The sequence below is a fragment of the Pleurodeles waltl genome, chromosome 12 (assembly GCF_031143425.1).
Source record: "Pleurodeles waltl isolate 20211129_DDA chromosome 12, aPleWal1.hap1.20221129, whole genome shotgun sequence".
NCBI lineage: Eukaryota > Metazoa > Chordata > Amphibia > Caudata > Salamandridae > Pleurodeles > Pleurodeles waltl.
In genome coordinates this window covers 430,019,682-430,596,397 of record NC_090451.1, presented here as the reverse complement: position 1 = coordinate 430,596,397, position 576,716 = coordinate 430,019,682, and the positions used below count along the sequence as shown (strand labels likewise).

General features: G+C 44.3%; 3 protein-coding genes across 4 annotated transcripts; 1 reads left to right on the top strand and 2 right to left on the bottom strand.

Moving 5' to 3' along the window:
• Positions 1-42,076: 42,076 nt before the first annotated feature.
• ATMIN (ATM interactor) lies at positions 42,077-90,619 on the bottom strand. Its single transcript, XM_069216908.1, has 4 exons — positions 90,352-90,619; positions 78,862-78,990; positions 77,101-77,300; positions 42,077-44,699 (listed from the first exon to the last, which is right to left on the bottom strand). Exons 1-4 carry the CDS (start codon positions 90,574-90,576, stop codon positions 42,857-42,859), a joined length of 2,397 nt encoding a protein of 798 aa, XP_069073009.1. The 5' UTR covers positions 90,577-90,619; the 3' UTR covers positions 42,077-42,856.
• Positions 90,620-187,868: 97,249 nt separating this feature from the next.
• On the bottom strand, positions 187,869-371,688 carry CENPN (centromere protein N). 2 transcript variants are annotated; one of them, XM_069216905.1, is made up of 12 exons: positions 371,420-371,688; positions 347,098-347,189; positions 320,930-321,098; positions 318,996-319,041; positions 316,887-316,946; positions 303,124-303,197; positions 288,219-288,389; positions 271,463-271,564; positions 262,963-263,020; positions 237,455-237,567; positions 216,524-216,650; positions 187,869-188,329 (listed from the first exon to the last, which is right to left on the bottom strand). In XM_069216905.1, coding segments are annotated over exons 2-12 (1,038 nt in total). In that variant the 5' UTR covers positions 347,100-347,189; positions 371,420-371,688; the 3' UTR covers positions 187,869-188,213. The 2 variants fall into 2 exon arrangements, with proteins under 2 accessions (XP_069073006.1, XP_069073007.1); XM_069216906.1 differs by having other exon boundaries at positions 371,488-371,627.
• Positions 371,689-371,716: 28 nt separating this feature from the next.
• Positions 371,717-501,387, top strand: CMC2 (C-X9-C motif containing 2). Its single transcript, XM_069216907.1, has 4 exons — positions 371,717-371,847; positions 418,274-418,369; positions 458,933-459,004; positions 501,181-501,387. The coding sequence occupies exons 2-4, from the start codon at positions 418,289-418,291 to the stop codon at positions 501,265-501,267; spliced, it is 240 nt and encodes a 79-aa protein (XP_069073008.1). The 5' UTR covers positions 371,717-371,847; positions 418,274-418,288; the 3' UTR covers positions 501,268-501,387.
• The last annotated feature ends 75,329 nt before the right edge of the window (positions 501,388-576,716 follow it).

Below are 576,716 nucleotides of genomic sequence, written 5' to 3'. Positions count from 1 at the left end.
CCCTTTTATCTGGGTGAAGGTGCTGGTTCGGCGCCAATGACTTTGCCACCACGGATGATGCTGCCGATGGAATCGATGCCGGCGCCGGATGGATCCCGTTCCACCCACAGTGTCTCTCCATCTTCTCATCCGCCGGAGAGTGCATCTGCTTTGAAACCGGCATCGTCGATGTCGGCTAATTCTCTGTTGACGCCGCATTTGGAGTCTAGACTGAGGTTGAGGAGAAGGGCTTTGAGGCTCTTGGAGAAGCAGGATATCAGCAACAGCTGTTGGAGGAAGGAGAAATTCCAGAGCCTATGGGTGAATTTCAGGGCCTAGACTCTGCATGCGGCTTAGATACATCCCCTGAGTGGGATTTCTCATCGCCTGGTGAGCTCAAAGCAGGAGGCAGCTTCTTACCACAGTGTAATAAGAAAGGCTGCTGAGTTTTTGGATCTTCCTTTGCCGGCATCAGAGGTGAAGATAAACATTTTAACTGAGGTGTTACATCCATCGGCTACGTCTTCTGAGCCTCTCCTCCCTTTTAATGATGCCCTTACTGAGCCCATTCTGGACACTTGAAGGAAGCCTTTCACGACTCCAGCGGTTTCCAGGACTGTGGCTAGGAGGTAGAGAGTTGCTCCAGGGGATCTGCAGTTTCTGTCACAGCATCCAATGCCTGAGAGCTTGGTGGTGCAAGCCTCTTGTTCTGCGAGGTCTGCTCCTGGTTCGTTCCCAGCGATTTCTTCAGATAGGGAGTCTAAGTGTATGGATCAAACAGCTATAAAGGTCTTCTCATGCAGTATGGCCTTGATGTCTCTCAATGCTACATGTGTGCTGGGGAGGTATATCCATGCCCTGATGGACTCAGCAAGAGCTGTTGTCCCAAGATTGCCTCAGAATGTGCAGGGACAGTTTGATGAACTCCTGTTGGACAGTCAAGCGGCAGCCAAGCAGATTATTCAATCTGGCTTGGACACAGCAGATTTGGTTGCCAGGGCGATGGGCACTTCAGTGGCAACATGGAGGCATGCCTGACTCAGGGCTTCTGATTTCTCCACTGATGTTCAAGCTACTCTTATTGACCTTCCTTTTGATGGCGAGAAGTTGTTTGGGTCCAAAGCAGACTCAGCTTTGGAACAATTTAAAGACAGCAGGGCTACGACAAGGTCTTTGAGACTCAGAGCTTTATCAACTACACCCTTTAGGTCTTTTTGAAGGTTCAGGGGTTTTGGCCAGGGGTCCTCTTTCGTGGAAGGCCACAATCCAGCGTTCAGCAGCCTGTCAACCCTCTCTATAGATCTGATAGAGGTCGGGGAGGGTTAGGATGCAAGGAGCCACTCAGCAGCCGCCTGTTTCATCCTCTTCCTCTGGGGGAGCCCACCACGGAAAGCATCCCTAGTATTCTCTCCATTTTACATCATGTTTCTCTCCTAGGGGGAAGGTTATCTCACTTTCTTCACGAGTGGGAGTTAATCACATCAGACTCTAGGGTGCTGAATATTGTGGGGAAAGGTTATGCCCTTCCTTTTCGGGAGTTTCCCCTTCCCATCCATCCCCATCATTCATTTTGCATGGAAGATCATCTCCTGTCGCTTCAACAGGAGGTGCAGGTCCTTTTGCTAAAGGGTGCAGTGAAGTTGGTTCCAGAGCAGGAGAAGGGTCAGGGATGTCATTCAAGGTATTTCCTGATTGGTCGATTGAGGCCTATCCTGGATCTGAGGATGTTCAATTGGTTCCTCAAACAGGAGAAATTCAAAATGCTGACCCTACCACAGATGCTTCTTGTGTTGAACAAGGAAGACTGGATGGTGTCTGTCGACTTGCAGAATGCTTATTTTCATATCCCCATTCTGAAGTCGTACAGGAAGGATCTCCGGTTTGTGGTAGGGACGCAACACTACCAGTTTGCGGTCCTTCGTTTTGGTCTTACTTCCGCACCTCAAGTCTTCATGAAGGTGATGGCAGTGGTTGCAGCGGACCTCAGAAGGAAGGGAATATCTGTATTCCCTTACCTGGACGATTGGCTGATAAAAGCCGGGTCCCCAGAGCTGGTGCTACATCACTTGCAAGTGACAACTCAGTTGTTATTCAACCTGGGCTTTACGGTAAATGTGCCCAAATCTCACCTGGAGCCCCCTCAGCACCTCCTGTTCATAGGGGCAGTACTGGACACAACATTGAATTGAGCCTACCCTCCTCCTCACAGGATCCAGACATTCAGGCGTTGAGATTCCAATGTTTCAGAATGGAGCGGCTGTTCCAGTCCTCAAGGTCCTACTTCTGCTCAGTCTGTTTCCTTCCTGCATTCTGTTGGTCACGTTGGCACATGAGGGCTCTCCAGTGGTGCCTCCGCAAGCAGTGGTTTCTATACAAAGGGGATCTCAAGAAGTCAATAACGATCTCCAGAGACGCTGCAGTGGATCTGCGATGGTGGGCTGTGGGCGGCAACCTTTCCCAAGGAAGGCCATTTTGTCTCCCACCTCCTGTGGCCACGGTCATAACGGATGCTTCCACTCTAGGGTGGGGAGCTCATCTGGGGGACCTGAAGATCAAAGATCATTGGTCTCCAGTGGAACAGATGTTTCACATCAATCTGTTAGAATTACGGGCAATACGTCTGGCTCTCAAGGCCTTCCTCCCGTCCATTCGCGGTCAGTCAGTTCAGGTCTTGACGGACAACACGACTGTGATGTGGTACATCAACAAGCAGGGAGGAGTAGGGTCGTACCTTGTCTGCAGAGAGGCTCTGCGGCTCTGGTCCTGGGCTTAGGACCATCGGATTTGCTTAGCAGCAACCATCTGGCCGGAGTTCTCAACGTATGTGCAGATGGTCTCAGTCGGCATTTCTCAGTCAATCACGAGTGACGTCTCTAGCCAGACCTGGTCCTTCACATCTTCCGGAAGTGGGGATTTCCACAGATATACCTGTTTGCAACTCAGGAGAACGCACACTGCCCGTTGTTCTGAAGCCTCCAATATCCGGTGCAGGGGGTGTTGGGGGACGCTTTTCAGATGTCTTGGTGCAACCAGTTGCTTTACGAGTTTCTCCCCATACCTTTGATTCCTTGAGTTCTGAGGAAGATTTGCCAAGATCGGGCCCAAGTCATTTTAATAGCCCCAGATTGGCCAAGAAGGGTGTGGTAGACAGATCCTCTCCAACTCTCACTGTGCCTACCACTCCAACTCTCTTACAGGGTAGACCTCCTCTCACAGGGGCAGGTTCTACACCCTCACCTCCAGAGCCTGCACCTACATGCTTGGAGATTGAACAGAGCAATCTGAGTTCCTTTTCTCTCCCTCCAGAAGTGGTGGATGTTATCTTATCGGCCAAGCGACACTCCACCAAGATAGTCTATGCCAACAGATGGGCAAAATTTGTTACTTGGTGTGGAGAGAGGCAAATTGATCCCTTAATGGCCCATTTGTCTGATATTTTGCCTTTTGCCCTTTCCTTGGCACAGAAGGGTTGTGAGTTGCGACTGTGAAGGGTTATTTGTCAGTGCTGTCTGCCTTTCTTTGCCTTCCTGATCAGCTTTCGTTGTTTAAGTCCCCTATAGTTATTAGGTTCCTTAAAGGCTTGACTAACAAGTTTCCTCCCACTCCATTTGTCATGCCTCAGTGGGATTTGAATTTGGTTCTGACTTTTTTGATGGGTTCACCATTTGAGCCTATGCATTCTTGCCCATTGAGGCTTTTAGTTTTAAAAACAGTTGTCCTAACGGCTATCACATCAGCTAGACGTGTGAGTAAGCTTCAGGCTCTTAGTGTGAAACCTCCTTTTACAACCTTTCATATTGACAAGGTGGTGCAGAGAACCAGGGCGGCTTTCCTTCCTAAAGTGGTCACTCCCTTTCATATGGGTCAGTCTATAACACTCATCCTTTTACCCTCCTCCCCATCCATCGAAGGAGGAGGAAAGACTTCATCGCTTGGATCCAAGAGGGGCTCTGAGTTTCTACATCGAGAGGACAAGAGACTTTAGAGTTGATGATCCACTTTTCGTTGGATATGTGGGCAAGATGAAGGGCAGAGATGTCCACAAGAGAACTCTTTCCAGGTGGTCATTCTTTGCATAAAGATTTGTTATTCGCTAGCAAAGAAGGTTCCTCCTGAAGGTATAAGGGCCCATTCCACCAGGGCTAAGTCTGCCACTTCGGCCTTGGCTAGAGGACTCTCAGTTGTTAAAATTTGTAAGGCCGCAACTTCGGTTTCCCTCCACATTTTCGCGAAGCATTATTGCTTGGACTCGGAAGTTTGGTGTGATGTCCATTTTGCACGTTCTGTTTTGCAGGATTTCTTGGTTTGACCAGTCAGGCACCCACCTCCAAGTGCGGGACTGCTTTGGGATTCTATTCATAAGGTGAGGAATCCACAGGTAGTTGTATCCATCAGAAGAAGTTACTTACCTTTGGTAACGCTTTTTCTGGTGGATACAGTAGCTACCTTAGGATTCCTCTCAGTCCCACTCGCCTCCCTGTTGCCTGTCTGGTCATACAGAGACTTCACTTATTATAAATGTATATATGTTTTTGGTGTTTCTATATAAACAGATATTGTGGTTTAGATTTGGATTGGCATATATTGCTCTTGTGAGGTTGGTAGTCACCTTTTCGCTTCGAAGGCACGTAAAAAATGGTGAAACTAACGTCAGCACACCCGTGAGGACTTCTTATTGCCACAATGACGTCAGACGGAGTTGCATGCGGAGCCGTGCAATTATGACATCCTCGTCGATGTGGAGAGCTAGGAAGAAAATTTCCATTGAATACTGGTGCATTGGGAGAATTCATAAGGTGAGGAATCCACAGGTAGCTACTGTATCCACCAGAAAAAGCATTACCGAAGGTAAGTAACTTGTTCTTTGTGTGGTTACACTTTTTCAAGGGAATTTGTTGTCTGTGTTTCATTAGGCGACCACCTAAGAAATCAGGTTTCAAACCTTGTCGAGAGTGTGGAGGTCAGATGTCGGTTACAGACCCTCACGAATATTGTCTTTGGTGCCATAGTTCAGATCACAACGTCAGGGGGTGCACTTTGTGTCTGAGCATGAATCCCAAGGCTCTGAAAGAAAGAGAGGCAAAATTGTTCTTGGCTAAAGCTAAGAAGGACAAACTAGGCCATCATAGATCCCAGCCTCAATCATCATCTTATAGATCCTCGAGGTCGCACAAGAAGAGACGACATCATACTTCATGGCATCAGTCATCTAGAGAAGCCAGTCCTTGGAGTCTGTCTTCTGCTTCGAAGTACCGGCATCAATTGACTTGGGAAGTCAGTCCTACTCTGTCTCCTCTTCCTCCGAAGTTGCCCAAACTTTCTCCAGTGCCATCTTTGGTAGAGAACCTGGCGTCACCTGCGACTCCGATAGCGCAGTTCTCTCCCGTTACACCACCCGAACAGGAGACTGAAGAGCAGGCAGCAGGTCATGTTCACCCTACCCAGCAAGTGCAAGAATATCCAACCTTTCCAGCTCCAGGGACAGATCCAACAAAATATTTTAATGCTATGTATAGCGTTTTCTATAGGGCAATGACCCCCTCTGGTGCTCCGGCTGGACCCACGGGTCCATTGTCTTTCTCCCTGAGAGGTTTCCCGACACTCTACTCTGGCTCAGCAGGTTTCAGGGTCTAAATTCCCAGCGCGAACACCAACTTCACTGGTGCCACAACAGACATCCTCAACACCAGTGTATTCCCTTCTGATGCCGTTGTTGGAGTCAAGGTTGAGATCAAGAAGGGAGGCTTAAGGCTTCTGTAGCAGCAGCAATATTTAGAGGAGCAACAAGACCCTGAATTAGAAAAAGGTGAGATTCCAGTGCCATCTCAGAAATTTGAAGACATTGATATGGCAATTGGTCTGGACACTTCTCCAGAGTGGAAGTTATTATCCCCTGGTGGCATACCCCTTCTGGAGGTTACATCATACCATAGGGCAATAAGAAAGGCAGAGGAAATGCTGAACTAAGCTAAAATTTAATATACTTAAAGCAAAGTTACTTGAATATACTTCATTCTTCCTCATCTGCATCAGAACCTTTGCTGCCATTCAATGAGGCTCTTATGGAACCAGTATTGGATGTGTGGTAGAAGCCGGTTTCTACTCCAGCAGTATCAAGATTGATTGTTAGGAGATATAAGGCGGCGACAGGACATCATGCGTTTTTCATTCAGCATCCGACACCGGAAAGCTTGGTGGTCTAGGCTTCTTGCTCTTCCAGGTCAGCCTCTGGTTCTTTTCCCACGACTCCTGCTGACAGAGAATCGAAACGGATGGACCAATCTGTAAAAAAGATTTTTTCTTCATGGCACTGAAATCTGTAAATGCCAGGGAAGTCATCCCCAAGCTACCGCAAGATGTTAAGGGCCATTTTGCTGAGTTTTTGAATGACAGTCAGGCAGCAGCAAAAGAAGTAATACAATCAGGTCTTAATATGGGGGATTCGGTGGCAGGGCCACAGGGGCTTTGATTGCCAGCAGACAACATGCCTGATTGAGGGGTTTAGGGTTCTCCCCAGATGTACAATTGACATTAATGGACCTACCCTTTGATGAGTCCAGCCTGTTTGGGGCCAAAGCAGATTCGGCCTTAGAAAGTTTTAAGGAGAGCAAGGCCACTGTGGAGTTGTTGGGTCTTCAGTCCCTCTCCACGACCTACAGACCACTATGTAGGTTTAGGGGGTTTGGCTGGAGCTCCTCCTTTCGAGGGAGGCAGCATTTCCATCAACAAAGTCAGCTAACCCTCTTTACAGATCCTACAGAGTTCATGAAAGAGTACACAACATGGTGCGGCCACCAGCCTTCCTCCTCCTCCTCTTCTAACTCCTCAGCTAATCTTTCAGGGAAGCAGCCCTAGTTCCCCATCTTAGGCAAGCGTGCTTTACCGGTGGGAGGTTGATTAATTTCCTATAAGAATGTAAATCCATAACAACGGACAGTTGGGTGTTAGGCATTATAGAAAACTGATATGCCCTTTCCCTCGTTTTCCTCCCCAGCAAAGTTTTTCTTCAAAAAAACATATACTGCTATTATGGCAGGAAGTGCAAAATCTGCTTCTAAAGGGAGCAGTAGAGTTAGTTCCGGAGCAAAAATGGGGTCAGGAATGTTATTCAAGATATTTCCTGATCCCCAAAAAAGATGGTAGTTTACGGCCCATCATAGCTATGAGGATTTTGAATTGGTTCCTCAAACAGGAAAGATTCAAAATGCTGACCGTAGCACAGGTGCTTCTTGCAGCAAAGAAGGATGGATGGTTTCTGTGCACTTGCAGGATGCGTATTTTCATATTCCCTTTCTGCAGTCGTACAGGAAGTATCTCCGGTTCATGGCAGGGTCACAACATTACTAGTTTGCAGTCCTTCCATTTGGTCTTACTTCTACACCTCAAGACTTCACGAAGGTGATAGCAGTGGTAGCTGCACCTCTCAGGCGGTGAGAATTTCCAGTATTCCCTTACCAGGACAATTGGTTGCTCAAAGCCGAGTCTCCGGAGTTGGTGCAGCATCACTTGCACTTGCTGTTGAATCTGGGATGTTCCATCAGCATATCCCAAATCTCACCTGGAGCCCTTTCAGAGCACACTGTTCATAAGGGCAGTACTGGACACAACAGTGAGTCGCAACTACCCTCCTCCTCAGAGGTTCAAGACATTCAGGCTATGATTCTGATGTTTCAGAACAGAGCGCTTGTTCCAGTCCTAAAGGTCTTACCACTTGTTGTGGGTACACTAGCACATCCAAGAGCTTGATTACAGTAAGGTGCCGTTGCTCGCAACATTCAGACTTACTCAGGTAAATTAATTACATCCTAGAATATCAAGTTTGCAATAACCAATGCTTTTTAAATGTCTCATTTATTATAACCAATGCTTGTTGATTATGCACATTGTATCCCACCTGCTAAACGTGTGCCAACTGTAACTGCCAAAACATGTGCTCTTCACAATGTGATCTGTATTGAACATGTGCCACAATCAGGAGGATAATTGCTCAATTCCTTAACAAGTAACCAACTGCCTTTCCATCTGCTCCAACTGTAACTGCCAAAACATGAGCTCTTCACAATGTGTTCTGTACTGAACATGTGCCAGGTTCAGGAGGATAATTGCTCATTTCCTTAACAAGCAATCAACTGCCAAAAGGCATGTGTGCACATTTGATTATCTAATGAGGCTTGTGAGTCTGAGGCCTTGCTTGGCTTCATGCCTATTGCTCTTCTCACCTGTTTCCAGTCAAGTCGAGTTCCTTGTCCTTCAGCCTACCTCCAGTAGAGTTCCAGTGCAAATCAACTTCCTTGTTCTCCCGCCTGCCTCCACTTGAGTTCCAGTGTTCCTCGTACTCCGGAGAGCCTCCAGTCGCATTCTGGCAATCCTCGCTCTCGGGTCTGCTTCCTGCAGAGATCCTTCTCTCCTCTTCCGTCAATTATCTCGTATTTCCTGTAAAAGAGAGAAACGAAGAATGGCGAAAAAAATCCAGTTTGGGGTCTTCTAAAATTTTGAAGGAAGTAACTTCATTTCAAGGTAAAGAATGATTAATTGCTTAAATGGAACAAAACAGAGCTCTGTCTTTTAAATAATTTATGACAATAAGAACTGGCGTGATTTGGGGGAAGCGTGGCCAGCCAAGCAACATGGCAGACGCATAATTCTGCCGATACGTTCTGGCCTACACAATTATCCTATTCAAGATTGCATATCGGGGGCCCATCCGACCCGTATCTTGCAGTGTATGGGGCGCTGCACTGGACTGCGACACAAGGAGTTATTGAGGAATGCGAGGATGACCTGAGGGGATGGATTGGACCGGGCTGCCATTACGCTACTCTGGGTGTGGTGAGGCTGCTCCCTCCGTGTTGGGGGAGTACTGCGAGGCTTGGGGCCCCTGCCTGAGCTGTGGAGGCCCCTTCTGAGTGAGAGGTGCTCGTCGGCGGTTCCTGGGGCTCAGGAGCGTTGGGCCTGAAAGGGAATGATGGTGGGGGTGCGGCCGGACTGCAGGGTGATTGAGGCCTTATCTGGACTCACCTATTTTAGGCCCTGAGGCAATAGATAATGGAAGTGGCGGGCTTGTGGGAGGGCCCCACCCGAGGAGGACCTGGGCCCTCCCTGGAGCCAGCCTGTACAATATGTGGAAGAGCCGGGAGGCTCCGAGAGATGAGGTGTGCCGGAGGGTATGGCGGTTAAGCCCGGTTTGGGCCTGGGCCGGCCTATCCTGGCAGAGGTGAGGGAGCTGAGACAGGCATCGGGGGCAGCCATGAACTGCTGGTTGAGTGGCTCTTTCTGCCGAGGGGGAACAGACACACAAGGAAGGAGCCCCCCACCCCTAGACCCTGCCGCGGTAAATCCCACCTGACCTGCGGAATAAATCACGACTGTGAAACTGGGCCCATTCAGGATTTTGTGCCATTTCCTGACTGATTGGGGCACCCCAACCCCTCCTCGCTGAGGAAATATCTTTTTTGGCCACCGCTTGAACTGTGGAACACCAATGTAGGAGAGAGGGGGCAGACCATCAAATATACCAGTAGGCCAAACAAAAACAGCACAAAAACAAAACACAAAAGACAAAAACACACTTCACTACTCCAAGCACCTGTTGGGGATCAATATATCATATATAACTATACCACCACTTGCGCCCTCCTTGAGGGTTAAGTAAACACTGATTCATATTACCTCATGATCATGGTAGATGCAGACTTGACAAGTTTGTCTTGGAATGTGAGGGGTATGGAGTCCGCGACCAAGAGGCATAATATTAACAGGTATTTGAGACGTAGAGGGGTACAGATTGCCATGCTCCAAGAGGCCCACTTAGCAGGGGTTGAGATGGATTGTCTTTGCCGTAGATGGCGGGAACAGTTGTTTACCACTTCATATTCTGCCTTTGCACAGGGGTGCTGGAGCACTGGGAGTACCCCGACTAAGACTCGGACCGGGTGCTGACTGATGGAGAGCGAGATGAGAGAACTTGAGAATCGTTGAAGTGATCAGAGAGACCCCTGTGAACAGACGACTACTAACGGAGCCAGGCGCTTATATGGGTACATGAAACACGGCACAAGGGACTCCACCGATGGGTGCCCTGACACCGCGGTTTGACTCCTCCCCTCGCCATAACGATTTATTATTTAAGGAAGTGTGCTGATACTATCATGCCTACACTGGCCCTTTAGGGTACGAGACAGACTATATGGGCTAGGACATTACCCCGGACACCCTTGAGTTGTTTGTTTGATGTTATTTTGCTTTTTTAAATTCATATCTTATGGTACCCCTTCTGGGAACGGACCCAATGTTTAATATACAACGTGCAAACATTACACATGCTAATTCAGATGTGAATGATTTGGTATCTTGGGCGGGAATTTTGAGACCGGTATTGAGTCACATACAAATGCGCACCCCATTCTATAAGTCTTTTCCACATTAGACCATGCGACTTGGGTAATTGCAGTTCTAACAATGGAGTACATTTGATCTTTTACAGATGTTTACTACCTAATACAGAAAAATACTGATAAAGATATGAAAGAAAAAAGAACTAGCATGATTTATCGTTTGGGTGAGAATCCAAGATACCGCTAAACAGACATTAAGGAAAGACATATTTCCTGTTACAACCGCTCCTCTGAGAATTAGGAGATTAGAAATAGAGCAAGTTTATTAAAATTATTATTGGCAAGAGATCATGCCAGATCACAAAGAAGCCCTTTAGTCAAGTTGATTGTTTTTGAGTTTTGACATTGCTTCAGAGACTCTGACAGTATTGTGAAAAGAGGAAGGGACTTGTTCACCCTTCAAGAAATGTATGCACAATGCATCAACAATGGATACATTTCGCAATAGTTTATGCAAGTTCAATGCATTAAAGAAGTAATTATTTTGCAGTCCAGAATCGTAAAAACCAAGAACCCAGTAATTTGAGAAATCAGAGGTTCCGACGTCCAACACAACACCTAAGTCCAGAGTCGAGCAGTCTGATTCTGCAGTCCACAAAACAGAAGCTGGTATTTTCTCTTTTCTCTTCCCAAAACCCCTTCCTCTTGAGGACTTGTGAGAGGGCAATGTTCTCTTCGTTGCGGTCATGTTGGACCTCATCAGGATTGGGGAATTGTCATCGCCCCCGGAATGCCTGGAATTCAGGTGAGTGGCTCACACAGAACACGTCTGCTCAGTCTGTTTGCTTCCTGCATTCTGTTGATCACTCATGCACATTGACACATTAGGGCTCTCCAGTGGTGCCTCCGCAAGCAGTGCTTTCAACACATTGGAGATCTCAACAAGTCGATAAAGATCTCCAGGAACACTGTGGTGGAACTTCAATGGTGGAGTGTGAAGGGCATCCTGACGAGAGGGAAACCATTTTGACCTCTTCCTCCTCTGGTGGCCACAGTGATAACGGATGCCTGCACTCTAGGGTGGGGAACTAATTTGGGGGACCTGGAGATCAAAAGGTCTCTGGCCTTCAGAGGAACAGATGTTTTGCATCAATCTGTTGGAATTGTGGGCAATACGTTTGGCTCTCAAGGCTTTCCTCTCTTCCGTTCATGGTCACTCTGTGCAGGTCTTGATGTACCACATGGCGGTGTGTCAACTGTCAAGAAGCAGGGGGGAGAAGGGTCATACCTTCTCTGCAGAGAGGCTCTGTGAATTTGGTCCTGAGCTCACAACCATCTGATTTGCATTGTGGCAAACCATTTGGCTGGAGTTCCCAATGTGCATGTGGACAGTCTCAGCCGGTACTTTTCAGCCGACCACGAGTGGTGTCTCCATCCGGAGGTGGTTCTTCAAGTCTTCCAGTTATGTGGGATGCCTCATATAGACCTGTTTGCCACTTGCGAGTACACGCACTGTCCGTTGTTCGCCAACCTCCACTATCTGATGCAGGGAGCCCTGGGGGAATGTGTTTCAGTTTACTGGAGCAGCCAGTTGCTTTACACGTTTCCTCCTATACCGTTGATTCCTCTGAATCTGAGGAAGATTCGCCTAGACTAGGCCCAAGTCATTAATAGCCACGGATAGATCAAAAAGGGTGTGGTACACAGACCTCCTACTGCACCCTGCACTCCATCTCACGGCAGACCTCCTCTTGCAGTCGCAGGGGCAGGTTCTACATGCCTGGAGATTGAACAGGGCAACCTGAATTCCTTTTCTCTTCCTGCTGATGTGGTGGATGCTATTCTATAAGTCAGGCGACACACCACCAAAACTGTCTATGTTGATAGATGGGCCAAGTTTGTCAAATGGTGTGAAGAACGGCATGTTGAGCCTTCAAGGGCCCATTATTCAACATTTTGGAATCTGCTCTTTCTTTAGCACAACAGGGTTGTACTTTTGAGACAGTGAAAGGATATTCATCTGCACTGTCGGCATTTATTTGTTTGCCTGACCAACCCTCATTGTTTAAGTCCCCTGTAGTTTTAAGATTTTTTTTCAAAGGTTTGACTAGAATTTTTCCTCCCACTCCATTCATCATACCTCAGTGGGATTTAAATTTAGTTTTAGCGCTCTTGATGGGCGCACTGTTTGAGCCTTTACATAGTTGCCCATTGAGGCTCCTTAGGATAAAGGCTGTTTTTCTGGTGGCTATCATGTCAGCTCGACGTGTTATTGAGCTGCAACCTCTAAGTGTAAAACCCCCATTTACCACTTTTCATGCCAACAAGGGGGTTCTGAGAATAAGGGCGGCGTTCCTGCCAAAGGTAGCATCTCCTTTTCATTTAGGGCATTCCATCACCCTTCTGTCCTTTTACCCCCTTCCCATCCCTTGGAGGAGGAAAGGCTGCATCATCTGGATCCTAAGAGAGCATTGAGCTTCTACATGGACAGGACAAGCAAATTTAGAATGTTTAGTTGTTCATCGGCTACTTAGGCAAGATCAAGGGAAAAGGCGTCCACAAAAGAACATTGTCAAGGTGGGGGATACTTTGCATCAAAATATGTTATGCTTTGGCAAAGAAGGAACCCCCTGAGGGTATAAGAGCTCATTCAACCAGAGTTAAGTCTGCTACTTCGGCTTTGGCTAGAGGTGTACCTGTTGTTGACATTTGCAAGGCAGCAACTTGGGCATCCCTCCACCCTTTTGCAAAACATTATTGCTTGGACTCAGAAGTGAGGAGGGACGGCCATTTTGGCAGTTCGGTGTTACAGGATTTCTTGGTATAGACAGACAGTCACCCTTACTCCAAGTGAGAGACTGCTTTGGGACTCTATTCAAAAGGTGAGGAATACATAGGTAGATGTATTCAGTAATGCTTTTTCTGGTAGCTACAGAGTCTACCTGTGGATTCTTCACTGACCCCCACCAGCCTCCCCATTGCTTGTCTGGATATACCAGGAAGCCAATTATTTGTATATATGGTATATACGTTGCAAATTGTGTGTGTATATGAATATAAATACATGTATATGAATGAATATAAATATATATATATATATATATATATATATATATATATATAATAGATGTTTTATAAAAATGTATATAAATCTTTGGCTGTGCTTGCCATGTTGGTGCTCACCTGTTTTCCTCGAATGCACATACAAAATTGGTGAAACTGACATCAGCGAAGATTTCTTATAGCTCAGATGATGGAGTCACGTGTGGAGCCGTTCCATTGTGACCTCATTGACATGGAGAGCTAGAGAGAAAAATATCCATAGAATGCTGGCTCATTGGGCTTATTCAAAAGGTGAGGAATCCACACGTAGACTCTGTATCCACCCGAAGAAGCGTTACCAAAGGTAAGTAACTTGTTCATCAGGTAGAGAAAGGATCTAGCCACAGATTCCTTAACAACCCTCCCATCCTCCAACACTCTGCGAACTGAGCCCTCTTTGGTCTCAGAGATTTCATTATGGAAATCAACATCTTGAATTAAGAATTCAGTGATTATTTGACACAACGGTGTCTTTTTTTCAAAGCATACTTTTTCGATAGGCAATTTCTATGGGTGGCTCCACATTTTGAGCGTGGAAAATAGTCATGGAAAAAACTGACATTGGCAAGGGGATTATATGGACACCACTGACGTCACATCTGATGCACAGACATACTGGGACGGTGTGGGGGGGGAGTTTCTGGATCCAGGGTCGCACCTGGGAGGATTCCAAAGTAAGGAATCTGTGGCTAGATCCTGTCGCTACCAGATAATGCATTACCAAAGGTAAGTAACTTGTTTATTGTTCTTAACTTCAAAGAGAAGGAGAATGTGCAGAGGTGGCCATACTACACTTGGGATCTTCCCTATCTCCACTTCACTTTCTGGCCATTAATCTAAGTGTAAGCATACTTGGCTTTTACGGTGCCTGCTGACATCGTCTCCACTTACGTGAATTTATGGTACAGATTTGTTTTAAATCCCAATACTCGGCTTTATGACTTAACATCCAATCTACTTCTAATTCTCCACTTGTAGTTCTCCTGACATGTCACAATGGTCTCAGTCTGGATGAAGCATGCCGCAATCATCACCTACAAAATCTAAAGAAACCATAATATAAATTTGTCTTAGATTATAAACTAATTTATATACTCATAAAAGATGTATTTGCATATAATTATACAACAATATTTAAACATTACACATGGTTTAGCTCTGCAGTATGGTATATTTATATGTGTTCTACGGTGCTGAGCTTTATTTAATGTCTACATAACTTGTTTATATGCAAATATATATATTATATAAAATGCGAGTGTTCTGTGGTAAAAAAAGAAGTCCAAGACACACACTAAGGAACTATTGCATTTAAAATGCTTAGTTCATCACAGAAGAACAAGAACCACAATGTGGTTCATTTCTTCGGAAACCTTTTAGGTGTGCAACAACAAAAACAAAGCTGACTGATGGGAGGAAAACAAAAAATAAAAGCAATAAGAGCAGGGAAACTAGACAAATAGTGAAAATAAAAGTTTGAAACTAAAAGAGGTGGACAGGAAATGATGGGGTGAAGTTAAATAGTGCAAGAAGTTCTGGGTATAAGTTAAGGAGGGGGGGTGATCCACCTTAAGCAATAGCCATAATCCTTGCCAAGGTGAACCACTAAAAGTTAGTATATTAGGCTGAACTCAACCTCCTGAGAGCCATGGCACAGAGCAGACAGGCTTAAATTTGAGACAATGTGTAAAGTATTCATGTAGTATGAAAACAGTAATAAATTAAAAATACAACACAACCCAACCCCCGCCCAATGTAATTGAGAAAAATAATGTAAAACTGACACAAAACAGGCAAAAATCCAATAAGGCAAAAAGGAAATAACATTTTTTAAAGTTTAAGGTTAAAAATTGTTAAGAAAGGCCTAAGGAGGTAAACGCTGTTGTCGTTGAAATGGGTCCCATGAGGGCAGGCAGCCATCAGTGGAAGTTGCAGTGAAGACGTGGACTTGTAGAGGGAAACCTCAGAGTCCAAGGAAGGTCGCTCACTGGCTGGATTCTTTTGGCGCCTTCTCCAGGTGACAATGTTTATGTTCACACTTTGTCACATATTTGGAGCTTAGATTCCTCTAGTGTGGCAAGGCTGTACCCAAAGAGGGCTCCACAAGGCCAGATACCTTCTCTGGAAGGTCCAGCTGAATAAAATTTGCTGCCTCGGAAAAGCTCAGAGTGGAGGAAACCTGAATCTTCAGCCCAGCAGCAATGCACTTGCAGTCGGACCAACTTGGCAGGTTTGTCTCAGTCCTCTGGAGGCTTTTGGAGCAAACAGTTTCAAAGTCCTATTTTCTCAGGATATAAGGAGGTGTACTTTTCTACACAACCCAGAGTTCACAGACCTCAGCACTTGTCGTTAAATCCACCAGTATGGTCAACGGCAGGTTCAGCTGGAAGGACAGTTGCAGGAAAGGCTTCCTTTAGCTTGTTTTGTCCCTCTAAATTGAACAGAGGGTCAGCCTTATAATCTTTGGAGTCAACTTCTTCGACCTGAAAACAAAAGAGAGAGCACTTCCAGTCCTTCAGGGCCTGTCTCAGGTCTCAGTAAGCACGTTCAGTCCTGTTCTGATCCTCCACAGATCCAGTAGTGTTCTGTGAAGGGTAGTAGGGATGACAAATTTATGCTTGGCACCAATTTGTTGATGTGGGTTACTTCTGGCTTCTACCCACCTAATAGGGTACAAGTTCGTAATGGTAACCCTACCCACTTTTGCAGCATTTCCTGTGTGACCTACAACAAACAATCCCACAGTGCTGTCCTCTACTTAAATCTAAGAAGGTGAAACCTTTCTCCCCATATGCAGAGCCTATGTGCCCACTCCTCAAAGTTGTGACCCGAGAAATAAGCAACTCCTCTCTGGTCACATCAAACTAATTCTGCAGTCACTTCAAATTGGTCCCTCCCCACTGTAATTGGTACCTGGCTGACTGGGGGAACAACTAAGGTGTCTGTGCAAGTGCCATCTGACATCTGTCTGTGACAGGGAAGGCCCCTTTGAAGTTAATTAAGTTTGAAGACACTGCCCAAATGGTCATTCTGCCAGAGGAACACCTCCCACCCCCAAGCCCTTGTCTCCTGCTCTGGGTGCAGGTTTCATACCTCATTCAGGGATACGTACTCCAAAGGCTGCAATTTGAGGCCACTGCAAATTCGTCTCCGGAGGCTTTAGGCAGGAAAAGGGTAACTTTTTAAAAGTATCTTTTCTATAATGTTAAACATTCCACTTCACCAGCAAATTTGGCTTTTAATGAATATTAAGAGTGCAACAATGAAATTTCTAGCTGTTCAGTAGCTGGAGATAACTTTACAGTTAATATTGCAACCCAGTGTTTTCCTATGGACAGTCAGCCTTACTACAATGAAAATGGCTCTGGGAGCTTTTTCACCATAAACAGACTTGTTTAACATTACATTTCGTCATGTCCTACTTTTATTTATCATGCAACCTTCCTTGTGAGTAGTGAGGCCTATTTAGAGGGGGACTAATATTTAAAAGAAATGTGTTGACCGGTCAAAAGGATTAATTTTGACATGTTTAATTGCAGTTCATAGCTGCTTTAGTCAGCGGCAATGGTAGTCTTGAAGCCATGTTTTAGACTGCAACTGTAGTGGATGGCACAATGGGTGCTGCAGTCCACTAATGATATTAACTTACAGGCTCTGGGTACACTTTGTACCATATACTAGAGATTTGTAGGTCATTTGTAGACGCCATTTAGGAGTGTTCCAATTGAACCTTATTGAAAGGAGGATGACAGGCACATTACCTCTGATTGAGGGGTAAAGTGCACACAGTTCTACAGCCAGCAAAAACAATTAAGGGAAACATCTAGGGGTACACCACACAAAAAGACAGCCATTTCCTACTTTTAGTATGGGGAGCATGATTGAACACATGCATGACATCATGCTGTTTTGTGCTATTTGTGCCTTCATGTCATTTGTATTAGAGAGACACAGGAAGCAACTTTAACACTGTAATTGTGAGAGAACTGAGTAACTACACTAGCTGTAATTATGCAAATGGTCCACACTTACTACAAAGTACCTTACTCTTTACAACAGAAACTGCAGTCACACCCATTAACACTACCATCTACCAAACAGCAGTGCTCAAGAAGAACCAATCAGTAGCCTTTTGCTAACAAGTTGGTCATACTTTCTAAAGGTCTCTGTCCTCCCCCCTTTAGTCTTTGGGTCTCCACCCTCCAGCCACATGATGTAGGCCATGCACTTCCCATGTCCGAAATGGATCCCACTGGCCACAGTATTCGGACTCACAACAGAGTCCTACTACCATACATGTGTAATATGTATGGCACAACCGCACACTTGCCTGCACAAAGAATGCCAGGATATGTTTCTGGGTTTTACAAAACAGGTTACATTTACACAAGAGGAGTCAGTAAATCTATATATATCTCAAGACTAAAGCCCGACGTTCTCAGTCTGCACCTTGGTACTCGGAGGAGCTGAAAGATTTACAAAGAACCTATTGCAGGCAGGAGCGGAAATGGTTATTAAACAAAACTCAATTAGAAAGAGGAAAACTCAGGGAAGCCCTTGGGAAGTATAAATTGGCCATTAAGTTAGCTAAAACGTATTTTTCCAAAGTGATCAGACGGGCTTTGAACTCCATTAACCCCTTCACTGCCAGGCCTTTTCCCCCTCCTGTGCCAGGCCTTTTTTTGGCTATTTGGGGCAGTTCGCGCTTAGGCCCTCATAACTTTTTGTCCACATAAGCTAGCCAAGCCAAATTTGCTTCTTTTTTTTCCAACATCCTAGGGATTCTAGAGGTACCCAGACTTTGTGGGTTCTCCTGAAGGAGGCCAAGAAATTAGCCAAAATACAGTGAAAAATTTGTTTTTTTCAAAGAAATGGGAAAAAGTGGCTGCAGAAGGCTTGTGTTTTTTTCCCTGAAAATGGCATCAACAAAGGGTTTGCGGTGCTAAAATCACCAGCATCCCAGTTTTCAGGAACAGGCAGACTTGAATCAGAAAACCCAATTTTTCAACACAAATTTGGCATTTTACTGGGACATACCCCATTTTTGCGATTTTTTGTGCTTTCAGCCTCCTTCCAGTCAGTGACCGAAATGGGCATGAAACCAATGCTGGATCCCAGAAAGCTAAACATTTCTGAAAAGTAGATAAAACTATGAATTCAGCAAGGGGTAATTTGTGTAGATCCTACAAGGGTTTCCTACCGAAAATAACAACTGAAAAAGAAAAAATATTGAAATTGAGGTGAAAAAAACATAAATTTTTCTCTACGTTTTACTCTGTAACTTTTTCCTGCAATATACCGTTAATTCTGCTGGACTCTTCAGGTTGCGGGGATATATAGGGCTTGTAGGTTCATCAAGAACCCTGGGTACCCAGAGCCAATAAATGAGCTGCACCCTGCAGTGCGTTTTCATTCTATACTGGGTATTCAGCAATTCATTTGCTGAAATATAAAGAGTGAAAAATAGATATCAAGAAAACCTTTGTATTTCCAAAATGGGCACAAGATAAGGTGTTGAGGAGCAGTGGTTATTTGCACATCTCTGAATTCCGGGGTGACCATACTAGCATGTGAATTACAGGGCATTTCTCAAATGGACGTCTTTTTTACACACTCTCTTATATTTGGAAGGAAAAAATTTAGAGAAAGACAAGGGGCAATAACACTTGTTTTGCTATTGTATGTTCCCCCAAGTCTCCCGATAAAAATGATACCTCACTTGTGTGGGTAGGCCTAGCGCCTGTGACAGGAAATGCCCCAAAACACAACATGGACACATCACATTTTTTGACATAAAACAGAGGTGTTTTTTGCAAAGTGCCTACCTGTAGATTTTGGCCTCTAGCTCAGCCGGCACCTAGGGAAACCTACCAAACCTGTGCATTTTTGAAAACTAGAGACCTAGGGGAATCCACGATGGGGTGACTTGTGGGGCTCTGACCAGGTTCTGTTACCCAGAATCCTTTGCAAACCTCAAAATTTGGCTAAAAAAACACATTTTCCTCACATTTCGGTGACAGAAAGTTCTGGAATCTGAGAGGAGCCACAAATTTCCTTCCACCCAGCGTTCCCCCAAGTCTCCCGATAAAAAATATACCTCACTTGTGTGGGTAGGCCTAGCGCCCATGACAGGAAATGCCCCAAAACACAACGTGGACACATCACATTTTTTGACAGAAAACAGAGGTGTTTTTTGCAAAGTGCCTACCTGTAGATTTTGGCCTCTAGCTCAGCCGGCACCTAGGGAAACCTACCAAACCTGTGCATTTTTTTAAACTAGAGACCTAGGGGAATCCACGATGGGGTGACTTGTGGGGCTCTGACCAGGTTCTGTTACCCAGAATCCTTTGCAAACCTCAAAATTTGGCTAAAAAAAACACGTTTTCCTCACATTTCGGTGACAGAAAGTTCTGGAATCTGAGAGGAGCCACAAATTTCCTTCCACCCAGCGTTCCCCCAAGTCTCCCGATAAAAATGATACCTCACTTGTGTGGGTAGGCCTAGCGCCTGTGACAGGAAATGCCCCAAAACACAACATGCACACATCACATTTTTTGACAGAAAACAGAGGTGTTTTTTGCAAAGTGCCTACCTGTAGATTTTGGCCTCTAGCTCAGCCAGCACCTAGGGAAACCTACCAAACCTGTGCATTTTTTAAAACTAGAGACCTAGGGGAATCCAAGATGGGGTGACTTGTGGGGCTCTGACCAGGTTCTGTTACCCAGAATCCTTTGCAAACCTCTAAATTTGGCTAAACAAAACACATTTTCCTCACATTTCGGTGACAGAAAGTTCTGGAATCTGAGAGGAGCCACAAATTTCCTTCCACCCAGCGTTCCCCCATGTCTCCCGATAAAAATGGTACCTCAATTGCGTGGGTAGGCCTAGCGCCCACGAAAGGAAATGGCCCAAAACACAACGTGGACACATCACATTTTTTGACAGAAAACAGAGGTGTTTTTTGCAAAGTGCCTACCTGTAGATTTTGGCCTCTAGCTCAGCCGGCACCTAGGGAAACCTACCAAACCTGTGCATTTTTAAAACTAGAGACCTAGGGAAATCCAAGATGGGGTGACTTGTGGGGCTCTGACCAGGTTCTGTTACCCAGAATCCTTTGCAAACCTCAAAATATGGCTAAAAAAACAAATTTTCCTCACATTTCGGTGACAGAAAGTTCTGGAATCTGAGAGGAGCCACAAATTTCCTTCCACCCACTGTTCCCCCATGTCTCCCGATAAAAATGATACCTCACTTGTGTGGGTAGGCCTAGCTCCCGCGACAGGAAATGCCCCAAAACACAACGTGGACACATCACAATTTTTGACAGAAAACAGAGGTGTTTGTTGCAAAGTGCCTACCTGTGGATTTTGGCTCTAGCTCAGCCGGCACCTAGGGAAACCTACCAAACCTGTGCATTTTTAAAACTAGAGACCTAGGGAAATCCAAGATGGGGTGACTTGTGGGCTCTGACCAGGTTCTGTTACCCAGAATCCTTTGCAAACCTCAAAATTTGGCTAAAAAAAACAATTTTCCTCACATTTCGGTGACAAAGTTCTGGAATCTGAGAGGAGCCACGAATGTCCTTCCACCCAGTGTTCCCCCATGTCTCCCGATAAAAATGATACCTCACTTGTGTGGGTAGGCCTAGCCCCCGCAACAGGAAATGCCCCAAAACACAACGTGGACACATCACAATTTTTGACAGAAAAGAGAGGTGTTTTTTGCAAAGTGCCTACCTGTAGATTTTGGCCTCTAGCTCAGCCGGCACCTAGGAAAACCTACCAAACCTGTACATTTTTGAAAACTAGAGACCTAGGGGAATCCAAGATGGGGTGACTTGTGGGGCTCTGACCAGGTTCTGTTACCCAGAATCCTTTGCAAACCTCAAAATATGGCTAAAAAAACAAATTTTCCTCACATTTCGGTGACAGAAAGTTCTGGAATCTGAGAGGAGCCACAAATTTCCTTCCACCCACTGTTCCCCCATGTCTCCCGATAAAAATGATACCTCACTTGTGTGGGTAGGCCTAGCTCCCGCGACAGGAAATGCCCCAAAACACAACGTGGACACATCACAATTTTTGACAGAAAACAGAGGTGTTTGTTGCAAAGTGCCTACCTGTGGATTTTGGCTCTAGCTCAGCCGGCACCTAGGGAAACCTACCAAACCTGTGCATTTTTAAAACTAGAGACCTAGGGAAATCCAAGATGGGGTGACTTGTGGGCTCTGACCAGGTTCTGTTACCCAGAATCCTTTGCAAACCTCAAAATTTGGCTAAAAAAAACAATTTTCCTCACATTTCGGTGACAAAGTTCTGGAATCTGAGAGGAGCCACGAATGTCCTTCCACCCAGTGTTCCCCCATGTCTCCCGATAAAAATGATACCTCACTTGTGTGGGTAGGCCTAGCCCCCGCAACAGGAAATGCCCCAAAACACAACGTGGACACATCACAATTTTTGACAGAAAAGAGAGGTGTTTTTTGCAAAGTGCCTACCTGTAGATTTTGGCCTCTAGCTCAGCCGGCACCTAGGAAAACCTACCAAACCTGTACATTTTTGAAAACTAGAGACCTAGGGGAATCCAAGATGGGGTGACTTGTGGGGCTCTGACCAGGTTCTGTTACCCAGAATCCTTTGCAAACCTCAAAATTTGGCTAAAAAAAAAATACATTTTCCTCACATTTCGGTGACAGAAAGTTCTGGAATCTGAGAGGAGCCACAAATTTCCTTCCACCCAGCAGTCCCCCCAAGTCTCCCGATAAAAATGATACCTCAATTGCGTGGGTAGGCCTAGCGCCCACGAAAGGAAATGGCCCAAAACACAACGTGGACACATCACATTTTTTCACAGAAAACAGAGGTGTTTTTTGCAAAGTGCCTACCTGTGGATTTTGGCCTCTAGCTCAGCCGGCCCCAGGGGGGGCAGAAATGACCTCAAATAAATTTGCCCCCACACCCACCAACCCCTCCCCGGGAGCGACCCTTGCCTACGGGGTCGCTCCCCTTGCGTGACATTGGCACAAAAAAAAAAATACGAGGTGCCTAGTGCTTTCGGCCCCCCTTGGGGGCAGATTGGCGTAGAAAAAAATCGCCTGATCTGCCCCCAAAGGGGGCAGAAATGGCCTAAATACAATTATCCCCTCCAGGGGAGCGACCCTTGTCCAAGGGGTCGCTCCCCATCTCTGTAAAACAAAAAAAATAAAAAATCCCAGGTGCCTAGTGGTTTCTGCCCCCCTTGGGGGCAGATCGGCCTAATCAAAATAGGCTGATCTGCCCCCCGGGGGGCAGAAATGGCCTAAAATAAATTTCCCTCCCAGGGGAGCGACCCTTGCGTGAAATTCACGTAAAAAAAAAACTCCCTGGTGTCTAGTGTTTTCTGTCCCCCTTGGGGGCAGATTGGCCTCATAAAAATAGGCCAATCTGCCCCCAAGGGGGGCAGAAATGACCTAAATATAATTTGCCCCCTATTAGGGGAGCGACCCTTGCCTAAGGGGTCGCTCCCCACCTGCAAAAAAAAAAAAGATCCCTGGTGCCTAGAGGTTTCTGCCCCCCCTGGAGGCAGATTGGCCTAATAATAGGGGGGGGCAGAAAAGGCCTTCCAAAAAAATGTCCCCCCTGGGAGCGACCCTTGCCCAAGGGGTCACTCCCTTATGCCAATTTGAAAAAACAAAGAAAATCCCTGGTGTCTAGTGGGCTTTGCAATCCGGCTTTTGAAACGCTCAGAGAGACTTCAAAGGGAAGGAAATTCCTTTCCTTCCCTTTGAAGCCTCTCCGGGCCTCTCCCACGTGATCCAAAGAGAAATGCTTTGCATTTCTCTTTTGATCACGCTGGAAGCTTAGCTTCCAGCGTGATGGGAGGAGGCGCTGACGTCACAAGATGGGTGGAGGGGGTCGGGGTGGAAGGGGAAGGGCTTGCCTTGGGGGGGTGGGTGGGGAGCACATGGGGGGAGCCGGTGCCTTGGACGAGATCACCTCGTCCAAGGCACCCTAGGGGTTAAAGAATTGTTTAATACAGTTTGTGCTTTGACGTCTCCTACGACGAGCCCAGGATTCTCCCCCTCCGAAAATTCTCCTCAATACTGTCATTTGGTGGCAGACTTCTTTAATAATAAAACTGCCAAATTGCTGACGGACTTTAGTCCCCCTTCTCCTGATTTAGAGGGTGAAGTGCCCCTTTCGCATGCAGAGTTAGCTAACTCGCTAAACTGTTTCCGACCCCTCCCTGCCAATAGAGTCATCGATTTACTTATGGCAGTGAAATCCGGTTCACCTACGGATCCTTGTCCGCGCTACATCCTAAAGTTAGCCTCTGCGCTGGTGGCTTCTGCTTTGGAGCCAGTGTTTGCAGAAATCCTTCGGGAAGGGAATTTCCCGGCTGAATAGAAACAGTCTACAGTTATTCCTCTCATTAAAAAAATGGGAAAAGATGCGTCTGACCTTACTAATCTTCCCCCGATCTCGTTACTGCCTTGCTTGGCCAAAATGTTAGAAAAACATCTCAATCAGGAGCTTGCCGAATTCCTTCAAGGTAATGGTAAACTGGACCCATCACAGCACGGTTTTCATAGTGCACCCAGCACGGAAATTGCATTAATTTCTACTTCAGACATTATTCGGTGAAGAGGGGATTTGGGAGAAGGTATGATTCTAGTTCTGCTGGATTTGTCAGCAGCATTCGATTCTATTTCTCCTACCATTCTGCTGCAACATCTGTCCCAGGCCAGAGTGAGAGGGAAGGCTTGGAAGCTACTTAGCTCCTTTCTTACGGATAGAACGATCACGGTGTCCTGCGGTGACCATCGTGCTACCCCTTTTTATCTTCCGTGTGGAGTTCTGCAGGGGTCCTCTCTCAGTCCTACGCTTTTCAATTCATATATGGCGCCTCTGGGGAATCTGGTATGATCCTTTGGCTTCCAGATTGTTTCGTATGCAGATGATACGCAGGTGATTGTGCCCGTTTCACATAACTGAGAGGACACTAAGGAGAAATTCCAATGCTGTATGACAGCAATTAACAACTGGATGGCCAACAATTGGCTTAAACTTAATGGGGATAAGATGGTGATTATGTGCTTTGGGCGCAATAATTCTCCTTGGAACAACAGTTGGTGGCCCCCGTTCTGTGGGGGCTGTCCTTCTCCCTCTCCCTTTGCTAAGAATTTAGGCATCATTTTTGACGATACTCTCTCTTTCAAGTTACAGATTAATCATACAGTTAAGGGCTGTTTCTGGATATTAAAAACGCTTAAGAAAATCTTACACCTTCTAGAGGATGACTTAAGGCGGCCGGTAGTGCAGGTGCTAGTCACCTCAAGACTTGATTACTGCAATGCGCTACTCCTAAATGCGAACAAAACGTCCCTTAACAAACTTCAGTCTATCCAGAATACGGCAGCGCGCCTTATTCTGAATCTTCCCCAGTCCGCATCGGCTAGCGGCTGTTTGATATCTCTCCATTGGTTACCGATTAAAAAGAGAATTATTTTCAAGACACTCTGTCTTACTCATAGAGCCTTACAGTTGGAGGGCTGTGACTATTTGAAGTCTTCTTTGCAATTGTATCAACCGTCTAGATATCTGAGATCTTCCTTCAAATATATGATCACGGTTCCTCGCTGTAACAAGGCTGGGTGGGGAGACCGTGCCTTTACGGTGGAAGCGGCGAGGCTTTGGAACGCCCTGCCTTTCACGCTCCGACAAATTGCGACTCATTTTACTTTTAGAAAAAGCCTAAAAACCTGGCTCTTTGCGCAATAGGTATTCCTGTTGGTAGCTTGTGCTGCTCCCCTAGCTCTCGGTCAGATTAGCGCTTCAATGCTTTTGCCGGAATGCACTCTATAAATGAACCAATACAATAAGACTGTGAAATCATCAGATAGGGTATGCTGCCACCACCGCTTTAAAACACACATCTTGGTCATGGACAGTAGTCAGCTGCCTATCCTGAGGCCGCACTTAATGAATACTCCAGGTACACATTGGTCCAGGACCTTGCATTACAAATGAGAGGCCTAGGTCTCTGCATGTATGTTAAATTAGCCCACCAGGTCCAAAATAAAAGTCTAGATAGTTTCACATGCAATTGAGAATTCGTCTATATAGTATGAAGGGGACATTCCCATCCCCACAGTCTAAGACCTCCATCCTTCTTGGGGACCAAGAAATAAAGGGAGCAAAATCTCTTGCTCCTTTTCTCATTGGGCACATTTAGGGTCTAGGCAAGGAAGGAGTCCCAGAATGGAGGACTGAAAAGGCAGGGTTTCATCCTTGCATATCAGATCAGTGACCTAGCTATTTGTCCTGCCTCCCAACGGGAGGAAAACTGACTCTACCCCCCAGTGAGAAGCTGGTAGCGTACAGAAGGTGGAGATGAAGAGATTCACAGAGGTTTGAGCAAGTGGAAAATGGTAGTGACCGGAGCTGCTGCTACTGAAAGCATCATCACATACATCCACCCATGCCCAGAAAAGAGTGGTACATTTGTTGGGGCCTTTGGATCAATAGTGAAGAATCGTGCTGCTGGGACTGGTAATTAATAAAATAAATAAATCCTGGATTTGTAAAGCGTGGCAAATCACCCATGAGGGTCTCAAGGCACTGAATTGTAGGCACAGGGAGATCAAGTGATTTGCCCAGAAACACACGATGTTGAGCTGATGCAGAGACTCAAACTGGTACCTGCAGCTCCGAAGTCGGCAGGCTGTTATGCCACATCCTCTCCTGGACTCCCGGACTGGTGTGCACTAGAGAGGCCTCAAAACTACCTGTATTGCTGGTGACCAGTTTCACTGGGAAGGCTAGGCCCAGCGAGCATCCTGTGGCTCTGCTGTTTATGAGGGTCTCGAAGGAAGTTAGCTTTTCTCCAAAAACTGCTGGTCATCAAAGGGCAGGTTCCATGATGGTTGCTTTGGCATCTCCTGTGAAAGCCAGTGGAATGCATCCTTGTGTGATGGCGCAGTGTGACAATGTATCCTGATATGATGGTGCAGTGTGACACTGATGCCTAAGTACCTGCAGAATCCAGGTCGCCATTTCAGATGTTTGAAAAAGTCGAAGCCATTGTTGATCGTATCAGCAAAAGCCTTTTTCATGTGTCCTGCTAAATTGAGCACAGATTTTCCAGCTTCAAAAGCGAATGAATATAGTGGCCCAAAAGCCATATGATGTTTTCAAAGCGAAGGGCAGGTTACCAGATGTAAAATAATGTTACCCCAAAAAAGTCCAGTCTATTAGACAGCCGGTCTGGAGGAGCTATAGGAAAGAGTTCAGATGGAAGCCTTTGTCACTAACACTTTTTCTGGGGACTACTGTGACCGAGTTGTGTCCCAGTCAGCAAATAAAGGCTTCGACAATATCTTACTGAAGGGTAGCAAAGGCTCTGAGGAAGTGTGCAAGAACTTGAAAAATGTTAAATTTGACCATAGTAGTGATCAAAGTCCTTTCTAGAGGTTCTTCTGGTTTTCCTACTACTGAAGTGAGCACCAAGACTTTTTTCTGAAGGAGGCCCGAAGGACTAAGGGCTATCCCCTTCTATAGATGCAACCAGACTACTTACATTATATAAGACCAGGAAGATGCCAGCATGTTGTAAGGAGAAAGGAGGTTATCCGCCTCTGAATCATTATCTTTATGACCATATTATTTGCTAGACAGACCTAGAATCTGTCAGGCCCGGGAGATGTTGTGCCAAAAGTTTGTCCTCAAATGTGGTCTGAACCTTTTCTTTAGCCAGTCAGCTAATCTTCACAGAGTTCAAGAGTTTTGAAGGTGGCACCACAGTGGGCTAAGAGGACAGCACTGGTGTTGGCATCACAGGGAGCACCAAGTGCATGAGGCTGGCTCCTTGGAGGGTGCAGTTTGTCAGAAGCAACACAAAGGCTTGTGCTTGCAGATAAGCATGGTTACGTAGTGAGCTCACCCATGGGGGAATGACCCCCCAAGGGTAAACTTGCAAGAGCAGGCTCAAGCCTGTGGACTACCCAGAGGGTACAGAGTCGTGAAACTTTCCAGCCTGACCTGCCGGATGCTTTGTTCTATGCAGATCAGCCAGTGGAGTTGGAAATTCCAGATTCATGTTTTTTGTTTAGTGCAAGAATTGGCTCAGATGACAAGCAAAAATTGAACGGTGCAAAGACTCTGAACGGTCATGGGAGCCGGACCAGTTTCCTAGAGGAAGAAAAGTGATTTATTTTTCTTCTGACACTTTATTCTGTGGTGATTTACTGGAGGTGAATGCCTCGCATATCCCAGCAGCCCTAGGCTGAAAACAGTTTGGCACACTTAGTAATGTCCTCCATTTGCATCAATAAACAGGAGACGCAAGCTGAGAGATCATGTTCCGAGCCAAGACTACACATCATGTGGGTCTGACAAACATCTGATAAAGTTTTGAACCTAAAATATTTTGAGACTTTTAACCTACTCACTGTTGAAAGCTAAGAAATTTCATAGGGAAAGCACCAAGCAGTGTTCCGTATCTGTGTCAATGAGATGAAGAAAAAAAGGAGCAGATACCAGCCTTTCAGCTCGCATCTTATGTACACAGATACACTGAAGAACTATTGCTAGGAAAAAGGTTTCCAGATCCAAGCGGGCACCTGAAGGATATTCTTAAGGTGAGGAATCTATATGAAGAAGTATCAATCAAAACCAGTAACCACCAGTATATGTTCAGAGAGAAATCACAGAATCTCTCAAATCATACTGAACTAATTGCCGGAAGATGGGCGGGGTGACGAACCATAGTGAATCTGCAAAACAGCCAGTTAAGCTCTGAGCAGGTATATTAGTGAGGAAATCATAACCCTGTCAGCATCTGTTCAAAGTGTGTAATGCCAAAGAATCACATGCTGTATATTCTGCTGCCATCTAGTGTTAGGCTCAGACATTAGGAAGTTTTTTCTTCGAAGAAAGGCTTTCAAAGCATAAGCTGCAGCTTGCTTCCATCCTTACTTGGCAATGCACATGGGCACAACCTCCACGTTAGATTATTTTTTGCACTGTGGGTGAGAGTAGTGGCGAGTGGAACAGTATGGTACACATGTGTATGGTGAAAGGGATAAGGAAGAATTCTGCAAGTAGAGGCATGGTTCTGGAGAAGAGGGTGCAGTAACCTCTCCTCCTCAAAAAGAAAAAGTGGCTACCTTGTGGATGATGCAGATGTCTAAACTAAAGTCCTTTGGACTGTCTGACCAACCGCTGTCAAACTAGACATTCACATAGTAGTGCTTGGTAAAACTGTGTGGGGTTAACCAAGTGTCCACCTTATACAGGCCAGCTAGATGGATGTTGCCTAGAAAGGGCCTGGTTCGCTGCTTTTTAACGTGTAGTGTGTGGACAGGTCGGTAACTAGGGCTCTTCTGACTCTGTGGTAGTAAATTCGGATACACTTGATTATCTACCTGCCCTACCGCAGGCAACGGCTACAATAATTGGTCAGCCTTGCAGAAGGGATTGGTCTATCAATATAGTACATAAAAACTAATTTGACATCTAGGGTGTGAAGGGATCTCTCTTGCCAAGTCTGATTGAGTAAAAAAAAAAAAAAAAAAAAAAAGCTGGAAGCTGTATCACTTAGTTGAGATGAAAGGGGGAAACCACTTTGATGAGGAACTTTGGGTTGGTCCTGAGCACAGTCCTGTCATTGTGGACCTCAATGAAAGGTCCTTATAGTGCGAGGGTCTGCAACTCAACGATGAGCCAGAGATGTCATGGCTAAGAAGAAGGCTAATTTCCAGGACAGGAACTATAGAGAACAGGAGTGCAGTGATTCAAAGTTGAGGGGTAGGAGGGAGAATATGAGCCTGATAAGGACCCGATTGTGACTACAGGGCAGGGCCTTTGGAACTCTGGGTAGGATGATCCTTTTGAGGCCGTCCGTTAAGGCCTGAACTACAAGGATGCAGAAGAGGGTGAATCGCTCTGCATAAAATCAACTAAAGCTGCTAAATGAGGCCGTGCTGAAGTATATGTGAGGCCTGATTTCTACAGATGGAGAAGGTAACAGTTAATGTCCTAACAGTTAATGTCATGGAGAGTAGGTTTAAGTGGTCCCGATATTTGGGGATACAATAATGGACTAATTTCTTCTATTTTGTTGCAAAGCAAGCTTGTATGGTAGGCTTGCAAGACTTGCATAAAATGTGCATACACTCGTGGAAGGCGCAGGTAGCTGAACTCTATGGCCTCAAGTACCAGATTGCTAGATTGAGGTGTCTGGGTGCCTGATTTGGCCTTGTTGAAAGAAGGTCTGGGCTAATCGGAACCTTTTCATGGGGGCCAATTGACACCTTGAGGAGAGCCGAATACAAGGGATGTGGGGGCTACTATTATTACAGTTTGAAATGTTTGCCACATCTTCTGCACGAGAGGACAAAGGAGTGGGAGAAGCGGAAAAGCACAAGCCAATATCCCTGACCAATTAATCCATGGAACATTGCTCATGGACTTTTGGTACCTAAAAGCAAAGTCTGAGCATTTCCAGAGGTGGTGAACAGATCAGTTTGTGGAGTGCCCCAACATTGGAAATACTTGAATGAAACTTGGGGTGGAGTTCCCACTCATGGAGTTGTTGATTCATCCCGCTGAACAGGACTGCAAAGTCATTGTTCACCCCCCCCAATATATTCCTCCGGGAGCTGTATGTGGTAAATGAGTGGCCAATGCCAGGTTGGCTGCGCCAGTAATGAATGCGGGAGAGAGGGATTGCCGGCCTGTTTTATGAGATGATACATTGCAGTCACATTTGTTTTGATGAAGAATCCTTCGCCCTGAATAAGTGGAAGGCTTTGAGAAAGACATGTATAGTATAGGGCTCAGGGTAGGTGATATGATGCCCCTGTGGCTGTTGGGTCCACATTACCAATATGGTAATTTGGTGGACATGTGCGGCTCCCGCCAGTGAAGGAGGCATTAATGGCGACCTGCAGAATGTGGTCTAGAAAAGCCCACTGTACAACATATTGTTGCTGTTCCACCACAGTAGTAAACAATAGACACTGGCCTTTACCATCATCAGATCTTCCCACTGATGCAGGAACCCATCATGCCTAGCAGATGCATGAAAGTTCCAACAGAGAGTTGATGTTTGGGCTGAAAAGAAGGCAAGAGCTGCTGGAATGCCAGGTGGAGGTGGTGGTGCTGGTGTGACATTGGGTGGGGGAGACAGGGGGGCTGATGCCCTTGTCTCTATGTCGTTTAGGCTTAGGAGCCACTGAGGATTCTACTGCAAATTCTTCCTCGAATGTCAACCTCTGCTTCTGAGGCACAGTCTCCATGGGTTTCAGCTCTGGTATCTTTGTCAAAATCTTCCTTGTCTAGTGAAGGATAAGTCTTCTTTCTCACGTTCAACTACTCCTGTAGGAGCTGGCCATTGAAGTCTTAGCTACAGATGCTGGCTTTGGAGTCAACAATGGCTTCGGTACCAGCATCAAAGGAGCTTGTGGTTTTGAGTGAAGTTGATGCTTGTGAAGAATGTTGGGGCTTGACAGCTGTAAAGGGTTAACGGCTATGGATTGTCACGAAGGTCGAGGAGGCCTTCTCTTTTGTCGCCTGTTCTGAGCCATTGGAGAAAACAGCCTTTAGTTTGGTGGAATGCCCAAATGCCAGTGTGTTTCTCTTCCCCCCCTCCACTTGATTTCAAGAGGTGCCTGTTCTCTAAGGATGACAGGTGTGCCCTTAGAAGATTGCCACTGCATTTTCTGACGTGCCCCAATCCTCTTCCTTCAGCATCGGATGGACTTTTTTCTGACCAGAAAGTGAGGCAGGTTTACCACACGGTGTGGTCATGCTAAGGGGAGAGGCAAAGGTTACAGACCTCAGGACAGTTGTACCATAGGTACATGTGGCACTGGAAAGGAATTTGTTCTGTCACCCTATTTGCAATCTATGTGAAGAAGTCAAAGAATAGGTGGCCCGCAACCCAAAAGGGGCACGAGCCATAGCAGTTGTAGTCGCTCAACAGGCATCGGTCTCTGAAGTATGTCACCAAGTAGAGAGTGGACGACAAAAGCTTTTTCACCAATCGTCTGTCAAATATGCCTGTATGGGCCAGAAGGAAACACGGAGAACATGTCTAGCCTTGGAGCAAAACACAATCTAACATGGGAGTCAGTGCCCCTGTGCTTTGCTGACTAGGGGTGGAGTCACAGTGCAACCTGTGATTCAAAAGCCTTTCTTTGAAGAAAATCAACTTGCTAACGTCCGAGCCCCACACTAGATGGAAGGATTATACAGGAGCATGTGTATCTACTGCAAACCATGCCACAAACACTTTTGTTTTTACCTTCAGAAACATGTGAGAAACAAAATCAGAATGAAGAAGTAATGCAACTGACAGACATGGAAGGACCTCCCATCTGTTCCTACATTCTTTCAGTATATGTTTCCTTAACCCTGGCCCTCCAATTTCAATTTGGCACGTTTCAACCCAACACAACAGAAATGACAATACCAAAGAACTTTTCACAGAATTACACCATTTATCAGAAAAGTGTCCGACACTAACATGCCACCCTTTGGGAATACTCCAAGGGGAAGGGGGTTATAAAATATAATTGGGGGAAATTTAACTGCACTAGTGTCTTATAGGGAGAAAGTTAAATGACGATGGAACTTCCACTTAAATAGGTAGTCTTGGCTTGTATGCAATTCAAGCTTATCACTGGTAATTAGTCACTACTTATTAGTGCACGCTCAGAGAAAACCCATTATAAAATATTAGCATACATCATCAGTACATGCTCAGATGCAGAATCCAAACAAAGGGCTCACTGCTTATATTATAGTTGGTAGGTCAATGCAGTAATCTGTGCATCAGCAGAGAAAATGAAGTGTATGAATGAAGTTTTATATATATATATATATATATATATATATATATATATATATATATATACATATATATATATATATATATATATGGAAAATGTCACTTACCCAGTGTACATCTGTTCGTGGCATATTGCGCTGCAGATTCACATGCTGTGCACTGTTCCATCTAGTGTTGGGCTCGGAGTGTTACAAGTTGTTTTTCTTCGAAGAAGTCTTTTTGAGTCACGGGACCGAGTGACTCCTCCCTTTCGGCTCCATTGCGCATGGTCATCGACTCCATCTTAGATTGTTTTTCCCGCACAGGGTGAGGTAGGGGTGGTAGAATGAGGATACTAAAGATGTCCATGCAATGGAATAGATATGTATGTACATAGTTTGTGGTAAAGGAATATTTATTTACATATATACAATTTTAATGCAACTTAAACGACCACAGGCTCCAGGGGAGGGCGTATGTGAATCTGCAGCGCAACATGCCACGAACAGATGTACACTGGGTAAGTGACATTTTCTGTTCGATGGCATGTGTAGCTGCAGATACACATGCTGTGCATAGACTACAAATCAGTAATCCTCCCCAAAGCAGTGGTCAGCCTGTAGGAGATGAAGTTGTTTGAAATAATGTTCTTAGTACAGCCTGTCCTACTATGGCTTGTTGTGTTGCTAACACATCTACACAGTAATGTTTGGTAAACGTATGAGGTGTAGACCAAGTGGCTGCCTTACAAATCTCGGTCATTGGTATGTTACCTAGAAAGGCCATTGTTGCTCCTTTCTTTCTAGTGGAGTGAGCCTTTTGTGTAATGGGTAACTCTCTTTTAGCTTTGAGGTAACAGGTCTGTATGCATTTGACTATCCATCTGGCTATGCCCTGTTTGGATATAGGGTTACCAGCATGGGTTTTTTGGAAAGCAACAAACAATTGCTTAGTTTTACAAAATGATTTTGTTCAGTCTATGTAATACATTAGCGCTCTTTTTATGTCTAATGTATGCAGTGCTCTTTCTGCTACCGAGTCCGGATGTTGGAAGAAGACTGGGAGCTCTACGGTTTGGTTTAGATGAAACGGTGAAATGACTTTTGGTAGAAATTTTGGATTTGTGCGGAGAACCACTTTATGTTTGTGTACTTGTATAAATGGTTCTTCGATAATGAACGCCTGCATTTCTCTAACTCTTCGTAGTGAAGTGATGGCTATTAGAAAAGCTACCTTCCAAGTCAAGAATTGGATCTGGCAAGAATGCATGTGTTCAAAAGGTGGGCCCATGAGTCGTGTAAGTACAATATTAAGATTCCACGAGGTTACTGGTGGGGTTCTTGGAGGTATGATCCTTTTTAGTCGTTCCATAAAGGCTTTAATAACTGAGATTCTAAAAAGTGACTTTGTATGTTTAATCTGCAGATAAGCAGCGATTGCAGTGAGATGAATTTTGATGGAAGAAAAAGCTGGATTTGCTTTTTGTACGTGTAGTAAGAAATTCACAATGTTTTGTATGGAGGCATCTAACGGTGTGATTTGATTTGCTTGGCAGTAGAAAACAAACCTTTTCCATTTATTAGCATGACAATGCCTTGTTGTCGGTTTTCTTGCCTGTTTAATGACTTCCATACACTCATTTGAAAGGTTTAGATAACCAAATTCTAAGACTTCAGGAGCCAGATTGCTAGGTTGAGCGATGCTGGATTGTGGTCTCTGATCTGTTGTTTATGTTGTGGTAGCAGATCTGGTCTGTTTGGGAGTTTGATGTGAGGTACTACTGGGAAGTCCAACAGTGTGGTGTACCACGGTTGGCGAGCCCACGTTGGTGCTATGAGTATTAGCTTCAGTTTGTTTTGACTCAGTTTGTTGACTAGGAAAGCAATGAGTGGGAGAGGGGGAAAAGCGTAAGCAAATATCCCTGACCAATTGATCCATAGAGCATTGCCTTTGTACTGAGGGTGTGGGTATCTGGATGCGAAGTTTTGACATTTTGTGTTTTGTTGCAAACAGATCTATGTCTGGCGTCCCCCAGTGGTGGAAGTAATCCTGCAGAATCTGGGGATGTATTTCCCACTCGTGAGTTTGCTGGTGATCCAGACGGAAATTGTCGGCTAACTGATTGTGAATGCCTGGTATATATTACACTATCAGACAAATGTTGATGTGAATTGCCCAATGCCAAATGTTTGTGATAGGAGGCATAGTTGGGACGAGTGTCCCCCCCCCGTTTGTTTAGATAGTACATTGTTGTCATATTGTCTGTTTTGACAAGAATGTGTTTGTGGACTAGAAGAGGTTGAAACGCTTTTAGTGTTAGGGAGACTGCTAGTAGTTCTAAATGATTTATCTGTAGTTGTTTTGTTGATTGACCTATGGACCCTGTATATTATGATTGTTGAGGTGTGCTCCCCACCCAATCATGGAAGAGTCTGTTGTAATAATGGCGTGAGGCAACGGGTCTTGAAATGGCCGCCCTTTGTTTAAATTTACAGGGTTCCACCATTGAAGCGAAGAGTGTGTTTGGCGGTCCATCAACACTAGATCCTGAAGTTGACCCTGTGCCTGCGTCCACTGTTTTGCTAGGCACCGTTATAAGGGCCGCATGTGTAGCCGTGCGTTTGGTACAATAGCTATGCATGAGGACATCATGCCTAGTAGTTTCATGACAAACCTGACTGTGTACTGGTGGTTTGGTTGTATGCTTGACACTAGTTTGAAACGATTGAACTCTTTGTGGACTTGGAGTGGCAATTGCTTTTTGAGTGTTGAGTGTGGCTCCCAAGTATTGTTGTATTTGGGATGGTTGTAAGTGAGATTTTTGGTAATTTATTGAAAACCCTAGTTTGTGTAGGGTATCTATTACATATTGCGTGTGACTTTGACACCTGTGTTGAGGGTTGGCTTTTATTAGCCAATCGTCGAGATATGGGAATACGTGCATGTGATGTCTCCTTATATGAGCTGCTACTACAGAGAGACATTTTGTAAATACTCTGGGCCCCTTTGTTATTCCGAAGTGCAATACCTTGAATTGGTAATGGTTGCCCTGTATGACAAATCTGAGGTATTTCCTGTGAGATGGATGGATGGGTATGTGGAAATACGCATGCTTTAAGTCCAGTGCTGCCATTTATTCTCCCTGTTTTAGCAAGGGAACTACATCTTGTAGTGTGACCATGTGGAAATGTTCTGATTTGATGAAGAGGTTTAATGTCCTGAAAACTAAAATTGGTCTTAGTGTTTTGTCTTTTTTTGGGAATAAGGAAGTATAGGGAGTAAACCCCTGTTCCTTTTTGATGGTGAGGTACTAGTTCTATGGCTTGTTTTGTTAAAAGTGTTTGTACCTCTATTTGTAGCAGGTCCAGATGTTGTGCCAACAGTTTGTGCGTTCTCGGGGGAACATTTGGAGGGAAATGTGTAATCTTCCCCCTACTGGTGATGTGTGTTGGGGAAGTGTGACCTTGCAGTCACTGTTTGTTACCGGGGGTCTGCTTGGCAGGCTGGAATTTTCCCCTTGCTCTTGGGAATTGTCCTCTACATGAATCACGAAACCCCCCTCTCTGGTATTGTGACTGGTAGGTGGGTTTTGTTTGGGAGGTGGATGCCTCTGAGGGTTGCTGTCTAAATACTCCCCTACATTGTGACTTCCTAAATGTTCCCCTATACTGGGAAGAGTAGAGCGCGCCCATGGCTTTGGCTGTGTCTGTGTCTTTCTTCATTTTTTCAATGGTGGTGTCCACCTCCGGCCCAAATAGTTGCTGCTGGTTGAACGGCACGTTTAAAACCACTTGCTGTATTTCAGGTTTGAAACCAGAACTGCGTAGACATGCATGCCTTCTGATGGTAACTGCTGTGTTTACAGTTCATGCTGCTGTATCGGCAGTCTAGTGCAGAACGGATTTGGTTGTTGGAGATGGCTTGTCCTTCCTCAACCACCTGTTGAGCCCGTTTTTTATATTCTTTTGGTAAGTGCTAAATAATATCATGCATTTAGTCCCATTGGGCTCAGTCGTAACGGGCGAGTAGGGCCTGTGAATTGGCGATGCGCCATTTGTTGGCCGCTTGCGACGCCACTCTCTTCCCTGCTGCGTCGAATTTGCGGCTTTCTTTATCAGGAGGTGGTGCATCTCCTGATGATTGCGAATTAGCCCGCTTTCTTGCAGCTCCCACTACTACAGAGTCCGCAGGGATCTGCTGTGTAATGAACACAGGGTCCGATGGGCGTGGTTTATATTTGTTCTTGTTGTGCATGCTTAAGCATGCCTGGTAGCATGGGCAGGCTTTGATATGACACATGCGTGGACGCCAGGGTATTTAAAAGAAAGTCATCCTCCAATGGCTCGGAGTGCATAGTGGCATTATGGAATGTTGCAGCCCTGGCTAGTACTTGTGTATAGGATGTGCTATCCTCTGGAGGAGATGGCTTTGAGGAATAGCACTCAGGACTGTTGTCTGAAACTGGTGGGTCGTAGAGGTCCCAGGGATCTGCATAGTCCTGTGTTTGCACAGTATGTGTGGGTGACTGTGCAGTTGGGGTGCCAAATGGTGACCTTGCCCTTGGCGAGTGTGGAGTCGATATTTCTGGCGAGAAATATGGAGTTGGTTATTTTTCTCTAGCCACCTTTGCTCTTGGCTGCTCAGTTTCAGTCTCTGTCTGAAAAGCCAATTTCCTTCTAAATTTGAGCGTATGGATAGTTTGAATTTTTCCAGTATCCTTCTGGATCTGTAACCTTGGTTGACTTTGATCAAACTCCTCCACATCCAGTTCCTGCTCAAACCTGTGCCTCTCTTTAAGTTGCTTGGAGAGCCCATGTTCTTCTGTGTAAGAAGTCTTTTTCAGCTCCGAAGCCGGCTTTTTCGGCACCGAAATACCCATGGTCACGGTTGGTCTTGGCTCCGAAAGGCTCTTTCGGGGTTTGATGGTTTCGACCAGTCGATGTCGACTTTTTTCTATGCCGGTTTCTCGACTCGAGTTGGAAGACTTCGGCACGATCTTGGCCTTTTTCGGTGCCGAAGATGTTACTTGGTCACCGCTTTTCTTGTGGGGCGAGCCATGGCCTTCAGGCAGTGTCGTCCCCGAGGCCGTCTGTTTTTTTTGACTGACTTTGGGGTTGGGTCGGGGCAGGCGTACTCACTTTTTGGCCCGCTGTCGGTGGTCGGTCTCCGTCAGAGTCGTCTGATTCCGAACCCTGGATAGAGATAACCATCTCTTCTTCCTAGACGTCGAGGTGTTGTGTCGATTTCAACGCCATCTGTAAGCGCCTCGCTCGCCGATCTCTCAGGGTCTTCTTCGACCAACAAAGCCTTACAGGCCTCACAGGTATCCTCTCTGTGCTCCAGTGACAAACACAGATTACAGTCCCGATGCTGGTCTGTATAAGGATACTTGGCGTGGCACGTCTGACAGAAACGGAAGGGGGTCCGGTCCATGAGGCTTCGACGACAGGTGTGGTCGGGCCGACCAGGCATCGGCTGGGTGTGGAAGCCCCAAAGGGCCGCCAAAGCAGTTGTCTTGTTGGTGCAGATGGATCTGTAGGAAACCGGTCCCGAACGCAACAATACCGAAGGATTTTCGATGATTTTTTAATTTTCCCGATTCGAATCACGGAGCAAAGAGGAACACATCCGAACCCGATGGCGGGAAGAAAACAATCTAAGATGGAGTCGATGCCCATGCGCAATGGAGCCAAAAGGGAGGAGTCACTCGGTCCCGTGACTCGAAAAGACTTCTTCGAAGAAAAACAACTTGTAACACTCCAAGCCCAACACTAGATGGAACCGTGCACAGCATGTTTATCTGCAGCTACACATGCCATCGAACACATTTATTTATATATATATATATATATATATATATATATATATATATATATATATATATATAAGTCAGAGGTTAAGCCTGCACGTCTTAAGGTGGGTACTCATGAGTTGGTGCACAACAGGCATGTGTGGTGTGACTGGATTTGCACTTATGTTATAGGGAATCATACTGCCCCCTTCCACAACATGAATCTAATGAAGAGTATATGCTTCGAGACCGAGCTATACAAATGGATGACCATTTATAGTGTATGTATTGAGCCCTCGATACAGCGTTGCTGCATCCCCATAGAATAAAGTGAATGCCTGAATGAAGATGTACGAAATATTTGGAGAAGTAAGGCTTCTTTTAAAGGGGGCTATTCATTTGTCAGTGTGTTACCAATTCTTCATTTATACTCGATATATAAAGCGTTTGTGCGTCTCATACAGCACAGTAAGTAGAATCAGCCCCAAGTACAACACATTTTTATACAGCATCCTAAAATATCACCATTGTGGTCTCACACGATTTGTGTGATAATGAATAGTGTCTCCTGAGAATGCCCAATCACACATCGCATTACACACAGATCCATGATTTTCTTACTGACCAAAATTAACATGTTTCTCTGCACTGAAAATGTTTGGTAAGAAAATATTCTCTTTAAAACAAAGACCACTGTTATTTGCATGTGCAGCGCAACATCTAGCCATTTTCCACGACTTCTACAACTTTGCTACTTATTATAAAATTGTCATTAGTGTAGGGATTATAAGTGTTGACAGAGGTACCAAATCAGGTAGTTTGCACACAAAAAAAAGAAATCCACGAGGGGTTATTAAAGAAAAGCCACCATTTCAAGACGGACAACCCAACACACTCATCACTAGGACTTGCCCCTTTATTTAACATCCTGTTGCAGCTTCGCTGACAACAAAAAAAACAACAAAAAAAAGCATTAAAAAGTGACATGCTGGAAAGGGGATGTATAAAATAGGAGATGTGAGATTAATCCTAGGCTTCTTTAAGCAGGCTGCACAGGAGACACTATATATTTGCAACTTCAACAGCAAACGTCTTGCACAGGTAACCACAGGCAAAGTGTCATGATGCATACTTTGAATGCAAGTGCAAAATCGGATGCATGCCAAAGTAAAAAAAACACTTTGCCCATCTCAATACTACTTATAAAATAATTGCCTTAGTGGCAAAAAGAGAACCATGCGATAATAATACAGAATAAAATGAGTGGCTCAAAGACTGCAGACATAAACATACTCAAAGACAATTAATGCCGCAATTCTTACTTGTTCATTTTGTTTTAATAACAAGGCCATGAATTCTCCCAAGCTCTCGTATGAGCTTCCAGACTGGACAGTCCTGAGGGTCATCAATCTGTTTAAATACTGTAGCCAGCCATGCACCTAAGTCCTCATTAAAAGTTATGTGGAATAGGGTGATGAATTTATCACTCCTGGTAAATACTATTACCCTAGGCTGAAGTCCAGATGTGGTAAATACCTCGGATCCAAGGATATTAAGATGAGGCATTACATATATAATCTGTTTTTAACACACCGACTTCCACGTTGTGTCTTTTTACTGGCCTTTTCACAGCTGATAAATTCAAATCTCTCAACAAATACTTATACAAAAGGGATTGGAATTTTACCTTGGACTTGTAATGAGAACCCTTGAATCATTAGTCGTCAATATTGGAAATGTAACTGTAAGAAATTGGATTTCGAGTGGGTGACTACCCACCTCAAGGTATAATCACAATCCTTGTAAGGGTGAGCATTCCAAGTCACTAAATGAATCAGACTTCAACTCCTCAGTAGCTTTGGCGCAGAACAGACAGGTTTAACTTAATGCAGTACTCGCACAGTAATAAAGTCAAAACGCACACCAACAATGATCAGAAACCGAATTTAAATAAGAGTAAAATGTAATAAAAAAAAATAAATAAAAAAAAAATCACACCAACACAACACTGGGCACCAAAGATAAGAAATGTTAATGTTTTAAGTAGGATTAGCACAAAGAAGCACAAAGTGCCAATGACCACGGTAGGCCAGGACCTAGGTGCAATTTGAGGCTGGCCAAAATGGAGCATGGGTCAGATACACCAACCAGCTTCACCCAGGTCAAAGGCTTTTGTTTCTGAATTTGTCCTTCAAGTCTCAAACCACCACCGGAGTACACTTCTAAAGCCCCTCCAAGGAGGCATTTATAGACTTACAGGAAGTCGGGCAAAGGTCAAAAGCAGGGTCCAGTCCAGGTCCAGTTGCCACAGATTACCTGCACCACCGCAGGAAATGCCTCTTGTAACTTGATGTATCATGGTAGCATGAACAGGGAGGTCAGCTTTAGAACCCTTGGAGTCCACCTCTTTGTCCTTCGTACAAGAAGAAGCAGGTGCAGTCCTTCAAGGCTCCTCTCAGGTGACAGACTGCAGCAAGAACAGTCCTATTCTGCTCTTCCTAAGATCTAGCAGTGTTCTAAAGTGGGTGTCTGGAGATGCCACATTTATGCCTCGGAAGAGCTAGTAAGCAGGAATGACACCAGGGTATGCCCTAATCAATGGGATAAAAGATCCTGGGGCCACCTCTACACTCATTTGGACATTTTCAAGATAGCAAAAGACTTTGGCCACAGTAAACTTGGGCTCTGAGGGCTGGAGTGTGTATTATGCTTATCCTATGGTCTTACCACATTTTACACTAAAATATAGTTTGGGGCAGCTATAAACCCAGAGACAGGCATTTGGTAGGACAAAAGCAGGACTTTCTAGCAACCAGACAGTGAATACACAGGAATTGTCCTAGCATCCGTTTCTACCCATACACGGCAAGAGTTCTTTGTAAACCAAAGCACATCTGTCATGCAGTTTGTCACTCCAGGAGGATCGGACACTAGTGTCAAAACGAACTCCCATAGCTGCCACACTGCATTTTCTGTGAGGTTCAGATGAATTCTCTGCCCATTCAGATTGGCCTGTCAATCACATTAATCTATTTTGTAGCTCCTGGGAAGAATTTCACACCTATTCAAATGCTAGTCAATGGCTGTGAGAAGTTGGAGAACAAATGCAAATTAGCCTCAAAGAACTTCAGGTACTAAAAAGGCAACTTTCTAAAAGTTACTTTTCCTTGATATTTATTTAAAAAAAAGGCAGAATTCACCATTTAATTTTATTTTTAATAACCACTAAACATGGTTGTTTAATCATTTGTGGGTTTGACGTCTCAAAATGGTTTATTTTGACAGATCAAACTGCATTTTTTTACTTTGCTGCAGTCAGACTACACAGGGCATGCCTGAAGCCATGTTTGCACTGCCACTTTTGTGAATGGCACAATAGGTGGTACAGTCCAGTGGCAGCATTTAACTTTCAGTCCCTAAGTACACTTTGTAGCATGTACTAGGGACTTAAAGGAAAATTCAATATTCCAATTAGGGATATGCAAATTCAACCATGCTTGAAAGAGGGGGAGCATAGGCATTTAACTACTGGTTGCAGGAGTAAGATGCAGAGTTCTAAATCCAGTAAAATTACAGGGTTCAGCAAAAAGCAAAACATCCGAGGTGACCACACACAAAAGACAGATTTCCTACAGTAAAAGAATAAGGATCAAGATGGCACCTGTTTTTGCTTTTCAGTCACTGCTACAGTTGTGCAGTACCACTACCTCTGTACCTTACCGCAACATTCCAAGAGATCTTTCTCACAAAATCACAAAATCAGTTAGTCACAAATTTCTTTCTACCAGCATGTCTTTCGTCACTGATTAAACACATCATGTAGACGTACACCTATTTATGCTAAATGAAAGGTGTTAACGGATAACAGACTTGGTTCAGAAACCATTATTTTAAAAAAATCAAGTATTTTACCCAGAAGTGCTTAAACAGCTTTGGCTGGCAAAAACTGCCACTTTGCAAAAAAAAAAAAAAAAAAAAAAAAAAAATCAGTACACACGAGCTGAATTAATGTCGTTTTCTGTATCGAAAACACTAAACAGAAAGGCTAAAGAGCTTTCGGTGCACTACATTATGTCAAGAAACAGACATAATGTTTGCAGTTTTATTTATTTAACATACCACAATTGAACATCCACTTAAGAAGCTGATAAATGACCAGTAAGTACTTATATTTTCCTTCACATATCTGCATATGAACAGTAGACAAAATACTAAAGTTCAAAAAAGAATATCTAATAGAAAACGAAATACTTTGCAACAGTATTTATGTAGTACATCAAAAGTGCAACAGGCATGTCAATAATGAAATGTAAGGCAGAATAAATATGTGCCATCCCAGGGTAAACTTGTACATACATATCTACTGGTATTAATGTCGATCTAGAACAACTGCAAAACCAAAATAAACCTTAACATATGAACAATAATAATACACCGGATTAGGGAGCACATGATAATTTGTTCTGAATATCTGGGCTGTTTTGCCAATACAGAAGACACTTTTAGCTGTGTACAAACAACGTGTTTCAAGCACTGATGTTGAGAAAATACTTCACCTCACAGTTTGGCATAGTTTTGTGGTTCAAACAATCAACTTGATTTTAAAGCCATAAATGGATTATGAACACTTTCAACATACATTTGAATTTGATGTTTTAAAATAAAAAGGCAAAAAAAACAAAAATCAATATTTGGTGTTGAACAGTGGGAAGTATAAATAAATCAGATGCTCATCACTTATCGGTTCACATTGCTAAGGGGTGGAAAAGTCATTTTGCAAGAGGAGGATTGTATCATGCATAAAATATGGTCAACGATTGCATTATTCCCTCAGATTACATTAGTCTCCCAAATTATCTGAAGTTTGAAACAATGACAACAGCTCCTTACAGGTCTGTGTTTCTACTGAACTGAACTGAGATTCCATGGTGTTCCAAGCCAAATCAGCAAGAAGAAAGTCATCCATTGCAGTCTGAGTCTCGTTGCTGGTCAGGAATAAGCTACCAAGAGTATCTAGGCAGCTGTCAATAGTCTGTGTCTCCGCACTATTAAGCTGCACTTGATTTTCTAAGCTAAGAGTGGAAGCAAGTTTTCCAGCAGAGGTCAAATCAGTCTGTGTTTCGTTGTCAGATGAGTCTGTGCTCACGGAAAAGCTGGCCTCTTTCAGGATATTTCCGATTGGGAGAGGAGCGCTATGATCCAAAAAGAAATTTAAATCAGTCTGGGTCTGCGTATCAAACATTGCCAAAAAGTTGGCATTTCCTCTTAGTGTTGAGCTAGATGAAAAAAAATCTGTCTGCGTTTCGATGTCCAGAGATTCTGCATTGACATTTCCGAGATCACTTTCATCAGTTTGAGTCTGTATATTAGAAGCTGAAAAAAACTCTTCAATGTCAAAGTCAATTCCTCCATGAGGTGCAGAGCCAGAAGACAGATGCATTTCACCTGCAGCATTTGCTTCTGATAGAAGACTACGGTTATCTAACGTTTGATTAGACAAATTATCAGATAAAATATTTTCTAGATCACTTAACAGGTCCATAGTCTGTGTCTGACTGTCTGTCATGTTTTGCTGTGGCAGGGCATCTTTCTGTGCAGTGAAGTTAATAAACGGTTCGGATTTTACATTATGTGAATCCACTTCCCTAATTTCGCTTGTTTCTAGGAAATTTTGGTCCACATTTACACCAATTAAACGGTTTTCTGTGAGGCTGGTTTCAGATTTTACAGTGCAGGAGCTCACGTCCCTGAACAAATTGGACTGTAGAAAGCGCTGGTCGACATTTTCAGCACTCAAGGTCTCTTGTGAAAAGCTTGTTTGAGTTGCCGCAGTATATGATGAACTGACAATATTAAAAATGTCATTGCACATCACAGCTTGGTCCATTTGTTCTCTGCTATCAGCTGAAGGTATAGTTCCACTGGTCTGAGTCTCTTTTGAAATGCTACTGGGTGAAAAGGAATCACCAAAGTGACCAGTCTGAGTGGCCATCGAAGAGCTCCCTTTTGAATCAGAACCCAAAGTCTGACTTTCAACACTAACTGGTAACAACACCGGAGCACCGAATGATAAGTCAGTCTGTGAACATGAGGATTCAGTGAAATTCCAGGATCCAGTTGGCACAAGCACCTGTGAGATGCAAGATAAATCGGTTTGAGCATTTGATGATATAAATCTAGCTTTCGATCCGCTTTGTCCTGCCCCATGAACCACACTGCTAGAAAGAGTGCTTCCAATACTTGTTTGGACAGTACCTATGACTGTTTCTGAACTAGAAGGGACTATTTTTGAGAAAGGCAATGTTCCCTTCAACACAAATGTTTTTGCATTTGGAGAAGAATTCACTGAGCGAGGTAACAAGTGAACAGGACTTGCAAAAGAGCAATCTGCTGATGGTAAAGTAGGAAAGAGAGCAAACTGCATGACTGGAAGTTGAACCAGCCTAATATTCGGCTTTGGCAGAAGAAACTTTTGAGTACGTTGTGACTGTCCGAGGGCTTGCTCAATGACGCAAGTGCTACTTAAGTCAGAAAAGGTTACCAGAGGCGTGAAAGAAGGAGAACTATATTTCTGAGCAACATCATTATGCAACACTTCTTGGTTGAAGAGCTCAGATTGTTTGTCTGAGATATTATAACTTTGCATGAATTCTTCCATCTTTCTCTTTTTAACGGGTGGGTCCCTGTATGAATCAAATAGACACAATTAGTAAAATTATTTTTCGGAGCAATGACATAATGAAAAAGTCACAATCTAATAAGACATTTTGGTGAATTTAAATGTTTCACAAAACTAGTAACCATTATCAATCAATCAAAATTAGCTTCATTCGATTTTTGTTAAAATCATAAAAGCACTTGGAAAAAAGACAGTAATAAATAAACACATCAAACCTCTGGTAGCTATAGGTATAAAAACTACCTCTTAATCTTCAATAACATTTATTAACTTCCTATGTCTAAAAATGGCCCATAAAAATTTGGACATGACATTGCAAATATATATAGTTGACAGAGATTGTAAAAAGACATAAGCTGGGCGACACTGTACCAAGTCCATGGATCTCAACAATGGTAGCAAAAAAAAGTATTTCTCGGAGAATTGTACAGTGTGCAGAATAAAACCGAATGGAAAGTACTTTGATCAGTAACCTTATCACACAGGCATTTAACCATAGGACTCGACCAGCCGTCCATGGTTGGAAAACTCACCAAATGGTGAAAAAGGTCCAGCCTGAACTGGTTAAAACAAAGCTATGCTGTTCACTGCTCACCTCCATTAAATACAGTTGCACCCCAAATGAGGTTAAAACCAGCTGATTTTAACAACACTTGGCTTAAGCAATTCAGCAGATAGGCTTAGCTCTTCCAAGTGTAACAAACACTCTTTTTTCAAATATCTTCTTGCTACAGCCTGTAGTTAGTGGTTTGTAGTAATAATCTTGATGCCCCAGATCAATCAAAGTTTTTGACATATTCTAGCCACTGTACTCCTCCTACACAAGAGGACCTAAGACAATTCCCGATAATCTCTTGATTCAGCTCAGTGTGCTCGGATGTCCATACCTTGTGCCACAGCAGGATCGGCTATATTTTAACTAGGTTCGAAATAAGCGGAACCCCTAGTTCGTAGTGTCATACATATGATGGGCTTCTCTGCGGGACAGAGAGAAGATACTTCAAAAAGGTATTCTCTAAAATGTAGGGAGTCATGTTTTGCATGCCCCCAGAGGCCTGCCCCATACAGGGCAAGTTGACATGCATTTGGCGTTACAAACTGTTAATATCTCCCTAGGGGGTTTATTTCCAACCTTGCAAGCAAAATTGCAAAAGGCTGTAACAGTTTTCTGAAAATGTAACCCTCTAGTTCTAATTGCCATCTACCATGTCCCATTTAGGTCAAACAGAATCCCCAGGTAGGAAAAGGCTGTGACGTAGTCGATTTTAGTGTCTTTCATCATGAGTGGGGGATTTCAGTATCATTTTCCCACACTTTATAGCAAATGTCTTGTTTTTATTAACTAATAACCCCAGATCTTCCATATAGGATACAAAGCACGTTAGTAGCTGTTGTAATGTGAGAGGGGTTCGTGCCATGAGAACGGGGTCGTCAGCATATAGTAGGGCAGGAATGGGCTGGGACCCTATTTGGGGAAAGTTGTTACAATCATCAGATAGTACACTACCCAGGCTATTAATGTATAAAGAGAAGAGGAAGGATGCCAAAACACAATCCTGCCTTACCCCCACTCCCTATGCTGACTCACTGTTTTGCTTTCACTAATGACCGAGCTGACAAAAATCTCTGGAATGCACTTCTTAGTTTAAAGAAGACATTTATTATTACTTCACCACAAGGTTCCAGAGAGAGGAGATTAGTAGGTTGGAGGCACACGTTTAAAAATAGTCACAGCAATGAAAGGAAAATATATCAAAGTGATTCTCAACTGCAATGTACACAGCAAATATATGTGATTATATTATAGCATAACTGCCAAGCAAAGAATAAAGTCAAACTTCATCACCGTAGGGCCTATCACTGCTCTTCCTCTTTCTCATGCAAGCAAGTTGATAACCCCTGTTCAACTGTGAGAAAGAGTTTTTCCACCCTCACGGGAGGTCAGGCAGTTGACGTCCACTCCTGAATGAAATTTCGGAAGACACCCCTCGCTGCTGCCCAGGGACCCTTTTATAGATTATATAACTATGAGAAAAAGCATTCTAAAAGGCCCTTCCCCTTCAGATGTGAATATTCAAAACATGCTGGCTTGTTTAGGTAAACCTTGACAGGAATGTGTTGAAAGCTGGCCACCGTTTCGAGACACACCCTTCAAGGTCAATCTGTTTTCTGCACTAAAGAAAAACACAAAATAGGCGCTTCCTTATCATGCTATTGTGTTCGGTGAGAGAAAATATGAAAAACACAAGCTTAGTTTACCATGTGGAAAAACACAGCTCATCTGCAATGTCTCAACTGCAATGTTTAATGTCACGATAAAGCCAATAAGCAGCTAAACTGAATACAAAACGTAATGGGCAACTGGTGAACATTGACCAACTAATATGCACAGTGGTGAAACTCAAAGTCAATGGTCAAACATACTTATTTTTACTACACTTGCTGGGTGCATTCACCCATTAATCCATACTGCACTCTAGCCCTACACCCATAATATGTTTGCCTGAGGAACTGTACAATCGGCGGGTCCAACCCCAGATTCCACATAATAGCCCACTATTTACTATGGATTACGCAATCAAATGCAGTTGTGAAGTCAATGAAAGCCAGGTACAGTCTCCCTTGTTTAACGGTGGAATATTTCTCAATCAGCATACTTTGGTTAAGGCCCTTCTCAATGGTCCCTACTCCCACCCGGAACCCGTACTGTAACTCCAATGAGACGTTCTTCTCCTGGGTCCAGTCTTGTAATCTGTTCAAGACAACGCACCCCGCCACTTTCAGCACTGAATTTAAAAGAGATTTGCCGGTAACATGTATGGCTGTGTCTATCTCACTTTTAGAAAATTGCCACAATCATCGATTCGCTTCAAGACTTCAGTAAGCCAACTTGGCAACATGCATTCAGTACTTGAGTGAGCAATGGTCCCAAAGGCTCAAGTTGCCTTTGAATAAGTCTACAGGGATGAAATCTGGGCCCGGCGCCTTGCCAGCTTTACTTGCATTATGGAAGTAATGACCTCTTCCAAGGCAAATACAAGCTTGATTGGAAAGTTAACAGGGGCAGGAGAACAGCTGTCAGAATAATCATCATTTGTCAAACATAACATGTCAGTTGGACTAGAACAGATGGCTGAGAAGTGTGCGATCCAGTCTCCCTTGCTAATTGCCATTTCAAGGCATGGTCTAGTGTCTGACCTAAAATAGAACGAGTTGATTACCTGCAAAAAAGCTGCAGAAACATTACTTCATTTAGCTTCTTGCAATTCATCCTATAACTCCTTTTTCAATGCTGCTTTCCTCTGCTTTAAAACATGCTTATAGTTTTTTTCTAGCAGCTTTAACTTCGTTTACACAGTGTGGGCGTTTGTGTAGGGCTAGTTTCAACATACCTTAGTACAAGATTCATCAAACCAACCCATCATCCTATTTTTGCTGCTGCCCCTACCTGAAATCACCAGCCCCTCCTTAATACCCCCAGCAATCCTTTGAAAACTCTCAATAGTATCTGCAGGATTAGTACCCATGTCTAAGCATTTCTCAAAAGCCTGCATACATCCACAAATCAAGTTTTTTTAGAAACTCCTGGGGATCAATCTTTGATCAGTGCAAGGTGTGCCCATTAAGCCTAGCGATGTCCATGTCACCCACTGTGCAACAGTTAGAAAGTGACGCTTGGGATGAAAAATCCCACAACGCAACATCCAAGTCTATACTCAGTGGGTAATGGTCACTGCATGCAATTGTAGGGTGATAAAATTTCCAACCCTTGCCATGTGACTGCTTGTGACAAATTGTTTCCTTGACCATTGAATGTGGCTGTAAATGGAATTGGCGGACAGCAGATCTCATTGCAGAAAGCTAGGTCAGTACTAAATGAGCTAATTCAGTTGCTCCCCAAGGAAGAAGAGTATAAAGTGTGAGTGCCCATCGTTCTCTCTTTCTGTTAAGGCACATATCTTCTCTGAGCCTCTTGTGCATACTTCGGTACTGAAGTCTTCCCCCCCCCCCTCCCCCCAATAGGAATACCAAATCTTTGAATTTCCCATTCCTGGGGACTTCAAAATCCTACTACAATAAAGTCAGAGCTGTTTTTACCTCAGCTTTCGGGATGTTATTAAAGAAATTGATTAGTGCCAGCACACATGTGGCTGAAAATTTCAATAACAACCACCATTATCAATCTGTCTGCACTCAAAATTGTGACCTCCCAATGCCAAGTTCTAAAAGTGTCTCCTCTAACATTTTCACCTGTTCAATATCAGACCACCATAATCCAATTAGACAACAATTTTTGCGCTCCATCTGACCAGGCGTAAAATTAATCGACTTTACAATGAATACGAAGTGGTTTATATTTATAGCCCTTTCGGTAAGCTTTTTTCATTTGGACTTATTTTTTTGCTATGTTTGGGTTTTTCGGAAACTGATCATTGACATTAAAGAGTTAGTGGCTACTACAATGCTCCCCCTCCTAACCAGTTTAACCACTTCAATACGGGAAACCTCAGAGTGAAACGTTTACGTTTCATATTTCATTTCCTAAACACAGGTAAACATACTGATCGTACTGTGGTTGCATTGTAGGCAGGTGACTAGTGCTTCTAATGTTCTAATCTGTATCACCCACACCACTGCTCTAGCCCTTTACCCTGTACTTACCTGTCTTTTCTGCATTTATCTTTTGATATATTATCAGCTGCGACATAAGCTGGAATTACCACTTGGATTCTGAGCATTGGACAAATCTTGTTACAACTGATTGGATAAAGGTATCAAACTTGTCACAATTATTAAAAAGAATTGTTTAACACATAAATAACGCTCAAACTGTGGCTGCTGTTCTTGTTCTTCCTCACATAAATTTATCACATTACTTAATGCTGCTTTTGGTAATCATACCATTTTTGTCCAGTTTTTGATTCTCAATGGACATCATAGGACTTTATTTTCGCTGAGAAAAAGATTCAAAGGTAAAGCTACTAGCACAGTGTTTTTGTCTTTTTTTATTATTAATGCTCATACTGTGAAGGATAAATGTAAAGGAAGGAGAACCACAACATCTGTGTCGTTTGTCTTCCTGCACCCATCCCATAAAAGATGTGGGCTATGTAACAAAATGTCGTACAGATGTTCGACAGAGGAGGTAAGGGTTGGGCTTAGGTCTAACAAAGAGAAAAATGGATGTGGGTAGTCACCTGCAGAATCAATTTTTGCCATGGGGTGGGGTGGCCTTGGTCTTTCCACCTTCTTTCTCTCATGATGCTATGCTACTGCTAACACTCTGTACCAGGGTAGGTAGCTACTCAGTCACTGGCAGTCCCAATTAATGTCAAAGCTTTCAGTGGGATCAAGAAATGCTGGAGGAGATGGCTATCCATCTGTCAGTCTCTCTCTTCTAGCAAGCTGGGCCGCCTATCACCCAAAAATCCTGACACAGTATTCTACCACCTTAGCCATATACTACAGATTAGATGATTGCTCTCTAAACCAAGGATAAAGACCAGACCCCATGCCCTTACAGCTTCTAAGCCTAAGAGGGAAAGAAAGATGATGCAGATCTTCAAGAATCAGGTTCCAAATTTAGCTCAAAATCTGATTGCCATGATTTATCACCAGCTTCTCCTGAGCCAAATCTGAATAGTGTCTTTTCTATTAATAATGCAGTCTTTCACAAGCTCTGAAACAGAACCACAACTAAATTCAATTTGTAGAAAACCACCTCTAAAAGCAGCATATAAATTGTCTTTGTGACTATGCAGTTAAAACATCAAGAGTGCCCTACTATGACTTTGGTCCTGGACTCCTGGAGATAAAAACCACAGCTGTACATACTCTTCTGGGAAAAATAAACTCAGGAACAGAAGCAGCAGTGTCTTCAAGGCAAGAGCATTCCATGGGAGAATAAGGTGGGCAAGTCAAATGCCAATATCTTTAAGATCCAGCAAAGGCACCTGCAAAACAAGGAATCCACCCACCAGCCTCAAACAACAAACATCACAGCACGAGTGAGCAATTTCCAACAATTCCCCTCCCTAGTAGGAAATTCTAGCTCTTTCCTTCTGATTTCACCAGAGATTTAAAATCCTGCAGTATTGGACCTGCTGGATCAAGAAAATTTTACATTTCTAGAGAAAGGCCTGATAAAGCCAGTGGAAAGACATCTATTGAACAGGAGACTATTCCTGTTATTTGCTCAAGACAAAAAAGACAATTCACATCTTTTTAGATCTAAAAGCAGCAAAAAATGGCTGAAAACTTCAGAACTTTGTCTCTTCATCAAATTGTTCCTTACCTGCAGCAAGGAAACTGGATTTGAAGCCTGGTTACAGTCTTAGGTTATTATTTGCTATAATAGAAAAAAAAACAACTGCTGTAAGTGCACAGCATTTTATTTTGGACTGAAATCAGCTCCCAGGATTTTTTCCCCCCAAACGTTGTGGTAGTAGTTCCAGCGTATCGTTTTAGAAGGGTGCATTTATTACCCCATATTTGGATGAATGGTTATACAAAGCATCCACTTAACCAGACTTCAAGACCTACACTTGACAGTACACCTACTCTTCAAGCTGGATCATCATCTAGATCTAAAGAGATTCACATGGTTTTCAACACTATGAATTCCATAATAGAGAAGAGGTCCAGACACAAAAAAGAAAGCTACTTTCTCACAAAAAGTGGTACTGCCTGCTGTCAATTTCTATGTCTATTGTATAATTGACCTGATCATATTTCTTAATTCTTCAAAAGCAAAGGCATAAAAATCAAAATGATTGTGCATAAGTGTGGGTAATCAGGCAATTTTGTGCAGACAAACGGCAACTTAATCTCATGGTTGAATATAAAAATCTTGAGACAGCAAAAACAATAAGCTCATTTGTATCAGTTTTTAAAATTCTGAATGCACTTTCATGTTGTCTTATGGCATGACTGCAACAAATCCGTAATAGCCAGTTCCTCCTAATGTTGTGGTATGCATAGGAAAGAAAAGCGAGTGAACCTCATTTTCAGTGTGATAGTTACATACTGGACACCTGGCCATCTCTTTCGAAGCACTGTCCATGTGTTGAGGGAGCTATTTACTGGAAGAGTTCCCAACCTGAATTTTACAAATAGGGATCGTGCTTCCACAGGCTCAATTTTTTACGGCATGGCCTAAATAATGTATGTTTTAATTAAAACAAACTTTCTCGTCAAAGTTCCTATTAATGACTCCCTCAGCCTTTGTTAAAACCAAGATTGTATATGGGTAAACTAATTGAGTTTAGAAATAGTGTCCAAAACCTTCCATATCCTGGCTCTTCAGACAAGGTGAAATGCAGCTTTAAGATCAACAATTACCACATGCAGATGGTCTCGGCACAAGGTTACAGTCTCCCACCACAAAGGAGAAAAGCGAAATATTTGGTCTATATTACTTATTTTGATTCTAAATCCAGCCTGAAGATGGGATCAACTCTAAGATTCTTGCATCCAATCCTGGGCCATCACCAGGAACTGTTTGTAAAACATATTTTGATTATTGCCTGTCAAACCGATGGGTCTGTAATTCCCCGGGCAGTTTTTCTCCCTTCTTATATTTTGGAATTATTCTGCTACTTTCCAAAAGACGGGGATTTCCGAACGAGATACAATTGCATTATACAGAAGATAGATTCTAGGGGCCCTACATTCCAGGTTCAATGGCATTTTATTCAGGGCCTGGGGCTTTGCCCTTTCTTGTGCAATCTACAGCTTGCAGAGTTTCCTCTAATGTAAAGAGGGAGATGGGATCATATTTGTGATCAGCAGAATAATCTTTAATTGGTATCTTGAACTGGTATTCCCACCACGTAGAGAGTACAAATTTGAAAAATGATGGACCCAAACCTGCAGTTGTATGAAGTGTTTGTCAGACTTAAGAAGCTTTACAGTGATCATCTGCTACCTTCCTCCACAATGAATCCTTCCAATCTCTTTACTGATATTGTGTACTCTTGAGTAACTCCTACTGCAGTCAACTCAGGCTGCATGAGCATGGTTTCTAATAGCTTTAAGTAGTTTTGTTTTTGCTTTTCTACACTTTGTCACACCAAAGTGTTGAATTTGAATCTGCATATCTAACAATCAGCTTGTATATGTTTTTATGTTTGCTAAGACAGTTATACTCTTTGCAATTTAACAGATCTCCTGTTTGTGTAAAATAAAGTGAGGACATTGCTATTGGGAGGAGCTGTCAGATCTCCGAGAGGCAATCTGCTCTGGGAGAATGAGTACCTTGTGTTCGCCGTCATTTCTTCTAGCTACTTCCATATCTTGCATACATATCCAGAGGCAGACATCCAAAAGGATGTTATCAATCATGCTGGTGCTTCTACATCTTTCGAAGGTATGAGTAGTGCCCCTGTCTGATGGAGAGTGACCCTTACAGGTATGTAATCTATGCAACAAGTTAAGAGCCGTCGGTTATTCTGCTGCTATTGATATATATATATATATATATATATATTTTTTTTTTTTTTTTAAGAGAGGGCACCATTAGAGAAAGGATACCCCATTCCTCATCTTTCTAGCCAGAAAGGGTACTAGCTGAGCTAGTTAGCTCCAGTGTCACATTGAAGTCACTTGAAGGATGAGTGGAAGATAACCATCATAATGCTCTATATACAAATCTAAAGTTTGTCAAATAGGGGAATCACTATTAGGCGTAAAATTACAGATATAAACATTAGTCTAAGCAATAGACCAGAAGTAGTAGGAAAAGGTAAACCTAGAAAATCGGTCTATCTGCAATATAGGAACTTTCTTTCTGTAAGGAGTTCGTAATCCATACCATTAGCACTCCAAAGGGGCACCAAGCAACCGAAGGTCTGGCATCCATGCAATAGTTTACACACATCGTCCTTTGAGCAGAAGACACTGCCCAAGTCCCCTGGAAGATGCAAGTGTGATGTTTATATATACATTCTCCTAAAATTGGCTCACCTAGTTTGGAGTTCAAGTCTGCAACATTTCAAGACAGTATATAAATCTGAGGATAAACCTGAATGTCATACTGGGCAGAACCAACAAGATTTAATATATCTAGACCAGCAACCGCTGGCCTATCTCGAATGTGCCCAGCCAAGACAGAGGGATCCTCTTTGTCTCCTTCGAAGGGATAATGTATCGAAAGCTAGTATGTTCTGTTGCATTTAAATCCTGTAATGGCTCATTTTGTAAAAGGGAAATCGGAGCACGCAGTCAATCTGTTTGACAATCCAGGTTCTGTGTGTGTCTCAAGGGAAAATCTAAAGCTCTGCATTGAGTCTCTTAAGCAAATGAGCTCTATCACAGGCCAATGGATGAATGTGATTTATAATATAAGGAAGGTGCAGCTTAAATTGTATTTGAGAGCCGTTAATAGGAGTGGTTCTTAGGTCAAGAGCCAGCAGCCCATTCACCAAGTCTTCATTTTCCAAGGAGAGAGCTATATAATCAAATGGGAGTGGCAAACTGCGTGAACAATGTCAGAGCGTATTATTGAATAGCAGTGTCCCAGTGTGTCTGATCCAATGTATTATTTAATAATTATTATTTTTTTCTAAAGAGTTAGTGCCTGCCGTATTGCCTTTTGGGACTTGAATTGTGTACAAATACGATCTCTCATTTTGGTGCCTCTTGCCAATTCCTGAGTGCAGGGTGGGTCACCCAGGGTTCTCGACATGTTTGTTTGCTCCCAGTGAGCTTGTTTGTGAAAACAACTAACCCTGAAGCGCTATAGGGCAAACCTTTTACATTGTCAGAGTCTAAACTGATAAACATCTGCCAGACCTTGGGAGTCTATCACCCACCAGTGTGGTGTAGTATATGCAATCACCATTACATCTCTTTTCCCTCATGTCCACCCTATTAAGGGGTGGATGATGTTTAAGCTTTGTCCCTTCTAGCTCATTAAGGACATTCTGCTGTATCGTTTGTGGATAAAGCCTTCTAACTTGCCAAATAATTGCTGATTCATAGGTACCAGTCAATACTTTATCGAGTTTACCTTCAAATCGCCAGTAATTTACCTATCAAATATGTGATTTTGTTAGCAAGTAACCTTAACAGTTGCAAGTGCTCCCTATGATCTGTGGGGCAGGTGCTCTCCACTGTCTTGTTCATGCTATGTGGAGCGCTGCTGCATTCAGTCAGAGTAGCACTAGATGGCTCTAAGGCCATTAGAGGTGAAAATCAGATGCTATGTGCTACCTTCTGCTCCACATCAATAATAATGCCATGTGATATTTGGGAAGATTATAGGAAGACTGCGGTCTGTGTAGTGGATTGTTGTGGTGAGCTGACCTTGTGTCCTCCTATCCCAGCAGAGTAAGAGGGACCTTTACAGTTAAAAAAAAAAAAAAAAAAAAAAAATTGTAGTAACTTTAGAGGCTGCTTTTCCTCACTCTTCCCCTTCTTTTCATTTGGATTGAACGCAACTTCTTATTTTCCTGCCAGGGTGCAATTTTCTGCCTCATGTCAGTTACTTTTCTTGTTAGTAGTTGCACCCTGAAGGCTGTCTCGTCTTTCCCTTTTAACCATCCTAATCACCAGTTCCTATCAAGGTAATCCCTCACATCGTGAGAGGAATGCTGCCAGAACACCTAATGAGTAGGCTAAATGCACAACTGTGCTGACATAAAAATAAGTGCTTTTTACACTTGTGCTTTAAAATATCCAATACAATTCAAAGACCGTGACATCGTTGTATAGCTACCGCATAAAATACACATCTTGTGAGAGTATTAAAAAAGATCCTCAATGTGTAAAAAATAACTTCTCCAGTTATCAGTAAAAAGGGGACCACAGCCAGCTAATCCCCATAGTGCTAGTAACGCGAATAAAAACTCGGGGTAGTTGAGGCGCTGGTGCCTTAATAAGATTCCATCAACTTCGATATATTTATAGCAATTGCACGGTCATGGGGTAAAAGAGGTGAAGGGAGCTTAGAGGGGTGGCCCAGCCCTGCCTCTTCATGCCACGGACTTGCACAGATGGGCACACCCTTGGCACAGGCTTGGAGAAGCACGTATATAATGCTTCAAGGAGGTAGGCTCTCCTCTCCCCCGCAAAATCCTGGTCGTTGTAGTCCTCCTGGCACCACAAGCATGGACTCACACTATTTAAGTCACCTAGTTATTTACATGTCATCCTCTAGGATCTATGTCCTCATAATTCGATAATTTGAGATGTGAACTTGCAGAAGTTTAGAGAATCAGTGACGTCAACATCAAGAAACTGAGACAAAGTACTAATGCTGGTCAACACCTTATGTACTATTTGAACGAGCAGAAAGATACCAAGTCCAGAGTAGTCACCCAGGGCGTACAACGAACTTGACGTCACATTCTGGCAAAAGGAGTGCAGCTAATGGCATTCTGTCTTCTGGGGCTGCAAAACACAAAAGCAATACATAGAGGCACCATTTGTTAGAGTAACACAAATGTGTTTTAAACAGTGAGGTATAGGCAGAAATCTTCTCTTGCTCAGAACACCCAGAGATAATATTCTTGGAAAAAGAAAAAAAGAAAATTTCGTGCTCAGACCTTTCAGTTCCTAGGGCCTCTGCCCATAGGGTACGATTTTTGATAATTTGTTTGAGATTATTTCAATGATCTTCCTGTGATTCCAGCCTTTCACATCTGAACTTGAGATCTTGCAATATGGGCACGTGAAGCTCTGTGATGACTGCATAGCCATGCTGAGAGATGAAAAACCTTCCTTCCACTGAATTTTCATACTGATTCAAGTGGAGAAGATTATGCTTATGTTGTGTCAGCAAGCTGAAAGATCCAAGAACGTTCCAGAAAAAGAAGTCTGGTACTACTTTAACTTATTTATTACTAGCTCTTACAGTAATAGACATACATTGTGTCAAAAGAATGTAAAAATACTTCTGTGAACGAGTTGCACAGTGATAATAAGGAGAAAATAAATAATGTATTACTGCCAAATGACTGGAGTGGTAGGCAGAGGAGGAATGTACTAAGCACAGGAATCAGTGGAACAGTAAGCATGAGGTACTTCAATTGCTGAAAGCTGGGTAGAGTTCTGTGTTATAGGGTTCCAATACATGAGCCAGTTTCCAGTAAAAGATTGCTTTCTAGTCTGTGACGTTTTGAAGGCCAGAATGTCCAGCAACAAGTGGTCAGAGCTTCTCAGGGCATGTTTGGGGATACTTCAAAGTAGGGCCATGCCATTGTCAAATGTTCAAAACACTAGTGTCTGCGTTACAAGTCTTAGACCAGTTTGGGAAATTACGTGCCTAATTTCTTTTGGTAGTTTCAAATTGTGTTGTATTGCTGTCTCAAGAGTTTGAGAGAGTCTGTAGGTTGAGGTTTCTGTCCAATACAAGCCAAGTGGTTTAGAGGTGTATGCAATCTCTAGACAGTAATCTAGAGGGGTCAACTTGTTTAGCCACTGATGTAAGAGTGAGGAGAAATTAAGGGGAGCAATAAGCAGGAACTTGCCTTGAGAGAGTTCAATTGAAAGTGACGTATGTCATCCAAACTTGAATATTCTAGACTCAAAGCTACTTTTGCAAAGCCATTCAGGGAAAAGACTTTCACGTAGAACTGAGTATCAACAAAGAGGAAGAATGACAGTGTTTTTCAGAATACTGGTGTAGCAGTTCCACATACAGGTTAAAAAGTGTAGATGGGAATGAAGTGTTATCGAACTCCTTTGTCTAGTCTGCAAGCGCAGGAAAGCGTGTTGACAATTTTAATTCTCTGGCCTCAGTTATCCAGATATGAGATTAATTGAGAAGTGTGCTTCCTATGCTCATTCTGTCTCGAAGGGCCTTTAACAGCATGTGATGATTAAATGTGTTAAATGCCACAGGGAAGCCTAGAAAGGTAAGGAATCCCTTGAATCCAGAGTCTCAGGGAATCATCAATAAAATTAAAAACTGAAGAGTCTACGATGCACTTTCTCCTGAAAGCGGTTATCCATCCAGAAGGTTGTCACTGACATACTGGCTGACTTGTATCGCCACACAGCTTCCAATAGTTTATGGAGAAACCAAAGCTTTCAAACAGGACAGAAGTTATTTTGATCTTCAGTAGCAAACCCTACTTTCTTACATAATGGGGTGAGGGTTTGTCTATTTTGAGGCAGTCAGGGACTTTCCCTTATGAAACTAAAGTATTATTTACACTGGTCTAAAACGGTGTGTCGAGGATTGAAAGGTTTCATTCAAGGTTAATGTTTTTAAGAGTTCTGAAAAGTGAGAGGACGGTCTACTTTTCATGATAGTCTATGCAATCTCCGTAAGTAATACTTCTGTGAAATCAGTTCAAGAGCCAATTGTTTTTTAAACCTCTTAAGATGCGCAATGGGTTTTTAAACCTCTTTTATAAGGGCTCAAATCACTTGACCTTTTCTTTGAAGAAGTCTGAAAATTCCTTGCAAAATTGTATGAGTGCTTGAGCAGAATGCATATTGGCAGGGCAGTGAGTTGTTTCATCCTCTCAAATAGCTTTCAAGGATTATTTTTGGCTTTGATTATTTAATGGACTACAGTTGATTTGACCTCCAAGATGAGATTTGTATACAGTTTCCTTTTTGTTTTCAAATCTGAGGTTTGTCTGAATTGGATTTTGTTTCCATCGATAGTTTCAGTATTTTTCTAATCATTTAGTTCTTTAGAAAACCACCTTGCCTACTTTCTGATTTTCTAGTTTAAAAAAAAAAAAAAGTTTAAAGGGTGGTCTTGTCAATAATATCTAACAGGGTATTCACAGGATATCACTGATGTCTTATCAGTCTTTTGTTGGTTGAGAGATACTGATTTTTTTTTTTTTTTTTAAGGAGTCAAGATTGATACTTTTGAGGTCCCCAATTCATGCCTAAGTCTCCTTAGTTACAATGTAAGGCACATCTTAGGTGAAGGTAGAGTGAAGGCAATGATCAGACCAATCCATCAAGCTAGGGAACTCATACTTTATCTACTGGACACATGGAAACACTCTGGGTGGCATCTTTCAGAAGAGTGGGTGTTAGAAAGGGTTGTACCAGATTATTATTAGATAGGAATGATGACAGCTGAGTAATTGTTCCCACACTCACATCTCTCCAGTGCACATTAAAGTCACCCAGGAATGCATTATTCTCAGAGGTGATCAGTTTGTCCCAAATTAACTTGAAGTTGTCGTCTCTGGAACCATGGTAAATTATGTGTATTTTAATTGAGTTATTTTTAATTTCTACCAACAGGCTTTGAAAGAAAGGGAACTGTTCACTATTCATGTTCTTGCAGATGAGCTGGTCTTTATGGATGAAGGCAACACCTTTGCATTCTTTATCTTCACCACGATCAAGGTAGATGATGGAGAATTTCGTAAGGATTAGCATGCCCATCAGTAAATGAGAGGCTTCGTGTATGTATATATATATATATCGATATATATATATCGGTTTTGGCAGCAAAAAAGTCAAGATTATCAGATTCAATAAATTAAGCAATTTTCATGTGATGTTTAACTTGCACTTTTGGAGACTCCGTTTGAGCAGTGTAGGATTCTGGAGATTTGTTATAGAATGGGAGGTTTAATCTTAGTGAGTTTCCCTCAGCAGACACCTTTTTCTTTAGGTTTAGGATTCTTCGTTTTTGCCCTTCATTGTGAAAGAATTAACTGCAATCCCTTTAACAGGACTTTCCTGCAGACCGCCCTTTTTTTGCCATTTTACCCTCTTTTTGGCAGACAGTCAGGCCGGTCTGCAACAGATGTATTCTAAAAGTCAGGTGCTAGATTTTGGTGGCTAGCCACATAAAATACATCTGTACACAATGGAGCTAAAAGGAAATTAATGTACATATTCAGAGGTTATCATGAGAATTTAAAATGGACCTAACTCGCATTCATCCAAGTTGGGCTCCACTGCCCTAGTATCTCTAATCTTCATTTTAACTCCTACCTCCTCTATTAACAATGAGAAGTAGCAGCTTCCTCTTCTTTTGTGCTCTAAACTCTGTGTAGCTTTCTGATAATCAGGAAGGCTATAAATCTTGCACATCCTCCACTATTCTCAGATATCTACTTAACTGGCTTAAAGCAGTGCAGCTCACCACTCCCACTTTTGAGATCACTCAGGTGAGATAGTTCAACTAGTCAACTATGCACAAATCACAAGATCCTTACCGTCGCTGCCCCCTTCTCAAGGGAGTCCTATTGACAGCAGTTTGGTAACCCTTGTTTGATTTTTTTCCACTTTCGTGCACTATCCAAAGTTGGGCAATTTCCTCTATCAGGCTTAGCTTAGACCTTCTACCTTCCAGATATCAACCTCTAATTGAAGGGAATGGAGTTGCCATGGGCTGTTGATGCCCTCTGTTTTATCCATCCTTCCCATCAGTTCATACAATGATTGTACTAATTTAACAAACTTAGTCGGTTCTGGACATGATTTTTTTAATTTATAGGAGATTTTGCATGTGGAAACACATACAGAGGAAGCATCTCTGTGAGAATGTGTTCTAGCAGCCTTTTCTTCATTAGAACCTCTTCAAGGAAAAAAACATTCTCTATTTTTCTGACCTCATTTTAATCTTGAGAGAACTAAATATGTGAATACAAAGACTTATTCACAATCTGGAATGCTAGTCAAACATAATATTTGCGTTTCACTCATCACAAGATTATGACTCTCAAGCCCACTTTTATTGCAGTCATTTGTTTCTAATGAATCTACTTTGCTGAAATAGTGCCCTATTCAGTTAAGAGCACAGCAGAGTCTATCTCCTTTTACAGAAACGCTCAAATTGCCTGGCTATACTGAGTTCATCTCCTCTGGAGCTCTTCTCCATTCTCTGGGATTAAAATTACCATTACAGACACCTGAGCCCCCAAGGGTTGCCTGTATTGATCTTTGAACCTCGTGTCAGGAGATTATCTGCCTATGGTATTCTTGCCTGTGCCAAGAGAGCCCCACACAGAGTTGCACCTGCTTGCCTAGCTGACTGCTGCTGCTCCCATACACCAGCGGTTTCAAGGTGCAAGATGCATTGCCTGCTTTTCTGAATATTCACCAGGTATGTGTGGATCAGCAGGGTGCTGCTACTGGCTCAAAACCTCTCAAGTAGAGCTTTGGCAGACCCCACCTTAAGGAGTTCCAGAGCATGGCAGGGCAATCCCACATTTGATGCAGAGTTGGATCACTGTTTATAAGTAAACCACCACATTACAGACGGAGGTATACAAGTCTTGCACGGAGCCTTGAATAACTGCAGCCATTTTTATCTGCCATCAAACCACTCACCCACCTACGACATGCAACCGTTTAGTCTCTGACTATATGCTGTATCCCTAGTCCAACAACAGCATTACACAATAATAACAATAGGGCAGCATAATATAACTATTAAGGAGTTTTCAGCAAGAACATATGCAATTGAGGGTGCACAAGGGTTAAAAGAGGGATTAAGATAAGGATGTGAAAAAGGTGGAGTGGATAGAGATTTTGCATGGGGGAGGGGATTAGCCATCAGGAGAGAAGGATGAAGCCTCCAACTGTCACAAAAAGTCCACAAGTGTAAAATAAACACTTCAGAGTGTGACAGTTTCAGAAGTACGCGATTCTTCAGGATGTTTTTAAAACATGTTAAGGAATAGCCTTGCACGTGTTAGTGTAAACATTATTAATAAAAATTGTGTCATTAAAACAGAACATGAAATATCATGTATTAAAAGGCCTAACTGAAACCATGTGTTAGAAAATAAAAACATGCAGCTGATATGGTGGACACCATAAACAACCTATATTAACATGAAAATATAATGTCTAATGAAAATGTATTTTGTTTAATCATGCTTGAACGTGCTGACAAATATTATAATTAGTGTACTAAAAGGATTAATAGTTTAAATAAAATGAAATGTTTTTCTACATATTTTAGCATTAGTTTAAAAGGCCTCACATTTAGTAATTTTCCAAAGGCACAATGTTTAAAAGAACGTTAACTCTGCAAAATAAAGTTTCTTCAAATATCCTGGGTGACTTGCATACTGTCGAAAAGTTATGTTCTTTGCCTTTAACATTTGTTTTTCCTGAGACGAGATAATGTACAAACTAAACAATGGACTTCAGTACTCAATGTCCTGTTTCATTTTGCAATATTTGTACTTGTTCAAGTTTTAGTTTTTGGTAGGAAGCTCATGTTATGTTTTTTCACGCTGCTATGTTTTTTCACGCTGCTTAAATGTAATTTCTGAAGAGGAAACGGTTGACCAGAAGTGAGAGAAGATGAGCCAATCATGGGTGCAGAAAATGAAGAAAGATACTTCTGAAATGTGGATTAAAGTTTATTGGTTGGACACTATAACACCCCATAGTCTGACCAATGGGAACTTAGTTAGTTGCTTTCTAGGATTTTAACGTAGCAAAGTTTAGATGCTGTAAGGGCAGTTCCTTTCAGTACTCAGCAGTGTGCAGATTCTTTGCTTCTATGCTAGAGAGATGATGAGTTTCTGTTTCTTAGCACTTTATCGATTATTCTGTCAGTTTAGATACGTTGGGCCCAAACTTTACTGAACGGTTTCCCCACTGATAATACTAATACTGTACTACGAAGACCAGATGCTCAACTGATGAGGACTGAGCTGCTTGCTGATACATTAAGGAGAGGTATGACAAATATGCATTTGTTTTTCTTGCAAATTTTTATGCTTTATCTCTTTAGATAATCCAAACACTATTTTTGGTTAGCACCATAGTCAGATGTTTTCTAAACTAAATTTTGTATATTTTTCTTTTTGTATGGAACCCAAATGTGCTTATCGAATTAGAATATTTAGGGATACCAAATTCTAAATTCAACTGATATATATTAATTGTAATCAATTTATCTGTGTTAACTAAATGTATTCTGTTTCCATTATTCATCAATTGTTGTTACTCTGTATTGTGGTTCTTGAAAGTTTGATGATAAATATTCTGACTAAAGTAAGATTTTGCCAACGTTTTTGTCAGCCTCTGTTTCTGTATTTATTTAATTTGGTTTTGTGTTTGATTTACATGATTTTATTACTGTTAATCTAAAGGACAACTAATGTTTGAATTATATTAAACTAGTGTGGTGACTCATGACCACATTGGTCATGGTGCATATAAATTATTGACTCTAAAGTTGAATATTGATGTTTATTGATTTGAAATTGTTAATGTTGATTGTTAGGACGTTATCACACTCCTGTCTGAGTCGAAAGGTTCAGGTCGACCTCTAAGGGGAATAGATGATTATCCTATATGTGTCACCTTATAAATAAAATGAAAAAAGAAATGTAAGGCTGGATACACCCACACCCATTATCAAATGAAGATTTATTTTTATTTTTTTAAATCTCGCAGACAAAACTTGAGGCACAAAATAATACAGAGGACTTGTTAGAGTATATCTGTACGAGGTGGAGGCTGAACTATAAAGATGATTACATATTACTTCACATATCTTCTTTCCATAGTGGGGGCGCTGAGTTTTAATCTTGTGAATATTATTTATGTTCACCTAGATGTACCCCGGACCAACTCAGACTTCATGAAGGCTTATCTGCCAACCTTCTGGCCATGCTACGATCACCGTCAAGGCTGATTTTGAGGAACTCCATTTTTATTTTGGACCATCTTTATTTGACATACAGTCACCCAATGCTAAATTTTGGAGAAGGGGTGGTTAGTCAAACTATTATGATTCATTTTTATGTAAATTTGCATGTTTTTGAATATTGTTAAGGCCGAGTGTCTTAGAGACTTATATTACAGATTAAAAAACAGAAGGGGGGGCATTACCAATCCTCGGAGGACAGCAACAGGTGTTACTAAAGGTAAGCATGCATCAGTTATCTTGATCTGGCAGCCTTCCTCTAGACACAATTTAAACCACCATACCATCAACTCGAAACAGGTTGACAGAATATTAATTAGTGGAGATAAGTTAACCTTAACAAAAGCTGCCAATAGGTTGAGTAGTATTAGTAAGCATGCATCACTTGTAAGGAGCATCTAATTGGCTTCTTGTATGACACTCAACATAGTGGTTTTAGTGATATGTCCTCATCTGAAACCTCACAGGCATTTGAGGAGTACTTTATTTGAATACAGCACTAATTCAACTTTTGAAGCTAAATGCCTCCATGATTTTTGCTACAAAAGGGCAGATCTGAGATATGACAACAGATGTCATTCCTGTTCAAGTCAGCCTTTTAATCTGAGGCTAGATCTTGTACTCCTGCTTTTTAAGGTTGTACTAAAATGCCATGGTCAAAAGAGGCAGTGATCCTTCCAAATAGAGTGGAGATGGACTATGTGGCTATGACAGGAGGCGTAGGGTCTAACTGATATCTTGAAGGCTGAAGTTTATCTAGGAGTATGCAATTCTGTTTTAGCTATTATGTAATCTGGATTCACTTTGTGCTATTTGTTTCTGGAGCGTCAGTCAGACAAGATTAGGTCACGCAATTTATGCTCAGGTGGTTGGTAAACAGGGTTTGGAAAGAAGCGTTCAGCTGGAGATTGTGGTGGCTGGGACACTGTAGGTGGTTGAGTAGGGACAGGGGTCTCATAGGAAGATTTTTACAGTCAATGTCAGGACCACAGCAGGATGAAGGATATGATGCATTATATTCACTATTCTTTCCTCCACATCCAAATCTAAGACAGCCACCCAAGAAGGAATAGGTTATACTAAATTTCCGGGACATGCTAGCAGAGAAAGTAAAAAATCATGACTCTCCCAGTTGTATCCTGCCTGTGAAAATGGTGTATATGGAGTTCTTCTCATCCTCCTGCCAGCACTCCTCATCTACGTGTCGCATCTGTTGTCTTCTTGCTTTAGTTCATGCAGCAGTTTGTTATTATGCTTCATAGACTTGGAGTCTTTCTTTTCCTCATTTTTTTTTTTTTTAAACAGATCCTACTGCCTTGTATTTGTGAATCAAATTTCTAGTTCGAGCTGCACATTAGTTGATATATATATTTAAAAAAAAACACAGACCAGCTGGTTGTTGTAGCTGAACTACCTTTTACAGTGCAGATGGAACCTGGCCTGCCCTTTCAAGAGGGACAGAGACCCCACGCAGGCTGATGGAGTGAGTGACTGCATCCACAGACAGGTGGATGTCTTGGGGCTAGGGGTGTCAATGGAACCGCCTGTATCCTTTTCAAAGTGTACCCTCAAGGGGTGCACTGACTGTTCAGCACTTCTTTGTGGTGCACAGTTAGTTCACCTACTAACAGGCACTTTGCCTCTCTGCTCATATCCATAATACATCACAGGCGCAGAGGCAAAGTGTTTCTCTCATTTACACGGGATCAATGCCAGATGCAAATGAGGGAATGCCCCTTTGTGATAACCCTAGTGTGTTACCTTTATTACAGGAGGGGCTTAAAGGTGACCAACTGCAAAACCTGTGGTGCAGCAGACAGATTCCCTGGAAGGAAACTAAACTATGTAGTTACAGCTACAATAAAGCAATTGAGCCAAGCTTTGCATCTATGAAAATTGAATATTTTCAGAACTATATATTGGATGAAGAAAGATTGCAGTCCTCCTGAGAATAATCTATGCCATAGACGGGTCTGTGTTCGAGTAAAGTAACAAATCTCAGAAATAACATACAAAAGGAGGATTGTCTTTATCACAATGCCACACCAAACGGCGCCATGGACAGTATAGATAGCAACATCATACCTTCCAATTCCCCCCCCCCCCCCCCCCCCCAACACTGACAGCAAATCCAACACTGCTGCATAAAGGAAAGAACCCAAGATTCAGATTCAATTATTCTTCTTCATTTTAGGCACACAACAGAACACCTCCACCGTCCCCTGCCGCAGCCCTCCAAGCCCAAGAAAAAACTCCACTGCATACTGCTCAACACTAGATCCCTCTGCAAACACACCACGGAAATATGGAACCATAATCACCCTCATCCTGCTTTTGATGTTCCTTACAAGGACCTGGCTCACACCCACCTCGGCTCCCGACATCACCTGAACCAAACCTTGGGGCTAGAAGCTGATCCATTAAGATCGCTGCAACAAGCGTGAAGGAGGCATCGCCACCATGCACAAGGACAGCCTTCTTGCACTACCTTCAAGGAAGAAACATCTCACCTGATGGAACACCTTAACTTTCTCATCCAAATCAACCCCAGAACAACCATCAGGTGAACCCTCACGTACAGACCCCCGGGGCCACATCCCGCTTTCTGCAAGGCTATTGCCGACCTCATCACCCCACTAGATATCGACTCGACAGACATGTTTTAGGAGATCTGAATTTTCACTTAGACGGCTCAAACGACCACAACTTCACCACCCTCCTGGACAACCTAAGTGACACTGGACTCAAACAATTAGTCACCAGCCCCACTCACACACACCGTGGGACACATCCTGGGCCCCAGCTTTACTGCCAGAGATAAAATCAAGTTCTCCCACACAACAGAGCTCACATAGCCCGACCACCACCTGGTACACTTCACCATAACCAGCAGACCAGAGCTGTCCACCACACCCCCACCTCCCCCTCTACACAGATTTGGGGGCTAGGGGGTGGGGAGAGAGAAATCACGTAGACCCAATGGACTACCGCCCTCCACTCCAGCAAACCCATCATCTCCGCCAACCACAAAGAAGAATCCTGCAATCTATCCGAACTGATCCTCAACAGCACCAACGAAGTCGCCCCGCTATGAACTCCACCTCCAAAAGGTCCAGCAAGCCTGTAAGGTGGTTCACCCTTGAACTTCGAACACTCACACGAGAATGCAAACAGCTAGAAAGATGTTGGCATGGTAACAGGGACCACACAGACCACACCACCTTCAAAGATGCACTGTACAAATATCATCTCCACCTCAGAGAAGCAAAAAGGTCACCCTACTCAGCCACATCAAGGAAAGCACCAACTGCCCAAAGGAACTCTTTAAGATGATCAAAGAGTTCTCCTGCCTGGAAGCCACTGAAAAGACAATCCAACTCACTAGCCAACTACTTCCATGACACAAATCACAGCCATCTATAAACAATTTCACCTCCAACTAACCAGCATCGAACACCTACTGACTGCATCCAGTGACTCTCCAAACCACCTGACCACCGCCTGGAAGCCACCATCTATCCAGGAAACAGGAACTCTTATGCGCTCGACCCACTCCAGCTCACCCAACCACCCATGACCACATTACATCTTCAACCTGGGCCAGAAGGAAATCAGCAGCATCCTCACAACCATCCTCAACAGATCCATCAGGACATCCACTATCCCCGAAGGATGGAAGCAAGCAGATGTCAAGCCACTCCTGAAGAAACCATCCGCCAACCCCAGCGCACTCAAAAACGATCTCACTGATCCCCTTCCAAGCCAAGGTCCTGGAAAAAGCCTTCAACAAACAGCTGTCCGAACACCTGGAAAGACACAATCTATTTGACTTCTCCCAAGGCAGCTTAACTCTAACTACAGCACCTAGACTGCCTTCATCACTGCAGTGAACGACATCAGGTCCCTCCTCGGCCACACAGAAAAGGCAGCCTTGATCCTCCTCATCCTCTTTGCTACGTTCAACACCATCTCCCACTACACCTTCACCGCCAGACTCAATCACATCGGGATCCAAAGCAACACCCTCAAATGGATCCACGCCTTCCTCACAGGCCCGCCCAGAGTCGCAATATGCAGGGTCCCCCGGGGATCCTCTCTCAGCCCCACCCTTTTCAACACCTACGTAACACCGATGGCCGAGATCTTCCGTTCCCACGGACTCAACATTATCTCATATGCTGAAGACACCCAACTCATACTCTCCCTCTCAGAAGACCACACCGCCCCAGAGACAAGTTGAGCAACACCATGACACATCGCCGAATAGATGAAATCTAACTGCTTGAAACTGAACACGGACAAGAAAGAGAGGATCATCTTTGGAGGCAACTCCTCCCCTTGGGACGACTCCTGGTGGCCCTCTACGCTCAGATAGCCCCGACCAAGCCTGCAACTTCAGTGTCACCATCAACAGCAAATGCACCTACAATCAAGAGATAAACACTGTGATCTCCTCCAGCTTCCTCAACCTCTGCATGCTGTGGAAGATCTTCAGATGGTTCCCCATCCAAAGCAGAAATACTGTCACCCAAGCCATCATAACCAGCAGACTGGCCTATAGGAATGCCCTATATGCTAGACTCCCCGCTCAGCTCCATCACCTCCAGAACACAGCGGCGAGACTCGTCCTGGACCTCCCTAGACAGACCCACATCAATTCCACCCCCCACCTCAGAAGTCTCCACTGGCTTCCCTTGCACAAGATTTGCAAATTGGAAGTTCTCACCATCGCATACAAAGCCCTCCACAACATCGGACCCAATGTCATTACCCCACAGACTCTCCTTTGACCTGCCCACCAGGGATTTCCGCTCAACAACCCTCAGCCAAGTCCCAAGAATTTGCCACAGCGGAGGGAGTTCCTTCTCCTACCTCGCAGCCAAGATCTGGAACGGCCTCACCCCCCTCACCAGCGCACCACACTACGCTCCTCAACTTCAGGAAGAAGGTCAAGACATGGCTCTTTGAGAAAGGTATGAAATCCTGGTACCTCAGAAACAATCCATTAGACTAGAGCAGCCCCTAAAAGAAGTGAAGGCAGGCCACAGCATCTGGAATTAAGCAACCAGGCGAAGCACGAGGAGAACACGCATTACTGCATGCATCATAACTTTCCTAAAAGGAACTGTTTTGGCTCCAGTGTGAAGAGAATATTGAGATAAAGATATTCTGCAACGTTAACCAAGGCAGCCTTTGGATACCTCAACAAGCTGGCCTTTCCAAACTCAAACTCAAAAGAACACCACTTGACAATGTGCCAATCCAAATGGAAAGTATCACCCAGGGAATATCCAGCATGTAGGCCGAGGACTCTGCTGAGAATTCTGTCCAAGGACATTTTTTAAAACATCCCTGATTAGGTAAGGTTTATCTCTGTAAGTCAATGGTTAAGGGACCGTCATTTTCTTTATTGCTTGATTGCATTTGAAAGTTTTAAGCCTTCAAATCTTCTGAGGGGGCCTGTGACCCAGTTTATCACCCAGATGGTAATTTTTGCACTCAACTCTGATAGTATAAAAGAACCTCGGTTCCACCTCTCCCATCAGCAGACCTGATGCACAAATCATTTTAGTATTCAACAAGACACCATTATAAATAAATACTACATGACGCAGGTCACTTCAATTTTTAAAAAACAAAACAGCAGGTTTAATCAGAGGTTGTTGGCAATTCATGTGATCCCTTGGGAAAAGACTGCATGTTACTACAGCCAATTTTACATCATGGATCTCAGATTACAATCCTGTTGTTGTTCAGAGTTTCTATTATACAAAACTAAACAAAACAAGACAAACCTGGCCTCTGCTGTGCAATCTTCATCTACAGAGTAAGTTTTACAGAAACCATGGTGACAAGGCTCTTTCAATTTGTCACCATTGCTTAGTTATTCATATATATATATATATATATATTGAAAATGTCACTTACCCAGTGTACATCTGTTCGTGTCATGTTCCGCTGCAGATTCACATGCTGTGCACTGTTCCTGCCATCTAGTGTTGGGCTCGGAGTGTTAGAAGTTGTTTTTCTTCAAAGAAGTCTTTTGAAGTCACGGGACCGAGTGACTCCTCCCTTTTGGCTCCATTGCGCATGGGCATCGACTCCATCTTAGATTGTTTTCCCGCATAGGGTGAGGTAGGAGTGGTAGAATGAGAATAGTAAAGATATCCATGCAATGGAATAGATATGTATGTACATAGTTTGTGCTAAAGGAATGTTTATTTACATATATACAATTTCTAATTGCAACTTAAACAGCTACAGGCTCCCGAGGAGGTGGGAGGGCGCATGTGAATCTGCAGCGGAACATGCCACGAACAGATGTACTGGGTAAGTTACATTTTCCGTTCGATGGCATGTGTAGCTGCAGATACACATGCTGTGCATAGACTACAAAGCAGTAATCCTCCCAAAAGCGGTGGCCAGTCTGTAGGAGTTGTTGAAGTTTGAAATAATGTTCTTAGTACAGCCTGTCCTACTGTGGCTTGTTGTGTTGCTAACACATCTACACAGTAGTGTTTGGTAAGGGAAACATCCTTTATGCCGACTTTTTTATAACGAAGTCCTGGTTAACGAAAGCGGAACAACGCTTTCTTTAACCACGACTTCGTTATTTTGTGCCTTAACCACGCATGTCCTGAACAACGAACATGCATGGTTAAGGTACAAACAAGGGAGTCGGCTGAGGAGGTTGATGTAGATGAGGCGACTACTCAGGTAAGTGGGGCGTTTTTGTTTTTGGGGAGGGGGCAGTGGGGGGGTCGGGGTTTTAGGTTTTGGGGTGGGGTTGGGGGGTGGGGCGTTTTTGGTTTTGGGGAGGGAGGTCGGGGTTTTGGGGTGGGGTGTTTTAGGAGGGGGGGGGGGTCGGGGATTTTAGGTTTTGGGGTGGGGTTGGGGGAGTGGGTGAGGCATGCAGGATCAATGGAAGCCTGTTACTAATGACTTTACCAGGAATGCCTTTACAACGAAATATCGTTGTTAAGGCATTCGTGGTAAAGGCATTAGTAGTAACAACGAGGTCGGTGTTCCAACCTCGTTGTTTAGGCACCCGTTGTTTTGTCAGTCGGCATTCCGTCGTACAACCGTTTGGTAAATGTATGAGGTGTGGGCCAAGTGGCTGCCTTACAAATCTCGGTCATTGGTATGTTACCTAGAAAGGCCATTGTTACTCCTTTCTTTCTAGTGGAGTGTGCCTTTGGTGTAATGAGTAGTTCTCTTTTAGCCTTTAGGTAACAAGTCTGTATGCATTTAACTATCCATCTGGCTATGCCTTGTTTGGATACAGGGTTACCAGCATGGGTTTTTTGGAATGCGATGAACAATTGTTTAGTTTTACGAAATGGTTTTGTTCTGTCTATATAGTACATTTGTGCTCTTTTTATGTCTAATGTATGCAGTGCTCTTTCTGCTACTGAGTCTGGCTGTGGGAAGAAGACTGAGTTCCACTGTTTGGTTTAAATGAAATGGTGAAATGACCTTGGGTAAAAAAAAAAAATGATTTGTGCGGAGAACCACTTTATGTTTGTGCACTTGTATAAAGGGTTCCTCAATAGTGAAAGCCTGTATTTCACTAACTCTTCGTAGCGAAGTGATAACCACTAGAAAAGCCACCTTCCACGTTAAGAATTGAATTTGACAAGAATGCATGGGTTCAAAAGGTGGGCCCATGAGTTGTGTAAGTACAATATTAAGATTCCATGAGGGTACTGGTGGGGTTCTTGGAGGTATGATCCGTTTTAGTCCTTCCATGAAGGCTTTAATGGCTGGTATTCTAAATAGCGATTTTGTGTGTTTAATTTGCAAGTAACCTGAAATTGCAGTGAGATGTATTTTGATGGAAGAAAAAGCGAGATTTGCTTTTTGTAGGTGTAGTAAATAACCTACGATCTCCTGTATGGAGGCATCTAACGGTGTGATGTGTTTTGCCTAGCAGTAGAAAACAAACCTTTTCCATTTATTAGCATAGCAATGCCTGGTGGTAGGTTTTCTTGCCTGCTTAATGACTTCCATACACTCATTTGGAAAATTTAGATAGCCAAACTCTAAGACTTCAGGAGCCAAATTGCTAGATTGAGCATCGCTGGATTGGGGTGCCTGATTTGTTGTTTGTGTTGTGTTAAAAGGTCTGGTCTGTTTGGAAGTTTGATGTGAGGTACTACAGAGAAGTCCAACAGTGTGGTGTACCACGGTTGGCGTGCCCACGTTGGTGCTATGAGTATTTGTTTGAGTTTGTTTTGACTCAGTTTGTAGACTAGAAAAGGAATGAGTGGGAGAGGGGGAAAAGCGTAAGCAAATATCCCTGACCAATTGATCCATAGAGCATTGCCCTTGGACTGAGGGTGTGGGTACCTGGACGCGAAGTTTTGGCATTTTGCGTTTTGTTTTGTGGCGAACAGATCTTTGTCTGGTGTCCCCCACTGGCGAAAGTATTTTTGTAGTATCTGGGGATGTATTTCCCACTCGTGAGTTTGCTGGTGATCACGACTGAGATTGTCCGCTAATTGATTGTGAGTGCCTGGAATATATTGCGCTATTAGGCGAATGTGGTTGAAATGCTTTTAGTGCTAGGAAGACTGCTAGCAGCTCTAAGTGATTTGTGTGCAGTTGTTTCTGTTGACTGTCCCATTGTCCTAGTATATTGTGATTGTTTAGGTGTGCTCCCCACCCCATCATTGATGCATCTGTTGTGAGAATGGCGTGAGGCACAGGGTCTTGAAAAGGCCGCCCTTTGTTTAAATTTACGGGGTTCCACCACTGAAGCGAAAAGTGTGTTTGGCGGTCTATCAACATTAGATCTTGGAGTTGACCCTGTGCCTGCGTCCATTGTTTTGCAAGGCACTGCTTGTAAGGGCCGCATGTGTAGCCGCGCGTTTGGGACAATTGCGATGCATGATGCCATCATGCCTAGGAGTTTCATCACAAATCTGACTACGAGGTGCTGATTTGGTTGTATCTTTGGTACCATGGTGTGGAATGATTGTACCCTTTGTGGGCTTGGACTGGCAATCGCTTTTTGAGTGTTGAGTGTTGCTCCCAAGTATTGTTGAAGTTGGGATGATTGCAAGTGTGATTTTTGGTAATTCATAGAAAACCCTAGTGTGTGTAGGGTATCTATTACGTAACTTGTATGATTTTGACACTGCTGTTGAGTGTTGGCTTTTATTAGCCAATCGTCGGGATATGGGAATACGTGCATGTGTTGTCTCCTTATCTGGGCCGCTACTACTGCGAGGCATTTTGTAAATACTCTGGGGGCTGTTGTTATCCCGAAGGGTAATACTTTGAATTGGTAATGTTTTCCCTGTATGACAAACAGGAGGTATTTTCTGTGAGATGGATGGATGGGTATATGAAAATACGCATCTTTTAAATCCAGTGTTGACATGTATTCTCCCTGTTTTAGTGAGGGGACGACATCTTGTAGTATCACCATGTGAAAGTGTTCTGATTTGATGAATAGGTTGAGAGTTCTGAGATCTAAAATTGGTCTTAATGTTTTGTCCTTTTTGGGAATAAGAAAATATAGGGAATAAACCCCTGTTCCTTTTTGTTGGTGAGGTACTAGTTCTATGGCTTCTTTTGTTAATAGTGCCAGCACCTCTGTTTGTAACATTGCTAGATGTTGCGACAACAGTTTGTGCGCTCTTGGGGGAATATCTGGAGGAAAATGTGTGAATTCTATACAGTAACCATGTTGGATAATTGATAGGACCCATGGTCCGTGGTTATGTCTGACCAATGTTTGTGGTAAAATCTCAGTCTCCCTCCCACAGGTGATGTGTGTTGGGGGAGGCTGACGGGCAAGTCACTGCTTGTTATTAGTGGCCTGAAATTTCCCTCTTGACCTTGGGAATTGACCCCTGAATGACCCGCAAAACCCCCCTCTCTGATATTGTGATTGATAGGTAGGTTTTGTTTGAGAGGTGGATGTTTCTGAAGGCTGTTGTCTGAAACCTCCCCTATATTGCGGTTTTCGGAATGTTCCTCTATATTGGGATGAGTAGAGCGCTCCCATGGCTTTGGCCGGATCAGTGACCTTCATTTTTTCGATGGCTGTGTCCACTTGTGGTCCAAACTGTTGTTGTTGATTAAATGGCATGTTTAGGACCGCCTGTTGAACCTCTGGTTTGAAGCCTGAGGATCTCAACCAAGCATGCCGTCTAATTGTGACTGCAGTGTTCACTGTTCTTGCGGCAGTGTCAGCAGAATCTAATGCCGATCGTATCTGATTATTAGATATTGCTTGTCCCCCCTCTACCACTTGCTGAGCTCTTTTCTGATATTCCTGTGGGAGATGTTGGATGATATCGCTCATCTCGTCCCAATGAGCTCGGTCATAATGTGCAAGAAGGGCCTGAGAGTTTGCAATGCCCCACAGATTGGCAGCTTGTGATGCTACTCTCTTTCCTGCCGCGTCGAACTTCCTACTCTCCTTATCTGGAGGTGGTGCATCACCAGATGACTGCGAGTTGGCTCTCTTTCTCACAGCTCCAACCACTACAGAGTCCGGGGACAACTGTTGTGTGATGAACACTAGGTCCGACGGTAGTGGCTTATATTTCTTTTTCACCCACGGTGTAATAGCTCTCCCTTTCACGGGCTCCTGAAAAACTTGTTGGGCATGTTTAAGCATGCCTGGGAGCATAAGAAGACTTTGATAGGAAGCATGCGTTGTGGACAAAGTATTAAAGAGAAAATCGTCCTCCAATGGCTCTGTATGCATGCTCACATTGTGGAATGCAGCGGCCCTAGCCAAGACTTGAGTATATGAGGTGCTATCCTCGGGTGGAGAGGGTTTCGAAGGATAGCACTCTGGGCTATTGTCCGACACAGGGGGATCGTAGAGGTCTCAGGGGTCTGTATCCTCTTGCGACTGCACAGTGTGTGTGGGTGACTGTGCAGAGGGCGTTGCAATAGGTGACACTGTTCTCGGCGGAGAACGTGGAGGAGAATGTTCTGGTGAAAAATGGTGTGACAGAGATCTTTCCCTGGGTACTTTAGCCTTTGGCTGTTCAGTGTCTGTCCGCCCTTGGAAAGCTAGTTTCCTTTTGAATTTGAGAGGAGGTGCAGTTTGGATCTTTCCAGTATCCTTATGGATCTGTATCCTTGCCTGCATTTCATCAAACTCCTCCATTTGAAGTTCCTCCTCAAATCTGTGTCTCTCTTTTAGTTGCTTAGAGAGTCCATGTTCCTCGGTGTACGAGGATTTTTTCGGCTCCGAAGCCAGCTTTTTCGGCACCGAAATGCCCATGCTGACGGTAGGCCTCGGCTCCGAAAGGCTTTTTCGAGACTTCGCCGACTCGATGTTTCTTGGTGACGGTTCTCGGCTCGAGTCCGAAGACTTCGGCACGATTTTGGCCTTTTTCAGTGCCGAAGGTGTAGCTTGGTCACCGCTTGATTTTTTTATGGGTCGAGCCGTGGCATTCTGGCAGTGGCGTCCCAGAGGCCTTATGCTTCTTAGGCTGATTGTGGGCTTGGGTCGCGGCAGGCATACTCCCGTGTTGGTCTGCTGTAGGTGGTCGGTCTGCATCGGAGTCGTCCGAACCCGAACCTTGGATGGAGGTAGCCATCTCCTGTTCTTTTACGTTGTGGTGCTCAGAACTTTGATGCCATTTGCATCCGCCTCGCCCTCCGATCCCTTAAGGTCTTCTTCGATCGAAAGGACTTGCAGGCCTCACAAGTATCTTCCCTGTGCTCCCGTGACAAACACAGATTACAGACCCGATGTTGGTCTGTATAGGGATACTTGGCGTGGCACTGTGGGCAGAAACAGAAAGGGGTCCGGTCCATTAGGCTTTGACATTTTCTGTGGTCGGGCCGACCAGGCCCCGGCTGGGCGCGGAAGCCCCGAAGGGCCATCGAAGCTGTGTTTCACCGGTGTCGGTGTCGATGCAAGATGTTTCCCGATCGAAAACAATACCAACGCTTTTCGGTGAGTTTTAGTCTTTTTCCGATTCGAATTACGGAGCGCAGAGGAACACGTCCGAACCTAATGGCGGAAAGAAAACAATCTAAGATGGAGTCGATGCCCATGCGCAATGGAGCCAAAAGGGAGGAGTCACTCGGTCCCGTGACTCGAAAATACTTCTTCGAAGAAAAACAACTTGTAACACTCCGAGCCCAACACTAGATGGCAGGAACAGTGCACAGCATGTGTATCTGCAGCTACACATGCCATTGAACATTATATTATATATATATATATATATACACACACACACACACACACACACACACACACACACACACACACACATATATATATACATACATGGGCAAACACAGATCATGTGTGTACACTATTATGTAGACCTGTGTCACGGATTGGTCTTTTTGGACCAAAAGGGACAACCAATGTGCTACCCTCAGAGTGGTGAAAGGCTAATGCCTGTGCCAGGAGTTAAGCAGCAAGAGAGGAGTGCGACAGCATATTGAGGAAGAGAGCAGGAGAAGTGAACAGGCTTTTTTTTTCTTAACATTGGTAACTGGAGTGAGGACTACAGGCTCACCTAAAGTTCCACTGCTGTGTTCTGAACTCACCCTAGCCTACATCGCAATGATGGGTAGTGCTGCGCAGAATGTGTGCACATACACATGTGCTGGGTGTAAGTGTGCCTGTGAAAAATACAATACATGCATGATGCAGTGCTGTGCAGTGCCTGTTTTGTTATATACATGTGCTGGTTGTATGTGCGTCTTTGAATGACATAATACATGAGGATGTATTGCTGTGCAGTGCATGTGTTATATGCATGTGCTATGTGTGTTTCATACATGTGCCCTCCCCCCCCCCACCACCAACAGAATTGTGGCTTGCTGAATTCAAATGAGTTGGGTGGAACACACTGGAGGAAAGGCGAGCCGGGCTCCTCAGTGTACTTCAAAGGGTGTTCTTTGATTCAGGGAAAGGCCACTTGAAAGGGACCTGGGAACATCTAAGGAAGGAGAGGGCTGTAAACGGAATCATAAAGAGAAGGGCTGAGGCCCTGAGCTAATCTTTTGATGCACACCACTCTGGCCAAGATCCATTGTGAACCTCTAGTCACTTTCATTGCCTGTGTTGTGGGGTGTATTTGGAGTCACTCCTGTTGTGACAAGCTATTTTCTGAAGGAAAGGCAAACCCCCAATACAAACTTCAAACGCTCAGACCCTAAATCATATTTGGGTCTGGAAATGGGCTTTAAGAAGGGGAGCCTGAGGCCCCCAAAACTGGCAAATGACAAGCAGTCGGTCAAAGAGGAGGAGAAGCTTTGCAAAACTTCTGCCTGTGACCAGGACCGGGGGGTGGGCAAGGCTTGCCATTCTCCAAGCTAGGTGAAGGGACATCACTCTGGGAATCCAAGATCACCTGCCCCTAGAGAAGAGGTGGTGATAAAAAGTGTGAGACTGAGGTGGAAGGAGTTGATAGGAATCTTTTGATCCATAGATCATTTCATAAATAGGTTACCAGACCAAATCTTAAGAAGTGAACTACTTTCCAGTTTTGTAAGGCAATATGCCATGCTGAAGGCACAATTCTACAGCCTATGTTGGGATCCAAAAGATGCTGGTTTGCCTCACCAGAGCCTTTCATAGGTGTTCCAGTCATTTACACAGACGTTCTAGGCATTTAACTGTACTGGAAATTTGTCTCAGAGATAGCTGTAAAAATAATAACTCATATTAGACAGATAACCCACATCCTAAAGAAGAACATCAGCTTTGCATGGTGTGACGTATGTTTATATTTCTGCCATATGCAGCCCAATTCTGGCACTTTTCAACTACTTCTCGTGAAAAGGAAAGTTTTAACAATCCTCTTACCTGTGTTCATCTGGGATCTCATGCCCAGTTCGGTAAATGTGAGACAAGAGTGCTGTTCGGCTAGCATACGGGCATCCACAAGTACACTGGAATGTTTTCCCACAGCAAATAGCATGTCGCTTCAAATCACCTTCCGTGCTGTAGGAGTTATTACACTTCTCACACTTGTACTTCTTTTCAGCATGCATTTTCATAAAGTGCTACAAGTGACAGAAAAGAGTTAGACTACAAAGAAACTTTTATGATGACTTAAAACGTTTTTGAAGAGGTGCATGTGATCTGCTTACTAAGGGTCCGATTTAGAGATTTTTGCACTGTTACTCCATCACAAAAGTGATGGAAAGTCTGTCAGTCTTATAACTAGTGCCACAGGATATTATGCAATTGTAATAAGGCTTTCGGGATATCCCTCAGGTATGTAATCAAACACCAAACTCTAAATCAAACCAAAAGCTCTTTCTTGCAATATGTTTATAAGGGAGTGTTTCCCTTGAAGCCAGGCATTTGAAGCCTACGGACATTTCTTTGAGCTACCTGTAAGACGCTAAATATCAAAGTAACACCTTTTCTGTTAAAAAATTATTATATATATATATATATATATATATATATATATATATATATATATATATATATATATATATATATATATATATATATATACACACACACAAAGTTTTTCTGTGCCTCCATTCTGTAGACTAATTCTGCAAGCTTTGTATATATATTACCAGAAAGAATGAACTGGTTTCACTATTCGGTTGAGGTACTGAAGCCTGAATCCATGCTATCCATTTCAAGGAAACTTTTCTGCATTATTCCTTGCTACAATACTGTAATACGGCCTAGTCGCCACATCTTAGTCTCAAGATAACATTAAGAAAGAGGACAAACTTCGATAGCTCTCTTTTTACAGGCCGTAACTCTGCCTGCTGAAACCGCGATTGTTTTCAAGCATACCATTTGACCTTGCCATCCATTGATGTACATCTGGAAACATTTACACGAAAACAACTTTACATAAGGGATTACATACACTACATACTAAAAAAGCACAACCTATGTGCAAATATACTTAAACATGTGTTTGTAGTCTATTATGTTTAGTTAATGTTAAATCAAAAACAGAGGTGGTTCAAACATCAGATAGACATTAAGTAAAACCCTTGAGTTAATATTAATAATTTGAAGGCAAGCCAATTCTTGAAATCATGGACTTTATCTATGAGGCCTGGGAAATTACATCTGCAGTCAGATGTCCATCTAATTAGGACACTGTATTTAAATAATTCACATATCAAAACACACTTACTAACTTCACGGCTTCTCTTTGTTAAACCCCATTTTCATCAGGAAAAGTAAAAGATCTTGAACATTCCCTCGGCAATCAGTGGCTCAATGTTAGCTCAACACAGAAGAGTGCAGTTGTAAAACCCCTCACTTCTACCGATAAAACAAGCTTCTTCTGCAGCAATGAAATCACACTGCTCACTGACAAAATATTTTTTCTATTTACTTTAATCCAGAAATTACGGTATTCCGTTTAAAATGCTGTATTTGAAATTAGATATTTTTCATACTAAGTTACCTAAATAAAACATGCAATACAAAAACGTAGTGGGCAATGTGCACCATGGCACCAAAAGGAAAAAAAACCACATCTGTGAGTTTTGGTAGGCTTTTAGCATGTAACCAGTGACTCTAAAGAGCCACACTAATAATGATTCTCTGTTGTCATTTCCGCAGTGCAGATGTACGTACCTGTTTCACGAGAGAAAATTGAGAAAATGGCCTGTTCGGCCCTCTGGGGCATCCTTCGATAGGACAACAATACAAACGCTGGGAATGAGGCTTTAAAACTTTTCTTACGGTTGGATTTATCAGCCCTTCCTGAAAATAAAGTGTTCAAATTAATTAGATCTGTCAGCAGACCTGCATCTTTACCAACACGCGAAATTCGGGCAGATGCAAACAGTTCAATAAACATTCTTGAGCCCATGAAATGATTTAACGAGCTAAACACCACAACACCCAGCACATAGGAAAATAAAAACTGATTAATCACTAAATTTAAAAGTTATGAACCTGCTATTCTAAATAAGCGCCATTGTAACCTTGTACTTTTTTAAACAGGTCTCAGAGTCTTAATCATGTAAAGGATAACACACAGGGCACAAGTCCGGGAGTACACGCTTCCACTCACCATTTTCACAGGGTGGACGACGTACACCCTGCAGGAAGTGGGCCGCACTAAAGTATGTTGAACTTCTCCCAGTGTATAATTTTCAGACACGGGACGTATTCAGCAGCTCCTGCACGTTGTTTGCTTTCGAGCAGCAACATGCAGACGGCCTTCCTATTTTAGACTCCAGCTGGGCCCATAACAAAGGCCGAATGTAAGGAGCCATGAGGTCTTCTTTTGTTTCCTTATCCTCACTGAGAGCTATCTAAGCCTCCTACATAAATGCAAATGCAGAGGAAGGAGCAAAGGCACACAACTTGTTTTCTATCATTTCATTGAGCGGCATACTTTTTAGATTGTTCAATCCCCATGTATGAGATATACCTGCACTGTAAAATTATCAGATGTGTTGGTCTGTTCCAGTCTTTACACAAGTAACAATTTAGGTACCGTTTTTTTTTGTTTTTTACAGTGCTACTCATCCCAATGCAGTGCTTTACATCGCACATACATAAAATACATTGACAATAAATTCTATAAATGTGTAAATAAATGTACAAAATGTGTTACATAAGACAGTGAGGGTTACAAGGTGTAGGAGTCACATGTCCTTTATAGCTCACTGTGCTATATTAGGATTACAATTTACGGATTGCGATTAACAAAGGATCTGTGTGTTAAAAGCAGTATCTCATTTACCTAGCTACATAAAATTAAAATCTGTCCTCCACATGATGTGCTTTCCAGGAGACACTTTAACACTCTAAGCTACTTTGATTCAAAACTGCAACAAGAGAAAACAGAGATCTCTCCAGCAAATACGTTACCTTTGGAGGCTATCTTTTGTTACCTGGGATTTACTGGCCACCCAAAAATCTGCGTAGCAGGTGCCTTAACCCCATGAGATATTTGAAAATTTTGACTTTCAACCAATTTTGCAGAACAGATTCAGTGCTATATTTTTCCTTGTTGCCAACTTATTTGTGGCAGAGTTTTTTTTAAAACAAATATATAAATTGAGGACACACATTTTGTGTTTGAGTTCCGTCTCTTTTTTGGCACAACCCAGACCCAAAATCTCATTTGTTAAATCTCATAATTTGCTCATATGTACCCAAGATAAACCTGCAAAATGTGTAAGAAGTGTTAAAATGTGATATCACTTCTTGTGAGGTCAGTTCTCGTGAAGTCATGGGTTGTGATGTCAGTTCCTGTGATGTCATGCTCTGATGACATGCACCATGATGTCACTTATATACTGCCTAACTTGATTAGTCCCCCACTTCTTCTTTTAGGGCTTGTGTCCTGATAATAGTTTAAGAAAAAAAAAAACCTTTGTATTCTCTCACATTTACGGAAAACTTTAGTTGACAAAGTATCACTGTCTGCTCCCACTAGTGTAGACGAACCGATGGGAAGGTTGACTGCTTTCCAGCAAAATAACACCTTTAAACTGAACTAGGGCACTATGAATCTCCTCTGCCCAGTCTGAAGTACTCTTTCAAAATTGTTCCCCACTCTTGTAGAGAGCAAGGAAGAAGACGGAGATTCATGTTATTCCTGGGCTTACAAAAACAAATACAGATTTTGCAGTGAAGCCTCTCTAGTGACTGACCCACGTTCCCCGACCTACAACCCCTACCTTCAACTGACAGCACCGACACCTGTCAGTACCACTCCTCAGCTGCCAGAAGGTGTGTGTGCTGTGGCGCCGACCGCACAGCATACTGGAGCTGGGTCCCATCCAGTAGAAGAGGTGATTCAGGGATGGCACACTGGTGAGTTGAGGCCAAAGGGAGAGAAAAATGTGAAGTGAAACCTTGATTATACTGCTGCACTCCTTCCCATCTCAGGTAAAAGACTTATATTATCCGACTATGGTGGAATCCAAGAGATGTCTGGAAGTCATTGTGATGCTGACCCTTAAGGTGACAGCGGAGCCAAGGTTCAATTCAACATACGTTATGCAATGAAAGAGGGTGTACCTCCACTGACGAGATCTGAACCCAATGATCTTACACTGGTACAAGAAAATGTGCACAGGGAAACATGCTTAAAATGCCACCAAAGTGCACGCGAAAGGGTCTACTTTGATAGCTAGCCACAGCAGGGGTGCAGAAACAGGTCTGATGTTCTTGAAAGGAAGACAGTACAATAAGTGTCAGAATGGCTCGCTCCAAGTCAGATTTATAGTGTAGCAAGGCAGCATTAGAGGGCGAATTATTAGAAGATATGCAGCAAGACCTCTGCAAAGGTGTCCTATTGCCCTTTTGTGCTTTCTCTTTACCTCAGGTTTGGGGGTGTAAATTATTCCTCTAAGAAGCTTAAGAAGTTATTACATACATGGTAGGGTCTTCTTAATGTGGTTCAGTGCATGATGCCCAATCTCTGCATCAGATTATGCTCCAGTGAGGATGAATGCAGAGCCATGGTTGGAACAAATGAGATGGAAGACCGCACCTACATCCCAATCATTAGGAAATAAATAATAATGCATATATCAAAGAATATTTTGACCTTAACTGCAGTCGGTTAAGGTGTGCATCTAAGTGTCCCCTTTGGGGTTAGGGATGCATTCACTTCAGTCATGAAGGTGACGCTTTTAAAAAAGCCAGCTTTAAAAAAACAAAAAAAAACAAGAAACAGTTGATGGAGCTGGAGCTTAACAGTACCACACAGGAGTGAGACGCCTTCTAGTAGATTTCAAGACTATGGTGTCTATCGGAGTTGAGCACAATCTACAAGAACAGGGCAGATCTAAGACTTTTACACCTTAAGACACCCTGACAATGGGAACAGAGTGGGTGCTCAATTAACCCGCCAGCTAAAGGAAAAGTGGGTGTCTATGCCAGAAAGTATTTCTAGCTCAGACACACACACACACAAGAAAAGAGAAGGAGAAACTGAATGAGTTTAGAAGATTTTATAAATGCTTGTATTCTGCAACCCTACCTTACATAGCTCCATGGGCGATCTCCAGTAAAGCCAAAAGCTTTAACGGACCCATAAAATAGGATATGTATTGCAACCCATACACATGATGAATGCAAATAGAGCTCCAGGTTTGGATGGCAACAGGAGTAGTTTTTATAAAACGTTAACTTCCTGTCTGATGGCTAAATTAGTAGCACTATTTAATTATGTAGCCGAACCACAGCATTTCCCTCCGTAATCCTTAATGTTGACATTAAAATGTATGCTAAAATGCTGGCTTCTAGGCTTGAGCATTTGGCAATAGCATTGGTGCATCATGACCAATTAGGTTATGCATACGAGAGGTAGATTACAGTAATCAAAAGGAAAAGGGTACTAGAGATTTTTGTATTGTTAGATGCCGCGAAGACCCTTGACTAGGTGAATTCCTAAGGGGAGTTCAGGATGCACCTGACCTGGGATCTAGTAAACTTGAGCTGATAACGGCCAAATGCAGCAGGTCATGTGTCAGAACTGTCTTTACTAGTCAATCACTTAATCAGATTTTTGCAAGGGGAGTTGGGGGGGTGGAGGGGGCTGCCTGTTGTCTCCTGTGGTTTCTGCCCTTTGTAATAATCCATTTGTCTATGGCGTTAGACCATTAAGAAGCATCTAGTGTATGTCTTTGGATCGAAGTGCATAAACTGGGATTATTTGCAGAAACCCTGTTGAAGCTAGGTGATCCAGGTAATTATCTTCCTGTGGTCAGCAGGTGACTCCAGCTTTTCAATAAGTGGACATATATAAAAGCAATATAACAAAGCCAGATAATGAATCTCACAACTAGAGGCGGGAGGAGGTGAGGTGACTAGAGATGTGTTACTCATTTTAATGGGTCCTGCTCTAAATGAAATACCTTTGGGTTACATTTACATCGTATTTATTAGACCTTTTTAAAGAAAATTACTTGCCCTGGCTCGTAGAGATTCGTACTGACCATGGGAGATTGTTTTCAGTATCTATTTCTTGTATAGGTCGAATAGACGATATTAAATTGTTAAAATTAATATACCACTGGGTCTTCGTCTATATATCTCAGGCCCCCCATGATTAAAACAGAGCCCGGATTCTTTGATATGCTACATTATTAACGCTATCGCTGTTCATGGGAAGATGTGCTCTCTAGCAAGCCACTTCACCTACTGTAGTGCAACAAGTCATGTGTAGGTTTAGCTTTACTATACTTTCATTTATACTATTGGGGAGCCTGAGCGTGGTATCCGAGTGGTCTAAAACCAAAACAGACATTTATGACCAAATATGGAAAAAGCAGTTGTTTGTAGCTCCAGACGATGTTATCTGGCTGAGAAAGGAACATGGCGACCTAATGCCAGAACACCCCTGTGCATATAGCTCTATATAGTCTGGGACAAAATAACAGGGAAACAAATTGAGCTCGTCTTGTTTTCTGTCCCAGGGGTGTGGAATTCCTATAGCCTGACACCCAGGACATATTGTTTGGGGTCAAGGGAACAAGTGTTCATGCTTATTTGATCCCTAGGACAAGTAGGCCTAACCCTGCAGCACAAACCCTTTGGCTGCCAATCTACAGTACCACGTTATGGATCCGGGAAGGGTATTGTCTGCAGTTAAGGTAACATTTGTGTCCATATGTTAGTATTGTTCAAACCTGTATTTATGGTTCAGTAATGTAAAAAATTGTATTATTAGTGTGAGTACTTTAAAGAAATTTAAGCTTGGCAGGCACTACTGACAGTGGTTCCAGTATAAAAATGTGCACACACATTTGCAAAGTTTAACTTTATGAGGCTATGTATGATGCTCCTAGTATGCTCTCTGGTTTGATGCAAATATTTGCAGAAGCCTGAAAGAAAGACTGAGGAGTCTTTGTTTTCAGAATAAAATATTCAGAAAAAATGCAAATAGGTAAAACATGTTTTGCTAAATTACTGTGAAATTTAGGTACCATGTCTTTAACACATCATTCAATAAAATGTATTGATGCATTCTAGTCTAAAAAAAATCATAGTGGAAAAGTCAGTGTAACCAGTTCCAACAAGATTACGGGAAACGAAGATAAACGAGCACTGGCAAAGCCAATAAGTCTGACATTGCTGGTCAGCGTGTTGGTTATGTCAATGTGTGTCCTATTTTGACATGGTTTTCATAAATCTGTATTGTTGTGGGAGCTGGTAGAGCCTCACCATCATAACAAACATTGGCAAAAATATTTTGGTCTCAAAAAGCACACCTTGCGACTGCAGTACAGGGCACTGAACAAAACTACTTTATGTGCCAATATGCTCCTTGTGAAAGGGTCGAATACTGTCACTTCATTGAAGCCAGCCAATAAACCTTGAGAGAGAGAACATTTTAATACAAACAAAAAGGTCTTGGATAACCAATTAGGGGCCTAATTCTTAACGAAAATTACAAAAATGCACACACAGTGTATCTCCTTGCTTTAGGGCAGATTTACGGCTTTCATTAATAATTTACAGAAGGTCAGGAAATTGTACTCCTAGATAAAAGTTGTGAACTGTATTTTAGCACAAGCAAATATGCATGTGTCCATTTGCTCACACAAAAATCTGTTGAGTGTTTACAAGTTACCTTTCAACCTCTTTTTTTCCCCAACCTTGGAGGACGTTTTATGTCCTGTCATGTTTAAATTTACAACCTTTCCCTGTGTGGGAAAAGATTAGAGAAGAGCTGATGAAAACCCCTAAAACATGCAAGTTAGTAGGTTTAAACAGACTCAAAAGGGCATTCCAACACTAGAGATATTGCTTACTCCCATCTCCACCCTCAGGATGTAGATCTGCAGAACGGTGCCAAAATAAGGAAATTACTAATATTCAATCCCTACTGTAGTACGAGGCCTGGCATAATCAGAGTCTATTATCAGAACTCTTGTATAATGTGATTGGTGCCATAATTTGATGCCGCACGACAAGGCACCATAGGGAAAAGTGGATTTAAAACAAAAAATTACAGGACAAGTAGATGTATGAAGCAAATTGTCCCATGGACAAGTAAATATTTTATAAAATTCCACACCCCTGCTGTCTCCAAATACTGATTCCCTTTAACCATGACTTTACCATAACTTTTCAATATTTAATGTTTGACAAATGGCAAAAAGGTGGGGTTAGTGTGATGTCTGATATTTTCAGAAATGGCACTGTCAAGCCCTTTTGTCTCTGCAAGATGGTCTTTAGACTAGACCAATCTGAACATCTACATTATGCCAGACTTCGACATTGGAAGGTGCATCTGATAATAAGTGAACCTTCTATTAAAAATAGGATATTTTGAGAGAACATTGTCGTCCATCGCGCCTACTAAATGGATAACCTCCAAACTAGATGAAATTCTCGAAGTCCATAGCTCATTCCCGGCATCCCATATTACTAAATGGGAGTGAATTTTGCAGCAAAAGATTACACTTCCAAACTGCAAGACACTATGGCATAATACACAAAGGAGCTCTTTCATATGAGGAATTAAGAGGTTCATTATATATAGAGCTCTCTGCGTTACGGTATTTATGTATTCAACATTTCCATCTGCATTTATCCATATTTATTTTTTGGCTACTTTATTGGTATTTAGCCATATTTATTTGGTTTTGAGAACAGATGAGGCGATAACCTGTATATTTCCGCATTTATTTAATGGATAAACGTGCGCTCATATTATGTTGCCTGTCATGGTTTAGCACATTTCCCAGCCAAAAACAAAATAAGAAATCTGCATTAAAAAATTAGCATAACAGCACAAATACATTTTGAGATATGCAGTAATTTAAGCAAATTACATTCGCTCTGTAACACCCCATGCTGCCAATATGTACTGCTATTGGCCTGAAAGTCATTATTATCAGCATGGGGAGTCACTCAAAAGAAGCCAAATTATCTACTCATTTCTGCTTTTAAAAATAAATAGAAATTGGAAACACGATGTTTTCTGCCTGTATTTATCAGTAAGAATCAGGAAAAACTGCGGAAGAAAGGTGAGCCACATTCCCTCACTCAATGGCATATGACATTGCGAAATATATTGACCATGGAATGGCTGACAGCAAAAGTACATTAGAAATCTGATACAGCCTGGAAGACCCTGTTGGGAGATTTGGCAACTGACTCCGGAACCTAGTCTGCACACTGGACCTGCTTTGCAACTTTCTCCCTTATTTCTACAATACTTTAGGGGAAAGAATCTAAAGCATTCTAGCAGGTGACTAATTATCGGATTCTTAACTTAGAAGCAGTAGTATGGTGGTGGATTGGATGGTCCACTGTGATATAGAATAACATGGGATAGAATGACAACGGTTTTCTACAGGTGAGATCACTTGAATTTGTTATGTATAAATATCATATACAGGTGCCAGGAGAAAGACAAAAACTGGCTGCATGTGAATGTCTTTAAAAAAAAATCTCAATAACAATGTTATGATTAAAATACCAATAAGATTATTCACAAGACTAGAAATCAGAAACCCCAACAGGACAATTAATTTACAAGCCCCTTGTGTGGTTAACTCTTAAAAGAAACTGCGACTGCAGAGATATGTTTACCTACATTAACTAGGGTCTCAGAAGAATCTTGCAGTTTATGCTGCTACAATTACTGTAGTAAAAGTTCAATGCAAATCAGAAAGTATGTGAGAATCATAATATGATTAGCCGATTGTGAGGCAAATGCTGTAAAATTCTTACTCATGCAAAGGGCTACTGAAATTATGTGACTGTTGCTAGAACAAATATATTAATTAAAAAGTATTAATGAACATTTATGTATTTTGAATAAAGAAAAACTGAAGAAATCGATTAACATAGAAAATAATGGGCACATTTGAAAATGTGCCCTCGGAGAGCGATCACCAAGATTCACAAATGTACTAATAAAATGGATAACATGTATGAAATATAGAAAAACGTATTGAAATAATGTAGTAATATGTCATACTGAGATATATAACGTATGTTTTGCATTATATTGTAGAGCTTAACTTAGCTGAAGTTGCGACCTAGTTTTGCCAGGCCTCGTGCAGAAGCCGAATATTAACACTCAATGTAGAAATGCTGATGTGCTGAACTGACCATGAACTGCTCGTTGTTTAATAAAATCTGCTCAGCTAAAATCCTGTGCGTGGACCGACAAACAGGAGATGAGGGAATCAAAATTTCTATCAAGAACTGTGTAAAGCATTCAGAGTATACTTTCCCAAGACTTGAACAATGGAGACACTGACTGGAGTAGAAGATGCAACAATGTCAATACCTGATGAGCCGGATGATGAGGACATCGTAAAGAGAACCAAATCAACTACATGGGAACTATGTAATGTTAGAATTCATAGTCTGAAAAAAAAAAAAAAAAAAAAAGAGGACTATTGGATAATGCAAAATTGTATGATTAATTGACAAATTAGGAATAGTCTGGGTGACTTTGATATAATGACATGAGAGAGAAAGAGAGATTGGGCTCACGTTCTTGAGAGCCTGATGCGATGCTGATCAATTGATGACCTGAATACAAAGACTGACTTGTTGCTGATCCATTTTGAGGATAGCCAGCTATGACAATGTGACTGAATTAACTTTTGTGCCTTTTCTTTCTAGGTACCACCTGGGCTGGGTTTTTTTTTTTTTTTATAGTTTTTTCGCTTAGCTAGATGTTTTCCAAATTCATGTTCTAAACTGTTTTCGCATGAAGTCCCACATGCCGATGCTAATCTGGAATAGATGAGGTTCCTACCATATGACTTTGAAAAACACAGTGACAAATGAGTGACTAACTGATTTGCTGAACTCTGCTACTCATGTTGACCTATTGATTCCTGATTCAATTATTGACTTTTGCTACTGCTTTATAATGTACTCTGATGCAAGTTTTGATTAGACTATGTTTTTGGCGCATTCTAATGAATTAATAAGGATTGCTGACGTGAATAAAGTTCAATTAATTTTGTAACTAATAGGGAATTAAACTACTCAAACGTATAGTGAGTTGTGGTTATTATGACCGGAGGGTCATGGGGTGTTTCCAATTCATTAATGTTGATGACTAATGTTTATTGAATTGCATATTAATTATTAGTGAGTCTGCCATCAGCCTAGCTAGGATACTCCATGCAAATCAAAAGGTTCACTGACCTATTTGCGTCCCTTTGTAAGTTTACTTACTAAGGACCAGGCATGCTAACACTGTGCAGCCACAGCGTTTTTTGCATAAAATTTAGATTTGCCACATGATTCAACATCTGCTGCACAATCTGCAGATTTTAACAGAAAAAAAATGTTTCTAGCCCAAACGGTTCAAAAGTTTCTGAAGACACAGCAATATGTTGCCCCCTAGTAGAAGGACCCTTGTAAAGGTTGATTATCTTACTGTTGCTTTTTCTTGAATTTGGGTATTAAACTGCTACTAATGAGGTACAACCACTGCTGATATAGCGGTAACAAATGTAAAAACAACAACATAAATAATACTATCACAAAATGTGCAGCATTATTGGCTTTTTCTTGCCACATAATTTACTCAATCCTGCAGAATAATTTGGCCCTCCACCGCAGCATAATTCCAGTGGCCCTACTTAAAATATAACTCATGTTGCAAGTACTTCTTGGAAGAAAGAGGTCTGAATTATTCAGAAAGATTTGTTACATTGCTTAGAGGAGTCGAGACGAAAGTTTTGTGGCTAAAGGCTGTGAAACTTAAGCAGGTGACACACAAAAAACACTCGTAGTATGGGAAATGTATTTAAGTGACCGGGCGTCGGAGTGGTAACATGTTTCCCGTGTTTTCGCGAGCAAATGTTAATTGATTTACAGTAAAAACATTCTATAGATGAGGATTTAGAATTGCCTGCAGCTGCGATTAACAATTTTTCTTTCTGTGTCTTTCAGTAAAGTGAGGCATTTAAACGTATAATTAACTTTTCCTGGATAAACTACTTTATTCTTAAAATGTTGATGTTTTAGATATTTTCTGAATAACATTTTTTTAATTTTGCATTTCATGACACAGAACCGATATTACACATATATTTTAATAATTGTAAGCTGCACTTTCACTAGGCAACTCTTATTCAAAGTGTAGGTATGACAAAACAGTACGTTTTCAAGCCTTTTAAAAAAAAATGCAGGACTTTGGTCTTCAATATGCATATTCAATTACCTCAGATAGTGGAAACATACTATCTTAAAATTACAGACAGACCATAGCATATAAACTTAATAGAACCAGCCAATATCAAAGCATTATTTCTACTATGACCAGCATCTTCGACACTACAACAATGTTACCAGTTATCATTAAATCCACTGGGGAAAAAAAAGTTTGTATTTCAGGTGTGTCAAAATGAGAGAACATTAACGATCTAATTAATGGATCTAAAGGTGTGAGCTAGAGAATAAACGGGTGTAGGAAAGCAGAAGAAAGCAAGATGTGAAGGCCACAGAATTATCAAAACAGTGTTAACAAAAAGAAGCGATTAAGAGAATAGTATGTTTGAGGATAGTATGTTTAAGGTAGGAGAAAAGGAAACGAAGACAGGAAGAGGTGCTGAAACCTAGACATGGGTTCAGGAAAAAGAAAGGAGTGGACCGTAGCGAGGAGGGATGTGATCTGGCCTAATAGCCAGAACTGAAGCATTTGGAACTAAAAGCTTTGGCTCCGCATCCTGTGATCTTTACCAAATCACTTAAACTCCCCGTGCTTAAAAAAAGGTGACACATAATCGTGTGCTCATATCAAGCGCTCTTATGACTTTGGGCCAAGTTCCAGATATATAAATGTTAAAAAGGCCCATACGCGAAGAGCTACACTAGAGAAGGCGGAGAGACATCACGGATGCATATCAAACAGTTGAAAGAGATCTGTACCCGGGAACACTAAAGAAACGACTGACGTTTCGGGAAGGGCGGCAGTTCGTTAAGAGGACGGATGCAGGTGTGCACTTCCAAGCGGTACGTTGGAAGAGAGGACTGGTCTAGTACGGTGGATGACACGTGCAGGCTGTCAGGACACAGAAGCTGCGATAGAAAGAAGGGGTAAGAGGGAGGTAGAACTGGAGGAAATTAAGATGATACACACAAACTAATAATAAGACGGAGACAGCGCACCTGAACACCGTGACTCTTAACGAGGTGCATATTGAGAGCTGGGGGGTTAGACAGCACTTTCCCGCAGCCCTTCACGGTGCAGAGGATGTTGCTTCGCCCTTCCCGCGTCAAGTCGGTAACGGACGGCTTCACGATTTCCCAATGCTCGCAGGAGAAGTCGGCCCGAACCCGCGGGCTTCCACTCTTAGATGCCCTTTTGGTAGTAGGGACACAGGCAGCTGCCATAGTGCCGCACGACGGACCAGCCGCCCCAAACACTAAGCAACAACACTGACGTCATTTCCGGGACGGGACTAACAGTAGGTGCTGTAACGATAGAAGCCCAACTATCCCAAAAAACAAGGATCAAAACGTGACCCGCCCACAAAATGAATGCAAAAGCTAAAAAAGGTGCCATGGGGTTCTGATTGGCTGAGAGCCTGCACGCGCCCATTGGTTATAGATACAAAAAAATGAAGACACGCCCATCTTTAATCTTGCTCGGTCTACTGTCAGGTTTGACATTCTGTTGTCAAATGTAAATCACATATTCTCCTGGCATTCGAGTACTGTTTGCATTAGTGGAGTATTTAGTGTGCAAAAGTCGGTGACTATTGATAGAGTGTTCCGTACTAATAATTTACCTGTATTTTGGACGCTCTTTAGGCCGATGAATCTTTTGGCTAAGTGGGACTCTCTTCACCCGAGATCAGTCAATTTAATCAAATCAATAATCAATAACGAACGTAAGCAATGCCCTGATCAACATAACACTTAACAATTAATCCAGAATACATTTCGGCGAACCATGACCTTTCGGTCATGAATAACCACACCAGTTTATTCAAAGTTAGTGAATTTATTTCCCTATATTAACAAAGCTAGCACAATATAGATGTGTCTCAACACCAAATGATAAACGTAAATGAACATTAATAGCTGTCCATAACGACGAAACAGGTGCAATCTATGCAGCATTTGAATAACAAGGCACTCGATTATAGCAATGCAAATCACTAAAACTATAATCTGTAATGAGCTAATTGCATACATTTAGTCAGCATAACAAGGTCTCAAATTGCATCGTGCAACAAAAGGAACCCTCATCTAACCTCAAATTAGCATCGGCATGTGGGACTTCATGCAAAAACAATTTAGCAACATTAATTTTGGAAAACTCCTAGCTAGGGCTCTTATCAAAAATCAGCAGTTGGTTACCTAAAAGAAACACAATGCAATTGTACAATTTCCTTTCATATTTACCATTTACAATCAGCATTCAACGAAGTCTTCGTCTCACAGGTACCGTTTCTCGATCAGCATGGGACGGGGCAAAGGGGCAGGGGTGGACGGGGCAGTTGCCTCACGGTGGCAAGATAAACTACTACTTCATGCAAAGGGACAAATCAAAGTTAAAGTCTCTAGGGTAAGAATCATTTAAGTCTCTTTCTCTCGATTAGAGAAAGCATCAAAGTCTCTTTCAAAATGGCGTTGCAGCAAAGTGGGCCATATTAGCTGCAAAATGGCGGGTAACGGCAATAATGGCTGCAATGGCTATAATGGCTGTAATGGCTATAATGGCTACTTTCTTCTCGTGCACCTGGTTTAAATAGACAACAGTTCAAATCCAGTAGGGTCTTCCATTGGAGGGTTCATAGGTTGGCTTCAAATTGTCCAATCAAAAACAACAGTTCTCAAGCTTTTACTTAAGCATACATTATCCTTGGAGACGGGTACGCAAGTTGCAACATTTTATACCAATTAACTCACTTTCAGAGCTTCCATTGTCCGCACCTGCAGATTGACCTTGGAGCAAAGAGAAAAATGCCAGGCTGGCACGAAACCTTAAGATAAGCATGTGAACGATCTCAGTGGAAAAGTACAGCTTCAAGCAGAAATACACGTTTAATAGCACATTGGAAAAATACGAGCATCTAAACCGTGAGACCAGGCAACTAGGCCGAAGCCTCCACTAAAGTTAGGCTAAGCTAAAGCATTTCAAACAAGCAAATCATAGCACACGTTTACGATTATGTCAGATTCGTGCAGTTCTAATACATCACGTTATATAAAGCACGCTTATAAATGTTGGCAAACTACTCTGAGGGCACATTTGTCCCCGTACAATCTTTATTAGTTCGATTAAAGTCACACTCGATTATTGCAGCACTACGTTTATGCGCTAATAAATGTAAAACCTTTATTTCTGCGTCATCAATCCCTCCTCTGATGACTACTTGTCATCACACAAAACTATTCCCACAAATTTTATTCCATTAAAATTCTGTCAGTTCTCTTTTCCTTTTAGTTCCCCTAGTTTTCGCTTTATATTCTTCTGCCATTCTTTTCATCATTTTCTCTTCCTTCCTTCTTTTAATTCTTGCCATAATCATTATTATTCCCCTTTTTATTCCCCAAATTCCAAATATGCAAATCAGTACTATTAATATTCCCTGTATTATTTTTAGTAATATTCCATTCCAAATTCCCCCAATCCAATTTCCCACTGAAGCAAGTCCTTTTCCAACCTTCTCCCACACTCCTGGTTCTTTCAATTCCTTCAAGTCTGCACTCTCCTTTGTTAGATTAGCAAGCATGGTTTTAATTTTCACACTGTTGTTGGGAATATACGTGCAACAGTGGCGCGCACCAAGCATTTTGCAAACGCCGCCATCCTTTGCTAAAAGAATGTCTAAGGCAAGCCTATTTTGAAGAGTCATAGCTCTTTCCGCTGTAAGTTCAGCATCTATCAGGATTATAGCACCTGAAAACTTTGTCTACATGTTATCCACTATAGTAGACAACTTTCTTATTTTGATGGAATTCAACACAACTCCCAATGAAGGAATCATGGCTCCAAATATATCTCCTACCACAGCAGCTGCGGTCTCTCTTTTCTGGATACGATGGGATCCAGATGTCTTTTGAATCATCGATAGGTCATCCAGTTGATAAACCTTTGGGAACACTATACCCAAATAACATCTCCCCCACCATCCCTTTGGAAGACGATAATAGGCATTATACCCACAAATGTAATATACCCCTGGAATGACAGGGTCAAGTCCGTTCATCATGAATGTCCATTTGGCCTTAAAGATAAACGTATGTTTACACTCACTCGCTCCTACGAAAATGTTATCATAATAAGATTCACCTCTATATATACAAAATTTCCCTACATGCCAAGCATCTAAAGCTATTCTCCCTTGTGTCTTTATTGCGGCAAAATCATAATGATCTACTGAAGTCCTCTTACTTAGCTCCTTTTCTAATTTCGCATTCATTTGTGCCCTTCTATCATCTGTGCGATCTAAAAAGCTTATTTCTACTGCAGAGAGCGAGCAGGTAAGATTTTCCCTATGAGCGTGAGCTGTTTCAAAAGGTTGCATTGGCTCGAAAAATTCCCTCATTATTTTAGCATCCCAATCTTTAGCAATCTGGCTTAGCTGCGCTATTATAGGAACATATGCAAAGGTAACATCATAATTTGAGTAAAAATACTGTATGTTGGTCTGACCATAAAATCTAGAAGTTACTATACTACATGTAATCCCGTATGTATGAGGCATGTGGTGATAAGTCACCCCTTCCTTTACTGATGTCGGTATCTGTGTACACACATAACAATCTTTCGCATCCATAGTCTCAACATATTCTGTTAGCAAGCGATAGAAAACATTATACGAAAGTTCTTTCTTATCATGCAAGTGTCTCTCATCTAATTCTAGTCTTTTCAATGCGGTTAGTTCAGTGACAGTAACAGGAGCAAAAGTAGAAGCATAAATTTTCTCATTCTCACTCTTACCATGCATTCCAAGCACTATTGCCATTATTATTAGTACACATGCAATTATCAAGCCTATACACGCATATTTACAATATTTCACTCTACTGTTTTGTGTAGCCATGATCTGTATAGAATCAGAGAGCTAGAAGCACCTACAAAGAAACTATTTAGAAATTCAGTTACAAAGCTGAACGAGCGCAATGTTCACACAGTTTTCTTCAAGAGGCCAGTCACTTATCGGTTAGCAGCATTTGTCTCAATTCGGCAATTACTCAGTCTTTTATCAGTTCAGCAAGTGTCTTATCCGGTTTAGCAATGTCTCAGCTGGTTGTATCACGTTAGATTGTAGCAAGCAATATCATTTATTACCCTTTCAATCGACAGAGTCCATAAAACTTTTCTTTTCTATTGGTATCTCTTCTTCTTCGTTCTTGAGGCTAAGAGATACAATTTCATCAGTCCAATCGTCATTGACTACATATGCCCATTCTGGACCGGAATATCTCCTGTTTGGTATCCTTTTCCTTTTCAATTTTGCTTCTCTTTTCGATTCTGCCTCACTGGTACTTTCCTCTTTGGCCAAGTCTTTCCCTTCACTTGAGGGTGGTACCACGACAGTCACTTCCTTTCTTTTCTCTTTCACTTTTGGCCTTTCTCCGTCGTTCAAATTTTCTTTAGTCCTTTGTTTTATTGGTGATATACTTAGTCTCCTCTTCGCACCGTGTCCATTTGATGGACCTGCGATCTTTTCTGTGGAAGCTTGAACTTTTTCGTTCTGTTCTGCCTTGTCCCCTCCTTCTGGGGAATCAATCACGTTCTCTTTTCCTTTTTCTGTATCGTCTGCTTCTGGGAAAGCCCTCCTCTGATCAGGCTCTCCTTCTTTTTCACCTCTTTCGAGCCCTTCGTCACCGTTACTTTCTTCAGACTCTTTATCACTTTCAGCTGCTTCAGGCTCTTTGTCACCTTCAGCTGCTTCAGGCTCTTTGCTACCCTCAGCTGCTTCAGGCTCTTTGTCACCTTCAGCTGCTTCGTCGCTGTCTGAGGTTTCTCCTTGGTCTTCCCCAAGTGAGTCAGTCGCTTCGTCCTCAGAGAATATTTCTCTCTCTCTTGTTTCTGCCTGTTCGCTTTCAGTTCGGTTTTGCTCTGTCTCAGCGCTCAGCACTGTTTTATCAGGCACTGGCAGTTTCAGCGCTTCAACTTCCTCATCTGTGGGACACAACACTTTCTTTGTGTGACTGGCGTGAATCCAGTTGGGAACTCCCGCACACTTCACAGCGGTAGTGGTCATCAGGATGACTTGGAAAGGGCCTTTCCAACGGGGTTCCAGACACGACTTTCTCACGTGCTTCTTTACCACGACCCAGTCACCTGCTTTCAGTGTGTGTCCTGGACTTTGGATCGGTGGCAAGGTGGTCGCTTCCACCTGGTGAGAGAAAGAGCGAACCACGTCAGCCAGACCTTTGCAGTAGTCTAACACCATATCATCTGTAATATTCAAAAGCGCGTTTGCGGGAACTGCAGGAAGTCTCATAGCCCTGCCCATGAGAATTTCGTGCGGAGACAATCCAGTCTTTCTATCAGGGGTGTTTCTCATTGACATTAACACCAAGGGCAATGCGTCAGGCCATTTCAAATTTGTCGATGCACATATTTTCGCCATTCTTGATTTCAATGTACCATTCATTTGTTCCACCAGTCCTGAGGCTTCAGGGCGATAGCTACAATGCAGTTTTTGCTCAATGTTCAGCGCTGCGCAAAGTAACTTTATCACCTCGTTATTGAAGTGACTTCCCCTATCTGATTCTAAAGAGATCGGGAATCCGAAACGTGGTATTAACTCCCTCAACAATAGTTTTGCAACTGTAAGGCTGTCATTTCTACGTGTGGGGTATGCTTCAATCCAGTGACTAAAAATGCACACAATCACCAACACATACTTCAGACCTCCATGCACAGGCATCTCAATGAAGTCCATCTGCATTCTACTAAACGGGCCGCTCGCCCTACCAATGTGGCTCGCGTTCACAACCGTTCCTTTCCCTGGGTTCATCTGCTGACAAATGACACATCGATGGCAAACTGCTTCTGCAGCTTGACGAAATCTGGGGTTAAACCAATCAGTTTTGAACAATCTTATCATGGCATCTCTCCCTTGGTGAGCCTGCCCATGATAGAACCGCGCTAGCTGCGATAAGAGACTATTTGGCAAAACAAATTTTCCCTCATTTGAAACCCATAACTCATCTGGTCTCTTTATACATTGTGACTTAATCCAGGAATCTCTTTCATCCTCCCTGACGTTATTTTGTAATGCTTTTAGTTCATCCATTGTATCTACGACCTTCAAGGCAAATGCTTCAGCTGGTTCGAGTTCTGGTTCACTTATCGAATTCCATTCATCTCTGAGTAATATACAGTTCAAGGCACAAAATCTTGCGACTTGATCCGCATATGCATTTCCCAGAGAAACATAGTCCTGTCCTTTTGTATGAGTCCTACACTTTACCACTGCAACTTCGGCTGGCATTTGAATGGCGTGTAACAATTCCCTTATTCTCTCCCCGTTTTTCACTGGGGACCCTGAAGAAGTCAGGAAACCTCTCTGTGACCATAGTTGTCCAAAGTCGTGCACAATTCCAAACCCGTACTGACTATCAGTGTAAATGGTGACTTTCATCAATGCAGACAGTTGACATGCTCTTGTAAGGGCTACAAGTTCTGCTACTTGTGCAGAATAGACTCCTTGAAGCCAGGATGCTTCCAAGACACCTGTTACAGTACATACAGCATATCCTGCTTTCAAAATTCCCATCCCATCTCTTAGACATGAACCATCAACGAAAACAATTTGGTCATTTTCATCAAGCTTAGTATCCTTAATGTCAGGTCGAGGTTTTGTGCAAAATTCAGTCACCTGAAGGCAGTCATGCTCGACGTCTTCAGCGTTCTCAACTTCAGCATTTTCACCAGGAAGCAAGGTTGCTGGATTCAACGTAGTGCACCTTTTCAGCTGCACATTCGGTGAGCCCAGAATTATCGTTTCATACCTTGTGAGTCTTGCTCCAGTCATGTGTTGCGTTCGGGAGCGGGTCAAAAGTATCTCAACTGAGTGAGGGACCATGACTGTTACTGGGTGTCCCATCACTATTCCTTCACTCTGAGTGAGGCTGATACCAACTGCTGCTACGGCACGCAAACACCCTGGAAGTGCTGCTGCGACCGGATCCAAAGTAGCTGAAAAATACGCTACTGGTCTGTTTATGCCACCATGGGCTTGAGTCAAGACAGACAAAGAACATGCATCACGTTCATGACAAAACAATGTGAAAGGCTTTGTGTAATCAGGCATACCTAAAGCTGGAGCCCTGCACATGCATTCTTTCAATTCGATAAAAGCATCCATCTCATCTCCTTTCAGCTCAATTTGATCCAAGGCATCCTTCTGGGTCAGCTTCAGTAAAGGCTTTGCTAGAGTTGAGAAGTTGGGAATCCACTGACGACAGTAGCTTACCATTCCCAAAAACTTCCTCACCTCCCTCCTTGTCTTTGGTGGACTCATTTGAAGTACACTTGTTATTCTTTCCTTCATTATTCTCCGTGACCCTTTCTCTATCTGGTGACCCAAGTATTTCACTTTCTTCTGACAGAACTGCAATTTGGAAGGAGACACCTTGTGTCCATTCCTTCCCAAATGGTTCAACAGAGCAATGGTATCGGCTGTGCAGCCACTTTCTGTCTTTGATGCAATCAGTAAGTCATCGATGTACTGTACTAGGGTTGACTCGAATGGCAATTCTAATGCCTCCAAGTCTTTCTTTAGAATCTGATTGAATATTGACGGTGACTCAGAGAACCCTTGAGGAATTCGACACCAACTGTACACTCTGTCTAAGAATTTGAAACAAAAGAGAAATTGGCTGTCCTCATGAAGAGGCACCGAAAAGAATGCTTGTGACAAGTCGATGACTGAGAACCACTCGGCATCGCAAGGGACTTGAAACATTATCACAGCTGGATTTGGTACGACAGGGCAACATTTAATTATGATGTCATTTATTTTCCTCAAGTCCTGTACAATTCGGACCTTTCCACTCGGCTTTATTAGTCCCATGATTGGTGAATTACATGGACTGCTTAACACTTCTTTCAGTACTCCCTGCTTTACAAATTCGTCAATGAGTTGGGCAACTTTCATGAGGGTGTCTTGTGCCATGTGGTATTGTGGGGTCTGGGGAAAGGTTACATTGTGTTTTACAGTCACTTTCACTGGTTCCACTCCTTTCATCAATCCCACCTCTTTCCCTGTCATATCCCACACTTCCTTTCCGACTGTTTCCCGTAATTCAGCTGGAATATCTTCTTCAGTTATCATCGGGAAAAGGCAAATCAGAGGATACTCTTCATCGACAGTTTCCATCTCATCCCCCTCTACACTGTCCTCTTCTTCCCCATCACTGCTCGTCTGAATTTTTATTCCATCGTTCGAACACATAATCGAACAACCCAATTTGCACAATAGGTCTCTCCCTAACAGTGCTATCGGGCTTGAGTCACATACCACAAACTTATGTAACCCTTGATAGTTACCAATGCTGACTGGTACCGGATCTGTAATTGGGTTTGTCAGGTGCCTGTTTGCTACTCCCACCACTTGAACTGTTCTCCCTGAGAGCGGCAAATTTGGTACTTCAATGCTCTTAACAGTTGAACGTGTTGCTCCTGTGTCAACCAAGAATGAGACACGATGACCCATTACTCTTCCCTCCACGTACGGACCCTTTTGATCAACTTCCAAGGATGCTGCAAGCACACAATCTCCTTCCTCTCCTGAACTTTCACTCTCCCATACATTGTTTATTCCACTCTCACTGTGTAATGGGAACTGTTGTACGGTGCCATTTGTATTCATTACCTGACCCGAGACCTGTGGAGGAACCATCACTTGCTGCTGACTCATTGGTGCCAAAGGTATTTGCATTTGCTGATTAGGTACCATGGGAAACTGCTGTTGCATTGGCTGCATTTGCGTCATCTGCATACGGAGCATCTGCATCTGCTGCGGCTGCATGGGCTGTAATCCCTGTAGCTGATTTATGGTCTGAAAATTTGGGTTTGGACCTCTCATTTTCGGTCCCCTCATTGTCTGAAATGCATTGACATCATTGTTTTGCTGACCAACACCTGCACCTTCCTGCACCACCATTGGGCACTCGCGTTTCCAATGACCGACAATTCCGCACACGTGACACGGCATCACCTTTTTCAATGCCTGCACACCATTCGGAGTCACAACAGTGTTCAAATCCGGACCATTATTCACAAAACCTCCTCTGCCTCTGCCTCTCGCCTGTGGCTGAAACGTCATATTTCCCTGCAACTGCGGCTGCGGTTGCGGTACCTGTTGTTGGAACCCTTGCAACCCTTGCAAACCTTGCAGACCTGTCTGAGCTGCTTTAAGCTGCATCATCATCACTTTCTCTTTCAGCCTTTTCTGTTTCACTTCAATTTCGTCGCTACAGTATTTCGCATAATTCAACACCTCATCAATAGGTTTCGACTGCCAACAAATCAAATGCGACTTTATCATCTGACTTATCTCTGGTCTCAGCCCTTCCACAAATCTAAACACAAAATGAAGCATGTCCTTCGCCTCTATTGTTTCCGTGCCACTGTAGTTCTTGAACGCTTTCAACAACCTCTCATAGTAACTATGAATCGACTCTTTAGCCTCTTGGGCAGTTAGATCGATCTTCTGCCAATCCACATTTTTCGCGGCAACCTTCGTCTTCAAATGCTCAATCACCTTATAGTACAAGCTCATCACCATAGGTGATGGTGCACCCGTATCTCTGTCTCTCTCTGGTTCACTTGTCGGCCAACCTACAGCTCTTTTGCAATCCTCCCACAAATCTGCCGGAACCACAATCTCAAAGAGGGTGTTCAGGTCTTCCCAAAGACATTTTGCAAGCTTCACAAACCTGTCAGTCTGTTGGTACCATTCAATCGGTTTCTCTCTCAGTTTAGGAAAATCATCCGTAAAAGACTGAATGTCGCTTCTGTGCCATGGTACATGTATTAATTTTCCCCCTGCTGTCTCCCTCATTGGTAACATGGTTACTGCATCACTACTCTGTGGTCTTTTCTCGTTGAGCTCTGGGACACTGTCTTTCCTCTTTTCCTTTCTCTTTACCCATCTGCTTTCCCATTTGTCTAAGCACCTCCACACTTGTGCACTCTGCAACAATTCTCTAAGGTGCGCCTTCATGCCTGCTGACCTCATGTGTTCAAAATCGGTGGTCCCGAAATCCAACCTGTAGCTCCTGCTCAAGTGTTTCGTCTTGTCTATATCAACCCCGTTTTTGTCAGCTATTTCTTGTAAACTTCTATGTACCTTGTTTACTTCTCTCGTAATCCTGGGACATAGGTACCTCAGCTCTTCTTCCGAGTAGGACTCTAACCTATTCACACCCATAGTCCCTTCCACCAATTCTTGTGCTTCCATGTTCAACCTGACCCTATTCAGATAATCTTCTCCCTTCCCACTGGCTGAGCTTTGTGTGGAATTCAGACTGTTGAACCACTGTGTCAGCTGTTGCGCATTCAACCCCATCAGTGTAGCATTCACATCGACCGCCATTGATGGTTGCGGCAACTTTTCAGTGTTCGATGATAGCGGTATCATCAGTGGGGGACTCGACCTCACCAGTGTTGACTGAGCACATATGGGACTAAACTCCATCAAGGACCCAGATCCAGTTGGCAGAGCCGCTATCGGAGTTGTCTCTGGAGTGTTTTTTATGCACCTCCTTTCCATCCCATTCTGCAGCATTGATCCCTGGCCGCTCATACCCAAGTTAGGCTGACTGTACAAAGGTACCGGTGGACCTTCAGTAATGGGTAGTGATATCGCATCTGGGTTCTGTCCATTTCCCATGTTCTGAGACATGTTCATTCCCACACTATGGGTCATCATTGCCGGCATGCCCATCTGACTCCCCGTCATCTGAGCATGTGCGTTTCCCCCCTGCATCTGCTTTTGAGACATCAAAAACTGGGTTGATTCAGCTTGTGCCAGTGTTGGGTTGTGACCATTCTGTCCTCCCATTACGGTTGGATCTAGAATCATTCCCGTACTGTTGTCACTGCTGTAGTACCTTGGGACCTGCGGCTGATAATTTTCTGCTGGTTTCAGTATGGGCACATCTGGATATATTCTCCTAACCTGCGGTATCTGCGGGGTGAACAGTAAACTCGGGTCCTTAGATCCCGATGATGCTCCTGAACTCTGAGTTTCACTGTTCTGTACCGGTGCCGGAGGGGCAGAACTGGTACTTGGACCTTGTCCACTCTCTGCATAAGGTGGTGGATGGTCGTTCAGCAATTGCATGATTAACTCCTCATCCTCTAACTCCTCTTCTCTTCTCAACTTTTCCTTGTCCTCTCTATCCTTGGAACACCTCCTGTTTGTCTTACAGGTAGCTTTCTTACCTGTCTCCTCTTCTTCCTTAGTAATTGCGGGAAACAATTTTATCCCCTGCAATACATCTGACCTCCACACCTTCTGTGCATTATCCCACCTAGCGTCCGCTAGTGTCTTTTCTACCTTCCTTATCCTAGTCTCGAACTTATTTTGCTGCTGCTGTCTAGCCATTAGTTCCCAAATCGCTAGAGCCTCAAACTGTGCTGGCCTTGGAGGTACCTTCATGTCGTACATCGCGAATCTCAAATTCTCTAGGATCCTTATATTGAATGTCCCATGGACCGGGAACGCTACGCTCCCATGTTTCTCTGTCAGCTTGTGCCATTGCTTTAGCCAAAGGCACGGAGCTACCCCTTTTTCCTCCATTACAATGTAAGCTGGTGTACCTTCGGGCGGCGTCTCCTCTCCTACGCTCGCTTTAATGTAAGACTCCCCCTTCATCGCACTCCTTAATGCTTTAAAAAATTTCATTTTCTCGTCTTTTATTTCACAAAGTTTGTAATCAATAGGTGACTTTAATTCCCGGAATACTCTTCACTTGCCTTTCCCCTTCCAATCGAGCCCCACGGACTGCGTCCAATCCGTGCGCGACCCTTCTCTACAACCAACCTATCCCAGCGCGGCTCCTAGTGACGTCACACTCACACACTGCGGCTGACAAAGCCTCGCGGCTAGTCCTCCTTCACTCAGCTCCTCTCGTAACAACTTCTGGCATGTATCGCGAGCTACCAAAAAAATTATAATAAAACAGATCTGTCGGTTTACTACAGGAAGGGTAACACAATCGCTTCAGGACCTTAGGGATTTTTCACTAGCCTCGGCAGTTATTCCATCTTTCTCGGTCCCCACGTTCGCAAGCAAATCTGACCCGCAGACTGCTCTCAACTTGTCAGTGATCTATTCTAGTGCACTTAGAATTTTTGTCAAAGCCCGAAGTCGAAGTTTCTTTCACTCCCTTAACACACGTACCGACTCGTTGACCACGCCCGATCAACCTACTAAACCGACCAGACCACAACATAAAACAAGTGTCTCATACACTTTTCAACATACTCCGGAGTCTCTTGACCTCGCAGGGCCCGTCTCAACAACAACAACCACGTGGACCTTTTTATGCACGAAGCGCCACATGCACATGAAGTTCGACGACTTCCCTACTCTCACACTCGGAGTCGCACCTCCGCTATTTCTATGAAGTTCGACGACTTCCCTACTTCTACACTCGGAGTCGCACCTCCGCTATTCTCTAAAATCCTCGCAACCTTTTCACACAATCTGCGGCAATAAGCTGTGCAAGCGCAAAATTCTAACTTCACTCATACCATCACTAGTACCGCCAACGCTGATCTCACACCTCCATTCTCTTCATTCGCAAGCTCCGAGATCCCGGGAAAGTCGCGGTGGACTTAGCCCCTCATCATTCTGTCAATCTGTTTTACCCAAGAAAAATCTAATTCAACTTCTCGAGTGGGATCTCAAAAGTCGTAACCGTTAATTTAACACCATGTATGTCTCTAGTGGGGTCCCAAAAGTCTAAACCGTCCTCTGCTACCATCTACTGATAGAGCGTTCCGTACTAATAATTTACCTGTATTTTGGACGCTCTTTAGGCCGATGAATCTTTTGGCTAAGTGGGACTCTCTTCACCCGAGATCAGTCAATTTAATCAAATCAATAATCAATAACGAACGTAAGCAATGCCCTGATCAACATAACACTTAACAATTAATCCAGAATACATTTCGGCGAACCATGACCTTTCGGTCATGAATAACCACACCAGTTTATTCAAAGTTAGTGAATTTATTTCCCTATATTAACAAAGCTAGCACAATATAGATGTGTCTCAACACCAAATGATAAACGTAAATGAACATTAATAGCTGTCCATAACGACGAAACAGGTGCAATCTATGCAGCATTTGAATAACAAGGCACTCGATTATAGCAATGCAAATCACTAAAACTATAATCTGTAATGAGCTAATTGCATACATTTAGTCAGCATAACAAGGTCTCAAATTGCATTGTGCAACAAAAGGAATCCTCATCTAACCTCAAATTAGCATCGGCATGTGGGACTTCATGCAAAAACAATTTAGCAACATTAATTTTGGAAAACTCCTAGCTAGGGCTCTTATCAAAAATCAGCAGTTGGTTGCCTAAAAGAAACACAATGCAATTGTACAATTTCCTTTCATATTTACCAATTACAATCAGCATTCAAGGAAGTCTTCGTCTCACAGGTACCGTTTCTCGATCAGCATGGGACGGGGCAAAGGGGCAGGGGTGGATGGGGCAGTTGCCTCACGGCGGCAAGATAAACTACTACTTCATGCAAAGGGACAAATCAAAGTTAAAGTCTCTAGGGTAAGAATCATTTAAGTCTCTTTCTCTCGATTAGAGAAAGCATCAAAGTCTCTTTCAAAATGGCGTTGCAGCAAAGTGGGCCATATTAGCTGCAAAATGGCGGGTAACGGCAATAATGGCTGCAATGGCTATAATGGCTGTAATGGCTATAATGGCTACTTTCTTCTCGTGCACCTGGTTTAAATAGACAACAGTTAAAATCCAGTAGGGTCTTCCATTGGAGGGTTCATAGGTTGGCTTCAAATTGTCCAATCAAAAACAACAGTTCTCAAGCTTTTACTTAAGCATACATTATCCTTGGAGATGGGTACGCAAGTTGCAACATTTTATACCAATTAACTCACTTTCAGAGCTTCCATTGTCCGCACCTGCAGATTGACTTTGGAGCAAAGAGAAAAATGCCAGGCTGGCACGAAACCTTAAGATAAGCATGTGAACGATCTCAGTGGAAAAGTACAGCTTCAAGCAGAAATACACGTTTAATAGCACATTGGAAAAAAAAGAGCATCTAAACCGTGAGACCAGGCAACTAGGCCGAAGCCTCCACTAAAGTTAGGCTAAGCTAAAGCATTTCAAACAAGCAAATCATAGCACACGTTTACGATTATGTCAGATTCGTGCAGTTCTAATACATCACGTTATATAAAGCACGCTTATAAATGTTGGCAAACTACTCTGAGGGCACATTTGTCCCCGTACAATCTTTATTAGTTCGATTAAAGTCACACTCGATTATTGCAGCACTACGTTTATGCGCTAATAAATGTAAAACCTTTATTTCTGCGTCATCACTATTTAATCATAGCTCAAGAGTCTTTGGCTTGTTGGCGACAGATATGCATTATTTGTGTCATGCTCTGGCAGGGTCCCCTTTATCTCTCTAAAGCCCCCCTTTCATGTACATTCATTAGTTTTAAAGCACTTGTAAAAGATGGCTTAACTAATTCATTCAGCTATCCACATGAAATATAGTTATGTTCTTTACAGCAGGCATATTAACCCTCTACACTACTTTATGGCTAGTCAAAGCTGCTAAAAACTCCCATCTCTCTCTAGCAGGAACATTAATCACAAGAAGTATCTTGACATTTTGATTGTTTCCTGAAATCTGGACACTCAAGAAACTTTTCAGCAGGTGCTTTTACATCGCAGGTTTTGTAAGTCATTGCTAAACCCCAGCGCCCCCTCTGAGGTCAGTGCCCCCTAAACAGGTCTGCACCCCGTGCGTCCGCATCACTCGCACCGTCCTAAAGCTGGCCCTGTGCTCTGGGATAATCTTTTTTTTAAAACAGTCAAGTATTGGTTGCAATAGTTAGCCATTAGTCAAGACAGCTGTGCCACCACTCCAGCTGCTGCAGCACAGAGTATGTCCATCATTTGTGTTTTGCTTTGCTTTTGCTGCCATAAGTGCGCCGGGTATGCCCAGACGTGGGTCCCGGGCTCACTATGCCACTGGATTCAAGCTAGCCTTGCTGATGAAGGGTAAAACCCTGAAACCGGTCCCAGGATGCTTGTTTCTGGTCCAGGGAGGACCTGGCCTGGCAGTTCGGGCTGGACTGATCCCATGAGGAACATGGTCAAGACTGATTTGCATATGGCTGGGTTCACACTGGGGTGGCATGGTGAGCAAAAGAATTGATGGATTAAACCCAGATCTGTGACTGGGGGTGAATGTTTGATTGGTTCCGCATTCCGTCCATCATTTGTGTTTTGCTTTGCTTTTGCTGCCATAAGTGTGCCGGGTATGCCCAGACGTGGCTCCCGGGCTCACTATGCTACTGGATTCAAGCTAGCCTGGCTGATGAAGGGTGAAGCTCTGAAATCGGTCCCAGGATGCTTGTTTCCTGTCCAGGGAGGACCTGGCCTGGCAGTTTGGGCTGGACTGTTCCCATGAGGAATAGGATCAAGACATATCTGCATATGGCTGGGTCCAAACTGGGGTGGCATGGTGAGCAAAAGAATTGATGGATTAAACCCAGATCTGTGATGGGGTGAATGTTTGATTGGTTCTGCATTCCGTCCATCATTTGTGTTTTGCTTTGCTTTTGCTGCCATAAGTGCGCTGGGTATGCCTCAGCAAGCTGACTGATCCCAGGAAGTTTGTGCAGGAAGCGGACCGTCGGGAGGGTACCCCTGGGGGGGGAAGACCTCGCCAAGAGTGGGCAGGGCCCTTCTCAGAAGAAAAGAGGGGTAAGGGTAACGGTAAGTTCTCAAAAGGGCCCCAACCTAGTTCCCAGGGTAAGAATTCCCAGCCCATGGTTCTCCAAAGGGAAACCTGCAGAGGTGGGTCTCAGCAAGTGCTTTGCATGTGACCAGGTGGGTCACGTGGGTCCGGCACCCACTGGTGCTCAGTCACAGAGTTTGGCCGGTGTACTGCTTGGAGAAGAGTTGGTTCCAGCTAGGTGGGAGCCAGCTGAGATGACCCTTGTCTCACTAGGTGGGTCTCCGCAAGTGCTTTGCATGTGACCAGGTGGGTCATGTGAGGGGGGACCCAAATGTCCCAAGGGTACACCGGCACCCACTGGTGCTCAGTCACAGAGTTTGGCCGGTGTACCGCTTGGGGAAGAGTTGGTTCCAGCTAGGTGGGAGCCAGCTGAGATGACCCTTGTCTCACTAGGGGACAGTGAGAGAACCCTAGTGCCTGAGAACGGTAAGAAGTACAGGCAGTGGGTGACCATCAATGGACAGAGGGTGGAGGCTCAGAGAGACACAGGAGCCAGTGTGACTACAGTGAGGAGTCACCTGGTGTCTGAAGAGCAGATAGAGCCCCGTGTAATTCACCAAGTAGTTGCAGTGGACAACTCAGAGTGCCTGTGGAGACTGGCGCAAGTTCCCTTTGAATGGGGGGTCTCAGGTACCTTGAAAGTAGCTGTGAGCCCAACCATGCCTGTGAATTGTTTGCTTGGCAGTGACCTGGAGGATTCCCCTTGGAAGGAGGTGGAACAAAGGTCACACTTGGAGATATTGGGTCTGCCTCGGTGGGTATGCATATCTACCCAGTCAGTGGCAGCCTGTCAGGGTGGTTAGAAGCCTCTGGAGCCTGAAACAGTGGCCCAGGGGTCCGCCAGTAAGAGAAAGGGCAAGGAGCACAGGAAATCGGCCCCAGAGGTTTCTACGGTCCGGGAGGGGGCGGAACCTGAGGAAAACACCCTGGAGCCTACAGGGGAATAGGTGGCTGGGCTGGGGGAGGTCCCTGAGCTGTCACAGTGGCAGTTGGAGCGTGGGCCACCAGGGATGCATTCTGTGAGGCACAGAGAGTACGGAGGGTTTGCAGCAAGGAGCCAGGATCACACCTAATCTGTTGGGAGGATGGCCTTCTATATAGTGAGCCTAAGGCTGCTGAGCCGGGGTTATACCATGTGCTGGTGGTACCCCAGTGCTTCAGAGCCTTCCTACTGGGTCTGGCTCATGATGTGCCTTTAGCTGGACATCTGGGGCGAGACAAGACCTTTGATAGGCTTATCACCCACTTACATTGGCCCCAGATGTGCAGGCACTCAGATGCTCATTGTAGGTCTTGCCAAACTTGTCAAACAAGTTGCAAGAGTGGGGGGAAGGTCAAGGCTCCCATCCAACCTTTTCCTGTGGTTAGTACCCCCTTTGAAAGGGTTGGTATTGACATTGTGGGGCCTCTGCATCCCTACACAGCCATGAGCATCAGCTTTATCCTGGTCTTGGTGGACCATGCCACCCGGTACCCTGAAGCCATTCCACTGAGGTCAATCACCCCCTCTGTGGTGGGATGTGCATTGATGGGGGTTTTTACCTGCATGGGGTTCCCCAAGGAAGTGGTATCTGATAGGGGTACCCACTTCATATCTACTTATATGAAGTCTCTGTGACAGGAGTGTGGGGTTATGTATAAGTTCACCTCTCCTTACGACCCCCAAAGCAATGGTCTGGTGAAAGGTTCAACCGCACCTTGAAAGGCATGGTTATGGGCCAGTCAGAGCCCTTGAGGCGCAAGTGGGACGTCCTCTTTCCATGTCTTCTGTTCGCCTACAGGGAAGTGCCTCAAAAAGGGCTTGGATTTAGTCCTTTTGAGTTGCTGTATGGCCACCCGGCCAGGGGGCCTTTGAGTCTGCTGAAGGAGGGCTTAGAGAAAGCCCCCAGTAAACCTCCCCAGGATGTATTCAGTTACATGCTAGCATTTAGAAATCAGACTGCCCGCTTCAGAGCTCTCGCACAAGAGACCCTAGAAGCAAGCCAGGAAGACATGAAATGGTGGTATGACCAGAATGCGACTCTGGTCGAGTTTCTACCTGGACAAAAAGTGTGTGTAATGGCCCAGTGGAGTCTAAGGCACTCCAGAACAAGTGGACTGGGCCATTTGAGGTAGTGGAACGCAAGAGCAAAGTCACCTACCTAGTGAACTTGCTCACTCCCAGAAACCCCTTGAGGGTCCTACATATGAACCGCCTCAAGCCACACTTTGAACGGACTGAATTGTCCATGCTCCTAGCAACAGATGACGGGGTGGAGAAAGAGAGTGAGCCTCTTCCTGACCTCCTGTCTGATTGTGAGAAGAATGGATCTGTGGAGGGAGTGAACTTCTCCCCCTCCCTGACATCAGAACAGCAGAGGGACTGTCGCCAGGTGTTGGATCAGTTCACCTCCCTGTTCTCCTTCATCCCAGGGGTTCACACACTTGTGTACAAATGATGTGGACACTTGGGACAGTCCACCTGTTAAACAGAAGGTTTACAGAGTGACTGATATGGTCAGGGCTAGCATCAAAGATGAAGTATCATAGATGTTAACCCTAGGGGTAATTGAGTTGTCTAGTAGTCCTTGAGTACAGCCCTGTGGTCTTGGTCCCAAAGGCTGCTGCTCCTGGTGCCACACCAGAACTCTGGTTCTGTGTGGACTCCCAGGATCTCAGTGCGGTCACTAAGACTGAAGCGTATACCATCCCCCGAGCTGATCGTCTGGGAGCTGCCCAATACCGTGGTACCTTTGACTTGACGTCTGGGTATTGGCAGATTGCCTTAACTAAGGGGGGCAAGGAGAGGTCAGCATTTTCTACCCCAGATGGGCACTTCCAGTTTAAAGCAATGCCATTTGGGATTAAAAAATGCCTCTGCCACCTTTCAGAGGTTGGTCAACCAGGTGTTGACTGGGCTGGATGATTTTAGTGCAGCCTATTTGGACGGCATTGCAGTGTTCAGTTCTACTTGGGAGGAACACCTGCAGCTCCTCTGCAGAGTGTTAGAGCCCTGCAAATGGCAGACTCACTATTAAGGTTAGAAAGTGCCAGATAGGGCAGGGTTCAGTGGTGTATTTGGGACACCAGGTAGTGAGTGGTACAGATAACCTGCTGTTTACAGTGCTCTAAATGATCACTTTACGTCCACTACATCTCAAATGGAAAATTCAGGATACAGCAGAGGACACCATGAGGACTGAGAGTGAGGCACTAGGTAGGACGTTATGCTTCCTTTTTTTCTCGTGCAATAAAACAATATGAAATTTGGCACTAGCTATCATTTTATTAGTAGAGCCAGGGACATAAGGGCAAAAAATCACCTTGCTACTTTCTACTAACAACATGCTTTGGAGTAATGGGGTGTTCATTCATTCCAAATGTAAAAATTATACCATTTAAAAAAAAATTAACTTAAGAAATTTCCATCGAGAACTGGGAGTAGTAGCAACATGCATAACTGTTGAAAACAAAGTTGTTATCATCCATTCCTTTAACAAAAGATGCCCACTCCAGGAGAGATCCAGTCCTGATTTCCCACAGAGCTATTTGTTTTCCTGTTTCCTCCCTGTAGCTTGGAAACAACGTAGCCGAGAAATGTTGTGCTTACGGAAAAAGGGTGTCTGCACCAGACTACATTCCGACGCGTGTTGTGTTTATTTTTCGACATTTGCATTCTATAATTGATTAAAAAGAAGAGGTACAGGTAGAACTACCGGAAGGAATGGGAGGCAGAGGACAGGTTCATTGGGTGGCTCAGGAGGAATAACAAGGGAGCTGCCTACGGTTTTTGCAGTTAAGGACGGGTTTGTTTCACTGGATGTGGCATTTGTCGACATAGACAAGGATATGGAGGAACGGACTGGAGTATCAAAGTAGCTTTATTAAGATAATTTTAATTGAACGTGATAACACATTAACATAGGAAAAATAGCTACATTTTAACCCGTTTAGTATTATTGGATTATGTGTGGATTTTCCATCAGAAATAGTGTTTAATGCAAGTGTACATGACTAGTGAACACTTGCTAAATGTGCACTTCGGGTAGGAATCCCCCCAGTTTAGTACCAGCATTTAGCTCTAGTTTCTTAGCCACAAATGCTCACACAATGGACATGAGGATGCATTTTGTGCTAAGAAATAGCACTAAATGCAACAGAACAATGTGCCTTGGCACTAGGATTTTTCCCCTCAGATTACTCTTAATTACGCAAGTGGGTATAATCTTGTTACTATTGTCAATTTTACATCAAAGAGTAATGCAGAATTACCAAAATTATTACTCCAGCATACTTGTAGTTCCACCCAGGCCTCACATAAACCTCGTTTCTGAAGGTGCGTCTTGTGCACATTTATTTGTTTTAACCTATTACCTCAAAATGGGAGACCCAAAAATTGGCCTCCATGTCATGACATATGTGCACATATGCTTGTATGCCTAATCTCTAATATTTTATTTCTGTATAATGCCACACCAGACCTCATTGCTCAGTCTTCATTGAAACAATATCTTTTCTCTTAGCTGCCCAATTTTTAGATTGCCATGACATTTCTATGGTTTCAGCTGGCATCTGAGTGACATTCTACTTTCAAATGTGTGCCATGTTTTCATGAGTAAAACAAAGAAATAAATTCGATGTAAAAGGTTATAGTATCATACTCTTGTGAGGATCCACAAATATTGCATGTAATACTTTATTGGGAAAAGGGGGGTCCATGGGGACAGGGGAAAGAACGAAATAAAATAATTAAAAAAAAAACACCTAACTTTCTGTTGCCACCACTGCCTCCTGACACTTTGCTCGTCGCTCCTCTTCAGGTTTACCAGTATTTACTGGGACAACAGCACAGGCTATCCAGGTGCTGCTTTCATGGTAAAGACTGCCGCTCAGACACAGCCCTGAGGTCTGTGCTACATTTACCAGCCGGGCTGGAGAAACCTAAGTGCGCATGTGTGTTTGACCGGCCTGAGATGGCCGGCCAAACACACATGCGCACTTAGGTGCACTCTGTACTCCTCCCGTGACCCAGCCCCGCCCTTCTCTATACTGCTGGCAGGACCAGCAGATGAAAAATAAAACTATTATTTATTTTAAAAAATTGAATTTGGAGAAGCCTATCATTTATTTTGTGATGCAGTCAGTAGATTGCTGATTGAGTGGGTGTAGATTATTGCACACTCACATATATATATATATATATATATATATATATATATATATATATATATATATATATATATAAATATTCACTTTAAAAAAACAAAGGTGGCAGGGACGTTATAGTTAGGATTTGAATTTACTTGCACAAAACCATAGAAATTCAGCAGTTATAGTTATGGTTAGTTCAAGTTAATATAACTCATGCCCTAAGGTAACTATACCTTGCGCCCCTCCATACACAGGCTTCTCCTAAATATTTTACTGCAGATGTTACATTGATATTATCAATGATGTTATCAAAGATGTCAAGAGTAATGTAATATCTGGGGTAATTAGCAGTGCACTGCAAGTGTGCAAGGTATAGTTAACTTAGGGCACAAGTTATAGTTACTTGAGCTAAACAAAACTATAACTGCTGAATTTCTGTGGTTGTGTGTGAGATCCTAACTGTAACGTACGAGTAACCTTTGTAATTTTAACTGAATTTTTATGGGATCTTTAATTCTATTTCCTAACTATAACATCCATGTATCCTTTGTTTTTTTCAGTAAATTTCTATGTTTTTTTTTAACATAGAGTAATTTGAATTACTGTACTTAGTAACTATACTATAATATAATATACATAAATATTATACTATAACCACCCAACCCCGCACCACACAGGCCTTTGGTCATGCTTGGCAGGGGTTGACCACAGGGCCTGGCCTGCGGCCAAGCCCTGCAGCCAACCCCCTATAACCACCTAGCCCCACATGCATAAGTCTCTGAGTGGGTCTGTGAGTGTGTGCATGAATACCTCACTGGGTCTGCAATGTAAACAAAGAAGGCAATGTAAATAAAGAAGCTGGGCAATGTACACCTTACCAAAATAAAGTAAAGTCCTTTGTCAGTTAAGTGTGCAACCAGGTATCGTCCTCTGATCCTGGGCGTGTCAATGACTGAAACTGAAGCACTGTTCAAAGCACAGAACAATGTCCCCTTCATGCACTACTGTTTCTGTACCATCAATGGGATCATCATTAATCCAAGTACATCATTAGTATTCTTCATGTAAAGAAAACATTTTCTCAATTGTTGATCAATGCATCAACTTTACTGTGGATTCAAATCACATTAATCATCATCATGTGTAATATCCTCTTTCACTTCTTGATCTGACTCTGAAGCATGCATAAATATTCCAAAACTCCTTGTGTATTTTGAGTCGTAGCCCTTCTTCAGGACATATATTTATCTGTGAAGTAAACAATCACAAATAACAAATTGGAAATGGTGTCCCTAAGTTAATTCATATATCTAACAATAAGACCCACTCAAAGACCAGGTGAACTATGCCAGTATTGATGTAAATTAAATACATAGAACAGAATCACAGTGCTCTTGATGACACCCAGAATTAAGCCGTGATGTGCAGGGATAGACTGATTAACCAGTGTAAATAGTCAATAGACCATTAAAAGACAAAGTAAGCAGGCCATGTCAAGACCGAATTGAGTTCCAGTGATTTCTGTAACAACTGGGTTCAACAATAATAATGATGGCCAGTGTTGATAAAAAACCAGCATGTCTGTCCGTCAAACTGACATTATGGCCAGTTCCAAGGAATGAGTATCCACCCTGTGTGTTCCGTCATGCAATTTTGCACGGTGCAAGTCAGCTAGTGTCAATATATATAACAGTGCTTTGTTTTTATTTAAGTTAATAACTGATGATATGTGCTCACCTCAGAATTTGTGCATGCTACTGCCGAAGCTGCCAACTGCTTCTTGAATAGTCGCCATGATATGTGTGTTTGAAATGCGTTGGTACATTAAAAATAAAAATAGGACTATGGGCTCAGCATTGTGTCACGGATGGTAACACCGCCATATATACATTGTTAAATGCAATAGCCCAACATGCAATAAACAATGTTGCAAAAATATTGGAGTGACACTGCATGTATTTACTTTTGTGATATTATCTTTAACCGTGCAACCGTCATACCTGTGCTAAGTGTGAAATGTGACATGAACTTCCCCCAACTGCATTGTGTAATCCGAAGTAGCAAATGTAGATGGAGCATCACAATGAGTTCATTCTGGATAACCTATTTTAGCCCTGACAGTTACAACGACAGACATACCTCGTCTAATAAGTAGGAGAAAAAAATCATGTAAAAACAGGCAAACTATGACATAGTCAAAACTAAAATCTGATAGTCACACGAAAAACAACAAACATGCAAAATAAGTTAAAACTGGGTCAATCACTGGTGAATGTATAACAGTGTATTATACTTTCTCAAAAAGTCCTGAGAAAATCAAAAAAATAATAAAAAATAATTAAAAAACAGCTAAATTCCAAATGGTTATTTAGGCCCTTGGGTGCAAGGATGTCTAGTTTTTTTTTTTATCCAGTAGATTACTCTCTGTAATAAATGCAAATTTGCAGTAAATTGTTTTTAAAAATGCATTTTAGCCCAGGAGGAGTGGGGGGGAGGGGGGCTTTGCGACCCCTGCACCAGAGTTAAGGAGTCAGGGTGTTCATACCCTAACCCCTTTTGTATTTTGTATTCTTTGTTCTGGAACTCGACTTCAGCCGTGTCCCACCATGGCTGACAACACTTCCTTGTTGAACTGTTGGCAGCCAATCAGATCTCAGCACGAGATCAGGAGGGGTCACGATTCCTTTGCGTCCCTAGATTTACAAATTTAGATTTCCTTAAATTTCTCGAAAACTACTGAACGGATTTACACAAAAAGGGCTTTGTCTAGACCAAGAGCTACCTTTCTGCCAAATTTGATGTTATTCCATCCAGTGGTTTTTGAACTATCGCTGTTCAATTTTCCCAATGTGAATTAACATCGAAAACTTAATTGAAAATGTCACCCCCCCTTTATCTCAGCCCCCACTTGACGTTCACCCTTAAACTTTCCAGACAGCAGCTCAAGTGACAGTCAAATGATTTCGTGAAAATTTGTCAAGCGGCACCAAAGATATAGACAGGCATAAAACAGCTTTTTCTATAGATACTAGTACTTAACTATAACTACTTAGTGGTGACTGTCTCTAGGTCATACATATATATATATATATATATATATATATATATTATTTTTTTTGTCATTCTTTGAGTATAAAAGCTTGGGCAACTAATAGATTGAGGTCTAAGCAGATAATTTTTAATGGAATGCTTTTTTAGTAAGAAGCTAGTTTAGGTCTTTGAAGACCATATGGATGGGATCCTTATGCTGTAAACTTATGGTTATTTGTGATGATCTCATTTTTATTTGTTTTGAGTGAAGTGCAAGGTAGCATCCATTGCAGTGATCCAACCAGGAATTGCCCTTATTATTATGTGTGTTTCTTAATTTGATAAAGAGGTAACATTTTTGGACAGCCTCAGCTGGTAGTTCACTAGTAAGATGATGCCATGTCCGTGGTTCCCTCTAAACTGCGTGCCTGCTAGTTTTCCTCTGCGCAGATGCCAACAATCAGTGTATACTCCAAATCACTGCTACATTCATTAAATGCTTCCCTGGAGCCTTTGAAGTGCTGGTGAAGCTGCGCTTCCAAATGCATTTTTAAAGGCACGTTTTTGTCTTCAGAAATGATAATGGAGGGTGTGTAAATACCTGCAGGGCAAGTATGAAACAGCAGGAGAGAATTTCCAAAGCTTTCCTTGTAGCCTGAGCCCAGCCTGCGACGTCAACAGACCCCTGGTTCCTCCACCTTCTCTTTTCTCTTTCTACGTCTTTGCACCTCGAGGTGTCACTTTTTTGGCTATGCGTCACTATGCGTCACACATGCTTCTCTGAGGCAATATAGGTCTGCAGGCTGGTCTCAGTTCAGCACCGTCTGCTATTTTCTGATTGGCTTCACCTCCCCAGTTACTTATTAAACCCGCTACCAAGCATGCTGCACTTCACATCACTGCCTCCCTCCGGTCCACCTCTTGATTTCTACAGTTCTTCTCTTTTTTTTTACACATTGTGGCATCACTGTCCTCGGCTGTGGCTTCACACATGCTTTTCTGAGGAGATCTCTGTTCAAAAGATGGTTTCATCCAGTACAGAAACGCTTGCTGCTGCTCACTGCCATCCATATCGTGCCTCCCTCCAGATTCTGCTTAATGTGTTAGTTTTTATTCAAACCAGCACTTTTCTAGACTGTCAAGAGCTCTAGAGCAGGTGTTGTTTACACTTAGGCAGTGATTACAGACACAGGAGCAGCGTTGCCCATTCTAGGGCATGTGGGGTCCTGGGCAGACTAGGCATATGTCAGTGCATCTTTTCATATCTTTTATTGGTGCAACAGGTTATTTCCAACAGTGTACACAGGATAAAGCAAAAGATGAACAGATAGGTCAAAGGTTTTTAGGCTTATCAGAGAGTATACTTTAAGTGGGGACTGAAAATACATGTCCAAGCACTTAGTACTTAAAAGGTCATCAGGTATTTACGGGCATTAGGAGAGTGATTTTGTAATATTACTTACCTGATTCTAAAAACAAAACTACAAGTACTTCAGGATGTGAGCCAGAAAACAAGGGCTAGCAGCAGACGTCCCAAATAATAGGTCCTTACCCACAAACTAGCACTCTCACTCACCTCAGATACAGTTCCAGGGAGCCCACAATGGAAACCTGGAAGGCATTACAGACAAGCTTGCCCCCGTGTGATATCTGCCAGTTCATTCTAGGGAGGTGACAATGTCAATCCTGTGGGGCATTTCAGCTAGGTTACTGTGGAATCAGATAGTCCTTCCTAAAAAAGCAGATGCACTATGATGCATTAAGCTTGGCGACTGCAATACCCCCAACCCCTTTACAATATTCTTAGGCTAGTCGAGAATAAAAATTAAAAGATAGAGATAAATACCTAATGTATCATTTCCATTAGACACTTTGCAGATCAAGATATTTTAAACAATTATAATCTTTATAAAGTAGCTTTATTTGCATGAATGGATGAATGAATTAGTGAGTATGCAAGTTAAAAAGTGAGTGAGTGGTGAAAGAATGAGAAATAGTGGATGTATGAGTAAATGGGCAAGTGAATGGATTTGTAGGATTTTGAATAAGCATGACTGTCAAAGTGAGTAGGGGAATTAACAAGTGAGTAGATAAGAGAAACAGTGATTGAACGGGTTAATGAATGAGGAGTGGGTGTCCAAGTGATTGAGCAAGTGAGCTGGTGAGCAACTGAATGTGGGAATGAGTATGTGAATGAAGCTTTGAGCGATTGTATCACAAGTTTGCAAATTAGTGAGTGAATAACCAAGCAAAAAATCAATTAAAGGGTGAACTGCAAGTAAATGAGTGGGAAAACAAGTGAAAGAGAATAGATGTCAGTAAGTGACTGAACGATTATGCATGTTGATTTGAGTAAAGGGGTGAGCAAATGAGTAAGTGACTTAGCACCTGAGAGTGATTTGATGAGTGTGAGTTTACAAATGATTGAAGACAAAAGTCAATAAGTGAAGCATGAAGTGAGTGAGTTAACAAATTACGACCAAGATTTTGAAGCAGTGACTGAGAAAATTATGGTGTCAGTGAACAAGTGAGAGAATAGGAAGCTAAGTGAGTTAGTGCAGAAGTGTTTGAGTGATTAATGAAATCAGTGAGTGAAAATAAAGCTTTCTGCAGTGGAAATCCTAGGGAGTGTAACACAGTGAATCCCTTAGCCAGAATGTCGTTACCTCTCCCCAAAACACGAAATGTAACTCAGCATATTATTCTGAGAGGAACACCTTCCTGGGGCAGAGTTATGGAAGCAGCAATTTGTGGTGTCTTGCTTCACTCCAGATTTATCAAGCTGTGAAAGCCATGCAAGGGGGCCTTGTTTGGCTTGATCAATCTGACATTAGTGCTGCGATGCCCTTGTGCTGCCTTACGTGGTGCAAGGGCAAAGCAACACTACGATTAATCTGGACCAATGTACAATGTAATTGCCAGGTGTCCTCAGTTATGCACAATACCATTGCAAGACGTCCACCTGCTGCTATGTTTAATTTTGTTGTTGCAAGTATACATCTGCTATTTGCAGGCAATAGCATATTTTATTTTTCCTACTTTTATTCTTTCAGTTTATCTTGCATATGTGGCTGAACTGGTGTATGTGTTTTATTGTGGTTGTGTGAGTTGGTGAATGCAAGAATGAATAAGTGATTTGTTGATGCACAAGTGCAAAGAAGAGTAACAGGATGCATGTGTGATGGCTTATTCAGTACCTAAACCAATCAGTGACTAAGAAGTAACTTTAAACTAAAAGCACTGCTTATTGGCATTGACAATGCTGTTACGTACCTTTAAGTGGTAGCTGTTTGACTTGCCTTGTTGCACATCTTATCACTCAGTGCCACACAGAAACAAGAAATGTGTGCACACCAACATGCTATTGCTGCACATGAAAAAAGAATTAGAGGGAACATTGGCCACGTCTATGTTCTGTACACTGGGGGGGAGGCTGAAGTGGGGCTGCTGTGCTAGGTAAGCCCACACTGGAGGACTAGATAAACTCTGCTTCCTCCTTGGCCTCTCCACTCCCACCAACCTTGTGTCAGACAAAACTAGCAAGAAACTGAACACAGGGAACAGAAACCAACACTTAGGCCCTCAATATGAGTATGGCGGTCTCAAGACTGGCACACTCGCAATGGTGGTCGGACAGCCGCAGACAGGGCTGGCCGACCACTCTATTGTGACTGTGGCAAACGGGCCATGGTCTGACCTCCTGCACCGCCAGGTTGCGGCCTGTCGACAGCCAGGCGGTCTCGGCGGTTGCAATCCGCCACGGCAGCGCTGCAAGCAGCGCTGCCCTGGGGATTACGAGTCCCCTTTCCGCCAGCCTTTGCATGGGCAGTACAGGGGCCCCCATGGACAGCCCCGTTTCGCATTTCACTGCCCGAATTACAAACCAGCGTCAATATTGTGATGAGTTTTCCGCTGGGCCAGCGGGCGGGAACACTGTTTTCATCCGCTGGACCAGCAGAAAACTCCTAATAGGGCACCCAGCATACCGGCAGCACTGGCGGTATGCTGGCTGCAGTGGCTTCAGCGGTCTTAAAAAAAAAGACCACTGAAGCCCTAATGAGGGCCTTAATGAATGTTTTATTGGAGGCCACCATGGCAAGGAACCACAGAGATACAAAACTACAACTAACTAAACAGTGAGGTTAGTGACCAAAACAAAGGAAAACATTAGTAGCAAACATGGCTTCTACAATCAGCTTGTGAATCAGATAGGCCAGAGACCTTTCCACCACCTTCCCAATATCTAAATAAACTATACGAAGGAAAGGGAGGATTAACAGTCCTGTGAATGGACCGGGATTGCGCGCACACTTTTGTATAGAGCCTAAAAAGCATTGTCTACTTTGTGGATCCATTGGCACTATTTACTAGTGAAGCAAATCTGAATCACCTTGTGGAATTCACCCCCTTGACTACAACTGACAAATTTTTCCCACACCTGGTTTCTGAGGGTACAGGAAGACCAGATCCAATTTTACTGGCCGGTAATTCCATCCAGTAAAAATGCATGAGGCTTTGGCTGCAATAGCAGCCAGCCTTCGTCCCCCGTAACTGACAACATTTTTCTCCGGCTAGGGTGACCCTGCCAGTACTATCCAGTACTTAATGTGTGCCAGTGCTTGCAGGTGGGGCCCACCTTAAGTCAGTTTTGGGAACTAGGACTTACTTTTTCATAATCAGACTTTGTCCCAGAGCTAGAGAGAGAAAGGCAAAAAAGGGAGAAAAAACTAAGAGAAAGACAGTAAAACAGTGGCCAAGGGAGAAAACAGGAATGAAAAACCTGCAAGAGGGAGATAAAGGAACAAGGGGGAGCACAATGATGAAAAAAGGGACTTAAAGCAGAATCAAAACTAGACAGCCTTGGTATTCAATAACCTGACGTTCACTAGCAGACTTCTGACAAAATCTTTTACAAATTAAGCACTGGAACTATCCTCCCTCCCGTACTATCCCTACTACCTCCACCCCTGCCTCACACAAAAGACCTTCTTGGAGAAGGTGGGAAACCTTTTTATTCAACCCTATAGAATATGAAATGCCATGTAGAATTATGCAAGACTCGTAATAGGCAGAGATACCAGCTGTTAATAGTAATTCCGACTGCTGAGAGTTTTTGTATGGAATTTTGCCTAGCTCATAATCAAGGATGTGATGTTCTAGTTGTACATTGTATAAGATCAGTAGAACTACCAGCAATAGCATCCCAGTCCCGCAGATGCACTGACAGTTGTGTTTTGGTTTATGGCACAAGGGTGGTGGTTGTCGCCACAGGGTTTTACACTAACAGAACCAGCAAAGACTCCGCCAGTGTAAACCCGGCGCTTTTCCATACTATAAATGGAGTGAAGGGACTACAAGTCTGGTGGGATGGAAGCACCACTCATTTATAGCGATGGTCCTTCTCTGCCACATTCCAAATAATGCCTGTAGGCATTAATTTGGTGCAGAAGAACTAAAGCTTGGCGAAGTTCTTGCAGATTTGAAAAGCTGCACAACCATTTCTACCATGTGGGGGTTTACCCTTTCTATGAAATCTTTGCTTGTGAATAGAGACCGAGTAATATTTTCAAAAATACTCTAGAATTCTTTACAGTGTACATTTTCTGTGCAAGCATGTCACTGAAAATGTATATCTTTGTGAGTACCTTAATTTGTAGTATGCTGAATTGGGTCTAGATGCTGAATATGGAGTTAGATTGCGTTTGAAGGTCCAGATGATTTTACTGTCTGTAGGCAAGAATACACTCTACTTCTCATGTGTTAATATAACTAATTCTTTTATTTATTGGGAATCTCTCTAAAGGGCCATTTATAACCAGTTCTTTTTACTAAGCATAGCAAAAATTGTTGTAACTGTTGACTTTGTCCAGTTAATGTGATATCCCAAAAATCTCAAACATCTAACTTGATGTAATAAAACATTTGTGAATATGGGAAGCCAACCCAAGATAGCTTGTTACACTGTGTGGCTTTTACATGTTTAAGCTGTGGGTTTCGACAGCGCAGCTGCCAAGTAGACCTACTGCCATCAATATACATAGATTGAGCATTGAGTCCACCTCTCTCAATTATTGACTTTCTTCTACCTGCCTCTTTCAGTCATCCATTAGCTGGAGATTGTGTGGATCCCATCTTGGCTCAGCCCAATAGAGTGTTCATCTCTCATCAGATGCTATTGGTTGTTTTGGTGTATCTTCCCACTACCAATCCTGTCTTTTGAACTACGTGAGTGACTATTTCATAGCTATGATTCTCTCTATTCAGTCCTGCTGACTCGTGTGTACCACGTGTTAGAACATTAAACCCAGACCCACGGGCTTTTCCAGCATATGCTTACAGACAGCTTTAGTTGCCTGTTGCAAGAGCTCAAGTCATCGATTCTTCATAAAATCAAAAAGTATACAGAGAGAATGGGCTTTTGGGCATCCCCCTTCAGCCATTGCTTTTCTGCTTTTTTCCACTGTAGGAATTGCTTGGAGAGCAGCGATGAACACAGGAGCATTTCCAGGCTTGGATATTAAAGATTTAGAAGCTAATTTACAAGCCCCTTCGGCTGCCGGTGCGTCACTTTTTCCCACATAAAAAGTGACGCACCTGCAGCACAAGCGGCTTGTAAATGAGCCCCTGCGCGTATAGACGTTTTACTGCAAGACACATTTGAAATTGAGTGATTCGTTTGGGAAGGAGTTTCAAATTCTTTGTAACCGAAACTTAAGTTGGAGAACTTGAACTATTGAATGTCCAATGATGGACTTCAGCTTTATATTCAATGAGTCTTTTGGTGCTTACAATAGTCAGATTACTTTTCCTGATGAGTCCATATGAATAACTTCTGGGTTGAAAAGTCAACAAAGAGCCCCTTGGTTTATAAGGACCATTACATAAAAGGAATACCTGTGAAGTATTAACAAGTGTTATATAGATTGTCATGCAAGGCAGGGATGGTTGTTTCAATCTATATATGTCACTTTTCACCTTTTTTTCCACACACTGCGTCACCTGCCTTATTGCAACAAAGAAGTTTATTATGTTATGGACGTACATAAAGAAGTTGTACACAAAAGAATACGTACAATCACGTTCCAGAGGAAGGGTCTGTGTTGTATAATAAATGTTGGTATTCTTATTGAGTGATATATGAAAGTCCACATTAAATTTAGGTTACAGCAGTAGTGCTGGAACAATTTTCAGAGGTGTTTATACCATCAATGTTACATTACTGACCACATAATGATGATGAAAAATTCAAGGTTTATTCAAAGAACAAGTGTAGCAAATGTGACACCCATTAAGCAGGAGAGCGACAAGGGTGCGGTAAGTTGCCGGTGGTGCATTTTAGAGCACATTGTCACAAATATATTACTAAGGCGTGGGGAGGCAGCACACTGTCATTTACAGGCAGCAGATTCCTCAAGGAAATAGCTTTGCGCAGACTTGCAGTGTTACTATAAAACGACATGGGACTTGCAATAGATAATGTGTGGGGTTTGGATTTCAGAAAATATTTATCATTTGCACATCACCAAGTAGAGCGTCTTGATTTATTTGATTGTATTAAAATCTTTACTTCTCTTTCTTTCCTGGAGCTTGTATCGGGGTCTTTTCCCCATTCCGATACTCTTATGTTTAAGTCTGAACTGTCTGGGAAGGGAAGGAAAATAGAAATGACATCACATTATGTTTCCATCACACTTCAGTAAAACAAAGATGTGCTTCATCTGTGCCTACCTAGCTGGTGATAAAGTTTGAAATATTTGTAGAGTTCATCTACAGGTGCTTACATTTTGTTGTGTGTTAGTAAAAAATAGATATGCTACATCCTTTCCATGTTAAAAGAATAAGCAGCAGTTTGTCAGAAGAGACAGCCTGACGTTTCACCACTGTCTTTGAACCACAGTAGTTGTGAGAAGATAAAATCAAAATGTTAAGGCCTCTGTATTACTCGTTAACCTTCAGAACTCCATTATGGTTATTCTGGGGGTTTTACAACACCCCAAAAAACCCTATTTCTAGCGAATATGGATTACTGCTGATCCGAAGGCAACGGTTACCTTTCAAAACGAGGGCTACAGGGCCAGTGTTTCTCATAGTATGTGCACCCACGTCCTGGATAGTCAGTCAGTGCCACGGCATTTTGCTGAAACGAGTTTGAGCAATTGACTTTTGTTAAACTGTTACATTGTGTACTGTTTGTAATGTTTAGCCTGCCACAGAATTCAAACGAATTGCGCTATTTATTATCAGCTCGTCGTCTTTCATTTGTTTTTCTTTTGAACACTGACATTTTCATTGCTCAGTTACATTGCAATTTACAAAGTACCTGACCCTAGTGTTATTTAGCCTTTACAAACACAGATTATTATGTATACAGGGTTTTATTTAATTTGTTTGCCCAGTTCATCGGAGATATTGTGTAATATTCTTGTATTAGGAAATGTAAGCCATCGTTACGTTTAATCTTCGCAAGTAGGAAAAGCCTTTTTAAACGACTATTTATTTGTAATATTGAAATAGAAAGTACAAACGTGCACACACATGATCTTCTAAATATACAACAGCAATTCTGGTGATTTCCATTGTAATATCATTATTATGTTATAAACCCACTGCATAAAAGTGCATAGTGTGTGTAGTAAGGCGCAGGAGCCGTGCTGATCAGGAGCTCAGAAAAGCATACATCATGCAGGTGTACGTTCAGGGCCGGCTTTAGCGCTGGTGGCGCCCTGTGCGACAGTCTTTTTTAGGGCCCCCACGACCACCTCCTCGGATTCTCTCACTAACACCTGGCAATTGTGCCCCTCATCTCTCCATAGTCCCCCTTTCACACACATTCATTTGTTTTAAAGCGCTTGCAAAGGTTGGCTTCACATCTCTCTCCCTAGCAGGGAAATGAATCACAAGAAGTATCTTGTCATTTTAATTGTTTCTCGAAGGCTGGATGCAAAAGGAACTTTAGTAATTGCTAAACACAGCACCCCCCTGAGGTCAGCACCCACAAATCCAAGTCAGCATCCGATGTGCCTGTACAGCTCGCACCGTCCTAAAGCCGGCCCTGGGAATAGATAATTTAGCAGGGATGTTTGAGATTATCACTGGGGTTTTTGGGATAGTTGTGGGTGCCTGGATGTTAGGTTTAGCTGATACTAAAAGGGCCTGCCTGGTACCAGGGCAGGGTTAGACCCGTACTGTACTGGATGCTGCTGGTTTTTTTCTTAAGTCATCTCGGGTTTGCACCCTCCGGGTCCTAAAGAGGTGGGCACTATTTCTTTACCGCACTGAGTGGGAGTAGTGGTGCTGATGTTCCCCTCCTCAGCCCTCAATTGTTGAGCAGGAGGTCCTGTCCCCCCATGGCACCGTGATTCCCACTCGTCACCTAACTTGCCATGTTCTTCAACCTCTTGCCCTTCGCTGTGGTCATTTAGTGTCCTCTCAGAACTGCACCTTCATTTCTGCTTGAAGAATTTTACATTCCGGGTTATCACCTCAGTCCCTCTTTGGGCGGTGACCATAGTACCTTGGTGTGGCGACCTCTGCCACAATTTTGGTTGGAATGGCATTCATTTGGAGCTAGGATATCATATTTGATCATCCCCCTCTTGAATGTTAGAGAGGTGTGCTTATCGCTTGGTACTGCATCGAGGGTTGTTAGTCCAGCATTGTTGAAGTGCCTGTTGTTTATCCGGGGTGCTCTGTACCCAACTGGGGTGATAAGGAAGACTCCCTCTGACTATCAGTCCTAGACAAACCTGGTCGGTGCCCCTTCTGTCGAGGTGTGTGAAGTCTGACAATAGACTCTCTGAAAAGAGTGTATGGCTAGCTCAATGGGCTTTTTCTGATGATGGGCATTCCGAATCACTTTGTTCATGGTTCTTGTGAAATGTGTAATCTCACCATTTGCTTGAGGCTAACAAGATGTGATCTTTCGGTGCACGATGCCCCAGGACTTTAGGTCCTCAGTAATCTCTTGCCCTTGTAATGGTGGTCTGTTGTTAGTTTGTAGCTCCTACAATATCCAAGGGTGGCCATGATCTTCTCCATCTTAGGTATGATCTTACTGGCAGTGGCGGGTGTAACTACCTTAACCTTAGTGTATTTCGAGTAGTCGTCTATGACAATCATCATTTGTCTGCCATCTAGCAGGTTGCTAAAATCCAAACTCACTCTCTCCCACAGGCTTGAAGCCCTTCCTCTTTGTGATGATAGGGGTTCACATGTGTCAGTGGCTTGGCAGGGAATGCAGTGTCAGATGGTGGTCTCCATCAGATCGTCAAGCCGAGGGAACCACACCTTCTCTCTCAGACAGCTTTTGATTTTTACTGTTCCCTGATGACTAGCATGTATCAGTTGTATTACTTGTGGCACAAAGCTGTCAGGGATTAACAGCCGGTTACCACGTAAAAGGCATCCTTCTCCACTTGCCATCAGCTCATGGCGTGCATTGTATAGTGTATCTTGGGGCTTCTGAGCTTCAGGCGTCCTCTGGTTCCAATGGAATGTAATTAGCTCCCAGGGTCTGGTTGCCACTGCTGCAAGGGCCAAATGCAATCAGTTATCTTGCTGTGTAGAGCCGCAGTTGCATTCTGGGTCATTGTCTTGGTCGGGAACATTCCACCACATTTTGTACATATTTCTCTGTCTCCTGGGCTTCACACTCTTCTAGTGGAATTGCTGCACAGGGATGTCAGGACAAAGAGTCTGCCTGACTTTTGGACCCTCGCTTGTATTCCACCCTGAACAAGTACTCTTGCCGCTGGAGAACCCATTTTTCTAAGTGAGGCAATGGATTTGATGGTTACTCTTGGATTAAGGGGATTCAGAGCTTGTGGTCGGCCTGTACAACAAAAAAGTGTCCATGCATGTGCAGATAGAAATGGCAGCATCCCCACTGGATTGCAATTGCATCTCGTTCAATCTGAGAGTAGCGCTGTTCATCGGGGTCAGCGCATGGCTTGCATAGGCCACTGGTGCCCACTATCCACAACTCTGACTCTGCGATAATATTGCTCCCAAACCTGTGGGGCTTGCATCTACTGACAACTGAGTGTCTTTGAGTGGAATACAAGTAAGCCAGAGTAATGTCGGCTGAGACGGCATCCTTGGTTAATTGGAACACTTCTTCGTATTGCATCTCCCATGTACAGGAGATTAAAACTTTCCTGAGTTCCCTCAGCAGATGGATAATGGTGGTCACGTCCTCAATGAAATGACCGCAGTAATTTACCATCCCCAGAAATCTGCAGACTTCTGAAATTTATGATGGCGCTGGGGCTGTCTTCATGTCTCATACCTGTTAGAACTGGCTTCCTTAGGGCAGTCTACCGACTGACTTTTTGCCTTTACCTCCTGTTTTGTTTCTCTATCTTTTTGTTGGCCTTAGGACTCTGAGCACTTTACCACTGCTGATCAGTGCTAAAGTGCATGTGCTTCTACCCTAAAAACATGGTTACATTGGCGTCTCCACAATTAGCATATTTAATTTACAGATAAGTCCCTTGTAGAGTGGTATAGCCTATACCCAGGGTGTGTAGATTAAATGCTACTGGTGGGCCTGCATCACTGATTGTGCCACCCACTTAAGTAGCTCTGTAAACATGTCTCAGGCCTGCCACTGCAGAGCCTGTGTGTGCAGTATAACTGCCACCCTCACTTGTCATTCAAGACCTCTAGCAAGCCTTTATCTCCCCTTTACTTACATTTAAGTCACCCCTCAGGTAGGCCCTAGCTAGCCCATAGGGCCAGATGCCTTGTAAGCAAAAGGCAGGACATGTACTCCTCAGTTCTCACATCCTGGTAATAACCCCCGCTGCCATTATGGTGAGGCCTGTCCCTCTCATATGCCAGCTTTGGGAATTCCTTATATCACATTTAAGCTGTAATTCTTGATCCGAGAGGAGTGGCTACTTCATGTTTAGTACCATTGGAATGGTAGTAACAAATCTTCTCTCCTGGTAAGGTTTAATTTATTATTACTATTTTAGAAAATTCACTTTTAGAAAGTAGGCATTTCTTTGCACTCTCTGCACAGTATGCCCATACCCTATTTCTAGTACATGTCTGGCTGGGGTTAGATGACAGCTACTCTTGTGCATTCCCTCCAGACACCCACTACACAGGATAGGCAACTGCATCTCCTGGGAAGGAGGTTGGAAAGGGCTCACACTTACACCTTAGAGGGGTAGTGTCTGGAGTCTACACAAAGGGGCTGATTACCTCCCACTGACAGTCTAGAGCCGAGGCCGACCTGACAGGGGGACCTGTGCACTTCACAAGAATTCTTTGTAGTCACCCCATACATCAAAAGCACTTTTTGATATAAATATTTGGCATATCACCCACTCAGGTAGTACACTTCTGGATTCAAGACAAGCTGCTGGAGTAAGGACTGCTGTATGCCAGGATTGCCACTCTTCCAGGACTGACTGCTCCAAGGAACTGCTGCCCTGCTTGGTTGTGCCACCCTGCTGCTTGCTGATCTCTGCCCGGCAACCTAAGACTCAACCTCGAAGCCAGAGTGACTCCGAGCAGTCCTGCTTTTCCCTCACAACTCGCCCTGAAACTCTTCCTGAGCTGCTTCTGCCTTGCTTTGACACTCACATTGCATCAGCTCTACCTGAGCGACTTCTGCATTGCTTTGCTGGTCACTTCGCTTCAACTCTACCCAAGCGGTTTCTGCCTTGCTTTGCCACTCTCAACGCATCAACTCTACCAAGCAGCTTCTGACTTGTTTTGCCGATCTCATCGCCTCAACTGCACTCGAGCAGTCCCTGTCTTGTTTTGCCACTCCCAACACCTTAACTTCACCTGGGTGGGCCCTGCCATGCTTGCCCACTCTCTTCACACCAACTTTACCTGAGTGGCCTCTGACTGGCATCGCCCCTCTCATCGCATCAATCACACCTGGCTTCTGACCTGCTTTGTCGCTGGCATCACATCAATCACACCGAGCGGTTTCTGCCCTGCTTTGCTGCTCTTAATGCATCAACTTTTCACCCGAGTGGATTGAGTGGCTCCTGCCATGCCTCATCGCTCTCTTTGCAGCAACTTCACCTGAATGGCTCTACCCTGCTTTGCTGCTCGCACCTTGTCAACTTTAAACCGGGCGGCTCCGGCCCTACATAGCTGCATTCCACTCCTGGAAGTAGCATGACCCAAGGACACTAGAAACTCTTATCGAGGAGTCCTGGCACTATCCTTTTGTCCCATTACCCTTTTCTTATACATTTATTGCCCTACCTTCCTTCTTCAAAGTTAAATATTCCTGTATCGAATTGAACCTTAAAATATTTATTTACCCATGTGAAGTCTATTTTTGTGGTGTACCATGTGCGATTATTGTGTGCGTGTAGCACAAGTACATTACACATTGCCTCTTAAGATAGGCCTGCCTGCCTGCTCCGCACCAAGCTACCAGAGGGTGAGCACAGGCTAATTTCTGATGTGCCATTGACTTACCCTAACTAGAACTGTGGCCCCTACTTGGACAGGGTGCAAACCTCTGCAAACTAGAGACCTGGTTTCTAACAGTACCTTTTCCAGATGAGGAGCGACCCATCAGCAGAGAAGCAGAAGCCAAAGAAACTGATACGGGTATTCAAAAATTCACATGTCTCTTTGTGGAGTGTTAGTCCATTGCCAGGGAGTCTTTCCATTTAGGCGGGCATTGTGCTGTTCAACAGACTTGGCTTACACAAGGATGTGACCACTGACATTTATCACACCTGAGAGGCCAGCCAGGGCTTCTTGTTTTACATTCTGGAACACTTCAGTAGCACTGAATATTCCAAAATTGAGTTTCTTGTACCACTTAAATCCCATGTGTGTTGAGAATGTTGTGATGTATTTCGATGAAGAGTGCAGTAGGATCTGGTTGCAGCCAGAGCGATAGTTCATCTTAAAAAACCACCCACTCCGATCATTTCATTAACTATGTTGACCGTTAGGATGAGGAGTTCCTCTCTGTTGATGGTTATATTCGGTAGCTGCATTTCCATGCATATCCTCACCTCATCCAGCAATTTGATCTTCCATGTATCAACTATTTCGGACACCCAGATTGTGGTCTACTCTACCCTCTGAGCAACATCTGCCGTTTACAGCTTTCTTAACGGCATCTCCACTGCGGACCTCAGATGAAAAGCTGCACAAAGGTGTCTCAATAATGGTTAAACTGGCTGGTTCATATGGAGATCCACCATTCGAATCTTCAGACACCCTCCACCTTCAAATATGTCTTTGAACTTCACCAGGAGATCGTTCACCTGGTTGGTGTATATCCATGGTGTGAAGTGCACAAGTTGGAGATCTTCCGCACCTGGGTCTGGTGCATTCCAGTACCTTCTTGAGTGGCATATATATGATGGTGTTGGTTGCCTGGTTTTAATGGAAGATGTGGGTTATGAATCAGCCTTTTAGGGCAACTTGTGCATTTGCCTGTGTGCATAGATTTCGACTTCTGTTGTGCTGAGCCGCAGTCTCTGGTTCAAGCTTGCATAGGTCTCTCTTCCCATGATGTTGATGCAGGCCCCTATATCAATGATTGCCACAAGCTTGGTCACCCCAGCCAGGACACTGCATTTGGATGGAGATCGGTCACTGTGTGTGCATGTCGTGCTGCCAGCACTGTGTAGATGGCTTCCTTTAGATCATCACCGTCCATGTCCAGCAGGTCTTCTTCCTCCACATCTGCAGGAGGTGCAGTAATGGTGTTCACTGTTTTCCATTGTACTGTCTTGGAAAGCCGACTTGAGCGACATACCTTTACAAAACAGTTTAGCTTCTTGCAAGATGCATGTCTTTTTTTTTTTTTTTTTTTTTTTCTCGTCCTCATAATTATCACCCATGCTTTGGTAGAGGAAAAATGGTACCGGACGGGGGAAACGTAACCCTTGGGTCGTCCCGTTTGGTCTACGTTTTATTATTCTCCCAATCGTATGCCATCAACCAGGATATACTATTTTCTATGAAACCTAGTCATAACCAAAGCATCGCCCAGTATTGGGTAAGGGGAGTACTAATCATTGGACTTAAGTTGCACGAGGAGGAGACCAGACAGCAAAACAGTAATATACTATTGGTAGACATTTTCCCAGTTCATCCAGAAGTTATCCCTTCTAGAAAGGGGACCTCGTTGTTCCATTATGCACATTCAATTTACAGATATTTGTCAATCCTTAGAACGGGGGGGAAAGGGGTCAACCCATTTACGACAAATTTCTCGTCTAGCCAAAAGTATTAATACAAACAACAGGTGCTCCTGATGTGCTGACAATTTTTGATAATTCATACCCTGTTCACTGACCCCAAACACCACCATAGAAAGATCCAATTTTACGTTCACATTAAATATTATCTTTAAAGTGTTTCCTATCTCCTCCCAATATTCCCACAACTTTGAACATTGGCAAAACATGTGTATATCGTTTGCCTTATCGTCACCACACCTCGGACAGTTTTTCTGAGTTTTCCCGATAGCTGTTAATCTGGCCGGCGTCCAGTAAACCCTATGAAGTGTGAACAAATGGTTTTTCTTCAACTCTGCCGGGCTGGTCGTGAACCACAATTCTGAGCAGGACCTATTCCATAAAGATTTCACATCTAGAGTTGGAAAGATCCCCCCCACTTCAACAAGGGAAGGGATGTCCCATCCCTTGTTGCTTCCAACAGAGCATGGTACCACAGAGCAACTTCCTTATTAATGATTTTCTGGTTTAATTTCCCTTCCCATATATTCCTTCCTATTTCTCCTATTTGTTGCGATTTAACCCAACTAGCTATCTGAAGATACTTGAATTTGGAGACTGTCCCTCCAGTCCCTTCATAAAGTGTCGACCAGCTTAACAGTTCTGGTCCTTCCATTATCTGGCCCCATCTTACAATCCCACTCACTCTCAAAGGAATTGATAATTTATCAGTGAGGCATTCAGGAGTGCCAGGTGAATCCCAAATGGGGGAAGAGCTGCAAAAATAGGGTATCTCTAGCACCTTCCGAAAGTGCATCCAAATGTTGCATGCATGTCTGAGTGTCTTCAAGCGTACCTTCTTGAAGTACTTAGGATGGCCGAATTTATATAGAAAATGATCTGCTTTTTCCTCGAGGTGTGCCGTTAAGGCTTTTCACGCCGGATCATATTCTGACTTCTTATTCAATAGGTTTCTAATGTTTTTTAATTGAAATGCCAGATAATACTTGAAGAAATCTGGAGACGCAATGCCCCCCCACTCTTTTTTTTTACTCATCTTTTTCCACGAGATCCTTACTCCTTTAGAGGCCCATACAAACGAGGATAAATCCCCCTGTAGTTTTTTAAACCAGCAGTTCTTAAACTCTAGTGGAATAGTGTTGAATAAAAAGGTGAATTTTGGGAGAATACACATCTTCAAAATGTTGGATCTTCCAATTATGGAAAGAGGGAGAGCGGCCCACGTCTTTAGCAATTTTTTGGTTTCTCTGTATGTTATGTTAAAATTTAGTTTAGGTACCTCATTTAGATCATTTGTTAATCGTATACCCAAATATCTGATCTCTTGTTTGACTAAAGGAGAAGCATAAGTCAAATTCCAAAACATTATTTCTGTCTTTTCTGTGTTTACGCTGTAACCAGAAAGTTTACCAAATTGCTCCATCAAAGTATTGAACGCTAGTAGGGTAGAACTAACATCCTTGGTATATAGCATAAGATCATCCGCATATAATGCTACTTTTTTTTCCCAGTCCCCACTTTGAAATGGAGTAATTTCCTTACTTAACCTAAGAGAAATTGCCAGAGGCTCAATATATAAGTTAAAAAGCAAGGGAGACAATGGACATCCCTGTCGCGTACCCCGCCAAATCCTAAATTCTTGTGATAACTGGCCGTTGACCAGAATTCTCGCTGAGGGGCATCTATACAATTCCCTGACTGTCCTAACAAAAGGAAATCCCAAGCCTCCTTTTTCCAGCACTAACCTCAAAAAAGACCAATTGACCCGATCGAAGGCCTTTGCTGCGTCAAAAGTCAGGATCGCCAGAGGGGTCTTTTCTTGTTCCGCCAGATCTATTGCAGCAAATAACTCATGTGTTACATCCTGGAGATACCTCCCTTTCATAAAACCCTTTTGATCCGTATGAATCAGATTGCCTATGGCACTCCCTAATCTCCTGGCTAAAATCCCTGTATAAAGTTTGTAGTCGGCATTCAACAGGGAGATGGGTCTGTAAGATGCACAAGACATTGGATCCTTACCTGGCTTTAAAACTAGACAAATTATAGCCTCTCTCCAGGATTTAGGCGTCTGAGCCCCCTCAACCAGCATAGAATTAAATAATTCTAATAAAAAAGGACTAATAACTTCCCCCAAGACCTTGTACAATTCATTAGGTAGATTGTCTGGACCAGCGGCCTTTCCTTTTTTTAACGCTTTTATGCCTTCAATAAGCTCAGCCTCATTTATTTTACAATTTAATAGGGTCTTTTCAGAATCTTCTAGAGCTGGAAGGTGTAGTTTTTCTAGAAAATCACTAATCGACTCGTCTGAATTAACCAGGCTTTCTGAGTATACGTCTTGGAAAAAAGATACAAATGCCCCCTCAATCTCTTCTTGCTCCACACAAATCGTATTGTCCGATTTGACTGCTGAAATATATCTTTTAGAGAGGTCTGACTTAACCTTCCATGCTAGTAGCTTACTGCAACCTTCTCCATATTCATGGTGAGCATATCGGCTAGCTTCCCATTTTAACTTACTGCGATTTTCCAAAAAAGCCTCTAGCTTAGTCCGAACATTAATCTCTTGACATATCAAGTCCTCTAATAAATTGACCTTCTCTTCTGCTCGTGCTTTATGGATTGCAGCTTGCAAGGTTTTTAGAGATAATTCCATATCTCCCAATTTCTCTTTTTCTTCACGATGTTTGTATATTGCCAGGCTCATAAGCCTCCCTCTAATATAAGCCTTAAAGGCGTCCCAAACACACCATAAACTTGCCGTACCTTGGTTCAAAAGAAAGAAATCTCTTGTGTCTTTTTTTAATGCTTCTACTATAGAGTCGTCTAATAGTATAGCGCGATTAATTATACATCTAATACCTTTATTTACGACCCTGATATCCAAGTGTAATTTTACAGCTGAATGATCTGAGAGGTGAGCTGGATTGTGGGCTACCTTTCTGACCTCTGGGCATAAACTTTTATGTTTTAAAAAAAAATCTATTCTAGATCTATGCCCATATTTTTTATTGTAAAATGTATATCTGTCTCCTTCGCCTCCTCTGCAGTGCCATATGTCTACCAATCCTAAATCTTGCATGGCTTGTTTCACCTGTGCCCTCATTTTAGGAGAGTTATCCGTACCTCGAGGGGTTGACTTATCGTGTACAGGGTCTAACAAAATGTTGAAGTCTCCGCCTAGTACCACTGGATATCTAGCTAGAAGTAAAATATTGAATAACTCTTGAAGTGGTGTGGGATCATCTAGGTTAGGTCCATAATAGCCTGCCACCGTGACCCAATAACCACATACGCACAGTTCTACCACTACCCATCTCCCTCTAGGGTCAACTTGCACCGATCCTATCCTAAGCTTTATGGATTTTTTGATGAGAACTGCCACGCCTTTTATCACACTAGTTTGGGAGGAGCATACGCTAAGAGAAACCCAATTCAACCGTTTAACCCAGGTCTCCCACTCTGTTTGTTGGAGATGAGTTTCTTGCAATATGATAATCTCCTCTTCCGCCAATCTTAAATATTCAAAAATCTTCCTCCTCCTGCTTACCACTCTTAAACCATTCACATTCCAAGAAAGAAATTTCAATCTTAAATTCCCATACTTAGACATATCTGTCAGGAGAAAAGGAAAACGTCATAAGCACAGCGCACCCCCCTCCTAGGTAAACAACATATGAGGACTTTCTTATTTTTATCCTTTCAACCCACCTAACCCACCTAACCCAACCCAAACCCCCACACCCAGTGCCTTCCACCCCGTCCACCAACACCAACCCCAACTCCCACCCAAACCCAACCCCCCTACCCTGGGGAACCCTCCCTGATTCTACTAGGATAACCATCCTGTTATCCTAAATTCGAACTCCCCATCGGACGAGATACTTCCACTAGATCTTATTGTGACGCCTTAATCTGGTCTATAAATGCGCTAACCTCCCCCGGATCTCTCATGTTATACATTTTGTTCTTCCACATGATCCGGAGTGCTGCCGGAAACCTTAGCTGTACGGTAGCCCCAAGAGAACGAAGCTCACGCATTAAATTTCCCAATTCCCACTGTCTATCTAACGTTGCTTTAGACAAGTCCGATCTTATCCTGAAGGCCCAATCCCCCTTGGAAAAAACACCAACTTTAAGGGCTTCAGACAGAATTTTTTCCTTGATAGCGTACGTATTGAAATTTATCAGAATCCTCCTGGGATTCTTCCTCCCGGGATTTTTCTTGAACGGGTCACGATGGACTCTTTGAATATCCTCTTCCAGGTTAAACCCTGCTGTATTTGGGATAACCTCTTTTATCAAAGCAATCACATAGCCCTTAATATCTTCCCCTTCCAATCCCTCAGGAACACCCAAAAGCCTGATATTATTTCTCCGCATGTTATTTTCCAAAATCTCTAGTTTGTCCTGTAACAACTTTTCTCCACGTTTTAATTGTGAAATATCCTCAGATTGAGCTGCCACCCGCTCCTCATGGGCCGCCACCACAGTCTCGAGTTTACCCATCCGATCTGTTAACAAAGTGATTTTATTTTCCAAAGCCTCACATACTTCCCGAATCCTTGTTTGGTTATTTTCTGATGTCTCAAATTTTTCCCTAATCTCTTTAGTAAGAGAGATTAGCAGGGCCTGTACGTCCATACCATAAGACATTGTACCTCTGAGAGGGTTGCTCTCCACTTCTAACAAAGCCGATAATTTAGAGGAATCCTCTCCCTGTCCATCTAGATCCTTGTCTAATGGATTTAGGGGCGACCGCCTAGCCAAACGCATAGCTAAATTTGACATTTCTAAATCATCTGAGGTTAGTTGACTATTTGCCATATCCTGCGATGGAAAGGTAGTAGTCCGAAAATATCTTGTGATCAGTGATTCACTCCTCCCCAGAAGTTCAGGTTGGCCTTCCCCCAAGAGAGGGATAGGAGGGCCCACAGATGACAAAATTTGATCAGTCCCCTTTAAAGAGACTTCGCCGTGAGTCTTATATCCAGGATTTGTAACTGCTACAGTCTCTGATGAATAAACCTGGGGCTTATCACTCACACCCAGGGGGCCGGGCTTACAAGTCCTTGCACCAACCAGGTTTTTAACCTCTGCCCGTGCAACCCTGGGGCGGCGTTTGATTGGAGACATGCACCGAGAGGCTCTGCTGGTATCACGTTCTCCTCCCACCTTATTCCTGTTCAAATTACTCCTAGTGGAAAGCCCCGGAGTCTCCGGTAAACTCCCACGAAGAGAACAGCGAGAGGTATAAGATCTCCCTCGTCGCACACCCCTCACTGCTTCAGCCCAAATACTGGAATTTAAAGCTTGATTCCAGGGGACCCCCTGACCACCTCTCGCCGAAGCAATTTCGCCCCCCTCCTTGTTCGCCGTGATTTTTAATTAAATCTCCCGACCTGGGGCGGGGAGATCAATATAGACAAGTACACTCCAATAGTAACGTATTCCGAGACTGGATTTTCTAGGATCCTTCCGAGTCCTTCAAATAGCTACTCCAAGCCCGATAGGCAAATGATGCCCAGTGATGCCCAACTCGGTCTAATTCAAGGAGTAGAAACAACGTTGGAATAACTCTTAAAGCAAAGAGACAATGCTCAAAGTTAATGATAAGAGAGTTTAACATCAAACCTCTGTGGGTGACAGAAGAAGTCTCAAAAAAAAAAAAAAAAAAAAAGAAAGGCTCACAAAAAAAAAATCCTATGCAGATTCAACCTGCGATTGTTTTTTAAAGATCCGATGTTCAGGTTAATTAACGATTTATGGTATTCCTACCAATCTGGATTTATCAGTGTGTATCTCTCACGCAGGGAGCTCTGTCAACCTCAACACCGAGAGAAAAAAAAAAAAAACGCCATCAACAGCTCTTCCCGGCAAGAGGAACGACTCACCCGGGGCGCCGGTCTAGGAGCCCTGCACAATCCCAGTCTCTCCCCTAGTCTCTTCCCCGGCGTCTCTCCTCCAAACCTCTTCCTCGTCACAACAAGGGGGCCCCTCTACGGCCGCGGTGATCCTCTCGCGCGTCGATCCAACTGCGGGACTGCTCCGGCTCTCAGCGCGTCGTTTCCAGGTCAGGGGTCGCAGGTCGCGTCTCTCGTCCGATGGGAGTTCGCGGTCAGCGCTTCAACCGGCCGCCATGTTCCCCCGCCTATGCCCAAATGCTTTTGCTCCATTCAAGATGCATGTCTTGTCATGTGCCAGGCACTCCATTGGGCAATTAGCAGGACCACCACAGTAGCTGCAGGGGCCTTGTAGTGGAAATCTGGACTTCCATTTTGTGGGTGATGTGGTGCCTATGAGCAAGTTTATGATCTCCACTTTAATGGGTTTATGAAGAACTGCTTCCATGTAGGACGCTCTGGCCCTCAACAGCTCTTTGGAGTAGTCCATAGTGCGAATGTTGTTGAGACGCATGCCTGGGAGTAGGAGGATGTGCTCTTGTAGTTTGAAAGAGGCACACACCTGAATAATTTGTGCTTGTATTTCTTCAGGTTTGTTTGTTTGTAATGGTGCACATGGCAGCCAGTTCTTTGAATCTTGCTCAAAATGCACTGAGTGTCTCTTCCAGCTCCTGGCAAGCCTGGTAAAAAAATTAACTTTTGCAGTTGGGGTTCACCATAGTTTCAAAAAAGGCATTGAGTGCTGCAACCATTGTGGTGTACTGGAGGAGGCACCTTGCTTCTGTAAGGGTATGTGAAAGTTTATATGTATCTGCCCCACTAGGTTGTGCAATAGGATTCTCCTTTGTTCATCAGCCGTTAACTATAACAAAATTGACCTTTACTTTTAAAATGTATCTTCAAATCTTAAGACAATGCATAACACTGTATATCAAAATATAAAAATTACAAAAAATGCTTCCTTCCGAACAACTACCTCCATACAAAGCTATCAATCACTAATTACAAAATAAATTACTAATGAGATTTTTTGGCTTTGCCGATGTTTTTTTTAAACTGCAGCATTAAGATGAATACGATTATGCTCAACTAATGAAATAAATAAAACACGTGATTAGATACAAAAAAAGTTTTACTCAAAGAAATATAATTGAATAACGTCCATGTATCTTGGTGTATTCTTGTGTTTCCAAAATGTATATTCCTTTTTGTGGTGCACGATCGACCTTTTGCCGAATAAGATCATTTGCTTATCTCAACTATAATCAGCGAACTCATTTCTTTTTCTTTTTTCAATCTCAGCATTTGCAACAAGCACATCAAAGTTGCTTCTGGCCGTAAAGCAGGCATCCGTGACCATATAAAAGGAGAACGCCATAGGCGGCTTTTGTCAGAGGCGAGGCCGAAACAACTATAATTGAGTTGCCTTGACAACGGTGTGGCCCAAGCGGAGCTGATGTGGGCCTACACTGTGGCTGAGCAGCGCCTGCCATTTTATTTGGCCCACTCCATCTCCGAACTGATTCATATTTTGTTCAAAGACTCCAAAATTGCAGCACAGATTAATAGCAATGAAAGCAAAACAAAAGCATTGGCGGTTAACGTGATCGGGGAGGAACTGAGGAGAAATATTGCAGAAAAAATGAAAGCTAGTTATTTTAGTATCTTAGTGAGTGAGTGTATTCATGCCAGGATGAGTTTGTTTGCTCTGGTTGTTCGTCTGATTGATGACAGTGGACTGATGAAGGCCTATTTCTATAAGCGGGTTGAACTGAAGGATGAAGACTTTTCATGCTCAAAGCCAGGGGCACAACACATTTTCAACACTATAATGAACGATCTGAATAAAGATGGAAATGCCTGTCAGCCATATTGTAGGGTTTGGATTGAGCAATCCCATATTGGAAGAAAATATGTTGATCCAACTAAAAGTTCATCTTCCACATACCTTTAACGCTCTGTATATTTAGCATTCTGCACGGTTCGTGGCAGGTGAAGCATGTCAAGTTTTTGATGATATCATTAAACCGTTACCACTTGATATCTGGTACTACATCAAGAACCAAAATAGCTTTCATTGGCCTGGCTTGGTAGGCAAGCCTGACTTCCTTCTTTAGCAATGTGTACAGCATCAAGACGTTTTGGGGTTGATATCTCACTCATCTCCAAACCTATCAATTCACTCTTCCATCCTTTCACCTATCCATCCCTCGATCCACCCATCCTTTTACTCAGCCATCCATCCTTTCAGGCATCCATTCAGCCTTTCCCTCGTCCATATATTCAGCTTTTCACTCATCATCCATCCATCTAACTTTTCACTCACCCATCTTCCCCTTCACACATTCATCCATTCTTTCACTCATCCATTTTTACATCATCCTTTCATTTATCCATCCTACCTTCCACTCATCCATCCCCACTTTTAGTCAGCTATCCATCCTTTCATTCATCCATCCACCCTTCCATTTACCCTTTCACTCACCCATCTTTTTACTCACTCATCCATTCATCTTTTCACTTATCCTCCAACTATTCATCCACTCTTTCACTCATCCACCCACCCTTTCAGCCAGTCAGACATACACCCATCCATCCTCCCTTTCGCTCATAGACCCAATCTTCCACCCATACATTTACGCTTTCAATAAACCATTCATCTTTTCACTCATCCATGCATTCATCCTTTCATTCACTCATCAATCCATCCAGTGGTCATCAATCTATCCACCCACCCTTTCAGTGCTTTACTTCCTCTAGGAGAGTATGCAGCTGCCCTCCTCTGAAATTCTGTGGTGCGCTAGAGGGGGAGACATTGGCACCCAAACTCCCAAGGTCTGTACAAGTGTGTAACACCACACATAGTACTCGTGACTTCGACATTTTATAAAAACACCACAACGGCAGTACTCGCTGGCATGTTTAAACCCGCCTTAAAGGGCTCCTTGCACGTCACCGCTATATCATAAATATATATATTTATAGATATCTTCACCGATCTCCCCTCTTGTTTCACCGGCACGTGATTTAAGGTCTTCAAAAGCCCCGAGTCCGAGGCGAACACTGAAACCACGGTCTGCACATCATAGCATGTGTCAGCGGCGAGCGTGTAACTCCGCCAGCTGCCCAGGCCCTGAAAAATCTTCAAATAAAACACGCCTTTTCAGCAACTTTACCCTGCAAACTGGGGCAGTAATCTACTGGAAACCGGACGTATCAGACACACAAGTCCTGGACAAACAACACTTGGTTGCCACAAGCAACAAGAAGCCATGTGCACTGAGCATCACTAGATAACCCCATGGCCAGAACTGCCCACCCTGGAGCTGGGGAACCAGGTTTCGAGTCTCGGCATTGGCTCAGCAGACAGTGATTCTGGGCAAATCACTTCATTTCACCGTGCCTGAATGCGCCCTTGTTTAATATAACTGGTGCTCATGTAAAGTGCTCCAATACCTGCGGGTCAAGATAGCGCTATATAAAACTGCAACGGAAAAAAAATGAAACTCATATTTACTTTTAACAAATACATTCTGGGACAAGGGAGGTGTCTTGGTCGGCTTTGTTGGAAGATGGTGACCCTTCCAAACTGGGAGTCACCTGGTAACTACTATCTATGCACCCCCGGGATCACCAGCCCTGAGACTGGGAGTGAACTCACCTTGGGGTCTCAGGTGCAACACCACCGACCGACGACGAGGCAGGAGAAGAAGGGGGTATAGCCTGGGTTGAAATCAGGAGACGGCGATGGTGCAACTCGGGGGGGGGGGGGGTGTCAAATGAGCGAGATGCACAAGGGTGACATTAGGAGACGAGTCACAAGGGTGAAATCAGGAGACTGTAAAGATGCAGCCAGGGAAGCTCTAGACGAGTTACCAGGATGAAATCAGGAGACGAGGGTGAAATCAGGAGACACTGGGGGAACACTTGACGACTCTGTGGCAGTCTGTCTTCGTGACCATACATATATCTATTGACTAATAATGAGGCTTCCTGCTGAAGAACATTAATGCGAACAGTTTCATAATGACTCATCGTAGAGGAAACTGTGAGCAGAAAAGAAAGGGAGAAAAAGCTGAGACAACCTGCGAAAGCGCATTCACAGAGATATTTATGGCTAATATTGATGATATTCGCATACCTCCATTCAGTGATTCAGTCAATCCATTGATGCACTGTTTTTCTCGTGAAAGATTGATGCGATGCAAGTCTTCCCGCCTGCCACACCCTTTCCCAGCTTGTCACAGGTGAGAGATCCCACCACACCCTCTGCCTCTGGCAAGTTGGGAAATGGTGGGGTGACAAATGCTTTCCACTCCCTGATTGAGGTGGAGGCTAAGCGCTTCAGGGCTTGAATAAAAACACCCGGGGCTAACTTGGCCTCTGTGTCATCAGGGGGTGGAGACTAGGCCTTGATGCTGGGTCTTTGCTGAGCTGGTGACCTCAGAGGCCTCATGGCTGTGAGATTATCAGCCTGGCAGTAGACTCACTTTGGGCTTGCCTACACGTACACGGAGCAGTTGAAGTGAGCACGTGACGTCACGTCACTTCACTTGTCCAGCAACAATAATGCTGGTGTTGAGTGAGTGGGGGAGATAGTGCCCCCGTTTTATAAAGTTTTATAGAGGTATTATTTTTTAATTAAAAAAAAAATTATTGCTTTGTTTTTAAAGGGGGCGAAGCACCGACGCCCATGTACAGAAACCGCCACTGGCCTGTCTGCTGAAAACAATGCCTTTTACAGATGACAACAGTGGGATCTATTAATATTTGACAGCTCTGGGCCCTTGAAATTGCAATAATTCCAAGGACAGCTTCCTAGCCATGGCAGAGAGGTTGCCGAATGTCCTTGAGCCATTGGAAGCCACTAGAGACCATCTAGAGGATGAAGCCCTAAAGTATGAATTATTGACAGGCTCAGAAGAGAACGCAGAGCTTCCCTTGGACACCTATTGGAACAACATTAAAATGCTCACTCCAGCAAATACAAAGCAGCTAATGTTTCAGTTTCTGGGTACACCTGTATCCACCATGCTTGCGGTTCCACACAGTGACGCAGAGGTGAAGCGGATCTTCAACGAAGTACATAGAACCATTGCCACAGAAGCCTTTTCTGTGGAATGTGATTTTCTGAATGCTTTGCTGCAAGTTTCATTGAATGAAAATGAGGCTGAATGCTTTAAATCTCAATCTTCAGGCGAAACCGTCTGATTATTCAGTCTGTAGTAAAATATAGGCTCACATATGGAAATGACAGTTTGAAAGCATTTCTAGATGTTTTCAATCAATATAAACATAGCACTAATTTTTATGCTGCTACAAATCTACAATTTATTTTGCAGTGTGTCTGTCCAAGATGAGTTATGTGAATTTATCAATCCATTTCTTTAAAACATTTATTCGCAGTTATCCAAAGAAAAATATGTCTTCAGGAGTAATGAGGTCCTACCACAGGACCTTAATTAGAATGCATATATGATCGATCTGGATTTTTGCACATTCATAGAGCTTTCAGCCTCTAGCAACTCCTTATCAATGTTTCTTGCTCAGTAATTGTTAGTTAGGATCCTGGCATTGATATACCTTCCTACCTTTATAATACTGTTTGTGACAGACCATAATTACTGGCACTATGTGGATCAATCTTTCTCCATTAGAAGGAAGTAAAGCCACAGACAAACATTTTATTTTTAAGTAAGTATGATCAAATCTGGTATGAAATTAGATCTGCCATGAAATTAGATCTGCCACTGCAACTCCGTGGAACCTCTTCCGCCAAGACCTGAAATTCTGCTATAGCGGTTTAAATTTTTTAAGGACAGCAAGTCAGCACCCCGGTTCTGACACTTTTTTAAAAATTCCCTCTGCAACCCACTTTTACTCAGACCCTCTGTGAAGTTTTGGACCCTGGGCCCACATGCCGGAAAGCATGACCACACAGACACTGATAGGTAGGGTAGAGAATGTGCGCTTACGTTGCCATGGGTCGCCTGACCAGTGATGCCTGTTTTAGATGGGTATGAGGTGGGTGTAAAGGCCAGCTCTTGGAGAGGGGCTGGAAACAGCTACGTGTCCGGCAGGACATTACACCCTTGTCAAATTCAGAACAAAGGACAACCAGTCCTGTTTTCTTTTCATGCCAAAATCGCAGATCCATGAAGAACACTGACCATTGGTGTGGCAAAACTAAGGCTCTGAAAGGGGAATCCCTGTCCCTAGGAATCAGTTTGCAGAGTGAGGAGGATGGGCGGGTTGGTAAGTATTCTGCAACTAGAATAGGTCTCTACCAGATAAGGCGTTACAGAAAGCAAGTAACCTGTTCATCTGATAGAGACTTCTAGTTGCAGATTCCTCACCTTTTGAATAGATGCCATAGCCTACCATTCCCAGAGGTGGGTCTGCGAACCAAGATCAAAGTAGAAAGTCCTGCAGGACCAAACGGGCAAAGTACCCGTCCCTACGACCTGACTGTCCAGGTAATGTGTTTGGTGATCGTGTGCAAGGATGCCATGTTGCCGCCTGACAGATATCAAGGACTGGAACTCTGCATGCTAACACAGTGGTTGCAGTTGTTGCTTTAGTAGAATGAGCTTGCAAACTTTAAGGTGGTAGCTTCTTGGCCAGTACATTGCAAATTTTGTAATAGAGTACGACCCATCGGGAGACGGTCTGCTTCTACACTGCCTGATTTTTCTTCGCACCCAAATAACCGGCAAAGAGTTGATCGTCCATCCGGAACTCTTATGTACTATCAAGGTAGAATGCCAATGTTCATTTAGGGCCCAGGGGGTGAAGTCTCTCCTCTTCCTCAGAAGGATGTAGGGGTGTGTAAAAAGTAGGCAAAGTGATGGATTGGCCGACATGAAAGGGCGTAACCGCTTTTGGAAAAAAGGAAGCCTTAGTGCGAAACACCACTTTGACAGAAAAGGTAGGGTGGCTTAGGTGACAATGCCTGCAGCTCACTCACCCTGTGAGCAGATGTAATGGCCACAAGGAAGGCTGTTTTCAGGGTGAGAGGCCTTAGAGGACAATTGTGGAGAGGCACAAAAGGGGGGGCACATCAGGGATGTCTGAACCAAATTCAAATCCCATTGGGGCAAAATGAATGGAGATGGAGGAAATATATAAGTAAGACTTTTGAGAAACCTATTTACAATATTAAACTTATACAAAGAAGGTTGATCAAGCAACCTCAAAAATGCAGAGATAGCAGATAAATAACCTTTGTGAGTGCCCAAAGCAGAGTCCTGCTGGGTCACAGAAAGGATAAACAACAGAACCTCAGAGAGAGGGGCAGAAAGGGGGTCATCAGACTTGTCTGTATACCATGCCACACATTTCTTCCAATGGAAGGCATATTCCATTTTGGTGGAGGGACTCCTGGCTGCCAAGATTACGTTACATACTTCATGCGGAAGGTCAAAAGCTGTCAACTGCTGCCGCTCAATCTCCACACAGGAAGGCAGAGTCTTGACAGGTTTGGGTGGAGAACCCTTCCCTGCTGCTGTGACAGAAGATCCTCCCGAAGGGGTACTCTGATTGGAAGATCGATGGCCATGCTCAGTAGCTCAGGATACCAGACTCTTCATGCCCAGTCCAGAGCCACAAGGCTTGGGCAGAAGTGGTATGGGACAGAAAGGTGTTCAAGAGGCCTTAGGTCCATTTGAGAAGGAAAGCATTGCTGAGTGATTGCTGCCTTGGAAACTCCAAACTGTAAAAACTGTAAACTTTGCACTTGTATAGCGCACTACTCACCCGTTAGGGTCTCAAGGCGCTGTACTCATACCGCTATGGAACTCCTCCTGGCTTTTCCCTGTGAGGTGCCCACTCCTAGGCACCCCCAGGGTGAAGCCAGGCATCCAAGCGCTGGTGGGGCCGTTGTGGAGATTAAGCAAGCTATTGCCCAGAGTTGCAGAGTGGGACCCATTAATTAGATTAGGCACCGAGGCGAGAATTATCTGGTCCAAGGGAAATTGAGCCCAAGACCTGCCGAAGCGGGACTTGAACCCTGGCGCTCTAACCATTGTGCCACACTTCTCCACGCACAATGCTTCTGACATTGCGTGTTCTCTCCAGAGATGAACAGGTTTAACCAAGGGTCTCCCAACTGCTGAAAGAGACCTTGTGCCACCTCCGGATGGAGATGCCTTTCGGAATTGATCAAGCATTGTTGGGGGAGTTTGCCCGCCAGATGTTGAACCACAAGGGATATGCCCTGTAATTCCAGCCATGTCTAAAGCTACAATGCTTCCTGACAAAGGGTCCACAACCTCACACTGCCCTGCTTGTTGCAGTACCACATGGCGGTGTGTTGTCCATGAACACCCTCACTACCTTCCCCTTGAGAGAGGGAAGAAATGCTTTCAGTGCTAGCCTGAGCACCCGGAGCTCCAACAGGTTGATGTGGAGTCCGGACTCTGCCGGAGATCTGATGCCTCTGACCTCCACCTCTCCCAGATGGCCACCGCAGCCCAGGAGTGACACATCTGTCACTTCTGTCAACTGTGGTGGGGAAGGGAGAGGGATCGGCTTCTGACCCAATCTCAGTCTGTTAGCTACCACTGCATATCTTGCAGAGTTCCCTCTGAGATCTGGACCATGTCAGAGAGATTCCTCTAATGCTGTGGCCACTGAAACTTCAGGTCCCCCTGCAGAGCCCGCATATGCCCTCTGGCATGATTCATCAGCAGAATGCAGGAGGAGCCTCAGAGTCATTCTCACTGAAATCCAGGATAGAGGCTGAAACATCAGTATCATAGCCTGAAAATCCTTGACTCCCCACTCAGGAGTATAAACTCAAACCTGCATTGTGTCCAGAACAGCTCCTATGAAAGGGAGCGTCTGAGAGGGAGTCAGGTGTGTCTTCGGCATGCTTATAGTAAACCCCAGTGAATGTAGGTGGTCTGCCGTAGTCTGGAGGTGGGAGACAACAGCCTGGGGCGTGCCTGCCTTCAGTAGCCAATCGTCGAGGTAGGGAAAGACTGAAAACCCTGACCTGCGCAGATGAGATGCAACTAGCATCATCACCTTGGTGAAAACCCGAGGAGCGCTGGTGAGGTCAAAGAGGAGCATGGTAAACTGAAAGTGCTCATGGCCTACCCTGAACCGTAAACAACATCTGTGTGCAGGCAGGACAGGAATATGGAAATAGGACACCATCGAGTCTCCGGGGTCCAGGGCAGATAAAACCTGAGCCAGAATGAGCATTTTGAACTTCTCCTTCCTGAGGAAGGGATTGAGGGACTGAAGGTCTAGGATAGGACGAGGGCCCTTGTTCTTTTTGGGTACCAGAAAGTAGCGGGAATAGAAACCACCTACTACTGCTGGCACGGGAACCCTCTCCATGGCTCCCGTGGCCAAGAGAGCTGTAACTTCCTTCCACAGAAGTTTCAAGTGATCCTTTATCATCCAATCGATGGTGGCACGGGTGGAGGGGTAGTCTTGAAGGGGAGGGAGAATCCCCTTCGGACTATCTGTAAAACCCACCTGTCTGACGTGATGGTCTGCCACCAGAGAAGGTGTTGGTGGATGCTGCCTCCAACTGGTCCCTGGTAGGGATGAGCCAGACTAGGAAAGTTTGGAGGCAGCTGCGGGGGATGGTAGACTGGCTGGACCACTGGCTCCCTGATGCACGAGGGCAGTGGATCCCACGTCCCCAGCCGTGCATACGCTGGGCAGCATGCACATTACAGTGGCTAGTCAGGAATGAATGAAGTAGGGAGCCCCTTCCTTAGCCACAAAAGGGGTGAAAAGCAGACTGAGGGGGCCAAGGGGCCACCGCAAAGCCCAAGGACCTGGCCATAGCACGAGAATCCTTGAAGCGCTTGAGTGCCAGGTCTGTTTTTTCTCCAAAGAGATTGGAGTTATCAAATGTCATGTCCATAAGTTTGGCTTGGCCATCCCCTAAAAAGCCAGACGTCCTCAACCAGGCGTGGCGCCTAAGGGCCACTGTCGATGCAATCGCTCTGCCCAGTGAGTCGGTCATGTCCAGTCCACATTGGATAGTGAACTTTGCTGCGCCTCTCCCATCAGCAGCTGCTTCGGAGAGAACAGCCCAGCCTCCTCTAGGACCTGTGGCAGCACTTGCACAACTGTATCCCAGAGGGTGTGGGAATAATGCCCCAAAAGGCATGCAGTGTCCACGGACCGCAATGCCAGGCTGGTAGGAGAAAACATTATCTTCCCAAATGTTCGATCTCATGTATACTTTTAATATACTTCTTATGGCTTAAAGTGATTTCATTTGTTGGTTGCTGTTTCCTTTAAAAAATCTTGCTTGCTAGTGGTCAGTTCTGCCTTCTTCTCCCTCCTTTTTCTTTTTCAGAGCAGTGACCAATTACTGGATTATTCCACTTTGTTTCTTTATCTGTTGCTGTGACTGATTATTTTTGAAATTTCTTTGGTGATCTCTTTTCACTGTGGGTGTTTTAGGCTGGTAGCTGCCTATGTTTTATTGCAGCATTCCATTCCTCCCACCTCCTCCCCTGTCAGTGACATTTGTTTTGGCTTTATTCCAGTGCTGTCCTCACCTCTACCTCCTAAAATAAGCTTATTTTACAAAGCTCAAGAAAGCCCCAATATGCCCTTTGTGGTATAATGTATCTAAAACCTAGAAGCAATTATGTGAAACTTGTTTAGCCTCCATCTGGAGTCTCTCCTCCAGGGCCTCTCCCCCTGCCAGCACTCAGGACATCGCACATAGGGCATTCCTTATCTCCTTTATTGGGAATATAAATCTTCTCAGTCTGCTATGCTATTGTTAACTTCAATAGAGCTTTGTTGAAATGCAAGCAAGACTTCATTCTGTTAAAATAAAAAGAAAGTACTTTTCCAGCCTTAGTTTCCTTTGTCTCTACTCAGGGGCTTTTGATTTCTGATGTCAGTAGCTGACAGTGACCACCGAAACATGGCAGGAAAAGATGATATTATGAGACAGGGTTGACCAATTTATGTAGCAAGAAAAGTCCAGTTATGAATTTACAATGCCAATATCTCTAAGTCAAGAAAATGCAAGACCTATTGCATTGCAAATGCTTTTTTTGTATTACCCTGTTAGAACTAATCTTTTTTATAGACTCTGTGATTCTGAGGGTCCATTCTGGAAAACCATTTTGCAGCATTAATCTGTTATTGATTATCATTGTGCATTATCTTGTTCAATGATGGGTGCTCCAGACTTACCTTATACATTTAAGTAATAGCTCTCTACGTGTTAACTCATGGATCAAATCCTATGTGATGTAAGAGAGGGCAAAGGTTTCACATTTACATCAACCCACAATTGTCCATCATTGCATATGGTCCAGGGGTCCAGGAACCTCAATTCAGGAGAAAACACAATTCCCTGTCACCTCACACCAGATGGGATGAAACATTATGCAGCACAACTGGATACAGAAAGAGGGACATTCATCATTTTGCTGTCAGTCGCCGGTCACATAGAAGATTGTAGGGTTATTTTATTTTTATTAACCCTTTTGTTTTCAGGTTTTGAGTGGATACAGTGGTGAATGTAGATATACCAGCTGTCCCACCAAAGATCTCAACAAAGTCATTTAATCTCTGTTTAATATGTGCATTCCACCTAACAAAAGAAGGGGAAATGCATTGCGTGCACAGAGTTCGAGTTGTAATCTGTTACATTTATGAAGCAAAATTGATTTGCAGGGCGATTCAAAATGCCATCAAAGGAATGTGTGAGAGTTCCTACAAACAACTTGAATGCTGAATACTCTGATGACCAGGAAGACAAATTAGAATCAAATAATTACCCCCTAAGAGAGAGAAATCCTGATTATTGTACTCTTTATGATGATGCCACAAAAGGCACAATTCCTCTAAGTTACCCAAGACCATTCCTATGAGAAGGCACGTCTTAGCAAACAAGCCTCCACTGAGACAGGGCTCGAAGAAGATCTTAGATATTAGACCATCAGCCTCAAAATACTCCTCTGCTTTGCTCTCTCAATGCCGTAGCCTTTGATGATGTGACAAAGTCAGAACTCCCATTGCCAATGCTATAAGGAAGGCATGTAATTCTATTTCAGGACCGGAGGCTCCGATTATGCTATCTCCTTCTTTACTGTCCAAAAACATCAGCCAATCAGTTAACATTTAACAAAAAACAAATACTACACATCCCATGATGCTTAATACATGGTCACATGCCCCAATCACCAACTGTGACCTCTGTCCATAAATATCAAGACCCCCAATGTCACTTCCTCTTTCTTTGCTGCTCCGCAGCAGATAAGTACTATATTTCCTTTTCCCTCATTACTTGTGTTATGCTAACACTGTGTATTTTACGGGTATCGGCCCTTTAGCGACGCGATTCCGCTTGCTTATTTGTAATTTTTAGCGCTTCTTCACCCTCGGCTTTGTGCCGACTTTCAGTGAACCGTTATTTGTGGAGTGGGAGAGGGAGCATGCTACGCGCATTGCGCATAGTCTTTTTTCCATTACTTTTGTTTCCTCGTGTGTGCGTGCTGCAACACAAGCCGATCCTTTTGGTTTTTCTTCTGTGAGAGATCGGCTTGTGGTTGCTGCTCGCGGTTCAGGAGAAGTCCATGCAATCTTTTCCCCTTTGTGCTCCCTGATGCCCACTGTGTAAATAAACACCTTGGTTGTAAAATTCAGAGAGGCTTAGCCGAGAGTGCTTCACAGGCTGCTCCCTCCACGTCCTATTGGCACTCATAATATTTCTTCTGCCTGTAAGGGGTTTTTGGCACTCCACCTATATATTTGGATCAACTCTACATTAATATTTTATTTTGCTTGATCCATTATAACATTATGGCTCAATGGAGTGAGCAGGAAGCAGGGTACTACCCTGAAGATATTGGTAACCAACTAGAGCTTAACCTAGTCAAAGCCCTTGAAACTAGGGTTCAGCAGTCCGTAAATGACGCCCTAGTGAGAGTGTTAGGGCCCTTTTCGGGTCAACTATTTGATTATGCACGCTCTAAGGGTTGGCTTCACGGGCACCAACCTCACCCTGAAGGAACTAAATATAAGTCCAAGTCTAAATCAAAGATTGTAGAAGGAACTGATGCTTCTTCTGGGGATTTACACGCTGACTTGTTTGAGAAACTGCAAAAAAAAGAGAGCTACTGAGCATAACTATAGCTCTAGGAAAGATTCTTCCTTTTCTCCATCCTTGTGGAATAAGGGTTCTTCTTCTGAGGATTCGGATGACTCTGAGGCTCCGGGCCAAAGCAAGAAAGCAAAGAAACAGACACCTCCTCTCCAGGTTTTGGATTTTGATCTATCTGAGATTAAACACCCCAGATCTTCTAATTGTGTCCCATCCCCTGAAGTGGCACAATATGTGCACTCCAATATTAGATGGAGTTTTGACAAAGAAGTATGCTCCCGCCTCCGGGCTGAATGTCCTAGACCAGATTTAGACGACAAAGTGTCAGACACACCTGAAATTGACCCTACCATGGTCACTTTTAAAAAAAAATTGCAAAAGATTCGAAGAAAAAACTGGATAGGTCTTAGCGTCTCTGCCAAGATAAACTGTTAGATCTAGCAGGCCCATTAACTAAGATTTTAGATTTGGCTTTTATTGCCAAGGAGTTTGATACTCCAGTAGACACTGATGTTCTGATTGGATGGGCTCAGAGAGCCATTTGTCAACTGGGCAATACTAATTGCGCAATTTCTTCGGAGCGCAGGAAATCTGTTCTTATGTGTATTGACCCAAAATTAGCTGACTTATCCTCTTCTGAAGAAGAACCTGCAGCGGATGGCCTTCTTTTTAGGTCCGCTTTTATCAAGAAACTGGCCAAGTTTTGTTCCACCTTTTCATCGCTTGATAAGGCACAAATGTCCCTTAAAAAGGTTTTCAGACAAGGCCTTTTTGTCAGGACCGGGCGTTATGGAGGACGAATGCCCGGCCGAGGATCCTTCTCCGGCCCTCAAAACTATTATCCCAGAGGGAGAAGTAGTGGATATGGAGAACAATCAGACACTACCTTTTATCCCACTCGCTCCAGAGGAGGACGGGGCAGATTTCGTAGAGGACCTCATAGAGGACAACAAAGAGCAATCCAAGACGCTGGTTACTCAGGATAGAATTATACCCTATTCTCAGGTGATTCTTGGAGGCAGAGTGGGATTGTTTCTAGAAAACTGGAAAAAGATTTCTGGAGACCCTTGGATTCTTCAGACAGTTTTGGGATTTCATCTAGAGTTTATCGGTACTCCACCACAACTAACCCCTCCTCAGCAAATGACTTTTTCCTGCGCAGATCAGTCTTTTTATAGAAGTAGAGGTTTGAGCCCTGCTACAAAAGGGAGCAGTAAGTTTTTCAGTTCCTCACCCTTCAGGTTTTCTCAGTCCCATTTTTGTGGCATACAAAAAAGGAGGGGGGTCATCGTTTAGTCTTGAATCTAAAGGATTTCAACTATTGGATCTTGTACAGGCATTTCAAAATGGAAGGGATTCATATGTTAAGGGATATTCTATTAGAAGGAGACTGGATGGTCCGCCTGGACCTAAAAGGATGCTTACCTTTCGATCCCTGTCTTTCCCCCCCACAGGAGATTTCTGCAATTCCTTTGGAAGGGCCAATGTCTGGAATTCAATGCACTTCTGTTTGGCCTATCGTCAGCCCTTTGGTACTTCACAAAACTGTTGAGGCCAGTGATGGAATGGTTGAGAACCAAGGGAGTTTGATTGATCATTTAAGTAGACAATATTCTACTGATGGCTCAGGGCCTTCAATCCATTCTGACTCATTTAGACTGGACCATCAGTCTTTTACAGGATTTGGGTTAACTGATTAATGTGCAGAAGTCATTATTGAAACCGACTCAGGTGACAGAGTTTCTGGGATTCCAGATAGACTCAGTCCATGCTCAGTTAATTCTTCCCTCACAAAAGATTTGAAATATCAAGAGGGAGTTGAGGTCGGCATTGGCCAGTCCGACTATATCTTTGAGGAACATTGCCAGAATAGTGGGTCTTCTGGCCTTTTCTATTCAGGCAATCTTTCCAGCCCCTCTTCACTACCATGCCTTGCAGAGACTCAAAATCAGACACCTGCAACAGGGTCTGAGGTATTCAGAATTGATCCCTTTAACCATCGAAGTCAAGTCGGAGATTCTTTGGTGGCTCCAACACATGGAAGCCTGAAACGGCAGGGCTATTTTCGATTCTCACCCAGAAGCGGTGATCGAATCAGACGCCAGTGGTTGGGGAGCCCGTTGCGGCCCTGTAGTGACCGGGGGACGTTGGTCGAAATTGGAACAGACTCTTCATATCAATTGTCTGGAACTCCTAGCAGGCTCCTTTGCCATAAAGAGTCTTTCACCTCACAAGACGGACTGTTGCATTCTCCTGAGGATGGACAATATCTCAGCGGTGAGGTATGTCAACAAGCTAGGAGGGATGAAGTCCAGGATCCTGGCAGAGATTGCCAAGGATTTCTGGCACTTCTGTCTCAAACATCGCCTGATTGTTCTCGCAGAATATCTCCCAGGAGTTCAGAATTCCATAGCAGATTGGAATTCCAGGTATCTCAGAGATTCCAGGGATTGGAGTCTGGACCCAGTGATTTTCTATCAGATAATCAGGGAGTAGGATCTATTTGCATCTCGCCTCAACTCTCAGATATCAAAATTATTCAGCTGGCGCCCGGGTCACCTGGCATTGGCGACAGATGCCTTTCTGCAGGATTGGTCTCAGTTTCGGGGGTATGCCTTTCCTCCTTTTCTGATGATTTCCAGGGTCCTATCTCAAGTTCGGAGGCAGAAAGCAGACATCATATTGGTTACTCCATTTTGGAGAGTTAAGTCTTGGTTCTCAATTGCTCTGCAGTTAGCTTGTGCTCGCCCACTTCTCCTTCCCCCTCGTCCGGATCTTCTCTTGAACCCGGAGGGCCTTCAACATCCTCTGCTCTCATCAGGGAAACTGACATTGATGGCTTGGATGGTTTCAGGTCGTGATGGAATTCCCCAGGTCTTTCGCAACAAGCTACAGATTTCATTAGACAGGCTTGGGCCTCAGGCACTCATAAAAGATATTCATCAGCATGGCGCAGATTGAATAGTTGATGTGATGGAAGGGGTATTAATCCCGTGGAATCGGACGTTGAAATGATTGCAAATTTTCTAGCAGAACTGGGTGGTTCAGGTTTGGCTTACAGAACTATTAATAATTTCAGATCTGCCATTCCTGCTGGTCATGTACATATTGATGGTAAACCTGTAGGTGAACATCCTCTGGTCTGCAAATTGTTGACGGGTATTTATCTTTCTAATCCTCTTCAAACTAGATATTCTGTATTGTGGGATGTGAACATTGTATTGAGGTTTTTGGACGCATGGCCTTCCAATCAATATTTGTCTCGTAAACAGATTTCAGCAAAACTGACTATGTTATTATGCCTGATTTCTTGTAAGAGAGTATCAGGTGTCAAGGCTTTAGATTTGGCTGGTAGAGTGTATTCCCTGGAAGGTGTTACTTTTACTATTACCAGAAGAACAAAAACTAATTGCAGGTCAGTAACTTATCCAATGTATCGTGATAATTCAAAATTATGTGTGGTTCAATGTTTAAAGGATTACGAAGTGGCCACAGACGAATCTAGACAAGTTGCTAATGGGCAGTCACTAATTTCCTTGCAAAAACCTTTTAAACCAGTTTCTTCAGCCACTCTTTCTAGATGGGTGAGATGGTTAATGTGTGAAGCAGGTATAGATACCAGCCAATTTGGAGCTCATTCTGTTCAAGGGGCTATGGCCTCCAAATCATAAGCTTTAGGTTCTCGTTTAGAGGACATTATGAAGGCAGCTGACTGGTCTTCGGAGTCTACGTTTCATAAATTTTATCATAAACCTGTTGTGGATGTTGCTACTGTGGTAATTGGACAGCTTTAAACATGCATTATCGGAGCCTCCGGTCCTGAAATAGAATTAAAAAAATTCTAGCATACGCGTCAATAATTTTCAATTCTATTAAGGACATGGAGGCGAGGATTATCCCTCCCTTTAATAAGTTATGTCGTATTTAATGTATATATATATGTCAAAGGGATGCTACTGAATTGATTGTGCCCTCCCTTATTAATGTGTTAGATAGCTTACAGCATTATAGACTATTTGACTTTTATGAGATATTACCTTCCGTTATTTTATGTTTTAGATTCTGATCAGAAGACTACCTGTGATCCATTCAGTTTGTGGCTAAATGAATTCATCTATCTGTGGATTGGCTCAGTTGGAAGTTCTACTGCTTTTGGCTCCTGTTGAGCACTTTGGGTTTATCCAGATCTGGTTTGGAGGATCGTTGAAGAAGCACCTACGTAAGACGGTTCAGTTCGGAAAATGTAAGGATTATCTGCCTTTGACAAAGAAAGCGGAAGTGACAGTGGGGGTCTTGATATTTATGGACAGAGGTCACAGTTGGTGATTGGGGCATGTGACCATGTATTAAGCCTCATGGGATGTGTAGTATTTGTTTTTTGTTAAATATTAACTGATTGGCTGCTGTTTTTGGACAGTAAAGAAGGAGATAGCATAATACTCGCCTCCGTGTCCTTAATAGACTTGAAAATTCTTGACGCGTAAGCTAGAACATTGTTTATTCAAATATAAACATTTATTTTTAACATAGCCTCGCAATCCAGGTTTGATGCCAAAACAAAATACGTCCCAGGAAAAACACATTTTGCATGACTCATAAAATTGGCAACAAGATCAGCCACCACTTCCCTTACTCTGGAAGTCCACAGCCCCACACTCCGACTCAAATATCTTCACAAAAATGTCTGTGTTAGCCTATGATGACCTAATGGAAACTCCTCATTCAAAACTTGATCCGGTGTACATGGAAACTAAGCAAACACTTCAAGATTGAGGATAATAACCAGGACTTAATAGAGGTTTCAATAAACAGAATTGACCCATGGGAATGTAGGGCAGATGACCCACAATGAAGAATATTGTCTACTATTTTGCCCAGACAGCAAGCTGTTCTGTACACTTGATATTGTAACACTTGCAAGAAACCAACACTCAAAATCTTTCTAGCAGCAACAATTGAACCCAGCCTAAGCTACACATTTTCACAGCAGGGCCGCTGCAAATATCAAGGGGAGGGGCAGGGGGATGATGGGGCAGGGAACAAAATTAAAAAAGAAAAGAACGTTCCTGCTACCGCCGTTTCCTGCCACCTAGCTCGTCACTCCTCTTCTCTTCTGGTGTCCAAGCATTCACTGGGACACCAGCACAAGCTCCACAGCAATACTGGTGCTGCTTTCATGCTAAACCTAGCACGAAAGCAGCGTCAGGATTGGTCTGAGCGACTTGGACTGACACTCAGACAGAACCCTGGGGCCTGTGCAATTTCTCTAGCCCGGCTGTGTACACAGCCGGGCTGGAGAAACCTAAGTGCACATGTGTGTTTGCCAGCCACATGTGTGTTGGGCCGGCCTAAGACATCCAGCCAAACACACATGTGCCCTTAGTGCACTCCCTTCCTCATCCCGCCTCCCACCGCCCAGCCCACCCCTCCCTTCACATGCTGGCTGAGCCAGCAGTAGAAAAATAAAACGATATTGAAGTATTGTTTTATTTTTCTACTGCTGGCTCTTAGCCGGGGGGCGATGCTCCTTTGCACTGCGGAGGAGTCATCCCTGCATTTTTATACGCTGCATTTAATAGAGATTGCAAAAGGCTGATTTCTCAGAAGTAGGCAGAAGCTACCGAGGCTAGAAGAATGACACAGAGCAGCACCTAAGGCCCATAATATATTCTGGAATCAATTGTTCCTAATTCAGTCAGCTGACTACTTGCTGTGTTATCACTTGTCCAGGAAGGGAAAAGTTTCAAGGCATGGAGCTTGAACTGATATTTGGGTGAGGATGATCTATCCTCTAAGACATACACTCTGCATTGAATCTATCATTATCATGCAAATAAGTACAATAGATCAATGAAGTTTGAAGAAATTAGGTTCCATGAACTGTCCCGAAGCTAATCTGCTGTCAAATGATCTCTCCAGAGAATGTTATGTAACAATGAGTCCGGATGGCTTCCACTTGCTTCTGTTAAGGAGACCAAGGATGGTTCGCAGTGAAAGGCAGCCTGTGCCTGCAGGATTCCTGCTTCTTCAGCAGAGCAAAGGGCATGCCTGGAGCTGTAGGTATGGAGGAGATGCATAGGTGGCCATCGGGAAAATGGAGCAAATACTAATTGGTCCTCTTAGTCAGATGAATGAAATGATGTGGGCTTGAATGGCTCAAATCTTTTTTTTTTTTTTAAGCTAAAGTGCACAAATACTCTGCTATAGAGGGACATATATGTGGAGAAGCACGCTATCGATACAGACAGGCAAACTGGTAGCAGGAGACATAAATTGTGCCCCAGTTCATAACGGTCACATTAAGAAGGACTCTATTAAAAAGTAGATTGCAGACAACGTCTGCCCACTCCCTCCCAGAACTACCCAACCTTGCCAACCTCCTTCCCATTTCAGCTAACTTCATTTTTGTTTCTGAGACAGGGTTTCCTTGCCTGCTGATGATGTCAGTGTTTGCCTTCCTTGTTGATTCTAGTCTGTGATAACATAGATGTCTCCACCTGCCTCTTTCCGAAAATGTGAGCGTCACGTTGGAGCATAAGGGCTCGGGTAGGAAGAGGGGGCTTGTTTCACTACGGTATTATCATAAAGGGCACAACGAGCAAGACCCTTCTAAATGTTAAGAGCTTCCTGTTGGGGAAAGTGGTCAACACTGAGCAGGCTGTTAACATGAGGCATCTTCAAAGTTGACACTGTGAGTGCCAAGGTCCCATGGAAAGTTGCAGCACAGCTGCTGCGGTGGAGGCTGGGGTGGCAAGAACCAAAGGAGGCACAATTCATGCCCTCACCAACCCCCAAGCTGGGTGTGCAAGTCCTATTCCGAAACACCAAACTCCTGCTGAACAAAACCCAGCAGTGCCTTAGCGTAATTTCACACATCCTTCACCGCCTGAAATAATTTACCTGAAAACAGATCACCCTCACAGAAAGAAGCAGCCAGAGAGAACCTTTTTCTGCTACAGAGTTGTATCATGGGGGCTTAACGACTACGGAGAAAGAGCAGCCAGGACTGGAAAAGACAAACAAGACTGACCTCCAATCAAAAATACGTTCAAAATGATGGGATATAAAACTGAATGAAGCCATGAAATGTGCCAGAGGAGAGTGTTCTGGATCTTTACTTCAAAGAGTGGAGGTACACACTGAAGAACACAACAGTGTCTTTCAGTTTTTCCTCTATATGAAGTTGTGTGCCTATGATTGATTGATTGTATTTTAAAAGTAAGAAAATAAAAAAAAGGTTTGGGCAGCAATGCTTCTCCTTGGGCTTCTAAGCCATTTTTTGGGGTTTTCTACTGGGTTCTTTCATGTATGTGTTTCATTCATTAATAAAAATGAAAAAATATCCTAATTGTTAATTGTATTTATGTAGTACCTACTAACCCTGACGAGGTATTCCAGTGCAATATAAAGACATGATTGCTTTTATTTGGGCTTTTCATATATCTGGAGATATTTATTTCTCTGTGTTTCAAAGTGTTCTGGGGTTCTGTATGGAGAGAGAAGAATTCACTGTTTTTGAGCATTAGCTAAGAATTTGTGATGGGAAACTGCTCCTTTAAGTGTAACTCAACATATACCATGGCAACAAAGGTGTAGTGAATCCTCAGATGTAACTTGTTCCAGTGGTATCTGGTGTAAGGTTCAGAGCCATGTAGAGCCTGAAAATTGCTGATGCACCATGCCTAAGTTGTTGTGACCAGCCGGAATATATTCCTCAAAACATATTTCAAATCACAGTAGGACACAAGTGTAAATGTGTTTGCTGCAATCTGACCAGTCACAGTGTGAGACACCATAAGACCATGAAGTGACAGATGAGCAGTGAAAAGCTGTACGAGTCCCACCAGTTTGATAATCTCATTGTTGACCTCATTGGTCATAGGAAAGAGTTCTCCAGGTCTGTTGCTATAAATCCTCAGTGGTTACAAGGTAGGTTTTGCAAGTATCAACTTACGTACTCCTCTACTGTACTCTGGTGGAAGACTTTATGGCAGCTGCCAGGAATTTCATATTCTCTGGAGAGGCCAGGTTGGCACAATGAGATCCTGAGGAAGAAGGCACACATGCTAAAGGATTTTAATTGGTGCAGGATCTTCTCTTTAATTGACAACTGGTCTCTTCCTTGGGCAGGAGACATAGTGGGCGTATGGCTTCTGAAGCAGGTGCAGGATATTCAAGAATCACATCTGTAGTGGTTGCAGCTGTAGCTCGAGTAGAATGAGCACGGAAGCCCTCAGGGGGTTGCTTTTTTGCCACTGCGTATAAGATCTTAATGCAGAGATTGACCCCATCTGGAGATAGACCGCTTCTGCATTGTCGGACCTTTCTTCACACTCACTCTTCACACTCACATACCCAACAAAGAGTTCATCATCCAGCCTAAACTCTTTTGTACGATCAAGGTAGAATGCCAACTCAATCTTTGAGTCCTGGCGGTGGAGTCTCTACTCTTCCTTAGAAGGGTATGGGGGTGCATAAAAAGTAGGCAAGGTAATGTATTGACCTATATGAAAGGGTGTAACCACTTTTGGCAGGAAAGAGGCCCTAGTGCGAAGCACCACTTTGTCACTTTGTCAGGGTAGATGGAAAGGTAGGACGGCTTAGATAACTATGCCTGGAACTCACTCATCCTGTAGGCAGATGTAATGGCCACAATGAAGGCAGTTTTTAAAGTGAGAAGCCAGAGAGGACGGCTGAGGAGAGGCTTGAAAGAAGTTTTGAAAGGTCAAAACCTTATTCAAATCCCACTGGGGCATAATGAATTGGCATAGAGAAAACATATGTGTAAGGCCTTTAAGGAACCTATTTACAAAGGTGACTTGAACAAAGAAGATTGATCAGGCAACCTCAAAATAGCAGAAATTGCAGGCAAATACCCTTTGAGAGTGCCTATAGCAGAGCCCTGCTGGACCAGAGAGAGTATAAACAACATAACCCCAGAGAGAGAGGCAGAAAGGGAGTCAACATACTTGTCTGTGCACCATGCCACAAATTTCTTCCGATGACAGGCGTATAACTTTTTGGTGGAGGGATGCCTGGCTGCCAAGAGAACGTTACAGTCTGTGGGTGAAAGGTCAAAAGCTATCTTCTGCCACCGCTCAATCTCCACAGAAGATGGAAGAGACTGGACAGGTTTGGGTGCAGAACCCTCTGCTACTGCCGCAACAGAAGATCTCCCCGAAGAGGCAGTCTGCTAGGGAGATCAATTGCCATGCTCAGTAGCTCAGCATACCAGACTCTTTCTTTATGCCCAGTCCGGAGCCACAAGGATTACTTGAGCCCAGTTGTTCTTTATCTTCTTGAGAACAAAACAACTGACATTGCTCAATCTCTGCTTAGGCAAACATCTAACCAAGGGATTCCCCACTGCTGAAAGAGACCTAGCACCACCTCTGGATGGAGACACTATTCTTGATCTGGTAGACAGTTTTGCCTGCATATGTCTGCTCTGACGTTCAGAGAGCCTGCCAGATATTGAACTACCAGGGATATGACCTTCTGTTCCAGCCACATCCAGAGACACAGAGCCTCTTGACAAATGGTTCTTGACCCCATCCCGCCCTGCTTGTTGCAGTACCACATGGTGGTGTTGTCTGTGAACACCTGCACCATCTTCCCTTTGAAAGAGGAAAGAAATGCCTTCTATGCCAACCGGCTTGTATTGCGCTCCAACAGGTTGATGTGGAGTCCAGACTATGCTGGAGACCAGATGCCTGTGAGCTCCACCTCCCCCAGATGGCCTGCCCCATCTCATGAGTGACAATTCTGTCACTACTGTCAGATCTGGTTGGGCAAGGGGAGAGATCTGCCTCTGACCCTATTGCTGTTCATTAATCACAACTGCAGACCTTGTGCAGCTCCCTCCGAGACTTGGACCTTGTTGGAGAGATTCCCATGATGCTGCGTCCACTGGAACTTCAGGTCTCACTGCAGAGCCCGCATATGTTATCTGGCATGTGCCACCAGCAGGATACAGGAGGCCATGAGGCCGAGCAGCCTCAGAGTCATTCTCACCGAAATCCAGGACAGAGGATGAGACATCTGTATCATAGCCTGAAGATCCTGGATTCAACACTCAAGAGGATAAGACCGACACTGCACGGTGACCAGAACAGCTCCGATGAAAGGAACTATCTGAGAGGGAGTCAAGTGTAACATTGGCACGTTTATAGTGAATCCCAGTGAATGCAAGAGGTGTGCACTAGTCTGGAGGTGGGAGATGACAGCCTGGGGCCAGCAAGTTGCCAAGATAGGGAAAGACTGGAACCCCTGAAGTGGGCAGATGAGTTGTGACCACCACCATCACCTTGGTGAACACCGAAGGGCGCCGGTAAGGCCACAGGGGAGCACGGTGAACTGAAAGTGTTTGTGGCCCATTGTGAATAGCAAGTAACGCCTGTGAGCAGGCAGGACGAAAATATGGAAATGCCAACACTACCATCCAATCGCCTGGGTCTAGGGCAGGTCAAACCTGAACCAGAGTGGGCATTTTTAACTGCTCCTTCTTGAGGAAGATTTTTGAGGGAATGAAGGTCTAAGATAGGGTGGAGGCTCTTGTCCCTTTTGGGTACCAGAAAGTAGCAGGGGTCGACTATAACCTACTTCTGGCACAGGAACCCTCTCTATGGCTCCCTTCACCAAGAGAGCTGTAACTTCCTCACTGAGAAGACACAGATGATCCTCCATCGTCTGATCGTATGATGGTGGCATGGATGGAGGGGTAGTCTCAAAGGGGTGGGAATAGCCCCTTCGGACTATCTGCAAAACCCACTTGTCTGATGTGATGAATTGCCAGCGGAGCAGCTGATGGCGAATCCTGCCTCTGAATGGCCCCTGCTGGGGCGTCAGACTACGAAGGCTTAGAGGCTGCTGCAGGGGGAGGGTGGATTGGCCAGATCGCTGGGGGTCGGTGGATCCCACGCCCACGGCCACGCAGAGGCTGGGCAGCATGCGTGGCACTGCTGCTGGTCGGGAATGGACGCAGTTGGAGGCCCCTTCCATAGCCATGAATGGGCTACAAGGCAGACTGTGATGACAGGCTGCCACGAAGCCCAAGGACCTGGCCGTAGCACGAGAATCCTTGAAGCGCCCAAGCGCTGAGTCTGCCTTGTCTCCAAAGGGATGGTTGCCATCAAATGGCATGTAGCTTGGACATCCCCTGAAAAGCAAGGGCCACTGTTGATGAAACCGCTCTATCCAGCGAGTCGGTCGTGTCCAGTCCACATTGGATAGTGAACTTTTTTGCATCCCTCCCATTGGCAACTGCTTTGGAGAGTAGAGCTAGGGACTTCTCTGGGACCTGTAGCAGCACTTGCGCAACCGTATCCCACAGCAGGAATAATGACCCAAAAGACATGAGGTATTTGACAAAAGTTTAAAAAAGGCCAGTCAAAAAGTGACTGAGGGGTAGCTCTCTTCCTGTCGGCACTAGCTGGCACGAAAAGAACAGACATTAGTGCACTAGAGTGGCGGCTATATAGGACTCATGACATCATATCTGGCGTGAACGATGCAGACTTCAGACGTGGAGCTGATCACTGCCACATAACAGCTCTCAGGGATACTGCGCTGAAAATTCTCTCGATCAAGCTGACACCTGGGGGGAAATTCAAAGGTAAGGAATTTGCAACTAGAAGTCTCTATCAGATACATCAGTTTACAACTGGGTGCTTATGGATATTTTGACTATATGAACCACAAACGTTGTCCTTCAAGGAAAGTTCTATCAGCTCGAGGTGAACAGAGAGCAATGACACTGTCTTTGGTGCACAGTGTTGGAAAAACCTATTTCAGTGTGTGGCTTCTTCCAGACCTCTCAAGTCTACTGAGGGCTTAATGATAAGAGACAGCTTTGGCTGCAGGGCCTGTGTGCTTTTGAATCTTGGAGCAGTATGTAGTTCCTGGGCATTATTCTGAGTGGAAACTGGTGTTGAACATTCTTTCCTCATGTCACCAACAGGACTGTTCTCCAATTGGATAAACATGGATCTCTTTTTGGACATCCCAGGGGTAACCAAAATCAAGCAGTCAATACTTAGTCCATGAGGTGATAGGGTATAGCAATGCATCAATGATATAAACAAACGGAATGTCATCAGTGCTACATTCAGGGGATTTGGCACTTTGAGGATGCAATCATCCCAGTATAATTTCTAGTGTTTGTGTGATAGTTAGTTTTTAAGTACCATTGAGTCCTATTGCCAATGTTGCCTTATGGGGAAACACTTCCTTGTTCATGGACGTCTTGGGGATTCAGTGACTTTTAGTACCGTATTTTTACACAATCTGGCAACACTGTCCCATTGACAGCTAGTCAATGGGACAGAGTTGCCAGATTGCAGCAGTGTCAGAGAGCAAGGCATTTGCCTACTAACCTTCTGAGTTTCCAGTACAAAGCAGACATAAACCACTTATGACAATACAGCAACTCTAAAACAAACCAAAGGTCCAAACCAAGTCAGAAATCGAAGTTTAATATGGCAATGTTAGTTCATAATCTTGGTGAGCAATTTACCATAGCTACCCGGAAAATGTTTATGGCAAAATAAGCGAAAGCCTTAACTGATTTCAATACCATGGATTAGTTTTTAGTGGGGAGGAGAGGTGTATATAACAGAGAGGTAACCCCCTCTATGGATTCCTCCAGTACCAACATTTAGGGGCCCATATCTGGAAATTGACCTATCACATCTGCTTGTATCCACTGGCAGAAGCACTGAGTAGGCAGATGCTGAACCAGTCCCATAAGTGAACTGAAATTTAGATTCAGGGGTCAAACACATTTAAGACTACTGTATCAGCAGAAATGTGCATGGCAATATAGTTGAAATGGTACAGAATCAGAGTAACTGAAGAAAACAAGGGAACACAATCACCACTAAAGGGATAAAGAGGAAACAGATCAGTGCCCCTCTGTGGCTTGTTTGAGAGGTAGATGAAGGCATCCTAACGGTATTGAGTAGGGCGTGGTCAGTGGAGGATCACATAAAACGTAGGCTGGAAAGCACCTGTGCCACTTGACGGACCCATATGATCACCATTAGTCATCTAAGTGAGCCTAGCTAGAATTTCGTGTTTTTTGTGCATTTTGGTCTAGTAAGGCCGCCTTCTCTCCCAACTAAAATAGCTCTGAAAAGCATCAAATTCAAAGAACTCAAGATTAATTCAATTGAACTTTCATGTTTATAGCATGTTCCATTATAATCGCTCTTGCTGCATATTCTTTCTAAATGTGGTACAGAACCACAAAACGTCTCAACAATCCAAGTGATTAACGCCCATTGATTTTACAAAATATTTGTTTGTAATACCGTTAATATGCAATATCATTGATCAAAGATCGTATAAATTGTAAAGATATCTAGAAATAGAAATCAATATACTTGGCTAGATAAGTTGTCAGTCTATGGGTCCGAAAGGAGTTTTTTTTTCCAGATTTCTTTAAACCTTTTTATAGACCACATTACTGATGTATGTGGGTACTACATCACTAGAAAAGCAGCTGCAAGTTCTGTTATCCAGAGATGTTGCAGAATGATGCATCATGGAGGTTCCAATTAAATTCAGAATGAAGCGTTTGACTGATAATCTTTCCACAACCATTTTTTATGACAAATTTTATCTGCAATTGATTCAGCCGTGACACCAAAATATGCAAAGCAAAAACATTGTTTCTGATTAAAAAAAAAGTCTGTGAAAAGTGCATGTGGGACAGGCATCAGGTCCAATAAATACCAGAACAAAAGAACAAAAATCCAACATGAGCAAATGCAATAAAGCATTGCTGAAAAGTCAGTTTCTTGAGTATAACCCCACACCAGCATGGCTGCGAATTTAAGTATATTAAGAGGTTAAAAGGCAATTGTAGCTACAACATTTTTTGTATGGAATGAGTCAGTTTGCCTGAAATAAAGAATTAAGTGCTTCCTGTTGTGGGTAAAACTTTAGGAAAGTGTGTTGTAAAGATTATGGTAAAGCGTAATTTACTTTCAGAAATGAGGAAATCATTGAAAGACTAATGCTAGACACCGTAAGCAAAACAGAAAAAACATAAGTGGGCAGAACGAATGGCGTTCATCAATTATGGTGGCAGCCGAGCGTAAACAGCAAATGATGAGGGTCAGAATGACGCTGACATAGAAGTTTTGGATGTGTGCACAATAAGAGACATTTAGGCCCTCATTACAACATTGGCGGTATTGACTGCCTACTGCTGTGGCGACGGTCGCCAAAACACAGTCGCCTCAGCTACCTACCGTCTGCCATATTATGACCGTAGGCGGAATTCCGCCAGAAGGATGTCGGAATTCCGGCGGCGGTTATGGCGACGGACGGCGGCTCTGCTGCCAGCAGCAGTGCCACACCAGTAGACCGCCGCAGACCGTATCATGACCCATAGGGCCTGGCGGTGTTCTGCTGGTGGACGCTGCTATCTAGCCACAGATTCCTCTCACCTCTTGAATATTCCCTAGGAGTCAGGTTGGATCTGAATGCTTTTTCAGCAGTACCTCTGCGCACTGAAAGGTGGTGCCTTGCAGCTCCATACTGACAACATTCTGCTCCAGAAATGACATTTGTGGCCTATATGGGCACCACTACCGTCCACTGTTGTCATGTGTTTTCAAGAATGTCTCCACCCGAAGACGCAGAGTCCAAAAAGCAAATTGGTAAACACTGTACAGATTCCTAGTCTTGGGAAGTTATTAACAGATAGTCCACTCACAGAACAGGAGTATGGAAGGATTTGTAATGAATCTGCTGCTAGAAAGAGTCTCTACCACAAAAAGCCTTACCAAAGGTTAAGTATTGTGTTCTTGCGACAGGGATTTCTAGCCACAGAGTCCTCACATTTTGAATAAATACCAAAGCAGGACCGAGGGCAAAATGCCCCTCTCAGCAAACCTGACTGCCCAGAGGACAGTGCTTCATGAGAATCCCACAAAGAGTTGATCGTCCACCTGGTGGTCTTTGGTATGATTAATGTAGAAGCTCAAAACTCTCTTGTGGGTCAAGCAATGGAATTCATAGCATAGAACCCTGGCAGAGTGAGGGTTTGACCAACGTGGAATGGCATCACAATTTTCAACAAGAAGGATACCAGAGTCTGCAGAACCAGTTTGGGAAGAATGCAGTATATGATGGTACTGACACAAAGAGTTAGAAGCTCTCTCACTGACCTTGCCAAGGTGATAAAAAGGAACACAGTCTTAATGGTAAAGAGCGGTAAGGGAAAGCTGTGAAGCGGCTTGAACGGAGTGCATATCAGACAAGTCACAACCAGATTAAGGTCCCATTGGGGCATGACAAAATGGGAAACATATGTTGAAGCCACTTCAGAAATAGCATCACTACTGGTGACTTAAACATTGAGGGCTCGTCACGTAACCGTAAGAGGGCTGAAAGAGAACACTTAATAGTGCCCAAACCAAACCCTTACCGGGCAAGAAATGGAACAAATAACATAACATCAGACAATTTGGCCTGGAGAGGGTCAATCTGGCATGTGTCACACCCAGAAGCAAATTTGTTCCAACGACAGGCGTATACAGTTTACATCATGGGATGCCTGGCTGCCAAGATAACATCAACCACCTCCAGAGGAAGGTCAAAGGTGTTCAGCTTTCGCTGCTCAATCTCCAAGCATGAAGGTGTAGATTGCGAAGGCACAGCTGCAGAACCTTGAACTTTTGCTGCAACAGCAGGTCCTCCTGGAATGGCAGCCAAACATAACCTTTTTTTTTTGTTTATTTATTTTTTATTTACTTATTTATACAATTTTACATAGTACCAACAACAACAGCCCCGAAACCTCCATAAAGATCGTTAGGAGTCCATTAGCGTGTGCACAAGGCAATCCGGGTTACCAAGGCGAAGTCCAAGAAAGCAAAGTCCGAAGCAGGGTCAAAGCCCTTGATTCAACAACCATCCCATATACAGGCCGATAGGAGCTGCAGAAAGCACACCCTCAGGGGGAACCTAAATACAGAAGCTCGTGGGACAGAGAACCAATAACAATCTTAACATTAAAAGGACGGAGGTGGCCGAACAAATCCACTCAGCAGCAACACCCAACAAACACCATTTTCCACACATACAGGAGCAATATTCAGTCCAAACAGTCTGCATATATGCTCACACCCATCAATTTTAACCAGTGGATTCCATAAAGGAGCGGAAAGGCACCCAAATATCTCTTGGGCGAGAACGCGCCGGGGCCAACTCCCAAAAGATGGACAGCTGCTCCTGGCAGAATGCAGCATCCCTCAGCCAATCATCCCTCCGCGGAGCCCTTCCCCTCCCCCAGCAGACCGTCACTCATCGCTTCGCCAACAAGAGCAACATACCAATGAGACGTCGCCACTCCGATGGCACCCCATCCAGCAGACCCATCAACGCCACCACGGGAGAGAAAGGCAAATCCAGGCCAGTCATACCAGTTATCCCACACATCACTTCACCCCAAAAGACGCGTACCGCTTCACAAGTCCACGCCACGTGCAGAAAATCAGCGTCCGGGGCAGAGCATCGCTCACATAGCGCATCATCCCGCAACTCCATAGCCTGTAAACTGAGAGGGGTATGATACAAGCCATGCAGGAACTTGAAGTATTTGAGCCGTAATCTATAATTGGGCGACAGCGCTCTCATGTGCGCACAGCAACTTCTACACATAGCATCACTAATCTCCTCCCCAGCATCTCTCTCCCATTTGACTCTCGCAGCCTCCACCACCACCCGTCGCTGCTCCTGCGTACACCTATAAAGTTTGGTAATAAGCTGACGTGGGGACTGCACGCACCAAAGCAGCTCAAGCGCCTGACAGCCCCGCGGCATAATCGGAAGACCAGCAAAGCGCACCCTGAGCATCGCGTATACCTGCAACAAATACAGCCTATGCAGCGCATTATCAACCCCATCCCCTAGCGCCTCCTCACGCGCCCGCAGACGCTCATTCAGAAACCAGTCCCCCAGCAAAGACAGCCCAGAAGCAGAAAGAAAGTCCTGCAGTCGCACATCACTTGACATTCTTTCATCCGCAACCTCCAGCACCGGCATCGTAGGTTCAAAAGGCACGCATTCACCGACTGACGCAACAATGCAGCCCAAGCCCCAGACGCACACGCAACCGTGTTCACACCCCTGGGACGAGTCAGAGTCATGCATCCAGCAGCCGGTCCTGCCATACCGCATCACTCTCTGCCGCAAGATGAGGTAAATATCTCACCGGGCGGATCCAAAAAATGCAAGGTGGGCCTGAGCACAGTAATAATACAATTCCAGATCTGGGACGGCAAGCCCACCCAACTCAAATGGCAGCATCAGCTTCTCCCACGCGATCCTGGGCTGTCGGCCCGCCCACACCAACCGCCCTAATGCCGAATGGAGTCTTAGCAGAAAGCTCAGGGGCAGCACCAGCGGAAGATTGACGAAAAGATACAGAAATATAGGTAAAACCTCCATCTTGGCAATGCCAATGCGCCCAATCAGTGAAAGCGGCAAGGAGAGACACATCTCCAGTCTGTCCTCCAACCAGGCCACCAACCAGGCCACCAACCTACCATAATTGGCAAGCCATAGGGTCTCAACATCACAGCTGAGCCATACGCCCAGATAACGGACAGGGCCTTCCGCCCACTCGACAGGATAGGGCAATAGAAAACGCGTGGTGCGATGAGTAAGAGGAAGCACCACCGACTTGGGCCAATTCATCACTATGCCAGAGAAGGTGCCGAAGCGGACAACCTCAGTAAGCAAAACATTCAAGTTCTCACTCGGCTCACGCATATACAGCGCAATATCATCTGCGTACATAGAGACCAATATCGGGCGCTGCTTAAACTGCAGTCCCCTAGGATTATGGTGCTGCCTCAAATAGGCCGCCAAAGCCTCCATCGCAATAGCGAAAAGGAGCAGTGACAAAGGACACCCCTGCTGAGTTCCCCGGGGGGGGGGCTCCGAGATACATCCATTCAACCGGAGCCTAGCAACTGGATTCGTATAGAGCAAGCAAATCAACCCAATAAAGCGCGCACTCATACCTACCCTGCCCAGCAGCACAAATAAATAGGGCCAGGACAGGGAATCAAACGCCTTTGTCGCATCCAAGAACGCTGCAGCCGCCTCATCCTCCGCCGCAAGGCTACCCAACACCGCAAAAAACGTGCACAAATTATGCGCAGTCGAACGCCCCGGCACAAAGCCAGACTGATCCGGGAGCACCAGCCGCGACACCAACGGCTGCAACCGAAGCGCAATCAACTTAGCCAAGATTTTATTGTCAACATTAATCATGGAGAGCGGGTGGTACGAATCGCAACTACAAAGATCCTTTCCTGGCTTAAGTATTCTAACAATCAGCGCCTCCCTCAAGGAGGAGGGGAGAGAGCCCTCCTCCAACGCCTCAGCATAAACCTCCAACATGTAGGGAGCCAGAATATCGGAGTACTCCTTGTAGAAGGCAGGGGTCAAGCCATTGAGGCCCGGAGCCTTGTCACCAGGAAATCCACTAATTACTGCCTTGATCTCTTCCATCGAGAAGGGCTCATCAAAATAGGCCCTATGCTTGTCATCAAACCAGAGCAGGCTGATGTCATCGAAGTAGGCCTGCGCTGCATCAAGATTTGACACAGCAGGTGCCGAATACAAGTCCTCATAGTACCGTGCAAAGACCTGCACGGTCTCCGCCATTCCTGTTACCCGCTGACCTTCCCACCCGTCTATCTCAGTGACATACCCACTCGCCCAGGGCCTGCGCAGCATACTCGCCAAGGTGCGACCTGCCCTGTCACCCTCCCCATAAGGCTTGGCCCTGGCATATTTCTTCAAAAAGCACACCTCGCGGTAGGATGCCACCTCATAGCGAGAGACTGCATCCTGCAAATCCGCCAATGTCCCACCAGCCCAGTCTGCTGCCAGTTTTGCCTCCAGCTCTGCTATCTGAGACTCCAGCTCAGCTAGTTCCCGCCGCAGGGCACGTAGCACACCATGCTGCTTGGAGAGGCACACCCCTTGAATAAACACTTTAAAGGCTTCCCAAATCGTTCCGGCAGAATCCACCGACCCATGATTCTCAGCGAAAAAAATCAAAATGGCCTCCCGCACCTCCTCACAGAACACCTCATCACGAAGAGCTCCCTGCGGTAAGCGCAAAGCAAACGCAGCCCTCGGAACCCCAGGTATCGACAGCCGCAACCGCACCGGAGAATGGTCCGAAAGGGTCTGGGCCAGATGCTCCACCGAATGTGTCCACATCCCTAGTCCCCAGCCAGCGATCCAATCGGGACCAGCTATTATGGACATAGTTAACACGTGCCCTCTCCAGTTCCCCATGCTTAGCTCTCCAGAGATCAACCTAAGCACCATCACACATCACATTCTTCAAAGCAGCAGCAGCAGAATGCCTAGGCCTAGTTGAACTCTCCCGGTCCCTCTCCAGATCCAGAACCACATTAAAATCTCCCCCCCAGATCACATCCCCACTGCCCAACGACTCCACCAGACGCCACACCTCGCAGAAAAAGCCAGGGTCATCCACATTAGGCCCGTACACGGACACCAGCCGGCAAGGCCTGTCCAACAATGTCCCGCCCAGCAGCACATATCGCCCATTCGGATCTGCTATCACACGATGCGGTCGCCATTGCAGCCCCCTGCGCAGCAAGATCGCCACCCCTCTAGCGTACCTGGAAAACAATGCACCATGACACTCTCCGATCCACCCTGCCCTCAGCCGCTTCATCGTCTGGGCCACCAGATGAGTCTCCTGAAGTAGACACACATCTATACCATGCCTTTGGATATAAGCAGAGACATGACGCACCTTCCGCTGATCAGTCTAACCACGCACGTTCCACGGAAGGCAACTGACCGCCATCATTGCCCCCAGCATCCTCCCAACATCATTTCCAGGCATCGTGCTGCAGAACCGACCACCACCGCCATCCAACTCCGTCCAACGCAATAACACAGTAATGCAAGTCGAACATCACAGAAACAAGAAATCAGAACCCAGTCCCCCACCCACCCACGCGGACCCCCCCAAACAGGCCAAAGCAAAACACCCCACCCCCCCTTACCCAAACAGAGAAGATCTGAACCCCACATCAGAAGGAAAGGACTCATCCAGGGGTCGTGAAGCTAGCCATCCAGCCCATCCAAAAAACAGACAGGCCGGAAGGGACAAGGGGCTAATACAAGAGGCAGATACATTGATTCAGAAGTGCTGTAAAAGAAAATCAGCAGCACCACCGAGATGCCACCCGCGATGATTCAGGGACAGCCGTCATCACAACTGCAGAACAGTCAATCAGTATCACTGAGGCGTGCCTGCTCCGAGCCCGAAGCTCCAGCCTGTTCAGCCGCAGGCCGCTGAGGGAGCGTCTTAACAAACTTGCCCGCCAGCTTCGGATCAGTAAAGAAATGCAGTGTTCCACCATGTTGTATCCGAAGCTTAGCCGGGTAGATGAGCGAAAAATCGAGCTGCAGTAAGACTCAGAGAGCGCTTAACCGGCAAGAACGCCTTACGCGCCGCCGGCACACTTGGAGTGTAGTCTGGAAAAAATTGCAGCTCAGTGTTTCTATATACCACCGGGCGGCGATCCTGAGCCAGGCGCAGCACAGCATCACGATCACGATAATTCAAGAGACTAAAGATAACAGGTCTCAGCGGGGTCCCAGGAGGGTGCCTGGGCCCCAGGGATCTATGAGCCCTCTCCACCACCAGCATACGAGAAAGCTCACCCGGAAACAGCTCGGCAAGCATTTGCTCCACAAAATCCTCCATCCTGCCCATGTCCGTGGTCTCAGGGAGGACAAGTAACCGAACGTTATTGCGCCGGGACCTCGCCTCCAAACCCTCATTCTTGGCCCTAATGACCTCCAGTACTCGCTCCATCTGCAGCAAATGCTCTCTCTCCCCGTGCCGCTGATCCTCCATCGCCGAAGTGCGCGACTCCAGCTGCTCAAATCGAGCGTCATGCTCATGCACCCGAGCCCTGATGCGGTCCATCTGCTCTGCCAAGTGATCCAACTTAGCGTCTATTCCGGCCAAGCTACTTTTAAGATCCAGGAACATGGATTTGTAAGAGGCCTCCGAAGGCCCATCCTCCATCTGCACCTCACCAGGAAGTTGTCCAGCAATCGCAGCACCAACAGCCTTCTCAAATACACGCAAGGCACCCCAAGCGTCACCTCAGCTCTCCATAAGCCCCAGAGAAAGGGGAGACAAAAGCTCTCCGGCCTCTGCAATGAGCAGCAACGAGGCCTCCCCCCTGGCCCGATCCGGCCGGCGACAGCGCAAGGCAACGCAGGCCCCCCCCAGCAGGGGCTCACCACTCGAGGCCCAGATCAAGGCCGCCTCCCAGTAAGCCACTGAAAATGGGCCCTCTCTGGCCTGTATCCCACGGGGCCCACTCACCGCAGAAATTCCACCGCTCTAAAGGGCCCCCGCGAACCTCCTCCAGATTAGGCCTCTCCGTCTCCAGTCCCTCCTCCAAGTCAGGAAAGGCCCACAGTCGTGACACGCGCCTCCAGGCAGCCACGCAGCACCAATCTAGGCCCAACTGGGTCTACCACTTCCCAGGGGGGAGGGGTGGGGCCGTGGCCCGGCCAGACCGCCGATAGCCCCCCTACCAGCACCGCCGCACCTCCTTTCCAGGCAGGCCACGGGGGAACCCCTCCCCTGGCCTCCGCAGCCACCACCAGAGCGGGGAGGCCCAGCAGCCGCGGCGGGGAGGCCCAGCAGCAGCGGCGCGCACCTCCTAGCAGCCACGCGCCTCAAAACAACCGCGTGGCGCCACACCAGGCCCCATCCACAGCTTCACGGGGGCCGCGGCCCGACAAGACCGCCGAGGGCCCCCCCCCCCCCCACCAGCGCCGCTCCTCACCTCTCGCGATGGGGCCGCAAGAGAGCCCCTCACAGCCCCCCAGCAGCCCCGCGGCCCCAAGCACGCTGCCCAGCCGTCCGCCGGCAGGGCCTGGCACCTCACCGACTCCCCCAGGCACCAAGTCCGCAGATTTACGAACCGGGAGGAGCCTGGTCCGTTCACTAATGCTTCCAGTCGGGGGGAGTGCCTACAGAACCCCTGAATCAGGAGAAATGTAGAATTTCAGCCCCTAGTCCGGCAGAGCCTCACACCGTGTCGGCCAACTTGCCGGTCGGCTAGCTCCGCCCCCGGCAGCCAAACATAACCTTATTGTACATATCGTCCATGTTGCCCATTATAAGGCTGGAAGGATTATTGTACTTTTAAGCACCCACGTATAAACCATTTTACTTTTTTAGTCATAACTAAGGTACAACCCAATAAAGGGCACTCCTGTGGTACACCATAAGGTATTCTTAACTTTAACTGAATCTCTGTCTTATCCAAAAGTTAGCATATCTTAAGAAAGCCCTCATAAAATGAGGTGGAGTCCACCCTGGTAATATCATCATACCATGGTAGGTTGAGGTGGCCAATGATGAAGGCCTCCTCATCCAAGTATATAATGACATCTTGCTCCTCAGTATTTGGGGTAAGATGGGGAAATAATACACTTCCTATAAGATAAATCAGCATACCTGTGTGTTATTGAGTTTATATTGGAGGACATATGGTGATTTTGTCCTCCTTTTTTCTCCTTACGTTAGTGTACACTTTAAAACTGGTGGGGAGGATAGAAAAGGATAGCCCCTTAGATAAGTGCTTCACTAGACTGACCTCTTGACTCTTCTGAATGATAAAATCCAATGTCTCCAGTGACACAGGCCTCCTTAATCTGCGTGAAGTTTCTTTTGGCTTCAGGAGGACCTGATGGCAGTACAATAAAGACAAGTGTGCACCTGATGACTATTCTTCAAACATGAGACGCAGAAGTTGAGATGGTCAGCCACTGCAGAAGGCCAGTGACTACACATGCCTAAGGCAAGAGCACTGTGCCATAATCTACCTGAGCTGAAGGAAGAGGAAATAAGATTGAGAAGCAGCAAAAGTAAATCTAGTGAGAAAACTTCACAGAAGCTGGTGAGCACAAAACGCAGGTCCAAGTGAACAGGTGGAATTTAAAAAAAAGCTTACGTTGTATACAAGGTATACACCGCAGTAGAAGCTTCTCCAGGCCTTGTCACTTAGTGGTGCAGTTCCTAAAGTTTGTAAATAGTTTGATTACTAATCATAGATCACATTGTGAGGGTTGTTTCCTTGTCCAGGTCCTTACACCATTCCTTCTATTCCAGGTTCCAATAAAGGATCACTGCTACTCAGAACACTGCTTTGCCACATATCAGAGTACCACTGAAAACGATATTTAAGCCATACTAACATAAATGAGAAAGTATCATAAAAACTTGGACTAGAAAGACGGTGGACTATTGAATTTATGGGTAACTAATCAAAACACATCCTTAATACTTCCTCATTCCATACATCAAAAATCGACTTGAAGCAGGAATAACTGGAACACATCAACATAGCCAGCCAGAGAAAGAAGTCAGGACGCAAAATACGAATGCACTTAGAGCACAAGGTCAACAAAGTTCCCAAGTGCAAGCACCAAAGCAAGCCAGAAAGCACTAGAAACCCAGGCGTAGATGGCACAACCAAGGCACCAAGAGGAGCATCCCCCCAAAAGAGAAGAGTACCCATGGAGCGAGAACAGTCCCCATTGAAGGAACCCCTCACATACATGTAGTGAAGCGAGGAAAGAAATTCAACATGCAGTGTTGTGCCAGAAAGGTTCCCTAAATGGGGATGCACGTGCACCTCTGCCCGGAGTGCACCAGCTGCATCGATATCAAGATCACTGGTAATAATTTTTAGTCATGGGAGAACACAGATCATACATGTGCAATATAACCTAGGCCTGTCTCATGGTAATGTGGTCTGGTTAGACCAGGCGGATGCACCAACTGCTATCTTCGTGATGGTAGAGGGCTACAGCCCCTACCTGGAGTGGAGTGACATGAGCAGCATATCTGTTTTATGTTTAACACCAATCAGTGTTCTGAACTCTCCTTTTTACCTGTGTCACTTGAGTGCTTTCTACTAGCCCACTCATATAAAGTTCAGCAGCTGTGTCCTTAACTCAGCCTCGGTCTGCATGGATTGTGTGTACCACCGGATAGTTGTGTGTGCATTCTGGGATGTTTCTGCCTGTATATGGTAAATGACTTGTTCCGTTTGGAGACACAGGACCTGAGAAGGCCAGTGAAAGTGAAGTCTGAAACCCCCAGACAGGAAATGTCGATTGCTGTCATTCCTGAGGTCTGGGGTGGGAACACATGTGGGTGCATATGCAACAAATGCAAAAAAACTAAACAGATTCCATCGTGCTTGTGCAACATGAGCACATTGCTGAAGCACTACATCAGCTTCAACAACTAATACAGGTAAATTTGCAGAGCTCAGCTCTGGATGACTAAAGAGTGAGATATGATGTTCTCATTCTGGCTTTTGCAATTATCAAACAAGGATGCAGCTGTAGTGGGAAGAGCCACCTTTTGACAAATGTTATCAGTGTACCAGGATGAAGTTATTACATATGTAATAAATCGTCCTCTGTTTGCCATTGCTGAACTGTTGAATTGCTGGGCGATGGTATAAATACCTGTGTTTAGAGTTTTTCGTCAGACATTTTGCTGGAGCTCTAGGAGATCCCATGTTATTCAGCTGAATGAAACTTTGCTCTTCAAGAATGATCCTGATTATGAATTTTAGTTCAGGCTTGGACGTTGACAAACACATTGAAGGAAGGAGAGCAGGGCATTCTCTGTGCCCAAAGGTCTCTAATTCCAGGAAGAGTTACTGCTCAGTGGGGCCTGCGCTCATTGTCAGGAGATAGTGAGACTGATAAGGTTTGCACTGTGGAACAGGGAACCTAGGTACAGGGAAACACTCAGGCCTGCAAACCTTTGTAAGGCATTTTTCAGTAAAAGTTGACAGCCAAGTGTGATCCCTGGTTTATTCCTTGGCGCTGGTTGTAGGACATTCAGCATTGGAGCCACTCCTACTTTGGCAGGCTGTCTCCTTTGACAAACGGCAGTGTATTTAAAAGAAGCTGACACCCATAGCTTGAATTTCAAAGGGTCAGATACTAAATCACATTAGCGCCTGGATCTGGACTATAGAGGTAAGAGCATGAGTACCACACTGGATCAACAATGTTTATTCAGAGGAGATCACTAGGAATTCTGTCTGCTGGAACCAGCCTAGGGACCAAGGTATGCTAGACTCTCTGCAAGGTGAGGTGGCATCACCCAGGAGTCGGGCTCACTTGCCCTGATCCTGGAGCCCCAGCCTTCTGTCTGCCTGGCAAGACCAGTAGACCCTGTGAGGAGGAGAACACTTACAGGGAGCAAAGCCCAGCAGTGACCTCGGCAAGTGGATCCAAGTGAAAGATGGATGTTCCAGTGAGGACCATTACTGCTGCAGCAGTCAGCGGCACAAATGCCAGGTGTGACCCACTGTGATGTAAGAGCTGTCCTCCTTTTGCAGCTTCAGTCGGTGACCCACGTATGTCAGGTGTGGGGCCGCTGTGAGGTATGCCCACGTGCAAAACCAGTCAGCAACCACTGTGGGCCAGGAGTGGGCCACTGCGGAAGAAGGACCGTTGCCCAGGCCTGTGGTAACCTTAAATGACTTTGGGATTATTTAATGCATTGTCTGTATGCTTTGTGTGCTCACAATAAAGTACTCCATTTTCATAAAAGCACGTATTTGGCTTGACATATTATTGCTGTTACTGTGTCTTGATCCTGTGTATGCCTCACACCTACCTCCACCTCGAAGAGATTTGGACTGCTCGAACTGTCAAGTGCTGAAAGGGGCATTACCTGGCCCAGCTACTTTCAACCCATAGTTGGTCAGGCCCTAGGACGTCAAGAGTAAACCGTCTCAACCCGCAAAGTTAGGCCCAGAAGATCTTACTTGCACTATGGTCCTTTTAAACAGGTTTTGACAAGTAGGAAAATCAGGAACTGTGGCCTCCAGTGACCAATACTGCATAATACTCCAGGTCAAGCAGGACAAAAGCACAGGGGAGGACAACCTCCACCCTAACTCTGGGGAGGAGGGGCAATGAAATCCACAACAGGAAGCCTGAAGGAGAATACCTGGCATGTTCAAACCTGAGCATAACAGTCTGAGCTAAATACAAAAGGTCAAACAGAATTAAAGACAAAAGTCACCCACAAAACAGCAGAACAGTGCCCAGCCAACAGAATGAGTGTCCAGCCCACCGAATGAGAAGACCCAGTCATGTGGATCCGACACTTCATAGGAAAAGAAGCCCCAAAGGGAAAGCACACCCCTTACACGCAACAGGACCCAGTATGCTACAGAAGGAGGCAAACCAACAAGGCAATAGACATGCAAACCGCTCACCAAAGTGTACCTGCGTGTGCCAGAACATGGGCAAGGTCGGTCTAGCACATCCACCAGAAAACAAGTGCTATGGGAAAGAAACATCAGTCAACCTGAAGCAAGAAAAAAAAAAAAGCAACAAGTTAACTTTCGGTAATGCTCTTTCTGGTGGATACTCGAACCGCATATCCCTCATCTTTAAGAATATCCCCAGGTGCCTGACTGGATAAGAATTCATAGCAGTGCTTTCACTTGGCAGTAAATGGCACAGTGCAAGCCACATTTATTTTGTTCTGTCCAGCATGTAAGTGCAACCCCTTCGCGTGGACGTCAGTTTTTTCATAACTTCATGCACCTCTTATGATGTGAAGCCCCAAAAATAATCAGAGTATCAGTGTTCAGATCTCTAGCTTTAGATTATTATTTTTTTTTAAGAAGGAAAGAGACAATTCCACAAAACAGAGGTATGGGGGCTGTGAGAAATCTGCACTTAAAATTTCCAGCAACAAGAGTGTTATTGAATGCAAGTAATTGGTTCATCTGATAGATACTTCTAACTTCACTTTTAGAGTAGATTCCAAAGCAATACCTTCCACCTCCCAAAATGGAGGGTCTATGGAGTGGGCTTAGACCAAAATGTCCTGAAGACCGCATGGGCGAAATGCCCTTCCTGTTGGACCTGGAAATCAAGGCAATTGTGTTTTGAGAACATTTGTAATGAAGCCCATGTCGTGGACTGACAAATGTTGATATTAGGCACTCTGCATGCCAACTCGATGGTAGCAGCCTTAGCCCTCCTGGAATGAGCACTCAGTCCTTCCAAAGATTACTTCTTTGCCAGTGCATATCAGATCTTGATACAGAGGACTATTGGCCTTGACAATGTGGTTTTGAGCACCACCTTGCCCCCCTTTGCCTTAGAAAAACCCCAGAATTTGATTGCATACCCAATAGTCTTTGGTGTGATCACTGTGAAAGGTTAAGGCTCCCTTAGGCAAGACTCCATCGGCTGGACCCCCTTTCAAGAGGTGAGCCAGAATGTTGGGAGGGTGATGGATTGCTCAACGTGTAAAAGGAACCACTACTTTTGGCAAAAAGGCCACCTTTGTCCTCAACAATAGTTCATTGAGGGCGGCTGCAACAACAGCCTGAAGCTCACTCATGTGACAAGGAACACAGTTTTAAGATTCAGAAGACTAGGAGAAGCAGTGATTTGGCTACAATGAGCAAGGTCAGGACCAAATTGAGATCCCACTGTGGCACCACAGAACGTTAGGGCAGTGGTTCCCAAACTTTTTCGACCCGCAGATCCCTTGACCTTCTGGCAGTGGCCGTGGCTCCCTGCCATGTTCCTTTTTTTGGTGGGTGGGTCAGTAGTACTTCAATTTTCCTCCCTGAAAGTAACAGGGATGAAGGTATTATTATAATAATAGATGTAATCTTATCCTATCCACTGTAGAGCCCCTTGCAGTGTCAACAACTGATTTCAGAGACATGGGGTTCTCTGAGAAGTGATCTGTTACTGCATTGTGGTGTAGTGCTCTTTAAAGGGTGTGACTTTAGGTTGTTCCAGTGCAGGGTTGTGAGGCCCTGATACAGAGTGTTGTTTAAGATCCTGTGTGCACTGATAAGAGAAGGTCTGCAGTCTAGTTTTTAGTTTTTTGCATTTTATTGCCTCCAGTCTGATGGTAACATCTAAAGCTAGGTAGCAGTGTACTGTACAGTCAGTATAATACATTTCCAATAAAAGTACCCAATTTCATGTTGCAAGCACATTTCTTCCTTAGACAGGCACATTCAATTTCCAAAAGGTGGATTCTCTCCAAAATAGTTTGGACCATGCCACAGGAGAAATGTGTGTGAACTGCAGTCACTACCGGGATTGATGACCTGCCTGAAGGACATGTAGGAGTACAGAAGTATGCTTATTACTGGGGTTTCCTTAACAGAGACAGGTGAAGAACAAACTCCTTAGTTTCTCTATGCTACCATTCATTCCCCTCCCCCACATACACACCACGTTACTGAACAAAACACATTTTTTACACTTGCATGTCAGGAAACACTGTATATAGTTCCGCGTTTTCAGTTTCTGGGCTGACATAGCTGTGACTGGAGTTGCTTGGTCTTTTATGGAGGTTAAGGAGCCTTATAAAGCAAGGAAAGCTGGACCCTAAATAGACAGTCAGACTAGGAATAATCCTGCCTTGCTTTCTTTGTCTTAGTTCAAATAAAAACAAAAATGTCAATTTGTTTGAGAGAATTGCTCTCAATCAATTGCTCGTGTTATACAAAAGGTTTTAGGTTATGAATGTGACAATAGAAATGTGTACATTTTGTATATTTTACAGTACATTTTTTTAGTATCTATCTTTGGCAATTTGTCAAGCTCAAAATAAGGTGATTATGCCAAATAAATACTTTATTGGTATACTTTATTGGTAATCATTGGTGCAAGGGCAGGAAATGAGACCATCCTCAAAGCGAGAGAGCCAGCGTGAGTGAAAAAAGGGATACATTTTATAAAAGGGCATTTGGTCCTTGAAAGTATCCTGTAAAAGACCAGGCATGGCTATTCCGGCCCAGAAAGTTTGACACACTGGCTTTTCATGGCCAGCAGGCAGTTAATTGCCTTATGGGAGAAGAGCAACGCAAGCCTCTGAGCACCTTTAAAAAGGGCTATTTGAGCCCTGTGCCCAGCTTCCATCCATGCATTTCTCACCCATGTAAAGCTGCAGCAGTTGAGGCTTCCATCTCCCTGTGCTGAAATGCAGACCAGAGCAGAAACCGCCGCTGCAGGCTGAAGGGACTAGTAACATTCACGTCTGCACTCTTTATAAATAATGCACTGCTGCCATCTAGTGGAAAATCTTAGAGGTTTTATGATAACCTCAAATTTCTGTCTAGATGTGAACCGGCAATTATTTCTTCAAATCGACATTAGAAACCCTTGGTGCGCAGCGCCCCTGGCTGCTGCACACGGGGGTGCCACAGCGCACAGACTGGAAACCACTGTGTTAGGAGGGAATGTATTAAACCATTTAGAAACCTCATCAAGAGTAGATTTAAACAAGTATGGCATAGCCTGCAAACACAAAACGGCCAAAAAATAACCTTCAATAGTGCCCACTGCCAGTCATTGGAGTCCAAAGACAAAAAAAAAAAAACACAAAAACTATAAGACACCCAACAATAAAGTATGTTATAGCCACACATTTGTCCCAGGGTCTGTAGAAAATGATCTTTGTGAGGGGTATCATGCATAAAGGGCAAAATCCACAACCCCTGGAGGGAGATTGCATCCAATCAATTGCTGTTGCTCAGTCACCACGCATAGAGTTGTATTGTGCTGGTCCATTTGAAGAACTCTGCCCTGTTGCTGCAACAGAAGAGCCTCTTGAAGTGGAAGCCTGGTCAGGGGATCAGATGCTCAGACCCAGAAGTTCTAGGTCCAAACCAGAGACACTAGGATGAGTAGGGCCTGCTATTTTTCAGAACTGTTGCAAGGAGAAACAGGAGTGGAAAGACATAAGATTCACAAGCTTAACTCTAGCTGGAATGAGTTTCCCCAAGAAAGCTTTTTTGGGAACACCAACATGCAAAAAGATTGACACTGTGTTCTTGGCAGTGGCAAAAAGATCCAGGCAGGAGTCTCCCCATTGTTTGAAGATACCCTGAACAACATAGGGGTACCATTACTACAAGCATCATCAGCTGAACTGGTCTGCCTTGGCATTCAAAGATACCACCAGACATTTTACAACCAGAGAAATCCCCTGACACCCCAGACAACTCCAGAGGTAAAAAGCATCTCAGCACAGAACCCATGACTTCACACCGCCCTGCTTATTGCAGTATCACATGGTGGATGTGTTGTCAATGAAAACCTGTGCCAGCCTCTTTTTGATGGATCATAGGAAGGTCTTCAGGACCAAGATAATGGCAGCAGGTTGATGTGGAGAGACTAAAGGCCTCCCAGATGACCTCCCCAACCCAACAGTGATGTATCAGTTACCACTGTCAGCTATGGAGGGGGAAGGGAGAAGGGTCTGCCTCTGATCCAGGAAGCTGGGCAGGTACCAGTGGATAGCTTTTGTTGTCTCCTCCAAAAACCTGGATGGAATCAGACAGGCTCCCTTGGTGTTGGGCCCATTGAAACTTCAGGTTCCACTCCAGGGCCCACGTACGCCACATGGCATAGTTGCCATGTAGGAGACAAAGAAGCCTCAGAGCCACTCTTACTAAGACCCATGACGAAGGCTGGCTGAAACATAAGGATGATAGACCAATGTACTGTACTTTTTGGGATGGAGGAGGGGCCCAGAACTGCACTGTATTGGCTCCAATGAAAGGGGCCCTGTGTGACTTTGGCCTGCTGATTGTGAACCTAACAATGCCAGGTGGTCTGGGACTATTACAAGCCCACCTTCAACAGCCAGTCATCAGGGAAAGGGAAGACTGGTAACCCTAACCTCTTAAAATGGTCAGGTAGCACCGCCTTCACATTTGCAAACTCCCGAAATGCACTGAGTGTAAAAGGGACCACAACAAATAAATTGCTTGTGGCCCATCTTTAACCACAGCTAGTGTCTGTGGGTCTGCAAGACAGGGATATGAAAATAAAAGCCCTGCAGGTCCAATGCCACAATCGAGTCTCTGGGATCCAGATCAGAGAGAACCTGAACCAAAGTGAGCATTTTGAATTTGCCGCTGCACTGGGAGGTGTAGAGAGGGAAGAGATCTAGGATGGAGGCAGCCATTCTTTTTGGCCACAAGCAGGTATCGGGAATAGTACCCAGTCTTTACTCCCGAGGCTAGAAACCTCTTTGGCCAGAAGTGCCTGCTCTTCCTGGCATAAAACAGACAAAGGATCCTCCCAGAAGGTGGTGATACAGGTGGCTGGTGCAGGGGGTTGGGACAAAATAGGAATGGCAGGGTGTAGCCCCACTAGACACTGCAGGACCCATTTTTCAGAAGTAATGGTTTGCCAACCCCTGCAAAAATTGACTGATCCTTCTCCTACAGGATAGCTGTGAGCCAGTAAGGTCCCACTAATGGGGCTTTGAGGTTGTGGCTGGTGAGGTGGAAGACTCGGACTGAGCGCTGTCCCTGGTAGCCAAGTCATCATCTTTTGGGCCACAGTTCAACCTCGAAAAGGCAGGGAGGCCTGCAGTGCAGGTGGTGGAGCAAGACATTCCTGATATGCTAAGCCCTTGGCATATCCCCTAAGAGGGCGAAATTGCTGGGGGTGGGATTGCCTAAGTGGATCTGAAAGGCCCTAAGTGTGTTGTGGCTCAGCTCTCCTTAAAATGCTTTAGGGCTGACTGAACCTTCTCACAAAACAACCAAGCTGTCAATAGGTATTTTCATTAAGGATGCCTGGACATCTCCAGAGAAGCCAGTGGACCTCACTGAAGCACTACGCTGGTTCCCATATTCCTATCCAGGACAATCCATGGTGTCCAGGCCTGAGCAGATTACCAATTTGGCTACATCTGAACCACCTTGAATGGTGTGGGCTAAGTAAGCCCAAAGTTTTCTGGATCTCATCTAACCCACTGTGTCCCATGGTCGGTTGGTGTAGTGACCTAATATACATTGTGTTAACCAACGTCAAGGCAAGACTGGCTGAGGAGATCCTCCACCTGCCAAATGTATCTACCCATTTTGACTCCCGGTCAGGAGGGGTGGTAGGAAAGGTGTTAGTTTTCACTCCGCTGGTGGAGACCTGAACCACCAGACTTTCAGGGATTGAATTCAGTGTTAACAAGTCCAGTTCTCCTGGATGAGGTCTGCTGTGGCGGGCGACCAGTCATTTGGCAGGGGGCCAGAATATGGTTTAGCCCAAGCGCTCAGCAGTATACCCAGGGAGGACATCACTGAAGTGCAAAAGAAGTTTGGTTGGTGCATGGCCAGGCTGCAGGACTTCTGTCAATACATTTGTCTTTACCTCTATAGTAGAGAGGCAGAGGTCAAGGACATCAGCAGCCCTCCAGATCACAGTAGCAAAAGGGCATTCCTCATTTGATGACTTGGAGGGGGAACCAACCCAGTCTTGAGTGAGGTGTCCAGCCCACTGGCACTCTGGAGGTTCATATACAAGTTATAATAGGGTGAGGCATCTATCCCATCCCCCTCATTGTTGTCTCCTTACGGTTGGTGATAGTCAGAGCAAAACAATTGGTGCAATGTCTGTGCGAGACTGCTTGGCAGTGGAATCGTGTCTGAACCAGATGGATTCAGTAGAGGTGAGCCACATCAAGATCTAGGCATAGCCTCAGTGGACGCCAGCTCTAAGTCAGACACCATGATGGGTTGCATGACTTCCTTCAGCTCCATTGGCGATGCTGACGCTCGAGGAACCAACGTGGATGTCAGCGCTGATCCCAAAACTAGTGTGGAACCACGCCTTTTCTGGGAAATTAGAGCAGCAGGAAGGGGCCCAAGTGGACTTCTTATGCTCTTTTTTAAACTTGCCTGAAGATTTTGACCGCAAGAAAGATCTGTCTCAGAAACGGGTCAACACTTTCAACTTTGATCTGGAGCAGAACTGGCATGGAGCCTTCCAGTGTTTAGATTTGCCTCACATTTTCAGGCAGCTCTAGGATTCATCTGGGCACAGTGGTCGCGGGCCTCGGAGGCATGTTCAAACCCAAGCACCAGAGGCGCACCTTGTGGGGATCTGTCAGACACCGGTTTGCGGTATTCCCTATAAGGATTAAACCATGCATTTCTTTTAGGGGGTGATACCTCAAGCATACTGGGATACGTTTGGAAGAACATCTCCACAGAATGAAGGTGCAGAGTTCCGGATCCATGTCTGAAGGCAAGGAAAGAAATGACCGACATCAGCATGGGTCGGTGGCACTTATATACAGCTCTATTTGTCACTTCCGGAGTCTAACTGCATGGATGCAGAGTTGAACGATGCCAACTACCGGCACACACGAGCACTACTTTAGAGTTTTCTGGATCCAGTCTGACACTGCGGATAATACAAAAGGTGAGGAATCTGCAGTTAGAAGAATCCATCTGAAATTGAATTTCACACATGAAACAAAAATCTAATGAAAACTAAAGCAAAAACACTTAATGTCTTTAACAAGTATATCTATTGCCAAATGGCTGCACCAAACAATCCCGCTAAGCAGTCAGGTCACCCATAAGACAACCTGTTTTCATTCAAAAATTTCTTGCACTGAGTTAGGATCCTCACGTCACTCAAGATCATTATTTATTTTCCTCATAAAAGTTGTAGAGCAACATTCACTGATAAGCACCCATCAGCTGTAAAACCTCTTGCTAATGGGGGTGAGACCAAACACATATGTACTTCTTCCACTGTTTCAAAAATATCTTGAAATGTACCGGTGATGTGCTAAGCACACAATTCTCGCTCATACTACAAGTAACAATTAGCATTAGCAACATGGCCGGCAAGTCAGACAAGTCCTTATGGTACCAGTCTGCTATATCAAAATCCTATTTGTCCTCACTGCCCCTAAATCTAAGAATACCAGAGAAGCAAACAGCGCAGACTGCATGAATATCTCATTTGTTTTGAAAGTGGGCAGAACAGCAAAAAAAATAATCCTAAACCTTTGCTTTTGTTTTGAGCGCAGCAACAACTCTGTGATGGAAGTAATGCTTGAAGTAATCTCAGCCACTGGCAATCGCTTGGGCATTCCAATCCATCGTTCTTTGCCTACAGTGCCACCGTATGTGTCCAGTGCACACTGTGCCACTCGAACCAAGCTATAACTGGCTGATGAGCACTGTTCAGGGCGAAACCTGTCCTGCGTTGCTAATGATCTGCTTTAGAGAGGACCTGGCTTAGCAGCTGGAGAGGACTGTTTCCATTTTAGAAGAGTCAAGACTGGCTGGCATATGGTTGTGGTGGCAGGGTTTGCAGAATTACGACAGACTGTGATGCAGCCCTGGGTGATCACCACTGGCTGAGATTAAGCTAAGCATTCCATCCATCACTTTTTTGTATACTACACTGTATTGCCCTAAGTGGAATGGCAATGTCTAGATGTGAATCCAGTGTACACTGCGCCACTGGAACCAAGCTATACCTGGCTGATGAGCCCTAATCAGGGCAAACTGGCACTGGGTTAATTGTGCTCTGCTTCAGGGTGGGCCAGGGAATTCTGAATGGACTCTTCTCATTTTAGCAGGGTCAAGACTGATTTGCGTAAGGCTGAGGTGACACAGTATGCAGAATAACAATGGACTGTGATGCGAGTGATTAAGTCAAGCATTCCATCCATCACTTTTGTGTATACTACACTGTGTTGCCCTAAGTGGGATAGCAATCCCTAGACACAAATTCTGTGTACATCGGGCCACTGGAACCAAGCTATACTTGCCTGTTAGGCCCTAATCAGAGCGAAACCTGTCCTCAGTTGCATGGACCTGGCCTGGACTGTTTCCTATGGATCAGGGTCAAGATTGATTTGTATATGACTGGGTCAAACTGCAATGTTGTGCAAAATAACAATGGATTGGGCCCTGAGTGATATCAGTAGCTGAGATTAATTCAAGCATTCCATCCATCACTTTTTTTAATACTAGTTTGTTTTCAGCACATCATAAACATTGTACACCCATAGATACACAGAGGTGTTCACTCTTGCCAGTCTAATGACGTATGCTTGCTTTTTATGGGCCACACAATGTCAATGATCGCCTACGACGGGGTCTCATTACCATATGTTTGAGAGTACCTTCTGTATGTTCAAGAAGCAGGTGAATATACCATAAAATGTATAGGTATATTCAGCCATAGGTACTTAATAGCTGTAAACTGTACATCCAAAATCTCTTTACTGTTTAATCTAGAGGAGCTCGTTGGACAGGAGCTTGCTGATTTCAAAACTGATGAAATGTTAAGCTCTTGTCTAATTAAACACATACATGCTCTTTATCAGACATGTTCTAACTTGATAATATTAACATTGATTATATGAGCACCACAAGCAACCTACGCGACAGTTCAAAGGTTTAGATGCTATTGCTGGAGGCAGTGGGACATTGGTTGACATTGAGATTTTGTTGTCCAAAATGAAGCAAACACTCAATAAACCAGCTAGGCTATAGCGCCAGGTTCACACTCGAGCTCTGACAAAAATATTGAAGAACATCCTACTGTACTGTAAACATAAATAACAAAAATGAGAAATGATGTAAATTGACAAAAAATATGTTGGGGAGGTGCACATTTCTGAGTAACAAATCCTCATGCATTGCAATGGAACCACTTCCTATGAGGTAGAATCACAGGTGACCTGTGAATAGTGTGATGAGTGAGATGGCCACTCATCTATTCTGATGCAAGAGTTCAACTACGCTTCAAAGTAATATGGCTAAAGGGGACAGACACAAGCAAGCCAATAGCAAAATGGAGCTGATCCAAAGCCTACTTCTGTATTTTGGCTACAGCAGGGTGTTGCAAACCGCTGCCAAGCCAAACCTAAATAGGGACATGACAGTCTGCTGCCCAATAAAAACCAAGCCATAGCAGAGAGTAAAGGAGAAGTTAACATCCTACACCACGAGTACACAGAAAAACGGAGGTTCAGAGCAGTCCCAGGAAAACAAGTAGCATAGGGGCTGCCCCCTTAAGAGATGTCTGCTCCCCACCCCCACCCAAAATAAAATAAAAACAACAAAAAACGTAGCAGGTTGGGACCAGGGAGCTAAACAAAAGCTCTTTCCATAAGCATAAGTCCACTCAGCAACGCAGAAAGCTGGCACACCCAAGCCAGTCAGAACACAAAGGACACCCACCTGTCAAACCCTGAACCCTAAGAGCAAAAGGGGGAGGGGGAAAAGGCCAGAGAACCTGAACAGTTGAGATGGGAGCAGGGCGCATATATCCCCCAAGCCAGCAGAGATACCAGGCAAGCCCGGGGGTACTCACCTGCCCTCACCTCAGCCAGGGAGTACAAACTTAGCCCAAGGTCAAAAGAATGCCTATCAATGGAAGGCCAAATATTAGAACCAGTACCGAGAAGAAATTACAAGACGGAGCACACAACTCACAAGCCTCATGAGCCTCAAGCCAAACAGTGAGCACAGGCTGAAGCCGACTACCAGTTCGCACCACAGGATTTTAGGGGCAGGCACACTGCCCAGTACAGAAACTCCAGGACCGCAAACAGAGCAAGTACACCTCAGCTCAAATTTCATAATGGCGCAAACAGGGGGTCACCACCCAGGCTGAAGAGGAATTTAAGCATGACTATCTAAAGAGATCCATAGCTCCTGCAAACAAGCAAGCCCAGCACAACCAGTGATCACACAAGGAAGCGCCGCACCTAGCACCTTCCCAGCAGGAGGAAATCACATCCATGCTCAACGGGAAGGGCAGCAGCCCCGATCCCTACATGAAACCAGGCAATAGCATGCCTAACGCTCAAAAACAGCATAACACAGAATGAAATAAGCCCATCAACGAGGCTAGGGTACATGGAGGACTTAACACATGGTCAGCAGAACCCAGCTGGGTCTAAGGAAGCCAGTAAAGCAAGAACACAGTAACATACAGAAACAGGAAGCACAAAGATAACTGTCTTCTACAGGATGAAGAGAAGTTTCTAGGTAGAGGTGATCCTTTACTGCAACACACCAGGGGGTTTGAACTTTTTTCTTTTAAATGGGCAGACAGATGCCTATCTCCAGGTGGAGATTCACCTCAGGATGTAAGGACTAGGATGAGGAAGTAATGGGAAGGAATGGGAGACAGCCATGAGGAATACAAATATTCAGGGAGTAGGTTAGGTGATGCCAGCACCTATCATTCTGCACCTACATTTGCCAACTACAAATGCTCGAAGCATTCTATGAGTGGCCAGAAATGAAAAGCTGGAGACAGTTGTAAGGTCTCTTGTGTACACCTCATTTTAACTGGTTGGGTAAACCTACATTACTACGAAGTTGTATTTTGACCATGTCCTGTCTACCCTATTTTTGGCCATATCTGCTGTATAAATGAGAAACCGCCTCCATGTTAACAAGGAGCTGACCAGTTCATGTCTACTTTAAATACACCAGACCATTTGAAGCTCACTTTCATTTCTATGTATTTTATTGTAAAATCACGGTTTACAAATTAGATTCGGATTTAAGTTGCAATTCTGTTACCCAGCCTTAACAAATCAAGGCAAGAAACGTCAAAATATTTAACTAAAAACAGTTTTAAGTTCTAAGGGAGTATGATTATGAGTTGACAGAAAAAAAAAATAACACGCTTGAAGGTTCATCTATTTTGGATTAGAGTACATCAGTTTTGAATTGCCATCATTCAATTCTTAAATAAGCATCTGGTTGGTAGGGTATCTATTCAGCAAGATGGGTGAAGGATCGTTATGTATATGGGCATACTTAATCTGCTTGAATACTCAATCTCTTTATTCTTGACAATAAATATATCACTTTTACCAACTACTAGTAGTTTGCATTAAAAAATCAACTATACTCTTAAGTGTGTTACATTTGGCCTATAAGCAAAACAGCACAGCCCCTTGTGAAACGGCTATTTTACATTATGAGGCTCATATACTGTTTATCAAGCATGTTTTTTTTACAAATCTGGTAGGATCGCCATCTGCAAATAGATGATGCACTGTCTTCTTTAGCCAGATATGTGGAGCTGTTCTTATTGGTAGATGAGGGGCGTCTATTGTTGTATTCACCTCTCACAAACACACAGTCATTGATGTACCTTTTACCCCACATATTCACCTGACAACCTGAACATGTAATTAATTTGGTCCAATGAACTTCTGCTTCTCATTTATATCTACGTATTGTATTAGTCAGCACTGCAGATCGTAGGATCACAGTGCTGCTTCAGATATTTATCAAAACTCCAATACTTAACTCCCTTTAGGCAATGATTTGGAACCTCTCTCTTCACTACCTCCAATTCCTGCCAACCCAGATTTTCCGAGGGCTTGTGGATGACTTTGCAGTGGTAATTTAATTTTAATAATCTTTGATTAATATGCATTGGATCATGCTTGACAAAATGTACCCTATCTTCACGCCACCTACCATAATGTGCGCTTTCTCGTGCCTTTGGCTATACATTCCATACCTCTAGAACCTGCAAGAGCACAGGCAGTTCCTCGCCAAGACCTTCAGTATATTCTACGCCTTCAGTCCCTGTGAAAAACTCGGTCCATATGGTTTATCCTTCCTTCTGCAGCATGTAAATCATGCCATCGCTTTTCTCACTTCTGGGTTTCAAATTACCTTACAACACTTCGAATTTCTTCAGCTCCAGAGGAATCCCATCCTCCTACATTTAGTGTCATTCTCTCCAGTGACCAGTTTTTCACCCTTTGCAAGATTTCCTTTTTATTGTGTTTTCGAATACATTTTCACAGAACCAAGCCATCCTCTAATCTATAAAACAATAATTTGCCACCTTTCCATACCTGCAAAGGGTTGCCCTTTAAAACCCATGATTACCCTTCGCCTAATCACCCTTAATATGCAGTGCATTTATAATTACTTCAATTTCTCACTATATAAATCAACCTTTCACCAAATCAAAATATGTTTTCTATGTCCGGAACCTCACAGCAGCCTTAATTCTTTTCTCATTCAATAATGTATCACTCAGTCAGACTAACCACACACTGAGTTAAAACGCTCATCGTTACTGCTGTCTTAAAAATTCAAGCAACAAGCCCGTTTTCTGAACACATCTAACCATACTCAGCACAGATTCCCCATCATTAACTATAACTAAACAAAATTCCTCCCTACGCAATGTGCACCTACCATTGTATTGTGAGAACGTTTTCCTTCCCACCCAAATTCCAGTGAAATATTCCTTAACCGCAAATTGCGTGGTTTCGGCACTTTATTGAAGAGACTCCCATTCAGACGCTTTCTTTGTTAAGCCTGCTGTTCATTGACTGATATAGGCATGCTTCAAACAACGAAGGGCTATTCCAGCTCTTTTCCAAATAATGAATCATTTATTTTCGGTTGATAACTGTACTTCAAAGACTGGAGAGCAAAAAGGGATAAATCCCATTTATTGCTAGTTTGATTATTTCCCGAAACCCAATAAAAATATTTTAAAAACATGAGAAACAAAGGAAACACAGAACAACTTTGCATTTAAATAAGCAGTACACATATAGCTTTTATTTCTCTGGTGCAAAAACTTAGCGTAGCATGTAGGCTAAGAAGCAGCTGTGAAGCGATCACACTCAATGTCCTGTTTAAACACCAGTGTTGGCTTATCATTATAGCTGTACATAGTCCTCGGTCAAAAAAGTCCATAAGATGCAGCACGTCAGGAACCAGGTTTTGCCAAGGAAGGTGTACGTCTTTTTTCTCCAATTTTAAAATGGTTTCTGGCCTTGCTGGGTATGCATGTTAGTAACTGTGAAAGTGGTGCTTCAGCAATGCCTAGACAGGGTGACAAAAACAGGCATTTCATGTAAAATATTCCACACCGAATGAAAGGCAGTAAACAGAGTTGAATCGCAAGCAGTTGTAGGGTAGACATTCAAATCAACACAACAAAGGTAGAGGTGAGGTATAACAAAAAGCACAAACCGTGGAGGTAGACCATCTCTTGCAAACTGCTATATAAAAAAAAATAAGGTGAGGTTCTATTTACACCGTCCCTGCTTCACGACACGGTTTCTCAAGGCTATAAAAACGTCTCTAAACTTAGGCTATTCCTCATCTGTTGTCGTATTATTCCAATCGTGGTTTTCGTCATTAATCATTAGTAGCTATAACCAAGTCACATACTTTAAAGGTAGAAAAAATGGAGAAAACAGGCTATCGGTGATCTTGCTTCTATACAGAATCAAATGCACGTCTTCGGATACTGACGGTCTCAAATGCAATGAGACGAGAAAGTGCTCAGTACTAATTTGCATGCCTTTTCCGACAGAATATGGGCCCTACTCACTGGGGCAACACTCCAGTTACCCAAGTGTTTGAAGACTTGGGCCTTAATTCCTCCTCGATATGGAGACCTATTTAAGCTCTGACAACAAGTAAACAGAAGATTGCACAACCTCGTGGAGCAATAGCAGCATAGAACCTCCATGCTCAGATCAGGAGTTTGACTGTTTGAAAGTGCTATAGTGTTTCTAAGAACAGTGATGGTTTCATCCCTGGAGATTGATAGCTCTTGGCTTGCTGTTTGTATCCTGGTTTGGTAAAACTGGGTTATATACAAAAGGGGTCTAGAAGAAGGTTGTGCACACAAAAGCCTTCACCTTTCCTATGATTATTTAGCCTATATGGGGGCGGGAAAGCTCCTCAGGTGTCTCCAGTGGTCAAGGTCATGTAGTCCCCTCCCCTCCCCCCTTGCCCCCCCATTCTTATGCTGAATGGAACTAGTTGGTTCAGCCAGTTCCTTTCACCAGATGACTGTTTCAAAGCTACAGACAGAGGTTATGCAAGTCAGCTATCACGCACACCACCAGTGCATAGCATAAGCTAATCAAGCTGACGGAGGATGAAAGATGGAGAGAACATTACATATAAATGTGCTAAGATACGTGTAGGAGGTTGTTCAATGCAAGACAAACAGGCTTGGTACCGTACAGCACAATAAAACGCCTGACCAGAGCGGTTTACCCACACAGACAGTGGCATATCTGTGTGACAAATGTGCGGGTTTGGGGTAAAGGTTGACAGCTTATATAAAAATGTTCTGGTCCTACCACATGTTAAGAATGCAAGAGCAGGATAGAGGAATAAGAGAAGAGTGCATCCTTTTTTGTACACAACAATTAACGTTTCAAGCACAACCTTCTTTTACATAGGTTTGAATTCAAGACAAAAAAAATCATGAAACAAGATAAGAGATATTACCTCTCCATGCAGGGAGGTAATCTCTTCTCTAAGTGTTATAAGAAATGGCTTTAGGCCAACTCGCACCTGTCTCGCTGAACAACAAGTTACTTACCATCAATAACTCTGTATCTGGTATTCTAGTTGCAGATTCCTTACCTGTGAATTTTCCCCGGGCGTCATACAGGATGTGGAGAATTTTCTGAGCCATAACCCTGCGCACCATTAGTTGGCATTGATCGTCTCAGCACCCATCGTCTGCGTTCTCTGAGCCAGATAGGACACTGTGGGTTCTATATAGGTACCACCCTGGTGCGCTGATGTCAGTTTGTTTTCATGACATTCCACACCAGAAGCGCAGAGCCATGAAGAACACTGATTACTGGTATGTCAAAACTAAGGCCCTTAAGGGGCAGTTCCTCTCACTAGAAATCAGTTTGCAGATTAGGGAGGATAGGTGGGTCGGTAAGGAATCTGCAAATAAGAATATGCCTTTACCAGATAAGGTGTTACCGAAGGTAAGTAACTTGTTCATCTGATAGGAACTTCTTGTTGCAGATTCCTTACCTGTGAATAGACACCCAAGCAATACAATCCCCAGAAGTGGGTCTGCGATCCAAGATCATACTAGAAAGTTCTGCAGGACTGAACGGGCAACTTACCAGTCCCAACAGACCCACCTGTCCAGACAGAAGTGTTTGGTAAACATGTGCAGGGATGCCCATGGTTGCTTCTGACAGATAGCAAGGACTGGAACTCCGGGTGCCAACGCGGTAGTTGCAACTAAAAGTGGAGTAAAATGAGAACACAAGCCCTAAGGGTTTGCTTTTTGGCCAGTGCGTGCCAGACCTTAATGCAGAGTATGACCCATCTGGAGATGGTCTGTTTGTACACTGCCTGACCTTTCTTCGCAACCACATAACTGTTCAATGTTCAATCTTTCTTTATTTCGGCTGTAAGCCATAAAAGTAGACAAAACATAACATGATTAAGAAACATAGCACTTTAAGATTTTTAAAAATGTGTAGATAATATTGTTTTTAAACATTTTTGTTTTTACAAAATCTCAAGACATATAAAAATATTAGATCGTTAGAATTTGGGTTCAATCAATTAAAATTTATCAGACTAATTAATTATAATCTAAAACCAAATTATTAAAAGCACGTAATTATCAAAGTTTTAGTTCAAAAACCCTCGCCGCTGGAGGACCAATTTTTCATTTATCTCTTTTTTTTTTTTTTTTTTTAAACCCCTAAATAAAGTTATGGTCACAAATTTATAAAACATGCAAACCATCATTATTCTTTAACTAAAAGTCCAGACCATTAAGGCTATAGCTTCATCCAATTGAAAACTGATATATTAAATGAATATGGTCTAAAACCAATGTGTTGGGATTACACATTTATAATAGTTCTTTTGTTCTTATTGACCATGCACTTCGTAGGTATCCCACCACAGAGAAAACTATTTTATCACTTGTATCAGTTGTTAGGAGTCGTAATGCCGTATTCCATTCCCTTATTCCAATTTCCCTACATAAGGGAGCAATCCACTTTTTCCTGGGTACCAGATATCTAGGGCAGAAAAACATAAAGTGCGCAAGTGACTCTTTTGTCTTTTGACAGTGATGGCAGTATATTGAATTGCAGTCCTCCGATCTCCATTGCGCTGTAAATGACTTAAGCGGAAGAGTCCCTAGTCTAAACTTAATAAATAGTGTTTTGGTATATGGAGGATTTACATTATCCATGTAAGCCTCAAACTTGGGACTGCATTTGTGGTCTAAGAAGTGCAAAGTCAGACTGCCATGGTTTTTTAACCAAGTTTGGGTCAAAATGTTCTCCCAGTAGCACTTTTTTACACGTTCCTTTATTTCCTTTACCAACTTGTGGGGAGCACTCCACACCTCCTCCATTTTGAGAAATTTACACGTGTCTCTGATGTATCTAAACCAAGGGATCTTTAGTACACTGTTATTTGCTGACAAAGAGTAGATAATCCAACCAGAACTCTTTGTACGATCAAGGTAGAATGCTCTTTTTTTGACCACACGGTGGAGCCTCTCCTCTTCATTAGGAGGATGCGGGGGTGCATAGAAAGTAGGAAAGGTAATTGATTGGCCTACCTGAAAAGGCATACCCATGTTTGGTAGAAAAGAAGCCCTAGTGCAAAGCACCACATAGTCAGGAGAGAAAGGGCAGCTTAGATGACAATGCATGCAGCTCACTCACCCTGCAGGCAGATGTAATGGCCACAAGCAAGGCTGTTTTTAAAGTCAGAAGCCTGAAAGGATAATTGTGGAGAGGCTCAAAAGGAATACACATTTGAAATGTCAAAACAAATTAAATTCAGATCCCATTAGGGCATAATGAATGGGGATGGAGGAAATATGTTGAAGACCTAAACAAAGAAACTTGACCATGAAGCCCTAAAAAAGTAGAATAGACAAATAATCTTAGAGAGTGCCCATAGGAGAGCCCTGCTGGACCAAAGAAAGGATAAACAGGAACTCAGACAGAGGGGCAGAAAGGGGGGGGGGGTCAACAGACTTGTTTGTGCAACATGCCACAAATTTCTTCCTATGACAGGCGTATACTCTTTTGGCGGAGGGATGCCTGGCTGCAAAGATTACAGTACAGACTTCAGGAGGAAGGTCAAAGGCTGTCAACTGTCACCAGCCAATCTCCACGCAAGAAGATGGAGAGTTGACAGGTTTCGGTGAAGAACCCTCCCCTGCTGCTGCGACAGAAGATCCTCCCGAAGGGGCAATCTGATCGGAGGATCGATAGAAATGTTCAACAGCTTGGGATACCAGACTCTCCGTGCCCATTCTGGAGCCACAGGGATCTCTTGGGCTCTGTTGCTCTTCATCTTCTTGAGAACCCTGGGCAGAAGTGGTATGGACGGAAAGGCGTACAGGAGGCCTGAGTTCCACTTGAAACAAAAAGTGACTGAGCGATTGCCGCCTTGGAACCTCTAATGTGCTAAACTGCTGACATTGTGCATTCTCTTCAGAGGCGAACAGATCTAACCAAGACTCTCCCCACTGCTGAAAGAGACCTTGCACCACCTTCAGATAGAGACTCCATTCGTGACCCAGTAGACATTTTTGGCTGAGTTCATCTGCTCTGGTGTTCAGTGAGCCTGAAAGATGTTGTACCACCAGAGATATGCCCTGCTGTTTCAGCCACATTCAGAGGCGCAGAACGCCTTGGCAAAGGGTCAACGATCTCAATCCACCCTGCTTGTAGCAGCATCACATTGCAACGATGTTGTCCATGACCACTTGCACCATCTTCTCCTTGACAGAGGGAAGAAATGCATTCAATGCTAGCAGGATCGCACAGAGCACCAACAGGATGATGTGGAGTCTGGACTCTGCCAGAGACAGGATGCTCTGATTGCCACCTCTCCCAGAAGGCTGCCCTATCCCAGGAGTAATGCATCTGTCACTACTGTCAGATCTGGTTGGGGAAGGGAGAGGGATCTGCTTCTGACCCAATCGCGATTCGTTGGCTATCACTGCAGATCTTGCGGAGTTCCATCAGATATCTGGACCTTGTCAGAGAGATTCCCCTGATGCTGCACTCACTGAAACTTCAAGTCCCACTGCTGAGCCCACATATGCCACAATGCACCACCAGCGTTCCTTAAAGGCTGGGCTGCCAATGGCATTTTAGGTCTGTATGAGTGCGATAATAGCTCAGCCCAAACCATCACCCATGTGGTAATGTTTTGTACTTTATGCAAAACATAAGAGAATGTTTCTAGTACCTGTATTCAGGCTGGCTCATTTTAGGCAAGTAAGGCCTGCAATGTTGTTCCTTTTTACGTTGGGGGAGCTTTGTACCTGTGTATACATAGGCTATTTTTAAAGTAGTATTGTAAAAATGCAAGAGGCTTGGCCATAGGCTTGGTATATTGTGTTCTGAGGGACTTTATCTGTTGCCGGAAATAAATCAATATAAAGATTAACAGTGTTTCACAACGCACTGATATTTTAACTGCTGTGCAAAGCATATTTTGTTTGAAAGACTAGCACGTACAGATTTGTATGCTTTTATGTGATTTTATATGTTTAACGCATCTTTAATGGTTATGTGTTTTAACCGAACAAAGAATGTATCTAACATATATTTCCCATTCCTGACAACTTCATAGTCTCTACCTTTGTTTACAACCCGAAATTTCCTTAGTACATGTTACACACTGAATGACATGGCCCTCGAAAAATGAAAAAAAAAAAAATCAACATTTTTGTAAAACTGCTTTTCATTTTGTTTGTATGGCAAAATAGGTATTTATTTGCTGGCCAATTATTGATGAATGCAAAAACACTGAAGAATACCCACTTGCAAATATGTCCATATGGAAATTGCTCTTCCTGCTGACCTTCTATGTAAGTATACATAGATCTTGAAAGTCAGCAAAGCCCTGTGCAGGATCAAAGGCAAAGTCACAGTAAATGTTTGATAGGGGAAGGTTGGTTAGTGAAATGTTACTGCATATGATGATGATTTCTTTAAAGAGGTGGATTTTTTCTGTCCCCTAGATTGGAGCAGGTTTGGTGCAGTTCTGATGGATATACCAATATCATTCCAGTCATAACAGGCCACGAAAAATCTACTCGCCCACATGTATAAAGCCTTATCTTGGACTGCAACACAAGAGCCTCCCAAAGTGGAGGTGTTCAGCGGAATTGGATGCTCTTAAAATCAGCAAGAGAGCTATAGTCTGTTTATCAAACACTCCATGTCACTTGGGTCTCAATGGGCCAGTCCTGGCATCATATTTTGCAGAGCACTTAGATGGGCAAATTCACTCATGTGAGGCCTACTGCAGTCCACACCGACAGAGACCACTGTATTCACACAGCTTGTCAGAGAAACCTTTTGAGCTAACTGTCTTCTGCACTATGTACCCAGGGGAGTCTAAGGGGCTGTTAGGGTTGCTAGTGTTCTTTACCCTCCAGAGCCTTAGCACAAATTCATATAGGGATTCAGTTGGGATAAGGGGGTGGAGTCTGCAACTCTGACTGAGGATACTCACCACAAGTAGGCAGAAGATTCGTCTGTACCAAAAACGGTTGAACAAGTGCGAGAGATGTTTCACTTCAATCAACTTACGCGCACGCGGAGTTGAAAGGAATAAGAGGTCTAGTGTACCTGTTTTACCACAACAAGCAAACACCTATCCCAAGCCTTCCACACACCCAACCAAAGTCCCTATAGTGCCACACTGCACAGTGGCAGACAAACAGGGCATCATGATGAGACAAAAAGAGGTGCAGCTGGCAGCCTGGGGAAATAAGACCAAAATGTAGAGGGTGTTGCTGTCTTTGAGCTCTGGTGTATGGTATCAACCATCAGCTCTTACTCTGAAATATCCTTCCACTGCTTCAAATCAAACAGCGGGCAGAGAATGGTAAGACTCGATGACACTGCAGAATCTGAAAAACTAGGTGGTTAGAAAATGTTGTCAATCTTTGAAAGCACATGCTTAAAGTTAGTTGTAAAGGGATTCCACTGACAATTGTTCGATGGGGAGATGAAAGTTAAGGTCCTCTGTACAGTGTATAAAGCCTATCTGGGCAAACGTCTGTGATATGCAAGGTCATGCTCATCACATGCAGATATTATCAACCAAAGGACTTTAAAGCATCTGAAACCAGGAGGAAGATTTCCGAGAGTCCAGTGCCTCAGGCTACGGAATGACCTGAAGCCATATCTCAGGCCTGAACCAAACCCCTGCTATTCAGAATCTGACTGAAGACTGGGATATTCAAGCTGCCTTTAAATTAACAATCTGTTGTCATCGCATAACAGCAGTCACAATTAATAGATAGGGTCATTCATCGCATCCCAGTGAACTCCAATTTCCCAGTGCCTGAAGACTCTCACAAACCTTTTGTTCAATCCAGAGCGCTGTACCATGACTGAAAGGACAGGTACAATTACTGAAAGGACCCATAAAATGGGCTGAAAAGCCACATACAATGACTGAAAGGCCACGTACAATGACAAAGGAGAAATATATAGCTTTACAAAAATCCTAAATGAAGTGCCTAAAGAATATGAGCATGAAGATAAATGTGTAACAAAAAAAGGAATCAGTATTTATTTCAAAATATTATGGGACCCTACACATAGGCAGAGATACAGTCTTCAATAACATCATGAAAGATCCAATGACTGCTGGTATCAGTACCATCGCTGGATACAGGAAAGTGAGAAAACTACACAAGACAAGCATGCATGTACGCTGAAAGGGTCTTCATCTTCAGACAGAACATGAATATCTAGCTGGCTAAAGCCAGACAGCTCTGAACATGAATCCCCTGCTTGGTCCTCTTTTGCCTCTTTTACAAAATCTGCAGCAGAGGTTTTGCAGGTAATTTAAAGGGTATAGTTTCCTTGAGTTTTATCACATACAACACAAGCCTAACAGGGCAAAAAACATTACAAAGGCCTTTCATGAGAGGCATGTTGACAGAACTGTCATTGATGAGATCACCTCTGTGGTGGACTAGGGTCAGGCTGGTATCGACAACAAGAGTGCCAATTAGGAAGGTGTCATCAATGAAGATATTATTCTTGTATTTATTTCACACAATAGGGGAATCAACAATGAGGACATAATCAACTAGGAAAATTTCTCGATGGTCCAGACATTTCCAGGGGAGGAAGGCATCCTGGCACTAGGCCTTTAGTCCATTCCACCCTATTTTTTGTAGTACCACATGGAGGTGTTGTCTGTGAGCTACAGGACCAGCCTCCATATGATGGGCAGAAGGAAGGCTTTCAACGCAAACTGGATGGGTCTCAGCTCCAGAAGGCTGGTATGGAGCTGGGACTCCACCTTAGACCAGAGACCTGTGATCTCCACCTTTCACAGGTGGACGTTTCAATCCAGAAGCAGTGCATCAGTCACCACTGTCACATCTGGGCGGGGGAGGGGTCAAACACTGACCCAAATGTCAATTACCTTCAGTAACAATATATCTGGTAGAGACATATTCTAGTTGCTAGTTTCTTACCTTAGAATTTTCCCAAGGCGTCAGACTGGATCCGGAGATTTGAGAGGGATGTGGGGATGCGTAAAAAGTAGGCAAGGTGATTTATTCGACTATATGAAAAGGTGTCACCACTTTGGGAAGAAAGGAAGACCTAGTACAAAGCACCACTTTGTCCGGTTGGACAGCTAGAAATGGTGGCTTTGAAAAGACAGCCTGAAGCTCACTCAATTTGCGAGCACAGGTGATGGCAATCAAGAATGCAGTTTTAACAGTCAAGAGCCGCAGGGGACAGTTATGGAGCGGCTCGAAAGGAGCACACATGATATGTGAGGACCAAGTTCAAATCCCACTGGGGCATTATGAACGGGATAGGAGGGATCCTGTGGGTGAGTCCTTCAAGAAACCTCCCAACAATGGGAGATTTGAATACAGAAGGTTGCTCTGGCAGTCTTAAAAAGGCATAGATGGCAGACAAAATACCCCTTATGGGTGCCCAGATCAGAGCCCTGCTGGGCAAAAGAGAATGAAGAGGCAAACCTCCGAGAGAGGTGCATAAAGGGGATCAACAGATTTTTTGATACACCATTCCACAAATTGGTTCCAATGACAAGAGTATACCATTTTGGTGGAGGGATGCCTCGCTGTCAAGATAACATCACAGACTTCGGGCGGAAGCTGTCAACTGCCGCCACTCAATCTCCACACAAGGAGGTGGAGACTTGACAGGTTCAGGTGAAAGATAGTCCCCTGCTGCTGCAACAGAAGATCCTCCCAAAGGGGGAGGATGATCAGTGGATTGATGGCCATGCTCAGTAGCTCGGGATACCAGACTCTTCGTGCCCAGTCTGGAGCCACCAGGATTATTTTTGCCCGGTTGTGTCTGATCATCTTCAGAACTCTGGACAGAAGTAGTATTGGCAGGAAGGCGTGAAGGAGGCATGAGCTCCACTCTTGGCGAAAAGCGCCACCAAACGAGTGCCACCTTGGAAACTCCAATGTGCAAAACAGCTGACATTGCATGTTCTGTGCGCAAACGAACAGATCTAACCAAGGCTCTCCCACTGCTGAAAGACTTTGCACCACCTCCGGATGGAAAAGCCATTCATGATCGCCTATGCATCGATGGCTGAGTTTGTCCGCTCTGGCGTTCAGAGAGCCTGCCAAATGTTGAACCACAAGGGAAATGCCCTGGTGTTCCAGCCATGTCCAGAGGCGAAGAGCCTCTTGACAGAGGGTCCACGACCCCACTCCGCCCTGCCTGTTGCAGTACCACATGACGGTGGTGTTGTCGGTGAAAACCTGCACTACTTTCACTTTGAGAGAAGGAAGGAATGTTTTCAATGCAAGTTAGATTGTCCGTTGCTCCAAAAGGTTGATATGGAGCCCGGACTCTGCCAGTGACCAGAGGCCTCTGATCTCCACCGCTCCCATGTGGCCGCCCAATCCCAGGAGTGATGCATTTGTCACTACTGTGAGATGGTTGGGGAAAGGACAGAGATCTGCTGCTGACCCAATCTGGATTCGATAGCCATCACTGCAGATCTAGTGCAGCCCCCTCTGAGATCTGGACCATGTCAGAGAGGTACCCCTGATGCTGCACCCACTGGAACTTCAGGTCCCACTTCAGAGCCTGCATAAGCCATCTGGCATGTTGGGCCAGCAGGATGCAGGAGGCCATGATGCCCAGCAGCCTCAGAGTCATTCTCACCAAAATCCAGGATAGAGGCTGAAACATCGGAATCATAGCCCCAATATCCTGGACTCGCTTTTCGGGAGGATAAGCCTGAAACTGCACTGTGTCCAGAACAGCTCTGATGAAATGGAGCATCTAAGAAGGAGTCAGGTGTGACTTCTGCACGTTTACAGTAAACCCCAGTGAATGCAGGAGGTTCACCATAGTCTGGAGGTGGGAGATGACAGTCTGGGGCGAGTTCGCATTCAACAGCCACTCGTCGAGGTAGGAGAAGACTGAACCCCCCCTAACCTGCGCAGATGAGCTGTAACACTACCATCACGTTCGTGAGCACCCAAAGGGTGCTGGTAAGGCCAGCAGGACAGGAATGTGGAAATAGGCATCTGGCAAGTCCAACGCTACCATCCAGTCTCCAGGGCAGACAGGACCTGAGCTACAGTTAGCATTTTGAACTTCTTCTTGAGGAAGAGATTGAGGGACCAGAGATCTAAGATAGGGTAAAGGCCCTTGTCCTTTTTGGGCACCAGAAAGTATGGGGAATAACAACCACAACATACGTCTGCCACTGGGAACCTATCTGTGGTTCCCTTGGCCAAGAGAGCCTCGACTTACTCGCAGAGAAGTCCCAAAAGATTCTCCAACAGATGATTGTATGATGGTGGCACGGCTGGAGGGGAAGTCTCGAAGGAAAGGGAGTAGCCCCTTTGGACAATTTGCAACACCCACCAGTCCATGGGGATGGATTTCCGGTGGGGCAGGTGATGGTGGATCCTGCCGCAAACTGGTCCAGGATCTTCCCTCGGACTAGGAAGGCTTGGAGGCAGTGGAGGGGGCAGGGTGGACTAGGTGCACCGCTGGCCCCTTGATCCACGAACACGTGGGATATCGCAAGCGCAGGGGCTGTGAAACATGCACGGGTCAGTGGCTGGGTAGAAATGAACGCAGCTGGATGCCCCTTCCGTAGCCACGAAAGGGGCAAAAAGCAGACTGTGTGGGACGAGGAGCAGCTATGAGGTTAAGGGACCAAGCCGTAGCCCAGGAATCCTTAAAGCGCTCAAGTGCTGAGTCTGCTTTGTCTCCGAAGAGGCGGGTGCCATCAGAGGCAATGTCCATTAGAGATTGCCGGACACCCCTGAAAGGCAAAATGTCCTCAACCAGGCGTGGCGCCTCAAGGCCACTTTCGATGCAACTGATCTCCCTAGTGAGTCAGTCATATCAAGTCCACAATGAGTCATGAACTTTGCTGTATCTCTCCCGTCAGTAACAGCTTGGGAGAGAACTGCCTTGGTCTCCTCCGGGACCCGCATCTAAGTGACCATATCCCAGTGAGTATGGGAGTATCAGTCCAAAAGACATGCAGTGTTCACAGACTGCAGCGCTATGCTGGTGGAAGAAAACATCTTCTTCCCAAAGTTATCCAGTCTTTTTGATCACCTATCCGGGGGAGAGGAAGGGAATGCGCCAGAAGTAGAGGAACCTTGGAACACAAGGCTGTCAGGCGTAGGGTGCAGGCCGATGGGGGCAGGCAACTATCCTATTCACAGGAGCCCCCTGTCCTGGGTTTGGATCAGGTACCCAGTAGGACGTTCGTAAGGGCTTCATTAAAGTGTAGGAGGGATTCCGAACTGGTAGCCCCAGGCTGAAGCACCTCAGTCAGATAGTTAGTCCTGACCTCCAAAGATGGAAGCTCGAGGTCCAAATTCTCAGCAGCCCTTCTAACCACCATGGAGTATGAAGCGCCCTCCTTCGTAGCCACGGTAGGGCGAGAAAGCATGCCAGCGTCAGGAGAGGTATCTATTCCAATAGCGTCGCCCAAATCCTCAACCCAGTCCATGTCAGGGTCAAGCTGGTATCCTAAAGGGTACAGCGACCCCTCTACACTATCCCCATGTCCATACCAATGGAAAGAAGGATCAGGATCCGCCCTCGGCCCAGGAGAGCCCATGGAAAGTGGAACCGTCGTCAAGTGACGTCAGTCCGGCTCCTGCTTGTCTGGGATAAGTATAGGATTGACACTGATTGCGGGCCCAATCGATGTTGGGAGCATCAACGTCTGTCCTGACGGTGGGGAACATTGTGTTGGCACAACCGGTGTTGGTACATATCCAAGAGCGGATCTGGAGTTGCCCCCCGGAGCCATGGCCAAAGCCGTCGGCATGAAACCCAAGGGGGCCCTTACTGACTCTCTGGGGCCCGAAGGCACTGAGGAGGGATCAGTCTGCCCAAGGATGAGGCACATGGCCTCATAGAACTCTTTCAACTGGGCAGGGTTGGCACCGGCTTCCAGAAAGTCGGGGAGTTCCAGAGCCGACCCAGACCCAGGCTCCAAAGGTGGAGGTCCAGATCGTCAACGCAATGGGGTGAAGTAGAAGAACCTTTGGCCTTCTTCGACTTCTTCTTGTGACCCAATCGTCCCGAGGACTTGGAATGGGATGAGGAGGATTGGTGATGAGACTGTGCGGTCTTGTGACCTTCCTCTCGAAAGATGCCAGGAGTGATGCGTAGTTGAGCCTCGGTCCACCATGAGCTTTAGGGACCCCTCCCTCAAACCCCTCGGGTTCAGGGCCCGATGCTTGGAGCACGACTTCAGGTTGTGATCGTGCTACAGACACCAAAGGCAGGCGAGATGCATATATGTCACCGACATCATTCAGTGACAGGAGTCGCAGGGTTTAAAACCAGTCCTCTGGGATATCCCTTGACACATCCAAAACTTGTCAAAAAGTATTCAAGAAGTGTAGCAGTTAGTCAAAAAATGACTAGGGGTAGCTCTTCTCTCGGATCTCTGCATAGGCTGGCACGGAAAGAAAAGAACTGACATCAGTGCCCCGGGGTGGCGCCTATATATGACCACAACGTCATCATGGAGACCACAGCACCAGCAGAGTCAACCGACGCCACCCAATGGCGCACAGGAGTACTGCTCGAAGAAAAATCTCCGGATCCAGTATGACACCTGGGGAAAACTCAAATGTAAGTAATCTGCAACTAGAAGTTTCTATCAGTTATGGTCCCGTAAACACCATTGGAGATCTTTGGTGGTATCCTCTGAAATCTGAATGTGGTCGGAGAGGTCACCTCTATGTTGGGCCCACTGGGACTTCAGATCCCAACGTTGAGCCTGCATATGTCACCTGAGCCCATAAGAGGCCATCAGTCCCCAGAGCCTCAAAGTATACTTCAATGAAATCCCAGACTGAGGCTGAAAGATGGAAACTATTGCCTGAATGTCCTGGACCTTCTTTCCCAGGGGAAAGAAACAAAACTAAACTGTTTTCAGAATGGCTTCGATTAAGGGGAGCATCTGAGAAGGCGTCAGGTGTGACTAGACATGTTGACAATGAACTACAAAGTTGACAGGAGGTTCCCTAAAGTCTGGAGGTCCTTGACGATTGCCTGGGGTTGCGATTGCCTTCATGGCACCCCTGACCTATGATGGTGTGCTGCCACCACCGCCATCACTGTCATGAACACTCAAGAACTGATGGTGAGACCAAAGGGGAGCACAGCAAACTGAAAATGCTCCTCTCCCAACACGAACTGCAAGTAGAGCAGATGGGAAGGCAGGACGGGAACATGGAAATAGTAGTCATGCAGGTCCAACACCACAATCCAGTCTCCAGTGTCTAGGGCAGACAAGACCTGGGCCAGTGTGAGCATTTTGAATTTCTTATCCCTGAGGGAGGTGTTAGGAGGGCACAATTCTAGAACAGACCAAAGACCTCCATTCTTTTTGGGCACCAGAAAGTATTGGGAATAACAACTACACCCTTCTTCTGACACCAGTACAATCGGCAGCCTCTTTGGCTAGAAGGGCTTGTACTTCCGGACGCAAAGTGGAGCGATGGCCCTACGTCAGTCACAGAGTGGACAGGCAAAGGGAGAAACAGCAAGGCATATCCATTGCTTACAATCTGTAGGACACACTTTTCTGATGTGATCACCTGCCATCCTTGTAAGAATCGGTGGATTCTACCTCCCACTGGATGGCTGTGTCCCTGCAAGGGCACGAAAAAGAGGTTTGGCAGGGGGCCAGTGGGTGTACGGAGCTTGGCCACAGGGCAGTGGGCACCATGGCCTCTACCATAAAACAGCTGTTTTCCCTGTGGTGGCTCGATGGGTTGGCGGTAAGGGAAGCGTCAAACAAATCTGCATAAGAAACAGTGAAACCGTTGCTGATGGCAAGGCGGGCCATAAAAGACCCAGAGACCAAGTAGCAGCCCTGATGTCCTTAGCGCTCGAGAGCGGAATCCACTTTCTCCTGGAAAAGGCGTGTTTCAAAAAAGGGCATGTCCATCAAGATGAAGTGGATGAAGCCAGAGCGCCAAGTCGAACGCATCCACGAAAGGACGATGAGTGAAAGCTGGTGCCTAGGGCCTGCCCAATGGAATCTGGGGTGTCTAAGCTACAATGAATTGTTAACTTGGCAGCATCACAGCCATCTTGGATCACGTGAGAAAAGGCAGAGTGAAGGTTTTCAGGGAGGATTTTGTGCTATCGAATTCCAAAGGGTGTGTGAGTAATGTCCCAACAAGCAAGTGGCATTAACAGACTGGCTTGCCAAATGATTTCACTAGCAGGGGGAAGTGTTTATAAATGTGTTAGGATGGGAACGGTTGATGGAAGCCTGCACCACTAGGCTTTCTGGACAGGGATGTCGTGAAAGAAAAGCCAGGTCACCAGGAGCAGGGGGATGGCACCTGGCAAGTTGTCTACTGACCGGGGGATGTGCCTTTAGGGACAGATTTGGCCCGATCAACCAAGAAGGTCGCTCTCAGTGCCTTGTTAACGGAAAAAAGCTCAGAAAAAAATATAACCTGATGGGAGGACTTCTGTCAAGGCATTAGTTAAGAAGCTGATGTCAAGTACTTCTGCCACACTACACATTATCACGGCATAGTATTCCTCTGTGACTGGACCAGATGGAGAAAACAAACCTGACTCCGGAAAGTTATCAAGTAAGCCCTCGTACCAAATGTCATCTTGTAGGGCTGAGCGAACTCATCACCCAGATCCTAATCATTATTTGCTATTCCCAAAGAGGGAGTGAAGAGAATGTTGTCTCGTCTATGTCAAGCAGAACAAGCAGCGCCTCGGGTGGATTAGGGCACGATTTCGGTTGAAGTGAGGCCAGCCTCAGAAAGGACAACTGGGGCCGCTTCTTCAGGCGGCATCTGCGTGCTAGATGTGGGTTATAGTGCTGGCACACAGATTCAAAACCAGCGGCAGAAACGTCTCATAAGTCAGCAAGATCAAGAAGTGAGGTGCTGCCCCCACAACAGTTCAGGCAAATTCGAGTAGAGTGAGGGAGCAGATTTCCACTTCGACTTGAGTTTTTAACCCTTACCTGGGGACTTGGCGAGTGATGAAGACTGACATCTGGAGCAGCTTCAATGGCTCCAGGACCTAGAGTGAAGTTTGGACTTGGAACTGTCCCATCAGAGATGATTCTTATGCTAGGTGACAGTGTTTCGCCTTGCATTCCCTAATGGCCTTCGGGTCCATAATTGCAGTCTCTACAGGCCTTGGAGTAAGGGATCAACCACAGGCACATGGCTGGCTGGTAGGTGTTCAAAATAAGAACAAAGGAAGCAAGGACTTTAGTAGTAGCAATCCCCGATTGAAAAAGCCACAATCCTTGAACTAGTGGCCTGAATAGATTTGCTAGGATGGTAGCAAGCAGCTAAAATTATACCTACCACCTCAAACAGTAGATCGGAATGTCTCAATTGATTGCTTTTGATCTCTAGGCATGAATATGTTAACTGAAGGTTCTGGTGCAGCACCCTGCATTACTCCTGGGACAGGAGATCGGAGGAAGTTAAAGTCGAAGTGGAGGCAGATCCTCCAGTGTACCCTTTGCCAACATTTTGCTGCAGAGGCCAATCCAATGTATTAAGTCCTGCTTCTCATTCACGTTTCCGGTCTTCGCAACAGCAAACCCAACAAACAGTTCATCATCAACAGAGCACTTCTTACATCCATCAATGTAGAAGCTAAGGGCACACCTTGGGTCCTCCTCTTTAAAGGATGTGGTGGAGAAAAGAACTCAGGAAGTACGAGAGACTGGTGGAAAGGTGACACCACTTATTGAAGTAGGTAGTAAACGGAGGCTCATCTGACAAGGCCTGCAGTGGGTCAAGAGCCCCAACCTACAGCTGTAGAGACGTGTGAAGGGAGCACACATCAGAATGGTTAAGGCCAAATTAAGGAACCACTGCAGCATAATAAATGGAGCGGGGGAAAACCAATCTGACAGCCATTTTAGGAACTGCATCACAACTGGTGATTTGATTGAATAGGGCTGATCAACCAAAGGAAGAAAGGTCGAAAGGGCAGATGAGATTTAACAGTGCCCACACATTAAAGCCTTGCTGAGCTAAAGACAGCATGAAAAGAAGTTTGCCCAACTGCTTGACTATATTAATTGGATGGAGGGTCGGCAGTCAGTCAGAGTAACAATCACTACTTGTGAAGGTGGCAACCTATCAGTTGGTTACACTCTATCTCCGTGTAGGACGTGGAAGCTTGGATGTAACACTCTGCCCGATGCGTGTACATCAGATCCTCCTGAACAGGAAGTCACAGCTGGAGAGCAGATGCTCAGGCATGCAGAAGACCAGACCCTCTGATCCCAGTTCGGGACTATTAGAATGAGCTGCCCTCAGTCTTGCCCGAGTTTAACACCTGTGGGATCAGGGGCTGAGGTAGAGTGCAAAGAAAAGTTATTTACCTTTCTTACCTTACTTCAGGTACTTACATTAAATTTCTGCAAATTCCACACCTAAACCTACCCGAGTACACCTTGTAGGCTCCAACTGGTATGGATTGTTTTTTGTCAGCATTGACTCTCCAGCGCCGACAGGTGAAGCGATTCAGTCTGGTGACATGCTTCATCATAGGGCCCGCTCCTCGTCAGGCCGGCACTGCAATGCCTGACGATACTCGTTCCAGCATAGGTTGACTGGCAGTGACCGTCAACTACCGAAATCAGAGTTGACTTTTTGGTCTGGACCCCCCGATGCGGCCCTACCCCTATTTTTAGAGGGTCTATGATTTATATATTTGTGGAAGTTTCCACGATTTAAAGGATTAGGTTTGTTACTAGGTCCTGATGAATCGCATAAGGTAATTCTTCTGTTACAAGCGAGAAACATGTTGACCAATTGTGTAGAGTGACACAGGGGATCCTGTGTGCTCTGTCTCTTAGTTGTTATAATTCTCTTTAAGAGACATCATTATACCTACCTATATTTCAATGGGGTTTGTGGTCATCATTCCACTGACTCCCCGTTTTCTTGGTTTTTAATTTTGTCAGAGGTATGGATACGAGCATTAAATATTATTAGTTGTTACCTCTAGGCATTTTTAACCGTTTTTTCATATACCAATCCTTCACTTCATTATTCTTGACCGGCTATTTTTGATTCTCAAAAGAACTCCGGCAAAGAGCCCCCTCGCGGGGCCCGTCAGGCATTGCAGTGCCGGCCTGACGAGGAGCGGGCCCTATGATGAAGCATGTCACCGGATGGTGAGTGAGGGTTCTTGCTTCGAGAAGCTTCGGTTCCTACCTGGGGACCGAGCTCTTCACTTGATTGAAACCCACAGTAAAATATGGAACCATGTGTAACCTTTTTTGATTGACTGTCTATTGGGATACTTACACACGGGACCAGGAGTTTTCACTCCGAATATCCCACTTTTCTGCCCCTCTTTTTGTTTTTTCGAAGCGATTCAGTCTCCAGATGCAATGTCACCTGAGTAAGTATACGAGGAGTCACCTAGAGCTATGGTATCAGTTCCTTGGATCTCTTTTTCTGCACCCTCACGAGGGATTCAGGGAGGAACCAAGGTAGCCATGACAGAAACAAATACAGAACATAGCATACTGGTATACTCAGGGGCTCTTACTAATCATGGAACTACCTCACCAGGGAGGAAGTAGGCTGTAAGGAATATGTGGGACAAATATGTATCTACCAGAAATATCGCTACCGAAGGTAAGAAGCTTTTTCATCTGATGGCTACAGTTTCCTCAACTTATCAAGGAGCAGAAAACAATACCAAGAAGTGCAGGTTAATCAAGGGAACAAGGCAACACATTTCCAGCAAAGTACTAGACACTGCATGCACAAGACGGTAGGCAGTAATGCTTAGCAAACATATAGTAAATGTATAGCAAGGACGACCACCTAGCTGCCGGAAGATGCCTCCAACATGGACTCCATATACCTGCTGTAAGGAACATCAAGTCCTACAGATAATCTTTCTTGCCCGGGGCAAAGCAGATAATGATACAGAGTATGAAACAACACAAAGTAGTGGGTTTAGTCACCGCACTGAACTTTTTAGCTCTTGAAGACATCAGACTGACAAAATGTAAACTGATTAATGCCTTTCGACTTGCAGTAATCTACAAACTTGTTTGCTGCCACAGTATCTAGGGACTGGAATGGAGGACATCACCAACCTGTTGAGAGAGCAGGTCCACTCTCTGTGGAAGGGGGAAGAAATGGCCAAATGCTGTCATTTGATCAGCATACCAGATCTCTTAACCAATCTGGAGTTATCAGAATCTGCTGACCAGAATCCTGAACTTCTGCCGAACTTTGGGCAGAAGCTGAAACACAATAGGTTGTGAGATCAGGTCAACCAAAAAGCATTGCCAGGGCACCATTCGATGGGCATTGTATGGCACAAAATTGAGAACATTTTCTAATGCAGGCTGTGGTGAAAAGGACCATGAAGGGAAAATCCAAAATATAGAAGATTGCTTCTATCATCTATGGTTGCATCCCTAAATCGTGGCCCTTCACTAAGAAAGAATTGCATCTGCATTCACACAGTGGGAGCCTGTGAGATGAGCTGCTACTGAAAAAAACCTTCACTACTACACCCATGTCTACAGAAGAATTGCCTCCCAACATAGGGTCCACATCCTGACACTGCCTAGCTACTGATATAATGGACAATAGTAGTGTTGTTTGGCTGAATCTATACATTGCCTATGGAGACAGAAGGAAGAAAGGACTTCAGGGCAAAGCTGAGCACCTGCAGCATAAGCATAGTTATGCACGGTGCTACTCGGACAGACAAAGTTGCATGCTATCATTTCAGGCAAACCAAAGCCCCAGTCCAGGGAAGAGGGAGCAGTGACCAAGGTGACCCCAATCTGTGAAGGGCTGAATGGGAGACCCCTCAGAAGGCTGGACGCCTTTATAGATCCTGATGCACGTACTTAAAGATCTGCACCTGCACCAAGAGACTACTTGAGGTTGCAGCCACTGTCTCTTCAGACACCACTGAAGGGCTCTCATCTACACATGGTGTGAGGCACCAAGAGGATGCACAAGGCCATGAGGTTTACCAAGACCAGGATAAGAGCTAGAGTCAAAAACATTGTAATAATGGCCTGAATACCCAGAAACCCCTGAGGAGAAAAAAAAGGTGATCATTGAACAATGCCTCAATAAAAGTCAGCCTGTGTGGGAGGCAGTTGAGACTTCTGGATGCTGATGGTAGAGTGATGGTAGAGTAATGGTAGAGTCCAGGCCTTGAAGATGAGCTACCGTCCACTGGAGATATTTGTGGACCAATATCTGAGATGCTGTTTTCTACAGCCAGTCGTCCAAATACAGGAGTATACGGACTCACGACCTCTGGCGCGATGCGCATAAACCACCAGCACCTTTTTAAAGACGTGCGTGGTTATTGCCTGTTTGAACTAGAGAACTCCGAACTAAAAAGTCTAGGACACAGTGAATCTCAAGTATCACTTGTGAGCGGAAAACACTGGAAGATGAATGCAGGTGCCTTGGAGGTCCAGGGACACTAACCAATCTACAGAGTTCAAGGTCACCAGGACCTGGTTACAGATTAGCATCATGAACTTTTCCTGCCAGGTGAACAGCTTGAAAGGGGAAGGTCTAGGATAGGCCTACGGCCTGAGTCATTCTTGGGAGACCTTGGAGTATAGTGGGTAAAATCCAGTCTCTCTCTCATCCACAGGCACAACTTCTATGCCCCCTTTGTCCAGCAAGGCCTTTCACCATCTCCTTGAGGAAAGGGGGCTGGGGGTCATGGAAGAATAGGAAGGTATAAACATAGCCCCAGCAAATCCGCTGGGGCAACCATCCGTCATGGTTGACTTGCTGCATTAAATAAATGGTACCCTCTTTTCCAAGCGGAAGATGAGACCATGAGAGGAAGGAGTCAGATGTTTTAGAGGCACTAGGTTCTGCAGAGGATGATGGGGAGGCTAAACCCTGGATGCAAGCAGTAGCCTGTTCCTGAAAACGTTCAAAGGAGGAGTCCACCTTCTCTCTGAGCAATGCATCCGAGCATGCTCATGCAGCATGACAGCTGTGTACCCATGAACCAAGCTACACTTGTGAATCAGTTCTGATGCATTTTGGCATCACTTCAGATCAGAGAATGACTTTATCATTAGATCTGTCTTGCTAATAATACGAAATATTCCCGGTCCCATAATCCCTGGTTGTACAGGCCTTGAAAGTGGAGAACCAAACCGATGGAAGGAAAAGCCTTGCAACCACCCAAGGAGTCAAGTTTCTTCGATTTCCTCTTTGAGGAGCCACAGGAAAGGCACTGGGGTTTTTCTTAAGACAATGAGTTGAGCCCCCATATTCCTGGGTGGGAAGACTAAAAGCGTGGCAGGCCTATGGCTTCTGGTGATCTGCTCAAAAAGAGTTTTCTACGATAAAGCCATTAAAGGGTCTAGGAAGTCCCTTCAGATAGACGCCAGGGTGCCGCAGCAGCTGTGGAGGATTGCAAGTCTTCCATTTGAGTTGAAGTCAGTATCATCACCTCTGCCTCCTTCCATGTCCTTTGTTGATATATCCAGGCCACTGACATTTTGCAAGAGCAAGTAAATCCTGCTATCAAAATTACAAGGTGGGAAGAGTTTATCCCCACCGCCATAATCCTTATGCTACAAAGGCAGATATCTGCCTTTCAACCAAAAATCCCTTGCTCACAAAAAGGTTCACCATTAAAATTAGCCTTGCCTTTCTCCTTTGCCACACAGATGATACTTTTCCCTCTCAACTTATCTGCTGGTGCCACTCTGCTCTGTAGGTGGCATTGCCATCAGCTTTGATATCTGCACCAAAGGTTTCAAGAAAACGAGGGACAACACCCTAGTGAGTTTTGACTTTGCTATAGGTGGTGAGGCCAAAGCACCTAGAGAGGTAGCATCGGAAAGCGTTTGGGTCAGATCTGCCAGACACAATAAGGATGCAGCATAGAACTCCCTTACCCCCCCTTTTGGAGTAGCTCAGATGATGGAGATATCCTGAAAAGATCCAGCATCAGTAAATGTCCTTTTGCAAGGGGTCCACTGAAAAACTGGACAAATCTAGTATCATCTTTTTGGAGTCAAGAGGAGAAAAGCAGCGAGTGGGTTTTGGAGGCAGTTTACAGGAAGTGTCTGGCAGAAGACTTTTCCTTCCAGTGCAGATTTTTGAGGTACGATCTGGCAGAAAAAAGTTCCATGGAAGATGACATACCTTTGGGAGTGGGAGTTAGATTTGGAGTACCTTGCTCAAGCATAATTTGCCTTCCCTCTTCATGATGGTCATCGAGTGCATAAAGGTGCAAAAGGGGAAGGCCACAGTGTTGTGTACTGAGCCCTAACAGCACATTCAGTCATTGTGGAGATCTGAAAGGGACATCTTCTTGCAGCACTGTTCGCAAGGCTAAAAACGCATGGCCCTTTGTAGGAAGTTGGCTCTGTATGCACTATTTCAAAGTAAGGAAATAGTATGCACAGAGTCCAAGGGTTCCCCTTGGAGGTAAGATAGTGGCAAAAAGAGATAATACTAATGCTCTATTTTGTGGTAGTGTGGTCGAGCAGTAAGCTTATCAAAGGAGTAGTGTTAAGCATTTGTTGTACACACACAGGCAACAAATGAGGAACACACACTCAAAGACAATTCCAGGCCAGTAGGTTTTTGTATAGAAAAAAATATATTTTCTTAGTTTATTTTAAGAACCACAGGTTCAAGATTTACATGTAATACTTTAAATGAAAGGTATTGCAGGTAGGTACTTTAGGAACTTTGAATAATCAAAATAGCATATACAGTTTTCACATAAATCACATATAGCTATTTTAAAACTAGACAGTGCAATTTTCAACAGTTCCTGGGGGAGGTAAGTGTTTGTTAGTTTTTGCAGGTAAGTAAACCACCTACGGGGTTCAAGTTTGGGTCCAAGGTAGCCCACCGTTTGGGGTTCAGGGCAACACCAAAGTTACCACACCAGCAGCTCAGGGCCGGTCAGGTGCAGAGGTCAAAGTGGAGACAGGCTGGTAGAGCTGGGGCCAAAGCAGTTGGTGTCTCCGTCTTCTCTGCAGGGTTTTTCAGCTTAGCAGTCCTCTTCTTCTTAGGTTGCAGGAATCTGAGTTCCTAGGTTCTGGGGAGCCCTTAAATACTAAATTTAAGGGCGTGTTTAGGTCTGGGGGTTAGTAGCCAATGGCTACTAGCCCTGAGGGTGGGTACACCCTCTTTGTGCCTCCTCCCAAGGGGAGGGGATCACATTCCTATCCCTATTGGGGGAATCCTCCATCTGCAAGATGGAGGATTTCTAAAAGTCAGAGTCACCTCAGCTCAGGACACCTTAGGGGCTGTCCTGACTGGCCAGTGACAACTCCTTGTTTTTCTCATTATCTCCTGCGGCCTTGCCGCCAAAAGTGGGGCTGTGGCCGAAGGGGGCAGGCAACTCCACTAGCTGGAATGCCCTGGGGTGCTGTAACAAAGGGGGAGAGCCTTTGAGGCTCACCGCCAGGTGTTACAGTTCCTGCAGGGGGAGGTGACAAGCATCTCCACCCAGTACAGGCTTTGTTACTAGCCACAGAGTGACAAAGGCACTCTCCCCATGTGGCCAGCAACATGTCTGGAGTGTGGCAGGCTGCTAAAACCAGTCAGCCTACACGGGTAGTTGGTTAAGGTTTCAGGGGGCACCTCTAAGGTGCCCTCTGGGGGTGTACGTTACAATAAAATGTACACTGGCATCAGTGTGCATTTATTGTGCTGAGAAGTTTGATACCAAACTTCCCAGTTTTCAGTGTAGCCATTATGGTGCTGTGGTGTTCGTGCATGACAGACTCCCAGACCATATACTCTTATGGCTACCCTGCACTTACGTCTAAGGTTTTGCTTAGACACTGTAGGGGCACAGTGCTCATGCACTGGTGCCCTCACCTATGGTATAGAGCACCCTGCCTTAGGGCTGTAAGGCCTGCTAGAGGGGTGACTTATCTATACTGCATAGGCAGTGTGAGGTTGGCATGGCACCCTGAGGGGAGTGCCATGTCGACTTAGTCTTTTTATCCCCACCAGCACATACAAGCTGACAAGCAGTGTGTCTGTGCTGAGTGAGGGGTCCCCAGGGTGGCATAAGACATGCTGAAGCCCTTAGAGACCTTCCCTGGCATCAGGGCCCTTGGTACCAGGGGTACCAGTTACAAGGGACTTACCTGGATGCCAGGGTGTGCCAATTGTGGAAACAAAAGTACAGGTTAGGGAAAGAACACTGGTGCTGGTGCCTGGTTAACAGGCCTCAGCACACTTTCAAATCAAAACTTAGCATCAGCAAAGGCAAAAAGTCAGGGTGTAACCATACCAAGGAGGCATTTCCTTACACCCTTTATAGAGATATTTGACTTAGTTGCTGTCAAAAGCAGAGGAATTTGTCAGTAAGACACCAAGAAACTGCCCTAGACCATTTCTATGAATCATGGAAAAAAAGAGGACCCAACATCAGCATGCATGTTTGGCACCAAAATACGCTTCCGTTGAGGTGTTGTCCACAGTTGTGGTTTGAGCTGTGTGGCACGGCCTGGTGACGCAGAAGAGACATTGCTGGGGAAAAGGTTTTTCAGACCAGTTTGAAGCCTGGAAAGAATACTGTTAATATGAGAAATGTGCAGGAAGATGTATCCATCAGGAATGTTGGACAGTGAGTGTTTTCAGATGTTGAAAAAAAGATCTACCAGAGGCACTCATGCCATATCTGGTGCAGGGACTACTTGTGATCAGCAAGAGGACATCCGCTCTTTTGAGGCATCAGACTGATGATTGACCACCAGGAACTTCCCGTAAAGCGCTAGCCAGCGACACAGCCTTATCGCCTCTAAACACAGAGCATGTGATCTCACTTCGGCTTGTCTGCTGCAATAGCTCAAGGTGGTGTTGTCTGTTAACACCTGGATAAACCAGCCTCTGATGGAAGGCAGAAAGGCCTTCAGATCTTGAAAAATGGCACACAGCTGCAGAACATTTATATGAGGGTGCTACTCTTTTAGAGACTAAACTCCTCAGATTTGACATCTTTCCAGCTAAGGAAGGATGCAGTTGTCACCACTAATCTCTCTGCCCACTGCCCATCCACTTGACACCTACAACCGAAGATTCTGAGCAGCCTTGTCAGACACACTGATTCAGTCCCAAAGGAACTCTCAATGCTGGGTCGACTGTAGATGCAGTTTTCATTCAAGGGCCTACATTTATTTTATTTATTTATGTAGAAAGTGTTCTATAGCGCTGGCATGACCCGAGGGTATCAGAGCACTTTACAACAGTACATGTTATCAAACACATCAATTATATGCACGTATAGTTTCTCATAAGCATGCAAGTTGGAGTGTAAGCAGGAGTGGGGTGGAGAGGGATGGATCTTAGGGTGATGGGTAACTCGCTAGCTAAGATGTTGGTTGAGGAGGAGTTCCTTCAGCTGCTTCTTGAAGATCTGGAGGGAGGGGTTTGACCTTACGTGTACTTGGATGGAGTTCCATGTGCTAAGAGCGTGATGCCCCATCAGAACTGAAAAGATGAGAAGGCCTAGCAATCTCAGAACTATTACAACTGCTACAGTAGCTTGAAACATCGGGCCCATGGCCTATATGTTCCAGTCTTGCTGTGAAGGTGGAATGTCCTTCAAAGTGACAATGTTTAAGATGAATTAGTGGATCCTGGAACTGTGAAGATAGGCTGCACCACTGCCATGACCTTGTACCAGGGGATGATAGAAGTCCAAAATGTAAGACTGAATTGAAGTGGTCCGATCCCACTACAAAAGGAAGATACGTCCTGTGAGCCTGCAGGACAAGCACATGAGAAGACATGTCCTTTAAGGCCAGAGACACCCTCTAATTCCAATGGTCTCAGGCCAACAGAACTTGTTCAAGGGTCACCTTGAACTCTTCCTACTGGGGAATGAGTTTGGCAATCAAAGATGTAGAACAGGTCTCTAGCCTCCGTCCTTCTTGGAGACCAGGAAGTATGACGAGCAGCAACCTGTTCCCTTTCTCTGACTAGGGTACAATCTTGTTTGAACCCTTGGCAAGCAAACAACACTTCCTTGGAAAGGACACTGGTGATATGCCAACATATGGGTGTTAACAAGAGGAACAAACAAAGGGCATAATAAACTTGTATAATTTGGAGGTCCCATGTAAGGCTGCTGGGCGGGCTGAGAACATTGTTGCTGAGGAAAAGAGAGGCCCTTAGGCACCTTTAACATTCTGTATTGCTGACAGAATTGGAAGACTGGGGGACAGCCTGCTGTCTATGAAGCATTCCAAAAGGTGCAACAGCCTTCTCTCCATAACATGAAAGGAGCCATTCTGCACTGATGATTCAGAGTCTCCAGAAAACCCAGCATATCCAGGAGGAAAACCTGATGACAAGGGGACACGTAGCTTGAAGTATGGAGTAAGTGTTGCCTAGACCGGCCGGAACAAAGAACCTGCTCAGCTTTAGTCTGTCTATATTCAACCATTTGTGCTTAAGCATTAAGCATATCCTCAGGCAATGCAGGGAAAACCTCACACACCATGCCCAAATGATACATTCAACAACAGCAGTACCAAACTGACCAAAGAAAAAAAAACGCTCTTTCATCAATCTTTTTTGGCTTCCTATGTGGAAGGTGGAAAGGAAGAGTTAGGACTGACCTCAGAAATGGAGGCTTACATCACAAGGATGTTAGGAGTAAGGCAAATGCATTATGAACAGTGGGTCTCTCGGATTTGGTCTCGGGTGCCTAGAAATAAGGCAATTTACAGCTGAAGCAAACAATGGTTTTAACCAAGCTACCATGATTGGGTTGACTGAAGCCTTGTTAAATGGCAATACAAGCTCTGAAGCAACATGATGCATTATCACTGAGACCAGCCTTAGTTTTCTCAGAAGAAAATGGGAGCTCCAATGCTTCCATTGGTCCAGAACCGCCCCCCCTTTTCCCTCCCCTCCCCCTAAAAGACCACTACTGCAAAAAATTATCTTTCCTTGGTCAAAGGTCCCAAAGGCAAATACATGGCCAGTATCTAATCCACTGGCATTTTGTGTATAAACTAATACAGGTGTATAGTCAGGAGAGTACATTTTCTACCTTATCCTACTCATCATGTTTTATATGCTAAAAGTCCTACACAGCATCAGAGTTTGATCCGAAAGTAGCCTTTATATTTTGGAAGTACTGCTATCCATGTCAGAGATACTGGAGATGCACCATCACCAAAATCCGACATGTACAACATTATTCGATGCACAGCGATTTCTAGTTGAAAATGGATCCGAATCTGGGGTCCAGCAGACAATGGAACTGCCACTGCTGGAGACTTAAATGGTGCCAATGGGTTAGCAGCCAGCAAGGCCTGCAGCAGAGGAGTAGAGGCACAGCCTGCCAACGGAATGCGCTGACTTCGACCAGGGTCTGAAAGTGCCAGGGGAGTTTCACTGGTAGATGTTTGACATACCACAGGAGTCCAAACGAATTTAAAAATCTATAGCACAGCCTCCTTGAAGGCTGCGGGTTGACGCGGGCCCATGGAGCTCTGAGTACACTGGTTCCAGGTTCAGGCGTCTGTTTGGAGAAGGAAGAAAAAAACTGAGAAGTGGTTCCTTGAATACAATCTTTGAGTCCCCTGCTGAGAGTAGAAGTGACACAAGGAAGAGCCACATATGCTTGCTCATCCTGTGTTTCTTCTTGGACTTCTCTCTCAACTTACCTGAATGGCAACCTAGACCAGTACAGGCCACATTATCTGAACTGGGAATGGCGCTGCTTCTTGAGGTCAGAGTCATAAAGCTTGAGTTCCTGCTTCCAAATGGAGTAGGGGTGCACCAGGAAGCATTTGTCACAGGACATGAATAAATGTTGGAGCAGAGACACCACAGAGACGTTGGGCAGGTCTGTAACCAACATCTGCTCAATGCGTGCACAATACAATGTCAAGACAATTTGCTGACGCAAGGCTTCAATGCTGTGCAACATTGATAAATAAGAAAAGAAAAAAAGCTTATGATGCAGCCGGCTGTGTCATTTTGTGGGCAAGTGCACTACGCATGTTCTTACAAAATAGTGTAGCCACATTTTGTTCTTTTTAGCTGTCATTCAGAGTTGGATCAGCACATAAAAAAAAATTATGTGGGAAACTATGTTTTGAAGGGCGGATAGGAAGAGCAACAGAAGATGGGAGTGGGCAACACAGAGGGCAGAGGTGGAGAAAAACAATGGGTGAGAGGATGAAACAGGATTGGCGGTTGAAAGCAATACGAAGTACAGGGATGGTGAGAAGCAATGGGTGAGAGAGAGCAACATGGAGTCTGCACGGCAAAAACATATGGGCAAGAAAGCAACAGGGGGCAGGGGACATGATCAAGCACAACACGGAGGGTGATGGGGAGAAACATGGGAGGCAGAAAGCAATACTGTGTGCAGAAATATAGAAGTCCACGAGTGAGCTTGAAAACACATGCAGTCTCATGGGGTGCTTAACTAGAAAGAAAAAAGCAAGCATAGACAACAGCTAATTAAAAGAAATGGTAAAGAAGCTTTGCTGCATGGGAGGTATAAGCACAAGATTGACAAGCATGTATTTGAATAAGAAGCAGACGAACGAGAGTAACAGTAAAGCCAACCAATAGCAAGCACTGGGTGGGCTCCAAGCCTATGTATCTGCTTGGTAAGCCCACACTATGTCTTTCAGAACCAGACATGCAAGGCCTTGTAGGCTCGACTTCAAAATCTGAATGGCGCAGAAACTCACCAGATGGAGCCAATAATTTTAAAGACTCTAGAAGATGTGGACTGGAAAACTTGACAACACAACGAAAAGGATCCTCTTTATGAGATAAATTGTCATGCCCACTAGTGTCTCTGAACATTGTTTCAAGCTGACAAAAAGAAAAGAAAATAATTACCTAGACTTATAAATATGCAATACAGTGTTTCTCACATTAATAATGGTAAAGAGTACATTGTGATCAAATGACAATATTGAAGAAAGCATCATCCTAAAATTATAAGTAGAGATACCCAAGGAAGTGACAATGTTGGCAAATTAAAGATTAACAGTAATAAACCAATGAAACTATTACATATAAACCTAGTAACCTCCTTATTGGACAGACATAAGTAGTCAAAGCTGTACGACGAAGCCCAAGCCATCTAGAGACCCCCCCCCCCCCACCCCGGATATCGCTGTTTTCAAAACAATTGTGAAACCAGCATGTTTGCAAAAATCCAGCCAAAAATAAAAAGTAATAAAAAAGGCTGATTGTCTTAAGTGGCCCTGTGCTACCACAGACAATAAAAGGAGGGGAGCAACAGGTCAGAAGGCAGCACAGTTGTTAAACACCTCTGTTGCCTACCTGCTAACTAAAGCAATAAGAAAGGCTCCACACCCAGGGAGGCAGAGCACCTATATCTTTCTGTGATACTTCTTTGTTATTATATTTTAGGCAAAATTAAATAAATAAGCCTGCTAACTGAATAAACAGGTCCTCTGTGTTTACCCGCAATACATTGACTAAGAGATGAGATTATAGATCTTTGTGTAAGACAATTGGATAGAACATTAAAATATGGGTGAAAGCAAGGCATAAAAGACCTTTACAATACGTTTAAGATTTGAGTAAGAGAAATACAAAATTGTTTAGGTCTCTTGTAGGTTATTTTAAAATATCAAAAATGACAGAGGCCTCATCATTTGGGATAACACTCTGGCTGTCTGAAATTAAGACAGCAGAAACATGAGAAAGTATGATGAATAGAGAGATGTGAAGCAGTTAGTAAAAAAGCTTTCACATAGTGAAGATTAAGATTTTTCAATTTTCCTCACAGTAATTCCTTTCTATCAAGCTTTTGACATTTTAATCTATTGTAGACTGGGACCAATCCTGTCCTATCTGGATTTCAGTACTACAAAACAGATCTCTAGAGAAAAAAAAATAACAAATCAAAAGGTGGGTTAGTGTAATATATATTGATTCTTGATAGATGTAGTGCATAAGGTCAAAACGAGTGAGATTGGTGTGAGTACAGTATTAAATGAAGCACTGAATGGTGAAAAATCGATAATCACATGAATGAATTGGTAAATGGAGTGGGAATGCATTTAATGATGGAGAATTACAATTCTAAGATTTGGATTATTTAGGTTTAATGATACCACTTTTATGTTGCATTTGTGTGGACTTTTTCCATTTGTCACAAAGCAATTATTTTTATATGTAAATGTTTTTTATTTTTAAAATATTGTAAAAATTTGGGGTATTTTTGTGTGTAGGTTTTACCTGATCTTTTGTATGTGTGTGTGGAACATAATTTTGACATTTGTCCTGAAGAAGGTGGTTGATATCTTCATATACCACCGAAGTGCGTCAACGCATTTGTTCAGACTAAATCTGTTGTACCCTAGGATGCAATGCAATAGCTGACTATTTGGAAACATAATCTACCTTGAGTTATGATCCTAACAGACTAGTAGTGAGAGTAACAGGGTGGGGATGGGGGGTTGTCTTGTGTCTCTCCTAAATGCATGTTTTTAACTTCTTCTTTTTCTAGTTAGTTTTTATTGTTTTCAACATATTTTGTTAATGTTTTTAATTAATGCCCGGCCCCCTGCTTACTACCCTTTCTCCAGGTGCCACCTTACTCCCCAAAGCCCTTGGTCTTGTGTGACCACAATCCCCATGCAGCCCCTCTACTTTCTCTTGTGGCTTCTCCCACTCCCACTCCCTCCTCTCCCCCTCAAAAGTATCCTCAAGACACTCAGTGGTCCCTCTTCCCTCCAGAGACACCTGTGTCCACAACCTCCCCCCCATCCCCCTAGTCACTCCCTACTGCCCTTTGCACCTTTGGAAGGGAAGTTGTCAATTTCACTGGCACAGTGTCGAGTTTTCTGCCACCCGCCTCCAGTGCGTGGATTTTCTCTCAGGTTTTACTAGCTTCTCCATTCAAGGGACCAGCGACGGGATGTGACACCACTTGGCAAGTCTAGGGTCTCAGAAAGTGGACCAAGGTGCTGACAGATGAAGTCTGATGTCCCTGAGACCGCTTAACAGGAGGCAAGCTCAGTCCAAGCCCTTGGAGACATTTTGCAAGCAGGATACACAGCAACGTCCAGTCTTCGCCCCCCTCTAAGGCAGAAGCAGCAACTGCAGGCCAACCCAACAAAGCACAAACAGCAAAGGGGCAGTAGTCCTCCTCACAGCTCTTCCCCTTGGTAGAGATCCCGAAGTGTTCCAAAGTTGTGGGGTCAGCAGTCCAATACTTATACTCATTTCTGCCTTTGAATTAGGCAAACTTCAAAGCAAAGTCTTTGTAGTGCACAAGACCCTGCCTCTTCCTTGCCCTGCCCCAGACACACTCTAAGGGGTATAGTATGTATTGTGTGAGGGCAGGCACAGCCCTTTCAAGAGCAAGTGTCCCCTCCTCCCTCCCACTCTAGCCCAGAAAGACTAATCAGGATATGCAGGACACACCTCAGCTCCCTTTGTGTCACGGTCTAGAGTTAATTCACAAACAGCCCAACTGTCAGTCTGACCCAGACGTGGAATCAGCAGCCAAGCAGAGGCACAGAATGGTTAAGTGAGAAAATGCCCACTTTCTAAAAGTGGCATTTTCAAACAGACAACCTAAAATCCAACTTTACTAAAAGACGTATTTTTAAATCGTGAGTTCAGAGAGCCCAATTTCCATACTTCGATTAGCTCCCAATTGGAAATGGCACTTAAGATATTTAAAGGTAATCTCCATGTTAACCTATGGGAGAGATAGGCCTTGCAAAAGTGAAAACCGAATCTAGCAGTATTTCACTATCACAACATGTAAAACACACCGGTAAATGTCCTACCTTTTAAATACACTGTCCCCTGCCCATGGGGCTACCTTAGGGGTGATTTATATGTAGACAAAGGAAAGGTTTTGGGTACACTTGCCAGGTCGAATTGGCAGTACAAAACTGCCCACACAGACACTGGGGGTGGCAGGTCTGAGATGTTTACAGGGCTACTCATGTAGGTAGCACAATCAGTCCTGGAGGCCCACTAGTAGCATTTGATTTACAGGCCCTGGGCATCTCTGGTGCACTTTACTAGGGGCTTACTAGTAAATCAAATAGGCCAATCAGGAATACCCAATCATAATCACAATTTACACAGGGAGCAATTGCACTTTAGCACTGGTCAGCAGTGGTAAAGTGCACAGAGTACCAAAAACCAGCAAAAACGAAATCCAGTACACAGTCAAAAATACAGGAAGCAGAGGCAAAAAGGCAGGGGAAACCACGCCAAGGATGCCAGGTCTAATATTTACCATAAGCATTAATCTTTATGGATTCTCTGTCTGGAGGACTAACTGGAAACAATTTGGGGTTCACCTTCGGGGTCGACGCATGTACAATAAGACTAAGGTGCTTGGCGAGGAAAGAAAATATCACCTGGTGTTAGTCTAAGATGCTGGGCTACCTGCCAGCAAACAGAATACAGGTTTGACCAAGCAGTCATCACGGTATCTGTGAAGATATCATTAAATACATATGTTACCTTGCATCTTGTTTGTGTAAGGAGATGGCCCCAGTCGCTCTATTAGCCTTGCCTATGTTTTAAAAAATATATATTTTCTTTAATTTTGTGGGCGTTCTGGTTTCATCATCTTTTTTTTTTTGGGGGGGGGGGGGGGGGGGGGCTACGTGGGGGCTTGGGTGTTGTCACCTGTCTCCCATGATGCTGCCGGCTCCCTGGAAGTAGCCCCATTGTGTGGGGCTGCAGAGGAGCTGGTAACAGTCTCTCTTTTGGTCGTTTTTATTTTTAAATTAGATGCCCTGGTCAAACTCTGGGCACCTAAAAAATGTTTAACATTGGGGGCACTGTCTGTTTCATCCCAGGGGCAGATAATAAAGAGACAAATGGTATGATATCAATAAACAATCTCCAAAATGATATACTTTGTAAATAACCATTTTAAATCTGGGGCACGGAGCCCATGTACAAAACAACATGTGAACACTGAAGGAAGTAGTGCATGACACTACTCTGGCTGTTGATCAGTCGGTAGCGAACCAGATATATGATAGGTTTGATAGGCTGCGCTGCCTGATAGGCTGTGTCCTGGAAAGGGCAGTTTGGGTGGCATTTAATGAGGCCAAGGATATCTCCAGCCACACTCATTCTATGAAAACAGTCATGCAATCTACCTGAACTGTGTTTTTAAGCCTCATTAGTTAAAAAAAAGAAAAGAAAAGAAAAAAGAAAACCTCACAATTCCTTTTCAAGAGAAACCAAACTCCCCTAAATAAAAATAACCTCTTCTCTGCCTCTTAAGTCTCAGTGTGTAAGCTGCAATGTGGATCTAAATGATCTATTTTAACTAGTTAGATCGTTCTAGGACAACAGACGCTCTCCAAGTTAGGGAGGTGGGCAAGTTTGGGTCCACAATGCAGGGTAGCGGTGGGGGGCGGGGGTTGGAGAGTGGAAATGTTGGGGTGGATTGTCCAGGGACAGTTCCTGTCACATTAGAGGCCTATGGTTTTAGCTCCGCAACAAAACAATTACAGGTTAGGGGCAAGGATACGGCTCTTGACGGGGCGGCACCCATGAACACGACATGTCACAACAGACTAAAACAGAGGTCAAGATTATGACCTAGAATGTCAATGGCCTTGGCAATAAAATTAAGCGCACTGTAGTCTTACAATACATCTGGCGGCATGCACCGGACATTATCCTACTTCAGGACACTCATTTGAAAGGGAAGTTATAAGGCACTAGATCAAATGGGCTACTCCCTGGTTGCGCATGGGGGTTATACAACTAGTTTGAGGGGGGTTGGAATAATGGTCAGCACAAAGGTGGCATATACTCTGGGAACCACGCATGCAGACCCCTTAGGTAGGTTTGTACTGCAGACAGGTACCTGGGAGGGTCAAATATAAACATCTGCTCGCTTTATGTGCCTCCCGGGTTGCAAGGGGGCATGTTTCAAGAGTTGGGAGGGGAGCTACTGGGCCTACCCAGAGGCATCCTGAACCTAGGTGGAGATATGAATGATATCATGGATGTGAGAAGGGACAGGCTGTCGGGGCCTAGGCGTGGTGGATGGGAGTCCCTTTAGGATGTTCGTGGAAGCGTTGGGCCTGGTGGACCTCTGGAGGGAACATAACCCGGGGGGAACCAACATACGTACTTTTCAATAGCACACAACAGTTTTTCCCGAATAGACTACATCTTTACGCTCTATTCCCAGGAGGGGCAGTTCTGTGGGGTGGCTCATCTCGCAAGGGAGGTCTTGGATCACTCTCCGGCGACGGTGGTACCCAGGGGTCAGGATAGGGGACGGCAGCTGCCTCCAAGTTTGGACCTTTGGCATTTCCTAGATCCAGAATTCAGGGACAAGGTGAGAGAACATACCACTATGTACTTCCAAGAAAACGACGGGTCTGTAGCATCACCAGTCACCCTGTGGGAGGCGTACAAAGCAGTGATCCGGGGCCAGGGGCAGGCGCTGGTAGGCGGAACGAAAAAGGAACAACAGATCAAAGTAGAGGGTTTGGAAGCAGAGATCAGGGCATTTGAGATGGCACCCATGCAGGCCAGTCGGCCGTGTCCTGAACAATGTCACCAACTTAGACTTCGCGAGTTGAGGGATTTGACAGACGGCAGGGCAAGGGCACATGCGCTCGCAATTCAGCGACGGCTCTACAATGTGGGATATAAGGCCAACAAATTAACAGCCTGGCTTGAAAGAGATGGGAGAGGACCTGAGTTGTGACAGTCCGAGGTGCAGAAGGGCAGGAGTGCACAACCAGTGGGGACATCGCTGAGGCCTTTGCTGACTATTATGAGTGGCTGTAGGAGTCCAGGTCGAGTACACCGGGGTGGAATGTGCGGAACGACTTGTGGGTGTGTGTCTGCTGACCCTCACCTCTGAGGACCGCGATGAGCTGGAGAAAGAGCTGTCAGAGGAGGAGGTTGGTAAGGCCCTCCGAGACTTACAGTCCGAGAAGGCTGCTGGGCCCAATGATATCCCAGTCGAGCTGTACAAGTGTACAGATAAAAAGGCGACAAAATATAGAGTGAAAATGTTCAGGACAGTAAGGATAGAAGGGTTCCTACCATGGGATCAGAGAATAGCCCCTACAGTGGTAATTCCAAAGACCGGGAAAGACCCTGAGGCCTGCAGTTCGTACAGGCACATCTCGCCGTTAAATGTGGAGGTTAAGGTCCTGGCAAAGATCCTAGCCAACAGGAAGCAGAAGGCGATTACAAAACTGAATCACCCAGATCAAGCAGAGTTTATGCCCCAGTGGGGGACTAGACTCAATCTCCATCGCCTGTACGGGGTTCTGCACATGACCAATGAAGCAGACCATGAGGATGCCGTAGTGCTGGCGCTGGATGCCAGAATGGCGTTTGACAGTATGGGATGGCCATACATATTCGTAGCACTGGACAGGATGGGATTTGGCCCTGGATTCTGCAAATGGGTGCGCCTACTATACCGGTCCCCCCGGCAAGGGTGCGAGTGAACGGGCCAATTTCTTGCTCGTTTGCACTCAGCAGGACGACGAGACAGGGATGCCCCTTGTCCCTATTAATTTTCGCACTTGCACTAGAGCCACTAGCAGCATGGGTACGGCAAGACCCTTTGCTATGTGGGATAGTAGGGAAGGGAGGATGAGAGGAGCGAATCTCTTTGTATGCAGACAATATTCTGCTCTATGCTGTGAGACCAAGAGTTATGGTGGACAGGCTGCTCCATATCTTTAAAATATTTGGTAGTTACTCGTGATACCAAATTAACTGGGACAAATCGTTGGTCTACCCACTCATGGGGGAGGCACCCTGGAGCTGCCTGTGCGGTGTGTCGCCCCAGTGGCGACGGAAGGGTTTCGTTACCTAGGTATTTATGTCACACAAAATGTGCCCAGGTTCCTGGAGGAAAACCTGCTAATGCAGCTGAGGCGCATCGAGGCGGATGTCTTGCATTGGAGGGGGATCCCAGTCTCTCTGATGGAACGTACTGTGCTCTTCAAGATGACGGCCCTGCAGCGGCTTCTGTATTATCTGCAAAATACCCCATTGGGGGGGGGGGGGGGGGGGGGGGGGAATCTCTCTAACTAAACTCCAGAGGGGAGTGTTTGAGGGAGGCCTGGCGGTCCAGGATATACGTGCGGATTACTAGGAAGCACAATTGTACATAGTAAATGACTGGGTGTTTGCGGCAGGAGAGGACCCGGCATTTCGGGTAGATAGAGAGGCAGTGGGACCTCAGAGCTTCCATACGTTCCTATACGGGGCGAGCGGTTGGGTCAACTGGTGTTTCACATGCAGTCTGTGGCCTGAGCCTGGAGGGCAGCCATAGATTTTTTCGATGAGAAGGAAAGCTATCAAATAGAACTCCACTTTGGTCCAGCGCACTGCTGCAGGAGGTGGGGAAACTCCAGGGATTTAGGAAGTGGGAGCTCATTGGGATGTGTGGACAGGAGGAGCACTATTGACCTTTGAGGACCATGAGCGGGTGTAGGAAATGGGACCGTCCTAACGATATAGGCTGCTACAACTTGGCAACGCATTGCACAGACACATAGTAGGGGGAGAGCAGCTACCAGAGTCATTGCCCCTGGAAGATCGATTACTGACGGAGCCTTTGATGACTAAGGCTATCTCCCTGATATACAAGACAATTATGAACAACTCCAAATACCCTCTGACGACTTTGCGCTCCACCTGGGAAAATGATCTAGGAACGCTCGAGGATGAGGACTGGGTAGAGGTGGTACAGAGCCCCAGGGAGGTGGCTATAAGGGCCCGTTTCCGTCTCATACAGGTGACGGTTCTACACAGAGCATATTACTCAAGTAAACTATTGCACAGGATGGGTCGCACTTACTGACAGATGTTCCATAGGATGCGACGCAGCGGGTTCCTTCTTCCACACCCTGTGGGGATGCCCAGTGATTCAGGAGTACTGGAAAAGGGTGGCTCAGATAACGATAAAGTAACTGGGCTGCACATAACCCTAGAGGTGAAATGGTCACTACTGGGCATTAAGGGTGATGAGGGGTGGCCCAGACATGCAAAGACTTTGCTACAATTGGCAGCTGGAGTGGCAAAGCAAAACACTGCATGGGGATAGGGGGCGAGAGACCCTCCGCGAACTGCAGACTGGGAGAGGAACTTAGACTGGTGTCAAAGAGTGGAACAAGTGATATACAAAAGCAGGGGATGTGTGAAGAAATATGGAAAAATGAGAGGCATATAGAGAAAGTTGAATAGCTAGGAAGGGGCAATTATCTCCTGGGCTCTCAGGAGGGGAGGGGAGGCAAGAGGGACTGGGCAAGGCACGAGAGATGATTTAAACTCAGTGGTCGTGTAATGTTGGTCGATGGCCGGATACTATTGTGTACCTTGTTTGAACTACTATCTGCCTATGTAACTGATATGGGTTCCATTGTATGCTGAGCTTTGTTTACAATAAAAGGAGTTTAAAAATAAATAAAAGATCAAATTTTAATACCCATTGACCTTTTTACAGCAACACCAGGGTATCAAACAATCCCTTTCAATTAACCCAATAGGATTTGCAGTCAGATAAGGATCACATTGCCTAACTTTAAACTCTTTCTCGATCAATGAATATTCTCTATTGTCTTCACATCCTAGCTTATCCTAGTAACTATCATCTATACTTACACATAAACACTCATCGAAATATAGCACAAAATTAATCAGCTCAACTAAGCCACACCAACTAAAGCAATGATTACTAGAATGCAACTATCTCAAAAAGGGCTTGGAATGCAGGAATAAAATGCCCTACTGCTTCATACCCAGAACATGAGAGAACCGATATCCACTTTAAAACATCAAAACAGCAAGGAACACCTCTTTAAAAAAAAAAAAAAAAAAAAAAAAAAGGAGTAGTAGCTAAAGTAATAGCAACATTAAAACACAGCACAGTGGGTCGCTTCTTTTTAACAAACATGATAACAGATCACTGACATTGTCCAACCAAAACTCTGTGATGGTGTCAAGCGTTGCAAAGTTTGATTCAATAATGGTAAGCTTCTATATAATGCTAATAACACAACTACAGTTTTCCAAACCTATCACTCTCCAGAGACAGAACTACGTAGAGATGATTCCAACATAAATGACCGCTGTCAAGACTTTCCACTTGAACAAATGAGCTCCTTCAAGAGATCAGTGATCTTACAAGAAATAGAAAAAGGTATGGATCACAATGAAACATCCAACAAAAAACAAACATCAATAAAAGACAAAGAGGTGGAATAATAAAACTGTTTTATCTGGTATAAAATTCAATGGGCACAATTAGCAATACCTTGACCAAAATTGTGCATTCCCTAATTTCACAATCTACAATACTAACAGAAAAAATGACTGCCCTGAAAGAGGCGGTTTAAAATCGGTCGGCCCTGAAAGTCCATCAAAAGACCAAATGAGAAAGTTGGGCTCCTTATTGGAAAATTACAGATATTACAGAGAATATAACGTATTTATGTAATACACATTTAAAAATAGCAGCACAAATGTGCCAGTGCCAAGTAAATTCTACAAATAAAGACTTAATAGAAAATCAATAACATTCCAACTGAGAACAAGGAGGAAAAAAAACAAGAATTATAAGTTCCACAAGAAACAACATTCTTAAAGATAAATGCGTAATACAAGAATCTTCTCAAATGTTATACACTGTATAAGGCTGGTTTACTAATAACATTAATAATTCATGTTACCAATAAGCGTAAATTGTCAGAAACGATTAAAACAAATAGAAAAATGCCTCAAGGAACAATGCCACCGGAATCTTAAGCAGCCAAAGGCTTCAGAAAATATTTAAGCAAACTTGAGTTGAAGTAACTGAGGAAATTAAACAACAAATCCAAACTCCTCCCTAATAACAACTCCGGGCCAATGAATCCGAAATTATTTCCAATACATGAGAATAATAAACAGTGTAAGGAACAACGAAACTAGACTGTAGAAATAACAATCATTAGATCTGCTACTATGAATTAGAAATAAAAAAAACGGTACATCAATCAATAATAAAACAGAAAACTAACACTGCCAACTCAAAGCAGGCCTAGAGCGGAAACTGAATTAAGTGACAAAATATGAAATATTGAAACCAACTGCAAATGAGATAAATGAATAAAGGAAACAGTAGACGGAGTACCAAATGAAAATGTACTTTGGACAAACGAATACGAGAATGAAGGAAACTCAAAACAGAACCTTACCTACTGACAAACATTACATATAAAAAAAAAAATAAGTTGAGAAATGTAATTGTACTCTCAAAAACAACAATCATCTAGAACAAGCTATAGCTTTAGCTCAAAATGTATAGTCAACTCTAATAGATCTATGCTTACAATATAGCTTTGAAGGCAAATATGACAATTTAAACAGGCAAAACATTAAACCTATGGTCCCCAAACTTAACTGAATCACGTAACATAGAATGACCTACTAAGTACTGAGTCCATATTTGAACAATCAATTAATTAGGAAATCACCCATACCAAATGGCCTTCAAAAGATTTATGGAATAAAATTTGGTCAAAGAAAAACCACTTAAAAGAGTGGGGCATTATTCTAAAATTGGGGAAGCAAAATAAATACCCACTTCCCTTTAGGAAATCCATCACCAGCAAAAGCCCTACAATGGCATATTCAGGAGAAAAAAAATACTTTTTTTTTTTTTTATAATAACGGCCCACTGAAATTACTTCTGAGGTGGATATCTTGAAAGTAAAAACTGAGTAATGATAAACAAGAGAGGTCTACCTTCCACCTACGATTAGTACAGATGACAGACAACTAGGGATCAACTTCAACACATTACAGACCCTCAATGGTTTCCAAAGTTATTAACTCATCCGCAATCATGACCTATGCTCTTGGAATAGAGCAGGTACAGATAGACAAATTAAACATAATGGTGGAGGAATTATAAACTATTGAAATCTCCACACAATTTAAGGATAAAATGTAACTTATGGTGATTAACATCTGCATTTCACAAACAAAGTATTAATAGAAAATATGTTTGATCAATTCAACACTAGGTTATGAAACTTAATTCTTATATAAAAAGACATCCCAATAACTAGGAATTTCAATTCAAACATAATATGCAGAAGTCAGGCAACAAATATTGTTAACCTGGATGAACAATTTAGCATGCCACAACTGGTCTGCAATATCGTTATATCTACCGCAAATGGAAGAAAAATTATTTAATCACTTAGGAATATGGGTTTTAGACTACTTAATGGCATATTCCTGAACGATCAACAAGCTAATCACAAGTTTCACACAGAAGGAAGCAAAACTGTAATTAATTATTTCTAGATGTGACAGAATTTGATAAATATAATGACTTCAAAATCATTATTCACCTATACAGAGATCCCTATCCTCAATATACCTCTTTAAAGTGAGCAACTTTTCTACTATAATCCAACATGAATATTGAGCAAAGTGTCCTGATGGTAAATAGGCAACTTATTTGGAATTCAGAGTTCCAGTCACACATAAGTATACTGTGGGAACTGGCCTTCATTCTGGATGCACTAAGCTTGACACATTCCATTCAAAACATGTCTTGTAACTGGATATCCACTTGAGAAAACCTGTAAAGAATTTTTTAATTTCGCCTTTTTTTCTGCAGCCCAAAACAAAAAAAGGGAGGTACAAAGGGTGAATACCATGGATAGCCAGATATTTAATTTTGATCAAAGAGGATAAAGGAAAAACTTGAGAGCTGCACAAAAACAAAGTTAATACAGATGAAAGAAGGACCATTACTTATAAATACAAAGCAGGTATATAATATTAGACTACAGGGACAGGCAGATGCTTAAATAGAACTGCAACTTGCAATTAACCATAATGATACTCAAATGACAATAATTCTGGTGTACTGTAGCCTATGGCTCGAATCATCATAAGCATGGCCTAGAGTTTTTTATACACCAGTTAGAAAATCTTCATTTCCAATCTATATGGAGGTCAAACAAATAAAAACAATATTTTAGTTTATGACATGGGTCAACAAAAATATCAAACTTCACACAAGTTAGATGAGAAAATACTTATAACTTGTTGAAATTCTTGTGCATCTGGCCCAAACAACATGCCACTATCTGCAATAAAGCTCTCATCAACTGACTGCATCATTCTTTTTTTAACAGGAAAACAGGAAATAATGGCACAGGTGCATATAGCCAGATCTGGCCATTGTGGAAAGGTTCTGTTTTACAATCTATATACAAAACATCTTCTAACATTATTAGTACAATGGGTTGACGCCAAAGAAATTATACACCCTTAGACTGGATTTACAATACATTTCTCAAAAGTAGACAAGATAGTCACATTAGTGACATTGGCTTGTTGCTCTTTGGAAAACAAAGATCACAAACTATATTTGTGTTTCATCAATAACTACACTGCCTTCAAGAAGTCGGTAAGAAGCATTCTTTGGACAAACTACATGCTTGGGGAATAGATCACACTATTATATCTACTACCAGAGCTTCATACAAATACCTGGGTTCACATAAAAGTGACAGGTATTAACAAGCTACTGACCTAAACGAGGATGTATCTTAGCCATGCTTCTCTTTTCACATTCTATTTCTGACTTTACCTAATTTCTTACTTAAACTAATGGGGATTCTCCTAGATTTGGCGAACAGAGTTAGATTTGGCAAACAGAATCTTCTATTTAGGATATGCAGATGACCTTAATTTGTTTTCGGTGACTCAGAATACATTACAAAGACAACTAATGTTTTATTATTCAATTTTAACAAAATAAAAACTATGTTGTTTGGATGTGGTAAACCAAGGTACATTTGAGAAAACATTGTGCTAGTGTCGCATTACACTTATCTCTAAGTGGAAACTGATTTGAAATTTAAATTGATCATATAAGGCGAAGATGACTAAAAGATGTAGAACAGCTATGTAACATTTATAAAAAAAAACTATGGATCTGAGGGGGGCTCAATTGGTCCCACCATCACTGTTCCTGGTAATATTAAAATATCAGACATTAGCCAGTTTGGTTTCTTTATCAAATGTGACCAACAAACTTAACTTAAGACATCAACCCTTATCTGTCTGGAAAGGCTAGTACTAGGTCTTCCTCACTTGCAAACTCAAACTCTGAATAAAATTAATTTAAATAACTATTTGTGCAAATGGTTTAAGGCAGATACAAAAACCCTGAAATTCAAAATAAAAGACCTAGTTTTGACATCAGGGAAAAGATTTTGATCAACTACAGGTTAAAAGAACTAATATTACATAGCAACCTCCCATCTATAGCAACATTCTAACAATGACGAAGCAGGCATGACAACTAATAAAGGAAATTATAAAATCAGTGTATTGTCGCTTTGACAAGAGGTCTGCAACCAAGTATAAAAGCTTACACTACAAAGAAAACTCACCATCCACAAAGCAAAGTTAACTGGATTCAAATACCTACTTTCAAATTTAAAAAAAGCATTGGTTAGGTTTAAACTGCACTATAATTATTTCTAGCAATTTAAAGGGTATTGCTTAAATCTCACTAGCAGGTAAAGCATAGAAAGACAATGTAGTTTGTGTTACATTGAGGAAGGCACAATACAGCTAACTTTTTGCTTTTGCCTCTCATGCGGGGTATAAGGAGAAAGACCAGTATTCTGGGGCACAAAATCGATTTTTATCTTACATTAACTTTTAAGAAACAATTGTATTCATTTGTGAATCTTGGTATGAGCATTATTCTCTTGTATATGGTTTTAATTAACTGGCACAATAAATCTTTAGTTACTGCTTACTTTAACCCACATCCAAGACTCAGAGGACAATGCCCTGTATTATAATTTAAAGCATAAGGCCAATGTGACAATGTTAATCAGAATCAAACAAGCTTGAAAATAAGGAAATTATTGAAGGTGCATATTAAACACAATAGAAAGTACAACATTTTATGGAGAAAAGGGGTTATGCAGAGAGACTACCTAGGGACTCTGAAATGTTCCCTTGTAAACAGAGGAGAGAGGTATTACATGCCAAAAGTATTAGAAGGGAAGATGTCTAAAGAGACTGAAGCACATGGATCTGGGCCTTGCCACATTGTCTAACTGCAGTACAAATATTGGAGTAAAATTGGGAGAAACAAAAAAACCACACAACAAATTAAGGCCAATAAAAAGAGAATCAATAATAAAAGATTTTAATACAATTTCCTCCTTAAAATATGTTTGTAGGATTTAAAATAGATAGGTTTTCAGGAAGAGAATAAGATAGAGGGAAATAACTAGGCTGGAATACTATTCAAGCTATATAACTAATTTTAACTTACAACACAATCTCAATAAAGGAAAATAATTTATGTTTGACAAGAGTTTTTGTGTATTTAATAACTACTGATAGGCTTTGAGCCCCTCTAAAGGCGTAGGTCTTCCTGTCTGGAAAATGCACAGATACAAATCATATTTTGGTAATGTATTCCATAATTATGCTTTTTTGTGGATTCAAGAGACATAGCCGAGGGAGAGCAAAGAAATAGGTAATTTTTTATCTTGTGAAAAATAAGAGCCAAGAAGATAGCCCTTTCCAATGGTCCCCAATTCATATGTCGGGTGAGTAAAGCATGTTGATATGAAATGCAATTGGATATTAGCCTGTATTGTTGAGTTTTTGTCATTGCAAGGCATATGTATAGACAACTGGACCAGGAAAGCTATGATCTAGAAGGGCAATTTAGGAGATCTTGGGGGCATTCAATGTCATATACATGCTCAATGTACATTTGATTTTAAATTTAAATCCTGTAAAAACTGATATAATATTGGCACAGAAATGAAATGCCTATTTGATTCCTAGAGCTGAGAGGATACAGGGACATCTTTGGCAAGGAGGATTTGAGTTTTGGTAGCGGAACACAGGCTGGTTTGACTGAATAGAAAGATATTTAGTGCAGGGCCCACTTATGGAAATTGGTCAGAGATGGCCCCTTGCTGGTGGACAAACTCATTGAAGTCTATGAGGAAGCCTTGCAGTCTGGTAGCCTCCCTCTCTAGCTGCGAGAAGCTCTGATTGTATTGATACATAAATCAGGCAATGACCCCGCTCTAGCCTCAGCTTACCGGCCTATTTCTCTCCTCAACATTGATGTTAAAATACTTAGTACTGTTCTTGCCAATCAATTACGCCATTACCTCCCATACCTCATACATGAAGACTAATTCGGGTTTATTCCTAAACATAATACATTGCATAATTTGAGGAGGCTAGCTCATGTTCATCATACTTCACCAACCTGAGGAACTAAAACTTGTCTGCCTTGACATCGAACAGGCTTTCGATTTTTTGAACTGGACATACCTCTGGCAGATTCTGCCAAAAATTGGCATAGGACCCAAATTCATCTGTTGGATACAACTATTATATGTAGACCATTGTGCTCGTGTACGCACTGGGGGGGTAGTCTCTGACTTGTTTCATTTGGGGAGGGGCACCAGGCAGGGTTGGACCCTCTCGCCACTTATTTGGACTGGTGGTGCCCCTAGCATTCAGTCTCCAGCAAACCATGCGCCCATGGGCGGGTGATCACTGTTGGAAGGACCACACATTTGATCTTACTTTATGCAGATGATGCTTTTCTCAGTAGTCCGAACCTTCTCTGTCCCCATTCCTATGCAGGAACTGCGAGAATTCATAGAAATCTCTATCTTGAGGTTTAATCCTCAAGATAGCCTCATGAAAAGGTCAGGAGGCTGCATGCAGCCCCCCGGCCCATACTTTGAGTATCACTGCTTTACAGGGTAACATCATTCCACTGGCACTTTATGGAGTAGAACCATTAGCTTTCAACACTATTTTACAAGATTGGAGCTATTCTACAAGCTTGGAGATTACAAATACATTTAATAGGATGGATGCTATAGTTTAAACACATTGTGTGAGTTTCTACTGCTTGTTTCATAAATTCACATAGGTAGGGAAAATATCACATGCAGGCATATGATCAGATAGGGTACAAACCAGAGAGCTATTAACCTCAGCTGCTTACAGCAATCAAGGTATTAGAAACAGACCAAAGATCATATAGGAAAAGAGTTAAAACAGATATTGACCATAGTAAGAATGAAACATAGACAAGAAAATGCACATGTTATTTAAAAAGAGAAAGATTCAGTTGCATCGGTTTTAAATAATCTGAAGAGAGCGTGACTTAGTTTCACGTTACCGCCAAGTTAAAAAACAAAGTATGCATAGAATACTCAATACATGGCAATGTTGCCTAAAGGGCAAAGAGAATAGAATAATAGTCACAGAGTGGCTTTTAAATTTGATTTCAAAAATAATTTATGGAATAAGAACAGAAGAGCAGAGCAGCTTATTATATCACCTCATCATGTAATAATAAAAAATCATTATCAGTAAGGGGTCCAATCAGATTAGTTTGACAAACCTTAGCTCGATAAACAATAGTTGTAGCTCAGAGTCCTCAGGTTTAATGAAAGGAACAGGAGTAAAGCATTAAGAACCACCAAAACAGTTGAATAAGAAAGGAACAAGACTCTGTAAAAATCCAACACAAATTCATAAAAGTAGGTTGTATTTTTATCTTTAGACACCAAAGTCACAAATATCCCCCAGAGGGTTCCGGAGATATGAATTTTCAAAGATACAAAAAAAAAAAAACACAGTTTTTTCAGTTATCGCAATAAATCATCTTAATGGTCGGTCTGTAAACTTTGTAAAACTTTTATAATGTTGTAAACTACTACTATGATCTGCTTGCAATCAAAGCAGTTACCAGTGCAGATCAAGGCTCCATGCCTGAATGACCATAGACCTTAATGGAGTGGTCCTGATGCAAGGAATATGGGATTGCTGATCTGGTGGTTGAGTCTTTGAGGCCACCCATCGGTCGACGAACACATTGAGATGACTTTGGCCACAGGCCCCTTAACTGCTCAACAACTTTTTGGCTGGGTGACTAAACTGATGGATCCAGCAGAGTCAGAGTGCAGACTTGGATGCAACTTTTCAGGTTCAAGATCAATCTCCAAAGGCAGCACTTCGGGGGTCAGGCGTCCTTGGTTACCAACTCACCACAGCAGGCTTCTTCAGCTTTTGTGGACCTGTAGCTGCAACATGAAGTCAATCAACTGATTCTTGGAGTGACTTCTGTCTGAGGCATTAGGATAACTCTTCCTCGGGAAGGACACCATAGGTACAATCGTTTTTATGTTAGCCCAAGGAGCAGTAGGTACAATCCACTCTTCAGTGCAGCCTTTCTTTGCTGGGCCCAGGGAACTGCGGGCAGTTCTCCCTCAGTCCTCTGTACAGTGCAAATGTGGTCTCAGGTCTCGGCGGCGCTTTTAGGCCCCGTTTGAGCACTCAGGATGGGATGGTGGGTGGTGGGGGGGCGGCGGCAACTACTAGTCTTAGACTTCCTATAAAGTGTTGCATCTAGCTAGCCCAGAATGCACTATTCTACCCACTCTCAACATGGCAGAACCGTTCTAGTGATGCGTGGAGCTCCCCAGCCCACCCCAGAAACAGCTATCTGGGGGCTACATGTCCACAAAAAAAAAAAAAAGTTTGACGGCTTACACCCCCCACTCTATCTTTAATGCCAACCTGCCTGTAAAAATATAAAAGCAGCCCCTCCTGTGTGTGCCCACTATTTGTCTGTCAAAGGCAGCTTTCATCTTTGAAGCATGCCTTTTGGGCTCATACCCTGTTTGGCCTTCCTGCCAGGGAGAGATCATACCTCGGCAGGCCATTTTTGTTCTTTCCTGAATCTCACCACCCATCTCACCCCCATTAAAAGGACTGTCTTGTAAAGAGCAACTGCAAATGGTCACTAGAAAAATTTGGGCAACAAAGTGGCTACTTAGTAGAGTTGCCATCTGTGCAAAAGTTACAATAAATTAGACTTAAGCATCAAGCCAGGCTTCATGCAATGATTCTTTTGGTACCACGAAGTATCATATTTATTTATACCATTCAGATGCTAGCACTGCTAAGTAGTCAGTGTGTAACCATGTACTTGCCAATGGGGCTACTAGCCTTTCCACATTAAAAACAGCAATGCGTGATATTTACTGTCAGGATGTGTAAAGTTAATAACCACATGTTTAGAAGACAAACTAGAGTGCACCGGGGTATTGTTTTAGATTTAATACTTTGTTATTCTTTGGTAGAAGTGCTCCAGTATATTGTTTTAGATTTAGTGGTTTGTTATTTTTGGGTGGGAGTGCTCCAGGATTCAACACCATTGTTGCTCTTACAGATAAAAGAGTGTAGACTGTGGTAGCACCAGTCTTTGAACAAGTGTTCTTTCTGTAGACTTTCTCCCCTGACTAGTTGAGCACTGTACAAAATCTGTTAGTTACCTTCACAGCTGCCTATCCGTACTTAATTTAATAAACGCATGTCCTGCTTTTTAATATAATGCACCATGCCTGTAGTGCACCTTAGGGGTGAACTATAAATATTAAAAAGGAAGGTTTAGGCTTTGCAATTACTTTAAATGGCAAACGTGAGTTAGCAGTTAACAATAATCTCTGTCAGTTAGCAATAGCAGGCTTTGAGTCATATTTTGCATTGTCAAACTCATGGTGGCTTAAGTGCTACAATCCATAAGAAAGACTATCACAGGCCCTAGGTACTCCTGGCACCATATGCTTGGGTCTTATCAGTAAGTTAAATTATATTGACTGTGGGTGAACCAATCAGATATATACATTTTAAGGGTGCCAGCAATGGCACTGAGGCCTGCTTAGCAGGACTCACTGCACCTTGAGAAAACTAAAACCAGCAGCATCAGTCCAAAAACCGTGGGTGACCATGCAAAAAGAGGCATCTCCTTACACAGTGCAATTAACATGGGATTCATTGATGTTGCTTTACAAGACTGTCTTAAGCTAATGAATACCAATATTTACCAATACAAAATGCAACCAGGAGACATACATGACAAGGCAAATATTAGAACATATTTTACATTGATACATCAAGCTATACGTCAGTTTATTAAAATATAGCTTGAGATATTACGGATAGGTTATGGAAGTGTAATGGACAATGTTTAGGAAATATCTTGCCTTGTTGCAATGTTTACATTTCGAAACCATGTGAGTTATAGGAATGGAACATAAATTCGAATATATTATGAAATATTCGTGCATACCAATTCAGGGTTCAAGTTGGGGTTCTGCTATATCATCTGTAGGTCTGCCACTCAATAGTACGGTCTGAACAGTTGTAGGACAACCACACTGCCTAAACAAAAAACTGCGTCTTTACCACACATGCCTTTACACAAATTGTGTTGTAAAAGCATGTTTGGTAAAGGAATATGCTTGGCAAATTGCAACTCCCCCAGTCCTGCCTCTTACTCACAATACCCCAGCCCTTAAAAAAGCCCCTTCTATCCCCCACCCTGGGCCCCAAAACTGACCCCGCCCTGCCTGTAAAACTACCCAAATCCCACTACCCGGAGCCCTAAAACTAACCTCCTACCCATAAAACTACCCAGTCCTCCCTGTCCTGAGCCCTAAAACTGACACTCCCCTTAAAACTACCCCAACCCACCCCCCTTCCCTGAGCCTTACAACCAGCATGTCCTGCTCTTAAAACTACCCCTCCCCCTCCTTGAGGCCCAAAACCCTGCCCATTCATAAAAAACTACCCCAACCTCAGCCCCCTCGTCCTCAGCCCTAAAACTGCCCCCCCCCCAATCCTGAAAACTGTCCCAAACCCCTTCTCTGAGTCCTAAAACTACACCAACCCCCTGCCCTGAGCCATACAACCAACCCACCCTCTCCTTAAAACTACCCCTTACCTTGCCCTCAGGTCTAAAACCCTGCCCCTTCCTAAAAACTACCCAAACCCGCGACCCCCCCGACCGAAGTCCTAAAACTGATCCTCACCTGAAAACTGCCCCTTCCCCTGCCACCATGAGCCCTAAAACCCAGCCCCAGCGCGTATAACTACCCAGACCACCCCATGCCCTGAGCCCTAAAACCCTGCCCCCCCCCCAAAAAAAAAAAAAACACAACGAGCCCTAAAGCCACCATCCACCCATAAAAACTATCTCCCCCCCCACCCTCCAAACCTGGCCCCAGCCTCACTTACCTCTTTATCCTTCCTGTTCCTTCCTAAGACCTGCCCCTTCACCCCCTAACACTGACTCCCACCCCTGAAAACAGTCCCTTCCCCCTTAAAAGTACCCCGACCCCCCCATCTTCAGCCCTTAAACCCTGCAGCCTTTTAACAAAATCTACCTTGAAAAGAGTCCTAAAACCACCCCATCCCTAAAATCTACCTCCCCAAACCTAGCCCCAGCCCCACTTAACTCTCCCGATTCTTCCTCTTCTGTTCTTCTCCACCCATCGGCACAGCTAGACACACACCACTCTCTGCCGTAACCACGCATATGCATGGTTTAGGCATATGCGTGGTTAAAGCAGAGAACGGCAGAGTTCTAGTATAGGCAAGCGCTGTTACGCTTTTGGGGAAACGGCAGGCGTGGCTTTGCCTGCATTGTTAAGGCCATTTCCCGATCTGAACAGTTTTCTATGTAGGAGCACAAAGACATTTCTATAAAGCCACACTGCTCTTTATTCAGTACTAAAGTGTACCTTATACTGGGCATATTCAAGTTTTGGCTGAGGCCCTTCACCAAATACTTCTCTCGTCCAATTCTCTATCCTTTCCTTTTCATTCTTGTTCTCGTAAGTTACTCTTGGATCCACTGAAAGAAAGGAGAATATTTTCAATAACAACTATTTAACGGCAACGGGTTTCAATTACGGTTTACAAATTTTATTTGTTGACAGTAAGATTAAGTAGACTTTAGTACTTATAATCGATAAATTATAACACCATGTAAAAAAACCGCTGGGAAACAAATGAAGTTCTTTTCTTTAAAAACGTTTTCATGCGTAGCTTTGGAGCTTACATTAGTCACATCCACTACAACTGATCACTGTGTGACAGAAATCTATTTCTTTCTGAACTCTACTTCTAAAACCTAGTCAAACAGGAGATAGATTTGTCATCATTTGGAAATAAGCTCACCTTTTTGGATATCTGCATTCAAAATAATTTCTATGTGTATGCTTTACTGACATGATACATCTTAATGGTGTATTTGGGTGTAGTCAGCAACAGCCATAAATGCACTATCAGAGCCCTGGGGGTATATTTCTGCCTCATGTCACCTTAGCACCAAAACATATTGTTGCAGAGCATTCACCTGGCCTATATCGATGTGACCTGGTAACTAACAGGTAAAATGTGAATTTAACAGAGTAGCATTCTTAAATGAGACAACCACCTTTCAGCTCAGTACATTTTTCTTCAACACTATTTCTGTAGATATCCAGTAAATCGCATTGACCATGCACAGGCGGTAATGCAAGCGTTGGCCAAACCCATGGCAATCTTTTGCCAGAAGTCTCACAAACTTAGCTGTGTTTTCATTCAATATTATTTAGTTGCGAAAAAAGCAAAAGCTTCTCAGAGAAAACATACTATTTAAGATTTGTAATCCTCCAAATCAAGGTGGAGATGCCTTGGGCTGGATGACAATGCAGGGAGAAGTTACTCAAGGATCAATTTGTCTGCAGCATATTGATATGGCTGCTCCTTTTCTGAACACTTTCCCTATGAGAGTTACATCTAGTTTTACTCCTCGTTTCCATAGTTAAATTCTGTGCTCTTTCAATGTTTCTGAATCGCTAAGAAGAATTCAGCCCAACTCATTGAACAATAAATCGTCTACAGTCCTCTCAAACAGTCATTATAGCCTGTCAATATACTTAGCTATATTTAAAATATCTCCCCATCTTTAACTGTGATACATTATCGGTTATAATCATAGACAGCCCCATTTCTAATCTTTGACCCAATGTTTCAGGAATTAATAATATCATCTGAAATCAAAATATACAGTTTGCATCAACATACTAAAAACTGAAAGGATCGTTGCTACATAACCCTCCTACAGTGTATTTCCTGCCTTAGAGCTCGATAAGGTGATAAGCCTTTCTTGTGTGTCTGCACTTGGGTCTCCTGGCAGTAAACAAGGCATGTTGTCTGCCGTCCATCATCACTGGCTGAGTCACGTGACTGAACTCCACTTTCTTTTATCACTGGCTTTTTTTTCATGGGATACTGGTAAACACCTTGATAGCAATAGAAATGTAACTTCTAAACATGAATGATTTCATTTTTTAAACCTTTAGGATGCATTAATTGTAAATATTAAATCCACTACGTTTCCCTTTGCAAAACTTTTTTTATATAAGCACCCCTTGTGTTTTTTCAACCAGACATTTTGAATCTTACCTGTGTTATATTAGATTATATTAGATTTAATATCGACAAGATCTCTTGCAACACTGGATTTCATACGGTTATTCCTTTATGCAATTTATGCTCGGTTACTAAACTTTACTACGTGGGATTTTTAGGGTGCAAATTACATTGGGTTTCACGTGTCGCTTAGTGTTTAAAAGGTGTTTTGTTTCAATATGCCATTGTACATTGCCACCTTTAATTACATTGCTGCAATAATTGCACTGTAAGCAAGCGTAAGTTTAAGTCACTTTAATAACTAACTGTTGGATGATTACTTTTGATATATCCACCTTTCCCAATATTATTTTCGAGTTCATTTTAGTAGTATACGCCACCAGTAGTTTCCGAATAGCCAATCCAGTTAAAAGGTCATCATTTTCAATAATGTTCCAGTGTTGTAGGATAATTGTAATTATCGGCGTGCTTTGCCGTGCATAGAGAGCATCTTTTTGTCCTGTTTTCCAAATGCTCACTTCATTTTAGCAAAAAGAACAGCTATTGGACGGAATGCTGAACAATGCAAACACTCTGCCTCCCCCCCCCCCCCCGGCACAAAGATCTGGGTTTAATAAATTGCTTTGTTGCCCAAAATGCCGTTTCAGTCAGGCTAGCTTGAATCCAGTGCTGCAGTGGGCACGGGCTCCACGTCTGGGCATACCCTTCCCACTTAGGGCGACAAAAGCACAAATGCTTAATTTTAGCAACAGAGCTTCTTCTTGGTTAGCTGAATAGGTTGAGCGTGCAAGCACTTTGACCTGTTGTAAGTATTGTGGACATTTAATCACACTCACCTCACACCCATAACTTTCACTCGTTTGTGGGTTTGTCTTTCAAAAATCAGTTGAAGTAATTGGTAAATGCTTTATGTTTGTCCCACCTTGGGGCGGTTTTGTTACATGAATTATTGCACGTTTGCTGATATACTTCAGTGCGGGAGAACTGTTTTTTTTCTTTTGTCTGTGCTCCGTGGCTGTCATGACTCTTGCAGGGCTCAGAGTGTAAGCTTGATCTGCGGTATTGGAGCTTTGCTCACAATGTTTACACAGTTACCTAATAAGAGTCATTTCATTTTTGCTTTTGGCTTTTATTTGCGTGATCTGGAGGTTACCTGATTACCGTTTTGGATAACGTACAATTCAGGGCCTCCATTTCAGCACGAGTCAAGCACATTTGGACTATGATTCCAATGTTTCAGCCTCACTTCTGGGTCTCCGTAAAAGTGGCTCTGAAGCTTCTGAATCTCCTGAATCCTGCTCATTGATTCTGCCTGGTGGCATAAGCAGGTTCTGCAATAGGATGTGAAGAGGGCCCAGCACCAAGGGAACCCGTCTCATTCTATCCAGGTTTCGTCGGAGACTGCAAAAGACCTGCAGTGGTTGTTGCTCGGCTGCAACTGAGCTAGCAGCTAATCTCACTCCTTGCTCAACCCAGAGATGCCAATTGTGAAAGATGTGTCTTTGTTGGGTTGTCAAGGTCATCTGGGAGAGATGGAGAACAGAGGACTATAGTCTTCGGCAGAACCCAGACTCCATATCCATCTGTTGGAGATGCAGGTTACTCGCCTGTTTGTGAAGGCATTCCTACCGTCCCTCAAATGTAGGCTATACAGGTCCTCTTGGACAACTCCACCACCATATAATACTGCAACAAGCAGGACAAGGTGAGTTTGTAGCTCATGTGCCTAGAGGCGCCCTGCCCGTGGAGTTGACTGGAGCATTAGTGAGTCTACCTAATCCTTAAATGCAAGGTAAGATGATCCTATAGGGCGACACCTGGTGGATCTTGAAAGGTGGCTGCATCCCGAGGTGCTGAAGGGCATCTTCCAACAATGTGGAGAATCCTAGCTGGATCGTTTTACCATCGCCGAGAATGTGGTGCAATGTAAACACTTTTGCAAGTTGGAGTTTCCAAGAAGATTCTCTCTAGGAGACATACTTAATTTAAGAGCTGAGCACGGGATTCCTCTACGCCTTTCCACTCCTGCTTCTCCTGGCCAGAATTTTGAAAAAGCGCAGGGATGACAGGGCCCAATTCATCCTTGAGGTTCTAGATTGGGCCAGGACAGTGTACTTGCTGGAACCCCTGGGCTTGAGCTTCTGTCCACTGATCAGGCTACATCTGTGGGAAGAGTTTCTGTAGCAGCAGCAGGACAGAGTTCTGCACCTAAACCTGAGCAATGTATACCTCCATGCAAAGAGACTGAATGCAATCACCTGGCGCTGCTTAATCTACCACTAGAAGTTGTAGATGCCATCCTTGCTGTCCAGCAATCCTCTACAAAGTCAGTTTATGCTGGGCACTGGGAGAAATTTGTGGCCTGATTTGGGGTTCGACATATGGAGCCATTGCAAGCGAAAGTGTGAGATGTCTTGTTATTTGTGCCCAATAAGGTCTCACAGTGAGCACTATTAAAGGTTGTCAGCCCTTTCACCATTTTTTACATGTATCGGACAAGCCATTCCCTGTTTAAACCCCCTGTTATGATGAGGTTTATAAACTGTTTGACACTCCCCCCTCCCAGGCTCCCAATCTTTTGTGATGCTTCATGGGAGATCTCAATTCCGTGCAGACTTTCCTCATTTTTGCACCTTTCAAACTGCTGAACAGCTACTTGTTATGCTTTCTTTGGAGACTGTTTTCCTTGTCAATATTCAATTTGTTGTGTGAGTAAGCTTCAGGCTCATGGTGCAACTGCCCTTCACTCCCCCCCCCACACCCCAACAAACTGGTGCAGAGGACAAGGGTGGCCTTTTTGCCGCAAGTTATGACACCTTTGTACTTTGAGCAATTCATCACCCTCCCAAAGTTCTGGACACCACAACAGCCTTGCACTTTTAATCAATTACATCAAACAACAAGTGGATGACCAGCTTTTTGTGGGGTTCTCTGGGAGAAAAAAAATAAGGAGATGTAAAAAACAAAACAAAAACCCTTTGTCAAGGTGGACAGTCCTCTGCATTAAAATCTACTACTCACTGGCCAAGACGCAGACTTTCAAATGGCTTAGGGCTCTTTCCACAACGGCTGAGGCTGATACCACTGCACTGGCACGCAGAATGGCTGTTCTGAACAACTGTCCGGCTGTGATGTGGGCTTCAATGCACACATTCAAAAAGCACTACAGCCTTGCCAGCTAGGCATGATGGGAAATCCATTTTGCCTGTTTGGTCCTGCAGGACTTTTTAGCCTGAGTCATTCCAAAAGAGCAAGTGCTTTGGTATCTATTTCTAACATTCAGGAATATTAGTTAGAAGTATCTATCAGAACAACAAAATATTTACCTATGGTAACTCTCTCTCGTACATACTCTAACTGCAGACTCCTCATTGCTTACCACATAAAGTTTTGCGAAATGGTGGCTTATCTAAAAAGGTCCAAACCAGAGATATGTATGCTGGTACCTCTGTTTTTGTTGGGCTTTGCATCATAGGGTATAGGAAAGTGGTCCTTTTTGAGTTGGTCAACCCACTTTTTGCCCGACATTCGATGCAATTTTGAGTAAAAGTCCACTGGGTTTCTGCTAACCATATCCAGCGGGCCAGATCTCTTTCCATAAAACTATGTAGTTGTTCCCCATTTGGCCATACCTTTGGCACCCCTGTTAAGACCCTAGTAAATGGTACCCATTGTACCTAGGGCATGGGTACCAAAGAGGGTACCCAACGGCTGCAGTATGTATTGTGCCACCCTCAGGGACCTCTCACCTAGCACAGGTAGCCTGAAACTGCAGTCTGCATGTCCTGGTGCAGCTAGAAGTGAAAACATGACGTGTGGCATGTCCCCTAAACACTGCATGTAATATTTTTAAGTCACCCCTACAGCAGGCATTACGGCCCTAAGCCTAATGCCTTATATTACATGTGAGAAAATATATGCAAGAGCAGATATGCCCCGGGTAGGTCTGTCAATTCCCAGACCTAGTGAGTGAACAGGGAAGCCATTTTAAGTACATGTGCTGGACACTGGTCAATATGAGTTCCCGAGCTAAATAATGGCTTCACTGAAAATAGGGATGTTTGATATCAACCATTGTGTATTAATAATCCCTCACTGATGCCAGTGATGGATTTATTAATACATGCACCTAGAGGGCACCTTAGAGGTGGCCCTTGAAAAACCTACCACTACCCATGTGATGGCCGACTAGTTCTAAGTAGCCTGCCACCACCAGACACATTTCTGACCCCCTGGGGTGACCGCCTTTGCCAGCAGGCGGACAGAAACAAAGCCTGCTCTGTCAGGGGTGCTAGCACAGCCCTCTCAACAGTTTGACCTGCAAATCTGAGTTCCAAGTCAGGGGGCTTCAAAGAAGCCCACCGCCCTTGATATGTAGATCTGGCTTCCCACAAAGGAGAGGATGCCAACCTCCCCCGACCCATTTGCCTCCTGGGCAGGCAGGAAATGTAGGAGTCAGAGAGGCGTGCCCATCTGTCAAGTCAGCCCCAGCCCTAAAGTGAGCTGCCTGACGTGGACACAGCTTTTGAAAGTCTACCATCTTGGCGATAGCAGAACTAGGAACTCTAGGGCAGGGTTATGCCCACTTCCCACAGAAAGTAGTCATATAGGAGGTGTAGTGACCCCAGAGGTAAGTAACCCATTGGCTATTACCCTACACTCCCCTTGCACCTCTAAATTCAGTATTTAGAGGAGCACCAGGAAATCAGATCCTGCTGACCTGAAGAAGCAAGACACTACAGAGACACAAAAGCAAGAACTGAAGGCCCGAGATTGACTCTGCGCCAACCCTGCCAGCTGACCTTGACAACTGCAAGAAAGACCATTAAGACAAAACAGTACACTGTTCCAAATAAATAGAAGAATATCAGGAGCGACCCAAATTCTTCAGGAGCAAGAACCCTCATGCATCACAATGGATGACTAGCTTCATCATTGGGAAAGCTCCTCGTCAGGCTGGTGCTGCAATGCCTGACGGGCTCCCCAAAGGGGTGCTCTTAACCAAAATGCTCAGATAGTATCAAATGAAAAATAAATGATTTTCAAACAGGTACCCGATACTTAGTACCCAAGCAATAATGGAGAGAAAAGAACGTTAAAATTGGTTCACCATCGACAAATGTAAATCATAATTTTAATCAGCAATTAGTATGATGGGGACCAAGATTAAAAGCAAAAAGAGGAGTAACGGGTGAAAAATAATGTTCACCTACTCTCACTGAAAAAGGAGGATAAAACCAACTATGGTACCTCACTATGATAGGTCTACATGTTTCGCGTCTGAGTGGTCCAGCCGGATCCAATGACGCTTCATCAGGACAAAAAACTTCTCCAAAAACTGAACTCAAGTAGTCAATAGTGATTGAAAAATAGGTCACTTAGTTCAACTCGTTAAATAAGGTCGCCCATCCCCAATATCAGGATAGGGCTCAAATAGGATCTCTTGTCAGAACAAGGAACTAAAATTCATCCCCAATATCAGGATAGGGCTCAAATAGGATCACTTGTCAGAACAAGGAACTAACATTTTTAGATTCCTTAATGTAGGCTGTTTCACCTACCTGTCCGACACGCGTCCTCAAAGACACCTCGTCACTCTAGCTGCTGAAGTTTCCAAAAGACTAGGAAGACTGCCAGTCTTCACTGTAGCACAAGGAACTCCTGTGGAGTAGCGGAGCTGCTCCCCTGCATCCTTGCAGGCACCCAAGAAACACTGAAGAGGACTCTGGACTACCAAAACTTAATACCCGACAGCACCACTGCACTGGAGATTCCCAGCCCGTGTGGAAGTGGGCCAACTATGCCAGCATGGCCCCTAGCCTCAGCAGAGAAAGTCCATTGTGGGCCTCCCCACTGCAACCCTCAAGCTAAAGCCTGCAGCCTCTTTCCGCAGCTTCCACGAATCAACAGCAACCTCCTCCGGTGACGGAAATGCAGCAGACCACTGCACCTGAACTGAGGAGAAGAGGACCACTTGTGTCCCTGCGTTTTCCAGGCTTGTGAAACTTGAGCTCACCTGCTGGTGCAGCTAGACTGGTCCCCCAGTCCACACCTACAGCCTGTTTCTGTGGGCTCCCTCCACCACGACTGCAACTGGTGACAGAAACCAGACGGTCCAAGAACCCTATGCACCCGGACAACCCAGATCGGGAAGAGGACCACTGGTGTCTCAATGTCCTCAAGCATTACATGAACAGAGCCCACTTGGAGGTTCACCCTGACTGGATCCCCAGTCCTAACCTGCAGCCTCTTCTCAACTGGATCGATCTCTATTGACTAACATTGAGCACCAAACGTTGTGCTGCACCTCCACATCTGGCTGCCCCAGTGCTGCCCAGTGTGACCTGTTGGTGTGGCTTCTGACCTTGCCCCATACAAATAGTTTTTCAGTGCATGTTTGTGGATCCAAGCTGTCAAGTTTATTTTCAAAGTTAATAAGAACAATGTCTGCTACAGAAAAATTAATTTAAGCAAAAAACGTCAATTTAAAATGCCCCATTGTTTAGTCTGTTATTAAAAACATTCTTAACAAACTCGTCAAGAATATGATACAACACGCTGACACTCTTATCAAGAAGAGCAATGACTGATAAATCCTGAAATCTGGAGTTATTGTTTCTAAATGGTTGTAGGCCCTAATGATTCTTTAATGTTTCCACATGCTTTACTGGGGAAAACGTTATCTTTTTGTGAGCCCCTTGGTTCAAAACCGTAACTGTTTATTATTGCAAATGAGAACTCCCTTAACCTGGTTATAGAGATTTAAAGTATCATATACAAAAGAGCTCAATTTAGGGTAACCTGATGCTACGCAATCCTGTTCCCCCAAAAGATAATAAAAGGCAGGTATACACCGTAAGCCTGGATGTCCATCATATTTCTAAAAAAAAAAAAAAACACAGCCTCTTAAAATGGGCTAATAAAAAGCAGGTGAACCCCTTAAAAAATTTACAAAGTGCAAGTATCATGTGCGAAAGAGCAAGGTTAAAATTAACTGGTCTTTGTCTATTCATAAACCCAAGAAAGGTTTTTGAACAATTTCAAAAGGCCACCTCCTACAGCAGGAGAATACAATACCGTCTTGTATAATATACATTCTTATAGATAACCTAGTATTATACCCTCACTGGTCCAGTTCCTTTAGGAGCAGTTTTAGAAATTGTACTCCCCTACAAACTAGGGGACTTGAGCTGCCGCTTAGCCAAGTAAATACTGCTTTCCAGAAAGAACAAGGTACGAGGCTGCTCCACTTTTTCGCCACGGTCGGTTGGGCTGTGTGTTTGTGTGCCATTTTTTTCCACAGCCAGTAGGTTACACTCCTCTTTTCTGTTCTCTGGCCAAGGGCGGGGAGTGGTAGTGGTCCACCCGGTACAGTGTACAGGTGGTGATTTGCTGTTTTGCCTGTTCCCACCTTGGTCCGGTTCTTCTGTGCACCTCTTCTGGGTGCCTGTTGCCCCTATTTATTTATTTTTTGGGGTGGGGAGGGGGGGAGTTTGGGGAAATTACCCCCATGGGCTTTAGGTCCTGGGGCAAGCTGTGGGTGACAGTGGGGATACATTTGTTGTGTTTTGCTTGATGCTTCTTATTATATTGTATAACACTCCAGGTGGCAAACAAGATCAGTGCCAACACATTCCCTGCAATAACAAAATCCTTATTGGCCACGTCCCTGCTGAAGGTACCTAGTGCATTCACAGGGGAGGATTCAATAACCTCTACATATATACACGTACAGTGGACTATAACAGACCTGATGTCCTTTACTATGGACTTCCCAAAGTTAAGAGAAGAGCCCCACACATGGGACACAGAGTTTAATAGAATAGTTTCAATGGGCGGGCTGCTGTGGAAGAATCTAGATACATTATTCAATATAGTGCCAAAGGAACTGTGGGAAGACTGCAAAAAAACAGTTAATTGGCCAAAAGAGGAACCTACAAGGGAAACAGGGGGAGGGCCAGGAGAAGAGGTAGAAGAAAGAATGAAGGTAGTGATAAAATACCTGAAGGACAAAGTGCCAGAGGACAAGGTAGATTGGTAAAACAATAATGCATACCAGACAGGAAACAGATAAGAGCGTAAATTCTTACTATGACCGCCTCTTGAAGATTTATCACTAAATGAGGTTTGGGCACAGGGTGCGAATAATGTTAAAAGGGTCCTAGGCTACTTACAACCCCTTCCCTCCCCGGTTCAAATAAAGCTCAAAGCAGGGGCACCACTGCCAAAAGTTCTACAATACAAGATTTCCAAGGAGGGAGAAGAAGGCATAACACCAGTAATACAGTACCTTCTTCCAAAGGGAGTAATAAGAGAAATACAATACAGCCCTTGTAATACACCTATTCTTTCGGTGAAGAAAGCCTCCAAGGTACCGGATGGGGTACCCTGTATATTGATTCACACAAGATCTCAGAGAGCTAAACAAAATAGTGATCTTGTTATTTCCAATAGTTCCAAACCCTCCTACCATCCTGTCCAGCATTCCAATGATAGCCACTCACTTCATAGTTCAAGATTTAAGAAATGCGTTTTTCTCTGTATCCCTCCATCCCTATTCTCAGTACCTTTTTGCTTTTCAATTCCAACAGAAACAACATACTTGGGAACAATAATTTCAAGGGTATACAGAGTCACCATTGGTCTTTTCAAACGCACTAAAAAAGAGATTTGGATTTCCTGCACTTACCAGGGGGCTCCACCCCTGTACAGTACATTGATGACTTGCTCCCGCACAGCCTGCAGTCAAGATACGGTAGCGCCATTATGCCACTTAGCAAGAAAGGGGCACAGGTGTCTCCCAAGAAATTGCAATTTTGCCAACAAAACAAACACACACCCACACACAGACACACACACGAGAAAGATTCTCTAGAAGTAGCAGGCTATTGTAGACACCGGATATTAAATGTTGCCCTAATAGCACACCCATTGCAGAACTTGACTCACAAGGACGTGCCAGAAAAGGTCCCTTGGTCCCCAGGCTGTGAAAAAGCATTTAAAACACTGAAAATTGAATTGTGCCAGCACCCGCCCCAGGCCTCCCAGATTATACCAAGGACTTTCACTTCTTTTGTCATGAGAAGGGAGGCTGTTAACTGGGGGTGCTGGCCCAGAAACCTGGGACCTTCTACTCAAGGTAGCATATTACTCTGCCACTCTAGACCCTGTTGAAGCAGCACTTCCACCATGTCTGAGGGCGATGGCTTCCGCACTACATACTGCGACATCTCAGGTGACCTATGCAGTATGCAGCCAAAAAAAATTGCTGGAGGGGGGCAAGGTTGACAACTAAAAAAGTGCCCAAGTGGCAGAACTGGTGACACCAATAAGAGCTTGCAAACTGACTGAGGGGGGAAAAAAGGTGCATATTTATATGGACAGCCAGTATGTCTTTGGAGTAACTCATTTCGGTCACTGTGGGCGGTGCGGGGATTCCTCACTTCTGCAGGTCAAGAAGTAACACGTGCCTCACTTATCGCTGCTCTCTTAAGGCACTGCGTATGCCCAGAAAGGCTGCTATTGTTAAATGTGTGGCTCACACTTCTGCCAAGGACTATGTTTCCACAGGAACTGCATTATTTGATGGTGAAGCCAAAATAATAGCACTCACTGGCTGTGATCATGTAATGGTACAGGTGACATCTGCCATGCAGGTAAAAGACAGGAGCACTTATTTTGATCCTAAATGTAGGGGATGGTCAGGACCAAATTGTAGGATTTGTTTACCATCAGCAATGCGTTCTTCTATCTTCCATGGTCTCTCACATGTGGGATGTGATGGAATGATTTGTTTGTTTACTCAATGTTAGTACAGTGCTAGATTTCACCAATATGCTTAATATTTGTGTAGACAATGCGCTGTGTGTGCCCTTAGAACACAGAGAAGGATACACCAACTGCACCAGGCCCAGGCCACTTTCCGCCACCACAGGGACCATTTGAGACTTACAAATGTATTTCATTGAAATGCCTCCCGCACAAGTCCAAATAGGTTTTGGTCGCGGTATGCATGTTTGGCAAGTGGTTGAAAGTATACCCAATGAAGAAATGTGATGCAGAAATGGTTGCTAAATGTCTTCTAAAAGAAGAAATCACACGTTTTGGAGTTACAGCCCTCTTGAGTTCTGAACATGGACCGGGATTCATTTCCCATTTAATTCAGGAAATATGCAGGGGGATGGGAGTCACACAAAAACTCCTTTGTGCATATCCTCTACCAGTCGCAGGAGCAGTTGAGAGGAAGATTGGAGTTCTGCAAATAAGTTAGGGAAGAGTTGTGCATCCACTGAACTTTACTGGATTGATGAACTGCCCCTTGCCTTATTGGCCATGAGAAGCACTCCTGATAGAGTAACAAAAATGAGCCCCCATGAGATACTGTTTGGGAACCCCATGAATATTTCAGACCATATGTACATTACTCCACTATCAGTTTAAGATGATCTATTGTTACAATATTGCAAGAAAGGATAAGTTACTTACCTGTAAATCCTAGTTCTCTTCCACGGGTATCCTCATCAAAGTCAAACACTGAAAAATATTCCCGCTCAGGTGCGGGGACCCCAGAGCATATATAAACACACATGTATATGTATCAAATGTATATGTAAAAGTAATAATTGTGCAGAGAATTTTAGTACATATATATTATGCACATGTGTAAGCAATAAGGCAGTCTGTTGACAAACAGGCTAAAAATATGTCCTATTCTTTGTGATATTTTTCTTTAATTAAACTCCTCAATTAGAGGTAAACTCTTTCTGCAATCAAAGAAGAGAGCACAGAAAGTGTAAACAAGTCCCTGTAGAAAGAAAAGCCTGCATTGAAAATAGAGGGGCATTATTAGCCAATAGCCTGCATCCAAATAAAAATAGCAGAACCAACAAACTAGTCCCGTCCTATAAGGCCCCGAGCACCTCCAGTATCCGACTATGTCTCAGAGGTGAGCATGAAGCGACAATTGGGTTACAGTTAGGTCAGTACTTTTTTATGGTGATAAGAAGAAAAAAAAATAGGTTTGTCAAATGAAGATGACTGTACCTCCAGAATTACGTCCGGGGAGGAGGGTGGGTTGTTTATGGCTTTGATGAGTATACCCCTGGAAGAGAACTAGGATTTATAGGTAAGCAACTTATCCTTCTCTTCCAGGGGATCCTCATCAATTGTCATAAACACTGACTAGATGAGCAAGCCTATCCCATACCCCTGCGGACGGAGAGGTAGAAGCACAATCAGGCTACTTGTTTTAGTTAAATTTCTTAATGAAGCCTGACCCACTTGAGTGTTTGTCTTAGCATCTGAATCTAGACAATAATGCCTTGTAAAAGTATTTACCAATCTCCATGTTTCAGCCTTGGACATTTCGGAGATGGGTGAATTGCTGAGAAGGGCTGTCCTTGCCGCCTTGCCTCTTGAGGAATGAGCTTTAGGTCTGGCAGTCAATTGTTTGTTAGCCAATTGGTATGCAATCAGAATACATGATACTATCCACCTAGAAATAGTCTGTTTTGAGGCTACCCTGCCCATTATCATGTGGCCATAGTTAATGAATAGTTGATCAGATTGTCTGATGTCTTTAGTCTTATCGAGATAAAACTTTAACAATCTTGAAGACTGAGAGTGCAAGGTTCTCACTGCTGGTGTAAATGGTTTGGGGAAGAATGTTGAAAGCATTATGGTCCGATTAATATGAAAGTCAGAAACCATCTTAGGTAAGAACCCAGGATGGGTCCGTAAAACCACCCTGTTATCATGAAACACTGTATAGGGTTCTTTTGAACAAAGAGCCTGAATTTCACTGACTCTTCTGGCTGAAGTTATCGCAACAAGAAAAGCTGTCTTCCATGTAAGATGTTGCAAAGAGGCTTTGTGTATGGGCTCAAAGGGAGGGCCCATGTGTCTAGACAAGACCACGTTCAATTCCCACAGAGGGGAAGTTGTATGAACTGGTGGAAACACTTTTTTCAAGCCCTCTAGGAAATCCTTCACCACTGGAACAGTAAAGAATGACTTTTGTGAGGGCGATTTACGATAAGCAGTAATGGCAGACAAATGTACCTTAATCGAGGAAAACTGCAGTCCTGACTTCGCAAGGTGAAGGAGGTAGGGTACAATAGCCTGCTCTTGAGCCAGGATTAGATTGAAATTGTTCTGGACACACCACATGTAGAATCTCTCCCACTTGAATGCATAAGAGCGCCGTGTCACAGGTCTTTTGGACTCCTTTAGAACATTCCTGTGAGAGGCCTAGTTGGCCATACTGCAGGAATTCAGGAGCCATGCCGTCAAGCTCAGCAAGGGAAGGCTGGGATGCAAAACTTTCCCCTCTAATTTGTGGAGAGGATCCGGTCTGCACGGCAGCCTCTTGTGAGTTTTTTTTTTTTTTTTTAATAACTGCGGGAGATCCATGTACCACCATTGACAGGGCCATTCTAGGGCTATTAGCATCAGCCTGGTTCTGACCCTGTAGAATTTGTTGATCACTGTTGGAATTAGGGGAAATGGAGGAAAAGCGTAGAGGAATATCTGACCAATCTATCAACAGGGAATTCCCACTTGTCCCTGGTCGGTAAAACTGTGATGCTAAGGCTCCGCATTTTTTTTTCTTTTCGCCGGCAAACGGTCTAACTGAGGATACCCCCATAGTTGGAAAATGTCTTCTACGACGTCGTCGTCGTGCACCACCCAGTTGTACAAGTCTGAAAAACCGAGGCTCATGGAATCCGCTTGTGTGTTTTAGTCTCCCGGAAGGTGAACCGCCGTGTCAGCCTTCTCGCTAATAGCCAATGCCAAATGGTTTGTGACTCTTGAGATAAGAGGGCGAGATAGAGTGCCCCCCTGTTTGTTCAATTTGTACATTGTGGTTGCGTTGTCTGTCTGGACTAAGATGAGTTGCCCTTGATGGAAGGGTGAAAAGACTTGAGGGGTAGATGCACCGCCCTCAGTTCCAGCAGACTGATGCAATATTGTTGCTCTTTGTCTGACCACAGTCCTTGGGCTTGTTGAGAGCCCATATAAGCCCCCAGCCCTGAAGCGATGCATCAGTTACCAGCATCTGGGTACAAATGCTTTGTTGAAAAGGGACCCCTACCAACAGATGTTAGTGAGTCCACCATTGTAGTGAGTTCTTTGCCACCAGTGAAAGTTATTTATTCTTCCCATTTGTTTGCAAACTGGTTAAACTGATCCTTTAGGTTCTCTTGAAGAGGTCTCATGTGTAACCTGGCATTCGGTACAATGAAAAGGCAGGATGCATAGGAACCCAAGAGTGACGCTATTTGTCTGGCCGTTGGCCATCGAGCGTGGAGTATGTTGTGTCACTTCTGAACTATTGATAATAGCCTCTCCTCCGAGGGATACACGTTTTCGAGGTTTGTGTCCAGTGTAGCTCCCAATTAGTGGAGCCTCTGGGTTGGAGTCTGTATGGACGTCTGTAGATTTACTCGAAGACCTAGGGATTTGAAGGAATCCAGAGAGATTTTTAGATGTTGCAAGGTTTGGATTGAAGTGCTGCCTTTCAGTAACCAATCGTCGAGGTATGGGTAAATACAAATCTTTTTCTTTCTCAAGTGTGCTGCTACTGATTTGGAAAATGTTTGAGGGGCTGATTTTAGCCCAAAAGGATAGTACCCTGTATTGATAGTGTTGGGATGCAAATACGAAGTGAAGGGATTTGCGGTGTTTCACTGCCACTGGGATGTGAAAATATACATCCTGTAGATCTATGGAACACATCTAGTCCCTGGAGAAAGATTAGGTGAAAGACCAGCATTCGGAATTTTTATTTTCAAATGTACTTGTTGAGATGTCTCAGATCCAAAACAGGTCTGAAAGCTTTGTCAGGACCTTTCTTCAGTGCCAGGAAATAGTGAGAAGTACAACCCTTTTCCTCTTTGAGAAGGTGGGACTTTCTCTATAGCTCTTTATTTGTAGCAGAATGAGAACCTCTTCCTGCAGGAGAGGCTGGTGATGACAATCTGTTTTTTATGGTTGCACCCATTTGTCTTTTGAAATAGATCTCCACTCATTTATATAATCCATAAAACTTCCTACCCCCCCGCCCCCCACCCCCCCTCCTCCCAACCCATTGGAGTGGGTGACAGGATCAGGGGAAGCGAATCCTCATTGTTTGGCCAATGCTTTTGCTGCAGACTAATTTTGCCTGCTGGAGCCACGTTCCCTTGTTGTTTTTTGGGACTGGTGGAAATGTCATCCATGTCTTTGTTGTTGTCTTTGTGCCCATTGAGGGGTTTGAACCCTCTTGCTGGTAGGGACATCTATCATAGGGTCAATACCTTCCACAGTATTCCTTGCATTTTTTCCAGTCCCACGGCCTTAAGTGTATCTAGTTCAGATTTCATCTTGGCCATTTCCTCATCTGTGTGAGCCCCAAATAAAGAATTTCCAATGAATGGAAGGTTCAAAATACGATATTGCACCTCTGGTTTGAGACACGTTAGGGGAAGCCAAGATGATCGTATTGCACATATACCATGTGCATACCCGTGAGCAGCCACATCTGAACCATCTGCTGACGCGCTGATTACTCGATTGGATACTAGGCCTCCTCCTTGCAGGATTTCCTGTCTGTTTTCCCTAGGAAGTTCATTGACAAACCTGTTTGGAGTCCCACAGAGATCGGTCTTACCATCCTAAAAGTGCTGATGTACTAGAGACCTTCATAAAGGAAGCAGAGGTACCACACATCTTTCTCCCCAACAAGTCCAGATGCTTGTTCTCCTTGTCTGGAGGGACTGTTGAAGACGATGACACTGAATGTGTTTTCCTGGCTGCTGCTAGGATGACAGAATCTGGTGGAGGTTTGGTTCTAAGAAATAAAGGGTCCTTATCTGGGGCCTTGTATTTCATTAGGATCCTTGCAGGTGCTGCACGCAAGCTTGCTGGTGCTAGAAAAGTGTCCATGGCTGGTTGCCAAAGCCCAGGAACTAGCGGTAGAAGCTGCTTAGAAGAGAAGCGATGACGCAGCATCTCAAATATAATCGACAATGAGTTTGTAGGTTCAGGAAGGTCTATGTTAAGTTTATGAGCTCCTCTAACCAACATCTCATTAAAGGTATTTATGTCATCCACTGGAGAGACTCTTGCAGGAGGAAAGCCTGTTAGCGTGGGCGAACAGTCTCTAATAGATGAGGCAGAAGCAGTAGACCAAGAAGAGGATCTGCGCTAGTGGTGGGATCGAGAGACCCGCGTTCTTGACCTTGGTCTGGATGTCTGTGGCGACCTGCTTCTCGTGCGCGACCGAGTAGTACTGCACCGTCGTCGTGGGTTATTCAGCAGATGGAACTGCCACTCGTTTGGCAGAAGGAGTTGGAGAGGGTGTCCTCGGAAAAGATGCTGAGGGGGGAGTACAAATGAGAGTACTGAGAGTCCGGAGATTGATGAGCCAGGCTCTTGTTTAAATCTTTCGCCAAGGTGGTTGGAAAGCCTAATCAGAGAAACCTGTCTAGAATGTGTCAAGGCTCTCGAAGACGAGACAGATGACCTACTTGCAATAGTCATGATAGGGTCCTGCATCTGTGGCACTGATGTCGTGAGGGTTGCAGTAGGAGAAGATTGTTGCCATTGTGGTAAGCATGAACAGTGTTTAGAAGGTCGATTCAACGTTGATTGTGCAAGTGAAGAGTTTCTCAATGTCGGACAATTTAGTGCTGTTGACGGAGACCGTCCATGTCTTGACGTCGAGCATTTTGTTGAAGGCGAAGGTCTTTGATTTCGAATGTCTTGACGCCGAGAGATGGGCCACCGTAGGAATATGATTCGACATTGAACGGCGTCTTGTTGCTGTCGATGGAAACCTCGATATCTGTCCAGTTGTCCTCGACGTTGATTTCTTCTACGTCAATGGGTTTGGGCGTGCCCTTGATGGAGTCTCAACACGTTGGTGGTGGCTCGACGTCGAGCAGTGGGTGACTGCCGACTGAGACTTATCCCTTGGAGGTGGCTGTGTCTTCGATGTCATGTCCCTTGACGCCGTGTGTGTCGCCGTTGATGGAAGGGAGCTCCTTGATGTTGGATGAGGACGTTGATACGACTGGAGTGACGATGCCGACGGCGAACAAACAGGTACCTTCCAACCTGCTGAGGTAGATCTTGCTCGCCTTTTATCTGAATAAACCTTTCCCCTGGAGTCCTTCTTCTGAAGAGAGGTGGATGATGTTTTCTTTCTCATATGCAGTCCATGGAGACAAATTCTTTTGCTGTCTTTTAAAGTTCTTTTTGACAGATTCTGGCAATGCTTGCAGGTCTCAGGACAGTGGCTTTGTGGTAAGCACACTATGCAGACTGAGTGTGGATCAGTCTAAGCCTTCTTTTTAACACAAGCAGGACATTTTACAAAAACGGAAGGCATTTTCATCAGAGAAAAATTTAATTTTACTCAGAGAATGACAGACATTGATTCAAATGCAGAAAAATGTTGTTTAACAGCTTTTTTCTGGTAAAAATCCCAGAAAAAGAGCTCAATGTTCCAGGATCCTAACAGAAGGAGTCAGAAAAAGAACTGACCTAACTGTAACCCAACTGTCACCTCACCTCTGAGGCATGGTGGGATATTGGAGGTGCTCAGGGCCTTAAAGGCACGGTACCAGTTTTTTGGTTCTACTATGTTAATTTGGATGCAGCTTACTGGCTAATAATGTCCCTCTATTTTCTTTCTACATGGAATGGTTTACACTTTCTACGCTATCTTCTTTGATTGCAGAAAGAGTTTCCCTCGAATTTAGAAGTTTAATTATAAGAAATTTTTTAGCCTGTTGTCAACAGACTGCATTATTGCTTACACATGTATATATGTACTAAAATTCTCTACACAATTATTACTTTTACATATACATTTGATACATATGCATGTGTGTTTATATAAGCTCCGGGTCCCCACCCATGAGCGGAAATATTATTCAGTGTCTATAACTGTTGATGAGGATCCCCTGGAAGAGAACTAACAGAAACATTGTGCTATCTTCACCGCCAGGTGCTGCAGGCCCTACCTGGAGCAGATACACCACCAGAAAACGGACTCCAACCCGGCGACTGGGTTTGGGTGAAGGCCCACACCAGAATACACTGCCTCGAGCCCCGGTGGGAGAGGCCATACCTGGTCCTCCTGACCACTGCCACAGCCATCAATTGGGATGGGCTGACTTCCTGGACCCACAGCTTCCACACTAAGAAGGCAGCGGAGCCAAGTGATCAACAGTGGACATCAAAGGCGACGCCAGAATTTCCAACACCGTCAGTCCTCTCACCATCTCCAAGTTACAACCTCCACTCCACAAAGACAGCAAGTGGGCACTGACAGGGCTGTGCGTGCTGCACCTCATTGAAGGAAGGAAGGTGCAAGCAGGCCTTGTGCTGATTTCTCGTTGGACTGCTCGCGCTGCACACCTATAAGGGACCAAGGGCAGGTCTTGAAAAATCATAAAAATTGTACTAGACCTGCAGGTTGAGTAACTTAAATAATCTACTCGACCTAACTGTAATGTACTTGACCCGTAAATGGACTTTCCCCTGCCTAAGAGAGAACCACCACTGACGCAAACATTAATGTGGGCACCAGCAAATGTCTCAACTATACAAATTTAGATAGGATAAGAGATGGAACAAAAAGACAGTTAGTGAGTTTGTCAGGACCAAGGGGAGTTTTCTTCGTATGTGGCAACTCAGCATATTTCCGACTACCAGCTAGATGGTATGGTAGCTGCTATCCCTCCCTAGTGTTACCATGAATGACTCACATTTCTAATATGTCCTTAATACCCAATTCACCCAGCTTCATACCCCACAGGAGAAGAGCACCTACCTGGATCGATACTGCCCTGTAAATAGCAGGTGGCATGGTGCCCCCAGTAGGGGCAGTACATTCAATATCCAAGATACACAAAATGGCAGGGCTAATAGAAAAGCTGGCAGATTCCACAGCAGCAGCCCTAGGGAACATAACACAAGAGTTCACTGATATTACAGCTGTAGTGATCAAGAATCGTATTGCCCTAGACGTCATTCTGGCCAAAGAGGATGGGGTCTGTCATGTGATCCATTAAATGGGCTGCACCTACATACCCAACAATAGTGGTAAGATAAACGAGGCCATATGAATCATCAAGAAGGTTTCAAATGAAGCTAAGAACATAGTACCTCTACAGTTGTCGGTAGAATATAGGAAACATTAGGTGCACGGTTTGGCAACTAGGGGTCGTGGCTGATAGAGGTACTGGTGATAGGGGTAGAAGTTTTAATTACCTTGTGTGTCCCGATACAGACCTGCCCTATCTGCGTGAGGATACTACTTGATAAGTATTGCGAAAAAATGCACCACCCCATCCACATTTCCTAACTAGGGAAGCCAACAAACATGAGGATACCCAGGAATTAGCCCCCTGAACGAACTTGTATAGGGTATCATTAAGTATCTGAGGGGGGAATTAGAATTTTTTCATTTTTGCCTAGAATCCATTTTGGTTTGCCTGGCCCTGTGACACTCAAGGATAACCGGGTGTGTTGTTGAATTTCTTGACCTCGATGAACGATGATTATTGTTTTTTCTCATTTTTGGCTGGGACGCGTTAGGAAGCAAGGCTTGCTTAGAAACAGCACTCCTGATGTACTATTGCATGCTAAGCTAGCTTATGCAAACTGTATTAGGACATTTACTGTCCTGTGCACGTACTGCTCAACAGAGTGGAAAGTCCCCAAGACTTCATTATCATATAGTGCACGTAGGCTAGTATTTTGTAACTACTTTATCTGTCTTTTCATTTGACCTCACATTCGGATATTATGAAATTGTAACTGGAATCTCAACCATAAAGTTCAAGAACTGATCATGTGTTAAAATTTGATTGGACAAATAATGAAACACCTAGATACACCTTTTGTGGTTTTCATGTATAAAAGGTTTTTTGGAAGTTCTGCAATTTGGAATCTTGGCCTTGATTAAACCTTTTCTTTGATCTTTCCTGAGGAGTTCCTGCCTCTGCTTTTTCTGAAGCTTCTACAGAGTGTTACCCACCCCTCCCCACAGGATAACCTGCATTCCAAGGCAGGAGCTTCAAAGAAGCCCAACACCTTTGTAATGCAGATCTGGCCTTCCTCAGAGGAAGATGCCAACCCCGCCTGCCCTAGGGCCCATCTGGCACCTGGAGGAGGGGAAATTAGCTATGCCGGAGGGGTGTCACACTGCCAGACTAAGAACAGCCTTAGGATGACCAGCCTGAAGTGAACACGACTCATCTGCCATATGGCATTTGCTGGAATTTAGGACCTCTGGACAGGGTAATACCCACTCCCCACAGGAAGTGGTTATCTAGGGGGTGTAGTAGACCAACTGTGTCAGCATGGTCCACAGGCCCTCCAGAACAGAAGCCCACCCTGTGCTATCCCACTGTGGACTTCACAACGGCATCTGCAGCCGCCCCCCCGCGGGTGACCAGGAGACACAAATCTGATGCCTAAGGACACCTCTGCACCAGTCTGGACTTAGGAGAGGAGTACCAGCGGTGTCCAAATGTCTCCCAACCTCGTAACACCTGAGCCCAGGTGCTGGCTTGGTCAGACTTGACCCCCAGTCAACACTTGTAGACTGTTTCTGTGGGCCCCCTTGCAACCGTCAAGTACTCCAGTACCAGACCAGATGGCAGAAGACACTCCTGCACCCACACCCTAGAGCCTGAGGAGGAGTGGGCTGAAGGTGTCCCCACATGCCCGAGGACCTCAAGGATCGAACCTCCCTAAGGGTTCTCCTGGACTGTCTGTCCAGTACAACCCTGCAGCAACTTTGTACCTGGACAGATCCCCAGAGACTTGAATAGGACACCTGATTCTATAACACACCCCTGCACCCAGATGCACCAAAGCATCCCTAAGTGACCTGCTGGTGTGGCCGTGCCACAAACTCACCTTAAGTACAGGAGATTCGTCCTGTAAGTCGCTATACTCTACCTGGTTTACTGTCTTTGTTTTCCTCACAAGTTTGCAGTTCAGATTCCCGAAAAATGCAGTCTACTTATAAAAACTCTAAAAATCCATAACTCGTAAAGTACTCACCTGACTCCGGTGAACTTGGCATGAAGGTTTACAAAAAGTATGTGTTATTTTTACAAACTGGAGTAGGATTTCTTAATAGAGTGTGTCTCTCATTTAACGCACAAGTATGTACCTTACATGCTTAGCACTATCCTCTGGTATGCCTAACTGCTCGACCTCACTACCCAAAAAGAGAGCATTTGGGATGTAATTAGCGCCTCGGTGATACCTCTGGATTGCTTGAACTCTTAGTGCAGTGCACCTCATTTTGGTCCACTATAAATTAAGAGCGAGCTTCCTACAGACTGGCTGTGCGTTTTGTTGCTTTCAGGTTGCAGAGTTTCATGGGTACCTGTCCCTGACTTCATCTGTGACGAGCTTTGCATACATTGTGCAAATATGGGCTTCCCAACAGGCTGCATAAATGTCTGCGTTTTGGTGCCTGGACTTTCCAAAATGCAACTCGCTTACCACTTGCCAGAATTTTTTGCTGTTTGGCTGCTTACCAGACCCTAAGAGCTTGTTCCACATTTCCTTTTGATAACTGCTTTTTGCTGCCCAGCATTCATTGTGGTATTGCGGTCTCAGGATTCACAAGATGGCTTTGTCTGCTTGCATCCCTTTGCTGGTCTCCTTTGCTATTCGTCTTGTTTCTCTTGCGATTTGTGCTTTTAATAAGTGTGATATGCTGCTAAACCACATTTGACCTCCTAAAACATTTATTCTTAAGTGCTTGTGATCTCGCTAGAAATTGTGTAAGCAGGGTCGAGGTTAGTGTGGACCATGCTTTTTCACGTTTGTCAACTGGCCTTTTCGAATTGCGCTGGTTATCTGCTGCTCTTTTCTAGCTCCGCTAAATCTTTGTAGATTTAAAATAAGCAGTTATACAACATGGTTGAAAGATGTAGCGGAATGGGAAAGTGCAGAAGAACTGTAAATGCGTCATGTTAGAAGAGATGAGTGACTGGAAAAGTATGTACGAGCCTGGTCGGCTATGATTTCCGCCTTAAAAAAGCTGGATGATCCAACCAAAGCCCCCTCCCCACAAACGCCCACCCCCACAGACACACACAGGGATGGCTTCTGTCTTACTAACCACTAGAAGATAAAAGGGGCTGGGCAACATCATTCAGGGCCTGGGTATCTTGAGCAAGTGTGGTATATGGCTGGATAGAATGGCACACGAACATCCTTGTACTACCCATCACAACATCCAATACGCAAGCACACCTGGGGGCGGGGGAAAGTTCAGCAGTTTGACATTGCTTGCTGCAGACCTTAAAAGATGAATGGGGCTCTTCCTCTTTTGGCCCTGGCTAGATATAGCTAGGGAGGACATTAGATCATTGCTTTAGTACCCATGTCAATAGCCTCTTGTTATCTGCTTACATTTATTCCTGATAGTTAACACACTGTTCCTTCTACACTGTATCCTAGTACCAACTGTTAAGTAATAAGAAAAATGAGACATGCAAGAGGTAACTTTGTTAATGTTTTGATGTTTGTGAAAATTATGTTTATGTGATACTGCACAAAACCAATAAAGTCTATTTAAAAAACAAATACTGGAGCAGAAATTATGCTGTTTACTGGACTCAACTGGGAAAACTTACACTTACAGGCTATCTGGAGAGTGTGAGGGACGTGATCACTCTCCATACGGGGTAGAACTTAGAACTGACACATCTGTGCCAGTGCTGCTTCCCTTACGAGTGTGTTGCCTATTGTAGAACTTTCCCTTCCGCTTAAGTAAGGGATGGCCATGGGGGGTATCCTTTTTAATGCCGGTCAAAAGTCTTAAACCAAGCGTTTCAGACTTTTTTCGAAGCCTATTACCACTCAGCTTGTTACCCCTTTTTTTGCTGCAATGGCTTAGGTCTATGTTGCTCTGGGGATGATAAATGTAACTTGCTTGTAAAGATGCAGTAATGTTTTTATTAGTTTAAGCATGGTAGCCATGTTTTTTCCAGTCCTTGCTTTACTAGGATGAATGCATACATTAATAAGGAGCAATGGCATTTGAGTGGTGCAATACTTTTTGGGTATTATATGGGTGCTTTATCCTGCTTACCTTAAGGTCAATTTCTTCTATCATGCAATGTATTGGAATAGAATTGTATGTAGTTCTCTCTGCCAAGATTTGAAGATTTTGTGCTGCACCAACAGTTGCTGGGCTATGTCAGGAAAGGCCCAAGATGTTTGTGTTGCTTTTCAGTCTTTTACGCTCGGGTGCAGCATGAATTCTATAGACAGAAAATCTGATGAGAGGATATGCTCTAGCTCCCTGATCTGATGCAACTTGTGGAGACAATGGGACTATTTAACTGAGTACTGTAAGGTATCAAATTAATGGTGACATTAAACCTGAGGTTTTGCATCTTTTAAAAAGTTAGCACTCTGTGCCCCAGCAGGTCCCACAGTCTCACACAGGCTCTGGCACACAGAGAGCTTTCTGACTGCCTCTGGAGACGGGTGAGCGATTCTTATGATATTAACTAAGACATCTATTTTTCATATATCTTAACAGCAACACTTCAGAATTGTCATTTTTGGGGGGAAACGCTAGTAGCCTCTTCAGCTAACTGGTTACCGACTGGCACCCCAGCCTGGCTAACTCCTGAATGAGAATCCTATTCCTGCCAGACATGCTGCCGGAGGTCTGAAACTTCATGTGGGCCGACTTGGGAGTTAAGGAGCAAGGCGCGTGGCAGTAGCAGTCTAGGGCGGGCTGCAGCCAGAATGATCTGGTAGCACATGTGCAAGTACTCATTAGTATGACTGAGGATAAAGTTCTAATTGTGGAGGGACAGTAGCACATGCAAGCATATGGGTGTGCCGGCTCCGCAACATGGCGCAAGCTGCACAGGCCTATTGCTGGCCCCTTCTGCACCACCGTCAAGAGGGCCATAGCCTAATGCCTGCCATCACGAACACTAGCCTCAGGATGTCCTTCCTCCCCCCAAATATAGCAAGGTTCCCATGGGGCTCTCCTACCCCCAAGGCAGAGGTCACTTGCCTCCTACTCTCTGACCTCTCGAGGAGGGGGCTTGGATACTGAGCTATGAGGCAGTGGAGGGGCAGGGAGCACAGGAACATTGGTCCTATACTTCACTGTACTATACCTTTATGCAGTAATTGTTTTTCCTCCATAGGATAACACTGCAGCTTGGACTAGCATTCTAAACTTCTTCTTTCTGGACCATTTGTTTGCTTTGGAGGGATTCAGATCTGGTCAACATTCATGTTTCTGTACTTCTGTATTATTTATTAAGAGTGGGGTTTCACCTAATTATTTTATTCCGACTGACATTGTTTAATTGCCTTTTTAAACACACCCCTCTCCCTGCTTAAAAAAACAAAACAAAAAAAAAAGTGTTGAATGTTTTGCTTCAGGCATATTTTCTTTGTAGGTGTATACAAATTTGAAAACATTGGGGCATTGGGGGGTGGGGGGTGAACAGATATTCTAATGTTTATGAATCATTATAAATAGAAACTAGGATGTTAGAAGAACACCGAGACAGCTGTAAAACAGAAGCATGTGTCGGTGGGGCAATTAGATCTCCCTAGAGGCTTTGAAACAATGCTGAAGTGTCAAGAGGTGGGATGTTAGCTGTTGGCCTGATGCAGAATACCAGTACATTCTCCTTGCTTGCTTGATAAGCAAGTAATTTATATAGGAGTGAATCAGAATTGCCTTTACTGTAACATCAAGCATTTTTCACAGGCTGCACGGAAACAATTGACTAACAAATTAAACCTTCGGATGCAGACAATACAAATTCACCTGGTTCTGGAGCAGCTTTTGTTTCCTTGGGAGGTTTTGGGTAGTAGGTTTGAAAGGTCTGAAAAAGAAAATGCATGTTAAGGATATTTTACTTGCATGATTGTAAAACTAGTTTTCTAGCAACTTTTTCTAATGTTTAAACAATAAAATATCTAATCTGTGAGCAGAATCATATTCACACATTTGCCTAAAAGGCGGTATTTCAATTTTACAAATAAGTAAGTTATGTATATAATCATCACTGCTAATACAACAGTCTGACACAGCTGCTTGGGGATCCAGAACCTCTACAGTCCAAGGATGCATTGCAGTCCAACAAGAGTTCTTTCTAAAGAGACAGTCAGAGTAGTTATCCAGGATCTAACTACACCTCAGATCATGCAGGGTGGTGGAAGATGAGATCCATGAGAGAGAAGAATACGTTTACTTGCCTTCGGGAAGGCTAAATTCGATGGATACAATCACTCCAGCATTATGTGAATCATATCCCCAGATGCAACACTGGATCTAAAATTCCATCAGCAATAGCTTGTCATCAGAACCTGTTGGCACTGTATGACACTGAGCAAGTTTTGCAGGGTCCTTTGAGCAGAGATAGATCTATTAATGGTGCAGCAGCACAGGGACTTAGAGGCTCGAGAAGTCCACTGAACTCTGATTGTTACAGTATCCTAAAACATAAATAGTGGTGATGGGGCACATTTTCTTTGTTTGCCCTAGGGCCCATGGAAACCTTACTACCCCACCACATCCGGGTTTCATTTAAAGGGCAGGAAGAATGAGCTATGTAAGGAAATCGGTTTTCCCCATGGGACAAGTAAGGGTGCAGAGGGCACTGCTACATGTAAGAGAACATAATACTCTCACCGGTCTCAGGAAAGGAGATGGAAGGGTGATAAGGATTCTGCAGCTTAGTCTAGTTTATCATAAAGAAGGTTGGAAAGGTAAGTAACTAGTTCTTCTAGTGGAATTTTCTCCCTCGGATTTCTTGTATGAAACACTTTCAAAGCACTCCCGAGACTAAGAAGGAATGAGGAATGTCTTTCAGCCTAGACAGAAAACTTTCAACTACTTTCCCAAATTGAGATTGTGGCTCATCCTGCTCTTCCGGACTGTAATGCATAGTGAAGGAATGCGCTGCAGACCGAGCTGCTCCCTGAAAAACAAATGAAATTGAAAAAACCTAGGTCCATGAAACAGCTCTTACAATGTGTCTGGGAACATCAAGGAAGTCTTTACCAGACTACTTGAAGCAATGCTTGATACACAGATTAATTTGGAAAATAAAGGGGTCCTTGAAAGCAATGAATGAGTCATCATTCACTTGGAATCTGACACACCTATTGATGTATATCCCTCCAAGAATCTAGTCTTTGCAGTCTCTCGTTGTTAAATAAAGAACTGGAAAGGATAGCAAGTGGTATAACTAAGAACGAAAGGAATTACGGGACTACTTTAGGGAAAAAGGGAGGGCTTGGCCCTCAAAATCACATTCTCCTCAGACAATACAGCAAAGGAAGTGGAAAACAACAGAACCTGTAAATCTTCCACGTTACTGGCGGAAGTAACAACCACCAAGAACTCAGTCTTTCTATGAGAAGAGTGTGAGAAAGCAAGCATGCAATGGTTCAAAAGGTGGCACCATGACAAAAGAAAGAAGACGTTCAGGCCCCCCACTGAGGAACTCGGAAAGAACTGGAGAATATTTATTGTGTAGCCCTTTAATACATTTTGGGCCAGATGAACTGGAATAGTGGTCATTAAGAGTAGCAGCAAATTGTGTACATACTGTTTGCAACCCAACCTATGTACTAGGGCAGTTCACAAAATAACTAATCGTAGGGAGTTTCACAATGACTTGCCTAGTTAACATTCTTTAGGCAGGTCGCAATTTGCAACCCCCTGTAATTGGTTATAATTATATGGATGATGGCCTGCAAGGGACAGCAGACCACCATCTCTGTGACAGTATTTCAAAAGCTTTTTTTAAAAGACGCCCCAGTTCCTTAAGAAACAGGGAAACAGTGAGAAAAAAAAAAAAACAGTGAAAGCAGGTAGTGGTCCCCTAGACTGCTCCCTCCCTCCTCCGGAAGGTGCCGCCCCATTTCCCAGGTGCAAAGGGTCTAAAAAGGACCACTTTGTGAATTAGTTACTACCACAACTTGGGAGGTCTTAAGTGATGAATGGTTTGTGGCCAGAATCCCGATCTAAATTTGGAAGTGATTTCTAACTAATTTTTCGATTTGGGGGAAAAAAAATAAAAAATAAAAAATATCAGAAAATTAGGTTAGTGTGTATAATATATATATATATATATTTCTTCTTTTCTTTTTTTTTTTTTTTACACATCTGCCCGTGGTTCCTGAAGAACTTTGAATTAAAAACTGATCACAAGAAAAAGCAAAAGCAGAAATGGCTACCAAGAATACCTCCACAGTACCAAAATTTGAACTGAAAGTTAGGGTATGGAACACTCCTGAATGCGAACGATTCATAGATCTGCCCATACACACGGAGATTAATCCATCCAGCTCCAGTCTCTTTCGTTAGGTCTCCAAGGACAGTAGAAAGTGGTTTGACGTGAAGATAGTTGATAGAGGCTTAATCAGTCTCAGATGTAGATTGGGCTGATTGGCAAGTGATTGAGCAGATGGTGCAGAGCCCAAAAACAAGACAGGGACGTATTTAAGTTTACACCAGGCCCCAGGAATAGTATTCATTAGGTTCTTTCTGAAGGGGAAAAAGCACAGTAGATTGCTCACTGGGAACGGTCTCTGAACAGGTTGCAAAGTGGCTGCTCAGATCTAAAACGTATAGCTAGTGTTTCAGTAGCCATGAGAATAACCATTCAAAATGATACTGATCCTTTGTCACAGGCCACTCATAAGAAAATACATAGTTTTCAGGTGAGCTACCAATATTGCTCAAGATTTGAAGGTCCATCAAAAAAGCAGAGTTTGTTTAAACAGAAGGAAAGGACATCTACATTTATTTATTCTATAGGGAAGACCTACATTTCTTTTATTGGGAAGAAGCATGCCTGCACTTTTCTGGAGAGCTGAAATACTTCACCAGGCAGAGTACGACTTTCCAGTAGGCAGCTTCTAATATGGCATAAAAAGCATATGGCTCTCTAGCTTTTGTGCAATCACCTTCTTTGTCACCTTTTGACAACACAAAAACCCTGCATGGTATCCAGCTTAGTTCATATAAAGGTCAACAGTCAGGGCAGTTGTTAGGCACCGATATATCCCTGAGGAAGTAAATGTTTAGTTTGAGGAGGGGTACGGGAGTGGTTAGGCCACTTCGGAATCCCACAGAGTTGTGCAATTTCTCAACTAAAGGAATTGCTTAAATTCTTGATGGTGCCACTCAAAGGTCTGAACTGCCTCCTGCAAAGCCCAGATCATCAAAACACAGAAATAAAGACGCCAGATACAATCAAATGGCATGGTTTAATAAGAGCTTGAGACTAATGATGTCTGGCTAATAATGATACATAGAGATGCAGTATCAGGAGGAGTGTGGTGGGGATTTACCTCAGACAGGTGTCTATTAGCTGCTGAACTGATCAAACTCAAAAGAAAGAACACATAAGGAGGGTGACCACCAAACAAGAGAGTCACAGTGGGAGGATAGGCAGAAAGACTCAGTCTAAGACCTGTGGGCCAAGCCGCAAATGAAATGAAAAGGGAAAACACATCCTCCCTTTTCTACCCACAGATCGCTAATCATAAGAACCCAGATTCGCCATATCTCTGAGTGGAGATCACTTTCATCATTGGGAAAAGGGAGAATGTATGATGCTAGCAAACCTTTTCCATCAGGGTCAGACAAACTTTTTCCTGCAATGCAAAATTAATTAAAGTATCCAAAAAAGCAGATACATACAAATATTGGCAGCTCATACACAGCTTTAAATCCCTTTAAAAAGCAAAAGTAGCCACCAGGCACCAACCTGCTTGAAAAAGAGGATCCAGTCCTTTCTATTTCAAGGTATGTACAAAATACTTATAGCGTTACAAGGAAGTGGTCAGACTAAGAGGGCATATTAGCTTAGTATGCAGAGGGACTCAAAGGGACATTCACAGAGGAAGTAAAGGTTTTGCATTAGTCTAACATCCCCATGGTGTGCAGAAACATTACATATAGTGCCAAGGCTTACAACATTATGTGCCAAATTTAGATGACACCACTATGCTTATATCACACCTTTCTGACTGTGTCAGAAGTGTGCTGGTGTTGCAAACAGGAAAGAGGAAACTTCCTTCATGTTGATGGTCTTGCCCTGCCAATAGGATATTTCAGAAAGAGGTCCTTATCTATATCAGGAGAATATTGGTATTTCTCATTCCTGCAGACCCAGCTTTAACCATCATGGGCTTGCGCTCTGACATTCGGGAAAAAAAATCATTATGGGGCTTTACTCTCTCATACGCTGGCAGCAGTTTATTGCTCTATCCTAAAAACAAAAGAAGCCTCACAGATTACCCTGTGGACCAACAGACTTTTTTCATGGTAGGTACTACCATTAGAACAGACAATGCACAGTAATACCCAAACAGAACATATATCCACTATGAGGTGGACCCCAATATTTTACCAGAATAGAACAGCCCTCCAGCTGCTCTGCTACTAGTTAAGTGAAGGAAGAACAATAGTTACCTTCTCCCACAATCCGGCTATTCTAAACAGTACCCAGCTTGTAAAATACGCAAGAGGAATAAATACCATGTCAATGTTGTTCCATGTCACTGCTCTTCATATTACACTGAACCTGTGCCTGTTTGGGGGCGCGGGCGGGAAAGGAGAGGCCTGCTAGTATTTTAACAGGGTTATTGCTTGTAAGACAATGAGAGACAATAAGACAATGAGAGAAATCTATAGTGGGTTTTAAGGCTGCTGTAAATTTTACTCAATATTTACCGCACAAGAAATAAAAGTGGTATATTCAATTTAATGTGGACCAATGGATCATATTTTTATTATCTTTTAATTTTAAAAAACAAAGACAGTTGCCTGGTACACATACATTTTATTAAGGAGTTTAAAAACAAAACAAAAACTAACATATCTATTAAAACATTTTCCAGACTCCAGCACATGGGTAGATATATTCTACTTTGTGAATATTAAAGAGCCATTATGAAAAATATTACTTTTAGTCTTTTTTTTAATTTAAACAAACAAAAAAACATGTTTGTTTCAATACTAGGGCATGGACCATAATACACACTGTATAAAACGAGGATTTGCAATACAATAGAGGATTCGCATGTGTGAGAGTTAGAGCTACTGACACTGTAAATTACAATGTCTTTTACCTATATGTTTTGGTTTGGACTGTAGTGGATTTATTCCAGGTGCCACAGCAACCCTCCCGGGCCTGTCACTGCAGGAGAGAGGACACAACAAGGCTGCCATCTTGGGGGTGTTTTTGCCTCAGTCCTACAGACTGGTTGTGATATTATACACAGGAGTCCAGCGGGTGATGGGGAAGTGCTCTAAACCTGTGACAGCGACTGTTGGGGGTATTGGATGTGGAGCCTCTTCAATCAGGAAGCAGTGCTATTCAAGCGCTGACTTAGACAGTGCTTCCAAAAGTGGCATCTGCAAGGTCGCAGTAGCTGTGAGGGGACTGTCAAAGCCATGACACCAGTGAATTCTGAGAGGAGGAAGTGGTGGGAGTTTGCTCCACTTTTGTGCCCTATAATAGGCTATTCCTTTCACTGTGGCACCTTTGTGTTAGCTTCTTTGTGCTACAGGGTTAGGAAAATGGCTGCCTCTACTAACTGAACTCTATTTGAAGAGGCCAAATTTACACCCAAAGGTTATATGTTTTTTTGCTATCAAGCTTGAAGCAGTGAAGTGCTTGGGTCTGGAGTCATGACTCCTTTTCCACCATTTTGGAGACAACACCTTTCGCTATCTTCTTGCCTAGAACTAACCAATGTGCTTGGCTGGTGACCCTCCGGAGGTTATCAAGAGCACGTTCTATTGCCTAGTGTTAAGCTCTACTCACGTCAGTTGGTAAATGCACCCACTGCAGAGGTCTTCACAGAACGAGAATGTTACAGATTACCTCTTCATCTCTGCACGGTTGATGCAAATGAATTATAGCGATTTTGTTAAGAACGGCACCTACTTTGCAGCGGTATGAAATGACAGAACCTGTATTACCAAGAGCAATACATAAAAAAACAAGTTATGGCCATACTGCCCCAACATACACTAGAAAAAGAACCCTAGGGGAGAGGATGTGGCATAAGGGCCACAGCAGTCGACTTTGGAGCTGGGGAACATGGTTCAAGCCTTGGCGCCGGATGAACATCCTACGATTCTGGGCAGATAAGTTAATCTCCCCATGCTACCAAAATTGCATGTTTTCTTGTGTAATGTAACAGGTGCTCATGCAAAGCGCTGTAATACCTTTGTATCGATTTTGCGCTACATAAAACTTGAGGGAAAAAAAAAAAGCTCTCCAATACCTTCGAGTCGAGTTCGCACTACATAAGGCCGCAAAAATAAATATCTAATTAAATTAAAAAAGACCCGGCAAACATTGCAAAGAAACAGCAAGATGCCCGAAAACAAGGAAGAGGAGGAAAGAGCATACGGCCAAGTAGCACGAAGCAGCAAGGCAGAAGAGAAAAATAGTGCGTCACACTAAGGCTCATGCCCGATCGTGCCATAATCCTTGTAACAGGGTCAGTCTCCAAAGCTGTAATAAATCACCGTCAAGGCGGGACAAACGTAAAGCACTTACCAATGGCATTTAGGGATTTTTGAAAAGCAGGCCCAGAAACCATTGAAAGTGATGGGCGTGGTTAAAGCCCACTGAATAGATTACAACATGTCGAGAAGAGCAGCGCTTGTGCGCTGCTTGGCTCGACCTAAAAAGTCCTGGCATTACCACAGCAATGTAAATCCTTGTCACGTACCCTGCATTGTAAGGATGCAGGTGACTGTACAGGATTGTAGAACCAACCTTTGCAAGAAGATTTTCAATTTCATGAACTATAAAAGCATAACTGCCAACCTAAATAAGGTTTGAAGTAGTACAAGAGCAGAAGATAAATGCATTTTAAAGAAAAAGTTGTCAGACCGAAACATCAATATTGGTTCAAAACATATACTGCTTGGGATCAATTTATCAGTGTTTGTTTTATTTGGATAATAACGTCCTTCTACAACTGAAATCATCAAGCCTCAATGCCAATGTATATGGAAAGGACAATGTTATATTAATCTACAGATTTTAATAAGGACCTAAAGCCACACTGGCAGAGAAGTTAAATCTACTTATGTACGGATTAAGGGCTTCATTGCGAGTTGGTGATGAACTGCCAAAACTCCAATATGGCGCTGGTGAGGCTCCTGTCAATGCAGCGGCCAGGCTGACCAGCAGAAATGTTGTATTACGACATTTCTGCCCGTCAGCCTGGTGGAAACTGTTCGGTGGCATTGGCCTTGGCCCCCCTCAGGGAGCAGAGGCCAATGGCATTGCATACAGCACCCTTGAAATGCGCACTGTCTGTCATAGCAGGCAGTACCCATTCCGAGGGTGCTGGTTAAGGGAGGGGGTGGGTGGGGGGGTACCATGCACTGCCCACTACTTGGGGCAGTGCAGGCCACCCCCCCAATCAACCACTCCTCAGCGGTCCCCAGCACTGCCTTTCTGCCAGTCTTTTCATGGTGGGGATCCCACCATGTAAAAGCTGGCAGACAAAAAAGTCGGGATCTGCAAGGTGGTGCCGAACTCTGCACCGCCGTGGCTGACCACAACTTTGACCGTCGCCAACCCATCAGGATCCCTGATCCCGGCTGTCTCCTGGAAGTCGGACTTTCATTATTGCAGCGGTCCGATTGCCACAGCGAGTTTGGCAGTCACTCGTAATTAGGCCCTAAGTCTTAGCAGCCTTCAATGACTGGACAACAGGCAGACTAATTTACATATAGTTTGGTCTTTTAAACGGTCCCTGTTGCCCAGTAACTCTAGAGTTTCCATAATGAACTTTAACATTTGGTAGACCGCAGCAGACTCGTCATCTGACTGATAACCACATAATTATGTGCTTGGCACCCAACATACAACACTTAGGAGCACATAAAATGTATGCCAGAGTGCTCCAAAAATAACTTTGGTAATAACAATGTAGGAATGTTGTAAGCCTTTTAGGAATGTTTCTAAAATGCAAGAAGAGGGAAACTGAATTTAGGAATTGCAGAATTACATTGTGTAAACTAACATTTTACTGTTAAGTCTCTTCCCCTGAGAAGAGGTAGATTTTGACACCATCACCTGCTCAGTTTAAAAACTGTTGTGCAATAGAAAAAACAGAAACTCATCTTAAAGTACCAATTAGATATGATGCCTCTGAGTACTGGCTTATAAACTAGCACATTTTGCAACAACGGATATTATGCAGGAGAGAGGCACCATAGTTGAATGTGCATTTAGAGGGAGCATGCCACCCAATAGTTTGCCTACTTGTCTCACCTGATTATATCGTTGAAAGACAATCTGTTTAAGGGAATCCAGACAACGACCATTGAGTTCCATCTCTTGGATCTGGCTGTATTTGGCGGCAATCACCAAAGCCTTGTAAACAAAAACAAAAAGTAAGTTGCCTGGAGTCCTAGTTCTTAATTATGCTCATCTTCACTAAAGTCCAACATTGAATAGCTCTATCCACTTTGATTGGATCCTGGAGTCATTTCACAAGCTATTATCTCTTTTTGGAAAAAAGAAATATTATATTGAAAAGAAGCAATGGCAATGCCAATAAGTCTGGGTTTGAAGTGCCTGTTCAATCACTGATAGTAAGTCATAATACACGCACTCTCACTCATCACTGTGTTTAACCAGAGACACAAACACAACAGAAATTAAAAGACTAAAAGAAGATAAAAGAAAATATGCAGCTTAAACATGATAAGCATCTGCTTGAAATAACAAAATTAAACAAAGCAGTTTGTGGCCGCCATGAAATGGAATTGTATAGTGTACTGTTCCTTTAAAGTTCCAGAATGGCCTGTCATGATCACAGTGTTTTTCAATGCAGAGACATTTTTTATTAAATGAAAACATGGAGTTCTTGAACAAGCAACAAGTGAATAAATGTGATTCCATCAGATGCATGTTTCTAGCATAATCTTATGACTAAAAATGTGTCACAAGAAGTGATAATCTTCCTAGGACGTGTCAGTAGATAAGACATTACCTAGATGTTTCCTTCATGTCTGTTTACTATCTAGGCTGACACATTTTATATAGTTTTCCATTATGGACACTGCCCACAGCGTCATGGATGCTCACTGCATAACATGGCATCTTTATACCCTAAATTCTAGACATGCATAAAAATGCTAAAAATGTCCGTGCCCGATACGTGTCGCCAAGTTACTTGCCCCAGAAACTCTTGTCAAAACAACAACTATCATCAATACTCGCATCTTATAAAAACCCACATCTGACTATAGCAAGGAGTGTACTTCATGGGAGCAATCAAAATGGATGGGCATGGGTACAGATTCCACCTTAACCAAAGGAGGCTCTGGCTCCTCTAATTTTTTTTCTGGGGCTGTGTTTGTTCTCAAACAGAGACAGTGTCCTTGCCCTTGTGCCTGGGATAGCAGGCATGCCAGTTATGTGCAACACCTCAAACATGAAGAATAGGGTCATCATTTACTGATTCTGCTAGAATTAGCATAGTGCCCAGAGACAGTACAGTGATTAATTCAGGCTACCAAATTCGATGACCATGTTACAATTTTTTCCTTGCCTTCACTGTTCATGAACTGCTTTACAGCAGTATTTTTATATTTGGATCTGTTACCATCTGGCACTAGATTAGGAATTTAAAATAGATATTCTTTTGTCTACTACTTCAGTGCATTATTCAATTCTGACTTAGGGTTTTGGGTTCCACTGTGTCCTGGAGTTAATCTTTTTGAACTGATTGTTACCAGGAAACTCTTCCTAAGCAATATTGCTGAGTGAGCTGTGTCCGCATTGCAATACAACTCGATTTCTAATTCGTACTGGTGCATCAACTGAATTCTTGCACATAAGGGTAGGGAGAGGGGGTGGTGGTGATGAATTATTAAAAAATTCAACCCCTGTGATTCTGAAGGGGTGCTCTCACGCATCAGGCTGACACACTGAGATCCAATATGCTGGCCATCTTGAATGGTAAAACAACGATACACTATCAACACCATCTTTCTATCATGGTTGTCTGGTTTAAATGTTGTGGCTGCGATGGATGCAGTGCACTTTAGATCAAAAGAGCCAAGCAAGCAGCCTACTAACACTGTCTGGGAAGCTATTATATGCGCTAAAAATGAAAATAAAGGAGACATGGATATATAATGAAGAAAATGGAAAAATAAACGACAGGCCCACCAACCCTGGAACTGAATTGCACTCATTTTCAGACTTATCTGCATATGTAACCAGACAAATATTGCCACCCTTAGGACAAAAACGTAAAGGCTGAAGTGGGTTGACATATGGCTGTATGCTATGCTGTCAAAGAACAGTCCAAGGAACGAACACTCAGGCCCAAGGCAGAAGACTGTTGACCCATATCCCTCCAAATGCATATTTATGAATATGCATGAAATTCCATTTTATTTTAATAACAAGATCAAAAAAGAGACAACAAAGCCCGATAGGACTTGACTTTTGAAACCTTATAGCAATAATTACAGAGCAAACCTTCCACCCCTAGGGTTAGTCAAAGTGATAATCAACACCAGAATCGTTGACTACAGTCATACTCTGAGATAGCATGTAAAAATAAAAAAATAAAAAAGTCGGCATAACCAATGTACAATGACAACCCATCCATTTGCATTTCATAATAAATTGGACCTACTGCCTTTGTCAGAATTAATTATAATAAATAGACTAAACCTATGGCATCTGAAATAACTTTACCCAATGCACCAATCATGTCTATAGCTTTTATAACCGATATATATATATATATATATATATAATAATGTCACTTACCCAGTGTACATCTGTTCGTGGCATGTTCCGCTGCAGATTCACATGCTGTGCACTGTTCCCGCCATCTAGTGTTGGGCTCGGAGTGTTACAAGTTGTTTTTCTTCGAAGAAGTCTGTCACGGGACAGAGTGGCTCCTCCCTTTCGGCTCCATTGAGCATGGGCATAGACTCCATCTTAGATTGTTTTCCCGCATAGGGTGAGGTAGGAGTGGTAGAATGAGAATAGTAAAGATGTCCATGCAATGGAATAGATATGTATGTACATAGTTTGCTCTAAAGGAATGTTTATTTACATATATACAATTTCTAATTGCAACTTAAACGGCTACATGCTCCCCGGGAGGTGGGAGGGCGCATGTGAATCTGCAGCGGAACATGCCACGAACAGATGTACACTGTGTAAGTGACATTTTCCGTTCAATGGCATGTGTAGCTGCAGATACACATGCTGTGCATAGACTACAAAGCAGTAATCCTCCCAAAAGCGGTGGTCAGCTTGTAGGAGTTGAAGCTGTTTGAAATAATGTTCTTAGTACAGCCTTTCCTACTGTGGTTTGTTGTGTTGCTAACACATCTACACAGTAGCGTTTGGTAAATGTATGAGGTGTGGACCAAGTGGCTGCCTTACAAATCTCTGTCATTGGTATGTTACCTAGAAAGGCCATTGTTGCTCCTTTCTTTCTAGTGGAGTGTGCCTTTGGTGTAATGAGTAGTTCTCATTTAGCTTTTAGGTAACTAGTCTGTATACATTTAAATATCCCCATCTGGCTATACCTTATTTGGATATAGGGTTACCAGCATGGGGTTTTTGGAATGCGACGAACAATAGTTTAGTTTTCCGAAATGGTTTTGTTCTGTCTATATAGTACATTAGAGCTCTTTTTATGTCTAATGTATGCAGTGCTCTTTCTGCTACTGAGTCTGGCTGTAGGAAGAAGACTGGAAGTTCCACTGTTTGGTTTAAGTGAAAATTACCTTTGGTAGAAATTTTTGACTTGTGCGTAGAACCACTTTATGTTTGTGTACTTGTATAAAGGGTCACTCAATAGTGAAAGCCTGTATTTTGCTAACTCTTCGTAGTGAGGTGATAGCCACTAGAAATGCCACTTTCCAAGTTAAGAATTGGATTGGACAGGAATGCATGGGTTCAAAGGGTGGGACCATGAGTCGTGTAAGTACAATATTAAGATTCCACGAGGGTACTCTTGGCGGTATGATTCGCTTTAGACCTTCCATGAAGGCTTTAATAACTGGTATTCTAAATAGTGATTTTGTGTGTTTAATCTGCAAGTAAGCAGAGATTGCAGTGAGATGAATTTTGATGGAAGAAAAAGCGAGATTTGCTTTTTGTAGGTGTAGTAAATAACCCACAATGTCTTGTATGGAGGCATCTAACGGTGTGATTTTGTTTGCTTGGCAGTAGAAAACAAACCTTTTCCATTTATTTGCATAGCAATGCCTGGTGGTAGGTTTTCTTGCCTGTTTAATGACTTCCATACACTCATTTGGAAGATTTAGATAGCCAAACTCGAAGACTTCAGGAGCCAGATTGCTAGGTTGAGCGTTGCTGGATTGGGGTGTCTGATCTGTTGTTTGTGTTGTGTTAACAGATCTAGTCTGTTTGGGAGTTTGTTGTGAGGTACTACCGAGAGGTCCTACAGTGTGGTATACCACGGTTGGCGTGCCCACGTTGGTGCTATGAGTATTAGTTTGAGTTTGTTTTGACTCAGTTTGTTGACTAGAAAAGGAATGAGTGGGAGAGGGGGAAAAGCGTAAGCAAATATCCCTGACCAATTGATCCATAGAGCATTGCCCTTGGTCTGAGGTGTGGGTACCTGGATGCAAACTTTTGGCATTTTCCGTTTTGTTGCGAACAGATCTGTGTCTGGTGTCCCCCACTGTTGAAAGTATTCTTGTAGTATCTGGGGATGTATTTCCCACTCGTGAGTTTGCTGGTGATCTTGACTGAGATTGTCCGCTAATTGATTGTGAATGGCTGAATATTTTGCGCTATTAGGCGAATATTGTTGTGAATTGCCCAATACCAATCTTTTGTGCTAGGAGGCATAATTGTGATGAGTGTGTTCCCCCTTTTGTTTAGGTAGTACATTGTTGTCATGTTGTCTGTTTTGATGAGAATGTTTTTGTGAGCTAGAAGAGGTTGAAATGCTTTTAGTGCTAGGAAGACTGCTAGCAGTTCTAAGTGATTTATGTGTAGTCGTTTCTGTTGGCTGTCCCATTGTCCCTGTATATTGTGATTGTTGAGGTGTGCGCCCCACCCAGTCATTGATGCGTCTGTTGTGAGAATGGCGTGAGGCACAGGGTCTTGAAAAGGCCGCCCTTTGTTTAAATTTACAGGGTTCCACCATTGAAGCAAATATTTTATATAATGTTTGGCGGTCTATCAACACTAGATCTTGGAGTTGACCCTGTGCTTGCGTCCATTGTTTTGCAAGGCACTGCTGTAAGGGCTGCATGTGTAGCCTTGCGTTTGGGACAATCGCGATGCATGACACCATCATGCCTAGGAGTTTCATGACAAATCTGACTGTATAGTGCTGATTTGGTTGTATCTTTGGTACCATGGTGTGGAATGACTGTACTATTTGTGGGCTTGGAGTGGCAGTCGCACTTTGAGTGTTGCTCCCAAGTACTGTTGTAGTTGGGATGGTTGCAAGTGTGATTTGTTTGTAATTTATAGAGAACCCTAGTGTTTGTAGGGTATCTATTACGTACTCTGTGTGATTTTGACACTGCTGTTGAGTGTTGGATTTTATTTGCCAATCGTCGAGATATGGGAATACGTGCATGTGTTGTCTCCTTATGTGGGCTGCTACTACTGCGAGGCATTTTGTAAATACTCTGGGAGCTGGTATCCCCGAAGGGTAATACTTTGAATTGGTAATGTTTTCCCTGTATGGCAAACCTGAGGTATGTTCTGTGAGATGGATGGATGGGAATATGAAAATACGCATCCTTTAGATCCAGTGTTGACATGTATTCTTCCTGTTTTAGTAAGGGGACTACATCTTGTAGTGTGATCATGTGAAAGTGTTCTGACTTGATGAATCGGTTGAGAGTCCTAAAATCTAAAATTGGTCTTAGTGTTTTTTCTTTTTTGGGAATAAGGAAATATAGGGAATAAACCCCTGTTCCTTTTTGTTGGTGGGGTACTAGTTCTATGGCTTGTTTTGTTAATAGTGCCTGCACCTCTGTTTGTAACACTTCTAAATGTTGCGCCAACAGTTTGTGCGCTCTTGGAGGAATATCTGGAGGAAAATGGGTGAATTATATACAGTAACCATGTTGGATAATTGATAGGACCCATGTGTCCGTGGTTATGTGTGACTAATGTTTGCGGTAAAATCTTAGTCTTCCTCCTACAGGTGACGTTTGTTGGGGGGAGGGTGACGGGCAAGTCACTGTTACTAGTGGCCTGAAATTTTCCCCTTGACCTTGGAAATTGTCCCCTGAAGGACCCGCAAAACCCCACTCTCTGATATTGGGATTGGTAGGTGGGTTTTGCTTGAGAGGTGGATGCCTCTGAAGGCTATTGTCTGAAACCTCCCCTATATTGCGGTTTCCTGAATGTCCCTCTATATTGGGACGAGTAGAACACGCCCATGGCTTTGGCCGAATCAGTGTTCTTCATCTTCTCGATGGCTGTGTCCACTTGTGGCCCAAACAGTTGTTGCTGATTAAATGGCATGTTCAGTACTGCCTGTTGTATCTCGGGTTTGAACCCTGAGGATCTTAGCCAGGCGTGTCGTCTAATAGTGACTGCCGTGTTCACTATCCTTGCTGCAGTGTCAGCGGAGTCAAATGCCGAACGTATCTGATTGTTGGAGATTGCTGGTCCCTCCTCTACCACTTGCTGAGCCGTTTTTGGTATTCCTTGGGGAGATGATGGATGATATCGCTCATCTCGTCCCAATGAGCTCGGTCATAACGTGCGAGGAGGGCTTGAGAATTTGCAATACGCCACTGGTTGGCAGCCTGTGACGCTACCCTCTTTCCTTCTTCGTCGAACTTACGACTCTCCTTATCTGGAGGTGGTGCATCTCCTGATGACTGTGAGTTGGCTCTTTTTCTTGCAGCTCCAACCACTACAGAAGAGTCCGGGGCAACTGTTGTGTTATGAACAATGGGTCCGATGGTGGTGGCTTGTACTTCTTTTCCACAGACTCTTGAAAAACTTGTTGGGCGGATTTAAGCATGCCTGGGAGCATAGGCAGGCTTTGGTAGGAAGCATGAGTGGAGGCCAAGGTATTAAAGAGAAAATCGTCCTCTAATGGCTCCGAGTGCATGCTTACGTTATGGAATGCAGCAGGCCTGGCCAAAACTTGGGTGTATGAAGTGCTATGCTCAGGTGGAGAGGGCTTTGAGGGGTAGCACTCAGGGCTATTGTCCGATACAGGGGGATCGTAGAGGTCCCAAGGGTCTGCATCATCTTGAGACTGCACAGTGTGCGTCGGTGACTGTGCAGTGGGAGTGGCAGTAAGTGACACTGTCCTTTGTGGTGAATGTGGATGAGAAAGTTCTGGTGAAAAATGGCAAGTTGGCATTTTTTCCCTGGCCACTTTAGCTCTTGGCTGTTCAGTCTCTGATTGTTCCTGGAAGGCCAGTTTTCTTTTAAATTTGAGCAGAGAGGCAGTTTGGATCTTCCAAGTATCCTTATGGATCTGTATCCTTGTCTGCGTTTGGTCAAACTCCTCCAGTTGAAGTTCCTCCTCAAATTTGTGCCTCTCTTTGAGCTGCTTAGAGAGCCCATGTTCCTTTGTGTACGAGGATTTTTCGGCTCCGAAGCCGTTTTTCTCGGCACCGAATTGCCAATCCTTATGGAAGGCCTCGGCTCTGAAAGGCTCTTTCGAGGCTTTGTCGAATCGACAACTCAGTGTCGAGGTTTTTCGATGTCGGGTTCTCGGCTCGAGTCCCAAGACTTTGGCACGATTTTGGCCTTTTTCGGTGCCGAAGGTGTAACTTGGTTACCACTTGATTTTTTAATGGGTCGAGCCATGGCCTTCAGGCAGTGGCGTCCCCGAGGCCTTATGCTTTTTAGGTTGACTGTGGGCTTGGGTCGGGGCAGGCGCACTCACATGTTGGCCTGCTGTAGGTGGCCGGTCTCAGTCGGAGCCGTACGATTCTGATCCTTGGATGGAGATAGCCATCTCCTGTTCTTCGACGTCGAGGTTTTCCAAGCTTTTCGACGCCATCTGCATCCATCTCGCCCTCTGATCCCTCAAGGTTTTCTTTGATCGAAAGGACTTGCAGGCCTCGCAAGTATCTTCCCTGTGCTCCGGTGACAGACACAGATTACAGACCCGATGCTGGTCTGTATAGGGATACTTAGCGTGGCACTTCGGGCAGAAACGGAAAGGGGTCCGGTCCATTAGGCTTCGACAATGACGATGGTTGGCCTCACCAGGCCTCGGCTGGGCGCGGAAGGGCCACCAAAACTGTCTCGTCAGTGTCGATGCAAGATGTTTCCTGATCGCAAACAATACTGATGCTTTTCGAGGATTTTTAGTCTTTTTCTGATTCGAATAACGGAACGAAGAGGAACACGCCCGAACCCGATGGCGGAAAGAAAACAATCTAAGATGGAGTCGATGCCCATGCGCAATGGAGCCGAAAGGGAGGAGTCTCTCAGTCCCGTGACTCGAAAAGACTTCTTAGAAGAAAAACAACTTGTGACACTCCGAGCCCAACACTAGACGGCAGTAACAGTGCACCAGCATGTGTATCTGCAGCTACACATGCTATCTCTCTACCTCTAGCTGTATCTCTATCGAGCTCCATCTATCAAGCGGTATCTCTCTCTCTCTCTATATATATATATATATATATATATATCTATATCTATAAAAACCCGCCAGGGTAAATGAAAAAGCCCCCTAAATTTTTGCCCCCATTTTTCAGTTTCTGCTGGTGTTTTCCTGACTCTGATAGTGCCCCTGACTACTGCTAACCAGTCCCAGGGCCTGTTTTCTTTATAAAACAAGTATGCAAGTTAGGCTAATGATAATTGGCTATGCCAACCTACCCATACATCCCTGGTCTTTGGTAGGGCATGTAGGTTTAAGGACCCCAGCATAGGTGGTACATCCATAGGTGCACTGCTGAGGTGCCCAGTGACATTTTAAAGGCAGGCCTGCCTTGCTGACCGCTATTTCCAAAGTCTTAAACTACCTTATTTTTACATATATGTCACCCCTAAGGTGTGGCCTTGGTGCCCCCAGGGTGGGTGCAGTGTACCTATAGGCAGAGACCTTATAAAATATGTTTTATAAGCTGTGGTGAAGAAAAATAGCTAAATTTGCTTTCCCCTCATTGTAGTTAATGGGCTCCATAGGCTAAAATGGGGAGACTATTATTAAAAATAAAGTCTCCAAATGAGCTAGATCTGGCAAGTTTGGTTTCAACCCGATTGTTAATGCAGAGTACGACCACATCTGGAGATGGTCCACTTCTGCACTGTTCGAACCTTCTTAGTACCCAACAAAGAGTTCTTCATCCACCCAGAACTCTTGTACGATTGAGGTAGATCACCAACGCTCTTTTTGGATCCAGGGGTGGAGTCTCTCCTATTCCTTAGAAGGATGTGGAGGTGGGTGAAAAGTAGGCCAGGTGATGGATTGGCCTTCATGAAAGGGAGTGACCAGTTTTAGCAGAAAAGAGGCCCTATTGCGAAGCACCAACTTTGTCAGGATAGATACGGCGGCTTAAATGACAATGTCTGCTGCTCACACTGCAGGCAGATGTAATGGCCACAAGCAAGGCTGTTATCAACATGAGAAGCCTGACTAGACAATTGTGGAGAGGCTCAAAAGGAGCGCACATCAAAAAAAGTCAGATCGAAATTCAGATCTCATTGGGGCATAATAAATGGGGATGGAGGAAAAAGATGTCTAAGACATTTAAGGAACCCATGTACAATAGGAGACTTGAACAAAGAAGGTTGATCAGGCATCCTAAAAAAAAGCAGAAATAGACAAACACTTAAGGGTGCCCAGAGCAGAGCCCTGATAGGCAAGGGAAAGGATTAACAACAGGACCTGAGAGAGGTGCAGAAAGGGGGTCAACAGACTTGTTGCGCATCATGCCACAAACTTCTTCCGACAGGTGTACACAGTTTTGGTGGCAGGATGCCTGGCTGGCAAGATACTGTTAGAGTTTGGGAGAGAGGTCAAAGGCTGTCAACTGCTGTTGCTCAATCTCCATGCAAGGTGGTGGAGAGTGGACACTTTGGGTGAAGAACTCTCCACTTCTGCTGCGACAGAAGAGCCACCCAAACTGGCAGTCGAATCAGAGGATTGATGCACATGCTTAGCAGTTCGGGATACCAGACTCTCCGTGTCCAGTTTGGAGCCACAAGGATTACTTGGGCCCGGTCGTTCTGGATCTTTTTGAGACCTCTGGGCAAGAGTGGTATTGGGGGGAAGGAGTATAGGAGGCCTGAACTCAAGTCAAGACAAAAAGCATCTCTGAGCAATCGCTGCCTTGGAAACTCCAACACGCAATACTGTAAACATTTCACAATCATGGCAGAGGCAAACAGATCTAACCAAGGCTCATCCCACTGCTGAAAGAGACCTTGTGCCAGCTCCAGATGGAGATGCCACCCTTCCCTGCTATTTGCAGTATCACATGGCAGTGGGTGTTTTCCATGATCACCTGCACCATCTTTCCCTTGATAGGAGGAAGAAAGACTTTCAATGCCAGCTGGATCGCACCGAGCTCTAGCATACTGATATGGAGTCCCGTTTCTGCCAGAGATGAGATGCCTCTGATCGCTACCTATCCCAGATGGCCACCCCATCCCCAGACTGACGCAGCTCTCACTACTGTCAGATCTGATTGGGGAAAGGAGAGGTATCTGCCTCTGGCACAACTGTGGTTTGTCAACCACCACTGCAGATATTTTGCAGTTCCCTCAGAGATCTGGACCATGTTAGGGAGGATTCCCCTGATGCTGCACCCACTGGAACTTCAGGTCTCACTGCAGAGCACGCATATGCCATCTGTCATGTGTCACCAGCAGGATGCAGGAGGCCAAGAGGCCCAGCAGCCTCTGAGTCATTATCACCAAAATCTAGGAAAAAGCTGAAACATTTGTTTCGTAGTCCAAATATCCTGAACTTGCCGCTCTGGAGGATAAGCCTGAAACTGCATAGTGTCCAGAACAGCTTAGATGAAAGAGCATCTGAGACAGTCAGGTATGACTTTGGCACGTTCATAGTGAACCTCTGCAAATGCAGGAGTTCTGCCGTAGTCTGGAGACAACAACCTGGGACGAGCTCTCCTTCAACAGCCAGTTGTCAAGACAGGGAAAGACTAAAACCCCTGATCTGGGGGGGGGAGGGGGGAAATGGTGAACTTAAAGTGCTCGTGGCTGTAGGAGGCTGGCCTAAGGTACTTACACCTTATACCAGGTCCAGTTATCCCTTATTAGTGAAATGTAGGCAGTGTAGGCAGTGTTCTAGCAGCTTAGGCTGTCTAGAGGTAGCTGTAGCAGAGCAGCTTAGGCCGAACTAGGAGACATGCAAAGCTCCTGCAATACCACTATAGTTACACAGTACATATACACAATAAAAAAAACAATACTCACTGTTACCAAAAATAAATGTACTTTATTTTAGTGACACAAGGCCAAAAATATCTTAGAGGCAATCCTCCTTCTGCAGCTAAGTATTATACACAATATATACACTAGTAACCAAAATCCGGTAAGTAAACAGTCATAGAATAGTGCAAATAGTAGAAAATACAATAGATTGCAATGGGCATAGGGGCAACACAAACCATATACTAAGATAGTGGAATGCGAAGGTCCAATTCCCCCCTAGGCAAGTGTAGTGTGCAGAGGGGCACTGGGAGTGTAGGAAAACACCAAAGGTAGGTAAAGTACCCCACCCCAGAGGCGAGGAAAGCATGAGTAAAGTACAGCAAGTTTTCTCAGGACACACTACAAGTTGTGATAAAGGATTTTTCAAGAACCAAGCAAGACTGCAAGCAACAAACTATGAATTCCTGGACCTGAAGACCTGTGGAGAGAAGAGACAAAGTCCAGAAGTCAAAGAAGAGTCCAGGAAGGACAGGAGCCCCTGCCAACCTAGAAGAAGGTGCAAAAGTGGATTCTTGGGTCAGAAGAAAAGTACATAAGAGCACCAAATAAGATGGCTGCGGGTTCCTGTGTGGTGAAGGTGATGTCCCACGTCGAGTTGTTGGATGCAGGCTGTTTGCGTCGCTGGATTCCACCAACAAGCCTTGATTCAAGCAAGTACGCGGTTTGCATCAAAGAGGAGCTGCCTGGACCCATGAGGGACCTGGGGCTCTCAACTCAAGACTGAGGAGACAGAGGGGGCTCTCAGCACTTCAGAGAGCCCTCAGAAGACCAGGCAGCACCCACAGGAGTCCCAGAACACGGGGACAAAGAAGATGCAAAGTGTGGTTGTCGCAGCACTACACAGGAAGGTCCCACACCGCCGGAGAACAACTCAGGGAGCTGTGCGTCGCAGGATTGAGTGTTGGGGACTTGCGCTACGTTGTACACAAATGATTCATGGATGAAGAGCACAGAAGCCCAAGAAGCTGCAGAAGACCGGGTGCACAGGGGTACTGTCACAGCACAGGGAGGCAAGCCCTTACCTCCACCACATTTTGACAGCTGGACATTTGGACAGTCTGGGTTACATCGGTCCACCACCTGTGTTCCAGGGAGCACGCTCGTCATCAGGAGAGGAGTCCCAGAGTACCTGTTGTCATCGCAGAAGGGTGCCTGCAGAAGCAGGGAAGTGACTACCTCACTCCACAGAAGATTCCTTCGGTTCTTCTGGTGCAGGGTGAAGATAGGCCGTCTCCAGAGCATGCAAATGCTGGCTGGAGCTGAAGTTGCAGGTCACAGGAGTCGTCCTGGATACTTTGTTGCAGTTACAGCGGTTCCTGGAGCAGTCTGTGGTTGATTCGATGGTCAGAGGTTGCAGAGGAGTCCTGGAGGAATCTTGCAAACCGAATCTGAGGAAACACACAGAGGAGAGACCCTAAATAGCCCTGAGAGGGGGATGGCTACCAACCCAGGTATGCACCTATCAGGAGAGGTCACAGAAGTCACCTGCTGGCACTGGCCATTCAGAGGTCTTAGGAGGGTCCCCACACCATGGAATCCAAGATGGCCAACGCCAGGGACACTCTGGGGGAGCTCTGGGCACCACCTCTGGGGTGGTGATGGACAGAGGAGTGGTCACTCCCTTTTCTATTGTCCAGTTTCTCGCCAGAGCAGGGACTGGGGGTCCCTGAACCAGTGTAGACTGGATTATGCAAGGAGGGCACAGTTTGTGCCCTTCAAAGCATTTCTAGAGGCTCTGGAAGGCTACCCCTCCCAATCCTGTAACGCCTATTTCCAATGCGAGAGGGTGTAACACCATCCTCCCAAAGTAAATGCATTGTTCTGCCTTCCTGGGATTGAGCTGCTCAGTCCCCAGGAGGGCAGAACCCTGTCTGTGAGGTGGCAGCAGCTGGGGCTGCAGTGGAAACCTCAGAGAGCTGGTTTGGCAGTACTTGGGGTCCATGTTGGAGCCCCCAGGGTGCATGGGATTGGGATTGAAATGGGGGGTCAAGTCCATGATCTTAGACACCCCACATGGCCATATTCAGAGTTACCATAGTGAAGTTACAGATATGGATTTACATATATGTAGTGCACGGTTATAATGGTATCCCTGCAATCACGAAGTCTGGGGAATTGGCCCTGGACAACGTCGGGGCACCTTTGCTAGTGCAAGGGTGCCCTCACACAGTACCTTTGCACCTAGCCTTCAAAAAATTAAATTTAGACATATAGGTGACTTAGAAGTTACTTAGTGCAATGTGAAATGGCTGTGAAATAGTGTGTGCACTATTTCACTCAGGCTGCAGTGGCAGTCCTGAAGAAAGGTTTGTATGAGCTCCTTATGGGTGGCAAAAGAAATGCTGTAGCCCATAAGAAACTCCTGGTACCCCAATGCCCTGGGTACCCAGGTACCATTTACTAGGGACTTATAAGGGGGGTCCAGTGTGCCAATAAGAATTGGAATACGAAGTCACTAAAGTGTAGTGACAAATTTGGTAAGCAGAGAAAGCATAAGCACTGGAGTTCTGGTTAGCAGAACTTCAGTGACACAGTTAAGCATTACTGACAACACACACATTAGGCCACAAACTATGAGCACTGGGGTCCTGGCTAGCAGGATCCCAGTGAGACAGTAAAAACACACTGACAAACACAAACAGGCCAAAAATTAGGGTAACCATGTTAGAAATAGGCTACTTTCTCACAGTGGCCTACCCTGAACAGCAATCGAAACTGGTGGGCAGGTAGGACACGGATGAGAAAATAAGTGTCCTGCAAGTCCAACGCTACCATCCAGTCTCCTGAGTCCAGTGCTGAAAAGACCTCAGCCAACCAGAGTATCTAGACCTTCTCCTTCTTGAGGAAGTGATTGAGGGATTGGAAGTCTAGGACAGGGCAAAGACCCTTGTCCTTAATAGAGGACCAGGAAGTAGCAGGAATAGCAACCACAGCCTACTTATGGATCCCTCTCTTTGGCTTCCTTGGCCAAGAACGCCGTAACTTTCTTGCGGCAAAGGGACAAATGATCCTCTTACCAGATCGTAGCATGGTGCAATGTTTGGAGTTGGTAGTCTCAAAGGGGAGGGAGTATCCCCTTTGGACTATCTTCAAAACCCACCTGTCTGAAGTGATGGACTTCCAGTGGGGCAGGTGATGGTGAATCCTGCCTCCAACTTGCCCTTGGTGAGGGAGAGGCAGAGACACCACAGGGCATAATGACCTGACCACTGTCCACTTGACCCACAAGGTCATGGGTACCGCGCCCCCACCTGCCTGGGCAGCATGCGTGGCACGGGTGCTGGCCAGGAATTGGCGCTTGGAGATCCCTACTGTAGCCACAAAAGGGGCAAAAGGAGAGTGAGAGAGTGAGAGAGTGAGAGTGAGAGAGACCAAGGACCTGGCTGTAGTATCCCCGCAGCTCTCAAACGCAGAATCTGCCTAGTCTCTGAAGATGGGTGCCATCAAAGGAGCCTAGACATCCCCAGAAAAAGCTAGACATCTTAAGCCAGTTGTTGTGCTTCAGGGCCACTGTTGTAAAACCCGCTCTGCCTAGTGAGTCGGTTATGTCAAGTCTGCAACAAATTGTGAACTTTGCCGCAACCCTCCCTTCAGCAACAGCCCAAGAGAGTACAGCCTAGGCCTCCTTTGGGACCTGAGGCAGCAAAGACCGCAATGTAAGGCTGGTGGAAGAAAATATCTTCTTCCCAAATGAATCCAACCTTTTGGATTCCCTATTCGAAAGAGCGGTAGGGTACGTGCCTTAACAGGTAGAGGCTTAGACTGCCAAACTCTCAGGGGTGGGGTGTTGTGTTGAGAAACTTGAGCCCACAGGTGCGATGGCGGCAGTACACAGGTACACAGTATAGTCAGATACAGCATCGCTGAACAGGAGCGTGGGTTCTGAGGTGCAAGCTCCTGGGTGCAGCACCTCTATCAAGAGATTAGTCTTGATAGGCGACAAGGGCAGTTGAAGGTCAACATCTCAGTCGCCCTCCTCACCACCTTAGCGTAAGATGCCCTATCCTCCATATCCACGATAGGGATATGGGATGAGAAGTGTCCAGTCCGCTAGATTCCCCCAGGTTTTCACACCAGTCCACTTCAGTTTCATAAGGCTGGTATTCTAAAGGGTCCAGCAATCACTCCTATTCATCCCAGAGGCATAGCCCAAAGAAATAGGGCTCAGAATCAGACGAAGGAGGCACAGCTCTTGCTGGCACCCAAGTTGGCATGGTAAGACGCCCATCCGGCTCCGTACAATGTGGATGGTGCTGCCTGTGAGCATGGACGGTGCCAGAGAAGGTCAAGGTGGTACGACCGGCTCTGGTCCGGAAACAGTACTGGATCCCTGGAAGCCCCTCCACACCAGAGCTTCCAGTGTGGACCCAAAGGGGTCCCCCCTCTGACCCCAAAGGTGCTCCAGCAGGGTCAAGCTTCCCAAAAATGCTTCAAAAAATTCTCAAAGTTGGGCAGGAGTCACTCCAACTCCCAGAAACAGGTTATTCAGAACAAGGCCTAGAGCGCCGATGCTCCCTCATTTTGTCGGCTAACGGACAAGGAGAAGTCGAAGAGCAGTTTGACTTACTGGATTTTTCTTGTGCCTTGACTTACCCTATCGCCCTGAGCACTTGAAGTGGAACGACGACAACTTCAGACTCCACAACCAGTCCCAGGATCTTCCTCTTGACCAAGACCTCAACTTGCGTGGAGTCAAATGCCGGGCCACCATCAGCTTTAGGGACAACTCCCTCAAGCCTTCGGATGCACGGCCGGGCACTCCGATCAGGACTATGGGTCAAAGTCGCGCTCCAAACACCACAAGGTGCAGATCGATCATTAATATCGCCCAATGACAGGATCCGCAGGGCTTGAATCCTATCTTCCTAGAAGACATCCTTGACAAACCAGATAAAAATTCTCAAGAAAAGCTCAACAAAAAGTAAAATAGGCAGTCAAAAATTGACTGAAGGGAAGCTCTCTTAGGATCAGCGCTGGCTGACGCGTAAAGAAAAGAACAGACGTCGGCTCCCGGATGGCGCTAATGTAAGACACCACCTATCGGTGTGCTAGGGCACTGCTCACAAAAATCATCCAGACTGACACCTGGGAAAATTCGAAGGTAAAGATTCTGCAGCTAGAAGTCTCTATTAGATACAACCTCTACCTAGCTAGTGGCAGTCTTCCAAACTCCAACATAAATCCACCAACAATTTGCTTTAGAAGGTGAGCTAATATGGCGGTGAAGTGTATGGAACATTATATAACAAAGAGCTAAATAATTAAAAGCATTATATTTTGCTATACTGCTTTCAAAAAACACTTTAGTATGGCTAACTAGTTTGTTGCTGCAAACCTATTTCTGTGCCCATTTTTATGGCCACTGAGCCAGCCATTAAATATATTTTCTGTTCCAAGTGCTCACTACAGCAGGATTGTTACAGCACCCCAAGTCTATTATACCAAAAATAATCACAAGTTGATACATAGTTTTATCCATCTTGCACTCAGCAAACCTCCTTCTGTAATCTGAGATGTTCACTTGATATCTACCTGGGATAGATTTACTCCTGTAGCACGTAAAATCAATAAAGTAAAAACTAAAAAACAAACAAAAAATACCTCAATATACCTGACAAAGATATACCCTGCAACTGCTCCGGAGACCGGTGATAAACACATAGGGAGTCTGCGAGTGGTAGACAACAAAGGTAGGGCTGTACTGATTGGGCCTTTTGGAGTGTGTACCCCATGCAATTCGAATCCAATGTGCGTTGTCAAACTCCTTAAAATGGACAGTTACCTAAATAAAGAGAAGCAATTTGTTAAACATTTGAAGTGCTAGTATATCTCATTAGAAGAAATACCACTTTAGAGCTAATATTTCCTAGAAAATTGTATCATTTGTGTAAGGGACAATGCATTATACAAAAGGAGAATTTGCTGAACACATTCAATCTTAATGGACCCACACAATCAAAAAAATGCATTCCTTTGAAAGCAATAAAAACAGGAATGTCATAAATTTAGTTTGATCATTTCAGATTCTGGTTTGACTCACTAATTTATCAGTTCCATTTGCCTTGGTCACAATTTTGTAATGTGCTTGTACAGTGCTTCTGAAAATTTGACAATGAAATGCAGTCCAGCTTCTCCCACCATTCAAGTAACACTCCTCTACAGCGTGTCTACCGATTATCTGCAATGACCCTTAGTAATGTTTTTTTTTTTTTTTTTTTTTTTTTAAATGGAACGACCTGCACAAAGTTCCTTCTCTACCAAAACAAAGAACATGGGCCTCAAGTATGGGTCGTGCTTGTTGTAGGAAGCTGGCCCTTTATGTGGTATGTAAACACCATGAAAAGGGTAAAACATTTACAAATACACACAATAGTCAATACGTAAGTATATGAAAGTGCCCTTGTTGGCATGGTTATTTCCCCCCCCCCCCCCCCTCCACGTTTTGCTTGACACTGATGCCAGCTTTGACAGAGTGTTCTGGGATCCTGCTAACCAGGTCCCAGCACCAGTGTTCTTTCCTCAGACCTGTGCCATTGGTTCCACAGTTGCCACACCATAGCACAGTTAAGTCTCTTGTAAAAGGTACCCATGGTAACAGGGGACCTGTGACCAGGGAAGGTCTCCAAGGGCTGCAGCATGTATTATGCCACCCTGGGGGACCCCTCACTAAGCACATTGCCACTGCAGGGTCGGTGGGTTGGTGGGGAGAAAAAGTCGACATGGCACCCCTCTCAGGGTGCCATGTCAACAAACCACTGCCTGGTGACATAGGTAAGTCACCCCCTCTAGAAGGCCTTACAGCCCTAAGGAAGGGTGCACTATACCACAGGTGAGGGGATAGCTGCATGATAAATATGCCCCTACAGTGTCTAAGTCCATTCTTAGACATTGTAAGTGCAGTGTGGCCATATTGAGTATATGATCTGGGAGTCTGTCATTACGAACTCCACAGCCCCATAATGGTTTCAATGAATACTGGGAAGTTTGGTATCAAACTTCTCAGCACAATAAACCCACACTGATGCCAGTGTTGGATTTATTGAACAATGCACCCAAAGGGCATCTTTGAGATGCCCCCTGTATTTTCCCCAAGCCTTTAGTGCACTACTGACTGGTCTTTGCCAGCCTGCCACTAAGAGATGAGTTTCCGACCACATGGGGTGAGAGCCTTTGTGCTCTCTGTGGCCAGAAACAAAGCTTGCACTGGGTGGAGGTGCTTCACACCTACCCCCTGCAGGAACTGTAAACCCTGGCGGTGAGACTCAAAGGTCTTGTTACAGTGCCCCAGGGAACTCCAGCTAGTAGGGATGCCCCCCACCATCCCCGAAAAAAAACCCACCTTTGGCAGCAAGACCGGCGGAAAATTAGGGAAAACAAGTAGGAGTGACCACTTCTTTGCCAATTCCTCCATCTTAATTTGGAGGACAGGGGCCAATAGGGTTAGATATGTGTCCCCTCTCCAAAAGGAGTGGGCACAGGAAGGAGGTAGCCACCCTTAGGGCCCCCTTAGTGCCCCCCGGACTGCCCCTAAATCCAGGATAAAAGGGCATTCCTGAACATACCTCATCAGATTTCTGGCTACCTCACAAGAAGAAAGAAGGACTGCTAATCTGAAACCCCAGTAGAGAAGATGGAAGTCGAAAACTGACTTGACCCCAGCCCTACCGGCCTACCTCCAGCTTTAAAAAGTCCTGCAAAAGAAAGTGAAGCATCCTGAGGGTCCAATGACCTCTGAGAAGCCTTCAGAGGACTGCCTGCATCACAGAGGATCAAGAACTCCCGTGGACAGCGGCCCTGTCCAAGAAGAAACTCCATCTCAGGAATCCAGAACCGCAAATCCTGACCACTCTGCCCGCGTCCAGGTGGCCCAACCGACTAGAGCTGGTCTCCACACGATTCTGAGCAAGTGCACACCCTGGGTTGACCCATCCAGTCCACCACGACGGCAACGACTGCAGACTGAATCTGGAGGGTCCCTCTGACCATGACCGAAGCGGACGAAGATTTCCGATGCCAAAAAGGTATCCCTGCACCCCCAGCCCCTGGCTTTGGGGAATCCGACCTTCGGTGCAGCAACGTCCAGCAGGCAGCCCCACTCCTTGGCCAGCCTTTGGTTTCCCGGAACTGACCCCGTAAACTTTACCTGCAGCACCCCGGGATCCCCCTATAGGAAAGCAATGAGAGCCCGATGCTGTGTTTGCACCCTGCACCTGGCTGGCCCTGCACCACTGAGAGTGTGTTTGGTGCAGACCTGTGCCCCTCCATCTCTCCCCTCCCCCCCCCCAGTGCTCCTCTAAACCCCCTAGGTCTGCCCCTGAAGACATGGATACTTACCTGCAAGCAGGCCTGATTCCGAGTGCCCAAAGTCTCCATGGGAGCCCATGCTAAATTCACCTCATCTTTGACCTCTGCATCCGGCCGGCCTAGTGTTGCTGGTGGTGGGTGTTTGGGGGATAGATTTAACCCCAACCTGTGGACTTCCTAACCCCCAGAGACTGTAACTGTAAGTCTTGAACTTACCTGCAAACCGTACTAATGTTTCTTCCCCCAAGGAACGGTTTCTGAAAATAGCACTGTGTCAATTTGTAAAACAGACTATTGCCATTTATTCAAAAAGTGTAGAACTTTTCAATTCTAATCAAAGTGGCACTGATACATATGTGGAATACTTATTTATGTACTTTCCTGCAACTTGAATCTTGTGGGTCTAGAAATAAACAAAATATATTTTTGTTATATAAAAACCATTGGTGTGGAGTTAGTCATCGAGTGTGTGCTTCCCTTATAGTCTGTGTGTGTACAACAAATGCTTTGTACTACCCTCTGATAAGCCTAACTGCTCAACTACACTACCACAAAAGAGAGCATTAGTAGTACCTACTTTAGCCTGTTAAACCTGGGGAACCCCTGGACTCTGTGCACACTAAATCTCATTTTGATCTAGTGTACACAGAGCCAGCTTCCTACAATGAGACACGACTCAAGAAGGAGATCCACACCAATTTATAAAAATAGCAAGTATCTTTGTATAAGTTTATGCATCAGAGAAAAATCATTCAGGCAACTAAGTTTTTAAATATGAATTCTTTTCACTTGAAAAAGAGTTCTGCAATGTTATCCTATGGGAAGAAAAACAAGTTCTGCAAACAGGTAGACTACAGCGACTTACAATACCAATCTCCAGGAATTAAGGTGAGTAGTGGGCAAGGTCCAAGGCAGCATCAGCAGTACACCCTCAGCGACACAGGAGCGGTCGGGTGCAGAGTGCAAAACAGCATTGGGGTCCCAATGTGTTCCAATGGAGATCGGTCACTATGAAAAGAGGCTGCAGGTTATGACTAGGTGCCTGGTTTGGGTGAGTCATCAAATGGTCTCCGGTCTTGCGATGCTCAGAGAAGGAAGGACACCAGTGGTCCTCTTCTTCTCAGCTCAGGGCGGCCTGGTGCAGAAGGTTCTTGGATCATCGGGTGTCAGTCACAGGTGGTGGTCACAGTTGATAGTGGGGCCATAGAAACAGGCTGCAGGCGCGAACTGGGGGACCAGCCGGGTGAACCAACAAATGGGCTCAAGTTTCATGTGCCTGGGGAATTTACTGTGCTTATATGACACTGTCTACATTCCACCATCCATACAACAAACTATATGGACACCAAGAAAAGTACCCCCTAAGCAGTTTCAATAATGGCCATGCCTTGAAATTGCTGGTGAGCCTCTCTCACAGAGGTATGCATTAAACAAATGCACAAGGAATTCTGATTTGACATACTACATGAGATTGTTTTTATTTTGTGGGAAGACAACCATTTGTGCTCCCCTTACATAGTCTTCAGACAGCCTATGGATTTAAAGCAGGCAGATTGAATAGCAACTGCCATTAAACTGGTCATAACTAGCGTGAATAACCTCATCCTATCCTCCTGTGCTATAGAAAGACAGAAATAAAAATGACAGAAGAATATAATAGATTTATATTTACTTTTTTTTTCTATATTAGGATAATTAAAAATGTGAAGTAAGTCTTACCCTCTTGAAATAGACAGAGTGATACAACCTCTGCTCTCTGTTCCACCCTCATCATCAATGAACATTTTCAATAGTTTCATATCAATAGCATATAGGCTCATACTCCTGTTTTGCTAGATGCCAGTGGAACCCATGACATCTTGAAACAGGCATTACATTAGGAGCGTTTGACAACTCCTTGAATACAGCAACATCCCTAAAATACAGCAATAAAGCCACTGACAGAGAACAGTGGGTAGTTCCTCACCAAGTTTTGCTAGTGCAGGAATGTATTACTCCATTTATGTACAAAGTAGCCCTCCTGTCTGAGACAAACTCCCTCCTCCCTTTTCTGCCATCCAGCCAGGTGACTCCTCTGCCAGCCTGACATCTGTTCCTCAAGTTTGCCACCCACTAAGCGCGTCTGAACATCCGTAGAGGTCTCAAGGTCTGGGGGAGGAGGGTGGAGGGGGTTGAGAGAACGTGGGGGCTGTGCGGCTTAGTCGGGACACTGGATGGCTGGTCCAGTCGTAGAGCCAGGCCTTGAGGTCCTTCCGGAATTGAGGCAGAGAGTGAGATTGCCTGACATGAAGTAAAGGAGTTCCAGGTTTTAGTGGCGAGGTAGGAGAAGGATCTTCCTCTGGCTGTGGTCTTGCGGATCCGTGGGATGGTGGCCAAGAGGAGCGGAGTTGTCTGGTGGGCATTCGGAAGGCGAGGCGATGGATGAGGTATGCTGGGCCGATGTTGTGGAGGGCCTTGTAGGCCCGTGTGAGGAGCTTGAAGGTGATTCTTTTGTTGATTGGGAAACCCTAGAACATCCATCTTTTATCCTTACAGGACAAAAAAATTTATCTTTACCTGTAACAGTTTGTCAGCATGGCTATCCACATATGCTAACTCAGCTTGGAATACTTACAATGTCAGCATGAGCCCCATGGTTGCACCATTAAAAATAATTTTCCTTCTTTTCCTCAAGCAATAGGCATAAATCATTGGCTCTCAAAATAACTCTTTCTTTCATGTAGATTAAAACTTAAAAGGGCAAAGTCCCAAAAACCTTCAACTAACAAACTTTGACTTCTAAAAAAGATAACAATGGGCGAGTTGCCTATGAAGCAATTTATTTTACAAGTATATTTTAATTAAGTTCGGTACAAAGGCTTCACATGTCTGCAATAATGTCAATCTCTTTTAAACACAATGAAGTTTGTCCAATACCAATGGGTGGGTTTCATGTAGTCATGAAATGCACAACTACCACTAGAAAGGGCAGTTTAGGAGATAAGAACATTAAATCACTTGCTGCATGGGGAACAGCAGAAAATCTTGCAAATGCTGAGGTGTGTCTGCATCTTATTGGGGAGCCTTAATTTTGAGGATCATCAATGCTGAGAAAGTTCACACTGCACCCTCAGTATTTACATAGCGGTATACAATTTGTGTGAAATCCTTGAGAAATATGAAGGAGTGTTGAGGGTAAAGAGAAATTCCCCTGACCTCTCTGCTGCTCTAGCCCCATTACAGGAAAGAGACATTAAAAGAACAGACCAACGATGGCTTAACAGTTTCTACTTGGAAATCTTAATCATTTAAATGTCATTTTTGTGACTAATGACTGCCCACAGGAGTCACTACAGATAACATTTCCCTCTGCAAGGAACCAACCTGGAGGTAACTATTTGTTCGGAAATCAAACTTCAGAGGTTTAAAATACATAGGGGAAGAATGCCATGAAAGCAAAGAGCAAAAAATACAATTTACCTCCAGAAAAACAAAATATTCAGAATGAACACTTATTGAAAACAATGAATGAAGCAAAATATTAATCCACAAAGCTTTGACTTACGTTGAGAAATAAGGGTCATGTTTAAGGTTTAAAGGGCGGTACTTCATCTGGAATGGTGGCTAAGGACATTACCTTCACCATCCTGAAGGAATGCCATCTGTCAAATTTAGACAGGATCGCTGATCCAGTGTCATTACAGTTCCTAGAAGGGAACTGCCTGTCATGGTTGTCCCCCTTCAAGACACACAAAGTTTGGTAGACAGCTGTCAGTTTTGACAGTTGTCCACCAAACGTTTTTTTAGATTCGCAAAAAAAAAGAAAAAATAATAATAATATTTATGAACCTAATGCCCCTCCCTTCCCCAGCTCCCTGTGAGTTTTCTCTGAGTGTGCAAGTTGGTATTGGGTTTTTCTGTCCCTCACTGTCAGAAGAAAAGGACATTAAACTGTCCAACCTAAATAGGATGGGCGGTGAAGAATCAGTCCTCTGACTGAGAGTCCCTACTGCGTCGTGCTGTTACAGGAAGCTTTCAGATAACTGAGCCAATGGGGGGCTTCATTGACGGGAACCTTATGGTCTTCCCCTCTCTAAGTGAGGCAGACGACTTAAGGTTTGCTGCCATTAAAAAAAATAAAAAATAAAAATAAAAAAAGCAGAGGCCACAGACTGTCAGTGTTGACATCAAAACAGACAGACTTGCTGTGGCAAAATAATGCCTGCCAATGCAGAAAAGTGACATAGGAATCACAGGCTGGGTCTATCTACATTGGACAAGAAGCTGCATGAGGAGGTAGGGCTACGCGTCTTGGGGCCAAAAGGAGCACTGGAGGGAGCCAGATGAGTCTGGCACTGATGTCAGGTCAGGTGCACTAAAGTATAAAGTAGGATACTGTTCTGAAGATGAGGTTAGGGAACTGATCTGTTTACCAGAAGATCAGTCCCATAACTGAGATTAGTATTAGCTCTCCTCGCACATCAAGAACTGAATGTGGTACAAGAATTCTTTTGAAGAGAGGCTGCACCTTCAAACTTGCCCAAGAAGTGGGAGCTGGAGAAGTGTCGATAGCTGTCACAGCATCCATACGTATAAAAAGTTTCCACCCGGTCCTTTTCCAGTGCCTAGAGGTGAAACTTCATAAATAACTACAAACCCAGATGGGGGGTACATATTCTAAACGTCATTGCACAGGGGTTGTAGGTGCTAGAAGAGTTTTGGGAACAGTACCTATAACAACCTGTCCTCCTCTTCTCTGACATTTTCCCCTCAAGTGACATGGAGAGCAATTTCTGATGCGGGTCAAAAGGTGAACATGTTCACGTGTAACCAGCCAAGTGCCTCTTAGCCATTACTGCGCAGCAACAGCCTTATCTTAAAAGATGGACACTGGCGATAGACAAGAGAGTCCATTTGGCATAAGTTTACAGTGGGTGAGTCCCAGGTTATGAGGCTCCACCACAATCTAAGGTCTACAAACAGGTGATCAAAAAGCAAAAAATATGGGCGGATTAGATGGTCAGCATCCTCTTCTCACACTGACACTTATCAAAGGCTTGATGTCTGAACGTGGATCTTAATTTCTTCTGTAACAGCACCTCTCGTTGGTTCAAGAACTTCAAATACCTTCTTCACATAGATCACACTACAAAACCCCCTCATGGCCAAAAAGTGAAAATGCTGTCTCTGCTCTCAAAGATGGAGAAGGTTAGATCCACTTTCCAAAAGGGCTGTCTTGATCAGAGCTTCAGATGCTTACTTGAATGCCTTTAATAATGCACTTGCTACCTTACTCAAATCATGAGAGAACCCAAACGCCACTTATTACATGAGTTACTGACTTAGAGCTCCCTCATCTATTCAGTGGAGATCCGATGAGGGGATGGATCATGAACCAAGTCTTCCTCTGGATCTGATGCTCATTAATTACATCCTACACCCCAGATTCCCAATCACAATAAAACATATTGCCCAAACTCCTGCCATCAGATAGCAGGTCCGATTTACACTTTCATACTCAGCAAAGTAACCCCTAATGCACCTACGAGCAATCATGAAGCTTCACCTGTCTAATTCTCAACCTGTATTATCTAAGTTGAGAGTTAGCAAGGAAATTTCAACCAAACACCTTCCCGGCCCCCCAATAAATATTTCTCAATACAGGCGCTGACGTCTCCTCCTTTAATGTTCCACTAAGCACCCTAGGGAAGGGGACTTACCAACTAAGTCTGAGATAAAACATCTCAGCGGCCAGTTTGAAATGATCGGTAAAGCATTAACTGCTGTATCCTTGCACACAGAAATAAATAATTTCCTGAGGAACAATGAGTTAGTAAACACTCTTACCAAAAGTGGCACCAACATCAGAGGTATCAATGGTCACATCTGCCTTATCTCCATAAATAAAAGTCCATGTAACAGAGCAACAAATAATCATTCAGAAGAGCACATTAACTTGCTGTTATATGAAATGTCAAGCAAATACAGTAGATTTACTAGGCATCACAAGGTGCATTTTATGGTGGACCAATGCCCTACCAACCATACAAAGTACAGATCTTGACCTGAGTAGTATATCTCTGACGGAGACACGATTAAAAATAATCTCACAATCTGCTATAATAAAACTGCTTGTCTCGAGTGGCTACCTAATCAAGCATGAAGAAAGAAGATAAAATAAGTGGTGGGGTGGCTATCATTTAAAGAAAATCATTCCAAAAGAAATACCTCCATGAATAAAACAACACCATACTTCAATGCGCAGGATTAGAACACACAACTGAACATGTACATTCAGTCAAGATTAATAACATTTACCAACTTTTTGAACAGATTTAAGAAATCACCATCATCCTCCAAAAACAGTATACTTGGGGACTTCAATCTCCACTGAGAAGACCCAAAAACTTCTTTGGCGACCCATTAAAGTCTCTATTTAAATCTAAGCAGCTGACTTATTTGAGGAGTGCGTACAGTCATATGTATAGATCTAACCCAGACCTCCTGACAGCTAAAGAGTATAGCTTAATAGATGAACCCCCTAAACGGATAGACTGTTCCGGCTATCATTTGATAACTCTGTCCATCAACTCTGATAAACTAATATTGAACAATCAAGCAAAAAGACCAAAAATGGATTAAGGGCATTAAACATATTGACACATTTTCTCTAGAAGCTACTATCTCTTCCAGCACACAAGACCCCAAAAATGTCAATCAGAACCATCTGAATGAGAACTAATAAGTTAATATGTAAGGTACAGTGGATGAGACCTTTCAGCGTAAATTAAAAAGATAAAAACTCAAAGCCTAAGCAGTTTGGTTCTCCAAAGAGCTGAATGGACAAAGGAAGAAGCTGAGTTCAGTGAAAACAGTTTGGCATCAGTAACCCCTCACCAGTAAACCTGTTTCCTCTTCGCATAGAGAGGAAAACATTCATGACCAATATTTTTTAGCCAAATGTCTCACCACTAAGATCCTAAATTGTCCAAGCAAGAAATCATCCCAAACAAACTATATAACCTGTTAAAACGGCACACCAAACCTCTTCCCTCTGCTGAACATCAACAACAAAAAAGTTAAGTGCAAAGAGTTTTCGAAAGTCTTCAAAGAGAACATTCGTAATATTGAATTTACTCTCACACAAACAAAAGATAAACTCTCCTATATTATGGTGCAAAAACAAACGGCTCTTAATTGGACTCAACGGATCACGCATCACTACTGTAAGGTGCAAAAAAAAAAAAAAAAAAACCTGGAGCAGACCCTGCGAATCCTATGAGCTTGTGCCCAATAACAAACCACCCATACCTATTGAAAATAATGAAACATTCCACTGCCACCTACAACAATTTATCACGGACAACAAACTATTCGATGACCGGATCTAGGTTCAGGGAAGGAAGTACCATACAAAATACAATCCTTCAAATAGTTGATAGTGCTAAACACATCTTGGACAATGGTGACTCAGGTCTTCTCAACCTATTTGAGACAGCTAACTGTAACACAGTACACTATATAATCAGTAAAAGAAAGGGGGTTAAAGGTACTGTACTGAGCTGGTTTTTACCCTGCCTCAAAAATCTTTCAAAAAAAGTTCATATTAAATAGTTTCTCAAAGATTACACTGCATTAGGACATGGTGTTCCTCTACGCTCAATCCTCTTTCGGTCTATGTATACATATAATCCCTCACCATGTTCCCAAAACAATAAAACATATTTGTTATTTCTATGCAAATGGTACACACTTTTGCATGATCAATTTTGGAGGACATTTCAGGCACAGGAAAAAGACTTATCATGGATGTCCTTCCACCACCTCCAGCTCATTCACCTATAGATAGAAATCCTACTCACTTCCCTTCTTAAAGCTCCACTTCTGTACACTCCTGGACAGAGATTCTTGGAATATTCAGCAGTATACCCAAAAAATAATCAAAAAATTGTGAACCTCAGAAGCACATAAATGCAATAACAAAATCAACTCCGTTTCAGAAAAAACTCCAGAGTAATAAAACCACTTATATCCACCTACTACTTCAAAGCAAAAGAGCAGTCACTAGTTATGTAAAGACTTGACAAGAGGAATGACTTACCTGCAGGTATTCCAAACACACAGCCAGCTGAGTTAAAATTAACCCCCCCATGGAAGGTAGAAGTTCTTTCAAAATTAGCTGCATAGCTCACTAATGGATGCACCGTTGAAGCCCATGACATAATTACAACAACTGCTCCCTTCTCGGGGAAGCAGACCCGGTGTAGAAAGGTATCATGCTACTGGAATCCCCATGGTCTATGAAGAATAAGTTACTTATCTTTGATAACGATATTTTTGGTAGATACTCTATGTAACTGCAAATTCCTCACTGACCCTACCCTTACTTGAAATGGTCTATTTTCCATCTAAAAAGGTCCTAATCTTGATATCTGCACACTGTTCCAAAACTGCAGTTGAGCTTTGCCTTTCAGAGCATGGACACCCTACTAAAGCAACTGATGTCAGGGCGCATGGTGGTGATTATATGCTGCTTTGCTTGTTACTTCAAGAGTGGAACAACCTCAGCATGGAGCCATACCACGTCAACTACCGGCAAGAGTACTGCTCTATAAGTTTCTAGACCCAGTCTGACATCTGTGGATTATTCTCAAGATGAATATTCCCCAGGCTTCATACTGAATTTAGTAACTCTTGTGCACCAGTATGTGGTGTCATGCAGCTCTGCAGCAACGTCACTCCACTCCAGAAGTCAAAAGCAGACACGAATAGGAGTGCCACCCATGTGCACTGACATCAGTTGGAAAAAAGAGTCCAGTTCACATAAGAGGAAGGAAATCTGCTGTTTAGAGTATGCACTAGAAAGAGTTACTAGAGGTAAGTAACTTGCTATCCTGATGTATACTACTAACCACAGATACCTCACCTTGTGAACAGACACCATAGCAGTAGCTCCCCAGGTCCTGGGTTTATGAACTGGCTCAGACCTAAAGTCCTGCAGGATCAAATGACCAAAATGTTTCACTCAAAAGATCGTATTGTCTAGGCAGTAGGGTTTTATGAACATATGTACTGGAGCCCATGTAACCATACAGAAATAGAAGCTTTAGCTCTGGTGGAAACAGTCTATTAGCCTTCTGGAGGATGCTTCTTTGTCACTGTGCAACAGTTCTTTATGCATCTAACAGTCCACCAGGACGTGGTTAGTTTTTGCACTGCCTTGCCCCATCTTTGCCTGGGAGAAAACCACAAAGAACCAACTGTCTACCCAGTGGTCTTGGGTGTGATCAGACCCCTGCCCTGCTGCTGTGGCGGCAGAAAATACTTTCAAAGTGGCAGCTTGATCGGAGGACAGATACTCAATGCCCAGAGTTCTGGGTACCACATGCTCCTCGTCCACTCTGGTGCACAGTACAGATAACTTGAGAACTCTGGGCAGGAGAGGCAGTGGTGGGAAGGTATACAGGAATCCCGAGCTCCACTCTAGGCAGAACGAGAGAAGAGAGGACACTTCTTGGGAACTCCACTGTGCAAAACTGCTTATATTATCTGTTCTCGGCACTTATGTAAGTGCAGAACCTCTGGCACAAAACGTAAGACCCCCCATTACGCCCTGCTTGTTGCAGAACCACATGGTGCTGGTGTTGTCCGTGGGCACCAGCAGCAGCCTTCCTCTGGTGGGCAGTAAGGCCTTCGACACCAAGTGAATTAAAATGCATGATGGCACCACTGTCAGATTTGGGCGGTTTAAGGCGGGGGGCCTGCCAGTGACCCAATTGCGATCCAGCTGCTGTAGGTCTTCAGCAGTCTCCTCCAAAATCTGGATAAAATCAGACAGGTTCCGCTTATGTTGCAGCCACTGGGACTTCAGGTCTCACTGAAGAGTCAGCATTTGACATCAGGCTTAAGTCAACAGCACAATAGAGAAGACCAACCGTCTCCCAGCAGACTTAGGGTCACCTGCATGGAGATCCAGGATAAAGGCTGAAATTTTAAGATCATGCCTGAATATCCTGGACTTTCTGCTCCGGGGGGAAAGGCAAGAAACCAAACTGTTGCCAAAATGGCTCAGATGGAAGAGCTTTTGTGATGGAGTCAGGTGTGACTTGGGCATGTTGATAGTGAATGCTAACGGTATTAGGAAGTTCACAGTTGTCTGGAGGTGGTCAACAATTCTCTTGGGTGAGTATGCATTAACAGTAACAGTCGGCCATCAAAATAGGGGAACCACCAATATCTGAAGGTGTGCTGCAACCACTGCCACCACTTCATTGAACAGATGAGGAGCACTAGAGAGGGAGCACTGTAAACTGAAAATGCGTTGAGATGGCGGAGGTCTAAAATAGGGTGAAGGCCTCTATTCTTCTTCAGCACCAGGAAGAAGAGGGAGTAAGACCTAGGTCCTACTTCCGAAGCCAGAACCATCTCTCTGTTCCCTTTGGCCAAAAGGGCCAGCACTTTCTGCTTCAAGTCTGACCAGTGGTTTTAGTAAGCTCCCCTGATAGTGGTGGAAGGTATAATGAGGTGGAAAGAAATTGGATAGACTGTGTTCAATTTGGAGGATCCACTTTTCTGAAGTGAAGGGTCATCACTTTTAGAAGAAATATCGTATCCTGCTACTGACAGGGTGGCTGTGCCCAGGAAAGTACACACTAACAGGGTTTCCCAGCTGCAGATTTTGATGAGACTGGGGACTGTGGTGCACATCGTCCCTGATGCCCTGGGCACTGCCTTTGGAAGCCTCCTCCACAAAAGGGCCGGGAGACTTGCATTGATGGTATTGGAAAACCCCACTGTAGCCCCAAAGGGGTTTAATTGCTTATGGAACTGTCTGGGTGGAGCAAGAAGGCCCAAGGAACATGCTGTGGCGGCCCTGCTTTCTTTAAAATGTTCCAGGGCGGGGTTAGTTTGGTCGCCAAAAGTCAAAAGACATCAAATGGGATGTCCATCAGTGATGTGTGGACACCACATCACCTCCCCCCAACCCCCCACCCACCCACCAGACCAGACCAGGCAAGGTCTAGGTGCCAGGGACAGTCAACATGGAATCTCCAATATAATGTACAAAGGTGTCATTGGAAAGAAGGAAAACAGATTACTACAAATACATGAATTAACTACTGTTAACTGAAACAGATTTACATAAAGAAAACTCATGCACGGTCATCCAAACTGTAATGCATTTACTTTCCTTGTGGTTCCACATTTGCATTTCTATGTTAAAAGCAGACCAAATGTTGGGGGTGGCGAAAACACTGAAGCACACATTAATTTTGAGCATTTAATGTGCCTGATATGGAGGACAACTTCCAAACATGACAGCTTGTCTAGAACATATTCAATCTTGGACAAGCGCCAAATGACCATTAATGAATACATTTAAAATACATTTAGGATTGCAGCACTGAGCCTTGGTGCCTTAACACTCATAAAACGGACAAGATGATTTCTCCCTTCCACCCCATTTTCAAGGAACAGATTACTCCAAAAACGAAAAGCAAACTTAAGCTTCATGCTGGACATGAAAGTCTCTCCAATAACCAGGTCAATGAGGTTGTGAAAATAGTTTCCATATGAAATGGAAACAGACAAATCTATATTCACAGCCTTTGCAATTATCAAGATGTTGCAGCAGGTGCAAGCTCTAAAATGTAAAAATTACAGAATACAACGTAAGATGACTGGTTGGTCTGACAATTTTTGATAATGTTTCAGAGGTTGCACACAAACTACAGCAGCTATCTTACTAGACAAGATCATCATTTGGAACCTGAACGAGATTTTTAGATGCTTGAGTTTAACAATTCCGACAAATACCATGCAAATCTTTGAATGATAACCTGGCTAGGGATGGAAATTTAAGGAGAGCACACTCTGTAATGTTCACAAGGCTAAATATGTGAAGGTGATTCTGCAGTGTGGGCTCCAAAATGTACCATCTACATTTGAAAGAGGGCCCATTTCTAGCCGTCACTAAAATGCCTCATGCTCGTCTACCTGGGACGGAGTGACGCAGGCAACTACAGCTGGAATCACATCAAGGGTTGCCATCACCTAGAGGCAATTTTCATGTAGAAGCAAAAACATCAAGAAAATAGAAAATGTATCAATGCAGGATAATAAAATGCAGAACAAATCAACAGTCATTGTACCACCTAGGATTCAAACATAGATCTTGCTATAACACACTAACTGGATTTACCAATTGAGACGGAGAATGTAATTCTTCTTACATTTGCAACAGACTTCAGATTTTTTTTAAATTGACGTTTAAAGTCAGTCATGTCAAAGAATTCAGCCTCCTCATCTAAAGTATTAAAAAGAAAACAAATCAAAAAAGAAGACGACTCAACAAATTGCAGACAAACAATGCAAGGAATAGGACAAAGCTCTGCACGTGCAGTGATTATATCCAGGCCCCTCAATCCATTATAATTAAACGTTAAACTTCCAGTTGAGGTATTATCATTCTAGAAGACAAAGCACATATAGGTGAAAAAATAATATTGCTCTGCACCAATGTACACTTATGGAAGGCTCATCTCTATAAGGAGGGCAATCAAAAGAAAAAGTTACTTACCTTCAGTAACACTCTTCCTGGTGAATACTCCTCGTTTGAGAATATTCTCCAGGCAGAAGACTGGATCCAGCATTTTTTTTTCACAGCAATGCTCTTGTGCACCGCAAGGTGGTGCTGTGTGGCTCTGTGTTGACTACACACCAAGTGATGGAGTGGAGCAACATGAAGCACTACCATCATTTCAATTTCGGTGCCCTCAGACGGGGAGGATGAACAACTGTTGGATAAAGGGTGCTGAATATTAACTTGGGACATTTACATGTAATAAAAAATAAAAAAAATAAAAAAAAGGAGGTCACTCCACATAACACAAAGGAGCAAGGGTGGCGAGGAATCTGCAGTTGGATTGAGTATTCACCAGAAAGTGTTACACAAAGAAAATAACGTGCTCTTCAGATGGATACTTCCAACTTCAAATTCCTCACCTTAGAATAAAAACAAAAGCAGGACCGCCACAAAGAAAAGGTCTTGCAGAGCCAAGCCAGACCTGAATGTCAAGGCAACAGTGCTTTGTGAAAATATGCATTGATGTCCATGTCGCAGGGGAATACTTCTTTGCCAGTAGTATCCACCTCAAGAAGGTCCTCTTCTGTACAACCTTCACTTTCTGTGCTCTGGAAAACCCTACAAAGCCCATAATCCACTCAGTGGTCTTTGGTATGTAAATGATTAAAATCCCTTTTGGGGTCCAACGATGGAGTCTCACTTCCTACCTTCTAGGTGCAAGAATGCCATAAGACCTATGGTAGAGTGATTAACTGCCCACCGTGGAAGGGGGGTATCAAATTTAGGTAAGAAGGTCTCCTCTGTTCCCAGCACCAGTTTTTCCTGGAAAATGTACTGTAGGGCAGTTACATCGAATGTGCTTGCAGTGCACTCATGTGATGAGCAGAAGTAATTGCAATGAAGAAGACAGTCTTCCAGGTCAGAAGGCCCAGCAAGTAGCTAAACATCAGCTGGAAGACTGTAGATATTAAGTAATGTCAAGACCATGTTAAGGTCCTACTGAGGCATTACAAATGGTTTTGGAGGATGTCAACCCTTTAATGAGTCATCTCAACAGGTGATTATAAAAGGACTGCCGGTCTGACGAAAGTAGAAAAGCCCAGCAAATAATATTTTATAATGCCCACTGTAAGACCTTGCTGGGCAAAAGACTACAAATAAAAGAACATCCAATTTCTTTGTCTGTAATGGGTCTGTGTTTCAGACCCTGCCCCAGGCCACAAGTTTGAGTCACAGAAATCACTGGATTTAGTGGAGGGACGGCTGGCAGCGGGCATAATATCCACAGGATCAGGTGGCAAATGAAATACAGTCAATTGGCAGCACTTAATCTCTGTTGCTGAGACATGCGGACTCCCGAAGTGGCGAACTGATCACAGAACAGATTCTCATTCTTGTTACAGAACACCAATTTTTTGTGGCCGAATCCAGTGCCACAAGGATGACCTGGGCCCAGTCGTTCTTAATTTTTTTTCAGAACTCGGGGCAAGAGCGGGAGTTGCACAAGTGAGTATTGGGAGTTTTGATCCTTTCCAAACTGTTGACACTGCACATTCTAAACAATGGCAGAAAGATCTAGTTGGTGTTTTCTAACCTGGTAACGACGCCTTGGGCCACCTCGGAGCAAAGCCTCTTTGCACAGAACCCATGACACCCAAACTGCCCTGTTTCATGTAATAGCTAATGGTGGTGGTGCCAATTAGGACCTGCTTCCGATGGATGGATGGATGGAAGAAAGGCCTTCAAAGCCAGGTGAATGGCCCAAAGCTCGTTAAACCTAATCTGGAGCTGGTGCTCTAATGGAGACTGGAGTCCTTTAATCTCCACCTCCCCTCCCACTCCCCCAGGTGAGCCCTCAATAACCCAGCAACTATGCATCCATCATCACTGACTGCTTTGGCTAGAGAAAGAGTGGTCCGTCATAGGACAGCCTGAAGTCTGTTAACCATTGCTGCAGATATAGAGCTGTCTCTTCCAGGATCTGGATGGTGTTGACAGGTTGCCTAGGTGATGAGTCCGCTGTGACGTCAGGTTTCACTGCAGGGCTAGCATGAGCCAATTGGAATGGTGCAAAGAGGACGCATGAGGTAGAGAGGCCAAGAACCCTTAGAACCCTCTACACCTGGATCGAGGAGCGAGCATGAAACATCAGGATCATAGCCTGAACGTTCTGAACACAGGGCTGTGGAGGGAAAGCCTGAGATGGAAAGAGTTGTTCATGTATAGTCAAACGGAACAAGTCAAGAGCTCCATAATCATCTCGACATGTCCATGAATGACTGCGGCAAGCCCAGTTTCAGCAGCTAGTATTCTAGGTACAAAAATACAATGATTCCTGACCTTCAAAGATGGGAGTGAACAAAATCATCACTTTTGAGGGCAACAGGTGCAGGAGGATGGACAGATGTTCCTCTGTTATTGGTTCTGGTGTGGGAAATATACTGGGCAGAGAGAAAAAAAAGTAGGCCACTGCTGTTTTGAATAATTTGCAAGACACATCAGCTGAATGCAAAGAATCTAAAATCTGGGAGGCAATGTGGGATCCCGACTCTCCCTGGGAGGGCATGAGATTGAGGGCAAGAAAAGTGGCTTGCTGGCTGAAGTAACAGGGAAAGTAATGTTGGAATATTGTAACTTGCGGTCTCTTAGGTAGTCTGTTGGTCCCACATTCGATGTCCTGAAAGGATTGTGCTGTCTACAGCATTACTGGCTGCAAAGACTGTTTTGGGCTATATGCTGGCCCTCTGATGTAGCCTCCAAACTTCGGAAAGTGGTGCAGGAATTGTTATTTAGAAGTCAACAATCTCAGAAAATGCAAGGTAGCTCTGTTATCTTTCAAGCGTTCCAAAACGGAGTTTGCCAAAGAGGCAGGGCAAATCTATAGGGATATCAATCGGCAAAGCTTGCACATCGCCAGAGTCTCCAGTGGACCTCCATCCAGGCGTATTGACAATGAACCACACTGGAACCAGTTGCCTTGCCCAGGAAATCAGTGGTATCTAACCCTGCGCGGATAACATATTTAGCTGTGTCTTACTCATCATATTTCATCTGAGCTAAGGTGGCCTTCCGGAACTACCAGCAAGATCGGACCATGTTCCATAAAGCACAAGTGTAATGGGTCAACAAATAATGGGTTATTAGATGAGGGGGACATATACACCTCAAGTAATAACCACAATCTGTGTCAGGGTGAACCCTCAAAGGCACTAAACTTACCAGACCTCAGCCCTCTAGTAGCTACGGCACAGAGCAAACAAGCTTAACTTAGAGATGCAAAACATTAAAAATCTCAAAACGAATTTAGTAAATAAGAGTAAAATTAAATAAACAAAATGATACCAAAAATGACAAAAATCCAATAAGGGGAACTGGAGATATAAATTTTAATAAGTAGGAATAGAACCGAGAAGGACCGTGTAAATGGTTGTGGTACAACAGGACCTAGATGCAATTTGACGCTAACCACGATGGCACGAGGGTTGGGTACACTAACCAGGTATGCCCTAGTCAAAACTTTTACCTTCAGACCTTAGTCCTTTATGTCCCAATCCTCCACAGAAGTACACTTCCAAAGCTACCCAGGACCTCAAAAGGAGGCACTTAAGGACTCACCTGGTGTTAGGCAGAGGCCAACAGGAAGGTCCAGTCCCAGGCCTGTTGCAACTGATTAGCTGGGAAGTTGCAGGAAAAGATCTTTTGTAGCTTGCCTTGTTCATGTAGTTTTAACAGGTCAGTCGTATGACCCTTAGAGTCCACATCTTTACGCTGGATACAAGAGGACGAGCAGGTCCAGTCGTCTAGGCAGATCTCAGCGAGCAGATTCAGTCCCCTTCTGATCTTCCATAGGTCTAGGAGTTTTCTGAAATAGGCGCCTGGGATGCCACATTTATACCTGGCACATGCTAGTGGGTGGAATGGTCCTTGGGGATGCCATAACCAATGCAGTAAAGGTCCTGGATCTAACTGTATCAACTTTGGGCATTTTCAAGACAGCTGAAGTCTAATTTTCCCACTAAGCTTGGGCTCGGAGTTCTGGGCGTGTACTATGGTAACTGCAGTATCCTCCCACATCCAACACCAAAACCAAATGTGATGAAGTTCCTGTACCCACTGAAACCTCAGAGACAGATGTCTGGTAGAAAAAAGCTGTGTCTGGTTACCAGACATAGGATACCAAATAATTCACTTTTCATTCTGCCTTTGTCAATTGCACCACTAATGTTTTAATGGTAACCCTTATTAGGCTCCTTTAGTAGGGATTTTGTATTGTTTTGACAAGTGACGTGGTACATAATTGTAATTTTACCACAGCATACCTGATGACTGCCTTGTGAGAAAGCTTATGAAGTTGGTGATAGTGTCAAGCCAATGATAAAGGTTATACACCTGATTGTTTATACTGAAACATTACGATAAAGGCATTATGCCGGACATATTGATTGTGAAAAGCTTATGTTAAAGACAATAGACATTTAAGGGTAGATTGTTATTAATCTTTATTAGAGCCCACAGATAGGTATTTAAAGGATGGAATGTTAACATTGTTATTTCTCCATATTAAAGTCTACAGATAGGTATTTTAGATGAAGTATCACAGATTACCACTGAAGGGAAGTATTTTGGTGGTGTTTACCACGACAGAAGAACCATAGTGGTAGAAAGTTTGCATTACGATTCTTGACAGAATCTTTTTTTAGCTTTATCAAGCCAGGATCATTGAATAATATACACACACACACTGAAAGAAAAAAAAACACAAAGGTTACGGGGACGTTATAGTTAGGTTAGATTTTACACACACAAAAACCATAGGAATTCAGCAGTTATAGTTATACTTCTCATGAAACTGTAACTCGCCATGCGGTTTTCTCATCAATAATTTTATTGTAAATGTTGCAGTGACATTATCAATGTTGTCAAAGAAGAGGTCATGACAGATGTAATCGGTGGGATAATTAGCAATGTATGGCGAGGGTGTAAGTTATAGTTACCTTAAGGCATGAGTTACAGTTTCTTAACTATAACTGCTGAATTTCTATTGGTTTGTGTGTGTAAAATCTGAAACTAATTATAACATTGCTGTAACCTTTTGCTTTTTAGTTATTTTGAATGTTTTATTAATTCTATTTCCTAACTATAATGTCCCTGTAACCTTTGGGTTTTTTTCAGTGAATTTTTAGGGCTTCAACATAAAATAATATTTAATTACCATAAATGAATCCAACTGCTGCCATGGACGGCCTTTGGCCATGCATAACTAGGGGTTGGTCGAAGGCCCTGGGTGTGGTTTTGTGGGTCTGTGGGAGAGTGAGTGGGTGTATGAGTGGCTACATGGGTCTGTGAGTGGATGTGTGAGTGGCTGTACCGGTGTGCAAGTGGGTGGGAGTGGTTGTGTGGGTCTGTGACTGGGTGTGGTAATGGTTTTGTGGGTCTGTGAGTGGCTGTATGGGTCTATGAACGGGTGTGGTGGTGTGAATGTGTGTGTGAGTGGTTCTGTTAGTTGTGTAGGTGTATTTTTTATTTTTTAATTGGGGTCTGGATCGGTTGAGGATTCATACAGGGGGAATGAACAATTTTGGGCAAGTTCCTGCCATGAGGGGTCCCACACAGGCCCCTCCATCAGTCCCATGTGGCTGGGGTACCTCTACCCTTACTCCTTCTATAATTTTTTGTAGGACCCCACTAATGTTTTAGGTAACAGTTTGTTTTTTTTTAGACCCCCCCCCCACCCCCACCCTCACAACATAACACAACATGGCAGCAATAACTTGCCTGTCAGGTTAAGGCCAGCTGTTAGTGCACGGATCCACAGCAGTGGATCCACATATCTAGATACACATAAACAACTTTTCTTTATTAACTCCAAAACTGCTAAACAGATGTACACCAAATTACAATAAGCATTTACAATGCAATAGGTCTTGCATTTTCTTGAGTTAGAGCTACTGGTGTTGTAAATGTATAACTGGACGTTTCTTGCCACACAAATTGGCTTGACCTAAAAATCACACGCCCAAGCACAAGTGAAAATAGGATGTGCAAACCTTTGCTGCCCTTACCAACACAACACTACCCTGTGGTGCATGACTTACAGGCCCAGCCCACAAGAGTATGACACAGATCTACAAAAGAATCTACAAAAAGTACACCTTTGACTACTCTGTTATGGAAATATGCCGTACAAGCTACTAAGTAGTGCACGACTTAGGGTCTGAATATCACTTATCTGGCACCCTCAAACAAAAAAGTAAGAGCAAAGAACACACTCAACAGCTTCCTTGAGGATTGTGGAGCCAATCAAAATGGTCAACTTGAGGCCAGCAATACAGCAACCATAAAAATGGCAAAACAAGAAACAGAAAAAAAGAACTGAATGAGCGACAGACCAAACACAGCAAAGAGCGCCAGTTCAGCATTTAACACAATAAACATTCGCCAGGATGATTGTATACTGATACATCACTAATCATCAAACACAGCAAAACAACGCAAAACACCACAAAACACCAATAGACAGATATGTAAACCACTTGTACACCTGCATTAAAAATGAGATTTCTATCCTCACAGTGGCACTTGCAGATACAAGGCAGCAACTACTGGAACCTTATAAGCACAAACTTGTAATAACACAAAATATACTAAGTACAACTGAAGAGTATTTGGAAACAATCATGTAAGACTCAAACTGAAAAGTGCATGACCACAAGAATAATATAAAGGACAATATATTCACTTTCAAACACACACAACACGCATAACAGTAACTGATGGTATTACGTCCTGACTTTTGCTGTCCAATGTCTGCTATTCTTGTGTTGTGGTGTCACTGTCCTGCGGGATGAAATGTGGAGAATATTGTAGTAAGAGTGTTCTATTAGACAAAAGTGGTCACTACTCCTGGTAGGTGTGTCCTACGTATAAAACACATGAATTAAATCCAGAATCTTCTTAATAAACCCCTCTCAGTGTATCTCCACTGATGCAAACATTGGAACTGATATGACCATTCAAATGTTAGCCAGGAGAGGACATGGCATAACAAAATAGGCCAGTTTCTACCACTGAACCCTCATAGTAATGCTATACTTAACCAGGCATGCTTACCTTGACAATAGTATGGAAGTCGATGTGATGGTGATGATATTTTTGTAGGTCGACATATTGGGACACAATATACAGACATACAATACTCAAAGGCTGCATATGTCAGAGTGAATGTGTCTGGCAAACACAGCAGAGGGAATAGCAGACTATGTATGGACACACATGTCCGAAGGAGCATTAAAGGGGGACTATAAAAGAGAGGCTAGGGGCCGGGGAATTGATTGCGATAACAAGCTACTGCCCAGGCGAGTAAGACGTGAAGAGCCAACTAGTGCGAAGGGCAACGGGCTACTACAAAGGTTAATGGTGCAAGTGAAAGAGCCTTGCCTCTAGTAGATGCCCCGCCATGGCATGTGAAACTGGTCCATACATGTAGCAATGCCCGCGACATGCATGTTTTATGCGCAAGACAAAAAAAAAACAAAAAAAAAAAAAAACACACAGATCAGCCAAGGATATGCCGGATATTGTGATTGTACCCTTTGTAAAGGCACCCGCTCTGGAGTGTGTGACTTTGGGAAAGCCAACTCCTTCATGCCCAAACACCACCAATGAATATTTACGGTCCCTCGAAGCCAAGAGGCAAAAAAAAAAAAAAGACAAAAAATAAAAACCCACCACGTCTGGCCCAGGAGCTCATGTGTTTCGATTACACAATGTGGTAAATTCCCCCATGTCACAATAATTTCGACCGCCCTCACCAGAACATCAGGAGTGGCGCACCTGTGCTCATACTAGGGGTCATACCATGATCCTACAAACCCTGAACAGATGGGGATTAGAGAAATAAATGGGTGTCCGAGCACAGTCACACCTACTACAGGTATTACAGTGATGAGTTGGGAGAGTGCTGGGATGAGCACTCAAGATCAGGGGCTTCGTTGTTGTCTTTCCCTGCGACTGGTGTAAAAAAAAAAAAGCAGCCCTTCACTAGGGTTTTCTGCCACGTTGAGAGGAAACCGCCCTTTTCAACAAGCAGTAGAGAGAACTGCTTGTTAAAATATTGCACATCATTAGACACCACGCAAAATGTATTCAGAATGCCAATCATTTGCCTACTGTGTGGTTATTTACCATTAAACTAACATGATGTGAACGTCTCATAAAAATGAATTAGGTGTATGCTGAAGGAGGAGGAAAGGCTGTACTGATAATGCTGAAACTTTTGTTAAGCCTGCTGCTGTTCTCGCCAGTGCTGTGAGGAAGAAAAGTACAAATACAGCGAGTGTCTGGAGTGTACCCGCCTTGTGCGGTGAGTAAATTATGTGAAGGCGCTTCTGGAATGACAGCAAAGCAATCTCTCTTAAAATAGGACATAAACTGTAATATTGTCTTGTACCTTACTGTGGAAAGATAAGAGACTTTAAGCAAAGATGGTAAGAGGGCAGGACAAGGTAAAGTCCAGGGTGTGAGGAGTTGATGAACAAGAGGAGAAAGAAGTCAATACAATGGATGTCCTTGCAAATGCAAAAGTTACAACGCAGATGCATCATACGGGGAGGGAGTGGGTCAAGAAAGAAAACAACTATTTAATAAAAAGTGACAGTATCCTAAGGTACGCATAAGGGAGTATGCAATGTCAGCACCTCTAGCCCGCACATGTGGCTATGCCCACGATATGCGCATTTTACACGCTAGACAAAAGAAAAATGGATGAGCTCAACGATGTGTCTGATCTTGTGTTGTACCCTTTGTACTGGCACCTGCACCAGAGCAAGAACATTTGGGAAAGCCAACTCCTTCGTGCGCGAACACCACAATGATAATTCATGGCTCCTCAAAGCCAAGGGACCAAAGAAAAAAAGTAGTGCGCCCACACTAAAGTATGTGGCCGATCGTGCATTAATCCATATAACCGGGTTAGTCTGCAACAAAACAGCCTCTAGGAGGGACAAACGTAGAGCATTTACCAACTAAATCAAAGGATTTTTGAAAGACATGGTCAGGATCAAATGAAAGTGGTGGGAGTGAGATGGGCGTGGTTGAAGCCCACAGAATAGATTGCAACATGCCGAAAAGAGCAACGCTTGTGCGCTGCTATGCTTGACCTAAAAATAACTTTCTGAACCAAGATCTAGCTTTCCTAAAAATTTGGTGCAATTCTGTTCACCAGTTCGGGCAGTAGATCTGTCAAAAAATCCCCATAGGAAACTGCATGGGGTCTCTGCTTTTTCTAGCCAGTCATCAAGCTAGGGGTATACATGTATACCTTCCCCTCTTAGGTAGGCTGCTACTGCAGCATGGCACTTTGTAAAGACAAGTGGTGCTGACATAATGCTGAATGGTAGCACTGAATCTGTAATGCACTCAGTCTAATACAAATCTGAGATACTTCCTGTGTTTTTGATTCAAAGGTTTGTGCAAGGTAGGCAATCCTTGAGGTCTAGGGTGGCCATGTAGTCTCCTGGTTTTAGGAGCTGAATGACTCATTGAAGTGTTTTACCGTTTTAAAATTTTGTGTGAATTAATTTGTTTAGGGACCTGAGGTCTAGGATTGGTCTCAAAGTTAGGTTTGTTTTTAGAACCAGAAAGAAACGTAATTAGTTTATCTTGCTTCTTTTCCTTGGGGGTCAGTCTTGATAGCGTCCTTTAACAGTTCTTTCACCCTTTTCCTTAATTGTGTGAGTTCTTCTCCTCAAAAGACCTTTTGTTTTAGTGGTTTTGGAGGCAGTTTCTTAGGTAATTCTATGCATTATCGTGTTTACGATCCACTTGTCTGGTGTTCTTTCTTCCCACTCATGGGAAGTGTCTTATTATGGCTCTCACTGATGATATCTGGGGTCTGATTTGAGTGGCGAGAAGCTTACTTGATATTGCTCCCCCTTGTGGGGTTTGACCTCTTCCTCTCGCCCCAAAGGGCTGTGTGGGAGGATGTTGCATTTGTTGGCAGGCCTATTGTTGAGTGTCCTGAAGGGAGGTGCCTGGAGCCTATTGCTGGCACTGTGGAAACTGTGTTCTACCTGTTGACCTTCGCGTTCTCCTGCCTCCCCTTCTGAGCGTAGAGCTCCCTTGTCTTTGGCTGTATCCAGTGCTTTAAATGGAAAAATAGAAGTGCAGGTACTCTGTACCAGAGTACCTGCTTGTTTCTGAGAAGTGCCGGTACTCTCCAATTAAAAGTATTACGTTTTTCTTGAGATATGCCGGTACTCTCCATCTCAAAATAAAAAAGTGCCGGTACTCCGTACCGGAGAGTACCGGCCCATTTAAAGCACTGGCTGTATCGTTATAGTTTTTTAAAAATTTGTTGTAAGGACTCAGCAACTGTTTGGCCAAACAGGGTGTTTCCCCTGAATGGCATGTTAATAGATGCCTGTACCTTTGCTTTAAATCCTGACTCCCTTAACCAGGCATGCCCCCTTTAATGTGGTGCTGGTACACATCTACCTGCATCCAGGGCTGACATCAGGCAAATATTACACCCCTCCTGCACGAGTACCTTGGGCCTCTTCTCGTATTCTTCAAGAAGGTGCTACGTGAGGGACCCCATTTCATCCCACTGCTGATGGCCGTATTGATTTAGGAGTGCTTTGGAGTTAGCAATATGCCACTGCATAGCAGCCTCCCTCTCAACCTTCCTTCCAACAGTATCGAAGCATTTGTTCTTCTCTGGGCGGGGCCCAGTTGATATGGGTGAGTTGTATGCCTTCTTGCAGTCAAGACTATTATAGAGTCTTCTGGTGCATTCCCCTCTATATATTTTGGGTCTTGTGTTGAGGGACTGTATTTTTTCTCAACTCTTGGTGTAACTGCCTTTGCAGCTGCAGGTTCTCTGAATGTCTCCTTCCCCTGGTCTAAGATGCTGAGCAGCACTGGTAAGTACAAGATTCCCTTGTGAGTTTCCTCCTCCAGCAATATGCAATAGGTGTCAGCAGCCCTCTTCATAAAAACTATTGTACATGAAGAGGTCATCAGGGGCTGATGGCCTTGAAGGGTAGATGTCTACCCCTTACTTGGAGGAATCTGTATCCATCTCGACCCATGACTGTTTGTCAAATCTTTCTGCTCCTTCTGTCTCCTCTGTCACCGAACTCCTCCTTGGGTTCTTCCTCCTCTGTGGCTCTGGTGTTGTGGAAGCTTCTAAGGCAGCTTGATAGTCGTCGAAGGTCATCAAAGGAGTAGTCGAGATTCAAATTGCCTTTAGGAGTCAGTGAATTCTCGTTTTCTTTGTAGGTGGGTCACCATTTTGGCTCCAGTCTTCTCTCTTTTTGATCTCCTGTGCCATCTTCCCAGCGTCGAGTGTCAGTGAAGGTCTTTTTTTCGGCGTTGACGATTCTGTTGACATCGTGGATTTTGTGCCCTCTATCGATCCCATTCGTGCTGGTGTCTACGTCGAGGGTTTCAACATTGTTTTGGGTGTTTTGGTATTCCCCATTCAGGATCCGTGGGACTCTAGCTTTTGGCTGACATTTTCGGTGCTGAGACTGCCTAGCGTGCTGGATGCCGTGAGTACTTTGAATAGTTCTTCCTTAATGTACTTTTCCCCACTAGATTCAATCTGCAGCGAGCACGGTCTCTGCCATCACTCAAGGGACCATTTACTTACTCAAATTGGGCAGGCTCTACCGATTATGTAGGATTTTACTGCATTTTTACATTCCAGATAAACAGCAATAGTGGTTATTTACACTTACTTATGTGGATGATGGGACCTATATGTGTGTGCTTGTTATATGTCACATGTGTATCACCTGCATTTTGACTTATCGGTTTGTTTGTTCTTATATGTATTTGCCTGCTCACCGGCAAACCTGATTTGACCTACATCATGGATTTTCTAAATGTCTAATACATTATTACTATGTGACTATGTTTGATGCCTCTTGGTATTTACTCTTCTCCTGGGCTGCTCACAAATTCCCCGGTGGGGCTGTAACCCTCATAAGAGAAGCGCACTTGCTTCATTGATTCCTTGACTCCCTGGACTAAGGAGAAACACACTGATCGCTAAAAGCACTGTTTATGTATTGATTCTCTTAAATTAATATCTCATGATCTACCAATTGGATTTTTGTCATGTTGGTCTTATTTTAAACAGATAATCATCATCTATTTTCCTAAACCTGTGTGGGGTCTCTTTGTGATGTTCCCATTGTTGTTATTGTGTGTTGTTGCACAAAAACTTTACACATTGCCTCTTAAGTTAAGCCTGCCTGCTCTGCACCAAACTACCAGAGGGCGAGCACAGGTTAATTTAATGTGTGTTTCTAACTTGCCCCGGGTATAGTGGTGGTTCCTGTTTGTATGGGGTGCAGATTCCCACAACCAGAAACCCCATTTCTAACACTGGGGTATTCAGATCCGTGAACCTGATAAAAGCCAGGGTGCACTGAGCCTATTTGTCTTATTTGTAGGAAGGAATGTGGTAGCAATTACCTTTTCAGTTTTTGAAAGGGCGCATGGTAACCTAGGAACAACAGTTTCTACTACTAGGTTCTTTCCGAAAAAAAGAGACATACAAGTGAATAGGTGATGCCCAACTAGGTATCGTTCCACTTTACAAAACAAACTTACCAAACACAAGGCATGGCATCCTGATGCAAAGTCAATTATATTCTGCAGTAAATATCAGCTATAAATAGAGGTTCAAACTTATCATGGCTAGATAGTCACAGAAAAGAAAGTAAACCACTGCATACAAAAATAACAAAACCAAGGAACAGAAGCTTTTCAAAAGGTCAGCTGTTGACGTAACCAGTGCACCACATGCATTGCCTGAAGCCAGTCTTCATTACCACACACAAAGAGCAAGGCTTTTTTTTTGTTTTAGCAATTCCATTGGGATGGAAACATTAACTTTAAGTCACACACCCAGGAAGGTACAACATATAAACCTGAGACAAAGGCCAAAAGAAGTACAGCTTCAGGAAAAGGCCCACCCATCTGTCCAGCAGAGGAGTGAAAAACATACCACATAGGAATGTTTAGTAATGTATGGGTGAGGGGACAATCACTATGTGAGTAGGGACACTTGAATCAAGACACATAATGGTTTTAAACTGTCAAAATATTTTTGGAGAACTTTTTTTCTGTCATGCCTGTGGCGTATGGAATGACAAAAAGTTGGGAAGGACGATGGGTTAGAGTATTTGAGTATATTAAATTATCTTACCACAATTCATGGACAACATTCAAGTCCTGGCACACCAATACACAATGAAGAAATCAATTAATTTGAAAACAAACAAACGATCTCATTGAGTGTCTAATTTACTTTGTCAACAGCTATGAATAGCGTTTTAAACATTTTATGAATGGACACTTATAAAATACCATCAATTTCATGAGCTTGTTCCAACCTACCTGGAGCTTTGGACATCTGATAAACATACCAATGTTTCTTGTTACATTGTAGGTGATGAACTGTGGAGTAAAAACAATGGAATACAAAGTTAAGTATCAATACATTTTTACTTAACCAGGGATTAGAACTGAAATACTAATGAGGCAACAGTTTAATGCAATAACTTTTAATAGCAGACCAACTTTATCTTCATGGACCCATTCCAACTGAGGTTGTGCGGGGCAAAATACACATTCACAAGATGGGAAGTAGAAGGATGAAATCTACTAAGAGTAATGTACTATATATGGTCCATGACCATGAAAATGCCACCCCTGCCTCCTTGTAAGACGACGGTTGCACAGATCGGTGCCTGTTCAGACCAGGGCCTAACCTAGACAGAATGAATGTTCACAGCCCTACTGATGAAAGTTTTCTATGTGAAAATATTAGCTGGGCTGACAGGGTCTTCCCCTAGTTATTTTCCCTGCCACATTACAGACCGAGAGCCGGCAACGTCAAAAGGCATAGCCTTTAAGACCTATTGGCTTATTCAATGCAGTTTGGCAATTCTGTACTTCATCATCAAAAAACATTGTTGCCAATGATGGGTAGCAGGACAAAAAAATAAAATAAAATTAAAAAAAGGTATATAATAACACCACCCATAAGCGTGCCTATGAAATGCAGTGGGTGCCATTTTTTTCAATCCACCGACCAGACATGGCTCAGTAAAGAAAAGAAAATGAAAAATATGAGCAAAAGCATTTTTTAAGACTAGGTGCCACCAGCAATGTGCAGCCTGGTCTTCCAAAATATAAAATTCACATCACAATAAAGACTGCAAAAAGTCAACAATGCTCTGAATATTAGCAATAAATAGAAATGAAACTGGCAACCTTTGTTTGCCCCACCCCTTTGCCCCTCAACTAGAATCTAGCTTGCTTCTCTAACAGTTTTGGATGCCAATTTGCAGCTTGCTAATGTGTTAAAAATTACTCAGAATTTAAGGTGTAATTTAACTGGGTTAGTTTACAGTTTAAGGCAGAACAATGTTCTCTTGTCACATGTTTAGTTATCCTTTAGCAGCATGGAACAAACCGTACTTACTTAAAACCAAGAATTAGGTTAGGTCGGTTATGAAACCAATACCTCTTTTAGGACCTCAAGGAGAGTATAAGGAATATCTTTGGTTGACAGACTGTATGGATCCAAAGATCATAAAGCTTGCAAGGACTAAAGGCAACAATAGGATGGCATGATTCATGCAGAAACAACGTTGTGCAGTTGCCACTTAAAGCTATAGTTTGTCAAAGTTGGAAGATGTCATGACTTGAGTCAGAAAAGAAAAAAAAACTATTTTCTGAGCTAATATTCTCAGACTGGGTGTCTTTCACAGATCTGCATATTTCTGAAGTATTCTTCTTTATTAGATTGGGAATCCTCTGTACAATATTAAAATAGTAGCAAAACTACACTTCTGCATCCAATCAATCCCATTTTGTTGTCCCGACTCAGCTGGCGAACTGATGTGGCCTAAGCTTATCACCAAAAAAAGCGTTTTAGAGCACAGATTGGATACACTGCATGCTGCCTTAATGAGAAGGAAGGAAGGTTCTCCGATTCTATGCAATACGCCGTCATTGCAGAACTTTAGTTACAGGGAAGAAACACTTTTAGCTCTTTGTGTTAGAACTTCCACAGAATCACATGTTTTTGAAACAGATCAGTTGACAGTGTTACTTATAAACCGAGGTGCCACTTTGAATGGAGCTAATTTCTTGCAATTGCCTTTTCTATTCTTGTTTTTGCTCGTGTTTTGCATAGTAATGTTTCAGGCAGTGTTTGGTATCATTCCGCATAATGGAGATCAAAGTAATTCTCAAACTAGTTTAGGAGAGCGTTGGCATGCACTATGGTATTTATTAGGAGTATTTTTTTTAAGTGTAATTCTAAGGTGTTAGTGTGAAGGAAACCTACAACTTCCACCCATCCCACTCCCAACAACAAATATACCATACTAAAAGTGTAACTAGGGACGTTTGGTGCACATTCACAGAAATGGAAATGTCAAGTAATACATTTTCATAAGAGATTATTATAAAAACTAAGGAACAGGTGCTACTTACAAACCAGATCAAGAGCAGCTGCTTGATCCCCAGAAGCTGGAACTTCCTAAAGAGCAAAGGATAAAGGAGAACTAATAAAACAATTTTGCTTTTACAGTGGGAGCAGACAAAGAAAAATGTTATCTGGGTGGAGTAAGGATAACAGCTTTTGATTCAAGTTAGAAGGCTTTTTGTGAATTATCAGAAATAACTTGCAGGTTTATTCTGATTTACTACAGCTGAACAATTCTTATAAAAACTGTGGGTGACGTTGTGGAAATATTTTGAAGAACTTTCCATACCATAGACAGCTAGATCTAATCCCGTATGTCTATAGATATACTTGAAAGAAGGAACCTAAAAGAAAGAGAGAAAGAGAGAGAAAGAGAGAGAGAGAGAGCTAGAGCACAAGTAAAGGACGGCCCGGAATGAAAAGGGAAGAGAGAATACCCAGAGATCAGTTGGGAGAGAATAACATAAGGTTTTTTTTCTTTTAAAGAGAAATCAATTAGGAATAATCTAGGTCCCCACAACAGTGTATCAGTGTTCATGAATAGAAGTATTTCTCCAAATAATCAATACTGCAAAACAAAAGAAATCTACACTATAGTGTACGAGTTACCATTAGAGAGCTGCGTAAAAGGAAAAGAAAAGAAAACTAGTACTGGCAAAGCAGGCAGGTTTCGCCTATGCAAGATCTATTTGCTTCGTCAATATTTTTTAGGCATGTAGTTAAAGAGACAAAAGATGTTTTTTTCATGTGTTATTGCAACTGCGTTCGACTATTTTGAGAATGTACAAACTGGGGCACCCAGTATTAACATTTTTTCACATAGCCAAAGGGGAGAAGCAGGTCTGACAAAGGTAAAAACACAAGGGAGTAGACTGTGAGAAAACGTCTCACTTCTTATGCAAACTTTGGAAGGAAGTTGTGACCAGGGAAAATGCTGTAAGGCCACAGGGAGGAGAGAGACCGCCTGCAGATGCACTCGTATGGATTGCTTATTCACAAATGAAAAAAGTACCAGTAGAGTGAGTAACCAGTGGAAGGACACTGGCCAGTGACTGGAAGCTATGCTTTGCCCAAGCTCCACACCAAGCAAGGACGGCAAACCAGAGCAGAAGTCAATATGGACAGTGTGCAGACGATGTGCTGGCCAATGAGGAGCATGTCAATTAGAGCAACTTTGAAATAAAAGAATGGTAAGTGTGGGGAAGGTTCTAAGCCCTTTTTAAGACTTTAAATACAAGAGAGTTTGCAAGCACAGCACAAGCAATGTGCAGGCAACCCCAGATAAGATACACTCAATTTACTGGAGGTGAAAAGAGACGAGAGTGCTTCACTGTAACTTAGCATGAAAGTTTACAGATAACTGATCATGATCAGAATTTCACAGCTATCAATGCTATTTTTGCAGAGGCTTGAGGACAGGATACACTAATTGCAAATAGTATCCCTTTGCTGATCAGATTTTCACATAAAAACACACCGTAACCAGCCTAAAACATTCAGCCACACAGCTGAGGGTTGTTAGACACAATGACTGCCTTGCTGTTTTCACCAACATCAAAATGCTAGGATGTGGTTACGTGGTGCGCAATGGTTCGTTGTAAGGACCCTGCACCTATTGAAAGACACCTGCTGAAATGCTATAAAAACAGCTTCACAAAACGTCTGCAACAAAGACAGGACTGCTAGCATTTTAAGTCGGGTTTTATTACGTTCCAAAACAGCCCCACCAAGAACTGAAATATCAATTAGGCAACCATTTGAAAAGAAAGTAAACAGGGCCAAATATGTGGGAAGAAAACTGAAAGTAATGTAATATTGGTGTGTTGCTTCTTCCCAGAGTGAGGCATGGTATCTCTTGTAATCACCCACCTCCCACCATCGACCAGGTTTCTGACCTTCCATTTTTTAAAGTCATGTTTTTAATCCAAATATCCTTGAATACCTCACAAAGCTGAAGAACTTGTTGGACAAGTCTCTCCTTTCTACGCAAAGTCAGTGTTTCCAGCTGTCTGTCAGTTAGCAACCCCCATGCTTTCAGTAGGGGCATCATCTGGGCAAGAGAGCACTTGAGCAAAGTCCTTCTTATGAATTCTTCAATCACTTCATCCATCCTGAAAGCAGAAAGATGCAGAAGACAACCAATGAGGCAGCAGTTATTCTCTAAATGACATCAATTAGCAACCCTGTCCCAAATTTTGTTTCAGTGTATCATATTACTATATTCATGTCTAAATATATTTAAAATGTGAAATGCCACATCCACTCAATAACCACAATCAAATACACAATATAAACGATTCTTCAATTGAATCATTATCTCATTATTGTTAAAGTGCAGTTAATGTTTCTGCACAATTCAGTATCTGGTGTCAACACATCAATCTGCTGAGCCTTCTAGAACCACCATCATGTTAATTATAACATATGCCATTCGTAGTCCCCGTCACTCACACGAGAACCACACAACACTTGCAACACAGCCATGTTTATATTTTGAGCTCAGTATAGTACACAACCTTTGCTGAGGAGACTTACGATCGGAGATAAACATTAACCAGATTCAAAATGGTCAGTTGACTTTGTATTTTAATGTGTCTTGTGTTGTTCAGTGGTGAATGATATTGGATAGGGGCCAGAGGGAGATAAAGTCGACAAAATTGTCTGTTGATGAATTATACTGGAAGGTGACTGGCACAATCTTGTTCTGTATCTCCCAAAAAATATTTTGTGATTGGATATTTGTTTTAAAGAATACTGCTGCTTGTTTTATTCTGCTGGCTTGTTCAGTTTTCCAGGTTTTGGCTTTGGTTAGTTGTCAGGCACTCTGCCCATTACGTGGCTTTGATGCAGTGCTATGTTGGTGTGGTGGACGTAGGGTAATTTTTCCAGATGGTTGATATGTAGATTGGTAAGTATATATGGATGTGTTGCTGAGTTAGCAAACGACTTGCTCACTATATCACTTACAGTGAATAATGGACCCAGTGGTTGCATTGAATATCTATTTTTTATGTAACGAAAGACAAAAGTGCCACTTAATTTAGATGTGCTGTTGAGTCGGCAAATGCTTAGTCAACTGTCTGACCCAGAGCATTGCTGTAAGTTTGATGCCGTCAAGGGGCGCATCTAAAGGACACAGCACATCGACTCACTTTTCAGTACCTATGTTTTTTTTAATCCATTTACATTAACCCCATATCCATTATACCACCTCTTTTGCATTCAGAACTTGCCACCTTTAAATTCCTTAGTCTTTCAAATGCTTCTAAAGTTCTTGTGAACATCATTTTCACTTCCATCACTGTGCTACAACTAAATTCTTTTCAGATGTGCTCCACAATAGCTTCATCACTATAAAATTCCTGTTTCCCTAAACCCCTACCGAATTTGGCCACACACACACCACATCCTACTTCATTTCATTCTAAGTAAACATACTTTCTGAAGCTGACAGGTTCACCTATCTAGACAGTCCTTTCCTTCACAGACCTGGTAACTTCTCTTCTCAATACCTTAGAAAGTTTATGATTATTTCTACCAACATAACTGGAGGATATGGGAAATAAACAAAAAGTTTCAAACTGTTCTGCACAATATCATCCAGAGCCTCTTTGATCAGATACGGATATCACAAGTAGGAAGCAAATAACGGGCACAAAGAATATTTGAATTACATAGAACATTCAAACTTGATAATGCTAATGAGGTCTATTATAGTAAGACAAGAGAGCACGAGGCCCTGGTTAAGACAAATAAGCAGGCCTTCTTCCAGTCGAATTGAGACCTTATGATTAGGACCCTGCAGGAAAAGGGCATGAGGACGTTCTGGCAGTTGGTCCAAAACAGTTGTGGTAATGCGTCCTCATTGGCAAGAAGTATGGTCCCAGAAACTGACTGCGTAACATTTCTAAGTGAAATGTATAGGGCTAGAGAATCAATAGCAAGGGAAAGTTGGCCAAATGTGGGGGAGGAACTTTGGAGTCATTTTCTGTTCATTCTTTAGCCAAGTTGATAACCTCCCAAAATGTAACAAGAGCGGCAGGACCAGATAATATGCCAGCTCTTGTGGTTAAGTTAAACCCAATGTGGTGGCCAATGTTTTTTTCAAACGTTGTCATAGCCATAACGAGGACAGGTGTATTCCCATCCAGCCGGAAGGCAGCAGTAAATAAAAAATGTGAAAGGAATGTACCTGCAAACTATCGTATACTAAGCCTGCTGGATGTGGGTGTAAAACTGTACTCCTAAGTCATCCTTCGCTCCCTAACGGACTGGATAGAGGGCAACGGAATCGTATCAATGGAACAGGGGTTTTTAAGCCCAGGCACTCAACTATAGATCACTCTTTTAGTTTGTGGGCTCTGGGGCAGAAGGCGAAGGTAACAACTAGGAATTTATTCTGCTGTTTTGTTTATTTAGACTCCGCTTTTGATTTGGTGGATCTGGAGCATTCTGTGGGATAAATTAAGGCAGCAGAAAATCCCCCAATGTCTATTGGCGATCTTGCAGGAATTGTACTCTGTAAATTGGGCCCAAGTGGAACTTGATTTGGAAGGGTCCCTTTCAGGAAAAAAGTACCTTTAGGTAATGGTTTAAGGCAGGGGTGTGTTTTGGCACCTACATTGTTCTCCCTGCTCCTAGTCGATCTTTCTGGGGTTTTGGGGGCAACCCAGTCCTGCTCACCTAAAGTAGGGGGTAGACATGTGCCATGCCTTCTCAATGCAGATGATTTGGGAATTTTGGATCTGACCCAAGGAGGCTTACAGAGAAAGCTGGATAGATGTAATAATTATTGTGAGGCCAACAAAGTAAAGGTGAATTTGGAAAAACTAAAATAATTTCCTTTGTTGGGGGAAGGGGGGGGGGGGGGGGAGGAGACAAATCATAAGTGTTTTTTAGGTAATAGTAGGGTGGAGGTAGCATCATCCTACAAGTATCTTGGTATGAAGTTTACAAGACAGCTGAGCTGGACCCTTCATTAAGAACTGATCGAAATGCGAGCAATAGCAACGATTTGGGGCCTAGTCCAAGGGGAACCTCTTAGTCTCCACTCCTGACAGCTTATAATGCAATGGTCCCTACCCAATGCCTTAATGGGGCAGAGGGTGGGAAAATGTGAGAATAAGTTTATGAAAAAACTGTTAGTCCACCCAAAGAGCGTGATGAGTCAGGTAATTAAGACTGGAAGGGGATTTGCAGGTGTGGAAATATTTAGATTATAAAGCAACCCTGCGATTTTGGGACAAACTTGGTCCGCAGAAGGACAGACGATATCAGCCTTATCTGCTGCACAGATAGGAAGAAGTGAGTTAAGATGGGCGGTGCATATCAGAAGAAGTTAGGCAGCAATTGCGGGGCTCTAAAAATGGAGGCATTTAGGATAACGGAGGCTTCCCATCTTTCGAAAGCTGAGTTTAAAATGCCCTGTAGAAGAGTGTCTAAATTGGCTGACATGAAGTATATAGGGATGATGTCGTCCACCAAGTACGTGGTAGAATCACGGGAAAATAGGAGGGCATTTCCGTACTTATCAGTGTTGCCCGATGCCCAGCTACGCTCAGCCCTATTTACATTTCGTTTGGCCTCAAGCTTTCGTTACTGAAAGGCTGAAAATGTTGCTGCCTTTTTAGATGCAGATAATAACTACACATGTGGGTTGCGGTATCATAATTTGAATGTTCATCTGGTGATCGATTGTCGTCATTTTAATAGGACTCGCCGTCTGATTTTTAAGCCTTTGTTTATAACATAGGATATAAATCAATGTAATGAGGCATTTGCGCTTTTGTTGAATATGGATTTTTTTTTAGATGTTGCATGCTCTTTGGTAAAATTTTAAAAAATTTGATTGGATTAGTGGTCAAAGAGGATTGGTTAAGAATGTTAGATTGCTAAAGTCGTGTTGCTGGGGAGAGCTATTTTATGTACTAAACGTTGGTTACTTTACTTATAACATGTATTAAGAAGCAAGGAAGAAGGGTGTGGTAAATTATTTGTATGTATGTTTTAAAGACTGTCTACACATTAAACACTAAACCTTGAAACGCTTAAACGTTTGATAATGCCCCCAAAAAATGAGCATCACAGGCAAACAAAAGTTTGGGGCAGTACTCTAAGTACAACCCCGGTTAGCTAAGTGCATGGACAGCCTCCTTACCATATCCTATGCTTACTGCTAACAGTCTCTTTTTTTGTTTAAATCTGTTTATTGTTGCTTTTAGTAGAGAATCTTACAAACAGTCATAGTTGTATCATGCTTAACATGCAGTGGAATCCCGTAATTTAACATGCTTGTCCGTTCAGTGGCAAAAAAAAACACTGCAGAGCGAGTTGCAGGCACAGAGTGACAAAGGCGCCATGCAGCATTCACAAAGCATGCATCTACTAGGTTGCAAGTCTTAAGAGGTGGGCAACATGATGTAGTGATGAGACAATAACACAACAGTTACAAACAAATGTGGCAGTGAAGGTAAAAGTGCATGGCAACCAGCTATAGCAACACTGCAGTATAGCGTGCGTATAACGAAAACATTACAAACGGATTATTCAGAATATGACTAAAAAGAAAAACATTAACATGCTAATACGCGTTTCATTACATTTCCACCCTCAGTGTTAAAAAAGAAATAGTCGTCCATCATCTAAGCAAGTCACAGCAGGACGCACGTCAATTGTAATGCAGGAAATTCCATTGTGTATCAGAGAAAAGCGTGGATGTGTGAGGAGTTTTACAGCCTGGTGCCCGCGTCAAATTGGAACTGCAGGGGATGGCCAGGAGTCATGTGGTGTAGATTTATCAGGAAGATCTGTGTGGATGTTTGCCATTATAGCGTCGCAGCTGCTAGCCATGGGTTGCCTCCGTAAACTTATGACATCCTCATTATGTAGTGCCACACTATCATTCCGTGCCAAATTTGTGAATGAGCGAATCCAGACTATCAGGTGTGGAGGGTCAGGTGACTTCCACATGCGTGTGATCGATCGTTCGGCTAGGATCAATCCCAGACCAATGAAGGGAGATGTGAGTTTAAGCTTTTTGCTTCTGCCGTGAAGACCCAATATACACGCCTTCTATCTGTTAGAAATAACTCTGTCTGTGAAATGTGTCAGGCGATGCATTATCTCATCCCACTACAAATGCAAGCACTATATCTGCATCAACAAGCTCGCAGCGCTGAAAGGAGGCAATGGAGGTGTGCAAGTACCTGTTTATGTTAGAGGGGGTGAGGTATGTACAGCCGAATTAATCGGAACCGTGCATTCCGTGGGATGTAAACCGTGCATTCCGTGGGATATAATAGGACTCTTCAGTAAAGTAGACCATTCTTTATCGGTGCGCGGGCAAGCAAGGTTCGACTCCCACCTCTTGCATAGAGATGCGAGCAAAGGTGCCATATGAGCACGCAGAGAGCTAGCCAACCAGTGTACTAAATGGCAACCTGGGCCCGACATGAAGGTCTTGTATGGTTAGGTGCATAGGAAGTTCACTAGATATCTCTCCTCACTGCTGTGTTAGTGCGCCAATAAGGGATGCGTGTAGTAAGAATTGCCCGGGAGGACAATGCCCCTGTTTCCACTGCCAGTGTATCATATGATAGTCACTATAGAGACCACCCACTGTCAGTACACCCCCTTTGGCCCAGGAGATTAGTTCTGATACAGTAGTGAAGCAGTTCCCACGCGGCGTACCCTGTAGCATCAAAGCTGGGGCATATGGTATGACCCAATTTGGTGAGGCAAAGGCTACACCTGTAGCATCTATGCACTACCAGTAATAGGGTCGGGTGGGGTGCGGGAGGTCAGTAACACATGTGGAACAGACAGAATATAGCCTCTTATTTCCAGGCTAGTAGTGAAGAAGCGACATCTGCAAATTGCAGTATAGCAAGCCAATTCGCAATCCATTAGAGCTGGGACGCTAAATAAAACTGCTTGAAATTAGGGATAGCTAGACCCCCTCTGCCCGTGGGTTGGTAAAGTTTACAAAGTGCCATGCAACACCTGGATGTGCCCCGCACAAAGCACCCGACGACCCCCTTGAATGAAGGAAAAAATGAGGCACGAATATACAGTGGCAGGTTGAAATAGGAGCCGAGGGAGGGCCACCATTTTCAGTACAGCCACTCTTCCCTCTACCGATAAGGGCAAAACCTGCCAGAAGGTGATCTGGGTGGGCAGTGACGCAACAGCATGCATCATGTTGCCCTCCAGCAGGTCCGCTGATGTGTGATATATCTGTAGCCCCAGATGCCTGGACCTGTGTGGCTGCCGGACCAGAAAGGTTTTGAGAGAGACACTCGAGATTTAGAGCATGCGGGGAGAGAAGAAATAAGCAGGATTTGGCCTGGTTAACCTTGAGTGCCGACAGAGTGGCATGAACGATCATCTCAGGAATGGACGATATATCCTTCAAGTATACCAGAAGGTCATCAGCATAAAGTCAGACGGTATGGACACCGTGTACAAGGTGAATACCCATGACCCAACACACGGAGGCGAAGCGCCAGTGACTCCACTGCTCAGGAAAAGCGCAGCTGAGATTGACGCATGCCCCTAACCGGGCAAACAGGGTCTGAAACCAGTGAGCCTGTCTTCACTTTGGCCATTGGAAGCATGTATAGTCGAGTAAGCTTTAGGAAACATTCCCCAAACCTGCAAGCGAGGCGGAACAGTGAACAAGAACACCCACTCCAAGGAGTCGAAGGCCTGCTTCAAATCTAGGACCAGACAACCTGCCCTAGGCCACGCCCTGGGGTGCATTCCATTATGTGAAAAAAGCGTCAGACGTTAAATGATGCGTTTCTGGCTGGCACAAACCAGTTTTGGTCGGAATGCACTAAACTCTGCATCAATGGGGATAGGCGAATTTTATAATCTGTGTTCAACAGCGCCAGGGGGACGGTACGAACTCAAGGCCGTGGGTTCTTTGTTAGGCTTCGGTAGGAAGATGAGACCCTCACAAATGGAGGCTGGAAGTCTAGATGTTTCCAACGCTTCGCCATAAAGTAAGTGCAGTTGAGGCGTAAAACATGGCATACGCTTTATAGAATTCTGCCAGGAGGCACTGGTGGCCTGAAGTCTTACTAGTCCTTAATGTCCTTATCGTCTCACGTATTTCAAGGGGCAAGATATGACCACCCAGCTCCTTTCTTGGGTGAGGGAGGGAAGGGGCATTGTGCATAGAAAAGAGGCGATGGCCACCGATGCGGACATCGTGGTTCGGTAAAAGAAGCTCCTGATGAATCTCCTGCTGGGTGTACAGCATAGCACCGCAATGGCCCGCCTGCGCGATCCGCCATATTAACCTCTCCAGGAGCGAGCCGGCCCTAACCGCAGGAGCGTGTGTGACGCCTGGAGGGGTTAGTTACTAACTCGTTCTCCATCTGCATCAGTTTCCACTCAATACTCAGAATTTCCGTATCTAGCTGTTGCCTTATGTTCCAGTGAACCGCCCCATGCAGTGCCACCTCAGTGAGGCTTTAAATGGATCCCATTCCGTGCAGCGCACTGCTGTAGTGTCACTGTTCAGGTCAAAATATTCAGTTATTGCTGTGGCAACAGACTCGTAAAAGGGCGTGTCTTCTAATGCTGCTGGCGGCAAACGTCAGTTTGGGATGGGGTGAGGGTGAGTTTCCCAGACAAATTGTAAGTATTGGGGATTATGGTAAGAATGAGTGCGAACTAGGTAGTATATCTGGGCAATATTTGGGTGGACAACAGCCTGTCAATCTGCACATGCCGGGAATAGGGCGCTGGGTAGTAATAGTAGACTCCGGTGGTCTCATTGTGATGGTGCCAGATGTCAAGTAAGTCCCGACTGTGGAGCCCAGTGAGTAGCATTTAGGCACTAGAGGAGGCAGTAGTGCGAGGTAATGGGGAAACTAACGATCTCATGTTGTATCGAGCACACTGATGAAATCACACCCAAGAAGCCATGCAGTAACGTCCAGCGTGACCGAGCTTGAGAAAGTTAAAGCAGGAATGTCACTAGTTTCACGCTAGGGGCGCAGACGCTACAAAGTAGGATAGGACAGCCATCCAACCTGCCCATAAAAACACATATCTGCCCTCTTAATTAATGCCCACTTCATCGGAAGCAAACTGAGTGCCTGGTTTAATCCAGAGCAGTGCCCCATGGAAATATGAGGAAAAAAAAGAGTATCGTACACATGGCCGTGCTATTGTCTCTGCAACCTAGTGGATTCTTGGTGAATCAGGAGGGATTCCTGCAACAGGGCGACATTTATGGCATGCCTCCGAAGGTAGGAATAGACAGTGTAGCTACATTTGGGGGTATGGATCCAGGGGACATTCCATGTCAATACTTTAATGGATGCTGTGGTGGTGATGGCAGGTACAGAAGGGGTGCACCACGAAATGTAATGGTAGCCCTGTGCCGATGGGAATGTGGGAAGGGGGGGGGGGACTGAGACGGCGAGCAGAGAACATGTTTAGCATGTGTACAATAGAAGCATGTAACAGACAGCAAAAAAAAAAGCAGAAAACAGTTAATACCATATGAGCAGTACACCAACCGAGTGCCCAACCAAACCACGGAGTATCAGATACATAAAATTTCTACTCAAATATTATCTATTTGGGAGGGGTGGGGGGGGGGGGGGGGGGGTGGAGAGACAACAGTCTTAAGTGCTACATGACACCTAGTTACAAACAGCTAAGAGCATTAGAAGATCAGAATGTATAGTTCTGGGAGGCAGGCAGCAGCCCATCCCTACACAGTCCCAGTAGCTGAGGCATTTGTCGTGTGCTTAGATCTTCAGACATATCTCATTAGGTAGAAAAAGGTATGCATGCAATTATCATCTACTACATTATGCTGGCATTTAGGTGGCATCACAAAGCAAAGAACATAGCCATAGATGCACCTGATTGGGAGGATCCGTTGACGCGTGGGTTGCGTGTATCAAGCCACTGACAGGTGTTTTCCGCAGAGTCAAAGAAGTGTGTGGTGTTTTCCTCCACCACACTACGAAGCGCCGGAAAAAGAAAGGAGTATTTTAGGTCTAGTTCACGGAGTCTCTTTTTCACTGTCATAAATAAGTTACTCTGCTTCTGGACTGTTATGGTGTAGTCTGGGAAGAACATGACATGAGCATTGTCTACTTTTATCTCCGGACGTTTTCTGGTCCCACGTAGGATTGAGTCGGTATCTTGAAAATGCAGCAATCACAGCACCATTGGACAGGGGCCGGCTCCGGGTGGGGGCCTCCTGGATGGAACCCGGTGCACACACTCAAATCAAAAAGTACTGCAACAGTGTTTGTGGGGGCAGAAGGTCACACAGCCAGCGTTCCATGTATTGTGTTGCTTCACAACCTTCTGTATTCTCCGGCAATCCCACCACCCAGGTGTTATTTCTCCTTGATCTCCCATCCGCATCTTCAGCTCCAGTATTATTACAGAATCTTACAATGATTGTAGAAAAGAGTTCACAATGCTGTTTTGTGGCTGGAGATCCATGAGGGTTTGTTGTGCCAAAGCGAATCTGTCGGCCAGTTCTGGTGAGTGTAGCAATCTAAGATCGGACGCCACACTGTAAATTTTAGCTTCTAGTGATGCTCTGGGTCACTCTATGACAACTAGTACTGAGTCGAGGTTGTTGTCTAGCGAGGTCGACAGGAGTGGAGGTGCCACCGGAGCAATGTTCGAGGTGGAGGGGTTGCTGATGGGCACACTGGGGTGCCCCAGTGTTACTGCATGAGCAGCCCATGTCTGACAGCCATACTCCAAGGTTGTCCAATAAAGATGGAGACTCTGGTGGTGAAGAAGTTGTGGTAGGGCAAATAGGGGGTAGGAGTGCAGTAACAATATACGACCTGCAATGTGGTAGAGGCTGTATCAAAGACATGTTGGACACGTTTTGGCAGTTGACTGGTTAGCAATAGTACAGTTATGTCTTTTACCTACAGGAGAGCTCGGAAATGCAAAGCCACACAAGGCAAATTTAAGGTGGGCTAGGTGTTTGGCCGCAAGAGATTTAAGTGGTGTTGATGAGTTAGTGAACAATTCCAGTTGGAGGCTAATTCTCAGGCATGCAGTGTGCCTTTGGTTTGGGGAGGTAGGGTCCAACCAGGCATGAGTAGCTCAGTTCACAGCTGGGGCAACATCCTCTTGTTCCCAATGCCACAGTGCATAGAAAGCGTTTTAAAGTTCAAGTGAATGCACATTTGGTGTGCCTAAGAAGAGTGTAGCTCCTAACTTCAGATCTATTTCTAGAAGCACAGTGGTTGTTCGGTATAGCGCTTCGAGACCGCAGCACCAGTATTGTGTTTTGTCTCGTCCGCCCAAGAGCTGTATGTTATAAAGGGTGTGTCATGGGCTGGAGAGTAGGCAAGCGGAAGGCAGCCTCAAGTAGTCTGACATGCCACCTATTCCAAACACTACTGCACGATGGTCATGTCTCCCAGACTTCACCCGGGCTCCTTAAATCAACTGCGTCCAGCCGATCCTCAGACCTCAGTGCAGCTCCTGCTGGCCAAGAGCCCGGACTAAACATCAGGTGTTTGGTGTGGGACTGCACGGAACCAGCGAGAATGTTCAGATAAAGAGCAGGGAGGAGGGCGGAGTCGCTGTGTAGGCCTGGGCCTGATAGGACCCCTTGACCCAACAGCAGCCCCGCAGCCTCCCCAACGTGGAATGAATCCTGGACTCACCTGCTTTCTGTGTCCGCTCGCCAGCCGCCAGGATCTCCCCAGCCCCAAACAAAAGAGGCCTCCGCTAGGACCCACATCTTCCAGGCATGCTCTGCTGCAGCCTCTCAGCTGCAGTTCGGGCCAGTTCCAGTCAGAGCCGGCGACAAACCTCGGGCCACTGCAGATCGCAGCCCCAGCAATTTCTTCACCCCAGGGGACAGGGAGGCTTGTTTGCCAGAGTACCAACGTCGCACAGCCAAGGCAGGGAGGCACCGCAGCCAGCCGCAGGCCCCAGGGTGGTGAAGGCGGTGCTGGCAGTAGGAATTGCCCATCTCCACAACGCGGACACAGGACGCGACCAATCACGCGGTCCATGCCTCGCTTCACAGCGCATAAATATTCGAGCCAGGGCAAACTGCAGCACCGGTACTTCCAGGAAAGCACAGCACAGGCAGTACGGGCATCTGATTCTCTTGATAGTGCTTGATGTTTGCAGGATAACACGGCCACGTCTCCGGGCTAGCTCAAAGAGCGCCCACCTTCTTGGCCTTGTTGCCCACCCCCCACTGCTAACAGTCTTGTCATAACAATATACAAATACACACTTCAGCTAGCATTCCAGAATCATACAAAAGTGTTAACTGTGGCATCATATGCAATGCTGGTTTGAAAAACAATAGTCCTGTTTCATCAGAGACAACGTGTAGTTCTTCCCCAGCCTAGGTATCCATCAATCACTACACCACACGTCTATTTGTCTGCGTGTAACTGCGAACTCCACATTCTAAATCTGCATTCACTTTATCCTGCTCTAACACTTACATCACAGTTCTACAGAGTCCAATAGGAGCCGAAAGCATTTTGTCATTAATAAGTCACACGCCACTACATCTCCTCCTCCGTTTATTAAAAAAAAACAAAAAAACACATTTCAAAACATATACACATAAGTTCTTTAATGAGCCTTTGCGGTGCTCTGATTACGTGTTCGGATCTTGTCTTTGGAATCTGGAACGGAGTGTCCACGATTTGCATTGGCAATGCAGGAGCAACAGCAGTCAGGGGTTTTTCAATTGTCCTTTCAGAACCAGTCTCTACGTTGACATCAGTATCAGATGAGTGATAAGCTACATGTCGAAAATGTGAAGAATCTCTCCTAATCGTCCTCTCAGGATGTTGGGCAGTCACCATGTGTCCTTTGCTGGTTACGACATGGAGTGGCTCAGCATCAAATGGAGCACAGACTTACATTTTCTCAGCTGACTGACATGCACTCAGCTGACTGACATGCACTCAATTTCCTCTAGTGAAAATAATGACTTTTGCATGCCGTCGTTTGTTTCCATAGGCTTTCATTTTCCATTCACAATCCAAGTCTTTGGTACAGGTTTTTTTCCTCAGTACCTGATCTTGTGTTGGTCCATCGAGGTAACTTGGTCATCATTGTTCTCCAGAACATCAAAGGAGCAGGGCTTTCACCTGTGGTCGAGGGTTGAACGGTAAGGTGGGAGGGGGAATTCAAGACAGTTTTGAGGTTCAGCTTTTCCAAAACGGCACGCTAAATAGCTTTCTTTAATGTACTCATGAAACATTAGACAAAGCCAATGGCTTGTGGCCAAAGAGGTAGGCTCTTCTGATGCTTCACATTAAGATGACTGAGAAAGTCTCTGAATTCTTTACTGTTGAAAAGTGGGCTGTTATCAGATTTTAAAATCGCAGGAATACCCCATGTCGCAAAGATGCCTTCTGACCTCTCGATGACTCTCTCTCGACGGATCTTTCTTCAATGGAAATAGAAGTATTTGTCAACAATCAGGTGGTGTCAATTGTCAAGGGGACCGAAAAAAAATCAACAATAATTCTTCCTCATACATGCTTTGGCAACTCTAACATGCTTAAAGGGTGTTGAGTGTTTTTTTTTGGTGATAGACAATTGTATAGATGACAGGCCTTTAAGATCGAGATGAGGAAACCTGACTCTGATTGGAGAACTTGTTTTGTGACGATTCCACAATGTCATCATTACAGTTGAAAGCATTCATGACAGTCTGTATGATACATCCACTGACATCTTGAAAAACCTCTGCAGCTAATTACACACCAGAACGTAGTCTTTTATATCGAAACAGACCAATATGTTCAGAAAAGGTTGCAATGCACTTGTAATTCCCCTCGAGTTCCAACTGATGATATCCTTTATTTAAATCAAGGTGAGAGAAGACTTTTACACCAGTCAATTGTATAATCATGTCAGCAATGTGAGGACCTGGATGTTGTTCTCTTTCAACAGCCTTGTTCGCTTGATGCATATCCACACGGATGCGTACAGCTCCTTCAGTGTCCTTTTTGGGTACTACTACTACTACTACGGGAGACACCCACGGCGTTGGACCAGTAAACGCTCACTGATATCATGTTTAAGTAATGATTCAAGTAACTTTTCAACAGCTTTGTGCAAATTAAATGCAATTTGTCTGTGTCTTGGAGCAACAGTGCGGATGTCCTCATTAATATGCAATTGTACTTTCATAGTCATATGCATTCCAAACCCATGAAACAATGAAGAGAACTGACTTACTGTTTTTGTGATGAGCATTCATGTTGTAGTTCACGGAGATCAGTCCCATTTCAGCAGCTGAACTAAAACTGAGCAAACAGACACTTGACGCCGTACCTTGAAGCACATGGATGGGGGTTTGTACTTTTGTCTTCTTGTGTTTCATCGTCGCTACAGAGGATCTTTGATTTTTCAATGGCGTGGATGCAGCCCATGTACATTCTTGAGTTTTGATGGCCTCAGTTGTGGCAATGGAGATAGTTCATTACATTTCTCCTCAGGTATGATGTTTATCAACGCATCACTGTCAACTCTTTGGACAATGTTCGGATGACTTTGGTGCTTTTTCATGTCAACTTTTTTTTGGCTGTTTTCCTTTAAATGTGGCCTGTCCAACATGCGCACATTTGTCTGAGGTAAACACAGAGATTGTACAATCATCTTCACTCTCACTTGATATTGATATCCGGAAAACATTTTGATGATGCGTTGGATAACGATGGACTTCATTTGGTGTTGATTTGTGTCAATTGGTGTTGTCCATTGGCCTTGTGGGCGTGTCGAACGTTGCTTATGGAACATTCAGGCGGCCATTTTGTCTTTGCTGTGATGCACTTACCTTCTCCTTCATCTTCACCTTGCAAACTGTCACAAAATGGTTGTTCTTCCACCAACCTTTGCATATTTATCCAATGGCAGGACATTTACCTTCACATGGAAATGACAATCTATACCTAAAAAACAACTTTTTCTGTGTAGACGTCATTTTGTGTCCTTCAGCCTTGTGCCTCCGTTTGCTTTTCATATTCAAAACTGAATCCCATAGGACACCTCCAACTTCCATGTCAGCAGCTACTCTATCAGCACTCTCTTCAGCTCTGGCAGCCATGAGAACTCACTGCAAACTAAAGCTTCTCTCAGCATTCGTCGTCTGAATCAATCTGACAGGCATCCGTCAATAACTCTGAGACGTATTGCTTCCTCATCATTAAGTGCATTGAAAATATAGTGTTTGAAGAGAGTATACAGTCTCTCCACTAATTTGTCTATGTGTTCGCCAACTCTGTGGTTCTTGACTGAAAATGTCGTTTTTGTAACCTACACTCAGCATTGGATTGAATTTGAGATTCAAAGCTTCTTTAAAATTTGACTACATAACTTCATCAGCTCGCAGCATTTTCTTTGGCTTCTTTTAATCAATCAATCAATCAACCATGGAATTGCAGAGTGCGGCTAATCACCCATAGGGTCTCAAGGTGCTGTAAGTGGGCATACTGCACAGTCAAAGAGCCAGGTCTTGAGGTCTTTCCTGAACTGCTTCTGCGATGCGGTCTGCCTGAGCTTGACAGGTAGTGCTTTCCATGTCTGGGTTGCTAGGTAGAAGGATCTTCCTCCTGCTGTACCTATCTGGATCTTAGGGCGGCTGCAAAGGCGAGCTGGGAGGAACGGAGAGGTCTGTTGGGTACGTAGAAGGTGAGGCGGTGGTTGAGGTACGCCAGTCCTATGTTGTGCAGTGCCTTGTATGTGTGGATCAGCAGTTTGTATGTGATGCGCTAGTTGACTTGGAGCCAGTGTAGGTCACTGAGGTGAGTAAATGCGGCTGTGTCAGGGGATGTCCAGGATGAGCCTGGCTGCTGCCTTCTGGACTCTTTGTAGTCTTGACTGAAGTTTCTCGGTGATGCCAGAACAGAGTGTGTTGTCGTAGTCTAGTTTGCTAGTGATGAGCATGTGGGTGACTCTCTTCCTCGTGTCCGGGGGAATCCATTCGAAAATCTTCCAAAGGAGTCGGAGGGTGTGAAAGCATGACGAAGAGACGGCGTTGACTTGGCAGGTCATCAGTAGACACGAGTCCAGGATGATGCCTAGGTTGCAAGCCTGGTCAGTGGGAACTTTAACCAGAGTGGTGGGCCACCAGGAGTCGTTCCAGGCAGAAGGGGTGGAGCCGATCACAAGGATCTCCATCTTGTCCGAATTGAGATTGAGGCAGCTGGCCTGCATACAGGTGGGGACTGCTATAATCCCGTTGTGGAAATTTCTTTTGGCTTGAGAAGAGTCCTCGGGCAGTGAGATGATCAATTGGGTGTCGTCGGCATAGGAGCCTATGTTTAGCTCATGTTGTTTGGTGGTCTTAGCAAGGGTCCCATGTAGATGTTGGAAAGCATTGGGCTGAGAGAAGATCCTTGGGGAACTCCACAGCAAGTGTCTTTAGGTTCTGACGTGAACGGCGGTAGTCTGACCCTCTGTGTTCTTCCGATGAGGAAGGACCTGATCTAATCCAGGGCTTTGTATCGGATGCCGGCATCATGTAGTCTGTTGCAGAGGGTGGAGTGGGAGACGGTGTCAAATGCAATGGACAGGTTGAGGAGGATAAGTGTGGTCATGCCTCCACAGTCCAGTATGATGCATATGTCATCAGTGGCTGCTAAGAGTGCAGTTTCAGTGCTGTAGTTGCTATTGAATCCAGACTGGGATGGATCTAGGATACCATGTTTATCGAGGGATTTGGTGAGTTGCTGGTTAACGGCTTTATCTATTTCCTTGTCTGGGAAAGGGAGCAGAGAGATGGGTTACATCATCACCAGCAACATTATTAGGTATTTAATAATAATCTTGTTTTCTGTTTTTTCTAGTGCATCAATGATATAATCAAAAGTCTCTATCTCAAATATTCTGCTTTTTGGTGGTATCAAATGGTGGTGGTGGTGATTACAGAAAGGTGACCACATAACTGTTTACGAGATTGACTGATACCAAGATTGTAGTTCTTTCCAATACGGTCTGATGTCCACTAGGACAAGCTTCCTCCGTGCCATCTCTAAGGCCCTGTGACATGCTGTTCTATGGGTCATCTTGGACAGTCTGTGGAACTGTGACCTCTTTCTTGGTCTCCATTGAACCCTTTCACTTTTCTGGAGACCTGTAGAGTTTATTGGAGCCACCAACCGGCAGCTTTGGTGGTGTGCCGGTCACAAACCCATAATTGATGTGGAGCACCTGACTTGACCAGAGCCACTCTTAATTACTGTGACTCACATCACGAACCATTGTTTTTTGCTTACTGTGCCAAAATACTTTAATTGTAAAGTGAAAAAAAAAAAAAATGAAACTGGCACACCAGACCAGTTTAGCAAGAGGAAATGAAAATAAATAAAATATATACTACTTTCAAGACCTCTTGTTTAACCTCCCATCATAGATGGTGAAGCTTTGGCACCTCGCTGGCAGTAAACCTTTTTATTCTCCATTATCATGGACAAGAAGCTGGAGCAACTGTGCAGCTTTAGAGCCAAAGCTCCTTGGTAACCTGAAGCAGCTCCTTCGATGATAGTGGGGCCACAAACCACTGTTACTATAAAGTATACATAGACATTTATGTACTATGTCTCACTGGTGGGCTTTTCCAGTTGGTCTGTCCGGTAAACCCTTCTTCACAGATTACAACTACATTAAGGATGCATATTTGTAAAATAACTTGAGAAAGCTAAAGGCATTAATAGCTAAAGAAGGCCTGTGAAAACATTCACGATTATTGATACAGTCTCTCATGTCTAACTGATGATTGGAACATACCATTTTCAAATTAATTAATAAGTCAAATTGATTTTAAAATGGAAAATGGTGTTTGACGCGAGGACTGTGCCCTGGCCACCTGGGACTACAACTCCCAACAGCGGAGTGCAGTAGGAGGGTTGCCAGCAACCTCACGTGTGCCCGGAATCACACAAAACTATTTTACTTGGCCCCCGCTGCACGGGACGTGCCTGGGCCAAGAGGGCGCCCACCTGTGCCAGTCAGAGGCTGGGCTGGGTCCCTTTTCTTTTATTTACTACGGTGGGTAGTACAAGGGGCCCTGCAGTCTTTGAAGTGAGGAAGATTTGCTTGACTGAGCATTTAATTCCTGTCATGGGAAAGCCCAAGCGGGTGGGCTGTTTAGGGACGAGCCCCCCCCAAAAAAATCCCCTTTATACCAACCTCCATTGATCTAATGTTGGAGTGGGCGGTGGTAGTTGTGAATAACGAAATTGCACTCAGAGCGGCGACTGTCACCAAGCATGGGGGGTGAGGGATTGGGGCAGAAACACCAGAATAGAAGCAAATAATATGGTGACTGTTTCCCTGGCAGATTGCATAGTGGAACCTATTAGAAGTGCTGGCAAGGATACTGTACCCCCACTCCCCCCCGTAATCCAGGAAGAAGCTCAGGGTGAAGGGAGTGTTGTAAGTTTTGTCCAATGTTTGCCCGTGGAGTCCCAGGCACAGGCCAATTTAAGTACTTACTCGAGGACTACGCCAGTGGAGGCAGTCACTCAACTAACTCACCTGCACAGGCCAAGTGAGTCTCACGACAGAGGCAAGAACAAGGGTTTAGGCATCGCAGTAAGAAGGCCAACCTGTACAGCAATATCAAATATGGCTAATGTTTCTGAGAAGAACTTATATAATAATATTTTAAAAATTCTCGACTCCAATTGACGGCCAAATAAAGAGTGCCTTAAAAAGATGGAGTCACGCCTGGCCATTCCTGCTCAGTCGAACGCCTACGATATCCATGAAGAGGCTGCTTGCGATACCTGTGTTGCCAGGAGCAAATTCCAGCCGTGAAAAGGGATGATAGCACCGTTGCAAGCCTACTCCCATTGAATTTGCTACCAGCCTCATGCTCCCATCTGCTGGTTTTGGCAGGGGTTCCACCTTTACAAAATGGATCTGGAGGAATCGTGGAGCTCTCGCCGCAATAAGGTTATGTACTGGTTAAGCACACACACGCACTTTAACTTGGTGGATAGCAAACATATATTAATAATATGCAGAGTAAAGTGAGTCTGGCCGGCACAAAAAGACATAGATGGTGGTAATTAATTTTGGAGTATCCATCATTTATGGGGAATCTCTTTGGCGCACATTCACTACATTCTGCAAAGTACTCCGATTGCTCCACTGCAATTGGGCTATTTTAACAAACTGCCCCTCTCACAGAGTGGCCCAGATAATGCTGCACTCAGTAAACAGGGCAGTGGAATGTTACAACAGGTTTGCTCCATTAATGGGGAGCAAGGGTGTGGACTGACTGTGGTATTTGCACCCAAAACTGGCCCAAAGGACCTGTATTTAAGGAACTATTCTAGTTGTCCGGGTCCCATCGTTGAGAAGGGGGAGTTATCAGTAACCAGAGCAAACGAGTACTCTGGTAGTGAAGCATCCAGGGTAGCCCTTTGTTTGGACATTGACACCTGTGGGTATTGGGAAAGGATTGGAAAGCAGTGGCTGCACAGAGGGTTTTAGTGGGTTAAGAATACTGAGCTGGAACCAACTTAGGCCAATATTCATGCCTTACAACAACAAGAACAAAAATCTAAGTATTTGGACTTGGCATATGAACACTCTGGGTAGCTTGGTGAAGTGCACATTAGTCCTGCAGTAATTGAAGCACCACACCCCTGACATTATTCTCATGCAGGAGACCTACCTAAAGGGAAACTATTACAAGGCCCTAGATAGGTTTGGCTATGTACTGAGAGCACATGCTGGCTAGACCACGGATTCTAGGGGTGTGGTAATCTTTATAATAAAATAATTATATAAAAAAAAAAATCTGAAGCTCTTACCCCTCATAGGGTTTGGCAAGATGAGGCTGGGGGCTTTGTGGAATTGTCTAGGGACAGGGAATGCTCTTCGGTGCTCCGTTACCTCAGGGGCTGAAGCATCGCAGATGAGTGCGGCTACTGCCAAAACATTTGCAACATAGTATGAGGGCCTAAATGCCTCCAACACGAAGCCAACGATGGAGGACTGTGTCTACTTTCTAAAGCACATTTCTTTACAGCAGCTCACCAAGGAAGAAAGGGACATTCTTGAGGCAGACCTAATAGATGAGGAACTGTTGTTAAACCTACGAGGCCTACAATCGGGTAAAGCTCCCAGCCGTAACAAATCAATCAATCAGGAATTTGTAAAGTGCACTACTCACACGTTAGGGTCTCTAGGCACTGATGGTGGGGGTTTCTCAGGTGGTCTGTAATGTGGCAGCGGTGGGGGATGTCCAGGATGAGGCGTGCGGAGGCTTTCTGGATGCGTTGCAGCCTTTTCTGGAGTTTGGCCGTGGTTCCTGCGTAGAGGGCATTGACGTAGTCCAGTTTGCTGCTTACGAGGGCTTGGGTGACTGTTCTCTGGTTTCGATGGGTATCCATTTGTAGATCTTTCAGAGCATGCAGAGGGTGTTGAAGCAGTAGGAGGAGATGGCGCTGACTGGCTGGGTCATGAATAATGAGGAGTCCAAGATGAATCCTAGGTTGCGTGCGTGGTCGATGGAAGTCGGAGAGGCTCTGAGTGGCAGGCCACCAGGAGTCATCCCATGCGGAGGGAGTGGAGCCGAAGACGAGGACTTCCATCTTGTTGGAATGGAGTTTGAGGCAGCTGCTCTTCATCCATTCGGCAATGGCCTTCATTCCTTTGCGGAGGTTTGGTCTTGGCGGAGTCCTTGGTGAGGGAGAGGATCAGCTGGGTGTTGTCAGCGTATGAGATGATGTTGAGGTTGTGGGATCGGGAGATGTTAGTGAGCGGGCCATGTAGACATTGAAAAGGGTAGGGCTGAGGGATGAACCCTGGGGTACGCCGCAGATGATTTTGGTGGCCTCCGAGCAGAATTGGGGGGGGGGGGGGTGGACTCTCTGGGTTCTACCTATGAGAAAGTAGGTGACCCAGTCCAGGGCTCGGTCGCGGATTCCTACATTGCTGAGGCATGAGTGTAGGGTGTGGTGGCAGACTGTGTCGAACGTGGCCAAGAGGTCTAGGAGGATGAGGGCTGCGGTTTTGTAGTTGTCCAGTATGGTTCCGATGTCGTCAGTGGAGGCTAAGAGGGCAGTTTCCGTACTGTGGTTGCTGCGGAATCAGGATTAGGAAGGGACCAGGGTGCAGTTCTCCTCGAGGAAGCTGGTTAGTTGTCTGTTGACAGCCTTCTCAATGACTTTTGCCGGGAAGGGGAGCAGGGAGATTGGCCGGACGTTCTTGAGGACCTTTGGGTCAGCCTTGGGTTTTCTGAGGAGGGCGTTGATCTCAGCGTGTTTCCAGCTCTCTGGGAAGGTGGTGGACTCGAAGGAGCTGTAGATTATCTTCCGTGGTTGGGGTGCAAAGACGGAGCTTGCTTTGTTGAGGATGTGGTGAAGGCAGGGGTCAGATGGGGAGCTGGAGTGGATGGTGTTCATGATTTTGTTGTCGTTGACGGGGGTCCAAGAGAGCAGGAGGTTGGTCGGAGGTGAATCTGTGGTGTTGGTGGTTGCTGGGGGGGTCTGGGTGCTGAAGCTGTAGTGGATGTCTGCAATCTTGCGGTGGAAGTAGGAGGCTAGGGAGTCGCAGAGGTCTTGGGATGGCTGGATGGCGTTTGAGCTGGGGTTGAAGAGTTCCTTTATGACGTTGAAGAGCTCCCTGTGGTTGTGGGCGTTGTTGTTGATTTGGTCTTTGAAGGTGGTTCTCTTGGCGGCTCGGATGAGTTGGTGGTGTCTGCGGATGGCGTTTTTGAAGGCTGTGTTGTTGTTGAGAGTGTGATCTTGGTGCCACTTTCTTTCAAGTCTTAGGCAGGTTTGCTTAGATTCGTGGAGGTCGGAGGTAAACCAGAAGGCCTTTCTGTCGGTGCGTCTGTTGGAGGGATTCTTGATTGGGGCGAGAGCATTGGCACAGGTGTCGACACATTGCCTGAAGTTGCGGGCAGCTGCATTAGTGTCGGTGGTGTCGATGGGCGGGTTCCGTGAGAAGGTCACGATAAGTTGTCCTTCGGTGACCTTGTTCCAACTGTGGTGGGGGATCAGTTGTGGGTGGTGGTGTGTTGTGGGTTTCTTGAAAGAGAAGTGGATGCAGCTGTGATCTGTCCAGTGGAGTTCGGTCGTGTGGCTGAAGCAGATGTGATTGCTGGCAGAGGAAATAGGGTTGTGTGTCCTGCGGAGTGTGTCGGCGTCATGACGAGCTGTTTGAGGCAGAGGTTGGAGAGATCGTCCAGCTGGGTGGCGGTGTTGTTGTTGTTCTCGAGCTGGAAGTTTAAGTCCCCGAGGAGTATGTAGTCAGTGGATGCGAGAGTGTGCTTATGTCAGTGATGGAGTCGCTGAACTGCTGTCAGGGGCCAGGGGCCTGTAGACTAGGGCCCTCGGAAGGTTGTGTTTGGGTCAGTGTGGATCTGGAAGTGCAGGTGTTCGGCAGTGCTAAGGGTATCTTCAGTGCTGGTTGTGATCCTGAGGGTTTTCGTGTGAATAATGGCAATGCCTCCTCCTGGTTTGTTGGAGCAGTCCCTGCGGGTGATTTTGCAGCTGTCCGGGATGGCTATGTCGATGTCAGGCGCTGAGAAGGGGTTCATCCAGGTCTCGGTCAGGAAGGCGACATCTGGGGAGGCTGAGTCAAGTAGATTCCATAGCTCTACTGCGTGCTTGTGGATGGAGCGGGTGTTGAGGAGGATACATCTGAGCTGGTTGAGTCCTGCCTTGCTGGGTGGGTCGTTGGTGAAGGTGCAGTTCCAGCAGGAGAAGGGTCTGCGGGGAGGCTTGAAGGCAGGCGGCAGAGCGGCAGGTGTTGAAGGTGCGATGGATGGCGTTGTCATAGTGAAGACGTGTGTAGGTCCAGGCACAGACGGGCTTGCCTTTGGCGCAGCGGGCGCCATTAAGTAGGGAGGTGGGGGAGTTTGAGGACAGCTGGGAGGCGGGGGCAAAAACGGCATGAAAAAGGGGGAGGGTCACAACAAAGGGGGCGGGGCCACGTAGGCAGCAGCAGCAGTGCAGCGCGAGAGGAGGGGGCAGGGCCACAGGGGCAGCAGAAGCGGGGGAGAGTGAAAGTGAGATAGAGTGGAGTGAGAGAAAAACGAGGAAGATTGTAGCGCAAAGCAAAAGGGACAGAAGTGAAGCAGAACAGACAGCAAAGCAGAGAAAAGGAGGAGAGAGGCAGGAGGTAGCCTAGTAGGAAAGCAGAGCTCTCCCACTAGACACCAGGGATGAGGTGCAGGCAGAAGACAGGGGTCAGGAGTTCAGAAGAGCCAGGGAAAGGGCTCTACTTACAAGGTGGAGCCACAGAAGGCAGAGCAGTGCACTGACTCCTGAACGAAACGTACAAGGGTTTGGTCAGTGTTATAGCAAAACCAATGTTAGCCATGTTGAGGGAATCCTATGAAAGTGCTTAATGAAAACAGTCTCATGTAACATTTCTGTCACAAATAAATGTTATAAATTAGTGAAAGAAATATAAATTCCTTGCATACCTGTCTAACTTCATGCTTGTCACTGTAAAACACCAAGGCAATACACAAGCCTACAAAAGGAAGTAATGTATGCATTTATGAAGATTTAGCCCTTGACTTATCGTAAATAGTGAGCACATTGTGCATACCCGTCATGAAGCAAAACCCAAATTCAGAACAAGCAGACTGATTTGAGAAGCTACATACTCTATTAAATCTTGTTGTTTTTGGTTCTTAAGTTTAGATCAATCATGACAATGTCTCTTATGCAGTACATAGAAGAAAGGGTATTGTGTAGGTTTTAATTTAGAGATCTTGGGGGGCTTGTGATCAAGTAAAGAACTTACGGTCGTCTCTTCTAATGTGAAAAGGATATTTTGAAGTAAATTACTCAACCTGTATCTTCACATGCTTCCTTTTTCATACGAGGTTGTGAAGTTCAGAAATAACACCACTTTGCTTAAAAAACTAAACAAAAAGCTTGGAGATAAGATTGCTGGGTATTAAATTTAATGAAATTTTTTCGATTTATCAATCTTTATTCGGTTAACACAAATATCTATAAAAGCAAAATAATAATATAAAATACAGTTACAAAACAGATCATAAGTGTATAGTTCAAAATAATTAAAACCAACACATCAGAGTACTTAATCAGGGTCCATAGATTTCCTCAAACTAACGGCTCCCTGAAGAAATAAAAACACCTACTTGCAGATTTCATCGTCTGCTAACCCCATCAGCAAGTCATAGGCAGCAAGGTAAGTACCGATATTCCTAGCCTTGAAAAAGGACCTAAGAAAGTTCTTTGTAAACATCATGTAAAAATTGCACACAAAAAAAAAATGAATCTTAGTCTGTGTTTGTTGACTGCATTATGGGCACAGCCTAAGATCAATACTCGTCTGAGAACCAAGGGGGAAACCAAGTGAATACTTCACTATACCAGCTCGAAAACTAAACAATAAGCTTCTACGCCAATTTGCATTGTTGTCTCATAAATAAGTGGTGGACCTATGACTTGCTGATGGAGTTAGCAAACAATTAAATCTGCATGTAGGTGTTTTTATTTCTTCAGACAGCTGTTCATTCGAGGAAATCTATGGACCCCAATTAGTGCTCAGATGTGTTGGCTATTGTTTTTCTTTCTTTCTTTTTTTTTTTTTTTTTTTTAACTACACACTTTTAATCTATTTTGTAACTGTAGTTTATATTATTTTTTCACAAGCATATTATTTGCTTTTATGGTTATTTGTATTAACCGAATGTGAAGATACATGTTGAATAAACTACTTGCAAATGTCCTTTTCACATCAGAAAAGACAATCGTAATTACTTAACTTGATCACAAGTCTCCAAGCTACACAATACACTTTCTTCTATGTACTGCATAAGAAACATTATCACGAATGATCTAAATTTGAGAACCAAAAGCAACTAGATTTTATTAGAGTAGGTAGTTCTCAAAGCATATATTATATTTCTTTCACTAATAAATAAAATGTATCTGTGCAAGAAATGTTACATGAGACTGTTTTCATAAAGCACTGCCCTTCACTATTTCCATGGATTCTTTGTGCTGCTGGCTGCCTTGAAATAACAGTGTTCTCCTGGTCAGAGCACATTTTAATGGTTATGGTTCTGTTAAGTGGGAGGCAGTTTGGCATATGCGCTTTGGCAACATTAATCTGTCTTCGCTTGCTAATAATTTAAATCAACTGTGTGATCATTGGGTCTATTTTTTCAGTTCTGGTGACAGATTTAACATTCTGTAGAATCATGTCAACAGTTCTTTTGAAGAGGACAATTTGGACAAGCAGAGAAAGAATAGGTTATCCCTCTTAAGTCATTGACTTTCCTGTGTGTTCCCAGAATGGTCATTGAATAGATGGATTGTTTGCCAACATAGCATTTTTCACATGTTTATACTATTAGATTTTTGTTTCCATAATTTATGCTGATAAACTTCAAGGAGTTCTTTTGTTAGACTGCAGATATGTGTAAAGTTTTTAATGTTTAGCCCAGGTTACTTTGTGTAGAGCTTGTAATGTTCAGCCCCACTGTACGTTACTATAGTGAAACACTCTGTAGCTGAAAAGGGCCCACTGATGTACACTCATGGATGATAAATGCACATTCACATCTTGCCAATCACTATATGGCATCTTATCACACACACACACACACACATCGTAAGACATCCTACTTCAGCTGATGGACGAGGACAAGTGAAGACGCATGTTGCAGCCCGCTCTTCCTGTTGCAACGTCTGTCTCATTGAGCATGAACAGCCACGTATGTGAGAGAACACAGGGAAAAGGGATGAATTTGGGGCAGACACGCTCCAAATAATGAGAGCCCAGTCTACCAGGAAGAAATACTCGCCATGTCTTAAACTCAAACTGCACTGCTCCAGCTTCATCTACACTGTTGGTCTACTAGGTAAACAAAGGAAGTCGAACTCAGTTTGGAAGAACAGGGAGTGAGCAAAGTTGATGAAGGCGTACAGGTGCTCATGCATGGGTGTCAACTCAGCAGGAGGGAAGGGTCTTACTACAGACAAGGTGCAAAACTATGGAATCATAGACATTAGGTCATTGAAAATGTGCTGTAGAACAATGAAGAAATGGCAAGAACATGGGGCGCTTAATGACATCAATCGCTGATGAAAGGAGTTAAAGATGGTTTAAGAAGCACCTGGCCCGCAAACAGACCAGGTTCGTAGAAGGGTGTTTAATAATGATGAGGCCACAGACACAATAGCCACACATGGAAACTAGCCACTCTACAAACATGTAAAACAATGACGCAGGGATTAGCAGCTGGACCTCAGTAATCACATCTAAATCTTGAGCCCACTCATTCCCCTCCCACTGGATATCATAAGCAATAGAGTGCATCTCCTACATGCTACAGGATTGAATATTTAGTGACTGGGAAATGATGAATAAGACATTTTGGAGCAACTTTAAATGAGTGGTTACAGCATGAACCCTGAAGATTGCAAGTAGACCTTTAACACAGTGTGGCGGAAAGTTTAATTTCGCCTGGGAAATTGGTGACTGTGTTAGTCTTGTAATGCAGAGAACTGGCCTAATTCTGCCAGTCGTCAAGTGGCAGAATTTTTTCATGCAAGGCTCCAAAAATGCAAGCAAGATTAGATTTGCTGCAGCTTGAGTAGACTTTCCACTCGAGTGGCAGCAAAATAAACTTGAATGGTTGTGCACTCTTGCACACCGCAAGGTGCAGTTTGCGCTGATTATTCAGCGCTGCTCATGCTAGCAGCACTAAATTGCAGCTTGACATGCATAGTTTCCATCCATTGCTGTAACTCTGTGGACTTCCCTGGAGTAACTTGATGAGTTCCGTCTACCTCTACCTTTAACCCCAATGAAGATTATTAACATGTTTGTTAATCTAAGATGTCAGTGGATAAACTGTGAAGTTTAAGATTTAGGCTTTCATAGCTGGAAAACATTTAAATCTATTTTTAGATGCAAATTCTTTCTCCAGCATGGAGATCCACTCGTAAGGACAAAGAAGTGAAGGTCTCTTCATGGCTTCCAGAAAGTCTACCCAGCTTCTTTGTCTCTTGAGGTTTACAACAGCAAGGGTTAGAACACCAAACAGCAATGTAAATTAAAGGAGCTTCTCAAGCATAGGAGGCAAGAAGCCACAGTGAGACTTACATTCAGACGACGGTCTGATTTATTGCTCCGTCGTGTTGACCAGTTACAGCTGTGTGTCAGGAAGGCTTCACTAAGGTTTCCTCTGTTGCACGCTAGGTTAAAAGAAAAACACCATATTTTTGGTTGATGAGCATACATTTAAATAGTCTCAATATATTTGCATTCTGCAGTTCACAATGGGTGTAACAGATGTAATTTGGAAAGTGGGACACACAAATGTGAGAACAGGATTACACAAGACTTGCTTATAATCATCTTTACATGGCTAACACTGTCCCTTCACAACCTTCCAATCTTTGTTTGTAATATAAGACACCTCACTTGTTCCTTCTTTCCAATTATTCCCGGGAGATTCAGACAAACTAATAAAAAAATAAAATATCAAATCGAAACACTGGGATTTCAACAACAGTTAGTTTAAAAGAATTAAAGCAAATGTGAGATCCACCTAAACATGTGCATAAAGAGCACGGAACTACCAGAACAGACTATTGCAGAGTTAAATGAGAGACAGAACTAAAAAAAAAAAAAAAAAAAAAAAAATGTACAGTTGTTTTAGCAACTTGGAGGGTCATCACTATAAACGGCAATACAGAGTTTTGAACTCGAGAAGTTGCACATGACCCTGCTACACATGCAAAACCTATTAAAAACTGAAGCAATAAAGGGAGTCAAACACTCCTGCTGACCGATTCAGAGCAAGCCCCTAATCTTAGCTCTGTGATTCTCCAGATATCAACAGCTTCCCTTTATTCAATATAACTTGAGTGGAACTGTACAGGGGCTAGATCCATGGCAGCCAGGAGATGAGACCACACACGCTACTCCTCCAATGCCAGACCGTGTCTGGTGAAACCTTCCTCCAGGTGCTAAGGAGCCCTACGCCTTGTAGGGAGCAACCTGCACGCCATAGCGTCTAAGCTAAGAATAATTTCCACCGTGGGTCTTTGTGCATATTTTTAACAATGAAGGTATGGGTTCTAAATCCCAGGATGCAAAAGGTAGTAGGCCACAAGGCTGGGATATAAGCGAAGGGGTCACATTACATGCAGTTACTTAAAAGTTATAATCTTCAGTTTGGAATAACTGGAGAGTATTTCTTCAGAAATACATGCAAAAAGTTTAAAATTTCTGTCTTGCAACTATCTTCTTGGTTCATCACTATTTGACAGATGTAAAAGGGGTGCATCTTTTTACCTAGCAGTACCTTTTCTCGCCACAGACCTTGTTTCAGCAAGTGAGTCTTAGCATGCAGACACCCAACTAATTCCTCATTCCTCCTTTATTACTCTGTACTGGGTCATCCCACTATACAGTGTACAAGGCATCTTCTCCTTCATGTCCAGTTTTTGTCTGTTGTAAGCCAAGTCCCTTTTATTTTTTTTGACACTGGGAATTTCAGCCAGTCCACTTCAGGCACGAGTCTGTTGTAATGTAATTGGGTCAACACGCTTCAAACATTGGCTCCCCTCATTGTGAATGAAAATATTTTGTGCACATCTTCCATAAAGGTAAGCCTTCTTCAGTGTCTAGGAATGGTGATTATCTGTTCTTTTTTATTTTGACTACAAACTTTGTTTTATCCTTTTTAATTTTACTCCCCCCCCCCCCCCAGAACATGGAGTTCTTTGCATGGTTTTAGTTACAAAAAAGGAAACCAGCATTGGTAAAGACAACAGTTAGGTAGCCAAAGTCAGGCCTGTTGGCTTTCACAATGCTGGTTTGTCTATGGCTCATCAACTAGACAAGTTATAGTAGTTTCATTTAAGCAATTATTTTTCAACCGGGTTCTCGTGTTGCATTACGCAGAATAATTGCTTTTAGTGTTTATGGGATTTTGGGATTACTTCTCTAGCCCGTTCTTGTTGTTGCCATCATGTTCATGTTTGTTTAGTGGGTTCATACTAAGTTTCAAATTTCTACTAGGTGTCAGAAGCACGAGTTCGGTATGCCAACATAAAACAGTAAAACTGAATCTCTATACCGAAAATATCCAAATTAACACATTGCCAATAACAGATTAAAATCTGCACCAAACAGTGCAAGACTATATAGCAGCAAATAATATTTGGGATCATGAAGTGAGCAGCAGTAAAAGCCTATCAGAAACCAGAATATTACAGCAGAGGAGCTGTTTTCCAAAGTTTTTAAAAGTCTGTAAAACGGGCACATTTCTGGCATAGGTAGAAAAAGAAATATTTTAGCGACGAACACTGGGATGTGTCTATCACCCCCAACACAAACTTAGATCTACCACAAGATAAAACGTTATGCTCCTCGTGAGATGTATCCTGTCACTTTTGAGCAGAACCATAATTTGGACCTTGCCATAAACAGAACTAAGGGCCATATTTACGAACACATTTTCCCATAGACGCAGAATGGGCAAAACTGCTTGCTACATCTGGCCCTTAGTGCCTTGAATAGCATGTGCTCTTTTAACAAGGAGACAATGTGCCAAATTGAGTTATTCTGTTACCTACAGTCATTAGCAAAGCCAAAAAAACATTCTGAGGATTCAGTTGCAAAATTACAGTAAACTACAAATCTGATAATTTGGTAGCCATCCTTATAGAGCATTTACATAATCAAGATGCAAGTTGACCAAACCTCAAATGATGGAGTTTCCTGGGTATGATAGCCCAGGTCTTCCTTGACGGTGCAGCTTTCTTCATACCTCAAGTTATCATCCAAAAACCGGCTTTTAATGGAAGTATAGCAAGAGAGGCTTGGGATTCTTCCCACATGCTCATTATCTTATCTACAAGCTTTGCATTGGGAAGACAATGTGTGCTTAAGCTGAAAGTGTTTGTTTGTGTTGAAACTTTTATGTTCATTTCAGTAGACCCGAGTTGGTTATGGTGAAAAAAATCACTGAGCAAAGCTCCAGGTCCGATAATCTTATTGGGAAAAGTTATGTCAAAAAGCCATAGGTTTGAATGGCTATTATATTAAGGGTAGGTTGGCATCATACTGTATGTCATGTCTGTGAACAGATACATGGAATTTCACAACTACCACAGCAGGCAAGGGTTTTGGTGTTGGTTACACACTAACAAATCTTGGAGGTAGCAAAATTACACTATGATAATCATTGCTTGACCATCTTAGAGGTTGTATATTGTTTTGCCAACTGTAATTCTGCATCTATTTGTAATTGTCCATTATTTCACTGTGTATGTGTGTGTGTTAAAGTACTTATTTAACTGGCTAGACAGAATTCGTTTTCTTCTGGACTCTTGATTAAAGGAATGTTCAAAGTTCTTGCAATTACTACAAGTCACGTCCACCTATGGCATCGGTGCACGCTTGGTGGGTGCAAGTCCCTTCTTCCAGGAGCATTACCTTACCTGGGGTGCTGCGTGTGTGGCTTTTTTCAAAGGAGGGTAGGCACATTTCTAATCATGTATATCTACCTAAACACAAACATACATACACACAGGGGCTTTGTGTCATCTTTCCTCAGCTGCCACAGGTCTCTCAGGGTGTCATTCACACCCTGCCTTCACCCACAACAGAATATAGCATGGGGCAGTGGGTAACTCAATTAAGCACTCATTCTATTGCCCAATGAATGATGGCATTTTGCCTGATCAGATGAAACCGAACGTGTATCATTATTATGAGTGGTGGGCAGGTTCTTTAGCTTTTCATGTTCTTCTTTTATAGGTTCTCTCTCATATCTTTCCTTTTCGAGCACCAAACAGCTCCACAGTACTTCACTTGCTTGTCCCTCTTTGATTCTCCAGTGCACCGTATCCAGCAAAGCCTCTATTTCTAAACCAGAAGGCCATCTTGGAATGTAATGGTCTATCATGTACCATTGTTTTGCCATTCCAGCCCACGAACCAACAAAACTGATGGGCGTGACATGAGCTTGGTTACAAGCCCAGAGAGAGATTACACCAAGGAAAGAGTGTTTTGCGCGCTCAACCCTAAAAATGGGGGTAACCATGCCAAGAAAGAGGGTACTTTCCTACACATACATTACTTTGTGCCATTCTATTTTCATGTGGTTATGCCCTCTAGGGACTAATTATATGGTTACATGACCATGTTTCTTACAAATGATACGTTTATTGTAGTGTCTTCTAGGGGCTGTTCTGAGCATTACAGTCAACATACTACAACATCTGCTGCACTCTGTCGTCCCATAATGCTTTGCAGGGAATTCTTTTACAAAACATTTTAGCTCATAACTCAACCTGTGGTGGTCCTAGGACAATGGGACCACCTTTAAAAAGTTCACCACAGCCGGCTCTCTCCGTCTACATCATATCTGGGTCCCCACACTGGGTTAATCGGGACCCCAAAATAATAACCCCTCCCTCCATTCAGTGTCTTTTTAACCTCTACCATGGCTGGAACATTTGTTTTACAGCTGAGAGTAGTATGTGGTATAAAGGTCTTGTTTGTAATATCATTGCAGTAAGCCTGCAATCCCTGAAAATGTTTAATGGACTATGCCCTCTAGGGGCTAAATATATGTTTACACTGCAATACTTTCAATCATTTTCTTTTCAAGTGGTTATGACCTCTGGGGGCTAACTATATGGTAACATGACCAGGTTTCTAACAAATGCTATTTTCATTGTGGCGTCCTCTAGGGGCTGTTCTGAGCATTACAGTCTAATGCCAAACATTTATATTGCTGATAGATGTTTTTATTGGGCGTATATGATAATTGTATATGCTTTACTAATCTCTCCTTAGTGTAATTATGACCATTACTCAGGCCAACTTAACATCCTTATTACACTAGGACTGTTTGAACACTCTTGATATGTTTGGCTGACCCTTCTAGTTTATTTCTCTCATTAATCATTCCATGACGGTCTTGTTTTAGGAATTGTGTTAGCCAGCAAGCAACTCTAATAATGGGGTGGTGAAAGTGGTATTCTATCGGAATCAGCATGGCAGATTTAAATTACGAAGCTAAATGGCAACATTTTCATTTTTGACTACAGATAGAGGAAGAAGGTAAATGGAAGTGCTTTAGCTATATATTCAGGGCCACTGGAATTATGTGGCAGGAAAACACCAAATTATGAGGCAGGGTTGACCAATTTATGTGCCAAGAAAAGTCCAGTTATGAATTTACATTGCCAATAGCTCTAACTCAAGCAAATCTGAGACGCAGTGCATTGCAAATGCTTGCTTCTAACACTATATTTAAACAGCTTGTAAATTAACTGTGCAAATATTTAAAAATATATCCACAGTTAGGAAACCACATTTTTTGTCATTCTGTAATGTGACAGAAACTTGATGATGTGCAAATGATAAATATTTGTTAAAACCAATTTCCACACATTATCGTTTGTACACTATATAGTTTTAGCAGTAAAACTACATCTCAGTGAGAACAATTGTGGCCATTTCAATGGGAAAACGTGCGGTCTGTAAATGACAGAGTGCTACTGCACCAAGCTTTAGTAATATATTTAGTAAGAGTGAGAGTTTTTAAACATGAACTAAGAAACATTCCTGCCCTTGTGCAGATGACAATGCTATTAGTTAAGTCTGAGGCAAGTCGGGCCCTATTTGGCCAACATTTTTATTATACAGGGAACAAACATTTAGTGTACCAAATTAAACAAAAGTGTCTTGCGTACAGCAGACATGCTGAACTCACATATTTGAAGGGGCTATCATTTGTGACAATAAAGAAAAAGGTTCAGTGAAATTCAATACTTGCAGAGGATTATCACAATTTGAGACCAGTTTATGGGTCAAGCTCAATACAGTTGGGTTGAGTAGATTATTCAAGTCACTAGACCCGATATTTATTGCATGCGTATCCTCACCATGTCTTTAGTCAGTCAAATTTTAGGCAAAGCCGACCAGACAGCAGTGTCACCTGGTTGCGAAAAACCATATTGGTCACTTGAGAAATCAGACCCAATAATGCATACTGCCCAGTGTTTACCACTGGCTTTGCCTTTTGTCATCCACATTTGCTTACTTTTTATTGGCTGGCTTTATTTCGATTAGCAGGACGATAGCCTGTTCACCACCTCTCTGATTAGCTACGTGTATTCTTCCACAAGTGCTTACTTTATATGAACTAGTTTTTATGGTCTGGCTTGACAGCACAGCTGTCTCTAGACAATTATGTGATCAGCCCTAGAGAGGGCTTTACCACTGCCCCTGTTGGGGATCAGGAGGATATATTTTGATTGGACAGAAGTTGTATGCTTCAACAAAAAAAGCTTGCCCTCTAGCAGCTGTGATCATTTTAGGTCGAGCAATGCAGCGCACAAGCGCCGTCTTTGACAGGTTGTAATCTACATATGTAGACTTTAACAACACCCATCACTTTCATTCATTTCTTGGCCTGCCTTTCAAAACTCCCTTGATTTCATAAGATAATGCTTCAAGCTTGCCCCACCTTGAGGCTGCGTTGTTAACACCTTTCAGACTGACCCTTTTACATGGGTGACTGCACGATCTGCCAAACAGCTTAGTGTGGCGCACTAATTTTTTCTTTGGCATTGCCGCTTCGTACTGTGTGACCATATGTTGTTTCTTTTGCTTCGGCTTCATGTTTGGATTGTTGTGTTTATTGGTGGCCTCGCCCCTGGAGCCTACCCACCATAGTTAATGCTTCTGTGTTGCTACATGACCGGCACTTAATTCAATTTTATTGTGCTTCCTTTGTGGACTTCCACATGCCCACACTACCTATATGCCTTTTGAGTGCCATTGTTTATTTTTAGATCTGCATTTTTTTTTTTTAATAGAGAGGACATCACACTCAAACCTGGTTCCCCGGTCTTAAAATCGACAGCTCTGTAGGTTACGCCACATCGCTGTTGTCAAGAGTATTCTCACGCTGCAATGCCCTGCTGTCCCCTTTGAAATTGCACGAAGGCAACATGCTGCGATGTCCATAATTCTGAAGAAGCCGCAGAAAGAACCATTCCCCGTGCCTGCACCTTTGCCAACCCCTCTCCCTCCCTCTTTGTGGAATAGGCTTAGATTCTGGGACGGTACTTTGTGTCTGGTGCTCCTGTGATGTGACCTCTCACCACACAGACAGATATATATATATGAGAGAGCGAGAGAGAGAGAGTGAGAGAGAGCGAGAGAGAGCGAGAGAGAGCGAGAGAGAGCGAGAATTTCCCAACTTCTTCAGGCACTTGTTTTTCATGTGCCTATAGCAAGTACTGGATGGGTACTTGCAGAATGCATTTGCGAACACAATATGCACGTCGTATCATCAAACAGATCAGAGCGAAATATATATTTTTGCTCTCTTTTCGTTTCTATTTTAGGGGCATGTATTTCCAAGTTTCAGCGAACAGACTGTGGCGCACCTGTCACCACTTATCCTTCTAATGTGCACGCACCCAAGTTTGCATGGTTCTTTTGGTAATTTGCTGCTGTTATGGGACTCTGGAAATAAATCTGCACTGTCCTGATGACATTAGCCAAGTGACTGTAAGACACCATATGACCTCACAACCGTAGATCTTTATTAGTGCAACGGCGGCGGTGCTGCTGTAATCTAAACACTCCCAAGAAACACCACCTTCTCCAGTTACATTGAGCGGTCTTCTTCGATATTTCTTAATCTCAGTCCTTTTTCATACTTGATCTGTGTATTCCATCTAATGACTAATCACATATCAGAGAACATCAGCAGCCACATTCATCATCATAGAATGTGTAATCAATGACATTTCAACAAAACAAAAAATAAATATGCAAATAAGGACTCATTAGCATTTGCATGAACTCTTTGAATAATCATTTTGCTGGCAAAGCTATAATTGACAGAAATTGATGCTGCGTTTGGGCCCATAGTATGTTTTCTGAGCATATTATTGTTGTCTCTGCAGGAGCGGGAATGAAGTTCTGCTCTACGTGCACCTTGCCTCATCTGGGAATGTGGTGGCACGTGCCAGGTAGCAGAGGTTTCTGGGAACCCTTAACTCGTCGGTGACCTGCACTTCAAGACATTTCGTTTACTTTCTTGTATTAAAAATAAAGCACGTTACCTTTTCATGAGCAATGCAGAGACAAAAGGAGTGAGAAAGGTGCGTGCAAATAATATTAATCTGTCCACTGCACTTAACGATATATACTGAGTTTCATTTTCAGTGGTATGTTGGGTGTGTCGCAGGTTCACAGCCATCAAGGCCTTCAGTGTCTGCTCTCATGCAGAATTAATGAGGGTACATTGTTACATTTTACCAAATCTTATTACGTGTAGCTTACAGGTTTGAGCACTTGTACACCACTTACTAAGGAAATGACAGATTGTTTTTAATTCCATGTCTAACTTGTTCAAGCACCAATTCTTGTTTTTGCTTTGAATATCAACTGAGGTTCACCAAACTCACTAACGCCGTTCACATTTGTCTTGGCATCTCTGAAAGCGCTGACTGTACCAAGTTTTATGATGTGCCTCTGTTGAATGTGCACCCAGGCCATATGGTGGCGCACGCAGCATTAACTTGACGGGATAACAGATGGTGGAATCTGGAGATGATATTGCCTCCAGCTTCCAATAACTCCTTCTAGCAGTTACATGTATGGTTACACTGCATTACGTTCTGCCATTCTGTTTTCACATGGTTATGCTCTAGGGGCTGACTAGATGGTTACGTGGCCATGTTTCGTACAAATATTTTTTTTTAAGTGGTGCCCTCTAGGGGCTGGTCTGAGCATTACATTCAAAATATAAACAAATATAATAAATAATGGCAATATTTTCATTTTCGCTGCTGATGGAGGAAAAAAGTAAATGGAATTTATTTAGTTATAAGCAGGGCCACTGGTATTATGTAGCACAGTGGTTCCCAACCTTTTGATTTCTGTGGACCCAAACTTTAACATTAATGGAACCCAGGGACACCCACTTAATCATCATGGGAATCCGAGGCCCCCCCCACCTGAGTCATTACTGGAAGCTGGGGACCTAATTTGGCAATATTTGTTAATATTTTTTAATTTCTAGGCTCTCACGGACCCCCTGAGAAGGCTTTGTGGACCCCCAGGAGTCCCCGGACCACAGGTTGGGAACCACTGATGTAGCAGAAAGGATCAAATTTTGTGGCAGCGTTGACCAATTCATGTGACAAGAAAAGTCCAGTTATACATTTACAACGCCAACAGGTCTAACTCGAGCAAAGGCGAGACCTATTGCATCCAGCTACTTAGAACTTGAACTTTCAGGGACGCACACGACATTGAAATGCCATTTAAGTGTCTTAGATAACTAGATAATTGGTGTTGTTCTCTGGTAGAAGCAAAGATGGGAGGAGGGCAGTCATTAAACTACATGTTTTTTTTTTTTTTTTTTTTATCTCTGGCTCGACAGTGCAACTGTTTCCGACCTTTTAATCTACACCAATATTATTCTACAGTTCTTTGCTTCCACACAAACACATATCTATTCTCATGCCATTTTCTTGTAAGGCCTCTCATTAACCTATACCATTCCTTTAAAGACAGACCTACTAGTGTTGTTAATCCTGGTTTCTTATATGTGAACCACTACATGAAAGTGCATATGCATGTGCATTCTCTCTCTCAACTGTACACTTCTCTGCCCATTCCCCACTTCTATCGCACCATGGGGTTTCTGTTGTCTCACCCCTGTGGTTTTATGATACCCTTATCCACCCCAATTGCCCCCTTCTCCATATTCCACTGTTTCGTATTTGTTTTTCTCCCTGCTCTCCTGTTTAAGCCCGTCCTCTAACATGTTGTGCACTGAAATATCTTTTTTTTTTTTTTTTAAACACAACATTTCTATGCTCCTTTTGTGAGTTGTCTTTTTATCTCGTTGACTCTGTCATTATATATATATCCAGCCTGTACAAGTCTTGCAGGAGGACAATAGTGAGAGAACTGTCAGGCTCAACAGTCTCCTTGGAAAAGCCGCGCATTCAACTCATTTTAGCAGCAATCGGTTAGGTAGAACACACACTGGAATGCATGTTCTTCTACCCATGGAGCCTGCTTCTGACCCAGTTTATGAAGCTGTAATATAATGCTCAGACCAGGCCTGCAGGGAGGCGGGGAATGCACACTCAGTGGTGTGTTAAATAAACACCTATGTCGAGGTTTTATGAGAACTATGGGCACAAGTGTACAGTCAAGTACACACCGGCATGTTTTAGGAGGTTAAAATAAATACACGCACTTTCTTTCTGGAATTGCTTAAGCAGACCCGAAATAGGCCGAGATGCAGCGGAATTGGCTCTGCCTGCAGACTAATCACTTTGAGCATCCTACCCTTTGCTTGGCCTGAAAATCTGGAAAAGAACTCTTCCAGCAGAAGCACTTAATAGCGAACCTGTACTTTCATATCGTGTCTGAAGATGTATTTTTTACTTGCTAATATTGTGAAGTACCATGCGGCCCTATTCTCTATCAAACCAATGTTGTTTTTTGTTTAACATGCTCCTTCAGTAGCTGCGTAATTAGTACGTCGCTGACTCTGATTACCAAGCACTTTCAGTAATGACAAGCACTAGCAAAGCTAAAAGGTCTCACCTTTGTAAGAACTATTGCCTTTGTCAATATTTTAGCCATATTACACAGCACCACCGCTCCTGTGCGGCATGCCTGAAAGTAAAACACATTATATGAAGTATTGGTATCATCATAATGTGTTTTTTTTTGTATAAACTTTCAGCAGTGCTCTTGTACAAAATGGATTTTAAAAAAAATTGCAAAACCAATATATTTTGTATAGGCGAGACTTATTGGTTTTGCCAATGTTTGTTCTTTTTTCTACTCTTACTGCATATGTTAGTGCGTTTGTTTTATTATGGATCAGTAAGTCAATATAAATATGCCAGAATGAGCCAGAAGAGAATAAAAGCATGTATACGTGCAAGGATGAGTTGACTGCCTACAATCAAGTGGAACAAAAAAAAACGTACTTTCAGGTACAAGCAAGAACATGCTGACATTACCAAAGCTTATGTTTACAGTTGAACATCTCCCTATTTGGTCTCTAGAGTTACCTCCCTATTCCTAAGGAAAGATGTATGTTGCACTTCGTTCTTTATTAAGAAAATATCGGCTCTGTTTTGGTAAGGCTCTTATAAAAACAAAGTATCCCACAACCCACCACCACCACCATCTTCACCCTGCTTCCATTTACTTTGAGAGATTTTTGGAAACACCAATATTTAGAAAGCCTCCAAACATTTTTCATGTTTGGAAAGCCACAGGCATTTGACACAGCCCTCCCTCGTAACTGCTTCTGTTCAGAAAGACACCAACAAATCTGCGTTTCAGTGGCGATGGAGTGGAATGGAATACCACAACCACGATTCAAGTTTAAATCTTTTCTACACATGCTAGCACGTGAACAATTTAACCCTGTGCTCCTAAAGGTCAACTTTTTCACAGTTATTATACATGCTCAGAGCTTCACTGGTGTGTTTGGTTGCTACTACATCAAATCATATTTTAATGGAGTGCGGACTACTAGATTATCAAAACCGGTACACGTTTTACTAGAGCTTTTCGTTAATAATATTAACCCTGGCTGAATTAGCGCACTATCTAAAGTAGCAGTCTAAGTGGGTAACAGTTACAGCTCAGTCAACAAATTTTGCGAGATCTCACTGGACAGCTTTTGTGTCTGACCTACCCAGAGGAAGAAGTAAAAAATATTTTATGTAAGTAAGAGCGCACAAGCCTGGGTGCTAGGGCAGAGAGGGAGGAAATGTACTAAAAACTTATATTTGTCCAATGTTAACTTTTTGAATTTATAAACATTACAACATCTCTGGCTACATCGGAAATACGAAAAACACACACATATACTGAGACATCTGATTTTTAGGTCAAAGCCTACCAGACAGCTCAGCTATCTAGTTTGCTAACAGCATCTCGAACATTCAGAAAACTTCTTTGAGAATGCATTCCGCCCGTTGTTTACCATTGGCCCTGTGGTTTGTAACTCACATTCACTTGTTTTCTTCCCTTCCCTTGCTCAAACCCTATTTACTGTGTATCAGGGATGTGGAATTCCTATCGCCCGACGCCCGGGACATCTTGTTTGGGATCAAGGGCAACAAGTTTTTATGTGTACTTTGTCCTTGGGACAAGTAGGCCCAACCCTCTGCAGCACAAACCCTTTGGCTGACTGTTTACAGAGAGTGGAACTCTCTGCAGTTGAGGTAATGTGTTACCAAAAGATAATGCTGTTCGAACTTGTATTTATGGTTCATTATTTGAAAACCTTCATTATTAGGGTGAGTGCTGTAAGTAAATGTTTTAAGGTCACACTTCACTACTGACGTTGGTTCCAGTACTAAAAAAAAAAAGACGTGTATACACATGTTTGAAAAGTTTAGGCTATGAGGCTAAGTATAATGCTCCCAGAATGCTCTCTGATTATATGCAAATGAAATGTCATTTAGTAAAATGTGTTGATGCATGCTAGTATTTCCCAAAAATATTTCTAATGGAAAATCAGTGTAACCATTTTCAACACGATTATGGGAAGCATGAAAATAAACAAACACTGACAAAGCCAACTGATCTCACATATTTTTATAAGTCTTTTAGTTTCATCAATGCGTGTCTTGTTTTGACATGGCTTTTGTAACACTTTATTGTTGTGGGAGCGACCAGGCCCTCAACATTGTAACAAACATTGGCAAAAAAAAAAAAAAAAAAGTTTTTGAAATCTGAAAGCACAATTTGCCACCAGTGGCATAACAACGGCCCGCAGCCGCCCTCCAGGGGGCCCCTTCAGCACAGCACCTGCCCTGAGTGAGTCTGGAGAGGGGGCTCCTCCATGTTCTTTGCAAAGGGGCACCCTCCAGTTTCGTTACGTCGCTGATTGCCACTGTAGTTCCTGACACTGAACACAACTACTTTGTGTGCCAATATGCTCCTTGTGGAAGAGCAGAATGCGATCACTCATAGTAAAGCCAGCCGAAAGAGAGAGAAATAGAAGTTTAATAAAAACAAAATGTCTTAGTTAACACCAGACCTAATTAGGGACCAAGACCCACATGTAGGTAGCTTTTTGCATGTCGCAAACAGCGACTTTCGCTGTTTGCGATGTGCAAAAAGCACATTGCGATGCACAAACCCAGTTTTGTGGTTCGGTAACCTGGTTACCGAATCGCAAAACGGGCTTGCGACTCGCAATTTGGAAGGGGTGTTCCCTTCCTAATTGCGACTCGCAGTGCAATGTAGGATTGTTTTGTGACCGCGAACGCGGGCGCAAACCAATCGCAGTTTGCACCCATTTCAAATGGGTGCTAACACTTTCGCAAAAGGGAAGGAGTCCCAATGGGACCCCTTCCCCATTGTGAATGTCACTGTAAACATTTTTTCGGAGTAGGCAAATGAAACGAAAACGTTTCATTTTTCGTTTTCGTAATGCATCTCGTTTTCCTTTAAGGAAAACGGGCTGCATTACAAAAAAAAACAACAACAAAAAACTGCTTTATTGAAAAGCAGTCACAGACATGGTGGTCTGCTGTCCCCAGCAGGCCACTATCCCTTTGAGGGCCGCCATTCACAAGGGGGTCGAAAAATGAGACCCAACCTCATGATTATTCATTAGGTGGGCATTTGCGAAGCCCTTGCGAATCACAGATGGTGTCAGGGACACCATCCTACATTCGGATTTGCAAATCTCAAATTGCGAGTCGCTCTGACTCGCAATTTGTGGGTCGCAAATCTGAACCTACCTACATGTGGCCCCAAATTCTTAAAGTCACAAAAGTGCACCCATGGTATATGTCGTACCCCTATCAAATATTGGTGAACTGTATTTTAGGATGGGTAAATACGCATGTGTAGATTTGCTCATGTGAAAATCTATTGAGCATTTGCAAGTTCATTTTCCCTCCAGCCACTTTCTTCCCAACCCTGGAAGAAGTTCTAATTCTGCCATTGTCAGGAGTAAATGTCCAACCTTTCTTATTATGGGAAAATATTAGAGAGAAGCTGGTGAAAATCTTTAAAACATGCAGGTTAGTAGGTTTGCAGACTCAAAGGCATTCCAGTCCTGGAACTATTGCTTACTGCTTCCTACAGCCCCAGTATGCAGATCTGCAGAAAGGTGGCAAAATAAGGAAATTGCTACAGTATGGATTGAAACGCAAGTATTCAAGCCCTACTATGGTAGTAGCCCTGGCATAATCAGAGAGGCTATTATCAGAGCTCTTACATAATGAGATTGCTGCCATAATTTGTCGCCACACTACATGGCACCAAAGGGACAAGTAGATCTTTTTACAGGACAAGTAGATTTGAGAAGCAACCTGTCCCCTGGACAAGTAGATATTTTAATAAATTCCACACCCCTGTGTATTTGTCCAACAGTACTAGAATTCTGAAAACAGGCCATTAAATCTTGTTCTTATCTTGTCATATTTGATGTGCAATCAAAGATAGAGGTCAAATGTCAGGCTCTATCTTCCAGGGGGCTTGGTGTTCACGTTTCTTTCTGTAACTTCAAAGAGAGAGGACTTATGTGACAATCATGTTGACTACTGGGGGAGTGCTTGGTAAAGGTTACATGACACTGTACGGTCAAGCCTGCGCTAGCATGCGCTTGCGAGACGCTTTAGTAGTTAGAAAATGGCTTGAAGCCCCGTCCATGTCATGTCAGTGCCTTTCATTGGTTCGTGGGCTTGCCTTTTAAAATCTGCTTGCTTTCATTAGTGTACGGCATGCATACCTCATGCCTTTTCCGGTGGTTAGCCATCCTCGAGTGCAGCGACCAAGTACTGAAAACATACAAGGCTCGCTGTTTTCCGTCCTATTTGTGGACTACTTTTTATCTTTTTCCACAGCGCGATCTTGCTTGGCAGAAGTCAAGTGCTTTGCATGACATCGACCCTGTTACATGGTTACTTGCTCTTTTGCCGGTTACGTAAATGATTGCACTTTTGCAGATAGGTTTCACTAACAGTGAACTGTAGCAGCGCGATCGCGATTTTTTTCCCCATTTAATGTGGCAAGAAAAGTCCGGTTGGGAGTTTACAACTGCTAATAGCTCTAACTCGGAGAAATGCGAGACCCGTTGCATTGCAAATGCTTGTTTTTTCTAGCAAACAATACACTTTAAATTTCTGTAAATGAACTGTCCAGATATTTCAGAATATATCAACTAGAAAAGCACAAAGGAAGCATATTTTTTCATAAATCAAAAGTGTGGTGGAAACAATTCATTTTTTATCATCATGATTTGGAACTCCTTAGAGATCCACATGGTGGTGGAAACAAATATTTGAACACAAACCAAACAAATCTATACACTAGGTGGTGACATTTCCACAGATTATGGTTTTTGTGCTGTACACATTTATTATTAAAACTTGTATATCTATGCATATGTAATCATTTGAATTGAAGATGTGTTGTCTGTAATGTAAGTGTGCTACACCATGCATATACCACTTTACGCAGCTCCACTGTACAGCACTTCACACCCCTTTACTTTACACCACTTAACTGTCAATGCACTCCAGCCCACACTATTCTATGCACCACTGCACTGTTCATGACTCCACAACAATGCACTCTCTGTAACACTCCACTGTACGCCAGTGCACTCTATGCCAATCGACTCCATGCCACAGTACACTATCTTGCACCAATCCACTCAAACAATCTATTCTGTACCACTGTACTCTGAACCACTCCACTCTGTGCCATTTACTCTAAACATTGCACTCTATGCAAACTACTCTAAACCACTGCACTCTACGGCACTATACTCTACAATACAACACTTTACGCCACTGAACTCCACAGCATTGTACTCTAAGTCGCTGCACCCTATGCCAATATTCTACTCTGCATCACTGCTCTCTACACTATGTTTACCTGCATGCCAATGCACCCTACTATACACCACTGCACTCTACAACAGTCTACTCTGCAGCACTGCACTTTCTGCAATGCCACTCTACGTCACACCAATGTGTAAGAAGCAGGGTTCTTGTTACAGTACAGCCCCCACCACCACACACACTTTTGCCTGTTTTTTGATGCAACTATGTCTGAAGTGCACTGGGTTTCTGCTAACCTGGTCCCCAGTGCCAGTGTTCCTTTCCCAAAAGGAGACACCTGGCCATTTGATCCCCTAGTGGCCCTTTAGCACCTCTGTAAGTCCCTAGTAAATGGTGCCTCTGGTATCTAGGGCCTAAGTACTGAAGAGGGTCCCCCATGAGATGCAGCATAACTTGTGCCACTCTGAGGGACCTAGCACCCATCCCTTGCAGACTGCCACTGTAGATGTATGATGGAACCACGCAAGCATTTACAATGAAAGTTTTTACCACGCATGACTTTACCACCAAAAGTTTGTTGTAAAGGTATATGCGTAGTAAAAGGTAAAGTGGTAAGTATAACATATATACATACACACACACACACACAGGCTGCTTCCCTATTACCATGTGAACACATCCACTTGCAGTGAGTGGGGCCGTGGACCCACTATATATATATATATATATATATATATATATATATATATACATACATATATATATATATATACACACATATACACACACACACACCCCAAACCACTGTGTAACATCCAAAACACAGAAGAGACTGTACCCCAGGATATCGTTGCCTTGAAACTTTAATCCAAAGGCTAACACATTTCAACCGAACAGTCTTTGTCGAAGCCATAACAATGATTGGTGCACTGGCTCCCTTAACCCATACTGTCACAATAAACAGGCCGATTGCACATCTTTGAAAACAGTCACATAACAGACAGAATATTGCAACAGGATTAATTTTCAAAAGCATTGTATCTTACTCGATACGGCATATGTATTGTTATATATAGTTGACCTCTTAATTTGATCCAACAAACCTGCAAATTCACACCCTGTATATGGGAAATAACAGAAAAAAATTACAGAAACTGGAGCCGTGTTTGGAAGAGGAGAACTTGCAGGAGAATCCCTCGGTGGTTTATAGTAGACTATGCCATCCGTTTGTGTAGAATTTGAATAAAATCGATCAATATTATTGGTGGTATTTGTAGTAGTAGGAGTTAGTGGAATAAATGAAAGCTCATTTTCCACCCTCCACAAGCTCAGAGAGGTGTCAGCGTTGTTGCTTAAAACCTGTTGAGGAACATCCTGGTCCGTAGTGAGATGGATTCAGGTACTACCCAGGAGTCCCCTAGGTCTGCTGTGCAGGATCGGGCATATGGTGTAGTTTGACATTGTTGATGGAGATGAAGCAATTTACTTTAGAACCAGGCAGCGGTGGTAAAATTACAGTTCTGGTACCGTTTATTCCCAGGACTGGAAACGGTGCACGAACCCAAAGAAATATGGAGCATGAATCAACAGCGACTAAGATGTATTTGTATGCACTATCAGGTGTTAGGGGACCACAATGGTCCATGTACAGATATTGTAATGGTTTGTTGGATGTTAAGAGGGGTGTCTGCTGTAGGCGTTTGACAGTGGAGCCTTTTATTTGTTGGCAGATGTCACAACAAGGGGCACACTGTTTGGTCTATTTGTAGAGACCTGGCCACCAGTAACATGCTTGTAACGATATTGTGGCCACCACACCAGCATGGGCAGAGCAAACCCCTCATGCGTTGCTTTGATCAATTCTGGTCTTTGGTCTTTATGGGGAAATCACACAATTACCCACCCGTGGTATAAGTGCTAGGGCTGTATTGAGGCATGATATGCAGTAGAAATATTTAGCAGGATATGCTTTTGGTAAGGGCATGCCGTCAGCCGAAGCTTTCACAGCTGCCAGAGTTTCAACATCCAATTTTGTTCTAGAACGAGTTAGTGTAGCTCTGCTATACCGATTCCTGATGGGATTGTGTGGGATAAAGTATTATTTGACATATATGGCCCGACGAAGGTCATTCAAATTCCATATGTATTCAAACTTTCCATGAAGGATTTAATTACACCCGGAAGAGTTTCTGATGGTTGGGATGTGAAAACAGTTGATTCTATGTCTGATTTGCAGTATTTTACGGTATTTGAAAATAAAGGTGTGTATCAATCCAAAGAAAATTATGGAGAAGTGTTTTGTTATAATTATTATGGACATTATTTTATTTACAGAGCAAGTACCCCAAAGACTAAGTTTAATTACACACAGTGGGAACACTGTCCGAGTCCACCAGTGGGGAGTTCCAAAACGTATACTGAAAAATGTGCATATTTCTGTGGGCACAATGTAAAAAATGCGGAATCATATTATTTTAAATTGCCAGTGATGTAAAGTCAACATGTTTAATTGACCAATACAAAATAAATGTATTCCGATTCCTTTGTTTCCCGGTTAGCTATTGAAGGCTATGATTACTGGTTGATGCAGACAGACTTGAAAAGTGTGTGGGGAACTAAAAATTGGCAAATAAGGGGAAAGGAAGCTTTATTTAAAGCATGCCAGATACCTGTTCAAATGATATGTTTAAATTAAACTGTACAACAGACAAGTTGTTTATGCTTGGCTAAAATTAACGAACTGGATGTGATTTTATTAGGCTTTATTTTATTTTAGGCTTTAAACCACTTTGAACTGGTAAAGAGGAGAGTGTTTTGTTTAGCTATTTGGGACACGTTATTTTAGCAACTTAGGCCTGCCGTTGTGCACTTTAGCCTAGTTACATTTTATTCAGTATTGCTTTATTTTTCTAGCATTAGCCACATTTGTGGTGTTTTATTTTCTTTATCTAATTGTTCTGTCGCCTAGAAAAGCATTACGTTCTTAGCAGGACATTCATTTCACTTTGTGCTTTCCTCAAGGCTGCAGTCAGATAGGGTTGCAGGCAAAAGTGATACGCTGTGTCTTCAACATTCACATAATCATACACGCTCCTACATGGGGACCCTTTCGTAGAATGTCAACTGTTTTATATTAAAAACACTCCTTTGTCCCATAAACGTTAGAGGGAGATTCCAGCCAAATAACCAGAACTGTATGCTGACTGCCTTGATACAGCTGCTTGTTTAGACTGCCGAACCCCTTGCCTACATGGGGACGGTGTCTCTAGATTACAGGCTTCCTTACTCGGGTATGGGGGATGATGTCTTCCCAGGGGGGCACTCTGAAGGGGGGGGGGGGCTAGGCTTACTGTGCTTTGCTCTAACATAGCTTAGGTAGGAGATCTATATATCACTCCTAGTGACAGTATGGTGGGACTGTTTTTGTATTTCACTCTTCTTGTCACAATCTTGCTCCCGTTGTGTTTTATCATCCTAGTTACTGCAAGACATGCAATTTTATCTAAGATGCAGTTACTTCAATAAACCCTTCTTGAGCTATATTTTGCCTCCTCTTGACTTTGCTTATGTGAGACTAATGTAACTGAGAGAAAGGGACAAGATCTGAACGACCACGAATCTCCCGAGTCTTTTTTGTCATGCACCCGGTTGCCACAATCATCCCTGTTCTTGGGCAGAGATGAGATGCTGCTAGTTAGCTGGAAAACCCAGATTACGTTGACAGGTGTCACATGGTGTGGAATTGTACTAAGTACCCCACAATCTATGCAATTCTTCCGCCCGAATCCAGTAGCCTCATTAGCGTGATGAGAACCTATGCAACAGTACATTACAATCCCCTCCACACACACACCAGTAGCAACATCAATGGGTGAATCTCGACAACCCAAAACAGATCTGAGAAACAAACATTGTGGTATACACCACGGAGGGGTGGCAATGCTCAGGGGAGCAATTCCCACCTATATTGTGGATATGTGTAAAGATGACAGCTGTCTAACCTGGCAGTCTGCTCGTCAGTAATGCTCATAGAAAGGAGTTTATTATGCCAGAGCCATAACGCAACATCGAGGTAAAAAAGCAGTTTAGATATTGCACACAGGGAAAGGATCGTTCAAAGTGGTGGGTCATGCTGAGCTCCAGAGGAGGAGGCAGCAGGGGACCCATTGGGTAGTGCGTGTCCAGGTGAGGCAGCACTGATTTTATGCTGCTTGCAGAACTGAATGGAATCCACAGGAATATTGAACACTGTGTTATCAACTCACCTCCACATGCAGGTGGGCTGGATACAGCATACTACACTTGAGGTCATGCTTCTGGAGAGTATGTTTCACTTCTGTGAACTTACGCTGCGCCTCCTGAACTGCCGTCGTGAAACCTGGAAAAAAGGGATAATGTTGCACCCTGATATTGGAGAAGTCCCTTTTCGAGTGCCAGGTGCTATGCTGTAGCTCAGTCTCAGAAATTGAGGAGCGGGCAGTGATAGGGCATGGAGGTGCACCAGGTATAGGATGTGGTCCAAGTGATCTATAGGCCCCTTCAACAACAAAGTTATCAGGGAAGGCTTCCTTAGACTAATTCACTCTCCTGACCCTGGGGATCAATGATGGAGGCAGGAGACACTTAAGCCCTGATTATGACTTCGGCAGACGTAAAAGCCCATCCGCCGAAGTTCTGACGGGTAGGTTGCCACCAGTGTGGCAGCCTCCCTGCCGGGGCCATTACGAGTTTCCCACCGAGGCAGCAGGAAACAGCCTACAGCATTGTCTCTGGCTCGTAATAAGGCCAGTGGCAATGCTATAGTGTATAGGGTGCACCCCTGGGGGCCCCTGCACCCAGTCTTTGCCAGCCTTTTCATGGTGGTGCTACAGCCATGAAACCGCTGGTGGAGAAGGGGGTCGTAATCCCCAGGGCAGTGCTGCCCTGGTGGATTAAGACTGCCAGGCCATTGTGTAGTCAAAATCTGGCAGTCCAACAGCAGTGATACTGCTGCGGTGGTCATAATATGGCGATCAGACAACCGCACTGCCAGCAGCATGACTGCCATTGCGACACCGCCAGGGTCATAACGAGGCCCTCAGTCTGAAGACTATATCATATGAGTGTAGCCTTACTGCCCATCCATGATGGAAAACTCAGGGGCTATTGGGAAGTGGATCTGGGATGCCCACCAACGGACAAGATACTGTCTGCTTGCTGCACACAAACACGCCACTTCTCCCTTAACCATCATCAAAAACTCATATATTTTATAGTTCTATACAGAGCCTACGTTACCCCCAGCACTCTGCAATGGTTTGATTCAAAAGGCCTTCCGACTTTCCCAAATGCCACCTAGCAGGAGCAGACTTCATGCACGTCATGGACGTTTAGGCATATTGCATCCTCCTGGCACACCATTTTCTCCCTCTTGGCCCAGAGGACAGACATCGACTAACCCTGATCTGCTACTGGCGTGGTTGTGTAGCCATTTTAGCTATAGCTCCATGCATGTTATTTTCACACACTAGGCCAGGCCACTGTGCACTCTAACCTAGATATATTTTATTCGGCTTTATTTTATTATTGTTACAATAGCCACTTTTACAGTCTTGTTTTATTTTCTGTTTATCTAACTGTTTTTGCCTAGGCCAGCACTCTGTTCTCAAACAAGACATTCTTGCTGACTCTGCGCTTCTTCCAAGGCTACTGCAAGGTACATTGCCGTTGAACGTGGTATAAGTTTAGTCTCCGACATTCGTAGAAAATACACATCCTTACGTAGGGACATTTTCTAGAACATCAGCTGTTTTATTATAAAAACACTTCCCTGTCCCTTACACGTTAGAGGGAGATTTTAGCCAGAGAACCACGACTCTATGCTGATTGCCGAATGCTTCGCTACAGATGCTTTGCAGACTCCAGGCCTTTGTTCAGGTATGGGGGATGATGTCTTCCCAGGGGAACCTGAAGGGCAGAATTAGAGCTTAACACGCTATGTCCTACCATTGCCTAGGTAGGAATTAGTCTATTGACTGTAGTGACAATATGGTAGCGTTATTCTAATGCTTCACTCTCTTCTGTACAATTTTAATATTGTCATGCTGTGTCGTCCTGGTTATTGCAGCTCACGCTTTGCTATCTAAGATGCAGTTGCTTCATTAAAATCATTATTGAAACATATACTGCCTCTGTTTGTCACTGTATATATGAGACTAATGTAACTGAGAGAAACAGATGAGACCTGAGTGACCACGGCTTCCCTCGGAAACCAATTATGTTGTGCGCTCGGCTGCCCAGTCATCCCTGCCCTAGGGTAGAGACGAGGCACTGCTAGTTAGCCAGAGCAAAACCTGGATTGGAGCGACAGGTGTCACCAGCAGTGGGTTAGACTTAGTCTCCCACATCGCAGGCGATTCTGCCGCTCAAAATCCAGTAGTCTCATTCGAATAATGAGAGCCTACGCGACAGCGTTGCTGGGCTATGTACAAGACTTACAGAAGAAAGTCCAACACTTGACAGCCATGACCCTACTCCTTGCTAAGCATGAAATTGCTCTTCACTAGGGTAGTAGACACTTCCTCACGGCAAGGTCTGTCTCAACAGCATAGTGTACTGCGACACCACCAGTGAACTATATGCCTCTCTACAGCCCTCCAGGCCTATAGCAGCCCCTGCACAGTTACCTGCTGACCAATGATGAAGCATGCCATGAGTGGTACTTGTGGGTGAGGATTCTTTTATCAAATTCATAGGATTCCAAGGTCCTACTCTTAACCACCCATATCGTTTTTAGGGGCTAATAATAAAAGGGAAACTCTCTCATCTTCAAAAGGTTTGCGAGAGTGACCTGTGCGGCGAATACAGAGTAAGGATCATTTTGAAAAAGATGCAGAAGTGCCCAGGACATTTTGTGGTGAAGTAATGTAATAAGATTTTTTTTTTTAATGACAAAAGAAGCAGCATATGTGATTATAGGATTAATTCTTGGTTTTGTAAAGAGGAAGACATGGTATAGATGCTTTGTAATATATTTTTTTCCTATTTAGATTTAATTTCCAGAGGGTGCCATCTGTCTTGTTTACAATGCTTATATCTCTCTGGGGTGCAGGTGTAGTGCAAGTGCTGGTTTGTAGATAGTGGAATCACAATTGATCTTTGCCAGTGGGTTCTCAAGCATGTGTCTCTGAGCCTCCATCATCGTTCCAATACAATGTGCCTTTAGTTAGCCTTTCAATATTTGGAAATTATTAATAACGACAAATCCACAGAGAAAATCCACATCTGAATGATTTTGACAAGGTAACAGGATTACAAACTGCAGTAGGGCGTGCAACTGTATTTTCTGGGGCCTGTAAAAACATAAAAATGAGGACGATTCTGTCCTTAAGAGGAATGGGAGCTGGAAAAGGGCGCCTATGATTACGATCTGCTCAATAAAATGTCTTAAATTAATTCCTAGGACGGTGATCGTATTCAGTGAATCATTTGAGCACTGCTAGCTTGCACTGGCTGTTTTTTAGGCCAAGAGGAAACGTTACCCTGTCAGACGTTTAAGCTTGACTAGATTGTGCAGCTCATGTCAGACTGCCAGTGAGTGAACCTAATAAAAAAAATAATCTGCCCACTGTTTGACCCCTGAAAGCCAGCGCTGCCAGTGTAAAATTGTGAACAAGGAATGAGGACATCCACGGAGTCATTAATAATAGTTCCCCCAGTAATTCATTATTTCTGAGGGACCCACCAAGTTGCCACTTACAATCCCTGTTACCCACCCCTCCATAGAGAGCTGTACGCCCAGTTTTGTTAACTCAGGGTGGCAGAGATACTCTCAGGGCCTCATAGTACCACCCTCTGCCAACGATCTGAGCCCAGAGATTGAGCTGCGCACCAGATTTCTACCGAGTGAATTGCAAGCTGTTATTGAGCCCTGGCGAGATATGCAGCCATTTCTTTTATTGCCAGTGACAGAAGAAGAGCACGATGGCTATGCGCACTTTGAGTGATTTAGCTAAGGGCTGCATATCACTAACATCTAGCCTGAGAATTCACCAGTGCAGATAGAGACGGTTGTACACAAGGTGCAAGTCTGTCCAGGAATAAGGTGCATAAGCACTCATGCATCCCATCGACACTTCCCCGCAGGTGTAATTTTAGTGGGCAGTAATAACAACAGGGCTCTCATACCAATAGTGATTATACGAGCGCTTGTGCACGTTTGGTAGGTTTTGTTGGCTATCCCAATAAAACCTACCAAACGTGCACAAGCGCTCGTATAGTATTGTTATTAACTTTTCAGCAGAGCAGCCGCCAAGAATGAGAAATTTGCTGTACTTCTTTGCAGCACTTGCACACTTTAAATATGACAGTAACAGCATTTTCATCCACAGTGTGTTATGTTTTGCATACTTCTACAACTTATCAAACTTCCACTATTACTAAAATTCAAAATATAACTGAAATAAATGTTATGTAGGCATTTCAAAATCAAATTGCATGTATTCAATATAACTCAGGTTTTTTTCAAACAAAACCACGTCGGATTACAAAAACTTAGAGAACGCCTAAATTCCCCATATGATTTCACATTAGCTCTAGAGTTTCCATACATGCAAATACCACAGCTGGCTATGAGCCATTCTCTTCCCGCCTTCCAGCTCCACGAGTCGGTTCTTACTTCAGAGAGGACACAACTGCACGGAGACACCATGGACCTGCCATAAGGAACTCCCTGTCAGCACCCGACCTGGCGCGTATTAGCGCCACAGAAGAAGGGGCACCGAGGAGAGGTGAGGAAGAAGGCTTCGGCGCAGACCGGCAGTCACATTGCCCTGGCTGCCTTCTATGAAGGGGAGGCGCTGCAAGCGGGAGCGAACCTAGGACCGGGCGGAAGTCTCAACAGTAAAAGCTGGGAGGGGAACAGGAGATGACGTTCGGTAAAGAAAGTACGGACCGGGTGGCTATCGATCCGTCGCTCGTGCCAAGCTGCTGGTTTGTCCCAAACTGTGGATTCTATTAGACTGACCTTCCTGCCAAGGTAACTCACGTTGTTGCTTACCGGTGTAACACCGGCGCTAATGCCATTGGTAGATGGACTCTAGTCAGACGGTTGCTCGTTCTGAAATACACGCTACCTCGACCAGGATCGATGATGAACTCGGAGAACAGTCACACGAAGTAGAGAATAAATTACGTCTCTCAATGAAGTGTTTGGAGGTCGCTGATCTACTGGGGGCGGGAAGTGCGATCTGCGCCAGGCATTCATCGTTCAAATTCAGCCAATACGTGGCCTCCTAATCCGGAATATGGGTTAGCCCTCAAAAATCAATTTCAGTCTGGTCAGGCGCTTAACTCTCATTTGACTGAAAGGGGTTTAGCCGTCCCCCACCCCTTTCTATCTGCCGTAACCCAGGCTGTGAAGCTTCCAGGGCAGACGCAGTTCATGAACTGAGGTGACCTGGGGTTGACGCCTCACGCTCATTTGAAGTGTTTCACAGGTCTTCGAAAGACCACTGATCAATTAACGAGCCTTTGTGTTTACTCTTCTTCTATGTCCTTGTCTCACCGACTCATATGAAGCGCTGTTGTTCTCATACCAATAGAATGTATTTCAGGGAGTTTCCACAGGTGGACAAGCAGAAATTTAATAGAGTGCCAAACCAGACTAGGCAAATGATATGTTTTGTTTCTAAACGCCATAACACAAACCGAGCCTTCTGTATGGTATGTAAATTGTCATGTAAACATCTGCCAAAGACTTGAAATTCAAAAAGCATGTTTCTGTAATGTGAAAGTGTTTAACACTTCAGAAAACTAGAATTAATTGCTGTTTTAAATGACAATTATCAGAAGTCTTGGGCAGATTTACTAACAGTCGGTGCCAGGTTTGCACCACAAAAGTGACACAAATTAGCGTAAAATGTTTATTTTAAATTTACTTTGTAGAGTTCCAAAGTTGCCTTAGAATCACATAAAGAAACTCTTTGCATTACTTTGTACCAAGAGGGATTTCCAAGTGCTGTGCATGAGTGTTCTGTGGTTCCATAGTTATGGATTTATAGCCCTATCTTCTAATAGTAGAATAAAGTGTTTTGCAAAAAATAAAGTACACCTGAGGTGTTGCAAAAGCAGCCTTTGATCTTGGTAGTCTGCAGCAGGATGGGCAGCTAGAGTGGCAGCCGGGAGCCTTTCGTCAAATGCAGATTTGGGAGTTGGATGGGGAGCCACATCAGGTATCCGACCTACTTTTGGGGGCAGGCCTTAATAAATGACGCTAGAATGTCGCAGTGAAATCTTGTAGATTTCAGCGTATCATGTTTTTTGGTCCTCCCTGTGGGGGAGCGCCCCCTTTCATACATTATACTTGGCGCATGTATAATGTGACACAAGCGGTTACAAAGTGGCGCAATACTAGCATTGCACCACTTTGTAAATATGGCGCTGGGTGAGAGCCTGTTTAGCGCTGCAATAGCATAAAAAAATTACGCTATGGCGGCGCTAAAGGGTGCAAGGGGCTTGTAACTATGCCCCTGAATGTTTTTATCTTGTTGCACTACCTTGTGGTTGTTTTTACGAATCTCCATGATTTACAAACGTAGAAAGGCAGTATGGTACCTCCTAATCTTACATTAAAGGCATGTGTTAATTAGCTTTTTTGAATGAAAGGATGTCACATGTAGGAATAAATTATTGGCCTCAATTTGCTGATAACCGCTGATATGATCATACTTGCCTATGTATAAAATGAACAACTATTGGTGAGGCCCAGTGAGAAACATAATGCTGTTCATTTTCACAGATTTTAGGCTTTTTTGGAACAGTGGTGCACTCAAATAATCTTGGTATTTTTGGCCAGTTGTATGCACTGATGACACAGTAGTACACACACTTAGTGTAATGCCTGCACAGGCATAATAGTGGCATTTTTCTTCTTATTATGGGCATTTTTGGTATGATGGTGCCCATAGCTGGTGTATGCTTGCAATAGAATAATACTGGTAAATATTGGGATTTTCATAACAAAGTTACCACTGCTGTCTGAGTCTTTAGTGTTTAAGCGTGGTGTGGCATGTCTGCATCCACCTTAGCACACACCCATTCAATCACCCATCCATACTTGCACTGTCCTATTCAGCTATTCATCCTAAAATAACAGTTGATTCATTCTCCCAATCAAATACGGACCCATCCTCATAACCACACAAACTCACTAATCTATGCAGATGCTCTGTTTCTTAGCAGGCCAGACCTTATGGCTTTGCCAATGCTAGGTTTTTAGACTGAGTCAAGTCAAACTTTATTTCAGTTACACAAGTAGTCGTAAATGTACATCAAAATCACATCATTCGTGTGGCCCACAACAAACAATTGCATAGGAATAAAAGCATCAGCAACCGTCTAAAAAATAAGGCAAAAAAAAATAAAAGGCCTTTGGGGGCCACCAACGTAATTCATCCAGGCTGCGACAGTTCTTGTTGACTCCTACCATCTCCCAGATAAAGTGAAGGGAAATAAAGTGCAAGTGACAAAGACCAGAGGATTACACAGATCCCGGTGTTCCTTTGCCAATATTAATACAAATTAATAGAGAAAATTCACAGAACCTATACAACATCAGTTCATAAGAAGGCAACAGGCGCAACATTTCCCCTCGATATTAGAGTGCTAAGGCGTACACAGCAGAGAAATCTCCTCCAGTTAAAACAGTATTGTTTTCCTTCTGTTGATGGCACATTTTAAAAAAGAGCAGATATTTATTTATCTTAAACATTAGATGGGGAATCAAGCAGTTGCAACTAAACCAGGCTGCACCGGAGCTTCTGATTCCCCGCTCCCTAACTATTAGAATGAAATCCCTTTTGTAAAATTTACAAAATAAAGTAAAGTGCAGCAAACTCTGCAGGGAAGATTCATCACATGGACATATCAGAGCTTTAGTTGAGTCAAATTGACTGAGGGGGAAACTAAGATGCCATCTCACAAAGCCTAACTTAAATCCGGCTAGTAATATTCTGTCCCAGGTATTGTCAATCCATTCTAGGTATGACTCCAAGGCTTATGTACAAAGGAGCACAGCATACAGTAAATTTAGTAAGTTCCAGTGGCGGCTGGTGTTCAAGGGCTAAGGGGCTGCGCCCCTAGCCTTTTCTGGCCTTTCTAGTGAAGCATAAATTTATTTACATGATGAAAGTAAAACATTTTCTGCACAACATTTTCGGAGTGAAAGTTGTGCACTTTGAAAAGCCCCACTGTGCCTGTGTCAGTATGTGGCTGAAAGCTGCATAGTAGGGCTGACAGGGCTTGCCCACGCAAAGCCCTTATATTTTCTCAGAACACAGTGACGTCCCTGGCTTATCTCCTCCTCCACCAGAAGCCCTGATTGTAAACAGCCTGGAGCGTTTTTTGTTCAGCCCAGGTTTCTGAAAACTTTGTTTCACTCCGATAATACTCTCCACCCTTTCCTATTTACTCAAATGGTGGGGTGTGATCAGAAGGGTCTACGTACCAGAGGTCACATTTTATTAAAAGAATTTGGCATTGCGCAAAGAAAATCCCCAGTCTGTGGCAGAGAAATTGAATAAATACAATAAATAACTCCGTCCAGGGCTCTCTGGGAGACAGGAGTGTAACCTGAAGCCCTCAAGTCATAAATATGCCAAAGACAACCCTGCACACAAGTAAGTTGGAGCTCTATCTTTTTTACAGACAATAAGAAAAGAATCTGTTCTCTCAGCTCTCCTCTCCTTTCACTGCCTCTGTAGGTGATTTTGTCTCTCAAAGGCAGTGATGGTTCCAGTAATTTATCATGGCTAGTTACTGTTTTATTTCTTCTGTAGACTAATGATGTGATATGTCATATTAAAAATGTAATCTGCAGCTCAAATAAATGTGTACCTTTTATCACTGAAACTGCTGGATACTGGATGGGTGAGGCAATGTGTGTTTGTTTGAATGTGTTTGCAGGGCTTGACAGAGTGGCTGAGAAAATGTGGTTGTCTGTGTATAAGAGTTGTATGAATGGCAGTGGATGACAATGTGGATGAGTAAATGGGTAGGTGACCAAAGGCAGTGGGTGAGTAGGTGAATGGAAATACGTGGGTTGTGAGGCTCTCTCTCAAGTTGCAATTCCATCTTGTATTTGTGCCCCACCACTGCTTTCAGTCACCAGCCACCACTGGTAAGTTCACGTTCATCCCTTAGGCAACATCTCTTCAACTTAAAAGTAGTTTTTACCAAAACCATGTCAGATTTGGTCATGGACGCAGGCTTGAAAAAAAGGCTCGGCATTTCCAGATTTGTCAATTCAGTCTTAATATAATAAAGGCAAAAGATTTTCACACCTCTCTTCCACAATAGATAGTCATTGATGATCTCTCCATCGAATGAGTCATGTGGGTCTCCCAGATTGAGCACCACAAAGGCATAGGGGCTTATTTGATGATATCATCCACATAATCCACCCCCAGCTTCAGGTGCATATTAAAAGTTGAGCGTGCAGGTTGAACACCTGGAGTCGCCTCACCACCCTGTTTTGTTCACCCTGGAGAGAGTTAATATTGGAGTATCCTGAGGTGCCCGACCCCCAGATGAAAATTGGGAGGCACTTTTTTTCTATATACCTCAACCAGTGGACACTGGTTTCTTCGTAATGCAATTAGCAAGATTAAATATATACCCTACAAACAAGCACATTTCTGGCGCTCTTGGGTTGTACAGGGTCCCCAATTACCCCTTGCATCAAAGACCTATAAAAAATCCTGGGTCAGAGCAACAGGGTAGCCTTGTAAAAATATACCCGCATCTTAAGTTGCCTGAGAATACAAGACATGATAAAAGGTGTGGTTCTGGTGGTGACAAGACTGAGTGACCCAATAAAAGTAGAAAAATCTTGAAATGCAATATTGCGACCATTCAGAGTTCTGGATAGTAGAACAGCATCATCTGAATAAAGTAAAACTTTGACCTTTATCCTGGTAATTGGGGCTCATCTGAAACTTTATTAGACAGGCTATGCCTAAACCATCAGTATATAAAAGAATCAGTAACTGAGCCAGGACACAGCCCTGGCATATCCCTCTAACCAGTTTAAAGCTCTCTGTCCGCTCACCTGATTGGCTATATCTGACTGAGGAGGACAAATCATAATGCAGTTCTCTCAGGAACTGCAACTGGTCACCATCACACCTAGATTAATCAGAATTTCCCACAATTTAGACCTTACCACGCTGTTTAAGGTGCAGGGAAGTTCCATGAAGGCAAGGCATATGGATCCATGCTTTACAACAGTATATTTGCTAATCAGCAAGTGCAAATTTAGGCATTGTTCCACCGAGCTGAGCCCCTTCCAAAACTCATACTGCTCCTCCGACAGCGTGTCCATAACTCAGGTTAGAAGGTGCTCCAGGAAAACTCTGCCCAACAGATTCAATGCTGAATCCAACAGGGACATCAGTCAATAACATCCTGGTGATTGAGGGTTACCCTTTTTAAAAAACAGTACAATAACAGCAGTGTACCAAGATTATGGGAGTCCCCACTTGCTAGTGACATTAAATCAGTTGCACAGCAGGGGAGACCACAACACCAGAAGTGATTCATACAGATCCATGGGCACCCTGTCCAGCCTTGGGGACTTATTTGAAGGACTCTTGTTGATCACCTCTATAACTATGTCAAGGGTAAATTCAAGGGCTAATGGCAAAGCCGCCTCCTCCTTGGCATGCTAGATTGGAATATTAGACCCATAGTCTTTTTTAACCTAAGCCTCCAGGCTGATGGTATTGATAATAGAATAGAATTTTACGCTCACAGTTTTTTTATGTTATTAGTAACCGTCCAGAAGATCCTTGTATCTTTCATCCTACATGCCATAACCAGCTACACCCAGGATTAATTTTGTAGCTCTTTACTCCTGGTCCATTGGGCTGCCTTATACTCTAATCGTCATTGGTGAATTTTGAAGGTATTACTAGTTATTTCCTTCAGAGCCTCGTGTAAATGCACCAAGGCCTTCCTACAATATTGTTCAAACCATTTTGCTTCTTGGACCCTTTGGTCTGCTGGATTTCATGAGCAAACTGCTCATGACTGAACTCAGCTGAACAAAATGATTAACTACAGCCCAATGCTCATCGGAGAGAGTAAGGCAATTAGACTCCAAGTGGAGATGATTCAGAAAGAGTTTAGACAAAAGGGTTTTCTTGTCAGCATTTCTCCAAGCCAGACGCATGCTTTGGGACTTGACTTTTAAGGATTATTTGGCCACACTATTTTTGCCTCCCCCTCCTGGAGATATGTAAATGGAGGTTTAGGTGATTATCGTCGCTATGTGGGCTTTTGCCAGTAACTGCCCTAGAAACCCTAGGCAACAAATCATGTGTGATGAAGATATAGTCAATGACAGAACATCACTCTCCTCTTTCAAAAATAGCCTTGGCAAAACAGGACGGATCAGAGCGTGGCCCTTTCTTGTCCCTGGACTGGTTGTCACACTCAATACTAAGGTGATCAAACCTAGTACATTCATTTTCCTTCTGTGGTAACCCTAGTTTAGCATTAAAATCTCCACCTAAAATAATTTGACACCCTTTATGGAAAAAAGCAAGTTTGACTTCAAGGCCATGAATACAATCAAATAACATATTAACATTAGCAGTATAAGCAGACTCAAAATACCCATTATAAAAGTTAATTAAGACTATATGCAACCCCTTAGGCCACATGGACAAAAAAGGTTGGTATAAATTATTGTTGGAAGGAAAGGGACCAGGCTAATTTTGCACGCCAAGGTGATTCTAAACCAGGCCGTTACAGGTCTAGAAAAATCTGCCCGCTATGGCGAGTCATATTTTAGCAGTTCGAGCTATTTTTAGGACCTATTAACCCCTTCTGGTGAGTTGACAAAGAACATGTCTGCTGTTCAGTCATAAAGTGGTGGAGCAATGAAGAGGCCTTTAAATCTTTTTAGTTTGCCTTCTTACAATTACATTCTCCTTCTGACTGGATAGTTGAAGGTTTTTAACCTGCTGTACAAGGAGTGTAAAAAGAAAGGCTGTAGGGTGTCAGGTTTTTCCTAACACACATTTAAATAACTAAGTCGACTGTACAAGCATTTCAAAATATATTACAGTAGAGGTGAAAGCCCATTTTTTATACTTCTCTGTGATGAAAAAGATATTTTAATAGGATGAAAACAAATCAGAACACTTTACTTGTTGATTTGCAAAGGATAAATATATTTCCTGAAACCAAAGTTTCACTGATTATTGTTAATACACTCTATAGTTTTATCAGTAAAGCTGCGAGTTAGTGGGAAGGTTTTCAGACATTTCTTGGAAATGTTCTGTCTGTCAGTGTGCTACCACATCATGCTTTATTAATATATTTATTAAAAGTGAGTGTTTGAAAAATATATTTATTAAAAGTGAGTGTTTGAACATAAACTGAGACACACTCCTGCCCTGATGGCCGCGCTATTTATAAACAAAGGTAAGTAATGGATCATGAGTCCCCTATATGTGAGGTACATTTTTAGTCTATTTAATCAAACAAAAGAGGTTTCTTTTGTACAGCAGAAGTGCTGAAGCTCACAAACTGGAAGGTGACCTCATATGTGAGAATAAAAGAAAAGGCGACTCTGTGAACTAAAATGTTTGCCTAGGATCATACAATTTGAGACCCGTTTATGAGTCGGGTACATTCCAGTTAGACTGAGTAGATTATTCAAGTTACTGAACCTGCAGGGCTAGTAACATTTTAAATATTTTTGGGGGTCTGTGTTAATCCTGCCCTTGCCCTGCCCGACAAAGATGGGACAGCTCAGACCATGTTGGAATAATAACCATCCATGCTGAAAGTCTAATTGGCCCAAGTTTCTTGTAAAAAATAACATCATATTTACATATGAAATTGCCCTAGTCCTCGCAGCCAACTTTACTTAAAAGGCCAATGATATTCCAAAAAATAATGTTGATCTCTTGAGCATGATCTTCTGAAATGGCTAGATCCACCTCACTGGATGACAAGGAGACTTATTTAAGATTGACAGCTGTCACATTTCCACTCTATACAGAGTTATGAGATGGGCAAGGCTGGACAACGGAGGGACCCACTCCACAGCTAGCATTCTGAACAGGGATCATCTCAATCACATTACATACACTAAGTTAGTCGTTTTCTGACAAATCACCCAAAGGGAAAAAGCGATTTTGAGTGGGAATATTGTAAGAAAATGACTGGCTGGGTATAGGACAGGGACAACTCTCCCATGTTTGAGTGTTTTGACCAAGTCTCTATAGAAGTAACCAAAGGGCAAGATTTTAACATTACCAGGTTTAGTTTGACCATAGGAGGCCTGAATAAGACCACCTGCTACCCTAGAGCTTCTAAAGGTAACAGTGGTACAGTGCCTCATAAATTCTTTGTGTATCTTCCTAACTCAACCCCCACTTCTCGCCATAAGGCTATACAGCAGACTCATTTGCTTCGGAGCGCAACATTGGGATATTTGCCATGACTATGATAAAAGGACATGCTGCTTGTGGGAGATCACATCTAGAGATGAATCCTTGATCTGACACCACCTTCTTAAGAAGTAAATAAGCATTTCCTAGGGTCGTGGGGCCCCCAGACTGTAGTCAGAGGTCCTCGGATTCCATCAAGCAACTAGAAGTGGCTGAATCAGGTGCAGGGGCTCCACCAGGCACAAAGATAGACAACTTCCCCCATTGATGGGCCAAGACTCCAGAGCAAGGCTACTGGTCTCTACCCAGTTATGGTGCCATCCCCTCCAACTGGACTTTGGGCTGGCTTAACATGCAATTCACTTAGTGGCACCCCAGTATGCCCCAAACATTCATACAGCCTGATAACTCGGAATCGAGAAGATCAGCAACCTCTTGCTAAAGTGGGCAAAAATACCCCCAATAATCTCTGTTATTAAAGATGGAATCACACATTAAAGTCCCAGGGGCTTTTGGGTTGGTTGAATTAGCCATTTGTTTGTGAGTTGTCCTTGTTTCCGTTTAATGCAAGGTGGAAAAACTTGCTTAACAGCCTGCAAATTAGAGGGAGTGACACAATTATCACAAGGGGCCCTGCCTGCACATTCCTGGCCTAATGAGATAAGTGAGGCTCCACAATCATTGGGTAGAATGACCTGTTGATTACCGCCTTTCGACAAGGAGAATTTATTTGTCTAAGGTCCCCACTGCCTTTTCAATATTCCCGTCAAGTGTACCCATTGTTGGTTAGCAGCAACCCCCACCATATAAGTGCCTTGCTTACGCTTAGCCATCCTGCTACACGGAGTGGTGAACAACTGACCACAAGGAGGTCTGGAGAGCACATTGAGGACAAGTTTTCTGGTGCCCGCAGTCATAAAAGTCAAAAAAGGGATTTAAAAGACAGTCACAATAACAGCACACAGTGCCTTTTAAAAAGCAAATCCAAGAGCGGTGGCCTGGCCCAGCCTCCTCCGAGCATGGATGGGCAGGAGTCATTGCGTGCTAAAGAGTGTTGTTGGAGGCGTGGCTTCAGTCCCCTGTTTTCCCACAGGCGTATAGGGAATGTAGTTACCCCCGTCTCTAGTTTATTCTTTCACACCGAGCCTCCTCCAGCACTCATGTGCACCCCGGCCCCCGGGCTACATTCCTCCCTGCAGTGCCCAGCAGCCCAGTTTCAGCGCCCAGGAAGTACAAGACACAGATGACAGGCTCCCTCAGGAAGCAGTTTCCAGCACCCCCTCTCCTTGTTATCATTGCTTGAAATGTAAAAATAGAGGTGCAGGTACTCTGTATGTGAGTACCTGCTGGTTTCTGAGAAGTGGTGATTCTCGCCAATTAAAAGTATTACGTTTTTCTTGAGAAGTGCAGGTACACTACCTCTCAAAATAAAAAAAAAAAGCCGGTCCTCAGTACCGGACAGTACCAGCCCATTTAAAGCATTGCTTGTTATCCCTCAGGTCCCTACGATCCTTTTGGAGTGGTGTTGTTATCCCTAGCAAAGAAGCATATAGAGGCAGCTGATAAGAGTGCCAGTACAGGTAAACGTGATTGCGGGATTAACATTAAAATTCAAGGGAGGTTGGGGAGGGTCAAGTGATGAGCAAGCCACACCAGGACCTAGCCTGGTCAGCTCCACACACCGTGTCCCTCATCCCTGCATTGCTGCAACTACTGTGCAGCAGCCCTGCCTCCCCGAGACTCCCTTCTCTGTTGGGGCCTGTAAGCTTCCCCCCTCCCCGGTAGATAGGTCTTTCTTGGGGGCTAAGCTGAGCATCTAGACCATGGCCCAATGGCAGGGAGGAGGGTGATGGAAAGTAGTAACTGGCTGATAAGTCTGTAGACGGCCATGAAGCTCGCTTCTCCAAGGTTGAGGCCACGCCGCACTTCACAGGAGGTGAGCTGGACATGCGTGCACCCTCTGCCTGCTCCATTCCAACAGCTTCCCTCCCCCCCACCCCCACGCTCGCCCCTGCGAGTCAGCAGGCCTATGGTCAGCAAGATAATAGTCTGCAATAGAAGTTGCAGGTCCGAAGGGTGGGCTGGCAGCAGCGACTAGTGAGCTGCAGCAGGTAGCAGCTGTGCCAGCCTCACGGGAAAGACGCAAGAGCTGGCAGCCAGAGCCATTTGTCAATACATTGACTTCTGGGCACTATTTGGAAACTCTGTCTGTAGTCTGCTAGTGATGGGGGTTTCCCTCTGCGTGAAAGGAGAAGGTCTGATCTTTTGAGGTTCCTCCTAATAATCAGTGTAAATTATATCATTTTTTTTTTTTACACTTTTGCAATGTCTATGGTAATAGTTTCCCATCTCATTTTATGGATGTTGACATCTGATGTGTTTATTTATGGGTTGACATAATATTATTTTTTTGTTTTTTGACCCTGCTGCTGCAGTGCCAAACTACTTTGTAGTATGCCTTCTAGGTATTTGTTTTCAAACTGCGTTTAAGCACCTACAAATAGCTTTAACTCTGTGTTGTTGAACGATTTGTTTTGTACAAGACCAATGTAGTGGACTTTGGGTCAGTCCATTGCGTATCATTAGTTGTAATTCGTGTCAATCTCATTTGCTTGTTTCTTATTCGTCCTCTTCTTTTTGTTCCTCTCCTATAGCTTAGCTTCTTTTCTATCCTTTGGATGGATCACTTGTATCCTTCCATGGCTTCAGTTCAAGGGATTACTTTTTTATTTTATTTTCTTTTCTTTTCAGCACTCCATGGGAGTACATCTGTTTTCTTGTTCGCTTTCTTCTCCACGTCCATCCTCCTTGCTCTCCCAACCATCTCTCGTCTGTTGTTTTTCTGATCCCTCCTCGACCTGCTCGACCTTTTTTATTTCTATTTTTTAGGATGGCCTGACAGATTGCTTGTTTGTTTAATAGGTTTCATCGAATATAAAACCCAGAGAAACTTTCCATTGGTTCAATATAATTATAGAAAACAGTAAATAATTATTTTATGGCCAATACAATAGTAAAAGAGTGGCTAATCCAACCTGGGTAGCTCTTGTGAGATAAGAGTCTTGTCATTTCCTGCATTTCTGGAATTTCAGTTGATTCAACCAAGGAGAGGAAAAAACTTTTTTTTTAATTTCTATTTATTGACAAGTCAAAAACAGTACAGAAAAGTAAGGGAAGCATCTCAGTGGCACACATAGGATACATCCTTCATCGGTAGACAGATACTGGCATCATTTTGTGAGTCCAATAGCCACTCTTAGAAGAGGATTTCCCAGGGGATATTATTGATTGGTGTACAACAGAGAGGGGGAAAAACACTCTGGAAGGTCGCAGCGGGGCAACTCTCTGCCCAGGGGTCGCAACCATCACATTGGAGGTACTACAGTGGCACACAGCTACCCTGAGCCTCACCCCTGAAGGGGGCCATAGGTACCAGACACAGTATCATCTAATCAGGTGCTTGCCCGGGGCATCTCTTTTGCTTTTGTTCGCCTTTGCTGTCGGGTATCGCTTTAGTAGGGCCCAGATCTGCCTGGGCTGCGATCTCGCTGGCCAGTAAGATGTCAAATTATCTTGGCAGTATGTTGCATCCTTGAGCCCAGCATCTTTTATCAGTATTGGGCGGTGCCGCAAGTGCATTGCCACCTGTCAGTTGGCCAGCAGCAGCAGAAGCTCAATCAGCTTTCGCTGTTCCGAAGGAATCTCATTTACATGACCGAGCAGTGCACCCTGAGGCGTGCACTCCAACCGAGGACTGTTATCTCCTCAATAGTATCAAATACTATATTCCAGATCTCCCCTCCAACCCAGGCAGCCCCAGGCCGAATGCAGGTCGGCATTTGGCACCGAGCATCAAGCACAGAAGGCCCACACTATGTACTTGCTTTGTGGTGCGATAGAGCATATGTAAGTATTTAAAGTGTACTAGGCGCAGGCAGTAGTTGGGTGATAAAACCTGAGCTTGGGCACAGCAGAAGAGCCACTGCTTTTTGGTAATGGGGGTGTCGAGAGTGTCGGCCCATACAATTCGAGCCCCAGGGATGCGCACCGGGCAGGATCTTGCATATCAGGATGTAGTCTGATGATGAACCTGCATGGGGACACATTTGTCAGCAAAGTCTCAAGGACTTGGCATATTTGGGGTGCTGCAGGGAATAAGTCGTAAAGACAATGAATCGCTGCTTGTAGCTGAAAGTACGTAAATGTGTCAAGGGGGGAGATATCTGGACCTCATAGTGCCAGTTGAGAGGTAATAAAGCTACCCTCTGGGTATACGCCACCCGTGACCATGAGGTTTAGCTTCCGTAGTCTGCTGCTTGTACCAGTGTCCTGTGTGATGGGTAAGGTAGAATGGCCAATTAGTGGAACGGATGGACTCTAGAGACGGTCCATCCGGACCTGCCACCCCAGCCCGTCCCACGGCCAGATCTTACACCCCACAGCGTCAATCAAGGACCTGGGTCGCTCTGGAGCCTATTAAAGCAGTAATCAGAGGAGGCAAGGAGTGGCGTGGTCGTGTTCAGGTGCCGTGTGGAGAAGAAATTGGGTAGGATGAGTGGGTAGAAGAGTGCAAACTGTGCTTGCCCTTTGTAGTAATCAGGGGGTGGAATTTAATAAGACATCTACTTGTCCATGGGGCAAGCTGCTTGATAAATCTACTTGCCCTGTAAAAAATTACACTTGTCTCTTTGGTGCCAGGTAGTACACCAACAAATTATGGCAGCAATTTCATTATCTAAGAACTCTAATAAACGCCACTCTGATCATGCCAAGGCTCAGATTTTAGTAGGGGTTGAATACTAACATTTCCCTTATGTGGCCACCTTTCTAAAGATCTACATACTGGGGCTGGAGGTAGTAGTAACTAATATTTCCAGGTTTGGAATGCCCTTTCAAGTCTGTGCAGACTTAGTAACTTGCATGTTTTAGGATTTTCACCAGCTCTTCTCTAATCTTTCCCCATTCTGAGAAAGGCTGTAAATTTTCTCCTGACAAGGGTGAGATGCATATGTGCTCGTGCTAAAATGTAGTTCACGTATATTTTGTAGAACTATGATTTCCTGGTCTACTTTTGTAAACTGTGAGTTCATAAAAGCCCTAAACCTACACTAATGCAAGGACATATACCATGGTGGCACTTTCCTGAATTTCTTTAAGAATTTGGCCTCTAGTCGGGTCCAGCAATAACCAAGACCTTTCATTTTTATTAAAATTCTATCTTCTTCTCTATCTGTGGTCTGGATTCACTGTGAGTGACGGCATTCTGCTTTTCACAAGGAGCATATCAGCACACAAAGTAGTTTTATTCAGTGCCAGGAATGTTATGGCAATGTGTGCTTTTTGAGAACAAAAAATAATTTTATTTTTTCTCAATTTTTGTTCTAATGATGAGGGTCTGGAAGCTCCCATAGTTATAAAATGGTACAAAAACCACGTGAAAACAATACACATACTGACAAAACCAAAAATCTGACCACCAATGTCAGACCTTTTGGCTTTGCCAGTGTTTGTTTATTTTCATGTATTCCATAATCCTGTTGAAAATTGTTGCCCAGATTTTCCATTATGAATACCTCTTGGAAATACAAGCATGCACCAACACATTTGACTCAATGATGATTTAAAGGAATGGTACCTAAATTTTTGCAGCAGTTTAGCAAAACGTTTCTTTTCCTAGTTGCTTTTGTTGCAAATTCATTTTGAAAGCAAAGAAGCATAAATCTGGCTTTCAGGTTTCTGCAAATATTCGCATCTAATCACAGAGGATTATGGAAACATTATACGTAGCCTCATTTCGTTAAACTTTGCAAACATGTGCATATATTTTTATACTGGAACCATTGTCAGTAGTGCAGTCCGAGGCTTACAACATTTCTCTAGAGTGCCTAAACCTGATAGAAAAGGATTTGAATTAATGAACCATATATACAAGTTCAAACAGCATTAATGTATGAACACAAATATTACCGTAACACACAAATATTACCTTAACTGCAGACAATGCCCTTCCCTGATCCATAATGTACTGCAAACTGGCTGCCAAATAATTGTACTACAGGGGGTTGGGCCTACTTGTCCCACGGACAAAATAGATATAAAATCTTGTTGTCCTTGACCCCAAACAATGTGTCTTGGGCGTCAGGCTATATGAATTCCACATCACTGAATAATAAAGGTCCATATCCTGCACCGCCAGCCCGCCTTGTTCGAATGGTAATGTAAGAACCTCCCAGGCAATTCGGGGTTTCTTTCCGGCACACACAAGGGTTATAAGGAGGGAGCCAATGCGACGTTGAAAGTATTGCAGGAGTGGGAGCAGGAGGTTAAAGTACGGGTAGAAGGATTTAGGCAATACAACCATTTTCTCCAAAGCAAGCCTGCCAGCCATATAGAGTGGAAGGTTCTGTGAAACCTCAACTCGATCTTCCAGCCATCTCATCAAACAGCCATAATTATAACGCCAGAGAGTATCCAGGTCTCGGCTCAGCCAGCTCCCCAGGTATTTAACTGGTTCAGTCATCCAGTGCAGGGAAAACTCCGACTCCACCTCCTGGTTCACTAATGTAAGTGGAAATATTACAGATTTGGCTCAATTTTGGTGAATTCCCTGACTAGGAAATCTAAATTCTCGCAAGGATGTTTAACATATAGGGTGACGTCGTTAGCATTCATGGACACCAAAGCCACTCTGGGCGAGAAGGCCAGGCCCTGGTGGGAATGGTGTTAACGAAGTCTAGCCGCAAGGAATCCATTGCAATGACAAAAAGAGTAGGCGACAAAGGGCACCCCTGCATCGTTCCTTGGGTCACCAGGAAAAGAGGGGTAATCTGTCCAATAATGCGGAAATGGGCAACAGGCGATTTTATAAAGTAGGCGAATGCGTTTGTGAAATCTAGGGCTGATACCGAGGTGAGGTCACATCGCAAAAAGGTATAGCCACTCCAATGAATCAAAGACCTTAGTGGCATTTAGGCAAATCATAGCAGCGCTGAGACTAGGTTCAATGGTGTGTCAGGGTGAAAAAACTATGGAGATTGTGGTCCGTGGAGCGCCCTTGAACAAACACAGATTGATCTAGTTGGATGATAAGTGGGAGCAACAGTAGTAATCTGGAGTCAATCAGTTTGACAAGGATTTTATTATCCATGTTAATTATGGAGAGTGGTCTATAAGAGTTGCATCTCTGGGGATCCTTGTCTGGTTTTAAATGATAACCGCTTCACATAAGGAGTGTGGCAACACACCTCTTGTCAAGGACTCCTCATACATGGCAAGGAGATGCAGGGCTAAGAGGGGAGTGTACTCTTTATGAAATGCAACAGTAAGTTCATCTATGCCTGGGGGTCTTATCCCTGAGGAGAGCACTGATCACCTGGACTATGTCCTCCACCATGAAGGGTTTGTCCAGAAACCTTTGTGTCAGTCCTGAAGCGAAGGAGCTGTAATGAGTAAAAAAAATTAGCTCAAATCGGGCGGCACGGATGACTGAGTTGTTTGGTACAGGGAAGAATAGAATTTTTTAATTTCCCTCTGTACCGCTGTCAGACCCACTGCTACCTCACCACTTTCGGTTTTCAGCTCTGCAATATAGTCATTATCCCAGGGCTTGTGCAGCATATTCGCAAGTGTTTTACCTGCTCTGTCCTCCTCCCTGTATCGTGGGGCTTGAGTCTCTTTACATAAATAGTGTGTGTCCGCAGCTTCCTCGAAGTTGTTCAGTTTGCTGCAAATGCAGGCCAATGTGAGGTCACTTTTATCAGTGAAACTGAAGCTCTAATATCCTAATCTCAGATTCAAGGCGCGACGGGTCATTCTGCAGCGCATGTAGCATCCCAGCCTGTTTGGCTGTAGAAACCCCAAAAGGATCACAGTTTTGAATACCTCCCATAAGGTAAAGTATGAATCCACTGTTCCTTGGCTGTGCTAGTATTCCACTATTGCTATCCACGCCTCCTCCAGGAACACCTGGTCATGTAATGCACCCGGCGATAGGTGCCACATGAAGGCTTGTGATCTATAGTCCGGAGGAGTCAGTCGCAGCAGGACCGGGGCATAATCTGACAAGATACGTGGCATGTGGAGAGTTTCACTGGTCCATGCATCCACATCTCATGTGGCTATCCAGAAGTCTATACGTGACCAGGCGAGACAAGGTAATGCAAGTTCCCTCACCGCCCCCCCGATGACGAGCTCTCCATAAGTCAATGAGATCATTATCCTTCATGATGGACAATAGTAGGGCAGCCGCGCGTGGGAGAGGCTGCCTAGAGTCACTCGATATGTCTGCTGGAGGGGGGGGAGGGGGTGGGAGGGTTGTCAAGGACCGCATTGAAGTCTCTTCCACTCAAAATTCCTGTGGGGCCAAGGGATTCTGCCAGCCTCCAAGCCTCTGCAAAGAAACTGGCATCATCCACATTAGGGCCATAAATGGAGAGGAGCTTAAGCAGGTGATCCTGCAGTGTCCCCGTCAGTATCACATAGTGGCCTTGTTCATCACAAAGTACCTTATGCATGTGCCAGGGCAAGCTATTTTATAAAATAATGGTGACCTCCCTCATGCATAATTCGTACAGTGTGCTGTCTGCTGTTACCCAATCCAACCGGCATGCAGGTGGCCCAGCATGCCCTCTGCCAGGTATATTTCGTGTAAGGAGCAGATGACTGCGCCATGTCTCTGCAAGTACGCCATCACGTGGTGCATCTTGCATCTGTCATTTAGTTCACAAACATTCCATGTTATACAGAGTAATGGTGCCATAGCATGGCTTCTTTAAGCTGAGTCAGCAAAGTTATTGCTCGCAGGGGGCAAATGCGCATTGCTGCATTGGTGTATGTACACTGAGCGGGGTAGGGATTGGGAACAGAAGAGAACAGACTAGAATGAAACACCAAAATAGGAAAACAGTCAAATATGGTACCACAACACTAGAACAGTCCCCCACTCACTCCAGCCCCCCAATCGGGCCGAAAGTCCCCCAGCTGCTCCAACCCTAGCTGCGAGGGTCAGAACATCCAGGGACTCATCCCAGAGGGGTATCTAGGAGCCCAGCATTCACCCAGGTAAAGAAAGCTGAAGAACAGGGAAGAAACTGCAACATAAAGTCGCATATGAACTTACTAAACATGTGTATAAAGTGAGCCCTGCAATGCAGGTGCTCCGAGTCCCATGTAGTCGGTTATAACCAAGTTCTCATGTCCAATATTGCCATCAGCTTCGGCTGCCAGGCAGGGAGCGAGGGACAAAAGTGCGCAGCTCTCAGTCATTATCGCTAAGAGTGCTCTGTGCCGTGATGCATGTTGTAGTCGTCTTCAGTGGAATATTTGTAACAAATTTAGCAGCCGCCTCCGGATCTGTAAAGTATGTGTTCTTGCCAGCATGGAGGATTCAGCGCTTGGCTGGGTACAATAAAGAATACTTTGCATTTGTTTTGAGGAGGGAATGTTAGACTGGCAGAAAGTCTCTGCCATCTACCTGCACTGCGACAGTGAAGTCCGAATAAAAAGAAACGGTCAGGCCCTGGTAGACACGGGACTGTTGGTCTCTTGCAAGTCGTAACACATTGTCTCTATCGCTATAGTTTAAAAGATGAGCGATTATCGGTTGGGCCGGAGTTCCAGGCGGAGTACACGCCCCCAGGATCCTTGCCCCTCTCTCCACAGACAGCAATGCAGAGAGTGCCTTGTCAAAGAGGGCGCATAGCATGGCCTCCACAAAGTCTTCCATGAGACCCATTGAGGTGGACTCTGGACTCCCATGTTCCTAAGGTTTAGTCGTAAGTGCGCCTTCAGGTCTTTGTTTTTGTTGCGGATCACTTCTAGGACCTTTTCCACCTGGAGCAATTTCTTGCTCACTTGTACACCGTCATCTTCAAGCTTTGACGCGCAGCTTTCCAGTTGAGTTATGCATTCACCGTGGCCATCAATCCTTTCCTTGAGTCAATCTAACCCGTCAGTCTACAAATCAATCTTGTTGTCAGTGGCTGTTAGGCTGTGTTTTAAATCTAACTACATTGCACGTATATCTGTTCCTGCAGGCGTCATCTCTGTGCTGCCCGAGCACAAGTGGTCATCATCCAGGGACGGTTCCTCCGTGTTCACCTTCCAGGTGCTATTCGAATATGAGCTTCAATTTCTTTGTGTCAGATTTTCCCATCCTGAAAGTAATGGATGAGTTGTAGGTGTGCATTCACAGCGAAGGCGATGCTGGACATGCAATATAGGCAAGCAGTCTTCTTCAGCCGGGTCCCGCCTCACCTCAGAGAGTGTTTCAAGGGGCCACGAGCAGACCACAAGAGTAAAAATTGCTTCACTCCCTAGTTGTGTGGTGTCTCTTAGTCAGGTCGCGTCACAGTCGCAAACAGGCTGGTCTCCAAGTCGGGCGGAGGGGGTGGGGGGGGGTGACAGGCCCCGCCGCTCCTCGCAGGTCACAAACAAGGGCACAAGCAGACAGATAGTCTCCCATTAGTGTAGGCTTTCCACTGCAGCAGCTGACACTCAGCAAGGTTCAGCTGATCTCACTGGTCATGTTATCAAAGATCGGACCCTCCTCCCTTACAGGGGTCCAGGCTCACAGCAGCTCTGGCCTACACCTGCTTTTCAGAAGAGGTGGGTGCGCCCACTGTCCTTCAGTCTCTCATGCACAGGTGTGGACTGAATGTATAGATCAGCCCCCTTCTGATACCAGTCATCCCTTCAATCCAAATTAAGGTCTCTCATTGCGTGTGCAGCAGGGACAGCAGGTGGTCCAATAGGGATGTTGTCCAGTCAGTGTAATCAGTTGGGTGCCACCGTGACTACCAGTGCCGCAGAAAGCAACTTGTCAAGCATGGGCCCCCCACAGCAAACAGCCCGAGTCTGCAGCCGCACGGCCACCTAAACTGTGCACTGCAGTGCCCTACGAATTGCACTGTAGGACCAACTGCTCTTTATATAATAGGTCTTGCTGCTCATGAGCGGGATCTTCTGATGGCAGCCACTTGTCCACACCCCTTCCCAGGCCGCTGTGGCTCCTCAGCAGAGTTTGTCACTGCACCCTCGAAAATATGTTCTCCCTGGAGATGAGGGCTGCAGGCATGTTGTCAACAGGCGCTGATGCCCATATTCTCAACAGATAAATGCGGATTTACAATCCCCGGTCGGTGGAGCCTCACAGAATGGCAGCCATCTTGCAGCCACAATGTCTGGCGCCCCACAGAGGTGAAAACCTTAGCAATTACAGGGCACATTAAACATATTCAGAGGAATAACAAAGTATATAAGCCTCTCTTGCAGCAAAAACCTTAAACAAACGTAAAAGCCATTTTTTCCTGAAATGCTCATACAAGGGACAAAATAGTAAATAAGGCGTGCATACTGGTTTCAATCAAACCAACCCTACATGTGCAAACTCCAGACTGAATTAAACATTAATACATTTTCTTGTGACATTGTCAATTGGCAATACTCCTTTTCTGAATCTAGTATAGTGATTGAGTTTGGACAGGGTTCCTACTGGCTCCTGACATTTTTATTGGCAATAGAAATATTACCTCTTAGCGTTAAGAGCACAAGACCCTGATTGTAATTCTCATCCCATTCTCAGAACCTAGGATTTACTTGGTGTCTAACCCCAGGGGTGTAATATAGTCCCCTGCAGCCCCTGTAGTGCGGGTGCCTCCAAGCTCCAGGGGGCCTCCTCAGCTCAGTACCCTAGCCTGATAGCTCCAGACTGAGTCTGGAAGTGGAGGGTCCTCCATGTACCTTGCAGGAGCGCCCCTCAAGTTTTGTTACACCACTGACTAACACTAGCCTGTTGTGTCGGAAGAAAGCCAGATTCCAGGTGATGTAGGTTGTAACACAAACATTTTATATGCTTACACCATGGAAGTGATGAAATACTGTCCTTGGAAAGAAGATCTCTCAAGGCATCTCTGAAAAGAGCTTCACAAGGATTGGTCCACACCGGCATCCAGAAGATTGAGGGCCTACACTGGGCAAGATAAAAAAATGCTTAAAATACCCATTGGTTCTTGGAGGAGCAGTGTGGGAGTGTCTAGGGAGAGTGACAATAATGAAATTAAAAACATGTATTGGAGAATAGATAGTTAAATTCAGAATGTCCTCTGAGGTCTGCCCCATAAAGTCAACTACCAGAGCTCTTTGTAAGTTAAACAGCCAGAGCTGCTGAAAAAAACACATCTGGAACATTTAAGGTTAAATGGCCACCCTCATCTAAACTCGAGGTGTTTCTAGGGATTTTTCATTCTGTTTTGCACACTTACCAGATGCGACAAACCCAATTACTATAGTCAAATTTCGAGCCTTTGGCCAAAGCAGTTCCATTAAAAAGATACATTATTTTCAACTTTTACTTGGAGCTCACTGCTAGTATTTGGATCTCTGCAATTGAATTATGAGTTTAATTTCAGTACAGAACTTTTCTAAGTTTGCCAAGAGCAACTCAAAAACATTCTCAGTTCAAGCGGGCAGAATAGCGTCCTTGACATAAGTGCTAATTGGCCTGACACCTGCTATTTGCTACTAGGGCCCACCACTTTCCCTAAATTCTTTTGCACGTTATTTTTTTAAACAAGTTTACAACTCCAAGGTGGGCCTATACATTAAAACAAGCATTTGCAATGCAATGAGTCTCCTGTTTACTTGAGTTAGAGCTATTAACGTTGTAAATTCACAACTGGACTTTTCTTGCCACATGAATTGAAAAGGAAAAGTAAAACAGTTGACATAAGCAAGCCGATCTAAAGCATTGTGGCCGTCATGAGTGCGGAGAGACACAAAAGGAAAACATATCGGCAATCGTGCAATTATCCATGTAACAGGGTCGATGTCCAAGGAGATAGCAAAGCTGCCCAAAAGAGGGAGAAACGTAAAGCATTTTCCAATTAACAAAGGATTTGTGAAAGGCAAGCCCTTGAACAAGTGATAGTGATAGGCGTGGATAATAGCCCACAGATAGATTACAACAGGTCAAAGCGCTTGTGTGCTCGACCTAAAAAGGTTGCTGCATCAGGATTGAGGCTCCCTGTTTTCAGTTTTTACTGATTTTTACAGATAAATACAAAAACAAAGTGTTTCGTGTCTGTATTTATTTCAAAAAAATGGAAAAATGCAGAAAAATCTGTTTCTTTTGAGTGACTTTCCATAATGTTTTCATCAGTTCCAAGCAAAACGCTGGGCAGATAGATGGCATGGAGAGTTAAAAACAAGATGAGACTTCCTTACATTCCAACATATGTCAACATTCATTTGTAGTATAATGCTAATATTTACCTGCGGCTGGATTGTTATGTTAAATTTGGCTGCTTAATTTGCTAAACACAGCAGACATCAAAGTATAAGCACATGTTTATTAGTTAAATAAATGTGGACACCTTCATTTATTCACAGAACACAAAATAAATATGGACAAATACAGACGAAATGTTAAAAAAAGAAATACCATAAAACCGGGAGCCATAATCATGGTGTATGCACATGAATGTATTGCATCATGCTGAGGGTTAAAACGGCTGCTACTGCCATCACCAGCATTTTAGTGCTCCGGGCGCTAGGAGAAATATGGAAAAACATCTAAAGCCGGTAATTTTTCCACTTCACAGTGCATACTTTAACAGTAAATGTAAGAGGAATACTGTTTAAATGCGTTTTACAGTTGCCCTATAACCTGTGACTGATAATTAAACTAAACAAAGACAGAAAGACAGTGTTTAAAATAAGTACATGAATTTCTACTAAAGAATCATGTTCAAGCAGAATGTTAACAGATAGAAGGTAGTTTTCCCATCGAAAGTGACAACCCAAGGTGATGCACGTGCACACGCACATCATCAAGCTGGGGCTTTCTTTTTTCTGTTCATCATCAACTGTAATAATTTTTTTATTATTTTTTATGCGGAATAGCATTGGCAAAAAGCCTTTAAAAAGCAATAAGTCGAGACTTGCTTTGCCTATATTTATTTTAATTTCTTACTTCTTACTAACAAACGGTGTAATGGCCACAAATAGTAGAAACTGTAATTTACATTTCCGAACTTATTGCACCACCTTGTGGCATTATTACTAACTTGCAGTACTGGCAACATACGTCTTATGTCTGTCTGTAGTCCTACCTTGTTAAAAGGAAGCGTGCATTTGCTTTTTTGGAACGTATATTTCTTGTGTGAACACTTTCACTGCCATTAGTGCATGCTTGTTTTCCTTTTCTTTTTTTATTCCTCTAGTCCGATTTAAAAACATGTGAATAACATCGTTTTGATAAACCCCAAAGCAGCGCGAATGGCATCTGCGATTGTTGAACTTTAAAAAAAAAAAAATGCCGTGCCTCTCTTTGGCTCGCTATATCACGTTTGTAAGTCACACTCCGTAAAGATGATGCAGTTATTCTGCACCTTTGCTTGAAAAGTGTCAAACTAGTAAAAAGGGTGAATCATTATGAGAATAAGCTTGCAGATCCGTATAAAAAGGAGCAAGGGCGGATCTGTAGGGGGCAGATTTTCTGGGGGGAGAATCTTTTACTGATCATTCAAACACGTAAAATAATCTAATAAAAGCTTTCTACTGACACTAATCTGAAAAATAACATTCCAAATAAATTTAACAACATTGGTTAAGTTTCCCTTACCTAACCATACTGAAAACACACAAGAAATAGGCCTGACTTTTGGAACTGTGTAACGTAAACGTTTGCGTGTGTGGAGTTTAATTCATTATCGTTCTTTGGGAGGAGGGTGGTTGGCGTGTGTAAAGGATGTGTTGCAAGTCACGTTACTATTCCACTTATGTGGCACAGCACTTTAATGCTCCTGCTTCTAAGAGCCTTGAGGGAGTTGGAACACACAAGTGTGAGTTAGCGTAATTAGTTATTGCATCTCCTGCTGCAATGTGCAGTAACTTGCACATCATTGGCACCAATCCGGCAAAGACCAATTTATCATTTTATGCTTTCTCAGTTGATAAAACAATTACCCTTGAGTTTGCTTATAACACTATTACAAATATCCCTTTGTACTGTGTGGGCACCACGATATTTAGCTTTTTCTGCACTCCCTTCTTAACTGCTGGGCTATCTTGGTTGGTGTTTTTGCCTTCACCTTAAAGTGCTTTTCCTTCACCTTAAAGTGCTTTTCCTTCAAACAGTTACAAACCACACTGATAATAAGAGTGGGGTCTAAAACAGGGCCGGACGTTTGATATGCTAGGCTGGCCTGGAACAGCGCATAGAGTGAAGAATTCAAGATGATCACTTTATGAGCAGCAAAACAGATGCAATGAGCACACTCCTAGCTGTCCAAAGTGTGCACAGCTGACAGTTGCAACTGAGTCACTACGAAATTCATTCCATATTCTCAAACAGATACACTCCTTGCCTTCAAAATGCAATGTCTGTTTTGAAAATGCAATTTTAAATCCTGTAAAAAAACACTTTACAACATATTATCAATGTGAAAAATCCCAGAATAGAAAAAGACAATGATTATTCTGAAGTATAATCCTTAAATCTTGTTGGATGATTGGTTGAACGACTGCTCAAACTAATAAAGACAATGGGTTCCTCTGATTGATGCTGAACTCTGCACAGAATTCAGTTCAGTACAATTGGGATAGTTCAATTGATTTTCAGCTCTTCCTTCATTCTTGTTTGTTATACCTCAATTTGACACACTTCCCTAGTAGTTTCCTCACTTGAACATCAACCAACCAGCCACTAACTTTTCCAGAAATATTATGTGGACACCCATCCTTTTCACTATCTGCCCCAGTTCTCTCACACCTAGCTAGCTGACGTAATTGTCACACCCTACTATCACTCAGTCTTGCAGATTTCTTTAAACACTCTAAAACATTTAAGGGTTTGGCCGGTTATACCAGGCGATAAGGCATTCTTACAAATTAGAAGCAAATCACACTCGTTCTACGAGCTGTCGATCTTTCCATTGTTTAATGAAGAGGGATTTGGTAAAACCATCTGGTTCTTTTTGTCAACAACTCTGTGATAATCAATCGGAAACGCCAGGTGAGTGAATAAAACTTGTTTATTTAATAAGCCAATAACAAGTCACAGCTACTCAGCTCCAGGAAGTGAACTCAAATGCCTCTCTGACATTATGTTCCTTGGCCCCTTAAGCTCCAATTTCATGAGCACAGACCCCTTAACATAACAATGTTCTCTCTTTTTTTTTTTTTTAAATGGCCTAGCATAATAAAACAAAACTTTGTGTTTAAACAAAAAACAAGCGCTATCACAAAACAAAAAAATCAAAACATGGGAGAGTAATTCTGTCAACAAATAAAATTAATTAGAATAACAATAGAATACAATGGACAGCATCAAGTTACACCAACTTAAATTTAGCCATATCTCCACGGTAAACATGTGGCTCAGGATGAGCTCCACAGTGTTCCCTCAAGAGAGAGATCCTGAGCCCCTCCATGATCATTATCAGTATGATCCTTCTCATTCAACCCATTTCTCACAACCCTCTAAATATTTCACCACTAGCCCCCTTGAATTTTGACCACATTACCACAAACTTTATTTCCCTTTCTTTTATAAGGACAGATGTTTTGATACATACATTTCTTTCATGTAAAACAACTTGCTTAAAGCGTTTCGTGATGTCATATTGAAACCTCTGATTATCCTGAGATTCAACCACTCTCTTGCAAGCAATTTACACAACTTTGTAGAGGTCCTTTTCTTGAGCCATCTAGCCACCCATGCGGGAAAGAGACTTGATGTGGGTTTCGAACCGCTCAACAATTCAAATGCGGATAGCTTTGTTACTGAATTGTGGAGTTGGACTTTTTTTTTCCACATGTCCTTTGTGAGTATTAAGAATTACATTCTTATGGACAGCAGTGAGTGGTACCAATCTCTCACCTCTCAATACAACCCCATCGTCCACAAATAATTCACCTGCAATTTTGGCAAAGGGTTGAAAGTTAGGTTGTGCATTTTTCTCATTAGGCCAACCTTCTTGAACATAATCTTGCACTTTAAAAAATAAATTCAGCATTTTCACTGGCTTCCACCCAAATATTTTCAGACCACACAGTCAAATAAAATATATCTATAGCAGCAATATAGCAACTCTCAACATCATCCTCTGGGCATAATAGCTCTTCGCAGTCCAAAGGTAATCTAAATAGAAAATCTGCCCTGGGATTACTTCTGCTTGATTTATATTTTACCACAAAATCATATTGAAGTAGTTTAGTTGTCAACCTAGCTATTCGTGGAGTTAAGTACTTAACAATATTACCATTTAAAATGAACATTAATGGCTGGTGGTCTATTTGCAATATACATTTTCTTCCCCAAACATAACAGCAAAATGTCTCAGTTGCTCAAAAGCATGCTAAGAGCTCCTTTTCAGTGACTGTGTATTGCTATTCTGTGTCCCTAAGAACACTGCATCATAACAAACTGTTACCTCTTCAGCATCATTCTTGTGTTGATAGTGCACTCAGGCCATACTTGCTGGCATCAGTCATAATAATGCACTAAAGCCCGGGGTGATACATTTTAGGAGGCTTGGTATTCGTCACTGCTTTCTTCACAAAGTAAAACGTTTCTTGGTGTATATATCATTCCATTCGAACAGATCAGCCTTCTTAAGCATACGTGCCGGGTTCTTAATTTTAGATGCTTAATCAGAAATTAATTTTACATAGAATTCACACAGGCTAATAAAGGAGCGCAATGCATCTTTATCCTTTGGAATTCGACAATCCACCAGCCTTCACCAAACTTGTGTCCAGATGTACCAAGAAGGCCTTTTCCGAGTTGGAAATAACGATTTTTAAGAAATCGCTATTTGTGATTCGCAAAATGCAATGTATCACATTTGCGATTCGGTAATAGCGATTTCTTAAAAATCGCAAATGCTATTACCGAATCGCAAATTGCGCTACCGGCCCCATTCGAACCTATGGGCCTGAAGGCCCATATTAGCGAATTTTTTGCATTTCAAAAATTGCGATTTCCTAACTGGAAATCGCAGTTTTGGAAATGCAAAGCCCCAGGGTGCTGGGGGCCCAAGGCCCCCTCTGCTGCACCCCAAAACGTTTTTTAGGACATGTACAGTGCACACATGCCAAAAGGGCATGTGTGCTTTACATGTACATTTTAAAAATGCATTTTAAATGCATTTTTTAAATTTGCACATGGTTACCACCAAGTTCAACTTTGTGGTAAATAGCGATTCCTTAATGCCCAATTCGCATTAAGGGATTGCTTCTTACATGTGCTTAGAAATCACAAATTAGGAATCCTTATTTACGATTTCTTATTTAGAGAGTCGCAATTTGAGACTCTCTAAACAGGGTCGCAATTTTAAGGAATCGCTACTTTAGCGATTCCTTAAACTTGCTTTCAGAATGTCTTTGATACATTCTGAAATGGCTTTTTGCATTCGCAAACGGGCATTCGCACCGTTTGCGAATGCAAAAAGCTTTCATACATCTGGCCCCAAGTTTTTACACTATCCAACCATTTGAAGTTACATGATCCAAAAACTCACCTTGTTTTATCCAAAGGTCACATTTCCGTTTCTTGATTACAATGCCACTTTCTGTGAACATATTTAGTACTCCCTACAAAATTCTACCATGGTCCTGTAGACTCACACAACCACACCGTCAACATCTCCTAACAGATTAAACATAATCCTTTGGAAAACAGGTACTGCAGATGCTAGCCCAAATGGAATGCGACACTACTTAATGGTTTTCTGTGGTGAATTAATGCGTAAGTGTTGTGATGATTCATCTAATTTAATCTGATGGTAGGCTGAGACTAGGTCCTTTTCCAAGAATCACTGAGTTCCCCTCTTCCAATTTTCGACCAATTCACCAGTATTAGGAAGGGGATGGAAGTCTACCCAAATTCCTTTATTCCAGCTATGTAAGTACACACACAAACTCTTAAACCTCTGCCCATTATTTCAAGCAACCACTTAAGGTGAGAGCCATAGTGAACACTCAGCAGGCTCAATTATTTCTTTATCTAGTAACTGTTTTAGTTCCCTTTCCAAATCATCCCTTAAACAAAAAGGGAAAAAACCTGCTTTTTGTTTGATTGTGATCAGGTATTGCACCTTAATTGTATGTCTAAATATGTTAATAATTCCACAGGTATCAGCAAAAACAGATGGAAATTTCAATGTCAGATCTTCTAAACCTCTCTGATCCTTAACCACAACCACTTGTTCTTTGGTACCAGATCTAAGTACCACACCAAACAATCTAGGGGAAACCAGTCCAATATATTGAGACCTTTGACAGGGACATACATTTTCCCTTTAATCTTCCGACCCTCCATATTTCAAAATGTCCTGAATAAACCACTCTACCTCAATTGTCCTTCCTTCGAACAAAGCGGGGGATCTGTCTGATAGGGAAAGACTTCCTCATGGAAGAGATCTGAGGTAATCATAGTGATCTGTGTTCCCGAACCCACCAACAAATGTAGACACTTATCACCAACAATAATGTCAACACAGGGATCAATTATATCAACTGTCAGCACAGGGATCGATGCAATCAAAAGGATATTTCTTAACAACACCCAGCCTACAACATTCTCTTTTAAACATTTTTTAGCCCAGCATAATAAAACAAAAAAATCAGTGTTAAAAAAATAAAAGGTATCACTAAAAAAACAGTATAACATGGGCAAATTATTTTTTCAAGGAATGCGTTCAATTAGAATAGCAAAAGACTAAAATGAACAGCATTAAATGATAATAACACAATTTTATCTATAGCTCCTTGGTAAATGTGTGATGTGGAACAATCTCTGCAGTGCTCCCTCAAGACAGAAAAACTGAACCCCCATATTCTCATTATGTGTATGTTCCTTCTCATTCAACCCAGTTTTCCCAACTCTCTCAACATTACACCACTGGCCCCCTTGAACACTGACCGCATTACCACAGATTTTATCAACTACACAAGGTGCAGCGTGACATTTTTCTTCTTTTTCTTTTTGAAAACCAGGTTTTTCAAGACATACCACATCTCATCCATGGAAAACAACCTGCTTAACTTGTTTCCTGATATCACTTTCAGATCTCTTATTATCCTGAGCTTCAACTACTGTGTTGTGAACAAGCTCATCTACAATAACTTCTAGAGCCCCTATCTTGAGCCATCTCCTCCAAAAAGAGAATTGAAGTGGGTTTGCGACATTTCAGCAATTCAAATGGGGGCACCTTTGTAACTGAATGAAAAGTTGTGTGAATTCTCATCACCAGTTTACGATGTGATTATCGGAAATGCCAGGTGAGTAAATAAAGCTTGTTTATTTAATAAGCCCAGAATAAGTCACGCGGCTTGGTTCTGCAGTAACTGAACTCACCTGTCACTAATAGATCATGTTCATTCTACCCTTGAGCCCTAAACTCACAAACACAGACCCTTTAACATTTTAGAATGCCTTAACACATTTGTTCTGTGTTATTAACCCAAACCCACACTACAACAAACTCATGCACCTTAGAAAGAGGAATCTTAACCACCAATATTTTTTAATTTAATTCACATAGGTCAGTACAAAGTCTAGTTTTCCCATATACCCATCTGTCCGCACCTAATGGAGAAACACAGCCCAATGATTCCACAGGTTTAATTATTCCTGAATCTTGCAGGTGTTTAAGGTTTTGCTCCTCTTCTTTAACCACACTAATGGAATGCTCCTGAATTTGTGATTAATGGGGTAAGCATCCTCCTTTAAAATCAATTTATGTTGCCGTCCATCCCATTTTTGAACCTTTTGAGATAATACATCAGGATTTTCCTCTCTCCATTTGTATCTCACTTTAATATTCACCTTCACAACCAACATTGGTTCTTGGCTGCTGTGATCAAAGAATATATCTAAATACCTTTTAACCTATCCAACCTGAAGTTGAAGGCCAACGTTTTGCGACATAGTTTTGATTCATCTCTTCTTCCACTGAACTCTAGCATAACCCACCTAAAACCTAATATGGAAATCAGTTCATCTGTAAAACTATGAGGATGAATGTGTGCCAGCTCCAGTAGCATCAACATTTTCCTCCATTTCTCCAGATTTATTATAGTATAGGGCAAACCTGAATCCACCACAATGTTTATATCCATACCTCTGCTGGAGCATTTTCATCCTTCGCAAGATTCAGTGCTCAACGAGGTCAACGAATCTTTGGACCCTACGTAGGATGTGGTAGAACCATACAACACAATTTCAATACAAAATAATTACTCAGTTATAAGTTAATCAGTAGGACCAATTTGGCCATCCAGGGAAAACTCCAGTCAGGAATAAATATATATATTTTAAATATAAAAGATTTATTACAAACTTAAGCTTAGTGTCATGTTGACAGTTTGCAAAACAAAGCTATAAAGCTACAGAATCACCAAGGGTTGCCTTGGGCAATGAAATAAGTTCAAACAAAGTAGCACTAACAAAGCTTAGCATTCAAGAAGGACAATCCAGATATTAACAAGAGAATCTGAGGTACAGAAATAAAGATTGCTCAACTTTGACAACCATCAATACAATTCAAATCATCAAAGTTCAGTTTAGCTGGGCACAAGGTAACCCTACTATTAGCCAAATAAGGGGATAACATATGGGGCGGAACATATGCGGGCAAAAGACATTAAGAGCAAAAATAATTTGGAAAATGATAATCTCATGCAACAGGATACTAACTAAGGTGGGTAAAAGTTAGGTAAAAAGGGAATGCTTCAGCATGTCAGAAGCTCGGTCAAGAGTCTTCTGCAAAGGGTTAGGGAAAATCTCTAAGTCTCAGAAAGACATTTCAAAGGGGCAAAGGCAGAAAGGAAGATACATCTCGAAGGGACTCGCGATGTGGGATTCTTCAGCAAAGGTTCTGATTGAAGAGAAATCTGCATCACCAAAGTCCAACTAGTCATTGATAAATCTAAATCCATGCAACGATCAGGACAACAGTTCATTTGAAATTAAAGGGGCATCATCCAGTAGCAATCGATCACATGACTCCAAGTTGAAACAATCATCTTCTTTCCCAGGTCTGTCATGGAAGCGGCATCCATCCATGTGGCTCCATACAAGATTGAAACAGATGTTTAATTTGGTAGTCCACAGTCCAGGATGTTCCAAATCCAATGTTGAACATCTACATCTCTCTATGTGTACAACAATAGTTGCCTATTACCAAACTGATCTTCACATGGGAACGAAGTCTGAAACAAAAATTCATGTTAAAGGAATGAATCAGCATTCTCTGCACAATCACGAAATACAAGCCTAGCGAGCCTCACTTAGGCCAATGCAAGTGAGTATACTTTGTAATAAACGCATTTTAATATGCAAGCTTATAAACTGAACATTAATAATTCTTCATTAATGTTCATGTTACAATACCTTTAAACCAGTTCACTCTGTTAATACATTTCAGTCATGGCAAAGCAGAACTGCAGTTCTCTATTTTCACACACATTTTTAAATCATTTATCGTTAGAAATTCAAAATCATTTCAATACACAGTTTAGAGTCTAAAATACAACATATTATCAATTAAATCCTTCTAACATTTAATTGACCCTAGACTCCACCAGTGTTTCTTACATTAGTCTAAACAACTGCACATTTAAAATGACTGCTCGGTACATCACTCTACAATCAAACTATTAATACCTTAGTTAACATATTGCATGAACTGTCACGTATAGATGGCTTCTGTGACATGAGGAACAGCACTAAAATTTCGACTACATAACCTGCAATGTATATTTCCCAAACTGGCTTACGATAGATTTCACATTCACCTGTAATACATCTATACTTACATTTGACACACAGCTGTCACTTAACAATCCCCACTTTCAGATGTATTCAATACTTGATTCCTGTCACACAGTTAACCCTAGGATTATCACTTCTTCTGTTACATACTCCCACAAAATACTCAATGAGTTGACACCCTGAACATTTTTGGTTTCTAGCTGGACATATTTTGTTGTTAGCTAGGTGGTCATTACTTCCACGTCTTTAACAATTATTAGCCTTTTTGTCTATTGAAATTAATTCACTTTTCTGTCTTTCATTCTTGCCTACTAACATCCCCTACTTTCCTTTCATTTCTATTTGACCCACTACTTCATTATCATTACCTCTTTGCAATGCTGCCTTTGCATACCTTCCTGATTTTGCATCCTTTCATACAATTGCCAACATGTTTTTAAGAGCTGCCTCCCCATCCACTCATAATCTTTCTTGTATCGATTTGTGTTTGGTGTGTCTTATAATCGAGTTTCTAATTAGCTCATCATGCAGACTTCCAAACCCACATGTAAGATATGGGTTTTAATGAAGTCTCTAATTAGTTCATCATGCAAACTTTGAAACCTACATGAAAATGATTTTTTTTTTATTCTGACACCTAGTCATAGCTATCTCTTGTTGCTTTGGTCTCTTGTTGGAGACTCTATGTATGTCAATAGCAACACAAACAGTAGGGAATGGGTACAATCTAAAGACATTCAGATAAACGTCATCTTCCCCAGCTGCTCAGATTTTATTTCCCATTTGATTATTTTGTCTTATTCCTTCTGGCCCACGAGAATTCAATAATATACCTTTCTTTTTTATCTCTAAGTAAAAACTCATTTTGAATTGCAACCATATAATTATCAAAGTATTCTTCCAGTTCATGTAATTTCATTGCAGGTTCTCCTGGAATCCAAAAAAATTGTATAGGAAGTATTAATGTACAAGTGTGTAAGGCACTAATGCTCCTGATAATACCAACATGTTTAATTATATTTAAATGCTTTTGTTATTAAAAGTGCTTGTTCCATTTATCAGCCTGCTTGAGGTAAGAAGTTCCACTGCTCCAAAAACTCTCTCTATACCAAGGAATTCCAAAATATGTGTGAAGAATTCCTCCAGTTAGCACCTGTGCTTGTCGCTGTGTGCTTAATCTACTTTTTATAAGAAAAGAGTGACCTCACACAGACGTAATCTTTACATTCAGAACTCCCAGGCATCTGTATGACTCCCACTTTTAGAGGTGAGATTGATCTTTGGCTCACGCCACTCTCGTTCTCAAATCTGGCTGAGAACTAGAGCCAGACCTAAAGACATGATTTTGCTGAAACGTCTGATGTGTGCTGATTAGAGCCTAAGACACACAGTGGCTACAGGAAGTCTATCCGAGGTGCCTTCCGAAAAATACCTTTTTGCTGAATGAGAATGTTTAATTTCCTCAGTTGCTTTCTCCACATCTAGAAGCTTTCTCTGATTTCCTACTGCAGCTGGGTGCAACCCGAAAACTTCCAGTTTTCAGCTGATTGGTAACCATGGAGTGCTTACATTGCACCTGGGCGTTGCTGTGAATTGAATTAATGTGCATCTGGGTGTTGTTTGTACTTAGGTTATTCTTCATCCAGGTGCTACTTAAGAATTGTTTTGAAGTGCCTCTGGGTACTGTTGCTTGTTAATGTTCACTCAACATCAGGGTGCTTCTTCTAAACTGATTGATTCAGAATCTGAGAACTGTCTTTAAACTACTAGACCTCTAATCCTAGTGTTGTCTTTGGCCATTACCTGCGGGCTCCCCACCATGTGCTTTAATATTTTGTCTTCCACCTTGGCTCTGTTGTTTGGTCACATCTCATGTCACTGCTGTTACAAGAGTGCCAACATGCATTCTGACAACCTTTTTACTATTTGCACAATCTCCACCCTACTTTATGCATATAATTTGGGCATCCTTTTCTCTGTCCTTCTATCCCTCCCCCATGCTCTGAACCTTCACACCCCCTATACCTCATCTCCATAGCTCTCCAGTTCAGTATGGCCAAATGCACATTGACAGCCTTCCATTCCATCTATGCCTTTATTCTAGCTGTATACTCTTGCTTTATCAATCCATACCCAACCTTCCTTCCCCCCTTCTACAGTATTTCTAGTCCTTTTGTTCCTACTTTGCCTTGCAAGACCATGCCCACTACCCCCCAGCCACTCCTGTCTCAGTAACTCCTCCTTTTCTCCCATCGTCCCATGCCCCTTCATACCATTACTCTGCCTTCTATCCCCCTGCTCCTTCTCAATGGCTACTACTTCTCATTCCTTGGCATGCCTTCCTCATACCACCCCTTTTCTTGTAAAGCCTACCTTCTCCAAATGGCCATGAATGAATTAGCTCTCCCCTTCTCGTCCCTTCTGAAAACATTACACCACTCTCTTATCTATTCTTCATCAGCCTGATCCTCTTTTACCGTCCATCTGACACGAGCCATAACCATCTTCACCTACTGCATCTGGTACTTTTGTAGTTACTAGCAGGCTAAATTTAGTAGTGGCTATATTAGGGTATAAAGTTTTTCGGCTCTGTGATCAAGAGTGTCATGTATGCGGGAAGGGGCCTTCACTGCTATGGAGCACCTGTAAGGGAAGATGAATGTTTAGAGCTATCTTGCATGCTTCAGTTGAAGTAATCACCAAACGTCATGAGGGAGTGAATTTCAGTGAAGCTGGCTCAGCAAGCTAACAGACAGAATTCTGGGTACAGTACATACAGGTGGCTTGTAAGCTGTAATTGCAGATGAAAGCTTTATGCAAGGGATGTTAATTGTGTGTCAGTGAGGTATAAAGGAGGAGCACCATGGAATGGTTAATGGAGTTGCCTTGAACCCTCTTTTGAGCAGCTATCCTCTTACCCTGGTGTCTGTACTCTGGAGTGAGTGTTGTGGAGGATGGTTGAAGCAGATGTAAATTGTATTTATATAGCACTTACTACCCCTGATGAGGTGAAGAATCGCTTTTTGGCAAGTAACATGCTATTCCAGAACCTAAATGATGAGTGGTGGATACTATGGGGAAATATGAGTGCAGTATTAGTATAGGGAGGTATGAGTTAATTTGAGCAGAGGTCATGTGAGTCTGTTAGTTGGATTGAATAAAATAATGGAGGGATAGGGGAGGGAAGGATCCAGAAGTGTTAATTGGGAGATCATAATAGTAAGATGAGGTTTGGGATGAGGAAAGGAGAGATGGAGGAGGGAATAGTCTGTAGAAAGAGATTAGGGAGATCATATTAGTAAAATGGTGTTGGAATGAGGCAAAGGAGAGATACATGAGGGAGAATTTAGTAGGCTTGTTTGGGAGATCATAGTAGTAAAGTCAGGTTTGGGCTGAGCCAGGAGGGGTAGAGGAGGGAAGAGTCTAGGAAGGGTAATTTTGGAGATCTTAGTAGCAGATTGGGTTTGGGATTAGTCAGAGAGTGGGGACAGAAGATAGGTTGATGGAGGAATAGGATGACGAGACAGAGCAAAGCTTTTGAGAGTGTAATTATTTTTCTTCCTCTTGTACAGTAGGACTAAAGTAATAAATATATGGATACAAGATTACATAGTAAGGGAATATATTCCTTACACATATAATATATTGAGATTTAAGTGGTATTGTATGAACAGACTTTCAAGAGTTGCAGTATTTGAAGTTTATTTATTTATGTACCTTTATGCCCTTAGTTTAACTTTCCTCAATATTTCAATAGTGAAATGCTTGTAGATAAACAGTTATGATAATATTTCCGTATTGTGATAGATAAGATAAAAAGTCTCATAAGCATCTAATCAAACGACTTGTATAGAAACTATGCAATGATCTATGAACATGATAAGCTTAGAATACTAAATACACACACACACACATATATATATTTACATGCATACACATATACATAGTATATGTATATGTGTATATATATTTATATATGTGTATACATTTAACTTTAAGTAAAATATACATTTGTTAAAACACGTCTAAAAAGTATGTATATATTTTTTAAGATATAGTAGTTATTTTACATATTTGTACAAAGAAATACACATATCTTGATATATACACATAATCAAACTATAAATGTTTACATGCACAGGTATATGCAGTCCATTGCAGTTTGAGTGTGGTGGTTATGTAGGAAAAAGCCAACTCTTGAGTAGTGTTCTGAAGATAAGATAGTTATCCTTGGGTCTTATATTTGGGAGTAATGAATTCCATAGTTTGGCTGCTTGAACGGAGAAAGATGTACCACCTATTGCCTTTTTCTTCTAGGGTGGTGTTTTGAGGCGGTGTGCCAATCTTAAGTGGAGGTTTCTTTGTTGAATGTATTTGGAGATTTTATGCCTGATGAAAAGAGGCGCTGTTCCATGTTTTGCTTTGTGGGTGATACAAAGCAGCCTGAAGGTGGATCTTCTGGCAACCGGAAATCACTGTAGGGCCCTAAAGGTAGGGAGATGATGGGCATGTATCTTTACATGTATGAGTAGTTTGGCAGAGAGTTCTGAATGTGCTGTAGTTATTTCATATTAGATGGAGATGATCCATGGTAGAGGCCATTGGCATAATCCAATTTAGATAGTACAAGAGAGATAGTAGCCTGCACCTTGTGTGGCAATCCGAGGTGGGGGGAGATGCGCCTCCGAGTTTTCATGGTGATGACGCTTGATCTTGCTAATTTGTCCACATAAGCATTCATTGCTAACTTGGAGTCCATGGTAATTTGAGGGTTTCTAACTTTCTTAGATACTTTAGGGGGTGGTCCAAGATCATCTGGCCAGGCACAGAGTTGGTCATAACTTTTCCGATCTCCAATGTGAGCATTTCCGTTTTGGAGGCATTCAGTTCGAGATGTCTCCATGTCATCCACTGAACAACAGCTCTGAGGCAACAGAAGATTTGTGAGTTTCCATTGTTTTTGGGGCATTCTAGTTTAAGGAGTATTTGTGTGTCATCTGCATAGTTGTAGCATGTGAGTTGAAATTCATTGATCATTGCCTGTAATAACATCATGTAGATGTTGAAATGCATGGGTGAGATGACTGAGCCTTGAGGGACCCCTGCGTTTATGAAGTAGGTGTTGGATGAGAAAGGGAGAGCATGGTTGGCATGTGTTCTGTTTTGAAGGTAGGATGTGATCCAGTCAAGAACAGTCCCTTCTATGCCAGCTTCCTAGAGTCTTTGTATTAGGGTGTAATGGTCAACTATGTCAAAGGCTGCTGAGAGGTCCAGGAGAAGTAGTGCAGCAACTCCATTGCGGTCTATTATGTTTTTAAGATCATTCCAGATGGCGTTGAGGGAAGAATCAGTGCCTCTTTCTGGTCAGAATCCAGTTTGGTGGTCTGAAAGTATGAAGTTATCATCGATGAATTGCGGCAACTGGGCGAAAGCTGCTCTTTCTATCAGTTTGTCCAGGAAAGGTCCTTTTGCAATTGGTCTGTAGTTGTTGGGGTCAGGCAGGTCCAGGGTTGTTTTCTTTAATAATGGGCGCATGTATGCATTTTTAAGGTTTTCATGGAAGATTCCCGTAGTTAAGGAATCATTGATGATTCTTCTTACTGGTATGGCAGCAGAGGTAGATGCAAGAATGTTCTTGAAGATGTGTGGTGTACAAGGGTCAGAATGGCAGCTGGACGGCCTGCTTGCTTTGACCATATCCATAAATTCACTTTGTGATATTTGTTTGAAGGAGTGCAGAGGATGGTTTGGCTTACTTTTGGAGGGGATCTTTAGAAACAGGTTGGTGCTGGTAGTTTTTCTTTGTTTTAAATAGGAGTCCTATGTGTTTGGTTTGTTTGTTGAATGATTTGCCAATTTGTCTGTGAATTCTTGAGTAACAGGATGAGTTCCTTCCATGCATTTAGGTTTTCTTAAGTCATTGATAATTTTATAAAATGTTTTATTTGCCAATATAGCATTTTCAGTTCTGTCTTTAGTGACTTTTTTTAGTTTTTTCAATTGATGATTTGTATATTTTATTAAGTTTGTTTAGATGAAGTTTGTCTTGAATGTTGTTGGTTTTGAGCCAGGGACATTGCAGTCTTCTGGTTTCCTGTTTTATCATTTTCAGTTCTGTATTTCTCCAAGGTGCTTGTTTTCTTTTCTCCTTTTTTGTTTTTTCTGAGTGGTACTAGGATATAGAAAGCTTGCTGTAGGCACTTATAAATTTTTTGAGCAGAATTTATTGTGTCTAGATCTGTATTGGATGTTAGTTGTGTTCCTAAACATTCTAAATTGAGTTTGCTCCATGGTCAAAAGGTGGATGTATGTAAGGTGGTACTGGATGTGTTGATTTGTGGTGGAAAGTTACCAAATGGTGATCTGACCATGTGACTAGTGTGATGCTTTGAACGGTAACTAGTTCTGGGTTTGCAAAAATGGCATCTAGGATGTGTCCAGTGATGTGTGTGGAATTGTGTACAATCTGATGTAAGTTCAATGTCACTAGGCCAGTGATGATAGCTTTTGGATGGGGCATATTGGGTTTGTCAAACCAAATGTTTAGGTCCTCAAGAATGCATAGGTTGGAGTATAGTGTTATAAGGTTTAAACTGTGTCTAGAAATGTGTCTGGGAATGTTGAATTGCTATTTGGTGGTCTGTAAAAGAGGAGGAGGTTACAGGAGTAAGTAGGTGTAGAGTTACCCCTGGTGATAAGGGCCTCAAAACCTTGTTTGTTTCACTATAAAAGCTAGTCCTCTTCCTTTTTTGCCTCCCAGATTTTGTGTGATGGTTTGATAGCCCGGAGGAACAGCTTCATGCAACACTGGGGCCCTGTCATATTCCAACCATGATTCTGTTATGAAGAGCAAGTCAGGTTGTGTGTCAGTGAGTAGGTCGTAAATGTAGTGCTTGTTTTTAGAGAATGATCGAGCATGTATTAGTAGGCAGTTTGGAGACTGTGTTTTGGTGGTGGTGTGATTTTGTTTTGTAGAAGAGTGATAAGTATATTTTGTACTTGTAGCAGGTGTGTCATTAGTGATAATATTAACTGTATGAGAGTTACAATAGTGTTATCCAGCAGGCTTAGAAGGCATTTCAATGGGTCTTTGTGTGTCGGTGGTGGAGATGGGGGTTGCGAGTGGCATGGTGAGTTGTGTTCTTTTTGTAGAGAAGGCTTGTTGTGTAACAGACACGGGGATGCGAAATTGTAAAGAGTAGCATGTTGTTTATTTTGTTTGCTCCTATTTAGGGTGTAAGGAGTATGGGTTAGAGTTGGTGGTGGAGCATGTGGGTCATATTCTAGGGCCCTAAATTGTTCATGGGATGAGAGGTGCGTGAATGAATGTTGCTGTGTTTGTGGTAGATGTTTGTTCAAGATTTTTATTATTTGTGTGGTCAACAGAGGGGGAGTGGGTGTGACGGAAATTATTATGAAAGTGGGTGTAATTTTGATATGCTGGTGTGTATGTTTTGTTCTGTTTTGTGGAGTAGTGGGAAGAGATGTTGATGTAGAAGTTTTCTATGAAGGATTTGGATGTGAAGTACTGCTGGTGAGTGGTATTTGAATAGTACAAGGGTGTTGTGTTTTGGAGAAGAGTGTATGTGGTGTATAAGAGAAGATAAACAAAAGTTATACGTGTTTGTGTTAGATTTGATCACTGGAAGAGGTAATACGTGTGGTGGAGCAGAGTAAGGATTGTGTGGTTGTGTGTAATTGGTAAAAAAAGGAGGAGGGGGTTGGTGGGTGGTTTGATGGAAGGCTGAGTATACAGGGAGTGCAGAATTATTAGGCAAATGAGTATTTTGACCACATCATCCTCTTTATGCATGTTGTCTTACTCCAAGCTGTATAGGCTCGAAAGCCTACTACCAATTAAGCATATTAGGTGATGTGCATCTCTGTAATGAGAAGGGGTGTGGTCTAATGACATCAACACCCTATATCAGGTGTGCATAATTATTAGGCAACTTCCTTTCCTTTGGCAAAATGGGTCAAAAGAAGGACTTGACAGGCTCAGAAAAGTCAAAAATAGTGAGATATCTTGCAGAGGGATGCAGCACTCTTAAAATTGCAAAGCTTCTGAAGCGTGATCATCGAACAATCAAGCGTTTCATTCAAAATAGTCAACAGGGTCGCAAGAAGCTTGTGGAAAAACCAAGGCGCAAAATAACTGCCCATGAACTGAGAAAAGTCAAGCGTGCAGCTGCCACGATGCCACTTGCCACCAGTTTGGCCATATTTCAGAGCTGCAACATCACTGGAGTGCCCAAAAGCACAAGGTGTGCAATACTCAGAGACATGGCCAAGGTAAGAAAGGCTGAAAGACGACCACCACTGAACAAGACACACAAGCTGAAACGTCAAGACTGGGCCAATAAATATCTCAAGACTGATTTTTCTAAGGTTTTATGGACTGATGAAATGAGAGTGAGTCTTGATGGGCCAGATGGATGGGCCCGTGGCTGGATTGGTAAAGGGCAGAGAGCTCCAGTCCGACTCAGATGCCAGCAAGGTGGAGGTGGAGTACTGGTTTGGGCTGGTATCATCAAAGATGAGCTTGTGGGGCCTTTTCGGGTTGAGGATGGAGTCAAGCTCAACTCCCAGTCCTACTGCCAGTTCCTGGAAGACACCTTCTTCAAGCAGTGGTACAGGAAGAAGTCTGCATCCTTCAAGAAAAACATGATTTTCATGCAGGACAATGCTCCATCACACGCGTCCAAGTACTCCACAGCGTGGCTGGCAAGAAAGGGTATAAAAGAAGGAAATCTAATGACATGGCCTCCTTGTTCACCTGATCTGAACCCCATTGAGAACCTGTGGTCCATCATCAAATGTGAGATTTACAAGGAGGGAAAACAGTACACCTCTCTGAACAGTGTCTGGGAGGCTGTGGTTGCTGCTGCACGCAATGTTGATGGTGAACAGATCAAAACACTGACAGAATCCATGGATGGCAGGCTTTTGAGTGTCCTTGCAAAGAAAGGTGGCTATATTGGTCACTGATTTGTTTTTGTTTTGTTTTTGAATGTCAGAAATGTATATTTGTGAATGGTGAGATGTTATATTGGTTTCACTGGTAATAATAAATAATTGAAATGGGTATATATTTTTTTTTTGTTAAGTTGCCTAATAATTATGCACAGTAATAGTCACCTGCACACACAGATATCCCCCTAACATAGCTAAAACTAAAAACAAACTAAAAACTACTTCCAAAAATATTCAGCTTTGATATTCATGAGTTTTTTGGGTTCATTGAGAACATGGTTGTTGTTCAATAATAACATTAATCCTCAAAAATACAACTTGCCTAATAATTCTGCACTCCCTGTAGGTTTCATCATGATAAAAAAGAGGTCTATTAGATGCAAGTAGAGGTTAGAGCTGGTGTTTTGTATGAACAGGGGGTGTGTGTCGGGATGCCTTAAAGTTATGTATAATGTGAAGTGTTGTGTTGATGATGTGTAGATGTGTGTGCAGTATAGGACGGAGTTGTGGTTTGTGTGCGAAAGAAGGAGCCATAGTGTTTTAGTTGTGGTAGAATTGTGTATAAGTGTGGTTTGTGGGGTTTTTGTAATGGTTGATGAGACACTGAGATTTGTATGAGCTTTGTTTGTGGTACGTGAATATTGTACATCTGCTGAGAATGTGTTTGTATGTCTGTGGATGTCGATGGCTTAAGGTGGTTGTGAGTAAATGACAAAAAGGGCAGAATTTCTTGCCCTAGGTCTGACCCGACCTGACCCAAATAGGCAACTGCCCTTGTTCTCAATGCCCGGGCTGAAACGCCCTGAACTCTAAGCTTAAATAGCCCTTATGGCAAATAGAAGCCGTAGCCCTAATCCTAACCAATCAGAACCCTAACCCTAGAGCCAATGGGAGACCTGGCTCTATTAACCTTTCACAGCCCTAGCCCTAACAGCCAATAAAAAACAAAACCCTAAGTCCAATAGGAAACGTAGCCCTACTGACCAATCATAATCCTAGCACTGACTGCCAATCAGTACTGTAACCCTAAACCCTTAGTCCAGTGGAAGCCCTTGCACCAGTATCCAATCAGAACCCTAGCCCGAATAGCTAATCACAACTCAAACCCTAAGCCCTTAATACAATAGAAATACTAGCCCTAGAAACCAATCACAGCAACAGATGTAAAAAACAATAGAAACTTATATCAGGGGCAATAGACCTTGAGCTCAGGCTGCTGGGGCAGGGAGGTGCTCCTCTTTTCAGAATCTCCTTGGATACAGATAGGCACAATCCACACTTTCTAGCTACCAGATTCTACTTTTCAGGTAAAGGACTATTTTGAAACCACTGAAATACTGCTTTTCGAGCACTAAAACTAATCACATTTTCAAGCCAAAAATGAGTGCTGCGTACACTTTCCAAGCACAGTTTAAACTACAGAGCAGATTAAGCAGTCTTCTAAACACACTCTGGTTAGCCACTGAGGTGTATTTAGTCTTTTCTAAACCTTATAAAGGGTGAGGCTTAATGCAGTCTTTGTGAAAAACTAGGAGGGGAATTCATACAGTCACGGGTAGAACAAAAACAACAGTTTAAAGTACCAAGCTTGCAGATAGAGAAGAGGTAAATTCAGACAGTCACAGGCAGAACAAAACAGCAGTTTAAATGAACCAATTTCGCAGAAACCCAAGATGTAAACTCATACAAACACGGGTAGAGCAAAACATCAGTTTAAAACACCAAGTTTGCAGAAAAAAAGATAGCCAAATGTAAACCGACACAGGTCAGGAACAATTATAGAATACACAAAGGGGGTCATTATGACCCCGGCGGTGAGTATTAATGTGGCGGTAGTACCGCCAACAGGCTGGCAGTACATACAGACACATTATGAGGATGGCGGGTTGGCTGCACCCAACCCACCACTTCTCCACTCATACCACCATGGCGGTATCAGCTGCAGGGCCGGAGATGTCAATCTCCAGCACGACGGACAGCACAGTCCCACCAGCGGCATTATGCGCCTGCCTTCCACCATGGTTTTCATGGCATTAGTAACGCCACAAAAACCATGGCGGTAGGCCCTACCGGTGACAGGGAATTCCTTCCCTGTCATTGGTAGGCAGCTCCCCCATCCCCCCAACACTTACCAGACGCCCCCCACATCCCTCCATCCAAACTCCCCCACCCCTGCCGATCAACACAGACATCCCCCACCACCTCTGATCAACAACCCCCACCCCCTCCGATCCACAAACACACACCCCTCACCCCCTCCGATCCACAAACACCCCCATCCCCATACATGACACACCCGCAGACACACACACACTACACAACTGACCCCACAGCCAAACACGTACACATCACCCCCTCCCGCACCTCCTCCCCCACCAGTCACAGCACCCCTCATTCCACAACCTCCTCCCCACATACACGCAGACACTCACACGCACCACGCATAAACCCATTCACTGCCATACACGCATTTGTACTCACACTGCATACATGCATTCATACACGTATACTTACAAACATACTGACACACATTCTTACACAATCACACTAACATGCAGACACGCACTCACTTCACCATTCTTACACGGATTCACTCATACGCATACAAACACGCAAACTGCACAATACACACAGATGCATTCACACACGCACTCACACACTCCGACACAACACCCCGCCCTTCCACCCCCTCCCCCATCAGATGCCCGACTTACCTTGTCCGGCGAGGGAAAGGGCACTGCTACCTCCAGCAGAGCCCTGCCAGCAGAACACCGCCAGGCCGTATTAATGGTCATAATACATCTGGCGGCATTCTACTGGTGTGGCGGTGCTGGTGGTAGCAGCACCAGCTTACCACCGTCCACCAGCATGATCACTACCGGATTTCTTGTGGCGGAAGTCCGAAAGTGATCATAATATGGCGGACGGATGGTAGACATGGTGATGGTATTTTGGCGTCCGTCACCGCGGCGGTAGGTGGTTTTTACCACCAATGTCAAAATGACCACCAAAGTCTGTGATCTTATTACCTTCTTTGACAGTTGCACACCTGGTTGTTTAGGGCTCAGAGAAGATGGGCTCACAAACTAGAGGTGGTTGTCGTGGGGTTACCTCCACAAACTTAAATATTCTGGTCCTTTTCTCTGCCACTACTAAAGACCACTTTGTTTTGCCATCGATAGACTTTGATCTTTTAGTACAAGCACCTTAACATCTTATAGCCTCTATCTTCCAAGAATTCTTAGGCATGCTGCAGCACATTTGAGTAACCCGATTTTCAAGATAAATCTTGGGCTCAAAATCAAGACAATATTAATAGATCTGCATTGCAAAGTTAATTATTTTGTCGAAGGGTGCAGAAAGCACAGTAGAGAGCACCGACTACAAGACTATTGCATAATGCAATGTTACACATTTCCCAAGTATTGATTAAAACCTTGAATTCTGGCTATGCGGAAGGATGGATGAGGGCTCATCTTGCATATGTTCAGCACTATGTTTTCTCTGTGGTGTCTGCGGCGGATATGAATGTTTCCATGAACATGCCAGAATAGTAGAGTACCTCTCCAGGTAAAGGAGATGCTCTAACAAAACTTAGTGTCAAGTGTGGGATTTGTCAGAGGTTGTGCCTGAACCTTTGGGTTCAAGGAAGTTGAGTTTCTCCACTGGGAAGAGTTCTACATGAGTGAACAACTGCCGTTTGATGCAGAAATCCAGTCAGTCTGAGCATTGGGTTGTAGACTGATGGGGAAAAAACTTGCAAGGAGAAAAATGTGATGCTCTTCTTGGTACAGGGGATGAATGGGAATTAGGAAGGTATTTCACTTTGGGAGGTGGTGTATATGCAGATGATTACTAGTTCTAGGGTCTGACCTAGAGGGTACCAACAGGTCATAGAGCTGGTGTGGGGCTAGAGGAGCCTTTGTGAACAGAAGGAGCGTTTAAGAGGTGAAACAGAAGGGTGCTCGGCCAGAGATGCCAAGGGCAGCAAGTGTTATGAGAAGGTTTTGGGGGACTTTTCATTTAGCATTGGGTATAGGCAGTCGCTCTCTAATGACTTTTCCCTGCCTCAAAATCTTGTTCCCTTCAGTAAATTACATTTTGACCTAAATGCCAAGTTTGCAAACTACTACTGTAGATCTAGAATATTGTGTATGCCTATGACTGTAACAATGTCTGGATCCTAGTTCTAAGCCATAATGCTCCTGCATCCCCGCTTCACCGCAATTGACAGCAAGCACACTTCCAAGAGTATCAAACTTACTAGATCATTTTTCAGCATGATGTGTGCCTGTTGAATATCTTTATGCATTTAATTATGCATTTCATTTTATTTCATTAAAAAAAAAAAATCCACCTTCAGGATTTTTGTATAAGTCTACAAAGTTTGTCAAATGGAAAGCACCTACGCTCTGTTTTTCCTGGATCACATTTAAGTTTTTATCACTAACTTACATGGCGATCCACTTCAGTGCTCCCAAGTACCTGAGCAGGCAAATCTACAAATCGCATCTTACAAACTAACTGTGCTCATCTGAGATTTAGAGCCATCTATACCCAAAATCTACAAACATCTAAGTTGGCAGCAATGGAAGAGTGTCTTACTAAAATCCAGATAGATAGAGGCTTTAAGCAAGGTTGTGTACTAGCCTTGATGCTATTCGACTTACCTCTAGCAGTTCTGTGCACCCAATTGAACACTTTCCGTTCCCCTCTCCCCAAACTGGGCCATCAACTTCTAACATCATTATTACGTATATGCAGATGGCATCGTCCTATTGAATCTTTCAGGCACGGGCTCAAAAAATCGCTAAACACCCTTGATCAGTATTGCAGGACAAACATGCTGCTGATAAACCTGACTCTGTGGAAACCAACTTGTGGGCAGAAGTAGTAGCTACAAATACCTAGGGGTCTGGTTGCAGTAGCAATGGTCTCACTGCTTGCACCTAACCACCTTGAAAGCCAAAGTGGCATCTCAACTTGCATCTCTTTAGAATCTGTCTACGAATTTGCAAAGCCCAACTTTGAGCCCACTCCTCATGGTGATTAAGGCAAAGTATTTTCCCTCCCTGGCATATGGCCTGGAAACGTATCCTGGCAAGTTTGGCGATTTCATGATCATTGCCCAGAATAACGTTTTTTGCTTTCTTTTCTGTCTGTCATACAGTTCTTCACCGGCACAAATCAGATTGGAATTCGGGCTATAAGACCAAGCCTTGGTACAGGAAGGGTCTCTCTTCAAATATGCCTCTCTCCTAAGAGAGGCGCACCGAACACACTTACCGCATAAACCATTCAAGCAACTATTAAATACACAAATCAAGCGGCTATTGTAGAGCAAGGATAAAGACAAGTTTAGACTACGATCCCATTAATGGATGACTATTAACACGTACAAGGCTCCGACCGCACAGCCATACCTGGCAGAAATATTCTAAAAATCTCTTAAAATAAAGGTGCTGCACGCCAGATTTGTTCTGCCACCGGGAAGACTTCTTACACTTTCTGTGCATATGCCCCGCACTGTTACCCTGGCGGAAACTGTACCTCAAAAACAGTTTTGTCTCCAGTGGCATTAGATCATGCTGACAAGCTGTCCTATTTTGTCTGAAAGGGTTGACACCTCAACACATGGCATGCGTAGAAAAATTCATTTAAAAAGTGGAACACCTTTTGAAGCATGCGCCAAACTACTGTGATTGAGCTATTAGCTTACAACTAAGTAATATTGACAGCGCCGTTTACAAGATCAGCCTAGATGCAGAACTTTAAGGACAGCATGGAGCTGGAGGGGACAGTCTCTACTATTGCCCTTCTAATGATATACACAACATAATTTAAGTGGGGGACCAATAATCTATCTTGGTATTGGTGCTTTGAAATCTATAAGAATTATAAATCCCAGTAGGAAGTTTTTTTGTTTTTTTTAGATGATAATGCTTTTATGTTCGTTGCTGATTGCAACGATTTTTGTTAATTGTGCAAAAAAAAGTATTAAACTTAAAAGAAAACCACAAAAAAACTTTAAAAAACAAAATGTACAAATCTACACTGTCTGCAATATGTGTGTTCTCCTGACCCAGAAAACAGACGAACTCTTCTACCTCCTCAAAGTCTACAGGATAACCTATTTTAGAATCATCCCAATGAATCTGGAGAGAAATGAAAAACATGCATGGTCTAATATATTGTGACGGTAAGAATTTCGATTTTGTAGAACTGACAGGAACTAATTGTTTTGTTATCAGTATCTGCAGTTTGCCATGCATCCAGACCTGTCTCCGCATCTACATACCGAAGAGTGCAACATACTCATCAACCAGCTCAAAAAGTGCCACACAGAGGTAAGCTTGGAGGCTCAGAAATTATAGTAAATAGCGCGAGAGAAACATAGCTGACTTGAAGGCATATTTTCTGATTCTGCTAGAAAGTGCACACCCTTACTCTTGAAAGAATGTGGAATACTTTGTATTTTACACTATATTTTTAATTAATTTTGTAGAGCATGTGGGGAAATTATGCATTTATTTTCTGTGCTCTTTATATGATCTAGCTACGTATTCCTTTTTCTTTGTCTAAGAAAGGATTTTGCTTTATTCTAATTTATTTACAGGGTTTGTCACTTACCTGCAAGGAGTTCCTCTGTGAAAATGTGGGTTCAGGCCAAAAGTATTACTGCCATGCTTCCCATTAACGCTGAGAAACTGCCGAATATCAGGGACAACCATTTATTCATGTTCATTGTTAGGTTTCTCATAACGGTGCCGCAAAGTATTGCTTTTAAGAACTGTTTGCCATGGAACAACTCCTGGAAAGCCAAATAGCTAATCCTCAGCAAATCAAATACTGTTTTCATGCACAAGAAAGGGGAACAACTTTCAACGTCGTAGCACTGCTAAAACAACAAAAAAACACGCATTTCTAATGCAATCTGACTCGCATTTGCTCCAGTTAGAGCTAGTGCCGTTGTAAAGTCCTAACTGGACTTTTCTTGCCACATAAATTGAAAATGAAAAGTAAAATATTATTTGACAAAACCGAGCCGATTCAAATTGCCATGTCCGCCATGAGCATGAGCACGAAGGAGAGACACAAAAGGAAAAATAAGTTCTCACACACACACATGCTTATGCTTACACACAATCACACACACTCTTTGTCACATAAACACACTCTCACCTGCATGCATTCACACGACAAACATTTAAAAATATTTTTGACTTACCTCTGCTGCCAGGAAGGGTCATATTCTGGCTAATTGTACTTCATTTTTAGTACACTAATAGTGAATAATATATTGTTGTTCAGTTATAGTGTCATAAAATTTTTAAAAAACAAGGAATTTAGAGCTCCAGCCACTGTCCTAAGGACGAGCTACTTCTACTTCTGTGTTCCTGGCACTGAATTTGCTATCTCTGAGGCCAGAGGTCACAAATGTAGTGCCAGGGGTCGCAAAGGGCAATCCGGGGGTCGCAGCTGCGACCTCTGGTGGCCCTTAAATTACCTCAATGTCTCTGCTGTGTCCTTGCAGTAGCTTGTTTCTCGGCCATAGCCTGGCAGTTTTGGAGGGAGGAGTCTCCCACCATCTCACCTCGCTCACCTTCCTCCGCCAGAGGAATAGCAAGCAGGCAGTTATAGGTCTGTAGCCAGCATTGCTGCACCCCTAGGGAAGTGAGATATTGTAATTGTGAGGAGACTCAAAGGAGAGAAAGAATTGGCAAAGTCATTCAATCTTGCGTAGCCAGTGTTGAGCGAGTGATGCGATCGGCTTTGCAAATGCCAGACTGGCTATGTTACTTTCTATAGTTTCAATGTGGCAACCATATTGCATGACATAATTATATGGCATTGTTACATAGGATGCTGCGAAGTGAGGATGCAGTACACACTGCATCACACAACACAGCACTCGCCTTGAAAGCGCAGAAATCATTTTTTCATTGTTCTCTATATTTTTAACCTGGACAATCACTGTATGGGCTTTGCAAATGTAGATCTTTTTTAGCTGAATGAAGACAGCACTTGCTTTGCCCATTCTTGGCTTGATGTTGGTGTTTCTGCTGCCTTCTTTTCTATAACACTGCCAGGTAGGTGAAGGCCTCAACCTCTTCCAGTACATTGCCTGCAAGTGTGACTCTCTCAAAGACAGCTGTAAAGATGCAGCATGATCTACTATCCACATATTCACTAAGCATTGCAGCGTGGACATTCACGCCCAACTAGGAACCCTAGTTGGACAAACTGTATTTACAACTTTGTTCCAAATATCTTCCGTTGTTGCTGTCAAGCCACTGCTTTAGTGAGAAGGATACTGCTTTACAGACTGAGCATGCATATGATCTACAGCAGCATGTGTTGCAACGGAAACCATCACTTACCTGTACTGACTGGTTTGCAGCTTGTACTAGTGCAGGTTCAAATGCGCCCGCACATGTCCCCGGGTTAGGCGCACTGTGCGATGCTTAATTGTCAGTATCCTTCTAAATGTATTTTTCTTTTTAAGCACCAAGACTCATTACTGCTTTACATCTCTGCACTTTACTCATGGTCAAAAAGAAAAACCCATTAATGTAGAGTCCGTGTATGTTTGTGTTGTAGCAGAGGTATAATACGTTATCTTGAAACTAAAACCTTTTCTTTGAAGAAAAACTACTTGCAACACTTGCACCCAACACTAGATAGGAATCTACAGCAATACAAGCTCAAACTGATTTTAGAGTTGAGTAGTATTTTCCTTCCAAGACATCGGCAGTGGAATCTACACCCTGCACAATACAGTCATTGGTAAACAAGCTATGCGCCAAGCAAGGGGCAAACAAAGAATATGGGGGGGGGGGGCTCCAATAAAAAACAGGGAACTGAGATTGATAAGAAAGACATCTAATCACAAGCAATGACTGACTGCAGTTTTGTATACAGTGCTGTCTGTGACAGACAGCTGGAGCTAGTCTGTAATGAGACTGCAAAACACTGTAACAAGTGGCTGCCATTGAGGGGGTGCTTGTAATTGGTGGCTGCATGAAGAGGAGGCAGTAGCAGTTACCACAAGTGGGTAGAGTATCTAGGGCCATATGTACGAACACTTTTTCCCATAGACACAGAATGGGTAAAAACCTTTGCTACATCTGGCCCCTAGTGCCTACAGTGACAATATGTAACCTGTCTTCAGAGGGTTAGAGTACTGAAGGCCAGCTGAGAGTACGCATAAAATACAAAAGGGTGCCTTTTGGCCTAATTGTTCTGTATTATAAATGCATAGATGGTATGTAAATGTCTGTTTGCTGCTGTGTTGCACTTGGCATATGTGTGTGTGTCGTGAAAAATGTGTAACTAGGGAGCAACTGCTCTAGGATCTACAAGATCTGCTTGTTTTGATAATCTGAGTATGGTCCCTTTGGGTTCTGAAGCACGCTCCTTGATCGTTCAGTTTGTTACATCAGTTGGAAGCAAGTGAAATTAACATAACAACGTGCCCTGCCTTTCATTACATTTAAATTAGTGTTTTTTTATATATCTATATATATATATATATATATATATATATATATATATATATATATATGTAATATACATCTACACACAGTTATAGAACTCTGGGTATTCATTTAGCTCCTGAAAGAATTAAGAATATAGCGCTGTCCTTTGGTGTAAACAGGAGAGAGGAAAATAAATTATATAATCCTAGGCATTCACTTCACTGTGTCCCCTGTACCTTGATCATCAGAACGGACCTTGACATTGCAGTTCAGAATGTGCACTATAGAAAAACCTCACTGGTTTCAACCAGTACAATGTTACTATCTATGTACTAATATTGGCCATATGAACAATGCACATGCCGAACTGGCGTGTTTCTTGGTTCATTAATGGTATTTTGTCAGGTCATGAGTGCTAGGAGTTCATGTTTAAAAATGAGCAACTTTAATAAATACCATTAAATACAAGAATATTAATTAATGTATTTAACTGAACTACAAATGTGTATTTCAGAGAGTGGTTATCATATTTTTACTTGACCTAAATTGCCTGATTTACATGCTAAATGTTTCGCTGGCCAAGCTTGCGCGCTGGCATTTATACAAGTGAGAGCTCTGATTCAGTTCTTATTCTGCTCATCCTATCATTTGCTGGCTTATCCACCTCCAACGGTCCGTCACATTAATAAGCATAGCTGCCCAAATGCCCCTCAACATGCGCATTGTCCAACATATAAGCCTGAATTTTAAGCTAAAAGCTCCTTGTGTGGGACTTTTAATATCCTATTTTCGTGATAAATGTGGGTTTAACAATCCTACAGTGCAAATTACTGTTGGCCAAAAAATCGGGATTAGATGAAGAGACTTACTCATAGCTGACAAATGCCACGGCTACGTAACTTGTTAGGATTGACCTTAATGCGCGTACCAAAATTATGAAGTTGTGGTCCCCGATGGTGAATTGGGTGTAGGTCTCTTTTTCTCCCAAAGAATGTCCACAGTCACTATCCCCACCTTCAAAGCCCATGACGGCTACATCTTTACTAAGTTTTGGAGATAAGGCCAGGCTAGAATGCAATTGTAAATGCTTGTCACAACCCTGGCAAAACTACATGGAGAAACTGGCTCTGACATTTTGCAGCCATTCCCACATGTCAAGTTTTTTTAAACATGATATTTCTTATACCCCTCTGTTTCTTTCCCTCTTCTGACACTTCTGAATATTTTTTTCCCTAAATGATCATTTCTGTATTTTCAGAAACAGTTGTACATAAAATACCCCTTCTGCTGCCTTGATGCCTAAGAATGTAAACTACATAGTTTCATGCTTGCAGAAGTGATTTGAGTGTGGTAAACATCTGTAAGGGTCAGCGTAGTCCATTTAGGCTTATTGGACTGCTTTGTAGGAGAATAGATCATAGATTTTGATTCCTTTTGATAACCTTCTTGCAGTTGAGAGATTGTCAGTGAATCGTTACCATCAAGGACCGTGCTTGATTCGTTAAAAACAAAGTAACCTCAGGTGCCCGAATGATTTCTTAGGGCCCTGCTGAATACCACGGCTGCCTAATTTTGATTCCACTCCATGCGTGTTTCTTCCACCACAATCCAATGCTGTCATTCTATCTCACTTTTGTAGAATCTTTTTCTTCTGTGATTTTGGCCTGCGTCAGTGCTTTCCTATAGTTTGCTTTGGCATGCCAAACGGATCCTCTATTTTGTCTGTTGTTGAACACCGATGTACGGCATTAGTGCAGGTACAGCAACTACACAATAGGTTGCTCCAAGTGTATACCAACGACGCCCAACAAATGGATTCCATTTAGGGGTCCACATGGGTCACAGCTGTGAGCCCTAACTTGCCTCTTGCGAGCTTGGCACTGCCTTTGCGACCCATGTCCTCAAGGGTAGAAAAGGCAGTGTAATTAAGAGATATAAAATAGGGCTCTCTGGGCTTTGTTCACTTTCTGCAGCCTGCAAGGAATGGGGACAGTTGTGTTTTGTAAAGTAATGTAACCGTGTTTGTTAGAAATGGGGTCTTTGGTTGACAGTCAGGTTACCCCCTGTTCAAGCAAGGACCCTCACTCTAGTCAGGGTAAAAGAGAATCACCCTCAGCTAACCCCTGTTTACCCCCTTGGTAGCTTGACAGAGCAGTAGGCTTAACCTAAGAGTGCTAGGTGTAAAGTATTTGTACCAACACACACAGTAACTTCATGAAAACACTACAAAATGACACAACAACGGTTGAATCCGCGCACTTCGAGCGGCGTTGGTCACGACGTGGTGTGGCGACTTCCACGGAGTCGCGGACTTCAGCGGGGCAGCTGCGGTGTCGGGCCTGCGAAGAGCGTCGCGTTCCAGCGAAGGTCACGGCGTCGGGTGCAGGCCGGGTCACCGGATTCAGCAGCGGCATCGGTCCGGAGTCGTCCGAAGTCGATTTCCTTTGATTTCCACCAGCTTTCCTTCCAAGGGCCCAGGAACTGGATAGGGCGCCACTTGTCAGAGCAGGAGTCTCTCTAGAGACTCCAGGTGCTGGCAGAGAGAAGTCCTTGCTGTCCCTGAGACTTCAAACAACAGGAGGCAAGCTCTAAATCAAGCCCTTGGAGTTTTCTTCACAAGATGGAAGGCACACAAAGTCCAGTCTTTGCCCTCTTACTCTGGCAGAAGCAGCACTGCAGGAAAGCTCCACAAAGCACAGTCACAGGCAGGGCAGCACTTCTTCCTCAGCTATCAGCTCTTCTCCAGGCAGAGGTTCCTCTTGGTTCCAGAAGTGTTTCTCAAGTCTGTAGATGTGGGTGCCCTTCTTATACCCATTTTAGTCTTTGAAGTCACCTTTCTTCAAAGGGGACTCACACCTACTTGTGAAATCCTGCCTCGCCCAGGCAAGGCCTCAGACACACACCAGGGGGTTGGAGCCGGCATTGTCAGAGGCAGGCACAGTCCTTTCAGATGAGAGTGACCACTCCACCCCTCCCTCCTAGCAGAGATGGCTAATCAGGAAATGCAGGTTACACCCCAGCCCCCTTTGTGTCACTGTCTTGTGCGAGGTGAAAAACATTCCAACTGTCAAACTGACCCAGACAGGGAATCCATAAACAAGGCAGAATCACAGAATGGTTTAAGCAAGAAAATTCTCACTTTCTAAAAGTGGCATTTTCAAATGCACAATCTTAAAATCAACTTTACTAAAAGATGTATTTTTAAATTGTGAGTTCAGGGACCCCAAACTCCACATGTCCATCTACTCTCTAGGGGAATCTACACTTTAATCATATTTAAAGGTAGCCCCCATATTATCCTATGAGAGAGACAGGCCTTGCAACAGTGAAAAACAAAATTGGCAGTATTTGACTGTCAGGACATATGAACCACATTACTATATGTCCTACCTTATCCATACACTGCACCCTGCCCTTGGGGCTACCTAGGGCCTACCTTAGGGGTGCCTTACATGTAAGAAAGGGGAAGGTTTAGGCCTGGCAAGTGGGTACACTTGCCAAGTCGAATTTACAGTGTAAAAATACACTTACAGACACTGCAGTGGCAGGTCTGAGACTTGATTACAGGGTTACTTGTGTGGGTGGCACAACCAGTGCTGCAGGCCCACTAGTAACATTTGATTTACAGGCCCTGGGCACCTCTAGTGCACTTTATTAGGGACTTAACAGTATAACAAATATGCCAATCATGGAGAACCAATTACGTACACATTTTAAACAGGAGCACTTGCACTTTAGCACTGGTTAGCAGTGGTAAAGTGTCCAGAGTACCAAAAACAGTAAAATCAGAGTCCAGCACACATCAACAACCTGGTGAACAGAGGCAAAAAGTTAAGGGAGACCACGCCAAGGATGAAAAGTCTAACAGTGTTAAAACCATACACTACAACAAGATGCTGCCATTGTACACTCTTTGTGATATGGTGGCTTCGTTCTGAGGTGCCCCTCGGATTACTTTGCAGCCTGGGCACGAAAGCGCTAAAAAGTCATAAAATAAAACGTGGCAAACTTGCAATTAGGCTTCACCATGTCTCCGGCTGTCCCTAGTGCCCTCAAGGGAAGGGGAATATGGACGATGCTAGAGAGAGAGGACTAGGGGGAACTGAAAGAGAAAGAGGGCACTGCACAGAACAGTTGGGAGGCAGAAAGACAAGGCACGTGTGTGCATGCGCATGAGGGAGAATGCAGAGAAATGGAGGAGACAGAAAAAAGTGTGAGAGAGATATGCTTGACCAGATGAGAGGGGTGATAGAGGCGCAGAGACATGCAGGAAAGGGACTAGAAAAAGACGGGAAAATTAGTGAAGGGGTTGGAAGCCAGTGAGAGAGGTTTGAGAAAGAAGCAGACTGGTGAGAGACAGCTCAGAGTGAAAACAGACAGAAGAGAGAAAGAGACAGATGAAAATAAGATGTACTAGAAAGACAATTGAGAAAGTTGAGGAGGATAAGCGGGTGGAATAGCTTGTATACTGAAAAGAGAGAGGTGGAGAATATTGAGAGAGGCAATAATGAGACAGATGAAAGAGACGGAGAGGGATAGACAGGTGGGAGACAGAGGGTATAAAAAGAGCAGATAAGTTATAACGAAACAGCTGGGAAAGGGATGTGGGGGAAGGATAGATGAGAGTTAAAGAGGAGATACAGAGAGGTGTGAGAAAGCAAAAACTGAGAGAGTGAAGCGGGAAACGGGTGAGAGTTAGAAGAAACAAATAGATGAAAAATGTAGGTGGGAGCGTAGGGGAGCCACGTCGGAATTGATAGAGAGAGACAGGGGAGACATGAGAAATAGATGGCCAATAGGTGGAAACAGGTGAAAAAAATAGATGATAGAGTCAACGGCTCGGAAAGAGAGGGTGAGGCAGAAGAAAAAGGGTCAAATGATAAAGACAAGGGGGGTTAGAAAGATGAGATCTTGGAGAAACAGGAGAGGGAAAAATGGCAGTAAAGAGGAAGAGAGGGACAGGAAGACAGGTGAAATGAGAAATGAAGCGGGGAGAGGACAGTGACAGAACAGGACAGATGTGAGAGCGAGCAGTGCAGAACATCCTGGCACTGAGCATGACAGAACTTGACTCCTTACCCTTCATCTGTCTTAGTGGACTTTGAACACCCAAAGTTCCTCACCAAAAGTTAGAAATGTGGGAATCATCTACCAAATGATCTCTTATTTATGTCCCATGTTAACAGTTATAGGGGCCAATATTCTGTTTCTGTCTTTTGAAAAATAGTCCTGCTTCTCCAAACCAACCACTGAATGGAACGCGGGAGAACATTGATCTCGGCATGCTAGGAGTACTAGTGTGATTTTTACAGATGACTCCTAAAATGTGCCTCATTGACTTCAAACTCTACAAAATCGGGCAGTGAGTTGGTGCAAGAACCTTTGCTGACAAGACCACATGAAACCAGCAGGAAATGCCTTGCGTGGGCTCCCACGAGAAGTAAAAATCAGTTCTAAGTACTTTGTACTGTCTGCAGAACTTAGTGGGGGAAAGGTCCCAACTACCTTAGCTCACTTTCTCTTCATAATATAGTTACTAGAAATTGTCGCTCCACAACCACAAATCCCTTCACACAATGTGCATTCCATTGGCTGATACACCAAAGCTTGGCTTTTCCGAGCACTAAACTATTAAATTCCTTGATCCCACATCTGAGAGTTGAGGTGAACTACTCACACTTCATAAAATTGAGTCATTCACACTGTCTTACAAAATACCTCGCTCACAAAGGAGTTGTGACGGAAGAACATTAGAAAAGGTGCCATTTTACTGTTTATCTTTTGGACTCTCATACTTTCAGAAGATGTTAAGTGCTTAGAAATATTTGCAAAGAAATACTTAACGGGCTCCTAAATGTCTAAATCCATAACTAATCGTAAGGTCTGATCCGTTCATCAAAAACATGCTTCATTTGGCAAGTGTAGCCCTCAGCTTGTTTGGACTTATTACTATGACAATATATCTCATTACTCAGGCATAAATGCATAAGAATGAGGCACTGCACTGGATTCTTCGTCCAAAATTAAACCAATTCTCAGGCGATGTGACAGAAAGATGTATCCTCCTCAAGCTTTATATCTGAAGTTGCTATTGTGGAATGCCCTCCGCTATGTACATGTAGTAAAGCTGTTCAGGCTGGAGTGTTTGCGAAATGTTTATATTTAATCCCTTTCTAAGCCATCCTTTGCATCTAAAACGTCTGCTAAGATTTCTAACAGCGCCACATTTGAAGTCATTGCACTCCTTCTTTACTCGAAGTTGCTCCATCTGAGGATGGTTTTCTTGGGTATTGCGTTAGCCAGAAAAGTAAGTATGCTACGTGCAGTCTGCTTTTTATCCATTCATGGTGTCCTCAAAAGCTAGAGTGTCATAGAGTTTAACTATTCTCGCCCAAGCTGTTTCGGATTTTCACAGGACATCTCACTACATATCTCTCTGCACCTCTTGACGATTGAGGAGACACTTCTAGGGATATAGCCCGGAATCCTCTTGGCCACTAGCTTGCTACTAAAATAGTTCTGGATCAAATCTGATGCATGGGAATGGGTACATATAAGAAATCTGTGGGAAGCTGCATGGTCCAAGGAAATACAGTATGTTACTGAATGTAGACCGCTTTTATGTATATACTCCATGTCAAGACGTGTTTAGAGCCCAGTAAAGCTGTCTGTATAGTTATTTTATTTATATTGATATATAGCTTAAACTTGTTCAGCTATTCTGAGAAATTCATGTGTAACGAGATGCGCAGGGGGTTATGACAGGGTTAAACAATTAAGTATATCTGGATGGTTAGAAGACTTACAAACTTGGTCCCTGTGTCCTGAAATGTATATGTATATGTGTGTGTGTGTGTGTGTGTGTGTGTGTGTGTATATATATATATATATATATATACATATATGTGTGTGTGTGTGTGTATGTATATATATATATACATATAGTTGCAGGGTAGGGAAACCGTGGTACTTATGGAGGGTGGGGATTGGGAAGAGAGCCAGAGGGACAGTAATTCCCCCCCCCTCCCCCCCTCCAGGGCTCAAATATGTAAAATTACTCCCTTGGCACACTCCAGCAAAAGCAAAAGTACTGCAGCACCACTGCACTACCACCTCTCAATCCCCATGGTACTGCAGGACTATGCAAGCTTTATTGGTCACCGTGGTACTGATGGAGGGTGGGGATTGGGAAGAGAGCCAGAGGGACAGTAATCCCCCTCCCCCCAACCTCCAGGCTCAAATATGTAAAATAAAAAAAGTCGCTGGTACTCCCTTGGCACACTCCAGCAAAAGTACTGCATTACTCCTGCACTACCACCTCTCAATCCCCATGGTACTGCAGGACTATGCAAGCTTCATTGGTTGAAACTAGAACGGTCCTGCATTACAACTGGGTGGGGGGGGGGGTGAAGCTCAAGTGGCAATACTAGAGGAGTACAGCGAAAATGAGAAAAAAAGATAAAAATAAAATGTGGTTTGGGCATCTGTGGGGAAGTAGAAGTTTATAGAATTTGGCCACAGGGCCTAACTGTAGGTCAAAGGCCATGCACAGCTGGGGAATTACCGCTTACAGGGCTGGGCACATGCCCTGTGGCTTAGCCTCTGGCAAAGCCAATGTTACTCATGGCAGATGCCTGTATACAGATGGGTGTTGGGCACTGTAGTGATAGGTTGTATTAGAAGGTTAAGGAAGCACGTTAGGTTCCATGTGCTTGACGAGACATAGAATGTGATGGGCATTCTTAAGCTAGAGACAGTTGATGCCGGATGTATCTCCTAGGAGAATAAATACAAATAACTAACTTGCCACTAGTAGTGAGAGTTTCACTACAGGCACCCATGGTTGGGGTAGATGGAGTACCTGGCCATAGGCCACTCCATGCTTCCAGCTCCTTGCTGCACATGTCCAAAAGTTAAATAGGACAAGAAAACTGAAAGTAACTAAAAAAAACTAAGGTTAAAGTGATGTTATAGTTGGGTATCGTAGAATGAAATTATCTTGCATTAAATAAACCTTATTAGCCCCCTGAACAAAAACGAACGTTAAAGTAATGTTATAGTTAGGTATGGTAACATGATCTTAGCTTATGTTAAAAAAACATTGTCAATTCACTGAATAAAACAAGGGTTAAAGTGAAGGTATGGTTGGGTATTAAAATAACACAAAACTACTGATTTAAAAAAACAAAAAACTTCACCAGTTCTGATTTACTAAGCTAATGATAACTTGTTCCCCAACAGTGCACTGCTTTGGACCTCAAATATTACATTGAAAGATTCTACGACTATCTTAACAATTCTTGAAACAGCGTTTTTGCTTAACGCAGTGAATCCATAATCAAAGATGTCCACACCAGGGAGTGGCTTATGTTCAATGATGAATCTTTGATACATGTTCTTCTTAATCATGCTCCGTCATCCTACTTACCCTTCTTTGCCATTGGATCCTTTTTATTTCTTGCCCATGTTATTTCCTTCATCTGTGTTTTTTATATTTTATTTTGTTGATTTGCTAGTGTAAGGCTTCGTCATGTGTAACACACCATAGATCTCTTATTGGATTGGTCTATAATCCTGCCCTCTTAAATTATTTGACAGTGGAGGATCAAATTATGCGGTGTGGTTGATTAATTAGGTGGAAATAAAAGCCAAATTAAACGGCCTAAAATGGCATATTCTGTGTGACCATCAATTTGCTGTCATTTTACAACCCTTCAATAGTATGTGGACAAAATGCTTCTCAATAGTTTCACATTTAGTACTAGTTTAACATCATGCTACAGCAAACGGTAACAAAAAGGTAACCAGTTAACCTTTGCAATTGGTATGAGGCATCTCAAGTGGTTCTTTTTATTTAGTAACGTTTGATCCATTTGAGTGAGAACCATTTCTTGTGCTTGAAATCAGTACATTATGCAGCAGCTGGTTGATTATATGACAAATGCTGCCAGTGAATAATTGTGCAGAAAACACCAGCCACCCAATCGCACAAACCCAGTGGCCTGGTATATAATGTAGTTCATATAAGATGCCTCTTTTCTGCGCTCCTTTGTTCGTTTAAAGACTCTTTGATTCTAGTTTTATTAAGTTTGTTTAAATTCCAACTGAGCTGTCCTTTTCCAAATCCACCTTTAAATTATTTATTTTTATAGTTGGGGGTAGTCTTTGTGGGCCCCCAGGAAGTTCTTGGTCAATTTGGGCCTGATTACGACCTTGGCGGAGTGGATTACTCCGTCACAAACGTGATGGATATCACACCTGCTGTTTTAAAAGTTCCATAGGATATAATGGAACTTGTAATACGGTGGACGGGATATCCCTCACGTTTGTGACAAAGTAATCCCCTCCACCAAGGTCATAATCAGGACCTTTGTCTCTTAAACAGAGTTTCTAGCAGTTTCAATCAATTACGTTTTTCTTAGAAAATTTTACTATTCACGTTGCTCACTTTTTAAGCAATAAATTATGTTAAAGCATTTCCTACGCCTTTGTCTATTTGCAGTTAATCTTCCCCAATTTCACCAACTTATATGGCTATTGTACATTCTTCTTTTGTATATTAGTTTTTTACATTTCCGAGCGTATAGTTTAAACTTCAATGAAAATGCATTACATGTGGTTCATTTAACTTTTCCTTCCTTCCTTCCTTTAGGTAACACTATTCTATTAAAAAATCAATATAACCGTTTCTGTAAACTTTTTGCCAAAGATCAGTCCTTGACCATGCTGTTTTTAAGAAATTCCATGGTGCTTTTGGGAGGGTTTTCTGGCACCTTTTACAGAACCTCTTCAACTCTGATATATTGGCAGCTGCATAGCATTCATAAATTGTTTGGACTGATTTACTTTGTGTCTGAAAACAGTACAATGGAAGCAGTGGCCTTTGTCATCATGCCACATTTAATGAACATGCAAGAAAACATCTCCAAAAAGCTGTGTCTCTTTAAGTTTGCCTTGGAAAGGTGTTTGTAGGTTGATCAAAATAGAAAGATGTGGGGGGGTCAGGGGTCTGATATGTTACTTCAGCTATTAGAACTCCCTGGGGAGTTTTTGGGTAGTGAGGAACTGCTGGATGAATTGACATCAGATTTGAAGCAGAGGTTGCAGGTTACTCTGACAGGATTATTTGGCCACTTTCATGCTTTGGGATGGCTAAAAACTGTTGTGGGTTGGGGGTGTGCAGAGAGTACTGCTAGAGACAATGCCCTGTTGAAGGTAGCTGCAGCACTGGCTGCAGGTTATGCCATATGTATTCTTAGAGGACAGGCACCGCCCAGTGCACTTTGCTTGGTGACTACAAGCCATAAGCTCTAGGCAGGGGAACTAGGCACAGTGCATCACAGACATGGCCACAGAAGATGGGCCCAATTACAAGTCTGGCGGTTACTAGACCGCCAGACTTGCACTGGCGGTCGGACCACCGCCAATGCAGATTTCAGAGCGCCACATTATGACCACGGCGGTCATGCTGCACTGGGTCCGCCAATACCGTCAGGATCAAAGATCCCGGCGGTCTGGCGGTTGTGGCAGTCCTAATCCTCCAGGGCAGCATTGCCCAAGAGATTACTACCTTGTTCTCTGCCCGCGATTTCATGGTGGTAGCAATGCCATGAAAGGGCTGGTGGAGAACGGGAGCAGGGGGCCCCTGCACTGCCCATTCCAAGTGTACGGTCCGTCTGGCCAGCACCCTGCATTCTACACTATTGCCGCTGGCTTGATTACGAGCCAAAGACAACGCTGTAGGGTGTTTCCTGCTAGGCCAGCAGACGGAAATTCAGGTTTCCGCCTGCTGACCTAACGGGAAACTCTCAATGGGCCCGGCAGGGAGGTAGCCAATGTGGCGGCAACCTCTCTATCAGAAGTGCGACGGACAACCAAACCCGTCCGCCAATCTCGTAATAAGGCCCTATGTCCCAAAACATGGGCAATGGCAGCTTGCATGCATATAAGCTCTGAACTTAAGATTCAGCTATGTCCTGTATTCTCAACCCACCACACAGGGACTCTGGCCATGTCTTGTGACATACAGGCATGTAGGGAGTATAGATGAAGTAACAGGCTAATTAGTTGTGCTTCCAAAGTGTATGTCTTTTTGAAAGCACAGAAAAATTAAGAAACAAAGTTTTGTGTTTTTAGGACGGAAACCCTCACCCCCTTTGGGTGACATGCTTCATCATTGGGTTCCTCCTCATAGCACTAACACAAATGGTAGTGGTGTGAGCTACAGCTCTACCAGAAATGGAAATGAGCTCTTTAAAATGGTGTGTCTAGATGAACTGCCTCTTCAGGCAACTGACTTTTGGAAGCCTTTCCCTAGTCTCTCTACGGGTTGCGAGTCAGGGCCAGCATACCCTTTCTTTATGGATGCAGACAATGATAGTCAAAGCCACAATGACCGTGGACTAGGGTTTGTGCCATTGAACTTATGTGCACTATTTTCTTTTTTCTTTTGACACATACTTTACTCAGAGTGAAAGGTTTTAAATATTCGGTCCTGAAGAATGCCATACACCTCCTTCTAAGGTCATTAAGATTTGCTGAAACATTTTGACACCACTGCCACACACCGAGTGAAGTCACATCCCCTCTGGTATTTTTAATGTGCCCCAAGGGGCATTTATTCAAACTTTGGCTAGGTCCACTGTGAAGCATTTTTAATTTCCCTTCACGTTCTTCTCATTTACACTCTATCCTCCTGCTAACGCGTCCCTTTATGTTAATTTATTACACATTAGGACTCGTTTTAGGCCAATGAATCTTGTGACCCGGTGGAGAGACACCCGTAGGACGAGATAGCTAATCAATATGTCAAGCAATATATCAATAATGTCATCAATATTTATCGCAACAATGCACTTTACTTTGGTTAAAGACATTAATCAAATGGACGACGCAACCATGACCTTTCAGTCATGAATAACCACACCTTTTAATAGAATTTTATGTATTTTATTCCCTATTGGTTACAATCTACGAGCAAAAGGGTTAATCTCAATACCAAGAAGCATAATATCATAGTCACGATATAGCAACTGTGATAAGATTTCATTAATGCAAGAATCACAAACATCAGAACATAGCACGGCGTAAACATAGATCAGAATACAGCAGATGTCATATACGTGTCAGTTCAGCATAGCGTAATGTCAGTCGTTTGTCTATTTGCGTCAGTCTAAGTGAACTCCTGTCCTAACCACTGATTAGCATTAGCATGTTGTGCTTCATGCAAAACTATTTAGAACACCAATTTGGAAAACATCTAGCTATGGTCTCTCTCAAAATGAGAAGTTGGTACCTAGAAAGGAAAAGCAAACAGACAAATTACAAATTGCATTGTCATAATTACCCTCCAAGGATTAGGTCAGCACACAGGATCAGTCTTCGTCTTCAGGACATCAGTCAAAACTGCATCTTTCTAAACTCAACTAAAGGCACAGGGGACACTTCCCTCATAAGGAGGAGAAGTGTAAAATGGGCAGTCTATGGGTGAAGATGATTTTAATAAGTCTCAAAGTCACCAAACAGAGTGACAGAGTTTCTGGATAAAATCGATAGCATTCCCTACCTAGTTCTAACGACCCTTCTGTGGCATGGGTTTTTATCCCTTTTTCGTAATACATTCCCCCAAGATTCTATTGGACATTTACTATACCCCACTATCTTTAACCTATCAAATTAAACATTAGGTAATACCAATTGTCACCCCACATTTATTCATAGCATTTTGATTGGTCTTCATAAGTGACGTCTTCGGAGGTGGCACGTCCGGTGTTACTTCATATCTTGGCACGTCTTCTCGGGTCAGCAGTTCCATTGTCCATCGGTTTAAATGACCTTGTACATTACATTCATCTACATTTGTTTCAATTTGTATACAAATCTTAAACCAAGGCACCAAATATGCGCTTGGGAACAGAATCACAAAGATACATTCATCTTCCAAGTTGAAGTAAAAGAACATTTGCAGGGTCATGGCCCTTTGCGAGTCAGCACACTGGAAAACAGAAAAATGCATTTAATATGAGAGCTAAGCAGCTAAAAAAAAAACACAGCTCATGCTAACTTAAGGCCTATAAGATTTTTTTTAAATATAAATGCAATATCATAAATGTTAATATAAACTTAATTAATCATAACATGAACAATTTTACTCATCATTATTAGTTTGCGTATACATTGGTGGCCACACACCGTAGTCATAATTCAAGTGCACGTTTAAGCCAAACCGCAATTATTATTGTTTTCTATGTGGCATCGTTATACATTAATATATATATGTTTCATGTTAATATAGATTATATAAACTACGCTCTCTCACTCCCTAACACCACACACCTCACATTGGTGTAACATGTGACACACCATTCTCAACTGCTTATCTCTAACTTAACTCTGACCAATGCACCAGTCAGCACCACTGGTAACCTGTGGAGAAGTGTGGCTCAATGGTTAGAGCGGCAGACCCTGAAGCAGAGATCTGGCTCAAGACCAGGGTTCAAGTCCCGCTTCGGCAGGTCTTGGGCTCAATTCCCCTTGACCAGATAATTCTCGCCTCGGGGCCTAATCTAATTCATGGGTCCCACTCTGCAACTCTGGGCAATAGCTTGCTTAATATCCACAACGGCCCCAACAGCGCTTGGATGCCTGGCTTCACCCTGGGGGTGCTCAGGAGTGGGCGCCTCACAGGGAAAAAGCCAGGAGGGGTTCCATAGCGGTATGAGTACAGCGCCTTGAGACCCTAACGGGTGAGTAGTGCGCTATACAAGTGCTAATTTACATTTTTATTTTTTTTACCTGCATTTTTGCTTTCTAAATAGAGGTGCTATTCGATATTCATCCAAGTCTCATGTTTTCAAAAAAGTCCTCCTGAAATACTTCATTAATAGGTGGTTAAAATTACATTGTTGCATCATAGTAAACATCTGTAAGATCAGCCATTCATTGATTCCATGTGCTAAAGTTTGTTATTGATCTAATGGACAGGCACAAACTATGTTAGGGTTAGTTGTACAAAAATCTAGATTTGTGATTTCCTAATTTTGATTCTTACTGAATCACAATTAGGAAATTACAGTTCCTGATGTAAGAAAATGTGCATCTTTTAAAAAGCAATTCCTAGTGGGTCGCAATTCGACCCACTTCATCCATATTAATGAGGTAGGTCACACTTTCAGAACCATTAAGAATCAAAGCTGTCACAGAGATTGTCGCCTGCTGAGGTCAGCTCCACAACCAGGTCTGTGACAGCTTTTTAATAAAGCAAACTTGTTTTAATGCAGCCCGTTTTCCTTGAAGAAAAACAGGATGTACTTAAAAAGAAAAAATGAAACTTTAAAGTGTAATTTTTCCAAGAGTAGGCAGTGGTCTGGGGGACTACTGACTGCCTCCTCTTAAAAAAAAAATATATATATGTTTTTATATTCTCAAAGGAGAGGGGGTCCTTTGGGCTCCCCTTCTTATTACCGGATGGTTACTAAGATCTCTTAGTAGTTGGTAAAAAATGAATTTCTGATGGATACAAATACCTGTGGATTCCTCACCTTGTGAATTCTCCCAATGCGCCAGCATTCTACTGAAACTTTCTTACCAGCTCTTCACGTCAACGAGGAAGTCACAATTGCACGGCTCCACATGCGACTCTGACAGTGCCTTTAACGCTAACAGTTTTCTCCCAGCTCTAGAGAAGCTACTGTTTCGAAGGTGTCTTATTGTACCTGTTAAAATGCCTCCTCCTAAGAAGTCAGGGTTTAAACCTTGTCATGAGTGTGGGTTCGTATGTCTGTCACGGACCCTCATGATGACTGTTTATGGTGTCTTAGTTCATACCACAATGTAGAAGTGTGCGTGTCCTGCCAGAGGATGAATCCAAAGGCGCTGAAAGAAAGAGAAGCTAAGCTCTTTTTTGCTAAAGCGAAGAAAGGACACAGAAGTCACGGAAGGTCCAAGACAAGGGTCTCGTCATCCCATAAGTCATCGAGGTCACACAAGAAGCGGCACCGGCACTGCTCTTGACGTCGTTCTTCTGGAGATCGGTTTCTATCTTGGTCTCCATCTAGAGGGTGTTGTGCGGCATGGGAGGTTAGTCCTACTGTAACTCCCCAGCCTCAAAGTCCTCAGTTTTCTCCGGTGCCATCACTCATCGAGGTGGTCGAGTCCCCAGCGAGTCCTCCAACTCACTTTTCTCCTGGGGTTCAGGAGTCAGTGGTACAGGTTCCGGATCCGACCTAAGCGCTGCATGAAGGACAGAGGTTTCCTGCCCTCCCGACTTTTCTGAATGCCATGTTCAGTATCTTTAATAAGGCTGTGGCCCCTGCTCGTCCACCGGCTGGTCCCACGGATCCTTTGCTGTTCTCCTTGGGCTCTCCGTCTCCGTACAAGTTGGCTACGTTTGTGCCTTTTTATCAGGCTGAGGGTGCTGGTTCGGCGCCGATGACATAGCCTCATAGGCCAATGGCACCAATGACGTCGCCTCATATGCCGACGGCGCCAATGGAGTCAACTTGCGGGATGGGTCCCTGTCGGGCCGGAGTGCATCTCCTTCTTCTCCCTTACCGTGCCCATCTCTTTTGAAGCCGTCGACGTCGGCTAACACTCTCTCGACGCCGAGGTTGGAGGCGGGGTTAAGGTCGAGGAGGAGAGCGTTGAGTACCAGAAACAACTATTGAAGGAAGGAGAGATTGCTGAGCCCTTGGGAGAATGTCAGGGCCTGGATTCAGCTAGTGGGCTGGACACCTCCTCTGAGTAGGATCTTTCATCCCCGGCGGAATTTACGGAAGAGGCAGCTTCCTATCATTCTGTCATTAAGAAGGCTGCTGATTTTTTGGAGCGTCCATTGCGAGCTGCTAAAGTTAAAACAAACATTTTGACTGAAGTTTTACATCCTTCCTCTACTTCAGCGGAGCCCCTGCTTCCTTTCAATGATGCTCTTATGGAGCCTATTTTAGAGGTTTGGAGAAAGCCTGTTACATCACCAGCTGTGTCCAGAACTGTAGCAAGGAGGTACAGGGTTGCTCCTGGGGATCCAGAATTTTTGTCCCAGCATCCGACTCCTGAGAGCTTGGTGGTCCAGGCTTCTTGTTCAACTCGTTCTGCACCTTGTTCCTTTCTTTTTACTCCATCGGACAGGGAGTCCAAGAGGATGGAGCAAGCGGCTAAAAAGACCTTCTCATCTTGCACTATGGCCCTAAAATCGGTCAATGCTACCTGTGTGTTGGGTAGATATGTACATGCCCTGATGGACACGGCTAGAGCTGTAGTGCCTAACTTGCTGCAGGATATGCAGGGGCAGTCGGCTAGCTCCTGTTCAACACCCAAGCTGTGGCCAAACAGATCATCCAGTCTGGTCTGGATACTGCAGACTCAGTGGCCAGGGCAATGGGTACTTCAGTGGCCACAATGAGGCATGCATGGCTAAGGTCTTCTGGGGTTCGAGTCCTTTTGTCAAAAGGCACAGTGGTTGGTTCCAGAGCAGGAAAGGGGTCAAGGTTGCTATTCAAGATATTTCCTGATTCCCAAGAAGGATGTTCGGTTGAGACCTCTCCTGGATCTGAGGATTTTGAATTGGTTCCTCAAGCAGGAGAAATTCAAAATGCTGACTCTGGCGCAGGTGCTTCTGGTGTTGAACAAAGAGGATTGGATTGTGTCTGTCGACTTACAGGATGCTTATTTTCATATCCCCATTCTCAAGTCACACAGGAAGTATCTCCGGTTTGTGGTGGGGTCTCAACACTACCAGTTTGCGGTCCTTCCTTTCGGTCTTACTTCCGCACCTCGAGTCTTCACGAAGGTGATGGCGGTGGTTGCAACAAATCTCAGAAGGAAGGGAATATCTGTATTCCCTTACCTGGACGATTGGCTGATAAAAGCCAAGTCCCCAGAGCTTGTACTGTATCACCTCCAAATGACAACACAGTTGTTATTCAGCCTGGGTTTTACTGTAAACATGCCCAAGTCTCACCTGGAGCCCTCTCAGTGCCTCCTGTTCATAGGAGCAGTACTGGATACAACATTGAATCAGGCCTATCCTCCGCCTCAGTGGATTCAGGACATTTAGGCATTGATTCCAATGTTTTAAAACGGAGCATTTGTTCCAGTCTTCTAGGTCCTACGTCTGCTTGGTCTGTTCACTTCTTGCATTCTGTTAGTCACTCATGCACGTTGGCACAGCAGGGCTCTCCAGTGGTACCTCCGCAAGCAGTGGTTTCAGCACAAAGGGGTCTTGAGGAGTCGATAACGATCTCCAGAGATACTGCAACAGATCTACGATGGTTCCCAGGGAAGGCCGATTTCTCTACCACCACCGGTGGCCATGGTCATAACGGATGCTTCCACTCTAGGGTGGGGAGCACATTTAGGGGACCTGGAGATCAAAGGTCTATGGTCTCCAGTGGAACAGATGTTTCACATCAATCTGGTAGAGTTGCGGGCGATACGTCTGGCTCTCCAGGCCTTCCTCCCATCCCTTCGCGGCCAGTCAGTTCAGGTCTTGACAGACAACACTGTTGCGATGTGGTACATCAACAAGCAGGGAGGGGTAGGGTTGTACCTTCTCTGCAGAGAGGCTCTGGTCCTGGTCTCAGGACCATCTGATTTGCTTGATAGCAAAATATCTGGCTGGGATTCTCAGCGTTCGTGCGGACAGTCTCAGTCGGCATTTCTCGGCCGATCACGAGTGGTGTCTCCATCCAGACATGGTCCTTCACATCTTCCGGATGTGGGGTTTTCCACAGATAGACCTGTTTGCCACTCGGGAGAACGCACACTGCCTGTCATTCTGCAGCCTCCAGTATCCGGTGCAAGGAACTTTAGGGGACGCGTTTCAGATGTCTTGGTGCAACCAGTTACTTTACGCATTTCCCCCCATACCCTTGATTCCTCGGGTTCTGAGGAAGATTCATCAAGATCAGGCTCAAGTCATTTTAATAGCTCTGGTTTGTCCGAGAAGGGTGTGGAACACAGACGTTCTCCAACTCTCACTGTGCCCTCCGCTCTGTCTCCCTCACAGGGCAGACCTCCTCTTGCAGTCGCAGGGGCAGGTTCTACACCCCCACCTCCAGAGCCTACACCTACATGCCTAGAGATTAAACAGGGCAATCTGAGTTCCTTTTCTCTCCCGACAGAAGTGGTGGATGATATCTTATCGGCCAGGCGACACTCCATCAAGACTGTTTATGCCGGCAGATGGGCAAAATTTGTTGCTTGGTGTGGAGAGAGACAAATTGATTCCTTGAAAGCCCATTTGTCTGATGTTTTGATGTTTGCCTTTGCTTTAGCACAGAAAGGTTGTGCACTTGTGACTGTCAAGGGCTATTTATCAGCGCTCTCAGCCTTTCTGTGCCTTCCTGATCAACCTTCCTTGTTTAAATCGCCTATAGTTGTTCGGTTCTTGAGAGGCCTCACTAATAAGTTTCCTCCCACTTAGTTTCTCATGCCTCAGTGGGATTTAAATTTGTTTTTAACTTTTTTAATGGGTTCACCGTTTGAACCTATGCATTCATGTTCATTAAGGCTGATGGTCTTAAAGACAGTTTTCCTTGTTGTTATCACATCTGCTAGGCGTGTGAGTGAGCTTCAGACTCTTAGTGTCAAACCTCTCTTTACATCATTTTATGCTGACAAGGTGGTGTTGAGAACCAGGGGAGCTTTCCTTCCTAAGGTTGTCACTCCTTTCCATATGGGGCAGTCTATTACTCTTACATCCTTCTATCCTCCTCCTCACCCTTCGAAAAAGGAAGAAAGACTTCATCGCTTAGACCAGAGAAGAGCTCTCGGCTTTCATGTTAAAAGAAGAAAAGACTTTCGTTTGGATGACCAACTCTTCATTGGATATGTGGGCAATATGAAAGGCAAAGCTGTCCATAAAAGAACCATATCCAGGTGGGTCATTCTTTGCATACAGATCTGTTATTCATTGGCAAAGAAGGTTCCTCCTGAGGATATTAGAGCTCATTCCACCAGGGCTAAGTCTGCCACTTCAGCATTGGCTAGCGGTGTTCCAGTGGTGGATATTTGCAAAGCAGCAACTTGGACTTCCCTCCACACTTTTGCAAAGCATTATTGCTTGGATTTGGAAGTTAGGATGGACGGCCATTTTGCACGTTCTGTGTTGCAGGATTTCTTGGTGTGACCGGCCAGGCACCCACCTCTGAGTGCGGTACTGCCTTGGGACTCTATTCATAAGGTGAGGAATCCACAGGTAGTTGTATCCATCAGAAGAATAAATTACTTACCTTCGGTAATGCGTTTTCTGGTGGATACAGTAGCTACCTGTGGATTCCTCACAGTCCCACCCACCTCCCCATTACGTGTCTGGTCATACCAAAACTTCTTTATTGTAAATGTATATAGTTTTTTGGTAATTTTTTATATGAATAATTGTTGTGTTTATATTGTATTTGAATTGCAATATGTATATATATATGTGTGCTTTCGTGAGGTCGGTTTTCACCTGTTTGCCTCAAAGGCACGTAAAAAAAGGTGAAACTGACGGTAGCACACCGGCGAGGACATCTTATTGCCACAATGATGTCAGACGGAGTCGAGTGCGGGGACGTGCAATTGTGACGTCCTCGTCAACGTGAAGAGCTGGCAAGAAAGTTTCCGTCGAATGCTGGTGCATTGGGAGAAATCATAAGGTGAGGAATCCACCAGAAAAAGCGTTACCGAAGGTTAGTAACTTGTTCGTTTTGCAACGTAATTTGGCTACAAAATGTTCATACATTCCACTGTGATTCTATATTTGGAAGGGATGGCCTTAACACACACATTTCAAATACCGGATCGGTAGGTATGTGTGATTCTGCAACATGTTTCTGAAGTGCAGTTTGCCCTTTGTACATAAGAAAAACACATTTGCATTCGGAAATGGCAGCATCGGGCCGTTTCCATAGCTGTCAAGTTATATTTGCATGTTTTTAGTGCACCTATCTGTGACATTTTAATGGCACTGCCTCAGGCACACAAGCCACCCAAAGCAAGTAAGAGAGTAGTGACTGCTGCAGAACCTGTGTCCCTCAGGAGGTTATTGGGTGCACCACAGTGTTCGAAGATATTTGCTGTTCTTGAGTGAGTGCTGCTGCCTTATTCCAACCATGGCCCTTTGTGTACACAGATGACATTAGTCTAGCTGCTCAGCACACTACACACACATGGTAAAGTGCTAATAAAATAACAAAGGGCATTACACTGTTTACTTAAGATCATGTTATCTCTGTAGTCCATTGGTGGTGCTATAATTTCATAGTTGGAAAATGAAATAAATATTAATGTGTAGTAGATTATAACCTAATTGTGGCTACTAATAACAAACAACAAGTAAATGGGCTGTACATTCACTAATCAAATTTTATCACACAATAGATGACATGAAAAGGAGATATAGTGGCAAATTGGGGACCACGTTTCATAACAGGTGCGCATTGATATGAAGATAATAGAACTGGTACAGAATATGGAATAATAGCCATGGAATCACACTACTATTCATTGAAATGTTTTTTTGTGACATTGTTTATCTCATGGGTGATTGAGAAACGGATCATATGAGTAGTTTGAAATTTAGGGGGAGTAGGGATGTATGGAACAATGCTTGAATTATACACCTGGAAGAGCTTTGTATTGTGCTACAATGAGGGCATTCTGGTCTTAAGTAGTTGTGTCAAGGGCCCAGTCTAGGATGTCCCAGTGTTTAGCGTATGATTTTCATTGTGCTGTAGAATATGGAAAGGGGAGGTAAAACAGTATTACAGGTAATGTAGGAAGTATGCTGTGACATATGTCATGATGATGTGGGTCCAAAATCCTGCCAGCTGTTTACCAAGTAAAATGGTAGGGGATTGAGGATACATTTTGTAGTTGAAGTTTCTTGATGGCTGTTATAAAACTTGAAGGTGAGGTAAATGTTAAATAAAATAGTAATGCGATCCTTCTGGAATAAAGAGGAGTCTTATATATTCTAGTGGTACATTGTTGGAAGTATTGTCTACCTGTTGAATGCTATTAACTATTTCCATCTTTGATTAGAAGAATATATTGTATTACGAGGGGTGTTTGTATGGTTGTGTGTGTGTGTGCCAGTGCCAGCCCTTTAACAACTCTGGATTCTAAGAGATGGAAAAATACCTAATATAAAAACACATCCCAAAACCGTAAAAAAAAATAATCCCATGTATTTTAAACCCATTAAAAACCTGTACATAATAATACAAACAGAAATCCTACCCTTCAATCCTAAAACACCCAATAGATTTATCTTGAAGAGATGAAGTCTTTTTGACCCTGAGACTTCAGGGAACAGGAGACAAGCTCTATCCAAACCCAGCCAGAGAGCAGCAAGGCAGCAGGGCAACAGCAAGGCAGCAGCCCTTCACAGGAAGCAGTCAGGTGAGTCCTTTGGGCAGCCAGGCAGTTCTTCTTGGCAGGATGCAGGTTCTGGTTACAGGTTTCTTTTCCAGAAAGGGTCTGAGTTGGAAGGGGCAGAGGCCCTGTTTATATACCCAAATGTGCCTTTGAAGTGGGGGGGGAACTTAAGAGTGGCTTAGAAGTGCACCAGGTGCCCTTTCCGTTCAATCCTGTCTGCCAGGGTCTCAGTAGTGGGTGTGGCAGTCCTTTGTGTGAGAGCAGGCCCTCCACCCTCCCAGCCCAGGAAGACCCATTCAAAATGCAGATGTATGCAAGTGAGGCTGAGTATCCTGTGTTTGGGTTGTGTCTGAGTGAATGCACAAGGAGCTGTCAACTAAATCCAGACAGATGTAGATTGTAGGGCACAGAAAGATTTAAGTGCAGAGAAATACTCACTTTCTAAAAGTGGCATTTCTAAAATAGTAATATTAAATCCAACTTCATCAGTCAGCAGGATTTTATATCACCATTCTGGCCATACTAAATGTGACCTTCCTACTCCTTTCAGATCCGCAGCTACCACTCAAACAATGTATGAGGGCAGCCCCAATGTTAGCCTATGTAGGGAGCAGGCCTCACAGCAGTGTAAAAACGAATTTAGGAGTTTTACACTACCAGGACATGTAAACTACATAGGTGCATGTCCTACCTTTTGCCTACATAGCACCTTGCCCCATGGGTTACCTAGGGCATACCTTAGGGGTGTCTTATATGTAGAAAAAGGGGGTGTTTTAGGCTTAGCAAGTACTTTTAAATGCCAAGTCGAATTGACAGTGAAACTGCACACACAGGCCTTGCAATGGAAGGCCTGAGACAAGGTTAAGGGGCTACTTAAGTGGGTGGCACAATCAGTGCTGCAGGCCCACTAGTAGCATTTAGTCTACATGCCCTGGGCACACATAGTGCACTCTACTAGGGACTTATAAGTAAACTAAATAGTCCAATTGGGTGAGATCCAATGTTACCATGTTTAAAGGGAGAGAGCATATGCACTTTATCACTGGTTAGCAGGGGTAAAGTGCGCAGAGTCTAAAACACAGTAAAAACAGTATCTAAAAAGTGGAGGGAGGCAGGCAAAAAGTTAGGGGTGACCACCCTAAGGATGTCAGGTCTAACATGTTCCCCCCCCCCCCCCACCAGCTGAAAGCTGGGAGAGCTACCCAACCTCCTGGGAGCGCTCATCGCTAAGGCAGAAGTATCTGGAGAGACCATCAGCGTTTGGTTGGTCAATCCCCGGGCGATGCTCCATCGTAAAGTCCATCCCCTGTAGGGAAATAGACCGTCTCAAGAGTTTAGGATTCTCACTCCTCATCTGCATGAGACATCTGAGGGGCCTGTGGTCTGTCTGAACCCGGAAGTGAGTCACAAATAGGTATGGTCTCAGCTTCTTCAGTGCCCAGACCACAGCAAATCCTTCTCTCTCAATAGCACTCTACCTCTGTTCCTGTGGTAGTAGTCTTCTGCTAACAAAGACTACTGGTTGGTCTGAGCCCTCCTCATTTAGCTGTGCTAGAACAGCCCCTATGCCATGCTCTGAAGCGTCTGTCTGCGCAATAAATTCCCGGGAGTAGTCAGGGGCCTTGAGCACTGGGGCCGTGCACATGGCTTCCTTCAGAGAATCAAAGGCTTTCTGACAAGCCTCTTCTCCAGTTCACCAACCTAGGTTGCTTTTTTGAAGTAAGTTCTGTCAAGGGTGACACAATGGTACCATAGCCCTTGACAAATTTGCGGTAGTATCCAGTGAGGCCTAAAAAGGCTCTCACTTCAGTCTGTGTTCTATGTGGTTGCCAGGCCTTTATAGTCTTGATCTTGGCCTGGAGTGGCTGCACCTTGCCACCACCTACTAGGTGTCACAAGTACACCACGGAACCCTGCCCAATCTGGCACTTACTAGCCTTGATGGTCAGACCTGCCTGTTGCAGAGCCTGAAGCCCCTCCTTGAGGTGGAGCAGGTGTGCCTCCCAGCTGGAACTATAGACAGCTATGTCATCTAGGTAGGTTGTGCACTAGGCATCCTTGCCAGCTATGACCCCATTAACCAACCATTGGAAGGTAGCGGGCATTTTTCAACCCAAAGGGCATCACCCGGAACTGGTAATGGCCATTAGGTGTGGAAAATGCAGATCTCTCTTTGGCCCCCTTTGTGAGGGCGATCTTCCAGTACCCTGATGTAAGTTCAGACATACTCAGGAACTTGGCAGCGCCTAGCCTGTCAATGAGCTCATCAGCTCGGGGGATGGGGTGAGCATCAGTCAGTGTGACTGAGTTGAGACCCCAGTAGTCCACACGGAACCGGAGTTCTGGTTTCGCACCGGAGGCAGCAGCCTTTGGAACCAGCACTACAGGGCTGGCCCAGGGACTACTTGATTTCTCTATAACCCCTAAGGTCAACATCTTGGAGACCTCCTCCTTGATGCTGGCCTTCATCTTATCCGACAACCTGTAAATTTTGTTCTTCACAGGGGGACTGTCTCCTGTGTCAATGTCATGACACATAGATGGGTAGGTCCAGGAGTAAGGGAAAACAGGGAAGAGAACTGATCTAACAGCTCATAGCAGTCTCCTCTCTGGTTTAGAGTCAGGGAGTCAGAGAGAATGACACCCTCCACTGACCCATCACCTTCTTTGGCAGAGAGGAGGTTGGGTAGAGGTTCACCCTCCTCTTCCATGCCCTCATCTGTGACTAGGAGAATACTGACCTCAGACCTCTCAACGTTAGGTATGAGTCTGTTGTGATGGAGAACCCTTAGGGGGTGCCTAGGGGTCTTGAGGTCCACTAGGTAAGTGGCCTCTCCCTTATGCTCCTTAATCTCAAATGGGCCAGACCAGCAGTTCTGGAGAGCCCTAGGCTCGCTGGCTCCATCACCCAAACCTTGTCTCCAGGTGAGAACTCAACCGGAGTGGTTTTCCGGTCGTACCACTCCTTCCTCACCTCTTGACTGGCCTCAAGGTTACTTTTGGCCTGCTTCCACAAGCATTGGGTTTGGTTGCGGAGGGCCAGCAAGTACCTGGCCACATCCTGCGGAGATGTCTTGGGAGCTTTCTCCCAGCCCTCTTTAACTATGCTCAGTGGTCCCTTGACAGGGTGACCATAGAGAAGTTCAAAGGCGCTGAACCCCACCCCTTTCAGGAGCACCTCCCTGTAAGCAAACAGCAGGCATGGTAAGAGGACGTCCCACTTATACCTCATGGCTTCAGTCAGGCCATTAATCATGCCTTTAAGGGTCTTGTTGAATCTCTCCACAAGCCCATTGGATAGAGGATGATAAGGGTGGTAAACCGGTAGGTCACCTCACACTCATCCCACATGGACTTCATCTATGCAGACATGAAGTTTGTGCCCCTGTAAGACACACCTTCCTTAAGGAATCCCACACGGGTAAATATTCCCAGCAGGGCTCTGGTCACCACCGGTGCAGTCACTTTTCTCAGAGGGATGCCTCTGGATAGCGGGTGGCATGGTCCACTAAAACCAGGATAAACCTGTTCGCCAAAGCAGTTTTAGGGTCCAAGGGACCAACAGTATCGGTGCCCACCCCTTCAAAGGGGGTGCCAACGACGGGGAGTGGGATCAGGGGAGCTTTAAGCTTTTTCCCTCTCTTCCCACTAGCCTGGCAGCTGGGGCAGGCTCTGCAGAAATTATCTGAGGCTACCCTCATTCTGGGCCAATGGAAGTGGGTGCCAAGCCTGTCAGAGGTCATGACTTGGCCCAGATGTCCTGCCAGGGGAATGTTGAGCAAGACCCAGTAGGAAGGCCCGGTAACACTGGGAGACCACCAGCACATGCGCTGCCCCAGGACCTGGAACCTTAGGCTCACTGTAAAGGAGATCATTCTCCCAGTAAATATGGTGAGTGCCAGAGGCGTCACCTGCTGCTTGGGCTGTGGCCTGTTGCCTCAGACTCTCAAGGGTGGGGCATTCCTTCTGCACCTTGCAGAATTCTGCCCTGGTTGGCCCACCCTCTGCTTGCCAGCCAGCAAGTTCATGTAGGTTGCCCAGGTCAGCTACGTCCTCCCCAGTTGGCTAAGGGGCCTCCTTCTCCTCAGGGGCCCCGTCCACCACCGTGAGAACATCGGAGGCGGGTTTTCTGCGCCTCTTGCCCTTCCTCCTTACAGCTATCTGGGCCATTGTTCCAGCCTCCAGACGCAATTGACTCCCTTTGCGGGCAGTCATGGACCTTGTGGTCATGCAGACCCACTCAGGCAAACCTAACATCTCCAGGTGGGATCTGAGCTCCACCTCCTTCCAGGCAGTATGCTCAAGATCAGTGCCTAACAGACAATCTACAGGCAGGACTCACAGCTACTTTCAGAGTACCAGAGACCCCACCTGCCCCACTCAAAGGGAACCAGAGCCACCGGTAGGTGAATCTCACGATTGTCAGTGACTATGACCTGGTGGAAGGGATTAGGGACTATCTGCTCTGCTGACACCAGCTGACTCTTGACAGTAGTCATACTGGCTCCTGTGTCACAGAGCCTCCACCCTTTGCCTATCAATGGTTAGCCACTGCCTATACTTTGAAGTATTTTCTGGCATGTGGGCTTTAGGCACCATCTCTCTTTCTCTCAGGGTCACTAGGGAAACCTGCCCCCCAAAGCTAACTAGGACTGTCACCCCCCGAGCGCTACACTAGCCGACCCAGGTGTCTGTCCAGTGGTGGACTGTGCTCTTTTGGAACACTGTGAGTTGCCCTTATAGTGCCCATGCTGGTAGCACTCTAAGTATTTGGGGATGAATTTCCCTGATGTTTTATCAAAATACCCTGGCTTCTTCCCAAATCTAGAAGAGCAATGGTTACCACCCCCGCGAATTCTTTTGGGGGCCTTTGGAGAACACCTTCTCTTTAAGTTTATCTTCCCCCTCCTTCTTCTGGTGGGAACCCTGACCACCTTTGTGGGTATCCTCCCCCAGATGCCTTCTTGGACACTCTGGTGCTAATCCAAAGGTCCACCTCCCCAGCAAGCTTCCTGGGATCAGTCAGCTTACTATCTACTAAGTGCTGGCGCAACTCTGTAAAAGATATACTGAGCATATGCTCTCTCAGAATCAAGTCATATAACCATTTGTGATCATCTACTTTGCTGCCCCGTACCCATCCATCCCATGTCTTGTTGGAGAAATCATAACAATCTACCCAGGTTTGTGTTGAAAGTTTGGTGCTGTCCCTGAACCTCTGACGGTATTTCTCAGGGGTCAGCCCAAACTTGGCCAGTAAAGCAGCTTTCATGTGTGAATAGTCATTTCTATTCTGTGGAGCTAGTGTAAGAAGTGTGTCCCTCTCCACTGCTGGTACAATAAACCACAAGGCCGCCCCCCAGTGCTCCTCAGAGGTCCCATGGGCCCTTAGTGCAACTTCATAGGCAGCCAGCCACTTGTCAATGTCATCTCCCACCACAAAACTGGGCACCACATTCTTGGGTATACAAACCTTTTTCTCCCCAACAGGTCCTGCATGTATGCTGCCACCATCACTTCTGGACTCAGACTGTTTCGCCTTGATCTCCAGCTACTTGAGACTCAGTTCATAAGCCAACAACAGTTTTTCTCAGCCACGGCTGTATCTCTCCTTTCCTCTGCGGTCAGGCCTTGATCAGAGACCCTGCTCCCTGAGTTGGCAGGGGGCACAATTGCAGTGGTAACATCATCCACTGATGGCAAATAATCCTCTGGGGAGCCATCTTCTGGCTCCTCCTCCTCAGCATCCTCCTCTGAATGGGCTTCTGCCCAGGCCCTCAGCGCCATTTGAAATTCCTCCTTTCTGGAGGCACCTTGGGTGGGTACTCCCATATCCCTGCAGAACCCTTTCATCTGTTTGACAGTATATGTCTCCAACAGGGCCGGGTCAAAATCGCCTGCTTGAGACCCAGCCTGAGACACGATTTTAGTCAAAACTGACAGGAAAAACGAAATTGCAAAAAGAGATAAAAATCAAGTTGACCGTCAACTGTGGGGAGGTAGTGAAATACTTAGCTACTGTATGTCACCGCACAAACACAAGACCGATCCTCACCGCTGATCACCAATTTTAGAAATGGGGTCTTTGGTTGGCAGTCAGGTTACCCCCTGTCCAAGCAAGGACCCTCACTCTAGTCATGGTAAGTCACACACAATCCAAATTATCCGGTGCCCACGCTCTGGTAGCTTGGCACTGAGCAGTCAGGCTTAACTTAGAAGGCAATGTGTAAAGTATTTGTGCAATAAATCATACAATAACACCATATAGCACAATAAAAATACACCACACAGTGTTTAAAAAAAATAGATAATTTTTATCGGATAATTAAAATGCAATAAGTATAAGTTGAGATATCACTGAAAAGTGAAAGTCTTTTAAAAGCCAAAAAAAAAGTCTCTTTCAAGCACAAAGTACCTGGTTTGCGTGAAAAATCTCCCCAAAGAACTGCAGAGGAGGGGATGCGTGGAAACAAAGGGGTGTACGTCAATTTCTCGGGCCGCACACAGCGATGCGTCGTTTAGTTTTCATGCAGGGTCGGCTGTGCGTCGATTTCTGGTGCTCGGTCATGGATCCTCTTCGGGTTGCAGGGTTTTCAGACGCCCAAGGGACGATGCGTGGATTTCCTACGCTGGCAGGACCAAGTCACAGGAGCTGCATCAATCTGGTGGGCGTTGTATCTAATTTTCTCCTCCACGGCAGGCGCTGCACCAATTCCTCTCTGGAAGTTGGGCTTAGTCATTCCGAGTCGGCTGTGCGTCGATCCAGTGGGCCGTGCCTCGAAGTTCCAGTCCTATGCTGGCGCTGCATCGATCTTCACATTGCGAAGTCGGGATGTGTCGTTCCGGTTTGGCGTGCGGTGAAGTATTCACCGCGGGGCAGGCTGTGCATCGTTTCCGGCAGGCTGTGCGTCGAATTTTGCCACACAAGGAGTCCTTCTGGAAGAGATTAAGTATTTTTGGTCCTGAGACTTCAGGGAACAGGAGGCAAGCTCTATCCAAACCCTTGGAGAGCACTTCTTCACCTCAGCCAGAGAGCAGCAAGGCAGCAGGGCAACAGCAAGGCAGCAGCCCTTCACAGGAAGCAGTCAGGTGAGTCGTTTGGGCAGCCAGGCAGTTCTTCTTGGCAGGATGCAGGTTCTGGTTACAGGTTTCTTCTCCAGAAAGTATCTGATTTGGAAGGGGCAGAGGCCCTGTTTATGTACCCAAATGTGCCTTTGAAGTGGGGGAGACATAAAAGAGTGGCTTAGAAGTGCACCAGGTACCCTTTCCTTTCAATCCTGTCTGCCAGGGTCTCAGTAGTGGGTGTGGCAGTCCTTTGTGTGAGAGCAGGCCCTCCACCCTCCCAGCCCTGGAAGACCCATTCAAAATGCAGATGTATGCAAGTGAGGCTGAGTATCCTGTGTTTGGGGTGTGTCTGAGTGAATGCACAAGGAGCTGTCAACTAAACCCAGCCAGATGTGGATTGTAAGGCACAGAAAGATTTAAGTGCAGAGAAATGCTCACTTTCTAAAAGTGGCATTTCTAAAATAGTAATATTAAATCCAACATCACCAGTCAGCAGGATTGTATATCACCATTCTGGCCATACTAAATGTGACCTTCCTACTCCTTTCAGATCCGCAGCTACCACTCAAACAATGTATGAGGGCAGCCCCAATGTTAGCCTATGAAGGGACCCGGCCTCACAGCAGTGTAAAACGAATTTAGGAGTTTTACAGTATCAGGACATGTAAACTACATAGGTACATGTCCTGCCTTTTGCCTACACAGCACCCTGCCCTATGGGTTACCTAGGACATACCTTAGGGGTGTCTTATATGTAGAAAAAGGGAGTTTTAGGCTTGGCAAGTACTTTTAAATGCCAAGTCGAATTGGCAGTGAAACTGCACACACAGACCTTGCAATGGCGGGCCTGAGACAAGGTTAAGGGGCTACTTAAGTGGGTGACAAAATCAGTGCTGCAGGCCCACTAGTAGCATTTAATATACAGGCCCTGGGCACTAGGGATTTATAAGTAAATTAAATAGTCCAATTCCTCACAGGATTCTTGAGTTTCCTATTTATTCGATGATCGATTTACCCAATGGTGTTGGGTAAATCGATCATCAGATAAATAAGAAACTCAAGAATCCTGTGAGTGCTGTGTTTGACTTTTGTCAATTTGTGGATAATTTTATACAGGGATTGGCCCTTCCCTGACACGAGCACCAACTTTATGGAGCACGTCTAGAGGGGGCCATTTGGAGAAATATATATATATATGTACACTTTTTCTGTGGTCCTTTTCATGTGAGTCATTGGATGCTGACATTCCAGAATTCCCTAAGCACAATTTAAAGAGAGTGTCCGGGTATAAAATAGTAATCATGTTGAAAAAGGTGGACTTACACAATGGATTATACATGCATTTCAGAATTTGTTTTGTTTAAATGGTATCAGTACAAAGATATGGATTGCTCACTTTGGATTGATTGATAGTGGATACCTTTTCATGTTTTCATTTGGTATCATTTATGTTTAAATAAAGTTTTGTACAATATGATTCTCAATCCAACATACTAAATCATATTGGTCAAGCAATGAACCAAGCTCAATGCCCACTGAAGCGGGATAAGTCCACTGATATAGATTGCCCACTTAGGCTTGATTTTTGTGTGAATCATAGGTAAATTGTGAAGCCCAGAGTGACCTGAAATGCTGTTGGACTGACAAGTTAATGAACGCTAAAAGTGTTTGTGATGTAATTTGCCCAAATCATGTGGTCTTCAGTGTTATACACTTCAAGTATATGAATTTTAAAGCTCACTTGGGCTTGACAGTTGTGTAAATTATGAGTAAATTTTGAACCCAAATGACCATAAACGCTGTTATTCAGGCAAGTCAGTCAACGCAAAAAGGGATTTCAATGTAATTTGTATAGTTAAATCTTTGTGGTTTTTAAAATGTATGCATTTTAACTAGATGGACTTCAAAGGATGTGATTTAAACTGTGGCAAGAGCTCCAGAATGCACAAACCAGTAAATATTGCAACAGACAACCTCAGTAGCAATTGTAAAATTACCAGTCATGTAAGTCTTTCCTGTGTGGTGATTGTCACGTGGGTGCTATAAAAATGAAGCAATGATGGCGCCTCGCTCATGTGAACAATTTGTTTGGCCAAAACGCGTTGTGGCGGAAGCATAGTGGTGAATAAAATCTAACAGAGAAGAAGTTGGTCTGTGCCTGGTCCTTTTGTGGAGTACTTGTAGTAACGGGTGTTGATAAATGTATAAATATATATTATATATATATCTCACAGGTTTTGAGAAAACCGCTGCACACCAGTCTCTCAGTGATTTGCACAGTTTATAATGTCCAAACAGCAAACACCAACACGTTTCAACTCAACATTCTTGATCACAGTCAGCGAGTCCTTTTTCCATTGCAGTATATATAGAATGACCCGTCCTGCCCATTAGGATACATTCTGGGACAAACTAACACATTTACAAATCCTTTTTGAGCCATTTGTAAAATGTCGGGTGGCAAGTTACTTAAACCACAAATTGTCTTTGGTGGTATGATAACACAAAAACGTTGGTCTTGTTTTGTGTATGATATTGCAATTCAAATAGAGCTGCTGTCTGCAGAATGACTTTGGTTCCCAATAGATTGAGTCATATTATAATCTTGTGGTCTATTATTACAACAAAAGCTAAAACATGGCGCTTTTCGCTGTCAGTAACTTGATATCCAACCTGTTGCAAATGGCTTAAAAGGGAGTTGTAAACTTGTTTTCAAATACTCCTTTATGTTTTGTATGACTACGATTCCCAGAATGCCTCTTAAGGGGCAGGACAGGTCATTGATCAAGACTCTGTCGCGTTGGTGTTCGTTATTTGGAAATTTACAACTGTGCAAATCACTTAGAGACTGGTGTGCAGCGGTTTCTTCATAACTTGTGTTGGAGTATGACGAGGGGGATTGGTCTACCCCCTCCTGTTAGCACTGACAGCTGAGTGCACCGCCGAGCTGCCTGACTGCATTGTATCTAACATATATATTTATAAATATTTACCTTTACGATTTAAAATCCTTTTTTCCTTTTCACAAATGCAGTGATCCAGAGTGTGCTAGGCAATTGCTTATTTTATTTACATTTTGAGAAAAACAAATCGCAATCCATTGAACTTTGCATATCGTCAGGATTTAAAAACCTCTCTGGAGAGTCATTCAAGATGGCTGAGGCGAGCAAGATGCAGGGTCTCTTCATCTGTGTGTCTGTACCTGCATACCTTTATCTAGGCCTGATCTTCACACAAAGTTTGTCATGCGGAAATCAGACTGTAAGGATGTAGAAGCTGGGAAGGTTATTATCCAGTATGACATATAATTCTAAAAGTAATCCCAATTGCACTGTAAGAGGTTCCTTTGAAGATGCTAGAAGGAAATTTGGATGTTTCTAAGCTAAAGGGAAAGTGCATAAAGAATGTGCTGCCTTTTCCTAAACCATCTTTGATGAGACCCTGCCTCAACAATGTGGTGTGTGCTCCATTCATGTTCAGGATTAGAGAGTATATATATATTTTCTTAGTTTCCTGCCCGCTGATCCAGAGTCTAATGCTGGGTTATGTTCCACAAGTTAAAAATTAGTAAAATATTTTAGTCCAGCCTTGCTGGGAAAACACTTTTTGTAATTATTGAGTGGAATCTTTCGAATTGTAGCGGTCTGTGAGTTACAAAGAGGAACAAAAGTCACCTAAACCTGCATATGGAAATGCTAAAATACATTGATGTAGTTAGATATTCAATCAAGCAATGTTGGACCTGGCTTTTTGACGGGGTCATCCTCAAACTTTTTGCCTCCTTCCTCCTATTTTTTCGGACCTGTTGTTGTTGGCTTTTGACCTCTGGGCACTTTACCACTGCTAACCAGTGCTAAAGTGCATATGCTCTCTGTGTAAATTGTACTATTGATTGGTTTATCCATGATTGGCTATTTAATTTACTTATAAGTCCCTAGTAGAGTGCACTATATGTGCCTAGGGCCTGTAGATTAAATGCTGCTAGTGGGCCTGCAGCACTGGTTGTGCCACCCACTTCAGTAGCCCCTTAACCTTGTCTCAGGCCTGCCATTGCAAGGCCTGTGTGTGCAGTTTCACTACCACTTCTACTTGGCATTTAAAAGTACTTGCCAAGCCTAGAACTCCCCTTTTTCTACATATAAGTCATCCCTAACGTGTGCCCTAGGTAACCCCTACAGCAGGGTGCTGTGTGGGTAAAAGGCAGGACATGTACCTGTGTAGTTATATGTTCTGGTAGTGTAAAACTCCTAAATTCGTTTTTACCCTACTGTGAGGCCTGCTCCCTTCATAGGCTAACATTGGGGCTGCCCTCATACACTGTTGAAGTGGAAGCTGCTGATCTGAAAGGAGCAGGAAGGTCATACTTCGTATGGCCAGAATGGTAATATAAAATCCTGCTGGCTGGTGAAGTCGGATTTAATATTACTATTCTAGAAATGCCACTTATAGAAAGTGAGCATTTCTTTGTACTTAAATCTTTCTGTGCCCTTCAATCCACGTCTGGCTAGGTTTAGTTGACAGATCCTTGTGCATTCACTCAGACACACCCCAAACACAGGGTACTCAGCCTCACTTGCATACATCTGCATTTTGAATGGGTCTTCCTGGGCTGGGAGGGTGGAGGGCCTGCCCTCTCACAAAGGACTGCCACACCCACTACTGGGACTCTGGCAGACAGGATTGAACTGAAAGGGGGCTTGGTGCATTTCTTAGACACTCTTTGAAGTCACCCCCACTTCAAAGGCACAACTTAGTATAAAACAGGGCCTCTGCCCTACCTCATCAGACACTTGCTGGAGAAGAAACCTGAACCAGAACCTGCATCCTGTCAAGAAGAACTGCCTGGCTGCCTAAAGGACTCACCTGACTGCTTTCTACAAAGGACTGCTGCCTTGCTGTTGCCCTGCTGCCTTGAGGAACTCTTGTCTGGCTGTAAAAGTGCTCTCCAAGGGCGTGGATAGAGCTTGCCTCCTGTTCCCTAAAGTCTCAGGACCAAAAAGATTTCTCTTTTTCACTTGGACGCTCTGTGCGCTGAAATTTTCGATGCACAGCTTGTTCCGCAGCGAGAAAAATGCTGCACACCGACGCTGATCGACGTGACACCTTCGGGACGACCGGAACTTCGACGCACGGCCTCGCAAGGACAACGCCGCCCGACCTCCAGAGGAGAAATCGACGCGACGCCTGCCGTGAGAGCGAAACTTTGTCGCCCAGCAGAACGACGCGCAGCCGGTACACAAGCAGGAGAATCCACGCACAGACCCGGGACATCTGGTAATCCCCGCGATCCACAGAAAGAGACTGTCCGCACGCCAGAAAACGACGCACGACTTCCCCGCGTGAAAAATAACGACGCATGTCCATGTGTGCTGGGGAGAAATCTACGCACACACCCTTTTTCCACGTATCTCTTCTTCTGTGGCCCTCTGAGGAGATTTTCCACTCCAAACCAGGTACTTTGTGCTTGAAAGAGAATTTGTTTGCTTTTTAAAGACACTTTATATAACTTTTCAGTGATATCTCTACAAATTCACATTGCAACTTTATTCATTTTGACCTACAATTATCCTGATAAATATTATATATTTTTCTAAACACTGTGTGGTGTATTTTTGTGGTGCTATATGGTGGTATTGTATGATTTATTGCACAAATACTTTACACATTGCCTTCTAAGTTAAGCCTGACTGCTCGTGCCAAGCTACCAGAGGGTGGGCACAGGATAATCTTGGATTGTGTGTGACTTACCCTGACTAGAGTGAGGGCTTTTGCTTGGACAGGGGGTAACCTGACTGCCAACCAAAAACCCCATTTCTAACAAGGAAGTACCTAACTTTTGCTATAATCCAAATCTTTGGCAAATGTTTCTGAAAATGGGATGGGTCTACACTTGAATGAAACTGGGCAGCCAGTCTTGGGTCTGAGGTCCTAATAATCTGTACATGCTGTTCATTTGGCCAATCATATTGGGGCAAAGGTGCCTCTTTTTAAACCCATAATTGCTAACATCAGATCCAATTTTGATGAATGAATAATTTCAGCTTCTGTCCAGTGGAAGCCCCCTCCTATTGCCCTTGTTCCTGCCAGATTTTTACGGAAGGTTTAAGATGTTTTCTAGAAGTTATATGCTGTTTTATAAAAAACAAAAGTGTTGTTTCTTTTAACTGTTCAGTGTGTCTGTCGACACCAGTAGTGTTCTGGAAGTTTGGTTGGTTTTAGATTTTATAAAATGTGTCTGTTATCTTTTCTACTGAGGGATGCAGTGTCTACTTTGTTTCTTTGTATGGAAATGTAGGTCTGTCTAAAAACCAAACACTTCCATTGAAAAAAACACATTCCTCTTCATCCTGACTTTGGAGATCAGATCTTTTGCTGTGATTCAGAAACGTAATTGTCTGCAGGTACCTTGTTTTCATTCAGGAGCAAAACTCAAACAGATGAATCCTTTCAGAATGGTATTGATAGCTGTCCCTGATCTAAAACCATAATCTGGAACCTCTAGTGCTTCTGCAATACCTTTTATCACTCCATCTGCGTCAGTGGTGTTGCAGCTTCGCCTCCGAGTCTAGGACTTTCCAAGGTTGGATGTCCTGCCGTAGCTACGGATTTGAGCTCCGTATACGGGCCGTTCAAGACATCAACACTTGCTGTAGCCCTACCTATGAAGCCTTAGAAAACAGTATCAGGATCAACCCTGCAGTGTATGGTTCTGCTCCAGGAGTGTCAAAAGTGGTGCCTTTAGGTATGGCTTAAGCCATCTCTTCTACGCCTTTCAATCATCTGAGGCCAGATGTATCAAACAATTTTGCATTCGCAAACAGTGCGAATCGCTAAATTCGACTGTTTGCGAATGCAAAAATGCCTTTCAAGATTTATGAAAGGCATTCACAGTGCAGTTTCAAGGAATCGCTAAAATAGCTTCACCTGTCCACAACTATTTTTTTGGGGTGCATCAAAGCGGGCCTTAGGCCCCCAATACCCTTGGGTTTGCATTACCTAATTTGCGAATTCCTAACAGGAATTTCCAAATTAGGTAATGCTAAATTATTCGCACCTATGGGCCTACAGGCCCATAGGGATGAATGGAGTCCCATTACCTAACTGCGATTTGGTAACAGCGATTGCGACTTTTAAGAAATCGCTATTACCGAATCTCTATTTCCATACATCCCATTTTGCATTTCTTAAATAGCGGTTTCTTAAAAATCATGCAAACTGGGATGATGATACATCGGCCCCAGATTCTTAAGCTAAATAAAGGTGGTGGGTACTTTTCAGGCAAATATATTCTGGTCCAGTCAGCTACTAGATAGGAAAGTCTGGTCAGATTAGATGCTATTTTTTGGGTTAAACTTTGATACTGTAGGCTTTCTAATAGTTTTATCCTGATAAAGAGGAGCATAGAGAGTGAGGCTTGTAGCCCTTGCCCATTAAAGCACTCTAACATTGGTCTTTTCTTGAACCACGAGAATACTATCAGGGTAGATTATTTCCCAAAACACTAGCTTCTTTTATACACTGGGCCTACCTCTGATCATTTTCTGAAGTGGTTGAAAAGATTACCGACATTCTGGAGAAGTTGTTACAGTCCGTGGAGTTTAGATCAAGTTTATTCACCAACAACTTCCTGAAAAGATTTAAATTGTTAATCCTGCCATAACATTTAATAAGGGATTGACATACAAAAAAGCAGTAATCTGGAAAATACTACAGTCTGCTCCCCTGACAGTTTGAGGTATAGACCAGTGCAAAATGGCTATCCTTTGAACCACTGAAAGATTTCAAGTTTATTGATGGAAGTCTTAGCAACAAAATGAAAGGGCCAAATGCTTCTCAATAATGCCAGACAAAACTTAATGCCATCTGCTGCAGTGTGCTTTGTTGAGGAAGTCTGTCATTAGCCGTAGTCATACTGTATTCTCCCAGCATTGTACTCCGCACTAACTATGCAAATAAGATATGAATTTCAATCATGTTAGTACTCCTACATACTTTGATAAATTTCTATTCCAGCTGCAGGAAGCTCTATAGAACATGCCCAAGGACTGTTCTTAAAAATATTGTAAAATGGAATAGATCCCTCTACATAAAGCTTGTGTTTCAACCTGGATAGTGTTAAAACCACAAACACCACTATTAATTAAGGTGTGCTGCTGTGGAAACATCCCTTAAAGAATTCAACCACATTTTCTAGTGACATTGACTTCATGCTGTTAGATATGACTTTCAACTTTGAAGTACTCCTAGAGTTAAAAATTAAGGGAAACATAAGTATAAACTGAGAAAAGGTTGTTGAAAACATGCATGGGTTTACTTTTGAGCGAGGAATGTGGGTACGGAGAAGTTTAGAGGTGGTCTTGGGGTATTTTGAGGCATTAGGGTTAGCATGGGGTATGGTATGAAGAGTGGTGTTAGGATGATGTTGTGTAAGTTGTGGAGGTTAATGTAGGGGTCGGGGTATGGGTTAGGCTAACTTTAGAGGTTGGGTTAGTGTTAGCACTGTCAGGTTTAAGGGAAGGGTTACGGTAAGAGTTAGCATAATGAATAGTGTAGGGGATAGTGTAAGAAGGTGCTGCAGATGGGACTGGGGTATCCACTCAAACTGTAGACACAACAAGGTGTAAGGAAAAGAAACGTTAAGACGGTGTAAACGGTGATTGGGTTAGTTCTTTATACAACTCATAATTATAATGGTAAAAATATGTCTTTGCTACTTCTGCGATTTTGTGTTTTCCAACATAAGCCACAACATTTCTGCCTTCATTTTTTGAAATATATCTTTTTGAATTCTATTTTTTCCTACATACAGTTGATTTTTTTTTTTAGGATAAACGCTCTTTGTCGAAGTTTGGACCATAGAATTTGTGATATCTAATCTGTGCAAAAAACCCTTAATGCAAAACAAGAAAAGATGTTAACAATAAAATGTTTATTGATCTACTTCACAAAATATTAAACATCGATAGAATAACTTCCTAATGTACTTAATCATTTTCTTTCCTTTTTTAGCATAACTTTTTGAAATATATTGGTCATTGCAATGATTTTGACAGACAGATGCGCCGGTGCCTGAGAGAAGAGGTAAGCGAATCGTTTTGATACAAGGTATATATTTTTGGGAATTACTGTGGTTTTTCTTATGTTTTGCCTATACAGCACTTGCCCAGAGCTTGCAAAGTCTTTTGAGTTTGAAAAAAATAAATAAAAGGGGCTTACAAACCGTCCCCTTACTTATCTGAACTTACCATTGGTTGATTCCAAGGTCACTCTGATTTACTTGCTTTTCATTGGCCAGGACGTTGTCAGCAGGTCATCTGCTTTCACTTGCTGCTGCTTTTGCAATCCATGTCATCGAAGGAGCTGGGACCAAGTACACTTTTCGGTCACTCCTTTCCTTCGGGCCAGTATCCTTCCACTAGCTACTTTCATTTTACAGGCACTTTTTAGGGTTGAGCGCACAAGCGCTCCGTCCCTCTTGTAATCTCTCTTTGGGCTTTTAATCACGCCCATGTCACTCATGTTAATTTCATTGGTTTGTGGGCTTGCCTTTTAAAATCCACTTGATTTCATTAGTGAAAGGCAAGCATACTTTATGCCTTTTCCAGTATTTAGCCCTCAACGAGTGCACCAGCCGACTACTGAAAACATACGAGGCTCCATGTTTTCAGCATGGTTTCTGGACTACTTATATTTTTATTTTCAACGCAGCGTGATTGCGCTGGGTTTTACATAGCGTGATCACGCTCGTTTTTTTGTTTTCAATTTGAGCGCGATCACGCTGCGTTTTACAGAGCGCAATCACACTCATTTTTATTTTCTTTCAATTTGTGTGGCAAGAAAAGTCCGGTTAGGAGTTTACAACACTAATACCTCTAACTCAAGCCAATACGAGACCCGTTGCATTGCAAATGCTTGTTTTAATTTACTATAGAATCGCTGCATCTGCACTCCCGCCCTCCTCCCACTCTCAACTGTATTTTTCCTTAGAGACATGCACCCAGTATCCTCTTGTCCCCCTCTTTCACCCATACTCCTTTGTATTTGTTTATCACCCCCTCCTGCTGTTCATTCTATTTTTTTGTCTTTTGTTCAGTGGCGGCTGGCAGCTTTAGGAGGGAGGGGGTGGGCGGGACACACACACACACACACTCACTAATTCTTTCACACACAGACATACACGCACCCACATCCATTAACAACACTCATACCATTCAAACATGCATGCATGCACGCACGCACCAAACATTCATTTTAAAAGATCGCACGCACTTTTTCTTTCACACACACACACATCCATTAGCAACACTCATAACACTCAAACATGCACGCGCCCACCAAACATTCAATTTAAAACATCACACACATACACACACACACACACACACACACACACTTACCTTCAGCCTCCATGTCCCAGGAGGGTTGGGACTGCTGCCTTCCCTCATTAGCTAACCTTGGGTCAGCCAATGAGGGAAGGCAGCAGTCCCAGCCCTGTCACAGAGTGGGATGGGGTCAGTGAGACTGCTGACCCCACCCCACTCTGTGACGAAGTGATACTGATTGACACTCGCCCTGGGCACATCAGGGCTTAAACCTGAAGCGCCCAGGGAGAGTGTCAGCTGGTGATGCTTTCCTTGTCACCGAGGGGAGGGCCTCGAGGCACCTTTGCTGAGCCGAGGAAGTCACGCCCATAGGAGCTGTGACCTCCTCAGCCCAGCAAAGTTCAGCTCAGACAGCCAGGAGTGTGCGCAAATTGCGCATGTCTGCTCCTGGCTGCCTGAGCTGAACATGGAGAGTGTCTGTCAGGCTGACCTTTGTTCAGCCTGACAGACACTCTTCATGAGGGGCAAAAGGTGGGGGGGCGTGGCTCCTCCGCCCTAAAGGACAGGCCGCTACTGCTTTTATTTGCACTTCTATACATCGCTAACTTGACCCGAGATATTCGTGCACTTTACATTAACGCCAGTTGCAATACAGTCACACCGGAACAGCAGGGAGAGACCGGGGCTTCCAGATTGGGGTTCCAATGACAGCCCTCTGTTTATCTCCCTGAGGGGTCACCTAATGAGGGCGCAGTCGCCTTCATGCTCAACACTACAGGTTATGGTCCTCACAGCACAGAAGGGCGATTCATGGATTCTGCTGTGTTCTTAATTGCTCCCCCCAAGCCCTCAACTTACAGCTTTTAATGCCAGAGGTCAGATGTTTCACAGTTAGTACCCAGTCGGCTCGGTTTGCAAAATCAAAATGTTGTTTGCGCAACCTCGCGCCCTCCCCAGGCTACACATAGTACATAGGCAGAAACACACACACTCAATAATGCACACTCAATAATACACACTCAAGTTTTACACATCCATACGGCACATTCACATACAATGAGACGTATAGCCATGTACACATGCACACACATACACACTTACATAGGAGTGCACATACGCACAAGCATATATGCTTGCAGACACACAGACGCAAGCGACAATCGCACAAGATGCACACTCACACAAGGTGTGTATGTGTGCACATATGCATACATACACAGAACCATAATTCACACTCATGTTTTACACATCCACACACCCATAAGAGACACACACATACACTAAGACAGATTGCAATGTACCCAAGTCAACTGAGGCTCCCTAGAAAACATTAGCTTTAATCTGAACCATAGCGCTCCGTGTACTATAGTGGCTTTATGAAGTTTCCTAAAGTCAATTTCAAATAAAACACACACAGCAATACTTTCAACGTTAAGTACACAAATGCTGAATGAACGTAAATAAAACAACAGTTAAAAACGGCATCTCCTCCGGATGCATCCATGTATATTTATTAATGCGAGTGTATTACTTGCTAGAAAGGAATATTGTCGGCTTAAACTGTTTAGTGTCTGCGAGAGGCTCTAAATTGACACCAACGCAAAGCAGCTTTTGTTCCCTGTGAAAACGAAAATAAACTAGGCGCCTATTTTCCTTTTACTCGGACTGAATGTATAGTAATGACGCAGCCACCCAAAGCTTGCTGTCTGTTGGTGTTATCTCCCGCCTCCATCCCCCACCCCCAATCACCACCACGAACCCGCAACGTTCAGCGTTTGATGCCAGAGCACAAATGTTTCACAGTTAGAACCGTGTCGGCTCTGTTTTCATATTCAATATGTTGTTTGGGCAACCTTTTTCCCTCCCCAGCCTACGCACAGTACACAGGAAGAAACACACAAACACGCACCCAATAACGCACACTCAAGTTTTACACATCCATACGGCACATACAATAAGACGCATAGCCATGTACACATGCACACACATAGGTGTGCACATACGCACACGCATATATGCTTGCTGACACAGACGTGAGCGACAGTTGCACTAGTTGCACTCTCACACAAGGCATGTATTTGTGCACATATTCATTCATACACAGAACCATGCACGCACACAGAGGCACAGACATCCACAGGCGCACCACCATGGTTGCACATTGCACACAAGCTTAGGCGGGCACACACGTGCTCGTTCACACACAGGACTTCCGTACATATCTTTGAACATGCGGACACCATCCCTGCCCACAGTTCTGTTCGGTCGGACAAACTGTGAGCACACTGGCTTTTCTTTCCTGATATAATTGCAAGGCGCTCTGAGGATTTTGGTTCGTTGTATGGCGTAGTTCCTTGTTAGAGCAGCCGCATGTGAAACCCACATTTTAATGGGCTATGGTGCTCACAGTATGGAAGAAGGGCGACCTCCGCCCCAAGCACTCCTGCTCGGGACCCTGCTGTGTGTGCCCATAACCCCCTGAGGGGACGGCTAATGAGGGCCTCGCGGTCTTTGTTTCACCAGAGCCACAGACAGTGGCTTGGCTCCAGAGAACTCATGGAATAAGTCTGGTCATGGTGCTATTTGCGAGGGAAAATACCACGTTGTAACAATAACACTAGCGCTTACTGATTCAGGAATAACCCAGCTTTACTTCATCTGATTTTTTTCAAATTTCCTGCTGCCAATCGCTCTAACTTTAGATACACCCTGGAAGAGGGCATTTGTCTCTGATCTGTCTCCACCCCCCACCTTGCTTGTCAGTAGGGCAGAGAGCACAGAGCAAGACAAGCACACTGATCTACAGATGCAGGCCCTGGGCTGGTACTTGCTAGGGCACAGCAGCAGTACTTCGGAAGCAGCGCCATGCACACTGCTGCCCTTCCAGCTATGCCTCTGGTGTTTCTGGGAAGCATTGCAGGGACTCAAGAAGCACCCTATGGTGTGCCTGCAGTGTGCTGGCAGTGCAGTGTTGAGCCCACCATCATGGCACTGTGCTGCCCATACATAAATAGGGAGGTACTGCGTGCACAGTGGTACTTATAGGTAATGTACAGTGAGCAGGACTGAGTACAGTGGTGGCAGAAGTACTTGTCCTGAATGACAGCTCTGTGTACTGGTCTGCTGGACTGTTGTATTTTTGCTGTGATGAGCTTTAAGTAGGGTGACCAGAATTCTAAGGCCAAAAACCGGGACATTTCACAAAAAATAGAAGGAGGACTACACTTTTACTTCAAACGAGTGCACAGAATGACAGCGCTTATCACCACAGAATTACAGAAGAGGCACCAGGAGCATAAATAAAATGCATTTTTAAAAACCAATATCATGCCTGTTAATTAAATTGCTTTTTGATGACACTTGCTAACTATCTCTTCTTAGGAAAACAAAAAAATTATCTCCCACTGTTTTCAGGCGACCCTTTCCAAAAACCGGGACGTGAGCTAAATTTCCCAAAATCTGCTGGTACAGCTGGTGAAAAACCAGGATTGTCTGGGCAAATCCGGGACGCTTGGTCACCCTAGCTATAAGGGAATTGGATATTCCTGATCCCATGTTTGTTGCTGGCTTTCCCAGTCTAAGCAGCCTTTCATATACACTCACCTGTATGGACCCCCGCCCAACCCTCGTTAATCCCCCACTTCCCACCCTTCCCCTGCAAGGTAGCAGACTGCACATGAAGTGCCTATAAGTGCATGTACAGCTCACGGGTGCAGCAGCTATTTTCCCAATACTTCTGGCATATCAGTAGTTAGGAAGAAAGTGGAATAAAAAAAAAGTTCAGATGTATGTACAGTGTTATGGGCAGGGCCACTGGTATTATTAGATTCTGCAGCCGCAGCGATTTTCGCGTCATAATAGATTTGCTGCATTTATATCATCTGCCACATAATCTGCAGATTTTAATGGAAAGAAATGTGTTTCCGGCTCAAATGGTTCACAGTTTACTAAATATGCAGCAACACGTTTTCTGCACAGTTGAAGGCCCTGTGCAAAGCTGGACTGGTCACTTTTCTGTTTCTCATTGCTACATTTGGATTTCGAATTGGTAATAATGAGGTGCAATCAATGCCCATACAATGTTACCAAGTGTAAATATGATAGAATAATAAAGTAATACTATTACAAAATATGCTGCATAATTTGCCTTTCCTTGCCGCGTAATTTACTCAACCGTGCCAAACAGTTTGGTCCTCTCCTGCTACATATTTTCAGTGGCCCTGGTTATGAGTAGATGATAAATGTATGTATGATAGCTACATGTGTGGAATACGGGTGGGTTGAATGAATCTGTGCTGATTGCTAGTTTAATGGATGGATGTTTAAACTGCTCCATTCCTTGTCCACACACATCTAATACCCCTTGCTCTTCAAGGGAAAGTATCTTTATGTCAGGCACTAAATCACAAACACTTGAGTAACTAATTCAGTTTATAGCTTACTGTCCACTTTGTACAAAAACATTAACAAAGTCAAATATATTGGCATGGGTGATCTGCATATTTTAGCAAAAAAAATATTTGTTTCTAGCCCAAACAGTTCAAACGTTACTAAAAATGCAGTGACACGTGTTGCTACACAGTGGAAATCCCTTTTTAAGGCTGGATTGTTCACCTTTCTATTGGATATTGCTTTATATAGGTATTAAACTGGTATTAATGAAGTGCAGTCAATGCCCAAACAGTATTACCAAGTTTAAAAATAACCAAATAATGAAGTAATACTATTACAGAATGTGCCGGGTTATGCTGAATAATTTGTGTTTTCTCGTTACATATTTTACTCAACCCTGCCACATAATTTGACCCTCTCCTGCCGCATAATTCCAGTGGCCCTAACAATCCTACGCGAGCATAGGCGAAATCCATTGGCTTTGCCAATGCTTGTCTTTGCAGCTCAGCTGATTAAAAATAAGTGTATCTGTTAGAAAGCAGAAAGGAGACAACCAAATGCTTAAATGAATTTACCATAGTCTTCCTAGGCCTCCTCGGAACAGTTAAATTTATTCCCCTGACATTTTATCATGATAGTCAAGGGAGGGATTTTTGACCTGTGGTTAATTCCTATTTACCAACTGTGAGAAAACCTAAGGTACACCCTCCTCCTATTACTGAAACTTGCTTTGAGTGCTATGTGACCTAAAAGAAGCTTACACAGGGTGCCTCTCTAGGCTTCACAGGAGTTGTCTCATGAATAACTTCTTGTCTAACACTAGAGGATCATTTACAGGTACTGTTAAAGTTCCAGAATACCAGGGTGCACTAGTGGTAACATATACACGTAATAGAAGCAGACCGCCAAAGTGACTCCATAGTGGTTTATTCTAATCATTTTAAGGCCATCAAAGTTTTGAATACTTGCTAGTAAGGACTGAGCCAGAAACAACCTAATGAGTGTGATTTTTGCACCCGACCTTAGCAATCCCCAATTGTCCTGAGACATTTCGGCTCTTGGTCAAAGGCCGATCTTTGTTTTGTCTTGTGCATACCAGTGGTTAGTGCTGGTTGTTAGGAGATGAACCTTTGAGCTGGGAAAAGTTGAAGGAACCAGCATGGAAATCCTCCATCATTGTTGCTTCTAAAAGATAATTCCTTTAAACCTGTTTCCTTACCATTCACTTCTGGGGCTCTGAATTCCTGACCACTCTGCACACAAAGCCTACTCCTTTCCATCCAGTGATTTTCCAGAATTTCTCTGTCTCTGTCTGAATTCACTCCACTTTTCATGGTAGCTCAGTTCCTCTAGTGCCATTGACCATCTGCAGCCAGACGAGTCCGTGAGTTTGAAGGAAGGCAAAGAAAGGATGCCAGTGAAGGTTACTTAGATAAAGATTGTGAGGAGTGCCAGTAATTATTTTCTTTTTAATAAATCTCTTTTTATTAAAAAAAATGCATAAAATAACAAGCATACGAAATTTGTGACTTTTTATCTGGTTTATCCTACCCAACCCTATTGCGGAATGCCTTACCTTCTAACAGTTGCAGTCCAGCTTTTCTCACCTTCCCCCGTGATTCCTACTTATGACTCCTACTCAGACCTCTTGACTAATCTGTGTGCCATGTTGCTCACATTTTCTTGAATTTTTAAGGGCATCAATAACCTTCAGATACAACATATCCCGCATTCATGCAGTGATCCATCACTCTTAGCCATCTCTCTTCCATTGGTCTTCTCACAGTACAGCGGTATCCATGCTTGCCGCTATCGGTCTCCACATTAGCCTCACCTTATTGTATTTCTCCTGGTCCATTTCCAGAAAGATACACAGTATTTCAATGTCGGTTTCCAGAGCTAAGCCAGGTTGTTGAAAGAGAAGCTTCTTGATTTTCACCCAGAACTTTGATATCTTTGGGATTTCTTACACCATTTTTATGACACCTCCATCTCACAGCTTAAACATCAGAGACACAAACTCATCCAGAAGTGTGGAATTTTATAACTTATCTACTTGTCCAAGAGACGGGTGGCTTCAGATATGTATTTGTTGGGTAAAAAAAACAAAAAAAACATTTGGTCGCTTTTAGTGCCATGCTGTGAGGTGACAAATTATGGCGGTGTTCTTATCATATCAGAGCTCTGTTAATAGCATCTTTGATAATGCCATGGCTCATATCATGGCTTTGTATGGATTCTAGCAAGTCTCTGATTTTGGCACCTTTCTTCAAATCTACACACAGGGCTGGAAATACATGGGAAGCAATACTTACAGGGGTGTATTGCTCTGCAGTGCGTTTAAAGGTATTCACCAGCTCTTCTGCAGTCTCTTCACAGTCTAGAAAGGTTGTACATTTATTCCTGGCAATGTCAGGAGTAAAATCGTATCTAATCTTATGAATGTCAGGAGTAAAATCTTATCTATGGTTTTCTGGTGTGGTAAGGAAAGCGACTTTGAAACCACTCATCAGATTTTGGCATGAGCAAATTAATCCTCCGGGTAATACAGTGCATTATAAATACTCAAAATAGACACTTTATGCAGCTCTTTCAGTTGCACCAATTTTCAACTCTTCTGTACTGCCCTCATTTTCCCTTTTCTTTTTAAGTGTCCTTAATGTGCAGGGGAAACTAATCCTGTTTTATTTCAGTTTTATGGCCATCTTTTATCCTTTCCATTATCACCCTCACCTTTAATTGAGAATACTCCAGAATAAATAATAATGCACGTCTCAACTGCTGGTATTGTTAGGATTCTTTTGACTTGTCCCATATTCCTTTTAAATGTGGCCAAATGACATCTGTAAATTCTGGTCAAATTAGCTTCCTAGTTCTGAACTACACATTGGTCCACATTTAGCGTGTACTCTAAGATCTTATCATTCACCTTATCATGTTGTTGATGCTTTCCATACTTATGTCGTGGCTTAACTTGCTTCTCATTTGGGTCTTACCCATAGACCCTATATATATATCACCAGTGCAAGCATGTCCTCTTCCCCTACATCCCCCTATAGAGATTGAGGGTTTCTTTGGTGACGTACATTTGTTTACTTACCATCACTAGCTGAGATGTCCACTGGATCTATCTCAAAATTCAGAGGCCAGATTCCTTCGACATACACATTCCTACATAAACTTAGCAGTGATAATGTCAGTATCCCTTCTCTCCATGGCAGCACTCTCAACTCCCCATTCAGTGAGTTGAAAAAAACATTCCGAAACAGAAAGACTTATTTAAGAGCACGTATAAGACGTTTCAGCAGTGTAAAAGTATTTTAAATAATGTCTCTCGCCACATCAATGATAAAGAGAGCCGCATGCAATGTCAATGCAATTTTTACTACTTCTGGTTATCTCAGTATACAAATACCAGAAGACATCGAAAAGCACCTTTTAGCGAAACCACTATGCTTGATCCTTGAAGAAAGAACTACATTGACATAAGCCATTTCTCTGGAAATAGGAGTGATTTCTAAACTTCCTTCTCGTGTCGAAAAAGCTGCTCATCGTGAGCTGAGGGCTCCCGTTTACAACAGTATGTGCTTGTACAATTGCATCCTGTTCTATTTAGTCGTTTCCAATTTAAAGCTCACCATTAAATAGTCCTTGGTTATCGAGCAGGCAAGAGGCTCCCGACCGAAGGCAAATAGCATAAACTGAGCTTACGCCCCCTCAAACTATGTTTCACTCGCACTGCTAGATCATTGGACACCGAGCCCATAAAAGCAACGGGAAAAATAAATCTATTCTGTAACTCTGAACAAAAATGTATATTCTACTGAACTGAATGCCCTTTCATCACTCAGCGACGCTATCAGTGCGTTGCATATGGTATTCTATTCCAACGTGGGAATGACTGCAGTGTGTGTGCAGGTTCACCATAGTGGATTGGTGCGGCATAACTCCCCTATTGGACCAATGAGTCAGTTTCTCGACAAAACCTATTCACTAAGATAATTGCAAATATTTTCATCTCAGCACTCAGTAGGGATGGTAGAAAGAACATTCCTATCTAGTGGTAATCACGTAAAGACCACTTGTCTGACGTCGACTGGTAGTCTCCCAACAGCAGTACCCTCCTAAAAGTGTTTAAATGTTATTTAGCATTTCCTTTCAGAAAACCTATCCAAGAGTCTGTTCTTTGGTTTCTAGTGTCTGTCCTCTCAGCATCTGGCCCAGTGTCTTCCCTACTTCCTCCATGATTTTGACATCCGTCTCTTGTGTGTTATGCAGCTGTGTAACGTTCCATACATTTCTTTACAGTGTGATCTGCGTACAACTGGTTCTCAGACCATTTTTATCCAGCATGACTATTTTTCCCTCTTCTTAGGGATGCATTCATCACCACATAATTATTTTCCATCCTCTGTAATACGATTGTTTCCCATACCTCAGTGGCCTCCCTCATGAGACTCCTATGTTCCTTTTTTCTGTCCAGTTATTCAAAGTTTGTTGCTCAACCTACGAACTCAAACTCTAAATGAGATATGAGCTCACCACTCTTCTGATGCTCTCTGTATGGAAGTGAATTATTATTTGTGGTGGGGTGTTGCCCACCCAAAGGAGTATTAAAACTAACTTGTCAAGGTGACCCCCAAAGTCACTAAATTAACCTGAGCTCGCCACACCCGTAGCTATGGCATAGAGCAAACTGACTTAAATTGGGGAAGTGTGTAAAGTATTTATGCAGTACCACAACAGTGATACAGTCAACATACCCAACAAAACAAATCCCAAACTGAATTACTAACATAGAGCAAAAATCAATAAACAGAATGGCACCAAAGTGACAAAAAATCACTAAGGGGATACAGAAATATAAATTTTCAAAGATTTAAGTAAAAATTGCACCAAAAAGGACTAAGGCCCTCATTCTGACCTTGGCGGGCGGCGGAGGCCGCCCGCCAAAGTCCCGCCGTCAGGTTACCGTTCCGCGGTCGAAAGACCGCGGCGGTAATTCTGACTTTCCCGCTGGGCTGGCGGGCGGTCTCCTTCAGACCGCCAGCCAGCCCAGCGGGAAAGAGGCTTCCACGATGAAGCCGGCTCGGAATCGAGCCGGCGGAGTGGAAGCTGTGCGACGGGTGCAGTTGCACCCGTCGCGTATTTCACTGTCTGCGCAGCAGACAGTGAAATACATGTAGGGGCCCTCTTACGGGGGCCCCTGCAATGCCCATGCCAGTGGCATGGGCACTGCTGGGGCCCCCAGGGGCCCCGCGACCCCCCCTACCGCCATCCGGATCTCGGCGGTCCGACCGCCGGGATCTGGATGGCGGTAGGGGGGGGTCGGAATCCCCGCGGCGGTGCAGCAAGCTGCGCCGCCGCGGAGGATTCAATGGGGCCGCGGTACACTGGCGGGACCCCGCCAGTGGTGCCGGTCCGACCGCGGCTTTACCGCCGCGGTCGGAATCCCCATTGGAGCACCGCCGGCTTGTCGGCGGTGCTCCCGCGGTCCTCCGCCCTGGCGGTCAAAGACCGCCAGGGTCAGAATGAGGGCCTAAGTGTCAATGGTAGTCTACGGAAGTGGTAGACCACGACCTAGGGGCGATTTGAGGCTGACTGCAATGGAGCATGGCTCAGATACACCAAGTGGATTGTTCCCAGTGAAAATCTGGAAGTCTCACTATAGAAAGGACTTTTGTCAGTTTTCTGGTGAAAAACGTCGAAATGTCTTTTAAGCCCAAACGCAGAATCCGACTTTGCCACTTTTTGAGAAGAAAGATTTCCCCTGTTGACCATGCCTGAAACTGCTGGTGCCGATGAGGTTCTGACGGCCAGGTTCCTATGCCAGGTTGTTCCACCTGGTGCACTGGAGCTTTGGACATTTCTCGCAGAATATTTTTTAAGTCCTAGCACAGATTGGAACTTTGTCACTTTTTTGGAGGGGCAGATCCCACTGACGCACAAGAGAAAAAGTTTTCAAAGGTTACAAACTGTTTTCTGTTGCCTATAAGCTCACATGACTGCAGTGGAAGGCACTTAAAGACTCTCAGGGTGTCAGGCAGAGGCATCAAAGTCCAGTCCAGGTCTAGTTGACACTCGACAGTTCAGCGTTTTGGGAAAAGGGCTCTTGCAACTTGTTGCCCTGTTGCCACACAGAGGGTCAGTAAGCTGACCCTTGAAGTCCAGTTCTTTGCCCTGGGTACAGGACTGGCCAGGTTCAGTTCTACAGGTCTCCTCTGAGGTCACCGAAGGCAGGTCCAGTCCTCTTCTATTCTTTTATAGGTCTGGAATGTTTTCTGGGGAAAGTGCCCTGGGAGATACATTTTATGGTTGGGATGAGCTATTGGAGTGGGTTGAGGTGACTCCTGGGTACTGCTTAATCAGTGGTGTAAAAATTCTCATGTCCTGGCATACCTTCTTTTTAGTTACTCCTGTTTGCCTTATTGCAAATAGGCTGAAAATGCAATGTTTCAGGGCAGTTCCAAAATGGCCAAAGTTTTCAACCACACTAAACTTGGGCTCTAACAGATGTGTGTTTGTAGGGGAGTGTACTATGGAAATTACTAGTGTCCTCTCACATTTAACCGTGAAGTCCAGTTTGAAGCAGGATCGGGACCAACACCCAAAAATGAGGCTGAATTCTGGTAAGAGAAATTAGGGTCCTTCAGCAGCCACACATGGATAAACAAGACTTGTGTTCTGGTCCTGTTTCATCCCTTTCAAAGTTGCAAGTGCTTTGCATGTGTCTCAGACAGGTTTTTCAGGCAGGATTTGACACTGTTGTGCCAACAGGAAGAGCAGCATTCCCCCACATTGTGCAAAATGGAGGATTTGTTTTCTAAAAGTGAATTTCCATTGTTTAGTGACGCTCAAGACTCACAGGGTGTAGCACCCACATATGGTAGGTTGGTCAGGGTAGAAAGCGATACCTGTAGCTTGTTCACTGATCTGCATTTACTTTCGGCTGGGGACCCTGACTGAAAAGAGCAATATAAACAGGTGTCCCGGATGCTCTGCCAAATCTGAAATCGAAATGAGACTGGATGACGGACATATTGCATACAGATTAGTTTAAGGAATATATATATATAATATGATAAAAAATGTTTAGAAAGCTCTAATTAAAATGTCCCTATAACATATGCTACACCAAACATACTCTATGCTTAGCTTGCTACACAAAATAGACAATGATTAAAGGGATAACTGCCCTAAGTGCGGGCACCCAAAAGTGTTATTCTACCACATGGTGTGGAAATCCCTCTCTATTGCTGAATATTGGTGGTATGTCCTGGGCAGGATAATGAATACAACTTATCTACACAGCGTAAACACACCTAGGATGTACTTTTTAGGTATCTCTCGTTTCAGACCTTAGACCAAAATGATAATAAAAGAGCCGCTATTAGCACTGATATTATCTCGGTGTTGGCTAGCCGTTAAATAGTTAGGGCCAGATATAGCAAAGTATTTGCGCCTCGCAAACAGCGAAAAACGCCGTTTGCGAGGTGCAGAAGCCTCTTTGCTATGCAGAAATGCATTTTGCGAGTCGGATCCGACTCGCAAAATGCATTTCCGACTCGCAAATAGGAAGGGGTGTTCCCTTCCTATTTGCGACTCGCAATGCTATTCAATTTCATTTGCGACCGCTTAAATCGCAGTTACCATCCACTTGAAGTGGATGGTAACCCAGTCGCAAACGGGAAGGGGTCCCCATGCGACCCCTTCCCCTTCCCCTTTGTGAATGGAAACAAAAATAATTTTTCAGAGCAGGTAGTGGTCCTATAGACCACTGCCTGCTCTGAAAAATATCGAAACAAAAGGTTTAGTTTTTTTTTCTAAGTGCAGCTCGTTTAGCTTTAAGGAAAACGGGCTGCAGATAGAAAAAAAAAAACTGCTTTATTAAAAAGCAGTCACGGACATGGTGGTCTGCTGACTCCAGCAGGCCACCATCCCCGTGAGTGCCCATACTCGCAATGGGGTCGCAAAATGCGACCCACCTCATTAATATTAATGAGGTGGGTCTTTGCGACCCCATTGCGAGTTTCAGACGGTGTCTGAGACACCTTTCTGCATACCAAATTGCAAGTCGCAATTTGGTTTTTTCCTACATCTGGCCCTAAGTATGGAATCACCTCCATTCTCTGACTTTGGAACCTATAAAATACATCTAACCTATGCCAGGAAGAATGACAAACTAACAGAAGATTTAGCAAATTGGACGGAATTTCTTCTGCCACTTTTATTTACCCAAGATGATATAAAACCTTACCTTAGAGTTTGGAGAATCTGATATTGTTTTAATGTGATGTTGGAGTGGCCTACTATATTTGGTTGAAAAGTTACGTCACTCTAGATTAATGCCATAAAAACGTGAATCTGACTTCATCACTATCACCTTTCTGTAACATACACGTCATTTCTGCTGTACGCGCTACTTTTCCCCTGCATGTTATCATCTACTGCTCCAGCAGTGCTTTAAATGGGCCGGTACTCTCCGGTACTGAGTACCGGCACTTTTTTATTTTGAGAGAGAGAGTACCGGCATATCTCAAGAAAAACGTAATGCTTTTAATTGGACAGTACCGTCACTTCTCAGAAACAAGCAGGTACTCTATTACAGAGTACCTGCACTTCTATTTTTCCATTTAAAGCACTGACTGAGACAATTTTAAATTGCAACTTGATTGTTTTTATTTTCATCAATAAAATATTGTAAGAAATAGTCCATAACACTTCTTGCGAATAATTGCAGTAGGGCTGAGACAAGTAAAATATGGATGGACTTCCTTTCTTACACAAAAGGCCTGGGGGAAAAAGCATTCGCACAATCCCTTCAAAAGACGGCCATAGCAGGGATGCAAGTTCTAAGTAAAGTGAAACATCCATGAAGACGGTACAGTTATTACTCGGACATGCCCAGGAAAAAAGGTTAAGCATAAAAATGCAAACTTTATCTCTTTCCACTTATTTGCTAGTGAACCCTGATAAGACCCTAAGCAACTGCTTAGGCAGCGGGACAGGAAGATCGGAATGCTCTTTAATGTTTCGTTTTTGGGGCGATACAATAAAATACTTAAGTTTCCCACTAAGCTTTCAGAACAACTTAGAAGCACACCTATGTCCTTGGAATAACACATCTAAACATTCAATGCTGCATTTTATTTTTTTTAGGTGGTTTTGATAAAAACAAATATGCAAAAATGTGTTTCTTTCCTTTGATTAAAACTTGAAATTTGACACACTGTACCCAGTCTCTACTTTTTTTAAAAACTACTTTGTGACGATGAAACGTGTTTTTATGTAAGTCTGTTTCTACGGGCTGCTATATGCTCAGAAATGTAATGCTTTAAGATTAACTTGGTGCTTTTTACGTGTATTTTCATAAGTTCAGAAAAATGTATTCTTTTAAATCGCATTTGAAACTTATGGCAGATGATGTATAGGAAACCATTGTGGTTATATTTTGGAAGTTTTATATGTTATTTGATAACTTGTACTTTTCAGGCTGACTGGCAGCCAAATAAGGTTAAATTGAATTGATATTACTCAGACAAGCATAGAGACTTAAAAGAATTTGGCCTATAAAAAATGACTGAAGGAGACAAGAATCTAACTGAACTCACACCAAGCCCAACGGGTTTTCTGCTGCTGTCAGTGAAAGTGAAGTTGGTGAGGGAAAGGGGAGTGGAAAAGTAAATCAGGATAGAATGGGAACAGTGTGTCACCGGATGTGTGCCTCGTAACCCGCGCCGATCACCAGTGCAGAGCTGTCAACTTGCACTGTGTCCCTTGTGATAACTACATCCCAGGACCATCATGTTGAATTGTGAAACTTGCATTTGACATTTCCAATTGCAACTAGGATTTATAAACCACCATCATGTAAAGTGCTCTTGAACAAAAAAAACAAGAATGACTAAAAGGGCCATGCTTGATGTGATGTTCCTTAGTAGGCAGGGGGTAAAGGATTTAAAGGTCCGTGGCAGGCCCACAGCATCTGGGAAAACACCAAAAATGGGAATGAGCAGTAGCGAGGAAGTTTCCTGTAGGGTGGGCAGTTAAGAATACATGGATACAGTCCCTTGTTCTTGGAGCCCCTGAGTCAATATGTTTACTGGAGTCCATAAGTTCACCCGAGGTCAGGTAAGGTAGTCACATAGCCAGAGAAGCCCTTTCCAAGCCTCATTGTAAGTCCCAAGCCATTACAGAAAACCCTCATGAAGCCTGAGGGTATTGAGATACCTTTTCACTTGGATTTTCTATCTTAGTAGTTTTCTTAGTAATCATCCTTTCATCTGAAACTCATCTCCTTTGCCTAAAGTATTATGTAGAATAATACTGATAGCAATAAAGTATTACTGAGAAGGATAATAATTGAATGATATCAAGGAGGTTTATGCCACCACACATCACTGTTCTTTGAGGTTACCAGGTGGCATGGGGTTTGTGAGAAGGTAGCCTCTTTCTAGCCTTGTTACCCCCACTTTTGGCCTGTTTGTGAGTGTATGTCAGGGTGTTTGTCACTGTTTTCACTGTCTCACTGGGATCCTGATAGCCAGGCCTCAGTGCTCATAGTGAAAACACCATGTTTTCAGTATGGTTGTTATGTGTCACTGGGATCCTGCTAGTCAGGACCCCAGTGCTCATAGGTTTGTGGCCTATATGTATGTGTCACTGGGACCCTGTCACACAGGGCCCCAGTGCTCATAGGTGTGCATGTATATGTTCCCTGTGTGGTGCCTAACTGTCTCACTGAGGCTCTGCTAACCAGAACCTCAGTGGTTATGCTCTCTCATTACTTTCAAATTGTCACTAACAGGCTAGTGACCATTTTTACCAATTTACATTGGCTTACTGGAACACCCTTATAATTCCCTAGTATATGGTACTGAGGTACCCAGGGTATTGGGGTTCCAGGAGATCCCTATGGGCTGCAGCATTTCTTTTGCCACCCATAGGGAGCTCTGACAATTCTTACACAGGCCTGCCACTGCAGCCTGAGTGAAATAACGTCCACGTTATTTCACAGCCATTTTACACTGCACTTAAGTAACTTATAAGTCACCTATATGTCTAACCTTTACCTGGTAAAGGTTAGGTGCAAAGTTACTTAGTGTGAGGGCACCCTGGCACTAGCCAAGGTGCCCCCACATTGTTCAGAGCCAATTCACTGAACTTTGTGAGTGCAGGGACACCATTACACGCGTGCACTACATATAGGTCACTACCTATATGTAGCTTCACCATGGTAACTCCGAATATGGCCATGTAACATGTCTATGATCATGGAATTGCCCCCTCTATGCCATCCTGGCATTGTTGGTACAATTCCATGATCCCAGTGGTCTGTAGCACAGACCCTGGTACTGCCAGACTGCCCTTCCTGGGGTTTCACTGCAGCTGCTGCTGCTGCCAACCCCTCAGACAGGCAGCTGCCCTCCTGGGGTCCAGCCAGGCCTGGCCCAGGATGGCAGAACAAAGAACTTCCTCTGAGAGAGGGTGTGACACCCTCTCCCTTTGGAAAATGGTGTGAAGGCAGGGGAGGAGTAGCCTCCCCCAGCCTCTGGAAATGCTTTGTTGGGCACAGAGGTGCCCAATTCTGCATAAGCCAGTCTACACCGGTTCAGGGACCCCTTAGCCCCTGCTCTGGCGCGAAACTGGACAAAGGAAAGGGGAGTGACCACTCCCCTGACCTGCACCTCCCCTGGGAGGTGTCCAGAGCTCCTCCAGTGTGCTCCAGACCTCTGCCATCTTGGAAACAGAGGTGCTGCTGGCACACTGGACTGCTCTGAGTGGCCAGTGCCACCAGGTGACGTCAGAGACTCCTTGTGATAGGCTCCTTCAGGTGTTAGTAGCCTTTCCTCTCTCCTAGGTAGCCAAACCCTCTTTTCTGGCTATTTAGGGTCTCTGTCTCTGGGGAAACTTCAGATAACGAATGCATGAGCTCAGCCGAGTTCCTCTGCATCTCTCTCTTCACCTTCTGATAAGGAAACGACCGCTGACCGCGCTGGAAGCCTGCAAACCTGCAACATAGTAGCAAAGACGACTACTGCAACTCTGTAACGCTGATCCTGCCGCCTTCTCGACTGTTTTCCTGCTTGTGCATGCTGTGGGGGTAGTCTGCCTCCTCTCTGCACCAGAAGCTCCGAAGAAATCTCCCGTGGGTCGACGGAATCTTCCCCCTGCAACCGCAGGCACCAAAAAGCTGCATCTCCGGTCCCTTGGGTCTCCTCTCAGCACGACGAGCGAGGTCCCTCGAATCCAGCGACACCGTCCAAGTGACCCCCACAGTCCAGTGACTCTTCAGCCCAAGTTTGGTGGAGGTAAGTCCTTGCCTCACCTCGCTGGGCTGCATTGCTGGGAACCGCGACTTTGCAAGCTTCTCCGGCCCCTGTGCACTTCCGGCGGAAATCCTGTGTGCACAGCCAAGCCTGGGTCCACGGCACTCTAACCTGCATTGCACGACTTTCTAAGTTGGTCTCCGGCGACGTGGGACTCCTTTGTGCAACTTCGGCGAGCACCGTTTCACGCATCCTCGTAGTGCCTGCTTCTGGCACTTCTCCGGGTGCTACCTGCTTCAGTGAGGGCTCTTTGTCTTGCTCGACATCCCCTCTCTCTGCAGGTCCAATTTGCGACCTCCTGGTCCCTCCTGGGCCCCAGCAGCGTCCAAAAACGCCAAACGCACGATTTGCGTGTAGCAAGGCTTGTTGGCGTCCATCCGGCGGGAAAACACTTCTGCACGACTCTCCAAGGCGTGGGGGATCCATCCTCCAAAGGGGAAGTCTCTAGCCCTTGTCGTTCCTGCAGTATTCACAGTTCTTCAGCCTAGTAAGAGCTTCTTTGCACCAACCGCTGGCATTTCTTGGGCATCTGCCCATCTCCGAGCTGCTTGTGACTTTTGGACTTGGTCCCCTTGTTCCACAGGTACCTTCAGACAGGAATCCATCGTTGTTGCATTGCTGATTTGTGTTTTCCTTGCATTCTCCCTCTAACACGACTATTTTGTCCTTAGGGGAACTTTGGTGCACTTTGCACTCACTTTTCAGGGTCTTGGGGTGGGTTATTTTGCTAACTCTCACTATTTTCTAATAGTCCCAGCGACCCTCTACAAGGTCACATAGGTTTGGGGTCCATTCGTGGTTCGCATTCCACTTCTGGAGTATATGGTTTGTGTTGCCCCTATCCCTATGTTTCCCCATTGCATCCTATTGTAACTATACATTGTTTGCACTGTTTTCTAAGACTATACTGCATATTTTTGCTATTGTGTATATATATCTTGTGTATATTTCCTATCCTCTCACTGAGGGTACACTCTAAGATACTTTGGCATATTGTCATAAAAATAAAGTACCTTTATTTTTAGTATAACTGTGTATTGTGTTTTCTTATGATATTGTGCATATGACACTAAGTGGTACTGTAGTAGCTTCACACGTCTCCTAGTTCAGCCTAAGCTGCTCTGCTAAGCTACCATTATCTATCAGCCTAAGCTGCTAGACACCCTATACACTAATAAGGGATAACTGGGCCTGGTGCAAGGTGCAAGTACCCCTTGGTACTCACTACAAGCCAGTCCAGCCTCCTACATTGGTTGTGCAGTGGTGGGATAAGTGCTTGAGACTACTTACCACTCTTGTCATTGTACTTTTCATAAGAGAAAAATATACAAAACAAGGTCAGTGTATATACACATAGCCAAAAAGTTTTGCATTTCCTCTTTTCACTCTTTTCTAAGTGCTGAAAAGTACTTCTAAACTTTCAAAAAGTTCTTAAAAGTTTAAAAAGTTTTTTTCTGTCTTTCCAAAAAAGTTCTGAAAACTTTTTTCTCTTTGTCTATCACTTTAACTCTCTCTAAAAATGTCTGGCACAGGCCAAAAAGTTGAACTGTCCAAACTTGCATATGATCACCTTAGCTGGAAAGGAGCAAGGAGTCTCTGCATAGAGAGAGGTTTGAGTGTAGGGAAGAATCCTTCCTTAGAACTGTTAATTAATATGCTTAGAGTACAGGATAAGGCCATAAGTGCCCAATCTGTAGAAAAAGTAGCTAATGGTTCTCAATCTGATCCAGGGACTCCCCCAGGAAAAGGTTCAGGAAAGAAACTTCTCAGCCTGCCCATTACTAGACAGTCTAGCATAGTTGGTACAGAGGTTGAATCACATCATACTGATGATGTGCTCTCACATTATGCTGGTAGCCAAGCTGTTAGGGTGCCCTTGGTAAGGGACAGGTCTCCTTCTGTTCATTCCCATCATACCTCTGTATCTAGAAATGTCCCTCCCACCCACCCTGATGACAGATTGTTAGAAAGGGAGCTCAATAGATTGAGAGTGGAACAAACCAGACTGAAGCTCAAGAAGCAACAGCTGGATTTGGATAGACAGTCTTTAGAATTAGAGAAGGAAAGACAGAAGTTGGGTTTAGATACCCATGGTGGCAGCAGCAGTATTCCCCATAGTCATCCTGCAAAAGAGCATGATTCCAGGAATCTGCACAAGATAGTTCCCCCTTATAAGGAGGGGGATGACATTAACAAGTGGTTTGCTGCACTTGAGAGGGCCTGTGCTGTACAGGATGTCCCTCAAAAGCAGTGGGCTGCTATCCTATGGCTATCATTTAGTGGAAAAGGTAGGGATAGGCTCCTTACTGTGAAAGAAAATGATGCCAATAATTTTACAGTTCTTAAGAATGCACTCCTGGATGGTTATGGCTTAACCACTGAACAGTACAGGATAAAGTTCAGAGAGACCAAAAAGGAGTCTTCACAAGACTGGGTTGATTTCATTGACCAGGCAGTGAAGGCCTTGGAGGGGTGGTTACATGGCAGTAAAGTTACTGATTATGAAAGCCTGTATAACACAATCCTGAGAGAGCATATACTTAATAATTGTGTGTCTGATTTGTTGCACCAGTACCTGGTAGACTCTGATCTGACCTCTCCCCAAGAATTGGGAAAGAAGGCAGACAAATGGGTCAGAACAAGGGTGAACAGAAAAGTTCATACAGGGAGTGACAAAGATGGCAATAAGAAGAAAGATGGTGAAAAATCTCAAGATAAGCATGGGGATAAGGGTAAAACCAAAGATCCCACTTCAAATCTTAAACACTCTTCAGAGGGTGGGGATAAAACAAATTCTTCCTCTTCTTCCCAACCTGCACACATTAAAAAGCCTTGGTGCTTTGTGTGTAAAAATAGAGGCCATAGGCCAGGGGATAAGTCCTGTCCAGGTAAACCCCCTGAGCCTACCACCACTAATACATCAAGCTCTAGTGCCCCTAGCAGTAGTGGTACTAGTGGTGGGACTGCTGGCAACAGTCAAGCAAAGGGTGTAGTTGGGTTCACTTATGGGTCCATAGTGGAAACTGATGTAATCAGTCCCAAGACAGTTTCTGTCACACCTAGTGGCATTGGCCTTGCCACACTGGCTGCTTGTCCCCTTACAATGGATAAGTACAGGCAGACAGTTTCAATAAATGGTGTTGAGGCCTTGGCCTACAGGGACACAGGTGCCAGTTTCACTTTGGTGACTGAAAACCTAGTGCCTCCTGAACAACACATCATTGGACAACAGTATAAGATTATTGATGTCCATAACTCCACTAAGTTTCTTCCCTTAGCTATAATTCAGTTTAGTTGGGGTGGAGTTACTGGCCCTAAGCAGGTGGTGGTATCACCTAGCTTACCTGTAGACTGTCTCTTAGGTAATGACCTAGAGGCCTCAGGTTGGGCTGATGTAGAGTTTTATGCCCATGCAGCCATGCTGGGCATCCCTGAGGAATTGTTCCCTCTCATTTCAAGTGAAATGAAAAAGCAAAGGAGAGAAGGCCTGAAAACTCAGGATCCCTCTCCATCAACAGGTAAAAAGGGTATCACAGTATCCCCTAACCACCCTACCATTCAGGATACTATTCCTGTGGTGGGAGAAACCTCTCCTGGGGTGGCACCTGTTCCAAGGGAATCATCAGCTGGCAAAGCTAGACTCCCTGAGGTGGAAGTACCTCTCTGTGGGATAACTAACATTGGTGAGAAAAACAGCACCATTTTAGTTAACATGGAGCATCCCTCCAACCCTCCCAGAGAAACTTTAGTGCAGAAACCCTGCACTACCTCACAACACTTAGGACAGCATCCCTGCCCTAGTGTGGAGCTCATAGGACAGCATCCCTGCCCTGCTCCAACTCAAGAGAAACAGCATCCCTGTTCTCTCTTCCAGCCAGATGGACAAAGTTTTTGCCCAGCTATGGCTTTTCTGAGACAGCATCCCTGTCTGGCATTTCCATCACTACAAATAGGTTCAGTGGACAATTCCCACTGCTCTAAACTAAAACTTACTGATAGAAACTCTGAAAATACATCTTCACATTGTTGCTTAGCTAAAAAACTTCAAACAGGGTGGTTTACATCCCCACAGGGAAGTAACCATATAGTGGATGATAAAGGGAGTAACCAGTCTATTGCAGAGCTACTCTCTACTTATCACCACTTAGACAATAAAGTCTCAACTGGCCAAGGTTAGCCTTATTGTCCTTCGTTTGGGGGGGGGTTGTGTGAGAAGGTAGCCTCTTTCTAGCCTTGTTACCCCCACTTTTGGCCTGTTTGTGAGTGTATGTCAGGGTGTTTGTCACTGTTTTCACTGTCTCACTGGGATCCTGATAGCCAGGCCTCAGTGCTCATAGTGAAAACACCATGTTTTCAGTATGGTTGTTATGTGTCACTGGGATCCTGCTAGTCAGGACCCCAGTGCTCATAGGTTTGTGGCCTATATGTATGTGTCACTGGGACCCTGTCACACAGGGCCCCAGTGCTCATAGGTGTGCATGTATATGTTCCCTGTGTGGTGCCTAACTGTCTCACTGAGGCTCTGCTAACCAGAACCTCAGTGGTTATGCTCTCTCATTACTTTCAAATTGTCACTAACAGGCTAGTGACCATTTTTACCAATTTACATTGGCTTACTGGAACACCCTTATAATTCCCTAGTATATGGTACTGAGGTACCCAGGGTATTGGGGTTCCAGGAGATCCCTATGGGCTGCAGCATTTCTTTTGCCACCCATAGGGAGCTCTGACAATTCTTACACAGGCCTGCCACTGCAGCCTGAGTGAAATAACGTCCACGTTATTTCACAGCCATTTTACACTGCACTTAAGTAACTTATAAGTCACCTATATGTCTAACCTTTACCTGGTAAAGGTTAGGTGCAAAGTTACTTAGTGTGAGGGCACCCTGGCACTAGCCAAGGTGCCCCCACATTGTTCAGAGCCAATTCACTGAACTTTGTGAGTGCAGGGACACCATTACACGCGTGCACTACATATAGGTCACTACCTATATGTAGCTTCACCATGGTAACTCCGAATATGGCCATGTAACATGTCTATGATCATGGAATTGCCCCCTCTATGCCATCCTGGCATTGTTGGTACAATTCCATGATCCCAGTGGTCTGTAGCACAGACCCTGGTACTGCCAGACTGCCCTTCCTGGGGTTTCACTGCAGCTGCTGCTGCTGCCAACCCCTCAGACAGGCAGCTGCCCTCCTGGGGTCCAGCCAGGCCTGGCCCAGGATGGCAGAACAAAGAACTTCCTCTGAGAGAGGGTGTGACACCCTCTCCCTTTGGAAAATGGTGTGAAGGCAGGGGAGGAGTAGCCTCCCCCAGCCTCTGGAAATGCTTTGTTGGGCACAGAGGTGCCCAATTCTGCATAAGCCAGTCTACACCGGTTCAGGGACCCCTTAGCCCCTGCTCTGGCGCGAAACTGGACAAAGGAAAGGGGAGTGACCACTCCCCTGACCTGCACCTCCCCTGGGAGGTGTCCAGAGCTCCTCCAGTGTGCTCCAGACCTCTGCCATCTTGGAAACAGAGGTGCTGCTGGCACACTGGACTGCTCTGAGTGGCCAGTGCCACCAGGTGACGTCAGAGACTCCTTGTGATAGGCTCCTTCAGGTGTTAGTAGCCTTTCCTCTCTCCTAGGTAGCCAAACCCTCTTTTCTGGCTATTTAGGGTCTCTGTCTCTGGGGAAACTTCAGATAACGAATGCATGAGCTCAGCCGAGTTCCTCTGCATCTCTCTCTTCACCTTCTGATAAGGAAACGACCGCTGACCGCGCTGGAAGCCTGCAAACCTGCAACATAGTAGCAAAGACGACTACTGCAACTCTGTAACGCTGATCCTGCCGCCTTCTCGACTGTTTTCCTGCTTGTGCATGCTGTGGGGGTAGTCTGCCTCCTCTCTGCACCAGAAGCTCCGAAGAAATCTCCCGTGGGTCGACGGAATCTTCCCCCTGCAACCGCAGGCACCAAAAAGCTGCATCTCCGGTCCCTTGGGTCTCCTCTCAGCACGACGAGCGAGGTCCCTCGAATCCAGCGACACCGTCCAAGTGACCCCCACAGTCCAGTGACTCTTCAGCCCAAGTTTGGTGGAGGTAAGTCCTTGCCTCACCTCGCTGGGCTGCATTGCTGGGAACCGCGACTTTGCAAGCTTCTCCGGCCCCTGTGCACTTCCGGCGGAAATCCTGTGTGCACAGCCAAGCCTGGGTCCACGGCACTCTAACCTGCATTGCACGACTTTCTAAGTTGGTCTCCGGCGACGTGGGACTCCTTTGTGCAACTTCGGCGAGCACCGTTTCACGCATCCTCGTAGTGCCTGCTTCTGGCACTTCTCCGGGTGCTACCTGCTTCAGTGAGGGCTCTTTGTCTTGCTCGACATCCCCTCTCTCTGCAGGTCCAATTTGCGACCTCCTGGTCCCTCCTGGGCCCCAGCAGCGTCCAAAAACGCCAAACGCACGATTTGCGTGTAGCAAGGCTTGTTGGCGTCCATCCGGCGGGAAAACACTTCTGCACGACTCTCCAAGGCGTGGGGGATCCATCCTCCAAAGGGGAAGTCTCTAGCCCTTGTCGTTCCTGCAGTATTCACAGTTCTTCAGCCTAGTAAGAGCTTCTTTGCACCAACCGCTGGCATTTCTTGGGCATCTGCCCATCTCCGAGCTGCTTGTGACTTTTGGACTTGGTCCCCTTGTTCCACAGGTACCTTCAGACAGGAATCCATCGTTGTTGCATTGCTGATTTGTGTTTTCCTTGCATTCTCCCTCTAACACGACTATTTTGTCCTTAGGGGAACTTTGGTGCACTTTGCACTCACTTTTCAGGGTCTTGGGGTGGGTTATTTTGCTAACTCTCACTATTTTCTAATAGTCCCAGCGACCCTCTACAAGGTCACATAGGTTTGGGGTCCATTCGTGGTTCGCATTCCACTTCTGGAGTATATGGTTTGTGTTGCCCCTATCCCTATGTTTCCCCATTGCATCCTATTGTAACTATACATTGTTTGCACTGTTTTCTAAGACTATACTGCATATTTTTGCTATTGTGTATATATATCTTGTGTATATTTCCTATCCTCTCACTGAGGGTACACTCTAAGATACTTTGGCATATTGTCATAAAAATAAAGTACCTTTATTTTTAGTATAACTGTGTATTGTGTTTTCTTATGATATTGTGCATATGACACTAAGTGGTACTGTAGTAGCTTCACACGTCTCCTAGTTCAGCCTAAGCTGCTCTGCTAAGCTACCATTATCTATCAGCCTAAGCTGCTAGACACCCTATACACTAATAAGGGATAACTGGGCCTGGTGCAAGGTGCAAGTACCCCTTGGTACTCACTACAAGCCAGTCCAGCCTCCTACAGGGTTCGAGCAGTGGCGTACCAACAAAGGCTTTCCGAGCTCCAGGGGGCTCCCTCAACACAGTTCTCCGGTCTGAGAGCTCCTCAGTAAGTCTGGAGGGGGCACCTCCATGTACTTTGCTGGAGGACCCTCTCATGTTTCGTAATGCCACAGTGAGTGTCTCTATTGGGGATACTGGATGAGGGATTGGCTTTGGCTGAGATATGTTTTAGGGGAGAAAACACTATTTTGTGTTGGATTCCCTGTTCTCTCCCTCCCTAGCATTACCCGCCATTGAAGCTATGTCTTGTAAAGCTGCCAACCTAAAATCCTAAATGATTCTGGTAATGAAAGCTTATGACTCTTTATAGTGTTTAATCCAGTAAAGTTCTTTATCTTTGTTGCCCGTTCCAGGGTACATTTAGGGCGCCAAACTGAACTCACAAATTGGTACAGTACCTGCAAGAAGTCTGAGAAGCTAAATATAAGGAAATTGTTCAGTGAGAATCACTAGCCCCTTTTCCATCCCCTTTCGACCCACCAATTGGGTTTTGTATTGTATTGTATTATAAATCATTTATAGAGCACATTCCGGCCGTAGCATCGAAGCGCTAGTACTATTGAGATATATGGGAACCGAAACAATACGTAGTAAAAAAGGCCACATAAAAATTCCATCCTAATGGGAGAAGAGCCAAGTTTTTAATTTCTTTCTAAAGCCCAAATATGTCTCTGTATGCCTGATCATCAGAGGTAGGGAGTTCCAGAGTCTGGCAGCCTCCACAGAAAAGGCTTTGTCTCCCCCACCTAGCCCTATAACAGCAGGCTACCAAAATAAGTTGTCTGGATGAAGATCTAAGTGTCCAAGCCGGTTGATATGGTTGAAGAACTGATCTCAGATATTCACTGCCCTCTAAGTGGTTGACCTTGTAAGTTAAGCAAAGGGACTTAAACTTGATCAATTTGTCAACCTGTAGCCAATGAAGCTGTTTATGACAGCTGCTAGCAGATGCCGAGCACGGTAGATCCAAAATCAAGCGGGCAGCCACGTTCTGGATAAGTTGAAGTTTATGAAGAGCAGATTTGCTGATATTAAGATTTAAAGTGTTACAATAGTCCAGTCTAGATATAACCAGCGCCAGGACCACCACCACTTTAACATTTTCATGCAAAAAATGAAAAAAAATCTTAAGGGATCTTAGAGCTCAGTAGCAGCCTTTAACTGTCTGGTTAACCTGTTGCTCAAATGAAAGAGAGCTATCAAATACAATCCCCAGATTTCTAGCCGAGGTGCGCGGAACCGGGCACTTGCTACAAGACTCCGGCCACCAACGGGAACTCCAAAGTTTGCTGTCTAAACCCCCCAAATTTTTTCCCTCTCATCTCCGTTACGTTTGAGCCAGTTGCTGCACATCCAGCTGTTAATCGCTCTCATGCATTGCTGGAATCTGTCCGCGGTTTCCTCCCAGTTGCGAGAAACCTGGATAATCACCTGCGTATCATCCACGTTTGACACGATGTGGAAGCCAAAAGAGCGCACCAGGCTGGCTAACGGGGCTACATAAAGATTAAACAGAGTAGGGCTGAACGAAGACCCCTGAGGGGCACTGCAATGTAATTGAAAGGGGGTTGAAAGGTAGTCCCCGCAGGACACTGTAATAGATCTGTTGGTAAGCAAAGACTTAAGGATATCAAGTGCTTTGTCTCTAACTGCTGCCTGATGCAGTCGCGGGATAAGGCGTTGCGGAGATATAGTATCGAAGGCTGCAGACAAATCAAGCCCTTTTGCCTCTTACTGCCACTGTTCCCCATCGTGATTTCAACGGCTAGTCATTTTCCCACCATTTCTTCCTGCATTTGTCTTCTTTCCACTGTTTTCTAGCATTTGCTACAACTGAAATTGAATGCCCTGTCCTCAGTCACTTCCACCTTTCTCTTCTGTCACGGTCTGATGTTAGAGGTCCTCCAGGAACCTTTAATCCACCACATGTTATGCTGAACTTTGTTCTTATCCTGACACACACCTGAGATACCTCGCAAAATGGCCATTCCTTGTCATTTAATTCTGCTTCTAGGCAATAAAGAATGGATTTGATCGTTTTTATTTTGTGAGAATCCTTCAAAACGTGGATTTGCTGTCTATGGAGTAAGGGATGGACTTTTACATAGGCATTATTTTTCCACTCTGTCCTCTGCAAAATGCCACCCAGTGCCTTGATCCCATTGAACCCTAACCTTCTTTTAGCAGAAAGTTGGCAAAGAGGGATGCTATTTTATTGAGTACCAGACACATTTTAATGTCCCCAATATACCCTTGTGATGGGTGCAAACCCAAACCTAGTTACATGTATAGACCATGCCTCATGTTGTCTAATTCTTACATAAGTGATATTGTTTTCTTGCAAAGCACTCACTCAGAATGCAATGAAGAACCTCACTGTTTGCCACATTTCAAACAGTGTTGTAAGAACAGGGGTGTGGAATTTAATATAATATCTACCTGCCCTAGATATCTAATATAATATCTAGGGCAGGTGCTATGCTGAGGGGATCCACTGGAAGGGGCTGCTGGGCCTTTGTTACGGCAATGGTAGCAATGTCTGCTTTTTGAGACCAAAAACATTTTTCCTTTTTGCCAGTGTTTGTTACACTGGTGAGTGCCTGGTAGCTCCCACAACAATGAAGTGTTACAAAAGCCATGTCAAAACAGGACACGCATTGACAAACCTAACTCACCAAAAATGTCAGATCGGTTGGCTTTTCCAGTGCTGGTTTATTTTCATGCTTCCAATAATCTTGTTGAAAATGGTCACACTGATTTTCCATTAGGAATACTTTTTTGAAATACTAGCATGGATCAATACATTATACTAAATGACGCTTCAAAGAAATAGCACCTAAAATGTCATTTTTTGCGAAGCGTTTTTTTCGTACTTGCTTTTTTTTCTGAACATTTTATTTTAAAAGCAAAGAATCATCACTCTTGTTTACAAACTTCTGCAAACATCTCCATCTAATCAGAGAGCATTCTGGGAGCATTATACTTAACCTCATATTGTTAAACTTTTCAAACGTTTGTACACTTTTAATTTTTTTAACTGGAACCATTGTCAGTAGTGCAGTGTGACCCTAAAATGTTTTTTTTGGAGCGCTCACCCTAATAATGAAGGATTTTCATTAATGAACCATAAATACAAGTTCAAACAGCAATAACTTATAGACACACACTACCTCCACTGCAGACAGTTCCCTTCTTTGTAAACTGGCAGCCAAAGGGTTTGTGCTGCAGGGATTTGGCCTACTTGTCCCAAGTACAAAATAAACATGAAAACTTTGCTGCTCTTGACCACAAACAATATGTCTCGGCATCAGTGATAGGAATTTCACATCCCTGAAGAGGACATGTTCTCTTGTGTAGTCTTCTTTGTTACACACCGGCCAACATTTGGGAGGCACAAGTGCAGCAAAATGCAGTTAATTGTAAATTAAAATATAATTAATAAATATCCTACCATTGTATGGTCCCATGTCTTCTGATAAAAATGGTACCTCACTTGTGCGGGTAGGCCTAGTGCCTTCGACAGGAAATAGTCCAAAACTGAAAAAGGATACATCACATTTTTCCACTGAAAACTGACAAATTTTTTGCAAAACGGTAGCTGTGGTATTTCAGTCCTAGCTCACCCACCATTTAGGGAAACCTAACAAACCTGTACATTTATTAAAACCAGACTCCCAGAGGAATCCATGATGGGATGACTTGTGTGGCTCTCACCAAGATGTTCTACCTAGAATCCCTTGCAAACCTCAAACCTTGACTGAATAAACACATTTTCCTTATTTTTCAGTGATGGAAAATTTTGGAATTTTAGGAGAGTCACTAAATTCCTTCCACCCAGCATTCGCCTAAGTCTTCTGATAAAAACAGTACCTCACTTGTGTGGGTAGGCCTAGTGCCCACAACAAGAAAAGGCCCCAAAATACAAGGTGGAGACATCAACATTTCCTGTCATAAAATGATCTGAAATGGCAAGTGGGGTAGGAGCATTTTTTTGGCCGGGAAGCAACAGCCACCCAAGGAAACCTGCCAAACTCAGACATTTCTGAAACTAGACACACAGGAGAGTCCAGGATGGTATGTTTTGTGTGGATCCCACAAAGGTTTCTTACTCACAATGCCCTGTAAACCTCATGCCTGGCCTAAAATTGCACATTTTTGTTGCATTTATGTGATGTAAACTTCCAGAATCAGCAGGAATCCATGAAATTCCTACCACCCCGCGTTCTCTCACTTGTCTCTGCATGTGTAGAGCGAAGTATTGAAAAGTACTGCTTACTGAGGAGCTAAGCTGTATTGAAAGGTGCTGCTTTTCAATACTTCGCTTTACTGGTAGAAGCCTAACAAGGTCTCCGTACAGAGTTTGACATACACCATTCAGGAGTTTGACATACACCATTTTTATTCTGAGGATTTTTGTTGGATTTTGTAGGCTATCTGCCACAAGATACCACATGTTTTACCAAGCAGTGTTCCCCTTACATATGCTATCTGCAGATGTCGGGGTAGGACTCCACTCTGACATGCTACTTCGATTTCTATTGCTGGGAGCTATTCTGTGTTACAAGGACAAATGTTCAGTTGACCCCGCTTACACATGTAATACTACTACACAGAGTGCCCCATCTGAATGCACAGCCCAGAAGACCCCACTCCCCCTTACTTTTGGAAATCAACTAAATTGGTTTACCCTTTCAGACTCCCATCTTGGCCATCTTCCAGAAATATTTTTTTACCCTGTATATCTTCAAACCAGGTCTTCGGACACGTCATAGCCAGGAGTTACTCTCCTGCATGGGCTTCCTTTTACCATTTCAGACGAAATACCTTGATATGAATGTACTATCTTTTCAGCCATTTATACATCGTAAAATGAAACTGCTCTTCATCCATTATTAGCCTTGAAAAAGTCATGTATTGTGACAAACACTAGTCGCTTGTTGTTGTGATGCGTGCATTGTGGGTTACAGAACTCAACCCATCTCAATACATTAATTTGACTGGATCCTTTTTCTAAGAATAATTACTTTATGGACCTTCGATTTTTCTGACTTTCATTTGAATGCTACAGTATCTTCTCTTGTGTATCCATCGCATATTGGTGGACTGACATACCTATTCTTTGAGGTCTCTTAAATTGTCACCTCCTCTACAGAGAAACCCATATTTTTCATGACATGGTTTAATGAGTCAGGTAAGCTGATGGACTGAACAGGTAAGTCTAAATACATTGATTCCTGCCCAGAAATGCTTCTACTGGCACTCTTTTTCTATAAGGAGGATGAAGTTTTCAAAGTTATTTTTATCTAATCCTTTTTAACTCCTGGTCTGTTTCTCTGTTTTTTTTAGCTGGTGAATTGCAAGAACAGACTTGCATGAGAAATGTGGTGAAGGAGACTGATGTCTCCTTTTCTCAGAGTCTTTTCCCATAACATCAAATCAGGCAAGCACTATAGTCCCTATGATCCCCAAAAAATTATATCACCCCAAGAACGTACCTGTTTTATAGGAGGCTCATGACCTTTCTCACTCTTACATTTCGTGCCATTCAATATTGTGACATTCCTCATGGAGAAATGACAGGAGGATTAGTTTTTAACTTGCTCTGCTTGTTCGTGGATAGTGCCTATATTGTATGTAAGATTCAGTGTGCCCTCTGGATTTAATTCTAGGCCCTAGAAAGGTGTCACTGTTGAGGTGTTTGACTCCATTTGTTCAAGTTGGTAATATACTTTTTGCAATAGCTGACTCTTCTGGTCTTATAAACATGAGGGATTGCATAACAGTACATCTCTTAGAGCACGAAAGAGTAGTATTACTCATCTTTGTCTAATATTAGTGCACATAGACAGGGCCCTATCTACGGGGTGGCCTGTAAGGGCCTGGGCAACCTATATTGATAGGTGGCTACCCCAAATGACCTGGTCAGCATACGATGCTGGCAGTCAAATGTTGTATTTAAAAACATATGCAGGGAACTCTGTATGACATGTGAGCAGCTGAGCAAGAGCAGGTTTGCACCTATTAACGCTTTCACTGCTAGGCTACTCCCCCTCCCCCTCCAGCGCTGACTTTTTTGTCTGTTTGGGTTAGTTTGCACTTAGGCCTCCATACCAGTTTTCCACATACTGGGGATTCTAAAGGTGCCTAGGGTTTGTACATTCCCCTGTAGAGGACCCAGAAACTAGTCAAAATATAGCTAAAATGTGTTTTTGGGGGGGAATATGGGAAAAGTGCTGCAGAAGAATGGTTCTGTTTTGTCCTGCAAATGGCATCAATGAAAGGTTTGCGGTGCTAAAATCACCATCTTCCCAGCTTTCAGGAACAGGCAGACTTGATTCAGAAAACCAAATTTTTACTAATAAAGTATGTGGGTAGGGGATAGTACCTGCAACCGGAAAGGCCCCAAAACACAACATGGACACATCATTTTTTTCTACTGAAAACTGACCCTTTTGTTTTCTATGTGCCTCGCTGTGGATTTTAGGCTCAGCTCAGCTGGCACCTATGGAAACCCAGCAAACCTGCACATTTTTTAAAACTAGACACCTGGAAAAATACAGATTGGGTTGACTTGTGTGGCTCCCACACGTTTTTCCTACCCTGAAGCCATTGAAAACCTCAAACTTTGACTCCAAAAACACATTTTCCTCACATTTCTGTGATATAAATTCTAGAATCTGCAGAGAGCAACTAATTTCCTATCACCTATCAAGTCTCCTGATAAAAATGGTACATCATTTGTGTGGATAGGTATAATACCTATGACGGGAAAAGCCCCCAAATGCAACATGGACACATCACATTTTTCCACTGAAAACTCACCTTTTTTCATAACGTGCCTAGCTGTGATGTTTGGGCCTTAGCTCAGCCGACACCTAGGAAAACCTAGCAAACATGTACATTTTTGAAAACTAGACACCTAGGAGACTCCAGGTCAGGATGACTTGTGAGGCTCCAGCCAGGTTTTCCTACCCAGAAACCCTCCCAAGCCTCAAACTTTGACTAAGTTTACATTTTCCTTGCAGTTCTGTGACGTAAACCTCTGGAATCAGCAGAAATCCACGACGTTTCCTTCCATTCAACATTCTCCCTTTTATTCTAATAAAAGGGCTGTCCAGCTTGTGTGGCTGGGGCTAGTGCCTGTGACATGCACAGATCAAATGCAGACACTAGACCCAGCCCCACAAGAGGGGCAGCATTTTTACTTGGAAAAGTGGGGAATTGCTAGGTGGTAGACATTTTTGTGGATTCCTTCTGATGCTGGAAGAATATGTCACAAAAATGCGAGGAACATGTGCGATTGTATTTACATTTTGAGGTTTGCATGCACTGCTGGCCAAACGTCAGCTGATGCACACTGCTGGCCAAGTGCCAACCTAGACACACCGCCACCTGAGTGCCAGTCTACACTCACTGGCAGCCAAGCATCAGTCCACACACACCGCCATCAAATTTTTTTTTTAACACACAAGAAAACACAAACCCTTTTGGAGATGAAAAATCAGCTATGACTGCAAACACAACAGGTGTAACAAAATACATCAGCCGCCAACCGTGAAATTGAACAAAAAATATAAAATAATACCGACCAGTCAGTTCACTTTTACTCTCACAGTTGCTCCCTATACTTGAGTCGCATGTGGTACGATTTAAAACATGCGAGCACATATTGCCTTGGATTAGAAGGTCACTCGGGGCAGTCAATATGACTCTCTGTTTGCACACCGCTTTGGACACGGACTTTACATCTCTTACAGGGAAAGTTTTTTTTGAGTGTGGGAGGAATGTAATCAGGAAAATAATTATCTTTCAATCGGCACATCCCCCACCCTCCAACTCTAGGAACACTTGCATATTCAATTACAACAAGGCTGCCTATTAAAGATTGCTGAAACTGAACAAAAGTCAGCTTTGAATCTGAAGAGCAATCCCTGAATACAAAAAAAACATTTAAGGTTGCCAAATGATGAAATGAAAAGCCAACTTCCTATACCAAATATATGACTTACAGTACTGCAAGGCTCAAACTGCTGATGTACTTTATCTACACCATTGTGTGCTTATTGAAGTTTAAAATGCACACAGGTTGCACACTTCAGCAACCTGACCCCAAACAGTCACAGGTGTGAAGTCTTTTCATCATGAATGGTTGACAGCATGAGGACATCACACCTGTCTGAAAATCTCACAGCTAGAAGTTCATCACTACACAAGGCACTTCACTATCCCCTTGGAAGTGTTTTTTCATACAATCTCTTTAGGGTAACCTTTACGTTTGGGTGGATTGTGCCACATGCAACAGTGTCCACTGTGAACAATTCCTTGAAATATTGCACACCATTGCAGAAGTTATTCAGGTATAAATGGTGACCTTTATTAAAAAGTCCTTCACCAAGTTCCCACACAATTTACTCTTAGACTCCAAAAGTGGACGGACAGCCAGAGGGGTCAGTAGAAGAACCTCTACCAGTGTACACCCTGAAATTATAGACATATCCAATACTACTCTCAGACATCCTATACATCTCAATTCATAATGTGCCCCCTTACTTGGAATGTGCTGGCTAAAAACGAAACGCCCATTGAATATGACCAAAGACTCATCCACAACTGAAACAAAGTTTTCGGAAAAACTACAAAATGATCAAGTACAGGCTGAATCTTAAAGAGACAGTCACAATAAGGGGGATCCTCTGGCAGTGCTGAAGCATTATCAACAAAACGCAGCATCCAAAGGAGCTATCACGACTCATGGTTGCAGGAAATTTAGCAGTTACCATCAAGGGAGTAATAGACCAGTATGAAAACAGTGACTGATTCCTTATCAGTCCCATCAAAAAAAGTTAACCCCCAGAACTTCTTCAATATATCCAGATTTGTGGGAGTCCACCGACTAGCTATAGATTGGGACTTAAGTCTGGCACTGTTGTCCCTCAAATACAGTTCAGCATACAAATTAGTCTGGTCAACAATCTCATCCAAAAATCCATTATCGATAAACAACTGATAGACATAGGCAAACATTTTCAGTATTAACTCCACACACTGCGACCCCACAGAAGTCAAGCAACAAAGGCTACACCATGTTTGGGGAAACCCAGAGTTCAACACTTCCAATAGAAAGCCTTTCAGCCCCAGGCTGTAATCCATATTCCTCTTGCTGCACTATTCGCATATCTGTGTCCTCCTCTAAAACAGGCAATGCCTCTGCATTAGTAGTGTCTTCATCATCAAATGATTCCTCTTGGGCAAATTATTCGCTGTCAGAATGTTGGACTTCGTCTTATGCCTCAGCTGCAGAGCCCATCTCAGAACCATGGTAAGAGGAAGATTCAAAATTCAAATCAACAACCTGCTGAGCAGTCATTCTGCTGATAGCCATAATCCTTACTAATAAAAGTAACACAACAAATAAGCCAACAATAACCAACACTGTGTAAGATACGTAATAAACACACTTACTTATCAAACAGAACTAAACCTACTGGCATATAGTAATCTGGAAGGAATGGTCAATCCGTACAAAGCACACAAATACCTGTGTACTCAAAAATGATACCAGTCACTTGCCAATAACAGCAAGACTGAGGAGCAACTGCATCGACTCTGCAAAGACACAGCAAGCACCAAAGAAGTCCCACTGAAAAGGAAAAAAAACCAAAAACACGAATTGCACATATCACAAGGCAGTATAGAATGCTCACAAATCAATATTAGTTTGAAAGACAATCATACAAAAAGCTAAAGATTCAAACATTAGTACAGCAGTCAAAAACACTATACAAACAGGCCAAAGATTCACATTAGATGAAAAGATTACCAAATGAGTTGCTTACCAACAACTCCATGCAAATAGTATTCATAACCAGGACAAATGAAACAATTGTCTCTACTACCCTGAGGCCCAGTCCACTAAAAAAAGATGAAAAACTAAACAAAATGCCCTCATGGGGTAGGGTGGAATCCCAAAAATATTATGGCCTCCAAACAGAGTGACCCTTGCCCAAGGGGATGCTCCCATACAAATCTTTGGTGTATAGTGGGTTTCCATCATCTCAGCCCTCTCCCCAGAAGCAGATCAGCCTAAAATCGCCTAATCTGTCTTGGTGGCGGGAAGGGGGGTGGGGTGCAGGAGAAAAACAAAATATGGTCCTCAGGGGTCACTCCACTTCAAAACACAACCCGTGGTGCCTAGTGGGCTTCCTCTCCTCCCTCCAGTGGGCAAGTTGGTCTAAAAATGGCTGATCTGCCCTCCGAGGTGGGCGGAATACAAGAAAAAAAAAAAACAATGACCAATGGGAACAACCTTTGCCCAAGGTATCCCTCCCCTTCTAAACATAATCCTGACATCTAGTGGGCTTCCGCCTCCACAGAGGACAGATTGTTCTAAAAACAGCCAATCTGCCCTCAGGGGAGGACAGAATAAAGACAGAAACATGCCCCCCAAGGGGAGCAAACCCCTTGCCCAAGGGGTCGCTCACCTTCAGAATATAATTCTCTGGTGTCTAGTGGACTTACGCCTCCCCCAGGGCAACACTGGCCTACAAATGGGTGATCTGCCCTCTGGGAGGGCAAAGGGGAGTTTGACTTAAAATAAAATGTCCTGCAAGGGGAGCAACTCTTGCCCAAGGGGTTGCTCCCCTTCTACACACATTTCCCTGGTATCTAGTTGCCAACAGCCCCATCAAGGGCAAATCAGCCTTAAAACGGCTGATTTGTCCCCGGGTGGGGTAGAATTCCAAACTAAAAATATCTCCCAAGGGGAGCGACCCTTACCTAAATGGTCGCTCCCCGCAATTATTGCAAGAAATAACATAGTTGGGTGGGAATCAGCCCAAAAAAACTGCCTAACTGGTGCCCGGGGGTGACACGTGGATAAATTGTTCGCCCCCAAGTTCTGGAGCAGGAATCCACCACAAACAGACAGCATCGTAAAGGAAAAACTCTTCCTTTTCCCCTGTGTCTGTTTCCCCCGGAAAAAGACTTAGCTGAATCAGGTCCTCTCTCCTTGATACACTGGAATTAAATGGCTTCCAGTGCATCCCCGGCACCATCTGATGACATTGGTGCGATGTGCTCGCACTGATGTCATAACCCTGAGGGAGGTGATTGGGGAGTAGCAGAGAAAACGCTTCCACCCCCAAATAGAGGCATGTCGTAAGGCCCTTGTGGGGAACACTAGTGCTCCCAACATGCTTAGAACTGTTCTCAGCACACAACCACTATGACTGAGGACAGCTCCAGACCATCCTCGTCACCGTTTGTGTTAAGGAACATTTCTAGGGAAATAAACTTACACCTTCCTTCATGCTGCAAAGATCATTAAATCCGCCTCTGCTAGGCCAGCTGTCAGAATTACCTTGAGATGGGGATCCAAACATGTGTACATGGTACTACATATGTAATATCTGCCTGTAATATCGGCTCAAATGCCAATTGAGCCTTATTTACACGTCTTTTATACATGAAAGTCTGAATTTGCAACTTTCTTATATTTAACTTAGGAATGATTCACAGTAGCATAAGCAAAGGCCTAAGTAACATATATATCATGTAATTGCACAATTTACTCACACAGGCACTAAAAATCACTACGCTAAACTCATAAATGCGGATATTTAGACATCGTAGGTGTATAAGTACGGCACAATTATACATTTGCACATGTAACTTGCATAAGTGAAGAAATCACTCCCTCAAAAACTCCACAAGACATGGGGAATTTGTGGTCAATTATACACTACATTTGCACTCTTACTCCAGTCTTGCCTCAGAGTAGATTTATGAATGCAAACATGGTGAAAAAATATTAGGGATGAGCTATAAGTTTCTGTTTGTGGTCCCCTAACTCTACACGTACAACTGGAGAATTCATCCCACTTCCAAATTGGCAAGTCATAAAAACAAAACAAAAACAATTTCAAATGTAATCTTTTGCTTTGCAAATGTACTAATCCTAAATGTGCATTTTATGCAGTGTGTGAAATACACACAGTTGGCAATACAGACGTTAAGTCATGTTTTTGTATATACCAGCACAAACCATACATTACACCTGCCTATGTGTGTACATGAAATGTACAACCCAGACATTGTGTTGTCCATTTAATATTAGCATGACTTACACCCATGTGAATGAGTTATTTCTTCAGGGTGTTTCTTACACTCATTTTGTAAGAATGGCCCTCATAGATAATTTGATCTATATGGCTGACTGTGATGGAGGACATGTTAGGTGTACCAACCAGGTCAAAGGTTTTAATGTCCGTTAGTCTTTTATGTCCCAATCAACCACGGAAATACTCTTCTGTGGCACCAGGGCCTCCAGGGAGGAATTTAGAGACTCATAGAAAAATAGACAGCAGCCAACACCAGGGTCCAGGCCTGGTCCAGTTGCCACTTGTCAGCTCGGTAATTAAAGGAAAAGGCATCCTGCAGCTTGTTAAGGCCCTGTAGCATACACAGGTTGTCAACCAACTTATACTTAGAGTCCACCTGTTTGTCCTGGGTACAGGGGGGGTGGGCAGGTCCAGTACTTCAAGGCTTTTCTCAGATCATAGACAGCAGGTTCAGTCTTTTTTTGTTCTTCCCTAAATCAAGAAAGTATTCTGAACAGGGTTCCTGGAGGTGCCACATTCATGGCTGCACTAGCTAATGAGTGAAAATAACTCCTGGGCACACCCTTACCAATGGGATAACAGTCCCCAACCCTATTACCTTTGGCCATTTTCGAGATGGCAGACATTTTTGGCAACACTAAACCTGAGCTCTGATGGCTGGGTGGGTGAGGAGTGTGCTATGGTGATATTGTTGCCCTCCCACATATACAACCTAAAAACCAGTTTGAGGCAGCATTGTGCCCAAAATAAACCCAGAGAAGGTGGTTTGGTAGGACAAAAGCAAACTCCTTCAGCAATCAGACAGTGGATCCACAAGAATTATCTTGGCAACCTGTTCTCTTTCCTTTCATGTGTGCCCCAAGTGTTAAATATGAACCAAGCAGACCTGTCAAGCAGGTGTTGACACTCAAGCAAGATTCCATACTGTAATGTCACAAAGGATTCCCACAGTTCTCCTCCTGCGTATTCTCTTGAGTCCAAAGAAATCAGACATATTCAGACCTAGTTAAGTCTAATTACTAGTTGAGGGCTGGCAGAGACATATGCTAATCACCCTTTTGACAGTTCAGGCATTTAAAAGGTACATTTCTAAACGTTACTGTTCCTTAGTATTAATTAAAAAGCAAACTTCACTATTGAATTGTATTTTTAATAACTATTATAAAACGTTGTTTCTATTTTTTCTAGCTAGTCCCATTCCATGAGATACAGTATTAGGATTTTAATCTGTACTGTGGTTTTCTACACAGGAAAGGTAGGCCTGCCACAATGAAAAGTGTTTTTTTCCTCATTCACCACGATCTCTTCCAGCTGTCCACCTTAGATCTCCTTTCTGCTGCCCTTCTGTCTTATATAAGTGTTATGGCTACTCAGCTGGGGAAGTAAGTTATGAGTCCTATGGATCAGGGTTCACAAGCCTGGGAATTCTAGATCCAAGTCAGGTGTAATAATAGCACAGTAAGAAGAAACTTATAGAGTTTCCCAGGCTCTGGAATGCACCCAAAGATAATCATCTCAAGGATTACCTTGATGTTGAGTCGACATATATCACTCAGGATCTTACTCACCTTGACCCAGAAATGCAGGATGCCTGGGCATGCCATGAACATGTGGATGTCATTAGCTTCTCTTAACCCACATTTTGAGCAGAATACCGAATCTGTCACTCTCAATTTAGCAATTCTTCTTGGTGACCAAAACGCTCTGTGGAGGGAGAAAAGATGGTTCATTCTCACAAATGCAGGTTTTACCATGCTGTAAAGTGTCCACGTGGATACTTGCCAAAGGTCCTTTATCCACAGCAATGGCAAGTACTCTCCCCACAGCTCCTTGGGCAGGTCGAAGTCCCCATCTGTAATACTCAACACCAGGCAGTACCATAGTGACACTTCTTTCCTCTGCAAGGATCCTTCAATCAGATGTTCTTCCAGTACATTGGTGCTACTGTTCTTTTCCCTAAAGGACTGTGCCCGGCTACTCAGCTGATAGTACTTAAATTTAGAGGTGGTTCACTCTGTCATTTCCTGTAGATCCTCCCAAGTGCAGAGATTCCCATTCTGTGGCAGCTAGCCCCACTCCAGTATTACTGTCTCCATTAGTGTGGATGCTAACGTGTCTTTCAGACACTCAGGGGTACCCGGAGAGTCCCACACTGGATCAAAACTGCTGTAATATGAGAGGTCTATTGCTCGTCTTATCTGTGCCCAGGGCAGGGCCTTCGCCTGTAAGTCCTTTAACCTCACCTTTTTGTGAAAAAGGATGGGGTTAACTTGTGTGGATCCTATTTTTTTATCCACAATGCCCTGCAAACCAAACACACATTTTCCTTACATTTCTGTGATTGAAACATCCGGAATTTTGTGGATTCCGAAGGTTTACATCACAGAAATGTAGGCAAAAAGTGTGACTTCAGGAAAGTTGTAGGTTTGCAGGGCATTGTGGGTAAGAAAATGGTGTGTGGGGTACATGTGGCGCACACCACCAGGCACTCCCCGCAGATGTCTAGTTTTCAGAAAAGTCTCGGTCTGGTAGGTTTTTCAAGGTGGCAGCCTACCCAAGCCCAAAAAAGTGCAGCCATTCACCTTTTCAAGTGGGACGATATTGGGAGTTAGCCAAGCTCTCCTGGCCCATATGTAAAGTCAACACCCAAAAGAGTCAGATATCCTCTTGCTTGCCATTGGGATGAGGCTTTTGTCCATAGGGGTAAGACTGTTGCCCCCTTCAGTTGGGGTGGGGGTATGTCCATGGCGGTGGACATACCCACCCCTCTATTTATTTTTAATTCCCTGGCATCTAGTTGCCTGTCTCCCCTCCCCCCGGGGGGCTGATTGAGGGGTAGTTACCTCCATCTATAATCTGGGCTAGTGAGTCTCTCAGGTATTGTAGTATTCTTGATCACCTTTTCTTTATATGAAGTCTATTTACGTTCCAAGAGAGGATTCATACTGTATTTGTCTCTCCCCCCATCTTACAACTTATCTGTGGAGTTGAATGCCACAAGTGCATGAATAGTCTGGAGATCCATTGAGCCTGCTCCTGAGGAAAGTTTTTTATTTGTATTTTCTCCCTTTATGCTCCCCACTTTGTGCTCCCCACCCCTGAACCCCCAAAATACCCCCACCCCACTGAGAACCCTCCCATATTTCCTCATGGCTAGGACAGACCTTTAGGTGCTCGCCGGCATGCGGAAGGGATAATAACGAAAGGATAAAAAGAATGAGAAAAACACACCTGTGGGAAGCCATGGGAATCAAACCCAAATTTAGAAAACATGACCCTATCCAACCTCCCCTATCCATCTTTTCCATCCTAGTTTTTGTGGGAACAATTCTTTATCAGGAGTGAAAATAGGATAGGGAATATTCAGGTCTGGGCACCTTTTTTTCAAAGGGGGGTCAGACTTCTTTATCTGCTCTAACAGCGCATCTGCCTCCTCATGAACCCTGAAATTGTGTTTTTTGTTATCGAACATTACCCTAAAGGTGGCCAGGAATGTCAGCTGGGCTGTGGCCCCAAGTTACTAAAATCCTTCTATTCTTTATCCAGCTCCCACTGCCTATATTAAAAGGAGCCGCTACCCTCAGGGAGTTCAATGCCTTATTCGGAACTCGGTCTTTGATTGAATATGTGGAGACGTTTGCCCGAATTTTGCATAGTTTACTCTTACCTGGGTCTTTTTCAGATGGGTCTCGATGAACTTTTGACAGCTCTTTCCCTGCCTCCCATATCCCACCCGACTTTATCAAAGCCACAATGAAGGACTTGATGCCATCGCCCTCTCTTCCCTCAGACACATTTAAGATTCTTATATTGTTCCTTTTAACGTTGCTCTTCAATGACTCCAGCTTGCCTTGGCATTCGCTGTCTTTGTTTTTTTCAAGTTAATTTCTTCCCTTTCTGAGGCTTTGATGGATTTAAGCTCCATATAGGCCTACATAGGGGTGACTGGATAATGTTTAAGAGAGGTCAATAGGGTTTATTTTAAAAGATGAATTGCAGTTTTCACGCACGGCTACAGTCAGGCTACATTAGTAGGCACAGGATTGAACCCTAATGCGAGGACTCTGGCATTTTTCCGTAATATTGATCACAAGCACTTTTTAGCCCGATCTTTGCTCTTACACTCCTCATTTTTTGGTGCAGCTTTGAAATCACGTCTAGATGGGGGATGTGTGGGAAGGAGTATCGGTTACAAGGGCAAGATCCTTACGTTACGTAATGGCTTTCTGATGGTTTCTGCGATTCTACACATTTTTTTATTACACTCCACACCTCCTGTTCCAAAGATGTATCAGTCTTTAGTTTCTTTTTTATATCATATTTTGCTCACGTTTCAGTTCATTAGTTTCACTTATGGTCTTTATAAAGCAGGGAAATTAGAGGGCGCTGTCTGCCACCGAGTCCTTTACGAGCCACCAAGTTACTTCTGCAGCTCTGTGGTTTACTGCGCATCACCACCATATAATGTCTGATATGTGACTTGCATTGTATTTTAATGTATAATGTCTGACACAGGAGAATACTTCTAAATGATGTCTACGTGACTATAGACTAAACGTCACGAAAGTATCGTAAAAGGTTGTCATTTGTTCTTGTATTTTAAACAGATGTTACTTACTAAGAGCCATATGCACACGTATTTAAAAGTTAACATGCTGATCTTCTTAAATTACAGCCATATAAATATTTTTGTTTGCCTTACAGTACCAGCAAAACAGATCAAAGAGCCAGCGACGGGCTCAAGAGATGCAGCAAAGGCTCATAAAAGGTCCAAAGCAAGCGCAGAACTGAAACCATAAAAAGCGGAAATAGCTTTAAAAAATTGACACTTTGCAGAGGTCTAAAGAATGTATTTGTTTTTATAGAGGAAATCAATAGTTCTTAATAAATAAAAAAAAAAAATCACCATAATTTACTAGTTATGTGTTTCATTTGTTTGGAGAAGACGGTTCCCTTGAAAATTCTTATCGTGATCAGGCCTCTTTTCATCTTTAAGTATCAATGGTTGTTTGGGTTTGAAGAGATCGAGTACCTTAGGCCTAGCAATAATGCTGCAAAGCTCAAACAACTATGTTTAAGTTAAAACCTTGGAATCAGTCATCGTGCTCGTCAGTTATGAAAATTACAGCCCTGTATCTCTGGTGAGTACTTACAGGCCAAACAAATATTTCATATAGAGGTGCAGCTTCTAGTTGTCCAGTCACTTTGTAGTGCACGTATAGGTTAATGACGTGGTCGTCAAAAGTTTTGCTCCCATGGCAGCTGTGTGGTCTGCGATCTCCCTCTGAAGAGTAGAATCATCCCTCTAATTCTAAATAAATGTTAAAATAGTCCCTGAAACTCCATATCAGACTGCAACCCAATCAACCCACCATTATTGGTACCAGGCAGTGGCCATATCACATCCTATGCATTTTTTCCTTTTTCCAGGTTTATATAGTGCGAACTCGGCCCAAGAGCATTGAAGCGTTTCGCATGAGCGCCACGCTTACGCCACACAAGTTCAGATTTTTTATTTCCAGCATGGGGACGTGAAGTGATTTGTCCAGAATCACAGGATGTTGAGCCACCATCGGAGATCAACCTTGGTTCTCCCAGTACTAAAGTTGTCAGTTCTGGCCTTTAGGCCACATCTAGAGTATGTTTTATTGAACTCCACATTTCAGTCAGAGGCAGCTTGCGTTTGGGTTATGTGCACTAGAAAAAAAGATTGTGTGGTGTACACTTGCTGCTTTAGTGGTTTGGTTGCTGTAGATCACCGTCTGAATGTATCCTTTTCTACAGTGCTATTCATTTCAGTGTCGGGGTTTCTTTCCCTTTGAATTGCAGCGCTTCCTTTCCACTGCAGGGGGGGCTTGCGACCTGGACAGATAAACCCCATTTTAAATGGTGTCTCTTAAAATGGAGAAAACCGTTTGGGGCTCAAAAACTCTTTCCTTTTATTCTACACATTTATGCGTTGCTGTAATGCTCACATTAGTGATGCCATGGCGCAAACTGATCTACTGGAATAATCTCAAAGCGGTAGAGGAAAACCATGCACACAGTGAATACTATGTAATAGTGTCAGAGAAACATTGATGTATAAAAATACCCCTGTGAGTATAGCTGAACCTAAACTCTCCACTAAAGTAAACTAGCAAAGTAATATCGCTTCCTAATGTCTGCAAGGCATTTCATTTAGTAAGGTGAGATCGCATTATAGTAAATTTCCCCTCAATCGATTCCAACTTTCCTTTAAATGATACTATGAAAGGTGTCTTTGTCACACTTAATATCGCACCAATTTCTTTGCATTATTGAAATCCTGTCCTGGCTTCACACTTTTGAAGCCCCGTCCAATTTTCTGAAGTATATTTGATCTAAGAATTCTGTCGACGGCCTATTCAATTTGCAATACTGCAATAAATCTAAAAAAGGTAACTACTCCTGGCTGCTTGTCATCGGAATGTTGACATAGCCATAATCATATCACCTTGTTTTCGCCAATTATTCACTGATACACACGGCACCGTTATCCTACGCACAGTCCAAAACCTACGCTATATTACCAGGATCTAAGTACAAGACACGGATACCGAGAGCGGGTATGAAATGGTGCTCCCAGGATCCCTGCAACATCAGCTAATGTCACACATCAAGAAAAGAATGACCCCTGGGTTGCTGGGTACAAGACGCAGAATCAGTTGTCTGTTGCATAACAAATGCCTACTTACAAATACCAATAGGCTTTGGAAAATTACAACTTCTGTAGTGGGGAAAAAAGATAAATATGTCCATCAAAACAACAGTTTAATTGGGAAAATCAGGCCTCTTAGCCTTAACGTTCGAAATCGACATTCAAAATGTCACTAGCAGTCAGCCTAACTCATTTATTGCAATATGTTAATTCATGTGTTTGAATATAATGCCTAAATATGAATACTTACTACAAGTTTTGCATGAAATGTGTGTATGGGATTCGGCATTGAAGTTTGCACTTTACAGTTAAGTATGTTAACTTCAAACTGAAGAAATTCACTCTATCACGGAATTTTGGCTAAGTCTGATCCAGAATTACTTGTTCCCTAGTAATTACTAAACTGAAAGGCCATCAGGTCCCACTGGTAATGCTCTGTTACCTCTGGCTGGTTGAAGTTAGCAGTAGCTCCGTTATCGGTAAGCCTCAGGAGGCAAAGTTACTGCCAGGATTAATGGGCCACTTGTAATGAGGACCATAATGTCAAATTCTTACCACCACACAGAGGTTCAAGTGAGCTTCATGTATTGCTCGTTCCCTCGCCCTTTCCTCTGTCCTTGCAACTGCTGTTTATTACTAATGTAAATGGCTCACATACCTTAAAATGTTGCTGCAATTCTCTCTATATGTTTAGTCATAGCCGACTACAAAGGTATCTATCTTTTTGAATTCCCTAGGGTTATTCAGATGCCAATCACAAATGTGTACATTTGTATATTGGTATGCATCGTAATACACTTTACTTACATTAACAATACCAGTGTAAACAGTTCAACTTGGTGAAAAGGAAAGTCTGTAGTCTTTGTGTTCATAGATAACAAATTAATTTAACCTTTATTTCCAATTTCTGCATTAGTTTTCCCACTGTGGTATTATATTTTGCCATAGTTACTATATTGCAAATCATTTGGCCTAAATGTATATGGCCTCTCACTTGCCTCGCTAATGTATTTATTAAGTCACTTCTCTTCCATTATTCAGATGTTGTGCCATTTATTATCAATTTACTCTTTGTTGTAAAGCATTGTCACTCTTCAAGGTCTGGGAACAACATATAAAAAAATGTAAAATAAAATACATAGAAAAGCAGCTTACAATAAGGCAAACCTCCATCAGCACCCTTGAATCCTTACATAAAACTGTGTAGCTATTCTTTTGGCATTTAAATCTTTCCTCAAGGCCACTAAGAGGAAAAAGTACAGGTCCTCACAGACAACGGAACCGCCATGTGGCATTGCCACAGGCCTGGCGGATTGGGGTCCTGTGCCAGGAGGCTCTACCCCTCTGAAAACAGCTGAACGCTCAGGTTATCTCCTTGGTCACACAACACCTGGCAGGATATTAAAATGCCAGGGCAGGCAAATTCCGATAAGTTGCCTAGCAAATCATGAGTGGCAGTTTAGTCTAGGAGGTGGCACAGAGCATCTTGCAGCAGTGGGGAGAACAATGTCTCTAGCTATTCACCAACACGGAGAACATCTGTTGTGATGTGTTTTTGTTTTTTTAAGGAGCTGATTCACATATTCCCACCAACACAGTTTGTGATGCTGGTGTAGGATCTTAATTTGGTACTCTCCCACCCTCCAAGGAGGAAGAGCGACTACGTCATCTCAACCCTAAGAGGGTCCTTATCATCTGTTTTGCTCGGAACTGAGATTACAGACAAGGTGACCAACCTTTCGGCGGTTTCTCTGGCGCTAAGAAAGGCAAAGCGGTATCAAAGGGAGTAATCTCCTGATGGATTGTGTTACACATCAAGATCTGCTCTGGGCTTGCTGAAAAGCAATCCCAGAAGATTTGAGCTCTCGTTCCACCAGAGCGAGAGCTGCTACGACTCTGCTCAGGTGTGGTGTACCAGTCCTGGACATTTGCCTGAAAAACCAGAGCCGGCACTTTGCCCAATCTGTCTTGCAGGATTTGCTGGTCTGACCCATTCCACAGAACCACCAGCGGAAGAGGTGTACTGCTTTTGTATCTATTCACAAGTTGAGGACTCCGGGGTTAGAAGTCTCTGTCAGAAGCATAAGTTACTTACCTTGGCACACAAGGAGACAGCAACACAGAGCAGAGAAAGCAGGTATGCAGGGAAAAGATCAGGAGGGAGAAAGCTGGAAAACATCTGTGCTCCAGGAGGATTAACCAAAAAGGAAACAAGTGAAAGAATGCATTGGCCAAGCAAAAGAGTGATGTAGAGGCTATGCTCCTGGGGAGGGTCTAACACAAGATGTGTTTGAGGAAAACAGTTTATTATATGGTGGGATTGTGAGACCTCACCATGTAGAAAAATCTCACTAAACAGTCTTGGGTCCAGCCTGGCTCCTTTGTAAAATCCTAGCTCAACCTTGGGTAGCTGTGGCTTTGAGCAGTGCGGCTTTAACAAAGGAACATGTGCAAAGCATTTAGAAGTACCAAAACCATTGAATAAGAAAGAAACACAACACAAAGGAAATTTTAAACCACTTTATAAACCTAGATCCTATTTGTATGAATTTTTAGACAACAAAACAAACAAATTCCCCTGGAGGCTTCCAGAGATATAAATCATTTTGCAAATCATAGATCACTGCTTTTCACTCAAAATGCAAACAAGCATTGGCAACTGCTGCAGTTAGCGGTTACTTTGAAACTTTTGAAAATGTTTTATAAAATTGTGTTTGGGTACTGCAGCCCACTTTGGACAGCCAACCCCAACAGAGAGCAGAGAGCAAGTCACAGTGGCCAGTAAGGGTTAGCAAGCCATTTACTTTGCATTCAAAGCTGTCTCCCGTCCATTTCCAGGCTATATGGCCAAACTACCATAGACATCATTGGAGTAGTCATGATGCAAGGGATACAGGATGCTGGAGATGCTGTGGCTGCTCATCCAGTCGATGGAGGTCGTCCTAGGAGCACTTCTTGGTCCACAAACTTTAGTCACAGATGTTGATGTCCCTTGAAGTCTGGGTCAAGTTCAGCCAAAAAACAGTTGTCGCTGGTCTCCGGTCTCAGCAAAATCAGTGGTTCCCCTTACCTGAGGCAGGTGTCTGTCTTGGGTGACCAAACTGCACTCTGATGCCTCATACAGGTCCAGCAGCCTCTGGTGCAGCTTTGTAGCATTGGGTCTTGGTCTTCCAGGCTGCTCTTCAACGGTCAGTGGCGATCAATCTATTGTGGCTACCAACTCACTAAGGCAGGTTTCTTCAGCTTTTTTGGCTCTGGGTCTGGAACAGGAAGTCAGACAATTGACTCTTGGAATACACCCTTTCTGTCTGGGGCGACTTTCATCGAGCAGAGCACCACATGCACAGTCTTCTTTTGGCTAGACCCAGGAGAAGCAGGTGCAATCCCATCTTTGGTGCAGCTTCCCTTTGCCAGGTCCAGGGAACAGCAGGGCAGTCCTCCTTCAGTCCTCTCCAATGCAAACGTGATCCGAGATCTGGGTGCCAGGGGTTCTACATATATGCCCACATTGCAGTTGGGGATACAATGACTACTAGCCAATGGGTGACCAGGTCCCCTCCTGCCTGATGACGAATTTCTGCTAAGTGTCGCATCTAGCTATTTCAGAGTGCAATATTTTGCACACTCCCAAGATGGCAGACTCTGTGTGTGTGGAGGTTGGTAGCTCCCCTAGAGTTTTGTCTATCTAAGGGCTACATGCCAAAGAGAATACTTGTTTGGCAACTGTGTCCCCCTCTCTCCTCTCTCCCTCTCTGTCCGCAATACCAGCCTGTCTCCCAGAACAAAAGAGCAGCCCCTCTAGTGGGTGTCCAACCTTTGCCCTTCAGGGGCGGCTTCCCCTTTGAAGCTCGCCTTTTTGGGCTCATACCCTCTGTGGCTTCCTGCTAGTGAGAGGGAACACCTCTTCCAACATCAGGCCTCTATTGCCTCTTTCCCTGGAGTTGTTCACACGTCTCTTCAGGAGGGCAGAAGCCTGTCTCGTGGGCAGCAACTGTAAATGACCCCTGGAAAACCTGGGAAACAGATTGGCAACTTTCTAAAGTTACCATTTCTTCAAATGTTACATTAAATTTCACTTTGGCATCAAGTCAGGTTTACTGCAACATTTATTTTGATACCTTGAAGTGCCTACTTTAGTAGTCTCATACAAAAGGTAGCACAGCTGGGTTGAACCCTGTACTTGCCAATGGGGCTACTAACCTTTCCAAATTAAAAATGACAGTTAGGGATTTTTACCTTTAGGACATTCATAAACACATGTCCTCCTTTTTAATATACAGTTCCCTACCTTATGGCTTGATAGGAAGTGTGACATATATATATATATTTAAAACTGTTGTTTGGGCTTTGCCATTATTTTAAATATCAAAGTTGAGTTAGCAGTTTAATACTGCTTTACCAGTCTGCAGTGGCTGTCTGGGAGACATGCTTTTACTTTGTCACACTCATGGTGGCACAATAAGTGCTGCAGCCCACGAGGGAGACATTATCTTACAGATCTTGGGTTCTCCTGGTACCATATACTACTGAGTTATAAGTAAGTTAACTGAAGTTAATTTGGTATAAGCCAATTAAAAATACACTTTGAAGATTCAGAGCACTGGCACTGTTTATGGTTAGCAGGTCTAATTGCACTCTTAAAGTCACTACATCAGTACCTAATAGTCAAAAAGTCGAGGTGAACCTGCATAAAGCCACTTTTTCACAATGAGACAAGGAAAACCATTGAACAAGAAGCAAGCAACTTGAAGTGACAGCTCAGCAATGATAAGCAATGGGTGGGCTTTAAGTCCAATGTAAATTCTTGGTAAGTCCACAATAGGCCTTTCACAACCAGGCATCTTGTGATGTCTGGTAGGCAAAAGCTAAAAAGGAATTAAGATCTACAAATTAGATGGAAATGAAAGTTACTACAATTCCGAGATCTAAACAATCTCAAACAAAAAGAAGTCCCATCTTGTTCATGGGGCAAACATGTAGTCTGTTATCCTATGCCGCACTTTGGATGCAACATTTGTGACTTAACTCAGGGCTATTGATGCTAAGTGGGCTGACCATTTTATCTAAGAAAATAGTGATGTTTTTAATGGTGCTGGCAAGTAAATACATATTTTACAACAAAACTTATTTTGGAATAATTGGGACTCTTTTGGGTTTGAGATTTGCTCGCCAAAAATAAACTCATCACCTGCTTTGGATACTGTCTACTCAAAAAATATCAGAATCGCTTACTGCAGTAAAAGGCTTAAAACACAGCAGGTGCTTTCATTTCCAAAATATGTTTCAAGATACAACCAAGGTGTAGTAAAACTGCAGCAAAAATTTGCAAGACAATGTACCACGAATTTTTAATGCTGGTCATTTTTTTTCTGTCCTTAAATACATGATAATTTAGGGGTTGTGAAAGTAACTTTCTTTGTAAATTGAGATCCAATAGATTGCAAAGACGACAATTCATGTGTTACTCAAGAGAACGAAAAAATATATTGAGCAGAAGTAGAGCTAGGTGGAAGTTAGCACTAAAAGGGAATACAGAAACAGTGAAGCAAAAAAACTTGTAGACACTAATGGAAAATTATTAGGGGATGTAATGGCAGCACCACTAAACCTGAAGTTAATAAAATTCCTTGCTCGAAATGACGCCCCAATATTTCCTCTAAGCTTCAAATAACCTGGAAAGTAATTCCATGGGTACTCTCTCTTTGAATAGTGGGTGTGGGGATACGGAAGGTCTTACCACCCTTTGTCCAATAAGGTCACAGATGAAAGATCTACTTAGTAATCCTAGGAGCACAGGCGCAAGAGGCGCTGATCAATTGCCGATTACAATCATAAATCTAGAGCAAGATTTATGGTCTAGGTACTTGACAACATTATTTAAACACTGCTTTTTACCTGGAGTTATACCTGATTTAAAGTGGACGCATCATCCTCCCACTACATGAAAAGGTTCTATCACTATTCCTAGTAATTATAGGCAAATTACGCTGTTTGATTTCAGTGGGAAAATCATTACAAAGTATGTCTTAAATAATTTACAGCAGTGGTTCCCAACCTTTTGACTTCTGTGGACCCCCACTTTAACATTAATGGAACCCAGGGACCCCCACTGAATCATCATGGGAATCCGAGGACCCCACCTGAGTCATTACTAGAAGCTGGGGACCTAATTTGTCAATATTTGTTAATATTTTTTAATTTTGTAGGCTCTCGCGGACCCCCTAAGAAGGCTTTGTGGACTCCCAGGGGTCCCTAGACCACAGGTTGGGAACCACTGATTTACAGTGTTGGGGAGAGGAAAAGAATATCGTGCACTTGGAAAAAGTTCATTTCAGACCAAATTGCTCCACATTGGATAATGTAATTGCATTTCAGCTAATCCTGGTAAAATATGTTCGGGGGCATGCCTGTCTACGTGGCCTATATCAAATTTTCCCCCCGCTTTTGACTGTATGTACAGACCCACTTTGTCAAGGAAACATAGGACAATGGGCATCCCAGAGGGTTTACTAAGTCTTATAATTGCCCTACATACCTATAAATGGTGGCATGTAATGCTTGGAGGTAAGCATGGCATTACATCAGAAATAGACACCAGGAATGGCCTAATACAAGGATGCATATTAGCTCCTCTTCTTTTTTCAGTATAAATCGCTAATCTGCCAGGATTGATAGGCCAGGTAGTGTGGGATGCTCCAAAGTTGGGATCACATCCATAGGGCATGTTATTATGTGCGGGCACCCTCTGATTATATCTGACACTAAAAGAATTACAGAAACGTCTGAACTTTCCATCTTCCTATGCTGAAACTCATTTTTAAAGGTGAATATAAATAAAAGTAAGATCATGAAGTTCTGTGCAAGGGGCTGTTGCGCAACCAAGAAATACAATTGGCGACTAAGTAGGATTGCACTGGAAGCAATTAATCCGTACAGCTACCTAGGGAAAATCTTCACTGCCAGTTTAACTGATTGTGAGCATATTGCACATTTTATGAATAGGAAGACAGCCAATGCCAATGGACTCAAAGCACTTTACGGAGCAGGCTTCTCCAACGAGTAGCTCGTGAGCTACTGCTAGCACTCCAGCCACCTGTAAGTAGCTCTCCTGTGTGCAACCCAGTGAACAAAATTAGAAGTTTTGCTAGGTTGAATTACTATATGTATACCATAATTAGAAAGTATGTATGTTAAATTAAAATGTATGTATTTTCAAAATTCATAAGCTGATGTTTCAAGAAATACAGATGAATTTCCAAAATATATTGAAGGGTGACATTTGAGTAATACAAATTAAATAGTGCTGGGTAAACTATTACTAATATTATTAACATGGTTCTAGGGGTACTGTATTTATGGCTGTTATGTATTACCCATGTAGGGTCATCCCACATTTGCAAAGCATTTGCTTTACATTACTTCTGACAACTGTGCCTGATGCATGGAGGTGATCATTGCTGCTAGTAATCTTACATATGGGGCAACTAATGTAATCTTGTATGATGTGGCCACTACTAAGTATCTAATAATATTAGTAAATCGGGAGGATTTCCATTAAACACAAGTAACTCTTATTACAGAAAAGGTTGGAGACCCCTGTTATGGAGCAATGGGTTGGAGGCATTTTAACCATCTTTTGACAATCTATAGCATTAAAATCTCCCTAACGCTGCTGTGTATCATAGAAACAGTAAAAGTGGATCATTGCCAGTTTATGCCTAGGGTCGAGGGGAAGACATTGCACTCTATTAGCTCCCTAAATATGATGGCACCAATAGAGGCACTACAGTCAGAAATTTGTTTATTTAACACATTCATAAGGTGATTGACAGCTGTAATTCGCTGCTACACTCAAATGAGGGCTCTCTCAGGAAGTTATTAGTCACAGAATGTTTTACGTCTTCAAGAGGGGACGGTATTTTAATAACAAACTTTCGCTTTGCACTTAGGCATTTTAGCCTTAATAAGGACAACTTACAAGATATGAGCTATTTCCAACGTAAAAATGATTTGAAAATATTTATTAAAAAAAATAGCTGTATGGACAATGATATCAGACTATGTGGTAAGAAGCATAGGTTATGTGAAGTAGTTTGGGTCTATCGAGTCGCGGTACCTCAATCTCACCTAACTTGGAACTCAGATAACAGTGTTCGTAGATTCATATTATTGCGCAGGCTAAACTGCTTACCACTTACTAGTGTGACTGATAATTGGGGGCATGTAAAATGGGAGGACAGATTATCCACGTTATGTACTGATGCTCTGCAAATGCTAGAGCATGTTCTGTTTGTGTTTTGTCATGATTTTTTAAAACCGTTTCTTATTAAAAAAAAAAAAAAGGGAACCAAAATAGCGAAACTGTACTGTACTACCAAGTAAATCAACTGATGTGTTGTACATTTTTGACATTTTCTAACTACTACTTAAATACTTATTAAGAGATGAAATGAATCTTAAAATCAATTTTGACATGCTTCTTTAAATGTATTGATTGAAGAAATTTTTATCGTTTTACTGTTATCTCATTGAAGATCTAAATCTTTAATACACGTGACTTGAGTTCCAGTTTTATTTCTTATTTTGTGTCCGTGTAGAGCATATTTCTACATACCTTTCATAGAAAAATAACTGTAAGATGTGTTGCCTTTTTCTACTTCTGCATATTTTCCAGTGACATAATTAATACATCCATATCTGACATCAGTAGTGTTTCAGCTATGCATTTCTTTATGTAATAAAAAGTTCATCATTTATGGAAGTGTACTCGATCTTCAGTGGCGGGTCAATCAAATATTTGGTCACATTTTCGTTTGTTCTCTCCACACAGAAAGGAATTATTAGAGACTTTGCTGCAACTGGTGTTTTCTACATGGACATTAACACGTATTTACCCTCGTACAGATGAGGACCCTTTTTTTAAATAAAATGTCAGACATTCCTAACCGTTCGGACCAGTGTATAACCTAAAAGTAAATGGATAAATACATGCATGATTTATGCCTTGATAACGTTGCTCAATAAATCATCTCCATATGCGAAAATATATGGACCCGTAGTAGAACTCTACATAACTTTGCCTTAATTTAGTTTTTGTTGCTCGCTGAAGTTTGGAATTCATGAGAAATTAAGATTTTAGCATATGCTTCCACTAGCCCACATGCCCCATTACATTTTCTTTCTTTGTGGGTGCCCTGACTAGTCCTGCCAGCCAGTGGAAAAATTATAATAAAGTGAGTGCTGGTGTCCCACGCTCTGCTCCTGCAGGTGCTATTAAAAATTGGTGCGCTGAATATTAAGGCTGCATAGTCTTGAAGTCACCCCATGCCTCTTTAATCCACTACCATACATGCCTTGTTTCTTTAGCTCATTCTTGCAGGTTTCCTACTTTCGCTCTTTGTGTCGGGTTTTCCATCTTTCTCTTTGTCCTTCTTTCCCTTTGCGTGATTTACCTCTCTTGCTTTCCTTCAAAACTGAATTCAGAAAAATAAGTGCGGGTCCTCAAAAATGAGTGCCGGTGGACCGGCTCAAATTAAGCACTGCTGCAAGCGCTGATTTGTGGCTCCACTGAAAGGGCAGACTTAGAGCTGTAAAGTTGTTTGTATGAATAGTTGTTTGTAAGAAAAACTAACAGACTTTATATGAAGATGTTTTTTATTTAAAAACCATTATACAAACAGCCTGGAAATGTTTACTGCTACCCCAGTACTGCTCTGTGGCAAATTTAGTGGAAGAACGTCTTAGAAAATACATCCTATGGCAATATATATCACTGTTCAGAAAATACAAATATCATTATAGTAAAATAGTACCAAGACCATAACCATTTTAAACACTCTAGACCTCAGCAACTACCAAACCATCTCTCACCTACCATTCATCTGCAATATCATTGAAAAAGCAGCCTATGTACAGCTCCATTATTACACCAATGCTGACCACCTCCTGCATGATTATCAGTCTAGTTCTAGACCATTCCACAGTACAGAGATCGCCACCTTACACATTGTAAAAAATGCTTAAAAGCATTTAAGGGAATTTCTAATACTGGCCTATGAGAGGAGAAGGCTTCACATTAGTGAAAAACAACTTTGGAGGTTTTTCCCTACCAGGACATATAAAACATATAAATCCATGCCCTGCCTTTTACTTACATAGCACCCTGCCCCATGGGTTACCTAGGACCTACCTTAGAGGTCCCTTATATGTAAACAAAAAGGGGAATTTAAGGCTTTGGAAGTATTTGTGAATGTCAAGTCGAAGTGGCAGGGACACTGCACACACAGGCCTTGCAATGGCAGACCTGAGACATGGTTAGGGGCTGCTTATGTGGGTGGCACACGTAGTGCACTTTACTAGGGAATTATAAGTACATTAAATATGCCAGTTGGGTATGAGCCAATGTTACCATGTTTAGGGGAGAGAGCACACGCACTTTAGCACTCATCAGCAGTGATAAAGTGTGCAGATTCTTAAAACCAGCAAAAATGAGATCAGAAAAATGGAGGGAGTCAGGCAAAAAGTTGGGGGAAGGCCACCATAAGGCTGTCAGGTCTAACAAATGGCAAAGGTCTGCACTGCTTCTCCTCCTACCTTTAAAACCCACACCAGTTTGTTTGTATTGGCACCTTCAGGTCACAAAAGATTCCTATCACATTTGGAGTTCCTCAGGGTTTCATACTGTCACATGTCATCTTCAACTTTTAAATGGAACCACTTGGTACTCTACTCATCACAACTAAAATTAAGATTCACCACTATGCCAATGACACACAACTCTACTTGAAAACCTCTTCTTCTTCAAACACCCAGTGCCTCCAACACTGCTTGAACATCACCCAGATGAGGTTGTCCAGTGCCTACTTGAAGCTCAACCCAACTAGGACGGACAGAACTTGCACAATTACATGATTGACAGTTTCAAATTCCAACTCTTACCGAATGCCATATCACTTAAATTCACCCGGGACATCAAGCTCTCCCTCAAGAAATGCGTTGCCAAAAAAGACAAAGCCTGCCTGGTACCAGCACTCTCTTCTAAAGAAAGCCAAAATATTTCTTCCAGAAAGAGATTTCAGAACTGCTGCTCAAGCCTTTGTACTCTCACACCTGAATTTGGTAATGCCCTACTTTGAGTCCTCCCAGGCTCCATACTGATATCCCTTAGAGGGATCCTCCATGCAAAAGCATGTTTCAACCATGGCCTGAAGAAATATGATTGAATCACCTCTACCCTGATGGAACTCCATTGGTTCTCTTTGCAGGCCTGCACTACCTTCAAATCTAGCTACATCATTTGCACAACCATCACAACAAGCTTCCCTGCTTATCTTTCAGAGAGGCTCACCATCTCTGCTGGTTCTTGGCACAACAGCACCCAGGACATCATCAGACTGTAGACTAAGACGTGTAGGAAAGAAAAAAAAATAAGACAACTGGCCTTTTTTATCTCTGTACCCACGATCTGGAACAGCATCCCCATTTCCATGAGGACCGCCCAGTGTTGCTGCAATTTAAGAAAAAGTTGAAGGCTGACCTCTTTAAAGAATACTACATCACAATGCTTAAGTGTCCACTATCTTGCTTCCTCTCCTATTACTTGCCAACTTTAAGCTTGCATTTGACCATGTACAGTGTTCCACTGCCTTTTAGCTAGGTTATAGATATAGAAATACCATATACATGCATACTTACTGTAGCCTGATTCATAAAAACCAGAGGAAAAGAGAGAATTGTCCCCCAAACCAATACTACTAAACTTGTGGCAAATGTCTGACTATTTTAGAATTTTCAAATAATCACAAGAGCTCCCTTAAGAAATCTACACAGCTACAAAATCACCAGGAGTACTCACATGCGTAGCATATGTGCCTGCTAATTTTCACTTGGTGACATCGTATGCACGTAGCAATGTGATGGTAGTATGCATTTGTTCAAATACATATTGTTTGTGTCTCCAAGGGAAAACCCTCCTCTACAACCCAAATAAATATGGGGCTTTCCGTATTCAGGCAGTACCTGGAAGCATCTTTAGCAACTCAAAAGGGTGACAGACAGAGTGCTGAAACTTTTCAAACACTCACACCCAGAGACAGATCTGGGATTTAAGCCATCATTATTTTGCTCACAGTGCCACCCCAGTTTGGACCCAGCCATATACAAATCAGTCTTGCCCCTTATCCCCATGGGATGAGTCCAGCCTGAACTGCCAAGACAGGTCCTCCCATCCTGGGACCAATTTTGGGGCATCGCCCCTCAACAGCCAGGCTAGCTTTAATCCAGTGGCGCAGCGAGCAAAGGACCCTTGTCTGAGATACCCTAGCTACTTAGGGCACACATAGCAACATCACAAAATAAAATAATGGACGGAGTGGTGAAACCTTTCAAACACTCACCGCAGTCACAGATCTGGGTTTGATCCATTGTTATTTTACTCGCCATGTCGACCGATTCAATATTTGGGAACATTTATGGCAAAAAACTACGGTCATCTTTTTCACTTAAATTATGTAATGATGTTAATCCATAGTTATTTTGCTTGCGACATCACCCCAGTTTGGACCCAGCCATATGCAAATCAGTCTTGACCTTGCTGCCCATGGGAGCAGTCCATTTTGGCACCTTTTGTGGCGCAACATACTCAATTCGCCTACTCAGGACTTGCACTCATTAGGGCCCGCACCAGTAAGACTCAGATAATTGGTTGCTGGTTACCCCCTCATCCCTGCGACTTGGTGTTTTAACCTTCATCGTACGCATCTGTGTGCGCCGTGAAGAAGGTGTATGGTCGGCTGACCACAGGACACTAAAACACGTGTCAGCACTTACATTTCAGTCGTACAGTTATCAAACAAAAGCTTTGCTGTATTTAGGTGGTTTTTCTATTTTTGTGTTGGTTCAATGTAACAATAATTGATCAAGTAACTTTCTATTCGAACTCTCAGCAATGTGAATTTAATCTTGATATGGTATCAAGAATATGTTTTGTTAGCAACCACATTATGACCATGTTAATTTGATGTATTTTGTACAATTTAAGCGGGTACTGTAAAAGACTGGACTTATCTGTGTTTTTACTGGTTCATGCTGCGTATTATATGTTGGGTGTGAATGGTATGCAATGATGTTGTGAGCCTTATTTTTAAACTGATGGGGGATTGGGCAGTTACAATTAGCTTTTTGTCTAAAATCAATTTGAACATTTTTAAAGTAAACTTTGAATAAACAAAAGTAACAAAAAGTGTATTGCACAGGAGTAATCATAGTAATTAATTTCTTATGTTAACTGTTTCTCACAAATCTCCTTACAAGAGTAATTCAGAATGGAGAAACAAATAAAGTATAAATGTGCAAGAGCCCGCATGCATCACATTACTACAAACAGAAATTACCACTAGATGGAAATTGGTTATGAAAACATGAGCATTTATTTGGACATGTTTTGTACTCTGGAAACTGAGAATTCAACTTGCCAACAAAAACCTTTTGCATGGCCTAATCCTTCATTTAACCCCTTCGCTGCCAGGCCTTTTCCACCTCAGGTGCCAAGCAAGCTTTTTTTTGGCTGTTTGGGGCAGTTTGCGCTTAGGCCCTCATAACTTTTTGTCCACATAAGCTACCCTCGCCAAATGTGCGTCCTTTTTTTTCCAACATCCTAGGAATTCTAGAGGCACCCAGACTTTGTGGGTTCCTGTAAAGAAATGGCTCCCTGTTGCAGTTACCCCCCACTTTTTGCCTGATACTGATGCGGACTTGACTGAGAAGTGTGCTGGGACCCTGCTAACCAGGCCCCAGCACCAGTGTTCTTTCACCTAAAAATGTACCATTGTTTCCACAATTGGCACACCCTGGCATCCAGGTAAGTCCCTTGTAACTAGTACCCCTGGTACCAAGGGCCCTGATGCCAGGGAAGGTCTCTAAGGGCTGCAGCATATCTTATGCCACCCTGGGGACCCCTCACTCAGCACAGACACACTGCTTGCCAGCTTGTGTGTGCTAGTGGGGATAAAATGAGTAAGTCGACATGGCACTCCCCTCAGGGTGCCATGCCAACCTCACACTGCCTGTGGCATAGGTAAGTCACCCCTCTAGCAGGCCTTACAGCCCTAAGGCAGGGTGCACTATACCACAGGTGAGGGCATAGGTGCATGAGCACTATGCCCCTACAGTGTCTAAGCAAAACCTTAGACATTGTAAGTGCAGGGTAGCCATAAGAGTGTATGGTCTGGGAGTCTGTCAAAAACGAACTCCACAGCTCCATAATGGCTGCACTGAATACTGGGAAGTTTAGTATCAAACTTCTCAGAATAATAAACCCACACTGATGCCAGTGTTGGATTTATTAAAAAATGCACACAGAGGGCATCTTAGAGATGCCCCCTGTATTTTACCCAATTGTTCAGTGCAGGACTGACTGGTCTGTGCCAGCCTGCTGCTGAGAGACGAGTTTCTGACCCCATGTGGTGAGGGCCTTTGTGCTCTCTGAGGACAGGAACAAAAGCCTGCTCTGGGTGGAGGTGCTTAACACCTCCCCCCTGCAGGAACTGTAACACCTAGCAGTGAGCCTCAAAGGCTCAAGCTTCGTGTTACAATGCCCCAGGGCACTCCAGCTAGTGGAGATGCCTGCCCCCTGGACACAGCCCCCACTTTTGGCGGCAAGTCCAGGAGAGATAATGAGAAAAACAAGGAGTCGTCACTGGCCAGTCAGGACAGCCCCTAAGGTGTCCTGAGCTGAGGTGACTCTGACTTTTAGAAATCCTCCATCTTGCAGATGGAGGATTCCCCCAATAGGAATAGGGATGTGCCCCTCAGGGAGGAGGCACAAGAGGGTGTAGCCATCCTAAAGGACAGTAGCCATTGGCTACTGCCCTCCCAGACCTAAACACACCCCTATATTTAAGATTTAGGGGCTCCCCAGAACCTAGGAAACCAGATTCCTGCAACCTAAGAAGGACTGCTAAGCTGAAAAACCCTGCAGAGAAGACGGAGACACCAACTGCTTTGGCCCCAACTCTACCTGCCTGTCTCCCCACTTCTAAAGACAGTGCTCCAGCAACGCTTTCCCCAGGGACCAGCGACCTCTGAATCCTCAGAGGACTGCCCTGCTCTAGAAGGACCAAGAAACTCCAGAGGACAGCGGCTCTGTTCACCCAAGACTGCAACTTTGTTTCAAAGGAGCAACTTTAAAACAACTGCGTTTCCCGCCGGAAGCGTGAGACTTGCTACTCTGCACTCGACGCCCCCGGCTCGACTTGTGGAGAAACAACACTTCAGGGAGGACTCCCCGGCGACTGCGAGACCGTGAGTCGCCAGAGTTGCCCCCCCTGACCCCCCACAGGGACGCCTGCAGAGGGAATCCCGAGGCTCCCCCTCACCGCGACTGCCTGACTCCCAGATCCCGACACCTGGAAAAGACTCTGCACCCGCGCCCCCAGGACCTGAAAGATCGGAACTCCAGTGCAGGAGTGACCCCCAGGAGGCCCTCTCCCTTGCCCAGGTGGTGGCTACCCCGAGGAGCCCCCCCCTTGCCTGCCTGCATCGCTGAAGAGACCCCTTGGGCTCCCATTGATTCCTATTACAAACCCGACACTTGTTTGCACACTGCACCCGGCCGCCCCCGCGTTGCTGAGGGTGTACTTTCTGTGTGGACTTGTGTCCCCCCCGGTGCCCTACAAAACCCCCCTGGTCTGCCCTCCGAAGACGCGGGTACTTACCTGCTGGCAGACAGGAACCGGGGCACCCCCTTCTCCATTGAAGCCTATGCGTTTTGGGCACCACTTTGAACTCTGCACCTGACCGGCCCTGAGCTGCTGGTGTGGTAACTATGGGGTTGCTCTGAACCCCCAACGGTGGGCTACCTTGGGCCCAAATCTGTACCCCGTAGGTGGTTTACTTACCTGCAAGAACTAACAATTACTTACCTCCCCTAGGAACTGCGAAAATTGGAGTGTCTAGTTTTAAAATAGCTATATGTGTTTTATTTGAAACGTATATATGCTATTGTGATTATTCAAAGTTCCTAAAGTACTTACCTGCAATACCTTTCATGCAAAGTATTACATGTAGAATTTGAACCTGTGGTTCTTAAAATAAACTAAGAAAATATATTTTTCTATACAAAAACCTATTGGCCTGGAATTGTCTCTGAGTGTGTGTTCCTCATTTATTGCCACTGTGTATGTACAACAAATGCTTAACACTACTCCTTTGATAAGCCTACTGCTCAACCACACTACCACAAAATAGAGCATTAGTATTATCTCTTTTTGCCACTATCTTACCTCTAAGGGGAACCCTTGGACTCTGTGCATACTATTCCTTACTTTGAAATAGTGCATACAGAGCCAACTTCCTACATTGGTGGATCAGCGGTGGGGTACAAGACTTTGCATTTGCTGGACTACTCAGCCAATACCTGATCACACAACAAATTCCAAAAATTGTCATTCGAAATAGATTTTTGCAATTTGAGCTATTTTTCTAAATTTTTTAAAGTCCTGCTAGGGCCTTGTGTTAGTCCCTGTTAGCATTTCTTTTAGAGTTTAAAAGTTTTGTGAAAGTTTGAATTAGATTCTAGAACTAGTTTTAGATTCTTAAAAAGTATTCCAACTTTTAGAAACATAGGGGGTCATTCTGACCTCGGCGGTAAAATGCGCTTACCGCCAGTCAGAAGACCGCCATAACACCGCCGCGGTAAACCGCCACGGTCATTCTGACCCGCAACTGGCAAACCGCCAAAAACCCGACATCAACAAAAGTCCGCCACACCAATGGCCAGCGGGAAAGTGGCGATGACCAAACCTCCACCGTCACGCCAACAGAAATACGCCCATGCCATTCCGACCCACGAATCCACGCGGCGGTCTTTCAACCGCGGTATTCCATTGGCGGTACACACCGCCGCGGTCGAAATACACACACACGTACAAAACACAACCACATTGGACAATTCGAAATACACACACCTGAAACACATACAAACAACACTCCCACACACCCAATACAATATAAAACACACACCCAAATCACCCACAAACCCCTACGACCAAAAAAACCGACAGAAAGCCAGAGACAGACAGCACTGCTTAGATAACACCATCACACAGAGGCAAACCACACCATCACCCACACAATATCCACGCACAAAACACCACACATCACCACACTCACCACACTCTACAACACATACACCACCCCACACATCATCCACACCACCCTATGGCACCCCAAAGACACCCCCGGTTCTCAGACGCCGAACTCCGGGTCATGGTGGAGGAAATAGTTCGGGTAGAGCCCCAGCTCTTCGGGACACAGGTGCAGCACACCAGCTTTGCCAGGAAGATGGAGCTATGGCAAAGGATAGTCGACAGGGTCAACGCTGTGGGACAGCATCCCAGAAATAGGGACGACATCAGAAAGTGGTGGAACGACCTACGGGGGAAGGTGCGTTCCATGGTATCAAGGCACAACATCGCGGTGCAGAATACTGGCGGCGGACCCCCACCTACTCCCCCAGAATTTACAGCATGGGAGGAGGAAGTCTTGCACATCCTGCATCCTGAAGGCCTCACAGGAGTATCTGGAGGAATGGACTCTGGTAAGTCAAATCTTCAATACTTCATCCCCCCCACCCCACCTGCATCCCAAATCATACCCCCACCCTCACCCCCATCACACCTACTCCCTGCAAATGTCTCACCAACACCACCCACCCATCCCAACACCTAGCCCTGCATGCGTCCACAAAGCATGGACACCCATCACCAAAGCATGCCCACTGCACATACACATCTCCCCCACAAGCCACCCTCACAAAAGCCCCCACACAGGAATGCCAGCCCTGGGGTACACTGGAACCCACCCATTGACCGATATGGCACACACTGAAGCAATAACCATACCTCTATACCCCTGCAGGACCCGAACACCACCACACCGCCCAGGAGGGTCCAGAAATGTCCATCCCACCCCCAGAAGAGGCCACCAGTGATGACAGCAGCTCTGTCTCCCTGGACCCAGATGACTAGCCCGGACCATCGGGGACCTCGGGACAGTCGGTTCCCCTCACACAGCCACAGGCCACAGCAGACCCAACCCCCTCTGGGAACACCAGCACAGCTCCCACCCAGCTGGCCCATGCCTCTGTGTCCAGGACACGTCAATCAGCGGTGTGTCCACCACTACAGGGCACCCAGGTTAACACACCACCCCAACAACAACAGGGACCTGGGGGCAGTGGTAGTGGGCACACGGTCCAGGGGACGGAGGCCCAGGGAAACAGGGGAACTGGGAGGGCTGCTGTGCGACAGGGGGCGACAGGCCCAGGGAACCCACTCTCCACGAGGCCCTCACCTCCATCATGGGAGCATACCACCACTCCCAGGAGACGATGGCGACGGTACTGGCCAGGTTCCAGGAGATACAGGTCATGCAGGAGCAACAGTACATGGGGTTCAGGGAAGAACTTCGAACCATCAGTTCCGCAATGGGCACCATCGTAGGGGCACTCAACCAGATTGTCACCACATTGCGGGACCATGTGGCACCACAAAGGGCCCCTGTCACTAGCATGGACCAAGAACAGGCAACCACCTCCGCTGGCGCTAGTGGACAGGAGGCCCCCACACAACAACAGGCAACCAGAACCCCACCTCCTGCAGAAGAAGAACCACCCCGCAAGCGGGGCCTGAGATCTCGTAAGAAGACAGAGTAGGATGTCAAGACCCCCGCCAGCAAAGGATACCCCCTGATGTCATCCCACTGTCCCACATTGTCACCCTGTCCAACCTTAAACTGCCCCTGCTCCATCCTTCCACAGGCATATGGACAATGCACCTGTGAGACTGAAAAGCTGGACTCTGCCATGGACATTCCTCCACCATCACCCATCGCTGATTTTCAACCATGTCCCTAAATTCAGCACTTTAATAAAAACACTTATTGCACAAAAAAAATCTGGAGTCTGCCTGTATTGTGAACAAATGTATTAAACATAATGCTGCCAAAATGTCCAGTTACACAGTGATGAGAACATACCACTGTCACACAGCTGTAGTCCATGGGTAAACAAAGCAGAGGTCACGCAGTGGGGGCCACATCTCTGAAATTTGAAGGGAAAGTCACAACTCAGTTAACATACACTGGGGGAATAGGACAGACAGTAGAGAGGCAGGAGAGTATAAGTAATTGTAAAATGCCAGTGTTGAATTTTACCTGTGTGTTATTGAAAATACTGTAGTATCACTCTGTCCCTGTTGTCTGTGTCGTCCCCGTCGTCTTCCTCCTCTTCACTCTCCACAGGTTCCACCGCTGCCACAACACCACCATCTGGACCATCCTCCTGCAGGAAAGGCACCTGGCGTCGCAAAGCCAGGTTGTGAAGCATACAGCAGGCCACGATGATATGACACACCTTCTTTGGTGAGTACATTAGGGATCCACCTGTCATATGCAGGCACCTAAACCTGGCCTTCAAGAGGCCGAAGGTCCGCTCGATCACCCTCCTAGTACGCCCATGGGCCTCATTGTACCGTTCCTCTGCCCTGGTCCTGGGATTCCTTACTGGGGTCAATAGCCAGGACAGGTTGGGGTAACCAGAGTCACCTATTAGCCACACACGGTGTCTCTGAAGTAGTTCCATCACGTAAGGGATGCTGCTATTTCACATGATGTACGCGTCATGCACTGACCCCGGGTACTTGGCATTTACATGGGAGATGTACTGGTCTGCCAAACGGACCACCTGGACATTCATCGAATGATAACTTTTTCTGTTCCTGTACACCTGTTCACTTCCTCTGGGGGGAACCAAAGCCACATGGGTCCCATCAATGGCACCAATGATGTTGGGAATATGTCCAAGGGCATAGAAATCACCCTTCACTGTAGCCAAATCGCCCACCTCAGGGAAAACAATGTAGCTCTGCATGTATTTCATCAGGGCAGACAACACTCTGGACAACACCTTAGAAAACATAGGCTGAGACATCCCAGATGAAATGGCCACTGTTGTTTGGAATGATCCACTTGCCAAAAAGTGGAGTACTGACAGAACCTGCACTAGAGGGGGAATCCCTGTGGGTTGGCGGATGGGTGATATCAGGTCTGGCTCCAGCTGGGCACACAGTTCATTAATAGTGGCTCTGTCAAGTCTGTATGTGAGTATGACATGTCGTTCTTCCATTGTCGACAGGTCCACCAGCGGTCTGTACACGGGAACAGTCCTCCATCTCCTCGCAAGTCCCAGCGGACGGTGCCTAGGAAGGACAACATGGAGCACAGAGTCAAGCAACCCACAGGTACGTTCACACAGCTTGCACAGTACACAATTCTCTATGCATTGAATGGCTTGTATGAGTGGCAATGCAAGGCCTAGGCCTGTGTGATGCAGTAGAAATTAAGCCATGTGGGCCCTTGAAATGGCAGCTGCCTGACCTGTGAAGTGTGACAATGGGATGTGAGGTCACTGCGCTGGCGTGGCACACCGTGGTGGTAGGCGGTCGAAGACCGCGGTGCTAAGCCGCATTGGTTAACATTGAACCCTATGGGTTTCAGGAGCCAATGAGGAAGTGCGCCGGCGGTCGTGGTACGCACCACCGCGGTACGCACCGCTGTGGCCGTGACCGCCATTTTCTATCTGCTAAATCACTCGAGACCTGTTCATCCACAGGAGAGGACCTATACTGCAAGTGCTGCTGTGACCTCGGTCTGGAAGAGACAATGTCTGCTGCGACTGGGGAAAGGGCCCCTGCCTTCACTTCTGAAGAGTTGGAGACACTCGTGGATGGGGTCCTCCCCCAGTATGCGCTACTCTACGGTCCTCCAGACCAACAGGTAAGTACACTTGGACCATGTTTTGTGGCCAATGCCTGGGTTGAGTGGGGTGAATGAACGATGGTAGGGAGGGGAGCGAATGAGGCACGCTTCGCACGACAGATGAGAGCATGTGCCATATGGCAAGGTTGGGGAGGGGGGGCCACTCACATCGACCATGCAGAAAAGTGATGATATTTATTTTCCCACCCTGTACATGTCACATAGGTCAGCGCCCATCAGAAGATCGACATTTGGCGTGCCATCGCCAAGGACGTCCGGGCCCTGGGGGTCCACAACAGACGGGGCACCCACTGCCGAAAGAGGTGGGAGGACATCCGCCGCGGGAGCAGAAAGACCGCGGAGGCTCTGCTGGGGATAGCCTCCCAACCTAGGAGGGGTGCCACACGGCAATTGACCCCCTGATGTCCCGGATCCTGGCGGTGGCCTACCCCGATTTGGATGGGCGCGTGAGGACATCACAGCAGACACAAGGGGGTGAGTATTTGCAAATTCTGCTATATTAGCGCACAGTGGAGGTGTCTTGGTGGGGGAGGAGGGCTGTGGCTATCTCTAGGCCAGGGCGTTTTCTGTAGGCTAGGCCCCTCCGTACGGCATGGCCCTGTGCCCCCGCCCCCCACCTCTGTAGGGTGCTAAGTACAGCTATCCATGGCCCTGGGTCACCTATGTGTGCTTTTGTCGTCCATAGACTTGTAGGCCAAGTCACAATAATTGAGTAGTGTACACCGAGTAGCTGCCCAGGAGGGCCCCACCAGCCCCATTTCGGGTGTGAAGGAGGACACCCACGGGCCCAGGACTCCAGCACAGGAGGGCCCCGCAAGTGAAAGGTCGGATGGTGACTGAGCGGGAAATATTGGCCCGATCTGGTTCCCTGGGAACACGTCAAGCACCGCTGAACAGGGCCCCGCCGTGACAAGCACCGCTGAACAGGGCCCCGCCGTGACAAGCACAGCTGAACAGGGCCCTTCAAGACAGGCACCGCTGAACAGGGCCCCGCCGTGACAAGCACCGCTGAACAGGGCCCCGCCGTGACAAGCACCGCTGAACAGGGCCCTTCAAGACAAGCACCGCTGAACAGGGCCCCGCCGTGACAAGCACCGCTGAACAGGGCCCCGCCATGACAAGCACCGCTGAACTGGGCCCTTCAAGACAAGCACCGCTGAACAGGGCCCTTCAAGACAAGCACCGCTGAACTGGGCCCTTCCTGTCAAGCACCGCTCCGCTGGGCACCGCCGTCTCTGAACTGCTCCGCTGGGCCCTTCCTGTCCAGCACCGCTCCGCTGGGCACCGCCGTCTCAAGCACCGCTCCGCTGGGCCCTTCATCTCAGGCACCGCTCCGCTGGGCCCTTCATCTCAAGCACCGCTCCGCTGGGCCCTTCATCTCAAGCACCGCTCCGCTGGGCACCGCCGTCTCTGAACCGCTCCGCTGGGCCCTTCCTGTCAAGCACCGCTCCGCTGGGCACCGCCGTCTCAAGCACCGCTCCTCTGGGCCCTTCCTGTCAAGCACCACTCCGCTGGGCACCGCCGTCTCAAGCACCGCTCCGCTGGGCCCTTCATCTCAAGCACCGCTCCGCTGGGCCCTTCCTGTCAAGCACCGCTCCGCTGGGCACCGCCGTCTCTGAACTGCTCCGCTGGGCCCTTCCTCTCAAGCACCGCTCCGCTGGGCACCGCCGTCTCAAGCACCGCTCCGCTGGGCCCTTCATCTCAAGCACCGCTCCGCTGGGCCCTTCCTGTCAAGCACCCCTCCGCTGGGCACCGCCGTCTCTGAACTGCTCCGCTGGGCCCTTCCTGTCAAGCACCGCTCTGCTGGGCCCTTCATCTCAAGCACCGCTCCGTTGGGCCCTTCCTGTCAAGCACCGCTCCGCTGGGCCCTTCCTGTCAAGCACCGCTCCGCTGGGCACCGCCGTCTCAAGCACCGCTCCACTGGGCCCTTCCTGTCAAGCACCGCTCCGCTGGGCACCGCCGGCTCAAGCACCGCTCCGCTGAGCCCTTCATCTCAAGCACATCTCCGCTGGGCCCATCCTGTCAAGCACCGCTCCGCTGGGCCCTTCCTGTCAAGCACCGCTCCGCTGGGCCCTTCCTGTCAAGCACCGCTCCGCTGGGCCCTTCATCTCAAGCACCGCTCCGCTGGGCCCTTCATCTCAAGCACCGCTCCGCTGGGCCCTTCCTGTCAAGCACCGCTCCGCTGGGCCCTTCCTGTCAAGCACCACTCCGCTGGCCACTGCCGTCTCTGAACTGCTCCGCTGGGCCCTTCCTGTAAAGCACCGCTCCGCTGGGCCCTTCCTGTCAAGCACCGCTCCGCTGGGCACCGCCGTCTCTGAACTGCTCCACTGGGCCCCTTCATCTCAAGCACCGCTGGCCCATTGGCAGGGCCGGATCTGTGTCGGGCAGGGCTTCACGAGGCACTCTGGGCACCATGCCTCCTCCAGAACCAGTGGAGTCTGTAATCCACTTGAGAGACTGTGGCTTTGACTCCCCAGGATGGTTCAGTGGGCAATCCACCCACTGTAGAGACTTGTGAGACTGTGGCTTTGCACTCCCCAGGATGGTACAGTGGCCATGGAGGCCCCTCGTGGATCTGGCGTCGTGGACTCATGTGGCTGAGGTGCCCTCCCTTCCCTTCTCCCTGAGGTGCCTGTAGTTTGACTATCTGATGCCCCTGCAGTGTTCTCTCCAATGGAATCGGTTCTCGTGTGTGGGCTTGGCCCATGTGTTTAGGCCCATTGGCCCACGAACAATGGATGGTAGCCAATATGGGCCGGACTTTTGAGCGATGTATATATTGTTCATGTTGTAATATACTTTACTTATATATTTCATATTTCACTTAACTTCAAATATGCTATAATATACTTCAATTTTAATGATCATTTTATTTTGTCTTTGCATTCTTCCGTGGGGTTTGGGGGGGGGGGGTCACTCTGACTTGTTGATCTGCATTGGTGTGTTGGTAGTTGGGGGGGTGTTGGGGGGTGGGTGTGTCGCGTATGTGTGTGCCCGTAACCTTTTCTCCTCCCCCCTCCCTGTGTCGTAGGTGCAGTACTCACCGTTGTCGTCTGCGCCGGCGTTCGTGCTCCTGGTAGAGGAGCAGGTAGACAATAGCTGGTAGGATGTTTAATTTGGGTTCCATGCTGTCCAGATTCCTCGTGGAGTGTGTAGAGGTGAGCGTTTTCCCGTTCGTAGTCTGTTTCCGCCGTGTTTTTATCGGCGGGGCTCCCGCCCCGGAAAAGGTGCTGGATTGGTGAGTTGTGATAGGGTGGGCGGTACATTGTCTGCCGCCTGCCTGTTGGCGGTGACCGCCGCGCTGTTTGTTTGTCCCGCCGTGGCGGTCGGAGTGTTAATGTGGCGGTCTCTGTTGGCGGTTCCCGCCAGGGTCAAAATTCCATTTTTTTCAACCGCCTGCCTGTTGGCGGGTTGGCCGCCGCTTTAACACCGACCGCCAGGGTTGGAATGACCACCATAATGTCTAGTGCAGAGATGAATGTGGAGGAACTCGACCTCACACCTTACCTTCATCTTAAGATGAGGAAGCTAAGGTCACTCTGCAAACTTAAGAAAATCACAATTGGCTCAAGACCCTCCAAACAACAGCTCCAGGAGCTTTTGGCAGAGTTTGAAAAAGCCAACCTCTCTGAGGATGACAACCCAGAGGATGATGATAGTGACTTGGAGGAGAATTCCCACCTTCCAGTCCTAACTAGGGAACCCAGGGACGCTCAATCCCTGATTCCAAATGTGATATTCAGAGATGCTGCTTCCCTCACTGGAGGGGCCAGCACCTCTGGGAACACTGAGGATAGCCTCAGTGAAGAGGACATCCAGTTAGCCAGGATGGCCAAAAGATTGGCTTTGGAAAGACAGATCCTAGCCATAGAAAGGGAAAGACAAAAGATGGGCCTAGGTCCCATCAATGGTGGCAGCAACATAAATAGGGTCAGAGATTCTCCTGACATGTTGAAAATCCCTAAAGGGATTGTAACTAAATATGAAGATGGTGATGACATCACCAAATGGTTCACAGCTTTTGAGAGGGCTTGTGTAACCAGAAAAGTAAGCAGATCTCACTGGGGTGCTCTCCTTTGGGAAATGTTCACTGGAAAGTGTAGGGATAGACTCCTCACACTCTCTGGAAAAGATGCAGAATCTTATGACCTCATGAAGGGTACCCTGATTGAGGGCTTTGGATTCTCCACTGAGGAGTATAGAATTAGGTTCAGGGGGGCTCAAAAATCCTCGAACCAGTCCTGGGTTGATTTTGTAGACTACTCAGTGAAAACACTGGATGGTTGGATAACTGGAAATGAAGTGCATGACTATGTTGGGCTTTATAATTTGTTTATGAAAGAACACATTTTAAGTAACTGCTTCAATGAAAAGTTGCATCAGTATCTGGTAGACCTAGGTCCCATTTCTCCCCAAGAATTGGGAAAGAAGGCAGACCACTGGGTCAAGACTAGGGTAACCAAAACTTCCACTGGGGGTGACCAAAAGAAAGGGGTTACGAAGCCTCCCCAGGAGAAAGTGGGTGACACTAGAAACAAAGAAGAAGAGTCCTCTGTAGGCCCCCAAAAACCAGAACAGGGGGGTGGGCACCAAGACACAACCCAAAACAAAGGTGGGTACCAGGGTAAGAACTGGGATGCCACTAAGGCATGGTGCCACAACTGTAGACAGACAGGGCACCACACCAAGGACACTTCTTGTCCCAAAAACAAACCCCTTAGCAAAATCCCAGGGGTAACCAGTGTAGCCATTGGGGATGACTCCTCAGATGAGGAGGTCTTCATAGCCTTCAACTGGAAAAAGGGCCCAACGGGTGAGTTGGAAATTCCAGAGGTAAGTAGACACTTCCACCACCTACTGGTGAATGGAATCCCAGCCACTGCCCTGAGAGACACTTGTGCCAGTCACACTATTGTGCATGACAGGCTGGTGTTCTCAAACCAGTACATCCCAGGTGAGACTGCCAGAGTAAGAGTTAGCCCAGACAGGGTCACTAATAGGCCTGTGGCTTTTGTGCCCATAGAAGTGGGTGGGACTTTTAGCTGGAGAAGGGTGGTAGTCAGTACAGACCTCCCCCTTGATTGTCTCCTTGGAAATGACAACCCAGAGGTTAGTCAGAGCCCAAGAGAGGAACTGGTCCAGTGCCAGTCCTCTCCCAAGGATTCTGGAGTTCCTGCCTCTGCAGTAAATGCAAGTAGGCCCCAGAAGAAAAAGAAAAGAAAACAGTGTAGGAAGGGTGGACAACCTTTAGCCAAGGTTCCAGCAAGCCAAGGATATTCTGCTCCAGTAGGGGAGAACTCCAAAAGTGGCACTGGTAAAGTCCAACCTGACCCACAAGAAGTCCTGGCTAGTCAGGCAACTGTTAAGACTGAGTGGGTGGCTCCTCAGCTAACAGAAGAAAGATTGGAAGAAGGGTGTTTACTACAAGATGTGGTAACCCCCCATTCTAATACAGCAGACAGGCACCCTGAACCCAAAGAATCCTGTAACTTAGCCCCTTCTCTTGTAGGTGAAGAGCTAAAGGTGTGGTTCTGGGCACTGACAGCTGTCAGTGGCCTCTGCTGGGTGTTAGCCTTTATGGCTGCACTAACCTTGGCATGGTGGTCTGAACCCATGCCAAATAGCAAGTTAGGCCCCCTGACCCTGTTGGTCATGGTGGGGTTACTCCAGCTCTGTGTAACCTCTTTGGGTAAGCTAGGGGTGACCCTGGCTAAGATAAGATTAGCAGAGGTGGATACCTCTAACCCCAAAATAGAGAGAATGGGTGGAGACATTAAAGATCAAATCAAATCAAATCATTAACATTTATAAAGCGCGCTACTCACCCGTGCGGGTCTCAAGGCGCTAGGGGAAGGAGGGGGTTACTGCTGCTCGAAAAGCCAGGTCTTTAGGAGTCTCCGGAAAGCGGAGTGGTCCTGGGTGGTCCTGAGGCTGGTGGGGAGGGAGTTCCAGGTCCTTGCCGCCAGGAAGGAGAAAGATCTCCCACCCGCCGTGGAGCGGCGGATGAGAGGGACGGAAGCGAGTGCGAGACCAGAGGAACGGAGGAGGCGGGTGGGGACGTAGATGCTGAGGCGTTGGTTGGGGTATTCCGGTCCCTTGTCGTGGAGGGCTTTGTGTGCGTGGGTGAGAAGTCGAAAGGTGATCCTTTTGCTGACTGGGAGACAATGCAGGTGTCTCAGGTGTGCGGAGATGTGGCTGCTGCGGATTACGTCGAGGATGAGGCGGGCTGAGGCGTTTTGAATGCGTTGCAGGCGATTTTGGAGTTTGGCTGTGGTCCCAGCGTAGAGGGTGTTGCCGTAGTCCAGGCGGCTCGTGACGAGGGCGTGGGTCACGGTTTTTCTAGTGTCGGCGGGGATCCAGCGGAAGATCTTGCGGAGCATGCGGAGGGTGAGGAAGCAGGCGGAGGACACGGCGTTGACTTGCTTGGACATGGTGAGAAGAGGGTCCAAGATGAAGCCGAGGTTGCGGGCGTGGTCTGCGGGGGCCGGTGCGGTGGCGAGGGCAGTGGGCCACCAGGAGTCGTCCCAGGCGGACGGGGTGTTGCCAAGGATGAGGACTTCCGTTTTTTCAGAGTTCAGCTTTAGGCGGCTGAGCCTCATCCAATCTGCGACGTCCTTCATACCCTCTTGTAGGTTGGTCTTGGTGCTGGCGGGGTCCTTAGTGAGGGAGAGTATAAGTTGGGTGTCGTCGGCGTAGGAGGTGATGATGATGTCGTGCTTGCGTATGATGTTGGCGAGGGGGCTCATGTAGACATTGAAGAGTGTCGGGCTGAGTGATGAGCCTTGAGGTACGCCGCAGATGATCTTGGTGGGTACTGAGCGAAACGGAGGGAGGTAAACTCTTTGGGAACGGTTTGAGAGGAAGGAGGCGATCCAGTCCAGGGCCTGGCCTTGGATCCCGGTGGAGCGGAGGCGGGTGATTAGGGTGCGGTGACAGACGGTGTCGAAGGCAGCCGAAAGGTCGAGGAGAATGAGGGCGACTGTTTCACCGTTGTCCATCAGGGTTCTGATGTCGTCTGTGACTGAGATGAGGGCGGTTTCCGTGCTGTGGTTGGTTCGGAATCCGGTTTGTGAAGGGTCGAGCAGGTTGTTGTTTTCCAGGAAGGTGGTCAGCTGTTGACGGTCTTCTCTATTACCTTGGCTGGGAAAGGCAGGAGAGAGATGGGGCGGAAGTTTTTCAGGTCGCTCGGGTCAGCCGTAGGTTTCTTTAGTAGGGCGTTGACTTCGGCGTGTTTCCAGCATTCGGGGAAGGTAGCAGAAGAAAAAGAAGAGTTGATGATGGCCTGGAGGTGTGGGGCGATGATGTCGTCGGCTTTGTTAAAGATGAAGTGAGGGCAGGGGTCCGAAGGGGCGCCGGAGTGGATAGAGTTCATGGTGGATTTGGTTTCTTCAGTGTTGATGTGGGTCCAATTGTTGAGAGTGATGGTCGGGGGTGCGGGTTCGGTGGTGTTTGGTTGGGTCTGGTGTCCGAAGCTGTCGTGGAGGTCGCTGATCTTGCGGTGGAAGAAGGTGGTGAGGGATTCGCACAAATCCTGTGAGGGCGTGACGGCGTTGGGGTTGGAGAACTCCTTGACGATGCTGAAGAGTTCTCTGCTGTTGTGGCTGTTTCTGTCCAGTCTGTCGGTGAAAAAGTTCCTTTTAGCAGCGCGGATCAGGTGGTGGTGTTCGCGGGTAGCGTTCTTGAGGGCGGTCATGTTGTCAGCGGTGTGGTCCTTGCGCCAGGCCTTCTCGAGAGCGCAACAAGTTTTCTTTGATTCTTTGAGGGTGTCAGAGAACCAGATAGGTTTTTTGGTGTTGGTCTGTCGATGTGTGCGTTTGAGGGGAGCAAGGTTGTCTGCGCAGTTGGAGATCCAGTTTGTGAGGCTGAGGGCTGCGTCGTTGGGGTCGGTGGTGAGGGTGGGTTGGTTGGCGGCGAGTGCGGAGAAGAGTTGCTCTTCGTGGATCTTGTTCCACTGTCGACGAGGGATGGGTTGAGTGCGGAGGTGGCGGGTCTCGCATCGGAATGTGAAGTGGACACAGCTGTGGACGGTCCAGTGTAGAGCGGAGGTGTGGCTGAAGAAGATGTGTTTGCTGGCGGAGAAGATAGGGTCGAGCGTGTGTCCGGCGATGTGGGTGGCGGTGTTCACCAGTTGTTTGAGGCCGAGGTTGGCGAGGTTGTCGAGCAGGGTGGTGGTGTTGGGGTCGTTGTTTTGCTCCAGATGAAAGTTGAGGTCGCCTAGGAGGATGTAGTCCGGTGAGGCGAGGGCGTGCGGGGAGATGAAGTCGGCGATGGCGTCGCTGAATGGGGCGCGCGGTCCGGGAGGACAGTAGACGAGGGATCCTCTGAGGGTGGTCCTCGGGTCGGTGCGAATCTGAAAATGCAGGTTGTTGGAAAATGGGCTATTGGTAGGGCAGGTAGGTACCTACACCTAGCAACAAGCCACTAACCTCCACATAGGTACAGTTAGGTCTCAGTAAATTAATCCCAGCTCAACCCTTGGTAGCTTGGCAACGAGCGTCAAGGCTTAACTTAGGAGACAAAGGTGGTCATTCTGACCCTGGCGGTCTTTGACCGCCAGGGCGGAGGACCGCGGGAGCACCGCCGACGGGCCGGCGGTGCTCCAATGGGGATTCCGACCGCGGTCGGACCGGCACCACTGGCGGGGTCCCGCCAGTGTACCGCCGCCCCATTGAATCCTCCGCGGCGGCGCAGCTTGCTGCACCGCCGCGGGGATTCCGACCCCCCCTACCGGTCGGACCGCCGGGATCCGGATGGCGGTAGGGGGGGTCGCGGGGCCCCTGTGGGCCCCTGCAGTGCCCATGCCACTGGCATGGGCATTGCAGGGGCCCCCGTAAGAGGGCCCCTACATGTATTTCACTGTCTGCTGCGCAGACAGTGAAATACGCGACGGGTGCAACTGCACCCGTCGCACAGCTTCCACTCCGCCGGCTCGATTCCGAGCCGGCTTCATCGTGGAAGCCTCTTTCCCGCTGGGCTGGCTGGCGGTCTGAAGGCGACCGCCCGCCAGCCCAGCGGGAAAGTCAGAATTACCGCCGCGGTCTTTCGACCGCGGAACGGTAACCTGACGGCGGGACTTTGGCGGGCGGCCTCCGCCGCCCGCCAAGGTCAGAATGAGGGCCAAAGTGTAAAGCATTCAAATATCACAAAACAGTAATTAAATAAAACACAGGAAACAGTTTAAAAATCCAAAACCAATTTATAAAAATAGCTTATATTTTTATCTTTAAAATGACACAAAAACGATTAAAATCGGTTCAGGGGAACCGGAGATATGAATTTTTAAAGAATTATTACTTTTCTAGCGCTTAGAAACAAAAAGCGCCAATCGGGTCATCTGGTTGCACCAGGACCGGGGCAAAGTCAAACTTTCAGGCCGACCGCGATGGAGCCCTGCTCGGCTACAGGTCACGGGAGGCCTCGGTCAAAAAGTTACCTTCTGACTTAGTCTTTATTTTGAAGTTTTTCTTCACCGGGACGAACCTGCCAGTTGAATCCGACCTCCTGGAGCCCTTGTCCGGATATGCGATGTGGGTTTCCTCAGTGGAGACTTTTACCTTCGGACTTAGTCGTTTTTTCGAGATGAAAATCCTTCGACTGGGTTAACCTGGATCTTGATCCGACGTCCATGGAGCCCTTCTCGGATACGATGGCTGGGAGGTCCCGGTCAACTTTTTACGTTCGGACTTAGGGCCTGATTCTAACTTTGGAGGACGGTGTTAAACCGTCCCAAAAGTGGCGGATATACCACCTACCGTATTACGAGTTCCATAGGATATAATGGACTCGTAATACGGTAGGTGGTATATCCACCACTTTTGGGACGGTTTAACACCGTCCTCCAAAGTTAGAATCAGGCCCTTAGTCTCTTTTTTGGATGTTTTTCTTTACCGGGACGAACCACGAAGTCAGGCCGGGTCGCGGTTGAGGCAAGCCGGCTAGAATTTCCGCGGCGGGTCGGTCCCTCTCTGGAGCTTTTTTCCAAAAATTCTCAAATCTTTTCCAAACTTCTGGGGCTTCACCCAGATGTTCTTTTAAGGTTCTTTTGGGGTCCACAGCTCACCCCAAGGGTCCAGAAGTTCTGTGATGGTCCTTGGGGGGGTGCGGACTTCAACTCCCAGAATGCACCTGGCACAAACTCCTTTTTGGCCACTGGACAGTGGTCAGCTGGTCGCTTTCTTCAGGAGTTGGTGCAGGGGACTCTGGTTTAGCAATTTTTCACCTGTAGCAAACAGGGAGTCCCTCCTTGAACCAGTTGAAGCCAGGCAAAGTCCTTCTTGTGGTGAAGCCCAAGTGTGCAGCTGGTGCAGTCCTTCTGAGTGCAGGGTCCAGGTGCAGGCCAGGGGTCCAGCAGGGCAGTCCTTCTTCTTCTTTAGTTCCTTTCTTGTTGAATTCTGGAGGGGATCTGAGGCGTGGGTGCAGGTCTGCCAGTTTTATCCTTGCTCCTGGGTGAAAAGCAGGGGGGCCCTGGTTCTCCAATCAGGGACAGGGTCGTCCCCCTGTGATGACCACTTCCTGGGAAGTGTGGCAAAAATCCATCCCAGAAGGCAACAGTCTCTAAAAATCCAACATGGATGAATCTGATTTTTGGAGGTTACATCTGGCTGAGCCCACCCACTGGTGTGGCTAAAAATCATAAACACACCCCTCTCCTGCCCTCTCCTAATCTAATCAAGGGGGCACCTAATTGTCTGGGGTTGCAGGATGTGGGGGTGTTGCTGGGTGCTGCAAATGTCCTTCTCTGCCTTTGAAGACCAGTTTGGCAGCCCTCCCCCTTCCTGCCTCACCATCTGCTGAGGGGAGATTCTCTCCCCCAAGCACATTCCTTTGTGTGAAGCCTGGCCACTTCACACCTCATCAAGGCAGCCTGGCAGAAGCTGCTGCAGGCTGGCCAATCAGAGCACAGCAGCAAAAACAATGCAGAGCTGAAATTGGCAACTTTTTAGGTAAAGTCTAAACTTTTTACCTGAACTAGTTATATTAAATCCAACAACTGGAAGTTGTAGGATTTATTACAACAATTAATTTGATACCAAATTCTTGGTATGCAACATTTAAGGAGACTTTAAAATTTAAAATCAAGTCTGCCCATTCTAGCCTATGAAGGCCATTTACTTCAATGAGGGAAAAACGAATTTGGCTGTTTTTACCTCACCAGGGCTTATAAATCTATTTTTATAAAGTCCCTGCTTATAGTTACATGGCACCCAGCCCTAGGGGCACATAGGGCACACCTTAGTGGTGACTTATATGTAAAAATAAGGTAGTTTAAGACTTTGGAAGTACCTTTAATTCCAAAGTCGAATTTGCATATAACTTTAATTTAAAAGCAGCCAGCAAGGCAGGCTTGCTTTTAAAATGACACTGGGCACCTCAGCAGTGCACCTAGGTGTGCACCACCTATGCTGTGGTCCCTAAACCTACATGCCCTACCATATACTAGGGACTTATAGGTAGGTTAACTTAGCCAATTATAATTAGCCTAATTTGCATATCCATTTTACACAGAGCACAGGCCCTGGGACTGGTTAGCAGTACCCAGGGCACCATCAAAGTCAGGAAAACACCAGCAAAAAGAGGAAAATGGGGGCAAAAAGTTATGGGGCCTCTGCAATCAGCCCTGTTTTCTCACACAGGTGTTCAGCGGCGAGAGGGGTGTCTTCGGTGGAGGTGGTGACGCTGATGGAGTCTTTGAAGACGATGGCGATACCTCCTCCTACTTGGTTGGTGCGGTCTTTTCTGGAGATCTTGTAGCCTTCGGTGATGGCGGTGGCGATGTCTGGAGCAGAGGAGGCGTTCATCCAGTTCTCCGTGATGAAGGCGACGTCCGGGGCTGTGGAGTCCAGGAGGTCCCAGAGTTCAACGGCGTGCTTGTGGACGGAACAAGCGTTGACCAGGATGCACTTGAGGTGGTTGATGGCGCATGGGCTTGTGGTCGTGGTAGTTGAGTGGTGGAAGATGCGTTTGCAGGAGTTGCAGGCGAAGGGTCCATGGGTGCGTTTGGGGTGAGCTTGGAAGCAGGTGTTGGAGCGTCCTGGGTTGAGGGCGTGGAGGGTGGTGGGGTCGTAGCGGATCAGCGGGGCTTGGGAGAGCTGGGGACCAGGGGTCGTGGCGCTGGGCGAGGGCCAGGCGCGGACGGGCTTGCCTCTGGCGTGCCTCCGGCGCGCCAGCGGCCGCCATATGTGGTAGGAGGGGGGGGAGGCGTCAGCTGGGGCGAATGGGAGCTGGGGGGTGGGGGCGTGCAGGAGGTCGTGGCGGGAAAGCACGAGGGGGGGACAGGTAGAGTGAGAAGAGCTGGGGGAGGGGGGTGTAAGGGTGAAGGGGGGTGAGTGTTAGGAGGTGGGATAGAGAGATAGGTAGATAGGAGGAATGAGGGAGGTAGATAGCGAACGGGTTAGATAGGGGTGATAGAGAGGGGGGAGGCGAGTGAGGGAGGGGGATGAGGCAGGAGCAGGAGGGCAGGCGCGGGGAGAAGAAGACGGAGGAGGCAGAAGAGCCGATGGCAGAAGATAGAAGACAGAAGAGCAGAAGACCGGAAGAACAGAAGACCGGAAGAACAGAAGACCAGAAGACCGGAAGAACAGAAGAACACAGTAGAACACAGAAGAACACAGAAGAACACAGTAGAACACAGAAGAACAGAAGGCAGAAGACCACAGAAGAAGATGAGGAAGAAGAGAAGAAGAGAGAAGACGGGGAAAAGAAGAGTACAGCAGAAGATTACAGACGAGGAGCGAGGAGGAAGAACAGAGAAGAAGAAAAGAAGAAAAGAAGCAGGAGCAGGAGAGAGGGTGCGTAGCGCGGGGCAGAGCGAGGGGCTGGGAGGTGGGGGGTACTTACTGTGATGTGGGTCTCAGGAACTCAGGAACCTGGAGGAGCTGGAGGAGCTGCAGCGGCAGGGGGAGCGACCTACCCTTGGGTCAAGGGTCGCTACCACTGTCGCGCAGCGGCCGCCATATGAGGTAGGAGCGGGGGGGAGGGGTCAGCTGGGGGCAGAATGGGAGCTGGGGGGCGGGGGCGTGCAGGAGGTCGCGGCGGGAAAGCGCGAGGGAGGGGGGACAGGTAGAGTGAGAAGAGCTAGGGGAGGGGGGTGTAAGGGTGGAGGGGGGTGAGTGTTAGGAGGTTTAGGAGATTAGGGAGAAAGATAGGAGTAGGGTTGTGAAGATAGGGGAGGGGGGGTGTAGAGGTGGGTGAGGGGTAGAGTGAGAGGATAGGAAGATAGGTGATAGTAGGGGGTGGCGGGAAGGGGGGGAGAGATAGAGAAATAGATAGAGAAAATAGATAGATAGAGAAATCGATAGATAGAGAAATAGATAGATAGAAAGATAGGTAGATAGGAGGGGGTGGAGAGTGAGGGAGTTAGATAATGGGATAGAGAGATAGAGAGATAGGTAGATAGGAGGAGTGAGGGAGGTAGATAGCGAACGGGTTAGATAGGGGTGATAGAGAGGGGGGAGGCGAGTGAGGGAGGGGGATGAGGCAGGAGCAGGAGGGCAGGCGCGGGGAGAAGAAGACGGAGGAGGCAGAAGAGCCGAAGGCAGAAGATAGAAGACAGAAGACAGAAGAGCAGAAGACCGGAAGAACAGAAGACCGGAAGAACAGAAGACCGGAAGAACAGAAGACCGGAAGAAAAGAAGACCGGAAGAACAGAAGAACACAGTAGAACACAGTAGAACACAGAAGAAGACAGAAGAAGACAGAAGAACACAGAAGAAGACAGAAGAACACAGAAGAACACAGAAGAAGATACAGAAAACGAAGAACAGAAGGCAGAAGACCACAGAAGAAGATGAGGAAGAAGAGAAGAAGAGAGAAGACGGGGAAAAGAAGAGTACAAAAGAAGATTACAGACGAGGAGCGAGGAGGAAGAACAGAGAAGAAGAATAGAAGAAAAGAAGCAGGAGCAGGAGAGAGGGTGAGTAGCGCGGGGCAGAGCGAGGGGCTGGGAGGTGGGGGGTACTTACTGTGATGTGGGTCTCAGGAACTCAGGAACCTGTAGGAGCTGCAGCGGCAGGGGGAGCGACCTACCCTTGGGTCAAGGGTCGCTACCACTGTTGCGCAGCGGCCGCCATATGAGGTAGGAGGGGGGGAGGGGTCAGCTGGGGGCAAATGGGAGCTGGGGGGCGGGGGCGTGCAGGAGGTCGCAGCGGGAAAGCGCGAGGGAGGGTGGGGACAGGTAGAGTGAGAAGAGCTGGGGAGAGGGGTGTAAGGGTGGAGGGGGGTGAGTGTTAGGAGGTTTAGGAGATTAGGGAGAAAGATAGGAGTAGGGTTGTGAAGATAGGGAAGGGGGGGTGTAGAGGTGGGTGAGGGTGAGAGGTAGAGTGAGAGGATAGGAAGATAGGTGATAGAGGGGGGTGGCGGGAAGGGGGGAGAGATAGAGAAATCGATAGATAGAGAAATCGATAGATAGAGAAATAGATAGACAGAGAGATAGGTAGATAGGAGGGGGTGGAGAGTGAGGGAGTTAGATAGTGGGATAGAGAGATAGAGAAATAGGTAGATAGGAGGAGTGAGGGAGGTAGATAGCGAACGGGTTAGATAGGGGTGATAGAGAGGGGGGAGGCGAGTGAGGGAGGGGGATGAGGCAGGAGCAGGAGGGCAGGCGCGGGGAGAAGAAGACGGGGGAGGCAGAAGACAGAAGAGCAGAAGACCGGAAGAACAGAAGAACAGAAGAACAGAAGAACAGAAGAACAGAAGAACAGAAGACCGGAAGAACAGAAGAACAGAAGAACAGAAGAACAGAAGAACAGAAGAACACAGAAGAAGACAGAAGAAGACAGAAGAAGACAGAAGAACACAGAAGAACACAGAAGAACATACAGAAAACGAAGAACAGAAGGCAGAAGACCACAGAAGAAGATGAGGAAGAAGAGAAGAAGAGAGAAGACGGGGAAAAGAAGAGTACAGCAGAAGATTACAGACGAGGAGCGAGGAGGAAGAACAGAGAAGAAGAAAAGAAGCAGGAGCAGGAGAGAGGGTGAGTAGCGCGGGGCAGAGCGAGGGGCTGGGAGGTGGGGGGTACTTACTGTGATGTAGGTCTCAGGAACTTAGGAACCTGTAGGAGCTGCAGCGGCAGGGGGAGCGACCTACCCTTGGGTCAAGGGTCGCTACCACTGTCGCGCAGCGGCCGCCATATGAGGTAGGAGGGGGGGGAGGGGTCAGCTGGGGGCGAATGGGAGCTGGGGGGCGGGGGCGTGCAGGAGGTCGCAGCGGGAAAGCGCGAGGGAGGGGGGGGACAGGTAGAGTGAGAAGAGCTGGGGAGAGGGGTGTAAGGGTGGAGGGGGGTGAGTGTTAGGAGGTTTAGGAGATTAGGGAGAAAGATAGGAGTAGGGTTGTGAAGATAGGGGAGGGGGGGTGTAGAGGTGGGTGAGGGTGAGAGGTAGAGTGAGAGGATAGGAAGATAGGTGATAGAGGGGGTGGCGGGAAGGAGGGAGAGATAGAGAAATAGATAGATAGAGAAATCGATAGATAGAGAAATAGATAGAGAGATAGGTAGATAGGAGGGGGTGGAGAGTGAGGGAGTTAGATAGTGGGATAGAGAGATAGAGAGATAGGTAGATAGGAGGAGTGAGGGAGGTAGACAGCGAACGGGTTAGATAGGGGTGATAGAGAGGGGGGAGGCGAGTGAGGGAGGGGGATGAGGCAGGAGCAGGAGGGCAGGCGCGGTGAGAAGAAGACGGGGGAGGCAGAAGAGCCGAAGGCAGAAGATAGAAGACAGAAGACAGAAGAGCAGAAGACCGGAAGAACAGAAGAACAGAAGAACAGAAGAACAGAAGACCAGAAGAACACAGAAGAACACAGAAGAACACAGAAGAAGACAGAAGAAGACAGAAGAAGACAGAAGAACATACAGAAAACGAAGAACAGAAGGCAGAAGACCACAGAAGAAGATGAGGAAGAAGAGAAGAAGAGAAGAAGAGAGAAGACGGGGAAAAGAAGAGTACAGCATAAGATTACAGACGAGGAGTGAGGAGGAAGAACAGAGAAGAAGAAAAGAAGCAGGAGCAGGAGAGAGGGTGAGTAGCGCGGGGCAGAGCAAGGGGCTGGGAGGTGGGGGGTACTTACTGTGATGTGGGTCTCAGGAACTCAGGAACCTGGAGGAGCTGGAGGAGCTGCAGTGGCGGGGGAGCGACCTACCCTTGGGTCAAGGGTCGCTACCACTGTCACGCAGCGGCCGCCATATGAGGTAGGAGGGGGGGGGAGGGGTCAGCTGGGGGGCGGGGGCGTGCAGGAGGTCGCGGCGGGAAAGCGCGAGGGAGGGGGGGACAGGTAGAGTGAGAAGAGCTGGGGGAGGGGGGTGTAAGGGTGGAGGGGGGTGAGTGTTAGGAGGTTTAGGAGATTAGGGAGAAAGATAGGAGTAGGGTTGTGAAGATAGGGAAGGGGGGGTGTAGAGGTGGGTGAGGGTGAGAGGTAGAGTGAGAGGATAGGAAGATAGGTGATAGAGGGGGGTGGCGGGAAGGGGGGAGAGATAGAGAAATCGATAGATAGAGAAATCGATAGATAGAGAAATAGATAGACAGAGAGATAGGTAGATAGGAGGGGGTGGAGAGTGAGGGAGTTAGATAGTGGGATAGAGAGATAGAGAAATAGGTAGATAGGAGGAGTGAGGGAGGTAGATAGCGAACGGGTTAGATAGGGGTGATAGAGAGGGGGGAGGCGAGTGAGGGAGGGGGATGAGGCAGGAGCAGGAGGGCAGGCGCGGGGAGAAGAAGACGGGGGAGGCAGAAGACAGAAGAGCAGAAGACCGGAAGAACAGAAGAACAGAAGAACAGAAGAACAGAAGAACAGAAGAACAGAAGAACAGAAGACCGGAAGAACAGAAGAACAGAAGAACAGAAGAACAGAAGAACACAGAAGAACACAGAAGAAGACAGAAGAAGACAGAAGAAGACAGAAGAACACAGAAGAACACAGAAGAACATACAGAAAACGAAGAACAGAAGGCAGAAGACCACAGAAGAAGATGAGGAAGAAGAGAAGAAGAGAGAAGACGGGGAAAAGAAGAGTACAGCAGAAGATTACAGACGAGGAGCGAGGAGGAAGAACAGAGAAGAAGAAAAGAAGCAGGAGCAGGAGAGAGGGTGAGTAGCGCGGGGCAGAGCGAGGGGCTGGGAGGTGGGGGGTACTTACTGTGATGTAGGTCTCAGGAACTCAGGAACCTGTAGGAGCTGCAGCGGCAGGGGGAGCGACCTACCCTTGGGTCAAGGGTCGCTACCACTGTCGCGCAGCGGCCGCCATATGAGGTAGGAGGGGGGGAGGGGTCAGCTGGGGGCGAATGGGAGCTGGGGGGCGGGGGCGTGCAGGAGGTCGCAGCGGGAAAGCGCGAGGGAGGGGGGGGACAGGTAGAGTGAGAAGAGCTGGGGAGAGGGGTGTAAGGGTGGAGGGGGGTGAGTGTTAGGAGGTTTAGGAGATTAGGGAGAAAGATAGGAGTAGGGTTGTGAAGATAGGGGAGGGGGGGTGTAGAGGTGGGTGAGGGTGAGAGGTAGAGTGAGAGGATAGGAAGATAGGTGATAGAGGGGGTGGCGGGAAGGAGGGAGAGATAGAGAAATAGATAGATAGAGAAATCGATAGATAGAGAAATAGATAGAGAGATAGGTAGATAGGAGGGGGTGGAGAGTGAGGGAGTTAGATAGTGGGATAGAGAGATAGAGAGATAGGTAGATAGGAGGAGTGAGGGAGGTAGACAGCGAACGGGTTAGATAGGGGTGATAGAGAGGGGGGAGGCGAGTGAGGGAGGGGGATGAGGCAGGAGCAGGAGGGCAGGCGCGGTGAGAAGAAGACGGGGGAGGCCGAAGAGCCGAAGGCAGAAGATAGAAGACAGAAGACAGAAGAGCAGAAGACCGGAAGAACAGAAGAACAGAAGAACAGAAGAACAGAAGACCAGAAGAACACAGAAGAACACAGAAGAACACAGAAGAAGACAGAAGAAGACAGAAGAAGACAGAAGAACATACAGAAAACGAAGAACAGAAGGCAGAAGACCACAGAAGAAGATGAGGAAGAAGAGAAGAAGAGAGAAGACGGGGAAAAGAAGAGTACAGCATAAGATTACAGACGAGGAGTGAGGAGGAAGAACAGAGAAGAAGAAAAGAAGCAGGAGCAGGAGAGAGGGTGAGTAGCGCGGGGCAGAGCAAGGGGCTGGGAGGTGGGGGGGTACTTACTGTGATGTGGGTCTCAGGAACTCAGGAACCTGGAGGAGCTGGAGGAGCTGCAGTGGCGGGGGAGCGACCTACCCTTGGGTCAAGGGTCGCTACCACTGTCACGCAGCGGCCGCCATATGAGGTAGGAGGGGGGGGAGGGGTCAGCTGGGGGGCGGGGGCGTGCAGGAGGTCGCGGCGGGAAAGCGCGAGGGAGGGGGGGACAGGTAGAGTGAGAAGAGCTGGGGGAGGGGGGTGTAAGGGTGGAGGGGGGTGAGTGTTAGGAGGTTTAGGAGATTAGGGAGAAAGATAGGAGTAGGGTTGTGAAGATAGGGAAGGGGGGGTGTAGAGGTGGGTGAGGGTGAGAGGTAGAGTGAGAGGATAGGAAGATAGGTGATAGAGGGGGTGGCGGGAAGGGGGGAGAGATAGAGAAATCGATAGATAGAGAAATCGATAGATAGAGAAATAGATAGACAGAGAGATAGGTAGATAGGAGGGGGTGGAGAGTGAGGGAGTTAGATAGTGGGATAGAGAGATAGAGAAATAGGTAGATAGGAGGAGTGAGGGAGGTAGATAGCGAACGGGTTAGATAGGGGTGATAGAGAGGGGGGAGGCGAGTGAGGGAGGGGGATGAGGCAGGAGCAGGAGGGCAGGCGTGGGGAGAAGAAGACGGGGGAGGCAGAAGACAGAAGAGCAGAAGACCGGAAGAACAGAAGAACAGAAGAACAGAAGAACAGAAGAACAGAAGACCGGAAGAACAGAAGAACAGAAGAACAGAAGAACAGAAGAACACAGAAGAAGACAGAAGAAGACAGAAGAAGACAGAAGAACACAGAAGAACACAGAAGAACATACAGAAAACGAAGAACAGAAGGCAGAAGACCACAGAAGAAGATGAGGAAGAAGAGAAGAAGAGAGAAGACGGGGAAAAGAAGAGTACAGCAGAAGATTACAGACGAGGAGCGAGGAGGAAGAACAGAGAAGAAGAAAAGAAGCAGGAGCAGGAGAGAGGGTGAGTAGCGCGGGGCAGAGCGAGGGGCTGGGAGGTGGGGGGGTACTTACTGTGATGTAGGTCTCAGGAACTCAGGAACCTGTAGGAGCTGCAGCGGCAGGGGGAGCGACCTACCCTTGGGTCAAGGGTCGCTACCACTGTCGCGCAGCGGCCGCCATATGAGGTAGGAGGGGGGGGAGGGGTCAGCTGGGGGCGAATGGGAGCTGGGGGGCGGGGGCGTGCAGGAGGTCGCAGCGGGAAAGCGCGAGGGAGTGGGGGGACAGGTAGAGTGAGAAGAGCTGGGGGAGGGGGGTGTAAGGGTGGAGGGGGGGTGAGTGTTAGGAGGTTTAGGAGATTAGGGAGAAAGATAGGAGTAGGGTTGTGAAGATAGGGGGGGGGTGTAGAGGTGGGTGAGGGTGAGAGGTAGAGTGAGAGGATAGGAAGACAGGTGATAGAGGGGGTGGTGGGAAGGGGGGGAGAGATAGAGAAATAGATAGAGAAAATAGATAGATAGAGAAAATAGATAGAGAAATCGATAGATAGAGAAATAGATAGATAGAGAGATAGGTAGATAGGAGGGGGTGGAGAGTGAGGGAGTTAGATAGTGGGATAGAGAGATAGAGAGATAGGTAGATAGGAGGAGTGAGGGAGGTAGATAGCGAACGGGTTAGATAGGGGTGATAGAGAGGGGGGAGGCGAGTGGGGGGGGGATGAAGCAGGAGGGCAGGCACGGGGAGAAGAAGACTGAGGAGGCAGAAGAGCCGAAGGCAAAAGATAGAAGACAGAAGAGCAGAAGACCGGAAGAACAGAAGAACAGAAGACTGGAAGAACAGAAGACCGGAAGAACAGAAGACCGGAAGAACAGAAGACCAGAAGAACAGAAGAACAGAAGACCAGAAGACCGGAAGAACAGAAGAACAGAAGAACAGAAGAACAGAAGAACACAGAAGAACACAGAAGAACAGTAGAACACAGAAGAACACAGAAGAACACAGTAGAACACAGTAGAACACAGAAGAACACAGAAGAAGATACAGAAAACGAAGAACAGAAGGCAGAAGACCACAGAAGAAGATGAGGAAGAAGAGAAGAAGAGAGAAGACGGGGAAAAGAAGAGTACAGCAGAAGATTACAGACGAGGAGCGAGGAGGAAGAGCAGAGAAGAAGAAAAGAAGAAAAGAAGCAGGAGCAGGAGAGAGGGTGAGTAGCGCGGGGCAGAGCGAGGGGCTGGGAGGTGGGGGTTACTTACTGTGATGTGGGTCTCAGGAACTCAGGAACCTGAAGGAGCTGGAGGAGCTGCAGCGGCAGGGGGAGTGACCTACCCTTGGGTAGACACAGACAAGAGGCAATTCAGACTAGGTCCTATCACTGTGGAAGTGGGTCAGTTCCCCAGAGGGAATGACCTGGACAGGAGGATGTAAGGCAGAGTAGGCCCTGCAACAAACCAGCCTATTTCCTCTACTCTTCCTCGCCTGACAGACTAGGAAGACTCTCCCAGCTTTGGCTGAGTCTCCTGGCCTGTGGGCTGGGCGGGGCTTGTGTAAAGAAATGGCTCCCTGTTGCAGTTACCCCACACTTTTTGCCTGATACTGATGCTGACTTGACTGAGAAGTGTGCTGGGACCCTGCTAACCAGGCCCCAGCACCAGTGTTCTTTCACCTAAAAATGTACCATTGTTTCCACAATTGGCACACCCTGGCATCGAGGTAAGTCCCTTGTAACTGGTACCCCTGGTACCAAGGGCCCTGATGCCAGGGAAGGTCTCTAAGGGCTGCAGCATATCTTATGCCACCCTGGGGACCCCTCACTCAGCACAGACACACTGCTTGCCAGCTTGTGTGTGCTAGTGGGGATAAAATGACTAAGTCGACATGGCACTCCCCTCAGGGTGCCATGCCAACCTCACACTGCCTGTGGCATAGGTAAGTCACCCCTCTAGCAGGCCTTACAGCCCTAAGGCAGGGTGCACTACACCACAGGTGAGGGCATAGGTGCATGAGCACTATGCCCCTATAGTGTCTAAGCAAAACCTTAGACATTGTAAGTGCAGGGTAGCCATAAGAGTGTATGGTCTGGGAGTCTGTCAAAAACGAACTCCACAGCTCCATAATGGCTACACTGAATACTGGGAAGTTTAGTATCAAACTTCTCAGAATAATAAACCCACACTGATGCCAGTGTTGGATTTATTAAAAAATGCACACAGAGGACATCTTAGAGATGCCCCCTGTATTTTACCCAATTGTTCAGTGCAGGACTGACTGGTCTGTGCCAGCCTGCTGCTGAGAGACGAGTTTCTGACCCCATTTGGTGAGGGCCTTTGTGCTCTCTGAGGTCAGGAACAAAAGCCTGCTCTGGGTGGAGGTGCTTAACACCTCCCCCCTGCAGGAACTGTAACACCTAGCAGTGAGCCTCAAAGGCTCAAGCTTAGAGTTACAATGCCCAAGGGCACTCCAGCTAGTGGAGATGCCCGCCCCCTGGACACAGCCCCCACTTTTGGCGGCAAGTCCAGGAGAGATAATGAGAAAAACAAGGAGGAGTCACTGGCCAGTCAGGACAGCCCCTAAGGTGTCCTGAGCTGAGGTGACTCTGACTTTTAGAAATCCTCCATCTTGCAGATGGAGGATTCCCCCAATAGGAATAGGGATGTGCCCCCCTCCCCTCAGGGAGGAGGCACAAAGAGGGTGTAGCCACCCTAAAGGACAGTAGCCATTGGCTACTGCCCTCCCAGACCTAAACACACCCCTAAATTCAGTATTTAGGGGCTCCCCAGAACCTAGGAAACCAGATTCCTGCAACCTAAGAAGAAGAGGACTGCTAAGCTGAAAAACCCTGCAGAGAAGACGGAGACACCAACTGCTTTGGCCCCAGCTCTACCGGCATGTCTCCCCACTTCTAAAGACACTGCTCCAGCGATGCTTTCCCCAGAAACCAGCGACCTCTGAATCCTCAGAGGACTGCCCTGCTCTAGAAGGACCAAGAAACTCCAGAGGACAGCGGCTCTGTTCACCCAAGACTGCAACTTTCTTTCAAAGGAGCAACTTTAAAACAACTGCGTTTCCCGCCGGAAGCGTGAGACTTGCTACTCTGCACCCGACGCCCCCGGCTCGACTTGTGGAGAAACAACACTTCAGGGAGGACTCCCCGGTGACTGCGAGACCGTGAGTAGCCAGAGTTGCCCCCCCCTGAGCCCCCACAGCGACGCCTGCAGAGGGAATCCCGAGGCTCCCCCTGACCGCGACTGCCTGACTCCCAGATCCCGACGCCTGGAAAAGACTCTGCACCCGCAGCCCCCAGGACCTGAAAGATCAGAACTCCAGTGCAGGAGTGACCCCCAGGAGGCCCTCTCCCTTGCCCAGGTTGTGGTTACCCCGAGGAGCCCCCCCCTTGCCTGCCTGCTTTGCTGAAGAGACCCCTTGCTCTCCCATTGATTCCTATTACAAACCCGACGCTTGTTTGCACACTGCACCCGGCCGCCCCCGCGCTGCTGAGGGTGTACTTTCTGTGTGGACTTGTGTCCCCCCCGGTGCCCTACAAAACCCCCCTGGTCTGCCCTCCGCAGACGCGGGTACTTACCTGCTGGCAGACGGGAACCGGGGCACCCCCTTCTCCATTGAAGCCTATGCGTTTTGGGCCCCACTTTGAACTCTGCACCTGACCGGCCCTGAGCTGCTGGTGTGGTAACTTTGGGGTTGCTCTGAAACCCCCAACGGTGGGCTACCTTGGACCCAAATCTGAACCCCGTAGGTGGTTTACTTACCTGCAAGAACTAACAATTACTTACCTCCCCTAGGAACTGTGAAAATTACACTGTCTAGTTTTAAAATAGCTATATGTGTTTTATTTGAAAAGTATATATGCTATTGTGATTATTCAAAGTTCCTAAAGTACTTACCTGCAATACCTTTCATGCAAAGTATTACATGTAGAATTTGAACCTGTGGTTCTTAAAATAAACTAAAAAAATATATTTTTCTATACAAAAACCTATTGGCCTGGAATTGTCTATGAGTGTGTGTTCCTCATTTATTGCCTGTGTGTATGTACAACAAATGCTTAACACTACTCCTTTGATAAGGCTACTGCTCAACCACACTACCACAAAATAGAGCATTAGTATCATCTCTTTTTGCCACTATCTTACCTCTAAGGGGAACCCTTGGACTCTGTGCATACTATTCCTTACTTTGAAATAGGTCATACAGAGCCAACTTCCTACAGTTCCCCTGAAGGAGACCAAGAAATTAGCCAAACAATTTTTACAAAAGGGAAAAAAGGGAAAAAAGGGCTGCAGAAGAAGGCTTGTGGTTTTTTCCCTGAAAATGGCATCAACAAAGGATTTGCAGTACTAAAATCACCAGCTTTACAGCTTTCAGGAACAGGCAGACTTGAATCAGAAAACTCAATTGTTCAATGCAATTGTGGCATTTTACTGGGGCATACCCCATTTTTACTATTTTTTGTGCTTTCAGCCTCCTTCCAGTTAGTGACAGAAATGGCTGTGAAACCAATGCTGGATCCCAGAAAGCTAAACATTTCTGAAAATTAGACAAAATTCTGAATTCAGAAATGGGTAATTTGTGTAGACCCCACAAGGGTTTCCTACAGAAAATAACAGCTGAAATAAAAAAATATTGAAATTGAGCTAAAAAAAAAGCAATTTTTCTCCACGTTTTACTCTGTAACTTTTTCCTGCAATGTCAGATTCTTGAAAGCAATATACCGTTACGTCTGCTGGACTTTTCTGGTTGCGCGAATATATAGGGCTTGCATGTTCTTCAGGAACCCTAGGTACGCAGAGCCAATAAATGAGATGCACCTTGCAATAAGTTTTCATTCTATACCGGGTATACAGCAAATCATTTGCTGAAATATAAAGGGTTAAAAATAGGTATCAAGAAAACCTTTGTATTTCCAAAATGGGCACAAGATAAGGTATTGAGAAGCAGTGGTTATTTGCACATCTCTGAATTCCGGGGTGCCCATACTAGCATGTGAATTACAGGGCATTTCTCAAATAGACGTCTTTTTTACACACATTTGGAAGGAAAAAATATAGAGAAAGACAAGGGGCAATGACACTTGTTTTGCTATTCTGTGTTCCCCCAAGGCTCCTGATAAAAATGCTACCTCACTTGCATGGGTAGGCCTAATGTTCACAACAGGAAACGAAGCATGGACACATCACATTTGTACATTGAAATCTGACATGTTTTTTGCAAAGTGCCTAGCTGTAGATTTTGGCCTCTAGCTCAGCCGGCACTTAGGGAAACCTACCAAACCTGCGCATTTTTGAAAACTAGACACCTAGGGGAATCAAAGATGGGGTGACCTTTGGGGCTCTCACCAGGTTCTGCTACCCAAATCCTTTGCAAACTTCAAAATTTGGCCAACAAAACACTCTTTACTCACATTTCGGTGACAGAAAATTCTTGAATCTGAGAGGAGTCACAAATTTCCTTTCACCCAGCGTTCCCCCAAGTCTCCTAATAAAAATAGTACCTCACTTGTGTGGATAGGCCTAGCGCCCGTGACAGGAAATGCCCCAAAGCACTATGTGGACACATCACATTTTCCCAAAGAAAACAGATGTTTTTTGCAAATTGCCTAGCTTTGGATTTTGGCCCCAAAACACTATCTGTACACATCAATTTGTGGGGGGAGGGGGGCACCTGCATTTTTGGTCCTGGGCTTAGCGGCCATCTAGGGAAACCTATGAAATCCAGACATTTCTGAAAAGTAGACACTTGAGGAAAGTCAGGGAGGTGTGACTTGCTTGGATCCTGCAATGTTTTCTTAGCCAGAATCCTCAACAAATCTTAAATTTAGCTAAAAAAAATCACATTTTTGCCACATTTCTGTGTGGGATCACCGCACCAGGACAAAGTTCCCCTCAGTCTCCTGGTAAAAATGATATCTCACTTGTGTAGGTGGGCCAAGTGTCTGTAACAGGGAAGAGCCAAAAACATGTTGAAATTGAGGGGGAACCAAAGGGGGTCCAAAAGGGCAGTTTTAGAAAAAAAATGTTTTGAGCTGACAAGTGCAGCACAATTTTTATCGGTATAGATGAGACAATGCTGGGTTGTAGGAATTTTGTGGATTGCTGTATATTTCGTAAGGTTCCATCATAAAAACGCAAGAAAAATTTGTGATTTCCAGCAAAGTTGGAGGTTGGCAGGACATTGTGGGTAAGAAAATGGTGCGGGTGCATGTGAAGCACACCACCCTGGAATCACCCAGATGTTTACTTTTCAGATGTGTCTAGGTCTTGTGGAGTTTTCTACATGGCAGGGTCCCAAAGTCCAAAAAGTGCAACCCTCACCATTCCAAGTGGGATGATTTTGAGAGTTAGCCAAGCTCTCATGCCCCAAATGTAAAACCAAAACCCAAAATAATCAAATGTCCTCTTACTTGCCATGGGATAAGATGTTTTAGTGTGCAGGGGAGAGCTGAAAGACAGTTACCCCATTCAGTTGTGGTGGGGGCATAACCAGGCCCATACTGGTTGGTAGCCATGACCCCACAATTTTTTTTTTTTTCATTCCCTGGCATATAGTAGACTTTCTGCCCCCCTGGGGTATGGATCGGGATTAATTGTCCCATCTGCCCACAAGTGGGCAGAACAACTTTGGCCTGATTTATTTAGGGTGGGGGTATGGCCATACCCCCACCCTCTTATTTTGGAAAATAAAATCTTCCCTGGTCTCTTGGGGGCAGATGGGTCTTCCAAAAATAGGCCGATGGGCTCCCTCCCAAACAAAACACACACATACACACACACCAATCCCTGGGCCTATGTGGTTTCTGCCCCCCCCCACATGGAGGCAGATCGGCCTAATAGAAATAGGCAGAAATAGGCCGATCTGCCCCCAAGGGGAGCAGAAATGACCTAAAATAAATTTGCCCCCCAGGGGAATGACCCTTGCCAAGGGGGTCGCTCCCCTTGCATGAAAGTGACACAAAAAATAAAATTCCCTGGTGTCTATTGGTTTCTGCCCCCCTTGGGGGAGATTGGCCTAACAAAAATAGGCCTATCTGCCCCCAATGGTGGCAGAAATGATTTAAAGACAATTTGCCCCCCAGAGGAGTGACCCTTGCCTAAGGGGTCGCTCCCCATATATTAAAAAAATAACAAAAACAAAAAACAAAAATGGTGTCTAGGGTTTTCTGCCCCCCGGGGGCAGATCAGCCTCATTACAATAGGCCGCTCTGCCCCCAAAGGTGGCAGAAATGACCCAAAGACAATTAGCCCCTCAGGGAGTGACCCTTGCCTAAGGGGTCGCTCCCCATATATAAAAAGACAAACAAAAAACATTATCCCTGGTGTCTAGGGGGTTTCTGCCCTGCATGGGGGAAGATCGGCCTAATATATGCCCCCGGTGGAGGCAGAAATGGCCTAAAAATAATTTGCCCCCCTGGGAAGCAGTCCTTGCCCAATGGGCCACTCCCCTTATTCAATAAAACAAAAAACAAAAAAAATCCTGATGCGCTCGGGCAGCAGAAATGCTGAGAAAGACATCAAAGGTCCCAATATCTGACCCACACTCTATCAGAGTGAACCTGAACTTGTGCTCCTGGTTTGGTGAGACCAGATAGCACCGGTTTGCTCTCTTAGGCAATAAGTTTCCCAAAAACCTTTAAAAACACACAACTATGGTTCTACTGATTGGATTTTTGTCATTCTTTTATCATTTTATTTATTACAATTCTCTCTATGTTAAAACCATTGTTGTGGGACTTTTCTTGTATTGCATTTTCACTCTATTATTCTTTGTGTGCTGCACAAATACTCTGCAAATTGCCTATAAGTTAAGCCTGACTGCTTTCGTGCCAGGCTACCATAGGGTTAAGCACAGGATCATTTGGTGATCTTTCTGGTTCACTCTGACAAGGATTGTGGTTGCTGCTTGAGAAGGGTCTTCACCCCCTTCAACCAGTAACTCAGTTTCTTACATAGCTAAATTATTTATCCAGTGACATTCAGTTTTCTATTAACGTTGACAATTTTGCAATCCAATTTTTGATCTGATGGGCAAAGTGGACGAGGGGAAGATTTATACATCTTCATGCAGAAAGACCACAGAGAGGAATTCACTGTTGCAATATCAGCCATCATCCTATAATCTGTAGGAACAACCTTCCACGTGGGCAGTTCCTTGGAATCTGCCGGAGCTGTTCTTAAAAGGTCAGACTACTTTACAGAATCAGACATCTTGATAATTGAGAGTTTATCCTAAAAGACTGGTAAAACATGTTAACATTCCTGGTTAATATTCCTGGTACAATCCTACAGAGAACCTATTAGAACCTTGCACACATGCAGAGAAGTCAGATCATTTGATATGTGTGACAACATTCAGTGCACTGAGTACTGAGGTGCAAACAAACAAATGTAATGAATGTAACTTAATCAAAAATCTAATGTCCAAACCAGAAGTCACACTGTTTCATTTAAAAGCGGTGCAAACTTGAGGGTCTATTTAGTAAGTGCTGCGCTGCCCAAACCTAATGCAACAAACATAAATTCACAATGGGGGATACCACCCGACATATGACATTTCAAGTGTGGCAGACATGCAATATGCAACTATTGCATTGTAGCTAAAAGTTTTTTGTCATCAGATAATTCAAATTGATTTAAAATCCTTCACAAACTGTAACAGATGTTATTTATGGGATGTGATGTTCATGTGATTTAATCTATGTGGGACAACCTACCCCAAAGATTAAAACCGTAACATGCTACATAGGACCATATCAGATTAAGAGTTACAGGGTGTTTGACCTGACAGCCTTAGGGTGGTCATCCCCCAACTTCTTGCCTTCCTCGCTCCATTTTTCTGACCCTGTTTTGCTGGTTTTAGGACTCTGCGCACTTAATCACTGCTAATCAGTGCTAAAGTGCATATGCACTTCCCCTAAACCTGGTAACATTGGTTCCTACCCAATTGGCATATTTAATTTACCTGCAAATCCCTAGTAAAGTGTACTACATGTGCCCAGGGTCTGTGAATTAAATGCTACTAGTGGGCCTGCAGCACTGATTGCGCCACCCACATAAGTAGCCCCTTAACCATGTCTCAGACCTGCCATTGCAATGCCTCTGTGTGCAGTTTCATTGCCACTTTGACTTGGCATTTAAAACTACTTGCTAAGCCTTAAACTCCCCTTTTTCTACATATACGTCATCCCTAAGGTAGGCCCTAGGTAACCCATAGGGCAGGCTGCTATGTAGGTAAAATGCAGGTCATGTATTTATGTGTTTACATGTCCTGGTAGTAAAAAACTCATAAATTCATTTTCCACTACTGTAGGTCTGCTCCTCTCATAGACTAGCATTAGAACTGCCCTCATATACTTTTGAGTGGTAGATTCTGATCTGGAAGGAGTGGCCCTGTCATGCGTAGTATGGCCAGAAAGGTAATAGAAAATTATGCTTGCTGGTAAAGTTTGATTTATTACTACTATTTTAGAAATGCCACTTTTAGAAAGTGACCATTTCCCTGAACCACTGTAATTTGCGCCTTACAGCCTGTCTCCAGTCGACGTCTGGTCTGTGCTGCTTGACAGCTCCCCTTGTGCATTCCACCCAGACAACCATAAACACAGGACACTCAGTCACATCTGCATCCATCTGCATACTGAATGGGTCTTCCTGGGCAGGAAGGGTTAAGGGGCTCCCTCCTACATTTCAAAGGCCAGTGGCCTGCAGTCCCACAAAGGACTGGTAACCCCCCCCCCGCCCCCCCCCCCCCCCCCCCCCCCCCCAGGGATCCTGGCAGACAGGACTGGGCTGAAAGGGGATCTTGTGCACTTCAAAACCAAAACCACTCTTTGATGTTTCCCCCACTTTAAAGGCATTTTTAAAGTATGTAAACTGGGTCTCTGACCCCACCAAATCAGACACTTCTGGATCTACAAATGAACTCTGTCAGAGGAACTGCCTGGCTGCCCAAAGGACTCATTTGGACTGCTTTGCTGGGAAGGACTGCTGCCCTGCTTGTTACCCTGTTGCCTGCTGGCTTCTGACTGTGCCTGAAGGACTCTGCCTTTCCCACAAGTGCTCTCCAAGGACTTGGATTGAGCTTGCCTTCTGTTCTGAAGTCTCACAAACAGCAAAGACTTAATTTATTAGCTTTGAGCTAGTTTTCTGACTTCAGCGATGCCGGGACCGACTTCAGTGACATCAGCACCAATGCCACAGCTTGCTCCAGTCCCGTGGACCTCGCTGCATGCAACAACAGCGCCCTTACATTGCTGCAATGCCCTGATGCCCAGCAGTGTTCTCTCAACACTGTGAAGTCAAACACATCGCATCTCGACTGACCGGGTCCATCGACCCCACCGATTCACAAGGAACCAACGCCTCGCCACCGATGTCACACCAGTTCCCACCTGTAATGAGTCAGAACTGACACCTCGCCTACCCCTGCCTCGCAGTGCCGAAACAATGCCTCACCTCCCCAGATGCCGTAAAGGGACTGATGCCCACTGGCCCCAGCTACCCCTCACCTCGATAACTCCTTGTGACGTCCTTGTTTCTTCGTTTTCAAAGACACTGTACCTGAGGGTCCATGCGACTCTGTGACCAGCGCCTGTGACGTCGGACTATTGGGAATGACTCTGTCAATGATACCGTGATAGACCCAGTTGGAGTTATTGTGTTTCTAAGCGCTTTAGTGGGACTTAATCTTCAAAAAATCATAACTTTGCATGAGTACTTTGGATTTCCATCGTTCCAACCTTATTTTATTCAGATAAATATCATCTTTTTAAAAAAACCTGTGTGATGTATTATTTGTGGTCATTTCACTGTGTTATTGTATGAGATATTGCACAAATACTTTACACATTGACTTCTATGTTGAGCCTGCCTTCTCTGTTCCAAGCTACCAGAGGGTGAGCACAGGATAATTTGTGTTGTGTTGTGACTTACCATGACTAGGATTGTGGTCCCTACTTGGACAAGGGTGGATACCTCTTCCAACTAGAGACCACATTTCTAACACAGGGGCTTCCCTGGTAGAACACTACGCCTTCATAAAATCAGATGCCAAGTCATCCAACATGTCCTTTTAGACCCACGTGGAGGAGACCTGAAATAAATGAGTTCAAGAAAAGAACTGAAATAGATAGGCTGAACAGACACCATTGTTAATGAACTGAACAATATGGAGTACTGGAGACAAGCTGCTCTATTTTAGTACCACATACAGTACAAATGTAGGGTGTTTATGGATCATTTGGACATGCATACACATGTAAAATCATATCTAGTAATGTATTGGGGTGTGTTGATTAATGGTTCTCCTATTATGGATCTCAAACAGTTGTAATATAATATGTTGCAATGAACTTGGGGTGGTGACAATTTGTCACCCTTATTTCCTCTACATCATCTTTCATTCGGTATAATCCCTTGTTATTGTGATATTCATTTTTGCATATAGCAGTTTTCATATATGCATTTCTGCACTGGATCAATGGCTGATTCTTAATTTCAGGCTTCTATTGTCATATGGTGTGTTTGGTTTACAAGTCTTTTGTCTTTTTCTATTGTAATTCTTGTAGTAGGATTGTGTGAACTACAAGCCCTCTGCTTTCAATTTGGATACCTCAAATCATTTTCAGATAATCACAAGTTGAATTACATAGCTACATTCATAGAAGGATTTTAAGCATGTTCAGTTGCGCTCATACCTTTCGAAATATTAGGTTTGTGATGCTCAGAGGTGAGTACCTTGCATGCGATGCCTGCATTCTAAGAGGTGATAAACTGTAGCAATATGCAAGTGTGGCTGTAATGCCCAACTCTCTTTTGGCATCTGGTGCTTTCGCTCCAGCTTGTGTAAGTACTAAGTAAAGCAGAGCTCCACTTGAGGGCATGCGCTGGCCATGTTTCATTTTTTTAAGTGAAAAATTGATTGGGTTCTGCCTGTGCCTTTTCCAGGTGAGAATGCACCAAGTAAATGTAACTTTTATTGTGTCCATGCAATAGGTGAGTTTTTTCACCTTCTGTCCATGGTTTACAAAGTCATGCAGGCACCAGGTATATAGGTACCCTGGAGGATTGTACTGTTGGCTGTGGTAGCCCATGTTTAAGAGCAAAGTACTATGCCATCCACACTGTCGCCTCACGTTGAAATGGCATTGCACCAAGTATATGTAAGAATGCCTCTTTGTGCTCCTTCCAGCATGTCTCTCTTAGCACATTTACTTGATAGGTACCCCAAGAGGGTCTCACTGTTGTACAGCTGCATCTGATTGTTTATGAGAATAGTATGATTGCACATATGTCAATAATCTCTGATATTAGTGGTAGTAGCTGAATCTAGATAAGGATGTTGGTTGATGGATTAGCCTATGCGAACAAGGCAATGGGATCCTCTCATATATTCCCCCACATTTGTATTTGTACATTTGTCCACTTGTTGATTATCCCCAGAGGGGTTCCATTGTATGATTCTCGGTGGAAGGGCACTAAGATCCTTGCTGTTTTGCCCCCTCTTTTCTGAAATATTTATCCATTGACCACTAGCAGGTAACAATGTGGTTTTGTCAGGATTCACAGGTGGCGAAGCCTCTCACAGAACCCCACGGCAATCTTTCTGATAATGTGCGTGCCTGCTACCTTCTCTCTTGCAGCAGGCCACGCCTTCCATGCCATCCTTGTGGTAAATCACATCTGCCGGGAGGCAGTGCTAGATGGTGGATACGGTGCTCCCATTTCCATTCTGGGCCTGCACGTTCAGGTGGGACTTCAATTCCCAACAACCTTCACGGGTGGCCATGTTGGTTGTGGCTGGTCTATAAATACCAGCCACACCCGGTTTCCAGCGCTTATTAATCTGGAAACCTCCCTGTGATTAGGACCTTCTCTGTTTCCTCCTGTCGTCTGACAAGGGATTTTCTTAAAGCGAGTGGACGGACTCGCTTCAGGTGAGTTTGTTCCGACGGGTCCCCCCCGCCGGCCTTTGTAATTCTTTCTTGTGAACCTTGTTACTTTGTTTCCGCTCCTCCCTTGATTCTCGGAGGCGAGCGGCTTTTACAGTTGTTATAATTACCAGAGTTGTTTAGTTTTCTTCAGCTGGCATTCCGCTCTGAATCTCGATACTGTATTGAGATTCTTGATTATAGGATAAACAAACTCGTACAATGTGGAAATGCTATTTATGTGTTAACGGACTCATATCATGTTGAGATGTTATTAGGAAAAAACAATACCGCTATTTATTTCACGTGAATGTTCTATTTTATACTTTTTGAGGAGATTGTGAACAACTCTAAGTCAGAATGTTATTTGTTAAAAGTTTTGATTGCTTAATACTAAATGTTCTATAAAGAATTGTAGTGTTCCTTCTTGAGCTCCTGGCATACGCTCTCTGGAAGGAATTCAGTAACGGTAGTTCAAAGCAGTTGTATTGGTCTGGAGTGCCATGATCTGGGTTTAAGCCATTTTTTTTTTTTTTTTTAGGAAATTTGTTTCTGCAGCAAATTTGTTTATTCCACATTACGGGCAAGAGTGTTTTCTTGCATGACGTTTAAGACATATACGATTATTGTTGCTGTTGTTTTCTTTGTATTTAACCAATTCCTTTTCAGATCTCCCTCCTGGCTGTTCCTTTCCTGCTTTCCCTTCCCCCCGTCTGGCCTCCCCAATCTTGAGCGCCATTAAGGCATCTGAGTTGGTGCTGCCTGGAGGTGGGCCCTTGATTAGCGAGGCACAGATCCCGGGGAATTGGGCCTTGACAGGTTGTCTCAAAGCTTTTTCTAACAGTGCTTCCTTTTGTTCTGATGAGGACTCATTTTTGATTGGTTGGATGAACTGAAACGTTGATGATTTAAGTTATTGACAATAAATACAGTGCAGTGTCATAAAACTGAGCTAGAACTCTGATTCCTTTCTAATGAATGATTGCACTACTTTGTTAACAATGACATGAAATGCTGTCCTTTTTAAGAAATACTATTGCTCATTTGCACTTTGTGTGACTTATCACTCTACTGCTCCACTTATGGAGCACCTATCATATTGTTACTTTCACCTTAAATGTATTCATGCAGTAATTAAAAATGTGTGTGATTGTACTGAAATATATCAGTGTGTTTATGCTATAGAAGCTTAGGTAGAGAAACATCTCTCCCAAGGGAACCACTGTTGTTTGATTAATAAATACCCGGATTCTCAGGGATCCTGGTTTGCCCCACAATTACATTTGTTGACCAATTTCTGAGACAGACAATTCTGAGACGGCAAAAATTCCCATGCACATGGGGGATTTCTTTCTTAGCCAATGCCATCTGACAAGGTAAAATTAATCAATCCTGATTCTGTGACTAATTATTGGGAATCTGTTTATGCAAATGGATTTTTGTGCAATTAATTTAATCAGAGGTACACAAATATCTATGTGATTTTTGCACTTAATGAACATTGTTGGTTTGTGATGGCATGATTTTCAGATGTTGACCTGTTGTAAGACTAGGGGGATGTATGACAGAATCACACATGCCATTACCATGCATGCCTTTACAACTCGTACATTACAATGCAGATGCCTTTATCACGCATGTCTTTACCTCACATGTTTTTTTACTAAGCACATGCCTTTACCAATGCATTCTATAACGACGAAAATGTAAGTATTACCCACGTAAGTATGAAGCTTTTTTTCATATATATATGTATTTATACATATAAACACACATACATGTATCTCGTGTATATATATATATATATATATATATATATATACATTATTTTTATTTTTACCTTGATACATGTGTTTTTTCACATATGGTCTTTTTGATATAGGTTTTTATGCATAGTGTATAATGGACCCTTATAGCCATAAAGCATGTCAGATACGGTGAAAATTACCCCAAAAAATGCGGTGGATATCTCCCTTTTGTGAAATAATATTGTGAAATATAACATAAGGTGTTATTGAAAACAAGCGCATGAAGAAATTTGGGGTAAAAGATAAACAGAAACACACAAACAAAGCTTATGGGTGGCAACTACTAAATCCACAATGCAATGGGAAACACAATGCTCACTCATGGTTAATTTTGATTTGTTATTACATGTTTTTTAGGGTTTAGAAAGCAATTTATGTGCCTAATGTGTAATCTCTATAAACGTGCATATGCAAATTTAGGTTGAAAAGAGGAGTGTTGAGCATGTTTAAATTCGAAATAGTGGATTTAAAAACGGAAGTAAGGGGCCATAACCGGAAATGCCTGTGAACAAGGTCTTGGCAGACCGAAACGCGTAAGGCAGCATTAATTGCATGTAATCGAATTGAAGCCCAGAAAATAAAGAAGCAACATATACCGCAACTTTGGAGTGGTTCATTCCTTCAAATTGATAAAGGAATCTATGTTTCATTTAAAATGGTGTGTCCTATTGTAAACCTGCACCATCACTACAGAAAGTGCGCCAATTCAAGCCAGCTGGGGACGAAGTCCATTTTGCATCGGAGAGAAAACAGGTGTGGGCAGCCACCATTTCAGAGGAAAAGCATACTGACAGCTCTCGGACTTTTGTAGCTCACATGGAGTAATTGGAGAGAGCCATTTTACAATACAATACCGGGTAAGTGTGAATTATTTCCCTTTTGTGGTTTAAAAGTGGAGCTGTGAAATGAAACTTGCTACATTGTATCTATCAGTAGCTTAACACGGCCAGAGTTCTGTTGCTTAAATAAACACAAGTTTTATAGGGCTTTCCTGTTTGCAGTACTTACTCTATGCATATTGGAGTTTGAAAATAATGGATTTAAAAGTTGAAAAACTGAGGTTAATGGCAGAGGAAGTATTTAAGGAAACAACAATAAATCCACAAATTAGCAATGAAGGAACAAGTCAAGGACTTTCTAATGTGAAAACTAAATTACGAGAATGGGAGAAATTATCTCGTAAAGAAATTAACAAAAGGTGGGAAGTTTTAACTTTAAACAAATATGTTGAAGTGAATCGAATACCCAGAGGCCTTAGAATAAGGATCATGCCCACTTACCAGGATGCAAGCAGTGCCTTAATGGAGGAATGGGGCACATACATTTTAGACTCTTCAAAAGGATTAATCGTCATCTTAATTAAGCATGCAGAAATAGCATTGGAAAAAACCAAAAACCAGTTAAAAAGCTTGGAACAAGATTTGGGATCTCTGACCTTAACAGAAGAAGAAAGAAAAATAAAAAATGATATAGGTCTTAAGATACAAAAACATGAGGAAACGGTTATAGCACGTAAGCAATTCAAATTTCAGAGAGACAAACAGGACTATGAGGAAGGATGTATTTTTACATTTGCGCAAAAAATTCCACAGCACCAAACAAGGGCAACAGACAGATTTGTTGCAGTCTGACAAATCAACATTTTCAAGCATAGATTCTTTATCTATGGACAATGATATTGGTGAAGGTGAAGAGGGGTGTTCAGCCACACATGAAACAAATTAAACTCTGTTAAACGAAATGCGCCTCGCCCTTCAACAACAATTCAAAGACCAACAAGCCAACAGACGAGGCAAGGGACGAGGTCGGGCGCAAGAAAAACAAATGCACAAGAAGGGGACAGAGAGGCAAATCAAAGAAGCACCAGAGCAAAAACGGCAACACTATTCAAGAACTAAATGTAATAAATTTATCAAACAGAATTATGTCAACACAAGAAGAGTCTCCTCTGAACAAAGGTTTCAATTTCTGCCCGCCATTAACATTGATTTAGTACAGACACGGATTGACTTATATAAATACATACGAAAAATTAAATTGGTGAAGTTTTATAAAGACAAAAATCAAATGAGCAAAATAAATCTAAAAACACCAACATGCCAGTTTACAGTACAGGATAAAGACACTCTAATGACCCTTGTAAATTTGGATTGCACACAAGATAAAGAACTTATGAGTGAACAAGAGGTAATAGCACCGTTAGGAGCAGGTTTAACTGAAAAAGGACCCAAATCTAGGTTTTGTCCAGTGTTAGCAGTTGGTGATAAAATTGATTTCTTTGCTGAGGTTGTGGTCAATGATTTATACAAAACAAAATGGAATCAATGCAAAAATAATTTATCAACAATAGAGGCACAAACCCTCTGCAATTTACAAATGGATTAAACTGTGGTAATAAAACCTGCAGACAAAGGTGGCAATGTGGTAATTCAAACTAAACAAAATTATGTGCAGGTAGCAATGCGTCAATTATCTGATACCACCTATTACAAACCAATAAATGTCAACACTATGAAACAACTAACCTTTAAACTTCAAGCATATTTAAGAACTTGGACAGATCAGGGCCTCATAGATCAGGATGAAGCAAAATATGTAACTGTGGAACATCCTATCACTCCCACAATTTATTTTCTTCCAAAGATTTACAAAAATCCCACAAACCCTCCAGGAAGGCCAATAGTTTCAGCAAATGCGTCTATATTGGAATACATATCCAACTACACTGACTTATTTCTAGAGCCGGCTGCACGAAATTTAAATTCATATTTAAAGGACACAGGGGACCTTTTGAGACATCTGGAAGGTATACCATGGCAGACAACCTACAAATTAATAACGATGGATGTGATCTCTTTATATACCAATATTGAACATCAAATAGGCATTCATGCATGCAGACACTTTCTGAGTCAAAGGAACATTCATTTTGCTCAACATAATGAAATGCTTTTAGAAATGATCAATCTGTGCCTTAACAATAATTTCTTCCAGTTTGACCAACAGCTATTCTTACAAACAAAGGGGACAGCGATGGGCTTCTCCTTTTCTCTGAATTTTGCAAACCTAACTATGGGCTGGTTTGAACAAAGAATTGCTTGGTTGGAAAAAAATGATGAATCTCCAACATAAAGTGATTAGTTGGTTTAGATTCATCGATGATCTATTTCTAATTTGGGATGGCACAGAAATGGAGTTCAAAAAGTATTTTGAGATCCTAAATAACACCTTGGCAAAATTGCAATTCACATATGAAATCAGTACTACGAGAGTGACCTTTCTGGACACAGAAATGTATATAGAAGAAGGTGCAATGCATACCACATTACACAGAAAGACCGCAGCAACCAATTCTGTGTTACATGCCAACAGTTTTCATCCTCCTAACACGAAATGGAGCATACCATATGGTGAATTCTTACGCATCAAGAGAATTTGCTCAGAATCAGGAGAATTTGAAAAACATCTTAAAGCCTCAGAAGAAAGGTTTATCGCTAGACAATATCCAATCAAATGTATCAACAAGGCAAAACAGAGAGTTTCAGAGGTTTCAAGAGAGGAATTAGTTCAGAAAACAAAACCTCAACACAAAAGAGAATCAGATGGACAAATACGATTCATCACAACATATTCCAGAAGTGCCTCTCAAATACGTAAAATCCTTGTAAAACATTGGCCTCTCCTTCAAATGGACCCCACAATAAGAGAAATTATGGGAGATTATCCTAAAGTGACCTTTAGGAGAGCACCAAACCTCCCGGAAAAAAGTGGAATTGGTTACAAAAATCAGGTTTCTGGAAATGTGGAAATTGTAAAGCATGCAGGATTGCCAAAAATACAAAAGAGTATACTATAGGTAATGGTGGTAGAAAATTGATCAAACACCATATCACGTGTAAGAGTAGATTCACGGTATATGTCATTGAATGCCCCTGTGGTTTGAAATATGTGGGGAGTACCATCTATGAGACCAAGAAAAGGATACTGGAACACATTTGTGCAACCATTAATGTAGACAGAAGCTATGCCACGGCCAAACACATGGAACAAGCACATGGCAGTCAATGGGAATCTATGACATTTTATGCAATCGATCAAGTACCCATTAATGAAGGAGGAGGGGACAGGGAAAGAAAATTACGACAGTTAGAGTCAAGATACATTCTAGAGATTCGCACCTTGACCCCTTGGGGAATGAATCTGGGCGAAGAATTATTTGTACATTTGTGAATGGTCGTACAATTTCTAGCCAATAACATAGACTCCATTTATTTTTATTTTTACCTTGGTACATGTGTTTTTTCACATATGATCTTTTTAATATAGGTTTTTTTGCATAGTGTATAATGGACCCATATAGCCATAAAGCATGTCAGATACGGGTAAAATTTCCCCCAAAAATGCGGTGGATATCTCCCTTTTGTGAAATAATATTGTGAAATATAACATAAGGTGTTATTGATAACAAGCACATGAAGAAATTTGGGGTAAAAGATAAATAGAAACACACAAACATAGCTTATGGGTGGCAACTACTAAATCCACAATGCAATGGGAAACACAGTGCTCACTCATGGTTAATTATGAGTTGTTATTACATGTTTTTTAGGGTTTAGAAAGCAATTTATTTGCCTAATGTGTAATCTCTATAAACGTGCATATGCAAATTTAGGTTGAAAAGAGGAGTGTTGAGCATGTTTAAATTCGAAATTGTGGATATAAAAATGGGAGTAAGGGGCCATAATCGGAAATGCCTGTGAACAAGGTCTTGGCAGACTGAAACGCGTAAGGCAGCATTAATTGCATGTAACCAAATTGAAGCCCAGAAAATAAAGAAGCAGCAAATACGGCAACTTTGGAGTGCGGTTTATTCCTTCAATTTGATAAAGGAATCTGTGTTTCATATATATATATATTTCTATGTGTGTCTATATTACCTACTGGGGTCACCAGTAGATAGTTATAGTTAGGACCTAGTTTCCATAGGGAGTGTGTTTTTTGTTTTGCCAATAACTTTGGCGACGCTTAACGTATCTTCACCAAATTTTCAAAACTAATACTACAGCCGGTTCAGCAGCTGTCTTAAAACTTTTGTGATGATCCGTCAAGCAGGGTCTGATAAGAAAGGGGGGGCCCAAAACGTGTTTTCCCCATTCATTTTTCTTTGGGGTCTGTAGACACGTCTACAACTCAAACTGCTAACGGGATTGCACCAAATTTGGCAGGAAGCTAGATCCTGTTCCACAGATTGTGTTTTTTGTGATTTGGTGTAAATATGTTCAGTAGTTTTTGAGATATTGGAGATTAAAAATATAGATATCTATGGATGCTGATCCTCCATGGATCCAACTGTCCCAGTGCTGATATCTGATAGACTGGCAACAGTTCCACAAGAAAGTGTTGGCACCAATTTTGGGACGCAGCTTCAGCTGAGCCCCACAAAAAATTAAGAAAAAAGGGGCAAGGTTAGGGTCACCCTGAGCCCCTAGCCTTGGTCCAGGGGTCCCTCAGAAACCCCCCCAGGGCTAAAAAGCAATTTTTTTTTAAAACTCCGAAAAATCCGCAGATGGATCAGTGGATTAAAAAAAAAAAGTAGGGTCTCCTGTGCTTTTCCTTTTCTTTGTGCCGGGTTGGCCAGGTCCCGGGGGCATTGAGGGGGGTGAAAAAAGGAGGAGGGCACAAGGGTCCTCCCCATCTTAGGGCTCTTTAAAGCCCTGTGGATCACCACCTCCCCGTGGAAAAACCTTTATTTTTAATGGAGGGGCCTGTGCAGCCTCCCCTGTCGCCCCAGGGGCTGCCACCTCCCTGGACAATGCATTCAAAGTAAGGGGGGACCGCAACACCCTCCCAGGTACTGGCACCCCCCCAACCCCTCCGGGCTGAAATAAAATAATGAAAGGGGTCTGTTGCAGACCCATGGCCCTTAGGACCACCACTTCTCCTGGGTTAAATTAAACATTGGAAGGGGCCAGATGACACCCCTCATGGAGCCATACATGGTCCTAGGAAGCGTCACCCCCCTAGGGCTGGCTCCTGCTATGTCCTGGGGGGACCAGCCCAGGACATAGCTGTTTGTTCTGACTTGGTGGGAGCATTGACAAGTCCACCCAAGTCAGAGCAAACACTACGGTTCCAGCAGGCGAGACCTGTCAAAGTGCTCCTGCCTGCTGGAAGCAGAGGTTTCATCTCTTTCCCTGCCCACAGAGATGAGGGCAGGGAAAGAGATGAAACGATTGCTCTTGCACACAGGGAGCTGCATGTTTAGCAGCCCCCTGTGTCCAATAACAATGCTGGCTCCTGCAGGAGGTGGGAAGCCGCCTGGGACCCTGGGGGCCTCAATGCTCCTGCTGTGGTCCCCATCATGCACAGTGGGTGCCCTGGGGGGCACCAAGGAGACATGGCTGGGCCCCTGGGGATGGGGTCCCTGGGGCCAAGATTGGCCTGGGAATGTGGCCACATGGCCCCTCTCCCCCATTAAGTTGTGGCCATGCCTTGGAGGATGGGGTCCCTGGGGGTCAATATTGGCCCAGGGAGGGGGCAATGCATCCTCCTCCTACATTTGTCCATCACCAAGACCCTAGGAATGGGGTCTCCGGGGCTGAAGTCGGCACAGGGAAGGGGGCCACGCATCCCCCTCTCCTATTAAATGGAGGCTGGGCCCAAGGGGATAGGGTTCCATGGGCCGAGATCGGCCCCCCTCTTCTATTAAGTGTGTTTACTCAGCAGTTCCATATTTAAAAAGGATCTGAAATCCTTTGTGGAGGTGAATGCATCACTGATGTATTGGAGCGCAATCTGAATGTGACTGTGACAAGTGGGTTCTTTCTTCTCCTCTCCTGGTGAGAGCTGAGTCTGTGGTTCTCCCTTTAAGTTGCCATGAGTATGCAAATGTGCATATCACCTGGAAGCTCCACCCACTGGGCTCCGTACCATCCATCTTAATAGTATTCAGAGGTCTTCCCGCCTTTTACCAGCATGAAGGACAGCTTATCAAAGGGCCCTTAGTTCATTTGCTGCCAATTTTGGTGGCACGTTCTTGACGCCGAGGGACATGAGGACATCACCACAATACAAAAAAACACTTATGTCGTATAGACAACAGGAAGTGCCTTGGTTTGGTGGAGATTTACATCTTTGTAGTTTCATTGGCCTCTATATAGGAAGATTCATGTTTTCACCTATTTCTAGATAAAGGCGCACCAAGAATAATCATATTGCCAAAAAGCACACAAGATCACTGGTGACATTTCCTTGTGCTCCATTATGCAAACGCCTCCCAGAGGCTAAATTAAACCTCCACCTCCCCGGGGCTAAATGTAACATTGGAGAGGGCCGCAAGGCCCTCCTCGTGGGGGCATACGTGGCCATGGGGACCACTACCCTGAGGGCCAGCTCCTGCTATGTCCCGGGGTGCCTGCCCTCGGGACATAGCTGTTTGCTCTGACTTGGCAGGAGCTTTGACAGCTCCCGCCAAGTCAGAGCAAACACTCCGGGTTCCAGTGGGCAAGAGCTGTCAAAGTGCTCCTGCCTGCTGGAAGCGGAGGTTTCATCTCTTTCCTTGACCGCAGAGATGTGGGCAGGGAAAGAGATTAAACAATTGCTCTTGCACACAGGGAGCTGCATGTATAGCAGCTCCCTTTGTGCAATAGCAATGCTGGCTCCCGCAGGAAGTGGGGATAAGGCTGGGACCTTGAGGCTCCACCCCCAGCCCCCATCGTTCACACTGGGTGCCCTCGGGGGGCACCTAGGAAACAAGGCCAGGCCCTGGGGGATGCGGTCCACGGGCTGAGATCGGCCGGGTGGAGGGCACACAGCCCCCCTCCCCCATTAAGTTGTGGCCACAGACTGGAGGATTCATGTTTTCACATATTTCTCAATAAAGATGCACCAGGAACAATCATATTGCCAAAATGCACACAAGATCACATGTGAAATGTCTTTGTGCTCCATTACGCAGCTGTAGTGTAAAATAAGTACTGGACACTTACCCAAAGAGGCAGAAAGAACTCCACTTGGGTAGGTATTTTGTGCAAAACTGCAGATTCATGTTGGATAAAAATGCAGGTGAAATTCCTTTGTGGCTTGAATCACTCACACAACTATTGACATACCCACACAGACACTCAAATACCCACTCACAGATCCACTGTCAGTCACTCAGACACTCATTCACCCACTCACAGACCCACTCAGACGTTCATGTACCCACTCACAGTACCACTCAGAGACTCACTCACCCATTCACAGACCCACTCAGACACTCACATACCCACTCACAGACCCACTTAGACACTCATGCACCCACTCACAGTTCCACTGAGACATCCACACACCCACTCACAAACCCTCTCAGACCTTCATGCACCCACTCAGGCTCACACTCCTACTAACAGACCCACTCAGAGACTCACATTCACTCACAGGCTCCCTCAGAAACTCTTGCACTCACTCACAGACTCATGTACCCACTCACAGGCCTACTGAGACAGCTGCACACCCACTCACAGACCCACTTAGGGACGCACACACACACTCACAGACTCACTCAGAGACTCACGCACCCACTCACAGACTCACCTGCCCACTCACAGACCTACTCAGAGTCTCATGCACTTACTCACAGGCCCACTCAGATACTCACACACCCACTAACTGACCCACTCAGACACTCATGCATCCACTCACAGACCCAATGAGAGACTCACGCACTCGCTCACAGACCCACATAGACACTCACACACCCACTCATAGATCTACTCAGATATTTATGCTCCCACTCACAGACCCACACAAACACTCATAAACCCACTCACATAGACCCTTTCACGCTCACTTCCACACCCAGATAGACACTCTCGAACCCACTCTCACAATGAGAGACACCCTCTTACACCTATTCTCACACCCAGAGAGACAGGCCCTTCAGCCATCCTCCACTGCACATGGCCTGTGGTTATGGTGGTTGGTCACAGGACCTGGCCACAGACAAGGCCCTGCAGCCAACCTCCACCAGCCATGTGCGGTGCGTAGTTGGGTGGTTATAGGTGTTGACCAAAGACCAGGCCCTACGGCCAACCCCTGCGATGCATGGCTGAAGGCTATGCACATCGGTGCGCATTCATTAATTAATTAATTAATCACCTTTACTATTTGCCCCTCTGCACTCAATCCGCAAATTGCCAGAGTGCTAGAAATGCAGGGTTAATGCAGAGTCGTACACAGCAGGAGCAAGAGCAGGAGTGGGAGCTGTAGATTAAAGCAGAAATTGAAGAGATTGGAGGATGGCAGCTGGAAGAGTGCAGTGGTGGAATGCTGCACAAAATTTAATAAATGTATGGCAATAACTTCATCCACCCTTCACCTCTACCCTTTTCAGCCAGCTGCCACGAGGGACAGGGAGAGGAGGGGATGGAGGATGGCTAGGGGGTCGAATTTCGGATTGGTTTGTGCTAGTTCAGGCTGGTTTTGGGGTTGCGTGACATTATAAAAGTTATCATGCGTGCTACAATATCTGGGGTAATTAGCAGTGCATGGCAAGAGCTCAAGTTATACTTGAAATAACTCTAACTGCTGATTTTCTATGGCTTTGTGTGATTAAATTCATACTCTTACCATAATGTCCCTGTAAACAGTTTTTTAGGTGAATTTCAATGTTTTTTTTAATTCAGTTTCCTAACTATAACATACCTGTAACCTTTGTTTTTTTCAGTGAATTTCTATGGATTTTATAATTTTTAAATTTGAATTACTATACATTAATCCAACCACCGATGCGCATAGCCTTCAGCCATGCACCGCAGGGGTTTAGCCGTAGGGCCTGGTCTTTGGTCAACACCTATAACCACCCAACTACGCACCGCACATGGCTGGCGGAGGTTGGCTGCAGGGCCTTGTCTGTGGCCAGGTCCTGTGACCAACCACCATAACCACAGGCCATGTGCAGTGGAGGATGGCTGAAGGGCCTGTCTCTCTGGGTGTGAGAATAGGTGTAAGAGGGTGTCTCTCGTTGTGAGAGTGGGTTCGAGAGTGTCTATCTGGGTGTGGAAGTGAGCGTGAAAGGGTCTATGTGAGTGGGTTTATGAGTGTTTGTGTGGGTCTGTGAGTGGGAGCATAAATATCTGAGTAGATCTATGAGTGGGTGTGTGAGTGTCTATGTGGGTCTGTGAGCGAGTGCGTGAGTCTCTCATTGGGTCTGTGAGTGGATGCATGAGCCAGATCCCACAAGAAATTACTCCAGTAATGCAAAGATTGATGCTAAAATATTGTTGAATGCAGTCATAGCCTCAGAAATTAGAAAACCTTGAAAGGACTCTGCAGATATAGGGTTAGCCCTCGAGTATTGGCTAACAGGATTCTCTGGAAAATAGAGTCATCCACGCAGAATTCCCCCCTCCCCCACTGTGGTAGCGCTGTAATTAGCGGGCTTGGAGCCAATCGCAGCTTCCATCCAGGCCTCAGAGCCAACATCTGATGTTAATGGAGCATCAAGCAGGCTCTGCATTAACCCTGCATTTCTAGCACTCTGGCAATTTGCGGATTGAGTGCAGAGGGGCAAATAGTAAAGGTGATTAATTAATTAATGATTCAACGCTATAAGGATGTATAAGGCTGTAAAGGGGCTGTAAGATTGTTAAAAGAAGGCCCTCACAGATCAGTTGGCTGGCCTGAAAGACGACTTGTGCTGTACGGACATATAGAGTGCACTATAAGATTCATGGTTGGCAATACAAGACTGGCGTGGTGTGCGTAGCTGAGGTGCTAGAGCCAGGGCCCTAGGGAAGAGGCAGGTAAGCGGCAGGTTAGGTTTCGGGGCAGCTTACTCTACTCTGCGTGCTCTACCGCCACCTTGATCCATGTGGTGGATATTGCAGCAATTATCGTAATCTCAGTGCAACTGTTGACACAGCACAACATCAGCGCAATAAGGTACACAGCTTTTGGATATTAAGACAATTGGCCACTAACTGGGGCCTAATCACTGCGCATGAAGCTGCAGAAAACAAAATACCAATGCAAGGCAAGTGGTCCCGAGGTGCTCAATGAGACTGTTTAATAGGCTGATTATGGCACATCCCAAGGCAAAAGGATTTGGGTGGAAGGATCACAGGACTATGACAGGGGTTGTTGATGCCCCCTATTGTCCTGAGTCTACAAGGCCTGAATCCTCCTTCCCTGTAATTTCACTGGATAATAACAACTATAGTTGCAGTGAGGCCATGGTGAATATGACCATTCCTAGACCTCCCATAAGGCTAATAACTAGCTTCTACCAGAAGATGAATAAGGTGCTCAACTTGCAGCAGATTGCTGAACAAACAGGAGTAGAGGAGCAAGTAGTGATGCAGGGATATGCATCAGAGGATAATGATTGGGAAGAACCCTACAGCGGAAGTATAGAGGGAGTTAGTGAGACGAGACCTGATGGAGACGCTGAAACTGTTTTGTCTGGACTTTCAATTCAAGTGCATATGTGTGAGCAAACCTGCAAGAAGTTATGTGCTACACCAAAGAACAAACAAAGTGTGATGGATAACTTAATTATGGAGAGCAAACCTACGGCTCTTTTCCAGAGAAGGAAGGAGCACAAGGTCCTGCTCCATAGTTGCTCCAATAGAGAACCAATGGTGCCTAGCAACTATCTGGGAGATGGTAAGAGAAAGAGGAAAAGTGACTACCTCAATTAAAGTTCCCTCATGTTTCTTGACTATACACTCCCAGATGTACCTTGTAGCCCAGTAGCTACTAGGGACAAGGCAAATGCAAGAAATATTGGATCTTGTGAATTGCTTAATGCTTGATGCTCCATTAACATCAGATGTTGGCTCTGAGGCCTGGATGGAAGCTGCGATTGGCTCCAAGCCCGCTAATTACAGCGCTACCACAGTGGGGGAGGGGGGAATTCTGCGTGGATGACTCTATTTTCCAGAGAATCCTGTTAGCCAATACTCGAGGGCGAACCCTATATCTGCAGAGTCCTTTCAAGGTTTTCTAATTTCTGAGGCTATGACTGCATTCAACAATATTTTAGCATCAATCTTTGCATTACTGGAGTAATTTCTTGTGGGATCTGGCCACATTGAGTCACTAATAACTATCAGGCCCTATTTCCGGGTGGGAGGACGGATGAAAGGATTCGGGAAATACCATCTCAGTCCTACCGGTGAGATGGCTACCGCCAGACCATATGTCCACTAATTAAAAGGAACACTGCACAGAAGCAAACTCCAGATTCCAACCTTGCACAACTTGAGAGTCAAATACAAACTGACACGATTATGACCAAGCCCTGCGGTGACTATGGGTGTGGAGAGGGTGACAGGGCTATCACAGCAGGGATGGACAGCCAGCCCACAGATACGCATCAGGCTAGTTGCCCAGACAATGCTACAATTATTACTAGATCTAAGCAATCACTGGTCGGTACTGTGGAGTCCAAAGTAAGATCCTTGGGGCTGCAAGGAAAGGTCCCAGACAAAGCAGTTGAATAGCCCAATATGGGTACCATTAAGAAGGGAAATGCTTCAAAACGGCAGGGGGGGCTACACCGTTTCCATTTTATAACTTAAAATGGTTGTTCCCCAACTCCAAGAGCTGTGAAGTCAGTGGGGTAATGCCAAGCACCAGCAATAAGGATTTGCCAAATGTGGAGAATACAGATGCTCGCTACCCAGCCACCCAACTGCTGGATAACGTCTCATGCAAAGGTTCTAGTTGTGAGAAAAGGAAAGGCCCTTTGCCTTGCACTCAGTAAAGGGCGGTAGCCCAAATCGGACAGGAAGATGCATGTATTCCTAATGAATTGGAGGTGCCTTCTAGCCTGAACCCTGATGCCCTACCATTTACTGTGCTTCCAGTAATTAGACACAGAGACAGTCTAGAAGATTGTGATCTCTGTTACGACGGCACTGTTGCTCCTGCTGGCATCTTGCCTGACAGAAGGAACAGTGGGTGTTGCCTGGAGTTTGTCGAGCTCTTCTCTGATGTTGGGTCAAACCAACCCCTAAACAGATCAAGGCTGCTAGCTCTCTTTTATGCTGTTTCAGAGCTGGGAGTTCTTTCTTCTAGCAATGTGAAACTAGTGAGGCTGAGGAGAAAGCAACAGCAGTTGGACCATTGTAGGAGGTGCGCTCACCCTGCCGCCTACCTAGGTGGCCCTGTCGTCTCCTGTCCCTCTGCTTCTGTTGAAATTGCCCTGCCTGGTATAGCTAGACTTATCCTCAGCCACACAGACTGTTTCCATATAATAGGGGTTGACGTGTTGCCATGTCCTAATATCAATCAAGAGGAAATTGGCTTGGATGAGTGGTGCAGGAGTAATATGGATATGTCAAGTACTGGCAGCCCCTATGAACACAGATCTGCAACATGGGGAAAAGTGAGGGGGTCTTAAGCCGATGGAAATAGAGTGTGTTAAAACATGACCATTACTACTCATAAAAACAGCAGGCAAATCAGGATCCCCAATCATGGCGAGAAGAAAATTGGGAAAGACTGCGAGGATTGGTCATGGGTAGCGGCTGTACTGGCGGAAGATTCAGGAGCCTCTCCTAGAGTGAGATTTGACTGAGTAAGGAAGGAACTCCCCCTCTATTCAGCCACTTCCTCTGCACACATTGTTCCCACACTTCCCCTGTGTAGTAACCTGAAGGGGGGGGGGGTTGTATACAAACTGTGTTATGGAACATAGCATGATTTGCTAGTAAAATGGAAGATAATGATGGGTTAGAATTTGTTAGCTTATATGATATTTGTTGCTTCCAAGAAACCTGGGCTCTTGGTGAAATATGTGCAAATGGGTTCCTGGCTGCCCGTTCTAGGAAGGGGCGGCCATCTGGTGGTCTTTCAATATGGGTTTCGTGTAAGTTAAATTCTAAAGTAGATTTTTTACCTTTGTCGCTTTCTGCTAATATTCAAAATGTGAGACTCAGATCTGGGGGAGACATGGGGGTGGCGGGGTTTGACATCCTGAATGTATATATCCCACCAGGATGGTCCCTGGAGGTGCAGACGCTCTGGAAATTGTTCCGCTTGTATTAGAAGTGCTAGATGGGATAACTAGATGATCAACGAATAAGGGAGAATGAAGGAGGCAGGAATCTGATGCTGATCTGTAGATATTTCAATACACTATCCTGTGACGCCATTAAAATTAGTGAAATGTTGATGGAAGATTGCAGCTTAGGAATCCCTGAGTCAGCTATACGCTGTTTTAAGTCCACAAGAAAGGCCGAGGCATTTAATGATCTTTCGTTAAATAACCATCTTCGCATTGCCAATGGGTGTACCAAGTCGGATGGTGCTGCTAAGGCAACCTTCGACAACGGAAGATGCTCTTCGGTTATTGATTATGTAATTGTCAACGTGGAAGTGTGGAAGACCATCCTTGATATGGCTGTGATCAACAGAGTGGAGAGTGAAAACAACCCGCTTGTCCTCAGTATGAGGAGGAGTTTTATGGGGATAGAAAATGCAACAAGCGGGACCGGGGTACTATGAGTGCAAGATTGTTCTGTGTAATTGTAGAAGGCAAATAAGGTGGGATGACGAGAAGTATCTGCGAGACCTCCCTCAACTTCAACATATAATGGCTAACTATGGACAATCTATTATAGACACTTTGACCAGTGATAGCCCCTGGATCCTAACTACATATGACATGATGATAGGGGAGCTGAGGGCCCTGTGGTGTAAGCCTGCAGCGTTTAAGTTAGTTGCCAATAATAGAGGTGGGGTGTCTGGGTGGAAAGGTTGGTTTGATAAGTAGTGTGTGAGGGTGAAGAGAGATGTTTCCCATGCCTTAACACAGCGCCATGATAGCTGCAGCAGTGAAGAGAAATTCAGAGAGTGTAGAAGAGACTTTGGGGGTTATTCCAACTTTGGAGGAAGTGGTAATCCGTCCCAAAAGTGACGGTAAAGTGACGGATATACCACCAGCCGTATTACGAGTCCATTATATCCTATGGAACTCGTAATACGGCTGGTGGTAAATCCGTCACATTTGGGACGGATTACCACCTCCTCCAAAGTTGGAATAACCCCCTATAAGTTTCTTCTGGCTGCCAAAAAACTGCTGTACCAAAATGCTTTATGGGCAGAACTGAGGGAGGCCGCAGCTCAGAATAATTACAAGAAATTCTGGGAATTTGAAGACAGAGCAGGGAAGGGGACGGTAAGTGCTGTAGAAACTTGTATAGGTCTATCTGTTTGGGTTCACCATTTTAGTACTCTATACAGTACTGCTCTGGCTTGTTCCTTGGATTCCAAGCTGACGTGAGATGTTCTGTCTATCTGTCTCAATGCAATAGAAATACTAATCCCAGAAGTAATCAGAGCATTAGGAGCTATGAAGAAGTTTAAGGCTCCTGACTCTGATTTGGTGCCAATGGATCCTAATTGCAAGGCACCCTGTTACTGGGCTAGAATCCTCACTAATGTGTTTAATGCAGCCCTTGAGGGGAATGCAGTACCTTAGTCCTGTCGCTCTGCCATTATTGTCCCGATTTGCAAGAATGGCAATCAAGGCTATCCTGCTAACTATCAGCCAATCTCCCTCCTTGATGGAGCCAGGAAGGTTCTAGGGAAAGTCTTGCTCAATCATCGTCAGAGGTGGGTAGAAGCCCAGGATGTCATGACAGAAGTGCAAGCTGGCTTCCGGTCCGGGTGGGAACAATTGACCAGGTTATCCGCCTCTATATGATTTCATATAAATTCACAGTAATCAGTTGGTCTTCATTGTACTTGGTCTTTATAGAACTAAAGGCTGCCTTCGACTCAGTGTACATGGGCGAATTATGGAGGTCATTGTTGGGCTTAGGGGTTGATGCTTCCTTAGTGAAAGCTATAGTGGCACTGCACTCAGACATTACAGCCAGAGTGAGATAGAGGATGGGCGGGGAGTGTACAGATTCTTTCCAGTTACAGAAGGGCCTCCAGCAAGGCTGTGTTCTGGCACCTCTACTTTTCAGCCTCTTCCTGAATGACGTGTAGTTCACTACCTTCTAGAAGAACAGCTAGATGTTCCTGTAGCTGATAGGAGGGCCCCAATATTATTATTCACAGATGATGAGGTGCTTAAGGCAATCACAGAAAATGCAGCCCATAGGCTACTTGGTCGCTTTACAAAATGCTGCAAGGAACAATTACTGACAATTAACTGTATTAAGACCATGGGTGTGACCTTGCGGCTATCTCCACGTCTTAGGTGAAAATTAACGATTAAATGATGTACTATTCGATGCTATTAAGCACTTCGATTATCTGGGTGTGTGGTTTTCGAATAACGTAAATTGGGACAGTCATGTACTGAAAGCAGCTATAGTCCTAAAGCAAGCAGCGGGTGCAATACTGAAGTTTGAGCATAAGGCTGGAGCCAGAAGTATTAGTACCATCATGAAAATATATGCTCAAAAGGCAGTAGCTGCAGCACTCTACGGGCCAGAGCTTTGGGGATATGCAAAACACTAGTGTGCTGCAAGTAGGTGAGAATAATTGCCTGAAAGCTCTACTGGGGCTAGGACCGGGAACCCCCTTGAAGGACCTCTTCGCAGAGCTTAGCCTGGTGCCAATATCAGAACTAGTAGCCCTAAGGCCAATGTTATATTGGGTAAGTTTAGTACGTAACACCAAGGCAGCAGTGTATTTGGAAACCCTTGAAAAGGTCACCGCAAGTGGTTGATCTGGGGGGAGTTCGTGGGGGGCTCACGTTAAAAAGATTCTAGGAAAACTCCATCTAGCGGCTGTGTGGGTGGATCCCAGCAGAGTCAGACAGGGCACTGCAGGTCAGGTAACAAACTGGTACTGAGAATTTAATAAGATGAGGGTATGCAAGTAACTTGGGCCCAAATCAATTACTAGCTACTACTTTAACAACATCTATTACCCTGCCCCCTCAGATTATATGTGTCTGTTGTACCAAAACTGAAGCACTCTGTGTATAAAATATAGTTTGGGTGTGCTGCACCTTAGAGGCAATCTAGTCCGTACCCGCAGGCTAGTGGCTGGATTAGAGTACTGCGACTGTAGCTCTGGGGAGGCAGACAATGTTTTTTAATGTCTTGTTACTATCAATTGCTATATGCACAAGCACTTTTTCTCTGGGTCCCCTTCATAAAGTTTTTGGCATAGATGGGGGGGGTTGTTCTTTTTATAGTTATAGATTGTGGTACTGCATTTGCACACATGCGCAGGGTGGTTCTATGATTAATTAACTGACTGTGTGGAGCTGCTTTGCTGCTGTTTTGTCTTCTTATCTAATGATTATTTGTTTTTATATGTAAATATTTGTTTTTTATTGTTTTATGCAAATGGTTTTTATACTATCGTAAGGCTTGTAGCTGAAACAATTAATTAAAATAAACAGTAAAGATTTCAATGAAACAATAGCAGTTCGATTATTGAAGAAAAAACTGTGCATGACAGGAGCTTGAGTTACAGTGCCATTTCGCGAATATGACATAGGTGATTTTTGATATCACACAACATAGCTGAACTGTCACCTGCCAAATGTTTTTTATGAACATTGAGTTTGTTTTTGACATCTTACACTGTTGGCTCTCATCATGACATTAGCGGTGAATTATAAAGTGGCGGAAATACTGCCATCAGGCTGGCGGTAGTTACCGCCAAATTATGACCATGGTGGAGAGAACTCCCATAGACAGCCAATGCACCACACCATCTGCCAGGGCGTTAACACCACGAACGCTGGCAGTCGCCATCAACAGCCAGGCAGAAGACAAAGTACCGCCCACCATATCACGACACATTACACTGCCACAATTTCCAGGGCAGAACCAACACCAACAAAAGCCTGGCAGAAACAGAACACAGAAGACGAAAGACTCACCTACAGAGACACAGAGAAGACCAACGCCACCATGGACCTGGAACTGCAAGTCTTCCTGAAGCTCTTCTACGCCATGCTCCACCTGGAACACCAATGCCGACGCAGACGATGACTGTGAGTACAGCCGCCTAGCACAAAAGGTAGGGAGGGAGGGAAGAAAAGGAGAGTAACACACACACCCACAACACACACCAGACACACACACACCATACACACAATCAGCTGCAGAGGAAAAACAATGGGACACGACACACAGCAGAATAATCCAAGGACAACAAGAAGGCAGTAATGAGAATGTATTGAATGTGAAGAGTCACCAAATGAACCAATTGGATAAAAAAGAGATATGTACAAATGTCCACAAAGGGCCAATGTCCAGTCCAAAGGGCTCACATGGCCACAGGGCACAGTCCAAGGCCCCACTTGTCTCCTGATATTATCTGTACAGAACTCTGCAGGGGCCTCATTTTGCAAGTGGGCAGGCACCTGAGGTGGATGAGGGTGGGGCACCTCAGCCGAAGTCGGGAACTTGCCCACTGGTTCTGGAGGGGGCTCCATGCCCATTTCTCTGTGCTGGGGAGGGCAAGGTCACAGTCTCTCAGGTGGGTGACTTTCCCACTGCTTCTGGAGGGGGCTCCATACACATTTCTCTGTGCTGGGGAATGCAAGGTCACAGTCTCTCAGGTGGGTGACTTGCCCATTGCTTTTGGAGTGGGCTCCATGCCCATTTCTCTGTGCTGGGGAGTGCAAGGTCACAGTCTCTCAGGTGGGTGATTTGCCCTTTGCTTCTTGTACTGCAGTCTCACAGGAGGGTGGCCTACATGCCCTCTGAGGGAGGTGAGGGCTGCACTGTGTCAGGAGGTGAATGTGCCTCCTGGGCAGCCTCTGCTGGAGGTGAGGGCTGCACTGTCTCAGCAGGTGAAGGTGCAGCCTCTGCAGGAGGAGTGGGCTGCACTGCCTCAGCTGGAGGTGAGGGCTCCGTGACCACTGGTGGCGGTGTAATCCTGCCAGCCTC

Bases quoted from the DNA above. Each gene is read 5' to 3' on its own strand.
- CENPN (XM_069216905.1), bottom strand. The intron at 288,390-303,123 runs GTAAGAAGAATT...CTCTTTATTTAG, and splicing joins ATCTGAAGTCTGTTGCAAAT to GTAACTGTCCATTTTAAGGA. The intron at 263,021-271,462 runs GTGAGACAAGTA...TTTCTTTTTCAG, and splicing joins TCTTTCAACGATATAATCAG to ACCTTTCAAACCTACTACCC.
- CMC2 (XM_069216907.1), top strand. From the start codon at position 418,289: ATGCATCCAGACCTGTCTCCGCATCTACATACCGAAGAGTGCAACATA. The intron at 418,370-458,932 runs GTAAGCTTGGAG...TTCCTTTTTTAG, and splicing joins TCAAAAAGTGCCACACAGAG to CATAACTTTTTGAAATATAT. The intron at 459,005-501,180 runs GTAAGCGAATCG...TTTGCCTTACAG, and splicing joins GCCGGTGCCTGAGAGAAGAG to TACCAGCAAAACAGATCAAA.
- ATMIN (XM_069216908.1), bottom strand. From the start codon at position 90,576: ATGGCAGCTGCCTGTGTCCCTACTACCAAAAGGGCATCTAAGAGTGGA. The intron at 77,301-78,861 runs GTACGTACATCT...TGTCACTTGTAG, and splicing joins AATTTTCTCTCGTGAAACAG to CACTTTATGAAAATGCATGC. The intron at 44,700-77,100 runs GTAAGAGGATTG...TGATTCATACAG, and splicing joins GAGATCCCAGATGAACACAG to GGACCCACCCGTTAAAAAGA.